Source organism: Thermobia domestica, chromosome 18, assembly GCF_964235325.1.
Source record: "Thermobia domestica chromosome 18, izTheDome1.hap1.1, whole genome shotgun sequence".
Lineage (NCBI taxonomy): Eukaryota > Metazoa > Arthropoda > Insecta > Zygentoma > Lepismatidae > Thermobia > Thermobia domestica.
The window spans coordinates 141,746,081-142,278,918 of NC_137471.1; the positions used below are offsets into that span (position 1 = coordinate 141,746,081).

A 532,838-nucleotide genomic window follows, 5' to 3' on the forward strand; every position below is an offset into this window, starting at 1 on the left:
GCTATGCAGGAGTCTTGCTAGAAAGAAATATAAATTGGTGAGAATATGGCTATTATTATTTATTATTATTATATGTAAGCCTGTTCTTCGTACGAGTAGAATAGGTTTATGGGAAATATTTGAAAGTTATATTTGATCACCCTTCTCTGTTACGCAATTTATTTGAACAAAAGTGAAATAAAATCCCTAGCTCGACCCATGTTCAAATGTTTCTTACGATGTAGTGAGAAATGTAAATTCTCTTCTGCTTTTACGATCCTTTTTTTCAAAGTGAGTTGATAAAATAGAAATGTCCCACGTGCTAAATATGTTTAAAAATTAATTTCAGACGTTTCAAACATTTTGTTATGTCGGTCATTTTATGAATACTAAACGGCAAGACCGATAGTTAATTTTCGGTGTCGTATTAACTTCCCCTCCCTCTTAGGATATGAATTTTAATGAAACTGACATGATTGAAACCCGGCTTCAGCCTAGTGCCATGTTCGGAAACTTATTTCAAATAATCTGTCATTTTCCATGATGATGAAATAGAAGTGGAATTTCCGAAAACGCTGGGTTGTGTGTAGTGATGGGCAGTGGGAATATTCTCGGTGGGAAGGAATTTAAAAATGGGAATATTCCCGGTTTTTTTCCCTCGCCTATAAATTCCCGGGAAGGAATTTATTTCCATTTCTTTACTTTATCTTCCAAATTATAAGAATCATATGATTAATTACTTTATTTTAATATATTATGATTTACTTCAAGGTTTTAAAGAATTTGGAGGTTAAAAAATTTAAAATTATTTGACGGTACTTTATATAACTAATGATATGATTTTTTAAGTTCCATTTCCATTTGCACTAAAAAGTAAGGTAATTGTTTAGTATTAGGGGGCTAAAACTAACAAAAAGTAGGATGATTTACGTAAGAAATGAGTTGATAGTGATTCTCAAGTAGTCAAGAAAATATCGAACACATATTTTTTAGGGCAGTAGGGGATTTATACAAAACGGAAAGATAAGTGGAAGTGATTAATGTGAGGAAAGAAGGTGAATTGTTGGTATCGAAGATAGAAAACAACATGCCATGGGGGGCTCTAACCCGCCTTCATTCGTTAACGCTCGCTCTGCAGTGCTGTTTGAATTTAATGTTGGTAACGTAGTTTAACGTATGAAACCATAAAACAACCGCATCGGAATAGAATATCGCAAAAAAAAAAAAAAAAAAAAAAAAAAAAAAAAAAAAAAGTAGGTGCAACAGCTGGCCATCGATGCTAAACAACAGCCAAAATTAGCAAAGTACTAATTTACAAATGATGAAAAGGAACCATTTTGTAAAGTAATGTAGAATTATGTAGAAATAGAGATGAAGTACTATTAATAAACCCTGAACCACCGTTAGTAATAGACGTCGGTCTGTCTTTAGTCTCTGACTCGAATTTCTGAAGAGGTACTCGGACTTCTCTTACATGTGAATTAACGCATGAAATTTCGAGAAATGGGCAGGAAGGAAGGTCGTATGTGGCAATGTAACATGCAAAATTATAAAGATAAGAAAGCATCTTGCAAATATTGTGAATTTACATATTTATGCGCAAATGTTAACATTTAAAAATTTAATATCTTTATAATATCAGTAGTAGAGTCAAGTTTAGAAAAGCCACTTACATGTAAATTTAAACTGTTTGGCGGTTTAAAAGTATGTGGACTTACTATACCGTTTTTGAAACATATTTACTTTCATAGGACCGTATTGTAAATAAATGTCCATTTATGGGTCTCTCTAAATATAATAGAATATTAATAAAATAACATAACATCGTTCAGAATATACATTTTAAAGACTCCTCTGGGGACAACAGTAATAACATACTGTGATATAAAAACGAATTTATCTTTGAAATCATAATATAATAATAGAATGCAATTTTCTTTGTGATTGTACATAAATTCCCGGAAAATTCCCATTTTGGGGGATCTTTCCTGGAATTTACCATCATTATCTCTGACTCTAATTTCTGAAGAGGTACTCGCACTTCTCTTACATGTGAATTAACGTATGGAATTTCGAGAAGTAGGATAATGAAAGGTCGTGTATTGCAATGTTACGTGCTAAAATATAAAGATAAGTATCTTGCAAATTTTGTGAACATAAATATGTATGCGCAATCGTTGATAAATTGTTGAGACATGCATTTTCTGGCATTTACCCAAACTAATTGGTTTATGACATTTATAAATGTAATGTGTTTTTAATATCAGTAGTAGAGTCCAGTTTAGCAAATCTACTTACATATAAATTTGAACTGTTTAGCGGTTTAGAAGTATTAGGTCTTACTATATAATTTTTTCACACATATTTAATTGATAGATTATTTTGTAAATAAATATACATTTATGCGTACTCTCTAAATATAATAAAGTGTTAATAAAGTAACATAGTACCGTTCAGAATATACATTTTAAAAAATCCTCTGTGGACAACAGAAACAATATGCTGTGATATAAAAATTAATTCAACTTTGAAATCATTATATAGTAATAGAATGCAATTTTCTTTCTGATTGCACATAAATTCCCGGATAAATTCCCATTTTGGGAATCTTCCCAGGGAATATTCCCGAAAAATATCTTGTCGGGAATTTACCCATCACTAGTTGTGTGTCTACTTTTTTTTTTATATCAAGTTTCATTTTCATAACATGAGACACTTGTAAGATTCTTTGTTTTTAGCAAATACTTTAGACCTTGGCCCCCCTCTCCTTAAGGACACGCATTTCAGTGAAAATGACGTGATGAAACCCTGCTCTAGAGTAGTTCTAAATATGTTCAGTAATTCTTCTCGAACATTCTATGGTGGTGAGACAGGTAACGTCGATTTGAATGCAGAGAAATAAATAAATAAAACATCCCTCTTTCTGTTTAAAAGGTGAATTTGGAAAACTTTGAAATACTTATTCCATTCTTTTTACTTCAGAGTTCATATACCGAATTTCACATTACAATTTCAGGGAATTTCACATTTCATGACATTTTCTGAATAAATAGTGGTATATTTTAATATTATAGAAGTCGTCTCTTTTCTCCGTCTTAAAGTGAGGAATCTCCCGAAACGTACATTCAATTATTTTTAGTTAAGAAATCAAATGCCAAATTTCACACCTCAAACTTAAGCAAATCCTTACATTTGGCATTTTCTGAGTGAATAATGGAAAATTTTAATAGGTACAAACTATCCCCTATTCTCCTCTTACGAGCAGATTTTTTTGGAAACGCCCAATATGTATTCGCTTATTTTTAATGAGTTTAAATTTCAAATTTCATGTCTTCAATTTAAAGAATTCTTACGTTTGGCATTTTCTATCAATAAATAAAATAAAATAAAGTTGAAAATTTTAATGCTATATGAATTGCTCCTTCCTTGTTTAGGTGCGAAATTACCAGAAACGTTGAGAAATATTTTCACTTCTTTTTGATGGCAAGTTATATGCCGAGGTTCATCTTCCTTACTTCAGGGATTAGCGAGATACGTTATCCTTTAAAAACCGCTATTTACACCCCTAAGGATACATATTTCCAAAAATCCTTCCTTATTCTTTGCTTTCGTCAAAAAGAGCATTCTTGCTAACTATAGTATTATGGCTTGGTCGATAATGAGTAACTCACTTCTACTGTCTTATATACAGTATAGATTATTAGCAGTGGCGTATTTAGGGGGGCTTCCGGGCTTAAGCCCCCCGAAATCTTACTTACTATAGTAAAGTATATGAAATATCTTGCAGAATTTTCACATTTTCAGGCAATCCCCCCCGAAACAAAATCGTAAATACGCCACTGATTATTAGTATTATTGTTCTTATTTTATTACTATTACTGATGATTTGAGAATACAATGCTGCACCTAAAATTGCAGAAAGGGCCAGACAAAGACATGCGAGAATGATGTAGGCAGTGCCAGATTTACGTATAAACTAAACAAGCTATAGCTTAGGGCCTCACCCTCTTGGGGGCCCCAAAAAATTTTAAAGACAAAAACTGGCTGTAATATATTTCCAAATGATAAGAGAAAGCAAATAAGATAAAACGCATATACAACAATGGTATTTTGTATTGTTATGTACGAGGCTCTTATGAAGCAAGTAATGGAGTCCTGTTTCCCAATCCTGCCTGTAATAGGGTCCGTGTTATCCAGCCTTCCTTATAATGGTGCCCCGTTCCCAGCACTGTTTGAAAGGAATTCCCTGTTTCCCAGCCCTGCTTGTAATGGGGCCAGTTTCAGAACCCCGCTTGTAATGGGGCCTTGTTTTTCAGCCCCGCTCATAAAGGGCACTGTTTCCCAGCCCTACATGTAATGAGGCACCTGTTTCCCAGCCCTGCATGTAATGGGCCCCTATTTCCTAGCCCCATTTGTAATGGGGCTTCTGTTTCAGAGCACCGTTTGTAATGGGTACGCTGTTTCTCAGCCATTACATTTAGCTACTTCAATAACATTCAGAGTGTAAGTGTTATGGCACCTTGTACTTGTATGTTGATAGAACTCTGGTGCTATCCTTTCTCGTGCCCTTTGGAATACGACAAGAAATAGGAACTAGGAAGATTGGATTCATTAAGAGGGAGACATGAAACGACAAGCTCGCGAAATAATAGTAAAATATCAAGAAATTACCACCCTAAGTGGCGATACTTTTTGTATTGCCAAATTATATATACTTCGCTGTATATATTAGAAGTAGTATCAAGAAGTATTTTCATAATATTCAGAATTATTATCTTTGCCACTCATTTTCATAATGATCTATAGACTGTCAATAATGGTTCACTAAAGGAAAGAAGAGGAGCATGAGGTCATTCGTTTTAAGCATCTGAGTCGTTTGTTTTTATATATTAACAGTGCACTGTATTTTATTAGTATTGTTGTGTTCAGAACTGTGCAACTGAATTTGTCTTGTGTAAATTAATGTGCAGCAGCTACTACTCTTTGAACCTGGATGCAGCAGTCTGAATGTGTTAGGCCTATAGAGATGGACACAGGCGACATCAAGCGAGTTTCCTTTGATACTCGACTGGACTCGAAGCAGACATCTCTGAGCTCGACTCGAGAACTCAGCGCGAAAAAATTCCTTTAACTCGACTCGAATTTGGGTCGAGTTTCGAGTCGAGTCGAGCCAAAACGAGCCAAATCGAGTTAACAAGTATTCTCTTCAAGTATCTTACATAGACTATAATTATTATGGATGACACTACTATTTCTACAACTTATTATTATTACTGCTACTACTACTACTACTACTACTACTACTACTACTACTACTACTACTACTACTACTACTACTAATAATAATAATAATAATAATAATAATAAAAACACCGTGCATAAGAATTAAAGATAGACGGTTTGTATCTGAATACTAAAAAATAGTTGATTGCCGACCTCGGTAGTCGTGAAGTCGAAAAGGCAAAGACATTATTCCGAAGGAGCAAGTATTCGGATTCGAGTCAAAAACTGTTAAAAGTTATAGGGTGCCGGCCAAACATGTTGAAAACTGCTCGGCCCAGCTTGAGGGTTGTCAATGACTTGAGCAGCTCGGCTCATAGCTCATTCACTCTCTAGCCGTAAGCCGAGATAATAGCTCACCCAACCGAGGCGATGGATCATTCTAACCGAGTCGGCTCGAGCCAATGGCTCACCTGAGCCGAATCAAACCGAGCTCATGTCTCGCCGCAACCGACCCATCGGCATAGTTGAGCCGAATAGAACCGAATTGATGGACTCGCTTCAACCGAGTTGACTCGAACCGGTAGCTCACCTTAGCCAAGTAGAACGAGTTGTTTACTCATCCCAATCGAGCCGGTTCGAGCCATTGGCTCGATTGAACCAAGTCTATGGCTCATGTCAACCCGAGCTGGCTCGAGCTGTTCGCTCAGTTGAACCGAGCTGAGCTGGTTGACATCACCACTCGGGATGGGCTTCTGCTTGGGCTCAAAAATTCGACCGTGCAGGTCTCAGCCTTGATAATAAGAACTATAGTATATACTTATATTGGTGATCACGGCATTTGAAGCTGTCTCGTTATAAAAATCTATTGTAGTGTCCCCTCTCGTGAGCACAGTAAAAGTATTTCACAGTGCTGCTTAGACTTCTCATGACGTGCCTGAAGTTGGCCCCCCCACCTCTCCCAAATTACGCCAAACATTGCACATCGTTAGTGCATCATTAGTGCACGTTAGTGCACTCAGAACTAACGTTAGTGCTATCAGCGTTTACCAAATATTGAAGATTTTTGGTGGGGGGGCCAACTTCATATGAAGTTAGCCCCCCCACCCATCTTTATGCAGATATATTTTCACAAAACTTTGCGCATCGTTAGTGCATCGTTAGTGCACTTAAACACACTAAGCACTACCGTTAGTGCTATCATATTTTGGGATTTATTCAAGATTTTTGGTGGGGGGGCCAACTTCAGAAATATCAAATTCTATACAAATAGAGGTAGAAACAATAGGTTAGCGGCAATCGTTAGTGCATCGTTAGTGCACTTAAACACACTAAGCACTAACGTTAGTGCTACCATATTTTGGGATTTATTCAAGATTTTTGGTGTGGGGGCTAACTTCAGAAATACCAAATTCTATTCAAATAGAGGTAGAAACACGAGGTTAGCGGCAATCGTTAGTGCATCGTTAGTGCACCTAAACGCACTAAGCACTAACGTTAGTGCTACCATATTTTGGGATTTATTCAAGATTTTTGGTGGGGGGGCCAACTTCAGAAATACCAAATTCTATTCAAATAGAGGTAGAAACACGAGGTTAGCGGCAATCGTTAGTGCATCGTTAGTGCACCTAAACGCACTAAGCACTAACGTTAGTGCTACCATATTTTGGGATTTATTCAAGATTTTTGGTGTGGGGGCCAACTTCAGAAATGTCAAATTCTTTACAAATAGAGATAGGAACATGAGGTTAGCGGCAATCGTTAGTGCATCGTTAGTGCACTTAAACACACTAAGCACTAACGTTAGTGCTACCATATTTTGGGATTTATTCAAGATTTTTGGTGGGGGGGCCAACTTCAGAAATACCAAATTCTATTCAAATAGAGGTAGAAACACGAGGTTAGCGGCAATCGTTAGTGCATCGTTAGTGCACCTAAACGCACTAAGCACTAACGTTAGTGCTACCATATTTTGGGATTTATTCAAGATTTTTGGTGGGGGGGCCAACTTCAGAAATACCAAATTTTATTCAAATAGAGGTAGAAACACGAGGTTAGCGGCAATCGTTAGTGCATCGTTAGTGCACCTAAACGCACTAAGCACTAACGTTAGTGCTACCATATTTTGGGATTTATTTAAGATTTTCGGTGGGGGGCCAACTTCAGTAATATCAAATTCTTTACAAATAGAGATAGGAACATAGGGTTAACGGCAATCGTTAGTGCATTGTTAGTGCACTTAAACGCAGTAAGCAGTAATGTCAGTTCTACCGTATTTTGGGATTTATTCAAGATTTTTGGTTAGATGTCAACGTTAGAAATATCAAATTCCATACAAATTGATATAGAAACATGGGGTTAACAACAATCGTTTGTGCTTTGTTAGTGCATTTAAACGCACTAAGTACTAACGTCAGTGCTACCATATTTTGGGATTTATTCATGATTTTTGTTGGGGGGCCATCTTCAGAAATATCAAATTCTATACAAATTGACGTAAAAACACGCAGTTAACTACAATCGTTATTGCATCGTTAGTGCACTTAAATGCACTAAGCACTAACGTTAGCATTACCATATTTTGGGATTTATTCAAGATTTTTGTTGGGGGGCCATCTTCAGAAATATCAAAGTCCATAGAAACCTTTAGTGCTTTCTAGAAGCACTAACGATCCACTAACGAATGGCATTAATTTTTTGTTAGTGCTTGAAGTTGGGGCAAGTTCCCGTGCCCTCCAAAGATATTGTACTTGTAGCATCTACACCACTGAAGTACTAACGTTAGTGATTGGTGCACTAAGAACCACTAACAATTGCACTAGAAGATATCATTACTGCTTTTGAATTTGGCGGAAATTCGATGTAATTAAAAATTACCAATAAATTTCTTATGGGAGTTTCGTGACATGTAATTGTCCGTAACTACCCTAATATTGAAGTACTAACGAAACTGTTAGTATTTTCTAGAAGCACTAACGATTGCACTAGAAGAGATCATTAGTGCTCTTGAATTTGACGGAAATTTGATGCAATGTAAAATTTCCCATAAATTTATTATGTGGGTTTCGTAACGTGTAATTAGCCATAACTAAAGTAATAGTGAAGTACTAACTAAACTGTTAGTGTTTTCTAGAAGCCTAACAATGCACTAACGAATGGCACTAAGTTTTTAGTTAGTGCTTGAAGTGGGGGCGCTAAGTTCACTCTGGCCTCAAAATGTATTTTAATTGTAGCACCTATACTAATGAAGCACTAACCTTAGGTGTAGATGCACTAAGAAGCACTAACAATGCACTAACGATTGCTCTAGAAGAGATCATTAGTGATTTTGAATTTGGCGGAAATTCGGTTCAATAAAAAAAAATTGCCATAAATTTCTTGTGAGCCTAGTGATATGTAATTGGCCATAACTACACTAATAGTGAGGCACTAATGAAATTGTTAGTGCTTTATAGAAGCACTAACGAATGGCACTATTTTTCCGTTAGTGCTTAAGTGTGGGTGCGAAATTCACGCTGACTTCCCCAAAGATTTTTTTACTTGTAACACCTACACTAATGAAGCACTAACGTTAGGTGTTTGTGCTCTAAGAAGCACTTATGATGCACTAACAATTGCATTAACAGAGGTAATTAGTGCTTTTGAATGCGATGGGAATTTGATGCAATGAATAATTCCCCATGTGTTTCTTATGGGAGTTTTGTGACTTATAACTGGCCGTATCCACACTAATGGTGAAACACTATCGAAACTACTTGTATCTTCTAAAGATACTAACAATGCACTAACGAATAAAACTAATGTATTCGTTAGTTCTTGTAGTGGGGGCTAAGTTCCCGCTAATTTCGAAAGTTTTCTTTGCTTGTAACATTAGTGCTTCCTATTGCAGCAACACCTAAGTTTAGTTCTTCATTAGTGTAGGTGCTACAAGTATAAAACCTTTGTGGACTTGGTTCCCACTTCTAGCACTAACGAAAAACAGGTCCATTCGTTAATGTATCGTTAGTGCTTCTGCAAAACACCCATAGTTCCGTTAATGCTTAACTCTCGATGTAGATATGGCCAATTATATGCCACAAAAATCCCATAAGAAATTCATGGGGTATTTTTCATTGCGTCAAATTTCCGCCAAAATCAAAACCACTAATGACCTCTTCTACTGAAATCGTTAGTGCTTCATAGTGCACTAACACCTAACGTTAATTCCTCATTAATGTAGTTCCTACAAGTAAAAAAAAAACCTTTGGAAGCCTTCATGAACTTGGCGCCCCCACTTCAACCAACAACGAAAAATTAAAGCGTTCGTTAGTGCATAGTTCGTGGTTCTAAAAATACTTTCAGTTTCGTTAGTGCTTTACTATTAGTGTAGTTATGACCAGTTACATCTCAGGAAACTCACATAAGAAATTTAAGGAGAGTTTTTCACTGTGTCTAATTTCTTCCAAATTAAAAAGCACTAATGATAACTTCTAGTACAATCCTCAGTGCATCGTTACTGCTTCTTCGTGCACCAACCCCTAACGTTAGTGCTTAATTAGTGTAGGTGCTACAAGTAAAATATCTTTGGTGGTCAGCGTGAATTTGCACCCACTTCAAGTACTAACAAAGTAATTAGTGCATTCGTTAGTGCTTCCTGAAAATACTGACACTTTGTATGGAACTTGATATTTCTGAAGTTGGCCGCCCACCAAATATCTTGAATAAATTCCAAAATATGGTAGCATTAACGTTAGTGCTTAGTACGTATAAGTGCACTAACGATTGCCGTTAACTCTATGTTTCTACCTCTATTTGAATAGAATTTGATATTTCTGAAGTTGCCCCCCCAACAAAAAATCATGAATAAATCCCAAAATATGGTAGCACTAACGTTAGTGCTTCGTGCGTTTAAGTGCACTAACGATGCACTAACGATTGCCGTTAACCCTATGTTCCTATCTCTTTGATATTACTGAAGTTGCCCATCCCACCGAAAATCTAGAATAAATTACAAAATATCGTAGCACTAACGATAGTGCTTAGTACGTTAAGTGCACTAACGATGCAATAACGATTGCCGCTAACTCTATGTTTCTACCTCTATTTGTATAGAATTTGATATTTCTGAAGTTGGCCCCCCCACCAAAAATCTTGAATAAATCCCAAAATACGGTAGCACTAATGTTAGTGCTTAGTGCGTTTAGGTGCACTAACGATGCATTAACGATTGCCGTTAGCTCTATGTTTCTCCCTCTATTTGAATAGAATTTGATATTTCTGAAGTTGGCCCCCTACCAAAAATCTTGAATAAATCCCAAAATACGGTAGCACTAACGTTAGTGCTTAGTGTGTTTAAGTGCACTAACGATACACTAACGATTGCCGCTAACCTCGTGTTTCTACCTCAATTTGTATAGAATTTGATATTTCTGAAGTTGGCCCCCCCACCAAAAATCTTGAATAAATCACAAAATATGGTAGCACTAACGTTAGTGCTTAGTGCGTTTAGGTGCACTAACGATGCACTAACGATTGCCGCTAACCTCGTGTTTCTACCTCTATTTGAATAGAATTTGGTATTTCTGAAGTTGGCCCCCCACCAAAAATCTTGAATAAATCACAAAATATGGTAGCACTAACATTAGTGCTTAGTGCGTTTAGGTGCACTAACGATGCACTAACGATTGCCGTTAACTCTATGTTTCTACCTCTATTTGAATAGAATTTGGTATTTCTGAAGTTGGCCCCCCACCAAAAATCTTGAATAAATCCCAAAATATGGTAGCACTAACGTTAGTGCTTAGTGTGTTTAAGTGCACTAACGATGCACTAACGATTGCCGCTAACCTCGTGTTTCTACCTCTATTTGTATAGAATTTGATATTTCTGAAGTTGGCCCCTCCACCAAAAATCTTGAATAAATCCCAAAATATGATAGCACTAACGGTAGTGCTTAGTGTGTTTAAGTGCACTAACGATGCACTAACGATGCGCAAAGTTTTGTGAAAATATGTCTGCATAAAGATGGGTGGGGGGCTAACTTCATATGAAGTTGGCCCCCCCACCAAAAATCTTCAATATTTCGTAAACGCTGATAGCACTGACGTTAGTTCTGAGTGCACTAACGTGCACTAACGATGCACTAACGATGTGCAATGTTTGGCGTAATTTGGGAGAGGTGGGGGGGCCAACTTCAGGCACGTCTTCTCATGCTTTCGCTTTCCAGTCTAATGAAGTCATGATTTCAAAACGAGTGAAAACGAGGTGAACGAGCGAGCCATTTATCAAACTCGACTCGACTCGAAACTCGACCCAAAAGCAGTGACTCGGCTCGGGACTCGACTCGAGAAAATTGCCTTTGACTCGACTCGAAACTCGACTCATTGCCCATCACTATAGGCCTTTCACCACGTCGTAGTAAACAGCAGCTACGTATTATTATTATTAATTATTATTATTATTATTATTATTATTATTATTATTATTATTATTATTATTATTATTATTATTATTATTATTATTATTATTATTATTATTATTATTATTATTATTATTATTATTATTATTATTATTATTATTATTATTAAGTATTCTGCCTTTTGCAGGTCCTGGGAGTAATGAGGATTTTTTTTCAATCTTAGATTTGGGCTTGGAAATGTTTCTTCCACTTTTGTCGATCTTCAGCTTCCTCTTTTAACTCCCAATATTATCTCCGATCTTTCAAATCATCGATCAGCTGAGTTCTTCTTCTTCCTATTCCTCGATTCCCTTCCATCTTTCCTTCTATGGCGGTGTGAAGAAGACAATTTATTCTCAAAATGTGTCCAATCCAATTGGCCTTTGTACGAAGGATGGTGGCTAGAAGTGTCCTCTTCTCTCCTATCCATTTTAAAACATCTTCGTTTGCTGCTCTCTGTCTATTTTATCTTCTCCATCTTCATCCAACACCACATTTCGAATCTTTCCAAATATTTCTTCTCTAACTTCCGTAATGTCCAAGTCTCTGAACCATACAGTCCAATGCTACATATATATCACTTGACCAACTTCTTCTTAAGTCCAATATTGAGCCTACAAGTTAAGAGTGATCTTTTCTTGTTGAATGCTTCTTTAGCTATGGCAAGTCTTGACCTGATCTCTTTGGTGCAGTAAGCTGCAGTAAGCATCTCTCGTCAAAATACTTCCCAGATACTTGAAATTATCGACCTCTTCAAGTTCTCTTTTTTCTACTCTGATCCATAAGGGCGTGTTTCCACAGAATATTCTTATGACTTTCGACTTTTCGATGTAAATTTTCATTCCATACAATTTTCCAGTGTCAACTATTTTGTCAATCATCTCCTGTAGTCCTCCTTCGGTTTTAGCTATTATAACCGTATCATCTGCATACCTGATCTTGTTAATGATCTGCCCTCCAATCTTGAAGTCTCCAGTTCCCATTAATGCTTCCTTCATTAAACATTCACTCTAAATATTGAATAATTGGGGCGGCAAACTACATCCTTGTCTGACTCCTCTTTCAATATCTACACTATTGGTTTCTCCTTCATTTAAGTACAATCTCACTCGTTGTCCTATGTACAGGTTTTGAATGAGTCATCGATGTCTCCACTTGACCCCGATGTCTTGAAGTATTTTCAGAAGTTTCGTCCAATTGACTCGGTCGAAAGCTTTTCGCCAGTCGATAAAGCACAAACACAACTCTTCCTTTACATCAAGAATTCTTTCTGATATAATTCTCATCAATCCAATAGTACCTCTTGTGCTTTTCCCTTTCCGAAATCCAAATTGATCTTCTTCTAACCTCTCATCTATCTTGTTCTCCATGTAATATGCCATTACAGTCTAATGAAATTATGTTTTTAATAGGAGGGTGCCCGAAATTTTTTGCACCGACTGTACTTGACGTTTAACAAAAAATTTCTGGCTGTTCAGATAATCCGTAAATTTTATTTGTTATTCTATTTCAAATTAACATGGAAAAACTGTAAAAAATTCATTGGGAATGATAGTTTTGGGAATCAATATCTTTATTTATATTTTAAATTAGTTATAAGTCTTGCATATGTATATGTAAATGGATTATTACAATTCTTACGGTGTCAGTGCTATCCGAAAATATAGATCCACTATTGGACGGAACTTTCCAGATCAAATAACCAATCTAAAATTCGACAGAATTTTCAGGACCACCCTTCACCTCTCTTTTAGATACCTAGGTCCTTCTAAAAAACTAGTTTAATCCAGATTTTACCAAATTTTATTCGTTTCAAAGCCCCACCGCCAAAATGCTTAGTTTTGATTGGCTGATAAACCCACGCTATGATATTAGGGCGCAATTATTCCATTCCAAGCCGGAAAATCTTGCTGACAACAGCCAGATTTCGATCGTCGAGCTTAAAAGGTCGCAACGGAGTGAGAAAAACTGCAGTAAAAGGTAAAACTAATATAATAGTCGAATAACTACCAAGCAGGAAGCTACGGAGCCATAATTTGTTAGTTTTTCCTAGAAAAAACCGGACTGAAGAAATAAAAAATAGATGACGCCATGTTGTGCAGATATTGTTAGTTATGGACAGGCTTTGTAAAGTGCATCAGTTTGCGAGTTTTCTTAGGAATCTATAAACAGTTTCGGAGGAGTGGTGTTTTCTCCCTTAAAATATTCTTATCCTTAAAATTATTCCTTTTCTAGTTACGTAAGGCCTGCCTCACTACCGTTTGTGTTCGTGTATGTAGTGGATGTGATTTCTTTTTGTATTTATTTATTAGTAACATGGCGGTATTTAATTTTGTGGTAGTCAGTCCAGTAATCACAATGCACGTGTAAATTTCAGTAAGGGCTCCTATCTGACTCCCAAATTGGGAGTACGGCTTCCAGCGGGATGAGTTGAACATTCAGTTTGTTCCGGGTTCCTGCCCCTTCAGGGCAGGGGTCCTATTGCTAGCTAATACTCCGATATGTCCCCTCAGGGCATCGATTAAATAGGTCGAGTAAAGAATATGATTTGGTAAATATAAGGGCCAGTTGGCCCTGTTCATTTCTTTCCTTTCGTTACCTTTCATAGAGCCGATTTAACATGGTAAAATCTGAATGATTTCTGTGTATATTTATTAGTATAACATGTATTAATGTAGTGTGTAGTATGAATGTGGCATGATGTGTCTTGTAGTTCGAGTAGTGTGTGTATATTTGTAATGTAGTATCAGTGATAGTGATAATTAAGTGATGAAAGAGTGTGTTGGACAGTGTAGTATTTACTATGCGATAAATTTTTATTACTCCGTCATTAAGTGAACGTAATATAGTATAATAATTCCGTGTACAAGGTCACATTCAGTTGTTCAAGGGTTCATTATATCGTCGCTAGCCCTAGTGTCAAAAGTCAGTACTAACCGCCATTCTTCTGTCGAGGTGCTTAGTGATTTAGTTTTCATGAAATTGACCTTTCTTTCCGAAATAAAACCTAGAAGGTATAATTCACAGCCCATATGAATGTACAGTTAGGTCAAGTGACCTAAAATTAATATATTCTGAAAGTTTCAACATTCTGCATAGTCTAGAAATCGAGATATTTAAATAAATAAACAATACGTAAATTTTTAACAGAAGTCGGGCGATATGATGCTAGTTCTTCGCTTTGAAAATATATTAAATGTCCATTTTTCTTCGTGGCTGTAGAATTTCATTGTTGATGCAGAATTTTATAAACATTAGACATTATCGCAGATAATTCTATTTTCAGTGAACATACATAGGATTTTTTTTTCTTTCGTTCTTAATAAAGCTACCAAGTATTACATAGTATTGTGTGTGTGGTGAAAGAGTCTTGGGTTCGAGTGAGGTTGTCGTGCGGTGATCGGAGCGGGAAATGTTTGTAGTGATTATAGATTTTAAAGTATTATGATGAAATGTGTAAATAGGCTGGGCGTAGATAGAGGAAACAGGGTGTTTGTAGAATATAGCGTCGTGGCAAATGAATATTAATGTGAATATGAATATTAATAAGTATATGAATATTGTAGTAAATGAATATAGAATATAGGACACCCATATAGTTAAATATATAGTAGCCCAGTGAATACTTCGCCGCGTGTTGATATATAGATATTGAATAGATACGTGTAACTACAAACATCTCAGGTTCTGACCCCTGCACCATAATATCACGCGGACCGGAGGGCGATATATAGTCGGACTACGGTAATACTTTGTAGTTTATGTGTCATAATAGTAATCAACCATAGTAATACCATCTGATAGAATGGGTAGCATCATATAATCGCTGACTAGACATATTGAATAATAAATTATGAAAAGACAATAGTAGTTAGACAACAGGGCTGCAGTGAATCATATCTTCTGGTCGGTTTTAAAAATAGAATGTACCACTCCGTGAGATTTTTTTTTTCTTCACGTTACCTACTCAGGCTAGCTTACAATGTTCATGGAGGCGACAGCTCTGACTGGGTACAGAATCAAAACAATTAGTTATTGAAATTTATTTTCGCGTACCCGGATGTCGACCCCTAGTCCCTTTAAGTATTTTCATTTCTTTTCTTAGTTTAATTAGACGAGGGAAATTAACGACATCCCAGACTGTGGCGTGTCTGCGCGGGGTAGCTATCGGTGAAGTTTGGCAATAGGAATCACCGATCCAAAATTCAGTTTATTTAATTTTTTTTTATTTCGGCAAATCATTAGTTAGGGATATCTTAGGTAATACTTCTATTCTAGTTTCATTACTGTCCTCGAACCTTCTTAGTTTTTCTAAGGGGTCGAATATTTTTTTTTCTTAGAGATTTCAAAATTGGGGACGCAGTTACCTGGTCCCTTTCCCCCTCTCCTTTTTCCTGCTGGTCTGGGCCGGATACGGGGATCGGATTTCACTCTTACAAGCCAACTCTTGTGGGATTGGGATCTGATGGACACAGAACTTGCATCCTTGGCAGCAGGGCGCCCCTTGAGTCTACGTATTTGAGTAGACCACCCTTTTTGGCATATTAAGAATATTTTGGCTATGGATTTTGTTGAGAGCGAAATTCGACTTCTAACTTTGTAGCGTTAGTTATTTCTCACTTAAGTCTTTGGCGCCCCTATTCTTCGTCTTCCTTCTTCTCTATCTCTCTCTCTGTCTTCATTTCTTCAAGTTTTTTTTAATTTTTTCAACCTTCCCCCCCCCCGAGATTTTGAACTTGTTACTTACGATTTATTTAACGTACAACTCTGATCTGAAATTACCAGCTGAGACGTTGCAAGACACGATTCATGAATGGAGTAGATAATGATTGGGTCCTCCATCACATTTTGACCTATCGCTGAAATGAACAAAGACTTCGTAGTTGACGACACTTCGATTACGTTCTTTCACCGTCGTTCTTCTTAAGTTTTTTTTAAATCCGTTGGTCACTTTCCTTTCTGTTTTGGTTTTCAATTACTTTTTAGTTAACCTGGGCCCAGAAATTGTATTTTGATTTACCTAGTTATATCTAGAAATGCTCTGTGTTACGTGCCTGCCTCACAAAGTTTTTTTTTTCCTTCATGATTTAAACACGAATTGATTATATAAAAGTTAAAAATTTATAGACGCGCGGTATCAGATAAAATTTAATTTGTTTCCAAATGTAATGTTGGAAGTCATTTGTTTTCTTGGACAATGTTGCAACCTTGAAAAATTTTATTGTTGGGGTGATTAATTTAAATGTGTGCGCATTTATTATAAATATATATATATATATAGAGAGAAATAAATACTTCGAAATATATGTGTAATTAGTATGTGAATATGATGTTAAAGTAAAAGTATGATATTAAATGTATTATGAATATATGTAAGAGCGCTCGTGTCTGTCCCCCTAGACGTGTATTGGTTGCTATAGTTTACCAGAAGTCTTCCGACGAATTTAAGAATGTAGATTTTGTTAAGAATACCGCCGTGCACTTAAGTAATTTTCCTTTTCTTCTGAATCAATGTAAGTGATAACCTCTGTAATTATATAATGGCATGCATTGAAAAAATATCGGCAGGTCTAAACGTAACCCCCATCATAACAAATATTATCCCTGAGCAATTAACCTAAAACCATCGTGGAAAGTGCACCTTGAATCCTTCTCACCTACATGTGTATCCTATGACTTGACCAGTTTTTTTTTATCCTCAATTTGAACCATCATACTCCGTACACCTGTGGAAGATCATTTTTTTTTAATCCGAACCATGTATAAACATATACGAAAGTGATCCTAATGAAAGGTCTCGTGAAGTGTCCCAGTGTTGGATAAATAACTTGAAATTATTCGATTAATAAATTTGGAAATAGACCGTCTAAGAGGAGAAACTTCCTCTAGTGAAAGTTATTTTCTCGAAATCCCTAGATGGGTATAGACGTAGCAGTGTGCGATTGCAGATATAAACGGTTACCAGTTACAAACCAAATATAGACGACGAATGGTTTTGTAAACCAATAGATATATATATATACATATAGAGATATATATAAATGACCACAAATTAAGTTAAATGGAGCGAAACGTTTTGGACACTACGACTAGTGCGTGAGTTGTGATTTGGACGCTCGAAATTATTAATATTTTAATATCTCGACGTGAGGTAGAGACTCATATAAGTTCTAATACACCAAAAAGTTTTTTTTCTTTCCTCTTCGTCCAATTTTTTTTTTTAGTGAAATAAGTTTTTTTCTTTTGCGTATGTCGCAAATCATCATTTTGCTTTAGCATGCCTAAGATATGATACGTGTAATTATTTTCTTTTTGTTTTCCTTTCTTTTTCGTTTGTCAATATGATTGAATATATAAAAAATTACTAAAATATAACACTATGTACTCTATTAATATATAACCAAGAACTTGTGCGTTTAATATTTTCTTCATAATTATTTGTTTTGTCCTTTTTTTCACTATGAATGTAATAAACTATTTGTACCTTTGTAGCTAGTTGATTTTCCTTTAAACATATATACACTGTCCTGAGTGAGTGAGCGTGTGAATGCATGATAGATTTAATATAAGTAATTTTAGTGATATCATTTGTCATATTAACATCTGTAATATATGTGTCATGTTTTAATATATGTGTTAAGGTAAATAACCTAGGTCATGAAGGACCGTCACTAATGGTTTAAATCGGCTCGAGGAGTGAAGCAAAAATAGCAGGATAAGCCTAAATACGACATCTTTCTTCCAGGAAGTTGAGACTTTTATTGATGCGATACATAAATTTATATTGAGTTGATAAGTGTGATTTTTTTTTCTTTCCTTGGCTAATTCATATGTGTGGTCGATCCTAGAGGTCAGAGTTCAGATGCTGGATAGTTATCAATCACCGGTTGGAATAACTTTACAAAGAATTAAATTTCACTTTTCTCATTTCCAGGTCTAGGTCTGGGCAACCCCATGATCGTGGTGCCTGGAGCTAGGTCTGGGTGGTATGAGGGAACATGTGTCTATTCCGAAGCATTCCAAAATTGATTAGTTGTTAATAACATTTAGAATGATTCATCTTTCAACGACTTTCCCGACCTTTTACTATATTTCCGGAATTATCCAGTAATCTGTTTCTCATTAAAATACCCTATTTCTTTTCTTTCTTCTTTACCTACCTCCTTCTTTTACCCTTCTACTTTCTTCCCTTTCTTTCCTATTTCTAAATGAAAGAAAACGGAGTCATGATTGAGAGTAGTCGCTATTGGCACGGTCAATAAGTTGTTTCGATGAGTTTTCTTCGGGAGTCCGATATGGAATAATTAACAATAACAAAAGGTTTATTGGAAGTTACTCTATTGGAAAATAATCTGGATTTCAATCAGTAAGTGATCTTTCGTAATCGTCCTCGTTAAGAAAATTAATTTTAGCGACTCCTCTCCAACCTCTACATTAGCTCTTTTATCTTCGTTAATTTTTGTTTTCTTCAATATTGGCTAACTGTGACAGGATCTGTTGCCCTGGAAACGGCGGTTTCTATGGCAACGGACAGAAGTTTTCTTTCAATATTGGCGACCGTTGACATAGGACAGTTACCATGGAAACAATTGTTTTCCCTGGTAACGAATCTGAAATTATTTATTAAACACTGTTTAGGATCGAGCACATATTGACTTGGCCACAAAAGGTGCATAATTAAAAGTTACAGTGAGATTAAATAATTATAGTCATTGGCTGTTCTGCTATCTTTGTCTCTCTCTGTAGAAAGGGGGAAATGAAGGAATTTGTCAAAGTAAATTCTAAAAATTGAAAATGCTGGAAGTTGACCCAAGGAGGGAATTAGATAGGAGTCCCTTAATTTATGAATAGTACCTGATTAATAAGTCTTGTTAGTTGATAAGTATATAATTGCATGTGTTTATATTGTGTCTTTTTGGGTGTAAGCTATGGCAACCAATAGAGAAGTCGTATCACACGAGAACGCGGAAGTCTCATGTACACAATGTACATTAGAAAGTAGTGAGAAAAGAGCTCGCGTCTCTCGTAGGCTAGTGAGGTGTCACGAATGTGGGCTGAAATGGATTCATTTCAGTTGTATTAATTTAGAGGATACTGCTGAAAATGCAGAAAAGGTCCGGGCTGGTGAGATAGTTAAATACTGCAAAGAATGTGAGGGGAAGCTCCACCAGTCGCGTGAACCCATGAGTTTATCCTCTGAAAAAGAAAATGAGCATCCCGATTCGGATGGTGAGCGAGGGTATAGTACCCCGAAGAACCGAGGCCAAATATCTCCAGTGGAGATATCTGACCTCGATGATGATGAAAGAGATGGGGATCCAATTGGTGATAAACCCAAAGAAAAGAAAAGGAAGACTGGGTCATCTAATAATGACGCTCTCCTCCTTTCATTGCAACAAATGCTACAGGAAATGAGACGCGAAATGAATGAAAATAGCCGCGAAATAAATGAAAAAATAGATAATAATAGCCGAGAGATGAGACGCGAAATGAATAAGAATAGCCGGGAAATGAATGAAAAAATAGATGCCTCGAACCGAGAAACCGAATCTCGATTCGAAGTATTAACTCACAAAATAGACAACATATGTTTGGACTTTGCTTCCTCAATAAACAAATTGAGAGAGCAAACGTCTACTGACATCGATTTGGTCAGATGCGAGGCTCAACAGTCCATAAAGCAACTTCAGCAGGAGACTGAAAGTAAATTAGATCATGTACATTCTGAAATCGAACAAATGGATACCAAATTACATAAAATCGACAATAAACTGGAAACACAGCAGGCCGAAATTGATAGTTTAAAGTCAACCTTGTCAGACTTATCATTGAAAACCGAACTGGAAGTAACTGACCAGAAAATTTCGAAAATTCAGAACGACATAGTAAATATTCGAAAAGAAATGACAAAAACTAGTCGCGAAAAATCAGAGGTAACCTATCCTTTCCCCGGTAGCGATTTCTCAGGAATATTACCCGCTACAACTACCCGTGGCGCAGGAAAAGAAAATTTAACGTCAGTTGATGCACGGGATATTGCGACGCACTACCCCATGCATCAGTCAGAACCCAAGTCGTGGTTCAATTCCAATAGTGTGCCGAATCAGTCGAGTGTTGTGACGACTACGGTCACTAGCGTGAGTGCTCCCTCCTTACATGGAGGTATACAATCACATAGCGTGTTGCCGGGAAAAGGAGATGGGTGCCATTCTGAGTCGTTGTTCATGGGTGCGATTGGTCCAGGGATGGAGAGCAACATATTCAATACGACCAACAGAATCCCTTTCACTTACATGGGTAATTATAACACCGCTACTACGTCGTCGGTGGTAAATCCGGTGACGACTCCGATTGTGCAGGATAATATGTTAATTCCCAGTAACTATTCCCCTACTCATGTTGGTATGAGCTCTAAAGTTTCCCTCCAGGACATTGAACGTTTTCCCACGTTTGATGGGAACATTGCGAACTGGTTACCTCGTGTTTTCCTGCTACCTAAAAGGTGAACTCACAATTTCCAAAATCTTAAGCTTTTCAACTGTACCGAGGACAAAAAACGGGAACTTCTATCTCAATACCCAAAGTGAATCTTACACTGTCTCATTTGAGTGTATGAGTATATGAGTGAGTAGTTAGTTTATTAGTATTAATACATGTTAATTCTATTCAACAAAATTTTGTTATTCAAACAAATTTTTTTTTTAACGACGCCGGGGAACTGTAATATGCCATTACAGTCTAATGAAATTATGTTTTTAATAGGAGGGTGCCCGAAATTTTTTGCACCGACTGTACTTGACGTTTAACAAAAAATTTCTGGCTGTTCAGATAATCCGTAAATTTTATTTGTTATTCTATTTCAAATTAACATGGAAAAACTGTAAAAAATTCATTGGGAATGATAGTTTTGGGAATCAATATCTTTATTTATATTTTAAATTAGTTATAAGTCTTGCATATGTATATGTAAATGGATTATTACAATTCTTACGGTGTCAGTGCTATCCGAAAATATAGATCCACTATTGGACGGAACTTTCCAGATCAAATAACCAATCTAAAATTCGACAGAATTTTCAGGACCACCCTTCACCTCTCTTTTAGATACCTAGGTCCTTCTAAAAAACTAGTTTAATCCAGATTTTACCAAATTTTATTCGTTTCAAAGCCCCACCGCCAAAATGCTTAGTTTTGATTGGCTGATAAACCCACGCTATGATATTAGGGCGCAATTATTCCATTCCAAGCCGGAAAATCTTGCTGACAACAGCCAGATTTCGATCGTCGAGCTTAAAAGGTCGCAACGGAGTGAGAAAAACTGCAGTAAAAGGTAAAACTAATATAATAGTCGAATAACTACCAAGCAGGAAGCTACGGAGCCATAATTTGTTAGTTTTTCCTAGAAAAAACCGGACTGAAGAAATAAAAAATAGATGACGCCATGTTGTGCAGATATTGTTAGTTATGGACAGGCTTTGTAAAGTGCATCAGTTTGCGAGTTTTCTTAGGAATCTATAAACAGTTTCGGAGGAGTGGTGTTTTCTCCCTTAAAATATTCTTATCCTTAAAATTATTCCTTTTCTAGTTACGTAAGGCCTGCCTCACTACCGTTTGTGTTCGTGTATGTAGTGGATGTGATTTCTTTTTGTATTTATTTATTAGTAACATGGCGGTATTTAATTTTGTGGTAGTCAGTCCAGTAATCACAATGCACGTGTAAATTTCAGTAAGGGCTCCTATCTGACTCCCAAATTGGGAGTACGGCTTCCAGCGGGATGAGTTGAACATTCAGTTTGTTCCGGGTTCCTGCCCCTTCAGGGCAGGGGTCCTATTGCTAGCTAATACTCCGATATGTCCCCTCAGGGCATCGATTAAATAGGTCGAGTAAAGAATATGATTTGGTAAATATAAGGGCCAGTTGGCCCTGTTCATTTCTTTCCTTTCGTTACCTTTCATAGAGCCGATTTAACATGGTAAAATCTGAATGATTTCTGTGTATATTTATTAGTATAACATGTATTAATGTAGTGTGTAGTATGAATGTGGCATGATGTGTCTTGTAGTTCGAGTAGTATGTGTATATTTGTAATGTAGTATCAGTGATAGTGATAATTAAGTGATGAAAGAGTGTGTTGGACAGTGTAGTATTTACTATGCGATAAATTTTTATTACTCCGTCATTAAGTGAACGTAATATAGTATAATAATTCCGTGTACAAGGTCACATTCAGTTGTTCAAGGGTTCATTATATCGTCGCTAGCCCTAGTGTCAAAAGTCAGTACTAACCGCCATTCTTCTGTCGAGGTGCTTAGTGATTTAGTTTTCATGAAATTGACCTTTCTTTCCGAAATAAAACCTAGAAGGTATAATTCACAGCCCATATGAATGTACAGTTAGGTCAAGTGACCTAAAATTAATATATTCTGAAAGTTTCAACATTCTGCATAGTCTAGAAATCGAGATATTTAAATAAATAAACAATACGTAAATTTTTAACAGAAGTCGGGCGATATGATGCTAGTTCTTCGCTTTGAAAATATATTAAATGTCCATTTTTCTTCGTGGCTGTAGAATTTCATTGTTGATGCAGAATTTTATAAACATTAGACATTATCGCAGATAATTCTATTTTCAGTGAACATACATAGGATTTTTTTTTCTTTCGTTCTTAATAAAGCTACCAAGTATTACATAGTATTGTGTGTGTGGTGAAAGAGTCTTGGGTTCGAGTGAGGTTGTCGTGCGGTGATCGGAGCGGGAAATGTTTGTAGTGATTATAGATTTTAAAGTATTATGATGAAATGTGTAAATAGGCTGGGCGTAGATAGAGGAAACAGGGTGTTTGTAGAATATAGCGTCGTGGCAAATGAATATTAATGTGAATATGAATATTAATAAGTATATGAATATTGTAGTAAATGAATATAGAATATAGGACACCCATATAGTTAAATATATAGTAGCCCAGTGAATACTTCGCCGCGTGTTGATATATAGATATTGAATAGATACGTGTAACTACAAACATCTCAGGTTCTGACCCCTGCACCATAATATCACGCGGACCGGAGGGCGATATATAGTCGGACTACGGTAATACTTTGTAGTTTATGTGTCATAATAGTAATCAACCATAGTAATACCATCTGATAGAATGGGTAGCATCATATAATCGCTGACTAGACATATTGAATAATAAATTATGAAAAGACAATAGTAGTTAGACAACAGGGCTGCAGTGAATCATATCTTCTGGTCGGTTTTAAAAATAGAATGTACCACTCCGTGAGATTTTTTTTTCTTCACGTTACCTACTCAGGCTAGCTTACAATGTTCATGGAGGCGACAGCTCTGACTGGGTACAGAATCAAAACAATTAGTTATTGAAATTTATTTTCGCGTACCCGGATGTCGACCCCTAGTCCCTTTAAGTATTTTCATTTCTTTTCTTAGTTTAATTAGACGAGGGAAATTAACGACATCCCAGACTGTGGCGTGTCTGCGCGGGGTAGCTATCGGTGAAGTTTGGCAATAGGAATCACCGATCCAAAATTCAGTTTATTTAATTTTTTTTTATTTCGGCAAATCATTAGTTAGGGATATCTTAGGTAATACTTCTATTCTAGTTTCATTACTGTCCTCGAACCTTCTTAGTTTTTCTAAGGGGTCGAATATTTTTTTTTCTTAGAGATTTCAAAATTGGGGACGCAGTTACCTGGTCCCTTTCCCCCTCTCCTTTTTCCTGCTGGTCTGGGCCGGATACGGGGATCGGATTTCACTCTTACAAGCCAACTCTTGTGGGATTGGGATCTGATGGACACAGAACTTGCATCCTTGGCAGCAGGGCGCCCCTTGAGTCTACGTATTTGAGTAGACCACCCTTTTTGGCATATTAAGAATATTTTGGCTATGGATTTTGTTGAGAGCGAAATTCGACTTCTAACTTTGTAGCGTTAGTTATTTCTCACTTAAGTCTTTGGCGCCCCTATTCTTCGTCTTCCTTCTTCTCTATCTCTCTCTCTGTCTTCATTTCTTCAAGTTTTTTTTTAATTTTTTCAACCTTCCCCCCCCCCCGAGATTTTGAACTTGTTACTTACGATTTATTTAACGTACAACTCTGATCTGAAATTACCAGCTGAGACGTTGCAAGACACGATTCATGAATGGAGTAGATAATGATTGGGTCCTCCATCACATTTTGACCTATCGCTGAAATGAACAAAGACTTCGTAGTTGACGACACTTCGATTACGTTCTTTCACCGTCGTTCTTCTTAAGTTTTTTTTAAATCCGTTGGTCACTTTCCTTTCTGTTTTGGTTTTCAATTACTTTTTAGTTAACCTGGGCCCAGAAATTGTATTTTGATTTACCTAGTTATATCTAGAAATGCTCTGTGTTACGTGCCTGCCTCACAAAGTTTTTTTTTTCCTTCATGATTTAAACACGAATTGATTATATAAAAGTTAAAAATTTATAGACGCGCGGTATCAGATAAAATTTAATTTGTTTCCAAATGTAATGTTGGAAGTCATTTGTTTTCTTGGACAATGTTGCAACCTTGAAAAATTTTATTGTTGGGGTGATTAATTTAAATGTGTGCGCATTTATTATAAATATATATATATAGAGAGAAATAAATACTTCGAAATATATGTGTAATTAGTATGTGAATATGATGTTAAAGTAAAAGTATGATATTAAATGTATTATGAATATATGTAAGAGCGCTCGTGTCTGTCCCCCTAGACGTGTATTGGTTGCTATAGTTTACCAGAAGTCTTCCGACGAATTTAAGAATGTAGATTTTGTTAAGAATACCGCCGTGCACTTAAGTAATTTTCCTTTTCTTCTGAATCAATGTAAGTGATAACCTCTGTAATTATATAATGGCATGCATTGAAAAAATATCGGCAGGTCTAAACGTAACCCCCATCATAACAAATATTATCCCTGAGCAATTAACCTAAAACCATCGTGGAAAGTGCACCTTGAATCCTTCTCACCTACATGTGTATCCTATGACTTGACCAGTTTTTTTTTTATCCTCAATTTGAACCATCATACTCCGTACACCTGTGGAAGATCATTTTTTTTAAATCCGAACCATGTATAAACATATACGAAAGTGATCCTAATGAAAGGTCTCGTGAAGTGTCCCAGTGTTGGATAAATAACTTGAAATTATTCGATTAATAAATTTGGAAATAGACCGTCTAAGAGGAGAAACTTCCTCTAGTGAAAGTTATTTTCTCGAAATCCCTAGATGGGTATAGACGTAGCAGTGTGCGATTGCAGATATAAACGGTTACCAGTTACAAACCAAATATAGACGACGAATGGTTTTGTAAACCAATAGATATATATATATACATATAGAGATATATATAAATGACCACAAATTAAGTTAAATGGAGCGAAACGTTTTGGACACTACGACTAGTGCGTGAGTTGTGATTTGGACGCTCGAAATTATTAATATTTTAATATCTCGACGTGAGGTAGAGACTCATATAAGTTCTAATACACCAAAAAGTTTTTTTTTCTTTCCTCTTCGTCCAATTTTTTTTTTTAGTGAAATAAGTTTTTTTCTTTTGCGTATGTCGCAAATCATCATTTTGCTTTAGCATGCCTAAGATATGATACGTGTAATTATTTTCTTTTTGTTTTCCTTTCTTTTTCGTTTGTCAATATGATTGAATATATAAAAAATTACTAAAATATAACACTATGTACTCTATTAATATATAACCAAGAACTTGTGCGTTTAATATTTTCTTCATAATTATTTGTTTTGTCCTTTTTTTTCACTATGAATGTAATAAACTATTTGTACCTTTGTAGCTAGTTGATTTTCCTTTAAACATATATACACTGTCCTGAGTGAGTGAGCGTGTGAATGCATGATAGATTTAATATAAGTAATTTTAGTGATATCATTTGTCATATTAACATCTGTAATATATGTGTCATGTTTTAATATATGTGTTAAGGTAAATAACCTAGGTCATGAAGGACCGTCACTAATGGTTTAAATCGGCTCGAGGAGTGAAGCAAAAATAGCAGGATAAGCCTAAATACGACATCTTTCTTCCAGGAAGTTGAGACTTTTATTGATGCGATACATAAATTTATATTGAGTTGATAAGTGTGATTTTTTTTTCTTTCCTTGGCTAATTCATATGTGTGGTCGATCCTAGAGGTCAGAGTTCAGATGCTGGATAGTTATCAATCACCGGTTGGAATAACTTTACAAAGAATTAAATTTCACTTTTCTCATTTCCAGGTCTAGGTCTGGGCAACCCCATGATCGTGGTGCCTGGAGCTAGGTCTGGGTGGTATGAGGGAACATGTGTCTATTCCGAAGCATTCCAAAATTGATTAGTTGTTAATAACATTTAGAATGATTCATCTTTCAACGACTTTCCCGACCTTTTACTATATTTCCGGAATTATCCAGTAATCTGTTTCTCATTAAAATACCCTATTTCTTTTCTTTCTTCTTTACCTACCTCCTTCTTTTACCCTTCTACTTTCTTCCCTTTCTTTCCTATTTCTAAATGAAAGAAAACGGAGTCATGATTGAGAGTAGTCGCTATTGGCACGGTCAATAAGTTGTTTCGATGAGTTTTCTTCGGGAGTCCGATATGGAATAATTAACAATAACAAAAGGTTTATTGGAAGTTACTCTATTGGAAAATAATCTGGATTTCAATCAGTAAGTGATCTTTCGTAATCGTCCTCGTTAAGAAAATTAATTTTAGCGACTCCTCTCCAACCTCTACATTAGCTCTTTTATCTTCGTTAATTTTTGTTTTCTTCAATATTGGCTAACTGTGACAGGATCTGTTGCCCTGGAAACGGCGGTTTCTATGGCAACGGACAGAAGTTTTCTTTCATCCAGCCGCATGTTCAGTATACATGCAATGATCTTTTCAGTGTGGGAAATCAGGCTAATGGTTCTGTGATCGCTGCACTTCTTTGCTTGCTTTTTCTTGGGCAATGCAATCATTGTAACATCAAGAAAATCCTTTGGCCATTCTCCAGTCAGGTAGATCTTGTTAATAAGTGAAGTCAATACTTTCATTGCATTGTCTCCTAGTTCCTTGAGCAAATCTACTGGTATGTCGTCGTTTCCAGTGGCCTTTCTCCTTCGCATGTCTTTGATTGCTTGTAGTACTTCACTTTTCAATATACTGGGTCCTTTTTCATCATCATCCACCTCTTCCTCTGCTTCGATCGCAATATCTTTTTGGCGGTTATTTTGATCATACAGATCTTTTATGTATCCCTCCCAAATTGTAAGGATTCTTTGATGGTCAGTGGTTACATTACCTTCTTGGTCTTAGATGCCGAACGTTCGTATACTTTTGCTAGCTCTCCCTCCTAATTCTTGTTCTTTCTGGTACATCAGATCATATCTGCCGCGCCGTTGAAGTTCCATTATTTCTGCTCCATGTACATTTCTTTGGCTTTGGTTTCTCTTGTCAATTCATTATTCAGCCTTTTGTATTCATTGATGTCTGTGTTTTTTGCCCTTCTGCGTCCTTCTATCTTCTTAAGCATTGCTTCAATTATCCATGGTTTTCTCGGTGCTCTCTCCATCCTACCAATATTATTGTGGAGTGTGTCAAGTAGAATCTGTTTCACTTTTTCCCATCTTCTCTCTATATTGTCAACCACATCGCCATTGCATAGAATTTTTCTTCAATCTCTTCTTTTACATCATCGTCGATATTTCTTAGTCGCTCTAAGTTCCATTTTCGATTTCTCCTCGCCCAGTAGATTGTGATCCGGATCAATGTCCGCTCCTGGCAATGTCTTTACGTCTCATACACTATTCCTGAAACGTTGCTTCAGAAGAATGTAATCGATTTGGTAGCGTTTCTTATCTTCTGGACTCTTCCATGTGTACAGCTTGTTTTTTCTTTTCTTAAACCACGTGTTCATCAGCATCAGATCTTTTAATAATTTTAGTCTAACAGTGACGTTTTCCAACGATATTTTGATGATTTCCAGCGAATTTCCATCGTACTACACCTCGTGTAATCTCCGAGGGGTTACATTCTATTTTGGCCTGAGTTACTCTAATAACCTGACCTGAAAAAACTTACATGATTGGTTGAAAGTGGAGTTGAGCTTCAGGCAATACCAAAGATGTTATAAATAGAGGATCTGCCCATACAACAAAATCGTGAAGCCATACATCACAGCTTCGCCACAGCTACTCTGCCCACTCCGCGCCACTAAGATCGCAATGTTTCGAGCCAACAATCATGGCGGAAACGAGAGTAACCAATTAGACGTGCCGGTTAGGACGATGCTCAGTTGTTTTTTGGCTTCACTGAGTTCATATGATAAAGATACGTATGGGCAGATCCTCTATTTTATAATATCCTTGGGAAATACTTACTAATCCTGGGAGATATTCAGACTGTATTTATCTACATTGGATCTCTGGAAATGTTCGAAAAAACAAAAACAAAACAAAAAAACTGAACAGAAACAACTTGAAATTCGAAATGTTGCAACCTCCACTTATAGAAGCATAGAGTGGAGCTTTGATCATAGTTGGCCCAGAAGGAAGCAGAGAAGATCTGCAAGAGACTTAATTGGGACGAAATTAAACTACAGCTAGTTTTAAAGTTTTTCTGTAATATCTTCAAAATAGACATAAGTAATCGAAAAGTGGGAACGCAGTGGGCTAGACAATATTATTTTGCATGAGATACCCTTACTATGACTCACCAATCTGCTTTCGCTTTGCAACTACGTATTTATAGATTCGGTATTTATTTGCGGGTCTATAAAAGTATGTTGTCGCAATGAATAGTGGAGACTACTATTGTGATATTGATATTATATAAATACATTTTATCAACTACAATTGTTTTGTGTGTAGGTTATAATGTCATATATATATATATAATGCTATATATAGCAAAATTCAAAATTTTGGACCCGATTTTAGAAATTTATTGTGTGAAATCTAAGAAACATGTTATTATGGAACACGTGCTAAGAAAGGTGAACTATCAAAGTTTTCTTGGAACACATTCACAAGTGCTCTATGTGAACACCTCACGTAAAACGCCACATATCAAGCCGATAGTCTCTCTCCTGCCAAACCTTTTCCAGGTGTTGCGTTCAATATCAGCAATAGCACGCAGGTCATTCAATGTTGTTGGAAGTGGTGGTACGTAAAAATGAACCTTTACAAAACCCCACATGAAGAAATTACATGGAGTCAAGTCATGTGCGCACTAATCACAGATTTGTTTACATGATAATGAAATACACATAAAGATCTCTGCCTTCCATTCAATGCCATTTCCCTTAACTGCTCGCTGCTGACTCCTGGCGGTAGAAAGTGGAAACCTTGGGTGGAAACTAAACTTTACAAGCTAGCCTTTCCAAGCGCATATCTCACAACATATGTTTATTAGATTTCACAGAATAACTTTCTGAAATCGGGTCCATCATTTTGAAAATGAAATGAAATCTTTGAGTTTTACGTCCCACAGTTATGCCAGTTAGACTAAAGGAGACGGTGATGATGAGTAATGAATGAAATGGTGGAATGAAGAAACTGGGAGGAAACGAGAGAACCCCGAGAAAACCCACGCACACGGTGTTTGTCTACCACAAAGTTCACTTGGCGGGGCTGGGATCGAACCCGGGACTCCAAGCACCAGAAGTGAATGCTCTACCAGTGAGCCACCGCGGCCCCTGCATCATTTTTGAGTTACCCTGTACAATTATTAGTAGTTTGCGTAACATATTGACATCTCATATTATTTTTATGTTGCAACAAGCTTCCAGAGACTGTAAGTTGTGTCTTAAGTTGTGTTTCTAAAGAATTTTGCAATGTGTTGTAAGATTACAAAATGTTGTAAATTGATCAATATTTAGGTTAATAAAATACATATTTTATGTATAAACATACGTATTTAGCTATCTATTCGGTAAATAAATTACTTTATAGTATAGTAGACCCTATATATATTCAAATCCAAAAAACAGTGACATTTTCTCGCTGAAAAAGAAAGCTAGATATATAAAGGGTCCCATCACTTTCAATAGCTTAGGGCCCCATCAAATCTAAAGCCGGCACTGGATGTGAGCATGAAGTAGGCGTATGTAGGGTCTAAGAACGGGGGTGCTTGGTAAAAAAAATTGGAACCATTGCATCATTCCCTACTTTATAACAATACAACGAATAATCTATAAGAACATTGTACTTCTGCTAAATTACCTCGCCGAACACCCACTAAATAATCACCGAATTCTAACATGAAATGGAGGCTCCACACAACTAGATCCGCTTCTTTTTTAGTTAACTAAACATTAAACATAATACCGAAGTACCATTATGGATAAAGTGAGACTGTAAAAAAAAGTGAACCTTTTCTCTAACAGTTTAAAGAGTAACAGAACCTGGACGCAATAATAATAATAATAATAATAATAATAATAATAATAATAATAATAATAATAATAATAATAATAATAATAATAGTTCAATTTCTTAAAATATTTTTTTTATAAATAGATAGAGGAAACAGTCTGGCAATAATTGTAAGGAACCAGATTAAAATGTATTAGCCACTTCTCAACCCACTGAAGAAGAAAAAAGTCGAAAGTAAGAGATGGAAGGTAAGACAGGAATAGGGAGAAGAAAAATGCAGTTGGTCGATAATTTGAAAAATGAAACAAAATATTGGGAATTAAAAGAGGAAGCTGAAGATCGAGAAAGGTAAAAGAAGCATTTCCAGACCAGAACGTAAGAAAACACACACATCTTTCATTAGTCCCACGACCTGTCAACAGGCAGTATGTTTAATAATAATAATAATAATAATAATAATAATAATAATAATAATAATAATAATAATAATAATAATAATAATAATAATAATAATAATAGTCAGACCATCTTTCCGTTACTGCGCACTATAGCCCTTGAAACAAAGCAAATTTTTAATTTTTTTTTTTTTTTTTTTTTTTTGCAAATTATGACTAGAGTAATCAATTTGGAGGCGCTAGGTAATTCAGGTGATCCATAAACCGGAAGTGGTAGAAAGCAACCATTTCCAAGTTTTAACGTTGACCACTATAAAACAAAAACGGTTTTCGGCAATCGATTAAGCATTCCAAGAATACCTTTCATCTCCTTTCGTTACCAACCGAAAGTGGTAGAAATAAACCATTTCCGTTTTCACGTTGATTATTACAGAGCAAAATCGATAACAGTTTTCTGTAATGGTAATTCCTTTAGATTGGACCTGGCGAGAGATTACTGAGAAAGAAAGTACTACAAGCAAATCGAGCCCAGAACTTGGAGAGCTCGGCCAGCAAATATAGCGATCTTAATTGGGTTGAGTGCTGCCAACCACCGAATTTAGTTCCGATTCGGCCAGTAGTTATAAAGAAAAATTCAAATACAAGCCGACCTCGGCTACCTATTATAACAATCGTTATTCCTTAAATGATGTGCTACTCGATCACCAAATTAGGTTTAAATGAGGCAGGTAGTTACCTACAAATAAAGTACCACATACAAGCTGAGCTCAGCCAAGCTGAGCTGGTGACTCTCCATAGCCGCCCATCAACTACACCAATCTTTTTCATTATGCTACGGGCTAATTAAATAGTTATCAACAAATAAGGTATCAAATGCAACGTGAGTCGAGCCTGTTCTTGGCCGAGCTTGACCACAGAATATATCAGCATTTATTCCTTAGGCAATGAGCTACTAGCTTAGGAAATTTGATAAAGATCTGGTCAGTATTTACTCAAAAATAAATTCTAGTTAATCCGTAAAGAGGATCATGTAATATGTTCTCAATTAATGCGGAAACAGGAATTTGTAGGATATTTCTTTCACTTCTGGTTTGAATAGAGAGATGACTGTCGAGATGGAATATACTCTTGGGGCACATAATGAATGACATAAAATCCCTTCTAGCTCTTCAATCTATAACACTCAATATATAACCGGAAGTGATTGATATCTGCCACTTCTGCTTTTAGTATAAAGGTTAGAGTCGATATAGAACATATTCTCGGGACACTAAATGATTATAGAAAACCGCTTCTCGCTATCTATTATCGTTTCTAATCTATTACGATCAACACTAAAACCGGAAGTAGTTGGGTTTTGCTACTTCCGGTTTGATTAGGAGTTTAAGAGATAATACAAGTTCCTATAACGTTAAATTGATTCCAAAACAGCTTCTCCCTATATCTTATATTTGGTCTACGTAAATTAAATTGAAACCGGAAGTTATAGGTAATTTCTACACTTCCTTTTCACTACTATGTTAAGCACGAAAATGAAAGTTACTCCTGGAACGCTTTATCGGTTGCCGAAAACTTCTTACTATCTATTATCGTTTTCGCTCTTTAGTGATCAACGTTAAAACCGGAAGTGTTTCATTTTTACCATTTCTGGTTTTACTAGAGTGTTATGGTTGAAGATGAGGGTTGTCCTTGAAACGCCATATGGATCCCCGAAATATGCTTCTTACTATCTATTAACGTTTTTGCTGTATAGTGATCGTTAACGTTGAAACCGGAAATGGCTTAATTCTATTACTTTCAGTTTTACTAGCTTGTTAAATGTGAAGATGAAGGTTGTCCTTCAAAAGTTCAATCGATTACCGGAAACATCTTTTCGTTACCTATTATCGTTTTTTCTCTATAGTAGTGAATGCCAAAACCGGAAATGGGTCATTTTACCATTTCCAGTTTTATTAGAGTGTTAAGAATAAGATGAGAGTTGACCTTGAAACGTATAATCGATTGCCGAGAACCACTTTTCGTTATCCATTACAGTTTTTGTTATATATTGATCAACATTAAAACCAGAAATGACTCACTTCTACCACTTTTATTTGGCGAATCACCTCTATTAATGAACTCTCTCGAGAGAATCTACCTGTTGCAAAAAAGAAAAAGAAACATTCAAATGTTATCGTTCGATTAAACGGACGTATGTATGTACGTACGTACTAACATTATGATATTACAAGTTCCACTACGTGATCCTAATAATAAAAACCTTAAAGAGGATCACGTTATGTTTTCTGAATTTTTTGAAATAGAATGATGTAGCTTTGTACACAAAGGACTTGCCGCCCTAACAAGACTTGTTTCTGAGTTGTTAACGTTAAGTGGTAGATGAGAAGAAAGTGTTGTAAACGTTAAGTGTCACATGGGAAAGTAGGTGAGGATTTTCCAGGAAAAGTGGAATGACATTGGGATGTGAATGATATTTGTGAAAAGTTATTGACCTTTGACGTCATTTTGACCGTGGTCCATGGCCCACTGGTTTGAGAATGGCGCCCATTGGTCCCCAGAGACCTTGTAGAGCTCCTGGCCTCTCAAAAGATGGCTGTTCCCTGACTTTCCAGGTCCGATACTAGGTAGAGTATAAACATTAGTTCTTAAAAGTTGATCCCTGTAGCCCTGGGTCCCTATGGATCTGCTATAGCCCCTGTATTGCTTAGAACCATCAAAAACTGTCCTTCCAGGACCCCTCCAATGGATTTAGGACCCTGTTTCTGTCTTTTTTATTTCATTTATATTTTTTTTAACACCTCGTAATTTACTCGATAAACAATCTCTGGTTGTGATGTAATAAAATTAAAAAAGTAGTTGTTAAAATGGTCCCCGGGTCCCCATGGATTTCCTATAGCCCCAGTATTCCTTAGAACCTTCAAAAAATGACTCTTCCAGAACCCACTGCATGTGTACTAAAATGAAATCGAACCCGAGACTCCCACGCCAAAGGTGTGCACAATAACATTTTTCCTATCCCCTTTCCTGTGGAAAATCAGATTAAAAACGAAGGTTTGTAGGAATAGAAAAACAGGAATCGAACCCGGTACTACCAGGTTAAGGGCATGCACAGTAAGTGCTTAGCTATGGATTAGTGGAGGAGGAGGAGGTGTCATGGAGGAGCATCTCTTTATTCATTTATTCATTCGAACACTGAATGAGTGTGAACATACTAACTACGCGAACTTGTGAGGTTTAAAATCTTTATTCATTTATTTTATTGTTCTTTTATTTTATTCTTTGGATGAAGACACACGTATAGCACAATGCGGAGCACTGTCTTCATTAGGGATGGCCACAAAGTTCCGGTTCCGGCGGAACCGGTTCCGCGAGGAACCGGTTCTCGGAGATCCGGTTTTCACATCTTGTTTTTACTTCCTTAGATTTCTTTCTTTTTCCTTTTCTTTTTTCTTTTTCTTTTTTTATTTTCCAAACTCACTGGAAACCAATAATATAACCCCAGAAAATATTCTTATTAGCTTTAGTGTGTAAATGAATATAATAATAATAATAATAATAATAATAATAATAATAATAATAATAATAATAATAATAATAATAACGCTCGCCCACCCACTAGAGGAAATTGTACTTCAGAATATCGAAAATCCAATAGAATTTTTACATTAGTTACAGCAAAATTTGAAACTATTTTTGAAACGTCGCTTATATTTGCCCTCCCTTGGAAACCACAACATGGCCGCCCTTGCCAACGATTTGAGAACTTGTCTGTTGCCACCTTTTCTCAATGGCTACAAAATAGTCTCATCGGTTCTTTCAGGAACACATTACGTTCTCTCATAACTGATCAAGGAGGATTTAGGTTTCTGGGCTTTCGGCATCTATGGCCATTTAGGCAGTTCAGGTATGAAGGATGACATCCCTCAGCGCGCACACTATCCGAGGAAAGGGAAGGAAGGCAACTTGGGACCTATAAGTTAGGTACCACTCCGGCATTTGCCTAGTGTGAATAAGGAAAACCGAGTGCCCGAGTGTACTTTTTCTACCGAGTGTCCCACCGGGAATCGAACCCCTTGACTGCTCGCACCGAAGGCGAGAGCGTTAGCGACTACGCTACGCAGGGCCACCGTAACTGATCAAATATTTACGTATTGGCGTGTTTTTTGTTGGGGCTACCTTGGAGTAGGACACCCATTATAATAAGTGGCGTAAAACATGAAATCTATATGTTGTATCAGTACTTGTAGATAATAATAATTTTTAAAAATCCGGCTTTTTTGGGGGAGAAAAGACGGAAATTTTCGCTTCCTTAGCTTTTCGCTATTTTCTCATTCAATATATAATTATAATGAAGTTCTAGTTCATTAATTTTAAATGGCAATTTCAGGGCCGGATTTAGCATTTTGGCGTCCCTAGGCCCAATAATTTTTTCCGCCCCTTAGTCTTGTTAAATTTACTTTCCTAAAATCCTTTATTTAAAAAATTATATCAGGCCTATATGTTAATTGCCTAAACACCACTCCACGATGCAATTTTATCATTGCAAGTTTTCTGGGCTTAACAAAATACCGTTAATGTATTAACAAAAGATTGGTGAACTTTACCAACAATTATTTGTTCCAATGAACTTCAAAATCAGACTGCTTTATTAGCCTGATTTTTAAAAATCAATTCAAAAAATATGTTAAGTTATGGCTATTTATTTTTATTTCTATTTTTTTAATTTTTTTTCTCTCGGTCGTGCGCCCCCTGGGAGCTTGCGCCCATAGGCCCGGGCCTATCGGGCCTATTGGGAAATCCGGCCCTGGGCAATTTTATTCCACGAATTCTGATATATTTTCAGAAGTTATCAATAATATTATTAAACCTTTTACTAAAACATTTTTGTCGCTCAACATTAATCTAACAGCTCTGTAAACAATTCGTTGAATCTAGAAAACCCACTGCGTCCACCAATTTGCACTTTTTTCAAGTCTATTGAATGATCAATTTTCTTTGATTCTAAAACATTTTCAGGATTTTCTCTTCAGAATGCAGTAATTAAATGTTTTCTCGTGTTATGATAAGAAGACTAAGGTGGAATGTATGTTTTCTCTCTACTAAAATTGAAATATTTTAAAAAGCCCAAAATTTCCCAGACAAAAATGACACGGGGGAAAAAATTTCGATTTTTTAAAACAGAACAAAGAGCCTGTTTTATCCGAACCTTTCAACCTCTCTACTCGATACTGAATTAAAATTTAGTTTCTTGCTTGGTAACGATAAGAACAAAATCAAGCTGGTCATCATCATCACAATATAATAATAATAATAATAATAATAATAATAATAATAATAATAATAATAATAATAATAATAATAATAATAATAACAATAAGCAATTTTTGTATAATAAAAGCAAGTAGTGACTGACTAGATGGAACATTCAAAGTCAAATAATTTTTTCCTATTCCTGTATAAATGTTACGTGTCTTCAATCATAAACGTAGGAATAGTGAATCCCTTTTGATATTTTCGCGAGGCGGATGGCAGACCATGCATCCGTAGTTAATGGTTATGCTATTGGGTGTAGAAAAAAAGTTTTGCAGATGTTGCGAGCTCCTTTGTCATGGTGCTGTGAACACCTTCCACTTTTTGAAAATGGCGTCCTTTTAAGGAAAATTTCAATTTCAGGATGACAAAGTAAGCGGCAAGGGCAAGATCTGGTGAGTAGGGTGGTTTCCACTGCATTATTGCTCGCTTTAAGAAAAAGTTTAATTACCATTCTCTGCTTGTCCATGACGATGATGACAAGGTGAAAAATCATTACTTGTAAACCATGTCCATCTTCACAGGCTCATGGTAACTTTTTTTTCTTTAAAAAAAAACAGCTCATTTCAATATTCCTGGGTCACCGCGATACAGAAGCTTTGCAACATCCCCAAAACTGTTTTTCTACAGCCCATGAAGACGACGAAGAAACGTACAAGCAAGAGGAGTGTATTTTAAATTATAAATATTAAAATATCCATATTAACATTGATCTGTGTTTTACACATTACAGTTATCTCAAGACTTTTTGGTCGCACCTTGTATATACAGAAATCATGCGTTATTTATTTGTACATTATGGGCGCATTATTTATTAATTTATTTATCACGTATTACTTCTGGGCATCACCGGTAGCAAAGGCCATAAACCCGTCACATATGAGGAAAGACGTCGCTAGGCGAGCGCACTATCCAGGAAAGGGTAATGGAAGGAAGGATCCTAGGATCTTATGTTAGGTACCATCCCGGCATTCCTGCTCTGAATGAGGACAACCTTCACACAGTATGACCGAGTGTCCCCTCGCGACAGCTCACGCGTGTTCTGGAAGGATATGAAATTAAGTACCTGAATTCACCATTGATAAAATTCTGCGTACTTCACCGCATAAGAATATATATATAGACCTATATATATATATATATATATATATATATATATATATATATATATATATATATATATATATATATATATATCAACGCTTCGTTTTCAAACACCCGCAGCCTCTATCCCTCTAAATGGGTATTTCCACTAAAATACGGATTGAATTTATATTTAACTTCAAAAATAAATGTAAAACTTTGATATAAAATGTCAATTAAAATGTTTCTTCAAACATATTTCAGTAATTGGATCAGTTGCATATTTAGGGGGTGGCTATCGGGCTCAAGCCCCCCTGAAATTCCCCGTACAACTATAATCCTTCTTACCATTTCTAAGTAAATAGATAAGTGCTTATTTACGTGTTGTGCATAGCCCCCCGAAACAATTCTAAATACGCCACTGATTTGGATATATCAAGCCAAGAAATACTATCCGAATTCTCTCGGAAAACTACGTTAGGTGTCCTTTCAGTCTTAGGTGTCCTTTCAGTCGACGTCTGCCACCATAGATAATGTGAGAAATTGGATAATTATATCTTTATACGATAATACAGACAACAGATAGTTTATTTATACAGTTAGGGAAGAAGGATTTCTGAAAATTGATCCATCGCAATATCGGTTACTGTGGAGCATAAAGGAAACAAGAATTTTAGAAAAAAGAAAAACAAATGAATCAAAAAATTGCAATCTTGGCCAGCAATTAGTTTCGGGATCAGGGGCCACAAAATTTTTGAACGCTCCCTAAATCGAGTTTTCGTATTTTCTACGGAATAAGTACATCATACCGAGTTAAGTGATAGTTTCGGTTTGGCTACACTATATGTCGTTCTCCAGATATAAGGCCTACAAGAAAATTTTTGATTGAAATAAATTGCATACAACGGCGCTGACTTTCCAAAATTTATGTGGATGCATATCAGTGGGGGACGTGTTAGCCTGTATATTTTCAGGGAAGTCTCAATGTATAATTGGTTTATTTTTAGTTAAAATCTTCTATAAACACTATCATAAAAGCCTGTGCTGTGATAAAGTAAAATATTCCGGTGCTATAAGGATAAGTTGAGGCTGCCCTAGCTCAGTCGGTAATACGGCTGACTTAAACGCAAGAGAAACGGGTTCAAAATCTTGTAGGTGCCGGAGTCCCGGAGCACCCACGTAGTCGGCGCGCATGATTGGATCTTTTGATCCAAAAATACGAAGAGTACTAAAGTAATTGTATTGGATTTCTTACCCACACAAAGAACCGCTCATGATGAGACTGAATGAATTGATCTGAAAGAGAAAGAGGTTAAGTTCCCACTGATCTAGTGGCTAGTGCACGTACTCCCGAGTTCGGTTCCCGATGGCGGAGCACAAAATTTAATTCCATCATTATTCGCTTTCAGTAATGATGTCTCTCCTTTAACCTCTAGGGCATAATCGTAGGACGTTAAACTAATTTCATTTCGTTTTTCCAATGACAACCTCAGATGCATGTTAGTATTTGATTATCGATCTTATTTATTTCGACGTCATGGCCGTCGTAGTAGTAATCCGAAGGGGTAAGGTCAGAACTATATGACGGATGTGGCATCAGTTTGATACCATCAAGTACCTGTACTTTTTGTCGCGTTTTTCTAACCGAGTGTAGTTCTGCGTTACCCTTTTGCAGCAGGGCGCGCTATCGGTTCACCAATGCATGATTTTTTGGCGTAGTGCAGCATACACCCGCTTCAACTGTTCGGAGCGGGTCGGTATTGATGATACGACCGTTAGGAACGAACTCGAAGTGAATTCGTCCCTGTTAGTTCCACCCACTGGCGCAAACCCCCGGGGGGATGAGGGGGACATGTCACCTCCAATCTTGGAACTGGGGGGACTGTTCCCTCCAATAATACGATTTGAAATGTGTTTTTTAGGAAAAAAAAGTGAGAATTTGTGTCCGATTGCCACAAAGGAAAGTAAGATGAAATTGATGTCCCCGAAGAATAAGTCTCAAATCTTCCCGCCTGCCAATGTTTAAGACAACTCTGCTCCCTGATCCTTCACAGGATTGTTTCTTCAACTTCACAAATATTTTCAGCATCGCTTAACAACAACAACAACAACAAAAGTCTTACTTGTTCCCCCCTCCCAATGTTGAAGACAATGTGCTGGTTCCACCACACAGAGAGCATGATTTTATGCTCTAAACGGCCCTGTTTGACGCCAGTTCTGCAAGTTAGCCATTGCTTAACCACTTTTATTTTTCGACATTTGGATTTCAGAAAAACACCAATTTCTCGTTTCATATGATAGTCCGTTTCAGGAAACAATCACGCGAATTTTGCAGCAGTTTTTGGTACACGTCCATTCTCCTCTAGGCCTGAGCTGGAATCAACTCAAATAGCACAATTCGGCAGATCCTGGTGGTTTTCTCCAGTTCGTGCAGGTAACACACTCCAGGGGCGGATTCAGGACCGACTTCTGGGGGAGGCGGTGGGTTGTCATACTGCTACTTTTAAGGGGTCCAAATTTTGGGATGGGTTTTATTTATATATATAAAATAAGAAAGTTTCCTCTTCTGGGGGGGCAATCGCCCCCCCCCCTGGATCCGCCCCTGACATACTCGTAGACTGGAAAGTGCCGAGTCGGTTTGACAATCCTTTATGTTTTGCTGGTGGATGCATTTTCCTCAATGACGTGTCGTATGATCTCAGAATCTGTTACTCTGGGTGGCCGGACCTGCGCTGATCTTTGGCATTTTTACAATCTGCACAAATGTTTTGGAACCAACGAATTGCTGTGCTGTTGTCATTGTATCTTTCTCTTTAGGGTAACAAATGTTTTGGGTTGCTACCTCAGCGTTATGCTCGAGTTCGAACTCGTGGAGTAACAATTGACATATCAGACGTTGAACATGTATTGTCACTGCGACTTAAGCGGACCGAAGATACTGATGCAGTGGCGGCCTCCGTGTTAAACAGTCGGCTTGTCACTTGGGTCAGTTTGATCTTATATTTACGCTCAATCGCAGCATACACACGCGCCTGATGTTTGGGTTGTGGAAATATTACAAGACTTATGACTTACTCTTGTAATAGGGTGTAACAAAAGTCCTGGGTCATGAGCCAACTATGTTATAATTAAAGATACGAAAAAGTTTTAAGAGAGATGAACTGTTGGAAATTCACGATTTTCAATCTAAAATTGTGGATTTTTTCAATTGCTTCAGCCGTTTGTAGTCAACACTGCTAAGACACCCTACGTTGAATGAAAAAGTAACGTTTCCACTTCAGTAGGATGTTCAAGAGGAATGTAATGGCACGGGAGACGTGCACGTTATTACGCGATGGAATCTAGAACAGCTCTAATCCGTTTTCCAAAAATGCTATATTGCTGTTATGGTGAGGGCCCAAGGGAACATTGTGAAATACGTTGTTTGATTGTCTAAACAGGAAGAATGGATTATTTTTATAATATTAACATTTTCCTTTCCTTGGATTCGCTATTTGAACTTTCCATTATTAAAAATACGGGAACAAGTGTTCAATCGTTTTCGACAATTTTGCTTCTCAAGGGAAATTTCTGCAATATTCAGAATTCAGATCTTCATTAAAACTTATTCTTCCCGTGCAAAGAACGTGCACTTGTGCTCGTAATAGAATAAAGTATTGTGTGCTATTCTACAATAGTAATGCTTTGTTTTAGCACTTCGATATTTCTTGTTATGAGCAGGGGTAAAAGTGCGGGGAACGCGGGGAGACGGCGTCCCCCACATCGAAAAAAATATGTACGGCGTTTCCCCAGTTCCTAAAACATTACAATGAGCAAAGGTAGGCAGAGGGATCGACGTGAAGTCACGCCGCTACCTACCGTCCCCCCATCTTTCAGATCCACTTTTACCTCTTGTTATGAGTGAAGTGGATAATTTGAGTTCGTGTTTGAATGATGAATAGTTAATTCCAATAGATTTTTACTTGTTCATTTCAAGCAGTAATACTCTCTTTGAAACAGAAGCAATGCTATATATATTTTCTCTTGCATTGCGAAGTCAACTGTAAAATAATATATTACATGAATCACCACTTTCCGATAAGTTATTTCAGCCTTCCCATTTCAAAACTCCACGCTACATTACAGTTTACCAGCGTGGAGCCCAAACGGCTGGTGCGAGTGGAAAAATTTCACTATTTTAGATTAAATAGACTACCGCCTATTTTCAACAACTTCCCATGCTTTCCATTTTCCATATCTTTACACATAACGGAGTTGGTCTTTGACACCGAACTTTTGGTACACCCAGTATATCGAATGTCCTGTTTAATACGATTTTTTATACGTGAATAAAAACTATGATTATATCCTGTTTTACATAGACAATCCTCAGCAAAAGAAATAAACCGTGTTTGTTGCTATGATAGTATAATTTACTTTGCTAGTCTACAATTGGTTTTAACAGTTATTATTTCAAAAATGCGTTTCATTGTTTGAGAGCTATCTAAGAATGGGTATATCGGATATCGTTATTCTTTTATCTACAATGCTATGGAAACTACCATTTCAGTGTAAGTAGCAACATGAAAATGTGGCGTTATCGGAATGAAGTGCAGTGAGTGAAGTGCTTTTATTTATGTCTTTTTTTTTTTTTAAAAAAATGGTTTTGATCGAGATGAAGAACGGAAAAGGTTTAAATTCATTGATAAAGGTCAGATTAAGCTAGCTGAGTATTAAAAGTAATGTGTAGATTATAATTATCTGTTGAACTTAGGTTTACATGGTAGTTTAGGCCTAAAAATATAGATGAAGAATATCTTGTACATTAGTGTAATATCTAAGGCCCAACTTTTCTGCTCGTATAGCTGTATTTAATCAGCTAATAGACGATTCAGTAGTTTTGTGGATTAAAACTTAGCTGTATCTTACAACTATAATCAGCAGAAATTGCTTTACGTATTTTCTTAGTGTTCTTTACATGTTGTAGATTTAGGCCTAATTTATGGCTTTTAGTGTGGTGCGGTGGTTATTTCATTTCCTTTCGGTGGCAATTTACATTGAATAGTTGAAAACTTCATAGAATAGGTTAAGTTTAAATCAAGATTTCTTCAACGTTAGGATTGCATGACGCGCCTAGGAAATCAATATGGAAGGTAAAAAAATAAAAATTAGTTTCTTTTTCTAAAAAAAAAACTAAAAATAAATTTAGAAAAGAAAGATATTGTGCTGCCAAAATGACTTGAGCCGTGGCAAAAATGCGAACTAACGCTCACACCCTCACACACCCACGCGTTGAGCCAATAAGGGTTCAGCTGTTGCTAAGCGAGAGAAAGCGAGTGGATTTCCTTCAGCCGATAGCAGCGCTTGCAACGGAAGACTAGGGATCAAGTCAATGTGGCATATCAATAGTTAGTTATGCAGGTAGGGACGCCGGCTACAAGATACAATAGAAGGTGAGGGAGGGTAATTAAAAAATGCTGACCATTGTAGTTATAGCCATAGTTGTTGAGATCTGCAGTTTCTGAGGTATAGAAAAGACCTTGAATTGCTTAGTACTCTTACATTTGTACAAAACACTGAACTCTCTCGTAGCGAAGAGGTTAGCGTACATGCCTTTGGCGTAGAAGACCTAGGTTCGGTTAAAAGGGAATTACCGTGGCCTCGTATTTTTAAACTTTTTTGGGCTTAAAATGTAGATTTCGATGAGTTGTGTCCAATGGCATCATTTTTTTAATGTCTGAAACCGATCGATTCAAGGTCAAATTAGAGTTCATGAATAAAAAGTGAGACAATTTGGGAAATGCGAACCAGTGACTGATTGAGACAAAATGGATGTCATTCAATTCGCATTCACACGTACATGAATAATTGATATGACATTTTCCCGAAAATTAACGAAAATATGTAATTTTGAATCTTGGATTTTCCTTAATTTTCGGGGTTAAAATAGAATCTTCAGTAAAATGGCATATCAATTATTCATGTGCGTGTGAATGCGAATCGAATGACACGCATTTTGTCTCAGTCTGTCACTCGTACGTATTGCCCGAATGATCGCACCTTTTATTTTTGACACCTAATTTGACCCTGAATCTGTCGTTTCCAGAAATCAAAAGTGGTGCCATTGGGCACAGCTTATCGAAATCTACATTTTAAACCCAAAAATGTTAAAAAAATACGGGGGCCACGATAACTCCCTTTTAATTACGTTCGTGTTTGAGAAATTAAAAAAAAAAAAAAGGAAAGAACTTACGATTTGTTAAATTGTAGATAGAAAAAAGTAATGATCATATTGAAACCCCAAAATTAAGTGTTTTATATTGTTGATTATGGGGCAAGGGTGCAAAAATCCTTCTTTTTTTTTTCGAAAAGTCCAGGAACTAGTGACAACACCAGAGGAAGGGGGAGGGGCGATGAAGTCGGACACTCCCCTGGTGACTGCATCCACCCCCGACTGCTCCCCAGACATCTTGTATTGTAATGTATGTCACGTAATATAAAACTATCTTTATCGGTATACAAAAGAATAGCTGCCCGTCCAAAACTTTTCTCTACCCGCCGTTTGCCGCCCCAAGAAATTAAAACTGGCACCGTCATTGCCGGAAACCCTAACTCATCGGTGTATGTCACAAGCTTGAATTTATATATACATTAGGTGTATAAATGAGAATTATTGAAGTTGTAGATATCTGTAGTTCCTTTGCTGTTGGATAGACAACTGTTAAGTAGCCAGTATGTTGATAGTTCAATTAGTTTTATGTTTCTTTCCATAAAGTAATTCTGTAGACCAAACAAAATGTTAGTGATCTTATTAATTAGTTATAAAATAATTATTTCTCTTGTTTATGTTTTTGATTTTTTGTTCTCGGTGGACAAGGTGAAAACTGTCTCCGAAACACTGGGAAGTTTCCAGTGATTTCCAGACGGAAGGATTCTTGCAGAGAGAACGCAATGTTAAATATAAGGACAGGTTGCATAGTCGATGGTCTTAGTTCCTTTCATTTATTCTCCCACCCACCCTTTTCATAATTAGGCCAAAAGAACCAACTTTCATGCTTGATTTTCTTTAAAATATAAAAGAATTTTTGAAAAAAAGTAGCTTTCAGTAGGATTGCATTGCCGTAAAATAATACGCCTCGCGATTTGTAAGTGGTAAAGTGTGTGACGTAAAATAGTAGCCCAACTCTTTCTCCCTGCCCTCCTTAGTTGAAGATCTGAGAACTCATTTCAAAAGCAAAAAAGTATATTTTATTACTTCCCTAATAAATGAACAAACCTTCATTCCACTAGTTTGTTTATATATCCGATATATTACTAGTTTCAGAATAACTTTTATTTTCCGAAAAATAAAACTGCATTTATACAGTAAGCAACATTACAAACAAACTAAATCTTATGTTCTCAGAGCTGCGCAGTTGTAAGCTCTTTGGAGTTTATCTTCTACTAAATTTTGCCGATTGTTGAAAAAATATTTGTTGTGTCTGACACAAAATATTTTTCCTCCCTATTATCCATACTTTCTCCTCAGACGACCAGTAATGAAATCAGCCCCCCTTCAGCGGCTCATACTAGTATACATGTATGTCCCAAGTGACTTATCCCTAATGAATACAGGCCTTTCGTTTTCGTTTGAGTAACATGAAAATTCTCCGAATTAAGACATTCTATGCTTGATAGTTAACTCAAAATATTGTATTCCCTTCATAATACTTAGAGTGCGCATTGGAAATCTTTCTATAATGGACGGACATCTATTATGCTTCCCACAGCTCTACGATTCCGCAAGGACTCTACTACTTTAATATCTGTACATAAAATAATGGTAAATACCTCAATTTAATTTTAAAAATCCAGGAAATCGTACACACGTTCCTCTCCGTGATAGCACTAACTTTGTGCAGGACGCAAAATTTCCGGTCGCCAGGTCGTCATTGGCGACCAGTGTTCAGTAGGAATGGTTTCTGCCTAAACTCGCAGGCCTGAACAGTTTCTGTTTCGCACGAAAATAATTGTCACTGAGCGAGAGAATGTGAAGCCTTCACAACAGACATGGAGAGTAAGTTTTCACAACGTTGTAATTCACCCCTCCTTTCCCACCCTCAATCGAAATGATTTGCCTCCCGGCGTACCAACGAGAGGGATCATTTCCCTCGCTGTTTGAAGGTAGAACAGCTGAGGGGACCTAGAATAGATTAACCAATCATGTCACGATGTCAGTGATAAATAAATAAATATATAAAATATTTTTTAAAAAAATAGACATTTGCATGAGATACCATTATCACTGCAATCGACAACTGGTACTTCTAAGATATTGTTTAACATGTATGTGAATTGCCCAGTTCAAAATTGATTATCCTGAATCTAATTGTCTGGTTTTGAAATTTTATGCCCTGATATAATCCAAAGGCCGTGGAGGAGGGGGAACTCTCATAATTTGTACGTGGAAGGTACTGACGACCATCATTTTTGGATTCGCAAGTACTTCTGACTTTGAAATTTTGCGACGTGCTTTGTTCCTTTAGGTGTAGATACTAACCAACAGATTGGATGTGACTTGTAACTTAAAATTTTCGATTTCCAATTTATGTATATTACATTTATTTTATTTATTTGATAAGTTATTTATTTATTTTCATTTTACAGTAGTTTACCCACAGGTTCATAATTAGTGTTAGAATATAGCATGTAATTTCATTTGTCTTTCTTTTTTGTTTTTTATATCTTAAAGTTGAAATTTCGTAATGTATTTCTAATTTCTTCTCAAATATTTTATACGTATTATTGTTTCATAAATTTTAATTCTCCAATAGTCTTAAATTGTAGTCTTAAATTGTCATCTCGTTTACATTTTTTTTAAAGCCTAGTCATAATATCTTGGTCGCTGAAAAAGGTAGAAATTATACCTGAAATATCATAGCAAATGGTTACACAACTAAATTAATAAGACAGTATTTAGGGGTTATTATTTATTCTCGATCAAGCAGCGTTAGTTCATAACAAAAGCTTATAAATTTCCTTGATTTTAGTATCTGAGAAATGAAGGCATAGTGTTCGATCTGTATGTAATATGAATCAAAAGGTGTATGCACGTTTGTGAAGTTGGAAAATTGAAGGGAGAGGTAAAAACTAGCTTAAGTATTTCAGAAACAATAAATTGGCTTAACGTTTTTTTATCTATAGAAAAAAATTCGCACTTATGAATAATAGATAGAATTAGATAATTTTAAAGTTAAAAAATGTGAAATTTTCGTATTTTAGCTGTGCTCTTGTTAATATTTTAGAAAGAATTATTTCGAGCATTAGTGCTGAATAATAGATCCTTCATTACACGAAAACTTACGATTTTTTTCCAAATTAAAAAATAAATAAATAAATAAATAACATGGAGTTATAAGGCTTCCCAGATTAACTTTTTGTCTCATATTAACCATTGTTCAGTGGTCTAGATGCAGTTTAGATTTAAATCATTCAAGTTCGTTTGAAGTTGTTGTCCCAAATATTGTATAACAACACGTTGTGAACTATTTATTTCTTTGAAGAATTCTTTGGCGATAGACATGAAAATTTCCGGTATACTTAACAAACGATTTATTCAGAATTAATTCTAACAAACACAATGTGAACATTTCACTTTCTGCCATTACTATATAGTTGTTCATTTCATCCGTTATTCTTGTGAACTTAAGTAATGTAGGGTTTTAAATGAGATTATAGAAAATAGGACGGAAGATGATAATGGTCTAAGCACATCCTAACCTATTTTCTTGTATTCCAATGTGCTAGTAACTTTGGTTTGTTTCTCATGCTAAAATGTCAATCTGAAGTGTCGTAGGTGCCCTCGATACAGACAATGATTCGATTGATTTATGTCTTTTATTAGCAGCGAGGTTGTATAGGATGAGATCTATCATTTAAATCATCATCAACAACATCATAATAGGCATTCTGCTATTATTGGCAGGTCACTTGCAGCAACTGAGAAGCTTCCATGCTCCACGGTCTTCAGCAAACCTCTTCGTCTTCACTTACGATTTTTCTGTTGTGATATCGTCCCTTAATTGTAGTCTCCTTCGCCCTTCCCTCTCTTTCCTGCCACCATTCCCTCTAGCACGTCCCTCATGATACACTTCCTTCTTATCCAATGTTCTAACCATTTTTCTTCCTCTTCTTAATAATATCTAACATTGTTCTTTTCTTCTCTACTATTTCTAACACAATCTCATTCGTTTTCCGCTCGATACAGCTAATTCGCTCCGTTCTTCTCCACATCCGTATTTCGAAAGCTTCCAGTCGTTTTTCATCATTTTTGCGTAATGCTCATGTTTCTGACCCATACAGTACAATACTTCACACGAAACATTTTATTACTCTTTTTCTCAACTCTTTATTCAAGGTCCCACAAAATAGTACTTCCTTTCTCCTAAAGGTTTCTTTCGCCATTCCTATCCTTGCTTTTATTTCACGTTGATATTTCATATAATTACTAATAATACTACCCAGGTATCGAAAACTAGTCACCTGTTCTATTCCCCCCCCCCTCCTACTTCTATAATTTGAAGTTTACTTATCAATATTTCTGCACGTGTTCCTTAGCCCATGCAAGGTGTTAGGGAGAACAATGAAGTGTATGCCCGATCGGGTTGTCTGTCATCCGACGAGTTTTCATGACTTACTTGAAACAGTTTTCTTTGACACTGTCTTTTCATACAGAATAACCAGTCTTAAATGGGAGTTGATCAGTGTTGTATGTCGTATTGCAGCATTATGTTTGCCATTTTAGAATACTGTGGCACCTTCATGAGTTCCAAGACCGCTGCCAGTTCTCCATTGAATAGCAACATAACTGGCGTCTCCTCTATTGCGGTTAGTGCTTTCTGTCTATGTAACGTGAGATACACCTGCCCACGTGAATTCCTGTAAGTTACCGTTGATATCTTATTTTATTCAGTTTTTCCATATCCTGACTGTGATGTGTTTCTAAGAAACTCTTCTTTCATTTGACCGATTCTTTTATATCTGCTACTGCTTCTAATGATAGTAGGAAGAATTATAAAAGGGCTGAAGGAAAGTTAGATACGACACGATATTGTGATATGACGGAAAAAGATCTTCCTTTGGTACAAAGTTAAGAATATGAAAATGGGGTTCATCTTCGAGTTGTAGTGTCCAATAAAAATAGGTTGGCAATGAAATAATCTTGAAATAATAAAATCTTTAAAAAGATTTTTTTAATGCTTTTAGGTATTTTAAAATTTCTGTATTATTTATTACATAACGTGATTTATAGATAATTTTTATGTTGTTTTTATATATTATATGATTTTTATGTCTTATTTCATTGTGTACAATACAATTTGGCTCTTTCTTCCTCTTTTTTTCCAGGCGCACGCCTATGATTTGAGTTCTGTGTTTTCTAGTGTGAAACAGAAGAAAATATAATAGTTTACATACAGTTTGTATGTAAAATATGCTATTTTCTTTTGTTGACTATGCATAATGTAAACATCATTTCTGTTTACATTGCATAAACAATAAATTTCTCAACATCTGACCCCATTGAAGGGCATTATATAAATAATGTCCTCCGTTCACTTCATGCCTATGAATACTTAGAATATGGCATGAATATCCACCTTTTTAATATCTTTTTTCCAAATTGTTGTCTGGTAATATTGTCTGGTAATATTGTTCTTCTTTTTCTGTCTGTTACTCTTTTAGTTAGGCTTCCATATGTTGGTATCCAAATTTAGAAATTTTTCGTACTGTCCATTTTTCTACGTTAAATCATTTACAGTATTTTCTTCTTTATTTCCATTTCTTGTTACTGTATTTGCATTATATTTCTATCTTATTTTTATATTCTGTAATCACTAAAACACCACGTTAAATTTAAGTTACAGAAATGCATAACTGTATTTATTATGAATATTTATTCAAAGTAGTTCACTGTTCAGGAGAGGTTTCTTTTCAGCGTTTCGGATAACTCACTTTACTGAAACTCTGTCTTCTCGGAGTAAGATTCCATTTCAATACGGGTTCCTTAGTAATAAGTTGAGAAATTGATGATTTCTTATTTGTTTCTAAATTTAATTTTCGTAGTAATATACCCTTGAATCTTTTTATTATAACTTATTTCTCTCAAGTTGTGTATTTTCATGTATAATACATATCTTTCTCTGTTTCTTTTCAGTTATTGTTTTATTTTTTATAATGTCTTTTACATTTAGGTAGATTTACATTTCAATCTTTTTTATGTTTATTGCCATTATTTTGGTTCTTTCTACCTATTTTATAACATTCTTATAATTACATTTTAATAATTTTTGATTATACTATTCCTATACACTTGTATATTCATGATTTTACGTTTTTTTAAAAAACTTTTAAACCATATTCTTAACTATTATTCTTTTGAATTTTGTATACAATTTTTGTTTTACAATATTTCTTTTTTTTTTTACAATCTTTTTTCAGATATACTTTCAAATTTTATATTTTATGTACGTACATACTGATCTGTTAGTGTGTTTTAAAATATTTGTATGTGTATACAATTTTCCTATGAAACGTTTTCTTTCGTCGTTGATTGTGTTTTATAGTCATGAAATCTCCATGTTTCTTAGCAGCTTTTTTTTTTTATTATATATGTTTCGAATTTTGTTATTTCTTTATGATATTTTTATGATACTTATTTTTTCATCTTATACATAATTTTTATTCATTTATTTATTTTGTGTGTATTTACCTCTGTTTGAAATGATGTTTTAATGAATTCTGTATTATATATTTTTTGAGTACTTATTCTTTATATTAATTTTGTTTATACTTTTTGATATTTTACAATTTACATATTGTTTATTATTTAATCTTATTTTTAGATATTTTAAATTTTGTATACTGTTTTTATTTATAATCTGATTTTTTATATTGTATTTCATTGTTTACTGTTTTTAAAGTCTGATAAGTTATTATGCTTAATTCTAGTTAATAAGTTTAATTCTAATTAATCATATAAATTAAATATAACGATGGGAGGGGGTAATTGTCGCGATCGTCCAAAGTTCGGAAGGGTGCTACATTTCAAGATCGTCGAAAGCTGGGAGGGGGGTATTTATCACAAACGTCGAAAATTACTGCCTCTGATTGTTCCAGTTCATCGCCTTCGATAGCCAATGTCTCCGTTACAAGTCCACGCTGATATCTCCGAATCAAACCATCAATGCTTTCAGTGAAATAAGCTGTTCCAGTTCTCAGATCTCCATCAGAATGTTAATTCCTGAAGTGCTGGTCCATCTTAGCACTGTGCCATCTGCTGTATGTACTCCAGGCTTTCCACATATTTCATTTTGGCCAAGTAGCGTAGTTAGAATTCAGTAGACTTACATGTGCAGTTAATTCAGGTCAAACTTCTTGTTTTTATAAAATAGTATAAAATAATAAATATAATAAATAATAAATATAATAAAGTGGTAATAAATATAAAATATTTAAAATATACTGTCGAAATATAGATAGTTTTTGGATATTTTATCCTTATTTTTTCGGTAAATGTTCGCTCCTAAAACTTAATTTCCAAAATACATAATTAAATAAATGAAATAAATGCATTAAATTTGTCAAAAGCCGATTTATGTATTTTACATGAACAACTCTGTAAAAATTACCAAAACTTTTTTTTAAATGTACTTGTAAATTGTCTTCACTGAAGATTTTTTAGGTGCACTTTCCCCCATTGGAACCAAATTTCAAGCAAAGAATTATGTTTCCAATATGAAAACTGTTGTGCTTTATTTAGCTTCTACTGGAAATATAGTCTAATGTGATTCTTGAGGAGACACTAGAGATACTTTACTTTTTTCTTTAAAAAAAATAATGTCCCACGATTATGTTCCAAGACTAAGTTAGACGGTGATGAAAATAATGGACGAGATAGTGGAATGAAGAAAGTAGGAGGAAACGGGAGAACCCCTGAAACGTCCATGACACGGTGTTTGTTCACCATACCAATAAGCCTAATTGGCACGGGCTGGGATCAAACCAGGAATCTCATGCACTAGAGGTGAGTTCTCTACCACTGAGCAACCGCAATCTATTACAAGTGCTTAATGATAAAATAATTAGCGTTTTCGCTTTTAGTTGGAAGATCCAAGTTCGTTTTCTTGTGTACTAGTTGAGACCCCACACAAACTATATATATCCTTACCACTAAAATGGAACATATAGCTTCGAAATTATCAACTAATATAAAGACAGCTTTCTAACATTGTTTCTTGACTTGAATTCGTTGTACATTGTGAGTGAAGTAGATAACGTTGCAAAGCCTGCATTAAAATAAATTGACAAGTAAAGTAGTTCATGGTACTGTAGATAATGCAGGTTCTAGAGGGCATACATCCATTAGATACGATCGTAGATTGTGAGTAGTAAATAGTTGATTATGGATGTAGCCCAACAAACCAAAATGAAGAAGAAAGTAGATGTAGTAAACATTCCGTTACTGACCTACTTATAATAACAGTTACTAAATCAATAAAACGTTATCGATTATCAACTAATAACAGCTGCTAAATAAATAAAAAGTTATCCTACAGAAACTGTTAACAATTCAGCTACTGTTAATATGCCCTTCAATTTGCTAGTATCCATAAAAGTTCAAATTGTAAATGAAGTAAGATTATTGTTCATCATTTCAGTTACTTTACTGTAACATTTTAATCTATTATTTCTAAAAGAGAAGGAAAAAGACAAGTTATCTTTATTTACATTTATTTCTGGAATAGAATACCTCTATTTTATGTTAAAATAATAATAATAATAATAATAATAATAATAATAATAATAATAATAATAATAATAATAATAATAATAAACAATGTATATAATCTCAAAACAGAACTAAATTATTTATAAATATTTCTTAAAACGGAAAGGACAATCAAATAGCAGATATTTTCTGACACGCTAAAGTATATTGCTGTACCTTTAGGGTGAGTCATGAAACCAACATGAAATTAACATTTGAGTCATCAGTCAAGCAGTTGTATTGTACAAAAAGTAGCTGTTATAACAAATGGTATAACGCAAAATCAAAAAGGTCACTAACGGATGTTGTAGATACTGGTAGACTTCTCTAGAAATAAGACTTAGCATAGGAGCGCAAATAAGATTCCGATAGTTTTTTTTTTTTTTTTAATTAACACGATCCATTGGATTGCATGACTTTTACTCGCGCAAGATATAAATCTAATTTGCGTTCCTAAGTTGTTCGAAAATGAACAAAATTTTCCTAACGTGTTATCACCTTTCTTTACAGATAGGAGAATGTATGAGTGTATAAGAATTCTTGCGTCTACTCGTAGACAGATAGAGGAGTCTACCCGCACATTGTTAGCGGAAGGGAGAAGACTCCAGGATGCCGTACAAGGACCAGACGAAGGCAGAAGAAATGCCGAAGGCCAGGTTAGAATCCATTTAATGACTTAGCTGATTGACAATATAATTAATTTTCGTCAGCTTATTTACAGAATAGTATCAGAAAAAAAATTAAAAACTGTCATCTACAAATATATCTACACATATGTTTTACAACTTGAAAAAAAAAAATACTGTGGCGTAACACACTACTAGCACTTCCTAGGGATGGTGTAGCAAGGGATTACGTCTTTGATAAATTTAACAAAGCCTAACAAACTAAGCAATACTTCGTAACTTAAAAAAAAATGATGTTGGATGCCCGCACTACAGAGGTAATGGAAGTAATCTTTCTATATATAACAGGGTTCCCACTGACCCAGAAAATCAGGGAATATCAGGGAATTTTATTTTTGTTAGAGAAAATCAGGAAAATTATTGAGAAGTTCTTTAATGTGGGACAAATTATTGAAAAGTTTTTAAATGTTAGGGAAACCAAGTAGTCATTCTAAGTAATGAAGGTAACTTTGAAGTAATAAGATTATTTGGGATTTAGAGATCATGCAACATAACAATATTGAATTAGAAGTCACAGACGCATCAAGTTATATCAAGGTAGGTTGTCATGATTTGTGGTTAACTCTGAAATCAGTTGAGCTATAGCATCTTGAATGTCTTAATGTTTGGCGTGGGAGACCCGGGTTCGATCCCCAGTGGGAGCTCACGTGGTTCGGATTCCACGTTAATCAGTAGTTCGCGTTTCGTATAGCCTCGCTGCTGGAAGGGACGTTAAATTCAAAATCAACGCAACTCATGCACTTATAGCCGCTTCAAAACAAAATGATGTTCTCATTCGACCTGCTTATTATATATGTGTTGTGCGCATAATCAAATATAATTCTTCGACACATATGCACTAACTTTAATGTTTTGGTTTGTTTGTTTGAAAGAGTATTCTTTCCCGGCTGTTCTACATAAATTTCATGAGGATCTAACCATGTTCTTCGGAACTAAGCCATGGAACTTTTCAATGGCTGATAGTTTTCGTACTATAATTGTGTGTATGATCACGCATAAATTCGATATAGGTGCACCTATTTTATTGATTTACTTTTTGGTTAAAAAAGTATGTTCTCATGGTGATTTTATATAAATTTTTATTAGGCTTTGATAATAATCATCGAAGCTAAACCATGAAACTCCTCAACGGATAGTGTTAATATCGTAATTAATCGACTTCACTGTGAGCATGCTCACGCATAACTTCAGCACAGATGTACTGATTTTGATTATTCTTTTTTAGTTTTAAAGAATATACTTTCTCACGGATTTCATATAAATCTTTTCATGATCTAATGACTCTTTGGAGTTGGACTGGTCAACTCCTTCACGGCTGATAGTGTTAGTACCGTGTGTATTTTCACGTGTAATTCCGTATCGCGTATACCGATTATATATATAGATAGCGTCAACTAATCCTTGAGAGAGTCCAAGCATGTTTGTGACGTCATTTATTGACTGATTGTGGTTTCATGGAACCTCTTTCTGAACTCTGGCAATCATTTCTCCCGTTCCATGTTCAATTTTCTCTGACAATAATTAAATCATTCATTTATAGGGATAAACCATACATCTGTCTTCCCCTAAAAGAGTACATACAGTATAATAAAAATTTTACAATACGAAATGTATACCAATATTACGTGCCGTTTGCCCATGTTTTCAATTTTCGAGTTACATGTCAGCTCTGGTCGTTCGGATATGAGGCTCTGAACATTAGTACGTCATTCGTGAACATGTTCGTGTTAGCCCAAAATTTAAAGTTTGGTGTGCTCTTATGTATGGTAGAGTAATCGGTCCATTTTTTCTTTGCTGAGAACACGGTTACAGGGGCAGCTTACTATGACATGTTGCATGAGCACCCACTCTCTCAGATGTTGGAACTGAAGGCCAAACACAACCTTCCAACACGATGGAGTACTTCCTTATTGGTCTCGAGATGTTAGGTATCTTTTGAAATGACGTTTCCCTGAGAGACGGATTCTGGTGGTCAAGGTTAGTGCCTACGAAACCCCTGTACCAGATCTTGCCGCACTTCGTACACAGATTGTTGCGGTTCTCGAAAACTTAACTGACTTGTTGATGCTGCTATGTTGTAGCATATATGGATAGAGCTTGAATATCGTCTCGATATCCTGAGGGCAAATAGATTGGCACGTGTAGAAGTAGTGTAATTGGCAATAAAACTTTGTAGAGATGTATAAAGGTAACCAAGGAAGTTCTGTCGCTTTTTCACTCACCACCTTCAAACCGATATGTCACCTAAAATGTACCTGCAAGATCAAAAATAATCCCCATCAGCATCGACGACCTTCTGCTAACTATCTGGAAGGCCATGGATGCCATCGCTGTAGAATTTGGTGGGTCGTGAAGCGAAGAAGATACCAAGTGCATTTTGCACCTCTACTAGGGATTTGAACTGGCGTCCTCTGAGGGATTGTCCAAGGAATGGAACAGGTGATAATCGGACGGTGCAATGTTCAAGGAATATGGTGGATACAATAGTATTTCCCATCCAAGGCGCAGAATGGTGTCCCGGGTCATCCTAGCCACGTGAGGCTTAGCGTTGTCCTGTAACAAGAGAATCCCTTTGCGATTCAGAAGTGCTGGCTCCAGAGTTTTGAGTTTTTCTTGAACACGGCTCAACTGCTGACAATACTCAGTTACATTGATCTCTGACCAGCTGGTAGCAGTTACCGGTGCACGATGCCGCAAGCAGTCCACTAAACACACAAGAAGACCTTCTTCTGGTGCAGTGCTGGTTTCGGCTGTTTTGGAACCGATTCATGGGATGCTAACCAATAATGACGGCGCCGTGGAGCTTTGTATAGGACTCACTTTTCATCACATGTCAACACCCTGTCCAGAAATTTTTCCTTCCTCAGACGAGACAGTAAAGAAACAAGTGTCTGCTCGCGTTGCTGTCGGGCAAGGAGTCAAATCATATGGGACCCATCGACCCAACTTGCAGTGCCTTCCAAGTTGAAGGAGGAGCTGCCGAATGGTTTCTCCACTCACACTGATTTGTGGTCCCAGTTCCTCACATGTATGACCACTGTTCGCCTCGATTGCTGCCTAAAGATCTTCATACTGTACAAGTGTTGGTGTTCCGGCCCGTGGTGTGTCTTCGAGTGTTTCGCCACCGTCCTTAAACTTGTTAAACCACCGCTGCACTGTCCGCGTAGTCACGACACCCTCATTAAAGGCCTGACATATCTTCCGCCCCCCTGCAGCGGCGTTTGACCCTAATTTGAACTCGTACAGCATACACGCCCTTATGACGCAATGTGGAGGTTCCATGTTCACTCTGTTCTCACGCAAGTTCACGGTGTAAGTGAACTCCCACAACCAGATAGTATGTTGGATATACCCACACCAATAACTGACCTTCGCCTTATCTCCATTGACATTCAACTCACGTTGTGAGGGCCATGAAACACAGACCTGCACGAAAAGCGACAGAACTTTCTTGGTTACTTTTATAGAACATATTGCAGAAAACCGCATATCTCTATCTTGAATAGTTTACGAGCTGTGTTTCATTGTAATGGTAGCAGGACTTTGTGGACATCCCATATTATACTTTATAAACAAAAAGCTTTACATTGTGTATTTATTTCTTTTTTCAGGTGGACGAATTCGTCAACCGAGGAATGGACTTGGAGCAGAGATTGGCCACAGAAGAGGAATATCTGATGGAAACTATAAGAAGAGCGAGGATTGATATCAGTTCCTGTGTTCTGGATCTCCAGCTTGCTACTGTAAGTTGTCGCAGAACCAGTGAACACGAGGTCAGTATACTTGAATTGTTCAACATTGTATAATATTGTTGCATTAGAAATTAATCTTCTTGTCTGGATAATAACCTCATGTTTCTCATCATAAAAAATAAATGTATGCGATTTAATGACAGTAATAAGGTGAAATGTAGAAAGCGATATTTTAACTTTCTTTAGAATTGCTTTATATGGTTCATTTTGTGTGTGTGTGTGTGGCGATTATTACAATAATTAAACATATATAAACTTAACTATTGTGATATTCTTAAAATAAATTAATAGCATATTAAGAATTAAAACATCAATTAGAATCGTCAAGTAGATTTTCGTGATACATTTTTTATTATTTTTAATAAATGATACATACTATTCAATTTGTCTGCTTGAGCTCCTTCGTGGCTAAGCGGTTAGCGTACGCACCTTTGGCGTGGGAGACCCTTGTTCGGTTCCCGGCGGGAGCTCATGTGGTTCGGATTCCACGTTAATCAGTAGGTCCCGTCTCATATAGCCTCGCTGCTGAAAGAAACGTTAAACTCAAAATCAACTCAACTCAACTTGTCTGTGTAAATCGATTCTTAATCTGAAGACCTAAAATTTCCCTGATATCCGTATTATACATATACCCGTAACTTAATTCATGACTCCATTAATTTGGATACTCTTTCTGTGAGATTTTGTTGCCTATCACAACGTTTCTATTGCCTTGGTAGCTTGTAAATTTTGATAGGAAAATAAATAAAATTGTATTTAATATTTAGAAATGATTTCTTTCATATGAACCAATTATTAAAAAATATATGTCTTTGCTTATTCAATTTAGAATGGATTATTATTATTATTATTATTATTATTATTATTATTATTATTATTATTATTATTATTATTATTATTATTATTATTATTATTAATTATTATAGGAAATTAAACTAAATTTACGTCCCATAATTATGCCCTTTAGGCTAAAGGAAACGGATCATTAGTGAAACTAAATGAATATGAAAAAACTGGTGGAATGAAAATGCGGAAGAACATAATGAAACTTTACAAACACGATGCTGTCTACCATAAATTCACACAGTCTGTGATCAAATCAGAGTCTCGTCTCACCAGAGGTGAGCGTTATATCAGTGAGCTCTAGAATATTTAATTACTATTCAAATATTTAAAAATTCGTGTACGAGTATCAGCAGAAAAATAGATGAATTCTTTCTCTTATATATTTGAACATAGGCACTTTCTCTTAAAACAAAATTGTTAAATTTCTTCAATGTTGCCACTTGTATTTCTTTCTTCTACGTTACCTTAAAGATTAATTAATATATATTTTTATTTATTTATTTATTTATAATGGTAAAAATATTAATAAAATAAAAAAAATGAAATGAAATATTTGTTTTACGTCTCACGATATGCCGGCTAGGCTAAAGGAGACGGTGATGATGAGAAACGAATAAAAATGGTGGAATGAAGAAAGTGGGAGGAAATGGGAGAACCCCAATGAAACTCATCCACACGGGAGTTGGGATCAAACCCGGGATCCCAAGCACCAGAAATGAACGCTCTACCACTGAGCCACCGCGGCCCCACAAATAAAATAAAATTTATAGATGTTTATACAGAGGTAATTATATGATAAGTTTCATTGTCACAGGTTTTTTAAATTTATTTTAAGTTACTTACTCGCATTTTAAAAATATCCAAGTACTTTATTAGGGATGTAAGTGATTGGTACGGCTAAGATTTAATATTACGAGATGTGCCTATAAAGGTACTCGAACTTAAGCAAGGGAGGCCCAAGTTCGATTCCCGCCGGGAGCTCATGTGGTTCGGATTCCACGTTAATCAGTAGGTCCCGTCTCATATAACCTCGCTGCTGGAAGGATCGTTAAACTCAAAATCAACTCAATTGAACCTAAAAAAAAAAGTAAAATAACACTGGAAATACTTTTGTTTAAGATTTTTTATTAGTGCCTGTTTAAACCAGTTTTGTGCAATTTGTATTTGAGTAAACGTTCGACAAATGCACATAGTGTGATGTCGTTGTACAAAAGTTTTGAACGTCAGGTTTGATCGCCCACCACAATGTACTTCAGAAAGGTGTTGTCCTGTACTGCAGTAGCCACCGAATCCTCATATTATTCTTTCTTATTGGCTTTTTTTTTTTTTTTTTTTTTTATATACTGTTCTGTTAAAAAATCAGAGACATTTGCAAAACAAACACACATCTTCCTCATTTTCAGGTTCTTCCTTAAAATTAACCAAAAACTTTTCTTTGTTTATCTCGAACATGGTTGACAATTGCTGTGGAATTATATGTTTATCAAATTTCAACGATATTTCTCCATATTTGCCTCATTTCTTGACGTTCAATGGAGTTGTGACTTAGTATCATCCTCAACACTTTTGTATCTACATCTGCAACGTTTCAATAAAATATTTATCCAATTCGTAACAAAGCATAATGTTAGAATATTGCTCTATTTCGTTACACGTGTTTCGTACGATGACTTCACACTACATACATTTGTCACAGGCATATCCAGATACAGACTGCATCAAACTAACAGGAAGCTTAGACAAAGGTGTTTCCAGTGTTGTTATACTATGGTAATATTTTAAAGGGAGGCAGCTGTATTTGTTAAAGTTTATAGGGATACCTCGTACTTAAATCTTAAATAAATACAGATTAACTTTAAAAAAATGAGTATACACTTTGAGTAGACTTAACGCTGTAGAATTTTAAATATATATATATATATATATATATATATATATATATATATATATATATATATATATATTATATATTTACATTATTATTAATTTTCTACGTTATTATTATTATTTTAGGAGGATAGTTCAGATTCAAAGGAGAGTTTCCACTCAATTGATTACCTGGATATGACGATAGAAAATAATAACCCGGATTTGACAGAGTATGAGGAAGGGATCACTGGAGACAGACGGTACTCTAGTAGTAGTACCGGTAGCTGGATTACTGTTTCTGAGGTATGTCTGCATCAGTTTCTACTGCTTTAGTACCTTGTAATTTTTATCTTAATATTTACGAAAATAAGTGTAGCTCTATATGAACGAATTATCAGACTTCCATACTATGCTGTGCATAAATGTCGGAGTCTTATACAACAGTTCTTTCCGTCCGTCTGTCGAAAGATATCAGAACAAAAACGGTAAGAGACATCAAGAAGAAGTTTCTTCTAATCATTTCAGCGTCCCAAGAATACGTTCTATCTCCTCCTTTAACTATTCGTTCAACCCGGAAGAGGTTCAAATTAACCATTTCCTGTTTCAACGTTGGTTGCCATACAACAAAAATTGTAATGAACAGCAACAAGAGGTTTTCTGTAATCGATCATCGTCTTAAGAGAACATACCGTCACAACCTACAACACTCTACCTAAAACAACAAGTGGTTGAAATTTACAAGTACTTCCGGTTTTAATACGACTCTCCATAGAACAAAAACAGCAAGAGATAGCAAATAATGGCTTTTTGATATGGATGGAGGAACAGGTCTTATCTTTGATCTTATTCGTCTGTTGGAACCAGTAGTTATAGAGGTACTACTTCAAGTTTAAGAATTAAATTTGTATAATTTGGAAGTCTACCGTAGTTTCACACGAAACTTGTTTGTTTAATAATATTTCGTTTATTTAATACAGTGGACCACAGTTCACGACTCCCTCTATTCGTCCACATATCGGTTCACGAATGATATTTCGGGCTATGAACACACACCCGAACACACATTTGTATCCATGCTATCAGTAGTGCTTTCAAGCATTTGTCATAAACATTATTTGTCAGGGTGTTGTGTCCAAAAATTTCTTTGCATTTTTTTGCATTATTTTAGTCTTCATTATATCTAATTTAGGATAATTAAGAATATTTTCATTTATATCCTTCATCACAAAAAAACGCTTAAAAAGATAAAAACAAAAACACATTTCTGTGGCCAGAACAGATCAATTCTGTATATTTACATTAATTTAAATGGCAAAAATAATTTTAGCTCTTAAACAGCTTACGAAACGGATTAAATTCAGGACGCAAGGGTTCACTGTATTTAATATGAATATTATTTCTTATTCAAACATTTTATTTATTATATTCTGTATAGTTGTTAAATATATTTTTCCAGTGGTATACGCAGAATAAAATCAACGGGGAGAAGGGGGCTTCAAGGACTTTATTTCATATACTTTCAGGACTAGCGTGATTTCTATATACAGGATGTTTCAAAACAACACCGACAACGTTTAGGAGGTGATTCCTGACACCAAAATAAGACAAAAAATATAGACTAATCTGGATGAACAAGTGCTCCCTTTTGGAGTTATAAGCTGCCGAAAACGTGAAAAAAATGAACTTTAAAGATCCATAGCTCTAAAACTATTGGTCCTACCGTAGTAAGATCAAGACTTCACCTAGGAACTAATATGTGCGCTATTCAAAAATACATGTTTCAGAATCCAAAGGTACTCACGCAACTATTTTTATAGAGGGAGTTTAGCTACCGGCATATAATTTGAAGTGCTCACCAACTACCTCTATAAAAATTGTTGCAGAAGTACCGCACGATTCTGAAACTTGGATATTTGGGTGGAGCACATACTAGTTTCTAAATGAAGTCTTGACCCGATAGAGCTTTGAAGGTGTTTTTTTTTTTTTTTTTTTTTTTACGTTTTCGGCAGCTTATAATTACGAAAGGAAGCACTTGTGCAACCAGCTTGATATATACTTTTTGTTTTATTTTGGTGTCAGGAATCACCTCCCAAACACTGTCGGTGTTGTTTTGAAATAGCCTGTATATAGGGTGAGCAAAACAACACCATCAACGTTCATAAAGTGATACAGTATATCATTTGACGCTTTTACGTATTAAAAAACGTGAAATATACTGTGACATATCACATCCCAGCGTACGTTATTCTCAACACGAGTAACCACGGAGCTGGCGTTCCCTAATACGTCAGATGTCCCGCTTACGCATTCCGTATTTACTGTTGTCAAAGCTTACCTTTTCCCTACGTAGACTCACCTTTTAAGTCACAGTATATCTAAAAATTCTGGTGGTAGCATGTCTGGGATTTATGTCATGAGGGAATCCCTTGCCCACACATTGTACATTACTGGAATAATGTATTTTGGATGCATATGCATAACTTTCTTTACACTGGTATGAACCACCACTCCAAGGTCTCTCGTGTTCGAAATAATGAGTGTTGCAATGTAGCTTTTCCATACTTTTGGTCAGTTTTAGCTGTAAAACTAAGACTTTTCTCCATAGGTCCATATGAATTTTCTTTGTCTTAGTCTCGAGAATCACCTCCCAAACGTTGTAAGTGTTGTTTATTGAAACACTCTATATATATATATGAAGGGAAAAGTACGAGGTTTAACCCCCCTCCTGAGCAAGATATTAGGGTAAAATTAAAATTTAGTATCTATGGTGGAAGTATATGTTTTTCGGTTTTGATATAGCATCGTGAGACATTTGGGGAGTCAGTTGAATTACGAGGTTCTAACCTCCGAAAAAAATCACATCGGAAGCCGATGCCCAAACCATGCTTAAGCTATGTCTGGCAAGAGCTCATGGGCTGAGGCGATTACTCATAATTGCGCTCCAACTAGGTTTCTCAAGAATTGCTAATGTGTTTAAAGTAATGTATTGTTGATGGTTGTCCATTTAATGTGACTTACGTCTGTTTTTCTTTCTTTGATTTAGCACTCTTATGACAACAGTAGTGATGAGAGTTTCTGTTCTCTACTTGACACTTCGACCTCAGTCATGTCATTGCATTCGCAGCCAGTGTCTGTACCATGGCTGAGAATGTTATATGGCTATGCACCATACACCATCTTTGCCATTATTAATATGTCTGAGGCCCAGCGTGTCAGCGGTCTCAAGATTTTGTTGATAATGACCACTCCAGAGACTTCGGTCCTTGGAGTGTCCTTATCTTACCTAATAAGTTCTGAGAGGATTCGAATTGGAATGCCATGGCAAATCGTGGACTTGCCCGATTACGATCTCAGTGGCATTCCTCGAGAAGACTCTCCTATGACTAACTTCTTCAGAAGTGTGTATTGCTTGTGGCGAATCCTCCAGTTCCAGAGGTGGGGAACCCCAGCAATTGCACTTCCAGAAGTAGAGGTTCAACTAGGTGAAGCTGAGGTTGAAGTGCAAGTGGAAGAAGAGGAAGGATCACACTCTAATGGCAGCCACAGAGAGGAAGAACCTAGTGATGAAGAGAGGAGGCCTAAGGATGAAGAGAGGAGGCGTGTGTATGGTCCAGTTGTTCGACCGCCTCCCCGTTCCAGGTAATACTTCAAAGTCTTATTTATTCATATATATTATTCTGAAAATTGTTGTGGGTTATGCACTTTTAGCGACCGTAGCTTGTTAGAGACCCGAGAATTATATTAATGGACTTAATAAGACTCAAAAACTTAATTGAAATTATTTACAATAAATTAATTTATTTTATTATTTGTTAGTGCACTAAATTGAATTTATGTTCACACGAATTCTAATTTCTTTTTTATCTTAGTTTATCTAGATTCCAAAGGATAAGAAGCTTAATCTTCCGGCGGAGACAAAGCGGAACGGTAAGACAATAAAATAGAAATTAATTTATAATCAGTAGTTTCTTATTTATTTTATTTTTTATTTATTTATATTTATGAAATTTATAAATTTTTTTTTTTTCTATTTGTACTAACGCTAAGTGTAAAAATTCTGACAAAAGGTATAAATTGTGAGTGTGAAGATATTAAGATATAACTTCTGAAGAAACTAAACTGACGCTCACAGTTCTAACTATTCGTTAATGCCGAAAAATTCAATACAAGCCGCCATCTTCTTTAGCGTATAATGGATCATTGCATCAAGAGAACCACGACCCAAATATTCTTTGCAGATTGAAAAGTTTGAAGCAAATCATATATATTATTTCGAGCTATCAGGGAAAATGATGTTATCAGCTGAGCTTTATTAGTTAATACAAACTATTTACTGAACTAATTGGTTTTATTTTTATTTTTCACCATATTACCAGCAAGCATAACTCCACAGGTAAAAACAAAAAAATCACAATACAGATGAAACCCCAATAATTAATTGAAACAGAAACATTTATGTATTATGAATTACCATATTTGCTACAAGCTATGTAATGTTAGATGTAAGCTTAACCATATCTGAAATATATATTTCTTTTAATTATGTGATGGAAACCATAAAATGTGATTGAAAAGAGCAATGTGTGTTTATGTAAATAAATAAGCTTCTGAAGAAAATGGAGATTCCCTTGAAAATTTCGGTATTGACAACTGGTATTTAGACGCATTCCGGAGTTTAATTTAATAGTTGGTTAGGATATAGTTTAACTCAGTTTTTTTTCCTTCGCTGCTACCTCTGAAAAGGAAGAAGTGAAATTGTCATCCATACTTATAGTTCGATCTTCTATTACAGAAATAAAGCAAAATCCACTAATCAATTGTACCTTAACCCAATTCTAGAATACTCTTAGCGTTTAATGAAAAAAAAAAAAAATGTTCACAGATGAGAAATACACCAATCGATAGAACAAAATGATATGTGCGACTGTAAAAGGTCATGCGTAGTTTTTGAGAAAATGGAGGGAAAAAATAATTAATTTATAAACTTAAATAATTTATCCTGTACGAGAGCTTATTGAGGTAAAACGTTAAAGTAACCTTTCATTAAGCTTTTCATTAAGACATAGATTCTTAATGAGATATAGCCCGAAATTATCATGAACTCTTAATTTTTTTATTTTTATTTAACTAATATATTGTCCAAAAATAAGGCATTGGCGCAAATCCCCTCAATCTTGGAGTTGGAGGGAATGTCCCCCCAATAATCCGATTTGAAATGTGTATTTTTGGGGGTGAGGAGAAGAAATACGATATTATTTGTGTCCGACTGCTACAAAGGAAAGAGAGATTAAATTGATGTTCCTTGCTGTATAATATACAACAGGTTCACCTCGGAAATCAGATTCATCCACCTTAATATGAGTCTCTGCCTCCCCCCACCCCACCCTTCCAGAATAAGCCTCAAATTGCCCGCCTCCCAATGTTGAAGACACTTGTGCTCCCTTGATCCTCCACAGCATTATTTTCCTACTTCATAACTATTTTGAACATCGCTTAAAAAAAGGAACGGTATTACCCGTCCCCCCTCCCCCCCCTCCAATGTTGAAGACAGATTTGCGCCGATGGATAAGACATACATAAATCGATAGATCCCTTGGAAATGAACGAAATAATATGCTTTAAGCTAAATTCTTATGCTTAGTTTTTGGGAAAATCGAAAAAAGGAAGATACTAACTTTTGTGGCGCTAAGAAATGTGTCGTTCTTTACCAATAATAAATGACTGTTTTTAATATGCTGGAAGAAATGGTACTACACATGTGGCAAAATTCACTTGAAGTAGGAGATTGTACTTATTGTTGACACAGCACTGTTTACGCATATACTGCTGAATTCCTAGCTGTTAATGCTGTTTATATGCAACTAGAGATATTACATAGGAAATAAAAGTACAGGGGTATTGTTACAAGTAAGATGAGTCATTGATGAAACAGATTTGGACTGGAACTAAAATAACTTGATTTATATTTCGTAGGAGGAAGCAACACGAAAACGGACCACTCCACCACCAACTGAGGAACGAAGTCATCCCACCTCTCCTCCTGGGACCTCGCAGATGGACCGTGAGACGATGGTCAAAGAAGTTTTCGTGGAGGAGATCAAGGAGGTAAGATGATTTATTATTTATTTATTGATTGATTGATTCCAATGATACTAATAACAGTATTAGATTGAAGTCATGCAAATGCATATTTGAATATTTAGTTTGCAAAACTCGCCGGTGTTGAGATAAGCCTAGAATTAAAGTCGATGTTTAGAATACTCGGATGTTGCTTTCTTTTTAACCCAACAATCGGCACGTGTATAATACCCTTGGTGTAACCACGTTTTTACCAGTGCGTTGCATCCCATTCTTCTAAAGGCTTTCCTACAAGAAGTTATTCTCAGAGGTGAGATGCGAGTTTCAGCAAGGAGGTAGTTTCTTTTATCTGTAGTTACGTTGTTTATTAAACTGAATGCCTTAACTCTCAGCAATAACTTTAATTATTTTTCTTGCCTCCTTGATGATTTGATGAATTTCTGCTTTAGGAAAACCTTGACTATCTACAAACACTTGAAAATTATTTAATGTGGTGTTAATCATCTCTTTTAAAGCTGGAAAGGAAAGGAAAATAAATATATTAGATTCTCAAGAACAATACTATTTTTTTCTTTCTTTTTCATAAGTGCTCCTCTATTAGGTGGAGAGGTGATTTTAACAACCAGTTCGGGCGAATCAGTGCGAACTAGCTGAATGACATCACTGATACTGATTTTTTTTTTTTCCGAAACGCAAGTAGCTTAGAATTATCATTATATATAGTTTTCTATATGAAATTTCAAGAATAATAAATAATGCTTCTCTATTCTCATTAAATTTCTATTGTTTTATTATAGCACGAACGGCGACAGGAACCAAGACCGAGAAAACAGCGACAAGAGGCGACCGAGAGGTCACCGCGAGAAGTCGATGATGATAATCTGAGGGAACACCCAGTTCAGGAGCCGCCGTATCCATATCCCATATCTTGGCGAAGTAGACTTCTCTGTGTGATCAGTTGTGCAGCTAGATGCGTTGTCGCCCCGTTTTCGGCTTGTTTGGGCTTTGAAGTGGACCCCTGCGACAATTGGTGTAAGTTATTTTCATATTTTAATCTGTACAAATTAGTGTTATCACCATAAGAGTTATGATCATTAATCTTTATGAGTTAATCTTTTATGTACCAGTATACAAATGTTTACTTGGTTACACGGTGAAACCATCTTATAGCACTGATTACTGATGTTATCCATTGAACTGAAATGCAACTAATTCATACCTAGTCCAGTAGATTGCAACTTTTTGTGGTAAACAAGTCTAGTTGTCTATATTCATTTATTTCAAATTATATAAATATATTTTAATCATTTAAGTTTTCTCTTGGTGAACGTGACTTCCTCCGAAATTGCAAAAGAACTTTTCGTGTTTACTGACACGTAACATCGTGACCCATCTGTCAATAGAGATCAAGCAACCTACTTCTTCCACCCTCCATTTTTTTGTTGACACAATGTTGTATGTATCAAAATTCGAAATTGTCTTGATCATAGCGATAAGTAAATGGCAGTTTTCCTCGTTTAATAGTCGCAGTTGGATTTTCGCATTTAAAAAAAATAAAATAAAATAAAAAAAATAATAAATAAATAAATAAATAAATAAATAAATAAATAAATAAATAAATACAAAAAGTGCTACTATTACGCAAGTGAACACGGTAGTTTGATTATGAACTTTTAGGTCATTAGCGAAGCCATGACTATTTATATGTCGGTCTTACTCGACTTTTGCCCGAATATCACCTATTTTTTGTGTGATTGGATGCCTACTGTGAGGAGCATCTTGGATATAAAAATTTCCACAAAGAAAGTGACTGTTATCTTATCTTGCCCGTAAACAGCAGAAATTTCTTAACAGGTCTTTGCAATATTTACACCTTTACTGAAATAAAATTGGAAAATGTAGCGCAGTTTTGCGGGAAGTTCACTTATCTTCACGGCGCAATACCTTACGTCTAACTAACTAACTTCATGGCCTATGGAACCCGGAGGTTCAATGCCGCGTTCACAAGCCAACTAGATCCAGCTTCTGTTTTGTATTCCTATTTCTGCGAGATCCATTTTAATATTGCCCTCCTATCTGCGCCTAGGGCTTCCTAATGGTCGTTTCCCGATTGATCTTCCAGTCAAGTCTTTGAAAGCGTTCCTACTTTCTTCCAGCCTGGCTACATGACCTGTCCACCTGACCCTCTTAGATTTGATGACCCTAACAATGTTTGGTAAACCGCATAAATTATGTAGTTCCTCGTTATGAAGTTTCCGTCATTCCGCTTTCACGTTCCTCTTCGGTCCGAATATTCGTCTCAGGATCTTGTCCTCAAATATTTTCAATATATGTTCTTCCCTCAGAGTAAGCGACCATACAGCATGACAGGCATGATTATCGTTTTATATATTTTAAGCTTCAAATTCCTCGACAGAATTCGCTACGACAAGAGATTTTGAGCTGAATAAGTACGAATTCTCTACTTTTAGTCTACATTTAATTTCTTCGTGAATATGGTTTCCGTCTATTAATATTGATCCTAGATATTTGAAAGTATCCACTTACTTCTAATTGTAAGAATCCCATCACTTATACATCTACTAGCTTCAATTATCAACTGTGAAATGGCCTTACGCCGAACACGCTGCGACTTATATACCCAGAGACTTGAGACACTAGGCCCATTTCGTACGCGAAAAGCCTACTGTATTCAACTGTATAATACTGTGTTCAACGTGTAACCTCCCTCTAAATATCATTAGTCCCCATGAGTACTAATAGTTCCCAGATGAACCCAAGTACAAAAACTGAAATTAGAAATAATGCTATTTAAATTGTATAAAATATAATAATTCAAATCCTCATTATTTTTATATTTTTGTTCATTTTAGATCAACGAGAGGAAAGAAGAAGAAGGTGGGAAAGAGAGCATGGAAACAGGGATCTTCCTCCCAACTTACTCCATCTCCGCCATGAATCTCAGTGTGGCCGCTGCTTCAAGTTTTATTTTTGCCCCTGCTGCTGCTGCATTCCTTGGTGCGACGATGAGCGAGAGTGCTTCCTCTAAAGAGGAATTGAGGTAAAAAGATAAGAATATCTAAACATAATATATCTTTCGTTTTATCAATTCGCTTTAATGTCCTTATCTGTATTATGTATTTGTAAGTCTTCGATATTTCTCTTTGACGTCTGTGTCTCGAATTTTCTGTATTACTTGTCTGCAGTTATGATTTCGGGTAATTTGACGGACTCTCAACTCGGCGACTTTTAATTCATCTTTTTCAATCCTTTAGGTTGTCATTTTGCAGAAGGGTTAAGTATTATGTTTATAAAATAAATTTAAACTACCGATCTTTTTACCTCAGAATATTCCACTTCCTCTCAAGATTACATCCATTAGACCAAAGGATGATGTACATATGTGTATATAATCTATGTAGTAATTGTAGTTACTCAAAATTCAATAGTAAGCTTTTGCTAATTCTTAACGACAAGTCGTTTTGTAGAATCTAATACAGTGAAACCTCACAATAACGGACACCTCCATAATACGGACAGATTTTATAAAACTGTTTGTATTATAATAGAACAGGAGCCTCAGCAGTGTTATTTTCTCATAATGCTTTAGTAAGCTCTTTGTTCTCAGTTTATATATATTCAGCACAAAAAATGCTTCCTTCAATTTAAAAATAAAACGTGGTCACGCTAAGTAAACAGAAATTCTCTTCTCTACAAAACATCTTTCAAATTCAATCTCAATAAATTGGTGAACCACTACACATAACATTCTTCATTTTCCTGTACATCTATCCAAACTAAATTGCTTCCTGGCGTTACTCCTTCAACACTTTCTATGGTGGAGAACCAATTATAAGACCAAGAATTCTACACGAAATTTCTTTTCTTCCCTGAAAAAGTCACTACTTGTGTTTCCCTTGGTGCTTGTATCTTCCCCTGCAACTCCACATAAACACATCTCTTCAATGATACTTCTATTTGTTTACAAAACGAATTTCTGCTTTACTCCCCCAACAATTGGAACATGTCTTCTCTGTAACTGTCAACTTTCATTTACAGACAAATAGTTACGTCCGATCAATGCCCGTTATTCAAAGGTATCACTGTAGTAGAAAGATTTCTGCATGAAATTTATATTGTATTGAGTTTATAACAGTATTTAATGATTATTGTTACATTTTTGTTCTCCAAGAAAACGAAAATCGCGCTTGACCTCAGATCAAAGAAAGTTTCAAATACTTCCATATACGTTTCCTATAGCTCCAGTAGTACAGGACTTGTTCCAACGATTCAAATGAAAAATGTTGAACCATCCCCCCTATATCATTGACCTGTCATTCTGTGGCCTTCACATTTTGGGTCTGCTAAAAAAGCTGCTAAGGTGACAGGTTTTGATGAGATGACATTTTACATATGATGAAATGAAGGTCACCATACGACAGTGGTTCAAAGACCAACCTCCCGAATTCTGTGTGGAGGGATTTAAACACTATCACAATTGGACAAGTGCCTGAATGTGTTGGGGTGACTTCTGAGAAACATACTGACTCTGAGTCACATTAAATATTTCAGCGATTATAGATTTTAAATACAAAAGAGGACTATAAAATTATCTAGTACATAGTGTTAAAAATTCAGGTCAATGTATTTACACATGATGGTGCTACACTTACCAAAAGAGTTTCATTTATTGTAAAAGTTAAAGGTGGTTACAAATTTCAAGCCTCAGACTTAGTGATCGAAAGTTGAGAATGCCATCACTCAGTTTGAGGATAACCTAAAAGGAGCAAGCTCTACCTTGCCATTTACATCATTTTCATGTAATACAAATATTCCAACTGTTTCTTTGCACAATACATATGCACTGTTATAGACTCAATATAGAAATCAGTAAAAAAAATTTTAAAAAATAACAAAAAATAAAAAAAAATAAAAAATAAAAAATTAAAAAATATAAAAAGCAAAAAAAAAAAATGAAAAATTTAAAAAAATAAAAAAATATAAAAAAAAATAAAAAAATATGAAGTAGGTAGAAAGTAGTGTTAAAGTAGAATGGTTGTGTAGAAATAAAACGTAGTGTAGTAGTACCGTAGAACATGTATATATAATATAGAAATAGAAAATATATTGAGTAATGCAGAAATCTGAGAAACAAAAGGAAAACAAAAGTAAAATAGATTCCAAGCGAAGTAGAAAAAAAAAGAAAAAGAAAAAAAAAGATTAATCCTAAGTACAACAAGTCAGGAGAAAATGAATAATTTGCTAAGCGTCATAACATCAACTTTGCTCCTTTTTCACAACTGGATTTCTGACAATCCTACATAGAGCTAAAAATTAACTGCCTTTGCATACATTCAATAGAATTCTCTGAGGTCATATTTTATTTGTTGACATAGTGCTTAAAACATCAAATATATCAGAGATCAACAACAATCAAGATAATGTATCAGAATAATGTCCTTTAAAAGTTAGAAAACACATTCCAACGGAAATGTGCTAGATGCACTTTGTGAAGCATTGCACAATGAGAGCAAATTTCTTCTTCAATTTACTTAAACAAACAAGCAGATTTATACTTCGTTTTCCTAAAATTCATCCCTCACAACGTACTTTATCGATACAACGTCTGGTGGATCTTACAAGGTTTTGTTTAAGAAATAGATCAATGTTCTTCAGGCAGTAACGGATCCGTGGAATGAGCTGATCCGGGTTTGTAGTATATCATCTCTTAGCATTGAAAGCAGCCTTCAAAATTGTCCAGAAATTTTTCGATGGGTCGAATTTCTGGAACATTAGCTGGGTTATCTTGTTTCGCTACAAATTAAGTTTCTTATGATTGAGATGTTCAGTCACAACTTTGGGGTAATGCGCGGACGCTAGATCAGGCCAGAACACACATGTCCCTGGTTCATAATTTGCACGTATGTACGGTGTTAGTCTATTCTTAATGCACTGTACCAGGTACGTCTGGGCATTGATAGCAAATCCAGATCAACGCAACAATGTTCCCACAATAGGGTTTCCTTTGATTCCCTTCTCACCGTCAAACAAGGTCACGATAACACCACTTGTTCCTGTATCTGTTGGTGCACTACTGGCTCATCGTCCTGATAAGTCTGCCGCATTTCATGTACCACGCGAGACAGGTGCTGTCCTCTAGAAGTTTTGTGCGTATTTATATTGAACACACTTTACTGTGTGACAGTAAGATCGGCATCATTTTATGAAAACTGATAAACCTTCTCTTGACACCATTCTTTTTCTTTATGACCTCTTTCTCAAACATCGATTTCACTATCAATGTATGTAGCATATCTTCCAAATCACCTTCTCAAAATAACGGCATCTAGATATGATTCTTTTCTAAATAATTGACCTTATCAATTGGTATTTCGCATGATGTCTTCCCGTCATGCTTGAAGCTGCACATGCTTCTTCACTATAGTGTATTTGTAGGTCATCCTAAAAGCCATTTATCTTTTATTCAAATTTCTATTCCTATTCCGTGCGTATCGTCAAATTCTTATGCTATGCAAAGAGCTTTCATGAGAATGTCCACGTGTTCTATGGCGCTCTTTGAATGGTAGATTGGAGTACATAATACGGATACATCTTTTCTCATGATCATTGTACTCTAGGGTTAATTTCCAAAAAGCATTAGAATTAGATTGTAGAAATATAGTATAGTGTAGACTTCATATCAATATTAGTTAATTAAAGAATAAAAAGTTTAAAATTAAAGTATTTGTTGTAATAAAATAAATATTAGATTAATTGAAAAATGGAAATCATTACGCTTGGAATAGATGTGAATCATATATTTCGTAAATCTTGACAAATTTTACATTCTACACTGCTTGACAAACTTAAAAAAAATATGCTTACTAAAATTAATTGGCATATTTTTGGTGAATTTCTTTTGTTTCGATTTTCATGGTGTATATTCCATTACTTAGAATTAATTAAAGACCATAATAAACGCTGTTGTAATAAATTAAACAAGCTGAGACTACCTTCCGTGTTCCCGCTATTTCACCCTATGACAGTGTTTCCATTTTCCATAAACCATCAATATTGCTAAGTACCAAAATTAACATCCTTCTATCTTTTATTTATCACGAGTTCTTTGTTGTTTGTGTAGATCACTCTCACAATTTACCCCATCTAGCATCAACAAGAAGAGGGAAGACTTACATCTAATACTCTTTGACAGTTATGGAACGTTTAGCCTTTACTCCACGGGGAATCTAATTTTTCTTACGTAACTTTATAAACAAAACATTCATGTCGGTAATACCTTCACATATTTCTCTAAGACGACTTCGTGGCCAAACAATAATAAAATTGAACTTTAAAATAATTTTAATCGAGACTAATTTACATGCAAGTTGAATCTTCAAATTAATCAAACGTGTGCTATCAAAATAGTTGCACAATGATTTCAAACGATCTTCCTTTATACCAAAATGTGAATTCTTATTGGAGCTTCCTCTGCTAAATATATTTCAGGCACTCCGAGTTTACCAGTTAACCTTCCATTCTTTCTGGGATGATCTTCTTCTTGTTCACCAAGCAACATGTAAATTTTAAAGCTTTTCTCTCGCTTGGGATTTTATACTTTGATAATGTTTCTTCTTCGTAGCAGCATTTAGATAATCTATCCTTGGTCTTTCTCTTCCGGGTTTTCCTTTTGCCTTTTCCTCTATTAGCACGATGATCCAATCGGAGTGCCGAATAATATGGCCAAGCATGCTGTTTCTTCTTTTTCCTATTATCTTGATGATCTGTCGTCCTTCATTAGCTTCCTTTAGTACGTCTTCATTTCTTTTCCTTTCGGTCCATGATATCCGCAGCATTCTGCGCCAACATCACATTTCAAATGCTTCCAGCTTGGATATTTCAGCTTTTCTCAATGTCCACTTCTCTGATCCGTAAAGCGCCACGCTCCATACCAGAGTCTTAATAAATCGTTTACGAAATTCCAACGACATATTTCTTGAACTCCCCAAGCTCCATGATTATTTATCCAATAAAGAGCAACCGATTGTTCTGAGTTATAATATATCTGGTTTACATTTAATAAATTGAATTGTTAGTTCTGAGCTGTAAATCAGTAGCTTTTTCAATAATCTCCAACATGACAGCACACACTTTTCTTTATATATATAAAGAATGTACATACAATTTTTACTAAAATTACAAAAAGCATGTAACAGCTTGAATTTTCTAGAAAGGCCATTTACAAATAGTTTCTGATAACACTAAAAATTGTTTTTATTACTTGTTAAATTTCCTAGATTCTTTCAGAAAAGCTGATGAGTCCCAATAACTATTGCAAGCTTTCTTCCAATAATAGTTTTGGAATCACCATCACAAATAAAGATTTATGCACAATAGGCGAAATAGCTATGTTTCTTCACGGATTTTTCCACTAAAAGTCTTATTTCTAAATAATAATAATAATAATAATAATAATAATAATAATAATATAAATAAAAGAATAAAATAAAATAAAGAAAAAGAAACACAAAATTAATAACTGAAACATAACGGATCAAAAGTTTATGCACAATAGGCGAAATAGTTCCCTTTCGTGACTACGTAAACATTATATAAAGAACCAAATAAAGAAATTAAAATCACACACTATCTGTAGTGCATCATTGAGCTTAGAGCCCTTACATATATTCCTGTGCTCATTACTCGAACTTGGTTTAGTTAACAATGTTCTTCTCAATAAAAGCGAACATATCCTTGTTGGCTACTGGCGTTATATTTGTTTCAGTTATTTCTTTTGTAATCCGTGGAAACATCGATGTACTTTTCACGAGGAAAGGACTGCAATTCACATCAAACGTGACTCCTATAGTCTACAGTACCATTTCGTGGTTGAGTGGTTCTTTGATTGCGCCTAATATCGGGTTCGACCCTGAGTAGTTGTTCGGATGCCTGTCTAATATTGTCCAGATGCTGCAAAGGGATGTTGATTTTCAATCAATCGTCGATCAGAGAGATGTTAAAAATCGTAATAAATCATTTTCATTCGCTCAGATTTCTTCTCCTTCTTATGTTACACATTTCACCAGGGTGCTCACTTAACCGTGGAACCTTGAATTTCATTATCAAATCTCAAAAATCTAGAAAGTTTTCAAATGAATAGGAATAGCTTATCAAAAAAAGTAAAAGTCAAAAGAAATGCTATTCTTTTAGTATTTATCTGTTTCTTGTATGCACAGTTGACATAAGGCTTAATGAAGACAAATTTAGTTATTCCATTGCAACATGCCAACCTTCAGACGATTTTTGTTGTCGTTGTGCGGTCAGTAAAGATTAATTTTATGAACTTCCTTCCCTACCGTAAATCTTGGACCATAAAAACATGCAGAAGCACTGAATTCGATTATTTAGTTTGAATGGGAACCCTGCACGAGTGACAGAATTACTTCTGTTATGGGTTCCATACACTATCAGTTCTAACTGATCAGTCCAACTGAGCTAGAAACTTACTTAACCGAACCTATGATGAATTAAACTGACAGTGTGTGGACTACCGTCAGTTAATCGAGTTCAGTCCTTCAGTTCAGTTCCTTCAGTTTCACCGAAGGTTCTATGGAGTGCACTTCTAAGATCCCTGAAGTACCAAAGTTTTGGAACGTACACTTCCTCACCTCCAGTCCCAGATTTCTTGGATTCGTTCACTTTCCACAGATCCTCCCTAAATGCCAACAGTAGATTGTTTATTTTTTTTTAATAACAGTATCGCGTGTCTCCTGAACTTCCAACTCTTTTAATTTTGTAAATAACATATCATATGCCTCCCCTCTTTTATACCTATTCGCATAATGCACATGGTGCATGTTCCAAAGTTCGGGATGAGCACGGTAGGCTTCAGTAAAAGCCAACAATGCCTTACTTTTACAAGCTATCATGATGAAAGAACCTGAACTGAGACAACTTTGTGTTTTCTTCAGTTAATAGCATAGTTATAATAGCAAAAGACGGTTGGTTTGTTCAGTCCAAAATAATCGTTCTTCGGTCCAAATAACCGCATGAAGAACTGACTGAACTGAATGAATTCCTTTAGTTCGCAGTTTTTCCTTCAGTTGTGACGTCATGATCAGGTTTTCCTTCAGTTAAAGTGATATTGTATTAGTTCTTTCTCTAAACAGTCATGTTGTGAAAGATAAGCCAAATCTTGGTGAAATTTGAGTGGAACAATTCTTTTCCATTACAACCGTGAGTGATAAATTATACACTCATTCTCATTCTGTGGTAGTACTTGTATGATTCTTTCTTCTAAAAAAATCTCTAGAAAAAATTATAATCTTCGTCCTTCTTCTAATAGCTTCGGTTATCTTTACATGTCTAATTTCAGCTGTTTCTTTGTCTTCAAGTGGTTGCATAAGTTCTCAAACGTCCTCTTAACTCATATTGATACATAAAGTGTCTTCAAATGTCTGAAAATCTCTTGATTTTTCGAGCGTCTTAACTACTATAGCACCAATGATGCATTACGTTTCATAATTTTCACAAATCCAAAATACTATAATAAACAGTTAACCTGGAAGTCAACATTACACTTTTACTCTGTTCATTAACACAGTAATTTTGTCAAGCAGTGGCACATAAATGTACATATTTATTATATATTTTTTAAATAAATAAAATCCCCTTCCTGTGGGACGCCTACACGTGCAAAATGATATCTACTGAATTCTGTTCAGTAGAAATCTGTTGCAGCGAGGCAGTTTGTGCAGTTATTTAAAAGTAAATAAAGAAAACCAATAATCAGATAGTGGTTTCCTTTGGACAACAAAAAAGAATTTATTCTCCAGTTTGCATTCATACGTATAACATCAAAAAGTAATCTGATAGATATTATTTCGTAAAAAAGATAAATTAGTATATTCTACTACTATCTTTTGGCTGTTGCTTATTAGAAATTAGAAATTGTACTACTATCTGTTTGCTGTTGCTTAATAATAGTTGTGCAGTGTCTCGTGGCGAAGGGGGTGTCCAGGAATAGCTCCTCTTCATATGATGACGCTATCCCTGGGGCGAAGGGCCCACTAGAGGTAAGAGGTAATTAATATAGTTATAATTAGTATATTTTTAACTAAGTTTAGTTCATAAGCATTGAATGAATTTAGTACAGTGTATTTTTTTATTTTTTAATGTAAGCGTAAGAGAATTCATTGAAAATATTTTGATATATATATATGTGTACATATTTTCATGTTAGAATTTATTCTAAATATTTATCTGTGTTTGTTCTGTGAATAGATAATTATGAAATGTTCATATGATTACGCTACTGCGTAATTGTATATTTAAATGTGTTGGTTTGTTCGTTCATATTTTTTACAATTTCAATTTGTATATATCAATGTTTTTGTTTAACTAACTTCTTTGTTAACTTTACTAGTTATCACTAATATGGTTTAGTACTTAACTCAAATGTTTACTCCTGCTTTTAAATATTGAATGTACCTTAACAGTGTATTTTGTAAAGTAAGTAATTAAGTTGGCAAAGCAGGATAGTCTGTGATAACCTTTCTGTTGGAAAGAAAAACAAACATTGTACTTACGAAGATGTAAACAATATCTTAACAAGATATTGTATTTTGTTTTGTAACTTGTTGATGTTGTGTTATTACTATATAAGCACACACGAGGGCTATTTTTTCAATCTCTAGTAAAGTACAAATAAGAACATGAATATAAAAATTAATAAAAATAAATCGATTTATCAAAGTAGTCATTTAACAAGTTGACATACACGTTTCAACGACCAAATTTGGTCATTCTCAGTACACGTTTTTTTAAGACATCAACTGCTTGTGGAACTACACATTCTGATCTACTGTAGAAATAGTGTTAATAAATTTTGAATTACTGCCTTTAAATTTCCTTGTCAGGTAAAAGATGCCTGTGAGCTATATATCTATACAATGCTACTTTGTTAATACTGCTTTACTTGATATAAAAAATAAAAACTAGTATGGATTCCCCACTGAATCACGGGTCGTTTACTTTTTAAATCTGTTTTGTTTGTTCGCCTTACCTGAATTCAAAATTTCTTCTCAGTTCAATGGGACCCTGCAACTCATATAAGAATCCTCAGCACATTTGTAAATTCATTAACTTGCTATGAAGAACCGGTACGAATATTCCACTGAATCATTTTGACGCAACTTCTAAAGTGTATTGTTTTCAACTTTGCTGATACTCAACTAAAAATTATGGCAATGCCAACCAAGATACATATCTATGCTCCAAATTTAAATATTCCTCTTAAGAAACTTATAAATCTTCGAACAACACTTTATTTTTCACTTGCTAAACATTGTCCTAATGTTGCTAACTCAAGACACCACACTGATATATCACAGGAACAATCCTATGCTATTTCTACATAGCTGCCGTTGTGATTAAAGTATTTATCATACCTTGGCAAGAGTTTCCTTATGTCCTCCGCAAAGTAGATTTCTTTCTGATCACTTAGCTATGGACGCCATAAGCCTTTGTTAGCTTTGGGATGGACTTTCATCTCTATAATTTTGAACTGCACACATGTCTCGTCTCTCGTAACAGTTTTGTTCAGGAAACCCTCTCCTTTCGCGTCGTAGCGTTCCAAAAATTTCAAGGCCGAGTCTATTTGCTAAGACTTGTGGTGATCAGTAATCAATTTTTGGAACTCACAGTGGACAAAGTTTCTTGTACTCAGGCATTACAGTCAAAAAGCCATAGAGAACTGATCTTGAAATTTCAGGGAAGACAGCAGACATTTCAGAAGACGAAAATCTACGTCTTTAATCAACCACATCGTCACAGATTTCCGCCTGTGACTACCATTGCCATTTACCTTGGTACGTCCCTTTTAAAACTTTCTGTGCCCTCGTACACACAACTATCATTCATTAAGTTCTCGCTGTAGAGATCATTCATTCGATGACAAATTGTGGCTGAAGCCTCGAGAAAGCGATTTACAGCATTAGATCACACCTGGTGAGCTCTACGGTTACACTTGATGTTTCTACGTTTGATACTCCAAAACTATTAACCTAGAGGTTGAAAAAATAGTCATAGGGCCAAAATAAGATATACCATACATATAGTTTGTAAGTGTGTTGGTAGGTAGGTAAATACAGAGACAATCTTAAATCCTAAGAATTGTTTACTCGGGCTAAAATAGGATGTAGTGTAGAGGTAGGTAGGTAGATAGATGTAGAGGTCATCATAAGAATCGGTTACTTGGAATAAAATAGGAAATAATGTTGAAATTATAGAGACACTTAATGCTTGTAAATGAAAAAGTATCCAGTAACATTGGAGCAGATATAAAAATATGTTAATGTAAAATTGAGTTATTTGGTATAATGTTGTTTGGCGCACTTTTAAAATTAGTATTAAAACAAGTAGTCTTATGAATGAATGAACTGGATTTTGTTTTTTGCTTTCATAGGGTTGTAAAATTAGAACAAATCGCAGTTATTTCCAGGTATATGCTGTTTTTTATTTCGTGTTGTAAAAGAGTATGTATTTTTTAAAAAAAATGTTAAGTGGGTTAAAGTGTATATGACGTGGTTTGCTTAAGAATACTAACAAGTTAGTGTGTGTGTGTGTTTAAAGTAAGATTAGATGGTAAATGAGTAGCTACTTCATCGCTTTCTACGAAAAATTATATTTTCTCTCTCTTTTTTCCTATTGAAGAATAATATAAGCTTGTATAACTAAATTTTAATTTCATTTCAGCAGACTGGTAATTTAGAGGTAATTTTGTTATTCAAATTTCATTTATATTGCATATCAGTAAATAAGGTTACATGTATTGTTTTGATGAAAGATAAATTGTACAAGTTTTTCAACTATGTTTATATTTTGATGGTTTCCAATATTGATGAGGTCATTATGGGTATATATATAAGGTTGTAATAAAAGTAATATTTCACGTAGAAGGTTTTCAACATAATAAGTAATAGTGTGGTTTTATTCATATTGTTTAAATTATCTAAATAATACCATAAAAGTAATGTCCCTATATGCTACTTTTAAAAGAATTTAGTTAGTAAATTTTGTCACTTCTTAATCCATTATATTGATTTTATACAATACTCTTATGCTGTCAAATGGAAACCTATTCTCTGCCTTGTATCTTTGATCTGTGGTGCATAAGTTTAAATGTGTTTTGTGTATCTTCAGTCTAGTCTTTAGGGGTTTGCCCAGTTTGCATAAGGTGTTTGTCGCCGCATGTTGAGAGTCCGTCTGTGTTCGTCATTATATATTCTGTGTATTTGTTCAGTAAAACTTTCAGTTGACGTATTGTGTATTATAGGTCTCATTTTGTTTCGTTTTTGTCTTCAAATAATCTTGCTTTACTCCTTGGCTATTTAAATAATTAATCTTTTTTCGCTGAGACTAATTTTTCAGTTTGTTCTGGAGTTCTTCATAGGAAGAAGCTATTTAAAAGATATATTTAATGATGACTGATATCGTAAGTATTCTGATCTTTTTTAATTTCCTACTAGATTGGTGCACAGTAATGCAGGATCTTGGTTCACAGGTTCAAATGCCCACAACTTACATGAAACTGAACGAAATTTATTGAAATAAAAACTAACATCATCAATATAGTTCTGCCAACAAGAAACAACGTTATTTATCCTAGTAGCTTGAGAGTCTGCGGTTATGGATCTAATAAAATCTCATAACACATTCTGAGCACTGATTTGGTTATTGAAAACGTGTTCGTGCAAGAAGCAGTCCAAGTGTAGAAAAATATGATAAATAATGGGCGAGAGGTCTGACGAATATGTTGGACGAGGCAGTTTCGTATCCTAATGAGTGTTCAGCAATACAGTGTGCATAGCATTATTATCATTAACATGATTTGAGCCTTTTATGTTCAACAATGGTGGCCATAGACGTTGTAGATTTGATGCATTTGGTAATTTCCTGATAATTTTAGATCATAATGGATTCGCGTGGATTGAGGGCTTCACTCCATCTAAAGATAACTACACAATTGCCATGATCTTCGGGTATAACTGTTGTTTTAGAAAGTGTTTAGGAGCAGAAGCGCAATCTAGCTATCGCGCGAAATGTCATACAAGATCTTCAACGCGTTCTAAAACCGAATCTCTTTTATTGTGCAGGAGCAGCGTTTACCATCATAATCAAGATTCAGTGGTAGAGCGTTCACCTCTGGTGTAAGGGGTCCCTGGTTCGATCCCAGCTCACGCCAAGTGAACTTTATGGTAGACAAACACCGTGTGTGATTCTGCTGTTTCCTCTCACTTTCTTCATTCCACCATTCCATTCATTTCTCATCATCACAGTCTCCTTTAGCCTCGCCGGCACATCCGTGGGACGTAAAACTGAAAAATATTTCATTCATTTTATTTCATAATCAGATATTCTACCATTATTGCAGATAGTTTGCTGCAACAAAGAAGCTTCTATGCATCACGTTCTTCAGCTAATCTCTTCATCTTGATGTAGGAATTTTCTCTTTAATACCGTCCATCAGCTGTAGGCTCTTTCGCTCTCCGTTTTCCACTTCACTTTAGCTTCTATCATGTCCTTCTCATCGAATGTCCCAACCAGTTTCTCTTTCTCTAAATTGTACTTTTCTCCCTTCACTATTTCTAACTCTTTCTCATTACTCTTCTTCACGGCTGTATTTAGAAAACCTCCAGTCTTTTGTTTTTCTTAATTAAAAGTACCAATTTGTTCGATTCTTTGTACATTCTTGTGCTACGAATGTGTCCATCTTTTAGACATTTCATAATTTTTCCAATGCCATGCGACGGAAATTCCGTACAACTTCTCGCATCGTTGTCCCTGGGTCTGGTTGTCCTTTACTTTGTAACCAGTATTAAACTAATGTTCGAGACTTACTGTATCTTGAGGCTGAAATACCGATGACAGAGCTCACATGCTGCTCAGCTATCTATGCACGCTACAGTGAAGTTTAAATTCGTGGAGATAGATTCGACAGAAATGGTTTCAATACACAAAACGGAAACACAATCCATACTTTCTACGAGGTGTATAGCTAAAATAAGTAACACAAGTTGTTGAACGATATATAACACGGTATATATAGATAACATCACTATGATCACAGTCATGTTTTACATTGAGGTACCCCAAATCCTGCATCACTTGTGCAACAACTCACTGCTTAGCAAATAGTTATGAAGGTACAACAGTTAAAATATTTTGTTAAAACTAAAATTAAAACTAGTAGTTTAGCAAACATTCTAACTAAACGTTTCGTTAAGTGTGATTTTGCTATAATCTTGGTATTTTTGTTTCATGTTTGTGTTTTCTCGCTTTTCCAGGAATGAGAAAGAAGAAAGATATCATCATAGCATTTATCTAGTATATAGGGGAAAGAAGGGATATGTTTAACCTAGTAATAGATTAAGTTTAATAATAATTATAATAATAATAATAAATGGCGATTACCCAGGTTCTTTGTGATCCGAGGTAAACCTAAACTCACATTTTCTAGTAATTACTGAGTTAAACCGTTGATTTGTTGATTCAGCGTCCATTTTGATCACCAGGGCTATATGAGATGTAGACTTATAAGGTGGAATACACATTTACGTAAAACGATCAAATTTCAAAGCCCTCCCACCGAGAATCGAACTCGAGATCACATGTACTAAAGGCGCGCACTCTAGCCGCTGACTAGTGGAGATGGCTAATAAACGATTGAGGGTTGGCGATTGGTTGCACTCTGTGCATCAAGTAATTCTTCTTCTTTTTGTCCTTAACCATAGGCTGGTTGGCAACATGGAAATTTTAAAACTTTTCCCTCCTTTGAAAAAGCTGTTTTATACTTTGATAAGGTCTCTTCTTCGTAACGGCATCTAGATATTCTATCCTTGGCTTCCTCTTCTTGGTTTTTCTTCTGCCTTTTCCTTTATCAACACGGTAATCCAGAGTGCCGAATAAGATGGTCAAGCATGCTGTTTCTTCTTTTTCCTATTATCTTTATGATCTGCCGTCCTTCATTATCTTCCTTTAGTATGTCTTCATTCCTTTTCCTTTCGATCCATGATATGTGCAGCATTCTGCACAAACACCACATTTCAAATGCTTCGACCTTGGATATTTCAGATTTTTTCAGTGTCCACGTTTCTGATCCGTAAAGCACCACGCTCCATACCAGAGTCTTAATAAATCATTTTCGAACGCCCAACGACACATTTCTTAATATTAGTAGTCGTCGTTTTATATTGAATGCTTGTTTAACCTGCGCTATTCTTGAATTTACGTCTTTTTCACTTCTTCCATCCGAGGATAATAGACTTCGTAAATAAGCGAACGTCTTAACGTCTTCGATTTTCTCTCCATCTAGCCATACGCTTGCCCCTTCCTTTCAAATAATTAGACACCATAAATATAAGCAAGGATAGGATTTTTATTTTTACCTTTATTTGAAGGTGGATTTCCCAAGTAAGGAAAAGAGTCTTAAAAATATACGCCGATCTCTGTGTATATATTAAAAACCTCTGTTATATTTCATAATTTTAAATCTAAAAAAAAAAAAAAAAAAAATCTCCGCGGTCGTCGTCTTAGAGTTTTCGGTTCAGTTTTTATTTATTATTATTATTATTATTATTATTATTATTATTATTATTATTATTATTATTATTATTATTATTATTATTATAATTACCTAATACATAGTGTGTAGTACATTATGTCTATAAGGAAAATAGATGTTGCAAAAGAATAGAATCGGTTGTATTGTACCAGTAATGAGATCTGATGGCATGAACTGATGAATTATTATGAAGGTTTCCGAGCTTGTACCTTATTAATATTTCACTTTTTTAGCATTAATCAATGAAACCAATTCAGTAACAGGAATGAATAGTTAATGTTCTTTAATCGGAATTCATTTGGAAAAATTTAGTCTACAGTTGCACCGAAAACAACTTAAGAGTCGAAACACAAACAAACACATACTCTATGAATAAAAATACATAAATGAAATATACGTAATATTCTTTTGTGACTTCTATTTCATTTAGTGTTACGTTAATGTATGTTTTATTTTTAAGGAAAACTGCAGAGGTGACTGCAGTACATTTTTAACTCGCCTAAGCCGGTCCCAAGCCCGGTTGCAAAAGCAGGAGGGAAAATGTACGGCCAACTTCACCTGGAGGAAGATTGAACGGCACCTGGAGTCAAATTTTACGAAGAGGACCACGACTGTGTAAGTTGAGCCTAAAATCAGTAAAGGTATAACAAATTAAAATATACATAATAAAATTGTTATTTACGTTGACTGCGTAGTTATTTTAAATACTCAGCCATGTTTCGTCCTTATACTAACATGGCAATGCCTACAAAATAGTGTGATAACGGATAATAGATAAGTTGCGTATAAAGAGAACTATGCATTCAAGATAAATGACAGTGTTACTGTTTATTATTATTAAAGGTATATGCTCATTTTAAGTAGCTTTTACCTATATTTCACGGGGCTTTCCACTATTGTAACTTGTATTAAAAATATGAATCCATCAGTCGAGAATCGAATCGAACCCAGTATAATATGCGAAATCAACTTCTACTTATAATATATAGGTAGATAGATTTATATGTAAAACTTACTAAAGAATTAGTTTAACTCCTTAAGCTAATATTATAGTTTAATTCAGCCATTAAAAAATAACATCGTTATTTTGATGTCACTTTTATCTAGGCTATTGCTTTTGTTTGTCTCTTGAGGCAAAGAAAACAAAATAGTCTACTTGGTAAGAAAAGTTGCTCACCTTGTGCTCTGCGTTTATTACTAGAACGGAATAGTTTCTTTTTCTCAGGGAATATCAGCACCATTTTTATTACTGTATAACCGGTCCATATCAGGTTCTGACTTGTCACACAATGTGTCCTCTTTTACTGGGCCGTCAGCATCGGTGGCACTCAACGTGCAGAGATTTTTTTCATTAACAAATGTTTATGTAGAATGGAATGCACACTGCCAGTTGAGATGCCACATGTCTCAGCTATATGGCAGACAGTCACTCACCGTTCTACTAAAATCACGGCATGCACTCTTGTAATCATTTCTGATGTGGTCACGTTGCAGCGGCTCATCTTTACAGGTCAGTCAACCACATTAAAATTCATGGCATCATCTCTTCACTACGTCATATATAGGACTAGAGTCTCCAAGAGTTCCCACCATATTTGCATGTCCTTCGGTGTTAGATTTTTCTTGAGTCAATATTTTATCACTGCTCAGACCTCTGATATTTCCATTTCTTCAAATGTGGCTACACTTCTTACTGATCACCAGCCTGTAACAAAAAAAGAGAAATTGTTATAAAGTCTTGAAACTTTGTGGATATTAGTCTAAAGTATGCTCAATATTATGTATAAAATTACAAGTCTTTATTATCACTAGAAATGGGTCAGGAGCGGACCATGCTCAACCACCGTCGTATATTTCCTATCGTAAATCTTGTTTTCTTTAATTAACAATTAGTGCAATGTATTCAGTGACTTAATTTTGATTTTCGATTACCCTTAATAATTGCGGCAAATGACCTGCCGATAAGGGCAGAATACCTGTGATGATGATGATGATTAATAATTGTGTGTTTTACGTCAATTCTCTATGTTTATAAAAAAAATAGCATTTACATTAACAGCGGACTTCCACAATATGTCTTTAATTTATGTTCAATGTGGATGTTCCTCAATTCATTTTCGGCTGTTGTAAACACTAATTCCACTGGCAGATTTAACATTCCGCAAATTTAGTGAATTTTTGTACTAAGGTCATTGAACACTTATTGTAGCTTGTGTAGTTTGTCAATTAGATTTATTCTGAAAGCTAGTTTAAATTTTTGTTGGCATCAAAGTGTGAATTTGTGAAATAATTTTCAATTGACGATTCAACTTCAAGTGAAGGCAATGTTTCCAGACCCAGTGTTTGAAGTAATGTAAAATATCCTCAGAAAACATTTATTGAGATCCTGTTTAGGTCCTTGATAAGACTGTGAATCTTAACGGTGAAGTTGTGTAAACTGGAAACAATCCGTGACAAAAATATAAATAATGTAATAAAATATAAATAAATATTTCCATTAATTTTATGTTTTTCTTGAGATGTTGATGAGAAGTTGTTGTTTCATCTGTGATCTAGGATGTCCTTATCTAAGCTGAGTTTAGGTTTTTTGGGTCTGATGAAAAAGAACTCAAAAACATTTCTTTCTGCCTTATTGGAATAAGGGTATGAAACCGTGGTGCATTCTATGTTATGGCCTGTATCTTGCAGATGATTTGAGAGACCGGAAGTGGGAGGAATCTTCCTTTCTTGATATATTCTTTAACCTTGGTTGAAATGTTCCTTTTGTCATACCAATATAGGACTCATAACATTCACACGAAATATTGTAGATCCCTGAAACCAATTCATCTTTAAAATATTTTTTGTATCTTAATGAGAAACTTTCGAAAGTGGTACCAGATTTTACGAGAAATTAATTCCAAGGCATTGCCTATTTTCTTTAACCTTTCAGAAATGCTTTGCCAGAGGGATAAGAAACAAATTTTTTGTCAACTTTCGTTTTTTTTTTTTTTTTTTTTTTTTTTAATAATAATAATAATATCCCCATGCTCAACTTTTCCATTTTCTAGTCATTTTTCTTCCTTATTCAAAAAGTGTTTCGATCTTCTCATTGAGTTCTGTTCCTTTTGTAGAATACCCGAAGACTCTCAAAAGAAGTTTTTTTTTTCCAAATAATCTCTTTGATGGGGTGCGAATGTGCCGATTCTTTGTGAAAAAATAAATAAATAAATGAAATCTGAGTTTTTTTTTTTTTTTTTTTTCATAGACCGAAGTGAAGAATTTGTTGTGCTTCCTATAAATGTGGATGTCCAGAAAATTAATGCTGTTTTCTGACTTTTCTTCTGTGATGCATTTTATACTATTGTAAATGTTCTTGAATTCTTTGATTAGGTCTGAGAAAATGTTCTTATCTTTGTAGATGAAAAAATTCACAATATACACTATCTACCAAAAAGTCACTGGTCAGTCTGCTAGGACATCGCCGTAAGGAATCCAGAGCAACTTGCACGACGTCAGTCATTTGTTTCGGTGCAAAACGCATTATGAGTGATCGTGCGTCATGCGAGGAGTCAATTTGACAGAATGGTAGACAGATAAGAATTTAGTGAATTCGATAGGGGAATCATCATCGGTTTTCATATTGCGGGTGCGTTAGTGCCCAATTACGCCACCCAAAATCAACGGTGGGTTGATGTAATCCTGAAATGGAAACGTCACGGTGTCATTAGTGTTCCTAAACGGCCCGGACGACCCAAGAAATTGACGGACAGGGACCGGAAATTGCTGAAACGAGTGGTATCCAGCACTCGCCGTCAAACTGCATCTGCCATCCAGCCGGAGTTCCACACTGCATCGGACACATCAGTTTCACTGAACACTGTCAGGACAGAACTTCTTGCACTTGGTTTCCATGGTAGAGCAGGTGCCCACAGGCCACACATCACTCCAACGAATAAAGCCAGGAGGTTGGCATGGTGGAAGGCTTATCGAAATTGGACCCTAGACCAATGGAAACATGTGTTATGGAGTGATGAATCACGCTACACGTGTTTCATGTCAGATGGTCGAGTGTGGGTGTGGTGTCAACCCGGGGAACGTTTCTTACCAGACTGCATTGTGCCAACAGGGAAATTTGGTTGTGATGGTATAATGATGTGGGTTCGGCTTAGGCTCACTTGTTGTTGTACCTGGTAACACGAAGAGTGCAAATTACCTGGAAGTTTTGGACAACTCAGTGCTTCCCACATTGTGGAAATTCTTTGGAATGGACCCATGTTACTATCAGGATGATAATGCCCCTTGCCATAAAGCTGTCAATGTTATGTTGTGGTATTACGGGAACAATGTGCAACGACTCCTGTGGCCCTCTCAGTCGCCGTGGAACATCTGTGGGATGAACTGGAGCGGCGTTTAAAGTCCAAACCAACTCGTTCAAATTTACCTGCCGCACTTGGAACCGCCTTGCAGGAGGAGTGGGTTCTCCTGCACTCATTACTAAGAATTTTCTTTTCGAAATTATCCATAACTATATAGTTAAGTAGGTGAGAAAATGGGCTTCTCATCCCAAGATCTTTTTGGTTGTGAATATATTCTTCAAATTAGATAATTATTGTCGAGATAGCTTTAAAGGAGTTTTATGACTTCGTAAATGATGAGATCGGATACCTTGTTTCTCTTAGTTTCCTCTGTGTACAGGATATAGCTAAATTGATTAGTATTGAAGTAAACACAGCTTTGACGTCCAGTGAAGGTAGATGTAAATTAACTAGTGATATGATGTCTGGAATGACTTCCATACCATTCTTGATGGAATATTCAAAAGGTGTGGTGTCAGAAATGAAAGATGTTAGTGACTTAGCCAATTTTGTAGGTTAAAGAATTTTTGCATGACATATAAAAGTAAGAATCCGGTGACACGGTAATAAAAGTGGTGCTGCTGACATTCCCAGAGAGGAAGAAAATATTCAATTAAAATATTAAACATAGAGGAAGGCAAAAAGTAAGTCACTTTTCTTATGAATACGTGTCCTATAGCTTCTATAAATACGTGGATCAGTCAGAAAGTTAGTTGCACTTCTTCGTAAATATTTTCAGTTAAAGGCTATTTTGATGAAATTGTGTATCAACACTGCAGACATGTGTATCGTGTGACATAGCGGCTTTCACGAGGCAAGTGGAGGTGCTCTGATAATTAGTTCTAATAACGTGTCGACAGCTGTAAGTGGCGTCCAAATTGGAAATGCATGCAGTGATTCGTTTTTTGTGGGCGAAAAGGCGTAACTGCACTGAAATTGATCAGAATTTAAAAGTCGACGGCCAAGTAAATTGTCTAAAGGCATTGTGCAAGACCACATGCAGCACAACAAACGTGCGAACTTCTGACAAAGTTTAGGTGGGAAGTGTGGGATCACCGTCCTTATAGCCCAGACCATTCACCGTGTGACTTCCATGTGTTTGGTTTCATAAGAGCCTAACTTTCGAGATTACGATACCACTCGGATGACGAGGTGAAAGCTGCAGCCCAAGAATAGATATCAGGAATTAGACGGAATTTCTTTGCAGAAGGCATAGAAAAACTTGTACCACGCCTCGACAAATGCTTCAATAACAGAGGTAATTACATTAAAAAGTAGCTTGTGAATGGAACTTTACGGTACAAATAAAGTTATTGTAAAATTTCTATCCTGTTTTAATTTCTGAAGTAATGCAATTAACTTTTTGACTGACCCTAGTAGATAGTCTACTTGATATTTTATAACCACAAATCCGAAGTTTTTGTTATATTTGTCCATATTGAATCTTGATATGTCTTTCAATTTTTAGTTTTCAATTGACAACTATGAAACTCACCACAGAGAATCTTACAAGTATACATTTCCCTTATTTGATTGACTTGTCGGAATTTAATGTCCTCAGCACCACGGCTGTAGGTGACTGGGAGTTAACTCTTGAAGTAGAATCCGAACCATTCCTTCGATTTATATGTGAGGCTTTGTATCCTCACCAAGGTACAAACCCTGAACTGTGTGCATTAGCTATTTGGAGATAGGGAGTTAAAAAAAAAAAAAAAGCCACGTTTGAATATAGAGAGGAAACCTGGTAGTCTTTCACTGAGTTCAGGGCCAGACAGTCTTATAGGTTCTAGAGCATTTCATACGAGTGTACCACAAATCATGTGGCCAGGTTCACTAACATCCTGCATGTCGGGTGGAATTCGCGATGGATAATAAACGTTTTTAAAATAGTGACTGTACTATAAAGGGGAAAACGAAATTTTAAATTACGTTTTGCGATGTTGTTAATATGTTTTCCGTGTTGAAGTAGTTGTGATATTGAATGTAAAAGCTAGGATAACTGTATAATAATTGATTGAGATTTATTATCAGAAATAGTAGCTGCCAGAAGAAATGGAAGCATGAATAAATATAGTGGAGACAACGTGAGGTTTTCTATTAGTTGATGGAGTTGTCCTGGGGAGATGGAGATAAAACACAGAATTATTATGACTGAGAATTGTACAGTAGCAGCTGGCATTTAGGTTATTAAGACTAGAAGAGTAATCACAATATTAAGACCAGAGACTCCATCTTAAGCCTCGTGTATTATCTAATAAAAGTATCAATAAATTCCCTAGCAAACATTTACTAATGATCAAGACACTTTGGCTAGACCAGTTACACACAAAAGGTATAATAACAATAACACCGAACTATTGTAGATATTTGATCAACACCTGGACGCAGAATAAAGCCATCCGAATAAGAGAGGAAAAAAAGAAATTGTATGACGAAGAGAAACATTGCCTCTAGAATGTAACATATTCATATTAAAGATTCTAAGATAAGAATCAGGCGGTTTCAGAACTATCACAACACCTAAGTGAATCTTAGTATTCCATGAAACAAACCAACATTTTGCACAAAATTTCTTTGTTTATAGAGAGACGTAAACGTTTATAGAAAAGAAAATTCATCGGAACCAAGGATCCGAATTAAATTTAGATAAAGATAGTACAGACAAGCAATGGGATGAACAAAAAGAAATGGATTCGGTATATATTAATATGCAGTATAGAATGCAAGTCGGAAGCAAAGCTTATTATGCAAGTCTTAGTCTTCCGAGAAGTAAATTAGTTTGTAAAAGAGTCAAAGTATTGTACACTCGTACATTCGCACAGTCATGAGACCCATGGTGACCTATGGGGCAGAGATATGGGTTTACACAAGGAAATACGAAATGAGCTTGAAAACATTCTAATGAAAATATATAAATATGTACGGCAAGATGGAATCTGGCTCATAAGATACAATGAGGAGTTAGATATATTAATAAAAAGAGGGGATATTGTAAGGCAAATAAAGATTCAAAGAGTTGAGTCACTGGGTGACCTGCAAAGACACGTCAATGCCAAAAAGAATATACAGTGTGCGGAAAAAGTCCCGAAACGGTATAATATCTCGCGAAATATACAGATCAGCAAATCAAACAAAAACACATGTTAATATTTTTGAAAAAAACTATCCAATGATACCAAACGCAACCTCCTGTCCCCACCCCTTTCGGAGGTACCGGGGGGTAACTTTAAAATTTTAAGTGGGAACGCCCATTTCTTATTGCACATTTGGATTCTTCAGAAAAAGAGACAGTGATTTGACCCAGAATTGAAAACAGTGCTTTCACAGATAGCGCTTAAATCAACACACAGAACAGGGAGGTAGCAAAACGTTATGGAAATGGGAATTGTCAGACCTGTACTCTGTGGCCATGCTGTTAGCGTACTGAACTGCGGAGTCAGAGGTCCTGAGTTCGATTACCGCTCACAGTAACATTTTTATGTGTATTTTTTGTACCCAAATAATGAATTCGTTTATTTTAACTGCGATAAAAATAATGTATTTGTTCATAATTTATTAATTTGCAAGGTTTGTTTTTGTTGTAAATAACTCTATGAACTCTAATGCTAATAACACTATTACTAGGAACCATCTCATAAAGCTAGTTTGCAAAACATTTATCGAAATTTGTATTGTATGTAACTTGAATAAAGTTCTACTTGAAGTTAAAACATATGGACTTATTATTTGGTGAAATAACAAAAGAAAAAAAGGTTACCTTGAGCTGGTGTTCAACTGACGATCTCTGACTCCGCAGTCCAGGACGCTAACCGTATGACCACAGAGAACAGGACTAACAATTGGCATTTTCATAACGTTTTGGTACCCCCTTTTTAGTGTGTCGATTCAATCGCCATCCATGAAGGCACTGTTTTCAATTCTGGGTCAAATCCCTATCCTTTTTTCTGGAGAATCCAAGTGTGCAATAAGAAATAAGGGTTCCCATTTAAAATTTTGAAGTTACCCTCCGTATCCCCGAAAGGAGTGGGAATAGGGGTTGCGTTTGGTATCATTGGATAAACTATTTAACATGTGTTTTTGATTGTTTTGTTGATCTGTATATTTCGCGAGATAATGGACCGTTCCGGGACTTTTTCCGCACCCTGTATATAGTTGTGTCGAGTTTTGAGGTAATTGTCTACTTTTATAAGTGTTACTAAATTCCACTTGGTGTAGTTGAACATTTGCTTTTAGCTAATATTAAATGAAACACCAGATACAGTACGAAAATTAACAGTGGGCTGAAGCAACTACAACAAGAGAAAATAAACGCTTGACGCCTACCCCTCATACTAACAGATAAAACAGGATTCGCTCAGTTCAGTAAGAGAATTACTTCTCTTACCTTTCAGAAATAAAAATAAAAGTAGTTTTCTATTGAGCTGTTGTTCCTATACAGGGTGCGGCAAGTAAAACCGGCCCGTCGTAATATCATGGTATATTGCAATTTTGGCGACAATTTTTTAAATTACTTTCAGTTTCCTACCAACAGATGGCGTGTCGAGCCGGGATCAAGACACGTGACCTGCAGGTGCACATGTAAAGCAGCTGCAGCCGCAGCCAGTGAAACGTGTCCAAACGAGCTGAGAAGTAAGCCTCGTTGTGTGAAGTCGGGTGAGTGTGTGATAGTGCCGTACTCAATAACCGAGCGTCTTGCCATTGTTGAAGCGTTCATTCGTGCTGGACCTTTTGCGAAAACAAAGAATTTGTTCCACGAGAAATTTACAGAACTGTGTGTACCAGCAAAAAGCACCATACAGGACTTGATTGAAAAATTGCGGCGTATAGGATTTGTTCAAAATACTTCCAGGAACAGAACACATCTACTAAATACGGAGGATACTTTCAGAGTGGAGGACACTTTCAGCGCCTACTGTGAAGGTGAGTAATCATATTCAAAACATTACATTCCATTTTATGTGTTGAATTTGTTTAATCATTGATTACGTTCATCTTATGAAGGTTTTACGTGCCACGATTTGATGTGTTTCGAAGACAAATGGTAAGCTGGAAAACATATTTCTGAGGTGCTTGGTGAGATGCAGTGAATATTAAAATGAACGATGGCACAATTTCAATAATTTCGCGGTATTCAGTGCTCCTTTGCGTTATATTAGAAAACGCTACTGCACATGCTATGGGAGCTATGATCACTTCTCTTAGGATCAATGATGCTGTTCAACTGTTAATAAAATAATAGTGAGATGAATTGGTAGGAGGAATGAAGTGTGGAGTATGAATGCTTCCTTCCTAGGGGTCAAAAAATATTTTATCTGTAAAACTAAGTGCTGTCAAGTAAATTCCTGACACCTTCCTCAGCAGCCTGGGCAACTCACGTGCAATTCAGTTCATTTCTTGGAATTTTGTCTTGCACTATTTCGTATGACAGCAGACTGTAGGCAGATTATACGAAATTTTCTGACAAAAAAAGAGCATCAACATCATCAGCCAAAATTAAGAAAATTGAAATTTCAGAGTTTAAAAGATTGGTTGGATACAATGGAATGATGGTACATAAAATCAGATAAAGAAGTTACGTTTACTGATTTAGACAGATAGGATTACGCAAAAATTAAGAACAACTATATCATTTTAGTTTCTATTCTTTCAATGAAATTCACGGAAAGTCAATAACTAATTGGATGAATCGTAGGTCATAGACGAAAAACTAGCTAAGAGTCTAAAAACACATCCGCCATTTCTGCTACTAATCTTTGGTTTACCGAAAGTGCATAAAGAAGTCGTCCCTATATGATTCATAGTTCCTGATACGAACTTTACAACTTCCATTTATAGAAAAGCGAAGTGGTTATCCAACTATAGGTCTACATTTAAACACGGAAGAAATCAAATATAAATAACAGTGTTGAAGTTAAAATAGGAAGTTGCTCATTAGTCAATGTCAGTGGTTGAAAATGAACGACGTTGGACGTTGTGCACGTGTATAATTCCACTCCGTTCAATCTTGCTTTCGAATGCACTCAGAAATGGCTTTAAATCAATCCAGTTCAACGATTTAGGAATAAGGAAAATTGTAAAAATTTTGGAGCCTTGCCTTACCACTAGCAATAACACTCACTGAAAAAAAAAAAAAAAGCCAGGAAGGAATCGTCCAAGTCAACTGTGATTCAGTAAATTTGTAACGCTATGGAGGATGTGCAGTTTTGAAAAGTTGTAGTCTGTACACTTTTTTTTTTTTTTTTTTTTTTTTTTTAATAAATGAACTCATTCAGAAGTATGTCAAGCAAATTGTGAATGTTGGGAATATTATATTAGAGTGACCAAAAGAAACGTAGAAACAGAGTCAAAGGAACACATTAGAGACGCATGAACTGGAGATACTGCTGTGTAAAGAACCTCGAAACGTCTGTATTTAGACACAATATTGGATAGTTTAAAGTGTTACATAGATCGTTATCTTACATTGAGGAAATGTGCATAAATCACTTTTCATCAGAACAAGGATTCGAAGTTTGAATCTGGACAAGGAGAGCTTTCAGTGGGATTTCAATATGAAAGTAATAATGTTTATTACTCAAATGAAGTTCAATATTCACAAAGAGGTGAAACGAAAGACAAAATTATCTATAGTAAGCATTTCGTAAGCCAAACACACTCCTCAGAATTCAGAAATAGGTTTAGGAACACTAATCAAAATTGTTATGATTAGTTACTACCCAAAACTTCAACAATTTACAAGGAAACTTCGCAACAAACAATTGAAAGAAGCTTTTCACAGTAACAACACTTTCAAAAGGTGATTTTAGTGCAAGAAATTTATAGATCACATTAACAAGTTTTTTTTTTTTTCCTTTTTTTAATATTTTAATTTTTATACCGTGCACACGAAATATTGAAAAGTAAGATTCTAACAAGTGATATAAATTGTGCGTGAGTTGCAGAGATCTACTGAGAAAGGTATCATGGAACGCCGAAACAGTACAATTAACAGTACAGTTAACACATTTCAGTCGGGGCTCTTTGTTGTAAATTTTATCCCTCAGTTCGGTGGTTCCTATCATGTTTTTATACAGGCTGATAAAAAAAAAAAAAAACGGCTTTCATTTGGGTTTAACATTTCTAATTGAAGTCCGATTTTCATGGGGTTTGTGGCAAATTATCAAGGATGAATGGGAGATTTATGGGACTCTCGAAATACAAATGTAAATAATTCAATCATATTTATTAAAAATAAATTTATAGATAACGTTAAAGCAACGAAATTTCTAGGACTCTGGGTAAGTGATGCACTAACGTGGGATAGGCACGTATCTGTACTCCAAAAGAAACTTTGTAAAGTGCACTATGCCTTAAAAAGTGTGAAGACATCATTCAACATATCAGCATTAATAGTAATTTATCATAGTCAGTTTGAGAGTCTACCTACTTATGGAATAGTACACTGGGGAAACGCAGCAGAAAGTAAGACAATTTTTAAGATTCAAAAAACGGTACTGAGAACAATGAAAGGTACAAAATCAAGAGTATCGTGCAAAAGAATATTCCGTGAGCTTAAAATTCTCCCACTGCCTTGCCTTTATATATTACGAACGGCAAACTTTATAAGAAAATACCTGAAACCGTCTCTTAAATGCAACAGTGACATTCATACATACAATACCAGAAACAAAAGCGATTTTGCAATTCCCATTCATAATACAGCACTTTACCAAAAAGGTCCAAAATATACAGGAATACAAATTTATAACAGCTTACCCATCAACATAAGAAACTCAGAGTCTGATCACCTTTTTAAACAAAGACTAACAAAGTACCTACAAGAGCACTGCTTTTATACTGTCACGGAATTTTATGAACATGCTCAAGCTAGAAACTTGTAGTTGTATGAATCAATAGTAAGGTATTTTATTTTATTATTACATGAGTAGTCATATTTATTTATATATTATTATAATCAAATATCTTCAATACGTGTTTCCTAAATACTAAATGAAGATAGCATAATGTAAAGTAAAAAACTATAGATTCTCGCACTATGAATAATACAGGTAGATGAATAGATAAGGTATGGTATTTCTATGTATATATATGTATCATGTTTTGCAGTGGCGTGCGGTGACTTTTCTCATAGGGGACTAGGTTCGAAGACATTTCTATCAGGTGTAAAAAAAATTAGAAATCGAATAAACATAAGCCTTACATAATTTAATAACAAAGAAGCAAGTTAGTAAATTAATCAAATAAAAAGTGAAACAATCATATATATAATACTGTCAAACTTACCTTTATTTATATATTAATGGAATTCTCCTGTCACCCATCTGAAGGAACTTTTCGATTACTGCGTCATAGAAGGATCCCTGAGTTTGCAGTTCATCTAGCAAGCCTTTTTCAATAGATAACAGGGAAAGTGTAGAAACTCTATTCTCGCTCTGCGTATTACGAACAGACGTCTTTACACGTTTCAAACAAGAGAATGTTCGCTCTACAGTGGAAGTGCTGACTGGTATTGTTGACACTAAACAACATAATTTATATGTTTCTGGAAACGCTTCTTCTGCTAAACCTGTTTCTTTCAAGAAATGTATCATTTCAGTCACAGTTTTGTTTGAAAAATCAGAGAGCCTGTAAACTGATGTCAATTCACTCCGCAAATTACTGAAATCGAAAAAACTCCCGTAACTTGATTTAAGAGTCAAAAACAAGGAATCAGGAAATCGAGTTCTGAAGCACTGAAATTTCTTTGAATCTAACAGTTCAAGAAACTGCAATTCACTTAGATCTTGAAATCTCACCTCCATTTGTCCAATCACAGTGTCAATAATTTCATTGTAGAGACGCACATATTTAATTTTTGGATCTGCTTGGTCATCTTCTTTACGTCTTTTCTTAGGAGCTTCCACGTTATCATTTACTTCTACTTTTCTATAAATCTCTTCAAAATCATTTCTTGCATCTCTAAGGTGAGATATCGTCTCTCTTACTTTTTCGATGCAGTATTTCACATCCAATGTTTTACTTTGAAGAATGTTGAATAATGTGTCCGTGAGCGAAAAAATATGACTGAAAACTTTTAATAGAAATACAAAATCGAAATCCTTCAATGATAACACGTAACCTCTTGCAGTCATGAAAGCCTCAGTGTCCCAATTATCTGGGTCTTCTGCAATGTCCTCAAAAAACCGTAAGAGCTGTGTTTGATTTTCATTCACTGCATTCACAATTCTTGAATTGTAATTCCATCTTGTATTGGCGACCGTTGGAAATCGTTTATTTACCTCCGATTCAGCAAGAGCATCAACGCGTTTCGATGAATGCGAAAAGAAATTTGGAATGCCACTCAATGTTTTAAAAAATATTTTACATTCCTTGATGTAATTAACAGACTGTGAAAGAACGAGATTGAGTCTGTGAGCATAGCAGTGTATGAAGAGTGCACTGGGACACCTCCTTTTCACAAGAGATTGTAAGCCGTTCAAATGTCCAGAAAACGTGGCAGCTCCATCATAGCCTTGTGCTACAAGCTTTCGCTCACAATTAAAGTGAGAGAGAACTTCGAAAACATGCTCACTTAGAGCAGTCGCAGTGCGATCACTACTGACGTCTATAAAACCAATGAACCTTTCATGAATAGTGCCGTCATTAACGTACCGAACGACGGTTGAAAGTTGAGAGAGCTTTGCAATGTCCGTAGTTTCGTCCAACATTATTGCTATAAAAAGTGTATTGTCTATTTCTAACTTAATTTTATCCAGAATTACGTCACCAACACATTTAATAATATCATTCTGAATTTTGTTGGATGTCCCTTTAAACACTCCCGCACTATGAAGATGAGAATTCAATTTACTATCGTATTTGGAGAGTAACTGAATTACTTCAATAAAGTTTCCCTGATTGACAGAATCTTCCTGTTCGTTATGTCCTCTAAATGGCAGCTCTTGTTTAGCCAAAAGACAACAGACATCTATCAATCGCTTCATTACTTCTCGGTTTGAATCAACCTCTGCATTATGCTTTAAAACATCTAACCTTCTTTGCTCGCTCAATTGAAAATCAATTCTGGTTCTCCCGAAAGTTTTCAATTTTGTTATTGCGGACAGGTGTGAATAGCACTTTTCGTGGCGCATCTTGGCTTTGTGAAAATTGCTCATGTCACAAAATCCATCATTATTCCACACGTCTTTTTCTGTATGGAATAGAACACAAGGCCAGCAGTATAGTTTGTTTCTTAACTTACATGCAGTTATCCATTTTGAAGAAGCATAATAGTCAGTTTTGAAATTACGTGTATAATCTTTCATTTTTGTCTGGATTGAAATACTTGGAGTTGGTCTACCATTGGTTATTATTTGTTGTTTTTCCTGAAAACTAAGGCCCCCAAACGATACCATGAATAATTTGTCCAGAACACAGCATTGAAAGGCCCGATCCCCACTCCTACACTCCCCTGTATCAATTGAAATACCATTGCTTGCGCCATCCCTCTGCTGCAAGGGACTAGATTTCTCAACCGAGTCCCCTTCCATACTTTACACTTCAACTCACTTTCAAAATATATTGATAATGCAACAAGTTCACACTTCACTAGATCTCTTATAATGTCAAGAATAATAATGTAAGTTTAATTGAGTCAATACTATAACTAGTAAAAAGCAAACGAACATTAAATTTACTTACGACGGAACGCCCACACTTAGATTCTACACAGCGCGATACACGGACTAGCTGACCGGAACCTGTTCCCTTCCCCGAGAAGAGCCGATTACGGCCCGAACTTTTCCGATCTCTACTAGCTATCGCAGCCAGCGGACGGGCGCGGATTAAAGTTGTGTGGGAATTCAAACAGCTATTTTACGAAGAAAATAGAGAAATATAAACACTGGTTCCGTTTTCTTCCGTATATATTTATCACAACGTACTTTAATTAAAATGCCAGGGGACTAGCCTAGTCCCCTAGTCCCCTTGACGGCACGCCGCTGATGTTTTGTAAGACTAATGTGATGTATAAGGAAGTATAATAGTAGTTTATTATATAGACAATAATAGAATTTGACATGTTCTATACTGTGGTCTCTTGAACGCAAAATAAATAAATAAATATGTTTATTGCTTTAAATTCATCCGGGGTAATATCGACCACGTCTCAAGAAAAACAGCAAATATTCGCAAGTGTAACTTACAATGGAATGAGGTTTTGGATTTTTAGAGCGAAATTGAAGAATACAAATTAAGTATTAGTGAGAATAGAAAGTAAATGTTAATGGTAATATCCATAAATCACATGTTGAATAGCTATAGCCGGTTTTTTGCGGCAAACGACGAAGAGATTTCTTGGGCGACCTAACGAGTCGATAGCTGACATCTTCCACAACACCCACCTGCAGAGTCCGATGCTTCCCTGTCTCACTCCAAAGCGATTCTGTTTCTTCCAATTTATTCACTAGCGACCATATCATTTTCCTCTTTGGGGTCGAACGTGAGACAAATTTGTTTGTAAATGCCCTTTGCGTAGCAAAAACAGATTTCGTTCTCCAAAAACTTTTAACGATAAACTCATATTGCTCCAAAGAATACACTATTCTCACTGTGTCCTGATCATATTCAGACAGTAGCACAGAACTGTACAGCACAATTCCCAATACAACGACCCACCTTTCTGTTTCTTATTCACCTTGGCCATGTTGCCATCTAACGAAGAAAACTCAAATCTCCACACCGCAATGCACCTCATTCAGACTGTAAGGTACACTGGCGAATATTTTCTGTTTTTCTTGAGGAGTGGCCGATATTACCGCGGATGAATTTAAACCAGTAAATATAGTTCCATAAATTTCCCATCCATCTTTGATCATTTGTCACAAACCGCATGAAAATCGGACTTCAGTTAGAAATTCTAGACCCAAATAAAATCCGTAAGTTTTTAAAAAAAATCACCCTGTAGAAAAACATGATAGGAACCACCGAACTGAAGGATAACATTTACAGCTAACTATTTCGGCGTATCATGACACCTTTCTGAGTAGATCTCTGCAACTCACATACACTTTTCTCACTTGTTAGAATTTTACTTTGTAATATTTCGTGTGCACGGTATAAAAATCACCCTTTATTTTTGTAATAAACTATTTAGAAAATTTTGGGTAATTTAATATTTATTTTATAAAAGATATACAACAGAATATACTATATGTAAGCCATTTATATACTTCAATCGCTCCAACCCAATAATAGAGAGGAAAGGAAAGGAATTAAGAAAATAAAATATCTTATGCGCGGTAATTGCATTACGTCGAAGGAATTTTATCATTGCTGAAAAGTAAAAGAATTTTGAAGTTCAACATTTGATTAAGAGTTTCAAGAAATTCTTTGATTTATTCAGATCGCATTTAGAAGACCCAAAGAATAGATGGCGAGAAGTGTAATAGAAGTTTATAGTTTATGTTGCACTTATTAGCTAAATATAATCCCACAGTCTTACAAACGAACAGTTTACCTGAGGATCATATTATATCAGTGCATCCCAGTTCCAAGTCATTCAAAATCAGATCATCTATTGCCTGCTTCAAAGCTAGAAGGTAATTGGTACACAATATTGGTACTAAAACTTTTTCTTAGCTTAACAGCAATTTTTTGGTGTGAGAGATCTGGATTCGATTCCCAGTGAAAGCTCAATGAGTAAACTGTACGTTCAGCACTCTAAGAAAACAAACAAATAAAAAACTTGTGAAAGGAAGATAAAATAACTATTGTTATTCATTATAAATGTTTCAAAAGAGTAAGAGAAATTTTAAAAATTACTTAGTAGATTTGAGTTGAAAAAATATACAGTTTGGAAATTTATGTAAAAGATCTGCACATGTTCTATTCCAAGTGTGATTTTATTTAAAATCGCAACTGTAGTGTTATGATATTTTGAAAAGTTGCATTTGGACATAAATATATCCTGAGACTAGTAATATATATAATAAAATTCCAATGATGAGTGGTGTGTAGAAATTGAGGAATTAGCTGTATCTGCCCACTGCATATAACATAATTTAATCTCATCATCAACGATCGAGGAAGAAGTGAAAGAGAAATATTCAATAACTTTCCAAGTTATGTTCTTCGGTCATAGAATCAAGAATTGTAATGCTCATTCATCTTTGGCAAATGAAAAATAAAATGTAAGTTTAAAATGGCTCAACTGCTCCAGCTATTACTTTACTAACAAGCTATTACTTTTACAGTGTGAAAGTTTAAGTATGAAATGAACTGCCGTATATTTTCTCTTGTACTTTTTTTTTTAATGTAAATTACAAACATTAATGAAAAATAAAAATAAACAAAAAATAAAAATGATAAAACCTTCTTATTTTCATATTTCCCTCTATATTTTCATAATTTTATTTATTATTTTCGATACTTTCCTTTGCTCTCCTGCACTCCTACTCGTCCCACTATCTTTCTTCACCAAAGTGCATCTACGATAACACTACCACATGATCTTGCATTCCAATATGGCGTCCATCAAGATACCTCTCAGCTATTTATCTGTTCTTTATATCTTTCTTTTCTCTCAACTTCTTCCCCATATGATGAAGTAATTTAGCGAAAAATCTCTAATTCAGATTTCAGTGTTGTGATCATGTTTCCACTATTTTCTGGTAAGTAATTCTTTATGCAAACCGTGACATACATAGAAGTAGTACTAAATTTATATTTCATAAACGGAAGCAGATGCACTAAATCGGTTAATGATGTGTTGAAGCACCATCCTTTCTCTAATGCATGAAGTTTAAACTCGCCCAATCTTGGTAGTTCCGAATAGGGTCACTCTGTCAACATGTATAGCCACACTGTGTCGGAAAATGGATCGTGTGAAACAAAGGATTATCATCTTTTTTTTTTTTTTTTTTTTGGTGAAAGTTGAAAAGTTGTCAACTAAACATTCCAACTGATGATCGGAACGTGTGATGACGTTTGTATGTCCATAGTACAAGTTTTTCAGTAGCCTAAACGTTCATCTGAAGGGAAAGAAAGTCTTCAAGGGAATGATTTTTTTTTTTTTTTTTAAGGTAAACCAGGATCTTCAGTTACTGACACAAAGATCAACAGATATGCGAGGTGATCAAAAATTAACGATGCAATGGCTGAACTGATTGAATTTGGACAGGGAATTTGTTCGGAGAATTATCGCAAAAGAATTAAAGATGGGGAAAATCTGTTCCAAGGTTATGCCGAAAAATATCCCGCAGGAACAAAGACAGCGCTTCAAGAATTGTGTGCGGCTATGTTACAATACATCGAAAAGGAACTAGGCTTGCTGGAATCTGTAATACCTTCGACTAAACATATAATTTTCCTATAGCCTAGAGACTAAGCAGTAATCCATGGAGTAGAAATGCTCTGCTTTCCCAAGTCCGATAAAAGCACGCATTTACGCTCAAAACTTCAGGCAATGCTGCTTGTGTTGTTTGACGAACATGGAATTGTAATAGTTGAGTGGCTCTACTGGAGAAACAGTCAATCAGCACTTCAGTGTTCAGATTTTGACCCCCGTCGAAAAAAAAAGCTGAGGAGAAAGAGGCCTCAACTGTGGAAAAATGGATGAATTCTGCTCCAGGACAACGCACCGGTCAATAAGGCCCAGTCTGTCTGCAATAAAATTACTCCTCATACTCGTTGAATCTCTCAATACATGGATTTTTCTTCTTTTCCGTAGACTAGAGTCTAGGATCAAGGGAACTCGTTTTGCCTTAATCGAAGAGATTGGGTTTCCTCAGGATTCTCCCATTTCCTCCCACATTCAGTCATTCAATTTTATTAATCATTCATCTTACTTAGCTTAAAGGGCATAAATATGCGACCTAAAACTAGAAAATTTATTTTATTTTATTTTTAGGAAGAGGCAGATCTCCTAATTCAACTCATAGAAAATGGCTTCCAGTATTGTTACCAACAGTTCAACAGCATATACACCTAACCTTTTAATTTGTTCCACGGTCCCCTAAGAGTTCTCAGACCACCTATCGGGAAAGGCTTTTATATGTTTCAGTGAATTAGCAGAATGCCCGTTCTTCTCACTGGAGGAATAAGATGTATTAAAAGTATTTAAAAGATAAATAGAAACTTTTCGTGGTTTTTAAGATACTTGTTGAAGCAAGTTTGATTTTCTCTGAAGTTATGTAAACCCTCACACAATTGTCTCTAATAACATTTTATAACAGGAATAAGGCTAATCGTTTTCTCACAATGCAAACCGATGGATTTATCCAATTCATGCAAATCGTTAGGCAAGATCTTTACAAATGCAAAACACAAAATTACGAGGGCCAGAAGGAAATAAGTGGCAACATATAAATTGTTCGTGAATCTTGTATTGTATAATCATGAAACTTCTACGTTCCTTCAACGTAATCCCTTGTAGCATGTTTCACCCATTACCAGATGTGAGGAAGTCGCAGAATACCAGCAGTGTTGCCCTCTTTGTGGATGTCTGCAAGACAGCGCCCTATAGCTCGAAATATGACATCTCTGGTGAGAAAACGCATCCTTCGCAGAGGTTCTTTCATTGTACGAAACAGATGGAAGTCATGTGGACTCATGTCGGGTGAATACGGTAGGTACTCTAGAACCTCCCACCCTCATCATGCAAACACGTTCCTCACAGCAACTGCGTTGTGACAGCAGGTGCTTTAATGTAAAACAATTGAGTGGGTCCCTCATGTAGTTGGGTCGTTCCTGCACAGTGCAGGACGAAGATGTTCCAGAAACCTGAAGTAGTACATTGCATTTACGGTCTGGTTCGGAGAAACTGCATACCGTAATATGACACTACGTATATCGTATGCCACTATCAGCATCACCTTCACATGGGCCGGGGAAATGATGGGTGGCGCCATTTATTTGATTGGAGCTTAAGTTCTGGCTTATAAGAGCGCGCCCATGTTTCGTCAAGTGCGATGATCCTGTCCAGAAGCACGCCACCTTCCCGCCTGTAACATACCAAATTATCACCGGCGAGAGCATATCTATGACATTTTTGAACATCTGTTAGGTGATGCAGTACCCACTGGGATGTAATTTTTCGGCAACCAAGGACATTGAGCAACATATTCAACACTGTAGTGTGGGATGTTCCTACGTCGTTAGCCAATTCCCTGGCAGTCTACCTCCTGTCCATATACAGCAAAAATTGAATCAATTCAATGACTCGATTGTCGACCTCCACCTGGTTCCTGTTGCACACTATCACGTCCTGCAAGAAACGTTGCAACCCAATGCGCCACAGTCCGATACGGCAGTGCGTCATTACCGCATGCTTCAGGTAGCTCAGAGTGACATTCCCTGGTGTTTTTTTCACGAGTCACTTCGATCTTTATCAACGCACGTTGTTCTACCTTGGAAAACAGCCCTTTTGACAACCTACATTCAACACACTCCACTACTATCACTGCAGCACCTACACTAGCGCCGCCATCCGACTTGTATAGCTCCACCCACCCTTTACATGTGTTGCTAACAGCAACTTAAACAAAAGTTCCTTTGCGGGGATAAAACAGTGTTGCTTTTTTCCAGAACTAGTAGAATATTATAGAAATTCCCCTTTTTATCGTTTAGAAGAGGAATTTTCGAAAACACTGAAGCACGTGTTCGCTTACTTTTAAAGACGAGTTTATATACCGAGTTTCATCTCTCTAGCTAAAAGAGTTTGTGAGATGCCATATCCTTGATAAAAAATTTCTCTCCTTAGGATATGTATTTTACTTAAAGTGAAATTACAAAACTCCATGTCGATCCACATGCTATGTTCAAAAATTCACGTTTCAGGTTTCAAATAGTACAGTTGCTTGTCGTGACAAAAGACATACAATATCGATTTCACTTTTATATATTGACAGTGACTTTACAAGCACGCTTAAATATTCATTCTCATTATTCTCTGTGGAGGCACAGTTGCTCAGTGGCAGAGCGCTCCAGAGGTAAATCCCCTGGGGGCTCTAGTTCGATCCCCAGCCAAATAAGTTTGTGGTGGGTTTTCTTGGGGTACTCCCGTTTCCTCATACTTTCTCATTCTACTAATTATTTCATCATTCACTTGCCTTAATCATCCGTCTTCCTTAGCCTTTAAGGCATAGTCGTGGGACGTTAAACTAAAATATTTTACTATTTTTTTTTTCAGTATACAGGGTTAGCTTAAATGATTCACTGGGTTTCAAACCACTTTTTGTTTACAAGTATACGACGTACAAAGACATGAAAAAATACGTACACTCACCAAGTTTCTGGTACATTCTATAAATGTTCGATGTGTGCCCCTTCGTCACCCGGTATTACCTGACCAGGATAGCAGTGCGATTTTGGAAGGATGGCGCTGCTGTTGTGTTTACATCAGTTTGTTGGCAAACGCGGTGGGACAGGGGAGCGGAGAGTTTCATTCTGCAGTGTATCCAACGGTATTTAAAAGTTGCAGTTTGGATGTTATGCATAGCCTAATCTCTTTCCGCTTAATAAAGAACGTCGTAAGTTGTGTGGTTGTAATGAACAATTCCTGCAGTACTGCAGATGTATTGTGGATAGTGATATATGAATTACCAATTTAAGAACAACATAGAACAATTGACAATTCAGTGAGCTTCTATCGTGTATTAAGCAGATTGTATAAAAATTGATTACGTTTTTTTTCGATGTCATTATAAAACAGGAGCAGCCTGCAAAACGCTACTCGCTAATTTGTTCGCAAGTTAATGTGGAGGGTGTATTTTTGTTGTAGTTTTTTTTTTTTTTTTTTTTTTTTTTTGTTACTTAAAATTTTCTGCAAATAACTTCAATAACTTTTGAAACTGTTTGTCTTAGCTTGAGCCAGAGGCGGATCCAGGCTGAATGTTTGGGGAGCGGTCATTCGAAGTCAAATCAAGGTAAGAGTGTATTGAAAAAAAAAAAGTAAAACAACTTTAGTAAAGAAGAAGTAGCTATTTTCTGCAATTTCTAGAACAGAAATGGCCACCTGCGATTTCGAAGGTGGACATTTTATTGCGCAAGAACGCCAATGTAAGTAATTTCTTGCAATTTATTGCTTTGACTTCTGCAACGTAAAAAATGTAAGGCCTACCTATTTTAGGTTTTATTTTACATTTATAATACAAAAGTGAAAATTCTTAGATTTTATTTTTAAAATAAAAAATATCCTATTCTGGGGGGAGGCAATCGCCCCGGCCCCTGGATCTGCCCATGACTTGAGCATATGCGTGAAGTGATTTATTACGAACAGGACAAAAAGAACTCTGATAGATTGATTACAAGTAATCCGGTTAGAAACACTGCTGCTTGCATTTTAGTTCCAAAACCGGCCGCCCGCACTCGTTGGCTGGTCAGGATATACATATCCAAACCGTAATCCAGTTCTTTGATACGTTCACTACCATGTTTTCATTTATATCCGTCACAGCAGAAGTCCTGTAGTTAATGCAGCGTTGTTGACATTGGAGGTACATAAACTTTGTCCTTAACATAACTTCACAGAAAGAAATTACATGGCGTGAGATCTGGCGACGTGGGTTTCCTTGCAGTGCCGGCCCTAGGCAATTTGCCCCCTTGTAATGACATCATTTGCCACCCTCTTTCTCCAGAAAGAACAAATCTTAAAAGACACGATTTTAAGTAAGGTACTCCATCATGAACAACGAAGGGAAGGAAAAGTGCACTTACCTCAGAAAGGCCTAAATATTACAAATACATCTCATTGTGTCTGTTTTATCTCTAACCAATAATCGATTATGTTAGTGATATAAAGCAAACACACCTGCAGAGGAAATAGAATTCAATATTGAGCTTCAATCTCAATATATCAATTTGCAATTCCAGTGTAACTAGCTCTTTTATCTTTATTTCTCGATTTTAGTTCTATATTTGTTAAAAATTAAAAAAAAAAAAAAAAAAAACAACTTGTTCCCACCTTCAATGATATGAAACTTATTTGTGATAAAGGCAAAACTAATTTTCATATCAAAACTGTGATAACTAACTAAATGGAACAGGTGTTCGCTACTGTTCGAGAATTGTGTTCTTGTATTTGATAACAATCAAGCAAATTCATGTTGGGATTTATCTCACCATTTGCTTTAGCACTGTTCATTTGACCTCAAAAGAATGCGATCCAAACATGATATATGAATGTAGTATTCAAGCAGGTCAGCTTAGTAAATTTAACTACCATCATTATTAAGTTTGCTTCCAACAAGTAATATTTATTTTGAATATCATAGTTACGACAGGTTTTGCTGCTCCTCTAAAATTGACGCCATTTGTAAATGCACATGCACGTATGATGGACCCCGGCCCAAGGGCCTTGATTGAACCTGATTAATCATTTAGGCTAACCCTGTATGATTTCCAAAAGAAATCGACGAAGTTATGGAAAAGAATAACAACGTAAAATTTTCTTACCAAAGGCAAACCCTTTCTTTCTTCACCTTTCCTTTCTGGAGCTCCAAATACGCGGAGTTTTCTAGACAGTTAGTTCACTTTTCTAGGACGTCATTCGATTGACAGCGCTCTTGTCATTCAATGTGAAGAAATGAAATAGTTTGATAATTCATTTCGGCCTCTCTTGAGGTTTCTTCTTCCTTGGCGTAGATCATTCATCTATATCGCCAATATCTTTTAATTGAAGCTTTAGTTGTTAATGTTGAAATGTTTCTTCTTGATTTTTAGAATCTGATGGAGTTTTAAGTTATTATTTTCATTTATTATTGAAGCTATATAAATTAGTTTATATGATAAAATATATTAGATTCTTTTTCTTAGATCCATCTTCTATTGACACTTCACACCAACACGTATTTGAATTCTTGTTTATAAGATTTAGTTTAACAGATAAAAGCAAAGTATCAATCTATCTCTTATACCAACAATCCTTATTTTTTTAAGTATACATTTTAGATTCATTACCAAAGAAACTCATCATTGCTTTGTTTGCTAATGAAACTTCTCATTGTTTTGTTACATATTATATAACCAGGGCCGTTTCTAGGCAGTTTGCTGCCCCCTGCAATTGCATAATTTTCCGCCCCTCCTTCTTCAGAAAGAACAAACCTTAAAAGTCACAATTTTAAGTATGATACCCCATCAGGAACAAGAAAAAGGAGAGAAATAGCACTCGCACTCAGAAAGGCCTAAACAGTACAAATACAATCTCGTTGTATCTGTTTTTTTCCTTTAAGTATTAATCTACTATGTTAGGGATAGATAAAGAAAACACACTTGCAGAGGAAAGGTGGTAAACCAGCAATTCCAGTATAACTAGTTATTTTATCTATAATTTGCGATTTTTCTTCTACATCTTTTAATTTTTTTTTTTTTAAAAAGAAACTTGTTTCCACCTTCAATGATAAAGAGCTTGTTTGTGATAGAGACAGATTAGTTTTCGTATCAAAACTGTGATAACTAATTAAATGGAACAGGTGTTCGCTACTGTTCGAGAATTGAGTTCTTGTATTTGACAACAAACAAGCAATTCATGCTGGGACATGTTTGATCATTTACTTTAACACTGTCCATATGACCTTAAACTAATGTGATATAAACATGATTTGTAGACTGACTATAAAATACGTGCTAAGTGCCAAAATGAAAATGTTGAGTAAAAAACTCATATTTTATTTCAGAACTCATGGGACATAGGCCCACGTGTATTCTTCTGGCGATTATTGAAACTACTTCCACAGTGAATACTAGATAGCCTGATTTTAACTGAGCAGTGTTAGGCACTTAGCCTACATCCTGACATTAAACTCAACTTTTCCATTTTTGACGTTTAATACGGATTTCATTTTCAATCTACATTTATGAATGTAGTATTCGAATAGAGACCAGCTTAATACATTTAGCTACCATCATCATGAAGTCTGTTTCCAATAAGAAATATTTATTTTAAATAATATAGTTATAACAGATTTTGATACCCCGTGCAGATGCACATGTTACACATATGGTAGAGCCGGTTCTGCATATAACTGGGGTAATAATATATTACATGGGAATGAGAATACGACTAATATGTACTTGAACCTACTTGTTGCTAAGCAGTAAACTATAGCAATAAGCAGTAATCATATGTACTATATACTTAACAACTATCATAATGATTCTTATCTTGAATTATAATAAAGATGAATCCAATAAGACTACGAAACAAGGGTGTCATTTGGGAAGAGTAGGGGACAATTTCTTCCGTCTGAATGTGGGAAACACATGCTTTTTAAGAACTTATATATTAAAATAACCTTCAAATTCCTATGTTCGTGGACAATTCTGTTCCTTCCTTGGCAAAATTTGAAATGGTACGCTATTGTTACGAAACAGGAATTTCAAGTCGATAGGAGCAAATTAAATAGCCAACCTAAGAAGGCAGAAGAATTGAGACAAATTTGTCCTTCGTACTTCTAAAATCTTAGCTCTTTCAATTCTTTAAATGTTCTCGGCTAACATCAATTGCTAGCGTGTTCGATACACGAATCTAAACTCATAACAATTATAATGAAATACATAAAGGAAAAATTGAAATTAAATTATTTTTTTCACTAAATCCGTCAGGACTCAATCAGTGACTGATCTGATACCAAGCTTTATTTCTTTTGATCAGGATGAGTGATATAAGTCAGGAAATTAGAGTCAAAACAAGGATTTTGTGTTTTGTGTCTTCAATAATTTATTTTATATTCACTATACATATATTTAATGGATTTATGCATAATATATTTTGTTTTAGCATTATTTACATTCAGAATGTTTTCCCTTAAATTTTCAGTTCCTTTAACATAAGCAATATAAAACCACTCTTATTCTTCTTACACATGTCTGTAATTCCTCAATTTTCTTTAAACTTCAAAGTTTTCTACTATCCGCTAAAGTCTTGGTCACGGAGGATAAAAATAGGAAGTAAGAGAATAGAAACATTAAGGAATAAAAATGGAACGAGCTCGCCAAGAGAATAGCTGTATTGTATGGAAACATGTGTTAAGAACGTCAGTAATCGTCGGAGGAGGTTGATGTAAACTAAAATATGGCGGTGTCAATTTATGTTCTTTTCGTTTTTTATATATATATACAAGAACGATTCACAGTTGGAGAATTGAACAATATTCACTCCGATTTGAGATTTACTCTAGAGAGAAAGAGAAGGACGACAGTCTTACGTATTTAGATCTTAATATAAGAAGATATAATAATAAATTCATTACTAATGTCCACCACAAGCCCACAGCCCGTACATACATTACAAATTTGCACTTTCAGCAGGTACCAAAGCATTTTTTTTTTTTTTAACGCGCGATACGCCTTACTTCATTAAAATCAGATTTACAGACAAAGATTGAATACCTGATAAAACTGGGTAGTTTGAACGGGTGCCCAATTTTATTGTTAAATAACAGATATATTCAGGTTAAAAGGAAATTAAGTTCCGATAAACCTGAAACCGACTTGAAAGATAAAAAATGGGTTGCATTGCCAATTTTTTCCCAGATTAACAACTGCATTAAATAGGATTTATACACAATATAGTTTTTGTACAACCTTAAAAGCCTCCAAAATCTTAGAAAAGAACATTGCCCAATTTAAGTGCTATTACAAGGATCCCAATGAAAAATCGGATATTTACAAAATAAAATACAGTTCCCAAGAAATACAAAGACAAAACGAAAACAAATCTAAAAGTCCGAGTAAAGGAGCATATTAGAGATTCAAAAGCGGAAAATCCGATGCCAAGTTTATCTAAACGTTTAGAGAAAACACAACACAGGGTAGAAGATTCAAAAATTTTATTTGGAGCTGGAAATAAAGTAGAGAGACCGGTTTTTGAAAAGTTATTTATTCATTTAAAAAAACGAAATTAAATTCAGCTAAGAAATGGTTGAATGACGAATGGGAGGCGGTGATTACTAAATTTTCACAGAATTGACAAGACAATAATAATAATAACATGAGTTGGCAACCTTCCTACAAGGGACAAGAAAGGTGCACAAATTGACTCTGCCATATTTTAGTTTGCATTATCTTCATCTGGTGATTACTGACGTACTTGACAACGTGTTTCCGTATAACACAGTTCTTTGATTGAAAAGTCCGTTTCACTTTTATCCTTCAATATTTCTATTCTTTTTCTTCCTGTTTTTAACCTCCGTGACCACGATCCCAGGGAAGAGTCGAAAGCTTTGAAGCTTAAATAGGGTGTCTACTAAAGTTCCAAAATGAAATTTCGTGACTTTTTCGTGATCTTTTCCTTCCCAAACCATAAAATTTAGTAACATTCTCAAGAGCGAATTTGAGTGCGAATTGGGCCGAGTTTTCATGCATGTGATAGAAGCGTGCTTTGCTTGCGATTTGGTAGCATCTAAATCCGACCAGAGACATTTTTGGTGATGAATTTTGACGTTTTATGGAACAAAATTTTCCTATCTACACTTATATTTGCACAGATAATAAAAATTCGTGACCCCAAAGCTAAATTTCGTGACTTTTTCTTGACTTTCATGACCGTTTTCTGATTTCATCACTTTCGTGACCGGTAGACACCCTGTTAAAGGAAATTCAGCAATTAAAGAAATACGTAAGTAGAATGATCCTTTAACATAATTCAAAAGAATAAAAAAAAAGTTCACAAAAATTCTGTTAAAGAAACGAAAGTAATGGTCAACTGGGTTTCGAAACATAAGTTTGCAAATAGAAACATAAAATAAAACCGTATATATAAAATAAATGTGAAACTGAGAAATGAACTTGCCCTAAGAGAAACAAAATTAACAAAGTACATAATTTAATTTTAATCAGTATTTTCATCAGGAATCGGTTGTTCTTCCTCGTCTGCGATAACTGAAGGCAGATTGATTAAAAATGTATTTAATTACAAGTGTATCATAATTCACCAAATCTCAATATGTGTACTATTTACTGAAAAAAAAAAAACTTTACATATAAGCATCCTGTAATACTGAAGACAGTGTCAAAATATTTCAACGCGTTTCTCTTGTCTTCGGCAATGTAAATAAATAAATAAATGAAATACATAGCAACTTAAGCTACTAAACACTTCACGTTACTTCATATTATGAAGTTGGCTACAACTCAGACAAAAATCACTAAAAACGTCCGACTTATCACTATTGCGTATAGATAACATTGAATAAGAACAGTTAATAGAATTTTGTAACACTTGTTTCCTTCTTATGTGAGTATTCTTTGAACAAGTGTAAATTTGATCACATGGTCATTTTTTTCTTCAGTTCAAAGAATTCAAAATTTAACCATTTCATCTATATATAGTGTTCAAGAACTCGTGCATTCGATCTTATGTAGTTTTCCATCACATATCAATATGAGTTAGAGACAATTGCGTAGTGTGAAATGTTGAGCAGCTTAAGTTTGTGTTTTCAATCTACACTGAAGAAGATAACGATCGTTCGTTAAAATAATTTGTCCCAGTCTGCAGCGTTATGGGATGTTTATTGGTAATTTTTATTGTAATTACTTAAGCATGGGTCCAATATTATTTTGAAGCTATGTGTATCATTTCTTGTGCGCAGTACATCAAACCGGTGTTCAATTTACATCCGTGTGCATATAGTATAATTAATTTTCAGCAAAGTTAACAATGATCTTTTGAAGTCTTTGCTTTAGGTTCGCAATATTCCACACGTTGGTGTTGTATAGTGCGTTCGAAAAGATACCTGTCATGCATTAGTAAAATACAATGTTGCATTACCTTTAGAGAAGATGGGAACATTAGTACACGGAGCACATTAGTATAGCTTTGATATTTTCCCACGGTAGAAAGGTAACTGGACGACAGTTTCAGTGCTATAATATTGCTAACAAAGGAATGTCTTAAGGCACAATTGATGGCTGATGGCGATGTTAGTTTGTATTGGTGTGGAATAGTTTAATTTCCTGGAGTAAAATTAACTTTTCACTTTTGTCTTTGTTAGCTTGTGTATCTAAAATATACTACACTGCTAAAAGAACATATACCTTGCATAAAAGCTTGTTTCTTTACATGTAATATAAGTTACAATAAATGAGCCTTCGACATTATCCGCCTTATACAGAGTCGTTTTGACGTAGGATTAGGATCATACTACAGGCCTGACTACTGAAGGAAACATATGTTAGACGAACTCTTTAGTATGGCACTAATCAAGCGTCAGAACGACTCTGCGTAAAGCCCTATATTTCCGTTTGACAGATTTTCTTGCACATGAAGTTCAGTTTTGCCAGATTAGTACACAAGATGTGGGGGTACAAATGTTCCCCAAGTGCTTTCTATCACTCTACTCTATCCATAGTTTCATCACAGAAATACATGCTTTTTCTATCATTATCCTACACAGATTTGTTATGTGATAAGATCCAAAGATAAAAAGTAAAACTACCTATGTATCTTTGTATGAAAGCCTATTTCTCTAGTCAAAACATTGAGATAAATGAACAAAAATAAATATTTTATGGAAGTGAACTTATAAACAAACAAAAAGAAATGAAAGTAAGTGAATGCTCTTGACCCTTCTAAGTTCTGAAGTTTCCTGTCGAGTCTAAGATAGTAAATAAATAAATAAATAAGCTTGTCTTGTTTAGATGTACAATATCTTTACACGCTTTTATCTAATTTGATTTCTCTGTCTCTTAATTCTTGCAAACAACTTATCACACAATTATAGTGATCCAATTCTCTCAAAAATTTGTGTGCATGTTCATTTCCAATCACAGTGTAGAAAAGCTTCTGGTATCTCCTGGATCATCAGGTTCATCTGTGAACGTCACCATTCCACCAACATCCCCTGAAGTTATAATCACGTACCCTAGGTCTAGTCCAAGGAAGAGAAAGCAAGGAAGAGGTGTTGGAAAATGACGAATCTATGTAGATTCTTCTTTAAAATGAGATTTTTATAGTTAAAACAACTTAGGTCTCAAAATGTGCAAAAGATGATCAATAGACCCAAAGATACCTTACGTACTGGACTTATTAAAACAAAAGTATTTTTTTTTCTTTCTTTTGTCCTAGGTGAATTGGGTATCAGTGACTTCATTTTGGAATGGTTCGTTATCAAAACAACATCATTCATTATGTTGTCTAAGATAAGCACACAAAACAAACCCTATTATGATTTTTTTATTGGTCGATAAGGTATTCATGGAAATTCGTATTTCCAGAAATTGAAGATAAAAATACTGCATGCACAGGTAAGGAATATGGTAGCGAAATTTCTGCCTTCTCTAAGGACAAGAGGCATTTCTCTAACGAAAGCAATCGTATCTTTTCTGGTTAGTAGTTGGGATTTGAAGGATTTTAATACAGGGTGGACATAAAATCTCTCCCTGATAACAAACATTAATAACAAGAAAACAAAGAATGATGGAAGCATGCGGTCTGGAAACATCGCTTCTATTATACTTTAAGATTTTGCCACAGCCTGTGCAGCCATCTACTGCAGCTGACGGCAGCGCCAGTCATTTGTTTAAAAATGGCGTCAGCACAGCAGAAAGCAAAGTGTATCATGAAACAAAATCTCCCGTCACAGTTCAACGAGAGGAACACTAACCAATTATAATACTTCAATTTGACGGTGCTCCTCCACACTGGAGTACTGATGTTTGTTCATTTCTCGATGAAACTTTTTCTGACCGATGGGGCCTATACCATGGCCCCCACGATCCCCAGACATAACCTCTTGACTTCTTCCTTTGGAGTTATGTTAAAGACACGGTTTACGCAACACCTGTCTGTGATATTGCAACACTCAAAACCAGGATAAGGGACGCAATAGACACAATGACTCCTGAAACGTTGAGTAACACATGGATGGAAATTGAATATCGCATGGATATCTTCAGGGCAACTAATGGTGCACATGTGGAAATTCTCTAAATCAGGTAGAAAGTTTTTTTTTTCAGTTTTCTATTATCTGTCACAAACTACATGCTTCGATCATTCTTAGTTTTCTTGTTATTAATATTTGTTATCAGGAAGAGACTTTATGTCGATCCTGTATTTTATAAGATGTATATATGATTTTGAATTTGTTTTCGTTTCGTCGTTTCTCTATTCTCTTTAAGCAGTTGGTAGTAGAAGGGACTTTAATATTTCAGTGACATACCAGACTGAATTTCCTGAATGATTATAGGAGTTTATAAAACTTTTCATAATGTTACTATAAGATTGGTGTAATAATTTAATTACCTGCTTGTCAAGAAACTACAACCAAGTTATACTCTAAAATACTTGAATGCCTTTTTTTTTAAATTTATGTTTGTTTTCTTTTTGTAATCTGATCTCTGTAGTAGTCGAACGTGAACGTACCAATCTGCCTCAAACCAATATATATATATATATATAGGAATATATATGCTGGAATAATAATTCCGTATTCTCAATGTAGTCCATAAACCAGTGAAAGATCATCATAATCACCATTATTAGCAGGTTACGTGCTGCAACTGAGAAGCTTCTATGCTCTACGGTCTTCCGTTAACCTCTTCGTCTTCATTCAGTTTTGATATAATTCATTAATTGTAGTCTTCTTCGCCCCCTCCCTCTCTTTCCTGCTACCATACCCTCTAGCATGATCCTCATGATTCAGTTCTTTCTTAGCCAGTTCTTTCATAGCGAAAGAGAATGGTAAAACATATTCATAAATCTAACACAAAAACTAGGATTCATGATTTTTTAAAAATTGTACCAATGTTCTCTCTCTCCCCTACAATAATTATCGGAAAGATGCCAATGAACATCCAGACATCTGCACGCATTTGTTCTTGCTCTCGAAGATTTTTTCTAGTTGTTTATGTGGAATATTTCTGGTGCAAGAGCAATTTGAAGTTTCTGAAACGTGTGGGGAGATTCCTCGACAAACATTACTTTTTGCATGATTCCAGAAGTAAAACACCGGTGGCTTAATTTGGAGAACCAGCTCTTAGAAATAGTTCGATTTCCGAAAACTTCTTGCATTAAGTCCATAGATACCTATATGCGTGGTCGCACCAACTTGTTAGTTTCAAGTATTATTAATTAGGCCCTTGGTTAGCTCTCCTATGAACTGATGAATAACTACATAATACTAATCTGAATTTTAAACTTCAATCCTCCTCCTGGATATGGCACAGTGGCTCAGTGGTAGGGCGTTCACTTTCCAGTGCTTGGGATCCCTGCTTTGATCCCAGCTCGCACCGTGTGAGCTTTGTGGTGGACAAACACCGTCCTCGTGGGTTTCTCGTGGTTCTCCCGTTTCTTCATTCCACCATTTCATTAATTTTTCATCATCACCGTCTCCTTTAGCCTAACCGGCATAACCGTGTGACGTAAAACTTAAAGATTTCATTGATTGCCTCATGAAGTGAAGAATTGCGTAAAAAAAACTGTCAAAGTAACTACAGTAACTTGAAGATTACGTTTGATTGTCTCAGTATTACTGTAATTTTTTTGCGATATATTTTGTACTACATATTTATTCAATACAAAAAATATGATTTTGTCATTTATCATGTTTTGCAACTGACGTGTTAAATATGGGGGAAGCCTTTAAAGCTTGCACCAGGGGCCCTCAACTTGGCCAGTCCGACACTGTAGTGTCATATTAAAGGCCTGACTACTGCAGGAAACATTTTAATCAAACTCTTCAGTATGTCACTAATCACGCGTCAGAACGACTATGCATGAGGCTCTGTATTTACAAATATAGTTAAGAAATCGAGAAAAGGACTTTACATTATTTTAATATATTTTAATTTTAACAAATTTAGTACATCTCAACAATAATAACTATAACTAATTTATAGAAGAATATTTTGCACTGAGTTCTCCCTTCTGAAAAGAAATTTAAAGTGAAATTTTCCTAAAGCAAGGCTTTGTAGAGTTAACCGTTACATTTCATATGTCTTAAAATACTGTAAATTGAAGATGTATTGAACACTAATGTTCAGGGCCGGATCTATGAAATATTGCGCCCGGGACAAAGAAGTTTTTTCTGGCGCAAGTTTTTCATCTTGTAATTATTATTTTCACTAAACACGGGCAATTACAATACTTTATTAATACTCATTTCCACGACAAAGACTATAACAGGGGGGCATGAATGCCTATGTCCCCCAGTGATGTTCCATATCGGTTTAAGTTGATTCGCTCGCATGAGCTAGAAAGAAAAGAAAAAATAAGAATTTTAGGAATGATAAAAAAAAAAAAATGCATCTAAAGATTGCGATCTTGTCAATAATTAGTTTTTGAATTATAGGCCACAAAATTTTTTTAACGGTCCCTAAATAGAGTTCTGAATTAAGTGATAGCTTGAGTTTGGCTACACTAAATGTAATTCTCCAGATATAAGGCGTACAGAAAATTTTTCACTGAAATATATTGGATCTTTTGATACATTTTTGGATCAAGGACCACAAAATTTTTGAACGGACCCTAAATCGAGTTTTCTTTCTTTATTTTTTTTTTAACGGAATAAACACATGATGCTGAGTGATAGTTTGGGTTTGGCTACACTATATGTAGTTTTCCAGATATAAGACCTATAAGAATTTTTCTTCCTCAAGTATATTGGATATTTTGAAGAAGAAGAATAGGGAGTACTAATGAATCACTTCAATACAGTATATTAACAGAACAAAGTCAAGGTATTGTGTTTTGTCTTTTTTAAAATACTATATTACAATATTAGTTTTTTGTTGTTTAGTACTGATTGTTAGGAATAGAATTTTTTTGCTGTGGCTTACATATTTTCCGTACAGCACAAACATAACAATCTTTGGTGTTAGTAAGATTTCCGGTCTTGTGGTTAGACGTTTTATCACTTTTCCTGTATATTTTTGCATCAGAGCAGGGTTCTACAAGCAACAAATCAATGAAAGAAGTATATTACAATACACAATTTCATAACATCATTATATCAGATCATTATACACCGTGTTTCAAAAAGAATGACCTGATTTTTTTGAACGGTAATAATTACGAAACATGTGACATGCCGGCACGGAAATGAGTGTCGTTTGACTGGGCGTGGCCTAGTTTCAGAAAATCGCCGTTAGATGTCAGTCAATGCGTCTTCCCAGTTTGCAGTCAGTCAGAAGTGAGATGGTATCCACTCGAAAGAAAGCGTTTTGTGTGCTGCAGTTTGCAAAGACTGAGTCAGTGATTTCGGTCCAGCGTGCTTTTCGTTGGCATTTTGATATTCATCTGCCTGCACTCAAAAACATTCGTCGTTGGTATCGCCAATTTGAAGAGAGAGGATACTTGTTCAAAGGTAAGATCGGACCTCGCACTTCCGATGGAATGGTGGAAACAAGCTATCGTCTAGATGGTGTTCGTGCGGCTGCTAGTGAACACATAGAGCATTTGTAATAGCATGGGCTAAAACTTGAAGATTTTGTGAATATTTTGCAATTTATCCCATTTTTGTACTATGTTCTTATCAATACATATGGACTTTTAAAATCAGGTAATTCTTTTTGAAACATTTTCTGTACTATAATATTTTCGTTTTCTTTTCTTTCTATTTTGCTTAGAACCAAATGAAACGAGGGTGAATACAAGTGTACATTTCATACTACCAGGGATTTTTTTTCTCATGATTAATATAGTAATTTGTAACAATGAAATATCATTATAGAGGTATTTATGAACAACATATTTTGTTATGCTATGCTGCTATATCAGGTACGGCTTTAGGATTTTAATTTTGGGTAGACCCGCTCCCTCGCTTATGGATACATATACACATTTGATTAAGTAATGAGAGTAGGAAATTACTTTTATAGTAGTGGTTGGTGCTATTTGTTAAATAATTATCTACCATTAATATAGATAGTGGAAAATATATTTACTCTTTATTATACCTTTTAGCGTTTATATATTTTTCAAAATTTTTGAGTAGGCGCGTGCCTACCCGGCCAACCCCCTAAAGCCGCCACTGGACTATATGTTAGAGTTCAATGAGGCAAAATTGACATTTTAATCATAAAGAATAATAAAATACATTTTGAGGAAAACTGAAGGATGATATGCCGTATTCTGTTTTATATGTACAGTCCTCAGCAAAAAACCTGCAACATGAGGATGTAAGTTTATTGTGAAACGTCGAAGTCTTGCTCCAAAATAAGTGTGCAGGGGAGGACGCCGAGGTTTCTCCTGGCGTGATTCGTGCCACTTAGACGTTATGTTGATTTCCTGCGCTGTTAGGCGTAGTTTCACAATAAACTTACATGCTCATGTTGCAGGTTTTTAGCTGCGGACTGTACAAACAACCCATTTACATTCTTAAAGTAGTAGTTACAATATGTTTATTTTAGTGTGATTTCAGTTCAGTGTTCCTTTCAGCACTGAGGCTATACAAAACGTGGACCCATAGTACAGCATGTGTTTCAACACTCTTCAGTTTCCATTTTCACTGTTGGGGTTCTCGAGTTTTCTCCTCCTGTCTGTTATGGATCTCGTGTAGCTTAATTTCGTAGAGGTCTTCCCCTGTATGTTAAATGACTGTCATTCCTGGGGAGATGACGGAAGAATTGTTTGTTATATTGCCAACCTGGGTTGGCACTACTTTAAAACTGAGTTTGGAATGGACCATTATTACTACCCCGATTGTTCGCATTAGCTCAAGGTACATCTTAAATGACATATGTTTGCTAATGTTTGTTCCATGTCTGACAGGTCTTTAGGATAGAAGCCACGAAGAGAGATATGTAGTGGGCAGCAGCTCTACCATTACCACACTGAGGCTGAAGATGATTGACATCAGCAAGGCTCAGATGTGGACAAAAACAAGCAGAAACAGGATGTCCTCTATGACTGTTTCACTGCGAAGTGGAAAGACCTGGGACACCACCACTTTACTCAGTCCCTACAAAACAACATGGAAAGAGAAATAAGAGAATGGAATATTAGGGAATACGACACTACTGTTCTACAGAGGGTCGTCCCGGCAGTGGAGGGAAACACAGCAGGGCCTTCTCGGTCGTCATCAAACGAAACCCATGCAGGATAGGAACCTGGAATGTGCGATCGCTGTTACAGTGTGGAAAACTGGAAAACCTGAAGAAAGAATTGGAATGCACAAAGATTCAACAGTGAAGTTATGTGGCCTGATGGAGGAGACATGCGGAATGGGGACTTCAGAATGATTTATAAACTCATTCTCAGGAGCTGTAAACGCCACAGCAGGAGTCGATTTTGTCTTGAATAAGAAGATAGGACAGACAGTTATAGGCAGCTGGAAATAGTAATGATGAAGATAGCAAACGAACCGAGGAATATGACGATAATCGAAGTACATATGCCTACATTAAGCTACACAGATGAGGAAGTAGAAGAAACTTACGAGCAGATAGAAAAAGTATTGAGAGTTCAAGACCAGGATAATTTAATCATCATGGGTGACTGGAACGCAGTAGTCGGCGAAGGCAAAGAAAAGAATGTAACTGAGAATTTTGACCTAGGAGAAAGAAATGAGAGAGGTGCACGATTAGTTGAGTTCTACAAAAGCCATAATCTAACTGTAACAAACACTCTCTTCGAACAACCACTAAGAAGAAGATACACATGGACAAGACCAGTAGACAAAGAAAGATACCAAATAGACTATATACTGGTCTGACAAGCATTTAGAAATCAAGTGAAGAACAGTAAGAGTTACCCAGGAGCAGACGTTGACTCAGACCATAATTTAGTTTTGATGAAGAGCGAACTCCCACTAAAGAGGAAAAGAATAGTAGCACCAAACAAAAGATGGAACACAATCAAGCTAAGAAGAGATGAAAACATGAAAAGGGAATTTGCAAATGCGACAAAGAGACGTCTACGGTAGCTTTAGCAGGTGATGACAAACTCGAAATGGGAAACCATGAAAGGGATTACAAAAGCTGTCGACGAGCACATAGGAAGAGAAACGAGAACCCAATATAAATCCTGGATAACAGCAGAAATATTGGAAATGATGGAGAAAAGAAGATAGTTCAAGATAACAGAAAAAGAAGAGGAATAAAGAAGGTGCAGAAATCACATTAACAGAGAAGTAAAGAAGGCCAGAGAAAACTGGATAAACAACTTGTGCAAAGAAACTGAGGAAAAGACAGTCAGAGGCAATACAGAAACGGCATAGACATTATCATAGACAAGGACGGGACAACGCTAATAGAAGAGGAGCAGATAACAAGATGATGGAAGGAATACATTGAAGAACTAGTGATCGAAGAAGAGATAGAGAAGGAACAAGACGTCGATGGAAATGAATTAGGATCATCAATTTTAAGTGCGAATTAGACCATGCTTTGGAGAAAGTGCAACATGGTAAAGCCCCAGGAATAGATCAAATATCAAAGGAAGTGATTAAGAATGTCGGGATAGGAACAAAGAAGAAACTATTTAATCTTATTAATGAAATGTACATCTCGGAAAAAATATCAAGAAACTTGGAGAAAAGCATATTGGTCCCTATCCCGAAGAGGAAAGGTGCACGAAAATGCGAAGAACACAGAACGTTAAGTTTGCTTTCCCATGCGTCAAAAATACTGTGCAAAATTATCGCACAACGAATGGAAGGGGAAATCAAAGAACGCCTGTCGGAGGACTAGTTTGGATTCAGGAGGAAAAGGAGATCAAGGGAAGCATTATTGAGTCTACGGTTGATCATGGAACAGCACATCAGAATAAACAAACCAATTGTGATAGCATTTGTAGATATAGAAAAAGCTTTTAACAACTTGGATTGGAATATCATGTTCAGAACGTTGAAGAATCAGAAAGTGCATTACAGAGACAGAAGAATAACATACCAACTTTATAGGAACCAGATCGCTGTTATAGAAAGATATAAGAAGGAAGCAAGAATAAGTAAAGGAGAGAGGCAAGGATGTGGACTTTCACCTTTCCTATTCAACGTATAAATAGAAGAGGCTGTGAAAGAATTCTTTGATAAAAAACGAGAAAGGCGTAAAAGTAAATGGCCAGGTTTTCAGCACAATAAGGTTTGCTGATGACATAGCACTGATAGCGGAGAACGAAAAGGACTTGCAGGAAGCACTTTCTAACTTGAATGACCAACTGGGAAAACATGCAAAACTAAGATAAACAAGAAGAAAACCAAAGTGATAAAGTGCAGAAGAGCAGGACAGGAAGGGGCAAACGTATTGCTAGATGGAGAGAAAGTCGAAGACGTTAAGACGTTCCCCTAGTTTGGAAGCCTAATATCCTCGGACGGAAGAAGTAAAAAAAGACGTAAGATCCAGAATAGCGCAGGCTAAACAAGCATTCAATGGGAAAAGAGGGCTACTAACATCAAGAAATGTGTCCATGGACGTTCGTAAACGATTTATTAAGACTCTGGTATGGAGCATGGCGCTTTATGGATCAGATGTGATATTGGCGCAGAATGCTGCGCGTATCATGGACCGAAAGGAAAAGGAATGAAGACGTAGTAAAGGAAGTTAATGAAAAACAACAGGTCATGAATAGGAAAAAAAAAAAAAAAAAAAAAAAACCAGCATGCTTGGCCATCTTATTCGGCACTCCGATTGGATCGCCGTGCTGATACAGGGAAAGGCAAAAGGAAGACCAAGGATAGAATATTTAGATGCAGTTACGACCCTATTACAGTATAAAACAGCTCTCCCAAGGGGGAGAAAAGTTTTAAAATTTCCATGTTGCCCACCAGCCTATGGTCAAAGTGAACTAGAAGAAGCTAATGTTTGATAAACACACATATGATGTGCTTTGAAGTACTTTTGGGGATTCTCCACTACTGTTTCAGAGTTGGCAAAACAGAACCGTATGTATGCACAAGAGACAGTTTTAAAATAGGCCTACTAGTTAAACATGTATTTCGTATCATATATTTAAGGTGTAAAAGCGTATGTTTGTGTAGCGAAATGTCAGATATGTAAGTCAAGGTGTATGACAATATCTCAATGTAAAAGAGGAAAAGTGAACTGGATCATACCTGAAATGCAGATGACGATGACAACCAAATTCAAGAAGTTCCACTGAGCAGAATGCAGCAATCTTTAAAGTATCCACTACTACTACCAACCTATTGGAATATCCTCATGTATACTTGATTCTCAAGAACTGACTGTGATATATAAAAGGTCGTGATATCAAATGTTGTTACTAAAACTTTACTCTGTCGACGACTCTAGCTCCGACTTATTCTCCGAATTCCACTAACTGTATTTCTACTCCAGTGACAAAATAGGCTGCATTATATATACAACAAAGATGTTTGCATTACAGCACTTGGTTCTCAAAATTCGGGTCAAAATCATACACGTGTGTATGAGATTTCTCTGAGGAAATTTCAGTAAACCAATTCCTCTTAAAATGTAGCATCATGTCAGCATTCTGCATTTTACATAACGCTGTCCGTTGCAATCTGTTTTGTGTTAACATCATCATCATAGGTATTCTGCCTTTATTGGCAGGTCACTTGCCGCAGCTGAGAAGCTTCTATGCTCCACGGTCCTCCGCTAACCTTTTCGTCTTCGCGTATGATCTTTCTGTTTTAATATCATCCATTAATTGAAGTCTCCTTCGTCTCCTCCCTCTCTTTCCCGCCACCATACCTTCTAGGACGTCCCTCATGATACAATTTCTTCTTAGGCAATGTCCCAACCAGTTTCTCTTCCTCTTCCTAATACTATCTAAAAGTGTTCTTTTCTCACCCTCCATTTCTAACACTCTCTCATTCGTTTTCCGCTCGACCCAACTAGTTCTTTCCATTCTTCTCCACACCCACAACACAAAAATGCTTGCATTTACATAACATTTCAGACAATTTACAACCTAACATTCGCAGACTATGTTTTATGACATTACAAATACCAACACCAAAACAAACTTTGACATTTCTACAATTGAAACTTAAAATACACCATATTTCTAATTAATAAGAATAAAATATTAATAACCCTTGACAATATCGAGGAAATCTTGACAGGAAAGTTCTAACACATATGTTCGGGATTTCCTAACGTGGCAGTTCATTCAGACACTTTCAGAATGGTCGTTCTGAGCAATTCGATTAGTCGTCGGCGAAATCCAAGTGGAAACTTGTCAGGCAGTCATAACGAATTTCACGAACAGAGTTATTGCATGCCAGTGCAGTAGAGGAGGTCGTATGACCGATGTCATTCACCATACCTGAAATCGGAATGTTTGATGAACATTTTTATGAATTTTGTTAGTGTGTTTTGAAAAAATAAAGTTCATAATTTGATGTAACAAAACCGGATGTGCTTTTTGAATCATCCTAAATGTTCATTTTTCATTGTAGTTCAACAGTATAATGCCTCTTTTTCATTTTCTTTGTACAATTTGTCAAGCTTAATACTTTAGTCAAGAAGCTTAGAACACGTTTTTAAAATATTCAACCAAGCAACATCAAACAATCTCTATGTAATCAAAATGAGAAACAGAACGAACTTAAATCTTTGTTCTTCTTTCTTAATTGATTTGTCAACTAATGCTAGAATGCTATTAATTCATTTACCTATCAATTTCGCAAAATTATTTCGTTAATCCTTTCAAGAATTACCTCTCAATCCACAGCAGAAATGCTATTGGTCGAGAAGTATCCTTCACTACTCAATCTAAATTCTTTTCCTTTCCAACTTTTTACAATGATTTATCTCAAGTTACCAATATTTTAATAGAAAAGGAATAAAAAACAGCATACTTACAAGGAAAGTAGGTGAAGTGGTACGCGGACATCTGCGTGTGTCACTGGAAAGGTCACACCGAGTACACCTCACATGTGAAATATCTAACTTGAATGGGGCCTGTAGGGGGCGTGGCGACAATTTGAAGATCAGAACAAGGCACGCTCCGAAACACTAGAAAACACGGACAAAATAGAAAGCTATGATGTAATTGTTTTGAGACGTGGTATATATGGGTTTAAAAGGTAGCTGATTACAAATCTGACATCAAATGTTTACAAATCAAAATGGCGGACACAAATTATGAAAAACAAGCTATGAATCTGAAATTGGGTGTATAGAAATATTCGACGGCGCTACGTGTAAGTCGGATATCAAAAGTGAAAAATTCAAAATGGCGGACAAAATGCGAAACAGTGTTATGGAACTGAAAGCGGGTATGTAGAGGTTTTCGTGGTCGCTGAGTACGAATCCAATGTTAAAAGTGAAAAATGCAATATGACGGATAAAATATGACAGACAAAAAGTGCAAAAGTACAGAACAGACATGTGTATCGAGACGAACCTTGGCTCCATTTCAGTTTCGTCTCGATTTGGAAAAGCACATCTCGTTTCCGAATTAGAGACGAGACCGAGAAGAGATTGAGACTAGTCTCGGTACCATCCCTACTCATGAGTGGACATTTGTCTGGCATGAAAAACATGAGACAGTTGTGAGAGTATAACAATGTTTTAAACTCAAACGCGCACTTTTCACTGTTATTGTTCGGATCTTCAGATGGTATCTGCTAATAATCGCAACGTACCCTACAGATGCCATTGAAGCGAGATGTTACAGATGTAAAGTGTACTCGGTGCGAGCTTTTCAACGATATATAACAAATGCCGATACCTGCATATCTCTTCGGGCGCAGGAAAGGGAGTTTATAGTAAAATAATTATATTATTGCAGTCTGTTCATATCATAAAAACTTTCATGTGCGCTACAAAACCTGCCTTGCATTCCGTGCCTCAGTTTTGGCATGATTGTATAGAAAAACATGCTCCCTGTTTATTGTAAAACATCACCTGCACCTACTTACCCGTTATGTACTATATATGTAAATATCACATATGTCCGTTCTCTACATATTTTTTTCTTTCTTTTTTGCAGTTTTCGTCGGCTACACTAAATTCATTATACTGTATTTTGCACTTTTAACATTGAATTCGTACTCAGCGACCATGAAAACCTCTACCTACTCGCTTTTAGTTCCATATCAGTGTTTCGCATTTTGTCCACCATTTTGAATTTTTCACTTTTGATATCCGATTCACACATAGCGATGTCAAATATTTTTATATACCCAATTTGAGATCCATAGCTTTTTTTTTTTTTAATTTGTGTTCGCCATATTGGATCTGCCATTTTGATTTGTAAACATTTGATGTCCGATTCGTATTCAACTATCTTTTAAACCTATATATACCACTGCTCAAAATAATTACAATATAGCTTCCTATTTTGTCCAAGTTTTCTGGTGTTTCGGAGCGTGCCTTGTTCTGATCTTCAAATGGTCGCCAGTTCCCTACAGGTCCCATTCAAGCGAAATATTTCACATTTGAAGTATAATCGCTATGACCTTTTCAACGATATATAACGCATGTAGATCCCCCCGTACCACTCCAACTACTTTTGTAAGTATTTTGTTCTTTAGGCAAGATTGAGAAATGCAACTATCAGGAATGTCAACAAATACACAAAATTAAAATGCTGGAATATTTTTATTGATAAGTCATTTTAGGAATAGTATAACAAATATTTATGCTTTCCCTCTGGAATGTAACATTTATTCACATAATACATGGGTAAACATGATACATGATGTCCATTCTTGTAGGATATGCAGAAAATCTACATATATCAGTGGTTTCCAACCGGTGTGTCTCATAGACTGTGTCTAAAATTGTAGAATTTAAAAATCTTGAAGCATTTGATAATTAGTAAAGTTAATGTTGAGACAGACTGTTACCAGTCAACGTCTCTAGCGACAACTTACATACATAATTAATACTTGATAGAAAGTTATAGGCTTACATTATTATATTATTTTTAATAACAATCAAACATGTGTGCCGCAATGCCATGGTCGTTCAGTAGTGTGCCGTCGGTCAGAAAAGGTTGGAAACACTTATCTACACAATAACATATGAACAACATATCTGATAATTTTCGAAATGAGTTTTGGCAAACAACAAACGTTTAGTGAGCTCAATTCTTCTGCTGACATCCGCGGTAGAAGAAAAGACTTAGTTTAGTTTTAAAATAAGAGAAATGTTAACAGCAAGTAACGAAAAGAACACTATACACATACATGTTGTATCTATTGGATTCTTCTAAATCGCGTTATTATGCCTGTTTTATTCTATGTTATCATATATAAAGGGCAGAACATTCATCAAAATATCGAGAATTTTTAAATGTTATTCGTATCATTACACGAATTTCACATGACTTCGTATAGAATGAATTAGCGAAAGTATGGTTATGTTAATTTCCAACACAAGTATATATTTTAATCTGGAATAACAAAGTCATATAATCTCTAAAGCTCTGAATATCACGTTAAACTACAAGTGAACATCTTGTATATTTTCGGCAATAAGAATAACCAAAAGCTATGGTAGAAAACAAGCATTGGGCAAATGAAAATAACAGTAGATATGTGAAATACGAAGAGGCCAGCGGAAGACCGTGGAGCATGGAAGCTTCTCAGCTACGACAAGTGGCCTGCCAATAATAGAATATCTATGATGATGTGAAATACACAAGCAGGATATGCAGCAGCAGGTCCGCAACTAGGGTCTGTGTCATCCGGGCCAAACATAAAATTCAGTGCTCCAATATATATTTATTTAACGCTCGTTTTTTGAAGCCCTGCGGTACTTTTGGCTGCATCCTATGTTAATAAAACATCAATGACGTGCCCTATATGTAGTGTCATCCGGCCACGAATTAGTAAATGCAATGTCACTTGCGTTGTCGTCGAAATAAGTTCTGGATTCTCTATGACGTTTCGGCTGGAATGTCTGTGACAGAGAGCAATGTGGTGCTGTAATACGGTTTGAAGCAGGAAACTTCATAGCAATCGATATTCGCTATGTATGCGGAGGGTTATACGTCATGGAACTTCCCACAAAAGGAAATGCGGTTTTCCAAAAGGTCGTTGTTGAGATGATCGAATATCGTCCTATGGTCAAGACTTACCACCCTACGGTTTTCCTATTTATTAGAGGCTATGATTTTGTCTTTATTTTCTATATTCTACGATTTTGCATTATAAAATAGATGTACTTTATAGTACATAAATAATATGTGTTTTTCAGCTGAAACCTATGTCAAATTGCGGATTATTATTATTATAGATTTCTTTGGTGTAATTCGGTGTGGTCTGCAACTCTTAGTGACTAAAACATAAATATCACTGTAAAACTTGAAACAGTACAATATTAAGCTGCGAAACTGACACAATGTGTAAATCAGCTTGGAATGTTTTGTTTTCTTCTTTGGAGAAAGAAGAAGAAGAAAAAAGGATCAGAAGAGAGAAGCACTCATTATTCTTTCCAAGAAATTACATGTGTATCATCCCGAGATCAAAACTCAGTCTATGTAGTGGTGCCATAGTAGTCACCACGCCCGAAAAAATTTTGCAAAGAAAAACTCGCTGGGAAAGTGATGGGTGTCATTTTCTGGGATTATGAGGGGGTCATACTGAGCAAATATCTGGAAAAATGCACTACATTGAATGCTGAAAGATATGCGAAGCTGCTGGAAAAATTCCATATCGCATTGAAGGAAAAGAGGCGAGAAAAGAAAAACTGTTCAAACGCATCATCTTCTTGGAAAGACAACACTCCTTGTCACAAAGCAGCCATCGTAATGGACAAACTGTGTTAACGGAAGTTCGATTTCACTGACCATCGCCCCCTGTTCTCCAGATCTGGCCCCCTCAGACTATTATCTTTTCCCAAAACTTAACAAGCACCTGAAAGGAACTGAATTTAGAGACACTAATGACGTCATAGCAGATGCAGAGGCATGGTTTGCAGCACAAGACAAAATGTTCTATTGTCATGGGATAGAATTGCTGCAGAATCGTTGTATTGTGTCAACCTAACCTCCCTCGTACATAACTTATTGTTTCAGTGACGGTGAGACACATATGGAAGGAAAATCTCAGAAAATAAAAGTACAAAATTATCAAAAGGTAGTAGAAACTGGAAGAATTTGGGAAAATAAGATTTTTTTAAATATATATAAAACCTGGTTTCCAACGATATTCTAACGACCCATGTAATTATTTTGTTTATTGGCTATACCAGGCAGCTTCGAGACGGGAAGCAAAATTTATTGTGTACTATATTTCTCTTTCATAATTCAATTAAGATTCTTTAGTGCGCTCAAAAGAAAAGTTAACAATTCAGAATAAGTAAATCTTCCAGTTTAACGTCCATGATTATGCGCGTTACGCTAAGGAAGACGATCAGAATAAAGAATATAGAGATGTGTAGAAAATGACCCTGCACAGTAGCTACAAAATGCTATTAAATAAGAACTATTTCTAGGTCTTCCCTTACAGGCCAGAAATATAGATGCGTAGTTTACGATATGATAATTGCTGAGGCACTCAAAGGATGAATCTTATTAAGAGCCTGACACACTAAAAATACTACAAAATTTACCATTTTTTTTTTTTTTTTGCTTGTTTATTCATAAGTGAAAGGAGATAATGAAATGCAACTTAGCACAATCATAGATAATATTATTCTACAACAGAAAATATGAACCTCAAGAATGTTCAGTATTGCCATCCATAGAAATTACAATGTTGGCAGAATAACATTTCCCTTAAAATCTAAGTTAAGGCAGTGACTAGAGGAATGAACTCAACCGCATTTGATTACGTATCTTGTTCTTTTGGTATCCTGTGAACTACTTTTTAAATAACATTATTATTTAATTTTAATAACTGTATGTTAAAACTATTTTGTTTATTACAAACTAAATACAACTATTATTTGAAAAGTATTTCGCAGGATACCAAAAGAACATGGTACGTAATAAAATGCGGTTGAGTTCGTTCCTCTACTTGCTGCCTTAACTTAGATTTTGGGGGAAATGTTATTCTGGCAACGCTGAAAATTCTTCAGGTTCACATTTTCTGTTATAGAATAACATTATCTATGATTGTGGTAAGTTGTATTTTATTATCTCCTTTCACTTATGAAAAACAAGCAAAAGGAAAATGTTAAATTTTGTATTAGTTTTAGTATGTCAGGCTCTCAAGGACCATTTTTTACATATGATAAGGTCAATATATAGGAACAAACTAAGGATCATTTTCATAATTTTAAGAAAACTGAAGTTTGATGTTTGATGTACGAAGGATGATGAGTGCGAGAAGACAGACTCAACCTACTTCACTATACTAGACTCAAATAATTATCCTTCCGAACTTGTTGTGTACAGATGCATTTTTCATTATCTTTGAAATCTGAGTAACCCACAAATATATAACCATCTTTAATACTAGGTTTTAATTATCTTCAATGTAAATATTATAGTTCAATTTTAGAATTACTTTTCAAAGAAAATGAATTTCACTGCGCAAATATTTACTATCTATTTTATATTTACTAGTTCTATTGGGTTCTGAACATGGTAGAATGGACAGTATGGTCATATAACCAACAGTCATTCCATTAGTATGCAATTCAACTTACAGCTCTGCATATACTACTACTACAGATGACAAAACTTATGCAATAAACAAAAAACAAAACAAAACAAAAAAAAAAAAAAAAAATCCAAAAATGCATCAAAAGATTGCGATCTTAGCCAATAATTAGTTTTTGGATCAGGGGCCACAAAATTTTTGAACGGCTCCTAAATCCAATTTTCGTAAATCCAGTATTTTCTACGGAATAAGCACATTATACTGAGTTAAGTGATAGTTTGGGTTTGGCTACATAATATGTAGTTCATCAGATATAAAGCGTAGAAGAAAATTTTTGATTGAATGAAATATATTGGATCTTTTCATTAAAAAAAAAAAAAAAAGTCGTGAGACCCCCCCCCCCAAAGAAATGCAAATACAGAATGTACAGAATGTAGACGATACAATATATTAAAAAAACACTCACTCACTTCACAGATATTGCACACACAGACTATACCATGATTTTCATATCCTAACAGACATAACGTATCACAGATACTTAAGTTTCTGCTTGGGAAGTACTCCAGCTCGCCGCATATTAATTCTACAGAACTTTAAAATAATATTAAAATCAATGTTGAATTCAGGAATTCTAGAACATAAGAAGTGACTTAGATGAAGAAGGTACAAACGTCCAGACTGCTCATGCGTATTAGAGATAGCTCAACTCTACCTACTTTTTGTATATCAACTAACTCTATGGACCGATTCCATATCACAGAAATAAGAGCTCGCTAATGGATGATCTTATGTTCACTGCAAATTCAGTCTTGTTGTTGGATTAATTTTCCATCGTCCTCCTACCTTCTTGTCCTGACGAAAAATCATTACGCTCTCCAACGAACACCCTATGTTGACTGTTTTGCAACAACTAAGGTATAATATCAACAAATTAAAAAAAGTTGATTTGAGTTTAGCGTCCCTTTCAGCAACGAGGCTACATGAGATGTGGACCTACAGATTAACGTGGAATCCGAACCATATAAGCTCCCGCCGGGAATCGAACCCGGATCTCCCATGCCAAAGGTGCGTACGCTAACCGCTTAGCCACGTGCACTAAAGGAACATAGCACAGGAGTTACGAAATAAGAAAACGTAGTTTGTTATAGAAAAGTTAGTTGCTCTAGCTAACATATAATCCTCTCCGTTGATCTAAAGGCTAACGCGTGCTCCTTTAGCACACGTGGTCCCGAGTTTTATTCTTCACAGAGGTTAGGATTCCACTTTAAACTATAGATCTACCCTCATATAGCACCCACACCGAAAAGGGACGCTAAGCGCCAACAAACAAAAATAATAACACGCCCTCTCGAACTGTATAACTACAGAAACATTCAATCCAATTCCCTTATTCTCCCGACCTACCATCTTCAGACTTCCATGTATATACAAATAATACTTACGCGGAAGAACTTTCCATTGTAATGGAAACGGGGCAGCTCCTGTGAAGAGCTGGCTCATCTCCAAATGTGCAGTCTTATAAGAAGATAGGATTAAAAGATTGTTCAGAAGTGTGTGGCAGTCTAAGCATATATACGAGGGCTATTTATTTTCCAACCTCCGCCAAAGGACTACATGAGGTGGCGAAACGGGGGACAAAACAAAACTATACATTACACATTGCTTACTACACCCACCGATAGACAGACTCTCTCGTTTCAGTCGATGTAAAGTAGCGAGATTGAAAACTGAATGCAATCAAAACGTCCGCCAAATATAATTCGATTTCTACAGGCGCTGATCTTGAAGTTTCACGCAACTCATTAATTTTAATCTACGCTTTTTACGAACGACAATTTATGAGTTCAAGAAGGTCGTCTGCCGCCATAGTTTTCCACCGTTGGCCACCCTCATCATATACATCGGTAAGTCCTCGTGTACATAGCCATCATTTACAAGATTTCCGTTGTAATTCTTACTCATTCAATGATAAGTTGCGGCTGTGTTGTGCCCTTCCACCTGGAGCAATCAAATTACATCGTGTAATTCATACTTGGCGCGCGCTTCGGTCGATATGTTTTCAAGCTCCCTACTCCACAGCATTGGTGTTACTTTTATCCCGATTTCACTCGCCCTCGCAGTGACAGTTGGCCCTCGCCCAGGGAGTTGTCCATCGCCCTCGCCTTCGGAATCTGTCCTTGCCCTCGCGTACCCTCACCCTTGCTGCCGAAGCTTGTCCTCGCCCTCGCGTCATTGTGGGCGAGGAAATTTGAAGGTGAGAATGCCCTCGAAGGGGCCCGCGAGGATGAACATCTCTGCTCCACAATGATTGAACGGAAGAGAGTATTGATCAGGTGGGGGAGGGAGATATCCGAGAAATAGCTGTCCTATCCCTGATTCCTTTATCTCACGTAGCTCTCCTGCGGTGGTTTAATGGATTGAAAAAAAGATATCCCTTGTATAAAGATGAAATGGATCAAATAATGTAGGTCATAGTAAAGATATGAACATTTTGAGCTCTCTCTTATTTTCTGGCGTACTAACATTAAGCGAGTTCAAATGATACTGTACCATCGATCGATTCTTTGACTTAAGTATTTCAATCAATTTGATTTATTACAAATGTCGTCTGTGTACTCAGTTGGCTACTGATGAAGGTCATACAATCGAAATGCAATATTGTTTTGCGCTGTCCTGAACTCAACATTGAAAACATATAACATTTACATAAAAAATAACAAAACACAAGCCAACAATTAAATATATTAAAAACATAACATTAAGTCCCACAATCATAACTTTGAGTTCCTTTGTTTTTGATCGATTGTAATAGGTTGGGAAGAGCTACGCTTTTGCATTGTCCTTTAGAAGAGGAACATAGAGTGTAGCAGCTCCAAGCCCGAACCTTCTCACTTGCATAGCATGTACACAATGCCACCTATTGGTTCGAGGGTTGTACTTCTCCACCGTATTCAAATAATGAACGCCGTCGAATCCTCCCATACAATAAATTCTATTGTTACAGCATGTAGTACTAAAACTACTCCGAGGAACACTCATTGCAGTCAGGAAAGTCCACTGGTTAGTCAATGTATTGTACCTATAATGGAAAAAGAACGAATAAGAGAACATTATTTTTAGACTTAAATACCAAGAAGATATAATAATAAGGCTAATTGTTATGCCAATTACAGTTGCTTCATTTGCTAGTACCATGAACATAGACAATCAGTATGAACTGCACAGTTATCATGTAGCCAAAACACACACACACACACAAAAAAAAAATACTAAATCATGATCAGGAAGACTTATTTCAATCATAAAATCCAACGGTAAAGTTCTCTCTCCAAAATCTGTAAAGGTTTTGAAGTTGTGAATGGATTTAGGATATGCTATCTTTTAGACTTAAATTTTGTAATGTGTGGAGCATTGTATGGACGGAAAGTGACTCAAGCATTATATGACGGAGGAAAGAATCGAAATTATCCTTTTAGCTGGAGAATGCAGTTCAGCAATAACATCTTGTCCTACTTACAATAAAATAAAATAAATAAATAAATAAATAACAATAAAAAAAATAAAGGGACAGTCAGTTTCCATCCATACAATGCTTCACACATACTAAAATTTAAGTTTACAAGATAACATAACCTATCCTAAATCCATTCACAACTTCAAAACCGTTACAAATTTTGGATAAATATCTTTATCGTTGGATTTCTCTTCGAACGAGGATGTTGTTTAATATGTCACACGACCATGTTACCATTTAAAATAAACAAGTTGATTCCAATATGGCGGCCGACACCCTTAATCACGTCATAATGTTTCCCCTCTCCCACCAACATTGATCCCAATTGACTTCGGATCGACTGTATTTACAGCTTCTCAAATACTTAGCCCGGTTCAGATTTTTGGCTACACCCTGTACTATGGAAAAATATATTCACTTCTCAGTTTTGAAACTTATCTTTTACGAAGGATTGTATCTTCCTTTATCTACCCTCCGCATACAGAAGAAAGCCATACGAATTATTTTTAACTAGTAACTGAGATCATCAGGTAGAGAGAGAGATTTTTAAATTCTATAAAATATTAACGATTACATCTACAGAACCATTATCTTTACGGAGACTTATTGGTGTTCTTCTATCGTTACATCTAATGTTCATTCACAGAAAACAAAGCAGGCTATGGATGTGTGTTTCATAACAGAACTATATCTCAACAAAAATTAGTGTGTACCCCATGAGTACAAGATTGTGAAAATGCTTCGGAGATAAAAGTTACCAATTCTTACTAATTTTAGGGTGCAGATAACAAATATGAAATTAGTTTTTGAAGATTGGTTCGGGTTTCAAAGAAATAGGTTATCACCGGATGTGCTCCGGTGGCCAAACAAGAGCTGTCTGCTTATTTCAATAAACTTCCATTGTTTGACGGTTAGTTTCATTGGTATCCTCTGGGATGTACACAGGGATGCGTCCTGCGAGTCTTGGCCCCTCGAATTTCGTTTTTTTTTTTTTTTTTTTTTTTTTTGTAAATTTAGTCTAATTTCAGGTGCAATTTTAAAAATGTTAATATAACTTAGCCTCAAAATGTATTTGGCCCGCGAAAAGCTTAAAACTCCTCACGAAATAAATTCCTGCGTACGTCTCTAGCTATCCTTATTGCTCGCACTTCATCGCTGACAATAAAACATCAACCACTTCATTGTTTAGTTTGTATTGAAGAGTTTGTCAGAGAAAACGTGTTGTTTAAGATTCTTTACTAGTTGCAATTTGACATCCCGGATGTGGTCGTGGTGAGATATTGGGTGAGTGTGTGTAATTTTATTATTACTTACCCTACTATGACTGCATCGAGCAGAAACATGTCATGTAAATGTGTTTACAGTGCAGACGAAGTGAAACGAAAAGTGGAATTTCGCTCTTATCATAAAGAAAGCCTATCACTTGTACTTTGGCTGTAAAGTGGAAGATATGGATAAAGAAGTGAGCATCACATATTTCTTGAAATACTTGTTCTACAAACTGGATATATGGAAAAAGTCCATGTATGCCATTTGCAGTTCCAATGATATGGAGAAAACCGACAGATCATACTTCAAACTGCTATTTTTGCATAGTTCCTCCAACTAAAGGTCTATCCAAAAGAGAAAAAAGTGGATTACTCCAAATATTCCTTGAGATGTTCGTCACTGTGCCACATTCTGAACAACTAAAGGTTCCACAACCTCCCGCACCTTATTCCAGTGTTTTATCCGATGAAGAGCAAAGGCGGACAAAGTCGACCCAGGTTGTCAAATTCTGCTGCAGATTCATCGTCTTCCACTGAGCCTGACTTTACAAAATCAACATATCATTATCTATTCGTTATATGATACTCAACATGAATTAAATTACCTGTGGTTGTCAAAAAGAGGCGCAGAACTACTGACATCCAACTCAAGCAGTGGGGAGCTTATTCTGATGATCTGAAAGTGTCTGTGTTTTTTACACGTCAGAATCCCCTGGAACAGTACTTTTTAGTGGAAAGTGACATAGTATGTTGTAACAATGTTACTGGTCTTATGAGTAAACTTAACATAGAAGATAATCCCGATGAATGACGGCTATTCATAGAAGCATCAAAACTATTCTTCAAATATTTTCTGCGTAAACTTCCACAAATTACTGAAACTAAAATTAGGTAGGGAATTCTTATTAGCCCTCAAATTCGCTAACTCCTCAATGATCCTGAATTTGAGGCAGTGTTAGAAGATAAGGAGAGCATTACATGGGATTTTTTCCGAAAAGTGTTAACGAATGTTTTGGGAAACGAGCGGTCTCAGAACTACAAGGAACTAGTGGAGCACCTAATATCTCCTACCAAGCAATGAAGTGTAATATGTCACTAAAAATGCAAATGTTGCACTCCCGTAGATTTCTTCCGAGAAAATTGTGGAGCAGTCATTGATGAACATGTGGAACATTTCTACCAAGTTATATCTATGATGGAGAAATGATATCAGGGCCACTGGAGCAAGTCTACGTTTGCCGATTGTTGTTGGATAATATATAAAATTTGGTATTGTCAAGCATCATTGAGAAATACTATAGCAGATATTGTAGTGAAACTTGGTATACACATTGCGTATGAACCATAGTAGTTTCAAGGTATATTGTATTCTGGTACCTGTAGCTGGGACCGCACAGGATGCACTACATTTGGGAAAAAAGAGGATTTTTTGGACGGAAAATTCCTAATTTTAGCCCAATTTTCCCCTTTTTTCGTACATCACACACATACATTCTCATGGTACCATTTGAAAGCCTGTTTTATTCTGAATAGAATGACGTATAAGTTATGATACAGAAATAAATAGTACTGTTTGGATTCTTTTTATTTCATATTTCAATTTTTCCTATATGAAACTTTGTATTGTCAAACAGAACTGAAAAATACTTTTCCCCTCACAACTATTGTAGATATTACAATGAAACTTGGCACATGTATTACATATAAACTACAGTAGTTTTAAAGGTATATTATATTTGGGTACCTTTAGCCGGAGCCGTACCAGGCGGTCTACATTAAAAAAAAAAAAAAAAAAAAGGAATTTTTGGACGGGAAATTCCCAATTTTACCTTAAATTTCCCTCCTCTTTTTCATCATGTACGCATGGGCATAATACCATTTGCAAGCTTGGTTTATTCTGAAGCGAATGTTATATAAATCACGATACTCGGATGGACAAAATTGAAGCAATAGCTACTTAAGTGAAAGGCCAAATAGAAAATTCACGACTCTAAAAGTGTCAACACTACATAACACATTTCTGTCAATTACACTTAAACTCGAACCAATTCAGCATTTTTATTGTCATTTTCGTATTCAGCATCCTCATTTGCATAAGAAAATGTCCTTTCCTTTTCCGAAGCATGAAAAAAAGTTAAAATTTGTTGTCCAGTGTTACTTACAAGTTCCGAGAGACTGAGAACAGAAAGAAAAATGTTCAAGAATGAGATACTGATTTTTTTCTTTTTTCTAGATGAAGCTTGTTATAGTGTTTTCTAAATATATAGAAAGTAAGGTATCAAGTTTGAGCACTTTTTACTTTTCTGCACCACTGTGCGAGACACACACGGGAAGAGTACATACATAAAAGTTCAGGTAAACCAAACTCCTTAAAAGCTTGTAACACAGAATTTACTTTTCATAAAGCAAATTGGATCTGAAGAAGATATCAGTAAAAATAAGCTGTTAAGACCCTTATTTATTTGAAGGGGGAGGGGGGGGATTCACAATATAAATCAATTGGCTGAGAAACAAAGATGGCAGAAGTTTCCAACACCCTTAAAATATACTGATAACAATAACAATAACAAAGCGTTCCAAATATACATGATTTTAGCTGATTAAAAAGAACCCAGAAGATACGAATACTATGCTGAGTTCATCTTTCCAGTTAAGAAAGCTTAATGCTGTACATCAATAATTTACAGCTGGCAAATGTAAAACGTAAAAGCCTCGAAGAAATGACAAAAAAAAGTAAAGAAAATTAAGAAAAGGGAGGAGGGGACGAAGTAGAGTATGGAATAATCTAGTATTGGCAACGAGTATTCATTGGATTGGATTGGATTATATTAATTTCCTTTCAACAGCGCTGCTAGATGAGAAAGACGCCTACGCTAACCAACCATATAGCCAAGAGGGAACTCTACGAGTATTCATGAATTCACGAGTAAATTATCTGCTAATTAGTGTTGTTAAAATTATTTGCATATTTGTTTTCAATATTCGAGCAAATACGAGGAGAGTTTAGCAATTGTTGCCCCTGATATAGAAGGCACTAGCAGAATACTAGTTATCTGCACAGGAAGTAAATGTTTCATTTTGGACATTAACGGCAGAATTTGGATTTACAGGCATCGGAAGTGTCACTGTTCGTTTCAGCGACCCCGGAAACTATGGATTTGACAATAATATCAGTCATTTTCGATCATATATATATATATATATATATATATATAGATAGATAGATAGATAGATATACACCCTTCCCCAAGTTTAAGAAACATCAGGATAACTTTCTTGTTAGATGTGTCTCCGTAGATGAAACCTATGTACATCATTACGATCCAAAGTCCAAGAACAGAGTATACGGCGGCGGCACCATGATTCAACCACCCCCCTTCCCCCACGAAATTCAAAACAATGCTATCAGATGGCAAGCTTATGTCCACGACTTTTGGGGACAGTAAGGGCGTGCTGTTTATTGATTATGTCCAGGGCCAAAAGACAATTACAGATGACAATTATTCACAATTGATTCCGAAAATTAGGGAGTCAATCAAGGAGAAACGCAGAGGGAAGCTACACAGGAAAATGCTGCTGCTGCAGGACAATGCTCTTGCTCACAGAAGTCACATTACCGCCGCCGCTATTGCTCATGTCGATTTGAAATACTTCAGCACCTTCTCTACTCTTCTTGCCCCAAGTGACTTTCACTTGTTCCCCACGTTTAAGCAGCACCTGCGAGGCGCAATGTTTGCCAACGATAAGCATATTATGCAGGATGTCGAAGAATGACTTCAAGTATAGCCATCAAGCTTTTTTTTTTTCTTTAAACTGATATTTGTGCTGTACAACATAGGTGGGAGAAGTGCATTCAGTGGAGTATGTGGAGAAATGACATATTTTCGATGTCAGCGTAAATAATTCTTGAACACCCCTAGTATTTGTTATTCATTATCCGAATAATTGTTCAAACATTCGAAGACTCTTTTATTAAAATTTTAACAGCATAACTGCAAATCTATCGACTACATTCTCTATGATCTTGTTTTCCTGTCACCACTGCCTTTAATCCCCCAGGTTTTTCGTCCGCTCTTTGTTCTTCCACATGGTTTACTGAGAATGAGAGCAAAATGTGTAACGTTAAAAACATCAAATAGAAAAAAATGAAGTCTTGAAGTTTTACGTCCCACGGACGGTTATGCCGGTTAGGCTAAAGGAGACGGTAATAATGAGAGATGAGTGAAATGGTGGAATGAAGAAAGTGGGAGGAAACGGGAGAACTCCGAGACAACCCACGAGCACGATGTTTGTCCACCACAAAGTTTACACGGTGCGAGCTGGGATCGAACCAGGGACCCCAAGCATCAAATGGAAATGACTGGTGTGGATGAATACAGTATGTACAGGTGTAATATATAAAGTAAAATATGCTTACTGTTCAACTGATCTCAATCTATTTTCTCCATCGTAGCCTCCCATTACATAAATATACTCATCAATAGAAGCACATCCAAAATATGCTCTCTTCTCATGCATCGACGCCACATTAAACCATCTGTTTAAGCCTGGATCGTATCTCTCAACAGTGTGCAAGTGATTGTCCAGACAACTTTCCTTTCCACCTGAAATAAACAAACAAGAAACTTCTAAATGAACTGACAGGATGTATATTTTCATAATGAAATACTAACTTTGGAATTCTACTTAAGCACCCATTTTATTAATTTAATCGGATATGTTTCCATGACTCCCTGTCATAATCATTACTAGCATCATGTAACTGTTAAGGAATTTTTACATTAATTCTCGGACTCATATAATAGTGTAATTTCACCAAATAATAGGCATGGAAGATTTAAAGCAGGGAATAATTCTTTATACTGCTTTTGTAATTGGAGCCCAGATAATTATTTAGATTAGGGACATAGGATTAAAATAAGTTGGTTCTCTATCCACAAATTACTTGGCTAAAGATTTAAACAGGAGGCCACAGATTGTGTGACGCTGAAATTCTCAAGTGGTTGACTGGAGTAACAATCCACAGTTGAGTTTTTTGCTATTAACGACATATAATACGAGGATGAGTAAAAAAGTTAGCTGCACTGCTTAAGAGAATAAAACAGGACAGAAATTTTACAATTACTTTATTTGTATTATAGTAGAGTTTCATTCACAATCTACTTTTCAACGTAATTACCTCCGTTATTTAAGCATTTGTCGAGGCGTGGTACAAGCTTTTCTATGCCTTCTGCAAAGGAATCCCGTCCAATGCCCGATAACCATTCTTAGGCCGCAGCTTTCACCTCGTCATCGTCGCTTTGAAAGTTCGTCTTTCATGGGACCAAACATACGGAAGTCACATGGTGAAAAGTCTGAGCTATGAGGAGGGCGATCTTCCCTTGCGCTCAGCATCGTCAATATCTGTACGTCCGTTCTCAAACATGTTGCACCACTTCACGATAGCTTGACGTGACACTGCATTTTTACCATACATTTCATGCAACTCCCAATAAATTTCAAGGAATCACTGATCGCATTTCCAATTTGGACGCCACTTGCAGCTGTCGAGACATGTTTACGATTGATTACCAGAATACCTACACTTGCCTCTTGAAAGCCGCTACGTCACACGATACAGATAACATGTCTGCAGTGTTGTCACACAGTTTCATCAAAATAGCCTTTGACTGAAAATATTTACGAAGGAGTGCAACTAACTTTCTGACTGACCCACGTAGTATTATCCATCTAAGGACTGAAAATTATCATTACGTGAGTCCACGAACCACTGTAAAAATCCTTAACAGCCATGTAACAATGATTATGATAAGAAGACATCGAAACGTATACAATTAAATTAATATTAAACTAATAAAAGGGGTGCTTAAGTCAAGATCACGGTTAGTGTAACGATGACTTTTATTTTTCTTAATTATACACAAAGAAACAATTTTAATAAGTTATCAGAAAGAAATGAACTAATATGTACTAAATATACGTTAGATATATAAACATATTTTACTTAATATCAAAATATGAAATGAAATGAAATAAAATGAAATCTTTAAGTTTGACGTCCCACGGTTATGCCGGTTAGGCTAAAGCAGACGGTGATGATGAGAAATGAGTGAAATGGTGGAATGAAGAAAGTGTGAGGAAACGGGAGAACCCCGAGAAAACCCACAAGCACAGTGTTTGTCCACCACGAAGTCCACACGGCGCGGGCTGGGATCGAACCAGGGACCCCAAGCACCGGAGGTGAACGCTCAACCGCTGAAATATCAAAATATGTTTGGTATAAGGTTTGGAACTAAAGGTGACCCATTTCGAGACAAATATCTATGGATAGTCTGTGCATCCTCATTTATTGGGTGACTTGAAAATCTAGGAACAGTATATTTGAAAGAAATATATATTCAGGGTCGTCTTACTCATTATCATCATCATAGCTATTCTGCCCTTATTGCCAGGTTACTTGCCGCAATTGAGATGCTTCCACGGTCTTCAGCTAACCTCTTCGTCTTCACGTATGATTTTTCTGTTTTGATATAGTCCATCAATTGCAGCCTTCTTCGCCCCCACCCTCTTTTTTCCTGCCACTATATCCTCTAGCACGTCCCTCATCATACATTTCCTTCTTACCCAATGTCCCAACCAGTTTTTCTTCCTCTTCTTAGTAATATATAAAATTGTTCTTGTCTCCCCCATAATTTCGAACACCCTCTCATTCGTTTTCCGCTCGACTCAGAATTCTCTCCATTCTTCTCCACACCCACATTTCGATACTTCCAGTTTTTCATCATTTTTGCGTAATTTTCACGTTTCTGCCCCATACAGCATTATACTCCACACGAAGTATTTTATGAGTGTTTCTGTTAACTCCTTATTCAAGATCCCACAAAACAGACTTTTTTTCCCTCCTAAAGTCTTCTTTCGCCATTCCTATCCTTGCTTTTATTTCACGTTGACTCTTATAATTACTCTAGTATAATTACTAATAATACTACCCAGGTATCGAAAACAAGTCGTCTGTTCTATTTTCTCCCACTTAGATGATTGACACCGACCGCTTCGTGCCAATCGCCGTAGATTTTGTCTTTCTAATATTTATTTTCATCCCATATTCTTCACAGCCATTCCTCAAGTTTTCTAACATCTTATTGATCTTTTTAGATTCCGGAACAAGCGCTATATCATCTGCAAATCGTATGCACCTAATCATTCTACCTCCAACTGAAATGCAGTCTTCATCATGTAGGCTCTTTTTTACAATCTCTTCTAGATAGCATCCCTGTGGAACTCCTATTCCAACTGCACTCTCCTTTGTCATTTCCTCCTATATTCTAACACTTACTTGTTGGTTCATATATAAGTTCCTTATGAATCTTCGATCTTTCCATTCCAAACCCAACCTTCTTTAGAACTTCCAACAACAACATAAACCTATTTTTCCTTTTTCTATAGACCTCTCACCGATCATCCTTAATAATCCAACCGCATCTTTTGTGCCCTTACCTCTCCTGAAACCGAACTGTTCCTCCTCAACTTTTTCATTTGTTCTTCCATGCAACCTTCTGTTCAGTATTCGATCGTCTTACTGGGATTCAAAAAAATAACAAAATTTTGGTTCTGCTAAAAATAACAAATCAAGTCATTTTTTAAATACTGTCTTGTTCCTAAAGCATTTCCAGTGTAAATAAAATAATAATAAACCTACACGAACATACGCAAAGAAGACAGGAACACCAAATCTTTTTCTTACAACCACTGTTGCAGGGAGGATCCTCTGTTGTCACCCCAGTTGAATTTTTTAATCGGTACTTTTCTTGAAACCTGTGATTGCGAAAGTTGCAAACCTGCAATTTATTTATTTATTTTTGTAAAAACAAGTGTCGTATATTAATAATTAAGACAGAAAGGACAAGATTAAATTTCGGAATTTTAACCGTTCTGGAAAAAAATAAAAAATAAACTAGACAGTTGAGAATCATAGTTGGGCTCATGTATATAAGTAAAATATGGAAGATATGTAAATACTTATCTATCAATAAAGTTTAAATGTATAAATATATATTATCTACTATATATATATTTACCATCAAAATGACGACTTTATCTATGATTGTGGTAAGTTGTATTTCATTATCTCCTTTCACTTATGAAAAACAAGCAGAAGGAAAATCGTAAACTTTGTATTATTTTTGGTATGTCAAGTTCTTAAGTCAAGAAAGTACAATTAGATACAAATAATTCTCGCAGATCCTCTTAGCCTTGTGGACTAATGGAACCATAGCACTCGGCACCAAAGCACAAAGCAAGGAAAGAGATGAGGAGTTCTGCAGCTTTGAATTATTGTTTAAAATCCAACATTTTCCATGTTTTATACAGGTTTAATTATTAATTTCTTGTTTGCGAAAACAAATATTTAATAGTTACTCTAGACACGATTATTTTTTTTTAAAGAGTCATTAAACAACGGATATTTTACAATCACATTTAATAGAAACAAAGTGAATTACTATAATATTTTTGTTCGTTTCTAGTTTATTGTTGTGTGGTCAACAAGCTGTTTAAAAACAATGAAAAATATACCTTCTAGTTTAATTGTATACACTGTAGATAATAATAGTTACATGTTATCATGGATTCCGATAGAGCTTGAAGATTTTAGGTCTGCAAATGTGAGAAGATATGAGCTTTAGTCGATAAGTATAGGGGAGCTTTGCTCTCAACTTCAAACAATTAATTACTTTAGACAATTCACTGTTTATTAGAATCTTAATAATATGCTTTACAATTTAACGATGTTAGGCACCACTTCTCCTCCTTAATTACATTAGAAGTGTGGAAAACAAATCATCTACTTATAACAGGCCAATCGTCTATCTTGGATCGGGCCATTTTGTACATGTTCTTCACTTACAACAATTTTCAGTGATATAGCCGACTTGGCTGTTTGAGCTGCGGCATATAATTATAATATTCCTCGCAAGAACATTCCAGAGCAGAACAGGTCTGCAAATAGGTAGAAGTGGAAGTGGTTAAGTAGATGATCAAGTGTTTAATGTGTGAATGCGATTAGGTAATGCAAATACAATTGCGTTCATGAGAGGTATACATGGCAAATGGGAACTTTTGCTTAGCGTTAAGTATAAAAAAGAAAAAAATCTTTACGGAAAAAAGTGTGGCTTACCTTGTTCCTCGGTTTTTATTACTTTAATTCAATATTTTCTTCTTCTCTGCGAACGTCATCAACACCATATTTATTATGATAGAAACCATCCCAGGCCCGAGCCTCATCTATGTGGTAATCTGATCGAGATCGGTTGCGTGGTTCAAGAGTTATTAAGTTTCATTTATTTCCCCCCTCCCCTTTTCCTACGTTAAATTGAAATGATAAAAACCATCTCAGGCCCAAACGTCATCTGAAAATTTGATCGAGATCCGTCGAGTACGAAGTGACAAACATAGTCACTTTCATTTATATATATGTAAATTAGTGCGGAGTATTCCGTGACTTAATTTCGATTTTTGATTAGCATTAATAATTGCCATTACTATTTTTTTCTTTACGAAATTACTATTCATATTAATAATTTATGCGGAATTCTACAATATATCTTTAATTTACTGATCTGCTACTTTTTGCTAAAATACAGAAAGTAAAACAATACGCAACATGATTGTGTTAGGAGTCTTTTGCTTTCATACTGATTTAACTGTTTGGAAATACTGTAAATTGATATAAAATACCTTGTTAAGCAAGGAATGAAGTAAAATAGTTGTTTACGTGATTAAGTTAGGTTTGAGACAATGAATCATAATATTGCTGATGCTGATTGCTTCCTGTATGTTTGTGGTTGAGCAGAGTGTTAAAAAAAAAAAAAAAAAAAAAAAAAAAAAAAAAAAAAAAAGAATGGAATTTAGGAAATGTCAAGAATAAATGATTTTAAATAAGCATGAGCGTTACCTGATTGCAAAATTGAGGCTCTGAGGGTTTGTGAGAGAACTAAAGTTAACCATACAACGTGTCCATAAAAATAGTATCATACTTTAAGTGGCGTTACGTCGCTTTGGGTAATCGTATTTAAACGAAATTGGTCACATTTCAAAGAAAAACTCAAATATATTTTGGTATGTCAACAATGGTATGGACAACAATATCAATAATGGGATCAAACACAGAAAAAATAAATTCAATCAGGTTTACTTTGTGATTAGTTGATATGGGTTCATTGTTGGATATTTAGCAGGCAGTTGCTGTTTCTGCTGGAGGTCACTTGGGAAGCTTTTATGCTTCTGTACTGTTATGCCATAATGTGCTAACGTAAATTTATTTTTCCTTCATTGTGTTGTGTTGTTATTAAAGAATAAGTGTTAAGGAGTTATGGCAACCACAAGAATGAAGTTGGTGTGTTTTGGAATATCACAGCACGCAGAGTCTGGTGCAGGTTCAGCGTGCTTTTAGGCGAAGGTTTCAACATCAGGGCCCTACACACACGTCAATTTTGAAGTGGTACTGTGATTTTGTGGATCGCGGCTGCATCATATGTCATCAAAGGAAAAAGCCATTCAGGGAGGCCATGGGAATATTGTCTTGATGTCTGCATCGTCACTCGTGGGATCCACATTCAATGTCTATGAAGTATAGCAAAAAAAGTTTGAGTTTTTCTTTCAAATGTGACCAGTTTCATTTAAATACAATTATCCAAAGCGACGTAATACCACTTTAAAATATGACAGTATTTTTTATGGACACGCTGTACTTTGAAATAGTGGATTCAGAATGCGATAATGAGACGAAAACGTATTCTAGTGGAATTCAAGCAACTGACAACTATAGTTCATCGCATCTGCTCTACCCAGATCGTTTCCAGTTTAAAAACTTCATCGTCAAGATGATCAGTAATTTTATTAAGGAACCTAGATAAGATCTCAACACGTATATTCTGAGCATATTTAAATTATTTGAAAACTTGGATATGGACACATTGCCTTCACCTTCAGTTGAGTTGTCAATAGAAAGTTATTTAGAAACTTCATATCTGATGCCAACAAAAATGTAGAACTAGCTTTCAGAAGAAATCCCACTGACAAACACAAGCTAAAACAAGTGTTCAACCATCTTACACATAAAATCACAAAGAGCTAAAATGAATTGAAGGACAACCACAAATTGTCATATTGTGCAATTCCACATAAATTATTAATGTGAATAGTGTTTTCGTGCATATACAAGGTGTAATCAAAAAATACGGTGAATATTTTATGAGAAACAAAGTAATAAGCTTACATGGAATTTGGTTTAATCTCCTTCAAAGTACTGTCCTTTGTCTAGTAAAGCACTTATCCCAACGTTGAATTCATGACTGGAAGCATTTCTGGAAGGCTCCTTTTGCAAAGGTGTTCAGCTGCTCTGTCGTGGTTCTCTCAATGCAGGAATAATGTGGAAACGTTTTCCTTTAAACACGGTTTTAATTTTTGGGAAGAACCACTAGACGCATGATGCTATATCTGCAGAGCACAGCGAATGTGAACAGACACATATTTTTTTCGGCCAAAAACTCGCGGATCAAAAGCAAGGTGTGACACGCCATGTCTTCGTGGTGAAGAAAGAAGTTGTTTGCCCATTTAATCGGCGCTTAAAATACTTTTCACGGACCCAACTGAAATGTTTAGTTCTTCGGAAGCTCTCGAATACCTATTCGCTTGTTTCAACAGATCATTTGTTCCACGTTTTGCACATTTTCATTTGTTTTTGACGTCGAATGACGTCTCGATCGTTTCTCGTTTTCAACTCACTCCTTACCATTTTTGAATCGCTCATACCACTTGTAAACAGTCTTCAATACCACTACTTCATCGTCATACACTAATTTTGGTATTTCACGAGCTTCTTTGGCACGTTTTTGCAGTTTAGAACAAAACTTAATGTTGGCGCCGCGACATACATCTTATTACACCTTGTATTATATATATATATATATATATATATATATATATATATATATATATATATATATATATATATATATATATATATATATATATAGCGACATGTGTGTGTATAAGATGGTAAATATAGTGACAATTAATAAGAGTAAACAAAAATCGAAATATAGTCACAAAATACTCTGCACTAATTATTCTTTAAAACAAAGTAACTTACAATAGGAGATGTAAAAATAACGATCCGTAACAGTAATACAAATGGTGCAGATGACGCTTCTAGAGAGGAAGGAAACATTCAATTAAAGTAATAAACACACAGATACAAAGTAAGCCACTTTACTTATGAGGATATCTGTAGTTTTTACAAGTAGATATCCTCTACACAATATACATCATTTCAGAAGAATGTAAAGGGTAAGCTATTGTGTGGAAGAAGAGATCATAACCAAAATTCTCATTATAATAAATTATTAATTATTATTATGTTTTACTACTAAATTCTGAGGCACACACACACACACACACACACTGACGTTGGACTAAACGCTAACAGAAAAGTGACACTAACAAAATGTCTTTTTCAACATATCATGGTTTCTCACGTAAATATAGCTATATCAGGATTATTATTCTACCAGGCCTTAATTCCACAGTGTCAAACTAAACACAATAACACACTGAGCAAGGCTATGTGATAAAATTATATAAAACACAAAAACGTAACAGTTTCAACACAATAACTGTGTCTTCATCAGATTTCCACTCCTTCTCTTGTACAAAGAAAATGTTGGAAAGATATTTGTTGAAATTACATAGCTTACAAATAAGGAAGTTCTTCTAAAGGGAACTTGTGTGATATCACCTAAGCTGGGTTCATTCGCTTTAGCTTTTATACTTCCTTAATGGTACTCCGTAGCTGAATGATAGGCAAACGTTAGCAAAGAATTAACATTCTTCTACATTAAATCTACGGTTGATTTAAACTATGGATCATTGACATTAATGAGCATTAAAATATAACACGAAATCTTAATGCTCAGATTATTTCTAATGGTTATTAATGAAAAATCTCGGTTCATATCTGGCATCAAAACTGTTAATACAGTAGTCTCTCGACTATCCGGCTTAATTCCAAAAAAGAAAGAAAGAAAAAAAAAGAGAGAAAGAGAGAGAGAGAGAGAGAGAAACTACTCCGTAATAAAATGGAGAATAGTTTTATTACGTTCTACTTGGAATGAAATGCCTTGATAAAAATGTGGTTTTCTCAAGGAAAAGCAGTCATCTATCGAGAACTCTTTCAAAAACTAAATGCTATAAGTTTTGGCACTTTTAGCCTTGCCTTCTCACATCTGTGTAATCATTCAATAATGAAAAGCAAAACAAATTTAAGTCATTTATTTCAAAATTAGACCTACGTTTTACGTCAATGTTCTGTTTATTTTAAACTATATGTATGTACAGTGTACATCATATTATGTTTCTTGTAATTAACTTAAGACACTATAAAATTTATCTTAAAATATGTACAATATTTTATTCTTAGACTTTCTATACGTACAGCAGAGTTCATATCAAATATTTATAAAGTATTGATCTGTGATATGCGGTCAGAAAACATGTATGATAATGGTTTTGCTATGAAAAGTGTTTTTATAATATTATGGGTGAGGCAAGAAGTGATTAATTATAGAACTCCAACACATCCGGCCTTTTTCTTATCACGCCTCCTGTTTTGCCATATTACACCTCGGAGAGTCGAAAGTCCTTTGTACTGTACTTAATTCCTATGTTCTACCAACATTTACTAAACTCTTCATTGTCAAGGTATGACAATTGTTTTCAACTTTATTACTATTTTAATTTACTTTACATATTTGTTATAATGGAGGTCACGATGGCCCAGTAGTAGAATCCCTGATTCGGTTCAAGGTCGCGTCAAGTGGGTAAAGTGGCAGACAAATAGTGTGTGCGTGGGTTTTCTCAGGGTTCTCTCGTTTCCTTCCACTTTCTTCATGCCACCATTTGATTTGCATATTTGTTATAATAATTTAATATTCAAGAGTGTATTATCGAGCTGTCTTATAATCTTAGAGTAGTCCTTACCTAAACCTCCAATGGCATAGATGATTCCATTAACTGTAACAACTCCATGAAATGCTCTGTGGCTGTTCATTGGCGGGACTTCATGCCAACAATTATGAGAATCTTCATACGCCTAAAAGAGAAATAGTCAGTATTCTACATATTCATTTGATGCATTGTTCCTTTCCCAAATTATTCCAATGTTTCTTGGAATGGCCAACAACTCCTTACACGTTTTTCCTTCCTCTAACATTTGTATAACCTCCTGATTGAAAAAAGAAAATAATAATAAATATCAAGTGAATACATAAACATATCAGGTACTCTAAAACGTATTGAGCTTTTTGAGCACGAGATGGCGTTACTGGCCCAAATCGCAGCGGCCTAAGACCAATGTCATTTGGTAGCTGAAGCTGGTAGACGTGCAAAAAGTGTTGGAATTCTTATAATTAACCCTTGGGAGCTCTTGGCTTTTTGGGCTATTTTTGAGACTTTCAGTCAAGCACCTACTGCATCGTCACTATTTATCCTAGGATCATGGTTTATACCTCGTTCTCTTCAGAATAGAGCTGGCTTTCAAATGGTATCACTTGCATGCCCATACCATATACCAGGAGAGGGAAAATTGATGTCAAAGGGAAAATTTTGAGGGGAAATTTTTTTTGTCCAACTTTGGGCCCCCCTGCCCCCCTGTGTGTACGTAGAGACCTCCAAAAACCTGATAAATAGTACTTGGTAAACTAAGTGTGTGTACCAAATTTCAAGTTTATATCTTGAATAGTAAGGGCGGGAGAAATTTTATCAGGAATTCCCACCATGCCCAAAACTACCGCAAAACACCATGATCTCAGGGGAAAAATTTCCTGAGACATCCCTAATTACCCTAGGGTCATGTTTCGCCCATCATTCTCTTCAGAATAGAACTGCCTTTCAGACGGTATGACTCACGTGTCTCTATCATGTATGTAAAGGGGGAAAATCCCGAAGAAAGGGATTTTTTGGGTCTAAAAATCCCTTTTTTCAACTTTTGCCCCTCTGGACCCCCCTGTTTTTACGCAGAAATCGGAAAAAAAACTTCTGGTAAATACTACTCGGTGGACTGAATGTTTGTGCAAAATTTCAATCTTCTACGTGGAAAAATAGGCCCGCCAGAAAAAAATTCCCTACCATGCCCCACCTTTACTCTATACAGAAGTATATTTGGATAAAAATTCACTGAGACGGCCCTAATTACCCTAGAATAATAATTCGACCGTCGATCTCTTCAGAATGGAACTGCCTTTCAGACGGTATGAGTCACTTGTCCCCATCGTGTATGTGAGGCGGGAAAATGACGAAAAACGAGATTTTTGGGGTAAAAATATCCCTTTTTTAACTCTTTGCCCCTCTGGTTCCCCCCTGTTTTAACACTGACATCGGAACAAAAAATCTGGTAAATACTATTTGGTGGACTGAATGTTTGTGCAAAATTTCAATCTTCTACGTTCACAAATAAGCCCGCCAAAAAATATATATACCGACAATGCCCCATTTTTCCCTATATAGAAGTATATTTTTTAAAAATTCCCTGAGTCATCCCTAATTACCCTAGGATAATAATTCGACCGTCGTTCTCTTCAGAATGGAACTGCCTTTCAGACGGTATGACTCACGTGGTCCTATCATGTATATGAGGCGGGAAAATGACGACAAACGGGATTTTTGGGGTAAAAATATCCTTTTTTTTTAACCCTTTGCCCCTCTGGTTCCCCCCCTGTTTTAACACTGACATCGGAACAAAAAATCTGGTAAATACTACTCGGTAGACTGAATGTTTGTGCAGAATTTCAATCTTCTACGTTCAAAAATAAGCCCGCCAAAAAATAATGAACATAGGCTTAAAAAGGGAAAAAATACATTTTAAGATTATGACGTCATCACCTCCCATGTCTGGACGCAGGACGGTCTGAAACCATACGTAATGTATTCTACAATGTCTCTGGACTTGAAAAACAAAAGACGAAAAAGCTCAAATAGAAGAGAAATAACGCAATGTACCATGAAAAACGCATATGGTACAAAATGTACCAAAAGATCCCCAAAGGGTTAAACTACAAGGTCTGTATGATAAGTAATGAGACTCGCCGCGCCGCGGCGCGCGTGTCGCTGGAGCGGGTTTGTCGGTGATGGAGGATGTAGGGGGGGGTCCGAGCAAAGCAACGCACCGCGCGTCAGTTGGCTCCGAGCCTTAGTGGAGCGCGGACAAGCCTTGGACAAAGCCCTTGTGAACATTCTTGTCACGGCGGAAAATCAACAAACATGGAGGGTTCCATCGAACAGCGTTATGCGATCAAATTTTGCGTTCGCCTGGGGAAAACGGCTACTCAGACGCTTTCTCTCATCACGGAGGCCTACAAAGAGGAAGCCCTATCCAAAGCCCAGGTGTTTCGTTGGCACAGTGCGTTCCGGAACGGCCGGGAAAGCGTTGAGGATCTGGAGAGGGCTGGACGCCCGACAACAGTGACTACGGACGAAACTGTGGCAAAAGTGAGGGATCTCCTGAACTCAGACCGTCGATTATCGTTGAGATTGATTGCTGATGAACTCGATATGAACCACACAACAGTGCACAAGATTGTGACGGAACAATTGGGAATGAGAAAAATCTGTGCGAAACTGGTGCCGCGAGTGTTGACTGACGAACAAAAGCAACGACGTGTTGATTGTTGTCAGGAACTGTTGAACCTCATGAACAGTGACCCTAACTTTGAAGATGACGTCATAACAGGTGACGAGTCGTGGGTGTTCCAGTACGACCCTGAAACGAAACGTCAAAGCGCGGAGTGGCACACTCCTGCGTCCCCGCGCCCCAAGAAGGCCAGAATGTCGAAGTCAAAGGTGAAAACAATGTTGATTGTTTTTTTTGACAATGTGGGGGTGGTCCACAAGGAGTTTGTACCCCAAGGACAAGCCGTCAACGCCGCCTTCTACAAACAAGTCCTTGAGAGACTGCACAGGAGCGTCAAGCGGAAAAGACCGGCGATCGCTAGCCGGTGGAAGTTGCATCACGACAATGCCCCTGCCCACACCGCCTTCTTAGTGACCTCCTTTTTGACCCGGATTGGGGTGGAAGTCCTTCCACAACCACCCTACAGCCCAGATGTGAGCCCGGCCGACTTCTTCCTCTTCCCGAAGCTGAAGCCACGCTTGAAAGGAACCCGTTTTGCAGACGTCACAGCCATCCAAGCAGCCGTGACCACATTTCTAAAGGACATGCCGGCTGCTGACTTCCAGGGGGCGTTTGCAGCGTGGAAACATCGATTGCAGAAGTGCATCGACGCAAGAGGAGAGTACTTCGAAAGCTTTTAAGTCCCTGTACAGATCAGATCAATAAAACAATGTTTCCAGACCTGGTCTCATTACTTATCATACAAACCCTGTAAGCTGTTTCGGTGTGAAGAAATTTCCACAAACCTGAGCTACATTTTACAATTTTATTTCGATAATGGCGCAAGTGCTCCACAGACTCGTGCAAAAATGTATGATGTTTATGGGTAAAATACGTATCTAAAATAACAGACACAAAATGGTTCAGTTGCTTTCGCTCTGGAAATTTCGATGCCTAAGATACTCCTCGTAGTGGGGAACCAATCATACCAAAAGTGGATAATCTTGTGGCAAAAGTTGGGCAAAATGGCATATAATAGTCATGCTATTGCTAAGACCTAAACATCCACCATTAAACAGTGTTAAATCATCCGAAGCAAGCTGGCTACAGAAGATAACTCGCCGTTTGGGTGCTACATGCTCAGACTCGTAAACATTTACTCGATCGAATTTTTATCTGTGAAACTTTACTGAAAAAAAAGTAACGAACTTGAACGTAAATAGCCTACGACAACAATGTTAAAAAAAAAAAAAAAAAAAAAAAAAAAAAAAAAAAGATAGTGGTCGAGGCGACGGAAAGCTCCATAGTATGTGGCAGAGTCCACACAGATACCCATGAAGGTTATGCTGTGCGTTTGGTCGGATTGGAAGAGCATCGTGCATCACGTGCTGCTGACATCGGAAAAAAACTATCGGACTCGGACCTGTAGTGTCGAAAGATAGCAAAGCGTACTTAGTAATTCAAATGGAACGGTCAGAACTAGTCAAAAGAAAAGGTGTCATGTACCACGTTAACAAGGACAGACCGCATACATATTTAGTGATCTGCCAGAAACTACGAGAACTTGGCTGGAAAGATTTAATACATCCATTGCATAGCCCGGACCTAGGACTATCAGCCTATCATTTGCTTTGGTCTTTGCAGCACTCCCTGAATGGTGTTAACTAACTTTCAAAAGAGGCCCACGGAAACCACGTGCCACAACTTTTTGACCAGAAAGCACGGAAGTGCTACAGATTATGGTGTTGTCGGGAATATGCTGGTCATCAAACAAAATGGAGACTATGTGACTATAAATTTTTTTTTTCTCAAATAACAGTAAATGTCTTCTCTATTTTGATCTCCAAAGGCTACTTTTTAGACAACCTGTTGCCGGGAAAATGACAGAAGCCATCAAAGAAAATAGTGCCTATGTGATTTCGTAATGTTGGTTTCACATCACAATAAATGCCTCCTCAATGCTGATCTCCAAAGGCTCAATACGTTTAGAGAAACCGATAAATTTGTTAAAAATTTCGAAGTTTCTAATCTACCTTTAAATTTAACATGAATGTTATTGCCATTGAATTTGATCCTTCCAGAACAGTAGACAATTTATGTTTCAGTGTTCAAATTACGAAACGTACATTATTTATTGGTAGAGATTTGTTTACGTTTCTTTTCCAAATCCCAGCATTGATGGCCCATAACTCTAGTTTATTGATGAGTAGAAAACATTTAGATCTACACACTAAGTAGTGTAGATATCAGTGTGTACTGATTATTGATTTGCATTGAACTCCCAACCTATTGTACTATCGATTGATTGGTAAATGTGAATCTTTTCTCAGTGTAAGAAAATTGTCATTATTTTCGTGAGACTGATCTCCCCCCCTTTTTTTTTACTTACATAAAACTATTTAGCAGACACGAGATAACAAATCGTGGAAGTACAGATTCTTAGTAATGAATTCGTTGTACTCTGGGAACTTATACTATGTTCTGTTTCCGCGTATTTCAATGTTCTTGCAGTGTTGTGTAGAGATTATGTTATGTTGGTGTACTACTTTTATGTAATAAAAGCTGAGAGAGCGTCTCCCGATGATCTAACCTTTATGACGTCAGGTACCTGTTGACACGAGATTTTCTGACCACATCAACAACACGTCGAGAGAATTCAGCTTTAAAAACCCAGGACGACCCAGAAGCAGTCAGTCTGCCGGGAGAAGACATACTGTTAGTCAGTCAACGGGAGACACATTATTGACAGTCGGAAGAAGCCTATCAACCGGAGAGTTAGTCTGGCGGGAAATTCTAGTCTAATACTTAGAGAGTCTGCCGAGAGTGAGTTAGTGGGACAGACAAGCGAACTTAATTTTTAGTCTGACAATGTAACTTCCGTCTCTCAAATACTTATGCAAGTCTGAGTCATAGCCACCTCTAGACTAAATAGATCAGACAGCTGAAGTTTTACATGCCTATCGCAGGACAAGGAGACAGTCAGTACCAACCAGGAGGACGACAAGAAGCCCAGCAGAGCCACGAAAAGACAACAGATACCTTGATTCCTCATGTTATTCTTGCCAACCCCATTTCCTCAACCTCCTCTCTCAATACTTTTGTAAAACTCTTTTTTTTTTTTTTTTTTTTTTTTTTATTATTATTTCTTTGAGTCTCTAGACGAGCGTCGTCCGACCCCATGTATTTGTTCTAAAACTGAGTAACATTCCGAATTTCTTTTGCTTGACGGCGCATCAATTTTGAAACCTAATTTTAAGAGCAGCATCGTAAAAGTATATCAAGATGCTAAGTTGCACTGAGTTCAAGCTGAGGATGTACAACGTGTACTCTCCTTGTAATATTGCATTAAAAATCAATTGAAGGACTAAAACAACAAAAGTAAACAAAATTGAATCATTACTGGTTGGAGTTTTCGAAGTAAGAAGTTGAATAAAGCCTTTGTGGACCTCACTAAATGCTTCTTTTCTTTTTATGATGGATCCAGATTTGACGTTGAAGCATGATGACAATATTGGAGAACATAGCCGATTCGTAGAGTTTGTACAAACTCATTCTCCTTATCTGGAACAAGGAGGAATTACCATAACAGTGAAAAGAACCAATCACTGTTCCAATTCACAAGAAAAGCGACAAAGCGGATTGTAATAATTATCGAGGTATTTCTCTTCTGTCAACATCCTATAAAATCCTCTCAAACATTCTATTAGCAAGACTGATCCCATACGCAGATGAAATTATGGAGATCATCACTGCGGATTTAGGTGAAATCGATCAACTATCGACCACACATTTATTATTCGACAAATACTCGAAAAGAAATGGGAATACAATACCCCGGTACATCAATTATTTATTGATTTTTGAAAGGCTTACGACTCTGTTAGAAGAGAAACATTGTACACCATTCTTGCAGAATTTGGAATACCGAAAAAACTAGTTAGATTAATTAAGATGTGTTAGTCCGAGTAGGAAAATTGTTCTCCACGGGCTTTCATGTCGACAATGGTTTGGAAAAACGAGATGCGTTGTCGCCATTATTGTTCAACTTTGTTCTGGAGTACGATATGAGAAAAATCAAAGATAGCAACTAAGGCCTAGAGCTCAATGGTATTCACTACGTTTTAGCGTATGCTGATGATGTAAAGCTGATAGGGAATCATAGAAAAACAATAGAAAGAAATGCAGAGGCCTTACTAAACTCATACAGGGACATGTGGTTAGAAGTAAATGCAAAAAACTACATACACTGACCTTCGCTGGATCGTAATATTGTAAATTGTGGATACGTCGAAGTATTAACGATTGGATACTTGCAAATATCTAGGATCAATAACAACAGACCAAAATCATATTTACGAAGAAATTAAATGTCGACTGAAAGCAGGGAATTCGTATTATTATTGTTAAAAATCTTTTGTCGTAGCGAATTCGGCCGAGAAATTTGAAGCTTAAAATATATAAAGCGATAATCATGCCTGTTGTGCTGTATGGTTGCGAAATATTGGTCGCTTACCTTAAGGGAAGAACGCAAACTGAAAATATTTGAGAATAATATCCTGAGACGAATATTTGAATCCAAAAGGAATGGGAATGCGGAAACTTCATGAGGAGGAACTATGTAATTTATACCGTTTACTAAACATTGCTAGGGTCATTAAGTCTAGGAGGCTAATGTGGACAAGTTATGTAGCGAGAATGGAAGAAAGTAGGAAAGTTTTAACTGGAATCCAAGCGGAAAACGACCGCTAAGAACACCTAGGCACAGAAAGGAGGATAAAGATGGATCTCGCAGGAATAGGAATACAAAGTAGAAACCAGACTCAGTTGGCTAAGGACAGAAGTCAATGGAGAGTTTTTGTGAACGCGGTATTGAACCTCCGGGTTCCATAGGCTATAGAGTTAGTTAGTTTTCATCTTAATGGAAATTACTCAAATGTCGTTCTGTTTGTTTCTGAGTTATTATCAATACTTTATTGATACTGTTATCGCTACTTTGTATTCTTCCTCTTATTTAATTAAATGGCTTTTGATTAACTGGAGCATAACATCCCTTTCAGTACCGACGCTACATAAGACATATTCTTTAAAGTAAGATATGAACCGCTACTTAAATTGACATCCGAGCTAAGTACTTCTTCCGGGATCGAACCCATGACCACTCGCACAGGAAGCATGCATGTTGTCTGTTTCAAAGCTTAAATGACTTCCTTCATGACTATTTTTCAGCCATGTATATTTAAAAAAAAAAAAAAAAAAAAAAAAAACATCTGAAGATTAATCCTGATGACATTTCTAACGTAACAAGGTTTTACATACTGAGGTAACGTTGCCAAGTAAGTTGTTTTATTTTTGAAAATATTCATTTCTGTGGATTTATTAACTTGAACAACATGCTGAAAATATGCAAACTTCATACATAACACATCGAAAAGAAAATGTGCCGTACGGATTTGTATACGACACAATAACAATAATAATGATAATAATAATAATAATAATAATAATAATAATAATAATAATAATAATAATAATAATAATAATAATAATAATAATAATAATAATAATTATTATTATTATTATTATTATTATTATTATTATTATTATTATTATTTCCTATAAGTTCAGAAACAAAGTAAATATATTTAGCACACAGATAATGAATTTACTACTAAGAATGGTATACTATACAATGAATAAAAACACAAGAGAAATATTAGTGTAAAGAAATAGATTAATTCTACAATATATTTCTAATTATTCTATGTACATAAATTTAACGTTTACTAATATCTATATCATGTATAGTTTATATTACAATACTTTAGTCATAATTTTTTATTTTGCATATTATATATATCATACTTACTACTTTATATTTACTACTTGGATACTTCAATTTCAGTGGTGTATTTACGATTTGTTTCGGGGGAGGACTATGCACAACATGAAGAAGCGGGGGGCAGGCAGCTGTCCACGTGAGTTTCAGAATTAAATTTATTTTAATCGATTGTCTACTAAAATACTAGGAAAAAACAATGAAACTCCTACTTCCTTCCCACTACACTTTTCGGTTGGGTATCTACTTTACCCAGTGCAGGCTTATGATTATAGCAAATATTGGTCCCGGGAAGGGTCTTTGCATTCTATAATCTTCGGAACGCCAAAATTAAGTTAAAATGACGCGTACACTTTTGAAAGTTCATGGATTCTTCCTGCATTTAACAATATACGTGTTGCTTTTATTCCCGAAACCAATCTCATTTGTCACGAGAAATATACATGACTCACTCTTGGTGTTTTGTGGAATACAAATGATCTTGAAATTTAGGGGATTAAACCATTAAGATATTGTAAGGTAAGAAATGCGATGAGAAGTAGTATAGTTATGTAGTCGTCTTTTCTTCTCACTGTGGAAGATTCTAGAACACAGTTTTGCATATTTGCTTATGTACCTACAACACTACACCTACAAAAAGTCAATAAGTATTAATGTAATAGTTTTCATATACACTCATGTTCAAAATTATTGTCGCATGTCTATAAATATAATTTGACAACGAATTCGCAAGGTATTTCTTATAATGTTAGTAAGTGTATAATTCGCAAAGACATGTATGTGGAAAATTTCATGTCAAAAGAGCAGTACATAAGAACAATAAAACGAAAATAAAACTTTCTTCTCCACTTAGCAACATTTTGTTTTACTCATTCTAATTTTCGTATTTATAATTCTTTTCGTATGAAATTTACCACAAGTACACATTTTCCGATTATACACAGTATCAGTATTAAAAGTACCCTGCAAAATCATTATCAAATTATATTCTTACAAGAAGACAGTTACAGATATGCGACAATTATTTCGGACATGAGTGTATATTATTGATCACGTAACTGTTTTCACTATATAATATCACTAGCATAATATCAGGTTTGTGCACAAAGGCACCTAAGACTGCTTTTATCAAAAACTAAAACAGACCGTATTTCATCTATTAATGCAAAAATATTTTTAGACTTCAATGTTAGTTATAAACAAATGATTTTGCATTTGAATCTAAAGAACAATTCAATGCTAAATCCTGTCTTCTTGAAGATTGTTCTACTTGTTTAACTTGAATTCCAAACAATTCTTATTCCTAAGACAGTTGAGTTTAACGTCTCGTTCAGCAGCGAGGTTATTGATTAACGTGGAATCCGAACCACATGAGCTCCCACCGGGAATCGAACCCGGGTCAGTCCAAGGCGCGTGCGCTAACCGTTTAGGAGCGAAAGAGCACTACTCCTAAGATAGAAGTATAAACAACAATACACCTTAAGATACGCTATCATCGACAAGGGATGGGATTGAAGTTTAGCATTCTGTTCAGTACTGAGACTATATGAGACATGAAAGTTTAAGATGGAACCCGACTACTTTAATGCGTTCACATTTTAAGGCTCTCCCACTGGGAATCGAGCCGGGCACCCTGTGCACCAAAGTCATGCACATTAGCCACTAGACCAGTCGGGAGGATATTATCGACAAAGTATATATATTAAAGAAATAATAATAGATTAATAGCTAGATTGTAGTAGAAGCCATGTGGTCTAAGTGGAGAGCATCGACTACAGGAGTGAAAGGGTCTTTGGCTGTTTTGGGAAGCGGACTGGGTGGCGTAGTGGTTAACGGATCGGCACGATATGCTGGAGATCCGGGTTCGAGTCCCAGTCCAGTTAATTATTTTTTTCACTCCTTGTATGTGATTGAATTCGCACATACAGAGGATTTAGTGTGTGAAAGTAAGTTTAAATCTATTGTTTCCTCCTTTCATTCATATACAAAATTTGGCTGCTTTCGAATTTAACATCTTTTTTCACCAAAGGCACTAAACCCTGGTCTCGCAGAAGATGCATTGGCAAAACATACAGACATGAGGCAGCTAATCAAACAAAAACTATTACATAAAAAAAAGTTATGTAAATGTTCCACCCTGTTCTCTTTTAATGGACTCTTTTTTCTTCAAAGGTAAAGCACATTAGCACTGAACTCTACAAGAGGGCGTCCCGTCACACGAGTTTCGGTTGAGTGACGTGACATCCGTATCTCAACGTTAATTCTACTTTACTACACAGAAGTTCATTACATCTTTCATTCGTGAATTTTATCTTGATTCTGACGTTCTGACGCAGCACCAAAAATGATGTGTTTCCACCGGAATTCGAACTCGGGACCACAAGCGTTAGCCACATTACGAAAAGCGAAAATACATTTTGAATGTTTTTTTAGTTTATTATTATTATTATTATTATTATTATTATTATTATTATTATTATTATTTATAGTTACTTAAGCACGTTTGAGTACTAGTAAGAATGAAATGAAATCAACTCCAACTACAAAAGATAGGAGAACTTCTTAATATTCCATAAACAGCTTTTATTTCCATCAACTCGAACAGTGGATTACAAAACAAATCATATTTTAAAATTCTTGTTCTCTTTGTTCTTTTCTTAACCTGTCTCCAAGTTTTATATTACAGCCTCCAAATTTTACAGCATTCATTATAATCTCTTAAGGTGGATCACCAACCGGAAGTCAATACATATTTTAGCTCATTCCCTTAACTACTGCGCAATGAAACGTTACATATAATAAATATTGTACTATAAGATAAAGTTATGTTTCAGCTACAATACAGGATTCATTTGGTTGTCTCTCCTGGTATCGAAAAAGGTAACGAATAAAAGAAAATATTTGATTCGTTTTACAATGAGCACGCAAGATGGCATTTGCTGTTAGATCTTACTAGAAGTGCTCATTTTATAAAATGTTTATTTGTATATGTAAAGTATGCTAAAGTACCAATCTTATTACGAAATAGATACATTGTTTGACCGTTTCTCGTGTTATGTTTCACATTTTATTTCAATATTAATTACGTTTAAGGAAATAGATTTTGAGAACAAATTTGCTCGGAACGCCAAAATGCGTTGCTGTCAATTTGTACGTTTACTATGGTAATCACAATAAGAAAATATTTGGATTGTAGCGTTGCAGTTCGAGAAGCGAAACTTAGCTGTGAATTCCGGTACGGGTCGAAAATTAATTTCTCCAGTAAGTATCCAAGCAGAATTCCATGATAACTTCCTTTATTATCTGGTATCAGTAAACACTCGACACTATCTGGCAACGCTACACTATACAAGCAGCGTTTAGCATAGCACCGAGAACACCTAGTGATCCACTTTAATAAAATTAATCCTCACCAATTGCAACACAGATTTGCAAGAAACCCGCGTTATCATTATTTCTATGCTCGTAATTGAATCTATTTGTACGTATTTGTATGTTCGAATTAAAAAGAGTCCACTGTATATTGATATTTTCGGGTAATTACGAAGTCCAAGGGGACACGAAAAAACTTCGAATTATCCAACAACATTCATTTTCACATATATAACAACAAACAAACCGAAGTACTGTGCATCAAAAGACTTTAGCTTTAAAGCAGCTTATTATTTGCGTGATCGAATACCGCAAACTAACAAACGACATTGATTCCACATAATTCAAACTACGTGTACAATGGAAAATATATTTACGTACAACACTACAACATTCATGGAATAGCCCAAACAATTAAACACCAGTAATAATTTGAATATTCTGTTCTCACTTTTAAGAAGTCGTAAGCCTCATTTGCTTAAATTTGATTGTTTTTGTACGGTCAATAAATCTTGAATTTTATGTATTGCGTGGAATACGATATTAATAATATTTGGTTGACTTTATCAATAATTCATCTTAAATTTTCAACTAATTCTGAAACAAGATGAGATTGGCACACGTTCTCTATATTTACTTCTCCAACTCACCTTCATCTTTATCATTACATAGATTTTCTATTTCTTTTGTATTACTCTTCCCTATGGCTGCATCTGGATAACTGAAAACACGTTAAAACTGTATTTCTCTGTTTACATCTGTCCAACATTAAAATTTTTCAACTGTATTTACTTCGAATTATCCAAAACATAGGTTCAAAAGTTCGATTTATCCACTATTTTTTTCTATTGTTTTCAATACAGCTTTCAAGGGGAATGGACTTCTGTTCGAATTATCCAATATTTCGAATTATCCAAGTTCGAATTAATGAGACTCCACTGTAATGAGGAAATTACACATAAAAATACGATTCTCAGAAGATAGATGGTTTGATGAAAGTGGAAAAACAAAGAATTGAAATTAAAATAATAATAATAATAATAATAATAACAAAATAAAATAAAATATAAAAAATAATGTCATAGAAGATCAATTGATTAGAGAAACCGCTCAGCATGCCGAACTTCGAGATTCGGCTACCGAGACTTCAGTGTCCATATTTTCTCGTAATTATTACATCAACCATAAAGCACTAAAAGCTAAATGTCATACGAAAGCCATACTTATTTTAAAGGAACCGTGGATAACCCTAAATCTGGAGAAAGCCTATTCTGAAAGTGTAGAGTGGAATTCCTATGAAGTATAGCTATTTTCATTCCTCCATTGAGGCTTGAAAATGAACAACTGGTATTTAAGGTTAGGCGACGAGTTCTCACTATATATATATATATATATATATATATAAATCGCGAGCGACAACAGTACAGCTTTGCAGATTTGTTGCAATTAAAAAAAAAAAGTAATCCATTTGGTACCACTTTCAACTGAAATTCAAAAAATATTTTAATAAAGCATAACTAGTAACAACAATCATAATTTTCTGTAAGATACAGCATAAAGATGACTGACGTATTCTTTGGAAGAAAATAATGTTCAACTGACAACCGTATTCACATGTACACCTTCCTTGCTTTACATTTTTTCACGATGGTGGCAACTGCAACTAACCTTATAGTGACTCAGTGGTAGAAAGCTCGCCTTTGGTGTGAACGGTCCATGGTTCAATGCCAAGTCATGTCAGTTTGTGATGAACATCGCGTCCCTAAGTTTTGTCGACGTTAACCAATTCTTTCAAAGTCATTCGCCTCCATTACCAATTCACCTCCTTTAGTCTAAAAGGTGTAACCATGGGACGTTAAAATGAAGATTTTTTTCCACAGGATGCGACAGAGCATCTTGTTTATTTAAATTTGGCGCCCTAAAGCGATAGTTACTTCGAGGAGGGTGGGGCGTAAAGTTGTAGCTCGCTTGGTTTAGTTTGAATCATGGAGTGGACGAAGGTGGACCGCGGCATACTTTTCTAACAGTCCATCAACCATTACAACACAACGTGTATTCCGTACCCATTTCAATATTGCGCCCTGTGGTCGTGTTCCTGGTCGGCAGTCGATTGTTTCATGGGTAAACAACTTCAGTGAAACTGGTGACGTAAAATAAATGAAATTAAATCTTTCAGTTTTATGTCCCACGCTTAGGTTAGGCTAAAGGAGACGGTGGTGACGTAAAAAAAAGGAAGGAGGGGGGGGGGCTTCCACGAACAGCAAGAGCACCCCGAAACATTGACAGGGTAAGGCTTTCTGTTTTGCGATCCCCTCAGCGCTCTGCCCGCAATCATGCAGCTACTGTTGGGTTGTCTGCTCGCTCTGTGCAGCAAGAATGATGCCACGGCACATACTGCGCGTGTGTCAATGACTGTTTTTAGCAACCCTTCCCAAGACACCTCATCTCCTTGAGGAGAGATCTGTACTGGCCAACACGGTCGCCTGATTTAGCCCCTGCGACTATTTTCTATTAGGCTCTCTAAAATCACTTCTTTACTACGATCGTCTTAGGACTCTGGTTCACCTGAAGAACAGTCGCCAACATACCCGTCAATAACTAAGCTGGAAAGAGCTGAACGAAACTCTTTCAGGTTCGAGTAAGGCAGTGTGTTGAGAATAATGGACATGTTGAGAATAATGGACACCATCTGCCTGATATTATGTTTAAAACTATGTAAACATAAAATTTAAATGTACTTGCTGTTCAACTATTAAATGTATACCTACATTACTTTTTAAAATTGAATGTCTAAATAAGCAAGTTGCTCTGCATCTTAGATGCTACTGCTAAGTTATTTACTAATTTGATTTACATTCTGTCAAAAATACCGGGAACTGTACATTTACAAAGCCCAATAAAAGGGAGCGTCGAAATTATTCTTGTCGATACGTTACCACAACTGCCCTCTATGCTCACGAGGAGTTTGAGCGCCATCTGTCAGTTAGTTTGTTAATAGTGCTCGATTTGTGAGTTCAGTCAATAGAAGGCAACAAAGAGAATTCACGGCGAGCAGTGAAGTCGATTCCGGAAAATGCGTTTCAAAAATGTTTTGATGATTGGATTATTCGTTGGCATAGGTGTACTATTTCGAAGGGGCCTACTTTGAAGGCGATACAATAAATTTGGATGAATAATGCATATTTTCTGTTTTATTGCCCAATTCCCAGTACTTTCTTGAGAGAATGTATGTAAAACTTTGACTATCAATGTTGCGTTTGCTTTCGAATTACTAATTACTTTTTACTTACGTAAACCAGAAACACAAATAAGTAACAAGTGAGTAATAACCCCAACTACTTACCCACGCTCTCTTCTCATAGCGTTTATTTTCACTTCTTCCACCGACTACATGTAACTGCAAATTGAGGATTGTAGCGCCAGCACCTGACACTGCAACAGGAAGTGGTGATAGTTTAGTCCATTCGTTCGATTGAGTGCTATAATATTCAGCTTCCTCCAGAAGACCATCTTGGTTTTCACCACCTGCAGGTAAAGAGGTTAAGCACGGTAATTTTTACTTGTTTGTTTTTGCAAGCGTCAAATATGTATATTAGATATGTATATTCTTCATACTATTTTAGACTAAAACTAAACAAAATAATGGAAACAGAAACAAAGAATACTAAGAGTATATTATTTATTTTATCATTATCTATTATTAATATGGTTCACATTATTTATAGTAAGTTAAAATGAAAATGAAATCTTTTAAGTTTTATGTCCCACCGTTATGCCGGCTAGCTAAAGGAGACGGTGATGATGAGAAATGAATGAAATGGTGAAATGACGACAGTGGAAGGAAACGGGAAAGTCCCGAGGAAACGCACGTACACGGTGTTTGTCCACCACAAAGCTCAATTGGCGCGAGCTAGGATCGAACCAAGGAAACCATGCATCAGAGGTGAATACTCTATCACTGAGCTACCACAACCCAGCATTAATTCAATTCTTCATATGTCGAAAAGGCAAGAAAGCCTAAACTAAAGGATGCTGTCCAGCTTTTGACAAATGTTCTACATTGTACCATTAGTAAACTAATCAGAGGGAGAACTCAACTGGTTATCCTTAATAAAACTAATGATGCCGCTTCGTTCAGCCCTTGTGACGCATTAAAAGGTAGTGCCGTTAGAGATTTAGCTGAGATTGTTCAACTAGATACAATTCACAGATGATCTGGCAGCGAGAAGAAAAGATTCGAAATATCCACACTATTTCTGATATTGGTCTGGAACTAACACACCCTGAATTGAACTATTCAAAACAATAAGCGAGACAAAATGACGATGTGTTGTGATATTTGCAGTGCATGTAATGTAAGACATCCCTGCATCGATGGTACTCTAAACTCAAAATTAAACACTGATAAAGGATATTCCTGGTTAGATTCTACCCGTTTCCGGGAGATCAGTTCGCTATAAGACCTACTTAATCGTTCTCTCAACAATAATTAATTATTATAAGGCAAGAACAGATCAAATTTGAGAGAAACTGCATTGTAGAACTATAATCAACCAATAAAAAGCAGGGTATTTAAGATAATGAAGCTGATACCGAGCAATATGATCATAGAAGTGAAAAAGAAAACGAAGACGAGGAGGAAGGTAAGAAGAGTGCAGGAAATGAAAATGAAATGAAAATGAAATCTTTGAGTTTTACGTCCCACGGTTCTGCCGATTAGGCTAAAGGAGACGGTGATGATGAGTAATGAATGAAATGGTGGAATGAAGAAAGTGGGAGGAAACGGGAGAACCCCGAGAAAACCCACGCACACGGTGTTTGTCCACCACAAAGTTCACTTGGCGGGGGCTGGGATCGAACCCGGGACTCCTAGCACCAGAGGTGAACGCTCTACCACTGAGCCACCGCGGCCCCCAGTGAAGGAAATGAATGGAAATACAAAGCTGAAAAACAGTAAAGTATGTCTAGCTTGTGCATTACATCTGCTTTACAAATTAAATCTATAAATGACCCATTATATCTATCGTCATATGAAGCATATAAGTAGAAACGCAACTTTTACGTTAATGCGATATATGCGAAACATTATAAACATGTGTATATGTTTCAGGAAACCTCAAACTTTTCGTTTCAGAGCCAGAAATCACGTTTATATTATCGCGAATTTTCACGAAGTTCGGCATGAATTGCGATAAATGCGAATGAAAACGAAAAAAGTGGAATTCTTGTTAATTATTGCTAATAATAACTAAAAAGCGCATTTCCAATATTATTTAACTTAAAAAACGTTGCATTTACGAAAAAGCTCTGCGAGTGATTTGATCCCGAAACTGTTCCACTTCATAGAGATGTAGACATCAACAAAACTGAAGTGTTGTTTAAATCCTTGACTGTGTTTTGTGGTGAAAATATTTATGATCTCTTGGTTGCTTACAGTGAATTTAAAAGTAAGGTTACTGAAGTTCTCAATAGTGAGGAACATCGTATCACTGTTAAACAGTTTAAAAGTTAACCACAGGTCTTTCGTTGTCAGCTCGTTACGTTCAATATGGTTACCAGTCTCGAGTGTTGATGCCGAGAAATTCTTTTCCAAGTATAATATGATTGTTACTGACAGGAGAACCAACTTACAAGAAGAATTGGTAATGCCTTGCTGCATGTTATGCTTTAACTAAGGATGAGGTTAGAGGAAGTGTTTAAATTTTTGCATTAATTTGTATATTTTAGTGAAAACATTAGCTAGAATGTGCACCTAATCAAGGCATATCCTCATTTTTGTATTAGATATACACCTTACTACCAAAAATATGCTGTTTATGAGTTAAAAAACAATAAAAAAAAGTGCTACATTTCAAAAATAAATGCGAAAATTGTGATAATTAATGCGAAACAGTTTCGTCTCTATATATAAGTATGTTTTAACTATTTCGTGTACTCAAGAATACTATGAACGCATTTTCTCAATTATGAAACGAATCAAAAATCGTTGGCGTCTTTGCTTGGACAAGATTTGTTGGAAGGCTTTCTTCTTTCATACGTAGAAAGATCATGTACGTTTGATCGCAACAAAATGATTGATGATGACGTTTCTAGTTCCAAAGAATTAAATAGATATTTGGAGCTATGAGTAATTTATGCATTGAAAATGAAACAAACACAAAAGTAATGTTAATAAAATCCATGCCCCATTGCTAATCAGATGAAAACATTACTATAGGTTGACATAGTATAAATTATGTACGTATTTTAGAAATAAATGTTAATCTATTTGAAATAAAGTCTGATTTCTGAGGAAAGAAATTTAAACTATTACTCGAAATGTTTTAATTATTTATTCTTGTTTCAAAGTTGAGTTTAGATTACGTTTCGTTTAGTGAAAACGTGTACTAACAAGATTACCCTTTGGGCTTGTTAAAATGTAAGCATCTTTTGTTTAAAAACTATTGTTTAAATTCGTTACATAAACAACTAAACCACAAATTCCAGTGTTATATGTGTTTACAATTAAAAATGATAATGTTAATTGTACGTTGTAAGTGTTAGTATGGAATTATTCCTTTTTAACTTTTTGAAAACTTTTATACTCAATCTTTTGTTTTTATATTATATGTGATACTATTGCAAGATTCCACATGTGCTTCCAACACCACGTGCTGCTTGTAAACAAACATCAAACGACAACTACGAAGAAGACATCGTCAATTATCGTCGACGGTTGGCAAGTGACGTAAATTCAAGCAGTCAGAAACATTTCTGGATAAAAGGAGCAGGAACACCGCAAAAGGCATCAATCTATACCAAATGATCATTCACCACTTTCTAGGACGCCTAGTCTATGAGAGCTTCTTATGCTCTACTCTCTGGTACCCCTGGTCTATGATAGCTTCTTATCCTCCACTCTCTAGGACGCCTGGTCTTTGGGAGATTCTTAGTTTTCACTCCCTAGGACGTCTGGTCTATGACAGCTCCTTATTCTCCACTTTCTAGAACGCCTGGTCTATGAGAGTTCTTTATCCTCCACTCCCTAGGACGCCTGGTCTATGATAGCTTCTTATCCTCCACTCTTTAGGATGCCTGGTCTTGGGGAGTTCTTTAGTTTTCACTCCCTAGGACGTCTGATCTATGACAGCTCCTTATCCTCCACTCTCTAGAACGCCTGGTCTATGAGAGTTCCTTACCCTCTACTCTCTAGGACGCCTGGCTTCTGAGACCTTCTTATGCTCCACTCTCTAGGACGCCTGGTCTTTGGGAGATCCTTAACTTTCACTCCATAGAACGGCTGGTCTATAACAGCTCCTTATCCTCCACTCTCTAGAACGCCTGGTCTATGAGAGTTCTTTATCCTCCACTCCCTACGACGCCTGGTCTATGAGAGTTCTTTATCCTCCACTCCCTACGACGCCTGGTCTATGAGAGCTTCTTATCCTCCACTTTCTAGAACGCCTGGTCTATGAGAGCTCCTTATCCTCCACTCTCTAGGACGCCTGGTCTTTGGGAGATTCTTAGTTTTCACTCCCTAGGACGTCTGGTCTATGACAGCTCCTTATCCTCCACTTTCTAGAACGCCTGGTCTATGAGAGTTCTTTATCCTCCACTCCCTAGGACGCCTGGTCTATGAGAGCTTCTTATCCTCCACTATTTAGGACGCCTGGTCTTTGGGAGATCCTTAGTTTTCACTCCATAGGACTTCTGGTCTATAACAGCTCCTTATCCTCCACTCTCTAGAACGCCTGGTCTATGAGAGTTCTTTATCCTCCACTCCCTAGGACGCCTGGTCTATGAGAGCTCCTTATCCTCCACTTTCTAGAACGCATGGTCTATGAGAGTTCTTTATTTCCACTCCCTAGGACGCCTGGTCTATGAGAGCTTCTTATCCTCCACTTTCTAGAACGCCTGGTCTATGAGAATTCTTTATCCTCCACTCCCTAGGACGCCTGGTCTATGAGAGCTTCTTATCCTCCACTTTCTAGAACGCCTGCTCTATGAGAGCTCCTTATCCTCCACTTTCTAGAACGGCTGGTCTATAATAGCTCCTTATCCTCCACTCCCTAGGACGCCTGGTCTATGAGAGCTTCTTATCCTCCACTCTTTAGGACGCCTGGTCTTTGGGAGTTCGTTAGTTTCCCTCCCTAGGACGTCTGGTCTATGACAGCTCCTTACCTTCTACTCTCTAGGACGCCTGGCCTCTGGGAGCTCCTTATCCTCCACTCTGTAGTATGCCTGGCTTTTGAAGCTTCTTATCCTCGACTTTCTAGGACACCTGGTTTCTTAAAGTTCCTTAACGCTTGGTCTCTGCAAGCACCTAACCACTCCCTACGACATTTGGTCTCTGGGTTTTGCCCCCCTCTCTAAGACGGCTGGTCATTGAGAAGCACCTACCTACACCTTGGCCGCAAGAACCTTGGTTCCTCTAGCTCTAAGACGCTTGGACATTGGACTCTTAGAAATTCGACAGCAAGCCACACGATATCTAGAGGAACTTATATTTTATCTGTAATATTATTATTGTATACAAGAGAATACTTTCATAATAAAAGGTGATGGGAAAGTCCAAATTCGCGCGTACCATTTCTTAGCTCTACCCTAAAAAAGACAGAAGTTTACATTATTTATATACAGGGAGCGGAGAAAGACCCGGAACGGTCTAATATCTCGCGAAATATGCAGACCAGCAAAACAAACAAAAACACGTGTTAAATAGTTTTGAAAAACCTATGCAATGATACCAAAGGCAACCTTCTATCCTCACTCCTTCGGGAGTACGGGGGCTTTAAAACTCTCATTTCTTATTGCACATTTGGATTCTCCAGAAAAAGAACAGTGATTTGATTCAGAATTGAAAACAGTGCGTTCACGGATGGCTTGAATTAACACACAAAAAAGGGGGTACCAAAACGTTATGAAAATGCGAACTGCCAGTCTTATACTTGTGGCCATACGGTTAGCATATTGAATTGCGGGGTCTGTGGTCCTGAGTTCGATTCCCGCGCAGAATAACATCTTTATATGTATTTATTTGTACCCAAATAATGAATCCATACATTTTAACTTCGATAAAAATAATATATTTGTCCATAATTCACTAACTTGCAGGGTATGAACTCAGGACCTCTGACTTTGAAATTCAGTACGATAACCGTATATCCACAGAGTACGGTACTAATAACAGTTTGGCTTTCATAATTTTTGGACCCCCCTTTTTTTGTGTGTTGATTCAAAAGCCATCCGTGAAGGCACTGTTTTCAATTCTGAATCAAATCACTGTCTCTTTTCTTTTTCTGAAGAATCCAAATGGGCAATAAGAAATGGGGGTTCCCATTGAAGATTTTAAAGTTACCTCCCGTACTACAAAAAAGGTGCGGATAAGGGGTTGCGTTTGGTATCATTGGATACCTTTTTCACAACTATTTAACACGTGGTTTTGTTTGTTTTGCTGATCTGTATATTTCGCGAGATACTGGACCGTTCCGGACTTTTTACGCACCCTGTATGTGATACTATTTATAGATTACAAGACAAACTTATATTTGATAAAGCACATAAACAATGTCAATTATATTTTTTTTTAACATATTAATATATTTGGCCCTACAGTTACCAGTCCGCCCCTGATTAGTTATATCGAAAGAAGGGTGAAACAGAAACCAGTACAGAGCATTTGACTTATTCTTTGTATTAAGATTTAACAACCACAACTTACTTCACTCAACTACCGAAACCATTAGACATAAATGTGAAGCATGATGCCGTCGTTGAAATTTCTAACATACTGCAATTAATATTGCAATTGCATACCCGTACACAAACCGAGTCAAAGTTAAGTACGAGCAACATCAGGTAAATTCATAAAGCAAACGTTTGGAACTTTCGCTTATTCTTCTCCACTTACCTACAACAAAGACTTCATATTCTTTGTAGGCCACAGCGGGATATTGTCTTGGATTATGCATTGCTGGCAGAATCTGTGTATCCCTCTCTCGTAGGCCTCCTATTGAAACGACGGAAGGTAGAATGCACTTCCAACTCTCAAAGCCCAAAGTGAAACACTCTACATTTGCAAGAACAAGACCATTCGACTCTCCACCAATTGCAAGTAATACCTGCAAACAATAAAAATTATAACAAGAGTATCCATGGTTTTAGATTGATTATTTTAACAACGAAACACTGACCAAAGCTTAAAACCCACTGTATTTTACATTATAATAAGAAACGGTTTCGGATATTAACATATCCTTCTTCAGACACTATCACACATAAATGACAATACAGTAGTAGTACTAATAATAATAATAATAATAATAATAATAATAATAATAATAATAATAATAATAATAATAATAATAATAATAATATGCTAATAATGCACGTAATGTTGTATTATATGAAAAGTAGAATTGTGAATGATAATGGAACTGAAAATATTTTGGGTTTCGGTACTAGAACCTAAATAAAATTTTAATTCTGCTATGTTCTGGGAATAGAACCGAAAACCATTTTCACATATCGGTTCTGTTCCCGGAAACGAAAACCACAGGTTTTAGGTTCCAGTACCAGAACCTAAACAGATTTCGATATATCAGTTGTTCTCGGAACCGAAAACGAAGATCCCAAATAAAAGTTTTAATTCGGAGCGCTTTTGCAAACAGAATCGAAATACATTTTTACATATCGATTTTGTTCACGGAAACCGGGAATTAAAGTCTCATTAAATTAGATTTTGAAACGGATTTTATTAAAATGGTTCCCCTGGGAATTTTTCTTCAAATTGTGAATGGTAGCTCCAGGTAGTGTAGTAATATTATTCAAATGTTCGTTAAAATAAAATATTCGGACTGTATTCGCAGATGCTCAGTTTGGACACTTAAAAATATATTCAGGAAATATTCGGCAAATGTGAAAAAGTACTGGATATCCAGGGAGTATTCGAGAATGTTTTCCGACCGTAAGTGACCAAATGTCAAGATAGTTTTGGATATTAAGCATGTCCAGTGTCACAAGTTTATGCCCCTGGAAATTTTTATCTCTGTTAGTTTCTAGTTATTTTGAAGTCAAAGTAGAATATCACAGCGTGCTATCTTGATTCCATGCCAGATGAGGATGAGTCAAAACGGCTCGGCGTCATAAGAGCCCAAAAGAAAACGACTCCATGTTTGACAGCCCTACGTGTGTCCAAACGGCTCCGCATCAAAAGAGGCTTGAGTCGAAACGGCTCCGCATTAGAAAAGGCCCTTCGTCAAAATGGTCTGAGTCCAAAGTACCAAAAACGTATATTAGAAAAAAAAAAAAAAAAAAAAAAAAAAAGGAACGTAATTTGTGGTTAATATCTATTTTATTTGTGTTGAAAGTATGTGCCTCTGTGTATGTGCGTGTTCCACTTTTGTTGTTTTACGAATGCTTTCAGTTTAGTGTATCCGTACAACGGAACTACGCCCGTTTAAACAGCCTCCATTCCTTTCGAATTTCACCAAAATTACCTCAAACGTTTGTGCGCAAAGAAATTTTAAGGTATTTCAAAATTAAATGAGAGAGGGGGTGCCGTTTACACAACTCCAACCCCGCCGGCTGGCTTCAAAATTGTTTCAATCGTTAGTGCATCGTTTGTGAGTGTCTGAGCAAGCACAATTTTCATTTGTGCACAAGAGGAAGTGTTATACCTAGTATAGGCATCAGCCCCCTATCAACGCCAATTGGCGTCAAATTCATCAATTGTTAGTACATTGTTAGGCCGTTTCTGCACAGAAAATTCTCGCTTGTGTACGGAAGAGAGTGTGAAATTTCCAGCTACCTGTTTAGACCAGCTTCCCCAAACCTGCCGATTGGCGCCAAAATGGTTTCGTTTAGGTTTTTGGCTTTTTGGTCTAGCCTAGGACTGGGGCAATTACAACCAAACTTACAATATCCATAGCTCTCTGGCCTACGACCAGAAACCAAAGAAATAAACTTATCTATGTACATATACAAAGGAAAACAGGGGGCATACTCCACAAAATTTGTCATAATGAAACAAAACTTGTAGATTTCGCTTTCCATGAAGCTCTGAAAAATAACATAATATTTCGTTTTCCTATTTGGCGGGAGCAGAGCAGAGAGGGCATATTTTCCCATGTAATGCCATGGTTCGGCTCTTGAGTCTAGCATACAATGAGTAGGATGACTGGGACCACTTTGCAAGACCCATAGTTCTTCGTTCTACAATTAAATAATAATAATAATAATAATAATAATAATAATAATAATAATAATAATAATAATAATAATAATAATAATAATAATAATAATAATAAACTTATCTATTTATATATTCAAGGCAGACAGGGGGCATAATCGACAAAATTTGTCCGAATGGAACAATCATGGATTTATATGAAGGCTCCTCTTGCTTCAGCCAAATAGGAAAAGAAAAGAAATATTTACTTATTCAGAAGATAATTACACGAGTTTTACAAATTATCTACATTGGATTTCCAATGTATGTAGCATTATCAAATATCACAACCACAAACATGGAAAAATATATATGAATATAAAAAAATAATATACTATATACAAGTATGTCAACCCCCCTTTTTCAGGGAATAAGTTCATTTTCAGAGTGTCACGGAGAGTAAGTTCAGCAATATATATCGATTTACGAGGAGCAGCAATTAAAAAATCCTAATACTACAAGTCAAATTTAAAGGGTATTTGGTAGTGATTTTCTCTGGACACATCAGTTATAACTATTAGTTACATGATATTGGACATTTATAAGCAACGAAACCATTAAAAAAAATCATATATTGATGTTCTGCGTCGTAATTGCATTAAGCAAAAGAACAATTAAAAAATAAATTCGCCATGAGAAGACTGAGATGAAAATTCTGGATAAACCTGTCAGGAATGCTAGCACCGCGGTTCAACACAAATGGAGAAGCAAAAACGCTAACCTTCGTCTACGTTCATTGAGTAAACTTACGTGTTAAACCTTCAAGTAATTATATAATGTATAAGACTGGTGCTTCAAAAGCATGATCTTTGTTTGATTCCGGGACATCGTGGACAACATTGTCTCGTTTCCTCCCATATTCTTGTTCCATAATCATTTACGAAAGGGGACTCAAAAGAAACCAGACTTTTGTTCTAAAAAATAATTTATTAAGATTTTTATGAAATTCCTTCAGTCTCCTTCAAAGTACTCTCCATTAAATGCGATTCATTTCTCCAGTCTTCTTTTCCACTGTTTGATGCATCTCTAGAACTCTTTTAACTTTCATATCGTCCAGAGCGCCCTGCGAAGGGTGTTTTTTATTTTTTTATTTTTCAGCCTCTGCACCATCAAAACATTTTCCTTTTAGATTTTGTTTAACTCTTGGAAACTGTCATCACGTTGGTCAAAAATTTTGTATCACTTTCAATCTGATTTTTCAAGTCCTGGCTTAAATTAAGACGAATGTTTTTGATCCTGTGTGAGCAGGCGAGAAATAAATTTAGCGGCAACACGTCTCAATTGCAAAACCTCACGCTGGCACGAGCTCCAACTCGCCCCCGTCTGTTTTGAAATATTATCGACCATGAAACGACGACCCTCGTTCATTTTTTGGCAGATTTTTTTCGATGTTTTCGTCGTTTCGAAATGATGAAGAACGCCCAGAACGAGCATGATCTTCAACACTCATCTCACCCCACTTAAAGTATTCAAACCACTCAAAAAATTGTGTGCGGTTCATAGTATCCTTCTTGAAAGCCTGCTGAACCATTTGATTTTTGTTTTCGATTTTTCCAAGCAGGAACCAAATTTCCAACACACTCTTTGTTCCTTTGAATCTGCCATAACGATTTCGCAGGAGACAAACGAGAACACTTGAGAAAAACAATCAACGATCAAATGTTAACCTCCTTCGCAGACGCCGCTTGGCCAACTGCTCTGGGAAGGTCTCTACTAGACCCACCTAGCAGGAGAACTCTCTACTACGCCTAGGAACGGCAGAGCTCTTTCAATCCGGTTTTTTTTGGATCCCCACTCGTACTTTTATTACTTATCCTTTACCATACAGAGCGTGATTTGAGACGTAAAACTACAAATTTTACTTCATAAGCACAATGTGAAACTGAATAAAAATTAAGTTTTCTGTATCTTTTACAATAAACCCTGTTGCTACTATGGTTAATCTTACCTCTTGTTCTGCACCATGCCTCAGATCTGCTTGGTCCAATTCTTCATTATTCCACACACTATTATTCGAGCGGTCATATCTCTTCGACAGAATCTGATCAATTGCTTCTGTAATTTGTTTCTGCAAATCTTGGGTTTCAAGAAGTGGATGTTTCTTTAAGCACATAAGAGATTCTACAGGAATCTGTACCAGTTTTACAGCACTTAACAACACAGGGAGATGTTTCTCGCGAGACAGTTTATCATGGTTAACCCACTGGAGAACACCCTAAGAAGAAAAAATAATAAAATAATACATATTGTAGTAAACCAAATTTTAAAACCCTGAAATTTTTGTAAATATTTAAACTTTAGTAAAAATCTATGTAAACAATTCAAGGCTGGCTTGAGTACAAAATATTAACTGTCTGAATTGAATAAATTAAATCAAGGTTGTTTCCAGGATCTAGTTCGCTTTATTGGAATACGAATAAGACCAAAACTTATTTTATTTCATCAGACATACACGTGGAACTTCCAGACAAGGAAATATGAAAGGCAAGCGGATTGCATTCCGCAGTTTTATATAAAAGGACCACCAACGTTCACTTGACATCACTTCAAGTCTATACTTCAGTTCTAGACTTGCCATTCGCCTAGAAGTTACATCAGTTGCAGAAGAGGCGGAGCCTACGAGGTTTTATTTCAGCTACCACAAGGATCACAATCTAAATGCTTTTTCATATTAACCTTATCTGATAGTTTCAGATTCCTTGTTTCGTATCTCAAGCACAGCCTTTATACGCATTATCCAATCCATGCTTGTCTCTATCTCTCGCAATATTCTCTGAAAAATTAGCTTAAGATTTAGATAGACTGAGAACGTACTATCAAGGGTTCGATTCTCAGTATTAAGTACACCCCAGTATTAAGTATTTTTCACAGAATGACAATATATTGCATTCGAAAGAATCTAAGAGCTCTTTAGGATTTAGATTCCTGTGCTTTTGGCATCGATGACCATTTAGCCTGTCACGTGTGAGGGATGACGTCTCTCGGCGAGCACACTATCCGAGGAAAGGGAAGGAAGGAAGCGGCATGGGGTCTATATGTTAGGTACCATCCCGGTATTCGCCTGGTGTGAATGAGAAAAAACCCAGGAAAATCTCAATAAGGATGGCTGTCCTGAAAAAGCTTTTGACACTTTTTAGACCGAGTGACCCCACCGGGAATCGAACCCGGTATCGCTCGCTCTTAGAGCTTTGTTAGGATTTAATAGAATTGAAGACCTGAAGTAAATTAAGATCCAAGTGCCATTTGAACAGTTTTGAGATAATGATGTTTTTCCTTGAGAATCTGTGCCGTGCACAAACACGTCACGCATTCTATTGGCAATGATCTGGACTACTACGCACAGGTTTGGCGCTTATATCCGAATACAATCAATTTATGTTTTTCTAAGCAAACTCATCTTACTATCTAAACTGGTATTATATTTTACTTGTAACGGTGGCTCAGGGGTTAGGTGCTTGCTTTTTCTTTGAGAAGCTACTGGTTCGACTTCTTGGGCATACAGGTCTATGATAAAAAAAGGTTTCTTCAGGCTTCTCCTGTTTTCCTTCAATTACAAGCAGTATATGAGTACAGGAGTGTCACAGCTAAGAAAAGACCAACAACGCAGTACTTAAATAAATAGTAATTCTTTCAGCAAAATAAACACTGTCAATTGTTACTCGCACGAATGTCATATTTTTTAGCGCCATTTTAAGATAATTTTTTCTCGAAAAATACATATGAGCAGTGGTATATATAAGATTTTGTTTCGGGGAGCTATGCACAACATGGGGAAGAAGGCGGACAATTGCGCACCTGAGTTTGAGAATTAAATATATTTTAATCGATTGTCTACTAATATACCAGAAAAAACTCTTATGTCATGGGGGATCTTACCCGTCTCAGGAAGCAAATCTGAAATGACGCACACGTTGAATATTTGTAATCTCATCTCAACTTAATTGATTTCATTTTAGAAAAAATGGAAATATTCAGTTTTATCTGTATTTTTTTACCTGAAATAAAATGTTGAGATAAGCTGAAACTGAAATACACTGATTGCAGTTTTAGTGGAAAGAATTGCAGACTGGTGAATTTTATGTGATATGATACGCACAAAAATTTAGCAGTGAATCTAACATTTTATTCTATTCATATAAGAAAAAGAAAGCATCCTCTTGGCCTACCTAATTTCCCAGCCTACTTATTCCCCCTTCTTGATTTTCTTTAATTCAAACATTTACCTTTCTTTATAACTTAACGATTTAAATATTCCTTTGCTATAATAACAAAGTTCTGTTATGTTGATATCTGTACAAATTGGTGAGGAATACCAGTTTCGCTTATCAGCTCCGCTTAGTTTTGGTAATACTGACGACGGCTGACTTGAATTACAACTAACAACGGTCGAAAGTATGATAGGAGAAACGAAATAAAATAACAACTAAGAAAAAGTAACAGAAGAGTAGAATGGATGAAAGAAAGCAAAAAATAGAACTTAGTTTTTACATGGAATTAAATTTGAGAAATACAGTTTTATTTCTGAACAAAGAACATGAGAAAATGGGAAGTCAATGAAATTCTTAGAAATGGTAAGAAGGACTATTGTGGTACGTGGAATGAAAAACTTAGAAATTTATTTGGGGCTGAGGGGCTTGAGCCTGATAGTCCCCCATAAAATACGCCACTGCACATGAGACTTTACCTTCATGCATATTATTTTGTTTAAGTTGATGTGATGTATCGACTGATGTATGTATTCTGCGGACAATATTTTAGCAAAACAGAAATTAAAATTTTTGGCTCGAAACTATGTACTATCGTCTTATTGCTGTAAAAATCAAGATCTTTGTGGTGGACAAACACCGTGTGCGTGTTTTTTTTTTTTTTTTTTTTTTTTTGTGGAGTTCTCTTGTTTCCTCCCCCTTTATTCATTCCACCGTTATTTTCATTTCTCATAATCACAGTTTCCTTTAGCCTACATGGTATATCCGTTGGACGCAAAACTTCAAGATTTCATTTTCAGAATCAAGACCTTAAAGAGGGATTATTTTAATATCCGTTTCATCTGGTACATCTGATCAATAAGTGGAACGCTTCAATTTTTAGATTTAGAAAAAAAAAAGCCGTTCTTCATTTCCTCAGCATAAGCTTTTGTAGTCACGCATATAATTCTGTTCTGCTCAATAAGATATCATGATTGGTATAAGTATCATCTTTAGACATTCTATTTTTCAATTAAATATTGTACAATTATTCAGTCCCTGCGAAGAAAGAAAGAAAGAAAGAAAGAAAGAAAAAAAAATACCATGAATTTGCAAGAGTCAATTACTACAAGTGTTACCGAAAAAGATCCCAAAGAGAATCGAAATAATATAAATTGGAATTTTGCGCAGAGTACAGGGGAGACTAGACTACTTTTTATTCATACAGATAAGATAACTAAGAACACTGACCTTAAGCATCAGCTGACGCTTAAGATGAGATTTCTTAAATATTCAATATGAACCGTATTACATAACTAAGCAATTTTGTAGGTCAATTCTTCACCACTTTCAGAAGATAGAAAGTTTGCACGCTATGTCACAGAAACATTGTAGATTCTGTAACTTTTTTATTATATTATATGAAGAGTTTATAGCGCAAGGAAATAAAGACCAATTAGCAAACTTAAGAAAAAAGGGATATAAAGTTTGTAGGTACACTTAACTATTCTTTTTTTTTTTTTTTTTTTTTTTAAATAAGACACTTATAATCAGTAGCAAACTCTGTACTACATCAGAAGCAGTAGAATTGTTGTGCGCAAGAACTAGGCAGACTGATAGTATAAAAGGGGTGACCGTTCTGATTTCTAAGTTCGTTGAAGACAGTTTTGTGAGCTCTGAAGTACATTTTGCAACGTGTACAGTACGCTCTTTCCCTGTTATTCCTCACGTCTTTAATTCAGCTGCTAAATTTTTCATTACGCTTACTTAGCTCCGTACAACTATTAGACGTAGGTACTAACTGAGACAGCAACAGGCCAGAGATAAAGCAACAGCGCAAACTCAATTAAAGCCTAGTGTTGTCAGATCTGGAGATTAAAACGTACTGAAACAAGAACTGAGATAGTACCGAACATCTTAGTTGTAGTAAAACTATTCATTGTGAGTAGAATACTCCAGAAATAAAACTTTTATTATATTACATAAAACTAATAGTTTGTGATTTCATATATGAAAATAAGAAAATAGCGCATTCTTAAAAGTTACAGCTTGTAGATAACTAAAAGTAGTCCAGCAAGAATTTTAGGAACAATAAAATAAAATAAGCGTTATCTTGGCCAAGAATTTTAGGAATGATATATATATATATATAACATCAAACGATTACGATCTTGCCCAATAATTAGTTTTTGGGTCAGAGGCTACAAAATTTTTGAACGGCCCCTAAATCGAGTTTTCGTATTTTCTACAGAATCAGCACATCATACTGAATTAAGTGATAGTTTGGGTTTGGGTACATTGTATGTAGTTCTCCAGATATAAGGCGTACATTTATTATTATTATTATTATTATTATTATTATTATTATTATTATTATTATTATTATTATTATTATTATTATTGAATCAAATATAGCAAGACTATTCATGGCTTTGGATTGATTATTTTAACAAAAGAAACACTGACCAAAGCTTCAAACCCACTATATTTTAAACTATAATATGTAACGGTTTCGGATATCTAACATACCCTTCCTCAGACACTATAGAACATAAAAAAATAACATTTTTTCTTTTATGTTCTATAGTGTCTGAGGAAGGATATGTTAGATATCCGAAACCGTTACATATTATAGTTTAAAATATAGTGGGTTTGAAGCTTTGGTCAGTGTTTCTTTTGTTGAATGAAATATATTGTATCTTTTTTATCCATAAAGTAACGTGTCGCCCAATTTCAAATTTTGGTTGCCAGTGCACTTCAAAAATTGCCCACAATTCACTACTTGTAGCCCAATCTGGCAACACTGTCTACAATATACGGACATGAATCTTTTAAGCTCTGATAGAAACTTCAGATAGAGTTCTTAAAGGTGAAACATGTCCAAAATGTCCAAAAAGACTGAATTCCCTTGTGCACTGAACGCGTCAAGTGTTCAAATATCCCATTACAGCTTAACACAAACACAAACAAACATAATATACACAATACTTAAAATAGAAACTTACGTATGTCAACTCTGTTTCATTTTGAACATTAAGGAACTTTGATTTCAAAAAGGTAATCAAATCGTCCAACGACAATTGGAGGAATTCATCTTCTGCCATTACTTGGTCGAAATGTTCCAATGCATAGCGGAAGGCCATATGCATAATGTCCAGATAACTCCTCTGTTTCGCTTGAACATATACACTTAAACAGTTCGTCGGGTTTAAAGTTGAGCATAAATATTGGAAGCACATAGATTTCACAGCTGACACTTGCAAAATATCGGCCACTTCCATGATTGAATATATATTAGAATCGGTAATCTAAAAAAGAAATAAATATAATTCAGACGTGAAAGTATGCAGTAGCTTTACCTTAAATCACAAAAGTAAGTAGAAATCATACAGTGTTAATTTAATTGAAGATTCAGAAAAAGATAAGAAAAAACACCCGAAATTGAGCCCGCAATTCGACTTACCGTGTTGATGTGGTAGCCACTACATTACTTGGTTCGTTCCAAAGCCAGTCATGCATTTTTACTTCTGAGGTGATTTTGCACCTAATTCAAAACTCATACAGCGTGTCAACATGCATCTGTCGTACTTGGACAGCTTAGTAACTACTGTACATGTTCTTGCATACTTGTCCTGAATTAGCTGACCACAGATGTGAAAATATACTGGTGGACTACGAAAATATGAAATGAAATCTTTGAGTTTTATGTCCCACGGTTATGCCGGTAAGGCTAAAGGAGACGGTGATGATGAGTGATGAATGAAATGGTAAAATGAAGAAAGTGGAAGGAAAGGGGAGAACCCCGAGAAAACCCACGCACACGGTGTTTGTCCACCACAAAGTTCACTTGGCGGGAGCTGGGATCGAACCCGGGACCCCAATGGTGGACTACGAGTGAAGTGAGTGCCGTAGTATTAATGATAGGAGGAAACAACCAATTTAACCTTACTTTTACACACCAAATCCTCTCCGGGTTCGATTTCTGGTGGAAGCTCATGTGATTCGGATTCCACATTAATCAGTAGGTCCCATCTCATATAGTCTCGCTGCTGAAAGGGACGTTAAACTCAAAGTCAACTCAACCAAATCCTCTGTAGGTGCGAATTCAATAACATACAAAGAGTGAATAAGTGACTGACTGGATCGGGACTCGAACTCGGGATCTTCGGTATATCGTGCTGATGCACTAACCACCACACGGTATGCCGGAGATCCCGGGTTCGAGTCCTCGTCCAGTCACTTATTCACTCTTTCTATGTCATTGAATTCGCACCTACAGAATATTTGATGTCTACAAATAAGCTGTTTAAATCGGTTGTTTTTTCCTTTCATTAATATATGGAATCACAACCGTCAAAAGATGTTCTCTGTAGGGAAATGAAATGGTTGGAAACGAGAAACTTAGGTTTTTAACGCTAAGTATGTGATGTTTAAAAGAAGAAGAACTATGTTAGCATGTTGTTTATGGATAATTCAAACTGTAATGGCTAATAAGTTAAGCTGTTAGGAGCGGAGTAATTTATGATAAGATGACGGAATAAGTGATCCTCAATTTAAGAGAGAGTTTAGTGCTTGTAGAAGTGATATTGGTAATCATAAACGTGTGATATGATCAGAGGTTGAATTGTAATTACAGATATATAATTTAGTAATTGTTCATTGCACAAGTTAAGCCTAACCTGTACTATAGTTGAATGTTCATCATTATCATTCTCAATATATGGACAGTGGATTGTCCAAGCACAGCAGCTAGGCTGTGGTACAAGCCATGTGGTCTGAGTGGAGAGCACCGACTACAGAAGTGAAAGCGTGTTTGGCTGTTCTGGGAAGTGCACCGGCTTGCGTAGTGGTTAGCGCATCAGCACGGTATGACAGAGATCCCTGGTCCAGTCATCCACTTTTTTACTCTTTGTACGTTGTTGGGTACCATAGTGATTGTACACCAATGTGGCAATCAGGAAACAGTAATACAGTTCTAAATTTTAGATACGATATAAAATATATATTATTTCATTTAGTTTTCAACAACTAAACAGGAATATTAATACATTAGAAAACAACTTCTTTAAAACTGGAGAGTGACATTTCATAAGCTATCATTAATTCATTTATTTCCAATCCCCTTCCAATTCTTTACACTAAACTTCACACAGGTAAGAAATAATAACATTTTACACTCAATGTGTTGGGCAATGTTTTGAAGCTGGAGAGGTTTCGCTCAATCTGCAACACGAAATATTACTCTACAATTGGTATGTCGTTATGTAGGTATCACATTTACCTAGTTACAATTAGCTGCCTTAGTACTATAGAAGGTCCCCGTAAAGTCCCGCAACCCGAATTCTGGAGCATCAGAATTTTTTAATAATAAGTACGAATACAATGAGACTGACACCCAGGGAAGGCCTGTCTTTGTAGATATTTTTGAGATATAAACCATTGGGTGGGGGTTTGACATTCGTCCTCATGAATGCTAGAAACATACGAAGACGATGAAATTTATTTTAAGGAAGATGAAAAATGAATCGGAAGCAGTTGCGCCATTGTTTGCGAACAAATGGAAATTTTAATGGGTACGCTGGGTAGGAATGAAACAACTGCGACATATCGACACTACATGCAGACATCCAATGGCCATGATAATGGTGTGTCGTAAAAAGCATGTTTACCGGCATTATGGGGTAACATGAGAATACTAACGGTACCAGACAGTGTCAGTACACGTGACTGGGCACCAACTATCCTACAAAGACAGTTGCAAACAAACACGAAACTTCCCAATTCATTGAGGAAGTCATGGCCAGGGCAGATAAAATATTAATTTTTTTTAATGATTTTCAAGTTTATATTATGTATATAACAGATGTGCCTACAATATTTTTGAAAAGAACTGTACTAAATATTTCGGTTTCCTGTTAACGCTGTTTGAAATATAACACTTGCTATCAAACTTCCACATCTACAGGAGTGTGATAATATTTCAGTGACTACTCCTGGAGAATTACTCACGAGACTAAATTTGTTACAATTGTATCTGATTATCTCAGCGGTCATTGGACTTTGTTCCGATACTGTCAGTCACATGTACCTATTTACTAGTTTTAATTAAGTTCTATTACACGTAACATCAGTTCTATATAAATTGATTTATTTTTATTTTATTTTATTATTATTTTTAAGTCTGAGTCTTCTAATTTAGCGGTTCTTACCGTTTCCTAACAGCTAAAAGCTTGCTCCTAGTTTCTGATGCCGACTACAGTATCATTCGATTACAAAATTTCTTTCAAATGTTTATATTACCATGCTAAAACGATCGTATGGAATTAATGAAACTCAAAAACTAATCAAATTCTGAAAGACCAGACGGAATACATTAACAAATTTCTGATTATTTGTTTCATGTGAACTTACCCACATTTTAGTCGTATAAAAGAAATTGATTATTGATTTCAATACGTCATATTGAACATTATGCATTTCTATTTTATCTTCTTTCGATTCCTTTAGATTAGTATTAAACATTGCTCTGAAAAGAAGAAAAAGAAAATTACTGTCAACACTTTCACAAAAAGGATGAGCTACGGGAAATGGCAACACTGCTAAACTGAAGCACATAGTGGCACTAGTTGCCATGCCGTCTACATCACAGAGGTCTTCCATTTAGTTAACGATGAGTCGTTGGCCAGTGTACGTGTCTGTTCAAGCGGTAGAAGCCTTTTTTTTTTTTTTTCGTGAGAAGCGTATAGTTGCTGTTCAGCAGGAGTTGCGACGTGAGCAGGAGCGGCAGTTTAGTGTACCAAACAGGAAAGCAATTATCAGGTGGGTGAAACAATGCCCCACTAAACAAAACCCTTACGACTGTACTGACGAATCTCATGAAGAATTTGAGGATTTGTGTTCCACCAGCAGCGAAAATTCTATTTATCGACACATCCCACTCAGGTGGAAACTCGTTTATCAGACGTCATAAGGCAAGTCTTTATCGCGATTCAGTTTGTCTAAAAGCACTTCACAATAGTCTTTTCTAAGCTTTTTGTTAATCACCTGTAGCTGTTACAAAGTCTGTATCTTGTATGGATGATAGTGTAGGTCTTCTTTCAAAACTGGCGTACACGATCGATGTTTACTGGTGTACGGACTGTTCTTGAAGGTTTTACGTGCTACCTGTCGACGACAGAACCAATTTCTCTCCATTGTTTCAGCCACCTGGTGATTACTTTTCTGTTGGGCACACAAAAAATGCCGGTCCTGACGAAATCGCAGCTCCCGCTTAACAGCAACTATAGTCTTCTCGCGAACAAAGGCATGTACCGCTTGAAGACGACCGGATGGCCAATGACTCATGAGTTGAGTTGATTTTGAGTTTAACGTCCCTTTCAGTAGCGAGGCTATATGAGAAGTGGACCTACTGATTAACGTGGAATCCGAACCACATGAGCTCCCGCCAGGAATCGAACCCGGGTATCCCACGCCAAAGGTGTGTACGCTAACCGCTCAGCCAACAACTCATGGTGAATTAAATGTCAGACATGTGTGATGTAGATGGCATGGCAACTAGCACCACATGCGCTTCAGTCTGCAAGTGTTGCTTCTTTCAAGTGTCCCATTTCCCGTGGCTAACCCTGTATATATAGAATAAAATTTAAAAATAAATGTTTTTGTTATGCACAAATTCTATCCTGAAAGTTGTATATTGTTCATTATACCTTTGGAAATATTCGACATTATTATTAAAACGAAACTGACTAAAGTACTAAATATATATTAAAACCACTCGTTTAACAGTTTCTGTAAGGTAACATCGTTTTCATCAGACAAGTTATGAAAGATGAATCAAAGAATAACAACTTCAATGTAAGCAGAAAGTAAAAGAAGGACACGCGTAATCTTCGCCGACCCAATTGCAAATACTTGAGAAAGTATATAACAAGCAACTGACTAAAAATTTACGTTGTGTACAGATGGATGTAAAAAATGAAGAGAAAATTAGATTGGCTCGGGGAAGAATAGGTGTGTCCTTTTATTTTCTGTTTATATTTAAGTTGTTATTATTGGATTAATCTTTCGTAAAGGTCCAATTACAATCTCGAAATAGTGTAATAATATATGATTTACCAATACAAACAAAAGAGCATACATTAAAAAATGCATAAAATTTAAAGGTACAAAATACATTAAGTAAAACATACAGAATAAAGATAATTAGACTAGAAACAAAGTACATCCGTAATAATAAGAATCATGCATGGAAAATAATAAAATAAGATAAAATTGAACGAATACAAATCAAAATATGGCAATGAGAATAAAATTTATAACAAAAGGTAGGTTATGAATTGCCTGTCAATAGGAAAAAAAAAAAAAAAATCATGAGTAAAAATATCAATAATATGTAAATAGTTGTTATCACTTGTCAAGCATTTATATACTGAGACCGTCTCTGAGAATAGCATTACATTTTAAAATTTTGAAATTTCTTATTGACATATTAGGGACAAAGATTTAGAGCCTCTGTTAATGGTAATTTGCCCATCAAAACATTATGCAAAAGTTTCATATCAAATAAGGTTCTTCGTTCAGATAATTTAAATAAACCAAGTAGATATCTACAAAAATATTATTATTACTATTATTATTATTATTATTATTATTATTAGTAGTAGTAGTAGTAGTAAAACAAAAATATCAGAGGAGACGTTAATAATACTGATGTATCTACGAGGAATGTCCAGAAAGTGGCAGACGCTTTGGCCTATCGTGGCAGTGGGCGAGGCTAGAGTTGCCATCTTGGTATCAGAACGTTGCTACACTCAGTACGCATCCAGCTATAGTAGCGTGAGGACTGTGACGCTCTTACTGTGCTTTTTGTGACGTGTTATAATGTGCGCTGCAATAGAAAATTCTGCCTCTTGTAAAATGGGTTCTATGATTGGGTTTTTGTTGATTGTTGGCAAAATGCCACAAGAAGGCAATTGAAATCCACCGCCAACTCATCAGATGAGGCTGATTTCCACTTATCTGGTTACAGTAATAAGCAAAAGGTAAAACCCTACAAATGTGCACGAAAAACCTTTGCGTAGTGTCAAAGTTACCGTTTGGTGTACTGTGACTCATGTATGTGTCATCAGTTCGCATTTTTTCAAGGATAGTGAACGCTATAACCATGTGCTCGCTACGCTGCTCATCATTCTTGACTTAGAACATCGTGATCTGCCTGAAACATGGATGCAACGGGACGGCGCTACCTATCACTCAGCACGACAACTTATCCGCAAATACTTCCCACGGTGTCTCATTTCACAATTTGATGACATCAATTGTTCAGCAATATCACCAGATCTATCACTGGAGACTACTTCCTTTGGGGTTACCTGAAGGAGAGAGTATTCACCAACAAACCACAAACAATTGATGCACTAAGGGAAGAAATCACAAGGGAAATTGCAGCCATTCCATTTGACGCTCTTCACCGCACCATTCTGCACATTAAAGACAGAACCCAAGAATGTTCTCGTTGGAATTGTGACTACCTGAAGGTGATTTTCGAAACTTAATGTAGAACGCAAAACTCCTGTATGGTACGTATGTATTCACCACAGTTTACATGAAAACTTATTATTGTGACTCCAGATATTTGTATTTGTCCCATCATTATGAGAAGTTCTGTATATATGAGAATTTTCTAAATGCTCGACGGAATAACACAGAAAGAACCTGGCAGCAAAATGGTGGGAACTCAAAAACCAATCGACTTATCAGCGATATAGAATTTTTTCTGTGTAAAAGCCCAGAACATTGCCAGAATACAGGGTGAGCATAGAAACAGTCCCAGGTTTCAAATTACAACAGATTTCAGATGAGAAGCGGCATGGCCTTGAGTTGGCTTTACGCGGCGTCCAATTGGCTTTGAGCGGTGTTGACAATTCGCGACAAGCAGTTCTGCACGCTGACTTCTCGCGCTACTGCGAATCTTGACAATAGCAGAGGCGCTTATTAGAAATATTGTATTAGCACATTAACTGCTCACTTTACGAAGTAGAGAAAAGAATTACGAACACATACGTGAAAACTACATCTTTTTATGATAACTGGTTGTCATGATACACGCTTTGAAAGGTTTCCATATAAAACAATTAGTAAAACGAGCGTTGAGTCCCGTCTAATTTCCAGTGGATTTTTCTTCGATTTGGAAATGGAACTCAACTTTTATTAAAGGATAATCAGGGGTGTAACCAACAGGTTGTTCTAGGGGAACATTACTTTCAGAGGGAGGAAAGCTTTTCACACATTAAAAACAGAACAAATGACCTCTTTCAGAATATGAAAGCATTTTAACTCACCATGTATATTATACACATATTATGTTTCCTCGATGCTACCTTAACAAAAGACGGATCTTAACAGTACTGAAGTTGAAAAGCGGATTGTAAGAGATAAATCAATAAGCTATTCATAAGAAAACAAATGCTGTTTCTAGCAGTCTGTTTATCCGACTTTGTGTTTATGTAGGTTAAAATACTAAAAGGAAAAAACTCGAAAAAATATCAACTCAGATATTATTATGCAATAATATAGTAGTGAGAGATCCTGGGGGGACTGAGGGAGCCAGGGCCCCTCATTTTATTTGTAAATGTGCAATATTAGGCATAATTTGAATGCAATTTGTCTTAAAATCATCATATATGCTTTCTGCATCTGAATGCACCCCCCCCCCCAATTTACAGAGAAATCAGCGTCCTTGTAATTAGGTACAGAAACTGTATTGATGATGTTTTCTTTTTTCTTTTTTTTAAAATCTTATTTTATTATAAACGTTCCTAATTTGCATTAATTATTAAATAAGTTTACTAAACATATACTAGATGAACCTCATTTCGGGGCTGGAAATAGTTTGGAAAGTCAAGGCCCGCTTTTCCCCCGTTTCTACACCCTTGAGAATAGTAAGCGATCGAATTAAATAACAAGCCTCTGCAATTTGATTCATATATATATATATATTCGATTCCCGGCGGGAGCTCATGTGGAAGAACAAAAGGTATGGGACATTCGTAATATTGTTTTGAAATTGCCTTCATGCAAGATTCTTCCTTATTCGACAGAAGAAACGCAGTATGATTTTTTTTCTTCGTTTCAATACCTTACGTATGTGTGGCCAATTACGTACTCCTTCTTTACTCCTCTAGCAGGGACGCAAAAGCACCAGGCGTCTGAGTGGTGTCATAAATTATTGTAACCCAAAACAAACTCGACCATATCGTGTTGCTTACGAATCAGATGGATTGTTGTTGTGAGACCTACATCAAGTATAAGAGTATGTTATTACATGGAAGCAAAGGAGCTGATTGTGTGTGTAGGAACGCAACTTCTCTTCTTCTAGCATAAACAGAATTCATCAGTGTCTAGGTTGCTTTCTTTCGTGGTAGTTCATTTGTTCTCCAAAATTATAGTTGACAATGTCTTTAAGGAAACCGAGTACAAGTGCGGAATTTTCTTTAAAAAAAAAAAAAAGTGCTACGAAGTGAAGCTCGAAGAATTATTTTTTGTGTTTACAATTTTTGGAACTCATAATAAAAAATTTACAAGAGTCAGATTCAGACAATGGCGAAATATTAATTGACATAGACGATAGTGAAAGTAGTGTTGAAGACGAACGTTTAGCAGTTCCACTGGAATAAGTTAATAGGTAGGTTATTCAGTTGCTATATATACTTCTAGGATACACAGCCAAAATCTTTGAGTTTGCTGGAATAGTATATTTACATTGTGAATAATGTTGCCAATGTATGTGTAATAATCTCAACTAGAGGAAGAGCGAGAAGGGAAAGGGGAGTCCGAAATCCGGCAACACCGCGCGGAATATCGCACAGCATTGGCTACTGCCCGTGATGCTTTACATCTGAAAAACACAATAGTGTAAATTTAATATGCGAAGGAATATTATGCTGAAATTTTGAACAGTGATACATATACTCAAAAAGTTTTTGTAATAATTGAAATCACAAACACTCGATGTGCGCGCCACCTGTAACGTGGGAAATATCGAGGCGGTAATCTAGCTCCAACCACACGTTGTGAAGCATATCCGGTGTGATGGAGTTGACAGCATCACTGATGCGTTCTTGGAGATCGTTCAGGGTAGTGGAGGTGCATACACTTTGTCCTTCACAAAACCCACAGAAAGAAATCACAAACAGTGAGGTCAGGTGATCTTGGAGGCCACTTGCAAAGAACTTGATCATTGACTCCAGAGCGCCCTATTCATCGGTTTGGGAGGTTCTCGTTTAGAAACCTGCGTACAACACGATGCCAGTGTGGTGACGCTCCATCTTGTTGTAGAACGAAGTCATCTATCTCTGCATTACTAAGTTGCGGAATCAACCAGTTACGTAGCAATGCTAAGTAACTTTCACCTGTAATTGTTTGTTCCTGAAAGAAGAACGGACCGTGCACCCGACGCTCTGATACTGCACAAAAAACATTGATTTTCGGTGAGTCACGTTCCGCATTTACAGTTGCATGAGGATTCTGGGTTCCCCATCTCCTTACATTGTGTCTATTCATCTTTCCACTTAAGTGAAATGTCGCCTCATCGCTGAAAATGATCTTCGTCAGAAAGTTTTCGTCGTCCTCCATGAAATTTTGCATAGTCTCACAGAACTCACGGCGCTTTACCTTGTCTTGTGGGTATAACTTCTGAACCAACTGCAGTCGGTACAGGTAAAACCGCAAACGCTTGCGTAAGATCTTGCTTACTGTTGTTTGTGGCATCTGCAACTCTCTGCTAGCTTTACGTGTAGACTTCTGAGGGCTGTGTACGAAGGCTGCTCTTACGCGCTCCACAGTTTCCTCGGAGACTGGACGTCACCCTGAATGTCCTTTTCTTTGATCACAAATGCACCCCGTCTCAATAAACGTTCTATGCCACTTCACAATGAATTTGTGTGTGGGTGGATCAGCATTAATTTGTCGTTTGAAATCACGCTGCACTCTCACAAAACTGCTTGTTTTTGCAAATTGTAAAACGCACCAGCTTCGTTGCTGTGGGGTGAACGCCATTTTCGATGTTACTATCCTCTAGCTGCCCTGGTCAGAACTAGGATTCTGTAAAGATAGATGGGAAAATACTTTGAGTTTACTGAGCTCTGTTCAAAATTTCATGTAAATATTCAATTAAATGTTAATTATATGGCACTTTAAAATCAGGTACTGTTTCTGTGCTCACGCTGTATACTACTTTAGGCATTGCTGGCAAACTATAAAGCACGACTAACATACATATCTAACTGTTAAATAAAGATAAGTGTTTAGTACGAAGATATAACTGCAACAGTTACTTCAAGATATATGCAATGAACAGAATAACACCATAACAATTATTAATTGTTCAATTAATTTTCGGATTGATGCTTGTCCTATGTAAGAAACTTCGGCATGAATTTCGCCAATACATGTCGCATCTCTAAGACTTAGTGACATGAGCCTGCACCAACTCCTCCTTTATCACTACGGCGGCGAGCGATTCCCAGTTACAGTTAATACTTTTTGAGACAAAATACAATTTGGGAATTAAATGAACAGCTTTTCTGCATTATCAATTATTATAGAAGCCCAGAATTCTATCTTATATTCTGAACAAATGACGGATATAAGACTCTAAGATTATAAACTGTTTCCCGAATCCTATGAAAATCAATACCTCGTTTCAATAATGTCACCTGCTACAATTGAACAACAAACACCTACTACAAATAAACAGTCGTATATTTTAATCATTAAACTGATTTGCTTTTTTTTTTTTTTTTTTTTTTTTTTCCAAATCTTACCATTAAACTCTTCCATATCACTGCACTAGAGCTTCCTATTTCAATGTGTCACTGTTAGCGCTGCTGTCGATGTGTGTTTTCCCGTATCTCCCTCGAAAGAGGAGAGACAAGTTGCTGTTGCCGAGATACTTCAATGGTTGGAGGCGGACAGGGTTGCCACATTGAATTACTTCACGAGCTTCGCTGTGCACTATCTTGTTAGCCATTCTAAGTAGCCTACGATCTTCACTCACCAAAACCAAACAACAATGACAAATTGGCAATACAGCCGAGATCTCTTTCCTCAAAGCAAAGGGAAGGGAAGGTTTCCTCCGTAAAAGGGCGTCAGGGGTATGATCGAAGTATGTTTCACATATTTTCCGAGGACACACTTAAAACAGAACGGTTCTACAGGGTGCGGCAGAACCGACTAAGCAGTTTCTATCGATTACCGCAAGAGCCGTGGTGGGAGTAGGCAGTTGCACGTGGTCTGCCTTTGTTCAGTCGTTGACCCCATTTCAGTAGCTAATATGGTCTGGACCGGTGCACATCGTGGTTTTGCCGTTCGCGCTTATTATGAAAACAACAGATCTGTGATCGCTACTCAACGATCTTTGAGGGGTGATGTCGAGTGGCCTGCGCGGTCACCAGTATTGAACATTTGTGACTACTTTCTTTGGGGATATCTGAAGGAAAAGGTTTTCAAAAGCCGCCCTCACACCCTACCAGAGTTAAAACAGCGGATTATTGACGAAGTGAATACCATAGCCCGCGATATGTGTACAAGAGCTGCTCGAAACTTCAGGGATCGTCTACAATAATGTATTGATGCTAACGGCCGCCATCTTGAGGACATTATTTTTAAAACTAAATGAATGTAAAATGGTATATTGTACTAATTTAGAAAATAAAAACATTTTTTCTCTATATATCCAGATTTACTTTTTATTGCTCCTTAGAATTGCTTAGTTGGTTCTGCCGCACCCTGTAATTAACTTTGTTTATCGCCAAACAATAATGAGAGGTATTACAGGTTTATCAAAATTTAGCATCAAGGCATGGATCTAGAAGTTGACATGGAGCCTAAACTACATGAATTTGCATTGGAAACTGTTGCTCCCAATATGGATGTATTACAGAGTTAAACAGCTGCACTCGAACGACACGAATAGCAAGTACTTTGCTAACCACGCGACGCTCAAGGGAGAATCGACAATTTTTCTGGGTCTAATGTCTCTATTCAGCATCAAAGCTATGTAAGACAGCAGCAGAGGCACCCGAAGGTGGGAGGGCAGGAAGGCGCCCCCCTGGCTCACGAATATATATATATATATAGCAAACGTAATATAGCAACCAGGGAGATGCCTCCTAGAAAGTTTTCTTCGGGCACCCATCCATAGAAGGATTCGAACTACAAGCTCACAAAACAGAAAATCCAACTTAAGACTCTGCACAAGTTTATATTACAGTTTTTAATTATACATAAAAAAAAGACGAAAATAGTACATACGTAAAATATGGCGAAGCAGCTGCTAGAACAACTTTATGTGCAGATATCTCCATGCCATCAGCTACTAAAGTGATGTCGCACAAAATTCCATCCTCTTTCAACTGACACAAAGATTGTAGAAAGCATGTGGGAAACAAGCTGTCCTTGAATTTCTGATCAGGAACCATTGATTCTCTACTCTGTCCTGGAAAAAAAGATTTATACATATATATAAGTTAAAATACTTGCGAACAGTACAGAATTTATTCGTGCTAGAGTACTAAGTATGTATGATATTAGGTTTAATCGCTGGTAAGGAGGGGGTATGTGTGGTTGAGATTTCATGTTAAGCTAAGTCTTGTACAGTACAACCTCTAAGCAAGTAGCTAATCAAGATTTTTACAAATATCAAAGTATAAGCACAGCGTTCACAACGCGGAATACGACAAAATGAAAGAGGATTTTTCTTCTTTTTTTAATGTCACGAATCACCTCCCCCGAAGTATGTACACATCTTTCTGTTCCGTTCCAATTGTCACAATTCGATTTTCGATTCCAAGTTGGCATCCCTGTCACTCTTACACGACGCGGAATTCGACAATATGCAAGAGGACTCTTTGTCTTCTTTTTGACGTCACTTCTCGGAGATTATATATATATATATATATATATATACGGGATCTAGAAAACTTATTTCCTTAAATTGCACTTGCCAGATTTGGGAAAAAAATCAGTTTTGGAAATACTTCAGATATAAAAATCAACAAGGCAGTCTTCAATATAGCCGGGTCAAAAACCAGGAAGAGAAAGAACTTTTTATATGAACAGAGCTCAATGAAAATTTTACAATACAGTTGTAATGAAGAACAAACAGCATTACTACCCAGTGATCCACTACGGGTTTTGTTTGAATTAAATCATTTTGGATATTCTAAGCAATTACTTATCGTTTCAAAGATTCTTATGTGTCGGGTTGTGTAAAGATTATTCCATTGATAATCTCCAAATCTTGAAAGCGATCCGTGAGCCGTATGTCTGATTTTCTTTAACTTTCCTTTCTTTCTTGGATAGGTATCTACGAGGTAAATGCAAATTACAGTTTTTCTTTCTTAATACGAAAATTGTACTCAGAAGAAATTCCCGACAAATTCCTTTTTGGCGAGAATTTCACAATCCCATCATCTACTTGAATTCCCTATAATGTCCTTGTCTCTGATACTATAGTGTTCATTCTAGTGTCAAATGAGAGATAATTTGTTGTAATGTACATTTCAAACGTTTAAATTCATTAAAAAGACCTCAAGGGAGAAATTACGATTTGTCAGTCAAATCCAATTTTTCACTTATTTTCAAAATCTCTTTACATTGTAAAATACCACACTTACACAACTTTCGCATGGTTCCTACTGTTGTTACACACTGAGAATAAAATGTAGTTCTTGTAGCTAATATAATGGGTTTTTCGGCTGAAACGTCCAATGCTTATAAATCACAAGCAGTTGAATTTAAAGGGATGAAACAAAAGGAAAGTCAAAGAGCGCATTGAATGGAGTGCTCTATTTGCTCAACAACGTCCCCTGTTATGGAGTCTCAACGTAGTTACCTGAAAACATTATATAGCAAGGTATGATTTTAAAAACAATCATTGGAAAAATAATGGAAAACCAAACCACTTTTGTAGGATAAAATTTTCGTTGTGGGGTACCGTTTACGAAATTGCTACCCTTGAATTGAATTCTTGCACATTCAGATAAAACGTACAATGGTTATAAATCAGACACGACTGAAGATAAAGGTATCAAACAAAAAGTGAGGCAGGAAAATGTCAGAAGGCGCATCCAGAGTTCCTACTTATTCGACTAGCACGAATTCCCGGACTTTTCCAGGTTTTTCAGGTCACTTCTTACACATTTTCAGGTCTATGTAAAAATACAACTATTTTATTTCAGACAAGGGAGTTTCTCATCTACTACGCATGTACATGTCTATAGTGTGTAAGTAGACAGAGAAGTTTTGCAAAGCAAACTAATTTATTTTACCAGACATCCCTTACCAAATTACAGAGTAAGAAAAAAAAAGAAAAAGAAAAAAACGCGGTGTGAGAAGTAAAAATCCATACCTAAATTCTAGCCCTGAATACGAATGGAGCGCTCTGCTTGTCCTACAGTGACTACCCGAAAATTTTAAAAGATAAGACACGTAATTTGATATATCATTGAAAGGATTATAGGAAAACAAAGAACTGCTGAAGGAAAAAAATTTCCGTGTGAGGCAGTGTTAGTCTTATCTGATTATATAAGAATTCACAACTCAATGGTGGCCATTTCATAAACGATGACCCACACGAAAAATTTTTTCCTGCAAAAGTTGTTTGTTTTTCCATAATACTTCCAATGGTGTAAAATATTACATATCTTACTATTTAAAATTTTCAGATGATTCCTGGAGCTCCATGGTAGGTCAAGTGTGCGAACAGAGAGTTTTACTAGAATTTTCTTGTCCTATCTTTTGTTGCATTCTTTTGTCTCCAACGTACGTAAATATATATTATGGTGGCAACGAAAATTCACTTTTGCATTTTTAATGGTCTCAAGGTCAAATTTTATTTCTTTTTATCTCAAATGTTAACTACAAAAATTTTGAAACAATTAAACAATATTTAGTGGTCGCTCACAGCATCCATAAATTCACTTAAAACCACTAAAATGTGAAAATTCACATATAAATACTATGAAATTCAAAAATACGTTTGGAAACATCCTTTAGTAATATTTATGTTTTACGAATGTATATTTTCAGTATTTAAATTTGCGAAAGTATATTCAACACAACAACCAAAAAATGCTTTGACTGAGAATGAATTTACTTGGGTTGAGAAAATTTCTTTCTGTGCTGCTCTGCAACTTGGAGAAGAAATTGGGCTAGATCTTCCTGATTGGTCAGTTTTCCATTGAAGCTTGAATCAACGCAATTCCTCGTTCTTCCAGATAATTTACAACATTCAGAGCTTTCACACGCTCTTGAGCCCGAAGGAAAGTATCGTTCGTTTCCCATGTTTAAGTGTTTTCTAATAAAAATCCGTGGAGATCTCCAGTGCTTCAAACAGCTTCCGGTGTTCCTGGAAACGAAGTCACTAAGAGCTTTATTCTTCGTGGTCTCCTCGTATTTTAAGCGCATGAGTTATTCTTCTTCATTTCCATCACTAAATAACGCTGTAACCATGTGTTTCTTCACTGCTACGGGGACTTGAGGATGAAAGAAACTAAGACAAATAAGTGGTTTGCTCAAATACCACAGATGTCGTGAGAAACTGTGCATTGCTGCTTCTGCAATTTTTGCATTAACATTCTTGTAAGATTGAATGCGTCTTAAGGGATTCAGGTCATTTCTTGCTGCTGATATCTCAAGGGAGGAATACCATGCCTTCAAATACACTGCGACTACAAATACGTTGAAGTCGCGAAGCTCGTTCAGATCACGAAATGTAAGGTCAAACTGTGACCGGTGAAACTGTGATTTATATCTTCAGGTAATAAATCAATTTCGCATGGTGATAGGCTCTATGAACGTAGAATGTGATACGTTCTGGAAGAATTTCGCCAAAAAAATATGAGAACAAGTTGTAAAAGTTCAGTTCCCTGTAATCATCTCTGGGTTGATAGTGCGTTAGTTGCTGTTTGATGAAAGATACCAGTTCATACTTTACTGAGATCAAAATCTCTACGACAACTTGGTCCTGGATTCTGGTGTCGAACTTCAGCTTGTCAACTGAGTTCCATGCCTCAGACAAACGTTGAAAGAGTTTTATGGGTGGACCCATTGAAGCACCGAAAACCATGTCCAACACTCTCGTCGCAATTAGTTCCATTATGTGATACCTGAAGGGACTCCGATCAGATCCTTCTGCATTTTCTGTTCCAGCAGAGTACATGCTCCATTTTGTGAGCCCATGTTATATGCTGTTGTGCACACGTGTGGTTAAGTTAGAAGCCTTCAGCAATTTCAAAACAGCTTCCGACTGGGAGACAACAGTTCCATTTGGAATAGCAGGCACTCCTAACAGTTTCGTGCCACCTTTCCCAGAAATGAGAACCACTATGGGGATTCCTTAGAAGTGAGAGCAGGTAACAATTTGTCCCAATGCACTGTAAGTGGATCACCAGATGGAAATGACGAAGAAATTTCACTGGCGATTTCCTTGCGGTTCCCTCTGCATGCTCTTGTAACAGATTCCTTATTACACAGATTTTTCGTGAGCTGTGTCCCAAAGCTTCCGCTGTGGCAGTTAGAAAATAAATGGCATTTCTGTCGCTAATTTTTGCACAATCCAGTGCTGAAGACAGCTCTGGTGAAATGATATTGGTTGGTCGACACAACCTTCGCTTCTTGGTAACGGACAACCTTCGGGAAGTAGGACTTGCATAATCTGAGTTGTCACGATTTCCGGTAGCCTCGTATAAATTGTCACTATTTTCATCATCATTGTTAATTGAGGCATTTGCTGAAAGCCTATCAATTTCCTTTCTCTTCCTAGTCTTCTCTTTCTTATCTCTTTCTTCTCACCTTGTCAATTTAATATACACTCCGGCAGTCAAATAACGTCACAAGCGCCCAATGTAATATACAGCACTTGTCACGCACCCTATATATGAGACCTCTAAACTTATCATCCCCAAACTTTACAATACGTCGTGAATACATCCGGAGGTCATATACCGTAAGTGTGAAAATTGTATATGAAAGGGAAAAGGTTGGGCTGATCCAGGTTAAGACACACTGAGTTTTGCATGTAATGCTTAAGTAACGTAAAAGTAGCTATAAGTTCGAGCTCGTTGAGCGACTTTTAAATACTAAAATACTTTAATGAAATTTTGCACGCATGTTTAAGTAATCAAAAGGAATAAATTTAGGGCTGAGACTCTGTTAAAATAAATTTCGAAATTTCCCCATATAACTGGTTGCCACTCTAATATATATATATATATATATATATATATATATATATATATATATATATATATATATATATATGTGTGTGTGAGTGTGTGGTAAAAATATGATAGAAAGTAGCTTAATAGATGAATTTACATTGAAAATAGCGTTTGAAGATGCAGCATATATACGAGTATATTATATATACTTACTTAAACGTATACACACACACATACAATGCACTCAATGGAGTTGTATAATTATACGGATGAAGGAAAATTGATCCACCTGCAGTATGTTACGTAGGGTTCCTGAAAGAAGTAGAAATCATAAATATGAGCTCAGAAATGCGTCGTTCGTAGATATTACGTAGCAAAAGGAATGTTATATTAATTTTAAAGGGATAACTCAATGGTTTTCAACTTTTTTTTTTCTGACCGCTTACGACATCCCAACACATTTGTTTGATTTTCTATTAATAATAAAATAAATTACACTGGTGTAAGTTTCTATAAACTATATAGTAACTATACCGGGTGGTAAGAAACTATTTTGAACGAACTTCGGGTGCTGATTCCCGACAACGAAACAAGCAAAAAAGTTCTCTGGAAGTTTGGTCAGTGAGGGATAGTTTCGACGATATAAGGTGCCGAAATCGTGGGAAAATGAACTTCAGGGGGATGTAATTCATAAATAACGCAAAGTAGAGTGTGTGGTATAGAACATGACACTCGGAGTCATCCCCCGCAACATATGTGCGAGGAATTCCCCAAAGGAACATAGGGATTACTTGCCAGGTTATAGGGAATCCATAAGTTCCTTTGGAGAATACCTTGTACACATCTTGCAAAGGTCTGAAACATTCATTTTTCAATCGAGCAGGTATGACTACGAGTATCATGTTCTATACCGCACTCTCTACGTTGCGGTGTTTTTGAAATATAGCCCTCTGAAGTTCATTTTTCTCACGCTTTCGGCACCTTGTTTCGCCGAAACTATCCCTCACTGACCAAAGTTGCAGAGGACTTTTTAGCTAGTCTTGGAGTCGGCTCCCGAAGTTTGTTCAAATAGTTTCTTACCACCCTGTATAGTACTGAGCATTGTTCAAGGCACTGAGAAATATAGTCTGTCTTCAAACTCATTTTACCTAATTATTACATGCTTCATGATTTTTAAAATCAAAAATTTCGCGACACACCTATTGTGAAAACCACTGGGTTAACTTGCTTTAATACTTGTTAATATTCCACATGGAAGATTTTTCTTTTAAGGCAAATTTTCGATTTCCTTCCACAGGTCTTGTCGAGATGATTAGTACATTTTGAAAACAGACCAACAAATTTTAGAAATAAGCTAAATTAAGTTTTGACATGGAAGTACTTGACAAATATTGGTTCTTCACCACGAACACGTTCACTTCTGGGGGCACGATGGCTCAATCGTACAGACTCCTTTGAAGGGCACCACGGTTGAACGACTTTTCAAATTTAAAATTACTGTTTTGCACTAAACACTCAAAATATGAAAAAACATAGAACCCACTAATTTACCCCTTTGTAAAGTTGAGGAACCTGGAATTTGTTGAAGCATTAAATACTACGATATTTAAATTCTGAAGATTATTCACTCGTGAAAGTTTCAACTTCTGCAATAGACCAAGAAGTCGAACTTTTAAAACAAAATATCTTGATTCTTGATTCAGAGTAGAAATGTACTTCTGTGTGTAACAAAAGAACTTTCTGTTCCTCCGAAAGTGTTTCCTTATTCTCTGAAATTCCATCCAAACTGCGATGAGAACAGATTTACAAAAATGGCTAATTTTCCATGATGTTCAAAGTGGGGAAGAAAACATCATGGAAATATGTCTGATACCAGCGTTTCTTATTCTCCTGTCATAATTTCAAATCTGTGTTCTCTTACATACTTCAATCCGAAGTAGATGTCGCCATACACAGTGCACTAATTACGAAACTATTAAATAAATAAATAAATGACAATTTATCTCGGCTTACTCAAAATAGTAATGTCATTTCTCCAGACACAGCTTTGCACGATTCAGTAAGTGACGGAACTACTTCTGGAAGCCATGGACTCTAATGATGCTCCAGGTCCTTGTCACTGCTTCCTGGATGGTACAAATATCGTTAAAAAAATAATACTAATAAATAAAAACCTCTTCAAAGGTGCTTTCAATTTGGGGAAAATACATTAATTACAGAGGGCTGGTCTGACGAGTATGCGGGGTGTGGAAACACACAAAAACTATGTTGGTTCAAAACACACAAGGTACTCTTTCCAGTTTCTTCTTCTCCGTTAAGTAATGGAACACAAAACGTGCACCCGGTTTATGTTTCTTTACAATCATTCCTTATTATTAGTCGTATTTACCTCCACGAGCTCTAGTGTTATACTAAGACTTGAAAATGATAGCCCGAACTCCGTCAATTGTTACAGTTGTACTGACAGACCTGCTTGGGCTTGGAAGCTCATCTTCTACAGATCCCCTGCCAACACCCAACCTTTTAAAACGGAGAACAACACGGAGAAAGATGATTGTTCCAATAAATCTTTCCAAACTTGATACTCACTCTTCGTTTCATTGTTAAAACAGCGACACCAGTCTATACTTAGCAGTATCACGTGCCACACTGGCGACAGGGTCAGTTGGCAAGATATGCACGTGTCTGCAAGATTCATCATTATCAAAAACTATCTGTACTATCTCAGGGGAAAAAGGTCGTTTCCTAATTGCCGTACTATGTATTTTTCATCACTTCACACACTTATACACGAATAAATAACACTTTCTCGCCAGAGCTTATTTATAAAAACTAAAATATGGAGTTACGGTTTCGACAACTTACTGGAGAAGAAAACGTTACGTTGTCGAAACGTAACATTTTACTTTAGTTCTTATAAATAAGTGCATTAAGCTCTGGTCAGAAAGTATTAGTTATTCGTGTGTATTTTATTTAAAACCCTATACGTGGCGCACTGTACATCTATATTCCACTCTACTTTCGGCCTTCCGTTTCTGCTTTTTCGCAAACATACCTTACGTCAGCCTGTCATCGTTGTACACAAGCACTTCTTTCCTGTATGGTTATGCAACCATGTTCTTCTCCAGCCATGCGCTTATGATATTTCATTTTCACTTCCGATATTCGTTTGTGTGTGCGTGCACATTCCACACATATCCTCTCACCTCACTTTGCCCTCATGACGTCTACGGAATGTTTCGCTTCCTTTAGGGAATGCATTGTCCACATGTTATTGTTGTATTTTTGGACAGTCTATGTTCTGTTTCTTTGTCGGCCGCAGGGTTTGCCCAAGTGGGCCCAGCCCGAAAAAACCCACCGGGTTTTTTCGGGTTGGACCCACCTGAAAAAACCCATCTTAAAACCCACCTGGGTTTTTTACTTTTTTGTTAGTGTATTATTGGTACAACTAAGGTGATCACATTGAAAGTTATTTTTATCAGATTTTAAACTTTCTTTGGGCGAATTACAGTGAAGTCTTGTTAATTCGAACTTGGATAATTCGAAATATTGGATAATTCGAACAGAAGTCCATTCCCCTTGAAAACTGTATTGAAATCAATAGTAAAAAGTCGTGGATAAATCGAACTTTTGAATCTATATTTTGGATAATTCGAAGTAAATACAGTTGAAAATTTTTAATGTTGGACATATGTAAACAGAGAAATACAGTTTTAACGTGTTTTCAGTTATCCAGATGCAGCCATTGGGAAGAGTAATACAAAAGATAAATAGAAAATCTATGTAATGATAAAGATGAAGGTGAGTTGGGGAAGAAGTTAAAGATAGAGAACGTGTGGCAATCTAATCTTTTTTCAGAATTGGTTGAAAATTTAAGATGGATTGTTGATAAAGTCAACCAAATGTTATTGATATCGTATTCCACGCAATACATGAAATTTAAGATTTATTGAAAGTACAAAAACAATCAAATTTAAGCAAATGAGGTTTACGACTTAAATGAGGTTTACGACTTCTTTCAGAATATTCAAATTGATACTGGTGTTTAATTGTTTGGACTATTCAATGTATGTTGTAGTGTTGTACGTAAATATATTTTCCATTGTACCCGTAGTTTGAATTATGTGGAATCAATGTCGTTTGTTAGTTTGCGGTATTCGATCACGCAAATAATAAGCTGCTTTAAAGGTAAAGTCTACACCATATGAATATGTTTTTGATGCACAGTACTTTGGTTTGTTTGTTGTTATATATGTAAAAATGAATGTTGTTGGATAATTCGAATTTTGGATAATTCGAAGTTTTTTCTTGTCCCCTTGGACTTCGAATTAAAAAGAGTCCACTGTATATGCTTTCATGTTAAGATGTTAAGATAGACAACAATAATCAACATAAGACCTTTATAAAGCTCTAAATGCACTGAATGAATGAATAAATAAATAAAAAAAAAAAAACCTCACCTTAGCTTGAGATAATTGTAGAACAAATTAATGTGCGGATTATGCTTATAGCCTATTTGAAGTAAAGTAAGCGATTGTATATTTTAGAAAATACTTTCCGTGAATAAGGTGTTTCCTGACTCGGCGCTGCCGAGGGACGTTATCCCTCATACGTTGACGGGTTTAAGGTCATAGGTGCCGGTACTAACAGTAAATATGTAAATACATTAGTAAAACTATTAGTATTATTTCTTACCTTTGATGGTAACAAAAATATTCAGTAAAATTTGGTTTTCCAACAACAGCAGTTAAGTTCAGTCATTTGTTACTAGCCTTCAAATAAGCATTCTGTAGAATCAACACTAGCAATAACGTAAAAATTCTTGTCAAAATTAAGAAGCTTAATGGTCGGAGCTCCGAAGACTACGTAACGCTTACTATTTCAAGTGTTGCATTCAAACTTCAGTATTAATGGAAGTTTCGATGTACAGTAAAGCAAGCTGCATTTTCAGGGAAAACCCGTCGTGAAAGAAGTGTTTGGGAAATTCCCGCAATTGAACTCACAAAACATCGAAAGTGAATACTTCAACAATAAATCTATTTATTTTACGTTGGAGGATATTTCATTTCATTTTAGACATTTTGAAACATTTACTTTATAAAATATGAATTATAGGTCTATCTTTGTTAATTGTTTTAAATTAATTTTCGGAAAAGAGCGGTCTTGCAACAAGTGCTCGGGTAATTCCCGTAATTGAATGCACAAAGCATCGAAAGTGAACTTCAACAATAAGACCATTTATTTTACGTTGAAAAATATTTAAGACATTTTGATGAATTATGTCTTTGTTTTAAATTAATATAGCTATTTGGTATTCATATTTGACGAACGTCACTGAGGCTCCTAGGATGACTCGATCTACATTTGTTAGTTTGTCTGCCTTTACCACACAGTGTTCAACTTTCGGTCTTTTAAATTTTCAGGATACAAACCACAGACACTCTAAATTTTCTGTTTAGATTTTGGCAGCATACCAACGTAAAGTTACAAAATGGCGCGCATTTTTTAAAAAATAGCTGATATCCACTGGCGAAACTCCCGGGGGGATGATGGGGACATATCCCCTACAATCTTGGAACTGTTCCCCTCAATAATCCGATTGGAAATGTGTCTTTTAGGAAGAAATGTGATGATTTGTGTCCAACTGTCACAAAGGAAAGTGAGATGAAATTGATACCTCCCAGAATAAGCCTCAAATCTGACCGCCTCCCAATGTTGAAGACAACTCTGCTCCCCTACCCATGTTGTCTCGGAGTCCCACACAGGGGACATAAAATATGACGATATTATTATTGCTTTACAACTTTAAAATCAGACTGGAAACATTGAAAACTGTTTACAGGGAATGATCATACTTGGATTATCCCTTGTAAACAGTTTTCAATGTTGCCGGGCGGATTTTAAAGTTATAAAGCAATAATAATGTCATATTTTATGTCCCCTATGGAGGACGCCGAGACCGACATGGGTAATCCTCCTCAGCATTATTTTTCGCCTTCATAAATATTTTGTACATCGCATATATATATATATATATATATATATATATATATATATATAGAGGAAAGTATATAAATATGGAATACCATTTACTTATTAAGTAATTACTCGTCACCAAAACTGAAAATATCAGCAAAATATACTTTGAAAGGTAAAGTAGAATATTTACTACAGCACTATGGAGTTACAATCATCACATGAATAAGACTAAGATAGATATTAATGATTTACTGAAAACATGCGATTTTTTCTGTTTACGTAAATGGCTCTAAATATGGAATACTTGTAATAATCTATTTACAAAACTCAGAAATATAACAACATCCTCGGTCATATCCAAAACATTGTACGTGGGACCATAATTCACACATAAAACACATTACTCATTGCTCTCAATGATTATCTTGTGAGAATTTTCCACCGCAAGAGATATTCGGCATCAGGACTATTGGGGTAACTTCATCGTCTGGCTGAGAAAAATCTAAAGACGAGTCTTTGAAATTGATTTCACATTCTTTTGATGAATTGGAAGAGCTCTCTCTGTGTCGTTTTAGACGTTTGTTACTTCGTTCACGATATCTTGAGGTAGCTGTGGGCTCATTTGTATTGTTCTCCTTGCCCTATACTTGTATGGTTTATTATCTGGGTTTTCATTTTCTGTTTGTTGTCTGTTGCGTTTCTTTTGTCCTGCTGCTGAAGATCATTCTTATATGGTGAAGATGTCAAAACTGCAGCTAGTTCTGGTTTTCTTCCGATACTGCCCAACTGCTTTCTAGGATTTCGAACTGGTATTACTTCCTCAGGACTAGTCAGACAATTATTTTTAGAACTCTTCTGCCATATTCTTAGCGTTGTCTTCGTGAAGAACTAATATTTTTTTCCATTAGCAATAAATATTCCACTAATTTAAATTAGCGGATTTTCCAACTCTATAGGTAATACAGTTTTGCGTCCAAGTATTGTTTTGGCAACTTCCTAAAGTATAAAGTGCGGATTTTAATTTACAAACCTAAATAGAGTAGATCTGGGAACATAATATTTGGTCTGTTTTAGGTGTACCATTTACTTACTTCTGACCTAGAAGATGGCTGCTTGCCCATTGTTTTTCATGACATTCTTTCTTTTTGGATGAAGGAATGTATGTATGATACAAAATAAAGAGGAAAAATAAAAGAAAATAGTGAGAGATACAATTATGGAATACTATTCCATATTTATCACCCCATTGGTATTCCATATTTGTATCCTTGCCTCCTTGGAATGTCACATGATGTAGCAATGTACAAAACACTTCAACTCTTTTCTGCTTTGTACGAAAATGATCGTTGACATTTGTCGAAATTCAGACTGCAAAGTGACAACAATTGAACTTCATTAAGAATAAAATTTACTCCACTGAAAACTTACCTACAGAAAACTCAGTAACCAGAAAAAAGTATCAACAGCTGTATCACACTGGTTCTTTCGTCTAACACTTTCTACTCAGGTGTGGCGTAATATCCGTAGCTCTATAACAGTCTGCACCTATCACCCCTACGCGGCAGCACCGTATATCCGCTATAGGTCGGTATTCCATATTAGTAGTACTATTCCATATTTGTATCCTTTACTCTCTCTCTCTATATATATATATATATATATATACCGTTACCCGTCCCCCCAATGTTGAAGACAAATTTGCGCCGCTGCTGATATCCACGCTACAAAGCGCGATTTTAGGCCTTTCAAGTTGAAATTTTCAAAGTAGAAAGCACGAAAGATTAAATTAGCTGTATATATTTTGGCGGCATAAAATTTCAAAATGGCGTCCATTTTTCAAAATAGCGGGTATCCATGCTACAAGGTGTAATTTTCGGACTTTTTAAGTTGATATTTTGAGGGTAGAAGAACAAGACATTCTAAATTTGCTGAATGTATTTTTTCGGCGATCCAATATAAAATTTCAAAATGGCGGCATTTTTTTCAAAACAGCAGTAAATAGAAAGTTGTTGCAAGTTGTGACAATGACACTCGTGAAATATAAATCATATTTTAACATTTTTACCCCAAAGAGATTGAAATATTTCGAAAAAACCCAATTAAACCCGAAAAAAACCAATAAAACCCGAAAATACCCGAAAAAACCCACATGGGCCCAGGTGGGTTGGGTTTTTTCAAAAATACCCGGGTTTTTTCAAACCCTGGTCGGCCGCCTGGCACCGCACTTCTATGTCTTGTCATTTTACCACTATTCACCTTCAAAGTTCAGTCTCGCACGCTTTCGGGCGTCCGTAAATGGGGTAGGAGGCCAAGCTGGACTTTTTACTACATAATTTTTTTTCTCTTTGTTTTCATGCGTAGGACTACCTCCGAAGCGTTGTAAACAACCTTTCGTTACACCCTGTACACATACCATTATTGTTACAAAAAATTATGGGAGATTTGCATTGAAAAAAGTCTTAAGCTTAAGCCGCGACGAAGAATACCTGCGGGAAGCACTTAAAATATGAGCTAATAAACTTATGAAAGAAATAATATTTACGTTAGTTCTAACTATTATTTTAATGTGTTCCGTACTCTCTGTCAATAACCAGTTATAATTCTTGAAGCCTGCTTCTTGGTTTAGCAGTGTGTCAGTGTTTCCTGCTTTGCAAGTTTCACACTTCCATTGTTCTTTTGTAGCTTTCAATTTACGAATGTATTCGGGTGATTTTAATGTAGTACATTTGCATGGGAATAATTTTCACATTCAGCAGTACAATAAAGCATTTCCCTTAGGCTGTTTTTAGATTATTTTTTTTTTCGTACAGGCGCCGCGTAAATCAGACATGGGTAAATACGTATAACGGTTCCTTCGGTGTTTTGAGCGAACATCTTACTTTCCACAACAGCTGACAACAGAAGGAACTGTTATCTTTTTGTAATTTCGTATCACATTTTACATGTCAGTTATATATTGCTTTGGTTCTCCTTTATATACTGTGCATGTTGGTCTCCACGACACACTATGTTCAGTCCTGGAATTAGGAAGAATTTAGACGTATTTTTTCACATTTCATCTTTGGAAGTTCATCTCAGTTGTGACCAGGAACGTTTCTATTCAAAAAAAGCAGTGATTAATCCACTTTGAAGTTTCATATAATTAGGCCTGAGAATCAAACAAGAAAAACGAATACAATAAATGCATAAATCACTAATTTTTCGTATAAAGGTGTTAATAGTCCTGAAGCAAAAAGTTGCATGAAACCACAAATTTAATAATAATGAGGGCCTGTCCGGTTTGCCATAAGGACTGTCACGTGATCAAGTCAAAAATCAGGTTGCGTGATAAATTGAGTCTGGAGGTTCCTCCAGATGCGAGATATTTCAAGCATGTAACCTCCGCGTTGGGCACCCTGAGAATTCGAAGATCCATATACTTTATCATTGTTATTAATTTTACTCAAACAACTCGACTGTTGACAACGTTCTATTCATATTTACCGTATGTGTTATACATTGCTTTTAAGCTCTTCATTATGTCTTTTGCAATAAGCTTTCAATTAGCCATCTCCTTATTATAGTTTTTGAGGTATGTGGATGACTTTTTTTTTATTTATTGATTTTTCAATGTTCATATTTTCGTGATTGTTTTTTTTTCTATGTTTTACTATTTTCGGACCATTTGCTTTTTGAATGTAGAATCTACATAGTCTCTTCTATATTATGCTGAATTTCAACATCTCCCTCTTTTGGTTTTTGAATTACGTGGAAGAATTATTTATATTTCATTTATTTTCCATTGACATTAATTGATGTTTCGTGCTTTTTTCTTTCCTATGTTTCATTCATTTTAGAACAATTTGCTTTTGGAATAGAATCTACGTAGTTCCTTCTCTATTTGAGCTGAGCTGAATTTCAACCATCTCCTCCAAAGTTTGTTCACATCATTGCAACCGGATAGACCCCTTAGCTTCCAAATTCCGTCAGTCGATTTTTTTTTTAATAGAAATTAATAAATTTTGATCTTAAGTTTAGAATGCACACAAGGAAACGAAAAATACTATTTTAACATTTTCTTTTTCGTTCGAAAAGCCTACTTTGTCGTAAAAGAAAACCCAAAGTTAATGGAAAAATTAAGTTGATTTATAAGGAATACCACTCGTTGACCGCTTGTAAATTTGAGTAACGTGAGTGTAGTCAAAATACTATATAAGATGACTAAGTCCTGAATGCCCTATTAAACACAACAGAACTGAAGTAATTGTTCGGAGGGGTGTAACGAAAAATCGCTAATGAAGAGGTGATGCACTGTTGACAATAGAGGAACCGAAAGGGATGCAGGGGATAGTACGCATAGCAGACGAGCTGCAACTGATACTACAATTGCAATTGCATTTGGAATCTTATGCTATACAAGGTAGAAGATTACAGGATAAGATTTTTAAAAAAAGTTTGATTTGTATACGGCATATACATACCAGTGTTGTTTAAAAAAAAAAAAAAGTGAAGATCCTGCATGGAAGAAAGTCTTAAGCCTAAGCCCAACCTAGAGTGCCCGCGGGAAACCGACAAACACTTGAAATATGGGCAATAAACACATGAAAGGAACATTATTCACATAAGTTTCAGTATTATCAAAGAAATCAGTTCAGCAAATAAGCAAATATTAAAGTAAAAAAAAAAAAAAAAAAAGTAACACTGTTAGAGAACTAAACGGAAAAGTAACTTTTATCGCTATCAAATCTGAAGAATTTCGAAGAAGTCATGAGTTTATAACCTGAAACAATTCAATTACAGGAAAATTTAGAAGTTATGGGAGTCCCTGATATGAAGGAAGAAGACAGAGAGAAGATTCTGATTGAAGAGTAGCAAAAGTATATGGAGTGGAAATAAAATCTGCAGAAATTCAAAGATCATTCAAAGGATGAGATGAGACAGAACAAGATCGATTACTGTGGAGTTATCACTGAAACTGATTAGGAACACCTGAATACAGGAAGAACGTACAAACAATATTTTATTTACACCAAAAATAAAGAACAAAAAAAGAAGCTATCGTCTCAGAATTTGACGAAACTTGGTGTACATGTTGGTCCTATGAGAGATGATCATGCACAAAATTTTAGCCCTGTAGCTTCAGAGTACAGGGTGGTAAAAAACGGACAAATTTGAAGTTTTTGTAGAATCTTGATAGCTTCAATTGGTCATATCTCCCGTAAATATTGAACTAGAGAGGAAAATAACACACCATTTTGAAGAGGAAAGAATAGGCTACGCGATATGCCAGGAACATTCATTTGAAAATTAAATATTTTCCGGGAGAATTTTGGATCATTGATATCTCAGAAAGTACCCATTTGATTTCCTTGAAATTGGGCACGAATGTACATATATCTAGCATAAGTATGCCAAACGTCAACTTGGGCCAAGAATGGACCTAGAGTCTACAATGATTTTCGTGTAACAATGTCGGGAGACACACCTGGGGTGCCAATGTGGCAACTTGTCAATTTGTCAGTACTGGTATATTATTTTTCTCTCTAGCTCAATATTTACGGGAGATATGACCAAATGAAGCTAACAAGATTCTACAAAAAACATCAAATTTGTCTTTTTTTTTTTTTTTTTTTTTTTTTTTTTTTACCAGCCTGTACTCTGAAACTACAGAGGGTGCAGGGCTACAGTTTGGTGCATGATCATCTCTCAATAGGGGCCTACATGTACAACAAGTTTCATCGAAATCTTACACCATGAGGTTTTAGGCTTGGTTGATTTCACACGGAATGACCCAACAGGGATTCAAATGATCCGAACATACAAGCTCCGACTTGGATTCAGTCAAGTACTTTTTTAATCTTGGTTTCTGTTATTTACTCATAGCGAAATGAATTTACGGCATCCTCAACTTTTATATTTGCTTTAATGTTAAAAGATGATTGGTTAGATTGGACTTTAGAGTCTCTTTTCAGCACCAAGGCTGTATCAGGGCTCATAGTGGTCTGGTCTCTTGTAAATAGTTGAAAAGTGACCAAAAGCGCACGAAAAGGTGACCAAAATCTCATCATGCCCCTTTTTTCCTTTGTCAATTTCTCCATCACCTCTCTCTTTGTTTGTTGTTTTGTTTCATCTTTTGTTCTTTACTACTTTTTAAGCTTCTTTTTCTTAGGTTTTCTACGTATGCTTTGTAGTTACGGTACGCAAACTTAGCAGATGTAAAAAGCTTCTGAGTAAGTGGAACCAGTTCTGGCCTATTTCCGAATTTCTTCATCCCAGACATTATATTTAACTTAGCATTGAGAGTTCTCAAAGCCGTGAAATATTCAAATTCATCACCTACTCTTAAGAAGAACATACAAGAAGCATAACACAAGACAAAAATGATGAACCACACAAACAAACACACAACGTTGAGCGGAGCGTTAACTATTATGAGAGAAAGCTAAAAGACTATTATGATAGAAGAAAGAATAGACATAAAAGGGTTCTCAACCCCACCTTGAGAGCTTAAGCATCCACCAACCATCCACTGTGCTTTAAAAAGAATAAAAGCTGAAGTGAGAATAAAGCTGACTGTTTCACATGTGGCAGCAAGTATTGAAGCTTTCAGAAGAGTAATGAGTAACAAGTTTCTGCCTTTTTCCATTTGTTTTCATATTTTTTTTTAGAAAACTGCCAATGCAAAAAAAGAATCACACGAAAGATTCACTTTATCTCCCAAAAAAGTAACTTTTACTGACAAATTTGAAAAAAAAAGTAACTTTTATGACCAACTTGAAAACAAGTAACTTTTAGTTTAAAAAAAAAAAAGTGACTCGCTCTGAGCCTGCTATATACCACGTGGACCTATAGTTTAAGGTTGAATTCAAGTTTTAAAGCTCGGCCCAATGGGAAACGAATCAATTGAATTGATTTTAAGTTTAACATCCCGTTCAGCAGCGAGGCTACATGAGACGTGGAATCCGAACCATATGAGCTCCCGCCGGGAACTGAACCCGGGAAACGAATCCAGGATCCCTGCTTCAAATGGTGCACGCTAGCCTCAAGACTGGCAAGAAGAACTGCATGTGGAAAACACACAAGTTTCTGAAAATGGAAATTAACGAAACAGATCGATAAAAATGTTACAAAAAGATTCACAATGCAATGAAAATATTTTGGTGAAAACTGCTTTCATGTTTTGCTTGATACAAGAGATTTACAACTAGATCGCTATTTCTATCTTACTCTACTTAAAGAAAAAGACCACATCATAAGATTATAATGAATTTGAGTAGTGGAAAGCAATAGCATTGATAGAAAGGGTTCGTCCGTTTCCAGCAAAATTCTGAAAATTTACCAGAAAAAAATGGATAATTTACTCATTTGTGTGCTTGATAATATGTAAGGCGAGCAGAAGTTATGTTTGTTTATTCATTTTTCTTATATATAAACGGTTATAAACATAGAACTATTTGGCAAGTGGAGGGAGCTACTTCGCGCAAGATTACCGCATGGTTGGATTGTGGGAGAGTAACGAGCATTTGTATTCTGAACATGGCTGTAGGTATACAGAGACGCCGCAGTTGGTATTCTCACACAGAGACGAGAAATTACACTCTATTAATTTTAACAAAATGGGTCCAAATTTCCCTAATCCTACGCTAACCCTACCCTACTCTATCATATTCTTTTAAAGCGGTCCTAAAAATTCATGATTTTGAAATTTTCGTACCTGCTATTACGCTTTTTATCGAAAAGCAGGCTGACAACGAACTTCGAAATAAATACCGAAAGAAATAATACCATGAAAATGTAGTTATGTAAATTTACACGAAAAAGTATTTAACTATACCTAGAATTTACTTTAAGGTATTTAAATACCTCCACACTCATTGGTTTGCTTACTATTATGATCTACTTCCGTACATGATATCGATGATTACATAGGATTAAATATAAGCTGTAGTGATTGGTTAGATTTACTTAAAAATATCATGAGATAGAGACCCTTAGTTGTCATACTCTATAAATTAATCAAAACTTGAAACCGGTTACATGAATAGTGAAACAGTGATATTTAATTCTGACAGAAAATCACTAATATTAAAAGGAATTAGGAATGAGATCTCTGGGCTTTCGGCATCGATGCCATGTTAGCCCGTCACGCATGAGGCATAACGTCCCTCGGCAATCACACCATCAGAGGAAAGGAAGGAAGCAGCCTTCCGGCATTTGCATGGTAGGAATGAGGAAAATCCAGGAAAACCTCACTCACCGTAGTTAGCATGAAAAAGTTCAGTTGAGTTGATTTTGAGTTTAACGTCCCGTTCAGCAGCGAGGCTATTGGAGACGTGGACCTACTGATTAACGTGGAATCCGAACCACATGAGCTCCCGCCGGGAATCGAATCCGGGTCCCCCACGCCAAAGGCACGTACGCTAACCGCTTAGCCACGAAGGAGCTCGGCATGAAAAAGCTTTAACTCTTTTTCGACCGAGTGTCCCCACCGGAAATCGAACCCCGGACCGCTCGCGCCAAAAGCGATAGCGGTAGAGATTATGCTACGCCGGGCCACCAATATTAATAGGAAAATTATTTAAGAAAGCAATGAACTTATTCCAAGTCGCGGAGAGTTCAAGAAAGTTTTAACACGGCAATGACGTAATCCATATTACACTCATTTTTATCGATTTCCTTCCAAAATTTAAAGAGGTAAGTGCCTCAGAGTAGGTGCAGAAATAAAGAATATAAGTTACACTAATCCAAACCTTAATATGTTACCCTTTCCTCAGACACGAAGGCCAAATTCAAACAACACATACAGTAAAAATAACTCAAAATATTATAAAATCCCTAATGCGGTATGAACAGCAGTAAAAATACGTATTAATTCGTAACAAATGAACATAGCCGTTACAAAGTATCTCACAGCGCCATAACAGACAATATACTGATGTCGTACATCAATATTTATTTATTTATTTAACAACCACCAGATACAGCTCAGAGGCCATTTTATACTGGATATCTAACAACAACAACAACAACAATGGAAAGGATTTGGGAAGGTGTCGGCCAGGGCCTGTTTAGTAGGTACCATCCCGGCATTTGCCTGGTAGAACTGAGGAAAACCCGTCAGGATGGTCGGCAGCGGGATTCGAACCCGCGACCTCCCGAATGCGAAGCCAATGCTCTACCACTTGAGCTACTTCGCTCGGTAAAACCTCACTCCGATATGATGTCACACAACCAATCACTACAGAAACGTGATATAACTGTTAACTTAGTGTAAACCAAACCAAAACAAACGGTCTCTTCTAAATATGTGTTAACTGGAATTGGCTTGAATTTTGCCTTAGCGTCCCGTTCAGCAACGAGGCTTTATTGAACGCGGACCTACAAGCAGGGTGGATTGATTTAAATCAGTCTGATTTAAATCACGATTTTAATCAAGATTTAAATCACTTGACTTTTTCAATAAAAATCGTTGATTTAAATCAAATTCCGAAATGAATTAATTTGAAGTGAAAGTAAAATCACATTTCTGTCCTGCTATTTCGATTATGGAAGATAATAATCATAATACAATGAGACTCAAATGTATGTAAGTACAGTATGAAAACGAGTATCATGTAGAGAACGATCAGGGAAAATCCCGTTTGAACGGGTAACGGGTGAACCCTATTTTCTTCTTTTTTTACACAGGGTTTTAAAATTTCTATTCCAAAGGGGAAATCACCATAGACATTTAAGATGAAAACTCTTTTGTGTCCACGTCTATTTGTTTGTTTCCAGATAATAGGGACGTATTTAGAGGGGTCCGATCCCCTCTCCGAAACAAACAAACAAACAAACAAACAAAAAAAAAAAAAGATTTTAAAATTTTGGGCGAAATTTATGTACTAAATACATAGAAGTTCCTCGGGATCGTAATACGACAAATTTTGGATGCATTAAAATATCGAATAATACTTTTGATAAAGTGGATATTTGACCCCATTGCAGAACATGCTGCGATCTGCGATGTGATCGCAGAAAATTTGTCGTGCCCGTACAGGAAAAATTGTCAGAGGACAGTGGTGCCCACCCCCCCTTATGTCTATGACGCACCCCCCCCAATTGTCTATCCGTAGGTGTTCTCCCATGAAAAAATCTTCTTTTCGATTAATTTTACCCCCCCCTCATCAACCATATTTATATAGATTTTAACCCCCTCAAATATTTCAATGACGCAGTTTGCGTCATAGCCCCCCCCTTGTGGGCACCCCTGTCAGAGGAAATAAAATAGCTAACAGAAAAGTATAAAAACGTGCCTGTTGTGTATAGATGTCTTAAATGCACGGACAACTCGCATTTGAACTGTTTTTCACGTCACATAAAGCATATTTTTAACAATCACAAGTGTTTCTTCTTCTGGAACTGATCATCTTGATTTTTTATTTTGGAATTCCTGCAGAAAATTTTTGACTTACAAAAACTCATCGCATAAAGACAAAGAAAGTTCTGCCATCGGCTAATATATAGGATCAGAAAACTATATTCACGAAGAAATTAAATATCGACTAAAAGCAGGGAATTCGTGTTATTATTCAGTTCAAAATCTCTTATCGTCGCGAATTCTGTCGAGGAATTTCAAGCTTTAAAATATATAAAATGATAATTATGCCTGTTATGCTGTATGGTTGTGAAACATGGTCGCTGACGCTGAGGGAAGAATGCAGACTGAAAGTATTTGAGAATAAAATCCTGAAACGAATATTCGGAACCAAAAGGAACGGTAATGAGGAATGGCGAAAACTTCATGATGAGGAACTGCATAATTTATACCGTTAACCAAAACATTGTTAGGGTCATCAAATGTTGGAGGCTCAGGTGGGCAGGGCATGTAGCGAGAATGGAAGAAAGTAGGAACGCTTTCAGGTTTAACTGGAAGTCCAATCGGAAAACGACCATTAGGAAGACCTAGGCGCAAATGGGAGGACAATATTAAGATGGATCTCGCAGAGATAAGAATACAAAGTAGAAACTGGATTCAGTTGACTAAGGATAAAAGTCAGGAGAGCTTTTGTGAACATGGCATTGAACCTCCCATAGGTCATAGAGTGAGTTAATTAATTTTAGGCGAAATTTATATACTTTATATGTATTTCGTGCCGCTAGCTAGTTCCAATTGCTTAAAAATATGCCCCTGCCAAATATCAGTAACTTTCGTGAAAAGAAAAGCGTCATTTGATATACATTGCTGTACTTTTTCCTTAATGCTTAAGAAACATTGTTTGGGATTGAAATAGGTTAACGATTGGGAATTAATTCAAAATTAAAACGCCATACTTTCACTTAAATGGCATAATTAACATTTAATACTAATTCCTAATGTTTTTTCTTCAGTTCACGACTTGTATTATACGAAGAAAAGGGTTTGATTTAAATCAAAAAAATCGATTTAAATAAAAAAAATCAACAAAAATGATTTTTTTTTGAAAAAAATCATGATTTTTTTCCACCCTGCCTACAAGTTAACGCGGGATCCGAACTACGTGTATCCCGCCGGAGTCGAACCCTGCTCTCACCCGCTAAAGACGCGTACACTAACCAGATAGCCACGAGGGTACTCATGTGCTAACTGAAAATCAAACCATTTTCAATAGTCTTGAAAATAGTACAAATAGATAAATAAATGCCTAAATAAACCGTCGTATCTATTTTTTTTTTTAACACGAGCAGGTCACTGGAAGACAGACTACCAAAACGCAAGATAAGAATACACTTTACATAAAACAGAAATCACAAATCTATCATCATCAAATTGTCCGGAAACTATAGGTTATAAAGTAGTTTCGACATTGGAGGAATAGCACTGTCACTAACGACCTCCAACAAAGAGTTGAGTTGATTTTAGTTTAGCGTCCCTTTCAGCAGCGAGGCTATATGAGACGTGGACCTACTGATTAACGTGGAATCCGAACCACATGAGCTCCCGCCGGGAATCGAACCCGGGTCTCCCACGCCAAAGGCGCGTACGCTAACCGCTTAGCCACGGAGGAGCTCGACATCCAACAAAGACTATGTAACAATAACATTACTATTACAATCATTATTTCACTATGTTTAATAATTTAAAACCGACAACATAACTAACATACCAAGATCACCGAACTATTGTCGTAACAATCCACCAAAGTAAGCCTATGCTAACTAACGAACTGGTCTTATATAACGTACACGAATATTCCTTTTCATTAACTTACGTTTTATCAATTCGATTACTGTGAGTTGTTTAGATGACAGTTCACGTAATCAAACCACTTGGAGTCATGTTCACAACGGCATCGTCAGCTGGTATTCTTATGCAAATACTAATGTTAGAAACATACTTTACTACCATTGCTAATGCGCCTGCTCCTATGGTCGCACCTCCGCGTAGGCTTTCCAGTTTCACCTTATCATGAACTGGACTAGATGCAAAGGTAATTTGTACTAACGGTAAGAATACACTTTGTGCAGAACATTTATAGAAACCATACCTAAACGAGCCCTGCGGGGTTTCTAACCCCCTTCGCTCGCTCAGTTATGTTTTGCAACGTAAGTAACACCGGAGATCTTATATTTGCTAAATTGGGGGAGAAACTAAGACATCCAAAATCACTTGTTCTGCACAAAGTGCACTTTTGCCGTACCAACCACCTATAGAAGGTTAGTGCTTGTTTATCCGCAATTGTAAGCGCGCACAACGGACGAATTTGTACTCAGAATTTCAGAAAAAAAAATACCAAAAGCGTTGGGAAGAATTGTTAGTTTTCTGATTGTGACAACCATTTCACGTAATGGTCTTCCTCAGTGAATTACGTCACACCATAGATTAAGTAACTAACCTTACTGTTCTTTAATTTACAATCGTACACTCACTCAGTTCTATTATTTTGACTCGGTGTAACCTTATATTTCTTATAAATAAGCTCCTTTACTTTCGTTAACTGATATTTCGTAAGTTCTCTTTACTTTGGCCCGTGTATCGTTTATCAGCACCTGCAGGACAACTAAATGTTTCAAGGCGACAACGCAGAAAACATACACAAATTAAACCTTGCACTTACGAAAGAAATGTACCCCGCACAATTTTGAAATATCTTGGTAATATATCAAATATATTGATTCAAATGTTTGTAATATCACAAAAAATAATTTTATATAACTAAAATTTTTGTACCTTTTACGTTATATGACTAAAGCAATGTAGTCTTAAATATCTTTCCAACTTAGAATGTTACTTCGTATTTCGTTCTTCATGCAACACTGCGAAATTTATAACTGTTACCAACTGTTTATCAGGTTTCCTCACCAGATCAAAGATTTAAAACCACCAGAATACCACTAAAAATGATTTAAAAACCTCGATGAACTCCACCAGACATGGAGATGAATAGCGAAAACTGTAAATTACTGCAGAAGACACTTTGATTTGTAGCGATTCCTATTACATCCTAATCATAAAAATGAAATGTGCCAAATTGTTCGTCATTCTGATTTCTAATAGTGAACAGTCATGCTAAAAGCTGTCGTTACGTTACCTTGATGCTTACCTATAGTTCATTCAAGGAACGTTCAGTACCTCATGTAAACAAATACACGTGGTAATTGTTTCATTTTATTGGTTAAAGAGCCTTGCCGCATCCATGCGGCAGAAGAAAATAGTCCATTGTCAAGTAAGCTGTTTTTCAATGTTTTCGTTGCTTATAAGGCTCATTACCAGAAATACAATTTACTTACAGTAAAATAACAGAAACAACACTTTATCTAAGAACTAAATTTAATTAATGCAATAAAAGAGAATACGCATGCGTAGAAACTGGGTTTGGCCCACTTTATGCGCGAATCACAGTTTACAATATGGCTGCGTGCGGGGAATATGCAAAACGCCGACAGGGTACAAGCACGTGCTTCTCGAAAGAAGCGCTGACCAATAGCCAATCATCCGATGACTGGCGGAGTAATACAATTCTGCAATGTTTACATCAGGATCAGAAGGTTCGTTGAATGAACTGTAGTTTGATGTCATGTGCAGGCAAATTGCTGATTTAAAATTGTGACTGTTTAATTGAAACTTAAAAACTGTATTGCTTCAATTTAATGTTTCAAAATAGGATCAGAAAGAGATCATATTAAGATTTGAGTATTAATACTTGCTTTTCTTCTACAGAAATACCTAGTATATTGTGAAAATTTAATTGCAACTTAAACTATATTGCTTTAAACTTAGTTATTTTAAAATGAATAGTGATGATACAGAACATGAACGTGCTTTACTATTTATTATTACGACAAAGCAGTGGTGGATCTAGCCCGGGGCCGGAAAGGCCTAGGTCCCCTTAGTTTTTTTTTAATTGACAGAAATAATTGAAGCTATTATTCATATATTTCCGAAAGTCTGTAGTAAATTCATGATATACCTATCATAGTTCTGGATTCTGGCTGGCCCCCGTTTTTACCTGCTAGATCCGCCACTGGGACAAAGGCCTTAAACTTATTCAGATAGAGTATTTATATTTTGTATAACAACAAGAATAATATATATTGAATGTACAATGAGTTGAAGGCTTGGGTGTTACTAGTAATTACAAATATAAATACAGGGTGTTTCAAAACAACATTGTCAACGGTTAAGAGTTGATTCCTGGCACCAAGGTAATAAAACAAAAGTTCACATGCAAGGGCGCCGATCCTGGGGGATGGGGGGCCCCAGGCCCCCAAAGCTGATGTGGGCCCCTATTGTATTTATGCATATACAATATTTGGCATAATTTGAATGCAATTTGTATTAAAATCCTCATATATATATACCTTCTGCATCTGAATGGGCCCCCCAAATTTACAGAGAAATCGGCGCCCTTGTTCATATGGACCTATAAGGAATAGTGTTTCGTTTCACAGATGTTGCTGTCAAAAAGCGTGGAGCAGCTACATTGCAAGACGCATAATTTCAAACACGAGAAACTGGTCGATTTGAGTTTAAAAGAAGTCACACATACGCCATTCAAAAATATATATTTCAGCAATGTCCAATACGTGCGCAAGGGATTCCCACAGGACATAGCTTCCAGATATGTTCCTAACAGAATTTTCTAATATGCTCTGAATCAAAGTAGGATCTTAAATAGGTAAAAGGAAAATTTTCCTAGCAGTGAATACGGAATGCATCAGTAGCAAGTCGGAAGTTAGGGAACGCCCGTGCTATGGTTCCTCGTGTTCCGAATAACGCGTACTGCGATGTATTGTTACACAGGAAATTTCATGTTTTCTCTTACATGTATAACGTGAAATAATTCATCGCACCATGCGTTATTCTGAACACAGGAACCGTGGATCCAGCGTTCCCTAACACTAATGCATTCTGTATTCACTGCACTCAAGGTCTCACTTCTGCCTACTTTGCAGTGCACCCTTTAAAACAGAGTATGTCCGAAATTGAATTGAAAGTATGTCTAAAAATTATTCTCTGTAGGGAATCCCTTGTATACATTTTGCACATTGCTGAAACACCAATTTTTTAATGACATATGTGTGATTTCTTTGCACTCATATGTTATTGCAATGTAGCTTTTTCGTGCTTTTGGACAGCTCTAGCTGTGGGACTATGGATTTTCTCCCAGGTTCATATGAACAATTTTTTTTTTTTTAATCTTGGTGTCAGGAATCAGCTTTCCAAAAAGTTGTTAGTGTTGTTTTAAAATACCATATAATTTAGTGATATAGAGTGAGTTACTTACTCTCTCAAAGTCAAGGAAAGGATTGAAAGACATTGTCCCTCGATTGTTATCTTCAGTTTCAAGAAAAAAAGTGGCTCGTTCTTTAATATCTTGCCGATTGGCGCGCTTAGTACGCAACGGAATCTAGCCCAGTTTTTGGTCATTTTGATCATACGGTGTTTCATCTTTAAAATCTCTATCCAAAGCTCCTTTCAAAATTTAAAAAAGAAAGTATGCTTTTAGATATTGACCACCATTAGGTTCTATTAATCTGTTCCAGCTTGGTTTCTCTTTTATTAATTTCTATTTTAATATATTTGAAGAATTTTCTTGCTTCATAATGTATTTATAATTGTGATGAGAATATTATTGGTTACTAATTGTCCTTCACATGCATTTTTTTGGTGCTAAATCTATTATTTTTTTTAAAAAAATTCTACATGTGGGGTCATGTGCCTTAGTGATTAAAAATTGAATATAAATATATAAAGGAGTTTTGATAATCAAATTTCCTAAAAAGAAAACGCACGACTCTCTCTCATGCTGCACGTTATCAGGATCATAATGGAGATCGTTAAGGTCAAATTTTCACTTATTTGCATCAGACGAGACTTTGAAGAAAAGTTTTTCGTTAACCTATGCCAGTAGACCCTAACTCTCATACCTTAGATATGTTTAAATAGTTTTGATCCATTCGTCCAAAAAGGAGTTGAATGGGATTGGTGAGCAAGCTTTCTTATCTGCCATTTCATAACTAAAAATACGCCAAATTTCCAGCAAAAAATGATTCACGAACCATTAAGTTTTCCCACTGGACACCACTGAAAATTATCTCAGCAAACAAGCATTTGAAATTACTGGATCTAATGTGAAAATTCACTAAGTTGGCAACGTCCCAGATTATGCAGAATTTCACTACATTCGAGATCAAAATCGCCAGTATAGTCTACTAGATCCCTCAATAAAAACCCAAAGTAATTATCGTTAATATTAAGTGGGTTTTAAATGATCATCCAACTCGTCACCGGCTGTTTTGTCAAGTGTAAGCTGCTTTTGTCATGCTGTGTGAATATTCCGTTTTCTTTAACGATGTGATTATAAATTTTTATTTAGATTTTCCTGATTGTACTCTAATTTCATGATTCGTACTTCATTGACTTCTAATAAAATTTGACTTTTGAATAGCATTAAACGTATTTCTCACTGATTAAACATTCTGGAGAAATTCTAGGATTTTCCAGGAATTTTCGCATAAATAATTTTTTAATTTTTTTTTTTGTTGATCCTTGTAGGGGCCCAGGGAGCTGGTACTGCCGTAAAAGGTATCTAAACAAACACGTGTCCTTATGTATCAACTTTATCCGGTTTATTGCAACATGGAAAGTAGGGAAGAAGATAAATATTTATATCGTGTGTATGTAATGTGAAATTGGTGAAAATTTAAAAAGTAACAAAAGTACACTTTAAGAAGCATCTGCTCCTACCATATTTGAATTACATTTACGGCCGTTTACCTCATTGTCTTCAGGATGAATAAGAATTCTGAAGACAGAAAACATACCTCACGGATGCAAAATTTGAAAAACAGTAACAAATTCGAGAAAATCAGGGAAATTCTCCAAGGAAAGATATTGTTTCTCGGTGTATCTAGTGAACCTCAGGTGCTGGTATATACAGAAAAATACTTAAAAAAAAAATCAATGTTATAGGTTATAGTTCTGTCAAGTTTCATTGAAGTATGGTTAACAGTTATGCAAATAGAAGTTTTTGTAATCATATTGCCACATTTATAATAATAATAATAATAATAATAATAATAATAATAATAATAATAATAATAATAATAATAATAATAATAATAATAATAATAATAATAATAAATACACTACTTAGGAAGCTTCTGCCCGTACCCAAATTAACTTAGGTTCATGGTATGAACATTATTGTTGTGAAAATGAAGCACACTTCACAATGATACCAACGCATGAGTAACGTTCAATAAATTCGGGAGAAATCGGAAAATTTTTATGATTTTTTAAAACGAAAAGTAGATTTTTTTTTATTTGGATACTCCTACCATCGGATCACATAAATGAATAAAATTACATGTCCTAGCGTCCTAGGATATATTTTTGTCAATTCGATTGAAATATGGTCGGTAGGTTTAAAGATGTAGAAGTTTTTCGATCCATGACAACAAAGCTCTCTTTTGTAATTGTCGATAAAATGGAGAAAGTATGTCAGTTTATTGGGAATAAGTGATATTTTTTATCCTTCTCGAACAGACTTATGATTTACGTACTATATACCGTATGTAAAACAAGAGGAGAGAGGGCTAACAATTTTGTCTAGCGTTGTGTTCTGGTAGCGATGACACGCACACTGCTATCAACGACACAGACAATGACTGTGAAATGAAAGGCACAAGATTTCACTACGCGCTATTTCATAAGCGTAACTTTATTTATAGAACAACACATAGCAAACATCATGACAGTAAACAATTTGAACTATTACATTTACTGCTATTCTGAGGCTTACAAAGTATCTACAAAACTGACTCAATTATACATCCATGCTTAGTTCTTAGGGAAAAGGATCTGAGACGAGATTGGAAAGACCTTACATCAGAAATTGTATTTTCAGTATCCATTCCTTTTTTAGTTGTTATCCAAAGGATGATTTTGTTAGCTCCACTCTAAGTTCTAAAGAAGAACGAAATCGTTAATATCAACACACTCGTAGAAACAGCTAATGGATATAATTATTAATTCAATCCCAATTCCAAACTTGTCCAGGCGTAACTGGCTTTTTAACAGTAACTGCAGTCTCACTGAAAATAAATTTTCTCTAATTAGACACAACTGATTAAATAACAAGCATTTTTAAAATGAAGTTCGACAGAACGACAGTAGATCTTCTTGTAAATGTAATGAATATAGTTACTATAGGGCCTTTTTATTTCAAGTATGCCTCTACTGGCGCTGTTGTCAATGTATGTTTTCTCGTATCTCCCTCGAAAGAGGAAGGACAATTTACTTTGGCCGAGATCCTTCAATAGTTGGATATGGACAGGGTTGCCAGATTGACGGGCTTTCCTGTGCACTGGGTTGTTAGCTATTCTAAGTGGTGTACGATCTTCACTCGCCAAGACCAAACAACTGAATGACAAATCGACAGCACAGCCGAGGTAATCACGGTTGCCACACTCGAGACTCGCGATGATGCCAAACACGGGTATTAATTATGCTAGATTTTTGAAAAATTATGCCAGATTTTCAAATAATCCTTCCTAACTAATTTTAAAGACCCGCCCCTACTTATCTTCATTATTTTAATGAAGTGTTTCAACTGTATTCATGTACAAAGTTAATATGACGCTGTCAGGAATGATAATGAAATAAATTGGTAAATGGCACAGTATAGTTGTATAGGGGGAGGAAGGTCGAATTTATATTTTATGAATGGATAACATTTTAAGAAACATATACACAACATGCGGCTTCCGATACAGTCCTGAAGCATTTCTTTTAGTGTATTACTAGCTGTCCCCTGATGCTCATATCCCTTCCCTCTCAAGTTGTAAATTGAAAGGGACAGTAACATACCACTTTCCAGATAACCAAACATTCAGGTTTCAACTGACAGTAATAAAACTATGGGTAAGTAAATATGTTTTGTAGAGTCACGTTCTGCTATTTTTGAACATTTCTCTGAATTCAACAACAAATTACAACCGCGGAATTACTGACTGGTTTCATTGCTCCAACCATCGCTTCAACTAAAAAGAATAATTCCAGACAGTCCTTGAACTAGCTAAATTTTCGTTCTTTTTCTGTTCACCAGAGAGAAGAATGAAATTATGCTAGATTTGGCCAGGATGCTAAAGTCAAGATGCTAGATGCTAAATGCATGTGGATTATGCTAGATCTAGCACCAAGATGCTAGATATGGCTTCACTGGAGGTAATTCACTTCTTTCCTCAAAGCAAAGGGACGGCTCTCTCCGTAAGAGGGCGACTGGGGGAGGGAGAAGGCGAAGTATGTTTCATATATTTTTCGAGGGCACACTTGAAATAAAATGGTTCTAAACATGTTGAACTCAGCACAGTCTTGGTTTGAATTTAATAAAATCAGAAATGAAACCAAGTGACCCATAACTAGTAGAGCAAGTGCATTTTCTGACAGGTTTAACTTGTAAATATTTAGCAGAAGTGTCATTGTAATATTTTAAAGTGCATTTTCATCCATATCATCAGAGGACGCATCAACAGGTTGAATCAAGTGCTCCTGATTGCCGCCTGCAGGGTGCTGAAGAGGGTAACAGTAAGGTAGTGTATACAGACATAATTGTGTTTAAGGCTATGTTTAGACGGAAGCATTTATCGTAGCATTTCTCGTAGAAGATGTGCGCCAAAATCTCATATAATATTCTATGGCATCAAAAGTATATGGTGCTTTTACACGGTAGCATTTTGATAAGCATCTTGTCGTGGCAAGATCACTAGTAGCAAACAAATCACTGGAGAAGAGCGCAATTATGGCTCCGAAATTAAAATAGAGATTTCAGTCGATATTTCTTCTAAAGCCCTTTGTCTCATATGCTTATTATGATACAAAGAACGTTTAACTTTGTGCAAACAAGGATGTTCCTCATAATTTTCAATCAGCATAATAATAGCATCCCTACTCCAACCCATTTTTCTTTACTACAATTCAATTTCCCACACAAAACAAAGATATTTAGATTTTCTTTTAACACACCACGGCGCTGCAATCGGACCAGAAATGCAGGGGAAAATTCTACGAAATAGAGTAAATGACAAGAAATGCCATAGGATATGCCAGGACATGAGGATACTATAGCATTTGGTATTTTACACGGTAGGATATCGATGATATGATTTTTGCTACGAGAAATGCTACTATAAATGGTTCCGTCTAAAGCTAGCCTAACGGCTCGAATCCAATTCAAATGTGGTAGTCGAGTACAATGATAAAACTCCTGTAATTTTTATAGTATACGATCGTATTTAAAACAGTAAAGCAAATATAATTGGCAATATACGACATGCACACAATATACTTTCAAAATAGGTCTTACCAGCTACCCTGGGGTTGGTGATGTCTCATAATGTCTACATACTTTTACTGGATACGGATGGATTATTTAATTGGAATGTGTAGTTGAGGATGAAGCAGTTTTGATAAATTGAATACATTTTCCTACCTTCAACTCTTGAGAGAATTCCGCGCACGACAGGCCAATATCAAACTGAATTATAAGTTCGGCTTTAACTATGTTCATCGACAAACGATTCCTTTCGTCACTCCAAAATAATCTCAATAGAACAGAGAATAGGACTAGTACGAGGAAAAAAATACCATACATTTAATGCCCGGTTTTGAGGTTAAAAAAAAAAACAAAAAAAAAAAAAAAAAACGAACTGTCCGGTAAAACACCGCACGATTGGCAGCCCTACCCAGATAGCAGGCTTGCTTACCTGTCGCTTTTATTTGATTTTATTTCACTTTCGCTTATACACAAAAGCTTATACTTGCTTAGCGCAAGCTGTTATATAGACAACCCAAGCTTTACTTGCGAGACGCTTTTGTTTAAATTGAAGTAAAAAGCTAGCGCGCGTTCGGTTTTGACTTGTTCTTAAAAAGCACGTGACTCTGACCTCTTAACTTTAGGCGCCAAGGTAGTGTTTGCGTTTTTAGCGTTTTTTTAGCATTCACCTTGAATAAAGGACAAAACTTAATTATTTTCTTTTTAAATTGTGCCGTCTAGTATTCTCTTCCCATGTACTTATAATGTCGCTCTTTGAACATAGATGGCAGCAGATTTGAGCTTACTTAAACCTTTTTCGAGAAATAATGCAGAACATATCATTATTCTCTACCACCCGACCACCCTGATCTTCCACTCACTCGCACTTTTCTCATTGACTATCCTCCACCTCATATCATACCGTCATATACCGCACAGTAGTCCTCTGTTACTAACAGGGCTTCCCCTTGTTTCTCATCAATGCTTGGAGCAGCCCCCAAGCGAGAAGATTAACTTGCATCTGTCCTCTAACAATCACCCTCGTGTTGTGTTGTCAAGTGCACCTCATCTCATAGTCATCTCATTCCTCTTTTCTCCTCTATAAAGAATTATTGTCCAATCCTACAGTGTACTGTAATCAATCTATCAAACAATGCCGACACTCCCCTACTTTATGATTGCTACCGCAAAGGTAGCAATATCCACCTTCTATATACCAGATATTATGAAATAAAGATATAATAAAATAATGAAAAATCTCGTAGACCATTTCCCAGTACTTTCCTCTCAATTGCCAAACTTCTCTTCCCCCATGGAGGGTGTAACGCTCGGGCGGATAGCTAGCCTCGGCTAGCATGTATATATATATATATATATATATATATATATATATATATATGTGTGTGTGTGTGTATGTATGTATGTATGTATATATATATATATATTGAACTTAGGAAGTAATTATTAACAAGTTAAAATTTGACATACATGTTGGTAAACATTATTTAAATGACATAGTAAAATCCCACAACTTCTTCGTTCGCCATATTGGAAAATGACCAAATGTGCGAAGTAATTGAAAGATAATATTTTGTTAAGTGAAATACAAAATCTGTACCGGGCTAAATATTTGAGAAACATTCAATGCAGTCGATCCGAAGTCAATTGCGAACAATGCTGGTGGGAGGGGCGAAACATTATGATGTGTTTAAGGTTTTCGTCCGCCATCTTGGATACCAACTTGTTTATTTTAAATAGCAACATGGTCTTGTGACATATTAAACAACATCCTCGTTCGAAGAGAAACTCAATGGTAAGGTTATTTTTCCAAAACATGCAACAGTTTTGAAGTTGTGAATAGGTTCAGGATATGTTACGTGTGAAATGCTGTGAAATGTGTTGTGTTAAGTTTTGAATTGAAGTATAAAGTAAAAAACAAGCTTTGTAACATTTCACATTACATATTCTTTAATAACCAGGAAAGAAGAGAGCTAACCAGTAGCGTCTCCTGACGTGGATGTTAGGGCGTTGGCAAGAAAGAAAAAATATATTAACCCTCACAACCATAGGCGATACTAGAGGAGGAACCCCCCCTTCCCAGGAGCAAAGATGGGCCCACTCACATGGTTTTACTGATCAAAAATATTGTGATAAATTTACCTCAATTTACGCATAACTATTTTAGTGGCATTCACATTCAGCATACGAGTATTTAATAGTGACTATACTTTGCCCATCCATCGATTTCCTGGAAGTTCTCGCAATTTTCGAAAGTAAGGAACTATGATCGTCACTGCATAATGTCCTATTTACGCCAACATATAAATAGAAATTTATGTCTAACAATTTAGTCTATAAATTATAAAGAGCAATCAAGGAGGATATTATTACGTAAGGAATACATTTAATTATAATAATTATAGTATAAGTAAATATACCCCCGAAATATGAAACTGAAAATCAAAAACAAGCAATTATTTACTTACAATTACGTGAATTTCAGTCCAAGTCGTTTTTCTTTGCGTAGCAACCTCTGGATTACTGCTTTAGAAACAGTAACAGAGGCCCGAAACCGCAAGTCTTGAGGGTGACCCACTAACGACAAAGTAAATGAAAATTAGCGAAATAAAAAGGCAGAATGGAAAACCGTTTTGTAGCTTAGCGTCCAGGCTTTTTCTTTTCTTTTCTTTCTTTCTTTTTTTCATCAACTGACACTTCCAACACAACTTGGATCGAGAAAAAAATGATGTTTCTTTTCACCGTACTCCTTACACGTATTTTAGGAAGAACTCGATTGCACCATTAACTTTTGAATTAAATGATATATTTAGCAATAAAAAAGTGCGTAGATCATAGTCCCTCTGCCCCGAAAAAATGTTTTCCGTATTGCTATAAAATATCTATACATAAACAAATAAATCTACGGAGTTGGCAACGCTTGAGAGAAGCAGAAAACTCAAGACGTTGATTTCCTAACCAACGCCTTGGATCACAGACAAAGGATATACAGACGAGCAACTTCCTATATGCGCTATTGAAACCAGTTTTCGTCGTCTGCTCAGCGAAAGAACCAATCAACACTCTTGGAGGGCGGGATCAGTGTCGTCGCGTATTGATGGCGCTGCCATCGGTCATGGAACGTGACGTCATGGGTTGTCATAGTAACCGGTGGATTGTTTTCGTCTGCTTCGCATCTCAGTGTTTGATGTGCAGAAATGTCAGACAAGCCAATGTTCACTTCTTCTTGTACTGATTATGGATTAGACGTTCCTTTCCAGTTATATATATATATATATATATATATATATATATATATATATATATATATATATATATATATATATATATATATATTTCTCTTTTAAAAAATTCACTTTGAAAATATGTAAGTTCTGCGAAATACGTCAACAGAAAAAGCTGTTCCCCAAATGCTACTAAAAAGCGAAAGAGTAATAGTTCGTAATAAAAAGCAGAAATTCCTTCTTGAAATGTAATCTGACAAGTTCTTATCCAAACTTGGGGCCGCGGTGGCTCAGTGGTAGAGCGTTCACCTCTGGTGCTTGAGGTCCCGGGTTCGATCCCAGCCCCCGCCAAGTGAACTTTGTGGTGGACAAACACCGTGTGCGTGGGTTTTCTCGGGGTTCTCCCGTTTCCTCCCACTTTCTTCATTCCACCATTTCATTCATTACTCATCATCACCGTCTCCTTTAGCCTAACCGGCATAACCGTGGGACGTAAAACTCAAAGATTTCATTTCATTTCATTTCTTATCCAAACTTGTATCAGCATACACGTAATTCTATGTACACTCATGTCCAAAATGATTGTCGCATAACTCTTTCTGTAAGAATATAATTTGATAATGATTTGCGGTAAATTTAATAGGAAAAGAATTACTGTACAAAAACGAAAATTAGAATGACTAAAACAAAATGTTGCTAAATGGACAAGAAAATTGTATTTTTCTTATTAACTACTCTTTGGACATGAAACTTGCCACATACATGTCTTTGCCGATTATACACATACTAACATAATAAATACCGAGCGAATTCGTTATCAAATTATATACCTACATCATATTTATAGACATGCGACAATGATTTTGGACATGAGTATATAATAATTGACAAATGTAAAAATAATATTTCATATTTAATTATTAAATTTGTTTTTATAGCAGAAAGAATGTATACTAAATATTATTTATATCATGATTTTTCTTGAAAGCTGAAATTACAAAATATCGTGTCTACGGTGTTGTTCAGAAACTTTTTTTGAAAGGTGAACAGCTACAGTAACCGGAAACGAACTCATCACGATCAGTAGCGGATCTAGAAGGTTAAATAGAGGGGGTGGGACAGCCAAAACCCAGACTATGATAGGTATGTTATGAGTACTATAAACTTTCAAAAATATAGCAGCTGAAATCATTCACTCAAAAAAACTGGGTAACCCGAACCGCTACTGATCACAATGTGCACAAATTTGTAAAATACCAAGATGGGGAGACAGCTGTGCATTGGACGTAACTCGTAATAAATGTTTAAGTGGTGTAAACCATTCTCTTGAAATATTGAGGTCACTAACAAATACATTTCACTATATTTGAAAGCATTAAGACGCTTCACATCAAGGCAAAAAAAAAAAAAAAAAAAACTACCACCAATCTGCTTTATGCCTAAAAGAACACCCAACGAATATGCCTGAGAAGTAGGCTCAGTGGAAGAGTGTTCAGCTCTGGCACGTAATCTCACTGGTTCGATTCCAGCTCCCGCCAAAGGAGTTTTGTAGTGAACATATCGAATTAGCGGGTTTTCCCAGGACACACTTGTTTCTTCCTATTATCGTCCATTTCCTACTATCGGAGCATAATCGTGGGTTGTTCAAGAAAAAAAAAAGTGCGCCGAAAGAGTGCTTTCATCACGTGGCGACGTAGATGGGTACAAGACAAACCTGACCCATGAATTAAATTTTAATGTTTCATAGAAGTCCCACTTCATTCGGCTCCACTGCAAGACATCAATAACACCAAAAGGATAGACATCAGTCAATTTACAAAGCGAAAAACCTAGAACAGTTAAGCTCAGAAGTAGGTTCCTTCTGGTTAACATCCATTAACTTCAATGATCAGTTACATTTAAAGAAAGTTGTAATTAAAAATACAGGTAGTGCAATGCACCTTTGACAGTTCTCAAACAATCGACAGTAGTAACATGTATTTATCCAATTTCCAGTGGAGTTCATGTGTTTCGGATTCCACGTTAAATTGCAGTCTCATGTTAAATATAGCCTCGCTGCTGGAAAGGACGCTAAACTTTAAACCATCCACTTAGCAGTGTTTTCCAACCTTCTATCGGACTCACTTAGGAATGTTAAAATTTGGGGGATTAAAATACCTCATCGCGTTAATTAACCAGTCTCGTTAATTTAAATGAAATTGAAACGGTGTGTATTCTGTCTTCAAAGGAGACTAAAATCGTTAATTTTAAGGCTATTCAAATAATTTGTTTTCGTTTCTTTTTAACAGTATCGTACATTAACCTGTAACTTGAAATCAAAACTCCCACCAGCACTGAACACGAGAACGCCAACCATTTATGTGCATAAAGGAGGACTTTGTCCTCACCATAATCCAAAGCATATTCACACACAATATTAATGGAAAGTGTGTAAGATATTACACGTAATGTTAAATGTAAGTGATCATTGAAATTTTATGTTTACCTGTTATTGTAATCCAAAAACCATTTGCGCACAAGAGTACAGGTTCAAAACCGAACTGATTCACCTGTCCAGCGGGGCTCTTACGGAAAACCACAAGGGCAAAAATTTACATATCTTGATAGGAATTCACGACAGAGAACAAAATATGTATCAATTCTTGTATACAATGATTACTACACATTTTAAGCATTCTTTCCTTATCTTGTAGCGGGAAAACTTTAATTTTCAGCAATGTGCCTTCCCCCAAGAGCAATTCTGTACCAGCCGCTTGCAATTCACTAGCTTGAGAATCAGTGTTCTAGCATAAAAAGTGATATAGCCTAATTTTACTTAATTTAAATTTACTGACGAACGAAAACAAAGGAAGAGAAACTAAGATTGGTCATGTGTTCGTTACCCATAATTCCCTACTGCAGGACTACAGAAAGTCCAAAATAGCAATTTTACATTGCAAAATGAAAACGCATTTTGCATTGACTCCTGATTCTATCTCAGCATATAGTTGCTGTGCCTTGAAAAACTGCTATGTGCATAACTGGCATCTTTTCACAGGAAAAAAAAAAGTTCTCATTTATATTAGCATTTTTTTTCTTACTCAGTACAAGAACAATATTAAGAATTACTTTATAATAATATAAAGGAAGATCCAACAAAACGTTCGGCTCATATTGTAGCATATAACTCATTTTCGATGAAAATGTCACATAGCGATTTACCTAAGCGCAGCAACGATATAGTATAATGAGGGAATAAACAATACTAATAAATAAAAAACGAAGAATTTGTTTTACACGAATTTTCGGAACGTAAGAATTCAAGATAGCTACTAATATTTGTTATTTACTTCCCGAAAATTATATTTTTGTGTACGCTGTATCAAAACACATTCAACGTTGATTAAAAAAAAAAAAAAAAAAAATCAGCACAATCTTTATAATACGGCAGTTAAAAGTTAAATACGATATCATATATTGCTCCATGATTATCGATTAAATCAAGGAAATGCCAAAAAACACCCCTATTCCAACTACTTCCATATCAACACGACATAGCAGCAAGAAAGGCGTTAAATCTATTTCATGTTACCAGTAATGTTTCCCATGTATTTTATTTATATATGCAAAAAAGCTCCACTAGTTCAAGTTATGCGCAAAAGGTGAGAGAATGCAAGACTGGACCAACTTTTGAACCTGGATCTCCAACTTACCATGTCGATGCGCAAACCACTACGCTACTTACTGTTCCTGAAAAGGCATACATTCTACCACTCTTGATGTCGGTGCTCAAATTAGAAATCAGACTGTACCCTAACTTGTGTAGTACGTGGGAAAGCAGTGTTTACACTATAGAATACCACTGATAGATTTATGCTATAGCACGGCCAACAAGAGGCGGTCTCTGAAATTTGCATACATTGGGAGAACGCAGCCCCTACTTTAGTACTAGGGTTACCAACCACAGTCACTCTGTCTTACACGATTAATTAAATTGCCATTATAGATGCACCGAAGAAAAGTCTTGACACGTGAGTGTGACAACGTCACTGCGAACTGGCAGAGACCTTCTCTTGCTGGCTCCCCTATAAATGGAGGAAATAATTGATTTCATACTGTATCACGTATATTTAATGTGACATACAATTGATTATTCCCTCCAGTTATCAGATATAGCAGAGAAATTAAACAGTTTATCTTTAAAATAATCTAAATACTACCATCCAATATTACAATGGCACAACAAAATGGAAGAAAAGTAAAGGAATGAAATTTCAAAAGATAATACATAAAATAAATTCCTGTACATTTATTGAAAATGAATGCAGTAATTACTCAATTTTACATTAAATATCCATTTCTAGTTCACAATATATTTAATGCGAATACATCATTAACAGAAGGTTATACTAATTTAATTTTATCGTATGTGAAAATAATGTTTCATGCACTGATCAAATTTCTAGAAACATTTTCTTTATATATTTCAATGCTAGTAATTCTAGTAAGAAACTGCATATCACATGTTAAAACAATTTGAAATGTACATACACCCCATCAGTGAATCAATTTTAAACAGTGTTATATAACATTTTAAAAAATTATATACTAACACGGATGCATATCCGCCCTTACTTTCAAAAAGAGTTTCAAAGGAGATGCAGGTACACATCAAATTCTATTCTTGTCAAGCAAGCTTTTCTCACGCGCTCGCATTGTAATTCAGAGTAAGACAGTATCAATCAGGGTGAAAAAAAAAACATTTTTTTAAAAATAATTTTTGTTGGTTTTTTGATTTAAATAAACTCTTTCTCCTCGTATAATACAAGTCGCGAACTGAAGAAAAAGCATTAGGGATTAGTATTAAATGCCAATTATGCCATTTAAGTGAAAGTATTGGGGTCGAATTTTGAATTAATCCCCAATCGTTAACCTATATCAATCCCAAACAGTTTCTTTTTTTCTTTCTTTTTTTAAGGTACTGATTTTTTCTTTTTTTTTTCAAATTTTGATCTCTGGACTTCACTGTGTTAACGCATAGATCTCAAAATCAACAGGGAAATACTAAGGGGTATACTAAATGTGTGTACAAAATTTCAAGCTTCTATCTTGAGAAGTAAGGGTGGGAAAAATATTTAACAATGAGCTAAGAATATCCCCCACAATATCTCAGACAGGCTGCAATATGAAAATTTCCTCAGACATCTATATTTATCCTAGGAGCATGATTTGTATTATTCTCTTCAGAATAAAATAGATTTCCAATCGGTACCATTCAAATGTCTCCATCGTGTATCAGGGGCCGGAAAATCACGATAAATGGGATTTTCTGTTTTAAAAAAATCCCCCTTGTTTTACTTCTATGAACCCCCTTCCACTGTTTTAAGGCAAAGATCTGAAAAATACTAAGGGGTGCACTGAATGAGTGTGCGAAATTTCAATTTGCTAGGCGCAAAAGTAAGCCCGCAAAAAATAATATTCCCCCAAATACCCCATATTCCCGTATAAAACAGGATCTCAAGTAAGAATTTCCTGAGACATCCCTACTTATCCTAGGATCATGGTTCGTACATAGTTCTGTTCAGAATAGAGCAGAGTTTCAAACGGTACCATTTATCGCAAAAAATGTTTTTGTTAAAAATATTTTTTTTATTTGTACATTTTTGTCCCTTTGGACTCGCCTGTTTTCACGCAGAGATCTGAAAAACACTAAGGGATGCACTGAACGAGTGTGTAAAATTTCAGACTTCTGAATGCAAAATGTAAGCCCGCCAAAAATAATAAAACTAGGGATAAAAAATATCTTTTAAAATTTATGACGCCGTCACACCCTATGTCTCGACGCAGAAAGGCGTGAAAGCATATGTAATGTGTTCTACAATGCCTCCAGTGTCGAAAAAACGAAGTAAAAAGCTTTATTGGTACCTTTTTAATCGAATAATGAAGATTTTACGCTATCACCTAAAAATAGGTGATAACAACGTTTATCAAAATGACACTTTTTTCACAAAAGTTACTGGTATTTAGCAGTGGCATATTTTTAGAAAAACGTAACTAGCTTGCGGTACGAAATACGAAAATTTTGCCTAAAATCAAAAAATATCTGAGCTGGGATAAGACCCCTCTAAATACGCCCTATTATCTGGGAATAAACAAACAGACGCGTGCACAAAAGAATTTTCATTTCAAATGTCGATGGGATTTCCCCGTTGGAATAGTTAGCAATATAAAAACCCAAACCCAATGTTACGAAGAAAAGAAAGCAGGATTGCTCCGTTACCCGTTCAAACCGGGATTTTCCCTAATCATCTCACACTTGTTTTCATACTATGCTGTACATACTATACATTTGAGTCTCACTGACTTATGACTCTTATCTTCCATAATCGAAATAACAGAACAGAAACAGGATTTAACTTATTTTCACTTTAAATTAATTTATTTCGGAATTTGATTTAAATCAACGATTTTTATTTAAAAAATCAAGTAATTTAAATCAGACTGATTTAAAACAATCCACCCTGGTATCAATTACAGAAAACCACAGCACGATCACTCGTTTACCCCCCCCCCCTTCACACACAAAACTTACAAAACCGTTTCTTGAAAAGTCATCTTCCATTTTCTTTTAAAGTTTACCGCTAACATTATATTTCAGTATACAAAACACGCATATTATGGCTTATTTTAGCATCTGAAGTGATTTAACTAACATAAATTACAACTGAGTACAATATCAATGACCTTAGATAGGTACGATGCATATTACACGAAACAAACTATGTCAATTAAAAGAATTGGATCTTCAGTCTAGATTTTTAAATTGGTGCTATGTTGACGCTATGAACTTTGGGCTTCCTACACTAAAAGTAATGAAGTTAAAGAAAACTTTTTTTTCTTTCTTTTGACATGTCAGACCTTATTTACAACCCAAGTACACTAAGTCCCAATGAAGAAAACTATGCTTTCACTACTAATCCACATTGTAAGACACCAATGATATAAAAATTGCAACATAATATGAAAACACTAATATAAATTAAATAGTTGGTTTATAACGAAACAACAACAATAAAAAATAAAAATAAGAACAAGCTGCCTATCACATCACTGTCACCCAAAATAAAATAAATATAACAAATATAATCAAATAAATAAAATAAATAAATAAAACAATAACAATAAATATTTTAACGTTTACAACAATAAATAAATCTTAAATAATAAATAAAAATAAGAGCCAGCTGCCTATCACATCATTGTTGCCAAAAATAAACCAATATAACAACTATAACCAAATAAATAAATAAATAAATATCAAATAAAACAATATAACAAATATAACCAAATAAATAAATAAATAAATAATCAAATAAAACAGTAACAATAAATATTCAAATAAAACAATGAAACAAAATAAATAACTAAATAAATAAATAAATAAAATATCAAATAAAACAGTAACAATAAATATTTTAACGTTTACAACAATAAATAAATCTTAATAAATAAAAATAAGAGCCAGCTGCCTATCACATCACTGTTGCCCAAAATAAACCAATATAACAACTATAACCAAATAAATAAATAAATAATCAAATAAAACAATGTAACAAAATAAATAACTAAAATAAATAAATAAATAAATAAATAAATAAAATATCAAATAAAACAGTAACAATAAATATTTTAATATTTAAAACAATAAATAACAAATCTAAAATAAAAAAACAAGGGAAACCTGCCTATCATATTACTGTTACCCAAAATAAAAGAATATAACTAAATAAATAAGTAAATGAGTAAATAAATAAATAAAATAGATAATATATCAAATGAAACAATAACAATAAATATAGTCAAATAGTCTAGCAATAAATGTTAAATAAATATAAATGATTTAATGTTTACAACAATAAATAACAAGAAATCTTAATGTAATGAAAATGAGAATTGCAAATTAATATCATGATTCGTTTTACATGTGTCTGACATGTCTTAGCTGCTTACACTGCCGCTTCGCATTTGAATTTTTTTCCTTAATACCATCGTTAATTTCCTTAACTCTCTTAAAGAGGTATAACTTCACAAAAAGACCCATCAAATACTTCTTAATGTTGTGGCAGGAATTAGAGTCAAGCCACGGAGTAGAAATGTCCGACAAGACTCCATATAATGCCTTACCAACACCAGGTCTACTCAAATTGATGTCTGCCCCACGTGCTGTCCTTGCAAACTCTTCTATAGTTTGCACAAGATTAAGCGACGGGCATTGGAGTCTACACCCTGTATATTCTTTAAAGCTAATGAGTAGACCCGACGATAATAAGTCTTCTTTAGGGCCTGTTACCAACTGGAGACAAGTAGTGCATTTCTTCGTGATCGCTGATATTTTGTATACAAAGTATCCAGCAATATAAACCATAGCATTCTGTTCAAATGGATTGTACTCGCAATCAGCAACAGATGGGACTTCGGAAAATATAGTATTAATGGCGGTTGTGCTAGAAGCTTCTCCACCATCAGCACTTCCTGTTCCAGTGTTTGCTGCTTGAGCATTTGGAAGCAGAGAATTTGCGATGTCGCGAGACTGTTTCTGGCACATAGACGCCAACAACACATCAGAATCGGCCTGGCAGTTTGTCAAGTCCGAACGTCTCAACAAATTGTGTGCAACAACAGCTCGCATAGCGAACTGAAATTGCATACAATCAGGACTGTCATTAAACCCACCCCGTCGTCTAACTGAAGAAAAGGTGTTTTCAAGACAATCCTGATTAAGGCGTCCGGTTAACAAAAAGTCCTGACCCTCCTCCTTCAGTCTCTCCCATAGCTGAATGCCAGCACTAAGCGTCAACAACCAACCTTTTTTACAAGGTGGTGTAACTTTACTTCCATCTGATTTCACAAATTGCCATGATTCGATCCACTGACGCTTCTTACGCCATACATCAACATGGGGTGACTTTTCAGTCACACCTCTTGCCATTTCTTTGGCGTGATGTAATGTGCGACTGTTGAATGAGTCCCACAGCTCATCCATCTCGCCACAAAATTCAGCTGTAAAGGCTGCCTCGGAAGGCAGTGCTCCAACAGATGTGAGCAAGCAAATACCTGCAGCAACAGAGTGACTAAACACCTGTGCTGCAAGAGAAACACGCATGGTCCCCAACCCACTAACATCTACGTGTTGCTTTGAAAGCTTAGGACACGTCCGATATTGAAGCTTAGAGTCTACTTCATAGAGTTGACGGATGTAACTCCATGAAGCAGACTTGCAGCCTCCATCCCCAAACAGTACTTTGTACTTTTGGAGATTGTTACGGACAGATTTTAGCAGGTGTGGTGGATCATGCAGTGCAAAAATTTTGCGGCCATTATGCTCGAAATATGGACGATCTGGGGACACATTTAAATTCTTGTACAGTCGCTGATTGTGAACACCTTGATCACATACAACAGCTTCTAATGTCAGCCCAGCTTCTGAGATTTTTGTACAGGCTTCCTTGACGAGAACTTCAAGCACAGAAGCCGGAGTGCCATTAGTACTAAAGAAATACCCTATTGGTTGCTTCCAGTTGGTACAAAGGCCTTGAATCATAAAAGTAAGGGCATGTGTAGCTAAGCTTGGCCGTTGGTTCGGGTTGAAATAGGGTCCATAGTTTTCAAACCCGACAAACCTATCTTCTTTGCTGTTATACTCAACACTGGTACGTAAAGCTATCTCATCAAAGGACAGAACACACTTTCTGTCCCTGAGAGATAGCTTTTTTGCAACAATTGACATGGTTTTCAATAGCACTGGGCAAAAGCCTGGACCCTTCATTAAATTAGAAATGGACTTAATTAGTGTATTCTTACTGGGCAGAACTATAATTCTTCTTAATGCCCGATAGGCAGCTGGACTCTGTAAATAAATTGAAAGCGCAATTGATTTATCTTTTAGAGACCACCGACGACCACGTGGGGACCTACTACATGCCTTTATTTGGCTTTCAATTAGGAGATACAAATTAAATGGTAACATTTCTTTTAAACGGTTTAGCACCGAGACTCGACTAGTCTTCTCCTTCGGCAAATATTTTTTTAATAGCTTCTTTCTAGCTCTGCTTAACGATACTCTAAGCCTTCTTATCTTCTTTGTTTTCGGGGTCACTTCACTTGTACAACTGGGAGATTTTTCCTCTACAGCCCCATCTATACCTACTGTACAGGATGATGTAATTGGGGTACCACTGAAATCACTGGATGAACCCTCACCTGTCCCTGCTGGGGAGGATAATGCACGTGGAGCACAACTAGGATTACTGGATTCAACCCCACCTACCGTCGGCGTACAAGACGGCATAGGTGAGGCACTATTCACATCACTGGTAATACAAGGATCTACTGTGTAGAATAGCGTAGGTACGGCACTATTTACATCACTGGTATATCCACCTACTCCTACGTAGGACAGTGTAGGTGGCGCACTATTTACAAAATCACTGGGAACTTCACCTGTGCTGTCTATACTGTACACAAAACTATTACTTACGGTACTATCTATACTATATACAAAATTATTAATTGCACTGCTGTCCGTACTATATACAAAATCGCTATATACATTGTCACTGGGAATTGGAATTACTCCGTCATTTATACCTAGTTCATTATTTACAGCACCCAAATCACCTAGCACGCAAGCTGATGGTAGCTCATCACTTACTCGATGACTGCCTGAAGTGCTAGGTGATGGAGAACACTTTCTTCGTTTTTCTGGTGGTTCATCCCTACCTATCGTCAAGTCTGGAACCGCAGTCCGTGTAAGTCTGTTCCTGAAAGTTGACGGGAAGCACCACTCTTGAAAGTGGTTACCACAAATCTGGTAACGTTTATGTAGTACCTCTGGAGGGTGTACTTTTAAATCCTCCCGGTTGATCGCTTGCAACCAAAGTGAACTCCTACAAGAAAGCAGATTTTAAATTAAAATTTGAAGCATGTGTGGCAAAATTTAAAAAGAAAAAAAAAATCAAAATCAAGGTAAAGCCAAACAAAGCGTTTTACATGTATTTATACCTTACCTCAGGCTATCCAAAAGACTAAAACACTCCCTATACCTTTCGAAGTTATAAAGGTAACCTAGAAACTTCTGTCGCTTTTTCTGGAGGCCTGTGTTCAACCTGGACCTCACACCGTGGAACTGGGATTACAATTCAGTGTGAGTGGAAAACCCATTCGGCAACACACCCATTAACTTACGAAGCACTATAATTTGAGTGGATCGGTCCCACATGATTTTACTCCGTGCCAGAACGCAACGCGTGCAGACATCTGTGTTTCTTTGCTGTCTCGTCTGAGGAAGGAACCATTTCTGGACAGGCTGTTGACATGTGATGAGAAGTGGGCCCTGTACGAAGCTCCATGCGCCGTCATCATTGGTTAGCAACCCATGAATCAGGTCCTAAACAACCGAAACCAGCACTTCACCAGAAGGTCCTCCTGTGTGTTTGGTGGACTGCTCTCTGCACCGTGCATCGAGAACTGCTACCAGCTGCTGAGAGCATCAATGCAACTGCGTACTGTCAGCAGTTGAACCGTGTTCAAGAAAAGCCCAAAACTGGAGGCGGCAGTTCTGAATCGGAAAGTAGTCTTCCTGTTACAGGACAATGCTAAGCCCCACATGGCTAGGATGACCCGGGAAACACTATTGCATGCGCCATACTCTCTGGATATAGCAACGTCCGATTATCAACTGTTCAATTTCTTGGGCAATCACCGTAGAGTTAAAATCCCTCGCAGAAGTGCAAAATGAATTTGACAATTTCTTCGCTTCACGGCCCACCAAGTTCTACCGCGATGGAATCCGTGACCTTCCAGAACGTTTGCAGGTCGTTGGTGCTGACGGGAACTATTTTTTATCTTCCAAGTACGTCTTTGGTGACATCGATATTCGAAGATGGTGGGTGAAGAAACGACAGAACTTTCTTGCTTACCTTAAATATACCCAATATCGTAATAGCTGTCACTCAACTACAAAATATTTGCAATATAATGGATCTATTATAAATTGCAGAAAAAAATCAAGAGCCCCGCATAAAACCATATTAATTGACAAAAGGAAAGCTTAACAATGTAGAGTGTTTTGCACCAAACGTATGTGCACTCATGTCCAAAATGATTGTCGCATATCTATAACTGGTTTGTTGTAAGAATATAATTTTGGAGGGTACTTTTAATACTATGTGTATAATCGGAAAATGTACGTTTGTGGTAAATTTCATAGGAAAATAATTACAAATACGAAAATTAGAATGAGTAAAACAAAATATTGCTAAATGGACAAGAAAGTTTTATTTTCATCTTATTGTTCATATTTACTGCCAGTTTTACATTAAATTTGCCACATACAGGTCTTTGTCGATTAGACGCATACTAATATTATAAGAAATACGGGGCGAATTAGTTTTCAAATTATATTTATAGAACAACATATTTATATATATGCGACAATACTTTTGGACATGAGTGTACATAGATTGTTATTTGATGTGTATATATATAAAAAAAATACTTATTGCTTAGAAATTTTAGTTGTATGTTGTAAACTGTAAATCATTCTTATTTCCAGTGTGCTGACAGAACTAAAAGTGTGTTCATCCTGACGCCAAGTGCCCGAGCGAAGCACTCGAAATATTGAATATAATAATAAACATAGAACACGAGTAATTGAATATATTTGAAGTCTGAAACTTTCAGTGAATTTGTATAACGAGTAAATGGGAAGGAAGTATACACATTGAAGGGTAGTCGTGTTATGTCTGCCAGCTTGTATCTCGCTGGACTGTTTTAAATAGGAAGGGAGTCATGTAATATACCAAACTTGGCTAGAATTTTGAAAGAAATGAGAAGCCCATCTATATTTTCTTTAATTTATATTTGTAAAGCAATGAAATGGCACACTGGTTTGAGATAGTGGTGATATATTTTTTTTTAATTTCGTAGTTTTTATTACACATCTGGTCGAAAACCAGGCGGGTGACTAACTTCGGAATAAATGCAATAATTTATCCTCATATTGAATTTAAACTTCCCAAAATGCTTTGTATCCCTCCCGAAATAAACTCCTGTGTACCTGCCTGCAAGATGTCTTTTATAATCATCTTCTGTTGGGGCAAGTCGTATAGTATTACATTAGACTCATGTAAACTGCACAAGAGCCCAGGGTTTGAAAAAAACCATTTTTTAAAAAAAAAAAAGCCCAACCCACCTGGGCTCGTAAAGGTTTTTTCGGGTATTTACGGGTTTAATTGGTTTTTTTCAAAATATTTCAATGTATTTGGGGTAAAAGTGTTAAAATTTGATTTATATATCAAGATTTTCGTTGTCACAAGTTGCAACGACTTTCTATTCATTGCTGTTTTCAGAAAATTTCCGCCATTTTGAAATTTTACGTTGCTCGCCGCCAAAATATATGTAGCTAACTTAGAGTGTCTCGTGCTTCTACTCTCAAACTTTCAAGGTAAAAGGCCAAAAATTGCGGTTTGTAGCGTGGATACCCGCTATTTAGAAAAAAAATGGCCGCCATTTTGAAATTTTAAGTTGGTATACTGCCAAAATTTATACAGGAAATGTAGTATGTTTCGTGCTTATACCCTGAAAATTTAAACTTTGGTCGGAGTCGTAAAAGACGGAAAGTGATACCCTGTAGTATGAGTGGTACAAGCAGACGAACGAACAAATGTAGATCGAATCATTCCAGGAGTCTCAGTAACGTTCACCAAGTATGAACATCAAATATATTAATTTAAAACAAAGATTGTTAGAATTTACTTCCGATACTTTGTGCGGTCAACTACGGGAATTTCCCGAGCACTTGCTGCAAGCACTGACATCGTTAGCTTTTTAAATCTGGGGTGGGGGTTCGGTTGAATCAAAGTCCTCTTCCCGACAAAAGTTATATACAAAGTTGTCTTATCTTCTTTAAGTAGTTGACCAAAATCTTGGGAGGATGCATAACCCCAACCCAACCGCTAACGACGTCCGTGTTGCAAAACAGTCCTTTCCAGAAAATTAATTTTAAACAATTAACAAAGATATAATTCATATTTTATAAAATAAATGTTTCAAAATGTCTTAAATAAAATTAAATATCTTCCAGCGTGAAATAAATAATTTTATTGTTGAAGCATTCACTTCCGATACTTTGTGCGTTCAATTGCGAGAATTTCCCCGAGCACTTCTTTCGCGACTTCTTTTTTTTTTTTCCCTTTCCTTCCTTTCCTTTCCCTCGAAAATGCAGCTTTCTTTAATGTACATTGAAACTTCCTCTAGTACAGAAGTTTGAATCTAGCACTGGAAATAGTAAGCGTTACGTAGTTTTCGGAACTCTGAGCATTAAACTTCTTAAATTTGACAAGAATTTTTACGCCTTTGCTGGTGTTGATTCTACAGAATGCTTATTTGAAGAATAGTAGCAAACGACTAAACTAAACTGTTGTTGTTGGAAAACCAAATTTTACTGAAGAATGCTTATGTTACGATCAAGGGTAATCAAAAATAATGCTAATAGTTTTACGAATGCACTACATATTTACTGGTAGCACCTGCACCTATGGCCTTAAACCCGTTAAACGTATGAGAGAGAACGTCCCTCGGCATGGCCGAGTCGGCAAGCACACTATTCACGGGAAGTATTTTCTAAGATATAAAATTGCATATTTTACTTCAAATAGGCTATAAGCACAATCCATACATTAATTTGCTTTATAATTACCTCAAGCTAAGATAAGGTTTTTTAATTCATTCTATGCATTCAGAAATTTATAAAGGTCTTATGTTGAATGATTATGTATCTCTTAACATGAACGCACTTAATTCGCCCAAGGAGAGTCCAAAATCTGATAAAAATCACTTTCAATGCGAGCACCTTAGTTGTACTAATAATATTCTAACAAAAAGCTCAAAAACCCAGGCGGATTTTTTTAAGGTGGCCCAACCCGAAAAAACCCGGTGGGTTTTTTTGGGCTGGGCCCACTTGGGCAAACCCTGCAAGAGCCACCAAAATAATGTTTCAGATATCACAAATGTTTCACTAATTATATCCTAATGCATTCTAGACTTATTTTCTTACCACCTGCCCACCGACTCTGTTTGCCGAAAATTAATCCTTTGATACAGTTCAGAGCTGGGCGAATTAGAATAGCCCATGCGAAAACTCTAGGATGAGTACGTAAAAAGCGGACAGGTTAGTGAAAATGACTAAGCAAAAATAAGAACAAAAATAAATATAGACGGAACTCTGGTAGTCAGTAATGAGGTTTACATTAAAATTCAATACTAATAAACCCCGGATGTCACTATTTTTATATTCACAGATATCGGGGCTCACTCAAGCAAACGGTTCTACCATAAGAAAAGTTATATATAAAATACGTTGTGCAACATCTTTTGTGGAGGAATGAGAGTGTGGATGTAAGTAATCACTGTCACTACACAGCACATTGAAATGAATTTTGAGTGATACATAGTGAAAGTATTGTATATATAAGTATGCTCTTCCACTATGTTCGATTACGCGTACACCGCCCGTCGCTTACGCGCCTGCGGACGCATCACCTTAATAACGATCGGGCCCCCTGCTGCGCTCTTGCTCTGATTGTTAGATAGCATCGGTGAGTTTTAATGGACACATAACACAAGTTGGTTCATGTTTTATGCACTAGTTTTTATGCCATAAGTCCTTAATGTATATATAGTCATCCTCCTATGGAGCTCCTGATTTAGCAGATGCTTTGCTAAAAGAAATACAAATCTCAAACCTAGCCTGAAAATGTAAGAAATGTGTCAAAATTTGATAGAACCGTCTGCTCGAGTAATGGTCAGATGCCTTTCTCCGCCTACTTAAGAAAGTTCCTTAAACCAATGTTTTATCCAGATATATTAGTAGGATAACGTTTCCTTCAAAGCTCCTTCGTGCAGGTTTACTCTTGGCGCACCACTCGATATAATTGCAGAAAAAATATATTTCTTTCAGAAATATCTATTTTATTGCTTTCTAAAAGATTTGCGCTGGGTGACATGAAAATATGTCACTTAGATAAAATTCAAGGCTGCCACCAGAAGTAATAGTGTAATATACAATTATCTTGCAATGTGTTTAGAAATAATACCTCCAGATGTATGGCATAAAAGTACGGCCTAGGAACACATCAATCTGTTCTAGGTTGCAAAAATCATGAACGTTATCTACCCGCGATCAGGCGCGTCAGGGATGGTGGGCACATGCGTAAGCGAGGTCAGTGAAAAGAAATGGGTTTTGGCAGACACACGAGTTTAATATTAGTAAAGATCAACTTCAAAACATAATACAGCTTCTTCCATTGTGCAGAAATTCACCGCCGGCGAAAAATAATATTCAAGAGTCGTCCTTCATATGGATTCACTTATTTTATACATCGTAAAGCACTTGTGATCACTTTACACTAGTAACCCTACACTTGTAAAACTATAGCTGTATTACTTTGCATAAAATTCCGTCCTTATAAACATGTCTAAATGTGTTCCTTATAAACGTGTTTACAAAATTTATACGTAAAATATAGTGTGTAACATTTTTCGTGAAGGAATGAGATAAGTAATTGGACATCATATTGAATAGAAATGAAAATATTGTATGTGTAGGTATTTTCTGGCAAAGTTATAGAACACTGGTCCCTCCTCCCGTTGAGCTGTAATAAGACAGAAAACAACGTGTCCTGTGGGTCTCTAACCCGCCTTCACTCGCTCCCGCTATGTTAATTTTTTTTTACTTTTTTTAAACACCCTGTGCGAACTGTGGAAAAGTTAAAGTTCACGTCAGAAACAATACATCTACTTTTTCTATAGTAAAGGTAAAAAAGGGCAGTGTAACACTCGTGCATCAGCTGTGAAAAGTACTTTTTTACAGCGAAGTCGACGGTTGTCAACGAATTTCTCCTCGCAGCGGGCCATTTGTACCCGGAAAAGCAGTGAAGCAGTTTTGAATGTAAGAATTACTGATATTTTAAGTATTTTTTCATCACCCTCGTCCATGCGTATATGCACCGTCGCTGACAAGCCTGCCCCTACGCGCGCACCCCCCGCTCCGCTCTGCCCTCCTCTTGAATCGATTGCATAGCATTCGTGCTTTTTAGTGCCCCTCCTAATCTATTACCCTAACTTGGTGCCAAAAGAAACCGGAAAATGCAAGAAATGTGTCAAAATTTGGTAGAACCGTCTACTCAAGTAATGCCTTATAAATGTCTTTTCATACAAAGTATTCAATCAAAATTAGCCGTTTATCTTCCAAAAAGTGGTGCACCAAAAGTAAACCAGCCACATTTTTTTCTTAAGTTAAGCTGTTGCATATGGTTTTCCTCCTACAGCATGAAAATTCCTGCCGAAATCGAGAAGGCTTAAGTACTACTTAAACATTACTCTTCTTAAATAAAAAAAAATTTTAACTATAAATTTTAAGAAAAACATCCTCCTATTGAAAACCTACAGACAAATTTGTCTAGTCTGTATCACTTTTAATGCGTATTTTAAGATGTATTCTTGCTTAAGCTGCACTCATACAAGATACTTATAAATGTGCTATCGAAAATATTTTTCATACCTGTACAAAATAAAATAAAATAAAATAAATGTATGAGTACTTACCTAAACGGGTCATTTGGAATAGCGAACATGGATGCGGTGATTTCCTTTTTTAATTTCCCACACACAAGACATCGTCTTGTGTCATGACGTGAAGGTTTGGAATACATCGTCGAAATATCACTGAAAGCACTGAAAGAATCTTCACAAAAATTAACGTGAATAACGAAACTTAAAATTGAACACCACACAATGGCACTCTCAAGTCACGCACCACGCTTTGTCGTCCAGCCACGTGCCAGAAAGACGGTTACTTTCGAAATTTCCACGTAGGTGACGTCAGATCAACTGGTTAGTTCCGTCGTCGCGTGTCAGAGGCGCTACTGTCGCCAAGTTTCCAGTTTTTCGCTGAGTTTGCGGTCTGTATATCCTTTGTCTGTGCCTTGGATCACAGACAAAGGATATACAGACGAGCAACTTCCTATATGCGCTATTGAAACCAGTTTTCGTCGTCTGCTCAGCGAAAGAACCAATCAACACTCTTGGAGGGCGGGATCAGTGTCGTCGCGTATTGATGGCGCTGCCATCGGTCATGGAACGTGACGTCATGGGTTGTCATAGTAACCGGTGGATTGTTTTCGTCTGCTTCGCATCTCAGTGTTTGATGTGCAGAAATGTCAGACAAGCCAATGTTCACTTCTTCTTGTACTGATTATGGATTAGACGTTCCTTTCCAGTTTATATATATATATATATATATATATATATATATATATATATATATATATATATATATATATATATATATATTCTCTTTTAAAAAATTCACTTTGAAAATATGTAAGTTCTGCGAAATACGTCAACAGAAAAAGCTGTTCCCCAAATGCTACTAAAAAGCGAAAGAGTAATAGTTCGTAATAAAAAGCAGAAATTCCTTCTTGAAATGTAATCTGACAAGTTCTTATCCAAACTTGGGGCCGCGGTGGCTCAGTGGTAGAGCGTTCACCTCTGGTGCTTGAGGTCCCGGGTTCGATCCCAGCCCCCGCCTTTGTCTGTGCCTTGGATCACACAAGCACGAGGTGAGGGACACGAAGCGGATGCACAATAGGAGTCTTCTAAAACAGTGAAACTTCAGCCATAGCGTTGCCAACGACTTACTCGCAGAGTTGCCTCCTCGAAACAAGACGGAGACCGCACAGCACTTCTCCTTCTTCTTCTTTTTTTTTTCACTTCAACAGATGATTCTGTCTCGTCGAAAATAAAAAATCCCAAGTTCTGACGATCCGTTTAATTAAATTAAAATTCTCTTTTCTTCATTTTTCGTTGGGCGTTAACACACGACTTGCACACCCAGAGAAGACGCTACTGGAGCTAACACACAAAACATACAATCACATGGCATGCTCAACACGCCCACCGTTCTGTTCTATGCATATCCTTAACCGTGAAACCAGTGCTTGTGCACTCTGCAAAGCATAGTTGGTGATATTTGTTCACAGGCCGTAATGATTATCCTTTTCAGGTAATCAATATCATTAATTTTACACTGGCAGACAAGAGCTTTAACCCTTTCGGGATCCTGGGTTTTTGGGGTATTTTTTAGACTTTCAGTCAAGCAGCTACTGCATCGTCACTATTTATCCTAGGATCATGGTTCATACCTCATTCTCTGCAGAATGAAGCTGGCTTTCAAATGGTACCACTTGCATGCCCATATCATATACCAGAAGAGGGTAAATTGCTGTCAAAGGGAAAATTTTGGAGGAATTTTTTTTCACACTTTGGGCCCCTCTGGAGCGGCCCTGTGTGAACGTAGAGATCTCAAAAAATCTGATAAATAGTACTTGGTAGACTGAATGTCTGTGCCAAATTCCAAGCTTCTATCTTGAATAGTAAGGGAGGGAGAAATTTTATCAAGAATCTCCACAATGCCCCAAATTACCGCAAAACACCATGATCTCAGGTAAAAAATTCCCTGACACATCCCTAATTACCCTAGGATTATGGTTTGCACATCATTCTCTTCAGAATGGAACTGACTTTTAGACGGTATGACTCACGTGTCTCCATCATGTATCTAAGGCGGGAAAATGACGAAAAACGGGATTTTGGGGGTAAAAAGATCCCTTTTATCAACTTTTAGCCCCTCTGGACCCCCCTGTTTTAACGCAGAAATCTGAAAAAAAATCTGGTAAATACTACTCGTTGGACTGAATGTTTGTGCACAATTTCAATCTTCTACGTGCAAAAATAAGTCCGCCAAAAAAATTCAGAAAATGACCCATATTCCCCTACAGAAGTATATTTTGATAAAAATTCCCTGACACATCCCTAATTACCCTAGGATCATGGTTTGCACATCATTTTCTTCCGAATAGAACTGCCTTTCAGACGGTATGATTTTCGTGCCTCCATCATGTATCTAAGACGGGAAAATGCCGAAAAAAGGGATTTTTGGGGTTAAAATATCCCCTTTTTCAACACTTTGCCCCTCTGGATCCCCCCTGTTTTAACGCAGAAATCTGAGAAGAAAATCTGGTAAATACTACTCTGTGGACTGAATGTTTGTGCAAAATTTCAATCTTCTACGTGCAAAAATAAGCCAGCCAAAAAATAATGAACATAGGCTTCATAAGAAAAAATATATATTTTAAAATTATGACGTCATCACCTCCTATGTTTGGACGCAGGAAGGTGTGAAACCATACGTAATGTCTTCTACAATGCCTCTGGACTTGAAAAACAAACAAACAAACAAAAAAAAAACGGACGAAAAAGCTCAAATAGAAGAGTTATAACGCAATGTACCATGAAACACCCGTATGGTACAAATTGTACCGTAAGTACCCCAAAAGGTTAAAGTGCCACCAAAAATGGAAATCCAACTGACTTAGATCGGGGGATCTTGCTGGCCACTCAACTGATCCATGGCGACCTATCCAGCAACCAAGAAAACGTTCATTGAGCCATCGAATACATTACGGCCATAATGCGGCGGTGTCCTATCGTGTTGTAAATTTTGATGAAATCACCCTTCCTCGTTCAACAAAAGTGGCATAACTGTTTTCAAGCATATCTCCATATTGTGCAACATCTAAGGTCCCATCAATGAAAACATGTCCAATAAGTTTTTCGCCCCATATTCCACACCACACCATTACCTTAACCTGCACCTTGCATCTTTAATGCATCTATCTAATTAAGATTTGTATTAGCCCAGTAAGAGACATTTATTTTGTTAACCTCACCTGTTCCATAGAAATTTGCCTCATCACTAAAAAGAATGTTATGAGGAAAGACTGGGTCACGAGCTATCTCGGCCAACGCCTACTCACAAAATTCCACTGGTCTATGAGAATCGTCCTCTGACAGTTTTTGATTCAACTGTAATTTTTAAGGGTGCCACTTTTCCCTTTCTAATATTCTTTGAACACTTTTGATTCTATCATTATGATCACTTGATAGACGTCGCACACTCTTCGTAGGACTTTTCACCAATACACCCAACACAGCTACTGATGTGTCTGGGTGTCTGGACCAGTTGCATTTCGTGGTCGTCCTGATCGACGTAAATCATCATGTCCCGTTGCTCTGAATTTGCGGGTTAGTTTTCGTACAGCACTGTCTGCCACCGGCTAGCGATTAGGATGTCGCTCTTTGAAGATGGCTGTTGTTATTGCTGAACTGCGTCCTCTAGCCAAAAGGATAATTTTGATTCTCGCCTCTCGAGTTAGCATCCTGTCCTACCTACAAGAGAAAAGTAAAGAGACAGTCGGTTCCCGTCTATACAATGTTCCACATATAACAAAATTTAAGTTTAAATGATAACATAATCAATCTTAAATCCACTCACAACTTCAAAACCGTTGCAGAAACTTTACCGTAGCATTTCTCGGTACTGGGCCAATACAAATTTTAATTAGATAGATGCATCAAAGATGCAAGGTGCAGGTTAAGGTAATGATGTGGTGTGGAATATGGGGCGAAAAACTTATTGGACATGTTTTCATTGATGGGACCTTAGATGCTGCACAATATGGAGATATGCCTGAAAACACTGTTATGCCACTTTTGTTGAACGAGGAAGGGTGATTTCATTAATATTGGCAACATGATGGGGTACCGCCGCATTACGGCCGTAATGTAATTGATGGCTCAATGAACGCCTTCCTGGTTGCTGGATAGGTCGGCATAGACCAATTGAGTGGCGAACAAGGTACCCCGATCTAACTCAGTTGGATTTCTGTTTTTGGTGGCACTTTAAAGGTATTGTCTACCAGTGTAAAAATAATGATATTGGCTACCTGAAAAGGAGAATCGTTACGGCCTGTGAACAAATATCACCAACTATGCTTCGCAGAGTGCACAAGCACTGGTCTCACTTTTAAGCATATGCATAGAACAGAACGGTAGGCATGCTAAACATGCCATGTGATTGTAATTGTCTTACGTATTAGCTGTCTCTTTTCCTGGTTGTTGAAGAATACGTAATGTAAGATGTTACAAAGCTTGTTTTTACTTTATCCTTTAATTCGAAACTTTACACAGCACATTTCAGAGCATTTCTCACATAACATATCCTAAATCTATACACATCTTCAGAACTGTTGGAGGTTTTGGAAATATAACCTTACAGTAGGGTTTTTCTTCGTACGAGGATGTTGTTTAATTGTCATAGGACCATGCTGCTATTTAAAATAAACAAGTTGATTCCAAGATGGCGGACGACAATCTTAAACACATCATAATGTTTCGCCCCTTCCACCAGCATTGTTTGCAATTGACTTCGGATCGACTGCATTGAATGCTTCTCAAATATTTAGCCCAGTACAGATTTTGTATTTCACTTAACAAAATATTATCTTTCAATTACTTTGGACATTTTCCAATATGGCGAACGAAGAAGTTGTGGGATTTTACTGTCATTTAAATAATATTTATCAACATCTATGTCAAATTTTAACTTGTTAATAATTACTTCCTAAGTTCAATAAAATTGTAAATCAGTTTAACGGTAAATTTCGGAATTTTAGAATTTAGAGCTAAATATTTCTAAGAGTATGCGTTTTATGAAAAAAATACTTCTCTATAAAAATATTGTGTTATCTATGTTCTATACAACGACACTAAGTTTATCTCTTTATGTTCAACCGTAGTGAAGATATTGTTATTTTTATCTGGGTATTGTTCATTTGGCACTTCCGGCTGCCATTTTCCAATATGGCGGCGAAGGTCACGTGGGATTTCAGGGGACTTTTAGTATGTTGTTTAGAACATTATTTCCACCATCTGTACGAAGTTTTAGCTTGTTACTAATTTATTCCTTACTTTTTGGTAATTTGACTGCACTATTTAAATAACTGCCACAAGCGAGTACCGCATTCGACTCCGTGCCTACCAACAAAAGTAACAATTTCCTGAAGAAATGTAAACAAATGCGTAACAAAATTTATTTTTGTATTTGATCGTTTATAGTGCGTGTAAAAGTTTTAGCCAACCTTTGACCAAATGACTAGCAAAGATAAGTTTAATACATTTGATGGAAAACTATGACCATGTAAAATAGGATTATAGTAGGGATGCAAATAACCACTAACCCACTCGCCATAAGCGGAGCTATGGGGGTATAGGGGGCATTGTCCCCAATTTTTTTTACAAAAAGTAAAAATACCATTTATAAGATCCTTCAATTCTCATTTATATATATCGTGCCTCCCCAGCAGACAAAAAGTCTGCCATCCAGGAGACAATTCCTAACTCCGCCCATGCACTCGCCTGGGGCGAGTGGTTCATCGGTGCGGGCGAGTATTTAATATCATACCGAAGGTAAATAAATGATTTCTGTTGTGGGTTGTGGGCTGGCAGCTGTTTTCTTGGGCGAGTAATTTTGATGCTTATTTGCATCCCTGGATTATAGGGTTAAAATTCCATAGACCTTACCTTATTGTTCCTGTGGAAGCAATTACCTTCATTACATTGTCAGCTACTATGTTCGGTGGCCTCACTTCTCGCCGTGGGTCACGATCACAATAATAGTTTGAATGTATTCTATGTGCTGGTCCATCAGGCAAAGCAGGAGGCATCTGTGTACGGGCAGATAGATCATCTTGGAATCGTAATGTACTTCTATGCTTTCTCTATCATAAATAAAATAAAATGTATACTATGGTTTTCGTTACAATAGCTAAATAGATGTAAATTCATGAATAATCAAAGTGGAAAAATGCAAGAATTAATAACTAATAAAATACTCCGTCAATCATACATTTAGATTTTGCACTTCAGATGCTTTCAATTCAAACGAAGTGGACCCGAGTAGCGTAGTCCCTAACGCTCTCATCTTTGCTTTGAGTGGTCCCGGATTCGATTCTTACTGGGGAAATTGGGTCGAAACGGTGTAAAAGCTTTTGCATCTCAAGTGAGTTTTTCCTGGGTTTCCATTATTCCCACCAGGTAAATGCTGGGATGATACCTAATATAATGGTGCAAGGTTGCTTCCTTCCTTCCCCATTCCTTTCTTTGTTTCTGATTTACCAGGTAGTGTGATCGCCCCTAGAATCATACATGACAGGCTAATATGGCCATAGATGCTAAAAGCACAGAAATCTAGTTCCTAATCCGGCTTTCGTTTACCGATGAGGGGACAGCTTTTCCACCTACTTTTTTGCGATATTCTACTCAGATTCGGTCGTTTTATGATTTCATACGTTTAATTAGGTTACCAATATTTAATTCACATAGTATTGCCGAGCAAGCGTTAGCGACTGAAGGCGCGTTAGAGCCTCGCAAGTCACGTTGTTTTTTGTCTTCGTTGCAAATACTTCACTTTCTTTTCCCACATAAGTCACTTCCACTTACCTTTACGGTCGGTAATCTAGCTAATTAGTTCAAATTTTCTTCACACTGTACTCTAACATCAATTGACAGTCACCATTATCAACTAACTTATCCTCTAAACCATCCGGATTTTGAGTAATTTCGCCTCCCCCCATCTCGAAACTGGTATCCCCAATAAAAATGAAACGGCCAAGTGAAACGGAACTAATCTTCAGGTTGTTTTGGTAGAGAATTTTGGTTTTAAAAAATCAGTTTCAAAAAATGCTCTTTATACGCTAGGCTCATTCTTCACTTATGAATGATGAGTTCTTTCTAAGTTGTACGAAAGCATTATTTGATAGCGTTGCTAGTTAGCTAAATGTTACCGTAATTAATCTGTGAAGACAATTGTTTCCTATTAGAATTTCTATGTAGTTAAAGGACTAATTCGGGAGAGTAATACTCCCGGAAGTAGGAACTAAATACACGGTTCTGATTAGTTGGCGTTATCCGTTTCTTGCCATGTAGCAAACATATAGCAGAAATTAAACGCTTCCTGCTGTTGGTTCTCGTGGCTGAGCGCGCTAGAGCTAAGAGCTAGTAACGCAGATCGCTTTTGGTGTGGGTTCAAACCCGGCCCAAGTAAAGCTTTTTAATTTTTTTTAAATTCTCATAACACTTTTTTCATTTAAATAAGATGAAAATAATACCCCAAAAAGTGATTTACTTACTTTTGTGCATTTAAGTAGTAGTAGTAGGAGGAGGAGGAGGAGGATTAGTAGTAGTAGTACGAGGAGAAGGAGGAATAGTAGTAGTAGTAGTAGTAGGAAGGGGTTAGAAGTCCCGCAGGGCTCGTTTTGTTCCACCTTGATTCCATGATAAATTTTGTGACCAACTTAAAACAATAGGCTAGGGTAGCGCGTAAAACAGCTGGCTAGGGGGCGCACGAAAAAGCGTACTTCCGGGAGTATCACTCTCTCGAGCCGGTAATGTAGTTAACTGTCATAACCGTTCGTGTTTGGGAACGAGAAATTCTCGTAAAACACAAGAACACATCCACGATTCCTTTAAGCGTTTTCTGCAATATCATCTTGAAAGGTATACATATGTAGAAAAGTGTTAATATTCTTTGTTTAGCCGTGTTACAGCATTGAATAATATCTAAGGTACAAGGGTAGCGACAACTTCACATAGCAAAATATGGAGGTGTCCTACATTGCCATTTGCAAATTGAGCCGATATCTCCATGACATTTTACATAAACCTTGGATCGGATGTAAAGTTCTGAAACTTCCTAGTTTTCTAGATCACTCGACCTCACTTGTGGCTTTTCCCTCTGGGATTACGTTATGCAGCGTTTACATGCCCCCTTACCCACAGCTTTACCCAGCGGCAGATTTTCATATTTAGGCAAGCTGCGGTCGGGTACCCATCGTAAGCCACTACTATTCACCCCGTGATGACTTGGGGATTGTCCTAGTGATAGGCACTGGGAATATTCCCGGTGGGAAGGAAAATAATAATGGGAATGTTCCTGGTTTTTTCCCTGGCATATATATTCCCGGGAAGAATTTATTTCCATTTTTTTATTTGATCTTCCAAATTATAACAACCATGTGATTAATTACTTTATTTGCATTTATTATGATTTACTTTTAGGTTTTAAATAATTTGGAGGTTAAACAATTTAAAATTCGTTGACTGTATTTTATATAACTAATATGATATTTAAAGTTCCATTTCCATTTATTTATTTTTTATTTATTTATTTTGCGTTCAAGAGACCACAGTATTGTACATTTATACATGCAGTATAGAACATGTCAAATTCTATTATTTGCACTAAAAAGTAGCAAAGTACTAATTTACAAATGATGAAAAGGAACCAGTTTGTAAATTAATGTAGAAATTATGTCGAAATAGCGATCAAATACTTACAATAAAACCCGAACCACTGTCAGTAATAGACGTCGGTCTGTCTCTTCTCTCTGACTCGAATTTCTGAAGAGGTACTCGGACTTCTCTTACATGTGAATTAACTCATGAAATTTCGAGAAATGGGTAGCAAGAGATGTCCTGTGTGGCAATGTTACGTGCAAACTTATAAAGATAAGTCAGTATTTTGCAAATATTGTGAACATAAATATTTATGCGCAAATTTTGATAAAATGGTGGGATATGTGTCTTCTGATAGTTACCCAATCTAATTTGTTTATAACATTTAAAAATTTCATGTTTATACTATCAGTAGTAGAGTCGAATTTAGAAAATCCACTTACATATAAATTTAAACTGTTTAGTGGTTTAAAAGTATGTGGACTTGCTATACAATTTTTTCCATATATTTACTTGCATAGAATATACTGTAAATACATTTATGCGTATTCTCTAAATAAAATAAAATATTAATAAAATAAGATAATACCGTTCATAATATACATTTTAAAGACTCCTCTGGGGACAACAGTAATAATATACTGTGATATAAAAACGAATTTAAGTTTGAAATCGCAATATAGTAATAGAATGCAATTTGTTTTGTAATTGTACATAAATTCCCGGAAAGTTCACATTTTTGTGAATCTTACCAAAAAATATCTTCCCGGGAATTTACCTATCACTAGGTAGTCCACATATTACGTAACGCGGCAAAGGGGGGAAGGGATTAGGCCATGTGTTACGAAGTGTGACAAGCTGGCAAGAGGGGGTAGAAGTCTTCGTTACGTAATGCGTTTTTTGCTGTAATTTTTAAACAAAAACAAACAATTTACCGAGCAAAATTATATGTTTACATAAAAAACTACATACGTGTTACAGTTTCAACAACTAACACTTTAGCTTCATCAGACACTATCATAGTCTAATAGTGTCTGATGAATCCGAAGTGTTAGTTGGCGAAACTGTAACATATATGTAGTTTTTTTATGTGAACATACTGTTTTGCTCACGTCAGTAAATAGTTTGTTTGTGATTAAGTATACACAAAGGAGTGCTCTCAAACGGGTCGGGTCACGTCAACTCGGGTCGGGTTGGGTCGGCTTGTCGGGTCAGACTACTCGGGTCGGGTCAATCGGGTCAGCTCGGGTCGGGTTGTCGGGTCGGGTAAGTCGGGTCAGTTCACTTTGGTCAACTGAGTTTAGGTTGAGCTTAAACTCGGCTTGAGTCGAAAACTGCTGTTTTTCACTAGCTGCCTAATTAAAAATAGCAATTTTCAATTGATTTTATAAAAAAACATAAATCTATTTTGAACACTTGCAGCTACTGCTTTTATGGTAAATGCTTATTTTTGTAATTGTGTGTACTTTAATTTTTAAATGTGCTAGATTGATTTTACCAATCGACTGTAATATTAATATCTACGCCAATATGGAGTCTGGATTTAGAACAAAACTAGAAGTTGTTTAAGTAAGGCCAAAACAAAGATTGGATATGGACAACCAAGCCCAAGCAGGGCTGCGGTGGCGCAGTGGTAGAGAATTCATCTCTGGTGCATGGTGTCCATGGTTCGATCCCAGCTTGTGCTAAGTAGGCTTTGTGGTGAAGAAACGCCGTGTAGTGGGTTTTCTCGGGGTTCTCCTGTTTCCTCCCACTTTCTTCATTCCACCATTTCATTCATTTCTCATGGTCACCATATCCCTTAGCCTCGGTGCAGAATCGAGGGACCTTAAACTGAATATTTCATTTTATTTCACCAAGCCCAAGGACATCGATACAAGAACAAGATAAAGATTGGATATGCAAGACGAAGTGCATAGTAATCTTGCTCTTGGCCTTGTTTTGGTTATCACCAAGTAGCGATGAGCGTATTTTCTTGCTTTCCGTATAGTATGAAATACCATAATCAAAATCACACTTGGTCTTCATTTGTACCAATGAGGCGAGCATTCTTGGCTCTTGTATAGCATGAAAGACCACCAAGACTACGAAATGCAGGACCAAGACTTGACTGCAAGACAAAGAATAAGACGCAGTATTGATGACCAAGACCCAGGGTGCAAATTGTTTGAATTTCATTTGTTGGGCTGAAAGTGATGAAATAAAATTAGTACTTTATAATTAAATATCATACTGTATTTCTAAATTTTAAATTACAAAATTCATGTTATGTATCTTCTTACGTGCAACTATATATATACTGTAAAATATGTTTTAATTACCGAGAAAGAAAAATCAAAGTGGCACAGGTCCCGGAATCATAAGAACCTATTTTGGAATGGAAGTTGAAGGGTTGGAAAAAATCACAGGAGTTCTCTTGTTTCCTCAACCCTTATCATTGTAGTTAAACGATTTTCTTTTGTCTCCGCCAAGAGACTCTTGCTACTGCCTTCCGAGAAGACCCCCTGCCGTCCGAGCAGGTGAGAACACTGACCTTGAATAAAAATTTCGTCACATAGAACTAAAGCAAGAAAAAAAAAATAAATTTCTCCCACGTCGGACATTGGTATCAGTTATAAAAAGAAATAACCAAACCTCAAAAGTGCCAAATATTCATTAAGATGCATATACAAATCCCCCGCTTGATCTAGCTAGTGGTTACCGTGTAAGACTTCGGTACACGTGGTCCGGGTTTAATTCCCAATTTGAGTGCATTTTGGCGTTCACCCAGTGTCGTGGTTATAGTGCTCTCAAACGGATTGGGTTGACCCGACCCGACTCGGATCGGGTCAGCTCGGGTCGGGTCGGGTCATTCGGGTTGGGTTGTCGGGTCGGATCAATCGGGTCAGCTCGGGTCGGGTCAATCAGATCGGATCACGGTTCGGGTCAGTTGGGTCGGGTCAGTCTTCAACCCGACTTGACCCGACCCGTTGAGAGCACTAATACAAAGCAAGGCTTCTAGTTATGGAAAATATTACTGTAATTTTTCTTTGGAGTATGTTTAGTACAAGGGGTCCAGAAGCACGTAAAAAACAAAATTTACAGGAGAAATGAATGATGCAAGTACTTAGACGTAACATAATGTAACCAAATCTAACCTAAGCTAACTTAATATTCGTAGACATAAGCGAAATTCTATCATTTTTTTTGAAAAATTATGCGGGACCCCTACACTAATATAACATAAACTAAATTAACCTAACCTAACCCAGACTAACCTAAAGTAGCCTAACCTATCCTAAACTAATTGAATGTGAACAGAAATTACCGAAATTGTAACATTTTTTTTTTAGAGAAAAGAGCTGGATCCCTTCTGCTAAACATAGGCCTTTTATTTTTCTTCTCAGGTTTATGTGCAATCTTTTAAACAAATAATTTTATTCAGTTCTTTTCCTTTTATAAATAAGTAAATAAATATTTGCACCGTTTTGGGAAATTGCGAACACATAGCCTATATAAACTGAATCATGCAGAAGAGATGATTCGAAGACGCGGCTAGACATTAGTATGACTTATGATGAATCCTCCATGCATTACAATACAATGAAATTCCGTTTTTTGGCTGCCGTAGCATTGCATTTACCGCACATGCTTTTCTAGAGTTAGTTGTTATTGACCGTAACTACCACTTGAAAATGCCCTCGCGTTCCCACTCGTATTGCTATTTCTGAAAATATTGTTGAAAACTTTTGATTTGAATCATTGGCCACTCTGTTCTTGTAAGGGGTTTCGTATGTGAAACAGAAGAAACTCTTCTTCGTAAAATAACATTTTCCGCGACGGAATGATCAACGATTTGCAGAGCAAAGTAAGGTACTTAAAAATTAATTCGTCGGATTTTAATCTCGTACTTAATTTTTTGATTTGAATATTTCTAGAGAAATCAAGTTTATTCGCATTCTGGCGCTGATTTAGGACAAGAATAATTTTAAAAGGGGTTACCTGAAGTCCAGAGAAGATGTTCGAAAGCTAGATCACAAACGAGATGTCCTTGCTCCTTCAAGTGTACAGCCACCTCGAATCTACTGTCGACGAGAAAGAGAACTTTGCACCATCAACACTGGGAAACTTCAAATACACGAAGCATCCTGGATCCCGGAAAAAGAGGTCGATGCTGTTTCACTTGTATCTTCCTGCAGTTTTTGTCCTTGCCAATCATCGGTTAGCTTTGCTATCTTCAATAACTTAAACTAGAAATACTAATCATTGAACAAATGAAGATTGTTGTAATTTTAAAATAATAACTGTATAACAGTTTCGCCAACTAACTGAACATATTAGTTCTATCAGACATTATGAAGTCAATATATTCAATTAGTTGGCGAAACAGTTAGTTAAAATAAAACAAACTTTGGTTTATTCAGTGATTTGTATTTCTAGTTCAAGTTGCGTTAAAAGATGGGTTGATCTAATTAGGAAAACGACAGTATGCAATTTCAAAGAATAAAGGCTGGTTAATTAAACAATCTTAAGGGGTTTAAATATTATTACGGTACTACTATTTTTTAATACTTTGATCTATTGGCGAGAAAACACTAGAGCTGTATTCAGAATACAAGCATTTTGTAATAAAAAAGTTCTAGAATTAAAACATTTTTTTATTGTAATAACTCCCAAAATAAGCAAAATTAGTGAAAAACAAAAATCACAAAGTATTACGTAACAAAGGGGAGGGGTTCGGTCTTGCGTTACGAAGTGTAACAAGGGGGAAGGAGAGGTAAAATTGGTCAAAATAGCGTTACGTAATATGTGGACAGACCCTTGGCCACTAATGAAAATCTTTGCGGCTCTAGACAGTTTGCATTGCCGGAAATTTGGCAAGCTCCTTCTTGGCTAAGCGGTTAGCATACACGCCTTTGGCGTGGAAAACCCGGGTTCGATTCCCGGCGGAGTTCATGTGGTTCGGATTCCACATTAATTAGTAGGTCCACGTCTCATATAGCATCGCTACTGAAAGGGACGTTAAAGTCAAAATCAACTCAACTCGGAAATATGGCGCTGGCTTTACCACTGTTTCGTGAAAAAGTTATGTCTTCAGTTAGTATACCAAAATCTTCGATGCATTGCTACTTATGGGAAGAAAGCGAACTTACAGAATTGACGATTGTGTTTACCAAATAAGAACATGGGGAACATTTATAATATTTTCGCTAATATCGCTAATATTTTCTCCCTGGCCTGTGTAAATGTTATAGTATTTTTATACACAGCATATTGACTGTTTAACATCAACAATGCGGTTCATATTGTTACAACATAAATAGTAGATATTATAGTGTGCTAGAAACTAAGTAAATTTCCTTAAACTTTAAATGACAGATCATAATTTAGTCACTCTTTTATCTATAACTTGGTTAATAACTGTATAAATAAATGACTTCACAATTTTAAAACTATAATTATCGAATACCGTACTCACTCCTAAAAGTAAATTTCGCAAAACTTGCAAAATGGGTGAAACATCTCGTGGTTTCACCATAGTTTCAAATTCTTACGCTCCTCTCTATGGATCTCAAAAACAAGGATTTAGGAATGTAGCAAACTAGCACAATGTAACTTCTGTTTATCATGCTGAATAACGATCTTAAGTAAAAAGAGACTACCATGGAATATACACAAAGATGGGCAATATATTGGTTATGGAAACAGGTAGATGTCACTCTGAAGCTCAGCGTGGAGTTGATATCACTAGCACCGTTTATGGATATTATACGAGTAATGACACAATAGCAGTTTTGTCTTTACGTGCGAGGTAAAGAAATCTTTTCCTTTCTTTTTTCTCAATAATATCACTGAGAAGTGTAGATAAAATAATTGAAAAGAATTTGAGTTTGCGAAAAGTTTTCTTTATGGATTTATACCCACAATTTCAAATAACATATTTATGCGTGTTAAACAGATTTTCTGCATTGACATATATATATATATATATATATATATATATATATATATATATATATATATATATATATATATATATATATATATATATAGTTTCATCCGTGCAGATTAAGTATAACCTAGCACGAATATATATTCAAAGAATTCGTTCCCTGCAAAACCCTTTATACTATTAATGACGTTTTATTTTTATTAGGTAAAGTGTTTGTGACATACATTTTTTCTTAACTCAATGTAGAGTGTTAGAACCTGAATAAGGCAGGCGAGTAGCATACATAGTGAAATGAGCGGAGGGGCTGTATAGGGATGCGCACGAGTCGAGTCGAGTCGATATTTAAGCCTGTCTCGACTCGTCTGGAGAAGATGTCTCGTCTCGAAAATTTGTTTCTGTCTCGACTCGACTTGAATTCGAGACAAGACGTCTCGAAATTCGAGTCAAGACAAAATATACGAGTTAAGATATACGCACACATCAGCCAGAACATTATGACTGTCTACTTAATTGTCAGTATGTCCACCTTTGGCACGGATGTCAACGGCGACGTGTCTTGTCATGGACGCAACGATCCTTGGTAGGTCGCTGGAGTAGGTTTGACCAGATGTGCACACATAGGTCAACTAATTACCGTAAATTCCGGGGAGGGGGCGATGCGTTCTGACGTGACGTTCAATCACATCCCAGATGTGTTCGATTGGGTTCAGACCCGACGAGTTGGGGGGGCCAGCACATCACTTGGAACTCGCCCCTATATTCCTCGAATAATTCCATCACACTCATGACCTTGTGACATGGTGCATTATCTTGTCAAAAATGCCACTACCGTTGGGAAACATGATGTCATGAAGGGATCTACGTAGTCTGCAAGCAGTGTGCGATACACCTCGGCGTCATGGTGCCTTGCTCATGCTAAACTAGATAGATGGATGCTCACGCGAATGTTCCCCAGACCTTAATGAAGCCGCCGCCAGTTTGTCTCCGTCCCGCAGTACAGGTGTCAAAGTTATTCCCTTACAACACGACGGATTCGCTCTCTCCCATCGTCATGATGAAGGTATCGGGATTCATCAGACAATGCAACGCTGTGTCACTGCGCCAAGGTCCAGTAGCGATGGTCACGTGTTCATTTCAGTCGTTGTTGCCGACGTCGTTTTGTTAAGATTTGCACATGGATGGGTCGTCGGTTGCGGAGGCCCATCGTTGGGAGTGTTCGGTGCACTGTGTGTTCAGACACACTTGTACAGGGTCGTATCCAGAAGTAGTAGGACTGATTATTTCCCCCGCGCGCGGAGCAATGTAGGGGGCTGCAAGGCCGTATGTTATGAAGGGGAGCCTTGGGAACAAATGTCGACCGGCGGCAGTCGCCTGCGTGCGTTAGTTCAGTGTGGACCACTGTGTTAGTGACCTCCTGTCGTGACGTCTCGTAGTCAGTTGCGATGGAACGAAATTTGGAGCAGTGGTACGCCATCAAGCTTTGCGTCAAACTGGGAAAATCAGCGACCGAAACCAAGGACATGCTTACGCAGGCCTACAAGGAGGATACCATGAGCCGCACTATCACCCCGTAAAAAGAAGGCCAGAATGTCGAAATCGAAGGTAAAATCGATGTTAATTGCATTTTTTGACCGTCGCGGCATTGTCCATAAGGAGTCTGTACCTCCTGGACAGAGTGTAAATGCAAGATTTTACGTGGAAGTGCTCACACGGCAGCGAAATCGGATCACACGCGTGCGACCAGACCTCGTGGGGAAATGGAAGCTCCACCATGACAACACGCCGTGCCACGGCGCGTGGATTGTGAGGGATCTCCTGACCAAATTCGGCGTTTCCACGTTGCCTCACCCCCTACAGCCCTGATGTGGCACCGCCGGAATTCTTCCTATTCCCTCGTATCAAGAGGCAGCTCAAGGGGCATTGTTTCAACTCGGTGGAACCGGTTCAAGCGGCGACGACGAGGGCGCTGAATGGCATCCCGGAGGACGACTTCCAGAAGGTCTTCGCGACCTGGAAGGCTCGCTACCAGAAGTGTGTGAATGCCCAAGGGGCCTATTTTGAAAAGTATTAAATCGATGTACCAAAATGTTTAATATTTAAAAAAAAAATAAAATCAGTCCTACAACTTCTGGATACGACCCTGTACTTTGGCCAGCATTAAAGTCTGATGTTTGTTCCGCCACAGTTCGCTGCCTGTCCTCTTTTACCAGCCTGCCCAGCCTACGACGTCCGACATCTGTAATAAGGTGGGAGGCGCCCAATGATATTTGATAGTACTTCTTTACCTGTAAAAATTTTGAACTGTCCGGTAAGTTTGTGAAGGGTAATTAACAAGCACAGAGCAGTACACACCACATGTTTAGGGAAACTTTGATAAATAAAGCATTTCTACAGTCCATACAGGATATTTTGGTGCTTAAGAATGGTACTCTGATTTGAGAAGAGTTTCTTTAAGTTAACTGTCATGAAATAACAGACCAACTTCTCAGTCCGGAGCAGTCACCTACTTAAGGCTTCATAAAACTATAACTTCAAGCCGTTTCTCTTTAACGCAGCTATGTTGTGCTTTAATCATAAGAGAGCAGAACATGTGTTTTCTTACATCAAACTCCCTCAACATCTTAAAGACAATTTTATGAATCAAAAAGCTGTCTAGCCTAAAGTCCTAATCATGGTATGGCCTATAAACAGGCTCTCCATTAAAAAGGCTAATTCTGTTACTTATAGGATTGAGTTCGTTGAATATACGAAAATTCCTCTTACCAAAGAAGTGAAGTAACTTCTTCAGAATCTTCGTTTGAGGTTAGGCTTCAACAAAAACTCCATTACTATAGAAACCAGGTATTGTTAGTAATCTTAAATAAACGTGGAAATGTCAATATCCATAAACAGACACTGTCTCCCGTGAAAATGTTAGATGTTCCCTGCTAAGAAATAATATAAGAGTAATCTATTTCTCTGTCTGGGGATTGATTTACCTAGCCTTAACTAGAAACAAGTCGAACTGACTCAAAATAGTTCTTAATTCCAGTCATACACTCAGAAATAACTTGCCTGCTTCAAAGCTTGTTATATAGAGAATATTGTTCAACTCGAGACTATATATCTGATATATAACAGAGAATCCATCTTTCTCGAAGCGAAACCTTTAAGTCAGGGTTGCTACACTTGAGACAATCGATGATGCCAAACACGGGCCTGAATTATGATAGATTTTTCTAAATTATGCCAGATTCTTTACTTATCATTCCACACCAGTTTTAAAGACCAGCCACCACTTACTTTCACTAAGAGGAGCTAACTGTATTCATGTGATTGTATTAAAGAACTAACATGACTCTTACACGAAAGATAAAAATGAATTAGTGAATGGCACATTATATGTATACATTCAATTTTAGTTTAAAGATATTTGAATGTGACTTAAATTTATATTTGTATGTTTTTAGTTTATATCAGTATCAAACACCCAGTTTATGATGGATCTACTGCATAAGGTAGGATCCCAAAAAGGTCATTGGAATTTGTACCATCCTTCAGTCGAAACAGGAACTGAAACATAAAGAGTGACATTTTCTTTCTAAAGATACTTTAAGCTGAGTATTGTGAAGATTTATGTCAGTAAAAGGACTACTAACATTATACAAGCGCAATTCCACAACTTTATGTGCACATTACTAAATACTGAACTTCCTTTTGTCCATATGGTTAGCGTACGCGTCTTTGTTGCGGGAGACCAACGTTTGATTTCCGGTGGGAACTCCTGTGGTTCTGATCCCACGTTAATTTGTAAGTTCACATCTCATATAGATTCGATGCTAGAACGTACACCAAACTCCAATCGAATACTAAATACAAGTATTTACAGAAAAATGATGACGCACCAAGATGACGTAACTTTGGCTATCAAATCCATCTTGTGTTTTCAGTTATTTTCCAGTAGTATTTTTTCTAGGCATCCTTTCAGAAGACAGTGATGCATATTTTGTAACTGCGAATTCCTGTCCGAAGCAGTGGCGAAGGGTGATAGTTTCAAGAGGGTAGGCCCAATTTTCTTCTTCTTATTCTTCTAATACTACTACTACTACTACTACTACTACTACTACTACTACTACTACTAATAATAATAATAATAATAATAAAATGAAACAAATTAGATATAAATATTTTTCTACAGAAACACAAGAAGACAAATTCACATGAGTTTAACGTAATTGTATACCATCGACAACACTTATTTGATCTGGATCATCATAATGAAATTCACGTATGTGACTCATAGCTGATCTTAATTCGCCGTAATGCAATTTAATTGTTTTAATTGGGCGTGATCGGGTGGGGAAGATGGATTATCACATCATCTGCGCTTTACAAGAAACATTTAAGGCCTTATGGAGAGTCGTTCTGACGTGTAATTAGTGTCATACTAAAGAGTTCGACTAAGATATGTTTCCTGCAGTTGTCAGGCCTTTCGTATGGCGCTAATCATACGTCAAATCGACTCTGCATAAGGCCCATGTTGTTTAGTCTATTTGTACTGAAACAAACTCTGCATGTAAAATTTTATCTTTAATTATATTGTTCAAAACATATAAGCATTCAATCAAGTCATTTTGTGTGTCACTTAATTCCCCTTTAAAAGCAGAATCATACTTAAATATTTTTTCTTACACTGCTCTTTATATGTCAACACCCCAAATATTTTTTGTACCAATGCATGCAGAACTCTCTTGCCCCCTGTTTGTTCTATTTTCAGCACAGGCGTTAGTCTTCGTTCCTTAATAACACATTAATTTTCAAAAGATCATTGACAGAAGATTCTTCAATAGGAATTATATTATGTTCATATTCTCCACTTACTTACATTTCCTCTCATTCGCTCGTGCAAATGTAAGAAAAAAAAATGATACTCACAATATCTCAACACACACTTTCTGCTCAATTCTAATGAACTCAACTAGTCTGATTTCGTTTGCGCCAACATAACGTAATAAAGGGACATTAGTTTGCGATAATAAGCGTAGCACCTTTAGAATTGCTTGTTCCAGCTTTTGTGTTGTGTTAGTCCGCAAAATTAAGAAAATTTGGTACAGAATGAGGCCTTACGTTCTCTTGCTATTTATTGACATATCGAATCGAAATCGAAGGTCTCGAGAGAAACGCTCTATGTAGAGAAACGAAAGTCGACAAGCGCTGAGGCCGGCCCCTTTCGCAGGTTATTACCAACACGTTCTCTCGCGGGATTTTCTGAGTAGCTTGGTGGTTGTTCTACTGCCGCCTGAGACACTGCGCAGTGAGCCTCCTAGCAGTGGTGCTAACCACGATCTCTTTATCAAACAATATTTTTTTCAACTTAGAAAGCTATCATACATTCTGTGCAAGGAAAATGAATTAATTATAAATTATAATTTCTGGAAGTAAATGGGTAGGCCGGGCCTCAGGGCCTCTTACGACCCTTCGCCACTGGTCGAAGTCATGAAATTTTCCGATTAGACACAAAATTTCCCACCCACTAAGATAATATCGTAAATTTACAATATCTAGCAATAAATAATTTTAAAAAATATCGCTTTAGAGGGGCTATGACGTACAGTTGAATTCATTCTCGTTATATGAGAGGCATTAATTATAATTATGCATGATAAGATCACGAACAAAATATAAAAATATTATGTGTATTTTCTTTTAACAAACATTATATTGTCTTTTATCGTGTGGAAGGGGATATTAAGTTCGGCAAAAAGAAAAAAATATTTGCCTTAACACGATTCTTGTGAAGCTGTGCACCACATGTTGCTTGCCACACAAAAAATGCAGGATATTTTGCAATTTCTTTACATTAGCTTGATGTTTCAAGTCATTTGTGTGTTTCTGAAGTTCACTTTTCCACAAAAGAGCTCAATGTTAACAGGTCTTACATACATTTGATTCGACTCTCAACACGGAATGCAACTACACGTTAAATTGTAGATCCTAAAGCCACTCTTTGTTAAACCTCGCTTATCATCGCTTATCTTAATAATATAAATAAGTTCACCGAGAAGCAAATGTTGCATTTCTCCCTTTCATCCTAGCATGAAACAAAACTAAACACAAATGTGACACGAAGGAGCTATTTCGAAAAGAAATAAGCTATAGTTAGTAGAAAACAACTTCATAGAGATGTGTACCAAATGATAGAAATATGAAGTATTGTTACCACGTGGTACCACGCAGAAAACTTGGTCTATTATAATCTTTGCCTCCCTCTGTTCGCTGTTTCGTATCATATGTATCGGATGGTTTTGATATATCTTCTGATCATTAAAACAGCAATGATAGCGGTGTGCGGGGAAAATACCCAAAAGCAACAGATAACTGTTTTTCCATTTGTTTTGGAAACAACAAACCCATTTCACATGTGCGAGAGAAAATGAGCAAAGCGATATCAGGTGTTTAATCACGGTCAGTTCGCAGCAGGAGTCCATGGTAAAAGATTTGGCTCGCTATCTCTCCATATTGGTGTGAAGACATACTCGCAAAACTCTACAAATGCAAAAGACTGCGCTTCAAAGAAAGTTTAAGACTGTAATGTACCATTACAGGTAATGGAATTTTTGTTTTGGAGGGGACCAATAATTTTTGAACGCATTGTACTACATGATTTTTCAAGGTATAACTTCGGTCCGTGTAGTGTATTCATTCGTTCTTTATCTAAACCAAAATTAATGTGGAAGTTTTGAATAATTTAGTAGGAATCATGTTTTGGGGAATAATATATTTATACATTATTTTATTATGAGTCCCGTATATGGACATTCCAGATGGATAAGTATTGAAATTATTGTCTTAGTGCTATACGAAAACATATGTCCGCTATTGGACAGAAATTTTTCAGATTATCCACCAATCTGATTTTTTGGCAGAATAATTTAGACCCTTTTCGTCCCTCTGAGATGCCCATATCCTACCAAGATCCGGTTTTATCCAGTTTTTGCTATTTTTCATTAGTTTTATAATTTTCCGCCGCTAAAACACTATTTTTCTGATTGAACTATTTTTTGACGCTCTCATATCAAGGCGCGAGAATGCTCATTCTAGAACCGGAAAAGAACCAAACCACAGCAGGCTACATCGACTCTTCCAAATTTTGAACCTTTTGGCAAGAAGAAGCAACAAAAGCAGGTAAAATTAGTTTCAGTAAATAAATTAAGTTGGTGGAAGCAGAAGGGAGCCCTGAACAGTAAAATTCTGCTGTGAAAACAGTCAGAGGATCGACGAGATGTGGAATCTCAATTCAAGGACGCCATGTTTTCATCTACAAGTGGCTGTGGACAGGAGTAGAACAATAGTGTATCAGTTTTTTGGTGTCATGAGCTCCCCGGATTAAGATTTAGTGATCTAAACATTTAAATCTCCCTTTTACCCCTTCTAAATTCAGTTTAGGGTTACGGTAGGGCTGTCCAAGTATAGTTTTGTATATGTAGTAACTGTGACTTTTTTATTACTAACATGGCGGTATACGATTTCGTGATAGGATAATTATCATTATGGTAGTGTAAACAAAAAGAGGGGCTTTCATTTACTCCTAAGTTGGTCAAGTTTCCAACCAAAATGGGTTAAACGATTTTTCATTAGCGTTCTTTTCCCTTCAGGAAAGGGACCCTAACAATTAGCAGTTTCGATATGTCCTTTCAATGGCATTAAGTCATTTGAAAACATGATTTAGTTTGCAGAAGGGCTACTTGGCTCTGATCATTTCTTCTCCCCTTTTCCAGTTCATAGAGCCGAATGGTGAAAGTTTATAATCTTATTTGGTTCATATATAGTCGAGTGATGTGATAATATGTATTAGTATGTATAGTTATATGTGTTAGTATTTGCTTTCTTGGGTATGTGGAATGTAATGTTCATGTGTTTAGTTGATTATGTGAATTTTGGGAGTAAGGTACGAGTAAAAGTATGAAATATTTATCGATGGACAGTGTATTGTTGCTTGTTTATTTATTCTTTTGGTCCGTTATAACAAGTACGTTACTCCATAGTGAGAAATTTCATAGTAGTTCGTACTGTAATTTTATACTACGTAGCTTATAATTAACAAAATAGTGCAAAGATTATTCAGTTATGCACAGGTTGTTTTTATACTACTAGCGCCACCACGTTAGAATTTAGTATTGTCTGTTGCTAATGTCCTGTTATCCAAATACTTAGTGATCTGGTTTACACGGAAATGACCATTTTTTTATAATTAACTTCAGTGAATATTAATTTAGGCCCATACGAATAGGTATTTAGACAAATTGATTCATAGTTGAACATTCCTGAAAAGCACGATCATTTATATGTTAGTAATCAAAATATTAATAAAAATAATCTTCTCGTTTCTACTTAACTCGAAGATTCATCTATATGGCATTTTTTGTTGCCAGGCTGCATTTACGAACCTCTTTATCCGTTGCTTGCTGTGAGCAATTACATTGTTGACATTTTCTGATATATAGTTAAATGCTATTTAGAACATTGAACTTTCATTGCATATAAAATAAATTTCGAAGCCGTGAAATGAATTATACTGTAGTTTGTTACGAAAGAAATTTATATTCAGTTTATATAGGATCACACGTGTTAATTAATGGATTATGGTAATTGCTGATTTTAATATAATTAGTTAGACTGCTTTGAGTAGTCTTGGACTTCAGAAAGTATAGGGTGTCTAAAACTAAATCGAGGTCGTAGAGAAAAGGAAATAAAAAACGAATAAGTGAGTAATGATAATATTATTAGTATATAAATATATGTATTAAAGAGTGTGATTAAATAGCAAGACGTCCATGTGTATATGTGCCCAGTGGTAAAGTTTGCTACGAAGTATTGATTATATACATAAATATTAAATTCCTTAGTGCATTAATTTTCACGTCAGATTTTTATATGAAGGTATAGTGATATGTAGAAAACGATGGATGGTAATTTTCACTTAGTGGCTCGACTTTTCCACAGTAAATACACCAGTTACTTGATCAACCAGCCTGGCAATATAAATAATAGCCATATGGCAGATGATCTCGGATACCTCACAGTTAATTACATGACAGAATAGCTATTTGCAGAATTAATACAGTTTAGATATATGCGTTTGACTTGTATTTATGATAATACCCAGCAACTTTGAAATTTTTTCCCATGTCACCCGACCAAGCCAAGTTTATTATTGTTTGTAGAGGTGACTAATCAGACAGGATCAAATAATCTAGTAACTCTATTACAGCAGACTCTAGTAATACCGTGGCAGTGCGTTTAAACCCCCAATGTCCATGAATTTTTACTTCTTTTATTTTTAGTATATAGTGTTTGAAATCAGTTGACGCCTCAGGGTTGGTAACCTTGCGGACTGGTAGCTACTAGTAAGATTTGGCGGACAACTTACTACTACAAAATCTATTTTTTAGTTAATTTTTTCATATTTGGCAAGTCAATGTTCGGATTTCTTCTATTTTATCAATTTTACTCTAATTTTCCATACTTTCCTCGAAATTTCTCAGTTTCTGAGGGGTCGGATATTTTTTTTATTTTAGAAATTCTAAATTAGAGACCACGCCATTGTTCCGGTAGTGCCGGACTCTCCAAGGTCTCAGTCGGATTACAGCGAGGAGGGGAATTTCCCTAAAGCTTTTGTCTTTATGAAAATCCCCTTTATTTGATGGGCACGGACTTACTGTTGGTTTGGAGACAATTATTTGAGGCTACGCATTTTAGTAGGCGAACAAGTTTTGGCATATAAAAGTATATTTGGCTGTGAATTGTTGTATGTTGAAATTCGACCATTTATCTTTGTAGTTTTAGTATCCTAGATTATTTAATCGGCCCCGGTTTTTCTTTCTCTTCTCTATGTTTTCCTCTACCCTATTGTTCAAGATTTTTTAAAAAAATTTAACCTTTCTTCCGAGTTTTGGACTTTACAAATATCGACCATTTAATATATAGCATTTGAACGTGAATTACCAACTCAGACATCGCGAGACACGATTCGTAGAGGTATTTATTGATGTGAAGTATGAAGTAAATGTTTTCCACCACATTGACAAACCGCAATAGCGAGTGACTGTCCGGTCTACGATTAAATTTTACTTTCGTCTTCTTTTATCATTATCCGTTTAGAATCTTTTGTCAAGTGCTTAGCTATTCCTACGTTTGTTTCCACTGGCAACTCTGAATGTGAAGGTTGTTGTAGTTGTTTGGGCCCAAGAGTATTATCGATATCTTTAGCTTTATCCATATCTATATATATTTTGTGTTTACGTGCCTGCCTTGCACATTGAATGTGTACTATTTAAATATAATATTTGAAAATATGAATTTTATCTTTACGCGTGGGAAATTACTTGAATTTATATACATATATATGCGATATATCGGATTTAAGATGTAAACTGTTGCAACCGCAAAATTCAATTTGTCGGGGTTGATAGTTTGAAAGGTTGAATAATTAATGAATATAAATATATGTTGAGATATGAATATGTGTTGAATATGAATACAATATTGAAGTAAAATGTATAATATTGAATAGAGTAAATGAATATATGTGTAAAGGGTCTTGGTACCTTACCTCGAAAAGTTCTTGGTTGCCACGGTCACAGAATATCCGATAAATATAAAGTGTAAATGTTAAAAATAGCGCCACATGTTGTATATTCGTTTCAATCTGTGTGATATTCTCTAATAACATATGTAAGAACTAACATTATTAGTACTACACTAACCGCATGTAGGCAGGTCGGCGTAACTCTAACTTATTACTAATTCTATCCTCAGACCAGTAAACTGAAATCCTACTGTATGAATTACATTTGATTCCATCCCTCCTGTACAAATCCTAAATCTCAAACAGTGTATTCACTTTTATAAACGTGTTCTTACCGACGAAGATCCTTCTGGACTCGAGAAATTCTCATTTACTAGTTTTTTTCCTTGAGTAGTGCAAATTTACCAATAAATGTGTTTATTTAATGATATAAGGCGATAGTGATTCAAACCTAGCCAAGAAAATAGTAAATCAATCGAAATGACCAAAGAGGTAAATTAGTCGCAGTGATGGTAGAGATGAAACTTTGTCCTTGTTATCCAAAGTGGGAGAAACGTACTCCTAAGTATATCTACAGACAGGATATGTACCGGTATCGGTTACAATTAGTAACCTAATTTCATGTGTGCATACGAAAAGTAAAGTAAAGTGAAATGTTTGGACACCAGAAAAGGGTGCGTTAATATTTAGTGAGATATTAACGCTCATCGCTAACTACGAGATAGGACTCGCAAATTCTCCATATATGAGAAAAGATTCATTCAAAATCAAGGATCTTATAAAATATAGGATCTGCTCTTACAACAAAATCTTGAAGCCATACATCACAATTTCACCACCCCTACTCTGCCCACTCCGCCCAATAGAATCGCAAAGTTTTGAGCCAACAATCATGGCGGAAACGAAAGTAGCCAATTAGACGATGGCGGAAAAGAGAGTAACCAATCAGACGTGCCGATGCTCGATTGTTTTTTGGCTTCATTCATTTAATACCATGAAGATACATATGAGCAGATTCTCTATTTTATAAGATCCTTGTTCAAAATCCTCATATAAAGTTTTTCTCCTTTTTCTTCATTCAGCTATGATCTTGCATAATATAAATATATTATCATTTTTTAATTCCTATCGTATGTTCCAAAATATTAAGTGAATATATATATATAGATATCCAAATATAAAATGTTCTTTTAATCTTTGTTAATATATATATATATATATATATATATATATATATATATATATATATATATATATATATATGAAATCAAAAAGCTATTGTTCAATTTCATATATAGATTGATATACTCATATGTATGTTGATTGAATATTCATAATAATTTGTGTTTAAAATAGATGTAATAAATGTTCACCAAATTGTAGTTAGGTAGTTTCTTTTACATTATTTTCATCCATGTCAATACGCTGTCCTGTATGTATGTGAGTTTGCGTGAATGAATGATAAACTTAATTTTTAAGTGGTAGCATTAATATTGATTTAGGATGATATTATCTGTAATATATGTGTAATAATATGTTGTATATATTAGTGCATAACGGAGGTCATGAAGGAATAACTAATTCAAAAGTACTCAAAATCGGCTCTATGAGAAAAGCAAGAATAAAAGGATGAGCCAGAATAACGACAGTCTTTCCAGAAACCTCAAAACTTCTACTTGTGGAAAATATATACGTGACTTTAATTTTTTTTCTGGCCGATTCAAATGTGTGGTTGATCTCCGCGTTGGGTATTCAGATACTGGATACGGGTTTTACAACATTTCAAAATAACAGATAAACTATTTAGTAAAACTTTCTCATCACCCGGGCTGGGTCAGGGCAACTCCCACTTGCGTATTTGCCTGGATCCAGGTCAGGGTCGTATGAGGGAACATGTGTCTCTTCCGGATCACTTCAGCAGTTGGGTGTGAATTATCTGTTAATAACTATTCGAGTACCGTCACCATATTCCCATATTTATCCAGTAATTCCTTCGCCTCTAACTTCCTCTATCCTTCTTGTTTTCCTCCTTTTCTCCTTCTTCTCTCCTACCTTCTTCTTTGTCACTCTTTTTTTCCTATTTCTAAAAAAAACTGAAGAGGGATCGTGACTGGAAGTTGTCGCTATTGACACGATCATTAAATCGCTTTGACGTTTCTCTTCGGAAGTCTGATATGAATTAGTAAATTCTAAAACAAGCATCTGAAGTTAGAATATTCTAAAAGTTCATTTATTTCAATTTTCGTATTTTAACAGATTTATCACAATCTTATATCGAAATTATAAGAGATTTTAAAATTCACAAAGATTAACGACTTCACCCATTCTGCTTCCACTCACGACTTATTTTGCTCTCTTCAAGACACAGATGTTTCAGTTTTCTCTTAGCATCTTTCTTCAGCAAAAGAGTCGGTTCACTGTATTCGAAAAAGGGAAGAGGAGGAAGGGTGAATTTATATTCTATAGGAAGGTAACATTATAAGTAATATAAACAACACATCCTGCTTCCGACACTGTGCTGAAGCATTTCTTTTGTGCCACAAAGCCCACTTGGCACCAGCTGGGATCGAATTAGAGTCATCACACACCAAGGATGAAAGTTGTGCCACTGAGTCACATCGGTCCCGGGGTTAGGTCGAGTCCACTTTACCTTTATAGTTTCTTAAAGATTAGCGAGGGAACATGTGTCTTTTCCGGATGACTTCAGCACTCAAGTAATAGTACTTGGGTGTGAATTATCTCTTAATAACTATTCGAGTTCCGTCACCATATTCCCATATTTATCCAGTAATTCCTTCTCCTCTAACTTCCTGTATCCTTCTTCTTTTCCTCCTTCCTCCTTCTTTTCTCCTACCTTTTTCTTCTTATTCTTTGTCACTCTTTCTTTTCCTATTTCTAAAAAAAACTGAAGAGGGGTCGTGACTGGGAGTTGTCGCTATTGACACTGTCATTAACTCGCTTTGACGTTTTTCATTTATGTACGGTTATGAAATAGATTTTCCTTAATGAGCTGCATAAAAACAAAAGCCTTCGAAATGCATTAAACAATTAGGGCGATTTGATTGTGAACTTAATAGTTTCTGTAAATTTAAAACTGATTACAAAATGAATTCGTAATTTTATTAGGTGAATATAAAATATACTCCCAGCACCAAACAAAACTATTTGGAACTGTCATGAAAAGAAAGAAAGAAAAAGCAAATAGCGTTGCAAAAAGATTAGTAAGTAAGTGAAAAACATTTCAGACGTGAATTTCGGAAAATAAAAATTACTAAACCCATTCTTCCTTCAACAGTGCGCAGAATCGATGTCTAGTGAATGAACACCTCCATGATAATAGAGAGAAGTCGGTGTTAAGTCAATAAGAAAGGAAAGCTAAATAAATTCATATTAAAAGTTATATCAGTGTGTAAATACGGAGACGTACCAAAGCTCGAAAACTTAATACACCATTACTCCTATGTATCAAGCAATCGTTCAGCTGTCATTTGAGAAGATGGAAATCCCAGGCTCCTGAACAACTATGTTATTAGTGTAAAGTAAGGAGTGTATTTATCTTACAGTGAACTGCTTTGATGCCAAGTGGCCTAACTTCAAAACTGAAATCTTCCAGGAGTGAAAGTTGAAGTTCAATATCTCATAAACAATCCATGTTTCTTTTATGTTGGGAACCAAAACCGTAACTACTGTACGTAGTTTATTGTTTTATAATTTAGTGTTTACAAAAACATTTTAAAAAATACCTATCTATAGAAGTAAAAGGTACCTATCTCTACTAGTTCTTGGCATCCAAGCAGTCCATTTATTGTAATATACCATATAAAATAGTCTCGTATCATAATATGTGATGTACAATAAATGTTACATTATATATTATCCGTAACACGTGATTGGGGAAGCGAATAATCCAGAAGTTACGTAGCGCTATTGCGTTCATGGAAATAAAAACACAATAGTTATAACTATGCTAAACTACTATAGACTGCCAATTGCTCATTCAGAGAATTTATGATGTTCATTTTATTGCAAGGGTTTTATACAAGCAAGATATAGGCTACGGATAATAGTTTTATACAAAGTATAATCAACTGTTATTATATTTGAAGTACAATCAATGCCACGACATTAATTATTAGTTTTAATTAACTGAATTGAGGTGAAAATTAAATCTTGATCTCGAAAGATTATTAAATTTATGCGTTCTATACCTTTCTAACGCAATAAATGCTGGAATTATTTTCAAGGCTATTTCTGAGTGAATACTTTCTTCAAAATAATATTAAAAATTACAGAAAGATTTTCGAGACATTCGAGTCGAGTAGAGATTTTTACGAGCAGTCTCGACTCGACTCGAAAATTCGAATCGAAAAGTACGTTTGTCTCGACTCGTCTCGAATTTTACAAAGTGTGTCTCGACTAGTGCGCAGCCCTAGGGCTCTATTTGTATCAATGTGCCACACTGGTGTAAATCCCGGGGGACGAGGGAAACATGTTTCCTGCAATCTTCGAACTGGGAGGGAATGTCCACCCAATAATCCGAAAAAATCTTAGTTTTACGTTCCACGGTTATGCCGGCTAGGTTAAAGAAGATGGTAGTGATGAGAAATGAATGAAATGGTGGAATGAAGAAAGTGGGAGGAAACGAGAGAACCGTGAAGAAACCCACACTAAAATGTGTTTTTTGGGGGAGAAATGTGTCCAATTGCCACAAAGGAAAGTGAGATGAAATTGATGTTTCCCAGAATAACCCTCAAATCTGCCCGCCTCCCAATATTGAAGTCAACTCTGCTTCCCTGAACCTCCACAGCATTGTTCTTCAACTTGATAAATATTTTGAACTTTGCTTAAAAAAAAAAAAAAAGATTACGGGGACCGGTCTTACTTTTCCCCCCAATGTTGAAGACAGATTTTCGCCGCTGATGTGCCATGTACCTTTTTATGAAGTGATTGTGTATTGATTAATTAATATTGCAGCATTGCTGGCTAGTTATTACTTCGTCATTTCATTCATGTTATTTGATTCAGTGATTGGATGTTTTGGTTCCGGTTTTGAGAACGTATCTGTTCTTGTAGGTTCGTCACTGGTATTGAATCACGTGGTGACTTACTGTTGCTTTTCTGTTTGTGTGCGGTAGTGTGGACTTTCTTCATGTGGTCTTACTTATGAGTTGATCATCATCTTTGTTTCGTTGTTAAAGGTGGCTTTCGCGCGTGTTACTGTACTACTTTCTTGTGAATGTTAGATTGTTTTCCTGGCGACACATCTCTAATGTAGTGGATGTTCCTTTATAGTAATTGTTAACATTAGTATGTGTGAAAGAAGTTAACGTTCTTTTCCAGTGGTTATTCCTAATTAGTGGTCAATGGAGACATTTAACTGTTAACCACTCTTCTAATTTCGTCAGTCCTATTAGTGGGGCATATAAGCAAAATATTGATAACGTTTGCTGACATTCGAAAAGGTGTTTGAGCTGTACAAATGGTTAAGAACGAATAGTGATGCACTTTATGGAGTAGGAAATTTTGTTCTTGTTATAACGTTGGGGAGAAGTATTTCGGCTATTCACGAATCAAGCTGCCCAACCATATTCACCACACTAAAATTTCAGGTATTTATTTCTATTTTTTTATTATTTTAAGATATATAGTTGATTGGGGCGCATTCCCTTTCAAATACATACCGTATTTTACGAACTTTTTACCGTTTACTTTTTACCTCAAAAAATTGCCTCCAAAATTCAGGCTCGTCTTATACTCGAAATTAATATAAAAATGTCCAGTATTTGATTTAAAATTCCCGCCAATCTTAAAAATGGACATATATTCGATGCTGCGGGAAACATCTCTATCTGGCAACATTGGATTCAACTGGCAGCAGGAGTGTAGCGATGCGACGAATATGAGTTGCGGGGATTGACAAGCTTGTTAACAATGTCTCCCTCCCGCTCCGATATCAAAATTGCAGTGGCATATTTTGTGGGCTACCGGGTCTACCGACGGTAGCCCTAGAATATTACAAAATAAAGTTAATATAATATAAACTAAGATATATTGATAATTTTATACTTAATATCTTCTTTCGATGTTAAAAGTCTCTGCGAAATGTAATATGTATTTAGAAACATTCACTAACTTTTTTTCACGCACTATGTCCCGGTTCCTTAAGAGATTTTCAATCTGGCAAGCAGTAGGACACCTCCTCTAGTTACTCAACTGCAAGAAGAATCGTGTAGTTATCATCACATTCCCCTTCCCTCCATCTCCACCCGCAGCGTACGGACAGACTAGTAGGTAACATCAGTTGCCTCTAGAGTAATCGGTTCCTTGGGCGTGAGCGATAATAATGGGAATTTATATGACAATGACAGCGCATTTTGGGAGTCTCTGAGAATTGTCTCGGATATCCTGAGCCTCGTTCCGTAGCGGTTTGCGTCAACGCAATGCACAATTTTGTGTTTTACTATAGACGTTATAGTTATAATTACTTTTTCATTTGGGGCCGCGGTGGCTCAGTGGTAGAGCGTTCACCTCTGGTGCTAGGGGTCTCGGGTTCAAACCCTGCTCCCGCCAAGTGAACTTTGTGGTGGACAAACACCGTGTGCGTGGGTTTTCTCGGGGTTCTCCCGTTTCCTCCCACTTTCTTCATTCCACCATTTCATTCATTACTCATCATCACCGTCTCCTTTAGCCTAACCGGCATAACCGTGGGACGTAAAACTCAAAAATCTCATTTCATTTTTTTACTTTTTCATTATTTGCGTTACGTTGCGAGGGCTCTTGTAGACTGAGGCTCCTTTGTTGCTAAATACCTATTTCGGCTTTCTTTATAACTCGCACACAGTGGTGCACTCGCGAAGGGGTCCAGCGGGTTTGAACCTTCTCAAAACATCCTAACTCAACATATATTTGTACCCTTTCTGAAGAAAACTATACTTGTTTAGCAGGAAATGAATGATATAGCATGGAAATTTGATCTTACACTTCATCTGTAGTTTTCTCTTATAAGAGGATACGGTGGTTCAGTAGTAGAGCGTTTACTTCTGGTGTATGGGGTCCCTTGTTCGATTCCCGCTCATGCCATGTGAACGTTGTTGTAGACAAACCGTGTGCGTGGGCTTTCTCGGCGTTCTCCCGTTTCCTCCCACTTTTTTCATTTACATTTCATTCATTTCTCATCATCATCTCCTTTAGAGTAACCGACATAACAGCGGGATGTAAAACTGAAAGAAATCATTTCATTTTTTTCTTTCTCTACTATTATTAATTGTTCGCTTGTTTGTTTAATAGAAGTGTTCCTTTGCAGCGCCGAAGCTACATAAGACATGGACTGACAGGCTAAGGTAGAATCTAAACCATCGTAATGCGTTCAACGTTCTCCCACCGAAAATTGTCCCGGGACCACGCTCATCAAAGGCGCATGCTCTAGCTATTTGACCAGCAGGAAGGGCATAGGCGTTACAAAAGAGGAACTAGGCCCGACTAAGAATTACTCATTACTCAAAAGAGGCAGATTATTATTATTATTATTATTATTATTATTATTATTATTATTATTATTATTATTATTATTATTATTATTATATGTACAGGTGTTATAAAGGAAGTGGTAGCCCAAGCCAACAAACCGGTATACACCACTGCAAAATTGCTTGCATCGCCGAAAAATTTGCTTATAAATTAAGGTACGTGTTACAGTCCGTAAAATACGGTGCTGTAATTTGGTGAGATGTTCGTATTAATTTCAGTATTTTCTATTGCAATTGTTGTTTGAGGGGTTAGGGAGGCTTCTCCCCTCATGTATATAATCTATATGTGGTTTTCAGTTTTCTTATTGTCTGTTATATGCCCTTTATAGCAAACGAAAAATATGGTGGTTCTTGTTGTAGTTTTTTCTCATTACTTTATATATTGTATATTTCAAGTTTTGATAAATGAAGAACTGTGTTACGATGAAAAGTTAGCATGATTCTAAATCTACCAGTATCTGAACTTTGTAATGTTCAAAATAATTGTAGAAACATTACAATCTGAACCACCATGACTTCTTTGCCGATTCAGTACGTGAGGAACTGGTTCCTAGTGATATTTAACGATTTGTTCTGAAAAATCAGTTCTCTACGAAACGATTTATTGAATGAAATGACGAAAGTATAAACTTGATGCATTGCTTCTGTTGAGACCATCATAAATGTTTCATTTCTCCATCCAGTATGACATCTAACTTTTCGTCAAACTCTAGTTTGATCGTGTATAGTTGCGAGTAACATGTCAGTTCCGTGAGATATAGAACATTTAATCAGTGGCATAAATATGCTGGTGCGGTGCCCCAGAAATTTGGGAGTATTTGGTGGCCCCCGGCTCCGACGAAGTAAATGAAAAATGCAAATACGAAATTCAGTTTGTCACAAAAAGTATTTTGGGGAAACGAATAAATATATACCTAAAATGTGATAATGATGCTACATTTCACGACCTCCCTGCTCAGTACGCCTTTTTTCAATCAAGACTACACGCGATGCAGGCTCGTATCCAAGAAGGTCTAGGGGGGCCGCTCCCCTAAAATTTTCACAGTATACTTGCAAATGAGCTATAATATGGTGATGAACTATGATGTGGTTGGATCAGGCCCCCCTAACTTCTACATTTTTGGGCTGGCTATCGGCTTGCCGCGATGCGTGTCATGTTAAAATGAAAATAAACATGCTGTTTACTTGGAATAAGCTCCTTGAAATAACAGCAGCAGAGCTCGGGATTTAAACTAGAAAGAGGCACTGATTGATTGTTATCCTTCCGGATTGATTGTTATCAAGGATTTCATCGTTCCACCCTCCGCCAGGGGAATGGGGGTTGTTGTCAGCACACACCTGTAATGTCAGAATCTGAAAGCAGTTTTACCATGTCAAGGTCAATGCCTCCTGCAGTCTGCACACCCTGATCGCCGGACCTCTGAGTCAGCTAAATTCATCTTCTTTCCTTTTTCTAAAACTTGTAGTGTAGATATTAAAGCGTTCCGCAAAAATGTTCTGGAGTTTGTATTTCTGCAATTAGTTTGTTTTTTATGTGGTTTCCACAAGAGGCCATGGATCGCTGAACCCTATGTGGCTAGCAAATGTTAACGACGCATTTCGCGGTTCAATTCTGATACGTTTAGATGGTGCGAAATTATTGCTAAACGATGGGTAAACTAAGTGGCGCAGCAAAGCGTAGAAAGAAGAAAGAAAGAAAAGAAAAGGTGAAGAAAATACCTATGAAGGTTGATTCTTTTTACGAGTTCCAGAAAGTAGGAGGAGTGATTTTTGATTAGTATCTGGTAGGTAGAGAATTATACAGAGGAGCGCGTGACTGTTAGAAAAAAGGGTAAATACTTGATATCGATGATGATGCACTGTTCACGCTGAAGAAAGGTATTAAACCAAGAAAAACATCCTCTTGAACTTTGGTTAAATGCAACTAGTTTCGGAGTTTCGGAAATGTCCAAAGCATGGAACAATGAATTTCAGAGACATATGTCCAAGAGACTCTTCAAAGGGACTGTCAAATTGACTGTGAATTGATTATCAGTTCGTCAGTCCCTTTGGGAATTCCCTTGCCCATGCACTGCAGAGCTTTGAAAAGCGCATTTACAAGTAGACCAGGTACTACTTTCAGTGTGACATTTAACGGCGCAGTCTCTACACTTCATAGTTTTTGATATACAGGCTCAGGAATTCATTTTACCACGCTTTCGGCACAGTATATCTTCGAAACTAGTGGTATCAATCTGACCAGCATCGAGTTTCCACTCTGGCGTTTCCTAATATGGTCACGCGTTCAACCTATCCTTTTAATTGAGATAATCGATTGTTTCTTTTCAAGAATTTTAAATGAAAAACAGAAGAACGAAAAGCATCAGTAAAGTGAAGTTGTAATTCTTATTGTAACGTGAAACCATTGTTTAATAATGCATATTAAGCTCTGACTTACATACGTCAAAAGTGAATGTACAAAAGCCATGTTGAAATATTGTGACACATTGTTTCTGAAAGGTACGACAGATTACGAGAAATGTATTTGCCAAATCAATATTGCGAAAAAGAGCGTAGATTGTATTATAACACTAATGTATCTATAGCGAACTAGCTCAGTTTGTAAAGAGTTCGCTTCGCATTCGGGAGGCCGTGGGTTCGAATCCCGTTGCCGAATATTCTGATTAGGGATTTGAAAGTTCTTATATTTTTTAAAAAATTATTTATTTATATTAATTTCCCAGGATTAAGTTTATTATCTTTTCTTCTGTGTGATTATAAGATACAATAGGAAGGCGAAATTCTGAAATAATTGGAACAACAGTTAGTTCGGATTTTCGAAAATGAACAAGAAAATGCCATTTAGGGTTAAATATACTGTACGGTATGCTCTTTTATCGATACAGTAGTTATACAGTACATACAGTAATTGCAATACCGTACGTATTGAAAGGCTACTTACATTTAATGTTGCTGAAGAACCTGCTCGTACACTTAATTACACTGTTCTTGTAACTCACACTTAAAACTTGTATAGGCCTAAGGGAAAATAAAAATATTTTTACAAAAAATATATATAAAATAAAATATATTTATAATCTTATATATAAAAGAGAACGCACAAATCCTTTGTTCCCTCATCACGCTAATACGGCTGAACCAATTTCTTTCATTTTTGGGGGGTTATTAGGATTTGGACCCTAGATGGTTTTTATCATATTACTTTAATTTTTAATTACCAGTGTCTTGAGATAATTGACCATTCAAGTGTCCATAACGTACAAATCCTTTGTTAGTTCATCATAGGTAAAAATAAACGTATTTATATGCAACCCGCATGACCGTGTCACTCGGCGGGTTAACATAAATGACAGGCGATATAATGTTAACATTTACTGCAATCTACTATGGTTTTTATCATATCACTTGAAAGCGAAAAAGTAAAAATTATCTAAGTAACAACGTTTATTGCGTTCCGGGGTGACCGCAGCGAAGCGGGGCGGGTTAACATAAATGACAGGCGATATAATGTTAACATTTACTGCAATCTTCTATGGTTTTTATCATATCACTTGAAAGCGAAAAAGTAAAAATTATCTAAGTAACAAAGTTTATTGCGTTCCGGGGTGACCGCAGCGAAGCGGGGTGAACGCTGCTAGTATATGATATTGATGATTTATTTATTTATTTATTTACCTTCAACAGAGAAAAAATCTCCATTTACAGAAGGCTCTTACAATCTATTACATACATTAAAGGAACAATTACTAGATTAGTAAGTGATAAAAATTAAAAAAGAAAAAAGATAGCATTAAAAAGAAAAATGGAAATAAAAATACAAAAAAAAACACACAAAAACACAAAAATGGCAAGAAACATTCTTCTCAGATACACAAAATTAGATAATAGATATAGCTATAAACAACAGTTATGGTTTATGCTTCTGAATATTTCCAGGTACACATATTGAAGTACATACCCTACAAGTATATAGGTTTTATATGAATACATACACATATAAGTACACGCACATATACTTGAAAGCAATAGGACATCAATACATATATAAAGTACATAATTACACCTATATTATTTTATCCTGAACTATTATTCAGTAAAAATTTATTTTTGATTAATTTTATAAACACTTGCTGGTTAAGATTAAGGTCAAATTCTTCTACACTTTGTGCTATATTATTATACAGCTTACACATTCTGACCAATGGTGAATTTTTGTATGTATTTGTTTTGGATGTTTTATACCACAACAGATTTCTTGTTCTTAACGTTCTGTCACTGATATTAAATTTAATGTATTGTAAAAATTCACTATTATCAAATATGCCATTTACTATTTTATGATGTTTCTGTATGAATGATGTACACTTTCCTTAATACTATAGTTGTGTGAATGTGTTACCGACTGGTGATAACGAACCTACCGGGCCCAGGTGGGCAAGCCATCAACACTCACTGACCCATCCATCAAACCAATCATCCCCGGAAAATCGAACTCAAATTTGACCCAAAATGTGAAGATTTCCAAGCTTCCTTCATTCTCATTCGCAGCCCATCTGCAGCTCACCAGCCGCATCCCATCGCGAGATTAGTTGCGCACCATCAAGCTACCGATACAAGACCTCGACCCAAGTTCAAAACTGACAATGTGTGCTTCGGAGATCTTAATGTTGGTATTTACTAACCTAGACAAAAGAAAGAAAAAATCTCGAACTGGCTTTTGAATAGCGCAACGGAATTGAATTTTGCATACTGAATGCCTAAACTGAATTTAGTTAGTTCTAACGAAGTGAATTTTTGTCAGGTCTGATATTTCAACCCCGGTCACACTAAATGAAATCAATTTCGTTGGTTTTAAAACGATAATTTTTTTATTTTTATACACTGTTTACGTACTGCTTTCGAAATTTCGTATACTACAGCTCATGCAAATAGACGTGAACAGTAAGCTGCGCGAGAAAGGAACGTAGGAGGAGCGAACAGCATAGTGGTGTGGGTCACGTTCGAAGGGAAAGACCAAGTAGCGAGAGCAATAAGATTGTTTCAAGAAGGAAGGCTGCAGTGGTACCAGCTCTGTTAAGGCAGAATTTGTCAAAAAATTGTGCACTGAAATAACAGACGACAAAGTACGAACGACATAAAAAAAATACTTGAAATGTTTACTTGTATAGGAAGACGGAAGAGAAAAAAATCGAAATTTATGGAGTGGGTTAATTTAGAGTGGACTTTTTTAAGGATTGGCCTTTGCTTTTCTGTTACATAAAAATCATTTACTGTCGGACGCACAACAGATTCATTGAAGTCATCTAGTTCCGCCTTCCTTGATCTTCTGGGCCTTTCTTTATGCGGTGTTGTGAATGACGCAGATGCACCCGACTCGATACTTGCCAGTTCATCTTTTATCCGACGTACTGAACTTAGGGACACGCCAGTTGCTGTGGAAACTCTCTCTAAAACAGAACTTAATAGCAAGAGCTCCCCGCTCAACTTCCGTTTTCATGAACTTATACACGTTCGCAACAACCTCCCGCGTTTGGCTGTGCAATACTTTACCCTTGAGTTTACTTTTTACTGGTGCCATCACTGTACGGTTGGCAACACCTGCCAAAACCGATCTACACGCGACACCGCACGATACGTACTGTTTCAATGCTTATAACCGACTGACCAACACACCCCTTTCTTTCTTATCCCTCCGTGATAGACTCTTCCAATTCTACTGCGCATATTGTTTACACTGTTCACGTCTAAATGCATGAGCTGTACATACTAACAATACACAACTGGGTTTAATTTACTACTTAATACTAAATAATGAGCTTTGCACTTGGAAAGAAAAGATTTTGTTTCGGCTCGTACATTTTATTTGTACTAAATTTCTGTATAACAAGAAAATAAATAAACAAAAGAAAAATGTTGCATTGTTTGGTAATTGGGAATGAAATATTAACACATCTGAATGAGAAGGTTGACGTATTGAATTGAATAACATTCTACTTTCTTCCCATCTCGTGTGTATTACTTTACACGCACTCAATTTCTATTGAACGTTACGCAACTCTGCGTGTTATATGACATCTACAAATTTTTCACAATGAAGACAGATTAATCACACAATAAATACCCTATAATACATATATGCATATACATCACATTTCGCTTCTTTGTGCTATATACTATTGAATTTTTGTACTATTCTCGGTCGGACTAATGTTGTGCTCTCCAAATGGAGCCAACATAGAGGATTTATACACATTAGGTTAACTCTTTACACAAGCTTAGGATTGTCCACATTTTTCCTTTCCACAACAACTCATAACGACACGGGGAAACATATGCACACAAGACAATATTCAATAAATTATACTTAACCTAAAATCCCTAAACCTAACTTAACCTAACACATATTAAAATCACTTACATGAACATATATTTGGTTTAGTATCTAGCCTGCACAGCTTTGCTAAGGACGTATTTAAAAGAATCCAGAAGTTTATAATTTTCTAATTAAATAGCCAAAAGCTATAAAATATGTTCTCTGAAATCTAAACTTTTGTTTTCTCACGATGGGAATTCAGAATACAAAACGAATATTTCACCATTGACAAATATCTCCCATTACCAATATCCGTATTTTGCACCCTTGTCATTAATGTGAGCCGAAAAATTCATGTAAACATTAGTCTCATCAGATCCAATCTGAAATAAATCTGAGCCTAGAAAAACAGTGAATAGATTTTCATTCTAATAGCGAGCAGTACGTGAAATTTAGAGGTTTATACATCTAAAAATATAGTTTGGGGGAAAATGTATGTGCCCGGTAGGTACACACATTTCATGGTCGGTTATGGCAATCGTCAAAACACTGAAAACTTGAGGAAAGAAACCTCCCCCCCCATTGAGCGAGCAATGCTAGTCACATCATGAATGTATATACGAAATAACTCAGGGAAAACGACGCAGAGTTTAGAACATTATGTTAATCATCACAACACTAATAAAGAAACACATCTTCAATTCAGAACGATAAAATTTAGCAGGTTAAGTTCTTCCGAAATAGAAATTTGGATGCACAAATTAGCCACTTACTTGGTGAATTCCATGGCATAAAACTATACCTTAAGTGTTATTGATTGTCCAGTTGTAGACTTTACCAATTTTTCTTCATCCACCTGCCTGTCGACAAGTTCCCTGGATGTCTCAAAACAATCAAAACTAGGACCGATACGGTTCCATACTTTCTTCACGAAAAGGTAACGTGCTAATCTGATGACGAAAGCAGTTTGCTCTCTCCAAACTGCACTGTGAGCAAGTGAAACTATTTCCTATTGCGCCGCAGTCCTCAGGAGTTCATACTCCTAAAATGGTCCACTGACAGTTAATTAAACTGAAATAAATTGTATTTACTTTCTGTAGATAACACGCACTGCACGTCTGCTGATGGCGGCTCCAATTGGATTCTTTACAATGACGTAATGATAGGATGATCTAAGATCAAAAGGACCGAAACTCTTCACGACAGCAGAGATTGGAGATGCTCCAATCACAGAAAATTTAGATTAAACATAGAGATGCATCATGAAGCTATTATGGCTGACTTTACAAATGTGAAATTTTAAAGAAGATTTATGAAATAAAAATTTTGATTTCTTTTGACGATCCCCTAAGCCAAAAATATCAATGAAAATACACAGAAAAGGATTCAAAACGACCGGATATGACATTATTTTCTAAAATAACACTAGATTTTGGCTAAATATATGAATATTATACAATATAGATATATATAACGATATATTTTCATCTAAATACACTTAAAATCATTATTTCAATAGAGTTTACGCAAAATTTGCGATCTACATGAAAATTGAGCAAACAACTAATTGTATTTCCAAAAGTGCAATAAATATAAAATTTCTACATATATATACGGATTTTTGACGTTTCAGATATTTGACGTTTGAATTATCGACGTCCTACTGTATAATTTTACAAACAATATGCAACTTAAAAAGTATACATGCTATAAAATATGTAACTCAAAAAGGTACTGCAAAATGATATGCTTGTATGTCAAAAATGATTATACAGCGTTATTCAAAATGATGTGAATGATAAGGAAACGTTCTATAAGTGATAATACTCTATCAACAATGAAATCTCTATAGATTTACTTTCAATATGATCCTCAAGTTCTGTTTGAAACGAGCGTAGTAGTTTAAAATTTATCCGCTAGATTAGTTCCAAGATGGCTGCCTGTGGTGCAGGGAGAGCATTTTGCGTTTTATAGTTTCACATTTGTCGGTCTGTTGTTGGTGTTCAACGCGAGTTTCGCAAAAAAAAAAAAAAAAAAAAAAAATCACAAAGATCCACCATCAAAGAACTCCATACGTAAGTAGTATGACAAATTCAACAGAGGGGGATGCATTTGTAAAGAAAAATCGCGCGGTAGGCCGTCCACTTCTGAGGCAGATGTCGAAAGAGTTCGAACCAGTTTTCCACGGAGCCCACAAAAGTCAACAAGGAGAGTAAGCAAAGAGCTTCAAATGCCTCAAACAACTGTTTGGCGTGTAGTGCGTAAATATTTAAAGATGTATCCGTATCAAATGCACTTGTTACAACACTTAACACCTAACGAACAGACGTGTCGCAAGACTTTTTGTGAGTCATTTCAATAGTTGTGCAGTGTTGATGATTTTTGGGCAAATTTCGTTTCAGGGATGAGACTACGTTCCATGTCTCAGGAAGAATGAATAAACAAAATGTTCGCATTTGGGGAACTGAGAAGCCTCCCCAAATCTGTGAAATTGTGTGAGATTCACCGAAGACGAATATGTTTTGTGCAATTTCATCTTCAAAAGTTTATGGTCCGTACTTCTTTGACGAAGGAAGTGTGACTAGACTAGTGATGGGTAAATTCCCGGAAAGATATTTTTCGGGAATATTCCCTGGGAAGATTCCCGGAAAGATTCCCAAAATGGGAATTTATCCGGGAATTTATGTTCAATCAGAAAGGTAATTGCATTCTATTACTATATTATGATTTCAAAGTTGAATTAATTTTTATATCACAGCATATTGTTTCTGTTGTCCACAGAGGATTCTTTAAAATCTATATATTCTAAACGGTACTATTTTTTTTATTAACACTTTATTATATTTAGAGAGTACGCATAAATGTAGCTATTTATTTACAATATAATCTATCAATTAAATATGTGTGAAAAAAATATTTAGTAAATTATATAGTAACAGTTTAAATTTATATGTAAGTGGATTTGCTCAACTTGAGTCTATTACTAATATTATAAACACATGAAATTTATAAATGTTATAAACCAATTAGATTTGGTAAATGCTAGAAGATACATGTCTCACCAATTTATCAACATTTGTGCATACATATTTGATCACAAAATTTGCAAGATACTTTATATTTTAGCACGTAACATTGCCATACACAACCTTTCATTCAACCTATTTCTCGAAATAACATACGATAATTCACATGTAAAAGAAGTCCGAGTACTTCTTCAGAAATTCGAGTCAGAGAGAGGAGACAGACCGACCTCTATTACTAATGGTGCTTCAGGGTTTATTCATAGTACTTCATCTCTGTTTCTACATAATTCTAAATTAATATACAAAATGGTTGCTTTTCATCATTTGTAATTTAATTCTTTGCTAATTTTGGCTGTTCTGTTGGGGGCCTGCTTTTGCACCTACTTTTTTTTTTTTTTTTTGCGATATTCTATTCCGATGCAGTTGTGTTATGGTTTCATACGTTAAATTACGTTACCAACATTAAATTCAGAGAACGTTACAGAGCGAGCGTTAGCGAATGAAGGTGGGTTAGAGCCTCGCATGGTACGTTGTTTTCTATCTTCGTTAGCAATAATTCACTTTCTTTTTCACATAATTCACTTCCACTTGCCTTTCCGTTTTGTATAAATCTCCTACTGCCCTAAAAAAATGTGTTCGATACTTTCTTGACTACTTGAACATCACTCATTTCTTCCGTAAATCATCCTATGTTTTGCTAGTTTTGGCCCCCTAATTCTAAACAATTACCTTACTTATTAGTGCAAATGAAAATGGAACTTAAAAATCATATTATTAGTTATATAAAGTACCGTCAAATAATTTTAAATATTTTAACCTCCAAATTCTTTAAAGGATAGAAGTAAATCATAATATATTGAAATAAAGTAAATAGCCATATGGTTCTTATAATTTGGAAGATAATGTAAAGAAATGGAAATAAAACCCGGGAATATTCCCATTTTTTAAATTCCTTCCCACCGAGAATATCCACACTGCCCATCACTAGGTAAAAATGCGCGATCACCAGACTTAACCCTCTGCGATTTTTTTCGGTGGAAACATCTAAAAGACATTGTCTACAAACCCCCTCTACCCCAAGATGTGAATCAGCTGAAAGAGCGCATCTTTGCTGCAGTACAAACTGTTGATGCAAACATGTTGAAGCGGGTCTGGGCGGAATTGGAATACCTAATGCATGTATGCAGGGTAACAAAGGGGGCCCACATAGAGCATTTGTGATGTACTATTTTCATTTTTTATCACAAAAACTTGGAGAGTTTTAGCATTTAACTGTAAAATTTGAAGCTATTTGGATCAAAAATTAAAAACAAAAACTTATAAGGAGTTGTAATCTTTCACATCATTTCAAATCACGCTGTACAGTATGACCAACATATTACTTTTTCTGAGGGGTCCCGTGGCCAATGCCTCCCCCCGAGGCCCTGCCTAGCCTTGTTACGCCACTGCATTTGATCCAGCTTTTCTAAAGTAAAACTCGCCCTATTTTCCATTCAGTCTTTTCTTCAAGTATAACAAATGGAAAGAACATAGTGTCATTGTTGGTGTGAAAATTCCTGCCTCTATTTTGATCGCATATAGTAACGAATGACATGCCATTTTCGTAGAACATGGAACATTTGATCCAACTTTTGTAAAATAAGCTCTGTTCTATTTTCCATTTAATCTTTCCTTCAAATAAAACAAATGAAAAGTCCTTTGAGTGATTTTAGTGCGGAAGTTTCTGTCCTCCGTAGCTATATTGGTTTCCGCGTTCTTTAAGAGATCGGTCAGTTCTTGAATTAGAAAAGTACGTATGGTGTAAGCTAGAAATACAATGAAAGTAGATAATTATAACGGGGTACTTCCCAGGGGTGGATCGAGAAATTTTCTGAAGGGGGTACAGGTCCGAAAAATAAACTGAAGACATTTTTCATATTTGGTTCGCTAAATAAAAATGAGGACTTAAGTGTTGCGTAAGAGTAATACGTATAAATCTTTATATCGCCGAATTCAGTTTTAGGGTAGAGATACGCACAATTTTTTATATTTCTAAATAAACAGGGTAAATTTGGATAATTACAATTTGTTTAAAATCGCCTTAAAATACTAAATCATCTTAATTGTAAATATTAAATCGTTGAGATTAATGATTTCTACTGCACACACTTGATCAAAAAATACTTTAATGATACAGAAGAAAATTTTCTTAACACAGTTTCCAGAATTTCCAGAATAAAACTCACCGTCTTGATGGCTTTCAACTGTTCCTTCATACAAACTTTACACCACTTTAGAATTCACTCTTGTAAGATTAACTTCCGTGTACGCACTGATGTAACTTATTGCAAGAACGGTAGCACATATTATTAAAATAACTTATTGTATACGAAGTTTAAGACAACAATAAAGAGCTCTTAAAGTTTGAGTAAACTCACAGTTTTTGACAACATACATTTCGTCAACCTATCTATCACACCTGAAAATTTCCAGCAGCTCTCCATAGAGATCTTCCGTTTCTTAAGATCTACAGTTTTGTCACTGACTTAAATGAAAACTTTTTTTTTTTGTTCTGCTTTCAGACAGATCCCCAGAGCCTTATTTCATCTTTAAATTTTTGTCATATATTCTTCATAATATATTTTCTGTCCAGCAAAATTTGAGTTTAACATTTGTTCGGGAGGATCGTGTGGATTGTAGGCGTTTGTGATTATGTTATAACACGTTTCGTCTTCAGGGGTTATTGGGTTTCCGTGACTAACTGTGAGTGGTACAATCTTTATTTTGTCGATTACTTGGTGATCTTTGATCTCACTAGCTCTCAGTTCAGAATGCCTTTTTTTCGGCAGCTACTTCACTTCCAAACTGACTTGAAATTTATTGTGCCAGTGACGTACTAACGGGGGAAGGGGGCAAACGGGACTTGTGCACCGAGCGCCGGATTGGGAGGTCCAAAACTGGGCATTTTTTTCACTATAACGCAAGGAAACGACTTTTTAGCAAACTTAAGATCTTAAAAAAATTACCTCAGAAACTTAACAAGACAATTTGCCAACCTTAGGATCATATCCATAGAGCATAAGTTAGCTTAAGAGCTATCTTTTGAGGACATTGTAAAAAGCTTTGGAGCTAAACGAGCATAGAAACTTAAATTTTAGTTTGAGCTTTTTGTGTTTTCATTTAACTTACATCGATTTAAGAATTTGTAAAACGACTAAGTATAATACTCGAAACAACAGCTTGAATGTTTCTCATAATTAAATATCCTATTCTAAAGCAACAGACTGTTGATTCATTCTACACATATGCACATCCGAATATAATTCCAAAAGCACTGTGATTTGTAGTAATTATGATAAAGCTATAGGAATATGTCAAGCATGCTACTCTCAGATTATTTGGCAATCAAATACTAATTAGTTTGGTGTTTTATCTTGTAGAAAAATTAAATTATGTATTGCAATTTTGAAATCAAGCTTTACGACTCAAATAAATGGAATAGGAGAACCACTGTGTGATGTGAATATCAGGTATAGTCGCAGAGAGTTTTAGTTTGGTTAATCAGGGACGGGTCGCTAAGGCGAGTTCTTGCCCCGGGCGACAATTAGCCTAGTTGCGTCGCTGATTGTTGTTTGTGTAGCCATGGAAACTTAATCTTGCATCAGCATTGTTAGAAATCTAAACGAGTCCAGAGTTGGACTTCATTTCTTTGCTGAGGTGTTCACATCCGTGGATAACACCTACTGACATAAATTTAATCTTATTTCTCGTACCTAACAGATCATGCATCTTAATTTCCTTTCAGATCTTAAGGAATATTAATTCTAAATTTATGAATATCAGTAATGTACCTCGGCTATAATCGTTTTTCTTTGGTCCTATAAGAAAAGCTTGCAAAGTTGTGCAACTTAAAGATGGAACGTGATATCAGCATTGCGAGATACTCCAAAAAGAATATAACTAGGACTAGCTCGCGAGAGTAATACACCGGAAGTAAATACACGGTTCTAATTGGTTGGCGTTATAACTTTTTTGCTGTCGGTCCTCGTGGCCTAGCGTGCTAACGCTACGGTCTAATAACGGCAATCGCTTTTGGCGTGGGTTCAAACCCGGCCCAGGGGAAGTTTTTAGTTTTTAATTTTCATAACACTTTTTACATTAAAATAACATGAAAATAATACTGAAAAAAAGTGATTTACTTACTTTTGGGCAGTTAAGTAGTAGTACTTGTAGTAGTAGTACTAGTAGTAGCACCACTAGTAGTATTAGTAGTACTATTAATAGGAGTAGGAGTAGAAACGGGTTTGAAGCCTCGCAGGACTCGTTTTGTTCCACCTTGACCCCTATGATATAAATTTTGTGACCAACTTAAAGCAGCTGGCTAGGCTAGCGCGCGAAAAAACTTACTTCCGGGAGTATTACTCTCCCGAACGAGTCGTATAAAACAGGTTTTATGCTTATATCGATCGTCGTTGCGCTTATATATGAAATCGATCGTTGACCTTCCTATTTAAGGATAATTGTAAGGTTTGTTAAGGCTGCTTGAATTGTTCACAACTGTAATATTTTTCTATAATATTTCGATTGTTGATATTATCGGATGTTAGATTATGTAAGGTAGGTGATCTAAAATATTATGTAAATTTATTACTGTTAAAAGTATACATCTTATGGATTGAAATAGAGGAGGAAATGAATATTGGAGTGTAGTATGTATACTAACCCACTTAGATTTTGTTATGAATGATTACTGTGTTTCTGGGTATTATTTATTGCTTTAGTTGGGTGGTATCATCAGTTTTTTTTAGTTTGAATGTAGAATGAATGCCTAGTTAGAAACAACACCTGTCCAATATTCTAATTTTACTTTTTAATATCCAAGATCAGTCCGTTTTATTTCTTAGAAAACGTAGTGTTGTTTTTGAGTAAACAGAAGGAGTAGGTGAGGATATAACGTGTTAAACATATGTCACGGAATTTTTGTTATCTGTTATAATTATTCAGTCTGTATTTGGTATATACCACTCAATTATTTGCTAGGTCATATTTTGTATTAAGCGGTCCGAGACCCACGGTTTGAGATCTTTGTTGTGTATAAGAATTGTTTACGTAATATAGACTGTTATTGCCATCTACAGACTATTTCGGGTAACAATTTCAAACTCTAAAGTTTGTCATTGTATCTGGAAATGTATTCGGGAAAGGATTTCCTACGATGGTATTGTTTCTTTTTTATACTGTTAATGGGAATTAAACCGACGTTGATATTGATTGATTCACCAAAGACAAATTGCGAGGTGTAATGAAGTTCTTCTTCCTGCAACAGAAGTCGCCCAAAGAAATCCATGGTTCCATGCTAGACACATTGGGTGTACAGTGCCCTTCATACTCCACTGTGAAGAAATGGTGTGCGAACTTCAAGCGTGGTGAATTTTCAACAGAAGATGTTGACAGGTGTGGCAGGCCAGTGTCAGTGTCAACTTCGGAAAAAGTGGATCAGATTCATGATTTGATTTTGCGCAACAGACGGATTTCGTTTCAGGAGATAGCTGACATAGTGCACATATCTAAAGAACGTGTTGGGTCAATAATCCATGATCAGTTGGACATGCGCAAGCTTTCTGCGAAATGGATTCCGAAATGTTTGAACGCGGATCAGAAACGCGAACGTGTGAGATCATCACAGGTGATTTTACGGCATTTTGCGAACTCCAAGGAGGATTATTTTGAATCGGCTTTGTAATCCAGGATGAAACGTGGTTACATTACTTTGATCCGGAGACCAAACAGCAGTCATGCGAGTGGCGCCACTCAGGATCTCCAAGGTCCAAAAAATTTCAAGTACAAAAGTCCGCAGTGAATGTGCTTGCCTCAATATTCTGGGATAAGGATGGTGTTTTGCTCTCAGACTACCTTCCAAAGGGCCAAGCCATAACTGCAGAGTATTTCTGCAGTCTAAGGTAAAGGACGCTATTAAAGAAAAGCGCCGGGGAAAGTTGACACGATGTGTCTTCTTCTTGCAGGACAATGCTCCCGTCCACAAGGCTGGCAGAACATTGGATTTTCTGAGAGACCTAGGATTTCAGTGCATTGACCACCCCCTTACTCGCCCGATCTTGCCCCTTCTGATTATTATCTGTTTCCAAAACTCAAAACAGCACTGAAAGGACAGAAATTTCACAGTGATGAAGAGGTGATAACAGCTGCGGAACAGTTTTTAGCAGACATTGAGAATTTTTTTGGAGGGGTTGGAGAAGTTGCAGCATCGAAGTGCCAAGTGTGTTGACCTTCGAGGAGACTATGTTGAATAGCCTCACACTTTCATGCCAACAGCTTAAGTCCCGAGAACTGATCAGCCCACCCTCATATATATATATATTATATATATAAGTGTGGTCTTTTGCTATAATTGGTACGTGTGAGCCGCATTTCGACTTTACAATATTCAGTAGAGTTCTTGTGCGCAACAGCTAATAAAGCAGCGTTAATGTAAGTATAGATTTATTATTGATTTTTCAATAGTCACCTTTTTGTAATTATATTTGATATCTTTTAAACGCGTCCTTGAGAAGTCTTGTTCATAGCTATTTACGGCTTCAAATTTTGCGAAGTCCTATTGCTATACGAGTGTATATATATATGCTGCAGTCAGTGATTAAAATTTTCCGATTCATAAAACCATACTCCACTTATTCCTACATCGTTGTTTAGTCGAGATGTGAGGTGGAAAATTTTCCGTTCTTAAAGATCAGTGATTAAGTAACAATTCGTCAGTATTCATAAAATTGATTGAATTCATATATAGAAACGTTAAAAAGTGAAAGATAGCTTAAAGAATCTGAAAATTTTCGTGGCTCAGACAGTTTTCAGTACGATGTAGGGACCATGGAACAGTTTTTCATGAATCGAAAAATTGTCTGTCTTGTACAACGAAAATTTTCCGATTCATAAAAACATACTCCACTTATTCCTATATCGTTGATAAGTTGAGATCTGAGGTGGAAAATTTTCTTCTATATTTTTCCGGAAAATTTTCCGTTCTTAACATATATCAGTGATTAAGTAACAATTCGTCAATATTCATAAAATTGAGTTCATGTATAGAAATGTTAAAAAGTGAAAGATCGTTTAAAGAATCTGAAAATTTTCATGGCTCAGACAATTTTCAGTACGATGTAAAAACTAGTGGAACAATTTTTCATGAATCGAAAAATTTTCTGTCATGTACAGTGATGAAAATTTTCCAATTTATAAAAATATACTCCACTTATTCCTACATCGTTGTTTAGTTGAGATGTGAGGTGGAAAATTTTCTTCTATATTTTTCCGGAAAATTTTCCGTTCTTAACAAATATCAATGATCAAGTAACAATTCGTCGATATTCATAAAATTGATTGAATTCATATATAGAAATGTTAAAAAGTGAAAGATCGTTTAAAGAATCTGAAAATTTTCATCGCTTAGACAATTTTCAGTACGATGTAGAAACAAGTGGAACAATTTTTCATGAATCGAATGAATAAGTGGAGCATGTTTTTACGAATCGGAAAATATTCATTACTTTTAATAAATTGAAATTTTAAAAAATAGAATGGGATATTTATACTCTACGAACTCGAGGTATGTTCCCTGCACTTTGCATACACACACATACACACACATACATACAGAGAGAGAGAGAGTAGTTGAGTTGATTTTCAGTTTAACGTCCCTTTCAACAGCGAGACTATATAAAACGGTACCAGCTGATTAACGTGGAATCCGAACTACATGAGCTCCCGGTGGGAATCGAAGCCAGGATTCTGAAACGTGTATTTTTTGGATAGCGCACATATTAGTTCCTAATTTACGTCTTGACCCGACTACGATAGGTCCCATGGTTTTAGAACTATGGACCTTTACAGATCATTTTGTCATGTTTTCGGCATCCTATAACTCCGAAAGGAAGTATTTGTGCATCCAGGCTGGTCTATACTTTTTATCTTGGTGACAGGAATCACTTTCCAAACGTTTTAGGTGTTGTTTCAAAACACCCTGTACAAATAATTACTTATATTAATTACCAAAAAAAGTCTATAATGGTTTTGTTTTTGGTTCCTTCTAAATTGTTATTTTACTATTGGTTTGTTGGATATGTATTTGGTAGTTGAAATTCACATCTTACAGTTATGTAATTATAAATGGTAATATTATATATAAAATGCAATGTTACTGGATCGTTAGCAAAAAACCCTTTGAAGGTGCCTTCTAGTGGGGAAGTTTCAATGAGATCGGACTTACAGCCTTCTAATAAAGTAACGAAACATGGTAGACATGTCGGTCCCATGGGACCAACGCAGTCCGTTTAGCGAACCACCTTTAGTTCAATGGGGCGTACATGGCACTTAACATGTTAACATTATTAAAGATAGAAATGATCTGTTATCACCACGAATATACTTCTCGGGAAGTTATTTATAGAGCTTTCTACCCCAATGTATTTTATGGGCCGGATTTGACCCCGGGACCCTAAATTTACATTACGAGACAATTATTGTTGAATTATGATGGCAATGTATTGGTTTCCTTTCTCGTTCTAAGCAGACGAAATCATTTTAATGCTCGTAAATATCTACAAGAATGAGAACAAAAGGTCTGCTCTAATATGCAATAAGTCAAACTATATTTTATGTTAAGTTCACCAAAAGGACAAAGACGCTACATTAATTAATAAAAGGGACAAAATGTGCCTGCTACATTAATTAATAAAAGTGACAAAATAGTGCCACCAGATGTTAAACATTCAAATATTTCGTTGTGAAAAATACAAAATTCCATTGAGAGACTAGTGACAATAGAATACTTTTTCTTGGTTTATTTCGCACTTCGTAATCATGTAAATACTAGTTGTGGTGATTCTTTACAAATGCAAAGTACCAAAGCTTTAGGCATGACTTAAGTATTCTGAGAGTATTATAAAGCCTTGTATGTACCGAAAGATCCGTTAACCGATTAGTTGCTCGAAAATTCTTAATCTGTTAAGGATATTTTTCGAACAACTCATTTACAAATATATGGTGAGTTTTACATGATATGACATAGATACAAGGTGTTGATAAGAAGGAATAGTTCCACTTACCTCATCTCTGTACTACTTATGCTAATTGGTGATTACTTACCTTGTTCTCCCTTGGATCAACAGCGTTGGGATATTTCCCTTTGAAATACAGTACGAAAATTTGGGGTCTTAATTTCGCTTGGATAAACATATCACTTCACCATCCACCTAAGGAATATTTGAGGAGTGGTTGGGAACGTAGTGTTGAGCAAAGCTGCTGGAAATTCTGACGATGATTTGGGACATGGAGTGAAGGCGAACGGAGATACCTAGCTCTACTAGGTTCTTCCCTCATTTTGAGAAACTGGAACATTTTCATTTAAATCTAACCTTCATCTTTGATCCATACCCTATACCGCAACTGAAGTTTTAGAGGAAAGTCAAAATTAAGCGACATTGTTTAGTCGTCGCCTTATTTGAAATATTCCGTTGAGCACTTCTCATTTCTTATAGAATCATATTTCTATTGCTGTTTAACACGATATCTAATAGTGAAATGACGCTAATTTATTTATTTATTTATTTATTTATTTGATTTACTTATGACTTGTTTTACATGGCGAAGTTAAGGCACTGTAGCCTTCTCCGAGCACTTAACCACGGGCATACATTAAAAAAAAAAACGAATGCATAGTAAATATTAACGATTACCAAAAAAATTTTTTTGAACCACATAAAAAATAATATGCTACTTAAGTAGAAAAAAATTAAATACTTAAAAAATGAAAATAATATACAAGAGAGGAAACAAAAGAAGACATCTATGTACGAACACAATCTGAACTAAAAATAACACAGAAAAACATAAACATTGTATATAGCGGTACTTGAAGTATGAATATATATATAAGTCGTACAAATTAATAGGGTCTGTGTTGATACATGGGTAATTAATAATCTGGTAAGACGAAAATGCCTCATGTGCTACTCGCATCTTTATCTTTGCTTAAGAGAAGGGAATTTACAGATATTTTTGAAACTTCGCAACGATTGAAACTTTGAGTATTAATTGAGGTATACTGCTCCAGAGGCGGGTAGTACTTACTGTGAAGGATTTGGAGTATAAATCAGAATTATGTCTGGGCATACAGAGTAAGAAATTATATCGTGATCTTCTGCTTCTATTATGAAAGTCCGATAAATATAAAAATCTATGAGCTAGGTACGAATGTTTTGACGTAATAAGTATTTTATACAAGAGGGTAAGGTTGTGTAAATTTCTTCTTCCTATTAACGTTAGCCATGGCAGTCTTTTATAAATTGGTATAAGATCTTCACTGTAAGTTAAATTGAAAATAAATCTAATGTAAGCATTTCGCATGCTTTGCAAGCGCATTGATTGATTCTCAAGATGATCAGAATAGGCTTAGTCGCAATAGTCAGGATATGGAAACACAAGTACTTTGACAAGTTTTATCTTCAGAGATATTGGTAAGAAACTTCTTAGCCGAATTAATTATGCAAGGCACGAAATGCCCTCTTACGTATTCCATTTATTTGATCTAACCAGGAAATATTTTCATATAGTATGACTCTTAAATTTTTAAGGTTGTACGTAATTAAGGCGTAAACTAATAGATGTCATCACTGATGAAGTAATTTCCGATATAATCACAGTTTAGAAACTGTCTTTATAGCTGAAATGTAGCTATTCCAAAGTCGGACAAGAACCTTAGTATATCTATATTTAACACTATTTATGCATATTTACAGTAATATATTGTGAAAATTTAACTATATTTTGTGAATTACATATTTATTATTTTCTTTATTTCACATATTTACTTTAACTACTTTAATATACTAATAGCTATTAGCACACTGAAATGAAGTTACTATCCTTCGAAGATTGGGCCAAATGGTATTTTGTTCGTATTTCACTCTAGCATAGCATCTCTAACTGAAAGGCAACTATTCGATCGCAGTCTCTGAGATGGAGAGGAAACACTGAGTACATGGAAACAATAAATTCACAAATCGTTTATCAGACGTAGGATGAACATGCCATGAGTTGGACATATGTGCTGGTAATCAATTCCTTAAACAAGAAATGGTAGGGGTATAACATTTTAAGAGATTATGGTATAATTCGTGCTGTTCCTCAACACCTCAAAATCTCTTGTCGTCGCGAATTCTGTCAAGGAATTTGAAGTTTAAAATATACAGAACGATAATTATGCCTGTTGTTCTGTATGGCTGCGAAGCATGGTCACTTACTCTGAGGGAAGAACATAGACTGAAAGTATTTGAGAACAAGATCCTGAGACGAATATTCGGACCCAAGAGGAACGGGAATGGGGAATGGCGGAAACTTCATAACGAGGAACTACATAATTTATATGGTTTACCCAACATTGTTAGGGTCGTCAAGTCTAGGAGGCTTAGGTGGGCGGGTTATGTAGCTAGAATGGAAGAAAATAGAAACGCTTTCAAAGTCTTGACTGGAAGACCAATCGGAAAACGACCATTAGGAAGACCTAGGCGCAGATGGGAGGACAATATTAAGATGGATCTCGCAGAGATTGGAATACAAAGTAGAAACTTATTCCAATTGGCAAAGGATAGAAGTCAGTGGAGAGCTTTTGTGAATGCGGCATTGAACCTCCGGGTTCCATAGGCCATAGAGTTAGTTAGTTTAGTTAGTTCCTCAACACCTGCAATATGTTTCTTATCTGAAATTGAAGAAATCATTGCGATATGGCAATATCCCTAAGTATATAATTCAAACAACCAAAAGTCGTTTAGCAGCAAGTAACTAATATTCATGCTGTGCGGGGTATAGTATTTGTCACACTACAATCAAATACATATCTTATGAAAATTGTGACAGAGGAGATTATTTAAAACTACATTTGAGAGTAAACATTTTGTCAAATTGCATTTAAAAATGAGGGAACCTGACATGAACTTGTAGGCACATAAGTCTTGAAAAAGTTTTGTGAGTACATGCTTTGCCACTTTCAATACATAATACATTTTTGCAACTACGTGCTATGATGTGAGTTTTAAAACGTTATTTCTGTTATCCAATTGTCACTTGGAATAAAATAATGTAGCATTTTACTTGTGTGAGTAGCACGTGTTTCTTCATATCATGTTTGAAAGAAAACCGATAAGAACACAGTTGAGCTGACGATAAGAATACCCTCAGTACAGCATGAATTGTTCCAAAATTTCTTTCAACCGAGACAGTTTGCAACACTGTATTCAAGTGTATAATCTACCACTTTGAGTAAACATGTGGTAAGTTACGCGTAGACACAAAATCACTGCCACCTGAATCATCGGTCTTTCACCTTTGATAATGTTTTTCTTTTTTTTTTTTAAAAAAAATACGCTTTTAAACACATTATCACAAACAGGGCAAGAGTGCAGTTTTTCAGTTGTTTCACAACAGAAATGGATTTTAAACTTTTGTTTTCAGAATGAACGGTATGCCACATTAAGTGTTGGTATGTTGTCCTTCAATTGGTGTGTATAAACATATGCTTTCTGAAAATTTCTTTCTCAGAAAACACTTTGCCACTCTGAACGGAGGAATGTGATAATTTTTCGAATTTTGTTCGAAAAAAGGTTTTGTGAAGTGAAAACTAGTCTTTTTTCACCAATGTATCTAAACAAATATATTATTTTAAAAAAGGTTTTGAAACCAAGCCTTTGTCACACTGGAAGAATACACCTGTAACCTGAGTAAGAATGTTTCAAATGACCCTTGAAGGTAGACGCTTAAACTAATCACAGTTGTGTGCTTTTAACATACTTGAAAGAACACAAGCTTCTTCAAATTCCAGGACGCAATAACGCTTTATCACATAGACTGCAAAAATGCCTTCTTTTGCTGCTCTGAGTCAAGGTGTAGAGTTTTCAAATGTTCATACACATGAAACGCATGTACTTGGTCTTTACCTGTGTGTAACTAGGGTAAACTATATAGAGAGAGGCACCTTAACGACCTTTTCTTTTAGTAATTCCAATACAGTCCAATTAGTTTTATATATTTCAAGATTGTATTTTCACCATTAAATTCCACAGTGCTTCTACTACAAAATTGTGTATGTTTATCTCCGCTACAACTCAATTACAAATTTTTAGAGAATACCAAGTGTCACAATGTGTGACTATATAGTGATGAGAACTGAGAATTCTAACTTGCACATTGGACATTTTTATTTCCAGTCACGGGTACCTCAAAGTAACTCGGAAACTTTAACCAAAAAGCTGTTTTAAGTAAATATAATGTTTTAGCAAACTAGTTATGTTTTACATGTTTTTGGTGTAAATAATCCTTATTTTAAGGGTGTCGGTTGAAATCAGCAACTGTTCAATAAAATGGATTTTGACCCACTTGAGCTGTCGCTATGTTTCATAATTTGCAGACACTGATACAATAATATATGCTGCTGTCATTACCGTACATTCAGAGTGTTCACCTTCGGCGTTGGTAGCCTTCAAGGGTAAAAAACACTTCTTATAAAACTGCATACACTGCAAGTTGTACACGGTAACTAAGGTGCCAAAGATTCTTCGCATTGATTGCACAAAACTGATGATAGTTGAAATTTAGAATAGAATGTTGTTGACCTATTTGTTGTTCTAGGTCTGCCACGCTGTACAAATTGATGATCTTCCTTCATCTGAAGATCTTGATCATTTTCAAATATCTGTCGTTTTGCTGTTCCACTTGTCGATGCCTCTCCATGTTTATTCTCGCAATTTACATTCCGGATGCTTCCTTGTGGTGTCTGCATCCTTGATTTTCTTCCTAGCTTCCACCGCAGCTTTCTTTTCGAGTCTCTTCTATTTCTCTCTTCTTTCTAGTTTTCTGCTATCACATTTTTTTCACGCTTTTCTTTATAAAGAAGTTCATTTCTCGGTAGAAATTACAAATGGGATTCTCTTACTTTTACGTGCTCTTTCGGCTTGGGTTTTGAGGCCAAACCAAATTATCTTGAAGTAGTGGAATATGAGATTGTCTAAGCTTACTTTTCTCTCTCCAATCCTTATCGAACTCTGTTCACTTTCCACAACAAGACTAAGCTCTCTTTTCGAATTTCCTTTACTAAACTTTTATTTTCCGCTTTCCGTAGTGTCTTCCACTACGGGTATTTCATTTGCAGCTTCCTCATTATCTTGAGACAATGTTTGAGTTGTTTGTGTGTCCCTGACCATTGGAGAAGTTGGCGCCAATTTTTCATAAATACGATGTAAAATATGAAAATCTCCAGTGTGTTTCATGGTCTGTCAAGCTGTTAAATTTGTTAAGTTGCTTACATGTCCTAATTTCCACCAAATTAGAAAACACTTCGAAGTTTAAAATGTTATCTACACTACACTGTTCAAAACTGATGTTCGATCTTCCTGAAGGAAGTCTACTTTGTCTTTTACTATGGCACTTACTGAAATCAATAGATTTAGGATTTTCCAAGTGTAAAAACCACATGTTTGAAAGCCATTTACCAGACATTCTGAGTTTAAGCAATTTTTGTGTCGTGCAATAACGGAACAAACACCGTTTTAGTAACAACTGAGGACGGGTGTTTTCGACGCCAATGCGTAACAGTTTTAATTGGCCGGAAAAACTAACATTAGCGGGTTGCAAGATTCTGATTGTATCTGGATACAGGGGAATTAACACAGTCTGTAGCTCTGAATAAAATTCATTTAATTGTAAAGTAAGGTGTATTTTCCATCCATCCAAAAAGAGAATTACTGGATATTTGACTTCACTTTAGACTAAATATGGATGGAAAATATTAGCAATGTACTAATAAAAATTTTCTGATCTCATCCACCCGGAATCAATACACACAACAGCCCAACCATCGTGAACATACTCCACTGTTTCACTAGGCAATCTGTTATAATTATAAAGAAGCATTGGTGGACATGTAACACCATTTGATCCAAAAGTGAACAAAACTGTAAGAGCTTCTTTTTCGTTACCCATAAACCTCCTGGTAACCTTTGGAGCAATAACCCTCTGACTTGTTTGAGCAATGTTAAATCTTGTTTCGTCTGCATTATGTACTCTTGGAGCATCTTCCAGAACTTGAAACAAATTCTGATTTTAAATATATTTCACTTTCTTAAAACCATTTCCGAATATGACATTCACTCATGTTAGCTCGCCCTTGGCTAATGTTTTCGGAGGTTCTACGAGATAATACTGGTTGTCTGGGTAGAAATGACATATATCACTTTGATCCTGGTAAATGGTTCTTGAACGGATTAGGTCTTTCATGTAGACTAAAATACGACTAAGCACTAACTTGAAGATCTTCCTTACGCCGAGGAAGATCTTTGTTGCTTGAAGTTATTAACCTCTCAACAATGATTCTCTTCAGCTTTCGTTAAAACAGGACTGGGCCAAATGTAGTGTTCTCGGGATCTTTGAGTTGGCGTTGCAATGTTGACCTAGGTACACTATATTTTTGAGGAGCAGTTGTAATTTTTTCTCCTTTACGAACTGCACTAACAATGTCCTGAAGCCGTTGCTTGGTATATATGAGATTGCCCATGTTCGACATCATAGTTTACTCTGAAAAATATATCTTAAACACGCTCAGTTACGCGAAATTTGTCAGTCTCCCTAAAACAAAAAAGATCTTCAAAAGAAAGCACTATTATATTCCTTAAAGGGGGCCAAATTACATACCTCTTTAAGATAAAACGGATTTCTAAGTTAGTTATGATATATTTATTTGAACAAAGAAACAAACAGGCCTAGCTGATTCGAACGACCGACTCGTAGGCATCATCTTTTCTTCGCATGTTTTGATTCACGACTTTAATCGCTGGAATATCTCATATCGAAATTCAATTTGTTTTGTTTTGGATTTTTCTCTGAATTTTGTTAGGCGAGTTCCCAAAATATAAGCTCCGACTACTCTATTCAATTTCAATGCCTTTTGCCGTTACGGCCTAAGCCATGGTTGCCTAAAAACTGTGAATTCAATTCCACTGAACAGGTATGCCTAGTTGAAATGAAAAACCCTTTTGAATATGATCATAAAAGTATGAAGGTGTGTAGTTTATCCTACCTAGCCTCAGCATAAATTGTGCTTTAATTTCACAATTGTTGTTTGTACTAACATTTAGGATATTTCGATCTATTTTGTTTAGTCAGTTTGGAAAATAGTTTGCTACAAGTGGCGCTAAAGTTCAATACGCGTATCACGCTTATAGCAGTGGGCATATGAGAGTCTACAATGATAGACACTGTACCCACTACTGTTAAAACAATTAAAAACGAAGGAAAATTATCACCAATAATGTAGAATAGGACTCGCAAGTTCTGGACGAAGGATGTTTGAAACGATTTTGTTTTGAATGCAAAGTAATCCGTACCTCAGGCCCATCACTATAAAAAAAGAAATATCTAACTCAATAACGGACACTTCTTCGCTTTAAAATGGGTTTGTGCACAACAAATAGTTATCTCTAATAACGGCTTAATAGATGAATGTGCCGTGAGTTAAAATAAAAAGGTGCGAAGAATTATACAGAAAAAAATTAGACCTTAAGAAATGCACTTCTTGTCATTAATTTAAGAATTCGAAGAAAATTAAGCCAATTTTTATGACACATCTTAACTTAAACTGGGCGTTAGCGCCAAGAAGGCTCAGCACACTGATAACCATATGGTCCAGCTCATTGAATATTTATCAAGAAAATTTTAACTTTTTGAGTGAACCTCTTATAAAAGCGCTCTCAAAAATTTTTCTCTCAGCAAACAGACGAATATACATATGTGTGTGTCCGTCGCGTCTGCGACGGAGATCTCGGTGATCCTCTCGTCTCCCCAAATAAGGTGCTAAAATTCAGCTCAGGAAGCAAACGTCGTCTCTAGAAATTCCTGCCTATGGGTTGTTATAGATATTTTTAACTTTGACATCACCAGACTGCAGCAAAAGCTTATCCACTGCGTAGCAACGCAAGGAGACGGAGAGAAAAGTTAAGTTAATCTGACTGGTGTAGTCAAGAGGACCACAACGTACGACTACTTAGTCACAAATAATGTTTTGTTTTAACTAGTGCAAAATGAAGAAAAATGTAAATAGTACGATCATGAACCAACGCAAATTATTTGGTGTGACGATGATAATGAAAATGTGGTCTTAAGAAGATAATCTGAAATCTTAAAACATTCGCATACGATTGTTTATTTTACGATCGTCTTAACAACGATGAGAAGCGGCAGAGCAATGAAATACATTCTATTCATCGCAAACAAGATGAAAGGAAAGCAACCCGCAACCTTCAGGACATCCCCCCTGGAATCACCAAAAATGATTTTCCCTCAGCGCCAAAGTGAGTGAACAGGGACAGGGAAATTGTGGAAACCAACAATGTAACAAAACACAACCGGTCATTCGCGACAACCGCGTTTTCCGTGCTTACAACAATAATTAATAAGCCAAGTGTTAAAATCCTATTATCATATTTAATCACTCAAATCAAAGTGCCTAAATGTAACGTAATATGTGTTCATGAAGTTTTAGTGTTGTTAATTAAAGTGAAATCTTGAGTATCCTTTACCAAAATAATCATCATGATCTAAATTTATGTTTTTTAGGTTTAAGAAATAATCTAATTTATTTTCCTTTTCAGCTCACGCAACCAAAGTCTATGCAACGTAATAATTTTCATATTATTAAATCGTATCGGCACTAATAATACAATAGAGCTAACTTTTATGTCGATATTCCAGAACGTTCTGACCCGAACTCTGAACCGTGTTGTCCAGCGGCTACAGGGTTAGCTTTGATGGACGATCCAACCTATCATCAAAGTCTAAAGGAGACACCCAAAGAATAAAGGATCGAATCCCGGACCATAGTAAATGCACAAACCCTCCTTGGGAACCGTAGGACACGAACCACATACTGTTATAGATGGCGCCCGATAGCACAGGAACGTTTGGTAAAATTGCATAAGGGCGACGCTAATTGTTTTTTTTTATCAAGATAAATTGTAGTGCCTTTTTAGTATTTAATTTTGTTGACAGTAAATCAATCATCATGTACGTGAATGGAAAAATGATACCTGTTTTGCATGAAAAGCGAAAAATTTGAAAAGAAACAGAGTATTTAATAGTAGAAAGGCAATTCAGATATAGAAGAGAACCATTTACATTGTTAGAAGTCGAAAATGCTTTAAAGGTAGATCAGGAAGTATCTGAAATTCGTAAAAGAGCTAAGCAGGAAATTGCAAAATCTCTTCTAGAAATGAACATAGAATATAGGGCTGAAATTGAAGATGAAATTGTTGCTAAAATGCGTGAATTGCGTAAATCTGATCTCTATCGAAAAGTCAAAGATGAATGTGTTTTTGAATTAATATCTGTTTCTTTGTCACACATTAAACGTAAGTTAAAAATCCACTGCGCAAATTCAGATATAGAATATACTGCAAAAAAGGTTAGCTGAAAGGATATATAAAAAGCATTTAAAGTATCATAATGTTAGTAGGAATACGGATTCCAGTGATGACCGAAAGGCAAATTGTAAAACAGTACCACCAAAATGGGTTAGCTTTACTGATTCTCCTGAAGTTGTAACGTTTGTGCATCCTTCTGTAAAAGTTAGTAATTTAAGATTCAAAATCGCGAGAATTGTAAAAGGAAAACAGTACCATTGGAAATAAAATTTGCTGAAAATAATTTAGAATTTGTTAGACCTGAGTTTGAAGGTATTTTGTGGGACGTTGCCCCCGTAGCTCAAACATTATACGCACGAACAGTGAAAAATGAATGTGTTGAAAGTTGTACTATTTTGCCATGTGTTAGTTCTCAACCATCAGCTGTTGTTATAAATCAAGCTAACATTGAATTTCTTGACAATAAATTTGAACAGGTTGAAGAAATATCTGAGTGTGAATTAAAGGTAGAAAAAGAAACAATCCCTGTTGTCAATCACGTTAATGTTGAGTTAGGCAAAGCCAAAGAATTTGTTTTGTCTCTTTCGAATAGCGTTCTAGAAAGAAAAGAAACAGAAAGAGAAAAAAAGTAACGACTCAGTTGTTTGAAAGGTTTCTCGATCGCAACCCTCAACCATCGAGTTGGTCACGTCCACTGCGGCTGTGTGCGTGAGTCAACAGCCAGCTGTCCCCGTCACTGTTTGTTAAAGGAACAAAAAGCATTCTTAGGTGCGATGCGTGCTCCACTACAGAAGGTGTATGAGAATAGTAATAAATTGCGTTGAAAATGCAGGCGAGAGTAGCCCATTCACGCATCCTTGTAGTGTATTGTATTTGTTAAGGCAAAATTGCTTCTACGGCACCTTGCTAACCAGTAAATTAGAATGTATTTCCTTTTACAAAACTTGTTTATTTTTTGTGTCTGTCACGGTTGTAGAGGTTCGTCAAGAGGAGAATAATTTTTTAGCTGTAAGTTGAAAGTTAAAGAAATACAGATGAAACAAATGAGATGCCTTACTTTCTGCGTAATTATTTGCACTTAAATTGTGTATTTAGAAGATAGTACAAACGGCTTTATGCCAGGTAGGCCTAATGGTAATGACCATAACTCAGTAACGTGGGAGAAGAAATTGAAAACCTGTCAAGAAAATTTTAGTAGGTTACGAAATGTAGTTTGTCAAATTGTAAGGAAATATAATTTACAAGTTGGTTGTGGCAAAAAGCACCGACAACATAAAAGGAAAGTACATAAAGTCAGACGAAAACTAAAACGAGTTAAACGTATGTTGTATTGTTTTTCTAAATTTTTCAAGTTTTTTTGTAAATCTTCTTTTAGAAATAAATGCCAAAGTCAAATCAAAGCTTAGACAAGTAGTCGTAGTCGTAAAGTTGTTTCGTCGCACCATGGTAACCAATACTCTACATGTATTTTTGAAAAAAAGTGACAAAAATTTTAAACTGCATCATACTGGCATTTTAACAATTAATGATTTAGTAAAGGGGTCAGGTGTTAACCACTCACCACCTGTAAACAACAAAAATCACGAAACTTTTCGGGAAGAATGTGGTAATTGGGTGAACAAACCCCTTACGTCTAAGCGATTTGAGAATGAACGTAGTAGCAAAATTAAATGTCAATCACCAATTACTATCTGTGATATGCCATCAGCTGATTGTGACGTCATAACAAAGGTCAAATATACAGGTAAACGGAAAAATCTAGTGAAGCGAAAAAGGCAATTTAGTGTTCATTTTGAGTACAGTGAAATCGGTGCGCATAGAAAAACGTCACGAAAGAAAAATAATTGCAATTCAAGTAGTAATAAGTTAGTTGATTTCTTGTGCTATGCAGCAATCATACATGTTGAGAAATAAATTCTGTATTCTAAGCTACCGCTTTTTAAAGTAATCAGAATGGGTGAAAACCACATAGTAATTTATACATTCATGTTAGTCGTTCATTGGCAAATGAAGCCTTTCAAAATTGTTTTTGTGTTGAAAAAGCCTTGAGTAGGTGTAGGATAAACAAAAAACTTCGTCGTGCCGGGCTGATTATATTTTATGAAAGCGACACTTGCAATGATTTTGGTAATTCAAAAAAAAGTTGTATAGCAATGCAAGCTTTATTTGTAGTGCTAGCATAATATATGTTGGCGTTAGTGATCCACTATGTAACTTCCGGACGGCCGAAGCCTTGTATCGAAAAAGGAAAAATATGCCAAGTGGCTCACCAAGGCATGAGATGAGGTTCCCTCCACTTTTGGGTAACATTATATTTTTGTAACGCCCGGCATAGGCAATTTTCGTATTATACCCTTCTATATTCTTTTTAATATTAACCCTTTATTCTATAATTAACCCTCATATCCGGGTTGGAAATGAATAAATAATAACAATTTGAGTGGTATCTTCCAAATTTAGGAGGGCAGACACTTTAAAAAGTGTAATGGTCTGACAAACCATCCACTGCTCAGTCCATTCCTGGTCAATTCTTAACCAGAATGTAATAAATGTAAAGTATCATGATTAATTAGTGTTGTAGTAGATAGCGAACCTCACTTCTGGGCCAAAACTCCACGCTAACACATTTCGTATATATTTTTAGTCAACACAGAAAGACCCAAGAAACTATACTAAGTCGCATAGCCCAAAGTGAGATCGCATAGGCTTTTATGACATTTAAAATCATAAAAACTTACATCTAAAAAACTTACAATCTAAAACTACAACTAAATTATTCTACATATTTACAAATATAATCATATCCATAATCTTCACATCTACTACATCTTTCAAAGCTACAGAAGTCACTTGTACATTCTTTTTTAGTTTGCGTTGCAATTGATTTACATGTTGTACAATAATATCGAAAGTAGTCTAATTTTATTATGTTTTGCTTAGGCATTTATTATATAAATGAATTGTATATATTTTATTTTTCTTCTATCTTATAATGCCCCCATGGTAGAGTATCTATCCCATTCTTTAAAACACATCTTTTATCATCTTCACAACTTAAAGCTAACTTATTCACTTCTATACTGTACAAATCATGTTTATAACTTCTAATTAAATTCATCTTTTTATAATATTCTCTTTGGCTAATCAAACAGTCCTTATATTCGTTAAATGTAAGTTCTTCATACACAACACTCTTCTTAACACCTTTAGCTTTTTTACAACACTTTTCTTTATAGAACTTACCTTTAAAGTCTTTATCTGTTAAATCTATTTGAGGTGCTTTTATACTGTACATCTTACTTCTTAAACCCACAAACTCTTCTATGATTGTGCCTTTAATTTCATTCTTCATCTTACCAAGTATTTTCTTATTGATTTGTGGTATTTTATATTTGTTATCTTTAGGGTAATCACTCGTGTCGAAGTAATCAATATAATTTTTCATGTCCTCGTACACATCTTCTGTTTGGATATGGTATATATAACTATCGATATCTGTATAACATCTATTTTGTGTTGATATTTTGGTTTCATTACATTATAATGGAAATCGTACATTAAATATTTTGACAAATCTAGAATTGACATACCAACATAAATCGGTTTGTTAAATTGCACTTTAACCTTGTTCATGTGAACTGCTACTAAATTTTCCGTAAAAACTGTAGTACTCTTATAATTCGGTTTTGCTACAAGTTTCTCGTATTTTTTCTCATCACTTACAAGTTTGATATTAACTCTCTTTTAATATTTTCCATAGTCTTCCCAAATACTGAATTATTCATGAGCTTATAAAAGTCTTTTTCAAAATCATTTATTACTTTCGTTCTCATTTGTGTGTTTAAATCAATATATTTATTTAACCAATCTGATTGTTCGAACTCTATTACTCGATGTATCGTGTTAAGTTTTAATCCAAGTGAAAGACATTGTTTTAGGTTTCGATAGTGAATTACATATTTTTCTTTGTCATATAGGGTTGTTAATAGCTTCGATTGTTTTGAACCAGGCGGACATATATTTTGAAGAGCTAATGAGTAGTCTTTGTGATAGTCATGTAATTCTTTAGGATATTCAAGATCAACTTCTAATATATAACCAGTATCAGAATTATCAATTATACTTGTAAAATCTATTTCTCTTATCTCATCTTCGCTTAACCATCTAAATCCCTTATACGGTAAATATTGACTCATTGCCCACCCATACAAGTTATTGGCATCTAGATACATTAAGTAAGAATCTTCTTTATTCTTATCATAATCTTCCATATACTTATTGCTTGCTTTTACATATCTTTTTGAGCATTGACTAATCCCACCTCTCATACCTTTCTCTACCATTAATACCATATCATAATCCCACAACAATTCTAATTTTATATTTGTCATCTTTAACATTGCATCCCAAGCTATACCTGGTGCCGTCATATACCAAGCTGGATCAAGATCATAAGCTTTAAGACATGTTTCTCTAAAGTTCTCAAACACATCTGCTAACAATAATACATCTGTTTTCAAATATAAATCATGGTATTGTCCGAGATTCTTAATGTCAAATGTTTCCCATACTTTCCTTGCATGTTCATAATCTTCATCACTTATATGTGTGTTCATAAGCTTGTTGAAGAATGCTTCCTTTAGTGGTAATTTTCTTTCTCTAAACCTATCCCAATTGTTAACATAATCATATGGGTAAACACCTTTTCTAATTACAAGTTGAATCTGTTCTTGATTAGGATAAAAGTGTTGTGTATGTATCATTTGCTCAGGTTTCAAGTTTGATGATAATTTGTCTAAACTAGAAGCCATAAATCTAAATGAATCTACAAATTTCAATTTAATAGTTCCAACCTTTTTACTGAATGATATGTATCTTTCTTCATTATTGGGTATTAGATCTATTTCTTCTTTATTACATCCAAGCTCTTTTATAAAAAAGTGTGAGTCATATCCTGTCAAGTTATGTATGATCACTGGTACAAACTTTGGTACTTTGACTTTTAAATTGCAGTTATTACATAGAGATGCTATAAATTTTCCTGTTATATGATCGTGGTGTTTAACTTTATGATTTTCTTTAGTATACTCCTGCTTACAGTAATAACAACATTTAGATTCATTGAACTCTTTTCTCTGACTTTTTGTTAATGGTAATTCTTTATTTTGTTTGTATATGTTCGATATGTGTTTGGCTTCTTTTGTTAACAGTCTTATAAATTTATTAGCAGCGTTCTTACCTCTATACAAAACAGGATTAGTTTTACTTCCATCGCTCTTTACTACATAATAACAGAATCCAGATGGCTTATGTTGATATTTTTTCGTATATGGCTCGTAATCTGGATAACATTCTTCACAAGCCATAACTTTATGTAACAAACATTCAAAATCAGCATAAATCACAAATGGCATTTTCATTGGGTATTGGTAGTTTTTAAATTCAACACATTTACCTTCTTCAGGATTTTTACTGGCTCATTTAACGAACAATCTTGCTCATGTTTATTTAAAGCGTTTTGAGAGTAAAAGTATAACAAACATCTGTCACATAAATATTTTCGAGCTCTCCATTTAGTTAACTGTGCACATACTAGTCTGCTTAAATCCTTAATCCAACAATAGTGTGTTTTAACTTGATCTTTATTTTGTTCTTTTGTATATAATAAATTGACATGATTTTCTTGCTTGTTTTGTGTGTGATGTAGTATATAGATTGAATAGTCTTTATCATATGCATAAACATTTATAGAAATATCAAATAATTTTTCAGCTTTTGGAATATCGTTTAGTTTTACAGGAAAATGAATATTTTTTAATTTAGATTCTAAGTTTAACAAAAGTTCATTATTTTTTGGTACTCGCTCAGGATGTGAATTTGTAGGATATAAGGCTCTGTATAATGAATATAAAAAAATTTTTCATCTTCATTCTTTACATTAATTACTGCCTTTTTGTTTTGAATTTGTTTAGGTAATTCTATGTATGTTGATCCTCTATATGGTGTATATTTGACGATTGCTAGTTGTAAAAAGTTAATGTTTATAAGAGCCCAGCCAGAACCTCTAGCTTGGAACTCACCCATTCTTGTTCTTAATCTTTGTTTCATCTTAGTTATTTCTTCTTTTAAATTACTTGATTGATATATTTCTTGGTTTTCAGTGTTAAAATAGAAGTTTTGAGTTTCTCCACCTTTTTTATATGTACAACTTATATGAAGATTAGCTTTCAATGAACTATGTTTACTTAAGCTAATTTGTAATCTGTTTAATATGGCTTTAGATGTTGTAGTAATATATTGTTTAAGTGGATCTTGTGACTTATAATCTGTTGTAAATCTCCATGTTTCTAATCTTGATTTTAATGCAATGTTCTGACGTTTTACATCGATTGGTATTGATTCAACTTTGATTCTTGGTTCTTCAATTACTTCTTGTTTAAATGGGAATATATTTCTAATCTGTTCATCATCATATTGTTTAAGAAGGTCTATCAGTTCTGCTTTTCTTAATCGGGAATATCTTTTGATACCCTTTTCTTTACATAAGTTTTTTAATTCAACAACAGTATGTTTAATTAAACTCATAATTACTCTATCGTTTTATATAGAAAATCTTACTATTACTCAATTTTTTATCTTTGCCGGATTATTTCTAGTCATTTTTGTACTATTTTTACTTCCATATATCCTAATACAACACTTAACATTGTACACTCCTGCCATTGTCTACATATTACGCGTTGTATTAGAACACGACTTTTATGGGAATAACCCATCAAAGTTACATATACACATATTAAAATTAAATCATTTTTGTAAACTTATTTATCATCGTCATAATCATCACTACTATATTTATATTCATCATCACTATCCAAATCAGATGTTTTTTGTTGTATTATTAATAATTCTTTTTCCTTTAACAGTATTTGCTTCTCTAGTAGTGCTGTTATGAGTTTAAGATCATTATGAATTAGTTTAAGTCTATCATGTAATAAATCAAAATATGTCTTCATATTTATTATATAGAAAATTAGCAAAAATGATCATTATTTTTTAAAATTTATATATAAAACGATAGAGTATTTATGAGTTTAATTAAACATACTGTTGCTGAATTAAAAAACTTATGTAAAGAAAAGGGAATACGAGGTTATTCAAAGCTTACAAAAGCAGAACTAATAACCTTAATCAACGAACACAGAACAACTACCACAAGTTCACAACAACTAACTGAACTTATAAAAGACATGGCTCAAGAATTAAATCCTGAACATATCGTAAACTACTTTGAAAATCCACTTTGTAAAAATATAGTTATAGATGTACTTAATAATCGAATTGTCGAAGAATGGAGACAAACTTCAGAAATAAAGGATTTATCCAATAACTTTCTACATACTTTCAAAAACAAGATAAATTGGTATTCAGTTACATCAACGCATAATCTATCACTTTCTTTTATTGAAAATCACAAAGAACACATTGATTGGGTTAGATTATCAAGAAGAAAAGATCTGACTCAACACGAAAGCATTATTAATAAGTATGGCGATATGCTTTTCTGGGATAAATTGTGTGAGCGAAAGTATGGATTAAGGTCTTATCCTCATTTAAAACCAGAATTCGTATTATAACATAAAGAACATGTAAGACAACATATAAAATGGCATTACTACACTGATGAATTTGCTCGACAAATGACAGAAGATTTTCTTAATGAGTTTAAAGAAGAGATTGATTGGCCTGCATTCACTGAAAAAAATAACTGGAGAAAGTATACAGAGAAACAAGCTATTAATTTTTGTACACAATTTAGAGAATACTTACAATCGGAAATAATCTCTTTATCTTACAAATTTGCTCACACTTGAGTTTCTAAGAACCTTTAAAGATAAACTCTGTTGGGATGCAGTTTCTAAGAAGTGTCATATTGAAAGAAAAGAACTAACAACCTTCTTGAGCGAATTTAATTCTCTTATCAATTGGCGAGCTATTACACCACAACTAGATGAAACACATGTGAGAAAATACCAAAATAGAGTTGATTGGCCAAATGTTAGCTTAGATGATAAAAGCAAAAAATTCATTCTCGAGTTTGAAAGCAAAGGTTTAAATTTAAGTGTGATAGCATATACTTGTTCGAATAGTTTTTCTGAAAGCTTTATAATGAGAATCAAGAACAAGATCAATATAGTTCAATTCTTAAGAGTAAATAAACATGTTAGGGATAGTCTTAGAAACAAACTAATATTACTTTCATCAGGTTTACGCTTAATAGAAGACTCAGAAGAATGTCCAATATGCAAAGAAACAAAAACTCAATTGTGTAAAACAGCATGCGAACATGTGTTGTGTTGAGTGTATGGTTACCTGGTTACGAAATAATAACACTTGTCCTTTGTGTAGAACGGTTATACATAATAATAACAATTGATAACCCGGTTTATTCTAGATATTGATAGCACGTTTTCATGAAGAATTAGGTTAGTGTAGATTAATGTTAAACTTTTATGATTAATAATCATAAAAGTTATATTTACTTAACCCTTACCTTTATAAATATCTCATTATCATCTCCGTCCACATGACAATCATACTTTTCTTTTACTTTATTTAGAAGGTTGATTGAGTTTGGGTGCTCCCTTACAACTAAAACAATCATCATTAATCTTAGCTTAAACACAAGTAGAATGATTCGCTATTCATACTAACCTTTTATGTAATAACAACCATAAAAGACATTATATATTTACACTACATTACTTATATCTATCCAACTATTATGTGATTCATCAAATCCTAACCATTTAACGTATACTTTATCACCTTTCTTTCTCAACACTTTCTCCACCAAGTATTCATCTTTGTGTTTCGTCTTTAATAGTTGTGGTTCGTAAAATCTACCTTGTACATCCTCTTCTTTTAAATCTTTAATTCTATACGTAGGTGGATTAGATGGAATAACTTCGCTAATAACAAATACTTCTGTTGACCAAGTAGGTGTATATCCTTTCTCAAATAACCCTTTCGATTTACTTATACGAACATGATCGCCTAATTTGTATTTGGGCTTAACACGCTTATATTCTTTTTGATACACTTTCTTTAATATTGTTTGCTCATTCTTTTTATTAACTTCTACAGGCTTTAAACCAACTGTTCTATGAATTTGATGATTATACTCTTTAACTAGTGTTGGTAATGTATCTATTCATTTATAATTTCCTTGTGTTGTGAACTTCTTCCACATGTTCTGTTTAAGTGTTCTATTGAATCTTTCAACAACAGAAGCTTTCTTACCATTATAGGTTGAGTAATGTATAATCTTATTTACCTCCATCAACTTTTTAAATTCTTTATTGTAAAACTCTTTATCTTGATCTGTTTGTAAGTTATTAGGTTTTCTAATTTTTAATATTGGCTCAAACGCTTCTATAACATTCTTACCACTCTTATCTTTAACGGGAACAGCAAATGCATATTTCGAAAATACATCTATAATCGTTAACAAATACTCATAGCCTTTATTTAACTTAGAGATTCCTTTTAACACACCACTATCCATTTCTAGAAGATCAGCTTGCCATAAGTCATCTATACCTTTAACAATTACACTTAACCTAGGATAATTCTTTCTAGAAGGTTTGTGAATTTCTTGTATAATGTCTTCTCTAATACCTTCACCTTCTTCTAGTCAATCTTTCTTTTTAACGAATTGAGATTTAGTAATACCACATACAGAACAAATACATTTCTTTAAAGTTTTTCCATTCTTTGTTCGTTCTATCCTAATGGTATCTTTCTTTGTATCTGTTGATTTCTTACACTTAACACAATACATCCTATTTATTATATAGAAAATCATTTAAGTTCTCTTTCTATGTACATAATAACAGTTAATAATTGTCCTTCTTCGAAAGCTGAATTTTTATTTGCTTGAAACGTAATTACATCACCTTTTTTAATGTCTAAAGGAGAAGTTTTACCTTTTTTAATGTCTAAAGGTAAAGTTTCAACTACAGTATCGTTCAAAAATATATGTAGGTAGTATTTATCTATACTTAATTCCATATGCATTATTTTCCCATTATAGAGAAACTTATAACCATTCGACAGATTAAATATCCTAAAGATTGGGTCTTTAACATTTTTAGTTCTCAATCGACATAATAGATTTATAGTTTCTTTCTTATGAATGAACATATTTGCTACTCTGTTTGATGTTTGGAAATCTTTTGTAACAAATTGGCTAATTATTGATTCAAACTGATGAAAAGTTACTACATCTTGTTGGTCAATAGCATCAGACACATTAACAAGTCTTTTCTTTTTAAAATGAACCCATGTTTTATTATTTGTTGTGAAAACTTTATCCAGATTACTGTTTTTGATCTCTTCATTAGTAGCATTACCAAAAATATCCATATTTATTATATACAAAATTTATTTATATCTATTTAACAGCGAGAAGAACAGTTATACGAGCTCCACCAAAATCAATCAAATCACCATTCTCATCTCGAATTGAAACTCTTATATTATTAAATTTGGTGTGATGAATTGGGAAAAATATCTTCTCTTTAGGTTCATATATAATTGATTCTCTAAACTCTGCATTTGTTCTAAACGTTGCTATTAAATCTGTTTCGTTGGGTGTTGTATCATTATGTTTTAAAATCATACCTTCTGCTAAATCACAGTGAATATTTATAGTATCAAATGGATGAAATTTTGGTAGTTTATCTCCAACATATTCTAAGTTTGTAGGTAACTTCTTCTTACTAAAACCTAATACAGTGTTAATAGTATCTAAGGTAATATCACACAAATTGCTAAGTATTTTAACTCTATTGGTCTTTCTGTCTTCGGTGAATTTAATACTCCTATTAGATACGAATTCGTTTGGAAGATTAGATTTTATATATTCTTCTAATTCCTTTAAACTATATTGGCAAGGTTGAACTATGACTTGCTCTGAAAGTACAGGACTATTGCTACAAATTGTTAACTTATTATTTTATTTCTGTAATGTTTGGAGTTAAGTATGTTGTGTAAAATCCTGCAACTGCTACTTCCAAATCGTTTTCAAATGGATAATGTAAATACATGTCTAGTTCAGATGAATAACCGTTTAAATTAAATACTTTCATTTATTATATAATAAAATTTGAAATGAATAAATGGGATATTCAAGTAAGGTTATTAGATCAAACTGTAAAAAAGAAGAAGAATGGTATATTGTAACCTGATGATATAAAATGTTTAATTATAGGACGTAGTGGTTGTGGAAAAACGACGTTAATGATTGATAATTTTTTACTAGCGCCAGATTGGCTTAAATATGCGAATGTTTATATCTATTCTAAAAGTCTACATCAACCTAAATATCAACGGTTAATACAACTTTTCCAAGACGTAGAAGGAGATATTAATAAGACAATTGCAATAGTAAAAGGAAACAACGAAGAGATTATTCCATTAGATGAGTGTGAGAAGGATTCTGTAGTTGTGTTTGATGATTTCATTTTAGAACAACAAAACCACGTTAGAGAATATTTTACTCGAGGTAGGCATAAAGGTTTAAACTGCTTCTATCTTGGACAAACATATTCTAAAGTACCAAAACAGCTAATAAGAGATAACTTAAATTTTCTTTGTATTTTTAGACAGGACAATGTAAATTTAAAACATATATATGATGAATTTGTTGGATCTGATATGTCGTTTGAAAAATTACAATCACTCTGCAATAGGTGTTGGAAAGAACAACATGGTTTCTTAACAATAGATATGACTAGGAAAACGAATAATGGAAAATACAGAATTAAAATTAAAGACTTTTTAAAAGTATAGAGAACGTGATTGAACGTAGGTGAACGTGCACGTTATGTTACGTTTTTATTTTTTTATATAATAAATGAGTGAGTTAGATGCTGCTGAAGCTAAGAAATATATAAAGTTAAAAGAAGAACTTGTGAAAAGATTTAAGGAAATTAGACGAATTAATCGAGGTAAATATGAGAAATATAAAGAACAAGATCAGCCTGTTATAGATGCGATTGAAGGCTTAGGACAAAATATAGCAAAAGTAACAGAAGAAAATAAAAATCTAATTCAAGAGCTAGTTCCAGTTGTAAAGAAAAGTGCAAGATTAGATTCTGATTTATTTGAAACACCTTCAAGAACAAGCTATGATAGTTCAATAGGTGAGGATGATTCACCTGTGACTAAAGAAATTAAGCACATGAGAAAACAAATTAAAGATAAAGTAGAAGGTATAGAACCAATTGAAAAAGGGACACGATTTGGTAAAGTTGCTACAAAATATTATACAACAAGAGATGATACGGTTTTCGGAATACAAGCATATAATGAGGATGGAAAAATAATAAATATGATTGGAGATAAAGATGTTAAAATAAATGGTGATGATTTAATAATAAACAATCGACATTATACAGGAACAGAAGGTTTATGGGAAAAGTTGACAAGAAGCAATCCGACAAATTATGGTGAGGATGATTTACAAAAATATACACACATAGTTATTGACTCTAATGTTGCATTTCAAGATAGCGATCCAAGTAGAAGAAAACAAAGGTCTAACAGAGGTAAAAAATATCTAGAAATATATAAAATATCTAGAAATATATCCCATTTGGGATGAATATATAAAACCAACATTAGGACTAACACCACCGAAAAAGAAAACACTAAAGTCAGGAGAAGGAATAAAAATATACAACGAATTACCTAAAGAATATATATGAATGGATGATGTGAGAAAGTTAATTGATAGGTTGATAGTTATAGATGGAGAAGAAAAAGCTGGGAATGATAACTTTTACAATGAGAAAGTAGGCATAGTGGATATGATTAATTCTAAACTTGCACAATTTATTCCTAATGATCCAAAGGGTATAGGTTATCTGATAAAGATATTGAATACGTTACCACCAAAGTTTTGGAACAGTGGGAAGTATGGAAAAGGACTACTAAATGATTTGCTTAATAAACTTCCAGTTGAATTACATATTCCAGGATACGAATTTTGCGGTCAACTGGGCCGCTGTCGTGCTTGAAAAGAGCATGGCAACACACACCTTGTTGCGGGAACGTCCTTAGAGCCTAATCTACCACCTCTATTTGGAAACTTTTAGGGGGAACTCGGGTAATGACCGAACATAATGGTAATAACGATTAGGATTGGATAATCCGCAGGCGAGCTCCTTAGTTAGCAAAATAAAAAATGAGTTAGTATAATAAAGTTGATTAAGAAAAAATAAATATGAAAGGTGTTATCTATAAAATCATAAATAGCATTGATGATAAAATTTATATTGGAAGTACAACGAGAAGACTATCGCAAAGAATGGGTTTTCATAGGGATGATGCTAGAAATAATAATCCTAAACATATTAGCGAATACATGAGAACTACTGGAATAGATAAATTCTCATTGAACCTATTAAGATAGTAACTGTTTCTGCAACAAAAGATTTAAGAATTAGAGAACAACAAGAGCTTGAAAAATTTGATAAAAATATTATACTTAATGTTCTTCGAGCTTATTCATTTAACAGAGAGAGAACAAGAGATTTGGATAAAAAGAGAGCAGTAAGAAGGGTTTATTATCATCGACATAAACAAGATCCTATTTGGCATGAAAAAGAAAAAGAGAAATAAACTTAGAATGAGAGAACGAAGAAGTAAAGAGAAGCTATTTAAAACTGTATGCAAAGAATTATGCAACATAGAAATATAATGGTCAGTCTAATATGGAGCCGTCTCAGAGTCTGAACGGGTGTGGTGGTGAGGGGTCTGACCAACTCCTATGATCCATTAAGATACAGTCCAGCCTTCAGGGAAACTTGGAGGGTTAACTGCCAGGAACTAAGCTACAAGAAAGATTAGAAGGAGACAATGGAATTAACCCACTAGATGAAGCTTGTAAAGAACATGATATTTACTACAGAGATAATAAAGATACATCTTCTAGACATATTGCAGACAAAGAATTAGAAAATAAAGCATGGGAAAGAGTTTTCTCGAAAGATGCAAACTTGATAACAGAACGTTTACCAGCTTTAGGAACTGCTTTAGCTATGAACACAAAAGTAAGATTTGGTTTAGGTTTATAAGTATTTTTAGATTTAGGTTTATAAGTATTTTTAGATTTAGGTTTATATGTGCTTTTTATGGAAATTTTTTCATAAAAAATTTTTAATTATATAATAAATATGAAGTTGAAAAGTTTTACATTTACTATTCCTCACGACGAACTTAAGGAATTAAATATTGATCACATTCTAACTAAGAAACAACTCAAACAAAAAGAAGAGAAACTAAATAAAGAAAAAGGTTTGTCTTTATCTCTTTCTATACCACAAGTTAAAAAAAATTAACAAAGAAATGAAGACGAATGATAATAAAGTTCACTATGGAGGTTTTATATTTACAATTCCAACAATTTTAGCTTTAATAGGCGCTCTTGGTTCTGCTGCTGGAGGTGTAGCTACTATTGTAAAAGCTGTAGAAGATGTAAAAAAGAATAAACAGGAATTAGAAGAACAAAGAGACATAACTTAGCAATGGAAGAAAAACAAGGTGGTAAGCTTTCAAAAAACGTAAAATCCAAAACAGTAAAGGAAAAAAGAAATTAACCCTTTAAGTAATTTAGACCTAATACAAGTTGTTAAAAAAATTAAGATAAGAAACTTTAGAAGTGTATTTATGAGTGATGAATTGCCTAAACAACCAAGGAAGAATGAGTGTGGGATTGTTAATTTTGATACGTCTAATAATATAGGAAGGCATTGGATTTGTTATTGAAAAGAAGGAAATAGAAAGCATGAGTTTGATTCATTTGGAGGTAATCCACCAAAAACACTCGTAAAATATCTTGGTCATAATATAGAGTACAATAGCAGCCGTATTCAACATTTTAACGAGGTAATCTGTGGGCATTTATGCATTATAGTGTTAAAAATGTTTACAGATGGGTATAGTTTTCTAAAAATCATTACTCAAGTGAATAGGAATAAGGATATTTGGAGAAGTTATATTTAAGTTGTTTTATGAGTTTAATTCATAAAACGATTACAAATATTTTTTCTTTATAATAAATGGATAAAATAGAGTCATATGAATTACAATCCTTTAAACCTAATCAAAAAACAATCGAAAATTTAATAAACCGAATAGATCTATTGAGTTTGATATAGATGTTGGAGATGGATTTGTTCATCCTTATTATGCTGATATTTATTTAACTTTTGAAATTAGAGGTAGAGATGCTAATGGTGAATATACTACTGGTCAAAATATTAGACTTATTAATAACTTCTTCCCACATTTGTTTTCTCAAATACAAGTTAGTAAGCATGGGCAGATATTGGATATTATTGATTATCCTGGTTTAACTTCAACAGCTGTAAATACATGTACGATTTCAAAACCAGAGGCAAATTATTATGATGAATGTGGATGGGAAGGAATTACATAGCGAAGAACAGATGACGAAATAGTATTTCTATTAAGACTTTTACCAGGCTTTTGTTCTGATTATAAAGATATTATGTGGAAAGGTGGATTAAAATATATATTTAAAAGAAGTGGTTCTGATGATAATGCATTTGCTATTTGGAAAACAAAAAAGGGAAGATGGAACATATGAGAATGATCAATCACATCCAGGTAAAATTAAGATTACAAATATGGAGTTAAGAATGCCTGTTGTTAATTATGAACCTAACTATGCTACCTTGCTAAAATCTAATATGTTAAAAGAAGGTAAGATTCCTATTTCCTTCAACACATATCAATGTTTACAGAAATCAGTTAGTGGCAAATATTTAGAGTTTGATTTAACCACACAATTTAACTCAATTGAATTTGATATGTCTAATTTTGTGATTGCCTTTTTTCAAACTGATAGAAATGATAATCAAGAAAGAGATTCAAGCTATTTTGATCATTGTAAAGTTCAGAATATCCATTTTTGTAATTCTAGAAACGAATCTTTTCCATTAGAATCTTTAAACTTAGATTTTGCGAAACATAAGTATTTGAAAGTTTACGAAATGTATACGATATATAAGAGAGCTACAATTGGAAACACTGAGATGTATTACTATTCTAAAGAGTTTTTAAAAAATAGACCGATATTTGTAATTAATACAAGCAAACATAAATCAGTAACTGTAAGTGATAGAACTAATTTGAAACTGACTGTTAATTTTGAAAGCGATGTACCAGATAAAACGATTTGTTATGATGTTTTGATTGGTAAGAAGAATTTAGAATACGATGTACAAAAAGAAAAAATAATTGAGAAGATATAAATCAATTATATGTTTATTAGATCTGTTTAGTTTGTAAGTGTTTTTATGACAATATCATAAAAACTTATTTAATAAATGAATATTCCAGATAACATACCACGTGAGAATTTAATTGTGTTAATTGAAAATACTATATTAAATCTTGAGAAGTTATTAATGAAAAACAAAAGGAAGTTTAAGAGAATAAAATGTGTTTATACTACTCTTATTACGTTATCAATTCTACTATCAGCTTCTACAGGGTTCATCAATGTGTTTATTCCTGTTACAGTATATACAATTATTACAACTGCATTTGCTTCGGCTTCTGCTGTTATCACTGGTCTATCAACACGATTTAATATAGCTTCGAAGAAAAAATATTATAAAAATATGGTGAATCAAATTGAATTGTTTAAAGATGAGCTTAATGTAATTAAGTTAATGAATGGTGAATTAACAGAGGAAAATATAAAGGTTATTGTTAATAGAATCAATGATATACTTAATGAAATTCGAGACTATTAGAAACAAAAAAAAGCTCAAATACAAAATTACAGAAAAAAAATTAGAACACATGTTGATGAAGAAGATAAAATTATCTATATAGAACAAGGGGTCTCGTTTCAAGACCCCTTTCAAACTCACAACCACACAGTTTTTATTAATGAGTCAGGATTATATTCTCTTATCGATTTTTCCTATATAATAAAAGATGGCTCAACACATTGATTTTTTAAATAAACTTGGAAGTCTTGAACAAAAACAGGTTATTGGATTAAGAGAATTAGAATTAAATACAGAATATAAGATTGTGAAAATGCAAAAGATTAAAACTAAGTTTGGAAAGAGAATTTTAGTTGAATGTGAAGAGTTTAAAGTATTTCTTCCACCTAGATTTACAAAACATTTAACAGATAAAATGATTGATGGGATCGTTAAAGATGGAATAAAAATTAAATACACTGGTTTAAAAGATAATTATCCAACTGTTGAATTCTGTATGTAAAATTCAAATGAGGATTGGTTTTGTGAATCCTAACAATAATAAAAATGACTAGAATATGTCTTCAGAAGTAAAAAATGGAGTGGTTAGAATGGATCCCCAAAAGAAATTTATACTTACTAATAATTTCAATGTAATTGTGAAAAATGTTCAAACCGAAGTTGAAATAGTTTTTGATATTAACGGCTGTCTATTCAGCTTGAATTATGATCAATGGACAGAGTTTAAGAAGTAATTGTTTCCTATAGAGAACGAAGTTAGCAGAAGATTCCATTATCAATATCCGAACTTGTAATTTTAAGTATAAGTGTATGTGTTTATATGATTTCATTATCAATATCCGAACTTGTAATTTTAAGTATGTTATAAGTGATTTAGTGTTTTTATGGTTTCATTACTATAAAAACTAAGACCTTTAGATATACAGAACATAATGTCATTTGAATTTTAAAGATATATGTATTAATAGGAGATTTATTTGAGTTTTTGTAATTATATCCTTAGAGTTATGCAATTTATAAGACATTCAATAGATAGTAAATTTATTTCTCTATTGAATGCTGTTTGAATTTTGAAAATCGGTTGGTATTTAGCCGACTTATTACAAATTGAAAATTTCGGGAATTTTTTACGGGTTTATTTTTGAGTTTTTGGAAAAATGTTATTCTTGAAGGAAGTCTTAGAATTAAATGTAGATTATGATAATATTTTTATTTTTTCGATTTAGTGAAAATTAGTAGAGATATTGGAAAAAGGAGAAATATTCTGTGGGTTATGCAACCATTTATGCATTTTATAAAATTGGTTATGTTATTAGTATTCATTTGCCGTTTGAATTTTTGAAATCGGTTAATTAGGGACCGAGCCATTGAATTTTAACGTTATTTGGGGGTGAGGTTGCAGTGTTACCAACTCACTTTTAACAATTATCATATTTATTAGTAATGGGGTGAATTCATCCCTATATGTTTTAAAGCGATATCTTGAAAAATTAAAATCCTGGAACGTTCCGAAAAAATTATTGAGTTGGAAACACTGACATTTTTTCTTTTTTGAACATTGATGTTTTAGCTATATTTGCTAGCTAGGTGGGTATTTTAAGAAGTTACTCACCTACTCAATAGATTGTGTTGCATATCATGTAGTTTATCACTGAGTGTTGATGGGAAGGAAAGAGAGAAAGAGACTCGAGAGATATTTTGTTGTGGATTCAGTGACGTCGTATAACAGCTATTCCACTACGTCATCGGTACAGCGCTCTCTGGTAAAGACAAAGTGTTTGAATATGATCGGTATACAGCTCCATCTCACGACTGCTAGCTAGAAGTTGCGTTGGTGTGAGGAAGGGAAAGAGAGAGGCTATAAATCTCATGTACATGTATGTTATTGTTCTCTCAACTGAAACTTGCTTGTAAACTGGATATATGTATGTGCATGTGGTACAGTGTGCAATTGATGCCTGCAGCGCTTCATGACCAAGATTGTATGTATGATGATGAAATGTGGTGAAACAACTTCCTTATATAAAGAGAGCGCTCCGTTACTTTTTATAGTATGACTAGTGAATATAACAGACAATGTATTAGAAACGTAAGTGAAGAATTTTCTTTTACTAGGTTAGCTAAAGTTATTGCTAGTTATAAAGATGTTAACTTGATAGTAGAAGCTCTTCATTCTCTAGATTTTAATGATTTAAGTAATTTAGCAACCATTAATTTATTTTTCAAAACAGCCTATAAAAAAGCAGAAGAAAATCTTTTAAAGCACGAAGAACCATGTAGAAAAAAGTGTAAAAAAGTGCATCCTAATATATTTGAGGAAATAAAAGCAGAACTACATAAGACCTTAATTTGGAATAACGTATTTTCTGAATATTCTGCTATTAATATCGATTCATTTAATAACTTATTAACTTCAATTCCTCTTATAAATGAATCAAACATTAGTACATTTCATTCAGAACTTTGTAGATTTGAAATAGTTTTTAATTCAATTCCGTTATTAGTTGTTTATGTTCGTGGAGCGTTTTAAAATTATTTAAAGGAAACTAACAAATTTAGTATAGATAATATTATTCAGTTATTTAAAATATCATATAGTTTAATTTATAAGTATATTCAAGCTTATATTTTAATAAAAAAGTTTCCCCTAATTTTAAAATCGAAATTAACTTTATCAAAAATTGCTAAATATAATACCAAAATAGATGAATATATAGAAAATACAGAGTAACTTAACATTCCATATAGAGTTCCTAATCCTTCCCTTTGAATAAAAATTGATGATAAACTTTATGAAATTAAAATCTCATCTCTGTAATTATTTGAATTTGTATTATGTAGTAGAGCTCTTGTGAATTTCATAGCTATAGTTTGGTGAAACAGAGCAATATATAACAAATAATTTCCTTCAATTGGTTTCTCTATCTTCTAAATTTATTTTCACCACCTTTTAATGCTACCATAGTTCGTCTCCAGTCGAGTTGAGAAAAGCAGAGAGGAAGGTGTAAATAATTTCACGATTTGATTTTAAATGTCATAAAAGCCTATGCAATCTCACTTTGGGCTATGCAACTTAGTATAGTTTCTTGGGTCCTTCTGTGTTGACTAAAAATATATACGAAATGTGTTAGCTAGGAGTTTTGGCCAAGAAGTGAGGTTCGCTATCTACTTGTTGTTGTAGATTTCAGAAATTTTTGATATCGTAACTAATATTCTGAAAATATTTATGTGTATTCTTACTTGAATTTAACTTGTGTGCCATATCTTTATTTCATAGTAGTAATGATAATTAAAATAATAGAACCAATAATAAAAAAATGAAAAGAAGTATACATTTATTGTGTTAGTTTTTCAAATGTGTTGGAAGTTATTTTTATAAAAGTAAATATTGAATATGAATGCTTTCTTAGAATAATAACACAATTAATTCACGTGAAACTTAAGAGTACAAGGCACTATATTAGTAAATATTTTTGGTTATAATAATTACTAAGTATACTTATAATATTTTTGTGTTTAATGGTAAACAATACAAGTAATTCGTTACTCGAATTATTAAATATACTATTTTGAAAGAAAATAATAACTTTGTTTGTATTTTGATGTGTTTGAAATTGTGGCACCTAAGTATTTTAAAACAACAAATATTAATATAATAAAAGACGATAAACTTTATTAAAATTATGGCCCAACCGTAATCCGAAGTTCGTCTTGTATGGCCCACGTGCTCGTTACCGTACTTTCGACTGGACTCTAAAAAAATTTTTTCACCGTTCTATTACGAGAAGACTTAATTGATGTCAACCCTTAGATGACCAGTGAAAGAAATTTGGTGACAATATTGAAGTGATCAGTGTTGCAGTGTTCTGTTTGTTTTTCTCTCTATCAAAACAAACGTCCTGTTGAGCGCCTATGTAACCATATGGTTCAGCTTATTGAATATTTATCAAGAAAATTTTAACTTTTTGAGTAAACCTCGTATAAAAGCGGAGCTCCTCCGTGGCTAAGCGGTTAGCGCACGCGCCTTTGGCGCGGGAGACCCGGGTTCGATTTCCGACGGGAGCTCATGTGGTTCGGATTCCACGTTAATCAGTAGGTCCACGTCTCATATAGCTTCACTGCTGAAAAGGGACGTTAAACTCAAAATTAACTCAACTCGTATAAAAGCGCTCTCAAGAATTTTTCTCAGCAAGCAGACGAATATACATATGTGTGTGCGTCGCGTCTGCGACGGAGATCTCGGTGATCCTCTAGGTTCCCCAAGTAAGGTGCTAAAATTCAGCTCAGGAAGCAAACGTCGTCTCTAAAAATTCCTGCCTATGGGTTGTCATAGCTATTTTTAACTTTGACATCACCAGACTGCAGCAAAAGCTTATCCACTGCGTAGCAACGCGAGGAGACGGAGAGAAAAGTTAAGTTAGTCTGACTGGTGTAATTAAGAGGACCACAACGTACGACTACTTAGAGTCAAAAATAATGTTTTATTTTAAATAGTGCAAAATGAAGAAAAATGTAAATAGTACGATCATGAACCAATGCAAATTATTTGGTGTGACGATGATAATGAAAATGTGGTCTTAAGAAGATAATCTGAAATCTTAAAACATTCGCATACGATTGTTTATTTTACGATCGTCTTAACAACGATGAGAAGCGGCAGAGCAATGAAACACATTCTATTCATAGCAAAGAAGATGAAAGGAGAGCAACCCGTAATCTTCAGGACATCCCCCCTGGAATCACCAAAAATGATTTCCCCTTAGCACCAAAGTGAGTGAACGGTGACAATGAAATTGTGAAAACCAACAATGTAACAAAACACAATCGGTCACTCGCGACAACCGCGTTTTCCGTGCTTACAACAACAATTAATGGACCAAGTGCTAAAATCCTATTATCATATTTAATCATTCAAATCAAAGTGCCTAAATGTAACGTAATATGTGTTTATGAAGTTTTAGTGTTGTTAATTAAAGTGAAAAGTGAAATCTTGAGTATCCTTTTCAAAAATAATCATCATGATCTAAATTTATGTTTTTTAGCTTTAAGAAATAATCTAATTTATTTTCCTTTTCAGCTCACGCAACCAATGCATATGCGACGTAATAATTTTCATATTATTAAATCGTATCGGCACTAACAATACAATAGAGCCAACTTTTATGTCGATATTCCAGAACGTTCTGACCCGAACTCTGAACGCGTTGTCCAGCGGCTATATGGTCAGCTTTGATGGACGATCCAATCTGTTATCAAAGTATAAAGGAGACACTCAAAGGATAAAGGATCGAATCCCGGACAATAGTAAATGCACAAACCCTCCTTGGGAACCGTAGGACACGAACCACATACTCTTATAACTGATAGCAAAGAAGGCATAATAGTGACAATCGAGAGTAATTTTCTTTAAATACATTTCAGGCCTATTATTAAAGAAAAGGCTACCAGTGTGCCCATTAGTTTCTTTTCTCTATATGCTTTGTCAGCTGGTTTTCTAGAAAAAAAAAGTTTCTCGCTGGGCTCGGGTTATGTGTACACAAATGAGTTCCCAAACTACTTTTCCAAGGAAACCGTTTTCCGCAATGAATGCACGTAACAGGTTCCTTAACTACATGATTAAGTACATGTTGTTTGAGATAGTATTTTGAGGTAAACGTTTTTCCACAATGGTCACAACTGTGTGGTTTTTCACTGTTATGAGTAAAGATATGGATGTTTAAGGATGCTTTTTGAGCAAACGCTTTACCACATTGAACACATATGTGTGGCTTTTCACGCGTATGAGTAAATACGTGGCATTTTAACGTCCACTTGTCAATGAACGCTTTTCCACAGTGACCGCATATGTATTTTCTTTCACCTGGAGTTCGTTTTTCACGTGTGTGTGTCAAGATGTGTCTTTTGAGTCTTTCTTTAAAAAGAAATGCTTTGCCACACTGATCGCAGGTATATTTTCTTTCACCTGTGTGAATAAACATATGCTTCTTCAAATATTGTCTATGCGTAAAGGCTTTGTCACAAAGAAAACAGACCAGTGTTTTTGTACCTCTGTGTGTAAAGTGGCTTTTCAAATCCTTTCTCAGATTCCACGTTTTCTTACTCTTAATAAAGCTATGAGATCTTTCACCTGTGTGACCAAGCATGTGAATTTTCCCATTTTCTTTCGGATTGTCTTTACCTGAGTGAGAACAATCCTTGTTGTCTAAATTTCTTCCTTCCATTATCAAATTTGACTCCAGAGTGCCTTTCTTGCCTCTGCGGGAAGTACGTGACGAATATGTTGCATCGTTCGCCATCTGAATAGATGGTATACATTTCTCAGAAGTAGTGGTTACATTTGTACTATTTTCGGAAGTATTTATTTCAGTGCATGTAGAGAAGTCCAAATTTTTCAGCACTGTTCTTCGACATCGATACGAAGTTTTATGGGATCTGAAAATATCAGTGTCATAAAATATCAGTAATTTTGAAAAATACCTAGAAACCATTGAATAAAAGACTCTGATGGTACAGCAAGAGTTGTCAAGAATAGCGTTGTCTCTTTGGACAAAATTATAGAAATTTACATTCAAAACTAATAAGGAAATTTCGAGGAATTGTGGTAAATACATAGATATAAACCTAGTCAGTGTGCGAATTAGATAACCTATATTGGGGGGGATAAAATTAGGCCAAAGGACATAGTCTGAAGGTTCAAATTTCAAAATGAGACAATAAATGCCTTACTCCCCATATATATATATATATATATATATATATATATATATATATATATATATATATATATATGTGTGTGTGTGTGTGTGTGTGTGGCATGTGTAATAAATAAGAGATTTATTAATTTAATAAATCTACCGACAATAACTATGCACATATATATTGTGTGACATACACACACCCCACTAAACCTTTCTGAACGTGTTTTAATGTTGTACTCACTCTTGTCCCCGTAGCTCTCTAAGGTTTATTTAGTTAATAATTCGGCTCGAGCGATAGCCATGATCACAAGCATGTTAATTTTTCCACTCATATTGAAAGCTTCCACTTTGCATTAATATATACAGGTTGCGAAAAGAAACCTACTTCAGTCTTGTGAAAACCACTAAAATTATCAGTTAAACCGGACATTTTTTTTTTTTAAAGAAAATCTAGATAGCCTATCAAATAAGAAATGGATTGTTGCTGGTCCCGATTTCTCACATCAAGGTCAAATCGAAGGCCAAATATTTAAAATCTCTCAATTCAAATTTCGAGCTTGTGCTTCTACTTCCCGCTAAAGCTGTATACATCACGACTTTTTTTCTCCAAATATCGATTCCGTGGTGGGCACGGAAAGTCAACACTTAAAAATTACTTTACTGTTAGGTTGAAGATGAGTTGATTCACTATGGGCTACGTTATCAAATAAAGTAAAACATTACATTGAAGTTTTTCAGACAACATTAATTGCGTGAACAGCAAACTGTACAGCGAAAAGATGGAAAAATGAAGGGTTAACTTAAAAAAAAAAAAAAAAAAAAAACCGCTCCAGTTGTAATGCTTATACAGACACGGACAATGACACGGAGAACCAGTCATATTAACAAATGCTGAAACAAATCTTAAATTATTCGCTTATTCACCTAAAAATCACCTTCATTAACATGTCTGCTCACTAGGAGCGTATCCCCCCAGCGTGTACGTTAACATATACTTACGAGAGAATACCTATATCTCAGATTTTGAGTACAGTTTCAAAAGTTCATTTCCGTAAACTGTAAAAGGCAGTGATTACTATGTTAATTATCACAAATTAAATGCAACTCTTGAGTTGCATACACACAAACTACTAGGGAATGAAGACCATGTGCTAACAAAGAGTACACTGGAAAATGTTATAACAAAAATTAAAATAAGATGATAATCGATACAAATATAGAGGATGAATATGACATATCCGAACTTCGCCAAGTATGGTAGAAGAAGCTATTTGTTTACTTCTTCTTGGCCAACCGCTAAGAACATTAATAAATCTATATGTGGCTTTGTTATACGCAATTAGTACATTCAAATTCACAAACGATGACGAACTGAAGGGTACGAAGGTACAGTTGCAAGTAACAACCGTAGTCGTCATAATAATATAGTTCTACTAAACAACGTTGAAAATAGTGGGTAATTAGGTGGTAAGTAGAAATGACCAAAACTGAACAGTTTACATCGATCATTTCGAAATACAGCTAGAAGATTAAATTTACAAGAAATAACAAAAATCAGTGAAATTTGGAGTTATACTAAGCATAGTTTGAGGGGGAAAGCGAGCATCCCCGGTGGGGATACTTCAGCTGACTTCTTTGGGGGGGAACAAAATGTGATTGAGGGGGAAAATCCCCCTCATCCCCCCCGGTAATTCGCACCCTGAACCTAGTAATAGATTAATATCGAAATACGGTACTGTTCCAAACGTGGAGCGTGGACGCTTTTCAGTTGTAGCAAGTGGTCTGCTATATAACAGAAGAATACCTAATGATGATAATGTTCTTAACCTCTTGAGATCCGAGCATTTATTTGTCAAGAACTTTTGATGAAATTTTGTATATTAAGTAACAATAGACCCAATAGAACATATTTGAAAACCATTTTGTTATACTACTTTTCTATTTATCGGTAATGGGTCGAATTGTATGCAGTAATTTGGATCTCAAATTGCGATGTATTGCATGCAATACACAAGCATAAAATACGTAAATAATTAAACTTGAATTTACTACACTATGTTTTATTTTCTGAGAAATTATTCAATCAATGTACTTGGATCAGATGCGTCCATAACCCTAATTGTCTTCTTCCCGCCTTCAGCTGACAATAGAACCACTTGTAAGTAAAAACAAAAAGTTGCTGCCTTTTTTGCAGTAATTTCGAAACTTCCCGAATACAATAACCGAGATTCGGGCATGTTCTTAAATATTCGTAGCCATAACGGGTGTTCGAAAAACATATTGTATGCAATACGGAGAGTCTCAGGAGGTTAATCACTATGAGTATAAATACAACATTCCTCTTCTAAGAACACAACTATGGCTAAGATACACAATGTTAGTATCGGTCACAATGAAGCCTTTTAGATTTCACATATGTCATCCTCATGCAATATACCTTCATTCGCATAATGATTCTATTAATAATTAATATATCTTATTGAGATTTTCGTTGTGGGTGGAGGAAGAGCAATTACAATTCAGTGTTGGAAATATTTAATTGCTGTATGGTTTCTGGGAGAAATTATGATCGGGGAATGTTCAAAGCTGTACATTCATTGTTATCCTTGATCGCAGATGGTTTAAATTGCAGAAAGTGTGTTTTCTCTTAATTACCCATTATTTAAGAACAATTTTCACCAGTTGTGTCAGACTTACATAGTTGTGTAAAAAAAAAAAAAAAAAGATATTCTATATCTATCGTGTAAGACGATCAGAACATAGTATGATTTAAATAGTTAAAGTGCATAATCCATGGGTTAATATTAAAATTTGCACTCTAAGGTTATTAAGCTTATTTGTATATGAAATCTGTTCGAGCAATTGTACTTAGACCGGTCACGATTTGATCGTGTCGTAATGAATCGACGATGTGCTTCAGTTTACAACAATTTTGTTTCAGTGATGTTCATTGTATCTAAATAACTGACCATGGGGTTCTATCTACATGAACTGTAGTGCACGACAGATAACTCAGTTCCCCCGCAACAACTGAATGCCCTTATTTAAAGAGGACAGTATTCCTCAACTAGCAAAAATATAAGAAGATGAGCCCATTGTTTTACAGGGATTTTAATTACAACTATTATATAAACACATTTATAAAGAAAATTCCACTTATCTCCGCTAGTACGAAATCAAATATCTTAAATTATTGACGAGTATATTGTAAAGCGAAAAGGCGTTACAAGCATAGTAACAATAAAGAAAATTTCTACAACTACAGCAATTCATAACTTTGTATTTAATACACATAGCATATAGGAGGATGTTGCCCACTCTTTTTAATATCGTTTCAATTACGAAAACAAAACAGGCTATAGCATTCCTTTTAGATCCTTGCCAACAGGTACAATCCAAATAGTCATAAAGCTATTACCCTATATAAGCCAATAAAGTTTAGAAATGGAGAGAGATATTTTTTCAAACGAGATATGAATCTTAACTGGTGATGTATTCATCACGCGATATATTCTTTGATCAAAAATTCGATTTGGAATAACATATTATACAAATTTTGTTGTTAAAGATTGTTTCAACCTCAAACGATCTAGAGCTTGCCAGGAAAGATGCTTAAAGGAATCACCACCAGAACTGTGCTGTAGTCGTTCCTCACCAGTGTACAATTACAGTGTTCAAATATTAAAGAAATAAAAATATTGGCATAAATTGCATACATTTTGAAGTCATGAGGAAACAATATTTTCCAAAAATAAAATTAAAAAAAAAACACCCTAGAATTCTGGTAACTTTTCCTTTGCAAAATGTTATTTCCATCTGAACGAATTATCCAAATTCCAGCGAATATCAATTGAGAATTAAAAATGCAATTATTTCTAAGCTTTAATGGATCCGTATCTTTCTGTATGAAATTACAAAAACTAAAAGCTATAATATAGTAACACAGAATTACTTGAGAAAACCTTTGTTTTCCCTGGGTCGCTAGTTCACAAGCTAAGGTCCAGAGGTGCAAAGGACTAACTCTTTAAATTTATCAGGTGTACCTTAGCCCAGCCCTTAATTTTGGGTGTTTATTGGACCATTCTCTTTGAATTTTGAAAGCTGCCAAATTTAAAGTTTCTATACAGCAGTATAGGACCGATGATGTATTTCTGTAATTTTAAGGACCATCTCGTTTCCTACCATAAGGTGCCACGGTGGCTCAGTTGTAGTGTTCACTTCTGGTGCGTCGTGTCCCTGGGTCAATCCACGCTGAAGCCAAGTAAATTTTGTAGTGGACAAAAACCGTGTGCGTGGGTTTTTCCGGAGTTCTTCCGTTTCCTCCTATTTTCTTCATTCCAACATTTCATTTATCTGTCATCCTCACTTTCTCCTTTACCCTATACCCTAGCCAGCATAACGGTGGGACGTAAACCTGAAAGATTTCATTTCGATTCTTTTTCTATCACATGTAAAAAAAATACCCCATACGTAAATTCGGAAAGTTTTTGAGCTATTTTATTCCATTTAATGAGGCATTATTACTTTATATGTTATATAGTTAAGCATACTAGTGTGTACTTGCTTTCATCAGATTTGTGTATATTGATGCACCTGTCATAAGGATACAAAGGATCAACCTTTAAATATGAGAATTGTCAAAAAATCGCAAATGTTTCCTACGGTGCAAATACGAATTGTAATAAAAATACGGCGATTAAATTTATTAGAAACGAAGAAATAAGTTTACAAAGAATTTGATTTAATCTCCTTCAAAGTACTGCTCTTGGCTAGGAATGCTTTTATCCCAACGTTGAAACCATGACTGGAAGCCTTTCTGGAACGCTTTCTTTGGAATGGCGTTCAGCTTCTCTATCGTGGCGCTTTCAATATCAGGAAAGATGTCAAAGGGTTTTCCTTTAAGTATGGGTTTAATTCTTAAGAAGAGTCAGTAGGTGCCTGGTGTTATACCCGGAGAATACTGTGGGTGTTAACAAATACCAATATTTTTATCGACCAAAAACTCTTCTCCCTCAGTCAAATGTAAGGTTGCAAATTTTGAACCCGCTTTTCCCGTTTGCAAAATCGGTAGTTAAAATGCTCTGCACGGACCCGTGCCAGATGGTAACATCTTCGGCTATCTCTTGAATAGTTTGAACCTGTTTGAACGGACAATTTCCGCTACTTTTTGCCTGGTTTCTTCTACTTTTGAGGTTAATTGACGTGCCGAACTTTGGGCGCCTTCTACTGAATGATTTCCGCTTTTAAATTGCTGATACTACTTGTAAACACTCTTTGGAGGTACAACATTGTTACAATGCAACAACTTGATCATTTCAATTTTTTTGGCATTTGTTTGCAAATTGAAACACAAACTAATGTTCACGTGTTGTTCGAAATATATTGAGAGCGACAGATACGGTAAACAAACCTCACCCTAGCGTGTATTGACGCTGAGTGACTAGTCAGAACGTGCTTTAACTTGACGCTGCCTGTCCCGACGGATTAGGCTATGAAAAAATTTACATCAAATGGTTCAAGCTTCAGGACTTGGTGCAAAAAAAAAAAAAAAAAAAAAAAAAAAAAATCAACCTCTTTTTGATCCACACTGTACATTCATCTCCTTGTTGAACGATATGAATCTTGTAACATAAAAAAATCCCACTTCATTCTCAAAATATATCTAATTTTCACTCCAAAATAATATCACCTGACAGCTACGTATCTGTTCGACACTTTTTTTCTACCCATAAAAGCAAACAAGTGGGACTAACTAAATTTATGCAGGCATCTGTGCATCTTCATAAGAACATTTACCAATTTCTGTTTTTGAACAATGACCTAATTTTAATATTGGTAATATATTCTTCTTTCTGAAATTTCAGGAGTGTAACATGATACCTGTGCTTTATTCCTAGAATCAGACATACAATAACATAATGAAGTATAATCAAAGCGGATGAACTAGATTAAAACTCTACCACGTAGAACTATGACTATTTTGGGAATTTTTTAAAACATAGAAATGGTTAAGTAGGACCAGTCAAATTTACAGTTGTATATACGACTGCTGGAGAACGTTTTTTAGTGTTTGCTTTTCTAAAATTCCCAAGTTTAAGGGGTTGCTAATGCCCAACATCAATGTACCCATATCCAAACATTGAGAACACATCAATGTAACCATGTCTTATACGAGAAAATGGACTCCAGTACTAAACTATATCACTATATAACATGATAGATTTAATTCAAAGTCTAAATTAGGTCAAAAACTTTAATTGTAGCGTTATTACAAGCTCCCAAAAAGGAATAAATTAGATAAAAAAACCTACAAATTTTGAATAACTTGAAACATTTTTTGCTCTTAAATATTAATAAGCAGTACCAACCGTAGATGGTCCTATGCACCTCTCGTAAATTTGAAGAAGGGATTATCAATGTTCCCATGTCCTAAAAAAGAGAACTGTCCCATATAATCATACAACGTGTTAAGGCTTGTCAAAGAACAAATTAGGTCAATAAACGACCACGTGCCGAATCCGTAGCATTACTAACATTTGGAAATTTTGCCGAAAGAAAGGGATACAGTAGGACCTCCAAAATTCACAGTGGTATATTTTAACAGAAAAACTAGCAAATTGTGTTTCTTGCAAATCTTTGAGGTTACAGAACATAAGCTTACCCCATATATGCCCTTATCTTTTTTATTTTGTATTTTGATTTAGTTAGGAAAATACTTTCCGACCTATTCGTGGTCAAATTAGTGTCATTTCTTTTTGCTGATCTCACATTGGGTAATTATGGTACTGGGTTGAAAACTACCTGGGAGGTAAATATATAATCTGTAGCAATAACAAAATAAGTAAGTGGGTCGTTCTCGACCGGGAGGGTTATACAGGGTTAAAATATTTTTAAAATTAAGGTACTTCGTTATTGTAAAACGTGTATAATTCTCGGACAATTTATTAAATTTTGACAGCAGCGGTATTGTGGAAATCACATGGATTCATATTTTCGGGCCGCTGTTACGAGCAAGGTACAGTCCGCGGCATAAAATTTGTTACAAAAATTCTAAGTCCAAATGAATAACAAACTCTTGCCCAGTTTTCTTATGCATTCCCGCAATACATGTATCAATCGATTAGTTGCTTCTAGTATTTATTCCAACTCCTCCCCGTCCTCCACCTCTCCTTGTCTAAAGCAGTGTGTGTGACGTAGTACACTCTTTCCATTCAGCTGAAAAAGAAACACGAATCAAGTTTACAACGTTATAGCTTTAAAACAGTCTTTTCCATTCGTTTATTCTGAAATATTTTTAAGAGCCTAAATTAAAGGAAAGTCACACAATCTTCCCAGAGATTCATAAATATCTTTAGTTTCATTCTTTTCTTTCTTTAAAGAGTGCAAGCTAGTAAGATGCTCCCTAAGAAATCTATGGAAATTGCCAAGAGCTCTAAAATATCTACGGACAGAAACGAGTTTTATTCAATGATTCATTTAATTTCTTTTCAGTAAGTGCAAGCAAATATTTCAGGGGCGTCATTTGGGCAGGACAGGAGAGTGTAATTCCCCCTCTCTTGAGCTTCATAAATACGTATTTTTTTGATCAAATGTATAGTAATACACTAATAAAAAGTGAAAATCTTATGTCGCCGGAGAATCTCTTCCTTCCCCCCTCCCCCCCGAATAAAGTTTAAAAGACACTGGTTTTAACAACAAACCTATAGAGCTACGATAGCACATTGCTAAAGAGCTTACATTTGGTTTCAAGAGTCGAAGGTTTGATCTCAAGCCATATGACTTTCTGGGTGACATTGAAAGAGAGAGACAGAGAGAGGGATTCAAGTATGGAGAGAGGGAGGGATGATTTGTATACACAGATTTAGAATTGGGGAAAAATGATCGGACAGCATTCGTATTATGACGAAAATTCTGATTTTGTGAAAGATAAGAAGGGAAGTTTTCGAACTGCGAGGATCACATTAGGCAGTTGTCGAATTAATGTGGAAAACTCTTTTTAGAGCATCAGATGATTACGAAAGGAGACAAAGATCTTCAGAACTGAGGAATTAAGATTTTAAAAAAATCTGGTTTCGGCGATGGGTTTCGAACCACGAACCCTGTGGTCATCGAAGCATGACTTTATCCATTCTGCTACGGAGAATTCTATTACTGGTTCACATACGTTTCCCTTAGCTGCGTTGAAAGCCACCTTAAGGGGATATTCCAAAAGTTGACTCGGTGGATGCGCCGTTCAAATAGGACGTAAACCTCTTGTAACTTAGTTACAATGTGCAAAATGAACTTCCTCTTCTTCAGGACACTTTTTAAAGCTTTAAAATTTGTTACTATTGTTTTAATTAGGTTACATTTGATAGAACCATCTGATAAAGTAGTGCCAAGCCCTGTGCGTCATTGTCTGTTAGGTGAATGGTTAATGTAAGTTACTTTTACGTGGATGGTCCGAGCTTCCAATCAAGACCATTCTTATTGATTATTTTATTTGAGCTACGCTCATACTGTATATTCCACAAGTTCAAGTTTGAAGTAATGTAGTCACAGCTAGTTTAATTCGAAATAATTTTCCAATATTATATTTGTTACTAAATTTACATGGCACTCCTCACTTGTTTGTAGCCCTGCATAAATGCAAATTCGTTTTAAAAGTATATTTTACTTTCAAGTATTATTGATTTTTTTAAAAAAATTGTCCTTCAAATTTATTTTATAATTATTTTCTATTTCTTAATTATAACATATTTTCTATTTATATTGTATTTTATGTTACACGTTTATTATTTATATTTTATGTCTTACCTTTGAAGAGGAGCTTTTGACAATTCAGAGCAGCAGGGACATACACAGGATGCAGGCCTTGGCAATCCAGAGCTTTTGCCCCCACGAAATTACTACTTTTTTGTATATATATCTAATTTTATAGATGGTGATAGCAGGGGCTGATCCAGGGGAGTGTGTTTCGGGTGATCGCATCCCCCAGAATAGGAAACTTTTTATACTTTTTATTTTAAAAATAAAACATATCCTAAGTATTTTTCATCTTAGTATTATAAACGTAAATTGAAACCTAAAGTAGATAGGCCTTACATTCTTAAGAAAGTTAACTCTAAAGAAGAGCTTTCTCATTATCTATTTTTTCGTTTTTTCTTTTCTTTCTTTCTTTTTTTGCAATCCTCTCTTACCTTGATTTGACTTCGAACGACCGACCCTCCCAAACAATCATCCTGGATCCGCCCCTGGTTGATAGTCATTTTAGTAAAATATGCCCTCAATCGCTGAAATAAATTCCTGTCAAGCTTTCGATCGCTGAAATAAATTTCTGTTTACGGCCCTGCAAAACAGTGACGATTTTAGGGAGTGATCAGTTAGTAATGCCTCCCTGGAGCAACGACACTTCCCCAGAAGTCATATCTCCGATAATTCAGTAATTCAGAATGTGATTTGTGCATTATCACTTTTCACTCTCAGTGTCTTGAAACGCACCAAAAAGGAACTGTTCTGTAGTATTTACTGGTTCTCCCTATGACCCCACTTCAATATGGACAACCTTGGACATATACACATCTGAAATATCACCATTTATGTCAGTGATCCCGAAAACTATCCATTCGACACAAATATAGGATATTTTCGATTCTTTATTCCTGTCACCCTCCTATTATCAACTCGAAGCCAACCAAGGCTTATTTTGGACTTACGCAGCATCCACAGTGTCACTTTTCATCTTTGCATATGAATTCAACACTAATTTCGTTCGTATTTGACTACTTTTACATGTCACTTTCACCTCTTGGTAGGGATTTTTTCAGTATCTCGCCCCCACAAGTATGGAGAAATTTCAACCAACTAAGTATAATTATAAATTATCATCTGAAACACAACAGTACGGGTGATCTTTTTCGCAGAGGAATTCGTTAACTACTGTTTCAATATCAATGTATTGGCGTTTTTTGCTGTCCATGCTGGAGATTGCCAAAGGGCTAAACTTCATCTGCACCATTATGCAATGAATATAGGTTTTAGTGGTTTAATTTACTGAATACTCGCTTAGATGTTGCTCTCGTCACAGATAAAGTGATATACAGTTATAAAATAAAATAAAATGAAATATCTAATTTTTACGTCTCATGATTATGCCGACTATGCTAATGGAGAGAGTAATGGTGAGAAATAAATGAAATTGTTTAATGAAAAAAGTGGGAGGAAACGGGAGAAACCCGAGGACACTCATGCACACGGTGTTTGTCCATAATAAAGTTCATTCGGCGTGAGCTGGGATCGAACCAAGGACCCCATGCACTATAGGTAAAGTTATAAAAGAATAGGCGTCTAAAACAAATACGGAACACTACTATCAATGAGAGTTATATAAGATTAGATTTTTAGTTATTTCATTCTAAGTTAAAATTTCACTCAATCTTGTTCTTCATTACTGTTCGAAAACTTAAAGTTGTTGCTGCAAGGACGTGATAAATCTTTTCAGTAGACTTCGCAGTCCCCTCCACAGCTTCTTTTTCATGGAAGGCTAAAGTAGTCTCATTTTAGACATGGAGGAAAAATAGTGGAATTACGAATTTTCAATGGGCCCCATTTTACTCTGGGCTCCCTCAACGCACTGACGTTAGTTACGTCACTGTTCAGGATGCATGATGCAGCTTCTGCTTTTAGGAATACTTTCTAAGGCATTCCAATTTTTTTTGACTGCTGTGTGAATTAAGTTGTATTTGCTAGAAGTGTCGGTTAAAGGAAACTAAAGATCCTACACTCAAACAAAAATAATCTCTTTCGAAACTCTAATGGAAAACGAAACGAATCGTCCTAAACATGTTACGCTTTTGAAGAGAAAAAGAGGAAAGCAGTAGTTGCACATACGCTTAATGGTGTTTCTTGGATACAAATTTATAACTTACAAAAGTCATGTTCACGTCATGGTTTGATAGATGAAGGGTTAGTAAAAGGAATTCTTACGCTCGTGGTCGTGGGCTCGAATCTCTGCTCTTCTTGTTACTTTTTTCTCTTAGCTACACTTAGTTTGTGCATTCCAAACCTCGAAGTTTGGTTTGGATTATTTATGAAAGCAGGTAGAGAATTAATTGTAGTCGAAATTAGTTTCAAATATGAGATTATAATTACATATTTTGTCTTTATCTTATTACGTATCAATTTTTATATCAAATTTTCCAGTCTTTATTTAATTCATCTTCCGGTGTAATACAATGAACATTTGCAGAGCGACGTCAGTCGGACGAAAGTACTATATTCCATTTTTACTCTAATATACCTAGGTATTTGTTCATATATTTATAAATTGTTTACTAAGTAAAAACTTACGGCGGTCCACATTATGTGTCATATAGTAGACCGTACGAAGACGGACATAGCAGAAGGCGTATTGCAAATATCCCTGGTGATAAAAAGTAGGGGTCCTCTTCACTAGATTCGAACCACTGTTACAGGCGGTTTTGGTTTACACAGCAAGCATAATACCACTCGGCCACCAAGTCTCGCACGTTAGCCTCTTTATTAATGCAGAACATACTGAGACACTTACATTCACTGGTGTCGCGTAATGTATTTCATAACGTTTTGTTAATAAGTGGGTAGAATTAGGTAGCCCTCGAGAGGGCTGATGGTGTTGTGGGCGAGCATTTATTAATAGTGTGTATAGTCCCCTTGGGACTCGATTACAGCTGCTATACGCCGTGGCATTGAATCCACCAGGCGAGATATAGCGTTGGGTGCAACAGATCGACCACGCATCTTCAACACGCTCCGAAAGATCATTAGATGTTCGTGGAGGATTGTTCGACCAGGTTTCCCGCAATGTTCTTGCAACAAAGGCCCACATATTTTCAATAGGGTTCAGATCTGCTCCATGAGGAACCCAGTCAAGTATTTCGACATCAGGTTGCCTCTGCAACCATGTCTGAACCACATTTGAATTATGTATCGAGCTATTGTCCTGTTGCAAATATAATATGCCGTCACCTACATGAGCTTTTATTTCCGGAAGCGTTTCATCCAGATGTTCCACATACTTGTGGGCGTTTAGGCGACCAGGAATCCTGTAGATTCCTCCGAAATTTGCAGCCTTGCACATCCATGCCCAACAGTGGACAGTTACATGTCCCATTCGACCAGAACGGGAAACGTATTCAGAGGCATACCTTTTTCCAGGGGACGGTAAACACGCTTCGGCCCGAAGTGTGCACTGGAAAATATTTTATCGTCTGTGAAAGCGACCTCGTACCACACACGTGCGATATTTAACTGTGCAAACGCCAGACGGTCAACCATGTGGTCTTTTGTTAGTCGTTCCTTAACAGCTGCCCTGTATGATCTCAAACCAAAGGATTTGAGTCTACGACGGACAGTCGTAACATCGCCTGGGAAATTGGTTTCCTCTAGTAACTGTCGGGCAGACATGAAAGGGTGCTCACGGCATTGGGCAATTAAACTCTGGTCTTCTTCGGCAGAGGAAACTCTTTGTCGCCCACTTCCTCTTTTACGTCTTACATCTCCTGTTTCCTCATATCTCCTCCACCACCTCCGTGCTGTAGCACGGTTAACGCCATATCTCGCGCCTGCCTCGCTATAGTTCATGCCCGCATGCTCAATTAAAGCAATCACGCTGCTTTTAACAGAAGCTTCGTAGTGAGCCATTTTCACACCAGAAGCAAAATGATAGCTTTGCTGAGGTGTTTGAACGGAACGTGCTTCATGTGACGTCACGTAACAAGGTGGAGTTTCCTCTCATTGCTGTAGGCGATATCGTACGCCCTCTGCAGGGTGTTTCGTGACGGAAAAATTGCTTTTAAGCAGTCCATGGCGACCGCTTTGAAATCAAATGTAAAGTATGAGAATTAAATTTGTCATATCTGTAGTCTGGTGTAGAGACAAAACAAAATTGGAAACCAAAGGTTTAAGAACAACTCAGATTATTAATATAAAACAAGTCAAAGATTATTAACTTGTATTATCATACAAAAAATGCGAGAATTTTGAAACAAAGAAAAATAACTTAGAAATTTGCAACTGAAGACAAAAAAAAAAAAAAAACTAACTTACACTAAAGGGTATGAGTAGGGGGATTAATGGGGACGTCAGCAATGAGGCTATATGTCCCCGTCTCGATTAACGCGAGGGATGGAATTTACCATATCACTTTGACGGAATAACGTAGAGGATGGAGAGGAGGGGGAGGATACATAACAGCTATAAATATGAAAATAAAAGTGACAATGTTCGGTGGTGAATAACTCTTGAACTACCCGATCGTTCTCAATCACATTTTGAACATAGATGAAATTCGAACCTGGAAAGCTTTTTGTTATTTCATTTTGATATTAGAACTTGCGGAAGAGGAGGGGAGGGTAAATATATGAAAATGAATAAAACTTAATAACTCTTGAACAATTCGACTGATCCCAATCAATCAAACATTCAATATAAATAAGGTTCGGACCTGGGATGTTTTCATTTTTTGCATTGATGGCACAATGTAGGGGAGGGGAAGGGGGACTATGTAAAAAAATAAAAAATAAAAATGCTGTCTTGGCCACTTCATCACGCTTAAACCACCGTACTGATCTTAATCAAATTATCAACATAGATGAGGTTCGGTCCTGGTTTTTTTTAATCATATCCCTTTGATGGTAGAACGTAGGGTAGGAGGAGGGGAGGGGAGATATCTATAAGTATGAATAAAACTTAACAACTCTTGAACCACCTGACCGATCTCGATCTAGTTTTCAACATAGACGACGTTCGGGCCTAGAAACTTGTGTTCTAATATTTTCACTTTGACGGTAGAACATACGAGAGGATAAGAGAAGGGGAGATTATTATATAAAAATAAATAGAACAACTCTTGAACCATCCAACAGATTTCGATCAAATTTTCAACGTACATGACATTCGGGTCTGGGATAATTTTTGTCATACCATGCCCCCAACATGGAGAGTGGAGAGGGATACATAAAATCATCGAAAATGACCAATATCAAAGAGTGCTTTAGTAATAGTAAAACCATAACATATTACTATTTTTCTTTAATTTAGCCCAGCGAAATCGGGGTGCGACTTAGATTCGAGGACGTCTTAAGTTCGAGTAGTTATCGAGAAATAATTAAAGATATTAACGTGTTATTGAATTACTTTGCTAATAATAATAATAATAATAATAATAATAATAATAATAATAATAATAATAACTATTATTATTATTATTAGTAGTAGTAGTATTAGTATTAGTATTAGTATTATTATTATTGAAGATTTGATCATTCAAATATTGAAAGATCAAAATATTCAAATACCTTAAGACAATTAAACGTGTGTCATCGCCGACTAATGATCACCAAAACTTCTAAATTTAAACAAAATATTCACACATGGTTTCGACTTGAGAACCTCCAGATTATTAGCTAGCGCCTTGAGCACAGATCCACGCTCTATATGCGCTAAATGGTATGTTTTAGTATGTTTAAATTAGATTTCCTTGCCTCGAGTTACATTCTAAGTTAGTATTTTTCGTTCTTTCTAAATTTCTTTCGATTTTTTTTAATCATATAAGTCAATAATCTTTGGCGTAGTTTATATTAATAACGTGGTTGTTCTTAAACCTTTCGTTCGCTATTTGGTTTCTTCTCCACACCAAACTACAGATATGATACGTTTAATTCTCATACTTGTCTTTTGGTTTCAAAGCAGTCACCATTATCTGGTAAAGCAATTTTTTCGCCACGATTCATGAGTTTTGTAACAAAACACGTCAAGAAATGAGTTAAATGAAGGCTGCAAGATTTATATCAAAGTTGAGTATTGTGAGCTAGTGACAAGCATGTAATAACGTCTCGTATTTGAAAATAATGTTAGCTACTTTTAATTCACTAACTGGTATTAGATTTAATTCAAGCTTAAAGAATTGGAATGAACAAACTCAGTGTAGCTTAAAGGAAAAAAACGTAAGAAGAACGGACGAGATTCGAACCCTGGACCACAGTACAAAGATCCTGTTCACTAACCCCTCACCTAACAAGCCATCAACTTCTATAAGTTTTAAATTTGCAAGCAAATGATACCATTATACGTTTGTGCAATCAATGTTTTGCTGTTTTCCTCTTGAAGAACGTAACATGTTTACGACGATTCGTTTCGTTTTCCATTAGAGCTTCTAGAGAGATGATTTGTGTTTGAGTATAGGATCTTTTGTTTCCTTTAACCGACAGTTCTAGCAAATACAACTAAATTGAAACAGCTGTACAAAAAAAGCTAGTACTGTCTTAAAAAGTATTCCTAAAAGGGAGAAACTCCATCGTGCACCTTGAACAGTGGCGGGAGTGCGTTGAGCGAGGCCAACAGCAAAATGGGGTCCATTGAAGATTCGTAACTCCACGTTGAAGGGTTTTAATTAATTTCACACTTTTTCCTCAATGTCTAAAATGTAACTACTTAGCCTTAGATGAAAAGGAAGTTGTAAAGGAGCTATAGACTGTGAAGTCTACCGAAAAGATTTATCACGTCCTTGCAGCAACTATTTCCAGCAAAAGGGAATAAGTACATCAGACCTAAGTTTTCAGAAACGCTAAAAAACCTTCCCGAGGAGTATTTGTATTTGTTTCTACAAGTATAACTGATTAATTGTAGCAAAAGAACTGACAAACTCTAAGACAAGAAGAAGAATCTTGTATTGTAGCACTGCAATTGGTGAGAAAAGCTTAAAAGTGGAAAAAATATTTTTATGTACTTATTCCCTTTTTCCAATCAGTGGTTCAATTATGAGCCTATATTTTTGAGGTGTTAAAAATAATAATAAGAAGAAGAAAACTTATTAACTGGTAGGTTACGCTGGACTCTCAATTGTGTATATGGAATAATGGAACGTGGGGTTATACAGAGGATTTTGGATTTCTGTTGGCGATCAATTAATCTTTACCCTAGTAGGAAATACTGGTTGGTCCGGATTTCGAACAGTGATGAAGATCAAGATTGATTGAAATTTCAACTTAGAATGAAATAACTAAAAATCTAATCTTATATAACTCTCTTGATAGTAGTGTTCCGTATTTGTTTAGACGCCTATTCTTTTATAACTTTACCTATGGTGTATGGAGTTGTTGGTTAGATCCCAGTTCGCGCTGAATGAACTTTATTATGGACAAACACCGTGTTTTCTCGGGTTTCTCCAGTTTCCTCCCACTTTCTTCATTAAACGATTTCATTCGTTTCTCACCATCACTGTCTCCATTAGCGTAGTCGGCATAACGTGGGACGTAAAATTTAAATATTTCGTTTCGTTTTTCTTTATTTTTATTTTATTTTATAATTGTATCTCACTTTTCCTGTGACGAGAGCATCCTATAAGCGAGTATTCGGTGAATTAAACCACTATATTCATAGCACAATAGTACAGAATGAAGTTTAGCTCTTTGGCAATCTCCAGCATGCAGAGCAAAAGAAAGCCAATACATTGATATTGAAACAGTAGTTAACGAATTCCTCTGCGAAAAAGATCACCCGTACTGTTGTGTTTCAGATGATAATTTATAATTATACTTAGTTGGTTGAAATTTCTCCATACTTGTGGGGGCGAGATACTGAAAAAAATCCCTACCAAGAGGTGAAGGTGACATGTAAAAGTAGTCAAATACGAACGAAATTAGTGTCGAATTCATATGCAAAGATGAAAAGTGACACTGTGGATGCTGCGTAAGTCCAAAATAAGCCTTGGTTGGCTTCGAGTTGACAATGGGAGGGTGACAGGAATAAAGAATCGAAAATATCCTATATTTGTGTCGAATGGATAGTTTTCGGGATCACTGACATAAATGGTGATATTTCAGATGTGTATATGTCCAAGGTTGTCCATATTGAAGTGGGGTCATAGGGAGAATCAGTAAATACTTCAGAACATTTCCTTTTTGGTGCGTTTCAAGACACTGAGAGTGAAAAGTGATAATGCACAAATCACATTCTGAATTATCGGAGATATGACTTCTGGGGAAGTGTCGTTGCTCCAGGGAGGCATTCCCTAAAATCGTCACTGTTTTGCAGGGCCGTAGACAGAAATTTATTTCAGCGATCGAAAGCTTGACAGGAATTTATTTCAGCGATTGAGGGCATATTTTACTAAAATGTCTATCACCCAGGGGCGGATCCAGGATGATTGTTTGGGAGGGTCGGTCGTTCGAAGTCAAATCAAGGTAAGAGCGGATTGCAAAAAAAAAAAAAAAAAAAAAAAAAAAAAAAACAAATTTAGAAAAGGAGAAGTAGCTCTTCTGCACAATTAACTTTCTTAAGAAAGTAAGACCTATCTACTTTAGGTTTTAATTTAAGTTTATAATACTAAGATGAAAAATACTTAGGATGTTTTATTTTCAAAATAAAAGTATAAAAAGTTCCCTACTCTGGGGGATGTGATCGCCCAAAGGCACTCCCCTGAATCCGCCCCTGCTATCATCATCTCTAAAATTAGATATAATTTACAAAAAAAAACTAGTGATTTCGTGGGGGCAAAAGCTCTGGATTGCCAAGGCCTGCATCCTGTGTATGTCCCTGCTGCTCTGAATTGTCAAAAGCTCCTCTTCAAAGGTAAGACATAAAATATAAATAATAAACGTGTAACATAGAATACAATATAAATAGAAAATATGTTATAATTAAGAAATAGAAAATAATTATAATATAAAGTTGAAGGACAATTAAAAAATACAATAAAACTTGAAAGTAAAAAATACTTTTAAAACAATTCTGCATTTATGCAGGGCTACAAACAGTGAGGAGTGCCATGTAAATTCAGTAACAAATATAATATTGGAAAATTATTTCGAATTAAACTAGCTGTGACTACATTACTTCAAACTTGAACTTGTGGAATATACAGTATGAGCGTAGCTCAAATAAAATAATCAATAAGAATGGTCTTGATTGGAAGCTCGGACCATCCACGTAGGAGTAACTTACATTAACCGTTCACCTAACAGACAATGACGCACAGGGCTTGGCACTACTTTATCAGATGGTTCTATCAAATGTTACCTAATTAAAACAATAGTAACAAATTTTAAAGCTTTAAAAAGTGTCCTGAAGAAGAGGAAGTTCATTTTGCACATTGTAACTAAGTTACAAGAGGTTTACGTCCTATTTGAACGGCGCATCCACCGAGTCAACTTTTGGAATATCCCCTTAAGGTGGCTTTCAACGCAGCTAAGGGAAACGTATGTGAACCAGTAATAGAATTCTCCGTAGCAGAATGGATAAAGTCATGGTTCGATAACAACAAGGTTCGTGGTTCGAAACCGGTCGCCGAAATCAGATTTTTTAAAAATCTTAATTCCTCAGTTCTGAAGATCTTTGTCTCCTTTCGTAATCATCTGATACTCTAAAAAGAGTTTTCCACATTAATTCGACAACTGCCTAATGTGATTCTCGCAGTTCGAAAACTTCCCTTCTTATCTTTCACAAAATCAGAATTTTCGTCATAATACGAATGCTGTCCGATCATTTTTTCCCCAATTCTAAATCTGGGTATACAAATCATCCCTCTCTGTCTCCATACTTGAATCCCTCTCTCTATCCTTCTCTCTCAATGTCACCCAGGAAGTCATATGGCTTGAGATCAAACCTTCGACTCTTGAAACCAAATGTAAGCTCTTTAGCAATGTGCTATCGTAGCTCTATAGGTTTGTTGTTAAAACCAGTGTCTTTTAGACTTTATTCGGGGGGAGGGGGGAAGGAAGAGATTCTCCGGCGACATAAGATTTTCACTTTTTATTAGTGTATTACTATACATTTGATCAAAAAATACGTATTTATGAAGCTCAAGAGAGGGGGAATTACACCCTCCTGTCCTGCCCAAATGACGCCCCTGAGATATTTGCTTGCACTTACTGAAAAGAAATTAAATGAATCATTGAATAAAACTCGTTTCTGTCCGTAGATATTTTAGAGCTCTTGGCAATTTCCATAGATTTCTTAGGGAGCATCTTACTAGCTTGCACTCTTTAAAGAAAGAAAAGAATAAAACTAAAGATATTTGTGAAGCTCTGGGAAGATTGTGTGACTTTCCTTTAATTTAGGCTCTTAAAAATATTTCAGAACAAACGAATGAAAAAGACTGTTTTAAAGCTATAACGTTGTAAACTTGATTCGTGTTTCTTTTTCAGCTGAATGGAAAGAGTGTACTACGTCACACACACTGCTTTAGACAAGGAGAGGTGGAGGACGGGGAGGAGTTGGAATAAATACTAGAAGCAACTAATCGATTGATACATGTATTGCGGGAATGCACAAGAAAACTGGGCAAGAGTTTATTATTCATTTGGACTTAGAATTTTTGTAACAAATTTTATGCCGCGGACTGTACCAATTCAGAACGGATTTGATATCTCAAAAACAACGGTGAATTCGTTTCGGATTTGATCCAACAGATACATCATAAAATTATATTGTATTGAAATTTTAGACATTTGGTACTGCTTCTTGCATACTCTATAATTTTATAATTCGAGAAATTAGTACCTATAATTTTGTTAAATAATGTAATAGGATTATTAGTATTTAAGTATTTTAAAGAAACGGTCTAAAAGAAAACTTATTTTCAGCGATATTTTTCTTGGCATAAAATTACAATTAGAGTTCAACAGCGAGAATAGGAAATAAATATAAGAAAGAAACCAGAGAGAGAGGAAAATTCTACTGAATGAGCAAATGAGTGGTGTTAAATCATATAATGTGTTAAATCGCAGCAATGTGTTAAATTCTTTACTATAGTCTGACGATTATGCCTTTTCGAGTAAGGGAGACGGATGATTAAGGCACGTGAATGATGAGAGAATTAGTGAAATAAGAATGTGGCAGTAAAAGGGAGTACCCCGAGAAAGTCCACTGATACAATATTGCCTACAACCAACTTTCATCAAATGAAATGAAATTTTTAAGTTTTACGTCCCATGGTTTTGCCGGTTAGGCTAAAGGAAACGTTGATGATAAGAAATAAATGAAATGGTGGAATGAAGTGAGAGGAAACAGGAGAACCCCGAGAAAACCCACGCACACGGTGTTTGTCCACCACAAAGTCCACACGGCGCGAGCTGGGATCGAACCAAGGATCTCAAGCACGAGCTGAAAGTTCTTCGACTGAGTCAACGCGCCCCCTTACTTCTTTAGGAGACAAAGTAGGAACCTTACGCACCAGAAGTAAGCACTCTACCACTGAGACACTCTGCCCTAAGTAGCCTGTTACTATCTGACGAATTAAAGGAGGAAATTGTGAAAAGTTTTCAAGATTGAACAAGACAGGAAAATTATAAATTTTAAATATAGATTGAAGGTGAGTCATGAACTTGATACATATGTATCAATGAGTCATGTGAACCCATTAGTGACATCATTATTATTTAATGGTTTATACATTCTTGCAGTAATAAAATAGGAATCATGTAAGTTAGCTGTGTGGGTAATTATATAACATTAGAATAAAATTCGAAAGAATTAGTGACAACTGATAGGAATGCATGAGAAAATTCCAAGTCATGCTCGTTGAGATTTGTACTGTGTGCAAAAGTTTGCAGAGCTGAATTGCGCATGCAAGCAGAGAGAAATTATGAGTAAACCTAGAAATTAACATCAATATTTCCACTTCAATATTTCTGCCATTTTATAAAAAAAGATTATGTGTAGCAAAGAGCTTAGATAAAACGAAAGTCAGCAAATCTCCAACTCATTCAACCTCACTTCCGAAAATGTGCAACAATCAAATAAAAGAATGTTAACAAGTGTAACTAACATTTATTATTATATTACGTAACTATTATTATTAAATTTCTGAAATTTGAAGGATAAGCAGTAATATCCTATTGTATTTTTTTTCTCTAATTTACTTTCAATGTATATAGAACTGTACTTCTTAAAAAACGTTAGTGAATCAGTGGTGATAGATAATCTGCTTCCGAGTAAACAGTAGGGAAAGTGATCATTTTCCAGTTATGTCAAGAAAATGTTTTTTGATTGAACCTTTGTTTAAATGACTAGTTTTATAATAGAAAAAGCCAGGTTTTAAAATAAAATTATAATTGAAAAAGAAAAATACATAATAGTAATATATAAAATTTTCAGCACTTGAGGTTTGTTAAAATATTTCGCAAAAAAAATGAATTAATAAAAAAATGTCATGTCCAGTCATTAAAATATTAGTAAATAAAGGATTAGAGGATGACAACAAGCAACTCAATAGTGTCAAAACTATGAAGATTCAAAATGTTATAATTTTTATCCTACAGAAATATGGAAACCCAAAACATCGATGGAAGCTAGAATGGTTAATTGCTTATGTTCGACTGCGAAGAAATAAGAAAATTCTCTATTTCTCGAGGAACATGCTGCTGGGATTTCTAGCAATAATTTGAAACGGCAAGTTCAACGACAGAATATATTGTGAGGTCTTGATTTATCGTCGAGAAATTTCTCGTTAGCTGTTGTTAAATTCGATTCTACACATACTTGAAAATTTCGTATACTCTAGATTCAGAGACATAGATATTGGTGAGTAACTCGTTTCAATAAGCACATTTACTGTCTTCTCAGTTGAAACTTCCATGTTTTATATGTATGCTTAAAAAAAGTTTAATTTTATTCAATTTTTGAAGTTACCCTAAAACTGTCGTAATATAGTGCGTTCCACTAGCTTTCAAACCTGAAAAAAACGCCATAATTTTCAAACAAATATACATAGGAAAATGAAATTTACAATACACGTACCTTGTTTCATGCTGAATACATGGCCGTCACAGCAGGTGCTGAAAGTGTCTCCCTGGACGTCAAGATATGTTTGTACACGGCGTTCCATATTGTGAAAAGTCCAATGTAGAGTCTCCGGTGTGATCTCATGAATCGCATTCTCAATGTTGTTTCTAAACTCTTGCAGTGATCGTGGATTGTTTCTGTAGACACAACCTATAAGAAAACCCCATAAGAAGAAATCAGATGGTGTCAAATCCGGAATCTTGGCGGCCACAATCCTTTGGAGATTATCCTGTCACCAAAAAAGGACTCAATTTCTGCCATGGCCACGTTGGAAGTATGGCATGTTGCTCCGTCTTGTTGGAAATAACCGCGAAGCAGTTCTTGATCGTCCAGCTGATTCACAAATTCACTGAAGATGTGTAAGTAAACTTGTGTGTTTAGTGTATCTTCAAAGAAGATGGGTCCAATGATACGCTGTCGGGAAATTGCACACCAAACTTCCACCTTCAAGGGATGAAGTGGCATCTCATGGTACACATGCGGATTTTCGGCGGCCCACATCAGAGTATTCTGCGAGTTCACATAAGCGAAGAGATGGAACCAAGCTTCATCTGTGAACCAAGTATAGTCTAGGATTCCTGGATTGTCATGCAGCAAAGCTTGCAACCAACGACAATACATCACGCGCTTTTTCTAATCTGTAGTCTTCAACTCCTGGACGACTGTAACGCGATATAGAAACAGCTTGGCTCTTTTCACAGTTGACTTTGACATCCCTACCTCTTGTGATAATCGACGCAGGCTCTTCTTAGGGGACTGCAAAAGACGTTGCCGCACATTCTGTACTGTCTCCTCGGACATCCGTGGACGCGCGCCTTCATGTCCTGTAAGCAACGTTCCTGTTGTTTCGAACTTGTACAGCAAATGATGTATTGATGATTTCGATGGTCCTTCACGGCATCCAAATTCACGTTGAACGGTCTGATACGATCCCGATATCCAATATTTTTTAATAATGAACACGTGTTCCTGTACGGTGTACAGAACCATCCTCCCGATGTAGCGACTCGAGTCACACTAACGTACGCGCACCACGCCAAGCAGCACTTTCCCTGGCGCCACCTATCGTCTTTGTTTTAACGTGTGCGCTTCTGTTCAACCCTTTCTCGTGTTTAGCATGGAACAAGGTACGTGTATTGTGAATTTCATTTTCTTATGTACATTTGTTCGGAAATTATAACGTTTTTTTAGGGTTCGAAAGCTAGTGGGACGCACTGTAGTAAAAACTTATTGCCTGTTATATTTAGTGTTCACAGGAACTTTAAAAATGGTTTAAAGCTTATTAGGTTTAACAATTTAAAAACACATTCTGAAATACAGATGACAAGACACCTGGTAAACCATGGATAATAGGATAATAAGAACGATGATGAGATTGGTGTCATTAAAGGCGTCAGTACCAATATATTCTGAAATGTTTTAAAGTACGGTTAAATCAAAAAGGAGTTAGAGATATACAACAAGACAAAATAGGGATGGCCATAATTTTCATCAATGATTCCTCTTTGAAATGGATAAAAAAATTACGTTTCTGGAGCAGTGAGGCATACCTAGCGAATAGTGTACCTTATTTGTATATATAAATAATACCTTGATCAAAAAGTTCACGGAATTCCACCGTGTGGTGCCCTCATCCACCTGATTTGCCTTTCTTTTTTTTTGTGGGCTACCATATCTGTCACCAATATTCCGTACCAATTTGGACATCATAATTTACCATTTTAGAAAGTGATGCAGAGTTGAGTACATCTGTTTGGGTGCAAGTTTCGATTTTGGCAATGGAGTCGATTTTTCAACAATGACCGTATGCGTTAAAAACGCATTCAGTGGTGGAAAGACCGTGGAAATATTGGAAAAGTGTTTGAGCAACGTGCTCTAAAAAACAGATTTACAAATGACGAGCTACCAATGAACGAAAAAAAAAAAAAAAAAAACTGGTCGTTTTCAGTCGGAAAACGATGTTGATCACGGTTTTCATGGATTAGAACTATGTTGTAGATCATGAATTTCTGCCAGAAAATCTGACAGTAAAAAAAGAGTATAATTTGGGCATTATGAAGCAATTCGCCTAGAAAGAAAAGATCTTTTGGCAAACAACTCGTGGATTATGCACCATGACAACGCAGTGTAGCACAATGTTATCATAATCACGATTTTCTCACCAGAAAAGTAAGGAATACCATTTTACAGCCATTGAATTCACCGCGTTTAGCTCCGTGCGACTTTTTCCTGCTTGACCGAGTCAAAAAACTATTACGGGTAACGCGTTTTAGCAGACGAGAAGAGATATTAAGAAAATCGAAGACGTCTCTGATGAACATGCGTAATATCGAGTACCACAAATGTTTTGAGAACTGGATCAAGCGCTGGTATAAGCGCATTGCAGTCGATGGTACTTCAAAGAGGACAATAACAATTTTCATGAATAAACTGGTATTTTCAATTTTGTGGGTGAATTCCAGGAACTTTTTGATCAAGGCAGTATATGAGGGTAACTCAACAATTATGTTCACCTTTTGTTATAATTTTCTGTAAATTGACAGTAAAGCTTTCTGCATTCGTAAATCGTCTTGTTTTGTGTCAGCTGTCATAACTCTCACTTATGTTTGCTCTGCGGTATTGCGAAGCAACCATGGCTGAGCCAGTGTCTGATTGCACCACCGAAGAGTGGCTTCTCGTAGTTTAATCTCCTGTAATGATTTTTTAAAGATGTTCATCCTCGTTAGTATGATAGTTCTGAAGGTAGATTGTAAACAATTGCACTTGTGCTCTTCAATGAAATGTGGACAGTTTTATCATGATTAAAAATCACTATCTGACTCATAGAGGAATTCTGTTATCTGACAGTTAGTATCGTCAATACGAGTACTCTCGCTTGTATAAGGAATTATACAAATCCAGATGTCCAAAAATCAACACAGTTTGCTCAAATTGAGTATAAAATTAGAAATAGAACGCACGTCAAAAAGAAAAAGTACTAGTAATATACACCGAAGAGGTGGGGTTTGCGAGAAGCATGACCGCACGTACTTCGGCTGCTTGTCACTGGGAGTTCAATTTAATAAATCGAGCACGAAACAAAAGTACAATAATAGTTCATTACACGACCTTCAGTATGTTTGACGTAGATCGTGTAACGAGATACAAAAGGACACTGTGTAGGCCTTAAATGAGTTCCCTGCAATGCAAATAAGCCATGGCGAGCGGTGACATACAAGTTGTTTTAATAAATCAAGAAAATTATTAAAGTCGTTAGGATTCCACTGTGGAAGCGTAATAGTTGAAAGATTAACGTTTAGAGTGAACGTTTGATTGAAAGCCAATTACCGCTAACTCGAAATAAATCAGCTTGTTCTCCTTCTTATCCGATTTCTGTGAAATCAAAGGTGACCTGAGAACACTTGGGGATTTCCATAGGTTCGGTAAAAGAATGCCGAATATGCTGCTTAATTTCATGCTACAAATACATTGCGAATGTCGACGTGGTTGCATTATATTCAGACCACTGTTAGAACATGAGATGCTTTGCAAGGTTCTGGAGACAATGCGATGACAAAGGTTTTCGGTTCAAGAGATCTCAGCTCCGTGGAAACGTTAAATATCTGAACAGCCACAGATTTCTCAGCAATAGTAGCAACGTAGGCAAATGGAACTGGAAAAAAGGGTGGAACGCTCTCCTTTAGATGACGTTTCGCATCAGCTGCATATACGCTTTTCTCTTTGAAAGGCTGGACAGTCATTAAATCCAGTAGAATAATCCTACTTACAGTTGACACAAGAGGGCTTGGTGGCTGTACAACGAGGCGCCCCAGAACTCGCCTCACCGCTATTCTCACGAATATCGCCTTTGCATTGCAGGTGTACCAGAAATGCTGAAAGTTATAATAACAAAGATTATGAATATAAGGTCATACCTTCATTCGATAGTATCTAATCTTTACACATTTAGGGAGTGTAGACAAACTGAAAGTAAGAATCAATGACAGCTGGAAGTTTGCCTGATATCTTACTTTTGACGTAAGCTACCATTGCATCATCTTGCCAGTGTACCTTAAATCTCGTGATCACTGACATTTTAAAGATCCAAACATGGAATAATTTTCAGATTGATACTCCGTAGGCGGTGAGGATCTACCGATAATACTACTGGTCAAGTATTATCCAGTTTCTTTATCATCTATCGTTTATTGTAACAAGGTTAGCTCCACAGTTATTAAATATCTTTAACTTGTTCGGCGTTGGAAGTAATACGATTATTAACGAAACGAGATTAACTATTTAGGCTACTTGGATGGGTATCTGCTGCTTTGGCACCAGCAATATCTTTGTCTTTTATTGCAGGATATCTGAGTCCGTGAATCACGATACTTGCCTTTTCTACATCTTCTATTTGAGAAGTACTTACTTTTGATTTTGACTTTTTAAAAAACAATAAGCTCAGACAGAATTCATTGATCATTGACCCACAAAAATGTAGTTGATAAAAATTTATACATAAAGAAGTATTAAACAACTATACATCAAGGCGATTACAGGAGGAAGTTACGCTACTCCCCAAACAATTCCTTGGGCACGCTTTTACAGCAGGATTAGAAAGAGAATCGAAGAGAATGGGTGTCAAGTCGAATGAGACGTACACTAAATCATTATCATCGCATTCCTGAAGTATAAAACAATGAAAATGTTATTAACTAAGCAAAACATTTAGAAACTCAAAACTAGTAACAAATAAATTGTGCTTATCTAATTTAACATTTTGTATTTTTATACAATTTTAACCAAATGTTCTACAAAAGACTAAACACAAGACTGGACTTACTCAAAAGCAAGGAAGCAATGATACCTTCATCTCTGTCAGAGATGGACGTCGATCCTCTATAAAATCTCATGCTAACCAGACGCGAGTTTTGTAACGGGAGTTGCTGCTAAGACACGGAGATTACATCTTATATAATTTTCATAATTTTCTGCTGAGTACGTTTATATTGTTTTCCACTAAGTACGGACGTAAATTTAAATACACCTGATATATACTGTTTAGAAATCCTTTTAGCGTGAAGTGACACTTCTACTAGTTATTTAGTAAACATTGTTGTTGATACGAGGTGTAACCTTGAGCAGAGATAGTGGACCTACAGCTTAACGTGGAATCAGAACCACATGAGCTAGGCTGGGAATCGATCCTGGGTCTCCGACGCCAAAAGCATGTACGCTTACCACTTAGCCATGAGGAAGCTCCTAATACACAAAGAATAGATAGTATTAAGGAATTTTATTGCTGATCTTCCAATTTCCATTAAAATATACTCAGCTCTTTCGCAACCTCTGAAAGGTGGTGGAATCAATTACCATTAAGTATTAGATGAAATATTTCAAGCTAAGCACTATGTTACGTTAGAATCTTACTTATTGAAGTTTTTGAGATTTCATTAGCCTACTTAAATTAAACGATACTTAAGTACGTAATGCAATTGATGAAAAATAAATTTTAAAAAGAACTTTGATGATACATAAACGTACCTGAGTTTGTTCGAATTGTAAATTGTTTCCTGACAATCGCCTCCGTGAACATTTTCTTCTGTCTGCTTTTCAACAATACTAGAGATGTGATTTCTTGAATCTCCCGTAGATTTTGTACAGTCATCAGGAATAAACTGACTTTGAGAACGCTTAGTATACACGAGTATATCAGACACTGATAAACGTTTGACCAAACATATTGCTTTTGAAATTAGTTTCCAATCTTCTCTTTCAACATTCTCGTCATCTTCCAAAGCGAGGTTGTTACCTTCTAAAGCGAGATTAGAATTAGGCACTAAACTTTCATTTATCAAAGGAGGTTGAATTTTAAACTTTCCCTCAGTTTTCTGTTCCTTTAGTTTTAGTTCCAAATATATAGATGATTTTGAAAGTGGATCAATATGTTCCAATTCATTAGTCTTACTATCATACAATTTACAACAGTATTCTTCAACGGGCTGATTTTCTATTTTCATTTCGATTTCAGTCGACATAATATTGGAACAATTACGAGACATTCAGTTAACACCAACGATTGTTTACGTTTAAGTCTTGAAACATTCAGCACTTAGTGCTTCAGAAAAACAGGCAAAACTGAAAGGAATAAAAATAATCCATTATTATATACTATTTCCATCAACGAACCAAGAATTAATACAGAAAAGAAGTTAGCTACTTAGTTCCAAAGTATTATTTACGATTTAGATCAATGAAAGCTCCTATCGCCTTGACGTTAAAACGGACAGTAAACTCACAGTCTTGGCGTTAAAAAAACACCATCATGAAATAAATTAATACGCGTATCTTTTACTGGTTTTAGTCTAAAACTGAAGAATTAAAATCATTCAGTTAAAGGAAACGCATTATTTTAGATTTCAGTATACTTGTAATGATAAGCTGTCTTTTAGCTAGATGACTGTAAAGGACTACTAACTCTAAGCATTTATATCTTTTGTCAAGTAGTAATTACATAAAATCTTCAGCAGTGGTGTAACTTTCTCCATATGGTACGAATTTTTCTTCTTCTACACTCTTTCGCCAGTCGCTTTGATGTACGTGTTATGGAGATCTAGCAATGATGTAGAAGTAACCAAAAACTGGTTAATAACAAAATTAATTGGCGGAATTGGGGAGTTCGGTTTAGTTAAAATTAGTTTCGGGAACTCGGTTTAGCAGCAGACAGGAATCAATGAGACATCTATCGTTTTAACTGATAAACTAGAGAATTTGGAGAAAAGATGCGGTGTACACTTTAGAAAGGTTGACGAGGAAGCGAAGAGATGTGCAAAGGCGTTTAGTTTGATTGATTAATTACTGAGTGTTTAATGGGGCCATTATCAGGAGCGAGGCTATTTGTTTCTGTCGGTATAAGGTCAATGACAGACACAATCTGTAGAGTAATCAGTTGAAGTAAAGCTGATAAGAAAGTTAAGTCAAAGTACAAATTTCTTATAATACAACAATACAAATCGAAGGAAAAAAAAATCGAAGCGCGCAACGTTAAAAGGCAAAATAAAAATAAATAAAAAATATAAAATAACTAGAAAGTAAGTAAAAATAGCAATGATAATAACAAAATAAACACTTTAAGAGGGGAATATCAGAACAAGTCCACAAATACAAAACCATACATAAAAGTGAGAATAGGTCAGTAGGATTAACATTACAAATTACATTTGTGGATATTTGGTGTCTGCGACCTTTCAAGCTAGTCATTTATCAGGGATCATGTCCTCAGCGATCACACTTTGAGAGTTAGCGTAAGGAAATTATGTAGAAAAAGCCGAAGGCCGTGTTCAGATTAAACTTCACATCTGTTGATTTAGCAATGAATACTGAACATTAAGTATGCAGACTAAATAGAAACTAAATGAAGTAGACGGAAGAGGATATATATATATATATATATAATAGATTTAAAAGTTCACTGTTCGCAACAGTAATGTTTTGATTGTGAAGGCTTCGAAATTTTCTTAAGAGAAAATTGAGCTTTGCTAACAGGTATGACAACTTGTCACAAACATCCAAGAATAAATGACAGGGGATAAAGTAAGCAAATACAGAATAGTCTCTCAGAAAGTATTTTTTATGATAATGTGCAGCAAATGCCACTGAAAATACCATTGCTTCTTTTTTTAATTTCTTAAAATTATTTTCGAAGGCAATATAATCGTACGTTCTCCATCTGGAAGCTCACGAGCAGCAGAGGCGTCCGGATGAATAATAACTAGGACTTTATCTTCCTCTTAGATCGTTTCATTTTGTGTACTACATGATCGAAATTGCCCTGATGGGCTACTATGACAGCTACATATTCGTCACTGAAGTGCATGACGTTAACTGCGTTTCTTGACAATAATAATAATCAGATCAATTCTGTTATCACCATAACTAAGCTAAGAAATAGTCATATTTGGTCGAATGGCAGAAATGCAGTCCTCAGTAATACCGTTAACTGTTGATTAAAGATAATGAATTCAATGTATGCTTAAGAATGCTATTCCAGTATGATGAACTGTAAACTTTTCTCTCAGGCTCACTATTGTAGTTTTCCTTGGAGGTGGACAGCCTAATGGAAACTGTTGTTGAATACGATTTTCAATATAAGCTGTGATTATATGATATGAGTAAAATACTGTGCAGTTTCCAAGATTACACCAACGGTTAGCTACTTAAGTTATTATTAAATTTAAAAACATTATTTAAACACATTCAATTCGCCGACTCAATGCTGAAAATATTTGTTCTCCCTGTACCAAATCAAAGCAAATCTTTGTCAACTATTCAATTCATTGCACCATTTTCCAAAGTCCGTCTCCTTTTGCATACAGGGCATTATCGTGGGACATTAAACTGAGAGATTTGATTTCATTTTGCAAAGTAAGGAAATAAAAGGTCGGACTAAGTTATCTTGTGCCATCATCCGAGATTACTTTCGATTACATATAGATTTCAGAGGCCACGATACCCTAAAAGTAAATGAATGCAAAATTACGCTACTCTCAAGGAAAAGCAATGGACAACACTGAGTGAGGATGTCTGTGGAATTAACAGCGGAACAGAGATCATCTCCACGTCCGACATTTTTGGAACAAGAGATCGCCTCAAGGCCAATTGACGAATCTAGATCTTGAGAAATTCATCGCCATAGAAGCAACCATTTCAGTTGAGGCCCAGGTCGCGCTTATAATCGCGCCTTGTTCTCTGACGGGATCAGCTGTCCGTTCATCAAAGACACCTTCACGATCGAAGAAATAAAGATTTTTTCGTCAAGACATTTGTTGTTTTGGATTTGAGTTTAGTGTGCAGGATGGCTATATGAGATGTGGAACTAAAGCTTAACATGTACTCCCGCCGGGAAGTAAACTCCGGTTTTGTACGCTATAAGATAACCAGGTAAGACATTTGTGAACGTTGTCATTATCATAGAAGCAACGGGAGACAAGAAAACCACGACGATAAAACGAGGTAAATTACTCTCACCTATGTTATTCCTGTCCTTCCTCATCTTTTTATATCTATCTTATCTACTCTGTTTCCATAACTGTGTAAATGTTGTTTTATTCATGTAGTAATAAGGTTCATCTTTAATTCATCCTGCAGGGGAAAGTGTCAGATTCCATCCTTATTACGTCCCTTAATTTGTGAAATTTTATATTACTTTGAGATTAACTTTAGAGTATCTATCTGTGCTAAATAAGGTGATATAATCCTCCAGGAGAAGGCAATGTATTTTCTCGAATTATCGTTAGCTACAACATTATTTTACAGGAGACTTAGTGTAATCTATGGAACCGAATGTTAAATTTCGTCGTATGTCACGGTAATACACCTTTGCTTTAATGTTGGTCAACATATCCATTTCTAATCAATGTAGTAAGAAGCTGTGTTATGGTAATCGTCCTCTAATTTCCGGTTGTTTGGATCGGGGGTAGCGCTCAATCTTGGGTCTGGAATACTTTGTCGTTGAGAAACGAGCCTTCTCTCAACAAAGAAGCGACTAGATATGCACTAAAACTGAACAATATACAGATTTGCAAGTCATATATTGAGAATTGCACATTCGAAAGGCATTAGAAACCAAGTTATAAAATCTTTATTACATATAATTTAACAAAACCTAAAACATTGATTGAAAATGTAAATATTGTAATATTGTTGAATATTATTTCTAAAGGTGTCTTCTAATTACTTCAGCACTGAGAAAATAATTCGAGAGTTTCTCTTAAGCGGCACAACTGTTGTTTCGAAATGACTGCGTTTGAGTGAAATAGAAGAAATCTAGTCTTTACGATGTTTAAGTGTCCCGACATTTGTTCATTTCTTTATTTATGTATTTATGTTTCTGGGCAATACCAGCATCTATGGCTGCAGGGCCGTCAAGGTGGCAACCCGGGACCTGGATATTAGATACCAATCTACTTTTTCCTGGTGTGAGTTAAGAAATACCTGGAAAAATCTCACTCAGGTAACTGGCACAAGAAACCTTTACTGTTTTCGGCATTGTCTAAAACGGGGATTGAACCCGGGACGGTTCGCATCAAAACGCGAGAGGGTTAGCAACTTCGCTACGTGGTGCTACGTGACATAAGATGATAGTCTGAATGTGGACAAAGGAATGATATGCATATTTATTGGTTAAGAAGTACATGAAAGAAAAACAAAACAAAATAGAAATTCTTTTATATGTGAATCTTGAATGATCTGTGAGTTACTCTGAAAGTAAGAGAAGTTCAAATGAAACATGATCTGATAATGAAAATTCACTGTCCATGTTTTTCAATAAATAATGTTTGGAATTTTCATACAATTCCAATCCAATATAACATAAGCACAAAATTTAATATTACACACATTTAATCGAGTTCGACATGATGCTTTTACATCCTTTCTTCTATTGAAAATCACAAATATCTGACATTTTGCTGAAAAAAATATAAAATTTCAATTTCCTCATAGAAAATTATTGTGCTTTTTATCAAAATAAATATAACAATATTTTTTTAGTTATCTCTAAGCAAAGTACATCATAATAGATTGAAGTTTCAACACAGCAGGGAATATACAAATAAAGCAGGTGAGATTAAATGACGTAAACACTGTCTTTCCTAAACAGCTGGAACTTCCAACATGAGATGTGAACACAGTACATTGCCCAAAAAAATATTATGAAATTAAAACACAGTGGATCAAGCAAAATGGGGTGAAACGCGTGTTTAAATATCACAAAAATGAAATTTTAAATCATTAGCTCTAAAAAATAAAAATGGATGTGGAAATGGAGGAAACAAAAATCGAGAGATGAAAGAAGGTTTATAAATGATTTCATGGAATACAGTCAAACCACACACACAATATATATATGGGTGATTCCACGAAAAAGGGAAATTTTCTGTCACGGGCATTTCTTCAAACTACTACTAGAAAGAATCAACTCATTTTTATTTTGTTTGGTAGTAACCGTCACAAAGTAGGTATGCCATGTATAACAGTTTGCAAATATAACACGAAACATACGTAAAAAATTAATTATTACCCAATTTCTCAACACCGTGGGCTGTCACAGACTACAGTTGACTGATTTTAATCAATAAATTACAACTGAAGTCGCAAATCAAACATCATTTAATGGTAATTAAATGGAAGAGAACACTTCAATGTTTCGGTTTTGTGGAAAGTAAATCTTTATAACGATTATTTTGGAAAGCTTGACTATGCTTCGTTTCTGTCACCTCTATTTCGTCTCAACTCCATGGCAATAGAAAAAATTATCATTGCTCTCAACAGATAGCATGGTCGTCCACATTGGCAACACCCACAAGAAGACAAGGCAGACATGTTTGACTGAAGAACAGAAAAAGTTGTGTGCATGTGTTAAAAGCTATAGGAAAAATATTTTTGTGTGTGGAAAGCAGGTGCGTATATTAATTGATTCTCAACACCATGGTATTTATTACTGAATGTATTTGTATGGTATATACCTTCTTTCCCTTGAGGAACCTACGCCTTAACGTAGAAAATTCGTACACAAGTACTCACATGTACTGGTTAAAAAGTGGGCCGGTAAAAATAAATTATATTCGATTTTCTCAACTCCATGGTTCTCAACTCCATGTCCATCTGAAAACTAAGGAATCCACGGTGTTGAGACAAGTCACGGAGTTGATAATCCTGTAATGTTTGTTATGCTCATGCTCTTCCAAATATTTGTTCTTTCAATATATTGATAGAAATAAAGCTCGTTTATGGTCTAGTGACTGGTATGCTCGCCTTTCGTGCGTGGTTCTGGGTTTGTTTCCCGGTGGAAGCTCAAAAATTAATGGTGTTTACTTCGCACAGTAAGGCAATTAAAAAACTCATTTGAGTAGAGATGTACTGAAACCTGATCGCGCAGACCATCGCAACGGTCGTAGGAGCCGACACGCTGACCACGTGTCATTCACACTCAAAGACGGCTGGAGGGTCCTAGCCCATTTAAGAGTCTTCATCCCGGCGAAATTAAAATACCGCTAATTTTAGAGTAATTATGTGATATCTTCAAATAGATAAAAGATAATCGAAATGTGGAACAAGAGCGCCCTAGACAATATTATTTTACATGAGAAACCGTTATCACGACTCACTTATCTCCTTTCGATTTCGAGCCATTTTGAAAATCGGCATTTATTTTCGCGTTTCTAAACAGTTGAAAACGGAAAGCCACTAGGTGACTTGTGATAACGGTACCTCACGCAAAATAATATTGTCTATGGCGCTCTTGTTCCATATTTCAATTATCTTTTATCTATTTGAAGATATCACATAATTACTGTAAAATTAGCGGTATTTTAATTTCGCCGGGATGAAGACTCTTAAGGAGTGTTTCTCGGAAGTTCAGATTTGGGGCTGTCAGGTAGCCGGAGGTAAAACTTCAGTCAAGTCAAGATGGATGGTATCTGTTTTTAACCTATTGACGTCTGAATCTTATGATCAACTAATTGTTTTCTTTTCAGAGATTGTCGAAGAGTCTGAGGGCAATATGCGGACAGTCAATTTTATGACGCGGATCGGGAGGAATTTCTCCTGGCCTACTAAACCTGACGTTTAAAAAGCGTTGGCAGTTGTCATTCTGTATAGACTAGAACAGCCCTTCCCTGTTTCCTCAAGACATTTCCTTCATTGGAGTGGAAAATGAGGGCTACTTAACAAAGAACATCGAATTATCCAAAGAAAACAGAAATGATGAGTGCCTTACACTGTCATTTAGTGTGCATTATACAGGGCGTTTCAAACAATACCGACAACGTTTGGGAGGTGATTCCTAACACCAAGATAAGATAAAAGTATAGACCAATCTGGGTGCACAAATGCTTCCTTTCGCAGTTATAGGCTGCCGAAAACATGAAAAAAATTAACTTTGAAGGTAAAGGTCCATCGCATAAAACTATGGGACCTACCGTAGTCGGGTCAGACTTCACTTAGGAATTAGTATGTGCGCTATCCAAATATCCATGTTTCAGAATCTTGCGGTACTTCCACAACAACTTTTATAGAAGTAGTTGGTGAATACTTCAGATTATACGCCCGTAACCAAACTCCCTCTATAAAAATTGCTTCGTGAGTACCTCAGGATTCTGAAACATATTTTTGGATAGTGCACATATTAGTTCCTAAGTGAAGTCGTGACCCGACTACGGCAGATCTCATAGTTTTGGAGCTATGGACCTTTAAAGTTAATTTTTTTCATGTTTTCGGCAGCCTATAACTCCGAAAGGAAGCATTTGTGCACCCAGTTGTCTATACTTTTCGTCTTATCTTGGTGTCAGAAATCAGCTCCCAAACGATGTGTGTATTGTTTTGAAACACCTTGTATATATACCAAATATACGGTACAAATACACTTACCAAATATTGAAAAAGTATTGCACTTTCGACGTGTGGACTTGATCACACAGAGAAGACAAACGGTTTACATAAGCTGAGAAAACAAATTAAGTAGACAATAGACAGGTTTAGTGACTACTTCGTCTGTTTCGTAAGCTTATGTAAAAAGTTTGTCCTCTCCATATATATATATATATACTCAATTTTGGAACCTTCATCAGATATATTTTCATATGCTTGCAGTATTTTCTGGAGTATTTTTGTATAACAAATTACGTGTCATCTAGTTTGTTAGAATTTTATTCAACATAAGGAGAATAATTCTAACTTACAAAAACTATTGGAAAATTATTTCAATTTTTATGTAAATTATAAGTTTAATCACTTATAAACCAAAATTTATCACCCAGATGTATCACGTTTCTCAACTCCACAGCAATTTTCAACTCCGTGTTAACTAATCTCAACTCCGTGACCTATGGTCTCAACTCCGTGGGTGCTGAAAAGTTTATGATTTTTTTATTTACTACACCAATAACGATTCAGCTCTGCTGAACACCTAATTAATATGTACTTTGTAGTAGTAAGTGCATGTGATATTTTTATTGAAATAGGCGACCATCAACGGAACAAAAATTTTCCAAGTGAAAATTTCCCTTTTTCGTGGAATCACCCATATATATATATATATATATATATATATATATATATATATATATATAAATGAATGACAAAATCTCTAGCTGTATGAACTCTTATAAGATATTGATTCCTTAAGAATCAGTACAGCCCTTATGAGAAGGAAGAGTAATTAATATAACTACCCTTTGCGAAAAAATCCAAGACAAAAAGAGAAGATTGATTTTAGGTGGAGCGTTACTAGCATGAAACCACAGGAATTGCTATTCAAGCTTGTATCTTTGCCATCAGCCCTGACGCGCCTGCTCCCTTCGGACGCATCGCCAAGCGCCCCCACCTGCTTCGGTTAGACAGCATCCATGCTTTTTATGACCACCTAGCACAAGATGGTTTTTGTTCTTGCACTGTAGTTTTTTATGTTATACATCCGAGAGCCGTATTTACAAACAAATTGAAAAATAATTGTAATTTTTTAACAATCACTTCTGGTGGGTGGTAAGTCTTTACTTTGACTCCAACTGTGACTTTAATCGGTTCTTATAGGTTCAGTTACTTCCTGGAACTGTTTGTGCGTGAGTCACTTGTTAGAACTGTTCATGCCTTTGGTGTGACGTCTTAGTTCATATTTTTCCCACTAGGTGTCTGTGTAGTCATATGGTAGTTTCTTAGTGTGATGTCACATGTTCTGTGTGCATGTATGTGTGTGCTGCTGTTTGTGGCATTCGAGAAGCGCGTAATTGAATTGGTTGAATTGAGTTAGAGAAAACCTATCATAGTTGTGGTCTAAACTGAAGATATTTTCGACGTATTCTAAAAGTGGACGTTTATTGGTTTCTTGTTTGTAATAATAGCAAGTGTGCTCGGTTTAATAAAACGACGTGTGTGCGGAAAGGAACATTTTTCAGTAATGTTGAGTATTGTGCATGTGTTCTTGGTATCTTATTTTTTCGTGTGTGGAATCAGCAATTATGAGTTCATTATTCATGAGATTTCTCCTATGGCGAAATGGTGAGTGTTTTCTTTCACTGTTAATTCATATTATTTTTATTCTTGATTTGTTTTGCATTTGAGTATTAGGCAAAGTATTTGGTTTGCTGCTGCTTGTCCTATTGTCTTGTTGAGGTGTAATTTTTTTTTCTTTGTCATGCACTGATTTATGATTAGAGACGAGTGTTTTTTTTTTAAAATTTTTCCCTTCTTATCTTAGCTTTATAGTAGTGGTGTGATTATTTATTATTATTTTGGATGTTTTTATGGTACTTGAGCGGGGGTTGGGGGGCGGTAGCCCCCCATTTAGATCTCAAAATTCATAGTCACCGCTTCACCTGAATTGATGTTTAGTAACATTGTGGCCCTTGTACTTATAGTATAATTGTTAACTTCGTATAGTAACATTGTGGCCCTTGTACTTATAGTATAATTCTTAACATCGTATAGTAACATTGTGGCCCTTGTACTTATAGTATAATTCTTAACATCGTACATTACTTTCACTGTGTTAGTAATTGTAATCGATTCATGTGATCCGGTTCCGGGAGCAGTTTAGGAATGATTCCTAAACTGCTCCGGGAACCGGATCACATGAATCGGTTGAAGTCACAGTTGGAGTCAAAGTAAAAATTTGCCTGGTGGGCCACCAAGATTTTATCTATGCCGAGTGAGGTGTCTTCATGTCGCCCAGGGGAAATCTTTTAGAAGACAATAAGAAGAAAATTAGTAAATATTTTTTCAATAATTATGTCGAGTGATGCGCCGAAATAAACCTGCACATAGGCCTATATCAAATGTAATAGTCATAGTGCATGGCAATTATTACTTATAGGAACGTTAGGTTAGGATTCGGAGGACAGGTTTATAAATCAACATACTTCTCTCCCCTAAGTATCATATACTTTCAGAGTTACAGTTTTTCACAAGAGATTTGATACACACGTCATGCTCTTTGTCAATGTATCTAGTATCGCCTCACTACGCCCCTTCACATAGTGCAAGATTAAACTCCTTTTTTCTCTGTTGTAGCACAGAGAAAATAACTCTGTGGTAGTACTCACCGTGCAACGATGATCTTTATTATTTTTGCTTTTGTCTGATGCTCACATTTCTTATCATTATTCTGTAAGAAGGACAGCAGCGAGACAATTATAATTTTCCAAAAGTTCTTTCTAGTGTTGTGCCAAAAGTAAACCTGCACTCATTATGCTAATTTTGTCGTAAATTTTATGGTATTAGGGCGTCGCTTGCACAAAATAACCAAAATATTCTACAATATAATAGTAGATTGAACCAGCTGTGGTTGTGAACTAACTTTTTCTGTCACCCCCTCACTCTCACACAAACACTTTCTCTCCATTAATGCTTTGATGCTCCAGGCAGATGTCCAATGAGCAACTCAATAAGTTAACTGGGTATCTATTCATTTGTAGAAATAATATCTAATCCGTAAAGTAGTGGGAATGCATTATAAACAAGCACTTCTGACGAGACACTAACTAGAACGGTGACACTATATACCACATTCTGCCATGTATAAAGATCAATCCGCTGTTGTACACTTTGGCTTCATTATAGATCGTAGTTTTTCACTTGTAATATTGTATACAGTATAAGATAGATCCAAGGATATCTCTTAGGATTTGTCCTAGAGTCGATGGGCAGTATGCAGAGTCATTCTGACGCGCGGTTAGAACCTAATAAAGAGTTCCACTAATATATGTTACCTGGGTAGTCAGGTCTTTAGTATTGCTCTAATCACATTTCAAATCGACTCTGCATAGCGGAAAATCTCAAAATGTATGGCATTATATCACATGTCATTTCCTATGTTCTGATCGATCCTATGAGATTTGCCTTGTTTATAACAGGTCTATTGCGGAAAGGAAATTCTTAATGATTTCAATTTAAGCGACATCAGGTGAGAGAAAGTGAAACAAAGAAATGATGAGGAACGTTTGCCAATTTATCTTCTAGTCGTGCAGGTTTACATTTAGTGAACCACTCGAAATAATAATTGAAAATGTTTGTCATTAATTTCCTTCTTATTGTTTCCTAAACAATTTGCGTTGAGCGACATGAAAATATCTCTCATGGCATAGAAAAAAATTGTGGGGACCATCAAACGCAATTTTTGAAAAACTAGAATTCTTTTACAATTTGCGTATAAATATATATTTCGTATGTATAGTACAAAAATGAACTTAGGTAATTTCGTCGCCGGAATTTTCATCACTTTAATTTCGTCACCAAAATATTAGCAAGTAGGTTATTTCTTTACCGCAATTATGACAGTAATTTTGTCACCAAAATGTTAGAATGTAGAAAATGTTGTCATGGTCATTTTTTTCACCTTTGTAAAACTAACAAGTGAGTTGAGATAATGTAAAGGATCAAAACAGCTAACTTTATCTTAATAAAAAATTTGGAGAACAAGTGAGTTGGTGTTCGACTCTGGAAAATAGAAAACAAAATTTAACTTGTTATAATGCAATAAATGTTTTACATGTTCATTTTCTACTATTTATAACGTTATAGAATACAACAAGCAAAATTTTTTTCCAAACACTTAGTTCCAGTGTTACACCTTATTCACAAAGACTGGAGCCGTTTCTGCAAAATTTGAAACACTCTTCTATTTTTTTTTCTGTTTGACCAACAACATTTTGATGTATCACAGTTGAAACCGTAGCCTCAACTTGTCGAATTAAGTACTATCAAAATAGTCCAGAACTTCTAGTTCTTTCTCCAAAACATCTTGTATTCCTGTTGCACATCTGCTACGGGAAGAAATACCAATCCGTTCATTTTCACGCAAAATAAACGAAAATTTTCATTACTTTCTGTGAATAATCCAAGCCCTTGGACCTAACACTACGTTGAGTGAGTCTGGTAAAAAATAACAAAAAAAAAAAAAAGCTGTACACGAGTTGAGTTTCCAAAAGTTGATTTCACAGCCTGCATTTCCGCTAACTTCAAATTCATAACCACTGTTACAGGGCCCAGAAGTTCGCAAAATTCACTGCACTGATGCACCACCGCACGAAACAGTTCTTCATATCAATTTTGTCTTGCTCTGCATTAAAGCATATACCTAGTAAAGAAAGTCTCACTTCAAATAACACATAAGGCTACGTGATTTCTTTAGGGAGCTATTGAAAAGTTTCCGTCCACCATCCATGTTTCACTTCTCAATAGCTCCATAAGGCTATGTTTAAAGGAAACTTCCAGAAATATTTACACGTTTTTCTTCCTTTACATAAATTTGTTTTCTTCACATATATGCAATAACAATTTGCTGATGTTTATTCAGAGTTGAAACATAATATTCTTCTTTGAATAGCTATTAAAAAGATCACTCTTTTCACATGACTCAGTTAATGTGGAGGAAGGTCGAAGATATATCTTTAAATAGTGATATATAAACTCAGTAGTTCCCCATGTTGCCTGTGCTTTTAACATTTGGTGAAGCTGGCACTGTTTTCTTCTACTGGTGCTTGCTTCTGTGTCGAGTACCCGAAACTTCAATTTTGCAGAGTTCAACAGCAACCGAATTGTTTTCCAAGTTTGACTAAAATAACATAAGCTATCTTGGTCATTTGCTTTGCCTATATTTAGTTCAAGAAATGTGAAAAAATAAGCGTGACAAAATTTCCTATATGATAATATTTCTGTGATAGAAATACTGGAAACTTTTATCTCAAATACGATATCTAAAATATGTAACTTTATTTAATATAATAATATGTTTCGATTATGCTGCATGGTTCTGCTTCAGTTGAAGATTAAAGAAAACAATTTCAAAATTTTTTTCGAGTTCATTCGTTGTACTTTTATTATGTTTTAAAGACACTGGTGATAAAAATATCGTGATAAAATTTTCGATGACGAAATCACCTATATGGTAATATTTTGGTGACGAAATTACCGTGACGAATTTCCCAGTGACGAAGTTTCCGGTGACAAAATTACCGCAGCCCATAAAAACTATAGTGCGAAAACACAAACCAAATTGTGCTTGGTAGTGATTGGTAAATTCCCAGGAAGATGTTTTTCGGGAATATTCCCTGGGAAGATTGTCAAAATGGGAATTTATATACAGTCACAAAGAAAATTGTATTCTATTACTATATTATGATTTCAAAGTTAAATTCGTTTTCATTTATCACAGTATATTATTACTGTTGTATCCAGAAAATTCTCTAAAATATATATTCTTAACGATATTATTTTATTAATATTCTATTATATTTAAAGAGTACGCATAAATGCATATATACTTACAATATGTTCTATGCAAGTAAATATGTGAAAAAAATAGTACAGTAAGTACACATTATTGTACACCGTTAAACAGTTTAAATTTATATATAAGTGCATTTTCTAAATTTGAGTCTACTGCTGATATTATAAACATATTAAATTTTTAAATATTATAAACAAATTAGGTTGGGTAACTGCCAGAAGACACATGTCTCACCATTTTATCAACATTTCTGCATACGTATTTATGTTCACAATATTTGCAAGATATTGACTTAACTTTATAAAATTGGCACACACGACAATTTTTCCTATCCAGTGATGTATTTACGATCTTTTTTTCGGGAGGGAGGGCTTTGCTTACTTTCGGGGGGAGATTTGCCTGGAAATGTGGCAATTCTGCGAGATATATTATTTACTTTACTATAGTAAGATTTCGGGGGGCTTAAGCCCGGAAGCCCCTCCTTAAATACGCCACTCTTCCATAAATAAAAATAAAGTACTTTAAGAAATGGAAATAAATTCCTTAAGAATTTATTTCCGTTTTTACTTTAAGAAATGGATTTAAATTGCTTCCCGGAAGTTTATGTGCCAGGGAAAATCTGGGAATATTCCCATTTTTATTTTCCTTCCCAGTGGGAATATTTCCACTGCCCATCACTAGTCCTCATACATGCCAAGAGTGTGGAAAGTGATTTAGACATACGTCACATTTGGCAACACACATGTTAATACATACAGCAATACACATCACAGATGCCAAGAGTGTGGAAAAATCTTTACTCAGAAGTCAGCATTGACACAACACATATAAATACATACAGGTGAAAAACTCACACGTGCCAAAACTGTGGAAAGGGATTTAGGCAGAGGTCAGCTTTGACAAGACACATATTAGTACATACATGAATAAAGCTGAGACAGATAGAAATGTAATGATAATCAAAAGTGAATGTGCATATAATGTTCCTGTTGAGAATGTGCACATATTGTTTTTGGCGAAAGACGATAATAACATTATGTTGGAAGCAATGTGAGTAATTGAAAAAGGAATCGACATTCCTTTCTTATTGAAAAAGGAATCGACATTCCTGTGTTGCTGAGCTCTCATTATTTTAAATCTTTATGATCTAAAAAGAGAGTAATATAAAATGTATTTTGTGTTGTCGTCATAAATTGACGAGGGATGGTCCTGATTGTTCAGTCATAAAAATATAATTAAACATGGAAAACCAGGCATAGATTCCAGCAATGATATAGAGAGATTTATAAATTGAATATAAGCGTGGATTGGAAACAGAAAGTATTTATTAGGCAGATTAGCTACTTAACTGAAAATTAATATAAATTGTTACCATGATTCATCGTAGAGCTATGTAATACAATCTTTAAATGTGGATATAAATTATCCATGGTTTTGTAAATTTGCTAATTAAGTTCATTATATTATGAGCTGCATCATGAATCTTAAAACAATAAACATCAAAATTGATAGATTTTTGAAGAGATGTTTTATTTTTACGTAAATGAAGAATAATATAAGCTAGATAGAACTATATATATATATATATATATATATATATATATATATATATATATATATATATATATATATATATATATATATATATATATAATGTAACTATGTTTCTTTAATATTATAGTAAGTATGATGCGCTTAAATTTCTTGTTTGGACTGGCACTACCACAAGTTCCTGGAACATTCGTTTCTAAATTTGAATAAATAACCGTTGCGCGTATAAAAACAATCTGGACTTTAAAATCATAAATTAAAACTTTTGAGTATGTTTAAAAAACTTTTAGGCTACAGTAGTTATGATCTGTTTATTTGATTAAGTAATTGTTCGGTTGAAAGAGTGAGATTTAAGATGGTTATTTCAGCCAAGGTTATTTCATTCCATCTGGTACTGGGCAGTTGAAGTAACTGTTGCGAGATATGGCCGTTTTAAAGTGTTTTCTTCAGGCCATGATTTGTTTTAATGGAGATAAGAATAAATATTAATACATAATTATTTATCAGCAATTTTTATATCGATAATTAGAGTCCGTTTTAAAGTGGCGACATCCAGCGTGACGATTTATTAAGTTAAATAGTGGTAGTATTAGAGTTGTGACTTATGCTTTAGGGATTTTCCTTTTCTTAATTGTGGATTTGTCTCAGGAAAGAAATATGAATAAAATATAGTAAGTGAAAAAAATATGTGGGGTGTACATCTTCGACGTGAAACTGAGTAAGCATTTAAGAAGCCAACAAGGGTTTAATGATATTTGTTACTTTCATCTCTTATGTCCCTTTATTTGTCTATTCAGATGTTTGTGACTAGCGAATTTTTAATGGAATTATAATGTTGATTAACTTTAATATGGTTGATATGGAACTAGATACTTATGTATGTTGTAAACGTAAAAGGATTCCAGACAGTTGCGAATCCCTTTGTAGTGATAAGTGTGAACTATTGTTTCATTTGAAGTGTATAACGTTATCGAGTTTAGAGCTCGAATCAATTAAACAAAGAAATGCTGATTGGGTATGTCAAACATGTTCAGTGGAAATCGATATTGTTGACTGCCTAAGCAAAAATGGCCAAGGTAATGAAACAGGTTCTAAGACTCAAGAAAATGTTATTGTATCTGGACCAAATGTATCCGTTATTTCTGAAGCAGAAAGAAATAATACTCAAATGGATCAAACTTCCAAAATAATTTCACGGAAACAAATACCAGAAATCGAAATTGGAGGGGGACCGCTCCTCTTGAGCTTGAATAATATAATGGAAGGATTCCAACAAAACTTGTGGATGGACATTAACTGTGTAAAGTCAGATTTTAAACTTGCAAAATCAGAAATTAGCTATATGAAATCATCTATTCTCGAGTTAGATACAAAGATGTCTCACGAGTTATCTACTGTAAAATCGGAAATTAAATTAGTTACCTCACAGATGACTAAAATTTTTTACGGAGTAAGACTTGACTGTTCAGAGGTGGTAAATGTTGCAACAGATGTAGGGAAGATAAAGGAAATATACTGAATGTAGAAAGAAATATTAATGAGAATATTGTGTCTATAACCGAAAGTCTAGAAAACAGGATAGGTGTGGTAGCAAAGGATTTTTCTAAGCTAAGTGTAGAAGTAGATAGTATCAAAGAAAATTGTAAAGTCAATTTAGATCATACGAATGAAAAATGTAAAAATTTAAAAGAGGCAAATGAGAAGATGCTGAATCAAATGAAGGCGTTAGAACGGGACACAGCTGTTGCGTTTCGGAAAAGTTCAGAGAAATGTAGCGAGAAGAAAAGGAAGTTGAATAATTTAGTTAGTCAGAGGATTGATGAGATAAGTAAGAAATGTGAAAATATTATTAAAGGAAAAATTAGTCAGTTAGGCGAAAGAATTAATGATCTTTCATGTCGGTTGGATAAACAGGAGAGGCATGATGAGGGATCCAGTAGGAATCTCCCGGTCCCATCAAGAAATCAAAAGGTAAGTTCGAAACTTATAGGTAAAAGTAGTATGCCGGTAAGGGCAAAAGAGAAAGAAAATGAGTACGAAACTCAGTTAAAAGAGTTTGCGGATGATGAAAATAGTAGTAGAAATACTACTGAGACATCAGTATTAAGTTCTGAACGGGATGAAAAGTCGGATGACGGTGACAAAATACAAAGTTGTGAGGATCGACGTAGAAGGCGTAACCGGAATCGAGAAGTAGCTATGAATCTGCGTACGAGGGTGAATGGAAATTCTAGTCGTAGGAGTCGAGAAAATAGTCCGGATGGGAGTAATTCATCTGATACTATATCAGGAGTAATATCTGGGGAATATTTACGAAACTTGCACCATCTTCCTAAATTTGATGGAAAAACAACCGGATCAGCTAGGATATTTCTTGATGATCTATTAAAGACGATGAGTATGTACTGTCTTCGCGAAAAGGACAAGAAGTATATCCTATCTTCGTGTTTAGAGCGTGCTGCAAAAACGTGGTATAGAAGTATCGAATCTAAAGTAAAAACGTTTAAAGATTTTCTGAAGCTCTTTAAGTTAGGATACATATCTACGCAAGTAGAAAGAGCTCAGAAATATAGCCTCTACTCGCTGAGGTATGATAAATCTAAATATTCATCGTTGTCAGAGTTTTATGCTACATAATTGACCATTATCACTCCATAGTGAGTTCGCCTTCAGACCAGGAACTTAAAGATTTGATTCTTGACTGTTTGCCGGAAGAAGAGGCGAAAATATTCAAATTAGGAACGGTTAGTACAGTTCAGGAACTAACCTTAAAACTGGAAGATATGGAGGGCCATCCCTCAAATTTAGAAAACCAAAACTTTGAATTTTTCAAACCTCAAATTAAGAGGCCGCTGTTAGACTAACAGTATTGGAAACAATTAAGAAAGCTAAAACCGATAATGCAGTACAAACGGAACCTATAAAATTAACAGAAATTTTGGAAGAGATAGTACGGGTAATAGTAATCGTAATAAACGAAATTTTTTGTCAGGTGGAAATTGTAATAATATGCAAAGACGTAGTAATTGGAATGAGAGTAGGAGATTTGGCCCTACTAATGCAAATTGGAGTCCTGGTTTGAACGTCGGACCCACTCCTGTGTCGTTGGGTAGTTATAGTAATATCCCAAATATTCCTTCGCAATATTTGCCTTCTAATTTCTATGGAATGAAACCATCTTTTAATACGCAGCAGTAGACATCCCTCCGTTCATAAGCGTGGGAAAATTTTGGCCGTAAAACTGTTATTAGAGGGCGCTAAACCGGCCTAAACCAGTATGTTGCTATGCTAGAATAAGGAAGTATACTCTTGGACGCCTACCAGATGTAGAAACAAGATGAAACATGATTTTCTCGTCTCCTCATCTTATATTGTCTAGTTAATTGAACCCCTGCCACCCCCTGCTCCTCCTGGAAAGCCAAAGAGCGATTTAGCTCCTTGGTCCTATTCCCACGATGTGCCTGTAGGTTATGAACTGAAGGCATGATATTCAAATGATCGAAGCTTCTCAGCAGATTGTATGAAATTGACCTTAGTTGCTAAGGTAAATATTGTATTTCATGATTTTTTAAAAACGTGGGATTAGAAACAATATATGAGTCTCATAACAAAACATATACCCATACAAAATCGTGTTAGTTGGCCCCTTGGTTCTATTCCCACGAAGTTCCTGTAGGTTATGAACTGAAGACGTGATATTCAAATGATCAAAGCGTCTCAGCAGATTGTACGAAATTGGTCTTAGCCCTTAACAGGAAACGTTATTTTTTATCGCTTTCAGGAAATGTGTGTCTGTGGGACACGGACATATATAAAGCAATATCTTTTTAAAAAAACATATGTGTAATGTAGATTAATGAAACATTATATTTTGTACTTCGAGCAAAATATGATAAACAAAAATTATATACATTAATTCGTTTCTATTGACATAAATTTGGAAAATATTTCAATACCTAAATAAAAATAGTACATAAATTTAAAAACTTACAAATTTTATATTAGTATAATTCTATACATTACTACCCTGCAAATATGCTATTTGTCCACATGTAGCTACCCTGTCCAAATGTGCTATTTGTCCAAAAGAGCTTGGAAATTTGACGGACATGGTAGCGCTAAATAGAAGTCGTCCCAAAGTGTCTTGAAAATGGTGAATACATGTCGTCGTATTCTGATTTACAAAAAGAACACAACATTAGGATAGCAATAAGGGCTTTATATTCAGGTAGGTCAGTAGATCTGTAGTTTGACTTTATTCTACTTCAAATTTGTTTCGACCTTCTTCCAACGTCATGTAGAAATCTCTTGAATTATATCATCATCACATAAGGTAGACCAAATATCAACTTTGCTTGGATTTTTTTCCCAGACTCCTTACATGGGTGGCTATACCAGGCATCTCTCTTACTGTGTCTTGATGAAGAACCCTTCGGTTTCTTAGAGGTTCATTTGAATTCCAAACAAACCTTTTTTTACCTCTGTATCTAAGGCTTTCGTTATCACATGAAACTTGAGTAGGGCTGTTCACATTGACATATCTGTTACTACTTGACCTCACACCTTGCAGTACTAGGTCTATATTTTGCAAATACATAAAATCTCAAACAAATAAAATAGTATGTTTAAAGAGTTCTATAGTTTCTATTTCATGGTAAATAAAAGTCAACCACAAAACCTTTTGAAAGAAAAACTGTCTCTTCCGGAAATGTGTGTCCAATAAACACGCAAAAATATAGACGATAACGGAAATGTGTGTCTCTCAGACACCGTAGGTTTTCTAAAATCATCTATAAATGTTCACTCAGACATTAACGCCAACAATGAACTACTGCAACACACGTGCAACTAAATAATAGGAAGGTACTGAAGAAACAGATACATTGAGTGAATCAGTGTTGCCAATGTAATACAAAGAAAAACCATACGTGTCTGACAGACATATATTTCCTGTTAAGGGTTAGTTGCTAACGTATATATTGTATTTCACGATTTTTTTAAAACGTGGGATAAGAAACAATATATGAGTCTCATAACGAAACACATACCCATACACTTCCCCCTAGACCTCCTGCGAAGAGCGTGAGGATTTAGCCCTGGTCTTATTCTCACGAAACGCCTGTAGCTTATGACCCTTGTGGAAAATTTTCGTCTGGAACCTTCTCAGGAAATTGAGTTGATAAGACGATTATTGCAGTTCATGATTGTTTTAAAACGTATTGGATTCCATTGATTGAGCATGTTCTAATAGCGGAAGCCTCTCATAGCATATCATAATGTTTTAAAAACGCACGATATTGTATTGCATGTGAAAAGTGTTATATGGATATTCACATGATGATGTCTGTTATGACAAGTAATTAAAATCACTTATGTAGAGAAATCAAAGATCAAATTATGCCAAATGAATTTGCTTCTTATGGTAAAGCAGTGATGAGATATTGGAATATAACATATTCCCACAGCACAAAAAAACTACGTCATCGAAATTTAGAATTGAAATACAGTCCCATAGAGATACCTGTATAAACAAAATGAAACATGACTTTCCCAAGTCTTGATGTGAAAGATGTTATGTTATGTATTGAAACCGTAACGAGATATGTTTTCGATTATGGTAGGCATGATCGAACTTGTTTGATATGTTTCTCTAAGGCAAACACGTGTGTGTGTGTGTGTGTGTGTGTGTGTGTGTGTCTGTATACAGAGAACATTTGTAGATGCACAGATTTAGAAGAGTAAACGTGTGTGTGGATTCTCTTCCGCTCAAAAACATTGGTGTTCAACGCTAAAACTTGAGTGTAAGCTGTGAACAAAGTGTGATACCGGACGTTCCTATTAGAGAGAAGTTGTAATTAGTCCGTTGTCTTTCACTTCATATTTGTAATAGTGAGTGTGTGTCTTTGTGTGTGCTTGATCCGTTGGATGGCTACAGCTGTGAATAAGTGTTATCATCAGACGATTTTATTAAAATAGGTAAGTAAAAATATATCATTAAAAATATTACGGTCTATGATTATTCCTGAAAGAATAAAACAATATGTTAGGTCTTCATTTAACTATAAATGTACTCCAGACAGTGTATTTACTTTGCGTTTCCGTATTTGATAATGAGATGAAATTCTAACGTTGAAAACACATACATATAAGCGAGTCTGTATGATGTGTGATGCTTCTGCTCGTTCCACGTTGAATTCTGAGAAAATGATAACATGGAATTCTTGAATGTTTTCTGTCTCGCATTGCAATTAGATTACAGCTGACGTAGAAATGTCTGGAGACGTGTACAAGGCAGATAGTGAATGTACTGGTAAAGCCGTATCACTTATAGTTTAACGTTAAAATATTATAAAAAGAAGAGGTATATTATGTTTTAATTTTGATAATATCATGCATATCTGGCTGTCTTTCTGTCTGTAAATGAAATCTTTGAACAATGAAATGAAATCTTTGAGTTATGCGTCCCACGGTTATGCCAGCAAGGCTAATGGGAAATCTTTGAGTTTTACGTTCCACGGTTGGAAATCTTTGAGTTTTATGTCCCACAGTTATGTCGCTTATGCTAATGGAGACGATGATGATGAGAAATGAATGAAATGTTGGAATGAAGAAAGTGGCAGGAAATTCACGTACACGGCGTTTGTACACCACAAAATTCACTTGGTGGGAAAAGGGTTTTGAACCTGGGACTATCCACTTACACGGTGTTTGTCCACCACAAAGTTCATTTGGTGGGAACAGGAGTTTGAACCTGGGACCTTCAACGTACACGGTGTTTGTCCACCACAAAGTTCCCTTGTTGGGTGCGCCTATTAAACTAATGGAGTCGGAAAAGTTATCAAACAAAATGGGTTTTACGTCTTACGATTATGCCTACTAGACTAGTGGAGGGAAAGTGATGATGAGAAACGATGAAGTGAAGAAAGTGGGGGAAAGGGACAACTCCCAAGGATATCCATTCATATGGTGTTTGTTTATTATAAAGTTCACTTGTCTGGAACAGAATTTGAACACGGTGCCTCATGCATCACAGGCGAACGCCCCGGGAGAACCCAGAGGAAATCCGCGTACACAGTGTTTGTCCACCACAAAGTTCACTTGATGGGAACAGGATTTTGAACCTGTGATCCTCATACACCAGAGGTGAACGTTCTATCACTGAGCCAGAGAGACCCCTGATGAAAAGATGTCGAAATATGTTCAGAAACTATGCCCTCGAGCTAAGAGCAAATCAAGGACCACCAAGTACTAAACCATCGTGTCCCCCTAAGTGAATGATGATGATAGAATAAAAAAAAATGGAACGAGAGAAACAATGAAATGAAATCTCTGAGTTTTACGTCCCACGATTATGACGATTATGTTAATGGGAAATCTTTAAGTTTTACGTCCCACATTTATGTCGGCTATGCTAATTGAGACAGTGATAATGAGAAATGAATGAAAGGTTGGAATGAAGAAAGAGGGAGGATATTCACGTACACGGTGTTTGTCCACCACAAAATTCACTTGGTGGAAAAAGGATTTTGAACCTGGGACCTTCCACGTACACTGTGTTTGTCCATCACAAAGTTCATTTGGTGGGAACAGGAGTTTGAACCTGAGACCCTCAACGTACACGGTGTTTGTCCACCACAAAGTTCCCTTGGTGAGTATGCCTACTAGACTATTGGAGTCGAAAAAGTTATCAAATAAAATGAGTTTTACGTCCCACGGTTAGGCCTACTAGACCAGTGGAGGGAAAATGATGATGAGAAATGATGAAGTGAAGAAAGTCGGGGAAAGGGAGAACTCCCAAAGAAATCCATTCATACGGTGTTTGTTTATTATAAAGTTCACTTGTCTGGAGCAGAATTTGAACACGGTGCTTCATGCATCACAGGCGAACGCCCTGGGAGAACCCAAAGAAAATCCGCGTACACAGCGTTTGTCCACCACAAAGTTCACTTGATGGGAACAGGATTTTGAACCTGTGATCCTCATACACCAGAGGTGAACGTTCTATCACTGAGCCACAGAGACCCCTGATGAAAAGGTGTCGATATATGTTCAGAGACTATGCCCTCGAGCTAAGAGCAAATCAAGGACCACCAAGTACTAAACCATCGTGTCCCCCTCAGTGAATGATGATGATAGAATAAAAAAATATCGAACGAGAGAAACAAAGAAATGAAATCTTTGAGTTTTACGTCTCACCTTTATGACGATTACGTTAATGGGAAATCTTTAAGTTTTACGTCCGTTATGCTAATGGAGACGGTGGTGATGAGAAATGAATGAAATGTTGGAATGAAGAAAGTGGGAGGAAATTCACGTACACGGTGTTTGTCCATCACAAAATTCATTTGGTGGGAACAAGAGTTTGAACCTGGGACCCTCAACGTACCCGGTGTTTGTCCACCACAAAGTTTCCTTGGTGGGAACAGGATTTTGAACCTGTGACCCCCATAATGGACGATATTAGTGTCAAATACATATTTTTGGTGGTCGCTGCAACTCTGAAAGAATAAGTACAAAATTCACGTACAGAATGTTTATACATTAGACAACACACTTGAAGCAAACTGTGAACAAACATTTGTTTCACTCCCGTGGAATACGAGAAAAAGTTACAATTCATTTTAACTACTTAAAAGATATGCTATTCTTTCCCTTTAAAATTCTGCTTTTTTCATATAACGAATTGAAATATATATACATACATATATTTGGTCTAGGAATTAATTCGTGCGGTTTTTAATAAAAATTGAAGCTTTATTTCAAAAACAAAGTAAATGAATACGTTAACAAAAATATTGTCCATCGCTAGCCACTACTTTCTCCCATCTTTCAGGCAATTTACGGATTCCGTGTCGAAAGAATTCCTCATCTTTTGACGCAATCTAATCAAAGATCCATTTTTCGATATTTTCTGAAGAAGTGAACCGCTGTCCAATCAAATCGTTATTCATGCAATCGATTAAGTAGTAGTCAGACGGAGCAGTGTCTGGTGAATATCGCGGGTGGAGTAACACTTTCCATCCGACATTTTCCAAATAGGTTTTGACCGGTTTTGCGACATGTGGTCGAGCGTTATCATCTTGATAAATAAGTTTATTATGCCTGTTATTCCATTCTGGTCGTTTTCAGGCCAGAGCTTGCTTCAAATGCATTAATTGTTGTCGATAGCGGTGTCCATTAATAGTTTCACCAAGTTTCAGAAGTTCATAGTACACCACACGTTTCAAATCCCACCATATATACACCATAACCTTTGCACAATGAATATCTCGTTTTGGTTGTGAAGGACCTGGTTCACCTTGCTTCACCCAGGCCTTTTTTCGTTTAGGATTCTCGTAATGAATCCACTTCTCATCACCAGTTACAATTCGATGCAAAAATCCCTTCCTTTTCTGTCTTTGAAGCAGCAATTCGCAAACGGTTTTTCTTCTTTCAACGTCTTTCTTTTCAATTCATGTGAAACCCAATAAGACATCTTTTGAATCATTCCTATGGCTTTGAGACGTTTGGAAACTGTTGTTTGCTCAACTCCAAATGCTTCTGCAAGTTCGTCCTGCGTTTGACACGAATCCTGATCAAGCAATGCTCTCAATTCTTCATCTTCAAATTCTTTTGGCTGTCCAAATTGCTTTTGGTCTTCCAAGCTGAAATCACCACCTTTAAACCGTGCAAACCACTTCTGACACGTTCGCTCAGCTAGAGCATGGTCACCAAACACTTCCACTAAAATATGATGACTTGCGGTAGCACTTTTCTTCATGTTAAAGCAATGAAGAATAACTCCCCGCAAAAACACTTTATCAGGCACAAAATGCGCCATTTTCAGTTGAAGAAAAAATGTTGTTGTTTCCGCTTCAAGCAACTGACATATACTAAACAAGATGCTCAATGACAGTAGTTTTCAACGCATGTTTGGATCAACGAAACTATGGGACAATAAGCTAGTTACGCCATCTTTTGTAAAACCGCACGAATTAATTCCTAGACCAAATATATATATATATATATATATATATATATATATATATACTGTTTATATTTATAAGTAACGAGATGCATTTCTTTTTTATTTTAGGTTGTATACAAATAAAGATACGTGTAATCATTTCCTTATCATCACTTATATATATATATATATATATATATATATATAACCCTTTTTTATTCGTATATCCTTTTAAAGCGCTTTTATTTATATTCTTTGAAATAATACTTATATATCCACTATTTACTTATACATATTGGAAATTTTTTGTTTTGGGATTACGTATATAGACCTGGGGAGTAATATGAAAAACAAGCGTACACAAGAGTTTTAAAAGAGATTACTACATTTATTAATGACATAGAAGAAGAAGAAGAAGAGGAGGTCGTAATAAATAAAGAGACGGAAGTTCTTCTAAGAGAAATAGATGCCGTAATCGGAATAGAAGCAGATCATCATGAAAAGAAAGAAGAAGAAGATGAAATGAACATAGGTACACAAAAAGAGGAAGAACTCATAGAAGAAGAAAAATAAGAGATGACCGTCAATACCAAAGAAGAAGAAAGAGATGCAGCTAGTGAAATTCAAATTGCTGAAGAAAAAGAAGAATATGAAGAAGAAAAACTATTAGAAATATTGGAAATTGCAGGTAATAGAGTTATAACAGAAGAAGAAGAAGAGGAAGCATCTGACCGTATTGCCCAAATTAAAAATGGTTACAAGGAGCAAAAGAAGAAGAAGAAGACATCGAAAAAAGGACAAAAGAAGAATTGCTAAATCTTACGGTCTCCCAAATAATAGGAGAGACTTACAGTGAGGAAGAAAAGAAGAGAGAAGAAGATAAGTTCTACGAAACCGAGCTAGAAAAATGGATTACCAATTTATATCCTAATCCTGAAAAAGAAGAAGAACTACAAGAAGTAATATATCCATCAATTATGGAAATATTATCAGAGGCTAATACAGAACATACAGAAATAGAAATCGATTGAGAGGAAATAGAAAAAAGAATGGGCGTGTTGCTATCCCTATTTGAAGCAGAACGAAACTCAAATGTACAAGTAGGATTTGGAAATAACAGATGTAATGATGGAAACAATCGATTTCATATAATAGAAGAACGCAGAAGACAATACAGAAGATACATTATGGAGGGTACAATGTTAAGATTCCACCTAGCCCCCGTGCGTGCCGGTGAAAATCCTTTTACTGCAATTGAAATAAGTCTACGGGCTTTAATAGATTATTTGCTACGTAATGTGGACCAGCATGATTACGTAGGAATAACAATCACAAATGAAACAGAAGGACATCGCCCTGTTTGGTTATCGTTCAGAGAAGCAAGAAATCTCTCAGCAGAAGTTCTATGAAAAAGTTATGAGAAAGTACTGCAAAGTAATGCGGCTTTTCTCATAAATGAAGATTGCATCGTAAATTCTCATCATGTATGCATGCCGAGAGGACAAGGTGGATTGAAACAACATATTATGAATACCGAGGAATATGTAAAGGCAAAATGTGGTATTGTTACAATTAAGAACAAAGGTACAAGGTGTTTAGCACATGCAATCATCAAGCAGAAGACCTGTGTGAATCTGCTGATGTAGATCTCAGTCATGGTGGTGGAATTCCTGAAATTCGTAAATTTCAGGAATATTTAAATGATTATAAAATTACAGTATATAGGGGCTTTTCAGGAAGTGATATGTTTGAAGCACCACGAAGTGGTAACGAGAGAACTGCTTTAAATTTACTGTTCATAGATAATCACTACAACGTCATTGAAAGCTTGACATCATGCTTTAGCTGTAAGTTTCATTGTGAAAGTTGTCATAAGAAATATGAAAAAAAGCATGAACATTTAAAACATTGTGCAGCTGTATGTTATCGTTGTCATCAGAAGCCACCATGTCACTTTAAAGAAACCCATATTACTTGCAATGATTGTACTCGAGAATTTCATCGCCAGTCATGCTATGACTATCACAAGTCAGCGCCGTATCAAAATGGAAAGCCTTTATGTTCAACTGTGAAATGTTGTGCCCAGTGTTTAAAAAATTAAGTAGTGAAAGAAAAAGGTTCCCACGTATGTGGACAAACTTATTGCAACATTTGCTATGATATAGTACCACCCAATCATGAATGTTACATGAATGTGAATGAAAGAAGAAAATAAAAAAAGCCAACGAAAGTATTATCATGGAGAAGAAAGTTATGATTGTATTTTATGATATTGAATATACACAAGACACGAAAATAGAAGGTGAGGATGCAAACATATATGAAGATATAACTAATGTCTTCGTTAGTCAACATACCTGTTACCGTTGTTATGAAGATAACAATATCGAAAATAATTGTATCGTTGGTGGAAAACGAGAAAATATATCTGATGGAGAAAATGTAATAGAAGACTTTCTAAAACACCTTCAACAACGTCGTCCAAACATTAAATCAGTAACATGAGTGGCCCATAATTCTAAGGGCTATGATGCACATTTCATCATTAAAACCATGGTTGAGAAGATGAATTGGACTCCAGAAGTAATCATGAATGGGGCGAAAATTCTCTCTCTTAAAATAGGGAACGTAACATTCATTGATTCACTAAGCTTTCTTCCTATGAACTTAAGTAAATTAAATGGTGCATTTGGTCTTCAATCGTGCAAAGGATATTTCCCATACTTTTTCAATCGACGTGAGAACCAAACTTATGAAGGTACACTTCCAGACATTATATATTATGGAGCAGATACCATGAAAGTAGACGAAAGACGCAAGTTTCTCCAATGGTATAGTGAACATCGAAACGATACCTTTAAAATGAAAGAAGAACTCATCAAATATTGTGTACAGGATGTTGAAGTATTACGCCAACCATGTATTTTCTTTATGAATACATTTGAATCTGAAACAAATGTAAATCCCTTACTTGAATGCATTACAATCGCCAGTGCATGTAATTTGGTGTATCGTAGAAATTTCTTAAAGGAAAATACGATTGGTATAGATGGAGAGATGTCCAATCAGTTGAAGCAGTACAATGAATAGCTTGGGAAGAAAAAACAAGAAACATACAAATTACCAATGCTGCACGTAGTAAGAAAAAAACGAATTGCATCAATATAAGGAGATGGTTGTATGGACAGATCCCAATACAGGAAGAATACACGTGTGGGAATATGAGGGCGATTAGGTCCATGGTTGTATCTACTGTTACCCTAACGACAGAGATAAACCCATCTATAACAATGCTACAGAAACCATGGAATTTCGATATGAAGCAACAAAGAAGAAAATTGAAAAATTAAAAGATTTTGGCTGTGAAGTGCATGAAATATGGGGGTGTGAATTTAGAAAAACAATTGGCAGGAAATGAAGAGATGAAGAAGTATGTTAGTAATCATCCGTATACAAAGAAAACACCATTAAATCCTCGTGACGCTTTTTATGGAGGACGTGTGAATGCCATACGTTTGTATCATAAAGCACAAAATTCTGAAGGAGAAACAATCGAACACAAAGATGTTATATCCCTTTATCCGCATATCTGTAAAACTAAGAAATTTCCAATTCGTCATCCTACTATCTATCTGCCTGGAGATTCAAATATGCCCACAATTGGAGAAGTAGAAGGATTAGTTAATTAAGTATTCTACCTCCAAAAAATCTCTTACACGCAGTGCTCTCTTACAAATCAAATGATAGATTGATGTTTCCACTTTGTCGTACATGTTGTGATGAACTAAACCATTCATCTTGTAATCACAGCGATAAAGACTGAGTTCTACATGGTACATGGGTAGCAGATGAAGTAAGAAAAGCATTAGAAAAAGGATACAAAATAATAGATATTTATGAAATTTGGGCATATGATGTTGCTCAATATGATGAAGAAACAAAAAAGGCGGCTTATTTGCAGAGTACATAAACACCTTCCCGAAAGCAAAAACGGAAGCTAGTGGATGGCCATCATGGCGTGAAACAGATGAGCTAAAGGAGAAATACATTCAGCAATTTTATGAAAAGGAAGGAATACGTCTAGATGAAAATAAAATTCAACATAATCCAGCACTTAGGAGTTTAGCTAAATTAATGCTAAATTCATTTTTGGGAAAATTTGGACAACGTGAGAACATGGGTCATGTAAGCATTATTAATGATCCAAAGGAATTATATGAGAAATTAGCATCTCATGATATAGACGTTCATCAAATATTTCTAGTAAATTATATGATATATGTATATTGGCAATACACAGATGAAGTTCCTGTTTCACTACCAACAGTAAACGTCGTCATAGCCGCGTACACAAGAGCACAAGCAAGATTAGACTTGTACAAGTATTTAGAACAACTAAAAGAAAAAGTGTTGTATTTTGATACTGATTCAGTCATTTATACGCAAAAACCTGGTGAAAGTACATTTCCAACTGCTGACTTTTTAGGCGATTTAGCAAATGAAGTACTCGAGTATAGTAAAGAGGACTATATTTCAGAATACGTCTCGGCTGGACCCAAAAACTATGGGTTACGTATTTTTGATCCCAGTACGAAGAAGGAGTTTCAAGTATGCAAGATACGGGGCTTTTCATTAAACTATGAATCTTCAAAACACCTAAATTTTGATGTAATGAAGAAATTTACAGTAGATAATGAAGAGGTGGCGGAAGAAGGAGAAGAATCTAGTCCACGGAAGAGAAAAAAATTGCCGCAGGAAAGACCATACTATTGTCAGCATGCCCGAAACAAAAATTTATAAGATCAATTATATAAAACGACGTAGAATACCAAATTCATATCATACTCTTTCATATGGCTACACTACTTCCAACAAAAGAAGAAGAGAAATGTAATAAGGCCCTTTATAAATATACGTATGAAGAAAGAATGATCATACTCTTTACCATGGATACGATGTGGAAACATCCCTTTTCATGCATTGTTGCCGGACCAAGTGGATGTGGAAAAACTTCCTTTGTAATACGATTCCTGTCCAATTTATCACGTATAGTTAATACATTGTTTCGTCATATTTATCGGTACTATGCAGAATGGCAAAATGCATACAGAGAAATTTCGACAAAAGTACAATTTATTGAAGGACTACCTCGAACAAAAGACTTTTTACCTGAAACTGGACCACATCTTATTATTATTGATGATGAAATGTGTGAAGTGAACCGCAATATCGTTGATTTCTTTACAAAGGGTTCTCATCATAGAAATCTTAGTGTACTATTTATTACACAAAACATATTTCATCAGGGAAAAGGAAGCAGAGATATGAGCTTGAATTGTTCTTATCTCGTATTATTTAAAAATCCAAGAGATAAATCATAAATTAAACATTTGAGTTATCAACTAACTCCTGAAAATCCAAAATTTCTTTAAGAAAGTTTCCACGACCCAACAAAGTTACCATATGGATATTTGTTTATTGATTTAAAACAGGATACGCTAGATGAACTTCGTTTTCAAACAAATATCTTTCTTGATGATAGTTATCATTACGTTTATGTTCCAACGAAATAGAAGAAGATGTGTTTATAATGTTAGTTTCAAACTGTGTTTGTTCATTCTGACAATATGTCTCCAAGAATAAAACACGGAGATCTTCTTCGTACGCTGAGCAAAGCAAATCCTAAATTACGTAAAGCTATAATGGCCAATGCAGACTCTTCAGTGGTTTGAAGTATTTGCGAATGTTGTTATAATGTATTAAATGGGAATGTACCTCTTACAAAGACACAGAAAGCAAGAATAAAGCGATACAAGAGGACGCTTCGATATCTTGTGAAGAAAGGAAACTCCATCCAAAAGAAGAAGAAGCATTTATAAGCACAGCAGCAGGGTGGATTCCTACCGGTATTATTAGCTCCTATTTTATCTGGTACATTATCAAGTTTACTATTCCGTTAGTGCAATGGAACACGCAAAGAAGATGATTTTAGTTTCACCTGAAGTTCTTAATCGTATACAAACACCATCATCATCATCAGCCCTGGAGAAACGTAAATCTAATTTGGATCAAGAAATGCAAGAGATTTTATAGTTATCATCGCTTAGTGACGGAGAAAAGTGGAATCAATATAATAATATTCTTCAAAAATATTTACATTTAATACGAAAAGAAGAAGAACCTGTGACACTTTCGATTAAGTCAACTAAATCAGAGAAGCCTGAAATAGAAGAAGAATATTGTTATCTATACCCAAAAGGTTTCGTAAAAGAGCTGAATTACTACTACATAGAATGAAACATGATGATAATATCACGTGGGATAATAAAGGAACTGTTTACATCAGAGGTGATTAACTAGAAGGATCTCACATTGTAGATTTAATTTCTGATGTGTCCCGACCCCGGAAACACACAAATCCACCGGGGTGGGAGAAATTTTGTAATTATTTATCTTCTAATAACACCCCTCAAGAACTTATTGGGAATCCAAAACGTTTATCATATATTTTACGACGAACTAAAGCATCACCAACAGCTTCATCATCAAGGGAAAAAATACCTCTGAAATCGTTTCCAGAAGGCGAAGAAGAAGAAGCAGAAGAAGAAGAAGAAGAAAAGGAAAAGTAATATCTCCTATAAGGAAAAGGAAACGTGCCTGTAAACGTCCAGTATGGTCAAGGTGGAAACCGTAAACAAACAGTTAAGTAAGATTTACTACAACCCTTCACATCCTGCCTCGGTTTCAACTGTTAAAAAATTGTGGATAGCTACAAAGAAGAAAATTCCTATACATTGTATAAGAAAATGGTTACTGCAACAAACAACATATACGTTACACAAACCTGTACGTCGTCGTTTTAAAAGAGATTTCTATGTAGTGAATAATATTGATGATAAGTGGGACAGTGATATTAATTATCTTCAATCTCTTCATAAATTTAAAGATGGATATCGTTATATTCTTACAGTGATAGATGTGTTCAGTCGATATGCATGGGCTGTGTCATTAAAATGTAAAAGTATAAATGATGTCTTAAAAGCATTGGAAATTTTGTTCAAAGACAGAAAACCAATTACATTCCGAACAGATAAAGGAAGTGAGTTTACTAACAAAACAATACAGAAGTACTTAGAGGGCAACAAAACAAAACATATTACAACTAAAAATCCTGATATAAAAGCTAGTATTGTAGAACGTTTTAACAGAACTCTAAAAGAAAAAAATGTGGAAGTATTATACAAAATATCAAATGTATAATTATTTAAATGTATTACTTCGTCTGGTGAAATCATACAATGAAGGTTATCATTCAAGCATAAAGATGTCACCTGCAAATGTTTCTCAAAATAACCTATTACAAGTATGGCATAATCAATATGATAATAAAATAAAGAAGAAGAAGAATCCAAATTTCTCAAAACATCTTAAGATTGGTGATACAGTACGAATTAGTAAAACTAAACGTACATTTGATAAAGGATATATGCAAAATTGGACTTGGGAAATATTTAAAGTGAAGAAGATAATACCAAGAGATCCACCTGTTTATGAAATTAAAGATTTAAACAAGGAACCACTGGATGGATTATTTTACAGAGAGGAATTACAACCTGTGACGTTATCAAAGACGTTTAACATAGATAAAATCATACGTACAAGAAGAAAAGGCAGCAGAAAAGAATATCTTGTTCATTGGAAAGATTATCTTTTTTCTTTCGATTCCTGGATACCTGCATCAGCCGTAAAGAATATTGAGAAGTACAATGAAACCTGATGGAGATTTTTACGTTACGCTTCCCAGTAATAGTTCTATGGAATATTTTCCTGACAACAGCTTAACATCATACACTACGAAACTTCATCAAAGAATGGAATTCCGTGAAAAGTGGGAAGTGGCTATTGTTGAAATTCATTATCCTCATTCAATATTAAATATTAATGAAGAAAATAATGATTTTTTTAAAAACCTGCAAAAAGTGATGAATGGAAATTTATAACTATTCCTGTACGTTATTACACTGACATCAGAATTGATAAAGATAATTAACACGTATTCACACAGATTCACAAATTTACATATTTCCTATACTCGTGAGAGTAATACGTGTTTTATACGACGTCTTCATAAAGACATAGATGTAGACGTTGCATTATCACCAAGTTTTAGTGCGATGTAGGGGTTTGATCCAAACGTTGATTTAAAGGATATGCAACAAGGCCAAAGCATTCCAAATTTACGTTTAGGACTTCCATCTACAATGTATGTGTATTGTGATATAATTCAATCTTTATTTGTTGGAGATACAGTAGCACCATTATTACGTATCATGAATATGAATCCTGTCAATCATACATTTGGAAGTAGTGTTATAGGAATTTTTAATCCTCCACATTATGTGCCTATAGAAAAGATGCATTTTGAACATATCAAAATAGATATAAGAGATAGTACAGGCTCTCCACTGGCATTCACTTTCGGATTTTTATGCGTTAAACTACATTTTCGACCAGTGCGTACAATATTATTAAAAACAAGCTCTTTCTGGAACTGGAAACGTTTATGTTGGATCCCCTTATCAAGTTGGACATGGTATTGGAAGTTTCCTTGGAGGATTATTTCGTTCTGTCATGCCATTAGTAAAACAAGGAGCTAAGACTGTAGGAAAGGAATTATTAAAATCCGGAGCAAACGTTATTACTGATGTCATCGTCGATAAACAACCTATTAACGAATCCTTTCATCAACGAATGGGTGAAGTGAGATTCGTCTTGCAAGACAAAGCAAAAAATAAACTGAAATCTATGCTAGAATCTGGATGTCAACGAAAGAAAAGAAGAATTACACATCATTCCATCTTTAACCCTTCATGATTACACATCATCAAGCGCAAGAAGAAAGGAAAGAGGAAACGTACACAGAAAACAAAGAAAAATCTCTCTTATAAGAAGAGGAAGTTATCACACGATATCTTTGATTAAATCATTACCATCATGGCTTTCTTACATCATCAATCCTGCGAGTGTGTAAAAGGTGAACTAGATATTTTTTCTACAAAACCAACGCAAACCAGTATATTGGATAATCATGTTGTTACATACAAACCGATCAGTTCACTAGCTGATAATGCTCCTATAGAATTTGTCATCCCATGAACAAGTGATGAATACAAAGATCTACCACATACTCTTCTTTACATCGAAGCTGAAATCATTAAGCCTGATGGATCAGCATTTGTTGAAAGTGATAAAGCTGTGGCTCCTATTAATGACTTTTTAAATCCTATGTTTAGTGAAGTGGAAGTGTATTTAAATAAAAAACTGATTTCATTTCCATCTCATAATCATCCATATCGACCATACATTGAAAAACTTAAATTATGACGATTCTGCTAAAAATACTCATCTTCAATGTGCATTCTGGTTTCAAGATACTGCTGGACTTATAGATGCAACATCTAGTGGAATAGAGGATTTCAAAAACGTTATGAATTACCAAAAAAAGAATCCTCTACCAGCACCTATCTCATGCATCACGTATGGCGAGTTCCAATCTCTCTTAGAAGTGGATCATCAGAGGAACATCATCATGGATTTTTAAAGGTACGTTATTTAAATACCATACCATATATATGTACATGTCTGCATTTTTATACATGATGTCCTCTATACTAAATTTATTGAATGATTTGCAAACAGATTCTTTATTTCACAATCATTTCGTTGGCGTATATGCAGCCAATCAATTACCAACACATGTTCCACTACCTGCAGCTATCATCATAAATACAGATCCCTTGAACAAACTTGGCACCCACTGGATTTCCGTATATATTCATACTGGTGGACGTGCCCACTACTTCGATACATTTGGATTTTCTCCATATGTAATGCAACATATTCAATTTCTACGTAGAAATTCCATTTCTTATACATATAATAATAAACAAATTCAAAGTGTAAAATTGTCCCTGTGTGAGCATTATTCATATCTTTTCCTTTGCTTCAAAGCTAAAGAAAAGTCCTTAAATGAATTTCATTACACTTTCTCATCAACTCCAGAAAAAAAGTGATCGTCGCTTGCTGTTTTTACTTTTACGGGTAATCATTTCTCCTGTATACATATCATCATGTCTTCATTCTTCTTCTTCTTCGTTTGTTTTGATTACTTTTTTTCATTATAGATAAAATTCTAGCTATTATTATTGGAGGTAGTCATTTCTTCTTCTTCTTCTTCTTTATTATAATGTGTTTGTATATATTATCATTTGTTGTTTTATTTGTTCATGATTATAGATAAAATAAATTTAACTTATGGTTTTCAATTTTTTTTCATTTCAGAGAGTAAAGGATCGTCATCCTGTGTATGGACATCATTGTACAGTATGACTTCGATCTAGGTTTCATCGTCATCATCAACAGCAGTAGTATCACCTGTGAAGTTATCATTAATTGAACTGTTTAAAAAAAAGACAACACAACTATGTACATGTGTATGGACAGCATCAGTGAACAGTATATGGCAACTGTGAAGTAATCATCAACTATACAATGAAAAAAAATCTAACATACTCTCTTTTAAAAATGTACTATACTTACTGTCGTTTTAATTGTGTAAATAGTTTCATCATCAATAAATACATTGTATTCTTTTTCTCTTTGAAAACAAATGTTTTATTTCTTATTCTTCCATTTCCTAATAAATAAAAATGTTTTATGATCAGTTATGTAATTAAATACACATATCATAAAACATATTTTTAACTCATTGAATTAAAGAATTTCATACTGTTTTTTAAAAAGATTCTAAAACTGATTTTTTTAAATCCATGATGTAATCACATAACTATATAATAATAATAATAATAATAATAATAATAATAATAATAATAATAATAATAATGAATTCAAATACTTAATCAGTTATTCTTCCGTAAATTAAACGAAGTATGTGAATTCAATATTATTATGATAGGACTTTTGTTTTTAAAAATTTAATATTATTTTAGTTCCTTTTCTTAAAAAATAAGAAAGTACTATCATACTTAAGACAAAGTTGTATAATAATAATAATTTCAAATACTAACTTTTATTTTAACATTCATTTCAAGAATTTGAATTCATTATTATTATTATTATTATTATTATTATTATTATTATTATTATTATTATTATTATACATATCACTAACAGTATACGAGGAAAAAATATGTTAAGAGTTTTTCCTTATCATAAAAAATTAAAAATGCTATCATATTGAGGTATATGACACGAACATAAAACACACACAAATAAAACATTTCACTTTCACTATATATTTTATTACATTTGATATTACGTTGTTTAGTATACATGAAGAAACAAATCAATTTTCTTCTTTATGAAGGGACATTTATTTCATTGATACCCTCCGAAGGTTGAGTATCGGTTTCCCCCCACCATGGCTGTGTCGGTACATTATCAAATAAATCAGCCATAATTGAATCTATGAGTTTTTGTTTGCAAAATACTTTCATTTCCAATTTTAATCTTTCACCATCAATGTTCACATCACTGTTCTTATCAAGAGAGACACTTGTAAAACTGATGTTCATACCGTTAATAATACTCTGTTCATCTACACAGTTACGGATTCCGGCAAGTCCTCTGCATGTAAGACACTGCGATTGTACATGATTGCGAATAGTATCTGTACACATGTCAAAATATTCACGTAGGACAACACTGCAAACTTTACTGTTTTTCACAGCATGTTCAATACACGGTAATATTTCCAAGAAATAAAGCCAATCACTTGAAGTTAGGTACACAGTGTTTCGAGGAGCATGAAGTGTTCCTTTCTTCTCTAACATCACTATTTTTTCACCCATTAGTTTTCGCACCACCAGTTCGCTTTTTCGCCCAAGAGATTTTATAAATGTAATTTCCACTTGAGAATTTAAATAGTCCGTAAAAAATGGGGTCAATTATACAAGTTTCTCCCACTCTGCCAAATTTAACTCCACTCCAAACACAAGTCATTTGCCGAAACGAATCACTATCTCAAATGTATCACTATCCAGTCCAATACAAATTAATTTGGTTTTCATTGAATTAAGTCCATATTCAACATTTAACAAGTACTCTTTCTAGTATCCATAGTTGATGCACAAGCACTCAAAGACATGTTACTCCAGTCGCTGGCCAACACAGAATAACGACACTATGCATACAAGTGTCTGTGTATGGATGAAGGGGAGGACGAAGAGAAAAATTCACGTTTAATCTTGTTTATAGATGCCATCATACACTTACGATGAAAACACCAATTCACTAAATTCAAGATCGTGCATGTTACGCTCAGATACATTAATCTTCATTCTTATATATATTAAACAGACATTTCCACTATGTAAATACGTTAATAATGCACCATTATCTGCTTCCAATTTTTCAGTACAAGGTCCTGGTAAAATCACTTTTTCGCCTCATTCAAATGTCACACATGCCTTCCTACCATATACCGTTGTAATTATCTCACAGTTTACAATACGAAATGGTACTCCAATCTCCAAATCTCGCAAATTTGTAAACGGTACCATTGATGGCTTATTAAGCCTATCTAAAAAACTCATTGGGTATGACATCTTTAAATTTGACGTTTCTTCCTTTGCAACAGCTGCTAAGAGAATGATCTACACAAGCACATACGTTCCGCTCACGCTCTTCGCAGGAGAGGTGGGGGTTTAGGGATTTAAATTACTAGCCAATACACGACAAGAACACGAAAAAGGCATGTTTCATCTTGTTTCTACATCTGGTAGGCGTCCAAGAGTATACTTCCTTATACTAGCATAGGAACATACTGGTTTACACCGGTTTATACCCCGTGTGAACGTTCCCACGGCCAAAATTTTCCCACGCTTATGAACGGGGGGACATCTACTGCAGCCTGCAATGACTATGTTTAAGTTGCAGATATCAGTACCGGTAATAATCTCAGTAACTTATGCTTTAAATCCACCGTATTCGGCCGTAGGAGGCTATTGGGGTAATCCAACTTACTCGCTGGCCGGAAATAATAGTAAGTCGGAGACATCGTAAGCAGTCGCCCTTAAGTGGAGACCGCGTCTGCTCATCAGAACTTCTCTCCCCACAAGAGAAATTCAAATTGGAAAAAGAAAATCTCGAAATTGAACCAGAAGCTTTAAAGTTTTTAAATCGATTTGTGTTAAAGGAAGAGGAGGATAGGTATACGGAAATCTTGAAGTCTACCCCCTCTCCAACAGTAAATTGTGAAATAGGAGGAATACATTTAAAAATCTCGGACACAAGTGCGGAGCTTAGCCTTCTAAATTAAAGTATATGGTTAACTTTACAAAGTTGTTATCGATCAGCCAAACTGAAGCCTGTATCCAAGGTACAATTAAATGCGTTTGCTGGAAAAGACAATTTCATTGTAAAAGGGTCAATAGAATTAACTCTAAATATTGTAGGTAATTTATTTGGGGTTCCAGTGTTTGTTGTCAAAGACATGAAAGCAGACTTACTACTGGGTTCACCATTCTTTTTGAGGTTTAATGTCGTTTTGGATAGTGAGAATCGGAAATTAACCTTAAGGAGCAAGAGGCAAGAAACCGTAGTGTTGGATATTTCTTATCCAAAGGTTTTATTGGTACAATTAAACGACAATGATACAGTTAATATGTATAATAAATTATCGAACGATCGAGTTACAATGCCTTGGGAAATAAAAGATTATGGAGAAATTTCGGAAAAAGAATTGAATGATTATATTAAAGAACGAACTGATTTAGACACTGAGACAAGAACAAAATTATTAGATTTATTAGTCAAATACAAACATCTGTTTTGCGAGTATCCAAAGCCGATTAAATGTGAACCTTATAGAATTGAGTTAATAGACAATGAACCAGTTATAGGTAAGATCTATCAGATAACGCATGCAATTCACCCTGAATTCGAAGCCTAAATTAAGAAATGGGTGATGTTAGCTATTGCAAAGGAAAGCCCTAGCAGTTATAGAAACCCGATACACTGCTAATGATAATACTTATATGACACTTATTTTTTGTTAAAACATCATACTGACAGTAATAGATTGTCCTCTATTTAAGTAAATAATATTCTTATTTAGAAAACGTTATTTTAATACACATGGAATCATTTTCTTTCATGAATAACCAATGTACACAAACTTTCCCACCAGTGGCGTGTCGTCTGTCACGGGCAGGACAAGTTTTCAAATTGAAATAAATCGAAATATATTATTAGCATTAGTCCAAAATTTGGTAAATATGAAGTACACGTGCAAGTTACTTCTACTAAGTACGAACCACATTCTTAAATTTAGTAATTCAGTACAATAACTTTTGGTAGTTTTCTGTCACGGGCAGGACACTCAAGTTGACGTTTATATCTTTAATGATATTATAAACAATTTTTATTCTGTAAACTGATTCCTATTGTCAGCAATTTAAAGGGAAATTTCAGTTTTATATTTATTATATGTATAAAATGTAATAATGGTTTAATTTTGTGAGAAACTTGAAATTAAAGCCCTGGTTGCTAGTAGTTCCATCCTTGTTAGTTAATCGGCTAGTAGAACATAGTCATAATACAGGACACTTTGAAGTGAATAAATGTGTAAAATTATCGAAAACCTTATTCTTTTTGGAGAAAACAAAAACAAATATTTATAAAATATATTAAAAACTGTGAACTGTGCCAGAACAAAATTTTCGAATAGAAAAATAGCTCGAGAGGATTTACATATTAAGGCTGATAAACCACATCTAAAATTTTGTACAGGTTTGGTTGGGAAATTGCCTTGAAGTTACGGATATTATTTTATTTTATCGATCATAGATGTATACACAAGATTCGTGTGTTATTTACCGTTAAAACGGCTAAAGTTACAGAAATTATTCGTGTCATAGAGAGGATTATTTTTACTTAGTGCCATATGCGAGTCATGTAATATGTGATAAAGGCCCACAATTCGTCTCAGAACCACGGAAAAGTTACTGTAAAAAACATGGGAAAAAACATATTTTAACGACCCCATACAATCCAAAAGGTAATAGGATCGTAGAACGTGCCATCGGGAACTAAATCGATTTATTAGACTGATGTGCCATGACAACCATACTAAATGGAAAGATGTGTTGAAACCTGTGCAAGATTTACTTAATTATTCTTATAATAGAACCATCAATTATACACCAGCGGAAATTTTCCTATCATATTCAGCTAGTCATAGCTTTCAGGAGAATTTTCCGTGGCCGTTAGAATTGCAAAAAGTAGAAGAATCAAATAAACGCATTCAGGTAGTTCCTCGAATGGTCATCAAGAGAAAACGAAAATTACATGCAAAAACAACCAATCCAGTAGGAATCTGTGAGAGAAATTTAGTTATGGTAAAAACACATTTTCTTTCGGATGCGTATAAAAAGATCACACATAAATACATGTCAGTATATAGTGGTCCATATGTTGTTACTAAAGTAAGTAAAAAATTTGTTTCTTGAAAAGATTTGAAAGGGAGAGAAGTTGCTAGTCAAAACCATCAAACAAAATTATTTGATTGTTCCGATCAGAAAAGAAGAGTTATTGAAGGACTTCAAATACGAAAATTAAAACTATTAATTTTTTCAGCCGCCAGGGAAAATGTTACCACCTGCTTTTAGTAAAAGCAAACCGTATCATTTGGAAATCAATCTTAAATATGATTATTGTTCGGTATGAGTTCGTTTATATTGGCACGTTTAATTTTGACCTGCACTTAATATGTTATTTATTTGGTGTGTGTATAATGTTGACCTGTGCTAACCAAAAGCTGTTTACTTGTGTGCCATTAATGTTGACCTGCGCTAAATGACTACAGAAGTAGGTAATATAAATCTAGCTAAGGTATTGTACGAGAATGTTATAGATATGACTTGGTCGTATGAAAAATGTGTCATACATATGTATACATTATCCATACATAATATAGAAATATTTATCCGTTGCATTCTATAAAAAATACAGATATATAATGCTATTTTTTGTGGCCTTAGAATGTAAATTCTACGTATAGTGGTAACATATTCAAGCCAATGTACACAAATTCGATATACATTTTATAATGTCACTCGATTAAAAAGTCCATAGCTTCAATTGAAGGAATTTATTTATGCTCCATGTGATTTCCTATTATCATAATTATAATGTTTTATGTCGACATATGGAGTAGTGCAGTTAAGAAGAATATGAATTAACGTACATAGTTCGTCGTTTGGCCCGAAAAATCTTATTTTGAACCTCAAAATTAATATATTTGGACTCAACCTGATAAAAGTTGGTTTCGATATTAAGAGTGTTTTGGAAATTTTAAAGGGAAAAGCGGATGATGAAGGTAATATAAATTTATACTTAAGGGGAAGAAAACCTATAAGTCATAAGAAATGAAGATCGACGTCTTTGGTAATGTTTCTGAAAGAACCTGTTTCTTATAATTTTAATTTCATAAAAGTGAACTAGAAATTCTTCACTATATATTCTTCATTGTATGTGTTCCTTTGCAGGTTTAAAGAAAGTATGTGGTGCTTCTATGGATAGTTAAGTTACATTCGCGGTCACACATATCTGGGCAGACTGTAAAAGGGGACATGTCTAAATTGTTGCTTCTTAATCGATGGACCTAAATTTCCAATCACTGAATTATAATAAGATGTCAGGATATATATTACCTAGCAAGACCAAGTGAATATAATCATGCGGAGAAAGTAACTAAAATAGCACAAAAGCTGTTACATATCGAAATTATTTCAACAGAATAACGATATTTACCAAATCATTGTTATGTCGAGTTAATAGTTCGCATTTGTAGCTCGTTTCGTTGGACTAGTTTTTCAACTCAGGTATTGATAATTTGGTATTAATCAGTATGAAATCGAATTTTAACATGAAACTAAGAAAATATCACATCTTCTTATTTGACTTTTAATGATATATATACGAGGATGATTCATAGGATCTATGCACTGGTTCTCCAACCTAGAAATAATTGTTAAGGGAGGATAAGATCTTAATAAGATAAATCGAGTCGGGATTTCTTTTATCAATGATAAATAGATTAAGTTAGCTAGGTTAAGTATAGTATAGGTATAGCGTTTTAGACTAGGGAGTTTAGTTATTGTGTTACTTTTATGTTAATTTTATGTACTAAAAGGATGACGAGATTGAAAGCTCGTATTACTGAGATATGAATTGTGATAATAATATGGAAAATAGGTAAAGTTGAGACAGAGAGAAATGTAATAATAATCAAAAGTGAATATGCATATACTGTTCCTGTTGAGAATGTGCACATATTGTTTCTGGCGAAAGATGATAATAACATTATGTTCGATGGAATGGGAGTAACTGAAAAAGGAATCGACTTTCCTGTGTTGCTGAGCTCTCATTATTTTAAATCTTTATGATCTAAAAAGACAGTAATATAAATGTATTTTTTGTTCTCGTCATAAATTGACGAGGGATGTTCCTGATTGTTCAGTCATAAAAAATAATTAAACATAGAAAACCAGGCATAGATTTTAGCATATGATATAGAAGGATTTATAAATTGAATAAATAAGCGTGCAATGGAAACAGAGAGTATTTGTTAGACAGATTAGCTACTTAACTGAAAATTAATATAAATTGTTACCATGATTCATCGTAGAGCTATGTAATACAATCTTTAAATATGGATATAAATTATCCATGGTTGTAAATTTCCAAATTAAGTTCGTTATATTATGAGCTTCATCATGCATCTGAAAACAATAAACATTAAAATTGATAGATTTTCCAAGAGATGTTTTATTTTTACTTAAATGAAGAATAATATAAGCTAGATAGAATAATATATATATATATATATTTATACAGAATTTCATTGTGTTTTTTATATTATAGTAAGTAAGATGTGCTTAAATTTCTTGTTCGGAGTGGAACTACCACAAGTTCCTGGAACATTCATTTCTAAATTTGAATAAATAACCGTTGCGCGTATAAAAACAATCTGGACTTTAAAATCATAAATTAAAACTTTTGAGTATGTTTAAAAAACTTTTAGGCTACAGTAGTTATGATCTGTTTATTTGATTAAGTAATTGTTCGGTTGAAAGAGAGAGATTTAAGATGGCTATTTCAGCCAAGGTTATTTCATTCAATCTGGTACTGGGCAATTGAAGTAACTATTGCAAGATATGGCCGTTTTAAAGTGGTTTCTTCAGCCCATGATTTGTTTTAATGGAGATAAGAATAAATATTAATACATAATTATTTATCAGCGTGTCCGAGAAGTCCTTCCCTGATTACAGAAATTGATAACTCAGGCTAGAAATAAGATAGAAATATGAAACTGGTGTTGAATTGTTTACAAACTATAAAAGTTTTGGTCACATCAGTACACTTCCACATGAGCACCCTTGGTAGCACGTAGCACATCTAGGCGATATTCAATTTCCATCCACACATTAGCCAACATGACTGGAGGGATCGATGCAACGACTGTGGTTATTCGTTGCTGCAGGGTTTCAAGATCTGGTACACGTGTTCGGTAGACCTCATCCTTGACATAACCCCATAAAAAGAAGTCTAATGGGGTTATGTCAGGAGAGCGTGGAGGCCAAGCTGTTGGTCCATCACGACCAATCCATCGCCCGGGAAATGTCCTATCGAGATAGGCACGGACGTGGAACCCCAATGAGGTGGTGCTTCTTACTTACGTACTACAAACCTAAAACAAAAAAATTGAGACTTGGTAAAACAGAACAAACCTAACACAGACAAAAACTTTTATAGTTTGTAAACAATTCAACACCAGTTTCATATTTCTATCTTATTTCTAGCCTGAGTTATCAATTACTGTAATCAGGGAAGGACTTCTCGGACACCCTGTATATCGACAATCTGAGTCCGCTTTATTCTTATGATGGGAAGAGGAACTATTTACCAGTAATAAATCCCATGTCTTGATCATTGTTTTGTTGGTAGCTGCGGCATTCGGTCTGGCGTTTCTGTAGAACTGCTGGGAGAAGGCGCATCTTGGAAGACGGATATCAATAGAGGTGGAATATTGTTTTACACATCTGCTAAAGATCTCATTGACTTCGTTTCCTGTGATTCCTTATGATTTAACGTAACAACTTGATTATTGTTATCTAGTATTCGAAGGCATTGACTAATATCAATGTGTATCTCATGTGCAAGTCGTAGTCGGATCGACCGCGACCCACGGTGGTTTGCCGGCAAAAATTTGTCGGGCCAACACAGTTAGACGCGGTGTACCGTTATGAAATTACCTGAATGCCGCAATTTTACCGCTATGGCGGTAATAAGGCGGAATCTGCTGTTTCTCCTCATCTGAAACACTAGTGCCGCCATTAAACTATCACATGGCGGCTTCGTAACCGCCAGTACCGCCATTAATCCGTCACACGGTCTCTTACTGCCGGATTTAATCCTCTATACTCAATTTTGGCAACAACGTATTAGTACTTCAATCTTGAACTCTCTATACCAATATATGATTAAAATACAAAATTAACACTTCAGCGTGATACTTGTACGTTGGATTCACAACAAAGATTTTTTTTAAAGGGCTAAGCCGGTCAATGGGTTACGCTCTTTCTTCGGGACGAGGATTACGTATGGGAAATTTTCTTTATTTGTAGAGGGCATTGGGGTTTGGAGCATTATATTTTATTTTATTTTATTCTTAGCTGTGGACATCATTTATTTTTAATATGTCCTTGGAGGCATCAATTAACAGAAGATAGGTTTCATTTATTATTCACTATCGCTGCAAAGGAGGCAGGGCTATTGTTATGTTATGAGAGATGAGGTGAAGTGCAGGTGGACGTTACAAACACAAGGGTAATGTTAGTATGGACGAGTGAATGATTATCTTCTGCCCTAGTGCATCACAGGGAGAAATCCATAAATTAATGGACTAAGATGAGGTGGACGGTAAATAGCAAAGTCGGCCTTTTGAGAGTCATTGTCGTTTTAAGTGTTATGATATAGTGTAAAAAGATGTTGAAGAGGAGTGGCTTGGTGACGGGGGCGTATCATGTATTATGTCCTGTTGAAAAGTGTCTGGGAATATCGGATTGGCATCTGCAATGACTTTTTTAATGTATTTAGTGGGAAGTATTTCTAAGTGTTGTAATGTTGTTGGAAAGTTGATTCGGGTATAGAGGTCGGCAGTCGGTGCTGATAGTTTGATACGATAACTAAGTCGGAGAGCATGTCTTTCGGAGATGGCGAGTCTAGTATATAGTTCATCAGGGGCAGAGATCCAGCATATATGGTCATATGTGAGAGCAGGTCGGAGGAATACTTTATTGGTCGTAATGACTGCCGGTATGTAAGCCCCAAGTTGTACCCACTAGGCGTCGGAGGAGGTTTAAGCTGCTCATTGCCTATGATCGAATCTTCTGTAGGTGGGGTATCCAACTGACTTTAGAATGAAAGTTGATCCCATGGTAGGTAACTTGTGATGGGCAGATGAAAGTACCATTTATATGAATGTGAAGAATTGCAGGAGTGTGGTGGATTCGTGAGCGGCAATCCCGATGTGGGAGAAAAATAAGAGCTTGTGTTTTGTACGAGTAGATGGTGAAGTGCCACTTTGAACACCAGGAAGTAAAGGCATCTATTGCCTGCTGGAGTGTTCTATTTATGTTTTGAACAGTATTAGATGTGGCAAGAAGAGCTGTATCATCTGCATATAGGTATACTGAGACACGTGGTGGGAGAGGGGGCATGTCGGCGACGAATAAAATATATAGAAGAGATAAAAGGACAAATCCCTGAGGGACGGCACAGTGAACAAAGATCGGTTTGGAAAGAGATTTTTTGACATTAATATAAGCCATACGATTGGAAAGGAAAGAATGTATACATCGGATATATGAGATAGGAAGATGGAAAGAGTGAAGTTTTGCGATGAGACCGGAATGGCAAACTTTGTCAAAAGCCTTCTCCAGATCAAACAGTAACAGCAAGATAGTTTAGTTTTCAGATATTACGATTTGTTATAGCGGTTGTAAGCCGCAGAAGTTGGTCGGAAATACTAATATGTGGGCGAAAGCCGGCTTGATGTAGAGGGATGAGATTATGGTCGGAAAGATGGGTATGCACACTGCTGACTAGAATGCAAGGGCGCCCATATTGTGGTTTCCAAGGGGGGGCAAGTATACGTGACATTTCAAATATAGGTTCAAATCTTGCTGTAACTAATGCAAAAATTCTATTTGGTTTTCGATATTCCGCAGTACAATTTCCTCTAGGAGGAAAGCGCCCCACCTTGCCCTCAAGGATGGGCGCCCTCGCTAGAAGGCGTTCAAAAATTTTGCTAAGTACTGAGGTGAGTTGGTTGGGACGATAAAGTAGTAGAAAAATGGGGCTTCTGCGCCACTGACCCTCTACCCACTTTATCAGTTCCGCCTGAAGCAGACAATGAATATCCCAGTTCCACCTGACACTATGCCGGGGACACACGGGGGATATGAGAAATTGAGTCCTGTGTGATAGGGGTATATTCGTTCCCTTTTATGAGTAATTTTAGGGGGTGTATTCATTCCCTTTTATGAGCATATTTTAGGGGTGGACTCGTTCAACCCCTACTTTAACATAACGAACATAGCAGAGCTAATAACCACTATTTAACAAAGCACAGAACACATAAAAGACATAAGACTACGTAACATAATAAGGGGGTGTATTCGTTCTCTTTTATGAGCACTTTTCCAACCCCTACAGAAATTACTCGCTCCCTTTTATGAGCAATTTTTTCCAACCCCTTTTTTAACATAACAGAGAATACTAAGATTCGTTCCACCCCTAATTAAACATAGCATAGATTACATAAGAGTACGTAACATAGCAGAGGTGTACTTGTTCTCTTTTATGAGCATATTTCCAACCACTTTCAAACCCTTATTTTAACATAGCAAAGAATTCATAGCAGTTGGCCTATTTTTCTACCCCTATTTGAACATAGTCCATTTTAGGGCCGTATGCATTCTCTTTTATGAGCACATTTTAGGGGTGGACTCGTTCTCTTTTATGAGCATATTTTCCATCCCCTATTTAGCAGCATTCTCTTTGATGACCACCTTTTTTCCACCCCTAGCAGAGCAGATAGTACAGGGGTGGACTCGTTCAACCCTATTTTACTACGAACATAGCATAGATTACAACCCCTATTTGAACATTGCAGGGGTGCATTCGTTCCCTTTTACGACCTCCATTTTAAGGGGTGGCCTCGTTCCAACCCCTATGTCAACGGACAAACACTTAAAACCTAATAACTCGAAAACGTAGCCCCATATTGAGGTGGAGTTTCCACATTTAGTAATTGGTTATCAACAACTGACCATCGAGGTCAAAGGTCAAAATACTTAAAACCTAATAACTCGAAAACGAAGCCACAAATTGAGGTGCTGTTTCCACATTTAGTCATTGGTCATCAAATACTACATGTTCCAAAAGTACTGACCATCGAGGTCAAAGGTCAAATATTTAAAACCTAATAACTCGAAAACGGAACCACAAATTGAGGTGCTGTTTCCACATTTAGTCATTGGTCATTAACTACTGACTAAATGTGGAAACTCCATCCCAATATGTTGCTTCATTTACGTGTGATCGGGTTTTAAGTATTTGATCATCGAGGCCAAAGGTCAAATACTTAAGACCTAAAAACTCGAAAACGGAGCCACAAATTGAGGTGCTGTTTCCACATTTAGTCAGTAGTTGATGACCAATGACCAAATGTGGAAACGCCACCTCAATATGTTGCTTCATTTACGAGTGATCGGGTTTTAAGTATTTGACCTTTGACTTCGATGGTCAGTACTTTTGGAACATGTAGTATTTGATGACCAATGACTAAATGTGGAAACAGTCCCTCAATTTGTGGCTTAGTTTTCGAGTTATTAGCTTTTAAGTATTTTGACCTTTGACCTCGATGGTCAGATGTTGATGACCAATTACTAAATGCGGAAACTCCACCTCAATATGGGGCTCCGTTTTTGAGTTATTAGGTTTTAAGTATTTTGACCTTTGACCTCGATGGCCAGTACTTTTGGGACATGTGGCGGTTGATGACCAATTACTAAATGTGAAACACCACCTCAATATGTTGCTCCGTTTTCGAGTTATTAGGTTTTAAGTGTTTTGACCTTTGACCTCGATGGTCAGTACTTTGGAACTTGCAGTAGGTGATGACCAATTACTAAATGTGGAAACAACACCTCAATATGTGGCTCTGTTTTCGAGTTTGACCTTTGACTTCGATGGTCAGTACTTTTGGGTTTTGAAAACCGTATAACCCTAGCTGTACTAGTGAGCGAACAATTGTTGATTATTTGAAATTTTGAAAAAAATGGTCCACCCCTGTCGTGGCAATGTTCAATTTGGCGACGTCGAAATCCAGGAGTGATATTGTCTTATATTGGGACCCAGGGTTCCGAAGGTACTAGCGCTGTTGGTAATTATAAATCAGCCCAACAGATGGCAGTAAAATACAGACAGAAAGTAATGGTTGATAGTTTTGCTAATAGATGGCATTGCTTGATTACTCTGCCGGCAGATAGGAGAAAAAAGAACGATTAATAATTCTGCTAAATATCTTTTATTCAGAGATTTTTTGTCTTTCCAATTGTGGCGCAATTGGTAAAGGCAGCAATCTAAAGAACAGAGATTTGGCCGATAACGTAGGTTCGAATCCTGTTCAGAGCCGTAATAATTTATAACTTTGGTCGGTTTATAAAGGATTACATCTCCATAGATGGTTGAATAAAAAACTCTATCTCTCAATTGGGAGATGAAGAGCTCCAATGCCGTGTTATGGCAGGGGGTTTCAGCGCCATAGTTGCAACCTGGCCCCAAGGCAATCATCTTTCAGTTATGAGAGATAGCGTTTTTCCAAGAGGAGTTTTGCAAAAATTTACAATAATTAATTATTATTATAAATTAGGAAAAAAGACATTTTATTATGGTATAGTTAGAAAATCCATTTACAAAAATTAAGGGACAGAGAGAGCGGCTTTGATTCAATAGAAATGCTATAAACATTGCTTTCAATATAGCGTAAACGTTATTACAGAAGACACTATTTGGATTTAGTGATCTACAGTGAATGATTGTTGATCGTTGTAAAACAGTGAGTGTTAAGAAAGCTTATTAGAAAAAACACTACTGGCGTTCTATAGTTGGAAGCTCCAATTAAGATAAAAACAGCAAACATTACTTGGTGATCTACAGCGAATGATTGTTGATCGTTGTAAAAAAACAGTGAGCGTTAAGAATAACACGTTATTAGAAAAAAAACACTATTTGTTATTCTATAGCTGGAAGAGTTCCAATTAAGATAAAACAGCAAACATTAACGATAAAATATGGATTCAAAGCAACAATGAGGTATGTGTAACAATTGGACTACAAAGAAACATTATGGTAGACATATGAAACGTATTCATTCATTATCATCATCAAGTAATATTGTGAAATGACAAAAAAGCTAATCAGGGGGTAAAGACTGCATTCGAGCGTATCCTTAGAACTTATATTTTACCAGATGAAAATACTGAATACTATTTATGTGACACACCAAGTTTTTAAAGCGTATTAAGCCATAATGTGAATCAATTATAAAAGAAGCTTTGAGTATTGATTATTTAGTTAAAGTCAATTGCAGTTTAACAACAAGATTTATACAACCTTCATCACCAGATGTTATAACAAATTTTCCTGTTGTATCCGGATATCAAGTAATCCAACCGATTGACGATATCAGCAAAAACTGGATGAAATATTCCAGGACTTATGTCACTTTCAATAGGAAAGATGTATTCACAAATCTGGCTGGAGTCTATGTTCTGAGCTGAATCATAAATTAAGAATTGATGTTGATAACTATATTCCACTGAGAGCATCAAGTTATATAGATTTGCCAGATTGGATTAAAGCTAAAATATGCGTACTTAATATAAAAAATAATGATAATAATTGTTTTGTATGGTGTGTATTGGCAGCGTTACATCCAATTTCACGACAAAATCATCCTGATGGTGTGTCTTGCTATGTTCAATATCAAAATGAACTCAAAGGTATATTTGAAGGTATAGAGTTTCCTATTGCATTAAAACATATTGATAAGTTTGAGAAACAATATTATGAGCATACTCAAAAGACTATTTCGGTAAACGTATATGGATGTGACAATAATATTTATCCATTACGTGTAAGTGATGTTAGCGAACAATGTGATTTACATGTTGATCTGTTATACTTGACTCACGAAGATGGTCGAAAACATTATTGTTTAATTCGAGATTTTTCACGTTTAGTTCATAGTCAATTAACGAGTCATAAGTGTAAACATATATGTGTCGACGATGTTTTCAATGATTCAATACACAAATTAAATTAGATAATCGCTTGTAGCTATGTACAAAGCATAAAGAATCACGAATCGAAATGCCTAATTTTGGTGAAATACTTAAATTTAATAAACTTGTGACCACTTTAAAATTAGATGCAATAATTATAGCAGATTTTGAAAGCATTTTGAAACCAATTAGCGGTTCTGATAATAATCCTGATATATCGTATAGCCGTCCTATTCAACATCATGAGCCTTGCAGTTTTGCTTACAAAGTGTGCTGGAGGGATGTTACGCCAACGAAACCTGTACTTTACAGACGAAATAAAGACTATGATTTATCTGCATCCGATGAATTTTTGTTTCGCATAGAAAATGAATTATATAATATTATTCAACGGATTCACGATAACAAACAAATGGATGTATTGACATTTGAAGAAGAGGAAATGTATGAGAAAACCACTGAATGTCCTGTATGTTGTAAGGAATTTACATGTAAGTTAAACACCACAGCATCCTGACAGGTAAATATATTAGTCCTTTATGTAATAATTGCAACTTACAAGTAAAACGGCAACATAATTTCGTGCCTATATTCTTTCACAATTTATCAGGATATGACTGTCATTTATTTGTAAAAAAAAATTAGGGTGTATGCCTGGAAAGATCAATGTAATACCACAAACCGAAGAACGATATATATCATTTTCAAAATATTTCACTTTTGGCAATCAAACTGTAGAGCTTCGCTTTTTAGATATGTATCGATTTCTGCCGTATAGTCTGGAGGCTCTGTCATCAAAATTGGTAGCAGATCAAATGAAATTTACTACATCTTTCTTTGGGGTTGATAAAATTGATTTAATCACTCATAAGGGGGTATTTCCTTACGAATATATTACATCACTTAATAAATTTGAAGAAGAGGAATTACCCCCGAAGGAAGCGTTTCATAATACTTTAACTGGTGTAATAAGTAATGAAGATTATTCGTACGCTTTCGCAGTATGGTATAGATTTGATTGCAAAACACTGGGTGATTATCATGACCACTATTTATTAAGAGATATATTACTTACTGCTGATATTTTCAATAATTTTTGAGATGAGTTTATGCTAACGTATCAGATCGATCCAGCACACGTTTAACGTATCAGATCGATCACCTGGATTAGCATGGAATGTTATGTTAAAATTTACTAATATTGAACTTGAATTGCTTTCAGACATAGATATGTATATGTTTTTAGATTTGAATATTCGTGGGGGAATCACACAGTGTTGCCAAAGATATGCAAATAGTATTGAAAATGATTCTTGGATTACGTATTTTGACGTAAATAATTTGTATGGATTTGCAATGGCGGACTATTTACCATATGGAGGATTTCATTGGGATACATATCCTGAACAATATACTGTAGGAGATATCTTAAGTTGGTGTATAGATAAGGAAGAAGGGTGTTTTCTTGAAGTAGATTTGATATATCCAAAACATTTACATGAGATACATAGTTATTTTCCGATGGCGCTTGAAAAGAAAAATAATAAGTTAATGTTAACCCTAGATAATACATCCCATTATGTGGTTCGCTACCTACTTTTACAATTTTACATTTTACAAGGTCTTAAACTTACAAAAATTCATAAAAGTTTATGGTTTAAACAGGCTCAATGGTTAAAATCATATATTGAACATAACACAAAATTACGAGCAGAAGCCACTACATCCTTTGGTAAAGATTTTTATAAACTTATGAATAACTCACCCTACGGTAAAACAATGGAAAATATAAGAAACAGGGTTGACATTCAATTGGTATCCGATCGACTGTAAGCTCAGAAACTTTTAGCATCACCTCGTTTAAAATCTAGAGTTATTTATAACGAGGATTTGGTAATGTTTAACTTGGAGCGTTCGAAAATTAAATTAAACAAACCTCTTTATATTGGTGTTGCAATTTTAGAATTATCGAAACTTGCAATGTATAACTTTCATTATAATGTAATGAAAGCAAAATGTGGTGATAACATCAAAATTATGTACACAGATACAGACAGTTTCATTTACCAGATATTTACAGATAATTTATACAATGGTATGAAAGAAATGTCTGATTATTTTGATACTTCTAATTATCCGGAAAATCATGCTATATATAGCACAAAAATGAGCAAGTTTTAGGTAAAATGAAAGATGAAGTAGGTGGACTCCCCATTATTGAATATGTTGGGTTACGTGCTAAAGTATATGCAATTAGCACTAAATCTGATAAAGAAATAAAAAAATTAAGGGTATAAAAAAATGTAACACGTATGATTTCTATCGAAGATTTTAAGGATTGCTTAAACAATAATCGAACTATGAGAAAGAAACAAGCACAGTTTCAATCTAAAGAACATGAAATCTTTACAGTATCTGTTAATAAAATTGCTTTACATCCTCATGATGACAAGCGAGGTATTCTTAACTGTAACATTCATACATTGCCATGGGATCATTATCAGTTACCATTGAAATACTATGATAAGTGTAAAGTGTAAAATAAAATCTTTTTTAAATTTTTTTCTGAACTCTATAGAGAGCAAATACTGTCTGAATATAAAAATCGTATAACAAGTCAAAAATCAAATCTTGTTTTTTTATAAACAAGTTATACAAAAAAAACACGCTTTTCAATCGAAACAGCATAGTGATAATCAATGTCAAATATGTAAATAATATTTTAGGAGAAATACATAGAAGTGATGTCTTATCAGGATGAAAGAAAAAATATTGTAAATGAATTACATAAATCTGCTAGAAAACACTATGCTAGAATTCCTGTTATTACCAAAGGTATTCACGATTTATGGCAGGCAGATCTTGTAGAAATGAATAGTAGGAAATTAAAAGATCTAGCAAAAATTAATAAAAATTATAGATATTTATTAACTGTCATAGATACATTTAGTAAAAAAGCATGGGCGGTGCCTGTGAAACAAAAAACTGGTGAACATGTTGCCAAAGGTTTTGAGTCGATTTTAAAGCAAAATCAGATAATTCCTAATTATCTTCAGACGGATAGAGGCAAAGAATTCTACAACACATACTTTACTGAATTAATGAAAAAATATAATATTAAGCATTGTTCTACATATACTGAAATAAAAGCTAGTATTGTCGAAAGATTTAACAAAACATTGCGTCATTTAATGAGGAAACGCTTTACTTTACAAGGTAATTATAAATGGGTCGATATATTACCAGAATTACTAAAACAATATAATCATACTAAACATAGCACTATCAAAATGAGACCTGCAGATGTAACCAAAAAACAGGAACATGTTTTATTATCAACCGTGTATTGTAAAAAATTTGCTTCCTTTAAAGGAAAACCAAAATTTAAAGTGAATAATTATGTTAGAATATGTAAGGCGAAGAAGCAATTCCAAAGAGGATTTACTCTTAATTGGACGACTGAAATCTTTCAAATAGCTAAAGTATTCCTGACAAACCACCGACCTACCACTTAAAAGATAGCAAGCAACAACCCATACAGGGACGTTTCTATGAACAGGAATTAATGAAAACCAAATATCCTCATACGTATTTGATTGAAAAAGTTTTGCGGAAGAAAAATAATAAAGCCTATGAGAAATGGTTAGATTTTCAGAAAAGCGAAAATTCTTGGATTGGTTTAAAGCATACTCTATTGTAAAAAAAGAAAATTCAAAGCTTTTATAGGTGAATCATGTCGTCACAAGTATTTCCTGTAAATTTTATAATTTCAAAAGGTGAATTTTATATTTTAAATTCTAACAACACTGTAAATTTTCGTTGCTTTGTAAAATGGTCATCATCATCACGAGGTTTATCAGTATCACAAGTAAAAGGTATATTAAATCAAATTTGTTCTTCAACAAACGCTGTGTTTTTATGTAAAGGAGAAAATAAAGCAAAATGGTTAAAAACGTTATTTAAAATAAATGTCATATATCTGTAATAGAGAGAAAAGAACATGTAATGGAAAATTCCTTTTACATGTATTGTAACAGGTCCTACAGGCTGTAGAAAATCATATTTTAAAAACATTTCTTGACCATTATAGTAAGTTATTTAAAAATATTGTATGGTGTTATGGTGAATAGCAGCCGTTGTATGATACTCTTTCAGGCTGTAAGTTTAAAGAAGGTTTACCTCAAAATAATGAATTTCAAGCACACGAGGGTCCACATCTTGTAATTGTTGATGATTTAATGCGTGAGTCTGACCATCGGATTGTAGATATTTTTACTAAGGGTAGCCATCATAGAATTATAAGTGTAATATTTATAACACAGAATATTTTTAATCAACAAAAGAGAATGCGAGATATTTCGTTAAATTGTCATTATATTGTTTGTTTTAAAAATCCTAGAGACCAAGCTCAATTTAATTATCTGGCACGACAATTGTATCCAGGTAATACAAAATTTATTCAAGAAGCATATCAAGATGGAACTCGAATTGCACATGGTTATTGAAAACAAAATACTCCTGATGAGCAGCGAGTTCGAACAAATATCTTTCCAACAGATTATTTTAATTATGTTTATGTGCCTCTAAAAATAATTGCAATATGGTTTATATTCTAACAACTATTTGTGCTATAATAGCCGTAAAAATGATTAGTAAGGAAAATGCACATTTGTTATAACTTTTAGCAAAGTCAAAACCGAAAGCGCGTAGGCAATTTTACAAAATGCAGATCCTGATTTAATTCGCTCTATTTGCGAATATTCCTATAACGTATTACAGGGAAATGTTCCATTAAATAAAACAGAGATAAATAAATTATTAAAATATAAAAAGGAACTGAGATATTTGGTGAAAAACGGTCCGTCATTAAAACAAAAGAAAAAACTAATAATTATACAAAAAGGTGGTTTTCTTACTGCATTGCTTGCACCTATTTTAGGAGGTATATTACCAAGTTTAGTTAAGTAATTATGCAAAACGCACAAAAACATTTTAATCTCACCGGAAAAATTACATCATTATCAAACGATATCTAATCTTGATGATGAAATGAAAGAAATTTTAAATAATAAAAGTTTAAATGCAGAAGAAAAATGGGTACGATATAGACAGATCTGACAAAAATCTTTAAATATTATTCAAAAACCGGCAGCAGTTACAACAGCAGCAACAACGACAAGAACTACTACCATTGATAAAGAGGAGGAGGAAGAAGAAGAAGAAGAGGAGGAGGAAATAATATCTACTCTCCCTGAAATTTGTAAACGTAAAGCAAGTCCTTTATTACGTAAATTGAAACAAAATCCTAATATTCAATGGGATGATAATGCAAATGTGAATATTAATAATAAATTAATTCCAGGTGCAAATATAGTGGATTTGGTATCCGATTTTGTTAGATGTCGTAAGAAAAATATTTCAGTTGCCGGCTGGAAATATTTTGCTACATTATTAGCTAAAGCTAATATACCCTTAGACTACATTGGTAGTCCTCAACGAATAGAATATATTACAAACTCACACAAGTAGAAGGTGGGGAAGAGGACGATGATGATGATGAGAATGAAGAGGATGGTCCTTCACCCCGTAAACGTAAAGCTATCAACAAATGGCGTACTTATAAGCAATGATACTAATATAATATTGTAATCTATTGATATATTTGAGTATATCGAAAGAAATATGAATAACCAGTATTTTCCTTATTACAACAATCAAGCAGGAGGTGGTTACAATGTAGATAAAGGTACAGCATATCAAGAAGGTTATGGTATTGGTAGTTTTCTAGGAGGTTTATTACGCACTGTATTCCCTTTATTAAAACAAGGTGAAAAACTGTTGGTAAAGAGTTGATACGTACAGGAATTAATGTAGCAGGAGATATACTAGATAATAATAGACCTATTGTAGAGTCTTTACAAAATCGGTGGCAAGAAGCTAAAACAAATTTAAAAAATACAGCTCAAAATAAATTAAATCGGGTGTTGGTTGGATCTGGAAGAAAAAGAAAGAAATATCTCCTCCGTGGCTAAGCGGTTAGCGGAGAGACGTGAACGTGAAGCTGGAGACCCGGGTTCAATTCCCGGCGGGAGCTCATGTGGTTCGGATTCCACGTTAATCAGTAGGTCCACGTCTCACATAGCTTCGCTGCTGAAAGAGACGCTACACTGAAATTCAAGTCAAAAAGAAAGACAGTTCATTTTACATCAACAGGTTGTGGTGTGAAGCGGATAAAAAGATCCAAACATATTTTTGATTGATTATGAAGCAAGGTTTTTATCTGACAGTGCCTAGCAATAGTTCTATGGAATATTTTCCTCAAAATACGCTTGCTTGTTATACTACAAAATTATATCATCCTATTGTACTTGAGAGGTGAGTGTTCGAAACAGCTGTTGTTGGAGTACATTATACAAGTTCATTTCAGAATGTTTCCAATATACAAATAATATTTATTACCGTATCATAAATGCAAAAAGCTGGAACATAACTAAAATCTTACCAGGACACTATTATCATGTTGATGATATTCTATCTCAAATTAATCATACAAGTGATATATTAAATTTACAATTAAAAGTTAAAGCATCAGCAAAAGAATTGAGGTTAGTAGAGTAATAAAAGATCAAGAGAAGCATATAGAAGTACGCCTATCTCCTGAACTATCCAGCATACTAGGGTTTGATCATATACAACAGGAAGATATTGCAGTTGTGCATCATGCTCGTTATCCACCAGATTTACAAAAAATAGCTACCTACACTTATGTGTATTTGCAGTCATATTGTAGAACCACAAATAGTAGGTAACACAATAGCTCCATTGTTACGTATTATAAATACAAATATTACAGAGTATGGTGTTAATAATGTACATATTTTTGACAATCCTCATTATGTCACCGTGTAACGTAAACAATTTGATCAAATTATTATTGATTTAAGAGATAGTACAGGTAATCCACTTCCTTTCCAATATGACAGTGTATGTGTAAAATTACATTTTCGTAGACGTAATATGGTATTGTAAATCTTGTGTGAATATTAATAGTAAGAAAAAAAGATAAAAATGCAGTGTGAGTGTACAAAATCAGAATTAGATTTATTTGATGGTTTACCCACGCAAACAAGTGTTGTAGGTAATAAAATAGTACCATATAAGCCTGTGGCTTTAATAACTGATAATGCACCAATAGAGTTTGTAGTTCGTGGTCATGGAGATGACTATATTGATCCAAGTCACACAATGTTATATATTAAAGGTAAAATTACAAAGTCAGATGGTTCTAATTTAACTTCTGCCGATAAGAAAATTGGTCCTGTAAATGATTTTCTCAATGCAGTGTTCAGCGAGGTGCAAATATATTTGAATAATCAACTTATTTCTTACTCTTCACATACATACCCATATCGATCATATATTGAAGAAACTGCTAAATTATAATACTAATGCTAAATCAACGCATCTTCAAACATCAATGTGGTTTAAAGATAGGCCTACTGCAGGGCATATGGACAGTGTGGCCGATGGTAATTTAGGATTAAAACAACGTTTTATTCTCACTACTTTAAGTCAGTCATTTGAATTATTGGGTTATATTCATGCTGATATTTTCAATCAGGAGAAATTTTTACTGAATGGTGTACAACTGCGTATTAAACTAATTCCAGCTAAACCTACATTTTGTCTAATGGGTGAAGCAGATGCTGATGGAAAAGTTGTAATTACAGATGTAACATTGCTTGTGGAAAAGGTTGATGTATCACCAGCAGTTAAAATAGCACAAAATAAAGTATTACAAGATCCTAAATTTAGAATAAAATATCCTCAACAAAAGTACAGGTGAAGACAGAAACTTTACCACAAGGGATTATGGATAGTACACTTGCAGATCTGTTTTTAGGCATAGTGCCTAAACGTATTATTATTAGTTTTGTTACTAATACTGCTTTCAATGGTACTTATCAGACAAATCTATTCCATTTTCAACATTTTAGTATGTCATTTTTTACATTGTATGTTGATGGAACGCCTGTAGCATCCAAAGCACTACAACCTGATTTTGATAATAAGCTATACACGCAAGCATATTCTACGTTATTTACGAGTTCACTTATTTATTATTCTAATCAAGGTAATGATATTTCACTTGCCGAATATCCTAATGGTTATACTCTACTGGTGTTTGATTTAACTCCCGATTCTAGCGCTAGTGCTGCTTTTCATACTAGTCCACAACGGAAAGGAAGTGTACGTTTAGAGGTTCATTTTAAAGAAGTACTGCTATCTTCTGTAACAGCAATTATTTATGGTGAATTCTCGTCAGAATTAGAAATTGATTTCCAGAGAAAAATATATATATTAATTAAAAAAATGTTAAATACAATTGAACTTTATGAAGCATTACAACAAAATTTACCTAAAGATCATTTTATTGGTGTGTATGCTGCAGATGAGATACCTTTGTGTATTCATACATTTCCAGCCGCCATAATTATAAATACTGATTCTAGTGATAAGCCTGGTGAACATTGGGTTGCTGTTTATATATCTAATATGTGTGTGGGAGAGTATTTCGATAGCTATGGTATACCTCCCTATCTACAGCATCATATAAGTTTTTAAAACGAAACTGTTTGTATTATACTTGGAATAATAGACGTATTCAACGTGATTTATCTCAATTTTGTGGACATTTCTGTTTTCTATATCTAGCATGTCGTGCATCTGGTTATTCGCTACGCGACTTCTTAAACAAATCCTCACTCACCACTATTAATGCTAATGATATTATGCTTTATTCATTTATGACAGTGTGATGATTGAAATGGCGCGAGATTAAGTGTGTGTGTGTGAATAACCAGACTTGATAAATGATGTTGTTATTTTTTAATCTCTGCTAAAAAACCTTTTAACTCCGCCATTGCTGGTTCCAAGGAGGAGGGTTGGGGGTACACCCCTTTTGCTATGTTTAAATAGGGATGGAACGAATTCTTTGCTATGTTCAATCATTTTTTGCTATGTTAAGTTAAAGTAGGGGTTGGAACGAGTACGCCCCCTTTTGCTATGTTAAAATAGGGGTGGAACAACAAGAACACGGAAGTTATCTGCATTCCTTTGTACTTTTTAAATAGCTGAATAAAAATGTTGCCGGTCCCAAGCCCTGGATGAGAAAGGAGGAGGGTTGGGGGTAGCTAATCTCTGTTCTGTTACACCCCTAAAATGTAGCTTGGAAAATCTGCTATGTTACATAATGTTGGATAATGTGTTCTTTCTCTGCTATGTTAAGTTGAAGAAGGGGTTTGAACGAGTACACCCCGTTTTGCTATGTAAAAATCGGGGTGGAACAAATACACGACCTCCCCCCTTTCCTATGTGTCTCTACTAGAGGGGTTGGAAAATCTGCTATGTCTCTAGCCTCTGTGGGAAATAGGGGTGTACTTTCCTATGTATGAGTCCACAGTCTGCTAAGCCAAATGTTACCCAACGAATATTCTCTGCTGTATTAAATAGGGGTTAAAATGGGAACAAGTACATCCCCATTATTCTCTGTTATGTTAATAGTTTTTGTTATGTTACATAATTATATGTTCGTAGTCTTATGTATTCTCTGCTAAGTTCGAATAGGGGTTGGAAAATATGCTCATAAAAGGAAACGATGCTATGTTCGTTAACATAGAGGATGGAAAGTATGCTCATAAAAGGGAATGAATACAGCCCTAAAATGGACTATGTTCAAATAAGAGTGGAAAAATAGGCCAACTGCTATGTATTCTTTGCTATGTTAAAATAAGGGTTGGAAAGGGGTTGAAAAATATGCTCATAAAAGAGAACGAGTACACCTCTGCTATGTTACGTAGTCTTATGTAATGTATGCTATGTTCAATTAGGGGTGGAACGAATCTTAGTATTCTCTGTTATGTTAAAATAGGGGTTGGAAAAATATGCTCATAAAAGGGAGCGAGTAATTTCTGTTGGGCCTGGAAAAGTGCTCATAAAAGAGAACGAATACACCCCCTTATTACGTTACGTAGTCTTATGTCTTCTATGTGTTCTGTGCTATGTTAAATAGTGGTTATTAGCTCTGCTATGTTCGTTATATTAAAATAGGGGTTAAACGAGTCCACCCCTAAAATATGCTCATAAAAGGGAATGAATACACTCCCTAAAATTAATCATAAAAGGGAACGAATATACCCCTATCACAGAGGACTCAATTTCTCATATCGCCCCTGTGTCCCCCGGCATAGTGTGTCAGGCGGCACTGGGAAATTCATTGTCTGCTTCAGGCGGGACTGATAAAGTGGGTAGAGGGTCAGTGGCGCAGAAGCCCCATTTTTCTACTACTAGGTTTGTTTGGTTTGATGAAAAGGAGAGTTTTTGAGATTTTCAATTTGGGAGGAGAGCGGAGAATGAAGTTGTGTATGGTTTCGAGAAATGAAAAGAGGATAGGAGGAGGTCATTTGATGAGTTTATAAGTAATGTGATCAAAGCCGGGGGCCGTGTTTCGCTTTGATCGGATGGTGGAAGAGATATCTTCAGGAGTTATGAGATCCTTAAGATTGGAAGCGGCAAGTTGGTCGAGAAGATTGGCTTGGAGTTGGAGAGCGTGCGGGTTTACAAGATATTCAACACGGCGGGTGAGAGTTGGATGAAGGAGATGTACGATTGGGGCAAATATTTCTTGGAAGAAAGAGGCAAAAGGATTTGCTTTGTCAGTATCGGTTTGAAGAGGGTTGATATGTGAGATGATAGGGTATGACGTAGGACGGTTTTACCAGTTAACAGATGACGGTATGCCAGAATTTGGTAGGATGCGATATAGTGGATAGGGTGTTGCATGCTGAAATCCAACGTTTTCGCTTATAGGCATCTAGGTAATTGTGGAGCATGCGATTCCAGCGACGATGTTGTTCTAATGATAGAGGATTGCGTGTACGTTGGAAAACTCGGAAAGAGGGCCTAGAAGCAGCAATGGTTGACTGTTATGGCGGAGGTATTGGGGGGTTATGCGGATGACGTGCACGAAGAGGGATGTTGTTTTTGGTGCCTGTGTCGAGGTATGCTGTGATTGGTCTATAAGGTTATAGAGTTCTTGTTCAGTAGTTGGCTCTTGTAGATTTTGTAATGAAGTGGTAAGGTCGGTTTGAAAATTAGCCCTGTTTGCTTGAGTGAATCAAAGAAGTGAATTGGTGGGGGTTGTGTTTGAGGGGATGTGGTAATAATAGGATCAAGGAGTATCGGAGCATGATCGCTGCCGAAAGGTGGGAGAACTCTGAAATTGTGAATAGTCAGAGAAGGAGTACTGATTACTATGTCGGGTGAAGTATTGCTTATTGGGCGTGATGACGATAGTAGATGATGGCAACCGACGGCTAGAATATTAGAAATATAGTTTTGAAAGTGTTGTTTCTCTGCCTGTGAGCGACTATGAATATTTATATCTGCCATGATGATATAATGTCCGAACGTGTGTCAATGTATTAAAAAAAATCGTAGGAAATAATGTGGCCTGGTCTCACATATATCGTGCAGAGAGTAACATTTTTTGTGCGAAGATACAGCATTACTATGGAATATTCTGGTAAGTCATGTTGCTTTGGGAAAGTATGGGGGCGAATAGGAATAGTGTGATATGTTCCAAATGTGCAACAATTTGCTCGTTGATAAGATCTAGGACAGTCATGACGTTGTAATTGAAACTGAGGAAGGCTGATATGATTGGTAGGTAAGTTTCATTTAGGGCAAAAGGCTGTACTTTTTCCTCTCGGAGAAGTTGCTCAAAAATTGCTTTCTGAGTGGCAAGAGATCAAATGTTAAGATAGAGGAAAGTGAGTGGTATGGTGATTGATATCATGAGAAAAGTTGTTTGAATAGGTTTTGTATTTATAGAGATGGCCATTCTGGATGGGTTTTGGTATATGTTATGGAAAAGTGAGCATGTGGACCTGTATACGTGGCAGAAAGTTGAAGGCCAAATAATTGTTGAGCGATTTGGTCGATCTGCATAAGGACGTGTCGGCGTAAGAAGAGGTGGATATTTTGTAGAATGAGTGTCGTGAAGCGAAGCAAGTCTTCAACTGTTATGGGTTCTCTTAAGGAGTTTGCAGGAGTTGTAGCGGAATTGGTAGTGCGGATTGGAACTGATAGTTCAGGTTTGTCAGTTGATGGAGCAAGTTTATGGTGGCATTTGTAGCTGTAGGTTGGATATTGTTGATGGCAGGTATTACAGAGAGGTGTTTTTTAAAGATTGGGGCAGTTGTTAGTTGTATGGTCTTCATTGCAATGTTCAAAGCGGGGTGAGTTAGGACAGCTTTTTTGTTAGGTGGAGGCATATGTTTGACAGCGCTCGCAGCGTGTAGGAAGTGAGGGCGATGTGCGTGATGGCTCTACCCTATGGCGTCTGCGATAAATATAGGGACTATTTTGAAGGAGATCGTCTACTATTTCCTTGGATGCTGTAAGAACTCGTACAAGATAGGTGGGGCCTGATTGACACTTAATGCGAATGCATTTATGTACTTCATAACATTCCAGTCATAATTCGTCAAGATTTCTTTGTCTGAATAGGCTGGTGGAACACCTTTTATCACTACTGAGAACATGGGTTGGCGTGCAGGTGGTGGTGGTTGCTTTTTTCTGGTTTGTGAGAAAAAGCCTGCTTTGTTCCGGACTGATGTAGCGAACTTTTGGTCTGGAGATTTGATGATGACTCCGTTTCTAGTGAAGAATATATCAGATACATTAGCTCTTGGATAGTATTTCATGAGTTGGTTTAGGATATGTTTAGGATTAGAGTATTTGGTGTCAGCATTGGTGAGAAGATATTGAAAATTGGAGGAGGTTGGTTTGAAGCAATGTCCATAGCTTGATCATCTATGTCAATTTCGGATGCTTGACTGAAAGGAGATCGTGATCGGGTTTCTTTCACAACAAAGATTTTTTCACCCTTACCCGTTTAAAGGGTTGCGTCCTTTCTTCGGTAAGAGTTAGAATAGCGTAAGGGGTCCAAGTTATCATTAGAGGGTCTAGGTGCTGTTTAATTATAAATTTATTTGTATTCACTTTCATGAGGAGGGCCATCAATTGAGTGAGGACAAACCTCAGTTGCAGTGGGTGCTGGTCCAGACTGGCAGGCTGGTATAAAGTTATGGTCTTGCTGGAACTGCGGTGCCTGAAATGAATACATACAACATCAAACATATGGTGGTTAGTTGAATGCATGAAGAGCTATGAAATCATTCTGTTTAAAAGCATACGACAGTCATTAGATTTGTAATGATGGATGGTATGAGAGTGAAGTGCTACGACGCCACAACACATGGCTGATGTTAGTAAGACAAATGCTGCTATCTTCTGTTCCTGGGGCGACGCAGGAACTAATGGAGACAAAGACAGCCCTGTTAGTGGATGGTTTACTGTGCATTAGATGGATAGATGAGTGTTGAAACAGTGACAGGATGATAAATGTCAAAAACTTCTGGATCAATGTTGTCTTGGCCGATATTGAGATGATAAAGGGTCATCAGATGCTGAAGAGATGTGAGATAATATGTAGCGGGAATGTCAAAGTCTCGGTCATTGCGGAGAATGGTCAAGAATATGGGATGAGCAGCTTCAATGCGTTTCTGAATGTACTTTTCAGCGGAGGGCCTCAAGATTGTGATAATAGTGCTGGCGTGTCGGATGCAGAAGACGGATGCGAAAGGTTAAACGAAAAGCATGGCGTTCGAGAATGGCTAACTTAAAATAATATTTGAGGGGAGCTGATATCCAGGCTGTGTAACCATAAGTTAGAACTGGGTGCATGAAAACCATATATGTATTGCGAAGGAGAGAATAATATAGAAACCCACGTGGTACCTTGTTAGGCGTTTTAATAAATTGAGTCGTTTTTTGACTTTCTCGATGACAGTAAGAAGATGAGCCATCCAAATGAGTTTGGAGTCAAATAGAACGCCACGATATTTAAGAGTATTATGTATTGTAACCAGATTGTTGTCAACATGGATACGTAGAAAGTGGGGATTTCGATGTACCCCGTGATCGTCATCCAGACGGTAAGAACGATCGCTTGCGTTCTCGCAGCATTGATTGCCAATCGCGAGATGTCCCACCGGTTGACAAAAACATCAGTTTAAGGCGATATTGAATAGTAGTAATTTTCCCACCGACAGTCAGAAATGATGTATCGTCAGCAAAGTGGAAAAGTTGTACGTTAGGAGTAGTGGGTAAGTCGGATATGCACAGTAAATATAAGGGAGGTGAAAGAGAAGATCCCTGTGGAACGCCAGAATTCAAAAAGACTCGAAAGGACAGCATCATTGATGGAGATGTAAGCATGTCGGGCTGTACATACACAAGCATTTCAAACAATGTTCCATTAATATTTAAATTTAATATCTGCATTCCCTTTACACTATAGTTAGTAGGACCAGCAAAACCTGAAAGTGAAATATTAGTAGCAGGCAAAAGCTTTGCCGAAAGAAATTTATCTTTAATTATTAACCACACTTCGTAGTTTAACAAATATATCTTACTTCCTGAATCTATAGTACATTTCAGTTCCATGCCTGCAATGCAACCTCCTATAGTCGGGGACCTATAGGTAACAGAATTTAAATCGCAGGTATTATGCAAATCTTCTTCTACCACGAACCTTACTTGTATGGCTACTGGCCTATCAAATTGCTTGCTATTAAACCGAAATTCCAAATTCTCATTAGTGGGATCAACTGAAATAGTTTCCTTAACACCTGAAAGATTATCATCTACTATACTTGAACTATTCACCAAAACAGACCGACTTACTCCTGTTACTTCACTGCAGCCAATCAGCAGCCTGATTGATGACTGCGTGAGAAGTTTCCCTCATTACTAGCCCTTACTGGCGCAGATGGGTAACTTCGACAGTGGTTTGTAATATTACCTGAATCGTCTTCAGCATGCACTTCAGCCTGACAAATTTCAACCTCTGATCGCAATTGTGCATTTCTCCCCTTAAACCTAACATGATTTGCATCATGACTCGTGCTCTTGGGTTCAGTTGGCTCAGTGTTATTAATCTGATCACTTAACTCTTGATTATTTTTCTCTGCATTGGTATTATAATACGGACGACGATTTTTTTTAAAATACCAACTTTTCATGTGATTCTGGTATTCACAATTACAGTTACATTTTCCTTGCCTAGCAGTACTACTCTGACTGAAAATTTTCTTGTCAGCAACAGTATTAGCAGGTTTATCTGAATAATTAATCATTGTTTGTCAATAGTATCATTATTCGTTTCATTATTGTTACCACTCCTATCCTGCTTTCTACTAGACTGAAATTGTACATTCCTTACATTAAATTTCCTTTTATTATCTCTTTCGTAATTTACCTTATGTGTTTTACCATTACCGTAACTCAACTCTATTCCCAACTTACTCTTTTCTTCAAGAACATTCGAATCTAATTCCATTTCAGTAATGCACTCTACTCAGTAATTGCTACTGTAATGTACGACAATGTAGTAATCTTAGATATTTAGCATACGAGGAAGGAATAGCGTCTAAACAAAGATTTACAACTTCTTCCTCGTCCGGGTTTTCTATTAAGTTGGAATATTGGTAATATAACGACCACACAAAGTCTGCTATGGATGAATATTCCGTACTATTGTATCTCAAAGACTGTAACTGCTTCAATTGAGCTCTAATAATTCGAGGATTGGTATACTGCTTGAGAAACAGGATGCGAAAATCTTGGTAGTTTTGTATCTGCAATTTCACGCTATTAAACCAAGCTAAAGCAGACTCACGAAGTCTCTTTTCAACAATTATTAGCTTATCTGTTTCATTTATCCTTGCTATTTCAAAATCTTGTTCCATTTCTTTCAAGAACTTTTTGGCACTATAGTTTAGAATTTGACCTGTAAATTCAGGAAAATTAGGTAAATCAGAAAGCTTCAATGCTTTACCAACATTTGTGTGGCTGAAACTGTGATTTTGCCCCAAAGGACTTTCTGTTTCTACCATTTCAAGTGGTCTGCTCGAACTTTGGAATTGCGGCTTTCCATTAATTAAACTATTCAGAGAAATAAGTGATGAGTGCTTACATGCAGGCAAAGACTCATTGTGAGCGGCATCATCAAAACTAACAATAGGTTTGCTTGTGCTAGTGAACGTAAGACCTGTATTACTGGTTTTATTGACCGAAAAGTTTGAATTATGAGACAAATTACTGGGAAATGGGAAAGATATTGATTGATTGGAAACCAATGTTCCAGCTATAGTAGTAACCACGCTACTAGTAACTACGGAACAACAGCTAACTGTTACCGGTACGGTTCCTAGGTAAGTATTAGCCGAAGAATTGACCAAAATTTCTCTTTTATTAGTTTCCTTAACTATCGAACTCTGTTCCCGAATGCTTTCTACGACTGAACTTAATTCGGAACGAATTGACTCAACTTCACTTACAAGAGAATTCTCTCTACACTTACACAAGTGAATTTCATTCTCTATCTCCACGAATCGATCATTCAACCCTGACATTCTTTGTTCTACATCAGTCTCTACATTATTTATTTCTTTTCTTAAACTAACATTCATCTCATCAGTTTTATTCTCAAGTGAATAACTTTTGATATTATTTCACTTAATGCCTGTTTAGTTGTCCCAACAACCTGTTTAACCTGATCCTTAAGTTCAGCACTTTCTTTAGAAACCTCATTAAATCTTTGATTCATATTTTGATTCAAACTATCTAAATTTCCTTGCATTGTATTCTCAAAACTAGCTAATTTCTCTAGGATCAACATTATATTAGTAGTTTCGCTTCCAGTATCTTTAATCACTGAAAACACTGACGCCAGACGACATTCCTTACACAAAAAAAACAACAGAAGGTTCGGTTAGCGTAGCATAAGCATTTGCTGCTAACCCTTCACATTTTAAGTGCCTCCAAAATTTACACTTACTACACTCTACAGCTCTACCTGTAGATTTATCACAACATGAGAATTTACTATCTACTAAGTCAACGGTTTCTTCTATGTCTGATATTTCTTTTTTTTAATCCAAACTAAACGTTATGCTGAACTAATGAAATATGGATTTTACTCCCAAATAAAATTACTCAAAACAGTGAATAGGTCAACTTTCTCACGCTCACCTTACGGATTTGAACCGCAATGCACACATTCGATCTCTTTTTTTACTTCCGATCAATTAACATCATACAAGACAAAATCCTGGCTGGGTCGCCATTAAAATCTGTAGCTCCTTCTCTCTTTACGTATCTATGTTATCTACAGATAATCAGAAGACAATAGTACAAGCTCGTTTAGCCGAGTACGAAATTCCTTGAACGGAGTACAGCAAGAAATATTTGATATCATAGAAATAAATTTCTTATTTGAACTGTTTATTAGTCGGAAGTAATTACTGTATATCAAGACATAGATATGATAATACATAAATTCACGTTTGATGTTTTTAGAATACTATATTCACTCACCTTCTTTGAGATTACGCTGAGTTACATGAAATACTTCTCAGTCTAGAATTACGAGTGTTGTCCACAAAAAGCAACATATGATTTTCTTTTTACAACTGCTTTCATATTTACCTGTCGTAACTGTCTTTGCTTTGAGAAAAAAATACACACATTCACAATAATACCAAGATTACAAGCTTCAAATGTTGAATACTGATAATATTAATCTTCTTTCTTTCCTTCTAGTTAAGATCAACAACGAAATAATTATCAGTACTATATCACTTCACCAAATAAAATAATGACAAAATAAAATGTTGCTATTTAAAAGAGATTGTAAATGCTTTGTACAGTTCAAAATCTTAAAAAGAGCAGCGAGAATTCTGTTGAGCTACTCCCGAAACATCCCATTTACATAATAAACTAAAATAACCATTTATATGCAAAGATTATCGTTCCTGTACATAAGTATTCAAAAATTATGAAAGAAAAAGAAAGGAATACACTAACATGACTAAATATGACCAATGAATATAATGAAAAGGTAGTTACTAAACTATTCAAATAGTTGGCTAGGAAAAGTTCCCTTTTAGAGCACTACGACACTCTTTACTTCGTATGTTTTGTTTAATTAGAAAGGACTTCGATATTCCAATCAACAGATAGCTTCATAATTAACTAATATATTAAATGGGAAATACCAAAAGTAGCAACTGTTCCACTATCTCAACTTGACAGTAAATCATGCACTAGCAAACCTGTATGATACGAAGATAATCTGCATTTAGTCCTCTTATACATAACATGCTCCACTATACTTCATCTGTGCCGGAATTCGCCATTGGCAAGTAGTAAATAATACCACCACGAATCTCTGTTCAAGGGATGAAAATTTGTATTATTCCATGTGTCAAGTTATTCTGGATAATAGCCACTATTACTTTACGTCATTCAACCTATTCAGCTCCAGGAGTTGACTCACAAAATCAAACTGTTCACCAACAATCTCCTTTGTTCATCAAACGTACACTGCAACTTGTATAAACTGGTACTGGAATGATTCCATTTGAGAATCAAAATACTTCACTTTATGCAGTACTAGCAATACTTTGTACTACAGCAATTCGTACAAATTTGAAGATAAGCATGGTCGTCAAGTAAAAATAAATTTATCTCAAGTTAATGTTTGCCTTGCAGGATTGCAAATTAATAGCTCTTCAGCTGATATTGATGAAAAATATTTAATTTCTGAGACAGAAATTCATGACTTTGTAAATGCTAGGTCAGATTTGGATCCTGACGTCAGAGAACGTCTACTGAAGCTGTAATTAACATATCGAACTTTGTTTTCAGAGAAACCTCGTCTTTTCAATGTTTCTCCGTACAAGATCCAGTTGCGTGACGACAAACCTGTAGTAAGGAAAATTTATCCAGTGCCGTGTAGCATGGGAAAAGAATTAGAAGCTCATATCTAGAAGTGGTTGGATTGGGGCATAATAGTAGAGATGCCAAGTCCATACCGAAACTCTATGCACTGCGTAAAGAAACCAAATGGTGGTGTATGCTTTGTATTAGACTTAAGAGCTCTTAATGAGAAAGTAGAAGCGCCTCATATTCAGGTAGAACCTATTAATGACCTGTTGAACCGAGTTGCGGGAGCTTCTTACTTTTCTTCATGTGATACCAAGGATGCTTTTTATTCAGTGCCATTACATCCTGACTCTTATAAGTGAACTTCTTTTGTGTTTGAAGGTAGACAGCTCTCCTTTCGTGTTTTACCAATGGGACTGAAGTCTAGTTGTGCTATTTATCAAGATATAATGTATCAACTCTTTAGTTTGCACAGTAGAAACTTTGTAATTATATATATTGATAATATATTGACCTTTTCAGACAATTTAGATAATCATTTTGAACATTTAGAGCGGGTCTTCAGAACTCTCTTGAATGCGAATCTTTCATTGATTCTAAAGAAGTGTAAATTCCTAATGAAAGAGATTACATTTTTAGGCCATGTTGTCAGTGGAAAACATGTTAAGGTTGACCCAAAACTGAATGAAGCAATTCGTAACTTCCCCGTACCACGTACTAAGAAGCACTTAAGAAAATTCTTAGGTATAGCTGTGTGGAGAAAAAAGTTCATAAATAACTTTACTTCAATTGCTAATCCATTGTTTGATCTGACAAAGAAGGAAGCAAAATTTGTGATGACCGAGAAAGCTTTGGAATCTTTCTATATTCTCAGAAGGTTGTTAAGTTCACCTCCTGCACTTTGTCAACCTAATTTTGAATTACCGTTCCATCTATTTACAGACGCAAATTCCGAGAGTTTAGCCGGATATGTCGCTCAAATCCCTGATGACGAAGATGATGTAAAAGTAATAGCGTATGCCAGTCGCCGGATTAAGCCACACGAATTGTCATTGTCAATGTATCAATTGGAACTTCTTGCTGTTGTTTATTTATGTGAATATTTTGCTTGCTTTATTACAGGTAGACCTACCATAGTACATACAGATAACAAAGCCGTTACACATGCATTTACTGTTAAAAATTTAGATGTACGTACTACTAAGTTACTTCTTAGATTACAACATTTTGATCTAAAATTCGTTCACATTAACGGAAAGCTCAATTTTGTAGCAGACACTTTGTCAAGGTATCCTCCAGAAGAAAATGGACAAACAAAAGAATTCAATGTGAATTTTGTATTTCAGGATAGTGAGTTGTTTTTGGACCATGAAATTTGGAAGATAGAACAGACTAAAGATCCATATTGTTTGTCATTAGCACGTAAAGTAAATTCAAACGACAATTTGCAGGTATATAATGGTTTCATTTTCAGTAAATCATCAACCAGTAAACAAGTCCAGTGGCGTTTGGTAGTACCACAATCTTTAGTGAATGAAATAGTGTCTAAAATTCACAATCGAGCTCATTTTGGACTAATAAAATGTTATTCCCTTGCTAGGCAAATATTTTATTGGAAAGGCATGAAAAAGGACTTTGCTAAGTTCATAAATGATTGTGTTGTATGCGCTCGTATTAAACCTTCGTCTAAATTAATCACCAGGCAAACCATACATATAGAAGCAACGAAGCCACACGAAAAGCTCAGTATTGACCTAATTGGTAAGCTACCTAGGAGTGATAAATATTACTATGTATTGTCAGTTTCAGATGTCTATAGTCGCTATGTATGTCTTTACCCTTTACGTACTGTTAATACTAATGAAATTTTAGGTGTATTGGAGAAAAGATACTTTTATCATTATCCATATCCTTTACATGTCATCACTGATCAAGGAAGTCAATTTACCTCTAGGCTGTGGAAGGAGTTTTGCTCCAAGAAGGGTATCAAGCATATTTCTGCTAGCAGTTACAATCCAAAGGCTAATCCAGTTGAACGGCAGCATAGATCAATAAATCAGCTTATTAGATATTTTTGTAGTAAAGATCACACGAAATGGAGTACTAAGTTGCACGAAGTTCAAACTTTGTTAAATAATTCGCGATCTATCCCTACGGGATTCGCTCCGGCTGAGTTGTTCCTAAACTTCTCTGCCATTGATAATTTTAAGTCTAAATATCCATGGCCTGAAGAACTTAAGATGTCGCCACAAGAGAAACATCTTATGGTAGAGGCAAACGTCACAAAAATCAACGAAAGAATAAAACCAAGAAATCTCCAGCGGAATCTGAACTGCATGAACACGATCTGGTAATGGTGAAAACTCATTATCAAAGTTCTGCTTTGCCAAACGAATTGGTAAATACTTAGACTGTTACATTGGTCCGTATCTTGTCGAAAGAATATCTAAAAACAGTGTTCAATTAAGTACATTAGATGGTAAGCCAATAGGTAGTCAAAACTTCTCTAATTTAAAGCTATTCAATTGCTTTAGGGAAAAGAGGGCAGAGCTGTTAGAAAATTCAAGATAAAAAACTTCCGCTGATTCTTTATTTTTTTCTCGACGTCAGGGGAACCCTGTAGTAACCCTATTTTGGTTACTCCATGTATATATATTTATTTACTTGTCACATTCATTTTATATTTAACATTTAGTTGTAGGTAAATGTGATGCAAAAACAACAGTAAGTTTATATACTTATATTAATCCTTAAATAAGGACATTTCAGCATTCTTTGTTGGTGCTAGTTATTTAGCTTTTGTTGTCTTCTTCTTCTACTTGGTAATGGGTAATTGGCGCACGGTATTCTGTGTACCGATGGGAAGAAAATTAATACAAAAGGAAGTTATTGTTCAATTGCAATTTTTAATTTTGATTATCAAAGTTTCTTGTGAGTGATAATTATAGAATTGTTATATACAGTTTGTTTTTGAGCTGTAGTTATGGTGAAAGAATTGCGAAGTTGAAATTCTTGCGACGTACTATAAAAATATTCCGTTGACACAGTTCGCAACTTGGTCACGTGTGCATTGTATATTTTGGATAAAGGAAGAATATTACTCATTGAGAAAAGTAACATTTATAATTTGTACGAATTGCTGTAGTACAAAGTATTGCTAGTACTGCATAAAGTGAAGTATTTTGATTCTCAAATGGAATCATTCCAGTACCAGTTTATACAAGTTGCAGTGTACGTTCGATGAACAGAGGAGATTGTTGGTGAACAGTTTGATTTTGTGAGTCAACTCCTGGAGCTGAATAGGTTGAATGACGTAAAGTAATAGTGGCTATTATCCAGAATAACTTGACACATGGAATAATACAAATTTTCATCCCTTGAACAGAGATTCGTGGTGGTATTATTTACTACTTGCCAATGGCGAATTCCGGCACAGATGAAGTATAGTGGAGCATGTTATGTATAAGAGGACTAAATGCAGATTATCTTCGTATCATACAGGTTTGCTAGTGCATGATTTACTGTCAAGTTGAGATAGTGGAACAGTTGCTACTTTTGGTATTTCCCATTTAATATATTAGTTAATTATGAAGCTATCTGTTGATTGGAATATCGAAGTCCTTTCTAATTAAACAAAACATACGAAGTAAAGAGTGTCGTAGTGCTCTAAAAGGGAACTTTTCCTAGCCAACTATTTGAATAGTTTAGTAACTACCCTTTCATTATATTCATTGGTCATATTTAGTCATGTTAGTGTATTCCTTTCTTTTTCTTTCATAATTTTTGAATACTTATGTACAGGAACGATAATCTTTGCATATAAATGGTTATTTTAGTTTATTATGTAAATGGGATGTTTCGGGAGTAGCTCAACAGAATTCTCGCTGCTCTTTTTAAGAATTTGAACTGTACAAAGCATTTACAGTCTCTTTTAAATAGCAACATTTTATTTTGTCATTATTTTATTTGGTGAAGTGATATAGTACTGATAATTATTTCGTTGTTGATCTTAACTAGAAGGAAAGAAAGAAGATTAATATTATCAGTATTCAACATTTGAAGCTTGTAATCTTGGTATTATTGTGAATGTGTGTATTTTTTTCTCAAAGCAAAGACAGTTACGACAGGTAAATATGAAAGCAGTTGTAAAAAGAAAATCATATGTTGCTTTTTGTGGACGACACTCGTAATTCTAGACTGAGAAGTATTTCATGTAACTCAGCGTAATCTCAAAGAAGGTGAGTGAATATAGTATTCTAAAAACATCAAACGTGAATTTATGTATTATCATATCTATGTCTTGATATACAGTAATTACTTCCGACTAATAAACAGTTCAAATAAGAAATTTATTTCTATGATATCAAATATTTCTTGCTGTACTCCGTTCAAGGAATTTCGTACTCGGCTAAACGAGCTTGTACTATTGTCTTCTGATTATCTGTAGATAACATAGATACGTAAAGAGAGAAGGAGCTACAAAGAGTATAACTTGTATATAAAATCCTGGTGCCAAACTTTATCGAATTCCTTTTCTAGATCGAATGTAACCAGACTAGATGGATTGCCTCGATTGAATTGGTTATATATAGAAGTACTGAAACGTAACAGGGGATCTTGAATGCTAAAGTTAGGTCGAAACCCAGCTTGGTGCAAGAGAAGTAACTCGTGGTTCTGCAAATGATCATGGAGGCGGCGAACTAATATACGTTTAAAAATTTTGGTTAGTGAAGATGTTAGTTGTATCGGCCGATAAGACGTGATGTCCGAGGCAAGCTTATTAGGCTTGGGGAAAAGTAAGACTTTTGAGTACTTTCAAGTTATTGGAAGAAATCAGTTCGAAGTATGAAAGTATAATTGATATTTAGTATGGAGAAGGCAACAGGAGGGGCGTTCTTAATTAGAGTATAGGTAATAACATCAAGGCCTGGAGCGGAAGTTCGTTTGTTGAGGAGTGTGGCCTAGATAATAGTAGGTTGAATCGGTACTGCAGGTGGATGTTCTAATTCCAGGGCGTGATTGGGATTAGGTTGTAAATGTGGTAAGTTGGGGTCAGATCGACTATCAACAGCTGCGTTTAGGTGTAATGGAGTATGCCAGCCAGGTGGAAGAGTGAAGGTATTTTGAAAGTGTTGGGCAAATGTGTTGGCTTTGTCTTGATCAGAAGAGAGTGCTTGCTGATTAAGTACTACATGGGTAAGGCGTCCGTTGAAACTTTCCGACGAGTTGATTGAACTGTCGCCAATATCTGGTAGGATGTGTAGTTTCGTTGAATATGTTACACGTTCTGGTCCATAGAAGGCATTTGTATGCAACGATATAATTGTGAGTGATGCGCAGATACTGTCTATGGAGGCGAAGTGCTTCTAAGTTACGACTGCGTGTGTATTTTGTGTAAGCACGCCGAGCTGCAGTAATGAGAGGTAGGAATCGTAGAGGAAGTTTATGTTTATGCGGAGTAATGTAGGTAGTTAGAATATGCTGTTAGACTGCTGTTTGTAAAGTCTGACTGAGTCGGGTAACGGCGTTGTCAAGGTCATCTTGTGACGTTAAGGTGAAATTAGCTGAAAGAGTATGTGTAAAGGTCTCACGGTAAGCTTGCCAGTTAGCATCACGATATAGATACGCTTTCTTCTTGAATATTGTATTATGTAGAGAAGTATTGGTAGTTAATGATGGCTTGATTGGAACATGATCACTTCCTAAAGAATCTAAATAGTGATGTGAGAGTTGATCGCTGTGGAATAAATTACGATATCTGTGTGATGTTTGAGGGACGAGTTGGCTGTGGTAGAACATGAAAGATGCCGGTGGTATGAAGACTGATAAAATCCGAAAATCGCTGTGTCTCATGTTGAGACCTACTATGAAAATTGATATCTGCGATGATAATGAATTTGTGGTAGGTATCGGAGGTATTTAAAAAATTGTAAGGTATGTTCCTTGAGATATAATAATACATTATATTCTGGCAACTGCAATGTGTGTGGTAGGGTAATAGTGCGATGTGGTAAGCGATATTGTAAACCAATGGCTGTTCCACCACGCAGACGTGCGCCGTTGGGTCCATTGTGCCTGTGGAAAGTATACTTGGGAATAAAGCAGGTTATATAATCAGCTACAAATGTTTCATAGAGTGCAAAAGCGGTGATATTCTTCTCCAAAAGGAGTTGTTCAAACAGCACTTGATGCACGAGGAGAGACCGTATGTTAAGAAATAACAGGTTGTATGCCATAACGCATAAGACAAGAAGAATGGTAGTACTATAGGGACGGCAAGTCATGTTCAGATAGTTGATTCAGTAGGTTGTGTTTGGAAATGGACGTTGGATCCACTGTATGTGGCGTGTTTCTGGAAATTATAGAGAAATTTAGCAGAGTGAATGATTTGATTGAGAACGTGTGAGCGCTGAAATGGCAGAATGTTTTGCAAGGTCAGACTTAAGAATCGTAATAGATCTGCTGTAACAGGATGTCAGTGAGTTTGCAGGTGGACTGGGGTCATCGGAAGTTTTAATGGGAGCTACTAATCTGGCTTACCAGGGGTAGGAGCAAGCTTGCCACGACAGCGATAACTGTAAGTAGGATGTTTTTCAGGACACATGGTGCATTGAGGAGGTGCACTTGAATTGGGGAATATTCGGGTCAGAGCACTCCCACTACAATATCCGCATTTGACAGTGTTGGTGCAGTTATGAGTGTAATGCCCATTATACGTGTGGCATTTCTCGCAGCGGATTGGAAGTGGAGGAGGCGTTCGAGACGGTTCTACCTTGTAACTGCGGCGATATACATAGTCCCCATTAACTAAGAGATGGTAAATGATTTGTTGTGGTCGGTCAAGACACGAACGAGGTAGGTAGGACCAGCGTTGTTACGTATCCTAATACATTTCTTGATTTCGAGACCATCATAGCGAAGCTCATTAAATATCGTCGGTGAGTTCAGGTTCAATGCCTCTGATAACAGCTAGTAGCAATGGTGGACGAGGAGGAGGTGGAGGTGTTTTTCTTGGGCTCAGAATAAGAGGAATCAACACAGCCTGCGGTACAAAGATTTCAAAGGTAGCCTTGTTTCGAACATGTATATGGAAGTTAGGATTAGGAGGTTTCAAGATCATGGCGTCCGTAGTAGGTACAATTTGATGCACATCTGCTCGCGGTACGTATTTATTGAATTGCGTGAAGATTGCTCGTGCAGTTCGGTACTTAGCGTCGAAGTTCTTTAATATGAAATTATACATTATATCCCTATTAACTGGCAAAGTGGGAGACGGTAGAGCATTAGCCCAGTCCATCTTGGTGTTTCTCGCATTCACTGACGCAGTGAAACCTTCTCCATCAGTGCTATAATATCTTGGTTTCTTAGACTCTGATTGCTTGGAGTGTCCAATTGGAGTTTGTGAGCGAAATCGAGACTCAGCCTATTTCGAGGAGTCTGCTTCAGTGGTCTTCGAACCAGCAGAGGGACCTGGTTTCGTGGCTGTGCCCTTCGTTCCAGTCGGGGAAGGGGGCATGGTGATGATTTAACCAACAGAGTATGTAACTCATATGAAGGTGTACTGAATGAGATGATGATGATGAATGATGCAGTATACAAAAATAACTGGTCTCTAGTGAAACCCCCTATCTCGCTGCACCACTACGCCCGTTGCACTGATTGTCTGGTTTCGTCCATACTCAGCATCGATCAAAGCCTAGACTTGATACCTAGGTACCTCGGTCGGAGAGTTGAGAGCCAATAGGAAGTATGATCGACAACAAAGATATCGTCTCCCAAGCATAGCAGAAGTAACTAGTAATTGTCACTAAGAATTTTACTTTTGGAGTTCATTAGTTACAATGAGCAAAGCTTTAGGCAGTATATTTATTTCCAGATGTCCATGGTTTCTACATATTCTTTGTAAAGCACTAAGGCCATCACAACAAATGTCAGCTATAGGTAGCTTCCGTTGAAGGGCGACTTTCATTTCTGAGCGAATGGTCCAGGTTTCGGGCAGATAAATCGGCGTATTCGGGAGAAGTTTCTATATAAATGAGCGTAATTGCTCCAACCATAGGCCCGTGCTCAGTGTGCTGTTTGGAAGCATAGTTGTAGGTAAAAATAGTATTGAGGTGGCGAGATTGAGTGTGATGTTCCCAGAGAGGCGCACTATCCGAGGCTGAGTAGAGCGAAGATTTTGAAGGAGACTATCGGTTGCTCAAGTTTATATATATATAAGGGTTGCATTTGCTCGGTACAACATTGTAGTTTCGGTCCTCGATGTAGTTGGTTTAGTCAAGTATGAATACTAAAAAATGCTCGATAAAACCAACGTAACTGTTTATATTATGGACATCTGGTATGGAAATTACTACTTTATAAGAGCTGTTGTTTCGGTAATGTTAGACAGAAGATGTACCATATGCGTTGAATGTTTTATTCTTCACAAACGTGTTTTCACTGGGAAAGGAATGATTCCAGCTTCTAAGAGTACTGAAGAAGAAGCAGTCTCTGATTGCCAAAATAAGTAGCTGTGCTGTGGTTTGAAGACGGATGTGATGTTTTCTGATTCGTTTAGGTGGCGGATAGAGAAAAATTCCGATATACTGGAGTTTTTAGTCCACGCATTGAGTACAGACTTATTGAACTTAGGGTATATCTTTCCACAATCCCTGTGGCTGATGCAGCACATCAATTTCAAATACGGTTGGGCTTTGAGTGCTAATGTTTTTATATGATGTTTTCAATTTAGTTTGGAGTGAAGATGAGATCTAAAATATTGCGAGGCAGGTGTAACTTGTAACTGGGTGGTATTCACCGAGAAATGGATAAGAGATTGAGTATGTTTTCGGGTGAAGAGTGTGGAAGAAGATTTCGCCCAATTGACTGACATGTTATTTTCAGAGGTCAAGGAATGAAGTTTTAAGAGAGTGTCATGCAGATGTGTTCCCTTCTAGTAGGTTATTAGTTTTGACGTATAGTTTCATGTCATCACAGTATTGTTGAATACGTACAATTCCCCTAAGTCGTTGATGAATGAGAAAGTGTGTGCATATATAAAATAATGTTGGGCAGAGAGTAGAACCTGAGAAATTCACAGGGATATTGAACAGTAAGGAGAATAACTATTATTATATTTGATGCAGATGTGACGATGTGCCAACCAATTATGAGTTTAACGGGGCAAAGGTGTAGGAATTTGGAGGCGTGCCATGTGAACGATGAGTCGATGGAGAATGGTGGAATCATATGCATGTTCAGGATCCAGTTTAACAGCAAGTAAATATTATCGATTTTGAAAGGTCTTCCAGATATCTAGAATTGTAGCAACCGAGTCAGGGAATCATATGCCTTGTAACCAGTTAATGTAGGCGGAAGTAAGGAGTAATATTCCAAGTATCAGTTCAGTTTGGAGAGAATCTAAAAAAAGACTTTCAATAGGCATGAAATAAGAGTAATAGAACAATAACTTTCAGCCAGTCCGACTGGTTTATGTGGTTTTAGTATAGAGACGACTACTAGTTCTTTCCATGAAGGTGAAATGTGTCCTATGCTCTAAATTTGAGAGTAGATTTGAAGAAGTATGGATCCACCATATGAAAATAGGTCATGCAGGTGGTGATACCGGGTCCCTACCGGAAGCTCTGGATCGCCGAGAGTTTAAAACTAGATTCACTTCCTGGATAGTAATATCTTTGTAGGTGGGGTGGACTGGCCATAGTGGAGTTGTGGAGCTTTTCACAGGGGCCGGTCCATTACAATTTCAAGGGGCCGGTAGATCTAAAAGACTTTCAAACAGTACAGTATGACCAAATCAAAAGATGTAGGCTATATTTGTAAAACATTTTTAAAATGTAGGCCTACTGAACAGTGAAAAAAATTAATTTCTTAATTTCCAAGTCAAAAATTGATTCCTTCCCTGAGGTAATAGGCATCCACTTTCGAAATACTGCAATGTTCTTTATTTTGTATAACGTTCAGGCAAGGACTGTAATGTAAAACTAAAGGAAAAGAGAATCACGTGTCTATACCGAGTTTTATCTTGAGTTAGTGAAAAGAAGGTAAACGTGGGATGGAAACGACGAAATCCTTAGAACATGTTGGAGTTTCGGAGAAGAGCGACTCGGTAAAGAAAGGTCGTTCGTAAATTTGTATACAAGTGTGTAAAATACTAGTTAATGTTTAAGATGTACGGACATTTAATATAGATCACGTGTGATTGTACCCTTGTGTGAAATGTGCTTTGGACATCACTCGAAGTAACTTTTCCACATTCCCCCACCACAAGTTTCTTTTGCAAGCTGTGAATCCCATCATTAATCCTATAGGGCACCTGATCAAAAAGCAACTAGTAAGTGAAGTCTGCAAAGCAGGTATATTTTCCATTTAGATTGATACAACACAGATGTAACATGCAAAGAACAGTTCTGTAATAATTCGATATGTCGCCAATGAGATAATTGTTGAAAGATTGTTTGGTACGTTGAAATATCACACAACAAACGGCAAAGCATTTGAAGCTCTTCTTGTGGAATACCTTACAAATCATCAAAACGATATAAAAGAAATGTGTTGGTACTTCAACTGATGGTGCTGCAAACATGCAAGGCACTTATAATGGATTTACATCATGTTTAAACAAGGAATCTCCAGAACTGAAGCACGTGTGATGTTATGCACACATCCTGAATCTTGTGATGGGATAAACTACCAGTGTCACTCTCTAATGTGCAACTCTATTTGGGTTTTTAAAAAATGTTGCAGTTTTTTTTAACGAAATTCTTACTCACGAATAGATGTATGGGAAAACGCAAATGAAGGGGCTGAGCATCGAAAACGACTGAATGTGATTGGAGAAACAAGATAGTGGACAAAGGATAGCGCTCTGACCCAAGGACAACAAGGGATCATCTCTTTTTGTTACTCTGTTCGTAACACTTGACACAATCGAAAAGAACAATCTAATGCCACCAGAAACTAGACGAAAAGCAGCATCACATAAAGAGTCCATACTCAAATTTGAAAATATTTTGACGGCGTTTTTTTGTACATTTTGACCACACATCAACTTTGTCTAAATATTTGCAAACAAATGGTTTGAATATAATTAAAGCATTCAACATGGTCAAAGTGTCTTCCAAATGTTAAGGAACTTAGAAAATGATTTGAAACAATCAAGAATGAAGTGAAAAAAATATTGAGTGAGCAAAAGCTAAGTTAATTGAAGAAGAAGATCTGATCATTGCTGTTACTACTACTCTTTCACAGAAAAGACGAAGGAAAATAAAAATGATGCCTGGAGAATTAGCTCCTGATCAACTTCTATCCGACCCAGAAGACGCCTATAAATATCTAGTTTTTAATGTTATTGTAGACAAAGTAAACACAAGCTTGTCAAGACGGTTTGATAAGAGCAATAGTGCTTTCTTTACTGAGGTAGCTATTCTTGATCCAAAATGTTTCCAAGATATTAGAAGCAGAGAACTTCAACTACCTGTACTTGAACATTTAGCTAAGACATTGGGATATTTTAAGTCGCATATCCCAGCAGATTAAGAACGGAACTGACTAGTTTAGCTAATCATTGGGAGAGACTGAACAGTCCTCTTTAGGTGAGTATGATGTAATAGAATTAGAAGAGGAGGTTGAAACCACACATATCTCTCTGGATGACTTCACCCTGAAGAAAAACTGTATTTGTTCATGTCAGAACTGTTGTGTTTGTTGCTACAGACTGTTGTGTATGTATAACCTTTTGACAGGAACTTACTCTAGCATAGGATTTTCCTACAAGTACATGCTCACACTTTCTTTTACACAGGTACCATGCGAAAGAAGCTTATCTGTGTTAAAGTTCATAAAAGAACAGACTGACAACGACTCTATCAAAGGATAAGTTGGAACCTTTATGTTTATATCAATGGAGAAGGAAATATTTCAATATGTTGATGTAGACTTCATAGATAGTATAGCACAGAAAAGTGGACCAAAAAAAAAAAAAAAAAATACTCATAACTTGAAAATGCAATCTGAAAGATAAGTACGTATGTATCAATGTGTGTCTGTAGTTATGTGCTCATCTTTCTAATTCACTTCACACCTTCACAAAACTGCTAAAATATATAACAGCCAGCCAACTCAAAAATTTTGTTTTGTGTGAAGTTGAAAAAAAAGCTAAATACACAAAAAATCTTTCTGTTAAAACAGAATAATTTCTATAATATTATGACGATTATGTGCTAAATAAACATTGAGAATACTAATTAAAAAGTAGACCTATCTCGAATTGATATAGTTTCATTTACAAGAGCGTATATCCCTTAATTTATAAAGGACCAATTTAAAAATATAAAATTATAAAAATATTATTGGATAACAGAAGAAAGGGGTCAGTTGGTGGAATTGTTCCACAGTAAAATTTTCATCCCAGTCCGTCCTCGTTTGTAGGTTGCAGAGACGCACACTGGAACTAAAAGAGGTTGGATGGTTCGTCTGTCATTTAATGTATAGAAGGCGAGTGAAGACGATGAAAATCGTCACTCCATGGCAGGTGGCTATCCCTGGGTGGAGCTCATGGAGGAGATCATGTCATTTGATTTTGTATAAAAGTTCAGATAGAAGAAGCAGCCTGTTGGTGAAGTTTGAAGTGAATTGTTAACAGTGTTGTTTACGGAATTGCTTTGGAAATGGCGATAGGCCCCATAAGTTTTTGATTCTTGAAAAAGGTCTTTTTTCTCCCGTTTACAACCATTAATAAGTTGCTGGCAAACATCTATTCCACAAAAGAAAATGTAAACGGGATGCTTTAAATGGAGATTGGGTGAGAATCTGAGAAGGAGAGGTGGAGGCTTCTGAAGACCCTACCTGTACAATACTTATGAAATGGGAGTGTTTTGTGAAGAGAGGTGCTGAAAAAGTTCGTCCGTAGCCCTCTGGTATGTTGTAAGATTATATGTTTGAGAAATAGAAGGACGTATAGTGGAAGATGGTTAGGAATGAACATTGGAAGTGTTCGGAAAAGCAACTCCTTCAAATGCAGTTAATGTGGGAAAATAATCACTGCCGCCGGTTTATCCATATTTTACTCGAACTGTGGTTTGTGTACAGAGCAGAACTGATGATGGTGATGCCTTTGACACTGAAATATCCATTTGGTTCGGGAGGCGAGTAACAGTCCCATCCTTTGCGATGAAGTGAGTTGTAGTGTCCATCACAGCGACATTTCTTTGCAGCTAGGTAGGGGTAATAATTGCCCCTTTTACATTTTTAACTGAGATGCCCTGCAATAACACAGGGACCTGGGATCGAAGTAGTTAACTGTTGTCAGAAAGTAATTGTAGGAGGACTGCCTAGTGAAGCGTAGATGTTAATGCAAATAAGTCCAACACAGGGCACTCTCAGAACTTGTATTTTTGATGAGCCGGCTGTCGGAAGTGTTGATAGAAATGGAAGTTTCGAATCGAACTTGTAGAGAGGTACAGATACTCACGTCAATTCCTCTGTAGCAGTCATGCTGAGGACAGTGCTAAACTTGATATACTGGAAGACGTAAATTTTCTTCAAGACAAGTCCAAATTTCTTGGAGCAGTATGATAGTCGAGGTATAGAAACGGCACAGTTGAGATGAAAACACCTCTTGCAATGAAATTTCTAACAGTTTCATTGAAGTATTTCTACTTAGGAAACTTCTTTGACGGAGACATTCTTGTATATGTTTCAGAAAGCGAATGATTTGTAACGCCTAGCCGTAGATTTAGTGCGGGCAGCGGCTAGGTGTCGGAGTGAAGTTAACTTATGTAATTATGTTAGTAATCTCGTTTATCGATATGAAAAGTATCTAGAGGTTGTCTTGAAAGGAGCGGCTCTCTGCAAGTTATCTCCTCTGAATATACAAACCTCCATAATGCGAGGGGACACTGTAGGAGCTATTAATGTCTATTCGTTTAACGAGAAGTAATTGGTAGAGGTTGGAAGAAGCGTAGGTTTATGCGGTACCGATTGGATGGAATCATATCCAATCAGATGCAGTCGTTTTGGAGAAAGGAGTGGCAAAGTTCATCGGGAAACTCTAATTCTTTGGGAGAGAGAGAGAGCGTTGAGGGTTGGGAGAAGAATGGTAAGAGGTGATGTTCGTTATCTTCGGACAGGAAGAAAGTGGGTGGCACTCTCCGTAAGCTGCTAAGATAGTATAAGGAAAGGAGAATAAAAATTAGAGATGGACACAACCGAGGAAGTGGTAGGCTAGCGTTGCAAAGGAGACATTCGTGTTTGCGCTTTGTTATATACGTAAGATAAATTTTCCAACATCATGGGTTGATTGATGTATTCATGGCATTTTCGGGAAGGACAAGTGCGTTCAGTGGTGACGTGAGGTTCGTTGCAATTGACACAAGTGACTGACTTGGCGTAGGTGTCAGGATAATGAGAGTCACCACATTTATCACATATTAATTGTTTGGAGCGGCAAGCTGCCTTTCGGTCTCCCAGGCGGTAACATCCACCCCGGCATTGTTTGGCAAAGGTACTAAACGTTGCAATGCGAAATTTTACATAGTAAAGAGAGCATTCCGCTGGCAAGCATGGTAAGCGAAAGTGAGTACTACTCAGGCCCGGATTAAGAACATTGGGTTTCCTGTAGTAGGAACTCATTCGAAAAAAAAGTTAATTTATTTTATTGGAAACCAGAACTGAATCTACTAATATTGTGAATTATGTAGTAACAAACACAACAACATTGAATATTTTAAATTCACAATTATTCAGTAATCTTTTATATTTAATTCCGAAATGTAATATAAAAGTAGGACATACACAGTAGTACATAAAAGACTCTTATCTCTACCTTGATGATGCAAAATTTTGAATAACTTCTTCAAAATACACTTTTAGCAAATATATGAACTCAATTGACAACAAGGCTAAAGAGTTCAGCTTTTCTCCGCCAATAATTGTGCGAGATGGAAATTTTATACACTTCAACTTTGAAAAAAGAGCGCTCTCCTGTACAATTAGTTACAAACATACATAAATTTGAAAATCACACAAACATTGGGCATTGTCATATGACAGTACCCTGCAATCAGCAAAGAAAACATCGTACTCATTGGGAGTCTCAACGACAACACTTGCAACTAATTGGCCTGTATGGCTAGAAATGGGTATGCACTTTAAGAATCTCTTCATTAGATCTCTTCATTACGTATCGGATTGTAAATGACAATTGGTCAATATTACTTCTGTCCGCCGTACAGCCTCCACTGCTATAATATTTCGTTGTTTTGACTTCTTTAACTCTTCGTTTTACAACATATGTGCTCATAAGTCTGATGCATTCGTTGCATATTGTTCACGAGAAAAAAGTTTGTATGACATTTGCCCTTGCGATCTGTATGTGTTTGTAAAAATGGATTAAATTTCGCAATATCTTCCAGAATACTCTGGTAGTTATTATTGTGAACCGAAGCGAACAGTTCTTCCTCACCACGAAAGGGAAGCCCTCTTTCACAAAGGAATTTGTTTCCACGAACTAAAGCTTCTAATAACACTGTTCAACAAATTTTGATCGAAAGTATGTAAATTCTTTGAAATTGCGATTTTTACATTCATTTAAGCATAATATGAAAGGAAATGATAATAGAAGAATTTTCTTAGCTCAGGTTTTTTTTAAAAAGCGCCCTTGTACAACAGTAGCTGTATATATACAAATGTAATAATATTTATAGAACATTTAAGCAAAATCCTTGTAAAAACTTACATTTCACCTTTTTTATCTATTTCACTGTGATGTGATAAGCTGGGGAGTTAAGAAGTACCCTAACTTATAGCTTTCTATACCCTTGTACTTCCTTTTTCAAAATTGCGCAAATATCAGTTTCACAGCGATACAGAAAATAAAGTAACCGTGGTCAAGCTAAACATAACAATTCCGTAATAAAAATCAGTATTAACATAAAAACATGAAAAATATGTACAAACAGCTTTTTGTGCAAGAACTACACTGCAATGTAGACAAAAGTTTCAAGTGATCCCTTGTGCAGGATTATGTTTATTTTATTTTGAGCGTCTTCGCTTGGCTTGCCTTTTGTAGGTTACATCTGGAGCATCCCTTGCAATAGTCCAACAGTAGTCGGTCAATTTGTTAGAACTCCACTTTCCCTCATATCTCTTCTCCATGGCTGCAATATCTTGATGGAAACGCTCACCATGTTCGTCACTTACTGCTCCACAATCTTCGGGAAAGAAGTCTAGATGTGAATGAAGAAAGTGGAGTTTCAGAGACATTGTAACCAATATTTTCGTAGCACAATAACAACTTTGCTACCAGTTGTTTGTAATTTGTTGCTCGGTGTCTTCCCAAGAAATGTGAACAAACACTCTTCAAGCTTTCCCACGCAGCTTTCTCCTCACCTTGGAGAATTTCGTCGAACTTGTAATCTTTGAATAGTTGCCTAATCTGTGGGCCTATGAAAACACCCTCTTTAACTTTGGCATCACTTAATCGAGGGAATTGTCCTCTTAGGTACTTATAGGTCTCATCCTCTTGGTCCATGCTCTTAACAAAACTTTTCATAAGACCTAATTTAATATGTAGAGGGGGAAGCAAAATTCGGTTACGATCTACCAGTGGTTCATGCTGCACATTTTTCACTCCCGGCTGAAGAGTTTCTCTGGTACTCCAATCACTTTTGCGGTAATGAGATCCACGATCTCTACTATCCCATTCACATATAAAACAACAATACTTTGTATACCGTAACTGCATACCTAGCAACAGTGCTATTACTTTAAGGTCACCACAAATGAGCCACTGAAAATCGTAATATTTAATGGCTTGAAGTAAACGTTTCAAGTTTTAATAAGATTCCTTCATATGAACTGCGTAACCTACAGGAATTAAAGGAAGTTAATTTCCAATATGTAAAAGCACTGCCTTTAAACTCACCTTGGACGAATCTATAAAGAGCCTCCACTCCGTAGGTTCGTAATTTATTTAAGTGCCCTCATGAGACCATTTACATCTGTACATGCCACAAGTGTGTCTTCCATAGTAAAAAATGAAATGAACATCTTCTCCCTATTCCGATACACTGAAATATTTACTTTTTCCTGCAATAAATTCCATTGCTTTAAGCGTGACGCTAAAATTTCGGCTTTGCTTTTCGAGAGGTCCAAGTCTCTGATTAGATCATTTAGTTCCTCTTGAGTAAGTCTATGTGGTTCACATGGAGGTTCTTCTACAACAAACTTAGGGTCCTTCGAAGTACTTGATTCAGGAGCTTCAACTTCTTGATCATCATCAGAAAAAAGATCGTATTCTTTAGGTGGGTCAGAAACAGGTAGTCCTTCTCCATGTGGAACAGGGCGCATTGCAGAAGGAATGTTAGGATAGATCAAGGCCCGCTTCTTCTTCGTGGAAATTCCCTTCTTGACGGAAGGAACCATACAAAAATAACAGTCTCTGATGGGGTCGCTTGGCTCCCTCCAAATCATGGGCACTGCAAAAGGCATTGAGCGCCCCTTCCCATTAATCCAATTTCTTAGATTGCTGGCACAAGTGTTACACACAATGTGGGGTGCCCAAGATTTATCTTGGTCCCCAATTTTACAACCAAAGTACTATTGATAGGCTTTTCTTATTAGTGGTGTTATAGTATGCTTTTGTGAGGAAAATGTCACTTCCCCACACACGTAGCAGAAGCTATCCGCACTGTTTACACAATTTCGCGGCATTTATGTTTATTGAAATCCTCAAAATGTCACTTGAAATAGTTCCGACAACTATTTAAAAATATACATTCGAAATACCAGTATTTTTGCGTACTTGTAATTGTATTTTTATGTCCTGCACTACACAAACGTCACACCCAAATCGCTGATAACTGCACTAAACCTGTCTTTTCTAACAATAGCAGAACACTACTGAGATAAGGAACACAATGAAACCAAGCGTTCATATAGTTTCTCCAGTGTTGCCGGATCAGTGTAACATTTTACCCCAAACGAAGCGAATATATTTATTTTTAAAGCGTTATTATTAAACATGCCTGTAAAACGAAAAGTAGAGCTAATATTCGAAAATAACTTTCAAATTCGTAATCAGCACCACAAAATCAATAAGAATTAGCTGATTTTGTTCAATTTACATTTTCGTTGTTGGACAGTGTAACCTGAACCTAGTAATCCTTGTCTGACTGCATTTGTTGGCTTAGTCCTTGTCGATTAAGTCCTTTTTAGCTCGCGAAGTGTTTTACGCTCTCACCCTCTGCATATAGCTCACTGAATTCTCATGCCCAGCTAAATCTCTAGAAACATGTGGCTAGTCTGAATAGCCAGAGATAAGTAAACTAATTTTCTTCTTGTCACCAACAACATGCAAGTCCAACAGCAAATTCGACTCTAGAGTTTTTTCACCGTTAGCCGATTTTCTAGAGAAGAATTCTGCAGTAGGGATGGTATCGAGACGAGACCAGACGAGACTTTCTACAGTCTCGGTCTCGTCTCGGTTGACAAATAGCGGTCTCGAGTCAAAAATCGCCGTCTCGTCTCGGTCAATAGATGCTTATCTCGATCTTGGTCTCGGTCTCCAGGACCAAATCTCGGTCTCGTCTCGAAATAAATAGTGTGAAATTAAAATTGTGAAAGTATAATTATCGTACAGTCTGTCGTTTCCGCTTCCTATTTTTTGCCTTCATTCTTGACAATTATGGTACGCTGTACCTCTTCATAGCTAATTTGCTAACGCTAATGCTTTCCATGCGTGTGTTCCAGGTTCAATCATCTGTGGGTATATCATATCTGGGATAAAACCCTAATAGTAACCCATATTTTACTTTTTAGAAATACACTTTGTCTCAAATAGCCTCAGTACTGCCTATACAATTAAACTCTATTAAATTAACACCAGTACTATACAGTAGTTTATTTCCTTCCTTTAAATCAGAATTGATCAATACCTCCTAGCAGATAACGCAACACATAGCAGCATGAAAGTATTAAACCGGACCGAAATTGAAATTTTACAATATCTCATTTATTGTCCAATACATTCTGCTTTGACTGTCATTTTAAAAACAGAATATAACATTCATGATCTTAACAAATAGGGTAAATTATTACTACAATATATTTTGTTTCTAATTGATCAAATGCTTTATTAGCGTTTTACATCTCCGTGTTTAATTTTCACTTTATAACACAGACTTCCTGAACCTTGTGGTGGGAGCTAAGGCACTCACCTTAATTATCTGTGGTCTTGGGTTGGATAACCAAACAAGTTAGATTCAAAGTCCGATATTTCGCATAGTTCGTGTCTCAATTTAACCGTGGAATACACAGACAAAAAAGCTTACGTGAATACACAGGTGGGGTACCAGCGCACCACATATAATTAAACGCTACTAAAATTATAATACACGAACTTAAATATATTTATTTTATTTTATGAGTTACAAGAATACACAATAGGAATTTGTATGTAATTTTGAACAGACACAGCTTTTCCTTACTGCACGAAATGCAGACTTTCTTTCTGTGTTCAGCACAAACAGCCTCTTTGTATCTGAAACAAAAAGATTTAATTTTTCTGTCCTTATTCCTAGGGCACGTTCGACATCGTGCTTGCTCTGGAAGACTAGATGTTGAATGAATTACAGGTGACAGTTCTTTTTCAATTCCAAGGATATTTCTAATACCAGTAGACAAATTAGTTGGAAGATCCTTCTTGAGGCGCTCCAGCATGTAGGGTCTAGCTAACTGCAACGCAAGTTTTTTTTTAGAAACTCCGAACGGATGGTTGAGAATTCCATTTATGGCCGTTTCTTACTAATATAGAGGCTCCCCTTATAGGTGGATCATTTTCGATGTTACCCTTAGTGTCCCTCGTGCCACCTCCACTAATTTCACCATCGACTTCTGATTATACTTCAATATTGTCATCAGACTCACTGAAATTACTTTCAGAATCATAATCTTCTTCTAATGTGTTCAGTACAAAGTCTGTAAACTTGCTTGAACCTGCACACACTTTCGCCATCATGCAATTAAACAAATATGCACGCAAAGTATCTAAAACGAATTTCGTCAAAATTTGAATTTCACATACCGGTACGTAAATACACAGGTGTGGTGCTGGAGAACCCCACCCCTTGAATATATTATCTTCTAAAACGAGACAATTTGCTTCACACCCACCACCGTGAATGTCATGCTTCAAAATGAGAATACACGGAAGCACCAACCAATATGCCTGAGAACAGAGCCACAATGGCGATGAGTATAACGTCTGGGGTGCTCCAGCACCCCCTGTGTATTCCAGGGTTAAGTACATTCTGTTTCTTATACAAGTTCATAAGGTCGTAATGCATTACATATGCATATATCCAGAGCCGTAACTAGACAGGAGCAACTGGGACAGTGTCCCGGGGTCCTCACCCATAAGGGCGTCGAAAAACCCAGTCAGGCTTACAAAATTTCTACTCTGAGAAATAAAGAAAGGATAATACGTAAGAAATTGAAGAATTTAGTGCTATAATTTAAATAAATTGTCATGAATACTGCATGATCTATCTGTTTGTACCCTAGGAAAAATGTCGAGCCCTCGGTGGCGACGAAATCAGCTTTGAGGGCCCACAGATTTATTGTTACTCATTAAGTAGGACAAAACAATAATTTGTTTCCTTTTCGAAATATCTAGTTTTACTTTTCGTACTACTCTTCGCAGTAGCTTATGTGAAGTATAAAAAAAGTTTTAAAATTTATTTATTTATTTGTATTTTATTTTATTTATTTTTTGCTCTGATTAACCATAGAATTTCAATGATGTCACGCAGAGACGTAAGGAGACTACAGCAGAGCCGTAAGCAGCATGCTTGACTACAATTCGCGTGGTCCCAAGTTCGATTCCCGGTGTTGGTACAGTTGAAGGACCGAAGTGGTTCCACTATAGTCAGTAGCTACACGTCTCCTTTAACCGTGGAACGTTAAACTAAAACAAGCCAACCCAAAAATCAACACAATGCGTATTACTAACTGTAAGTCTTTGAATAATTGCATATATACTTAAAAAAATGTCCAGATTTTAGGAAAAAACGAGGATAATATGCTTCCTATTGGGAACACCATGAGAAGACAATGGTATCAATCTTAATACTGGGTGAAACACCCTCACTTGTATGGCGACATAGTCAGTAAGTGAGAGCAATGCTTACTGTTTTCACAGGAGTAATTGGTGCCCTCACTTACTGACGTACGTAGCCACATGAAATAAGTGTGTTGCACCCAGTATTATAATTGACATCACCGTCTTGTCATGATGTTCCCAACAGAAAGCATTTTATCCTCGTTTTCTCCTTATATCTGGACTTGGTTTTTTTAGTGTAGCTAAATTGTATGGATTGAGTTTGAGGCGGTCGATGGTCAAACTAAAATAAGTGAAATGTAATTAGGGTGTAATTAGAACTTTTAATTAAGCACGGTTTTAATCTAAAGTGTATACCAGGCCTAACAAGTAAAGGTTCTCTCCCAAGAATCGGGGATCCGGAAACTGCGCATATATTTAGATAGAGGAGGGCCATGAAGGAATACTGGTGAAATATGCCGGGCCGACAGCAAAGGATAAATCCAATATGCCCGCCCGAAGGTCATGCCAATCGACTTTTCCAAGCAATCTCTCATCCACCTCCCATGGGCAGATTGACTTAATGTTTTGCAGATTGATATATGTATGAACAGTACACATCTATTGGTTTGAAATTTCGCGGACGTTGACATATTGAACCCAATATGGCCGATCAAAATGTCAATGTGTCAACAACTCGTGTCTGGAAAACGAATTGTACTATGGAAGTACAGTATTACTAGGGTCTATATAAACACTAGCTGAAATACCCTTTCTTTGCATGGGTCAGATAAAATATCTAAATATAATGATTTTTCCAACAGTCTTCAGGTTAACATCTCTTGCAAAGTTTTTCTCCGTAGTTCCAAAATTAAATAAAAACAACGGCACTGAGTCACTCGTTTTGAATCGGTATATAACCTACTGTAATGTAACAATATTAATGCATACCTTGAATCCACTAAGCTTCCACTGATGGATGGATCTGCTGAGGGTGCGTCTTCGCACCCCTCCTCTCTTGAATCCAGTCCCGCGAATGAATTGTCTCTTCATCCAATTCCTGCGTGGTTTGGTTCTAAAGGGAAATTCCCGATTTCCGCTTGTAACATCGGGACTGAAACAATGGATAAAATTAACAATTAGACCCTTCAATGGAATGCACAGCGAAGCGATTTTTCTTTCTTTTTCGCCATATAAGGAGCTCTGGGAGATTCGCGCCAAAACTAGTTCACACACATATATGCAAACATACATGTACATGTTTGCGAGAGAGGAACTTCTTGGATTTTTTCCATTCGAGGTTTATTTAATATGTAGGAACTTCATATTGTAAAGACTGTATTTATTCTTTTGATTAAAACAATTAATGGGCTCCCAAAAATCAATAATAAAATTCAGTTTGAATTTGTTAGGCAATGTAGTAAGAGTTACTCGATGCGCAAATGCTTTGTTGAGCTGCTACACCGACGCCATCTTGAAACCCGGTAGACAAAGTCCAAGAATACCCTTTTGGTACAAAAATGAAAAATCTTTTGGTAGATTTAACTTCATCATTGTAAACCAGGATAAGGCATTTATATGTTGGAATACTTCCAGAGCATGATCGCAATCTTGACAGACTCCATAATGAATCTCGGTCAAATATGATAAATGTTGGGTATCGAATAGCACTGGAATTTACTCCTGAATCCATTTCCGTAAATAAAGTTTACATATATGTTTTCAGTTCAGAGTTAAGAGCTCTCTCACCCTCAGGAACATATAAAAACTGAGTCAGTTAGATTTGTGTTATGAAATACGGTCATGTAGCAGATACAGGGTTTTAACTAATGCAGTAGTAGTAACTTGATGTACTATAGCCACTATATCGATCAGGTCTTGAGCCCAGTGAGGAAAATCGTTAGTTAAAATTGAAATGTCTGCAGTGAAAAAAAATAATAGCTCTGCAACAGTTTATACCTATTTCGAAGCGCGATGGAATAGACTGGTAGACGATGAGACGAACGTATAATAGTGCAGAGAATATCAAAGGGTTTGTTCATATATACAGGGCGACTGGTAGTTCGATACATTCCTTGCAAGGGAATATTCTACAAGTACTTTGGAACATTTTTTACCTATATGAACCGGGGATTACAAATCAATAGTTTCTGAGTAATTTGCACATGTGTGATTTCTTCGAAATTTGCCGGCTAACGAGAGGTGCGCTAGAAAGATGTACCCTGAACCACTTCCACATATCTTAGAGCGATGGAATTTTAGATGTGTAATCCTGCTTACCTATGTAGGTCATGTGGTAATGTATAGCTTGTAACTCTGCATCGTAGCTGTGTTAGATGTCTAAACGTGAAGTAAGGTGTAGCTGTCCAAAATCCATTACTGCACGTCAAAAAGCAGCATGGCAACATCTCAGAAGTATTTGCACCTTGAAAATGACTTCTCGGTTTGGAAGAGGTGGAATGAAGATGGTGTGCAGTGAAGAGAAAACACGAACTAAAACGAATTTCATACCCAGGGTCGTGCATCTGTCTGGCCAAGATTCGGACAGTGAACAAGTGTGTTGTTTTCCAGGAGGCGGACACCTTTTGCCAGCATGCTACACTCTGAGATTTCAGAATCCCGCAACGCACGTAGCACTGGGTAATAGTATATCTTGGTAATTGTGGTATCCTTTGCCTGGAAAGCAAGTAGTAGTACCCAATGTTCATCCCAAATAAACGTGGTCATTACTTTGGTCGCACAGAGTAAAGGTGTCCGCCTCCTGGAAAACAACGCACTTGTTCACTGTCCGAATCTTGGTCAGACAGATGCACGACCCTGGGTATGACATCGGTCATAGTTCGTTTTCTCTTGACCATACATCATCTTCATTCCAGCTCTTCCAAACCAAGCAGTCATTTCCTAGGGCCAAGAACTTCTGCAATGCTGCCACGTTGCTTTCTAAGATGCAGTAATAGATTTTAGACAACTACACCTTACTTCACTTTCAGACATATCACACAGCAACGGTGCAGAGTGACAAGCTATACTTTACCACATGACCTACATAGGTAGGCAGATTACAGATCCAAAATTTCATCACTCTACGATATGTGGAAGTGGGTCAGGGTACAACTTTCTCTAGCACCTCTCGTTAGCCGGCAAATTTCAAGAAAATCATACATGTGCAAATTACTCAGAAACTATTGATTTGTGATCCCCGGTTCATATAGGCCTAGGTAAAATGTTCCAAAGTACTTGTAAAATATTTCCTTGCAAGGAATTCATCGAATTACCAGTCTCTCTCTCTCTCTCTCTCTCTCTCTCTCTCTCTATATATATATATATATATATATATATATATATATATATATATATATATATGAGTGTGTATGTTGCGATTATGCATAGCATTTAAATGCTGTAATATAAGTTACAGTATAAGTTAGGTGCAAACCGCAGATGTGACTTTACAAGGATATGTCAAAGTAATTAGAAAATTAATAGAAAAGATATTAGAAAAGTTATATAAACTTTTGCGCATAAGCAAATATTAACCTACTAACTTTTCGCTCTTCAGTTGTGATAAGGAGATCTACAAAGAAGTGATTGCTACACAGATTCGTGGAGCAGTACAAACACTTAAAAATGCATGTTCAGACAATGTTCATTGCCACAGACACTTTGTTCTACTCGCAACAAAATCTCCATAGCATTTGTAAATGAGCCAACTACTGCTCTTGTGACGTACTCACATTTCTGCCATGCATACGCAAGCACATCCTTTAGAACTGGGGCACAATATTGATCATGCACAACATAATGCATTTTCATAATGAAAATTGTTATGTAACTTCTTCGGTGTACCACAAACAATAAATTTATGTCTAAAATAATCCTCAAGTCTCCGAATTACAAGCTTATGTTGCCGGAAAAAGTATACATCAAGAGGCTGAATAAATTTGGTTGTCTTTGGAAGTATAATTTCAGCTCTAATGTTTTTCAAGTGTAACAATTCTCGCACGTACTCACCCGTCTGTCCACTCCGCAACTCAAGCAGCAACAGGGAATCCTCTTTACATCAGGAATAAACACGTCTTTTAGCCACCGTTTGACGTGTTCGCAAGTAAGTTTACCTGATTTGCTAGCATAAACAACATTGTAGGGTGTCTGTCTAGCTAACTGTTGTTTCACTTACATATATATCATATATATATATATATATATATATATATATATATATATATATATATATATATATATATATATATATATATATATGTGTGTGTGTGTGTGTGTGTGTGCCTAGTTGCACTGGGGAAATGAGAATTTGCATGGTTTAAGCGTGGGACACTGATACCAAAGACTGAAAGACTGCTGTAGTATGTTTCTCACCTATTTCTGACAGAGTTCTACCAGAGGTAATTTCGTATTCAAACCTAAATTGATCATTATTAAAGATGCATTCACTGTTGTACGGTTTCTTATTATTATCTTATTAATTTTAATCACAAAATTTTGGGCATTATCAAGTAATTCACCTTCGTTTTCAACATCTTTCTTCGTTACAAATTGAGTAATCCTTCTTGAGCGAACCTGTGCTCTTTTTTAAATTTGTTAATGAAAGCACGAGAAGCACGGAATGGATAGTTCAATTTCCTCCCTGTCAGTAAAATTCACGCTTTGAAATGTTAATTATGGACCGTAAACCCTTTACTACGATAAATGTTGAATGTCTTTAGTACTTCGTATTTTAGTTGCGACATGACATGAGAGCGAGGTGGTTTGTTATGGAACTTCTAAGCCATATACACAAACGCCGTATTGCATTTGAATTTCTTCGCTGCAGCTGCAACAGTGTTACGTTTCCCCTTCCTTTTCAATAATGAAACTTGCTGCTGAACAGTGTTGCCACAGTCCTATCTCTGGAGTGGGCTGAAAAATAGCACCAAAGTGAAACAAAAAGGGCTGAATTCATTATTTTATTCCTGTGTAATACATGGCTCTATAATAACAAGAAACTAAAAGAGGTGAAATTTTTAGAACACTCCCACCCCCTCTTCCAAGACTGCAAATCAAGAAAGTACTCTTTAAAAAAAATACTTTTTTAAAAATATCCAAATAGGAAAAACCCGAACAACCTTGGAAGTATATGAAGCTTTTCTCATACGTAGGAACTATAACAGAGGCAGCAAATTAAAAGGGAAAACAGTTATCATCTTCGATATGTATTGTAAGGAAACCAAACACGTCTCTATTTCAATGTGACCAATAAACCAACACGGTATTATGGCCATATATGAAAAAATATAAAACTAGGAACAAATCAATCATCTCCGAGTTCGAGTGTAAACAGTAGCCTACGTTATAATAAAATATTACATATAAATTATGGCACCTTATTCTCGCTCATTTCACGACCGAAGGAGGACAATAGACTGTAAGAAGAATATAAGGTAAGTAACATTTGTAAAAAGATGTAAAACCGGTCCAGGGACCTAGAAGCTTCTGTGAAAGACATCAAAAGAAAGAGACGTAGAGAAAGTCTTACTGACACTTTTGAACATGTGACAAGTATTTGTTAAATGATGCCGAATTGGATAGAATGGTACCAAATTTTTCACAAAAGGGGCTGAAAATGCCTGCGTGGTACCAACGGGCCGATGAATGACAAAAAGGGCTGAATTTGGTACAATTGTACCAAGTGTGGCAACAGTGCTGCTGAATTTGTTTGTATTTGTTGACGATAGCTTCTGTTACACGTACAGCAGTGTTGCCAGACACGGCAAGCAAAATTACATACACTTTCCGTCCAAATTGCACAATTTTACACACAAGCTGGAAGACAGTGCACACAACATTACACAATACATAACTACCTATCTATATGTATATTATGTCTGAAGACGTACATACCTATACGTACACTCATGTCCAAAATGATTGTCGCATATCTATAACGCTTGTTGTGCGAATATATTTGGATAATGATATCGCAGGGTACATTTAACACTCTTACTATGTGTATAATCGGCAGAGACATGTATGTGGTAAATTTCATGACAAAAGATCTGTAAATAAGAACAGTATAACGAAAAAAAAAACTTTTCTTGTCAATTTAGCAACATTTTGATGTACTCATTGTAATTTTCGAATTTATATTTTTTTCTATGAAATTTGGCACAAATAAACATTTCCCGATTATACACATAGTAACAGTAGTAGAAGTTTATTATCCAATTATATTCGCACAATACGACCGTTATAGATATGCGACAATCATTTTGGACATGAGTGTACATTGACCAACCATTGTTCAAGGATTCAGCGTTTGATTTATTATTATTGTTATTGTTATTATTATTATTGTAAAACCGCCACTTTCCCGCCCATTGTCACTTTCATTTTACTTTCAACTATGCGCGCCGACTACATCATGGGTGCTCCAGGGCTCCGGCACCCACATAAATAATCTTGTGGGTGCGCCGCACCCACAAGATTTTTAGCTTGAACCTTGGTTTGAACCAGTTTCTCTTGCGTTTAAGTAAGTCGTGTTACCGACTGAGCTAGGGCAGCCACAATTTATCCTTAGTACCGATATATTTTACTTTCTCACAGCACAGGCCTTTATGACAATGTTCATAAAATATTTTAACTAAAAGTAAATCAAACATCGAGGCTTCCCTGAAAACATATAGGCTAATATGACCCGCCATTGATATGCACCCACATAAATCTTGGAAAGTCTGCACCATTGCTTTCAACGTACATAATGCTTTTAATTGGACATCGCCCACTCTGTCGTTCATCTGTTTGCAAAATGGCATTTTCTTCACAAGTGGTGAGAAGACAAGACTTCTTACCACCTCTGCCTCATGTTTTGGCCAACATCGAGGGTCAACATTCATTCGCATTGTTTGGGAATGTCATGACACCCGCCTCTGAAAAAAAAAAGTGAGGTACCAAGGAAGCAAGATAGGTTTTATCATACTGTAGAGAAAATAACAAAAGATTAACAATAATAGCAAATAACTTGTTATTTTCTCTATAGTTTTATTACGCTGGCCTGGAGTCAGGCTTGGAGCTCGTAGTTCTTAGAAGGCAATTTTCAGAAAAAAATTGGTGGAAATAATGAATATTTGAATGAAAGGAACTTCGTAAAAATCATCAATGATCAAAATTTTGAATTGTGCCAAATTACACACAAAATGCACACAGATTGGCATTACACACAAAATGCACAAACAGGCCAAAATTGCACACATTTTGTGCAATTACACACACATTGGCAACACTGACGTACAGATTTAGTTCGGTTTGAAGATCACATCTCATATTCGCTCGTAGAAGAATCACTGTCACTAATTGATGGACTAGTTATCTGTTCCAAATCCATTTCGTTTGTTGAATGTTCATGTCACTGTCTACATCAAATGTGTGACTAACTGTTAGAGAAACGTCACCATCATATTTGCTTGCTATCATTGCAAGCAATGTATCTGCAAATGTCTTATCTTCTACCGCATTCTCATCCACCATACTTTGGTCCTTATGCAGAGTCGTTCTGACGCGCGACTTGTGCTATATTAAAGAGTCCGACTAACATGTTTCCTGCAGTAGTCATGCTTTTAGTATGACTTTAATCATACGTCAAAACTACTCTGCATAAGACCCTATATTTTTTCATCACTGCTTGATTTAAAATGTTGATTACGTTTGTCTGATTAATTGTTCGCATTTTACGCACGGAACGAATATTTCACTTGTTCAACAAATACGTATGTACCGAACGTTTCACGCCTTCCCGCACCAAAATTGCTGTACTACTACCGTTTGTCATTAGAAGACAGATACCATATACCTCACTGCACACCCATGTTAGAACTGCCTGTAGGAAAGCACTCTAAATTTTGCATGCTATGTCTTAAAAACTCTAAACAATTGTCTAAAATCAATAGAATTAATAAGTCTACTTTGTCAGTTTTTAAAAATACGGAATACAATATTCGGGAAATTGACCATATTCCCACAGAGTATTTCAAATGCAAAAAGAGCCATACGTGTCATTTTAAATGCTCGTAAGTTACCAACATGTAGAGATTCGTTCGAAACAAATCGTATGGACCAAGTTTGCACACAATTGAGACATTAACTTCTATTCAAGATAGAAAAGCGATGTATTACAAAAATATTTACACATAGGCATACAGGCCGACTCTCTAACGTATGTGCAAATCGTGCATTTTGCAGGGGGTGGAAAAGACTGAACCAATCTTCGTGAGTGAAAATCTTCAATCTTCAAACGAATAAACAAGTCCCAAAATGGATTTGTTGAGTTGCCACGTACGTGATTTAAATAATAAATAAATCCACGGACTTTAAGGAACACCTGCTACAATTAGTTATGTAACACAGTTTTGATATAAAAACTTGTCTTGCCCTTCGAGTTTTTTTAATCGTTAAAGGAGGAAAGATGCAGATATTTAATTAATTAATATTGACGGAAAAAGCAAGAAAGAGGCTTGTTTTATGAATTGCAACTTGGCATTGAATCTTGTAATGTTCTTTATTGCCATCTATTCTTGGCAGGTGTGTATGTATTCTCTTATCACTAATAGCAGAACACACAAGAAAAGTGAATTTTAAGTTTCCAGGTGTATCTTCTTGTAAGAATCGGCTGTAAACTGATTTATTTAAATCCTCTTCATTGTCAAACGCTTAGCGATAAACATATTTTATTTAGACAAATTGACATTATAAATATATTGAAGTACAGGTATTTTAACTTCGTAATATACACGGTAAATTCTAGGTAAAAATAACGGCTTATTCTGCAACAATGACAGTCTTTGCGTAAGATCTCAAGATTGGAGAAGAAAACTTAACACACTATAATGGAAAATGTAAAATTACCTAAAAACAAAAAAGATTTTTGGTTTTTGTTTTGTTTTAATGCTCCACAGTTGTGCCTGCTAGGCTAAAGGAGACGTGGATCTACTGATTATAGTGGAATCTGTACCACTTTGGACGTTCAATTGTACCCCCACCGGGAATCAAACCCGGGACCACGTGAACGAAGTCAAGCGTGCTAGACACCTGACCAAGCGAGGGTTCTGCCTAAAACTAGAGTCGAGACAAGTATTTCTATTCGTGCACCCAGCTATATAGAAACTAATAAATGGGGACAAAAAGATATTAAAATTCAAAAAATCTAAATGATGAATTTGAAATTCATACTCATTCAGCATGGTGGAAATAGTCTTTCGCTGATAATAACAGAGTGGAAACAGTACTGTACGTAAGGCCCGCTATACACCATAAGATAGATCCTAGGAAATCTCTTACGATTTGTCCTAGAGTCAAAATCTCAACGTGTATGGCATCAGATCGCATGTCATTTCCTGTGTTCCGAACGATCCTATGAGATTTCTCTTGTTTAGAGCACGCTCTATTTCGGAAAGAAAATTCGTAAGATTTCGATTTAAGCGACATCAGGTGAGAGAAAGTGAAAACAAAACAAATGAAAACACAACTGATGAGGTATCTTCTGATCGTGCAGGTTTACTTTAGGTGTACCACTCGATATAATTGTTGAAAAAATATAATTTGTCACTGTTTCCTAAATGATTTGCGTTGACCGACATGAAAATATCTCACATAGCATAGACAAAATTCCTCAAGGAGACCATCGAAACAAATTGTTGATAAACTACATTTTTTTACGATTTGCGTACAAATACGGGGTAAGGATATATAGTATAAAAAGTATAGTGCACAAAACGCAAACCAAGTTGTGCTAGGTGGCCTCTGGTAAGTACGAATGCTATTTAGCCCAGTCAAAACAGGGCGAAGCGGGGTCCCAGCGTCAGCTAGGGGGTGCGAGCGAAGGAAACAGGCGCGTCAGTGAATGTAGTGAAAACGAGTGAGTTTTGGTAATGATACGAGTTTGCATAGCACTTATCATGGTATCGTGGTAGTAGCGCTCCACTTGTAAACATAAATTATAGCTTCTGTAAATTATGCAGAAATACACTGGTGGTGGAAAATAGTATCACCGGTCATCTTCGTATGCACCCACTTAGGTAAATGTTTCGCAGAAGGGGTCCAGAAGTAGGCAAAACATAAAAAATTATAGGCGAAATGGAAGATGCAAGTACTTAGACCTAATACAACCTAACTAAATCTAACCTAATGAAATTAACTAACTTAAACTAACCTAATATTAATAGAAGTAAGCGAAATTCTATCACTTTTTGAGCTGGACCCATATACTAATATAATCTAACGTAACATAACCGTAACCAACCTGAACGAACCTAAACTAATGTGAATAGAAACTACCGAAATTGTAACATTTCTTAGAAAAATTAGCTGGACCCTTTCTGCTAAACATTGTCTCTCACCTATTTTATCCGTCGTTAAAACATTTATAATGATTTTACACTTGTAACCCTAGAGTTGTAAACATAAAATACAGGTGTATTACTTTGTATTTAATTATCTTGCTTGCAGAAAATTGTTCCTTATAAATATGTCTTTTTATGCAAAGTATTAAATTTTACTTGTAAATCTTCTAAAATGTGGTGCGCCAAAAGTATACCAGCACCCTTCTTACTTTTTTTTTTTTTTTTTTTTTTTTTTTTTTAGAGGTGTCCAATTTAACAATATAGCGCCTGATATTAATATCAGTGGGAAGTGCAGTGTGGTTAGCATAGTAAATCTTCAACTTTGTGCTTTTATTAAATAGAACTATTTCACAATGTTGATAAACGTCATTCGGTCAGACAGGAAAACTCTTCACGTGTATGGCACTAAAAGGGTAGGATTTCCTAAAAGATATGTCATAACATTTTTCCGAAGATAAATCCTAAGATGTGTCCTAGGATTGATCTCGTAGTGTATAGCGCGCCTAATTGTCTTTCGGATAGACAAGGAATTGGTTTTGTTCTCCAGACAACTCTAATGATAGAAAGTTTTCACGACACATTGATACACGTATTCCACTAATAATGTGACTAATTACTTCTGATGATTATAATGATTAGCATATTTAATGTTTATCATAATTTACATAGAAGATTGAGAAGTCACGTGGCGTCTCATAAGTGGATTGAATTATCGTTTCCAAGACTGAAATAAGAACAGACTATCAATTCAACGCAACTAAAGTTGTCCGTTTTATTTTTTAAAAAAAATAACTTTGGTCTTAATTTAGGAAGTAGCCTTAAGTATATTACTGTAACAACTGCAAGCGTAATTTATCAAAACTAAAACTTATTAAAACTTATTATGGCGAATACTCGATTAATAGCATTTGCCATGATGCCAATAGAAGATGAAATCGCTCAAGAATCGGACCGCATTGGCCTTATTTCTGCTTTTGTGACTATTAAACCTTGAATAGTTACTTTAAAAAAATAGTAGACTAATGATCAGGGTGCGAATTACAGGGGGAATGAGGGGGATTTTCCCCCTCAATCACATTTTGTTCCCCCAAAGAAGTGAGCTGGAGTATCCCCACCGAAGATGCTCGCTTTCCCCCCCCAAACTATGCTTAGTATAACGCCAAATTTCACTGTTTTCGTGGTTTCTTGTAAGTTTAATCTTCTAGCTGTATTTCGAAATGAATGATGTAAACTATTCAGTTTCGGTCATTTCTACTTATAACCTAATTACCCACTATTTTCAACGTTGTTTAGTTGAACTATATTATTAGGACTGTGGTTGTTACCTGCAACCGTACCTTCGTGCCCTTCAGTTCGTCATTGTTGGTGAATTTTAGTGTACTAATTGCGTATAACAAATTTACATATGGATTTATAAATGCTCTTAGCAGTTGACCAAGAAGAAGCAAAGAAATAGCTTGTTCCACCGTACTTGGCGAAGTTCGAACATGTCATATTCATCCTCTACATTTGTATCGATTATCATCTTATTTTTGTTATATTTCATTTTCCAGTGTATTCTTTGTTGGCGCATGATCCTCATTCCCTACTAGTTTGTGTGTATGCAACTCAAAAGTTGCATTTAATTTGTGGTAATTAGCATAGTAATCACTGCCTTTTACAGTTTACGGAAATGAACTTTTGAAACTCTACTCAAAATCTGAGATATAGGTATTCTCTTGTAATTATATGTTAACGTACACGCTGGGGATGCGCCCGTAGTGAGGAGACATGTTAGTGAAGGTGAATAAGCGCATAATTGAAGATATGTTTCAGCATTTGTTAATATGACTGGTTCTCCGTTTCATTGTCCTTGTCTGTATAAGCACTTCAACTGGAGCGGGCTTTTTAAAGTTAACCCTTCATTTTTCCATTTTTTCGCTCTACAATTTGCTGTCCACGCCAATAATGTTCTCTGAAAAACTACAACGTAATGTTTTATTTTATTTAAATAACGGAGCACATAGTGAATCAACTCATCTGTAACCTAATAGTCTAGTAATTGTAAGTGTTGACTTCCTGAGCTCCATCACGGAATCGATATTTGGAGAAAAAAAGTGTGAAGAGCGCAGCTTTAAACGGGAGTAGAAGCACAAGCTCGAAATTTGAATTGAAGGTTTTTAAATATTTGGCCTTCGATTTGATCTTGATGCCAGAAATCGGGACCAGCAACAATCCATTTCTCGTATGGTAAGCTAATACCCAGATTTTTTATTTTAAAAAGTAAGTCCGGTGTAACTGATAATTTTTAGTGGTTTTCATAATACTGAAGAAGATTTTCTTTTGCAAGCTGTGTGTAATAACCCGAAGTGGAATTTCACTATGGGTGAAAAATTAACATAAGCTTGTGATTATGGCCATCGCTCGGGCCGAATTATTAAGTAAATAAGCCTTAGAGAGCTACGGGGACAACAGTGAGTACAACATTTAAACACGTTCAGAAAAGTTAGGTGTGCTGTGTGCATGTCAAACAATATATACGTACATAGTTATTGTCGGTAGATTTATTGAATTAATAAATCTCTTACTTATTACAGATGTCATTTTTATATATATGTGGGGGGAGGGGTAAGGCACTATTGTCTCATTTTGAATTATTGCACTTTAGACTTTACGTCCTGTTGGCTTAATTTTATCCCCCCCCCCAATATAGATTATCTAATTCGCACACTGCTAATGATTCACATTAAAAGTGACAATAATCACGTGCAATTTTATGGTACTACACCCCACAAGATGAGAAGTTAAATGAGGTTGTAGCTTCATCATTCCTTGTTTTCAATTAGCAGAGTGGAAGCGAAGTTCACGAGTATACATAAATCAAACCATATGAAAACGAAACTTCATTTCCACCAACACTAAACGTGAAGCTATTTTTTTAAAAGACAATAGTCATTATTATTGAGTCACTAACGAGTCAAGTATTTCAAGTAAATGTTATACTCATCTGCCTCCAACGACAGGGGAAAAAGTAAAAATTAATAGGCGACAAGTCGGGACTATAAGGGGATATTGAAAACAGCCAATTTAAGGCATTGCTTCCTTGTTATATTGCCCAGCTCTTCGATCTTTTGTAACGAGATAATTCTATCCGTGACATTATGTTTGTTTTCTTCTTTTCAGTGTTTCTTTTTTCTATTATATATATATATTTTTAAAAAAATTCCATTCTTTCTTGTATTAGGTCCGTTTAAAATAATATATTTAACTTAAAGCAATATTTTCCCCAAATAATTTTATCATTAGTTACTAAAATGTTGAGGGAGAATTTTTGGTGAATTTTACATTTGAGGGAGTAAGCAACTTTGGCTTGAAGCAGAAACAAAGGCAGGTGTAGTGATTGGCAGTGGGAATAATCCCGGTGGGAAGGAAAATAAAAAATGGGAATATTCCCGGGTTTCTTCCATAGCATATCAATTCCCGGGAAGGAATTTATTTCCATTTCTTTACTTTATCTTCCAAATTATAAGAACCACGTGATTCGTTATTTTATTTTCATTTATTATTACTTACTTCTAGGTTTTAAATAATTCGGAGGTTTTGAAAAATTAAATTCCTTGACAGTACTTTATATAACTGATAATATGATATTTGAAGTTTCATTTCCATTTGCTCTAAAAAGTAGCAAAGTACTAATTTACAAATGATGAAAAGAAACCAGTTTGTAAAGAATGTGAAAATTATGTAGAAATAGAGATGAAGTACTTTTAATAAACCCCGAATCACCGTTAGTATTAGACTTAGGTCTGTTTCCTGTCTCTGACTCGAATTTCTGAAAAATTGCTCGGACTTCTCATACATGTGAATTAACGCATGAAATTTCGAGAAATAGGTAGGAAGGAAGGTCGTGTGTGACAATGTTACGTGCAAAATTATAAAAGTAAGTTAGTATCTTGCAAGTATTGTGAACATAAAAATGTATGCGCAAATATGTCTTCTGAGACATTGTAGGACATGTGTCTTCTGACAGTTACCAAATCTAATTTGTTTGTAACATTTAAAAATTTAATATGTTCATAATATCAGTAGTAGAGTCAAGTTTAGAAAATCCACTTACATATAAATTTAAACTGTGTAGCGGTTTAAAAGTATGTGGACTTACTATACCATTTCTTCACACATATTTACTTGCATAGAACATACTGTAAATAAATATACATTTATCCGTACTCATTAAATGTAATAAAATATTAATAAAATAACATAATACCGTCCATAATATACATTTTAAAGAATCTTCTGGATATAACAGTAATAATATACGGTGATAAGAAACGAATTTACCTTTAAAAGCATAATATAGTAATAGAATTCAGTTTTCTTTGTTTTTGTACATAAATTCTCGGAATATTTCCATTTTTGGGAATCTTCCCGGGAATTTTCCTAGGGAATATTCCCGAAAAGTATTTTCCCGGGAATTTACCCATCACTAGGCAGGAGGTGTGCGTACTGGAATGTTGGAATCTGGCGAGGTGCTTCGTTTAGATGTTATTCTCTGCAACTAATGAATGAAATACATAACGTATGCAAGAAAGCAATAAAATCTGATAAGGACTCCGAGAACCAGTAAGTCATTGATTTAAAAAAAAACAAACATAGGCCTCATTTCCAGTGGCGTAACTACGTTTCATGGCCCCCCTGCAAAAGAATACCCAGGGCCCCCGCCTTAACATTTCTTTTTCAATGATAGATGTATGTGTGAATAATGAGTTAAATGCATGCACCTACTAGACCTAAAATTCAAAAATGAAAACCACTATATTATACAAATAATTTATTCAATAAGCTTCAGAATGAAAGATGGATTTACCTCCTTGCATTCAGTGACGTCAGTCTTCATGAAAAATAGCAGGAATTAATTGCATGGTTTCCTTCTTGCTTTCCTGTCAGCAAAATCCTTTACTAACTCCCGTACATCTGTATTTTCAGCTTCGTCCGCATTTATTGAAAGCAGTGCTACATTACTTAATCTGTTTTGGCCCATTATGCTTCTCACATAGTTTATTAATTCCGATTTTGAGAACGACCTCTTCGCAGAACTGACAGACAGGGAGCGTCAAAAATAACAAATACGCAGTAATAAGTTCTGAAAAGCTAGATACCAGTGACATATTTCACAATTAAAAGCCTTGTTAGGTGAAACACAGAACTCTGAATACTTATTTCAGATTTCAACTGTTTCACAAAGTAAATTACTTCCATCGGAAACGAAAAACCAATATCACAACAATAAGTTGTTTGAAGTATCTGTGCCCGGAATTATATTGGCAGTGCAAAGAATTTCATAAGTGAGAATAATTATATTGGCAGGAAACAAAAAGGAAAATTTGGATACTGTATCACGCAAAGATGTAAAACGGCAATGAAACTGTGAAAATAGTATGTCAATAGTTTAATATAGATATTAATTTTAAAGTTTGGTTCACTCTCACTGAGACGACTATCTTCATACAACTCATCAAAATAACGCTTGACATTTTTGAATCATTTGCGTCTAAATGATGTCTGAACATTCCACTTTTCACACAGTTTAATTACTTCTTCCTTGAGGTATAGCCGAAAAAAGGGGAGGATGGCTGAACATTACCGACTATGATGATGAATTGGAGGTAGTGAAATTGATTATTATTTAAGTGTGGTGAGGCTTAGAGAATAAAAGTGTGTTTATATTCTGTAAATAGATACTACAATTGTTTTTGGTGTAAAGGAGACGAAGATAAAATTATTATTTCGTAATCTCGCTCTTAAAAGTTTCTTTTTTCTTTTTCTTTTCTTTTTTCCCTTTCTTTTCTTTTCTTTTTTTTCTGGTAAGAATATCGTATTCTTTGTTTCACAAAACATATTCCATGTCTTAATAATGGCAACAAATCGGTATGTTAATTGTAATATTAGATTTGTTGAACTAATGAGATGACGTAATGGTACAGATTGAAAATAGTTAATTCTGGTAGTGTAATAATTAGATTTTAAATAACAGGATAAGTAGTTACGGATGTAAAGTTTTAATTCGTGTTGTATTAAGTTTGTTACCGGTAAAAATATTGAAATTCTCATTAGTCATGGCATAGTATTGTTCAGATTTGGCGTGGTTCAATGAAAACTTGACCTACCACCCACCGTGACTCACTCTGACCCACGACCCACCATGAACCACTCTCATCCACTTGACCTACTCTCACTCATCAAAATCCATCGTCATCAACTCTGAACACGATCCACGGCCTCTTCTGTACTGACTAGAGTTTACACTTCTAATAAAACAAGACTGTGAAATTGTCACTAATCGGAGTTTGAACTTCTAGTCAATCGCTCAAGCACCACTCTGTTAGAATAACAGTGGATCTGACCTTTATGATATAATATGGTAAAGTGTTTGTCAGTGAGGAAATTGAAGCAGTCCGAGGTGGGGGACGGGGAATTAGTGTGTGCCTAAAATATACTTGTACTAAGAGACATAGGCGCCGACTTGAAAAAAATATTGGGGGGCCAAAACAATGAATAAATATATCAACATATTCAGCCGTTTTCTATCAGATGCTGGATAAAGGCCTCCTTCCCTCCAGATCTCGGTCTGCTGCATCCGCTCCGCTGCTAAATTCATGACCTAAGTCAAATTTGTGTAAACGCATTAAAACAAATTCAAGTTCAAATTCTGGGAACTTCACTGCACCACATTGATCTTCACTTCTCATATCAGTGTTACCATAGTGTTGGTTGAAGTTTCAGTGCTCTATTAGGGTTTTTGGTAACTTTTGTTACCATGGCGTACTATGGTTTTTGAGCTCTTATTTAGGTTCTGTAACAGGTACTTAAGTCGTTTTTTTATTAGTCAAGTCAAGGATGGACCACAGAATGGGTCTAGGATGTTTCGGTGTAGGGCGTTTTGGTGTAGGATGTTTCGGTGTAGGATGTTTCGGTGTACGGACGTTACGGTGGAAGGACGTTTCGGTGTAAGGACGCTTGGCTGTAAAGAACGTTTCGGTGTATAGCCTAATATTTGATTGCATTAATCATATGCTTGTAATGAACAGTCATGAAGTGTCATAGTGTAGCTACTCTGCAATAGTGTAAACTGATTAACATTGTTATTGAGTCTCATTGTTATTGCTCAATCTCTACCTAATATTGGCGTATTTTTTCGTTTTTCTGACTTCATGTCCGTCAATTAACTTATTTGTTTCATTTGAACAGCAGTAACAAGGAGACTTACGGAAGTGTAAATTACTGATTTGAATGAAACTTTGCATACTTGTAGAATATCAAAAAAATAATCGTCACGTATTTTTTTTTACTTTGGTAATGGTGCGGGTTTAAGGGTAGAAACCACCCTGTGAACGTTAGAGGTGGCCTCCAAGCATAAACAGAAAATAATTATTAAAATAGAAGATTAAATGATGCAGCCAGCTTACTGCCAAGGGGTTTTAGGACAGGTGATTCAGAACCTGACGTTAAAATTACAAAATTCAAATTGGCGGATCCAATATGATGATTACAATTACAAATAGTCTTCTGGTTTGAAATGTTCTGCAGTTAGCCAAGAACACTTATAATTGGCAGGGACTACTGAGAGAAGGTGCAGACTGATTTGAAACCCCTTTCTGTACTTATTTTAACAGGACGTTTGATTAAATCTATAGCCCAAAAAGTTAGAAGTCAGTGCCAATGCATTTGTCGCGAATGTGAAGCAACACGTGTTATTGGAAAAGAAAATATTTATAACTCTGATCAATACGGTTTAATTTGGAAATGCAGACGGGACGTACTCTAGTGTTTACAGGGATACAAACAGTAGAAAGTGTGACACATTCAGTAAATTCTATGACTCGTAGCTACATCATACAGCCTTTAATTTCTGCAAATAGTGTTTTGTTATCACCACTGTTAATTGTTTTGTAGGAAAACAATGGAACATTTGGTCTTATACTCCAACACAACCTCTTTAAATTTGAAAATATCCTTTTGAAAGCGTCAAATACGGGACAATTAACATCAAGTGTTGTGAGATCATGGTTCCAAGATATTTTTCTTCAAGCGTCTAATGCAAAGTCCATTTTGTTATTAGCTTCGTGGAGTGGTCACAATTCATCAATTTTGAACCTATTTTAAGAACAAAAGAGTAAGTCATAATAGAAACCATTTCTGCAGGAACAACTGGTAGGATTCAGCCTCTTCTTGTGTTCTTTAGGCCGTTAAAAATTTTCTTGAGGCTTTTTTTCTGACACTGTCCTCTACAACTATAACATGAATTTATATCTCCGTAATAATATAATTAAGATCCCAACACTGATTCATAATCAGTTTTCTTCTCCTAGATTTGCTAGTCTTATTGGGTATGCATGATATAAAAGCGGTTATTTGGAAGAAAAACCACCTGTGTTTGAAAATTTCCTTTCAACGATTGTGCAATATTTTGCGATTTGTGCACAGTTATTGCCGTAATAAGGTGTGCGTGGTGTACACAATGTTTATGCATCACACACTTTTTTACTATATATCATTACCATAAAACGTTTTCCCAATCAATTCATAATTATAACATTTGAGGATATAAGAAGTTCTGACATAGAGTGAAGCGAGGGGACTCACTATAAATAAGTAACCCATGTCAATTACAGCAGCATTTAATTTTTATTTTATTTATTAATTTATACTTTCTACTTCATGAATTTATTTCTCCCTAACGAATAATATTCATTTTGAAGAGTGGACGTTTCGGTGTAAACATTGGAACTTTTACACCGAACCAGCCTCACACCTAAACGTCCTACACCGAAACGTCCTGCACCAAAACATCCTACACCGAAACAGCCGTATCCCCCACAGAACACCCCAGATGCGTTTTGGAACCAGATGGTCAACTTGGCTGCGTCAAGTGGGTGCGGAACGCCGTGGCCTTTTACTTTTTCTTAAGGCAAATTTCAAAAATTTTTCACGCCTGTAGTTTTCACGATATCAGATTGGAATTGTATGTACCTTTGGATATTTCTCAAATTTTTCTGAGATCTCCACGTGAAGCCGAGTCCGGGCACGAAGGCCGCAAATGTTCCGAGGGGCTGATTTTTTTTAAAAAAATCAGTTTTCCCGATTTTTCCGGTTCAGGAATACGATACGTACATGTGTGTGGCGCCGCTGGAAAGGGTTTGTTATACTAAAGAAAATAACGTTTAAGCCATGACTCTAGTCTAAATAGTAATGACGCAGTAAATTTTTATAATAAGTATATACGTATGTGTGTGTTTAAAGAGCCTAAATTCAGACTTTCAACAATTTTTATGCCCTTTGTTTTTAAGATACAAGATTGGAATTTTGCACACGTATTATGTACATAACAATATATTTTAAGAAAAAATTCAGATCCCTACGTCAACCCACGCCTAGGCCAGAGGTGCAAAATGTTTTGGTTGGATTTGCAAATATACTTCCGAGTTTTTCCCTAATTATCTGCTTTAGGTGTATGATACGGACATGTGAGTAATACTGTTGAAAAGGTCTTATCATACTGAAGAAAATGGTGTTTGAACCACGACTCTAGGCTAAATAGGATTAACGCAGTACATTTTTAAAAAAATATTTTATGCCTAGGTATATATAGAGGAAGTTCGGGTATTATGGAATACCATTTTTGTTTCGCTTGTAACTCAGTTAATAATTGCACATTGAAAAAAAGGAAAACAAGTATACGCCTTACGTATTTGGCTTTATTTATGTATATCTTGATAAAGAAATTTCGTTACAGGGGTGGGTAAAATGTATAATTTGTAAAGAAATAACTTTGGAGGGTAATATGAAATAGTCGGGTAATATGGAATACAAATGCTATATAGAAAGCAAATGAGTTTTCTGTTAAACATACAATGAATATAGTGACAATATATGAAAATTCTGAATGCCAAGCCATAACTGATTGTGATTACTTGCAAAAGTCATAAATAAATATAATACTCTCCTTCAGGGTCGGCACAGTCATTGTGTGCTCACATTAAACATGATGAACGCTGGACCCAAGCTCACCCTTTGTATCATCAGACAATTTGCTGTAATAGAAAATACACTTAGCATTGTTGGCATTATAAATGTATGTTTAATTGCCCAATACCGATAGATATTTTTGTAATCGGAATACCATACGGAATACAGAATACCATGCTTTTCTTGCGGGTATTCCGTATTGCCCTCCACGCCACCTTGGAAATGAAAGAGCTGTTAAACGCATTCGAAGGCGTATATGATAATGGCGCTTATCAAACTACCACTCTGTATATCCAACGTCATAGTAAATAAAGAATTGTTGTTCTATTACATTTCAATAGGAAAATACAGGTTGTAAACCACTTACCTGTAAAAGTATTTCAGAATAAGGAATCCAATCTACGATAAACTGAACTGATAGTGTGTGGAGTAGCGTCAGTTAATCGGGTTCAGTCCTTCAGTTCCTGCAGTCCAGTTGTTTCAGCTTCATCAAATGTTCTGTGGAGTGCACTTCTAAATTCCTTAAATACCAAAGCTTTGAAACGTACACTTCCTTGCCTCCAGTCCTCGATTTCTCGGATTTCATTTACTTACTGCAGTTCCTTCCTAAATGCCGACCATAGGTTGTTTATTTTTTAATGAAAGTATCCCGTGTCGCCTAAGCTTCCAACTCTTTTAATTTTGTAAGTAACACATCATACGCATCTCCTCTTTTATACCTATTTGCATAATGCATGTCTCGAAGTTTGGGATGAGGACGGTAGGCTTCAATAAAAGCCAACAATGCCTCGCTTTTACTAGCTGCATGATGACAGGACCTGAACTGAGAGAACTGAACTAAGACAACTGTGTATTTCCTTCAGTTAACAGCACAGTTATCATAGCAAAACAGGCTTCGTTTGTTCAGTCCAAAATAACCGTACTTCAGTCCAGATAACGGCATGAAGAACTGACTGAATTCAACGAATTATTTCCGTTCGCACAATTTTTCCTTCTTCTCTGACGTCACGATGAGGTTTTTCTTCACTTAAACTGATTGTGTATGGGTATCCTTAGGCACGAGAAATGAGGTTTAATTTAAGTGAGTAGGTGTAAACCACGGATGTGGACACCTCAACAAGAAAATGAAAACCAAGTCTGGATTGGTTGAGATTTCTAACAATGTTGATGCTAGATTAACTTTTCATGGCTACACAAACAACAATAAATTTTAAGTCAGTTTCGAAGTAGAATAGCTGCCAAAAACAGAATATCCTGAACTGGGAGCTACTGGGGTCAAAAATCACCACGCCATCGACAAAGTAAACTCTGTACTACTCACGAGGAAGATCAATAAACCGAAAGAGACGAATTCTGGTGAAAATTAGTAACAAGATTTAGTTCGATTTGCTACTTGATGCGCAAATGCTTCGTTGAGCTGCTACACCAACGCCATCTTGAAGTCTAGTAGGCAAAGTCGAAGAATACCCTTTTGACATAAAAATAAAAAAAAAAAGATTTTGGTAGATCTTATTTCCCATTGTAAACCGGGATAGGGCATTTCTGTGTGGGGGTACTTCCAGTGCATGATTGCCAACTTGAAAAACGCCACATTGAATTGGGTCAAATATAATAAATTGCAAGGGGGTCATGTTGAGTATCAAATACCACTGGACTTTACTCCTGAATCCATTTCCGTAACCAAAGTTTACATATCTGTTTTCACTTCAGAGTTAAGAGCTTTCTCATCCATAGGAACGTAAAAACTGTGTGAGCTAGATTTGTGTTATGAAATACGGTCATGCAGCAGATGCAGGGTTTCAACTAATGCAGTAGTCACTTGATGTACACTCCGCATCAAAAAAATTGCGACAGCTAACGTCGTGCAGTAACGCCACCCAATATACACCTTCTTATCCCATAATCGTGTCAGGTAAAGAGACCCCTTCTTTCTCCTCCTTTCTTCTCTCCCATACTAAAATTAGCTAACAACCTGAGTGCAATTCTGATTTGAAATTACATATGTATTAGTTTCGATAAAATGAAACATCAAAACCGAGACGAAACAAGACTCATAAGTTGATGTAGGAATAAACTGAAACACACACAATGAAAAGTTGAAACCAATGGATGTCTATTACACAGAGATTCAAAAATGAAGCAGAGAGAGAGAGCGAAAGAGAGAGAAAGAAGAAAAAGAAAAGGGAGAACAGATAAAACTGTGGAATTCAAACATAGTAAGGAAAGAACCTAACATTATAAAGTTCCGTTCCCAGAAATCCAACAGTAATATACAAATAACGTTTGTTTTGACATTTTTTCAGAACTATTCGACTATATAGAGGATGATTTAAAAATTCATTATGCCACTTTCATAATGGATAACATACTCAATTTCCAGTAAAACTGTATAACTCCGAGACACATCTAGGATAATGTCAAATGTTTAACACACATGCTTTGTTTCCGCGTGGTTCGATTGCAAATTCGGTAGTGGTCATTGGACCTTCTATCCAAAACAAATTCTAATATACCCAGTAGATAGCGTTGGTTAGTTCCTCCATTTAAGACTACTAATTCAAACTGAACAAAAAAAAAGAAAGAAAATAAAAAGAAAGAATGAAAGATAAAATTGAAGAGTGCTATTTTACTGCTAAATTTCTATCAGAAATACCCTATATTAACAGTCCAAATTGTATCGTAGTGAAATGTTACAAATGTTCGAAATCAAAATTGTATGTTGCTCTTAGATGTAGCATGTTTCCAATTTCAATGTGAATAACACATTGAATTATAGGTTGGAAACAAATTTTGTGTCGAACTAGTATAAATAAAATTCTGTTTTCAAATAATCAAAGAGGTTACCATTTCCTAGTCATTTCCGAAGATTTATCTGTTCCGAATATCCAACATTGATTTCATCTCTTCCAGATATAACGTAATTTGCACAGATAGAATGAACACGTTAAGAGCTCAAACGGATGATCGTGTCAGTCGATGATGTATACCACCATTGGGTCGATTATTCAAATCCGTAGTGACCCGGTAAATCGACTGAGACTCGGTAACCCAGAGGATAAAAGAGAGATTTTACTTATTCCCTTGCGTTTAAACAGTATTTCTGTCAGAGGTGACCAGGACTGGAGATGTTATCCCCAGAGCACGAAAAACACGACGCCGAAGTTCCCAGTTAATTACATTCTTCAGACCAGGTATATCGCGCTCTTGCTCCGTTTTAACTTTGGAACATGAAGTGTGTGTGTGCATGAGAGAGAGAAGGTGGAGAAGTGAAAGATACAAAGACAGGATAGGGAGAGGTCAAGAAAGAGAGAGGGAGGAGACGAATATAAATATGAAACATACTTGTCATTGCAGTGTATGATGTAGAACGCACACACTGTTTACTCAAGTTATCGCCTGTGATGCCCTGTAATTTCTCCACCAGAAGATAAATCTCTGTTTCCGGCCATTATTTTATGTAAAAAAATCATACTACTGATTGGGAATCGAACGAAGAATTTTCATGGAAGTCTAGCACGCTACCACTACACCATCGATTACTTTAGCCAAACTTTAACAAATGGTTTAGTGTTTCTTTCTGAGAACGATAACACGAAAAGTGCATACTGCAGATGAATGATGTCTTTGGAATGTCCTGGTAATTCCCTTCCCCTTTCCTAACCAACATTCGTAAATCGTTTCTATCATGATACAGGTGTTTGCTTCCACATTATGTATTACTTATCCAGTATGACAAGTCGATTCTTCACAATCCCTTTGTAAAAAAAATTAACTTTGGGGTGAACAGGATTTGAACCTATGTTAGTATGCTGTATTATTCATAAGGCCATTACGTTACCCCTACACTATCGCACCACCTGAAATTATAAGCCAAATATTACTTACTTTAGCCCTGATCTTTGGAACGAACCAAAGTGCACAACGAAATTAAATTATTCGACGGCCTAGAGAGAAACTAATGCCCACTAATAAAGGACAAACATGCAATGCATGAAATAATAGAGAAATAAATCATATTTTGTATTAATTTCGCCGTGCAAGTTCAAAGGTACTCAAATAATAATAATAATAATAATAATAATAATAATAATAATAATAATAATAATAATAAATGTTCACAGTAGTTGTCTATTATTATTATTATTATTATTATTATTATTATTATTATTATTATTATTATTATTATCAATTAGCCGCTTCGTTGGGTTAAATTGAGAGAAAATAGTAATATGTTCCATTACTCAGTCACTGTTTAGTATTACTAAAGCGCTTTTTGATATCGGTCATTTTCGATGAGTTTTATATATCCCCTTCCCACCCTATGTCGTGGGGCACGGCATCTACAAAGTCATTGTTCATCTCAGCGAGTCGGAAAACTATGAATTCGACATTGATATTGGTTATTTCGATCATTTTTATGTCGGCCCCTCTATCCAAATTGCGGAGCTGACTTTGGATTTAAACAGCATCAGATGTGTCACTGTTAACCTCAGCGACTTCAAAAATTATAGTTTCTCCACTAATACCGATCATTTTTCGGTCTTTTTTAAATGTCGCTTCCCCTCCCCATCTCTTAGTTACACCGTCAAAGTGATATGACAGAAACCATCTTAGGTTCGAACCATTATTTTCGACATTGTTAGAAATCTCAACCAATCCAGACTTGGTTTTCATTTCCTTGTTGAGGTGTCCACATCCGTGGTTTACACCTACTCACATAAATTAAACCTCATTTCTCGTGCCTAAGGATACCCATACACAATCAGTTTAAGTGAAGAAAAACCTCATCGTGACGTCAGAGAAGAAGGAAAAATTGTGCGAACGGAAATAATTCGTTGAATTCAGTCAGTTCTTCATGCCGTTATCTGGACTGAAGTACGGTTATTTTGGACTGAACAAACGAAGCCTGTTTTGCTATGATAACTGTGCTGTTAACTGAAGGAAATACACAGTTGTCTTAGTTCAGTTCTCTCAGTTCAGGTCCTGTCATCATGCAGCTAGTAAAAGCGAGGCATTGTTGGCTTTTATTGAAGCCTACCGTCCTCATCCCAAACTTCGAGACATGCATTATGCAAATAGGTATAAAAGAGGAGATGCGTATGATGTGTTACTTACAAAATTAAAAGAGTTGGAAGCTTAGGCGACACGGGATACTTTCATTAAAAAATAAACAACCTATGGTCGGCATTTAGGAAGGAACTGCAGTAAGTAAATGAAATCCGAGAAATCGAGGACTGGAGGCAAGGAAGTGTACGTTTCAAAGCTTTGGTATTTCAAGGAAGTTAGAAGTGCACTCCACAGAACATTTGATGAAGCTGAAACAACTGGACTGAAGGAACTGAAGGACTGAACCCGATTAACTGACGCTACTCCACACACTAGTTCAGTTTATCGTAGATTGGTTAAGTAAGTTTCAAGCTCAGTTAAAACTGATAGTGTATGGATCCTATAACAGTTCATTTACCTTAATTTCCTTTCAGATCTTAGGACTATTAATTCTAAAATCATGAATATCAGTAGTGTATCTCGGCTATAATCGTTTTCTTTACTTCTATCAAAAAAAAAAAACTTACGAAGTTGTACATCTTGAACATGGAACATGAGATCGACATTGCAAGATGCAGCAACAAAAATATAACTTAGGTTTTATGCTTATATCGATCGTCGACGTTCTTATCTAAGGATAATTGTAAAATTTGTTAAGGCTGCTTGAATTGTTCACTACTGTTTGTAATATTTTTCTATAATATTTCGATTGGTGATAGTATCGGATCTAAGATTACGTAAGGTAGGAGATCTAAAATATCATATAAATTTATTGTTGTTAAAAGTATACATCTTTGGAATGAAATAGAGGAGGAAATGAATATTGGAGTGTAGTATACTACTGTATAAGTACTATTTTGAAAACCGTTTTATACATACTGTACAACATGTGTATAAATGGTGTGATGCTTGTCAACACCGTTCGTGAGTGCATAACTGCATTGATAAACAGTTTATTTGTGATCGTATGGATATTGAGTTTCCACCTATCGATATTGCAATAGACTTTAAAAGACTTCAACTGGAATTATAATTATATGCTAAAGACAAACTAGTGCAAGAAGTACAAAATAAATTATATCGACAATATCCCGATCCTTTATCTGGTATGAATGTATGTGCAGTGTAATAAAATAATCAATTTCAATGATTTGTTTATCATCTCAAATACAACCCCATATTCTGACGTGTACCATTGCATGATAAACAGTGTTGCCAGATGTTTTTGTTCTAAACAGTTCAAGTTCTTTATGAATGAGTGCACAAACTTAAAAAGTTCAATCCAAAATTTTCCAAACAAAAATTTCAAACAAAATTTTGAAAAAAAAAATTTCAAACTAAAAAGTTTCAAGACAAAAATTTTCAAGCAAAAACTTTTTAAACAAATATTGAAACAAACAATTTTCAAACGAAAAATTTTCAAAAAATTTCGAAAATTTTTCAAACAAAAAATTTCAAACCAAATTTTGAAACGAAAACTTTTTCAAACTAAACATTTTAAACAAAATATTCAAAAATTTTGAAAAAGTTTTCCAAAAAATTTACAAAAATTTGAAACGAAAAAATTTTTCAAACCAAAATTTCAAACAAGAAATTCTGAAAAAAATTCAAAAAAGTTTTGAAAAAATTACAAAAATTTTTGAAACGAAAAAATTTTCAAAACGAAAATTTAAACTAGAATAATTTCACGGTTAACCGTCAAACTTTATCCGGTTTCTAACTATTCGATTAACAAATAAACGGTTTTCATCATATTTATCAGAGAGTGTAAAATGTTGAACGAAATTATTCAAACAAAAATTTTTAAACAGGAATCGATAAATGTAAAACGAAACTTAAAACTGAATGCAGCAAAGATTTGAAAATTATCAGCCAATCAGATTGTACGAAAGATAGTGATCAACCAAATTGCAACAATTTGAAAGTCATCAACCAAACAGATTGCGTGAAAGATAATGATCAGCCAATCAAATAGCATCATCAATAACTTTGCTAGTAATCAGATTATATCACCTTGTGGCTAAATTTCAAAGTGTTGTAGCATGTATTGCCTATGTTTAGACTATGAGTCATAAGATTAGCATGTTGAGACTATGAGTCATAAGATTCAATAAGGTTACCTATCAAATTTCTAAAACTCGAGATAAAAATCAACTAGCACCAAAGATCTTAGACTATAAGTTGACTAAAATTCAAAGTATTGTTTCATATTAGTCATGTATTGAACATTCAAACTTGACGCCTCATAATAAAATTTTGTTTATCACCATTCCCAAGTTTGAAGAATGGTCCTACGTACCTCTCCCAATATACCTAAGCCTTAGAATTAACCATATAATTATATGTTGTAGTTAGCTCTCAACGAGGTTACTAACCTCCGTCAACTGTTTACCTTAGCAGAACCAACTGTTGTCGAGAAGTGCGTAATTGGTAACTCCCACGAAGTTTGAAAAGGAAATGAATCCCTGTACTCTACCTCATCAAGGTCAATAACATCTTCCACGTGGTACATCGTATTGCTTACGTTAATATTTTGGCTTATAGGCGGGAATAATTAAGATCAATGACGTAATTTCATTTTGACAACTCTTAAATTTAAGCAGTGACCCTGCGAAGTTTAAGAGGAACGCATTAATGTACCAATGTCCTGGACCCATAATCTCATCATACATCAATAACTGACCACGTGACCATACTAATATTTGACAATGATTTACCCTAAGAATGGGATATTACCCAATTTTAAGAACAATTAACAATTATTGTTCTGACAATAAGAAATGTACCCCTCCCAAAATTTAAGATCGGTGCACAAATACACCTGTGTCTTATGAAAAAGTAATAAATCCTGTACTCATTTAATAATAAAACCATATCAAAAAAGATAAAATAGGCGAACAATCTTTGAAATTTGAATATTTGGCCATAAAAGGGAACAAAATAGACACCAACATTTACAATGGGTCCTAAAAGCGTTTACCGAATTTTGTAATTTGATAATTTCCAAATTTAAGGAATGATCCTATGTACACCCAAAAAATTTCAAAAAGTGAGCATCAAAGTATAAAGGAAATATATCCCTGCAGACATCCATATAACGTGTTAAATTCTTATCAAAGGGGTTCGGTTATTTCCAAAATTTACATTTGTGACAATGTTTTACCATGAAAGGGAACGAAATTTATAATGATATTTGTTATGTAATGTACCATTACAATCGGAGTAATGAAATTCCGGTTTGGAGGGGCCCAATATTTTTGAACGTACTGTGTACTGTACATTTTCAATATATATTTTCGGTCTATGTAGTAAATTCATTTGTCTTTACTGAAATCAAAATCAATGTGGAAGCATTGAATAACCTAGTAGTAATTATATTTCGGGAATAATATCTTTATTTATACATTATTTTAATGTAAACCCGGTATATGGGCATTTCAAATGGATGGGTATTGAAATTATACACTTTAATGGTATACGAAAACAGGCCCTCAATTGGATAGAAATTCTTGAAATTATCCACCCTATGATATTTGGTAGAATAATTTAGACCATCTTCGTCTCTCTGAGATGCCCATATCCTCCCAAAATCTCGTTTCATCCAGTTTGTACTATTTTCTATTCGGTTCATATTTTCTGCCGCCAAAACTCTTTGTTCTGATTGGAAATATTTCCGAAGCTCTAGTATTAAGGCGCGCTTCTTGTCACTTTGCTAGTTGAAAGGCATCAAGCAACACCATGCTAGCTTCGCTTCCGAAATATTTTAGATTGTGGGATAGAAAGGCAGTAGAATCAAGGGAAAATTAATTTCAGTTAAGTAATAACCCATCCAGGAAGCCGTTAAGAGTCTCACAGTATTGAAATTTCATTCTAAGGCCATCAGAAAACCATAAAAAAGGAAATTTTTCAGGAACGCCATGTTGGTGCATATAGATGGTGATGGACAGGATTTACAGTGCAGTGTATTAATTCTTAGTTCCAAATGATTTTCAAAGGAAGATTCAGTAAATTAAAACATTTAGGATATCCTTTCTACCCCTCCAAATTGGTGTAGGGTACGATAGGCCTGTCAACTTATAGTTATGCATATGTAGTATATGTGATTTTTTTTACTATTATTAAGATGGCGGTATTTGTAGGCTTCTTTGTAGATAAGTTGAATCTCACTATGTCAGTGTAAGTTAGCACAGGGACTCTCATTTATTCCTAAATTGACCAAAGCTTCCAACGGAAATGGGATGAACGATTTTTTGTCAGGGTTCTTTTCCTGTCAGGAGAGGGACCTATCTTTCGTTTTCATTAATAGTAATAGGAAACCATGATTTAATTAGTAGGAGGGTCATTGGGCTCTGATTATTCCTCTCTTCTCATATTGCATAGAGTCGGTTTACGATGAGGAATTTGTTTGATTTCCTTATAGTTGGACTGTGTGATAACCTAATTTAACATGTGTAGTGATATGTATTAATATTTGTTTTCTTAGTTTATGTGGTATGTAGAATGTATATGTGTGTAATTTTAATATTTTGACCGCAGTGATGTGTGAGTGAAAATGGGATGTATTTCTTTGTGGACAGTGTGTTTTTAATTAGTCATCTTTTGTAGTCAGTTGAAATGGATAAACCAATTCGCAACTCCAATTCATAGTAATACTGTACCTTAATTACTCATCAGATTGCTTATATTTATCGAGGACAAAGTACAAATTTTATTTACTAGTGCAAAGTTAGTTTTCGTACTACTAATGCCATCTCGTGCCGAGTTGAGAATTATTCGCCACTAGGATTTTGTTACTCGAATACTCAGTGAACTGGTCAACACGAAAATGACCCTTCTTTTGAGATAAATGATGAGTAAATATTGGTTCTGACCCATATAAATAGGTATTTAAATAATTTACATTGTAAATTATTTTTCCTGAAAAGCACAGGCATTAATATAGTCCAGTAATCAAATTATTAATAATAGTAAACTTCGCTTTTCCCTTTATGTTAAAGTTTGTCTATATGGCATTATTTTTGTTGTCAGACTGCAGTTTCGAATTCTCCCTTTCCGTTCCTTACTGTGATCGATCTCATTGTTGACATTTTCTGACATATAATTGCATGTAGTTAAGAATATTGATTCTTTTGCATACAAAATAATCCGAAGCCGTAAAGTGAAATATACTATGATTTGTTTTGAAAGAATCTGATACCGGTTCATACAAGCTCACGCGTGTTGATTAGCGTACTAGAATAATGTGTTGATTTTAATGTATGTATATATCATAAGATTGCTTTGCATAGTCTTGGGCGTAATGATAGAGTATAGGGTGTCTGAATAATAAATCGACGTTATAGAAATGAATAAATTTATAGATAAGTGAGTAATGATAAGAATAATATATATATACATGTATATTGTAATGACTATGAATAAATAATAGGACACCAGTGCATATATGTGTCAGTTGTAATGTTTGCCACAAGGCGTTGATTGTGTATATATATATATATATATATATATATATATATATATATATATATATATATATAATACAGGAGTACGTTAATCATTACGCCAGGATGTTTGTGTGAGGATAGCGTGATATGTAAATATGATGGATTGTATTTTCACTTTGCGGCTTGACATGTGATTGTAAACATACATATTAACTGATCATCCGGTCTGACGATATGAATAGTGGTTATATAACAAACGATTCCGGATATATTCCAGAATAGAATAACCGTTTGCGGAAATAAAACAATTTAAAAATGTACGCGTTCAGTTTATATTTGTGATGCTTCTCTGGAACTTCAATTTTTTTCTCGTTACCTGATTAAGCTAAGTTCACTACTATCCGCAAAGGTACGAAGCGAATAGGATCGAATATACAAAATTTATTGCAGTAAAATCTCGTTATTTCCGTACCAAGCTGTCGATCCTCCCGCTTCCAAAATATTTTCATTTTCCTTAGTTTTAAACTAAGTGGCGATTAAAATTAAATGTCAAATCAAGGTTGGCGCCCTTGCGGATGTGGGAGCTACTAGTAAGATTTGGCAGACAACTTACTAGTACAAAATTTATTTCATTTAAATTTTTTGTTAATTTTGGTAAATCTTAGTTAGAATTTTCTCTATTTTATCGACTTTACTGTAGTTTTCCATCCGTCTTTCGGAACTCTACTCAATTTCTGAGGGGTCGGTTAATATTTTTTATATAGTAATTCTAAATTAAAAGACCACACTGATACTTACGGTAGTGCCGGGGTCTCCGAGGTCTCAGGCAGCTGTAATTGCTGTGGGCTTGGAGATATTTATCTTAGGCTACATATTTTAGTAGGCCACCTTTTTCGGCATATGAAAGCATATTTGGCTATGGATTGTAGTAAGTCTAAATTCGACCACTTACCTTTGTAGTTTTAGTGTCCTAGCTTATTTCTTTTGCGCCGCTTTTTCTTTCTCTTCTCTATCCATCTATTCTTTTCAAGAATTTTTAAAATTTTTAACCTTCCCCTAAGTTTTGAACTTCACAAATATCATTCAACATATATCATTTGAACTTGATTTGCCAACTGAGATGTCGCGAGACACGATTCGTGGATGTATCCGTTGATGTGGAATATTGAGGAAACATTTTCGATTCTATTTTGACCCACTGCAATAGTGAGCGATGGTTCAGTACACGACAAAATTTTACTTATTTTTCTTTCTCATTATTCGTTCGGAATTCCCCTTTGGATTATCAATCATTTCTACTTTTGTTTGTATTGGTAGCCATAAACGTAAATGTTGTTGTAGTTTTGCTGGGCCCAAAAGTAGTGTTAACGTTTTACAACCGTATATTTATACATATTCTGTGTTTACGTGCCTGCCATGCGAATTAAATGTCTACCAGTTTAAATAAAAGGCTTCAGAATACTAGGTTTATCATCATGTGCTGCCAGTTATGTAAATTTGTGATATATTTCGTTCGCTTATATGAAATGTTGCAACCTAAAAATTCAATTTGTTGGGGTTATTTATTTGAAAGTTTAAACGATTATTGAGTATAGGTATATTAAAATATAAATATGTGTGGAATAAACTATATTTAAGTAAAATGTATAATGGTGAATTGAATAGATATGTGTAAAGTGTCCTGGTACCTACCCCGAACGGTATTTAGTTACTATAGTTCCGAAATATCCAACAAATATAAATGTTATATATATCCGCCGCATGTTATAGATATTCTCTTCAAAGTTTGTAATATTATTAAGTAACATGTAACGACTAACATCGTCTGTAATACATTAACTGCATGTAGCATGGGATTAAGGCAGGTCATCGTAACCCTAGTGTATCATTAAATCTACCCTTTAGTTAGTAAACCGAAAGTCTTCTGTAAAACTACATTTCGATTCCATCTCTCCCGTACGGATCCTCATACTTGACCAGTGTTCTTCCACCTCAGTAGTCGTGTTCGCAATACAAACGAAATTCCTTCTGAACTTCGAAAATTCTCGTTCATTTAAATATCGTATGAATCTAACGATAAAGGTGTGTACCTAGTAGTACAAGGTAATATTAACTTAGAGATAGTTAGTGAATGAGATAGCCAACGACAGAATAAGTAACATTAGTCACTGTGATATTAATGATAAGACTTTGATCTCTTAGCCCTAGAAATGGGGGAAACGTATTCGAGAGATACTTTGACGAACAGATTATGTGTCAGTTACAATGAGTAAACGTAATCTTATGTGTGTATAAGAAATGCAATAAAGTGAAATGCATGGACATCAGAAAGGGTGCTTTGATAATACGTATGATATTAAAGCTCGTCTTGAGCTACGAGAGAGGACTCGTGTAGCTACTTTCAAAATAATCATATATGAGATAAAAACTCATTTCTAACCCTCATTTCGTTTTTCTCTTTCCACTCATCATATCGTATACTGTACTTTTCACAAACTTATATTTACCAAAAATTAGAGAAAAATATTTTTTTCTTTCCTTTTAATCCGTCTGTTAGTGTATATATGTGTATATATATCCTTGCATTCGTATTGTTCAATCTCGTGTATGGATGGATATAATTATATGTATGTTTATTGCATGTCTATAAAATTCTGTGTTTAATTTCTTAATAGATGTAATAAATGTTCGCCAATTGTAGTTAGACGGTTTCTTTAGATTATTTTCACCTATGTCAATACATGTCCTGTATGTATGGAAGTGTGTGTGAACGAATGATAAATTTAGTTTTAAGTGGCAACATTTAATATTGATTTACTACTATAGTGTTCATAATAAGTGTGTAATAGCATGTTATATGTATTAGTGTATGACGGAGGTCATGAAAGATAACCAATTCTAAATAGTCTAAATCGGCTCTGGGACAAAAGCCAAAATACCAGGATGAACCTGAATAACGACAATCTTTTCAGAAATCGCAAAACTTCTATTTGTGGAAAAGATATACATTACTTTAAAAAGATTTTTTTCTTGACCGATTTAAATATGTGGTCGATCTCCGTTAAAAAAAATTCAAATACTGAATACAGGCCGTTTAACATTTCGAAATAATAAACAATTAAATTAAAACTTCTCGTCACCTGGGCTAGGTTAGGGCAACTCCCACTTGTCTAGTTGCCTGGATCTAGGTCGGGATAGTATGAGAGAACATGTGTCTCTTCGGGATCACTTCAAAATTGATCCTCAAGTAATAACCTTCGAATATGAATCGCCTTTTAATAATTATTCAGGTTTCTTTACCATACTTCTATAATTATCCAGTAATCCTTTATCCCTAATTCCTTCTTCGTTTCTACTTTTCTTCTTTCTCTTTTCCTCCTTTCTCCTCTCTTTTTTCTCACTCTTTCTTTTCCTCTTTCTAATAAAGCTGAAGAGAGGTCGTGACTGGGAGTTGTCGCTATAGACACGATCAATAAATTGGTTTGTTGTTTCTCTTCGGAAGTCCGATAAGAATTAGTTAATCCTAAAACATACATATGAGGCAAATAATTTCTAAAATTCATTTATTTATTTTTAATTTCGTATTTGGCTAAATTATCTAATTAAAGTTTCACTCTAAAAATAGTCAGCGACTACTCACACCATTTTTTCCCACTCACGACTTATTCTTTTTCTCTTCAGAGTCCTGTACTATTATACCAAATTGAGCAATTTCTAAAATTCAAGGGTGGACAATGTAGCACTTTCAAATTTTCAATTTAGCTATGTCTTAAAAATAAAATAGACCCTTGTATATGCCCATATTACCTTATAGAGTAATAAGACCTCATCAAAGAAATAAAATGGGTCAATAACTGAACACGTGGTCGTACTAATTTTCGGCATTTTTTATCGATGAAACAGAACGAGGTGGACCACCCAAATTTATAGTAGTACATATTGAGGTCCTGTACTATTATACCAAATGTTTAAATTTGACAATTTCCAAAATTTAAGGGGTGTGCAAAAGTATCCCTCCCAAATTTTAAGGGTGCACTAATGTTCCTATGTCTTATGATAAGAAATGGACTCCTGTATACGTCCACATAACAATATAGGGTACTAAGACCTCATCAAAGGAATAAAATGGGTAAAAACACCAAACACGTGGTCGTACTAAATTTCGGCAATTTTTACCCATGTAAGGAAACGAGATGCACCACCAAAATTTATAGTAATGCATATTAGGCTCCTGTACTATGATACCAAATGCTTAAATTTGTCAATTTCCAAAATTTAAGGGGTTAGCCAAGGTACCGCTTCCAAATTTTAAGAAGGGTTTACCAATGTACCTATGTCTTATGAAAAGGAATGGAAACCTATACATATCTATATAACCACATAAGACAATAGGACCTCATCCGAAGGAATAAATTGGGGCAAAAATGGAACACGTAGTAAAACGTATTGCTTACATTTATATTTTGGCACTTTTTACCCATGAAAGGGAACGAGGTGGAGCACTCAAATTTATAGTGATACATATTGAAGTCCTGTGCTATTATACTAAATGGTTAAATTGGACAATTTCCAAAATTTAAGGGGTGGGCCAAGGTACCCCTCCCAAATTTTAAGGGTGGCACCAACGTACATATGTCTTATGAAAGGGAATGGATCCCTGTACACGCCCATATAAGATAAGAAGACCTCATCAAAGAGGATAAACAGGGTCAATAACCGAACACGTGGTACAGGGGGGACACTTCTGGATGGTACAGCCATATGGAGATGTACGGCTAAGGTGCTCCAGCAACTGAGTCCGAAGCATTTGCTGGGGAGTATGCAACCAAATTACCTGTTAAAGAAGGCGGGTGGCATAATCGCAAGGAGCTGAAAATTCCCGTACACTTGGGCGAAATTCCCAGTACTGTCTACAGTATCATTTCTCCAAAATGAAATAAATCTTAGACGTGTAGTTCTTACGGCAAACATATTACTTGATATTTGTCCTATTTGAGACGACAAATTGAAACAAAAAATGAAAGTCCAATTCTTTTGCTTTTGGAATGAACTCTCTTTAAGTCGTTTGATCTGAAATGACTTTGCAGAACCTGAATAAATATTCTGTCACTTCAGGGGGTGTAGGAAGAGCGAATGCTCTCCTCCTACAGTATGATAACATATACTTTTAATCAAATGCTTAGCGAGAGCGGTATAGAGCTTTTATGATTTGAAATCTTGCTCCCAAGTCATCTTTTGTCATAATTGACAACATAGGAGAACGGGAGATGCAAATATGATGAAGGAGAAAAACACTCACATGTGCAAATTCAGAAATGGGGACAAAATGATCGGATAGCATCCATATTTTGTCGAAAATTTTGATTTTGTAAGTAGACATGTAAAAGCTCACCCGAACATAGAGCATCCCATTATCAATTGTTGAATTCAAGTGGAGAACTCAGTTGAGAGCATCAGATGATTAGGGAGGGAGAGAAACATCTTAAGATATGGGGAATGAACAATGAAAAAAAAATACCAACTTTCCCCGACCGGACTCGAACCCTCAACCCCATGACTATCAACCCACGCCTTAGCTCACTCATCCACGGAGACACACAAGATGACAGACAGTCATAAGTCAGGAAAAAACGTACGTTGCGACCAGTGATTTATTTGTAAGGGGAAACTAGAGAAATTCCCCGTCTCTAGTTTTTCTTTCCTTGGTACTAACTTAATTACTGTTGTCCCAGCCTGAGAAGAATATTTTCCACCTCTCTAGAAGATTTCCTAAAAATTTGCATACACTTTTAGCAACACAAAACATTTATTCATCGATGTTCTGCATAATTATACTTATACAAACGAATTATTTCCTATTCTATGAATTCCCGTACCAAGTAAACAGAAGTACTGAGTATGAAATTCTATATCTCGCGAATAGTTTTGCAGAAAATACCTAAACTAATTTTTCTATTGGGAACAGGGAGAAGCACACACGCGGGGCTTAGGAAGCAGATTGCGCCCATAAGATTTGTTTTGGTCAGTAAGGGGCATAAATTTACATTCAAATGGCAAAATCACACCTTTAATTATACCATAATTTTACTTCTAAGAGCGCCAAATGCGTAGAACGAAGGCATTCTTCTTGGCTTGGAAGAATAAAATTATGGCTGAAAGTGGAAGTAAAAAGACTGATTATGATCAGGAACAATGGATGCTACCAAGCAGTGGCGTAGCCAGGAGGTTTGGAACGCCCGACATTTGTAGAAGTTGTTAATATAAGGCCTAAGATTGCGGTTTTATTTAAACTTTCTCGGAGTGAACCCCCGGACACATCCCAAATGAACATTTAGCCAGCGGTCCTCCTGAAATCAAATCCTGGCTACGCCCCTGCTACCAAGTGATGTATTCTCTGTCACATAAGAAAATGCATGTTTTCCGTGGGATACTATCTTTTCCCCATTACTATTAGAATGAAATCGCTACACATTCCTTGCTACCATATCGCTATTTAATTAAATGTTTTAAAAGTTTTTACAGCTGAATCCCTAACCAAATCGATAACTGCATGATCTATCTCTTTGCAGTTCACCCAAGACACTATAGAAATATCGTAAAACATAATAAAAGGAGAAAAAGTTCTTTCACAGCGTGAAGCTTACGATTATTGCAATATATTTATAGCGTAGATGTTTCGTGTACCTTACTCCGTAGCTCATTGGATCCGTGCAGACTTCCCATTTCCGCGACCCGTGTTCGAATCTCCGTGTCGCTATTTTTCCTTTTTATTTTATTATTGATCAGGTATTCTGCAAGTATTTATTTATTTTTTTCTTGTCAAGCGAAAAAATGAAGTAGAAATTTTAAAGGGTAAAACTTCTAGATTTGACGGTTAATAAAAACTATGAATAAGATTATAGCTCAAAATAAATTGAATATGGTCAAAGAAATGGATTTCAGCTGTTTTGTGTGTGATCAGCACATTGACTTCCATCATCCCTATTTCTGGAACTAAATATCACTAATTTTGTTTTTTTCGTTTTTATATAAAATTCTCATCTTTTAGTCCTTAACAAAACAGAGATTATTGTTCAAATTGTCACTATGGAGTTACATTTCATTATATAATGAAATAAAACTATATATACATATATATACTATATATATATATATATATATATATATATATATATATATATATATATATATATATATATATATATATATATATATATATATATATATATATATACTTAAAAATATCGAAAATAATATGACAAATATTATGAACAATTTTAGAAGGGAACTAAGCAATGTTTTATAATACCATAAACTGAATGAAATGCAGGGTATTTGAAGTTAGCGATTATCTTGCCAGTAGATTCTGAAATACAAGCTTCTTGAACAGATATGGACACTTCACCTTGAAATATACACATTGAATTTGATTCTCAATAGAATCTGAAGTATGTTAAGAACTTTAAACCTTGAATAACGCAACACAAGTTTGAATCCCATGGTTGTAATATGTCGTTACAAACTCACTCTTTTTATATAAATCAACCAGTCTAAAGCCGGATCTTTGATCAAAAAGTATTTTATCCTTTGCGTATATTTCAGGGAGAAAATTTAACGTCAACTTTTTATAAGCAAATGTAGCAACTGATCAAATTGAATAATGCTAAAAATAGCCTACTTCGCTTGCTAGAACTTATGTTTGGTAGAAGTTCATACATCAAATAGGTTTTTTTTTGTTTTTTGTTTTCTTAGTTTTCTGAATACTTTGGAAGATTTTAATAGAATGCTTGTAATTATACATTTATGGTTGCTCTGTTTGATTTGAAAAAAATATTTATTATGAAGAAAATGGTCTGCAGAGCTCTTTGTAGAATGTCTTATTAGTTGTAGTAGTTGCTTTTACTTTAGCGTCCCATTCAGCAGCGAGGCTATATCAGACATGGACTTACAGCTTAACGTGGGATCCGAAACCATATGCTTCTACTGAGAATCGAGCTCGGTTTTTAGGAAAAAAAATCTAACCACAGTCAGTTCCTACCCGTTGGGGTTAGAACATACCCTATTATTATACTGGTATTTTGAAGCAGTGATAATTGGTTACGAATTTCGTGACCTGGAAGCAATCACACTCGTATCCCGACATTACCGGAACAGACCTGGAGACGACGACACGTCGTCATACGCACGATGAATTTGTACGATATTGTTAAATATTAAAGTTAATACATCATTTTTATATCAATAAATAACTTAAATAAAAAAGACAGTAAGAATACTATTAACATACAGGGTGGGCCATTTTAATTAATCCACGGAAATATCTGAAAAATGATAAAACATAGAAGAAGTGTTTCAAGTACACGTTATATATTGCTAAAGGGGAAACCTAATTCCGCCAAAAGTACCCCTCCCCGCCCCCCCTAAATGGGGGTAACGGGGGGTAACTGTGAAATGTCAAATGGGAACATGGGTCGAGTAATACCTCGTTCGAAAGGTCTTGGAAAACTAAGTAACGCTGTACCAAAAGATGTTCCATATTGTGCACCGGTTTCAAAATGGCTGCCATAATATGGTTCGGAAATTCCAGTACCCGTAGTGTGAAAACCATGGAAGGTAAAGGAATGGAACAAAATTGAAATACGTAAATATCATAGGGCCTATCGAATGATGTAATCCCTGTAATCCCAGTGGCCTCCCTGAAGGGGTCTTGTGGGCTAACTTCAAAATTTCAATGTCCGACCGGACAACGGTTCGGGCGTACGCTTGACCTACCCAATGCTGTTTGGGAGGCAGACTTCATGCATAGAGAATTGGTGCACCAAGTTAACGCGGATGGCCACAGTTACATTTTGATTAACTATTAGCATTCATGTCATATTGTGAGCTTGAGGGACGAAACGGTATGTACGTATATCCCCGAAATGCTTTCCGAATAGCCACACCAGCACGCATTGCATAAAAGTTTCTCTTTTTTTAGTCACTTCAGCGTCATCCTTACAAACAAATGTTTCAACCACACCATACCTATTTGTAAGGTTAGCCTTAATTTACGAATTAAAGTAGATTTCTCGTTTGAACTTTCACTTTACTTTCCACCCGACTCACATACAGAGCGCAGGGTGAGATTATTTTGCAGGACTTGGATTTCTCTCTATACATTATGGCAATTTTACTCTAATATTTTTATCTCTGTTGTATTATTCTCGAGCCTTGGAACGCCTCCGTGGTTTTCCTACTTAATTTTCGTTATTTTCATTTATGTCTAACCGTATTCATACTATGGGCACTAGACGTTTTCTTAGACACAGTCACCATGTCTTTGCGATCATTTTGAAAACGGTGTCTCATGTCGAAAATTTTCTTACAGAAGCTGTTTGATATTAATTTGTCTATGTAACGTGATGTTACTCGCTTCAAGCTGCTATTTGACATTTTCAAGTTGGCCCCGGATACCTTTCAGTTGGCCCTTGGAGTCACCCCGACAACACCTTTCGATGTGCCTTACGTCAGTTAGCTACTCCAGTTTTTCTTTTGTTGATTTATCTCCAATCGCTTTCACACTACGGGTACTAAACCTTTTCTCTGACACGGATACTATGTTTCGGCGGCCTTTTGAGAACACTGCCATTTCACATCAATCGTTTTCTCCTGCAATATGTTAGATTTTGCAAGATTTATCGAACGAGGTACCACTCGACTCGTGTTACTATTTGAAATTTTGAAGTTAGCCCCCAAGACCCCTTTAGGGAGGCCACTGGGATCACAGGGACCACACCGTTCGATATGCCCTACGATATTTACGTATTTCAATTTTGTTCCATTCACTTACTTCCATGGTTTTCACACTACGGGTACTGGAGTTCCCGAACCATATTATGGCGGCCATTTTGAAACCGGTGCACAATATGGAACATCTTTTGGTACAGCGTTACTTAGTTTTCCAAGACCTTTCGAACGAGGTATTACTCGACCCATGTTCCCATTTGACATTTCAAAGTTACCCTCCGTTACCCCCATTTAGGGGGGGCGGGGAGAGGTACTTTGGGCGGAATTGGGTTTCCCCCTTAGCAATATATAACGTGTACTTGAAACATTTCTTCTATGTTTTATCATTTTTCAGATATTTCCGTGGATTAATTAAAATGGCCCACCCTGTATATCTACATAGTATATAAATGAAAAATGCGTTGTCTATCATAACGAAAAATGGGTTAACCGTTTGAAATGAATTTTATTGACATAGTTAATCTCTAGCTTGGACTAGGTTGTTGAGATCTGGCTCGGGGGAGTACTCCCGGAAGTAGTAACTAAATACACGATTCTGGTTGGCGTTGTCCGTATCTTGCTACGTAGCCTATACCTATGTATATAACATAAATCATATACTTGTTGCTATCTTTCCCCGTGGTCGTGCGCGCTAGCGTTGTAGGCTGGTAACAAGAATTGCTTTTGGCGTGAGTTCAAACCTGGCCGAAGGAAATTTTTCTATTTTTTAAAATCGTTCATAACACGTTTTTTTTCAATAAAATTTGTCGTGTAGAATGTATGGAGTGGGGAACGGGGGTAATTGCTGCAAGATCGTAATTAAATGGCCAAAGCAAGGAAGTAATTTAACTGTTTACAATGAATTTTGAACATACGTAGTTAACACGTGGATTGACTGGGATAGGTTTTATCATTCGCTGTTTTTCTGGGGGGAGGAAAGGGGCTTAAATACTTCCCAAATAACAATTTCGTACACTTATTCTTCTCGTGTGGAGAATGGAAATTGTAATTAGTTGGTTGATAATTTTTAAACTGATATGAACAGTGAAAACGTGCTTTGAAAATCCAGACGAATGCAACTATGTGTCTAATTATTTTTACATATTTCTTTTTAAACCCTGGGTTTACAGTTATACTCAGTCAATAATTTTAAGTTAATTGTTGATTCTATTTCATGAGTTTTAGAATATATTTAACTACTTTGCCAAGCTTATATTAGGAATCCATAGGCCCAATTTTTAGATGATAAAAATCTGAAATTTAATTATAAATCACGATGCTTCAGCGAGAGATCAACTTTTGTATCCAGCATTGTGATTCTCATTGTGCTTTTTTAATTGCAACGCATCACGGATCACACCAATCACTTTCTCATAATCTTATGAACTCGAAGACTAATGGGTTGGATGGCTAGAAGTTTAACTTAATTTGCAGCACCGAGACTATATGAGACATGGGCCTACAGCCTAACGTGTTGTCCCAAACCAGATAAACTCACACTGGAAATCGAACCCAGGTCTTCCGCACCGAACACTAAGACAGAGTGTACTTCCATTTTTTCATTTATCATTGCATAATCATAAAATGTTACACTTCCTCTGGATCTAACACGCACTTTTCCAGGTATAATACAAGGTTCCAGGACACATACGGCCTTTAATGATAATAACGCTAGTTTATTAAAAATATTTTGGTTAAATACAGGACATGGCTTATTTTTCTAACATGCTTAAAGATCTAATAGACTGACGCGGATAGCTCATATTTTTTTCTTTCCTCTCTTTGTTTTCACAGACAGACCAATATGTCATTGATAAAATTGTGTCAGAACTTAGTAGAAGAAACAAAGTGCCTTCACTTCACAGGTAAACCAAAGACAAGACACGCATTTCAAACGACCTTCAGGCGATATTGCTTTGCCTTTCTTTGCCTATAGCGTTTAGTGAAGTAGTTGCTTACTACTGAAAGAAATTTCATTGGGTCAACAGCAGGGTGGATTGATTTAAATCAGTCTGATTTAAATCACGTTTTTAATCAAGATTTAAATCACTTGATGTTTTGAACAAAAGTCGTTGGTTTAAATCAAAATCCGAAATAAATTAATTTAAAGTGAAAATAAGTAAAATCCCGTTTCTGTTCTGTTATTTCGATTATGGTAGATAATAATAAAATACAATGAGACTCAAATTATGTAAACACAATATGAAACGAGTATCATGCAGAGGATGATTAGAGAAAATCCCGTTTTGAACGGGTAATGGGAGAATCCTGCTTTCTTCTCTTTGTAACACAGGGTTTTTAAATCGTTAAAACTATTCCAACGGAGAAATTATCATGAAAATTTAAGACGAAAGTTCTTTTGTGTCTACGTCTATTCGTTTATTTTCGGGTAATAGGGTCGTATTTAGGAAACCTCGATCCCCTCTGCGAAAAAAAATAAAAAAATAATAGATTTTAAACCTTCAGTCGAAATGTATGTACTAAATACATAGAAGTTATTTGGGATCGTAATACGGCAAATTTTGGATGCGTTAAAATATCGAATTATACTTTTGATAAAGTGAATACTTTCAAATATCTAAGATCAATATTAACAGACGAAAACGATATTCACGAAGAAATAAAATGTCGACTAAAAGCAGGGAATTCGTGTTATTATTTAGTTCAAAATCTCTTGACGTCGCAAATTCTGTCGAGAAATTTGAAGCTTAAAATATATAAATCGATAATCATGCCTGTTGTTATATATGGTTGCGAAACATGGTCGCTTGCTACGAGGGAAAAGCATAGACTGAAAGTATTAGAGAACAAGATCCTCAGACGAATATTCGGACCCAAAAGAAACGGGAATGGGGAAGGCGAAATCTTCATAACGAGGAACTACATAATTTATACGGTTTACCAAACATTGTTAGGGTCATCAAGTCTAGGAGACTCTGGTGGGCAGGTCATGTAGCCAGGATGGAAAAAAGTAGGATCGCTTTCAAAGTCTTAACTGGAAGACCAATCGGAAAACGACCATTAGGAAGACCTAGGCGCAGATTGGAGGACAACTTTTAGATGGATTTCGCAGATATAAGAATACAAAGTAGAAACTGGATCCAGTTGGCTAGGAATAGAAGTCAGGGAAAGCTTTTGTGAACGTGGACTTGATCCTCCGGGTTCCATACGCCATAGAGTTAGTTAATTTTAGGCGAAATTTATGGACTTTATATGTATTTTGTGCGGCTAGCTAGTTTCGATTAAAAAAAATATGCCCCTGCCAAACATCAGTAACTTTCGCGAAATGAAAAGTGTGATATTGATAAACGTTGCTGTAAGTTTTTTCCTTAATGCTTGAGACACATTGTTTGGGATTGAAATAGGTAAACGACTGGGGATTAAAATTAAATCCCAATACTTCCACCTAAATGACATAATTAACATTTAATACTAATTCCTCATGTCTTTTCTGCAGTTCGCGACTTGTATCATACGAGAGGAAAGTTTTGATTTAAATAAAAAATCGATTTAAGTAAAAAGAATCAACAAAAATTATATTTTTAAAAAAATCATGATTTTTTCACCCTGGTCAACAGTCTCACACCCAAAAACAAATAAAAAGATCCACACTCGTCATATTATTTTGTCAAAAATAGAAAAAGAGTATAGCTAGAATTATATTTATATTTGCGGGTAGTAACTTGCTTCTTTACAAAAATAAAATTAATAATACCCACAGAGAACATGCATCAATAAATAAATCAACATATAATATTATTCTGATACTTAACACACGCCTTCACATTCATACATCCAGTGGAGTATTTGGTTTGTGATTGTAGTGTCAGCAAAAATGCGTAGAACTAAAGGCGCTTTGGAGTTAACTACCGATCAAAAAGGCGAGATTATTGGCCGTGCTGCTAATGGTGAGAAATTGTCTCTCATTGCTAAAAAGTTTGGGTGTGATCCTAGAACCGTGAGAAAGTGACTGGATCGTCATAGGGAGCAGGGAAACAGAGAATGGACTAAGTCAAGACCCAGAAGTGGAGGACCGCGGGCAACATCAGAGACCCAAGATGAAGCTCTCGTTGAAGAAGTACGTAACCATCCTTTGCGTCATCGGTCTGTGTTGAGAGACAAAGCTGTTCAACACAGGATATTTACACAAGACAGTAAGGCAACGGTTTACTGCGGCTGGACTCCATCATGCACAACCAGCTATGAGAACTATTTTGACAGATTACCACAAGTAAAGGCGTTCAGAATGGGCTAAGAAGAACGCGAGTCTTCCACAAGCCTATTGGGATCTCGTCATCTGGTCTGATGAGGTGTTCCTCTCTGATGTGCAAGGGAGAATGATATTATACAGGCCACGCGGGAATCATGTCTTTCACAACATGTCATTCGCACCGAACATTCAAGACGAATTTCAGCTCATTTTTGAGGCTATATGACAGCTGAAGGTTCGGGCGAGATCGTTTCTGTTCCTGGACGAATGACTAGTGCGACTTATATCCAAGTACTGGAGGATACACTGCTTCCGTCTCTACACGAAAAATTTCCAGAACAAGAGGAATTCGTGTTTATGCAAAACAACAGTGGTGTTCATACCTCGAGGCAAACTCAAGCATGGTTGGAAGATCATCCAGAGCTAATATGTATAGAATGGCCTCCTCGATCGCCAGACCTTAACCCCATAGAACATCTTCGGGCGTTAATGGTTCAAGAATGGAAAGAACGTCGACAAGACCGTAACAAAGGAATCCTTGAGGCACATGTAATAGAACTCTGGAATAATTTCCAACAACATCCAAATATATTCTCGAATCTTGTAGCTAGTATACCTAATCGTTTGGGTGACGTTATAGAAGCAGAAGGTGACTAGACAAAATACTAGAATTCTTTCATTTCCAAATATTTGCCTTTTATTTATCTTTTCTTCTTTTGTTCAATGGTAAAGAACTTATACATTTCATTTTTGTTCTCAATTAACCTAAAAGACATTTGAAGCTGGATTAAATGTCTTACGTTTTCTTCATCAAATTCAACTTTGATTTTATTTTCATCCCAAATAATGTCTGAGAGACCTCTGGAGCTAAAGTTAAATATTTTATTTCGTTTTTAGAAAAATAGTTTTAATTTTATTTTTTTCCTAATTAATGCCTAAAAGACATTTGGGGCTAGAATTATATATTTTATTTCTTCTTTACAAAATAACGTTTTATCACCACTACTTGTGCTGTGTGTTAAAGAAGCGAGCGATTTCTTTTCAACTTTTACATTTACATTATCTTTCTCTTCATCAGTTTCAGTCAATACCAACAATAGTAGTTCTTACACTTTCAAAAATAAAAGTTGCTTCATGAAATCAGGTTTAACAAAAGCACAGAAGTTATCGTAAAATGTAATCTTGAAATTGGCTTAATTTCCCCATCTCTCTTGCGTGACAGCATAAACAATAGACCTAACTACAGTCTGAAAGAAAACATACCTACTATTTCATGAAAATTTGGAACTTTGGAGAAAAAATGTTAACAGTTTCGCGAAATGAAATTAATTCACCTTTGTTTCCTCCAACTTCAACTCCAAACAATAACTTTATGCCTGTAATTTCAAACAAAACACATTATGTTCCACAAAACTCTAATTTGCACGAAATATTTCTTGTTACATGACAAAAGGAATGAAATTTACTCCTTTATTATTGACCAATTATAATTCCAAACAGCGGAGATAATTGGGAACCTACAAAATAATGTTTGGAATTTTGTAAAGTAGCATGATTGGGAGGGGGCGATTGGTCATTCTTGACTGATTTTACCCCTAAAAGTGTGGCTTGTTCATAAACTCCAAATTACATTCGCACCATATTCTTTAAAAATTAAATATTTTTTACAGAAGTTATACTGGATCTTTTTAAAACGGCAGGGTAAAGTAATTCAACCTCGAATTCTTGATAGCCGGCGTACTTCCGTCTCCTTCCACATAATCATTCCACCAAGTCTACCATCATAATTTACATCCCTCAATCATCGTCCCCCTTAGTCTACAGGGCATAATCTTTGAACGTAAAATTGAAAAAGTTAATTTCATTTTTGTCTTGACCCCAATTGACTTCGTTTAATAGGGATGATCGAGAAGCCCCAAAGAAAATATACGCCATATTGAATCAAATTGACTCAATATGGTGGAAGTTATTTTTAAAAATATTTTATTATATTTTAATAACCAAGTTTCGAAGTTCAGAGGAACTTGGTCCCTTTTACGCGCTTATCCATTGTCAATTTCACCCGCAACCAATTCGAATTATGCGGATGGCTTAAAGTAAAAATAGGCTATATTTTGTCTAATCAAATGATCTTCAAGTTGTTTCGCCTATAACACAAATTGTTTTATATGTGTATGTTCAATGGGTGATTGTTTTAGCTTTCACCCCTTATTCTTGATAGAGTTAAATCCCAAACAATAGGATTATTAATTGAAACCATTAGCCAATTTTCATTACAATGAAACCAAAACAATAAAAGATAGTTGTGGAACAGGGAAACGGCCACACATACACACAAATGTCAGTTGAGTCGAATTTATAGCGCTTGTCTTTGATCAATTTCACTATGTTCCATAAAAATGGGATTTGTTTAAAGATATCTTCGCGGAACAGTTTTCAGTCAGGGACGAATAATTAACTTCCTTGGTATTGACTGATTTCAGCCCCAAGCAGTAGAATTGTGGGAAAGGCTTATAGAACATATACTTCATATTGTATTAGCATCTAATCACTTTTATGAATCTCGTACCGGCTCGGTATGTTGAGGTGTAGGGTCGGCTCACTTCAAGATTCGGCTCGGTGGTGACTGAGTCGTGACCGAGCCGCTCGAGCCGTTGACAACACTACAGGCTGACACCTCAGGCTGCTTAGCTACACCCACCGGCTTCCACTGGGCCACTGCGGCCCTTACCTTTGTAACAGTTTGTAGTAATATTCATTATCTTCACCCACGGAATCAGCTATCCAGTTGCGATGATTAAATTATATATATGTATCTTATTTATTTATTTACTAAAATATTTATGATACAGCCAAAAGATCATTATTTTTGTAAAATGTTTATTATTTAAATGAACCAGAATGAATATTCTACTTGGGTTTAGAACTATCACTTGCTACACATTTAATTGACTACTAATAGTTTATGCTCATTATTTCTGACAATTTTCTACAAATTACTTGCAGAGACTATTCGGAGTAAATGTTTCACTTAGTTTAGTTACATTTTATTTTAATATATACGGTGCGGCAGAAATAGTTAAACGATGTTTTTTTTTGCAAATTAAATATTTTAATGACCTTTTATGAACAAACGTTTTACATGTCCAGAATGTACACCTTGTCTCAAAAAGGTTGAGCGCATTCTTTATTGCTGTTCAACTTTGGGTATCTTCGGGAAAGTAAACCAGATTCGAACCTCCAAGCCAACCTTTGCAATCGGGAAAAATCTTGCAGATGTGTTTTTCTTCTTTTAAATATAATAAGACTTGTTACCAATTATATATAAAAAAGCAACATTGATTGAAATACTTAATGATACAATATTTCGAAACTTTGTATTAATGTCAGCACATGCTTGTTGGTCATTTTGCTCTCCATATTTAATGGAATATTTAGATACGTAAGCGAATCTTTCCATATGTAAAAGAATGGTGAAAGTTAAGACATAGAACATTATTCTCTACTGAGTACTAAAATAAAAGTCAAAGTAGAACAGAAACAACGTTTGCGTTGGATATGAATGTAATTATTATCTTAAATACAGCTATATATCGCTAGAAGTATTCTCCGACGAGCGCTTGTGTTAGCTCAGTGGTACGCCGTTGGATTTCAAATCGTAAGGTTGAGGGTTCAATTCCCATCTGAGCCAACGTTTTCTTTTATAAAATTCTATGCTTTTATGAAATTTTCTTTTATGCAATGCATGAAAAATTATATAAAATAATTACATTAAAATACGTCACTTGTATATATATAACATATAATCATTGCAGAACATAGTGATTATTATGTTTAAAATATAACAGGTGTTCACAGTACGTTGGTATTCTATGATATATGTGAATGTTACATACAAATTAAGAAAATAATATCATCGCAATGAATAAATTATGTAGTTCTTTTATTTGCAGCTATTTGTCATCAGAAGTTACTTCTGAATTTTCTCATTACAGCAAGTGATTTACACTTTCTGAAAGGTAAAGAGACTATTCGGGTATAAACAGAAATTATTATACAAACTCCAATCTTCGTTACAGACAAAAAAACTCACGATCCCTAAAACCATGTAAACAGGAAATTTACGAACACGAAGTCATGTCTAAGAGACTTATTTATACTCCAGAAAAAAGGCAGAATAGGATTTCTTTCCAAAGGATTTCAGTTCAATAATCTGCAAGCCTTTTGTATATGGATGTGGTCCCTTTCTCTCCGCCTCTTTTATATATATATATATATTGTGTGTGTGTGTATGTTCCATCATGTAAACAAACTTCCTATACATAGTGCTTACAGTGTAAAAAAGTACTCTCGGGGTATGCTATTGGGAGTTGGAGGGGATATATATAAAGTAAAAGCGATCGATATTAGTGTTGAATCCATAGTTCTCGTTGTTGCAGGTATTAATAAATACAACTCCGAAAGCGTTAAACTGCAAATTTTACTCTCATCGTAAAGCTCCTTTGTGGTTAAGCGTATAGCGTACACGCTTTCGGCATGGGAGACCCAGATTCGGTTTCCAGCGAGAGCTCATGTAGTTCGGATTCTACGTTAATTAGTAGGTCTACGTCTCATATAGCCTCACTGCTGACGGGACGTTAAACTCAAAATCAATTCAATCGATTCAAAACCCATTATTATGGCGGGCGATAAAGGATGAAAAATAAAATGTCTCAAGTGACTGAGATTAGTGTCAAATCCATAGTTTGAGTTCGTGACACTATTACAAACACATTATCATTTAATGCCATGTTTTGGTATGAGGGACTATGCCACCTGGATTTTGAATTTACAGGAGCAACATCGAAAGCATTGCTCACACAGCTCTAAATGTTTGATGTATGTATACGTGTATATTCCAGCGAAACTCCGGAATGTCTGGAGCAACTTTTACCTAACATGGGAGACATATTATTTTCAATCTAAGAAAAAAAATTGTGGAATTCAGATACCTCAAGGGATGGAAGTTGGGAGGAGTGACATGTAAAGGTAGTGTAAAATGACTGATTGTAGAGTGTTATCCATCGCTTTCTGGGTCGTTGAGATGAGTAGTGAGGCACTCTATGGCGTTATATCCAAATTCATCCCCATCTTCACAGGATGAGGGGCTTGGAGATATGATTAATAAAATGTAAAAACTTACTTAAATATTTGTCGAAGTAATAGTTTTCTGGGGTCGCGAAAGCGTTTCTAATAACTTTGGAATGTAATTTGTAACCACTTCAAGATGGGCTCTTTAATCGTATCAATTTCTCACCTTAAGGAGAAATTACCATCTCAACTAGTATATGTATCAAGCTAGCCTTCGCAATCGAGAAAAAATGTGTAGATGTCTGTTTCGTCTTTTAAATGATATAGTAAATGTAAAATCAGAGATTGAGTTGATCGGTGGGTCAAGTGGGTCAAGATTTGTGAGTGGGTCAGTGGATCGTAGGTCAACAAGGCGTGACCCACTGCGAAACACCATCACTGTGACTCACACTGACCCATTGACCCACCAACCCATTCTGCTCAGTGCCTTCTAGATAGCATTTTCTGAACACTGGCAAGTTTGTCTACATTTTACTTTCAAGTCCTCCATTTTTCTTCTCTTTTTCATTTGGTTGTAATGAAAAAAGAAGTTCAGGCTCTTTTGGATTTTGATATTTCCAGTTGTAACAATGGCAATAGGACTAACTACTTGGCTTTTGAGATGCAGGCTGAGAGTTTTTAGGGGAGCTAACTATTGAAAAAATGGTTTATTACAAATATAACCTCTTTAGCCAGTAGAGAGGATGGCGTGGATCATGGATCAAACTTAATGACGATGTATTTTAGTGGGTCGGAGTTGGTCACAATGGTTCAGAGTTGTTGATAGTTGGTGGTCGGTCAGAGTGGGTCACGTTAGGTGTTGAGTCATTGTGGGTCACGGTGGGTCGTGGGTCACGATGTGTGGTGGGTCAGAATGTTGTGGATCAAGGTTTCATTGACCCACACCATCTCTGGTCAACATTGCACTAAAGAGGAGAGGCTCCGAAGGTGCGCGTCGGCGATTTTCTCCAATTTTGCACATAGATAGTACCCCACTAGAAAGCAATAAATCTCGAAACGGTTCACAGTACCATCTCACAACTCGAGATAGAGGGATTTGTTTGATTGGCTAAATTAAGACCTCAATAATTTATCCTTCTACAAGCGAGATTTTCTTCATCGTTTCCGTGGCGAAGTCAGAAGAATATGCGGCAAGTAAACTTAAGGTTGAAGGTTCCCGCCCACCTTGGGATATTTCCACTTTTTTCCCTAGTGTTTTTTACACTCACCTGAATATAAACTAATCAAGCATATGGGCGATTAACATATTTTGGGGAAGGAATTTTGTGGTTCGTTGGCGTTTCGTCGAGTCTCTGCCCCTGGTGGTATAATTTTCAAAACCGAAGTGGGGCCACCACGGATCGTAGCTGCGGGATCACCAACTTTTGGCGAAAAGTCGCCAGTTGCGCATCGGTGGTCCACTGACGCTTACGGCATGGGGGCTTGTATCTGAAAACTAAGAGAATAAAGTAGCATGGTATCCATGAAGCCCGTTGACACTAATAAAAGTCTGAAACGATGAAACAGATGTCAACACCGGAAAACATGTATTTTATAATTTCAAAGATATCCCGTGTCCAGGAAAGAGATTTGCCCCAAGGTTCCCCGGTGGGTCTCAGGAGGGGTGCAACTCAAAATTTGAAAATGGCAAGGGGAATCAAGTAGTATGTCATTTAAAAGTATTACTAAAATTTATAAAAAAATGGTAAGAGACTCGAGTCTTTATGCTAACTTGTGCAAAATAGCGAGCGTTCAAGATGGTAATAAATCCTTCATTGAAAACTCCGTGACCACCTCTACAAATGTTAAACTGTGAAACTATCCAGAAGAGGTAAACGCTTGTCTTACCATTGCAAAAGTATAATGCACCAAGGTAAAAGAAGAAGCGACCCATTATGGGTTTATTACATCACTAATATTAAATTCTACGTTCCACGATTGTGTCTTTAAGCTAAAGGACAGGGTGGTTGCTATTTATGAAATTAATGGTAGAATACAGAATGGACCCACCACCAACTATGAATCACTCAGAACCATTGTGACCAACTCCGTCCCACCAACGTAATCAACTCTGACCCATGATCCACATCCTTCTCTCCATTGACTAAAGAGGTTACACTTGAAATAAAACAAATTTTCACTTATCGGAGTGTGAATTCCTACCGTCAATCGCTCAAGCACCGCTCTGTTACAATACCGGTGGATCTGACCTTTACGATATACAATGGTAAAATGTTTCTCATCTTCCAAATTAAGATGAATTTAAATGTATCATATATAATTATTTCTTTCTTGGCTTACATATACATTTCAGTAGAAAACAGGATGAAATTTGAAAGTATCAAATCAAGATAAAGTAAACCAACGTAAGAAAAAAGAAAGAAAAACTAGTTTTCCATATAATTAAGCATACCGTACTAATTTAAAATGCTCATGAAATTAAGCTTGGAATACAAATGTTATGTCCATTTTTCTCACAACTTTGTGGTTTGATTGCCTTATGATCTAAACGATTCATATATTAAACACCAGCTTCAGCAATTATTTTAATAGAAAGCAGTGGGTATAAAATGCAAATGACTGTAGTTTTCATTCGTCAATTAGTTTCTCAACTAATATCAATCGTTTTCGATAATTTTTACAAATCAACCCACTACCAATTTCCAATATATAGAAAATCCCTTCCCGCTCATAAAACACATTTTTAAAAATGCCAGGACACGTTTATTTTTAATAAAGAGTTATATACTGAATTTCAGCTCTCTAAGTTGAACGGCTTGTAAGATACTCAGTTTTTCGCAAAAATTCGGACACCTACTCCCCACTAAGGATATATGTTATAATGAAAGTGATACGCGTATGATAACTTTCCAGTTGGGATTTTGACCTGATTATATACCAAATGTCATTTCATTTGACTTTGCAATTTGACCGTGATAATCACGCAGACATAGTTACTTTCAGTTTTTTATACTAGGTATAATAATTCATATATTACAGGTGATTCAATTTTTTTTCCAGCTGTTAGCTCCTCTAAAAACTCACAAGCTGTATCTCAAAATTGAACTCCTCTTGCTATTGCCACTCTTACAATTGCAAATATCAAAATCCAAAAATGCCTGAACTTTTTTCATTAGAAACAAACGAAAAAAGAAGAAAAATGGAGATCTTGAAAGTAAAACGTAGACAAGCTCACTAGTATTCAGAAGATGCTGTCTACAATGCGCTGAACAGAATGGGACGGTGGGTGGTTGGGGGTCGTTTCGTCCAAAGATATTTCGTCCTAAGAAATTTCGTCCAGAGACATTTAGTGCAAACACATTTGGTCCAGGGACATTTGGTCCAAAGGGCATTTTGTCCAAAAGACAATTGGTCCAAAGGACATTTCGTCCAAAAGACATTTGGTCCAAAGGATATTTCGTTCAAAAGACAATTGGTCCAAAGGACATTTCTTCCAAAACACAATTGGTCCAAAAGACAATTGGTCCAAAGGACATTTCGTCCAAAACACAATTGGTCTTAAAGATATTTGGTCCAAAGGACATTTCATCCAAAAGAAAATTGGTCCAAGGGACATTTCGTCCAAGGATGTTTAGTTCAAAGCACATTTCGTCCAAAGAACATTTGGTCCGGTAACGCTTGAGGGTCAAGGGTTTGCTTCTATTAGAAGAGTAAAAGTGATGCATATAACATTATGACTCACAAGTAATACCTCCCAAGTGTAACACTCCAATTTTGAAAAAATAGGCAGGTAGATACTACACATAAAATAAAATAATACGTGTTTTTCTGCGGAAAAGTGGTTTTAGGGGGGGCAAAAGCCCCTATTCAAAATTTTGAAAGTTGACGCCCGAAAGGCAAGAAGAGGTGGACCGAAGTGAACGAAATTGTGCACAGATATTGCAGACATGAAATGAAGGAATACGTGTTTCGTATTTTCCTGGAAAAATGGTTACGTGGGGCACAGACCTCCTCCAAACCTTTGATCACGAAATATCAAGAGTACTTTTAACAGTATGTCAGATGTGTGTAAAGAACATGAAGAATTGCAACGAAACTTTGAGTAGGGACAATACGCAAAAAATAAATCAACACGGTTTTTTTATTTTCTGCGGAAGAACGGTTTTAGGGGCAAAAGCCCCCATCCAAAAGTTTGAAACTTGAGGCCCGAAAGGTCACAAGAAATGAACCAAAGTGAATGAAGTTGTGCACAGATATTGTAGACGTAAATTGAGGTAATTGGGTTTCGTATTTTCCTGAAAAAAAAAAAGCGGTTGCTTATATCACGGACCTTTTATACTGTTGATTACGAAATGTCAAAAGTGCAAATAATTATACGTCAGAGGTTCTTAAAGAGTATGGAGAATTGCAACGAAATCTCGTATAGGGACAATTCAAAAAACAATAAACGAAACGTGTTTTAATTTGTGCGAAAAAAACAGTGTTGGGGCCTAGGCCTCCTCCGAAAAAAAGTAAATATTACCGTAATAGCGCAGGAAGTAGTGGACCAAAGCAAATGAAATTGTGGGTAGACATTTTAGAGACCCTATGTAAAATAAGGTCTTTCGTGTTTCTGAACTGTCCCTATCCGCTTTGCTTCAAATTTGGCACATCAACAGCAAACAGGAAATTAATCGACACGTGTTTTTGTTTATGCGGAAAATCATTGTAAGGGTTAAACGTGCCTCCTGAAATGCTGTAAAATGCACTATACTGTTTGTGCTTGTTGTTGACCTGTCAAATTTTAAGAAATCAGATGCAGACACTTGTGAAACACGAAAGATCTTATTTTACGTATCCAATATGTATATACAATTTCATTCGCTTCGGTCCACACCTTCCGCCACTCAACGCCTCGGTCCGCTCAACAGTTTTTTCTTTTCAGGAAAATACAATATCTGTGTACAATTTCATTCACTTCGGTCCACTTCTTCCTGGCTTTCGGGCGTCAACTTTCAAAAGTTTGGGTGGGAGTTTTTGCACCCTATAACCCTTTTTTCGCAGAAAATGAAAAACCCGTGTTCATTTATTTTTGTGTATTGTCCATACATAAAGTTTCGTTGCAATTCTTCATGTAAATTTAGGCACTTCTGACATACTGTTACTAGCACTTTTGATATTTCATGAGCAAAGGTTTGGAGGAGTCCGCGCCCCACCCAACTATTCTTTCTAGAAAAACACGAAACCCGTATTCCCTCATTTTTCGTCTACAATATTTGTGCACGATTTCATACATTTCGGTCCACTTCTTCTTGACTTTCGGGCGACAACTTTCAAAATTTTGGGTGGGGGCTTTTGCCCCATAAAACCGTTTTTCCGCGGAAAATAAAAAAACACGTATTTATTTATTAAATGTGTAGTATCTGCCTGCCAAATTTTTTTTTTATCAAAATTGGAGTGTTACACTTGGGAAGTGTTACTTGTGTAGCTTCTTATTTCTAAAGGAAATTTTGAAATAGAGATTTATTCCGCAATTTTCTTTTCGATAAAACAAATATGTGCAGAGATATTCAGAAAAAAACGTAAACGCCTGAAAACTAAATGGCCACCTTTCTTTGCTTTCATTAATAATTTTACAAAAATACAGTTTTAGCTTCGCAAAAATACAGTTGTAGCTTCGTTGGTTAAGGAATTCACCTCCCAAAATGATAAACAACCCTTTGAAGAGCATACTCCCTCTTCATTTGCGGACAACATTGCATCCGCATGGTCATGTGGATCTTGTATTTGGTTTGAGACTTTGCAATGGATATCTTAAATGTACTGTGCTGTACCGAGAAAATTAATATGAAAGCAAAACTATATACTATATTTACATAAGGAGTAACACTGAAATAAAAATACAAGACAAGTTAACAATTCTGGTTTGTCATACAACTCACTAATTATGTAGAAACGTCTGCCGAAGTTACACACTATCAATAGTCTACGAATAGAAACCAGACTTGTGGTTAACCTGAAAAGATACGTATATTCTACACGAAATGTTCTAACTTTCATCTTATATTTGTCAATCACTTTTCACAATGTTGCAGCCAAGAATGTGACTGTTTAAGAGTATTATCTTTGGACACTAAGAATATATTACACATGTGTATTTTTCTGTTCTCAATATTTCTTCAAAGATACTTGACACATAATTTTTCACTTTTCTAACACAAGGGTTTGAATACCTAATATTTAACTTACTCAAATTTAAACTCCATTAATTTTAGTTACCGGTACTTATTTTAGAACTATTTCATTCACAACATGAAAATTTTAGATGTCATGTTAGCAGTTATTACAGCAACATACTTCACACTGCAACCTTTCCCTCACTCCTGTTGTTCGGCCATCTTGTTTTCAGGCGTTTACGTTTTTCTGAATATCTCAGCATTATTTGTTCTGTCGAAATGAAAATTGAGGAATAAATCTCTATTTCAAATTTCCTTTAGAAATAAGAAGCTACTGAGTATAATGTTATATGTATCACTTTTTCTCTTCTAATAGAAACAAACCCTTGACTCCCAAGCGTTACCGGACCAAATGTTCTTTGGACGAAATGTGCTTTGAACTAAACATCCCTGGACGAAATGTCCTTTGGACCAATTGTCTTTTGGACGAAATGTCCTTTGGACCAATTGTATTTTGGACGAAATGTCCTTTGAAATAATTCTCCTTTGGACGAAATGTCCTTTGGACCAAATATCTTTGGATTAAATGTCTCTGGACGAAGTGTTCTTTGGACGAAATATCTTTAAACTAAACGGGTGGACACCCGGTGGGCCAGTGTGAGTCACGGTGAGTGGTGTTTCGCAGTAGGTCACGTCGTTTTGACCCACGATCCACTGACCCACTCACAAATCTTGACCCATTTCACCCATTTACCAACCGACCCACTCCATCTTTGATTTTAACATATCTTGTTTCATTTAAAAGACGAAACATACATCCACATAATTTTTTCATCGATTGCGAAAGTTGGCTTAATATCATAGTTGTAATGGTAATTTCTTCTTAAGGTGAGAAATTGATATTATTAAAAAGCCCATCTTGAAGTGGGTACAAATTACCTTCCAAAGTTATTAGAAACGCTTCCTCACCCCGAAAACTATGAATTCGACAAATATACAAGTATTTTTTGAGATTGTATTTTTAGCGCTCGCAGGCCATCATCCTGTGAAGATGGGGATGAATTTGGATGTAACCTCCATTGGGTGCATCACTATCCATCTCAACGACCGAGAAAATTATGGATAAAACACTAAGATCAGTCGTTTTACATTATTTTTACATGTCACACCTTCAAACTTCCGGAACTTCATACTACTACAATATTTTCTTCTTAGATTGAAAGTAATATGTCCCCAAAGTTTGGTAAAGGTTGTCCCAGACATTCCATAAATACGCTGGAATATTCATTTATACAGGAACATTAAAATACATAGAACTGTGCGAGCAATACCTTCAATGCTGACCTTGTAAATTAAAAATCAGGCTGACATGTTGGTTCAGAAGTGTTGCTATTTATCGCAGTGATAACGAAACCATGAACTCTACACTAATATCGGTCGTTTTGAATCATTGTATATGTTACTCCTTTCGACTCTCCTTATTAGATGTGCTGGGGAATCTTACTCCTACTGGAAGTTGAACTTAAACTTAAAGGTCATCAGAACTGCTCCCAATGAACTTGGGGACCACGAAAGATATGGGTTGTATACTAACATTGGTCATTTTCAATTATTTCTACATGTCACAAATTTCACACACTCCTTCATTGTGTTAATGAGGGCTTAATTTACATGGCATCGGAAGTGCCAGTCTTTATCTAAGAGACCCCCAAAATTATAGATTCGACACTAATGTAGGTCTTTTTTTTTAATTTTGATGTCAGCCCCTTTCATTCGTCCTCGGACAGCAAACGGATACTGCCACCGCTAGGACTAAATTTGGTCTTAAATGGCATTAAAATTTCTACCAATTAATTTAGCGAATAGTGCTGCATTTAGAAGCTCCGCGTCCCTACGCACTTTTGCTCTCGGCGCTCCCAATAACTACATATTTCTCCGCCCCTTGATCCCTAACTTACAAATAAAACTTAATTCGAATATGCTTAATTAGTGAATTTATTGCAGTTAAATACCACTCACTACATGTTACAGCTACAACTACGTAACAAAAAATGACAAATGTGAAGCATGTTCTGAATTATTTTTAGATTTTTTACGCTGTTATTAAATATATTAGAACAGTAAAAGAGGATTGCTCATGAAATAGTATATTTGCTCTCGATTTTTAAAACTTTTTCATACGAAAAAAAATAAAATTTTAAACTTTGCGCTCTTCAAATATGTTGCCCTCTAGGCACGGGCCTAGTTGGACTAATGGGAAATGCGGTACTGAAAACTTACGCTTCGGCTCTAATATCGGTTGATTTCGATATTTTTTGTCGCTACGTAACCACCCTGGGTGCTAATGGAAGCTTAATTGGACTTGAATTGAAAGTAGAACTGTTTACCTAAGCGACCACGAAACTATGGATTCGATACTAATATCGATCCTTTTCTAGCATTTTTGATATGTATCCCGACAGTACTCTTTTCCAGATTGTAAGAAATATGGTTAAAATTGCTCTAGACATGTTAGAATTATGTCGAAACACACACATACATCCACTTTCATATATATATAAATACAGAGTGAGCGAGCGAGAAAGTGAGAGAGAGCGACCAAATGCATCACCACTTCCACATTACAAAAGCATATATCAGGTATTGAATTGAAAAACTATGTAAAGAACTTCTGCTGTGACATGCTTCATAAGGACAATTCCAGTCTGCTCACGTGACCTTTGGGGTTCGTGAATTTCTTGCGAGCGTTCCGACTTTGGATTCTCTGTTTATACCCTCTTTTTATGCCTCGGATATTTTTTCAAGAATGTCAATGACATGCCGTAATACGAATGTTGAGAAGTTACCTCTATGACAAATAGCTGCAAATAAATACACTACATAATTTATTTATTGCGATGATATTATTTTCTTAATTTGAATTTAACATTCACATATATCATAGAATACCAACGTACTGTGAACACCTGTTATATTTTAAACATAATAATCACTATGTTCTGCAATGATTATATGTTATATATATACAACTGACGTATATATATATATATATTAATGTAATTATTTTATTTAATTTTTCATGCATTGCGGAAAATAGAATTTCATAAAAAACGTTGACTCAGATGGGAATCGAACCCTCAACCTTACGATTTGAAATCCAACGGCGTACCACTGAGCTAACACAAGCGCTTTTCGGAGAATACTTCTGGCGATATATAGGTGCATTTAAGATAATAATTACCAGGGCCCGGATCTTGTTGACAAGTCAACTTTCTTCTGTTCCGCATAGGAGAAGTTAAGTTCAAGTAAAAACGTTATCCATCAACTCTAGGTTCTAAAAATATAGCCTTTTAGGATCAACTTTTGGTCTCTTTTTGCTGTTTTGAAATTTCAAGTCATTTTTTAATATTTTAAGGTAACTTTTAGGTCACTTATGGTCTTTTTATTCTTTTTTCCTACATAAGGAAATCTTTAAATGAACACGGTTTACGGATGGGGAAAAGACGAAGTTGAATAATCTCTTTTCTTACTTCCTAACTATTGGAGTGGAAAAACTGCATTCTTAACAAGCTAATGAAAACTAAACTGTAGCTGGTTAACGAAAGGCGGGGGTTGGTAGGTGGCCAAACAGATAGTTTTGGGTTATTGAGCACAATGAATGTTATCACGTGAATAACAAAAAATGCATTAGAAGGCGTACAAGGGCTTTAAACGTGTTTTTATCTATTATTTTCCTGTAGTCTAAACTTGCTAAGTTTTATTGTTTAAGAGTACTTCCTAGTTTCAACTCGGGAGTGAACTGACGCTTTCAATACCTACAATGCCGTACAATGGACTGATCAATGGACATAAGTGATAAATGGACTGCAACTAACTGAAACAAAACTTTTTGAATATGAGTGAGAAATGTTAATTAAAAATCTAATGGATATTAAAAAATGTCAATGTTTAATGAAATAAAAATTTGAGAAAACATAAGTTTTAAGGTCAATTTTTTGTGATTTTAGGGTCATTTTACAGGTATTTTAGTGTCACTTTATAGGTCACTTTTTAAAAATTTTTAGGTCAACAAGATCCGGGCCCTGATAATTACATTCATATCCACTGCAAACGCTGCTTTTGTTCTACTTTGACTTTTATTTTAGTACTCAGGAAAGAATTATGATCTATGTCTTAACTTTCAATATTCTTTTACATTTTGAAAGATTCGTTTACGTATCTAAATGTTCCATTAAGTATGGAGAGCAAAATGACAAACAAGCATGTGCTGATAATTATACAAAGTTTCGAAATATTTTATCATTAAGAATTTCAATCCATGTTGCTTTTTATATATTATTGGTAACAAGTCTTATTATATTTAAAAGAAGGAAAACACATCTGCAAGATTTTTCCCGATTGCAAAGGTTGGCTTCGAGGTTCGAACCTGGTTTACTTTTTTCCGAACATACCCGAAGTCGGACTTAGAAAATTTTTGCCTCTAAACAGCAATTAAGAATGCGCTCAACCTTTGTGAGACAAGGTGTACATACAAAAGCATTACATATGGTAACTACGTCTTGAAAATTATGTCAATGAGGTGTGCACCATGCTTATTCAAACAGATATTTGCACGTCGCTTCACAGCACTCACAGCTCGTTGAACCATGTCCAGCGGGGTTTGGTGGATTGCATGTTGAATGGATTCACGCAAATCCTGTAATGTTGCAGGTTTTGTTGCATACACTTGTTGCTTCAAGTAACCCCATAGGATGAAGTCACATGTCGATAGGTCGGGCGAGCGTGCAGGCCAAGGAACATTGCCGCGACGAGACAACCCGTCGTGTAAACATTCTCCTAACAATGTTGATCGATGCAATTGCTGGGTGTGACGTGGCCCCGTCTTGTTGGAACCACATCTGTCTAAGGCGACGCCTTCGTAGTTCTAGGAGTAAAGTTTTCGAGCATGTCCACATACCGAGCACACATGGCAGTTACAGTGTTACCATCCTCGTTATTGAAAAGTATGGTCCAATATTCCCATCAAAATAAACACCACACCATACTGTTATTTTAAGGCTATGAAGGGGCACTTCATGCAACATCCTTGGATTTCTGGGTGCCCAGTAACGGAAATTCTGCTTATTTACACACCCATGAATGTGAAAAGGACACTTGTCGGACATGATTAACCTCTGCATAAAGTTTGGGTTCTCATTAATCATTTGCAACAGCGTATTGCAGAATTGTACGCAAGCATTAAAATCCTCAGGAAGCAACTTGTAAATCATCTGAATTTTGAATGGGTGGAAGTGTATGACCTGGTGTAATATTCGCCGCACACTCCTATCTGACATGCCAAGTGACACAGCATGCCGACGAGCTAAACGCCTTGGACTTCTAATTAATGCTCCTCGAACTCTCTCTATATTGCCTGGTGTTCTCACGGAACGTCGACGACCTGAGGATTTCTTTGATATTGCAGAAGACGAAGCTCGGAACTTTTTCACTCAATTAAGAATAGTTTGTCGTGTCGGTACCTGTCCATTTCTGCGAATGTTAAAATGACGCCGATACTTACGCTGCGTAATTGTTGCAGAGTCTTTGTTCTTGAAGAAACACTCCACTGCGAAAGCGCAATGTTCGTTAGACCAACGCTCCATGGCTACTGACGGAAGGCTTACGTAGTTCTTCCAATACTGCGCATGCGCCCGTAACAGTCGAACAAACCTACATGCATATACAATGCTTTGAACCACTTTACAAAACAAAACAACAATGAGCACGTTATTTATCGGGTTACGTTTTCTATGTTCATTTTACATCGTCTAACTATTTCTGCCGCACCCTTTATTTTAAATATATTTTATTTTATTCTTTTTGTTTAATAAGTATAATTATATTTTTCTTTCTTTTTCTATGGAAATTAACAATTCTCATTTTTTCTTTTTATTATGGGAATAAGGAAAAATATTCTGAACAATTTTAAAGCACTTAACGCCAAGACGTTGATAAATATGCTATTTTATTTCGTTATCTGTGTGATATATGGGATATATTTTTCTTTCATATATAGGAGAATTAACGTTTCCCTTTAGTCTCGTAAGGAAATTCGAAAAATGGATATTCATAACAGCATCGCTTTCAAACACTTAATGTCAAGGAGCAGATAGACTATTCTATTTTGTTCTCCCCATGAAATAAGCATACCTTTTTTTCTTTCTTTCTTTCTTTCTTCATGGTGGCCCTTCAGACATACCTAGATGATAGCCAGTAGTTTTCCTGAAGGCATAACGTCGCGTAGCAAACAAATCGGTTCGACACGTGCAAATATACCTACTTTCTGAATAGAGTTGGAAGTCGTTTTTTTATTTTCATGATTTCATGGAAAGTTATATATATATCTTCGCTTCTGTACTACTTCCACCACTACTACTTATCTCCCCAAAAGAAAGCAAATCGCCTTTTTGAGTACTCTTTTCATCATATTTTATTGAAAAAAAAAACGTGTTATGAACGATTTAAAAAAAATAGAAAAATTTCCTTCGGCCGGGTTTGAACTCACGCCTAAAGCAATTCTTGTTACCAGCCTACAACGCTAGCGCGCAAGACCACGGAGACCGATAGCAACAAGTATACGATTTCTGTTATATACATAGGTATAGGCTACGTAGGTATACGGATAACGCCAACCAGAATCGTGTATTTAGTTACTACTTCCGGGAGTACTCTCCCGAGCAAGATTTCAACAACCTATTCCAAGCTAGAGGTTAACTATGTCAATAAAATTCATTTCAAACAGTTCACCCATTTTTCGTTATGATAGACAACGCATTTTTCATTTATATACTATGTAGATATATGTTAATAGTATTCTTACTGTCTTTTTTATTTAAGTTATTTATTGATATAAAAATGATGTATTAACTTTAATATTTAACAGTATCATACAAATTTATCGTGCGTATGACGACGTGTCGTCGTAGGTCTGTTCCGGTCATGCCGGGACAGGAGTGTGATTGCTTCCAGGTCACGAAATTCGTAACCAATTATCACTGCTTCAAAATACCAGTATAATAATAGGGTATGTTCTAACCCCAGCGGGAAGGAACTGACTGTGGTTAGATTCTTTTCCTAAAAACGGAGCTCGATTCTCAGTAGAAGCCTATGGTTTTGGATCCCACGTTAAGCTGTAAGTCCATGTCTGATATAGCCTCGCTGCTGAATGGGACGCTAAAGTAAAAGCAACTACTACAACTAATAACAGACATTCCACAAAGAACTCTGCAGACCATTTTCTTCATAATAAATATTTTTTTCATATCAAACAGAGCAACCATAAATGTATAATTACGAGCATTCTATTAAAATCTTCCGAAGTATTCAGAAATGTAAGAAAACAAAAAACAAAAGAACAAGAAACAAACAAACAAACAAAAACGATTTGGGTATGAACTTCTACCAAACATAAGTTCTAGCAAGCGAAGTAGGCTATTTTTAGCATTGTTCAATTTGATCAGTTGCTACATTTGCTTATAAAAAGTTAACGTTAAATGTTCTCCCTGAAATATATGCAAAGGAGAAAATACTTTTTGATCAAAGATCCGGCTTTAGATTGGTTGATTTATATAAAAAGAGTGAGTTTGTAACGACATATTACAACCATGGGATTCAAACTTGTGTTGCGTTATTCAAGGTTTAAAGTTCTTAACATACTTCAGATTCTGTTGAGAATCAAATTCAATGTGTATATTTCAAGGTGAAGTGTCCATATCTGTTCAAGAAGCTTGTATTTCAGAATCTACTGGCAAGATTATCGCTGACTTCAAATACCCTGCATTTCATTCAGTTTATGGTATTATAAAACATTGCTTAGTTCCATTCTAAAATTGTTCATAATATTTGTCATATTATTTTCGATATTTTTAAGTATATATATATATATATTATAAGTATATATATATATATATATATATAGTTTCATTTCATTATATAATGAAATGTACTCCCATAGTGACAATTTGAACAATAATCTCTGTTTTGTTAAGTACTAAAAGATGAGAATTTTATATAAAAACGAAAAAAACAAAATTAGTGATATTTAGTTCCAGAAATAGGGATGATGGAAGTCAATGTGCTGATCACACACAAAACAGCTGAAATCCATTTCTTTGACCATATTCAATTTATTTTGAGCTATAATCTTATTCATAGTTTTTATTAACAGTCAAATCTAGAAGTTTTACCCTTTAACAATTCTACTTCATTTTTTCGCTTGACAAGAAAAAAATAAATAAATACTTGCAGAACACCTGATCAATAATAAAATAAAAAGGAAAAATAGCGACACGGAGATTCGAACACGGGTCATGGAAATGGGAAGTCTGCACGGATCCAATGAGCTACGGAATAAGATACACGAAAAATCTACGCTAAAAATATATGGCAATAATCGTAAGCTTCACGCTGTGAAAGAACTTTTTTTCCTTTTATTAAGTTTTACGATATTTCTATAGTGTCTTGGGTGAACTGCAAAGAGATAGATCATGCAGTTATCGATTTGGTTAGGGATTCAGCTGTAAAAACTTTTAAAACATTTAATTAAATAGCGATATGGTAGCAAGGAATGTGTAGCGATTTCATTCTAATAGTAATGGGGAAAAGATAGTATCCCACGGAAAACATGCATTTTCTTATGTGACAGAGAATACATCACTTGGTAGCAGGGGCGTAGCCAGGATTTGATTTCAGGAGGACCGCTGGCTAAATGTTCATTTGGGATGTGTCCGGGGGTTCACTCCGGGAAAGTTTAAATAAAACCGCAATCTTAGGCCTTATATTAACAACTTCTACAAATGTCGGGCGTTCCAAACCTCCTGGCTACGCCACTGCTTGGTAGCATCCACTGTTCCTGATCATAATCAGTCTTTTTACTTCCACTTTCAGCCATAATTTTATTCTTCCAAGCCAAGAAGAATGCCTTCGTTCTACGCATTTGGCGCTCTTAGAAGTAAAATTATGGTATAATTAAAGGTGTGATTTTGCCATTTGAATGTAAATTTATGCCCCTTACTGACCAAAACAAATCTTATGGGCGCAATCTGCTTCCTAAGCCCCGCGTGTGTGCTTCTTCCTGTTCCCAATAGAAAAATTAGTTTAGGTAAAATATTTTCTGCAAAACTATTCGCGAGATATAGAATTTCATACTTAGTACTTCTGTTTACTTGGTACGGGAATTCATAGAATAGGAAATAATTCGTTTGTATAAGTATAATTATGCAGAACATCGATGAATAAATGTTTTGTGTTGCTAAAAGTGTATGCAAATTTTTAGGAAATCTTCTAGAGAGGTGGAAAATATTCTTCTCAGGCTGGGACAACAGTAATTAAGTTAGTACCAAGGAAAGAAAAACTAGAGACGGGGAATTTCTCTAGTTTCCCCTTACAAATAAATCACTGGTCGCAACGTACGTTTTTTCCTGACTTATGACTGTCTGTCATCTTGTGTGTCTCCGTGGATGAGTGAGCTAAGGCGTGGGTTGATAATCATGGGGTTGAGGGTTCGAGTCCGGTCGGGGAAAGTTGGTATTTTTTTTCCATTGTTCATTCCCCATATCTTAAGATGTTTCTCTCCCTCCCTAATCATCTGATGCTCTCAACTGAGTTCTCCACTTGAATTCAACAATTGGTAATGGGATGCTCTCATGTTCTAGTGAGCTTTAACATGTCTACTTACAAAATCAAAATTTTCGACAAAATATGGATGCTATCCGATCATTTTGTCTCCAATTCTGAATTTGCACATGTGAGTGTTTTTCTCCTTCATTATATTTGCATCTCCCGTTCTCCTATGTTGTCAGTTATGACAAAAGATGACTTGGGAGCAAGATTTCAAATCATAAAAGCGCTATTCCAATGAGCTCACTCTCGCTAAGCATTTGATTAAAAGTATATGTTTTCATACTGTAGAAGGGGAGCATTCGCTCTTCCTAACCCCCCTCCCCTGAAGTGAAAGATTATTTATTCAGGTTCTGCAAAGTCATTTCAGATCAAACGACTTAAAGAGAATTTATTACAATAGCAAGAGGATTGGACTTTAATTTTTTGTTGCACTTTATCTTCACGAATAGGACAAATATCAAATAATATGTTTGGCATAAGAACTAAACGTCCAAGATTCATCTCATTTTGGAGAAATGATGCTGTAGACGGTAGTGGGAATTTCACCCAAGTGTACGGGAATTTTCAGTGCCTGGCGATTATGCCACCCGCCTTCTTTTAAAGCTAATTCGGTTGCAACACTTCCCGGCAAATACTTTGGACTCAACTGGTGGAGCACTCTTGCCGTAAATCTCCATATGGCTGTACCATCCAGAAGTGTCTCTTACTGTACAAAGTTTTGCTTACTTTTATATTTTGGCAATTTTTTAACCATAAAAGGGTACGAAGTGGACCACCCAAATTTATAGTGAAATATATTAAGGTCTTGTACTATTACACTAAATGTTTAAATTTGGCAATTTCCAAAATTTAAGGGGTGGGCCATGGTACCCCTTTCAAAAATTTTAAAGGGACGCATCAATGTACCCATGTCTTATGAAATGTAATAGACCCTTGTATACACCCATATAACCATATCAGGTAATAAAATCTCATCAAAGGAGATGAATTAAGTGAAAAATCTCCAAAATTTAAATTTTTTGGCAATTTTTTACCCATGAAATGGAACGAGATGGACACCCAATACTAATAAAGGTACCTACCCTGGTCGTAGGCTACCATACCAGGGGCCGCGATGGCTCAATGGTAGAGCGTTCACCTCCGGTGCTCGGGGTCCCGGGTTCGATCCCAGCGTTCGCCAAGTGAATTTTGTGGTAGACAAACACCGTGTGCGTGGGTTTTCTCGGGGTTCTCCCATTTCATCCCACTTTCATTCCACCATTTCATTCATTACTCATCATCACCGTCTTCTTTAGCCTAACCGGCGTATACGTCGAACGTAAAACTCAGATTTTATTTCATTTTTTGCTGCCATACCAAATTTTTAAATTTGGGAATTTTTAAAATTTAAGGGGGTGGTCCTATATACCCCTGCCAAAATTTAGGGGGTTTGACAAGATATCTCTGCCAAAATCTAGAGGGGATTGTCTAAAGTACCCCTGGGTCATTGACCCCAGCCAAGGGCTTTGACCTATGACGTCATAAAAATTTTGCCGACTAGACTAGATATAGTGGGGGTCTACTACTAAAGTGTCACAATGTTTTCATGTGTGGAATTTCCTCCCAAGCGTTGTAAGTGGAATTTTTGGCACCACTCTCTAAAATAGCGAGAAAACGTCGTACAATAAGTACCATCAAAATTCGTGCAAAATATTGTATAAGTAAAATACTCAATTTAGCGCCAGGCCCAGTGCTGGAGTTACCACTTTGTTTAAACCCAGAAAGGTATATACTTACTGAAGAGTGCAGACAGTCGGTTCCTCATATCAAAATTTGTAGAGATTCAATTTATTAAGAATATGAAAGAACGTTAATACTCATAAATGAAACTTTAAATGGAAAACACATGGAACTCAGAATATATAGCGTAAATTGATGGTTGGTTAAACAAAAGTTATGACCCATTGAAGGGGTATGACTTAAGAATAAAAATCTTGACAGTTGTTTCACTGCTGCCAACAAGTAATATTTTAAAATAACATCAAATTTATACCCAAATTCTAACACCTACGCACAGTGTGTACAAATTTTCAATTCTCACCAATCACTTCTGACGCATATTTTAAGTTTTCTGAATAATTTGGTGTTCCACAAATAATTAGTTTTCAAGGTTCATTCGAAATGCTAATAACTTTCTTAACACTTTGGATATCTCTTCCAATTTTGCACAAATGCCAACCCTATTTAGCGCCCAATTTGCCGCTACTACTACTTGGGTTTCCACTTGTAAAGTGCATGTGTCTCAAATTATTGTAAATGGCACTGACCCCTGCTGAATCGGCCCCAAAGCTTAGATGTGACTGAGTTCATTTCAAGAAACTCTTACTCCCTATCCAGTATCATTAAGAGCAAAGAACGTTCATCCTCTTGTCCCTTAAAATCATTAAATTGTAACTCTCGTCTGGTTCATTAAAAGTACATATTCAAATTTTCTACCCCTTGACTTCGTGTAGTACATTTCAAAACATTTTTTTAAACATTTCTCATTTCTCGTAGAATCATATTTCTATTGCTGTTTGAAATGACTTCTAATAGTGAAATCAAGCTAATTTATTTACTTTATTTATGACTTCTTCTACGTGGCGAAGTTAAGGCTCTGCAGCCTTTTCCAAGTACTTAACCACGCGAAAACATTGTTTTTTTTTTAAAAAAAACACCAATACATAGTATATATTAACAATTACAAAAGGATAGCATTTCAAGCACATAAAAAGAATATGCTATTTAAGTAAAAAAAATAGTTAAATTCTTGGAAAAAATGAAAATAATATAGAACAGAGGAAACAAAAAAGACATCTATGCATGAATACAATCTGAACTACAAATAACACGGAGAAACAAATTAAATATTGTATATAGCGGTACTTCAAATATGAATAGATATAAGCTGTACAAATTAACATGGATTACTAATTGGGTCTGTGTTCAAACATGGGTAATTAATAATCTGATAAGACGAAAATGCCTCACGTGCTACTCGTATTTTTATCCTTGCTTAATAGAAGGGAATTTACATTAAAAAATGGCAACGATTGAGACTTTGAGTATTAATTAAGGTATACTGCTCCAGAGGCGGGTAATACATACTGTGAAGAGTTTGGAGTATAAATCAGAATTATGGCTGGGTATGCAGAGGAAGAAATTATATCGTGATCTTGTGCTTCTATTACGAAAGTCCGATAAATATAGAAATCTATGAGCTAGGTAGGAATGTCTGACATAATAAGTATTTTGTAGAAGAGGGTAAAGTTATGTAAATTTCTTCCTCCTATTAACGTTAGCCATGACAGTCTTTTATAAAATGGTATGAGATATTCACTTAAGTTAAATTGAAAATAAATCTAATGTAAGCATTTTGCACGCTTTCCAAGCGCTTTGATTGATTCTCGGGAGTATCAGAATAGGCTTAGTCGCAATAGTCAAGATATGGAAACAGAAGTACGTTGACAAGTTTGATCTTCAGATATTGGTAAGAAATTTCTTAGCCGATTTAATGTTGCAAGGCACCAAATGACCTCTTACGAACTCCATTTGTTTGATCTAACCAGGAAAGACTTTTAACTAATACGACTCTTAAATTCTTAAGGTTGTAGAGAATGGAATAACAGAATTGGACAATTTTATATTTGGGAGCTGATAGATATTAATAGAAAGGAGAATTCTTAGCGAGCAAATTAGGATGCATTTCCATTTTGTTGCATTTAATTTTAACCCTGAGCTAATGGATGTCATTGCTGATGAAATAATTTTCGATATAATTACACTCCAGAAATTATCTTTAGCTATCTCAAAATCGAAAAAAAATAGTATATCTATATTTAACAATATTTATGCATATTTACAGTAATATATTGTGAAAATTAACTATATTTTGTGAATGACATATTCATTTTTTTCTTTATTTCACATTTTTACTTTACTTACTTTCATATACTAACAGCTATTAGTACACTGAAGTGAAATTATCTTCGAATATTGAGTCAAATGGTATTTTATGTTCGTATTTCACCTTAGCCTAGCATCTTTCCCTAAAAGGCAATGAATTCGATCGCAACCTCTGAGATGGAGAGAAGACACTGATACATGGAAACAATAAATTCACAAATCGTTCATCAGACATTAGGCGTATCTCTTGTTGATCAATTCCTTGAACAAGACATGGTAGGGGTATAACATTTTAAGATATTATAATTCAGTGTGACACAATTCGAGCTATTCCCCAGCAATTACTGCAATATGTTCCTTGTCTGAAATTCGACAAAAAAGGTCGTTTAGTAACAAGTAATTAATATTCATCCTGTGCGGAGTATATGAACAAAAACACCAGAGGTGCAAAAAGTGCAGCCAAGTTCGTCAGCCTCAAAAAGTGTTGAGATGAGGATGGATGAGCCAAGTTCCTTGGCCACTGCACCTGAAAGGAACACTGGAACTTGGCGCGAGGTGTCTAACATATTCGAATACATTAAGATGTCTGTTCCTAGTTTCACGGCCGGGACATTTCAGCCCTAAGGCTAGTCATCATCATCATAAGTATTCTGCCTTTATTGGCAGGTCACTTGCCTCTGCTAAGAAGCTTCCATGCTTTACGGTCCTCCGCCGCTAACTTCTTCGTCTTCGCGTATGATCCTTCTGTTTTTATATCATCCATTAATTGAAGTCTCCTTCGCCCCCTCCCTCTCTTTCCCGCCACCATACCCTCTAGGGCGTCCTTCATGATACAATTTCTTCTTAGGCAATGTCCCAACCAGTTTCTCTTCCTCTTCCTAATAATATCTAAAAGTGTTCTTTTCTCACCCACCATTTCTAACACTCTCTCATTCGTTTTCCTCTCGACCCAACTAATTCTTTCCATTCTTCTCCACACCCACATTGCGAAGGCTTCCAGTCGGTTTTCATCACCTTTACGTAATGTCCACGTTTCTGCCCCATACAGTACAACACTCCACACGAAGCATTTTATGAGTCTTTTTCTCAACTCTTTATTCAAGGTCCCACAAAACAGACTTTTCTTCCTCCTAAAGGCTTCTTTCGCCTATCCTTACTTTTATTTCACGTTCGCACTTCATGTTATTACTAAGAATACTACCCAAATATCGATAACTATCTAGTGGTGACCCCCAACTCCACCACGCTCACAAACACCACCCCTAAGGCTCGTTAACATCATTTACTTTGACACTTCGTGGAGGAATATAAGTTTTCCTTGTCTGGGTTTCGAACCACCAATCTTACTGCAGTATACTGTATATGTGCCTTAGAGCATTAGCAAAGTTGATATTCCTAAGTTTGGTGGTGGTCCCAAACCCACCACGCCTACCACCACTATTCCTAAGGTTCCTTAACATCATTTTCCTTGAAACCTCGCGCCAAGTTCCAGTGTTCCTTTCAGATGCAGTGGCCAAGAAACTTGGCTCATCCATCCTCATCTCAACACTTTTTGAGGCTGACGAACTTGGCTGCACTTTTTGCACCTCTGGTGTTTTTGTTCATATTTCACTTCTTTTTGTAGTTCACCATGTCAATATCGTATATTGAAATTCTCAATTGTGGCATATTGCTGGATTTAAATTTAAAATTGTACATTTTTAAAGGAGTCATAATGTGTCACATACAACATTAGTTCCCAAGGGCTCTCCCACCGGGAATCGAACCCAAGACCTGTACAAGAAAGGCGCACATTCTAGCCACTAGAACAGCGGGTAGAATTTATTCTATTAAATATCTGTCAAAGCGTTATGTCCAAACGAGATTCCAATTCATTTACCCGAACTACAAAATCACAATCGCTAACATCTCATTTTTCATGACCTAAATACGAAGAGTATCAACATGGCCCAAAACCCTTGATGCTGAATCCTCGCTGCTACATAACTAGACATAGCTGTTGTTTCAATATACCGTACCTAGTTGTTCTCTACCTTTTCACATTGCGAAATTACAGAGTTCATTACGTGACGCACATGTTGCGCAGTTTCACACTGCCTCGGGTTTTCCTTCCAATGATATACACCTTTCAAATAGCTTGTAAACTTAATAATATTTGCCACCAACATATCCTAACTGTATATAAAACTTCATGAACTGACATAAATTAAAGGGGTGCTTCCGGTTGACGTGGAAAGTTGAAATGATGAAGGGGGATGAAGAATTTCCCGATGTTATTTAAATGGGTCTTTTTTTACATATAATCTCATGTTTTAGAAACTTGGAATTGGAATAAAAAATTGAAATTCCTTATGCGTGTACGTTTTCATTAGTATTACCTAAGTAAATCAGTACAAATAAACAATTCCAACTTTAGAGTGGTTTTATGGGGAACTGAATAATCTTTCCCATGGTACGTATTTATATGGGACACCTTTTACACCCCAAAATTATACGGCTTTCCTGTAGGGCTACAATGACTAAATTTGACGTGATTGTAGTTTTTCGGAACTAACCGACAGAAAAATTGCCAAAAGTGAATATTTTTAATTTTTAGGGAGTCTAAAGGGGAGATGAAGAAATTTCCCATGCTATTTAAATAGGCATTTTTTTGGACTTATAATCCCATATTTTAGGTACTTGAAATTAGAATACAAACGTGAAATTCGGTATGCTTCAACATTTTCGTTAGTATTACCTAAGTAAGTCAGTAAAAATGAAAATATCCAAATTTAGAGTGGTTTTATGGGGAACAGAAAAACCTTTTCCATGTTATTTATATTGGATGTCTTCTACACCCCAAAATGTTTAGGCACTTCCGACAGGGTTAGAATGATGAAATTTGGCACGATTGTAGCCTCCCGGGACTAACCAACAGGGAAATTGCTAAAATTGAATATTTTTAATTTTTAAGGAGTCTAAAGGGAGATGAAGAAATCACCATGTTATTTAAATAGGCGTTTTCCTGGAATACAAAATCTTATCTTTTAGATAGTTGAAATAGGAAAAGAAACTTGAAATTCGGGAATTGTAAGCTTAAGGGGTGTAAGGAAGTAGGACAAGCAAAGGCGAGGGTCTGGGGGCGAACCCCCGAAGGGCAAATTCAGGAAATATGAAGAGCAAAGGCACGAAATTCACTGTTGATGAAAAGGCTGATACGTAAGAGATTTTCACACTGTTCACAGATGGAGACACGAAGTATCAAGAACATTTTTACATAACAACTGTGGTAACTATAATATAACTCTGGTACCAATATATTTACGAAATCGGTTACATTTTGTTACTAGTCTCACATAAATTCGAACAATTGGATTTCTCATTTCTTCGAAAACCATTAATTTTAAACATTCTCTCCTCTACATTATCTTACTTATCAAATTAATTTCAATATCTATTTAATACCAATGACTGCAATAAAGGAAAAATATTCACCGAAAAAACACAAAATATTGGCTTTCCTTGACTGGGTTTCCAACCACGAAATTTCCGGCAGTATGTACGTGTCTTAGCCCACGGTTTTAAAAGTTAACTGATTCACAGAACGTGCCTCATTAACTTGCTTAACTACTTATTACTAGCTTTCACTTATTTTACTCGCACACTGAGAAAAACTGTATGTGGCGATCGTAGAAACGTTTGTTACATGTGTAAATCTTGTAGTTGTTGGACTTAACGTACATTAAACGTATAACCGAAAAAGTATATTTGAACGTACTTTCCGTATAAGTGTTCCGAATAAACGTACTTTCTACACGAACGAAAAGACTGTATGTAGGCGGTCAGGATCTCATATACAGATGGCCGTATGTAACTTATAGCTGACGTACGTAATGTACGGAAGACTGTTAGATGTCAGACATCCTGCAACGACATTGTGTAACATTTAAGCGGGAAAGAGAGCAGTACGTATGTAGCATATGGATAACGTATGTTAAGTATTGATTTCTGTAGTAAACATAAGGATTCCGTCTATTTGTACACTATACCGCTGTCCGGATAACGGATTTTTTTCAGTGACCTTAGCTCGTTTTTCTATTAACCTAGAACGACAGGGACACGAACACAGAAACATCGAGGAGAGTTAAGATTCCAAAGGCTCTTCCACCGGGGATCGAACCCAGGACCCCATACACCAAAGGCGCACGTGGTAGCCAATAGACCAGCGAGGAGGGCACCAACTCGACCACTCAGACGATTGACAACATTATCACTATGCACATGATGTGTTCAATAATGGAATCGTTCCCGATTTCTGATTGTAAGGACAGTTTTTTTTTTTTTTTTTGCTAATGAAAAAGTTTCCGTAGCAAATTCCTCAAATTTCATTCTCAAGCCGTTATAGTGTACCTTTATGGAGAGTTTCGCATCTTTATCTCATTAAGAAGTACCTAATGGCTATGGACAGTTTTTCGCCCATAAAAGTTCCCATAGTACATTCCTTAAATTTGGAACCTTTATTTACACAGGTTATTACATAAGGTAGGTACCATTATGCAGTTTCAATTCTCTTTCTCATTTGGAAGCACCTAATCAATGATGAGTGAGTAAATGAACCGATCTCTGTTTGAGTAAGGACAATTTTTCGCCCATAGAAAATTCCATAGGACATTCCTTAAATTTCGGATATTTTTCATATTCAAGCCATTATAAGCTACCTTCGTGTAGACATTCACATCTTCATCTCATTGGGAAGTACGTATTGGCTACAAACAATTTTTCGTCTATAAAAAATTTCCCATAACACATTCGTCACATTTCGGACTTTTTCCATACTCAGGTCATTATAAGATATCTTTATGCAGAGTTTCACGGCTTATCTCATTTTAAATACGAAATCAATGTGATGAGCGAGTGAATGAATCGATTTCTGCGTGGCTACGGACAGTTTTCACCCATAAAAAATTCCTTTATTACATTACTTAAATTTCAGACCTTTTCCATTCTCAAGTCATTATAAGGTACCAATATACAGACTTTTAAGGCAATATTTCATAAACAAGTACTTAATCAATGTGACGAGTGAATGAATAAATCGATATCTGCTTGGTTAAAAATAGTTTTTCACACATAAAAAAATTCCCATTGCACATTCCTCACATTTAAGACTTTTTTCACACTCAAGTCATTATAAGGTACCTTTATGCACAGCTTCACGTCATTATCTCATTGGAAACTAACATTTCAATGTGATGAGTGACTGAATGAACCGTGCTTTGCTAAGGACAGTTTTTCGCCCATGAAAAATTTCCAATAACACACTCCTCACATTTCGGATTTTTTTCACACTTAAGCCATTATAAGATACCTTTATGAAGAATTTCACGTTTATATCTCATTGGGAAGTACCTAATTAACTTGATAAGTGAGTGATTTAAACGATTTCGTGCTTGGCTAAGGACAGTTTTTTTGCCTATAAAAACTTTCCCATTGTACATTCCTTTAATTTCGCACATTTTCCATACTCAGGTCATTATAAAGTACCATTGTGCAGAGTTTCACGTCTCTGTCTCATTAGGAAGTATCTAATCAAATTGATGAGTGAGTCAGTGAAACGATTTTTTTCCTGGCTAAGGACATTTTTTGCCCATAAAAAAATTCCCATAGTACATTCCTCAGATTTCGGACTTTTTCCATACTCAAGTTACTGTAGGGTACCTTTATGCAATTTCAAGTTTCTATTTCGTTGGGAAGTACCTAATCAGTTTGTTGAGTGAGTGAGTGAATCGATTTCTTGCTTGGCTAAGGATAGATATTTGCCATAAAAACTTTCCCCTAGAACATTCCTCAAATTTCGGACTTCTTTCCATACTCAAGTCATTATAAGGTACTTTGTGCAGAGTTTCAGGTCTCTGTCTCATTAAAAAGTATCTAATCAAGTTGATGAGTGAGTGAGTAAAACGATTTTTTTCCTGGCTAAGGACATTTTTTGCCCATAAAAAAATTCCCATAGTACATTCCTCAGATTTCGGACTTTTTCCATACTCAAGTTACTGTAGGGTACCTTTATGCAATTTCAAGTTTCTATTTCGTTGGGAAGTACCTAATCAGTTTGTTGAGTGAGTGAGTGAATCGATTTCTTGCTTGGCTAAGGATAGATATTTGCCATAAAAACTTTCCCCTAGAACATTCCTCAAATTTCGGACTTCTTTCCATACTCAAGTCATTATAAGGTACTTTGTGCAGAGTTTCAGGTCTCTGTCTCATTAAAAAGTATCTAATCAAGTTGATGAGTGAGTGAGTAAAACGACTTTTTTTCTGGCTAAGGACAGTTTTTTGCCCATAAAAATTTTCCCATAGCACATTCCTCACATTTAAGACTTTTTTCACACTCAAGTCATTATAAGGTACCTTTATGCACAGCTTCACGTCATTATCTCATTGGAAACTAACAAATCAATGTGATGAGTGACTGAATGAACCGTGCTTTGCTAAGGACAGTTTTTCGCCCATGAAAAATTTCCAATAACACACTCCTCACATTTCGGATTTTTTTCACACTTAAGCCATTATAAGATACCTTTATGAAGAATTTCACGTTTATATCTCATTGGGAAGTACCTAATTAACTTGATAAGTGAGTGATTTAAACGATTTCGTGCTTGGCTAAGGACAGTTTTTTTGCCTATAAAAACTTTCCCATTGTACATTCCTTTAATTTCGCACATTTTCCATACTCAGGTCATTATAAAGTACCATTGTGCAGAGTTTCACGTCTCTGTCTCATTAGGAAGTATCTAATCAAATTGATGAGTGAGTCAGTGAAACGATTTTTTTCCTGGCTAAGGACATTTTTTGCCCATAAAAAAATTCCCATAGTACATTCCTCAGATTTCGGACTTTTTCCATACTCAAGTTACTGTAGGGTACCTTTATGCAATTTCAAGTTTCTATTTCGTTGGGAAGTACCTAATCAGTTTGTTGAGTGAGTGAGTGAATCGATTTCTTGCTTGGCTAAGGATAGATATTTGCCATAAAAACTTTCCCCTAGAACATTCCTCAAATTTCGGACTTCTTTCCATACTCAAGTCATTATAAGGTACTTTGTGCAGAGTTTCAGGTCTCTGTCTCATTAAAAAGTATCTAATCAAGTTGATGAGTGAGTGAGTAAAACGATTTTTTTCCTGGCTAAGGACATTTTTTGCCCATAAAAAAATTCCCATAGTACATTCCTCAGATTTCGGACTTTTTCCATACTCAAGTTACTGTAGGGTACCTTTATGCAATTTCAAGTTTCTATTTCGTTGGGAAGTACCTAATCAGTTTGTTGAGTGAGTGAGTGAATCGATTTCTTGCTTGGCTAAGGATAGATATTTGCCATAAAAACTTTCCCCTAGAACATTCCTCAAATTTCGGACTTCTTTCCATACTCAAGTCATTATAAGGTACTTTGTGCAGAGTTTCAGGTCTCTGTCTCATTAAAAAGTATCTAATCAAGTTGATGAGTGAGTGAGTAAAACGACTTTTTTTCTGGCTAAGGACAGTTTTTTGCCCATAAAAATTTTCCCATAGCACATTCCTCAGATTTCGGACTTTTTCCATACTCAAGTTATTGTAGGGTACCTTTATGCAAAGTTTCAAGTTTCTATTTCGTTGGGAAGTAGCTAATCAATTTGATGAGTGAATGAGTGAAAGGATTTTTTCCTGGTTAAGGACATTTTTTTGCCCATAAAAAATATCCCATAGTACATTCCTCAGATTTCGGACTTTTTTCTTACTCAGGTTGTTATAGGGTACCTTTATGCAAAGTTTCACGTTTCTATCGCATTGGGAAGTACCTAATCAATTTGTTGAGAAGGCGACTGAATCGATTTCTTGCTTGCCTAAGCACAGTTTTTTGCCTATAAAAAATTTCCTTTAGGACGTTTTTCAAATTTCGGACTTTTTCCATACTCAAGTCATTATAAGGTACCTTTGTGCAGAGTTTCAGGTTTCTATCTCATAGGGAAGTACCTAATCAATTTGTTGAGAAGGTGAGTGGAACGATTTTTTTCCTGGCTAAGGACAGTTTTTTGCCCATAAAAAATTCCCATAGCACATTCCTCAGATTTTGGACTTTTTCCATACTCAAGTTATTGTAGGGTACCTTTATGCAAAGTTTCAAGTTTGTATCTCATTGGGAACTACCTAATCAATTTGATGAGTGAGTGAGTGAAACGATTTTTTTCCTGGCTAAGGACAGTATTTTGCCCAAAAAAATTTCCCATAGCACATTCATCAGACTTCGGACTTTTTCCATACTCAAGTCTTTATAAGGTATCTTTCTGCAGAGTTTCAGGTCTCTGTCTCATTAAAAAGTACCTAATCAAGTTGATGAGTGAGTGAGTGAAACGACTTTTTTTCTGGCTAAGGACAGTTTTTTGCCCATAAAAATTTTCCCATAGCACATTCCTCAGATTTCGGAGTTTTTCCTTACTCAGGTCCTTATAGGGAATTTTATGCAAAGTTTCACGTTTCTATCGCATTGGAAAGTACCTAATCAATTTGTTGAGAAGGCGACTGAATCGATTTCTTGCTTGCCTAAGGACAGTTTTTTGCCTATAAAAAATTTCCTTTAGGACATTGTTCAAACTTCGGACTTTTTCCATACTCAAGTCATTATAAGGTACCTTTGTGCAGAGTTTCAGGTTTCTATCTCATAGAGAAGTACCTAATCAATTTGTTGAGAAGGTGAGTGAAACGATTTTTTTCCTGGCTAAGGACAGTTTTTTGCCCATAAAAAATTTCCCATAGCACATTCCTCAGATTTCGGACTTTTTCCATACTCAAGTTATTGTAGGGTACCTTCATGCAAAGTTTCAAATTTCTATCTCATTGGAAAGTGCCTAATCAATTTGATGAGTGAGTCAGTGAAACGATTTTTTTCCTGGCTAAGGACAGTTTTTTGCCCATAAAAAAATTCCCATAGCACATTCCTCAAATTTCGGACTTTTTCCATACTCAGGTGGTTATAGGGTATCTTTATGCAAAGTTTCAGGTTTCCATCTCATTGGGAAGTACCTAATCAATTTGATGAGTGAGTAAGTGAAACGATTTTTTTCCTGGCTAACGACAGTTTTTAGCTCATAAAAGATTTCCCATAGCACATTCCTCAGATTTCGGACTTTTTCCACACTCAAGTTATTGTAGGGTACCTTTATGCAAAGTTTCGAGTTTCTATCTCATTGGGAAGTACCTAATCAATTTGATGAGTGAGTGAGTGAAACAATTTTTTTCCTGGCTAAGGACTGTTTTTTCCCATAAAAAATTCCCCTAGAACATTCCTCAAATTTCGGACTTGTTTCCATACTCAAGTCATTATAAGGTATCTTTGTGCAGAGTTTCAGGTCTCTGTCTCATTAAAAAGTACCTAATCAATTTGATGAATAAGTGAGTGAAACAATTTTTTTTCCTGGCTAAGGACAGTTTTTTTTTCATAAAAAATTTCTCATAGCACATTCCTCAGATTTCGGACTTTTCCATACTTAAGTTATTGTAGGGTACCTTTATGCAAAGTTTCACGTTTCTATCGCATTGGGAAGTACCTAATCAATTTGTTGAGAAGATAAGTGAATCGATTTCTTGCTTGGCTAAGGACAGTTTTTTGCCTATAAAAAATTTCCTTTAGGACGTTTTTCAAATTTCGGACTTTTTCCATACTCAAGTCATTATAAGGTACATATGTGCAGAGTTTCAGGTTTCTATCTCATAGGGAGGTACCTAATCAATTTGATGAGTGAGTGAGTGAAACGATTTTTTTCCTGGCTAAGGACAGTTTTTTGCCCATAAAAAATTCCCATTGCACATTCCTCACATTTAAGACTTTTTTCACACTCAAGTCATTATAAGGTACCTTTATGCACAGCTTCACGTCATTATCTCATTGGAAACTAACATTTCAATGTGATGAGTGACTGAATGAACCGTGCTTTGCTAAGGACAGTTTTTCGCCCATGAAAAATTTCCAATAACACACTCCTCACATTTCGGATTTTTTTCACACTTAAGCCATTATAAGATACCTTTATGAAGAATTTCACGTTTATATCTCATTGGGAAGTACCTAATTAACTTGATAAGTGAGTGATTTAAACGATTTCGTGCTTGGCTAAGGACAGTTTTTTTGCCTATAAAAACTTTCCCATTGTACATTCCTTTAATTTCGCACATTTTCCATACTCAGGTCATTATAAAGTACCATTGTGCAGAGTTTCACGTCTCTGTCTCATTAGGAAGTATCTAATCAAATTGATGAGTGAGTCAGTGAAACGATTTTTTTCCTGGCTAAGGACATTTTTTGCCCATAAAAAAATTCCCATAGTACATTCCTCAGATTTCGGACTTTTTCCATACTCAAGTTACTGTAGGGTACCTTTATGCAATTTCAAGTTTCTATTTCGTTGGGAAGTACCTAATCAGTTTGTTGAGTGAGTGAGTGAATCGATTTCTTGCTTGGCTAAGGATAGATATTTGCCATAAAAACTTTCCCCTAGAACATTCCTCAAATTTCGGACTTCTTTCCATACTCAAGTCATTATAAGGTACTTTGTGCAGAGTTTCAGGTCTCTGTCTCATTAAAAAGTATCTAATCAAGTTGATGAGTGAGTGAGTAAAACGACTTTTTTTCTGGCTAAGGACAGTTTTTTGCCCATAAAAATTTTCCCATAGCACATTCCTCAGATTTCGGACTTTTTCCATACTCAAGTTATTGTAGGGTACCTTTATGCAAAGTTTCAAGTTTCTATTTCGTTGGGAAGTAGCTAATCAATTTGATGAGTGAATGAGTGAAAGGATTTTTTCCTGGTTAAGGACATTTTTTTGCCCATAAAAAATATCCCATAGTACATTCCTCAGATTTCGGACTTTTTTCTTACTCAGGTTGTTATAGGGTACCTTTATGCAAAGTTTCACGTTTCTATCGCATTGGGAAGTACCTAATCAATTTGTTGAGAAGGCGACTGAATCGATTTCTTGCTTGCCTAAGCACAGTTTTTTGCCTATAAAAAATTTCCTTTAGGACGTTTTTCAAATTTCGGACTTTTTCCATACTCAAGTCATTATAAGGTACCTTTGTGCAGAGTTTCAGGTTTCTATCTCATAGGGAAGTACCTAATCAATTTGTTGAGAAGGTGAGTGGAACGATTTTTTTCCTGGCTAAGGACAGTTTTTTGCCCATAAAAAATTCCCATAGCACATTCCTCAGATTTCGGACTTTTTCCATACTCAAGTTACTGTAGGGTACCTTTATGCAATTTCAAGTTTCTATTTCGTTGGGAAGTACCTAATCAGTTTGTTGAGTGAGTGAGTGAATCGATTTCTTGCTTGGCTAAGGATAGATATTTGCCATAAAAACTTTCCCCTAGAACATTCCTCAAATTTCGGACTTCTTTCCATACTCAAGTCTTTATAAGGTATCTTTGTGCAGAGTTTCAGGTCTCTGTCTCATTAAAAAGTACCTAATCAAGTTGATGAGTGAGTGAGTGAAACGACTTTTTTTCTGGCTAAGGACAGTTTTTTGCCCATAAAAATTTTTCATAGCACATTCCTCAGATTTCGGACTTTTCCATACTTAAGTTATTGTAGGGTACCTTTATGCAAAGTTCCACGTTTCTATCGCATTGGGAAGTACCTAATCAATTTGTTGAGAAGATAAGTGAATCGATTTCTTGCTTGGCTAAGGACAGTTTTTTGCCTATAAAAAATTTCCTTTAGGACGTTTTTCAAATTTCGGACTTTTTCCATACTCAAGTCATTATAAGGTACACCTTGTCTCAAAAAGGTTGAGCGCATTCTTTACTGGTGTTTTGAGGCAATAATTTTCTAAGTCCAGCTTCGGGTATCTTCGGGAAAAAGTAAGCCAGGTTCGAACCTCCAAGCCAGCCTTTGCAATCGGGAAAAAGTTTGCAGATGTGTTTTTCTTCTTTTACATATAATAAGACTTGTTACCAAGTGTTAAAAAAAAGCAACATTGATTGAAATACTTAATGATACAATATTTCGAAACCTTTTTTTTCAATCTCAGCACATGCTTGTTTGTCATTTAGCTCTCCATACGTAATGGAACATTTAAATACGTTAACGAATCTTTCCATATGTAAAAGAATGCTCAAAGTTAAGAAATAGAACATAATTATCGCCTGAGTACTAAAATAAAAGTCAAAGTAGAACAGAAACGGCGTTTGTAATGGATATGAATGTCATAATTATCTTGAGATCCGTTATACATCGCTAGAAGGTTGTGTTAGCTCCTTGGTAAGCTGTCGGATTTCAAATCATAAGGTTGAGGGTTCGAATCCCGTCTAGGCTAATCCTTTTTTAAAATTATATTTTCCGCAATGCATGAAAAATTATATAAAATAATTACATTAGAATACATAAGTTGTGTATATATAACATAATCATTGCAGATCATAGTAATTATTATGTTTAAAATATAACATCTGAGATAATTTTCACAGTAGGTCGGTATTATATATGAGGATGTAAATACAAGTTAAGAAACTCGTTCAATAGCAATAAATAAATCATATAGTGTATTTATTTGCAGCTATTTGTCATATAGAGGGTAATTCTCAACATTCATAATACAGAATGTCATTTATGTTCTTGAAAAGTTATTCGATGCATAAACAGAAGGTATAAACAGAGAATCCAAAGTCGGAACGCTCGCAAAAAAAAATTCATGAACCCCAAAGGTCACGTGAGCAGACTGGAATTGTCCTTATGAAGCATGCCACAGCAGAAAGTCTTTACATAGATTTTCAATTCAATTCCTGATATATGCTTTTGCAATGTGGAGGTGGTGATGCCTTGAGTCGCCCTCTCTCGCTCGCTCGCTCGCTCACTCTCTATTTATACAGAATATAAAAGTGGATTTATGTGTGTATTTCAACATAATTCTGATATATCTAGAGCAATTTTAACTATATTTCTTACAGTATGGAAAAAGAGTACTGTCGGGATACATATCAAAAATGCTAGAAACGGGTCGATATTAGTATCGAATCTATAGTTTCGTGGTCGCTTAGGTGAATAGTTCTACTTTCAATTCAAGTCCAATTAAGCTTCCATTAGCACCCAGGGTGGTTACGTAGCGACATAAAGATATCGAAATCATTCGATATTAGAATCGAATCGTAAGTTTACAGCGCCGCTAACAGTGCAGCGTGTCCCATTAGTCCACATTAGTCCACATTTCACATTAGTCCCATTGCCTAGAGGGCAACATATTTGCAGAGTGCAAAGTTTAAAACTTGAATAATATTTTAATTTTTTCCGTATGAAAAAGTTATAAATCAAGAGCAAATATACTATTTCACGAACAATCCTCTTTTACTATTTTAATATGTTTAATAATAGCATAAGAAATCTAATAGTAATTCAGAACATGTTTCACAGTTGTTATTTTTTGTTACATAGTTGTAGCTGTAGCATGTAGTGAGTGGAATTTAACTGTAATAAATTCACTAATTAACCATATTCGAATTAAGTTTTATTTTTAAGTTCGGGATGAAGGGGTGGAGAAATATGTAGTTATTGGGGGCACCGAGCTTTTCTACATTTTACTTTCAAGATCTCCATTTTTCTTTTGTCATTTGTTTCTAATAAAAAAAAAGTTCAGTCACTTTTGGATTGTCATAGGATAGTAGGAGGTGGATTTTGGGATGCAGCCTGTGAGATTCTAGAGGAGCTAACTGCTTGAAAAAATATTTTTGAATCATCTGTAACATATGAAATAAGGATATGTATCATAAAAAATTGAAAGTAACTATGTCTGCGTAATCATCATGGTCAAATTGCAAAGTCAAATGAATTGACATTTGGTATATAATCAGGCTCCATTCCCAACTGGGAAGTTACCATACGCGTGTCACTTTCATTATAATACATATCCTTAGGGGGAGTAGAAGTCCGAATTTTTGCGAAAAATTTAGTATCTTACAAGCCGTTCAACTGAGAGCTGAAATTCAACATATAACTCTTTATTAAAAATAAAGAAAATATGTCCTGGCATTTTTTAAAATTATCTTTTATGAGCGGGGGGACGGGGGTGCATTTTCTATATATTGGAAATTGGTAGTGGGTTGATTTGTAAAAATAATCGAAAACGATTGATATTAGTTGAGAAACAAATTGAGTAATGCAAACTAAAGTTCTTTTTGAATTTTATACCCACTGCTTTCTATTTATAATTGCTGAAGCTGGTGCCATAAAGTTAGAGAAAAATGGCCATAAAATTTGTATTCTAAACTTAATTACATGGGCATTTTCAATTAGTACGGCATGCTTAATTATATAGAAAATTAGTTTCTCTCTCTCTTTTTTTTTTTACGTTGGTCTACTTTTCCTTGATTTGAAACTTTCAAATTTCATCCTATTTTCTACTGAAATGTGTCTGTAAGGCAACAAAGAAATAATTATATATGATAAATTTAAATTCATTTTAATTTGGAAGATGAGAAACACTTTGCCATTATATATCGTAAAGGTCAGACCCACCAGTATTGTAACAGAGAGGTGCTTGAGCCATTGACGGTAGAAATTCAAACTCCGATAAGTGATAATTTCACAGTCTTGTTTTATTACAAGTGTAACCTCTTTAGTCAATGGAGAGGAGGACGTGGGCCATCGGTCAGAGTTGATGTCGATGGGTTTTGGTGGTTCGGAGTTGGTCGCAATGGTTCAGAGTGGTTCATAGTTGGTGGTGGGTCAGAGTGGATCACGATAGTTGATGGGTCAGAGTGGGCCAATGGGGCATTTGGGTGGTGGGTGATAGTGGGTCATGGTGGGTCGTGGATCAAATTTTCATTGACCCACACCATCTCTGGTTAAAATTGTACTAAAGATAAGAGGCACCGAAGATGTATGTCGGCTATTATGCTCAAATTTTGCTCATGGATAGTACTCCACCAGGAAGCAATAAATCTGAAACGGTTCACGGTATCACCTTCTAGAACTCGAGATGTAGGGGTTTGTCTGATTGGCTAAATTAAGACGTCAATGATTTATTCTTCAACAACCAAGCTTTTTATGATCATTTCCTTGGGGAAGTCAGGAGAACACGTGCCTAGTAATCGTAATATTGATAGTTTGCGTCCACCCCGGGTATTTGTTTTGTGTTTTTTTGATTCAGCTAAATATAAACAAATCACACATATAGGCATTTTGACATATTTTGGGAGAGTAATTTTGTGGTTCGTTGGCGTTTCATCGCGTCTCTGCTGCTGGTGGTAAAGTTTTCAAAATGGAACTTGGGCCACCACGGATCGTCGCTGCAGGGCCACCAATTTCTGGCGAGAGGTCAATAGTTGACCATCTGTAGTCCACCGACGCTTACAGCTTAGAGTAATGAACGATGTCTTTGCCTTGTAGAGTTCATGACTACCGACGTCGGCAGTCAACTAGCTTTTAGTATTCCTTTACTAACCATCTATTGTTCATGTTTGTACACGGTGTTGTCGTAATAATAATAATAATAATAATAATAATAATAATAATAATAACAATAATAATAATAATAATAATAATAATAATAATAATAATAATAATAATTATTATTATTATTATTATTATTATTTGTAGTAATAGTAGTATAATTGATGATAGAATAATTATTGTCTATGTATTGTCTAGGTAGGACTACACACAAGATTTGGCTCGTTTTGGTTCGACTTGACTCTAATCCGAGTCGAGTTGGAAGATATTTTTCGCGCCGAGTCCAAGAGTAGACCTCAAAGATGTCTGTTTCGAGTCGAGTCGAGTTTCAAAGGAAAGTCGTTCGTGCCCATCCCTACTAATGAGAGCTTAATCGGAGTTAAGCGAAATTGAAAGTCTCACTATTTATCTAAGCGACCCCGAAAACTATGAATCTAATATCGATCATTTTCTAGCAATCTTTTATATGTATCCCCCTCCCATTCACCATAGGTAACCCGACAGCAATCTTTTTGAAACTATAAGAAATGTGGTTAAAATTACTCTAGACCAGTGGTTCTCAATCTAATTCCTATCACGATCCCCTTTTATCACACGCTCTTGCCAGCGACCCTTTTATAATTTGTTTTATAATAAGCTTGTGTGAGATTTTTAACATACCTATTTCTATAATGGTAGAATCCATTTTTTTGTTTATAGTGAACAGTGCCATGGAAAATCAGTGCCCGGGGCGAGAGTAT

The 532,838-nt window shown here is 35.6% G+C and overlaps 4 protein-coding genes across 16 annotated transcripts; 1 reads left to right on the forward strand and 3 right to left on the reverse strand.

Moving 5' to 3' along the window:
* The first annotated feature begins 63,567 nt into the window (after window positions 1-63,567).
* Window positions 63,568-74,308, forward strand: LOC145674839 (uncharacterized). Of its 2 annotated transcripts, XM_081745066.1 has the most exons (4): window positions 63,568-63,694; window positions 65,741-65,872; window positions 66,643-66,877; window positions 68,719-74,308. In XM_081745066.1, the coding sequence occupies exons 2-4, from the start codon at window positions 65,822-65,824 to the stop codon at window positions 68,892-68,894; spliced, it is 462 nt and encodes a 153-aa protein (XP_081601192.1). In that variant the 5' UTR covers window positions 63,568-63,694; window positions 65,741-65,821; the 3' UTR covers window positions 68,895-74,308. The 2 variants fall into 2 exon arrangements, with proteins under 2 accessions (XP_081601192.1, XP_081601193.1); XM_081745067.1 differs by lacking the exon at window positions 63,568-63,694 and having other exon boundaries at window positions 65,485-65,872.
* A 21,782-nt stretch (window positions 74,309-96,090) lies between these two features.
* LOC145675275 (zinc finger MYM-type protein 1-like) lies at window positions 96,091-98,334 on the reverse strand. The gene is made up of 2 exons (XM_081745661.1): window positions 97,170-98,334; window positions 96,091-97,016 (listed from the first exon to the last, which is right to left on the reverse strand). Exons 1-2 carry the CDS (start codon window positions 98,332-98,334, stop codon window positions 96,091-96,093), a joined length of 2,091 nt encoding a protein of 696 aa, XP_081601787.1.
* Window positions 98,335-130,483: 32,149 nt separating this feature from the next.
* On the reverse strand, window positions 130,484-217,246 carry LOC145675750 (kelch-like protein 23). Of its 5 annotated transcripts, none has more exons than XM_081746397.1 (11): window positions 216,997-217,246; window positions 197,690-197,788; window positions 192,567-192,750; window positions 183,666-183,780; window positions 180,260-180,562; window positions 175,019-175,285; window positions 170,752-170,962; window positions 164,206-164,387; window positions 149,029-149,140; window positions 139,409-139,595; window positions 130,484-133,288 (listed from the first exon to the last, which is right to left on the reverse strand). In XM_081746397.1, exons 2-11 carry the CDS (start codon window positions 197,709-197,711, stop codon window positions 133,033-133,035), a joined length of 1,839 nt encoding a protein of 612 aa, XP_081602523.1. In that variant the 5' UTR covers window positions 197,712-197,788; window positions 216,997-217,246; the 3' UTR covers window positions 130,484-133,032. The 5 variants fall into 5 exon arrangements, with proteins under 5 accessions (XP_081602523.1, XP_081602520.1, XP_081602522.1 ...); XM_081746394.1 differs by lacking the exon at window positions 216,997-217,246 and adding an exon at window positions 216,624-216,817; XM_081746396.1 differs by lacking the exon at window positions 216,997-217,246 and adding an exon at window positions 216,323-216,423.
* Window positions 217,247-221,603: 4,357 nt separating this feature from the next.
* Window positions 221,604-367,688, reverse strand: LOC145674963 (NADH dehydrogenase [ubiquinone] 1 alpha subcomplex subunit 7-like). 8 transcript variants are annotated; one of them, XM_081745275.1, is made up of 4 exons: window positions 366,909-367,688; window positions 356,356-356,949; window positions 280,652-280,728; window positions 221,604-221,992 (listed from the first exon to the last, which is right to left on the reverse strand). In XM_081745275.1, exons 2-4 carry the CDS (start codon window positions 356,871-356,873, stop codon window positions 221,865-221,867), a joined length of 723 nt encoding a protein of 240 aa, XP_081601401.1. In that variant the 5' UTR covers window positions 356,874-356,949; window positions 366,909-367,688; the 3' UTR covers window positions 221,604-221,864. The 8 variants fall into 8 exon arrangements, with proteins under 8 accessions (XP_081601401.1, XP_081601403.1, XP_081601407.1 ...); XM_081745276.1 differs by lacking the exon at window positions 221,604-221,992 and adding an exon at window positions 251,033-251,170 and having other exon boundaries at window positions 366,909-367,686; XM_081745277.1 differs by lacking the exon at window positions 280,652-280,728 and having other exon boundaries at window positions 366,909-367,685.
* Window positions 367,689-532,838: the final 165,150 nt, after the last annotated feature.

Bases quoted from the DNA above. Each gene is read 5' to 3' on its own strand.
- LOC145674839 (XM_081745066.1), top strand. From the start codon at position 65,822: ATGGACCGTGAGACGATGGTCAAAGAAGTTTTCGTGGAGGAGATCAAG. The intron at 65,873-66,642 runs GTAAGATGATTT...GTTTTATTATAG, and splicing joins TCGTGGAGGAGATCAAGGAG to CACGAACGGCGACAGGAACC. The intron at 66,878-68,718 runs GTAAGTTATTTT...TGTTCATTTTAG, and splicing joins GGACCCCTGCGACAATTGGT to ATCAACGAGAGGAAAGAAGA.
- LOC145675275 (XM_081745661.1), bottom strand. From the start codon at position 98,334: ATGGAAGGGGACTCGGTTGAGAAATCTAGTCCCTTGCAGCAGAGGGAT. The intron at 97,017-97,169 runs GTAAAATATTTT...TTGTGAATGCAG, and splicing joins TGTTAATTACATCAAGGAAT to TGAATGAAAATCAAACACAG.
- LOC145675750 (XM_081746397.1), bottom strand. From the start codon at position 197,711: ATGTGTGTGTGTATACGTTTAA. The intron at 164,388-170,751 runs GTAAGTGGAGAA...CTTTACCTGCAG, and splicing joins ATATGAAGTCTTTGTTGTAG to GTGGTGAAAACCAAGATGGT. The intron at 133,289-139,408 runs GTAAGCATATTT...TTTCCATTATAG, and splicing joins AGATTGAGATCAGTTGAACA to GTACAATACATTGACTAACC.
- LOC145674963 (XM_081745274.1), bottom strand. From the start codon at position 356,873: ATGTCTCGTAATTGTTCCAATATTATGTCGACTGAAATCGAAATGAAA. The intron at 328,769-356,355 runs GTACGTTTATGT...TGATATTTTCAG, and splicing joins TACAATTCGAACAAACTCAG to ATCCCATAAAACTTCGTATC.